Raw genomic sequence first — 479,000 nt, forward strand, 5'->3', positions numbered from 1 at the left:
AATATAATATTGTACGTTACACGGTAATGTGTTTTCCATTTCGGTAAAACGGGTTAGGAATCCGTTTGAAAGTGAGGTTTCTTCCGTGTTTGGTTCGTCGACTTTTAAACGGCCGTTATTCTTACTGAATTTAACGTAAGCGATAAAAGATCCTTTTGATCCCAATGATATATTATTAAGAGATGTTTAACTGTTGAGATCAATTATATTGTTTGTATAAAGGCCATCATATGAAACATAGGCAAGTCTTTATTTCTTTTATAAAAAATTGTTACAAAATTTGGTAATTTACCACATACGTACTTCAATTAAAAATATATATACATTTATGAAACAAGATAAGTACAAAATATTTAAAAATAAAATACCTAACTGTAGGTATAGTAAAATATAAAAGAAATATTTTATTTATGTATTTGTTCTCATGTTATATCCTATTTTATACCTATCCAGTAATTCCAGTTTCTCTTATCACTCAGAAACCGTTAAGATTTGAAAAAAAATAGTAAGTATAACTATACCTAGTAGAAAACTTATTATATTAAAAAAATATTATAATTGCATTATTTTTCTTTCCTTTTCAATTTACCTAACATAATATAGTTTTAGAATCACATTTTTTCCAAATTTCGAATGTTGCCGAGTGAAAGATATAAACTGAACGAGTTATACAAAAAATTGGTTCGATACTTGACCATTTTTTTCACTAAACTAAATTAAACATGAACAATAATCATACATAATTAAAATTACAATGCTTTATACTATTGATAAATGTGTAAACATTTAGTTGTACACCTTCATTTTTCCATAATTTTTAAGTTTCCAATTATATGTTTATGAAGTAGACTATAGATATAGCTATATAGGTAAATTACAAAAAATTTTAATAATACATTAACATGCAGCGTAGTGATAAGATACAATTTATTTTTATTCTAAGAAAAAGAGTCCAAATTAGTTGACTTGCATTAATCTACGGATCATTTACTTTACACTTAGTTCATTTTACCTACTGCATGTAATCGGTAGGTAGTAGGTATTTGGTAGAGCATATAGAAATGTGAAATAGAGCTACAGATTGATAGAAAAGGAATTCTAAAATTAATTAAAGTTAAAAGGATTGATGAATCGAAATTAAGTTATTACATTTATTCATTATTGTATATCCATATGATTTGCATTTATTTTTTAGTAGTAAATACTGCAATAGAATAATGCATTTTAGATTTTAGTTATATTACTTAAAAAGTATAAAGTTAATAATAATATTCTCTACAATTAGGGGCGGGGTGGTAAGAATATAATGGTTTATATAGCTTTATTTTAAAATAAACATTATTTTGTTTGTACTATCACGTTTACAAAATTGCGTAAAAACATAACAAATCAATTTAGGTATCAATATAAGTGTCGGTTCCGACTCAACATAATATAATTTTATTATTACTTAGATATAATAGCTTTATAATACGTACCTATTTAAAAACTACATAGTTTACTAAAATTTTTTGATAAAAGCACGATTGTTTGACATTAATTTGTCCGATAAAATAATTTTGATAGTTAGATTCAGTGACGTGATTGGTTAAAAAAAAACTAGGATGGGAGGCAAAAACAAATAACATTATGTTCATTTACATAACAAAGTTTACCTATTTTCTATCGAACCTTATTTCATTTTCCAACGATTTTTTATTTTTTAGGTATATATATATATATTTTAATGTTTTTATAGACATAATATGAACTTGTGCGATAACATTATACAACTTATTATACAACTAAATTTAGATACACTTTTAAAATAAAAATTGCTTGAAAAATGCGACTACTTTTAACTTTTTACCGTAGTTTTTAAAATGTCAACGACTTCTCATGTCTCATAATGAATAATGTAGAATTTATTGAACTGTTCTGGTTGTATAAATATAAGTTAATAATATCAAATTTTGCCTGATTCTTGGAATAAAATTGCTGTCAATTACGTATTTTTTTATTTACGTCTGCATGTTTCAAAAGGTTTTTTCATGACAACAATACTATTTTTACCAGTATTAAAACAGTTAAAAAATTAGATTGTAAAAGAAAACTGTTGTTTTAGAAATGTATTATTTTATAAAATGAATATATTGTATTAAAAATCAAATACGGCAAGAAATATATACACTCAATTACAACGAATCTCACAATTTCGACTTAGGAAGACAGCTATCTCTCACTATAATACGTAGACAAAAATATGCAATCACTAAAACGTTTTACATAGGAACCTACTATAAATAATTGTTTAAAAAGATATTAGGTATTCCATTAAAATAAGTAGTAAATAATAACAGTTTGTAATTTTATATTTTACGTATATTATTTTATGTGTTGTATAGGTATGTATTCTTTAAATGTTTTGGAAGATTTTAAAATTTTTTTAGACATTCAACAATACGTCCTTATAAAATGTTAGGTTAGGTTAACCCGTTTTAAGTATTAGCGTATATCATCATTTCCTTGATACCAATGATACGTTTATACCGCTTTGGTTTACATCTTACTATAAAAAAATGAAGACGTATTCAATGAATAACGTTTAATTGTCTGCTTCGTCGGCTCGATCACTCATAATTAATTATAAACTCATATAGTACCTAAATTAGTTAACTATCAAGCATAGATTTATAAATTTACATTTTTAACCATAACTTATATTTCATAAAATGTTATTTTACATTATTAATACATATGAAAAAAAAATGTTTAATTTCCTAACATTAGTAATTCATGTGATAAATAAGAGATACTCATATAAGTTAATACTATTAGGAATAATTACTACCTGTTAGTAAGTTTCTAGCCAGTGCTGCTAGAGTGGATAATGATAATTTATGAATATTAAATTACAGATTACCTAAGTATTGCATCGGAACTAGCAAGATTAAATTACTTAGATTTGATCATGTTAATTCTTTTTTATAATAGGTATACGAGTTGTGCAATTTCTGATTAAAGCTGTTTAGGTGTATTTCGAATACAATAGGTATAATAGTATACAGTTAATCGTAGGCAAATTTTTATTGTTCTTAAAACAAATTACCTATACTATTTTTAATAAAAAACAATGCATTTTTTAAATACCTAGGGAAAAAATTATCTAAAAAGTTTACTTGACAAACATATTTTATGTACATAATACATTACATAATAAAAATTAAATGAAATTTTCGAATTATAAGACTAAATTAATTATATAATTTTATGAATTTGAATCGGAAAATATTTGTATAAAAACAATACAATTTTTTTATGAGTATATTTATATAAAATGAATATCACAAATAATATAGGTAGCTATAATTACAATAATATGTTTAATGTACCTACTTTTAATCTATCAACGACGAACGACACATAAATAAAATATCTTATAAATACACCAACATTTAAGTTTTTTTATAATTATTGTGAGCTCTAAACTTATGGAAAACCTTGTATAAATTTTCAACTCTTAGCTACTTATAAAAAATTTTATGAATTATACTTACAAAATAATTTGCAAATATTCATGATTTTGACGAATTTTCGTCAATATTTGAACTTCAAATACTAATAAAAAAAAATTGTGCCTATGTAATTCTTATAATTTTTTTAACCACTATAAGAATAACTTATGAGGAACTTTGTATTCAATTTTCAAGTATTTTGACTCGGCCAAAAAAAATTTGTCGACACTTTAAAAAAAAAATTATCAAAAAAATTGAAAATTTTAGTTGTCTATAAATAGCTCAAAAAAGTCAAAATATTTAAAAAATTAAATCATGTAAAAAAAAATGTCAATCTAAATAACTGATGAAATTTTCAAGTATCTATGACTTATACTTTTTGAATAATAACAAATATTTAAAAATGTTTGAAGATAAATCGTTATCGTTAAGCTATTTCGTGAAAATTTTAAATTTAAACGCACTTAAAATTTTTCCTATAATGATGCTTCGAGTTTTCTCTATAGATACTTACACACACACACACAACACACACACACACACACACATCCAAGAGTCCAAATTTTTATAAATACATTACATTTTATAAACATTTTACCATAAAAATTTCTATAAAAATTCAAATTAGCCATCCGCGTTATAATCCAATTATTTATTATAGGGAATACCTACCTAATTGAATAATAATATGATAATTGAAAAAAAATTAATTTAATTCTCTTAAAATACTAATTTATAATAAATATAATTATTATAATAAAATTGTATGTATTATATCACATGTTTGCTTTGTCATATTTTGTCACTTTTTCAGTATCTATCTATTATGATGCGTTATGGTGGTTATGGGTTATATACTTAATAATACTTATATATACGCGTGACTATAGATTTCTTTTACAGAGGCATTATGCATTTTAATATCCAGCATAATTAAATAATTTAAATTGTTAGCACCATAGTTTTTAAAATTAGTGGTAGACTGCATTAGAATTATGGAGAGGGAAAGAGAGAGAATAGATTTTAAAATTAATTTTTAATAAATAAACCTTAAACTAGAGACATCATTTTTTTTTTATCAATATATTAATTTTATTTTTGTTATAGGAATATAATATTATTTGGCTTAATAATTTTTGGTGAAGCAATAAATGTTTGTATTGATCATTTTATTTTTTATACTAATTAATAAGTATAGGTACCTAAGGGTACCTAAATAAATTTCAATAAAACTAATAATACGAAAACAAATTGTTGAAAGCCTAGCTATTTTAAGTCCAAAAGGTCATAAAATAATATGGGAAAAAATAATAATATAACATGTATGGATAATATATATATATATATATATATTCATTTATTATATAATATAATATAACATATTATATTACTATTATCTAATAATTTGAATATATTAAGTTTTTCTTGACTGTTACCCGGCAGGCTGGGGATTTTTGAAATGTCAAATTACTGTTCCCTTGCTTCCACCGACACCATAATCCCTCGTATATTATGTATGTATGTATGTATGTATAATTTATATTTATTAGTTATATGATATCTATATATTTTTGTATAATCATTTATTTTTATAACATTACGCTGCTAATATCGTAATATACTAAATGTCTAAATGCATATGATAATGATTGTAAGATATGTGGTTAAGTTTTCAAACATCGAAGGACATCGAAAAGTACCTACCTATAGTTATTATACGTGAATTTATTTAAATTATATTTGTAAATAAAAATCACAAAAGACGAATACTCAATGATGTGAGTATGTGATATAAATACGAAATTGTTAGTGCTGAAGTATTGACAAAATATGCAGACCACATATATCTTATGCATATTTGATGCCTGCACAAAGAATTATATTTCAGGTTTGTAATAAAAATAATAATTCTAGGTATATGGATAAATTATTATTATGATGTGGTAAGGTAATAAATAAATAAATAAATAAATAAATAATTTTATGTTTAAACGCGACGTATAATTTATAATAGTTTTTGACTAGGTATTCAACTATATTGGATATAAATACCTACTTTATACTTATACTATACTTACTAAATAAATGTATACCCAATGACCCAATGATAATATAAGTATTATAATTTGTTTTAGAAAAACATATTTAACCTCTCGGGACTCAGATAGGTAATACATAATTTAAACAACATATTTTGTATTTAATTAGTTATAAATTAATCACAATTTTATAACAAATTGAAGAATGCGAGGGTGAGACTACTGAACTCTGGGTAAATATATACCCCTTTACCCCAAACAAAATCCTAAATACATTGCTGATACAATTAGAATAAGTATATAGCTGGTACCTATATGGCTATATAGTAGGTACCTATTACTGCAGTTATCTATAAGTCTTAACTGGTATAACATATAATACCATAGTAAATTTAGTAACCAATAAATTATATATTTCATATTATGGATCCTTATATTCGAGCTACATACGAGTTGATTCTAAATTCCTAATTACTGAATCAGTTCTTGTATATCTATAGGTAATTGTCTATACTTAATAATTAGTATATACACAATACACATATCACATAAGGATTGGTTCCTAGGTGATTAGCTTTAGATAACATATAAATTGGTTTCAATGATTTTTTTTTCATTTTAATAATAAAATCAACTTTTTTGATTATAGAAGAAAAATTATTGTAGATACTTGTATTTAAGTGACAACAGTTTCGCAGGCTAAAATATGTTTACGTTGAAAGCTATACATACTTATACATAAATATAATAAATAAACTATAATAATATAGTTATAGTATGTATACTATGTAGGTACCTATATAGTATATGTATATTGTATGTACGAATACCTATACGTATTAAATATTAGTCATTAGTTCATTACTAATATGCAAGGCCCCCCACATACAATTTCGGACTCCTGTAATAAATGTTTGTCCAGGCCTTTTATAAAACTTCCAAAAATACAATTTACCACCTATATAAAAATGTTTTGAATAATAATTGTTTTTAATTATACCAATTCAAATTCAATATCCACTGTTAATTATTAAGATAGGATAACATCTGTCAGGTTAGCTAGTAAATTATAAAAAATCAAGATTCATAAGCATTTCAACATTAATAATGTCTTTTCTATTTTTTTATTACAATATTATCTAAATTAAAAAATAAAAAAAACAAGTATATTTTAATTAATATTCAATTTATTTATTTTTTAAGTTAAAATTTTATTTTGCGGGCTTTGAGCTCAGCGTAATTAATGGTTAAACATCAAATTAACTATCATTAATCAATGACTATTATGTGTATATTCCATAAAATGTTATTTTACAATATTATTTAATATAAAATAAGTATTTCTGCTAAAATTTTAAAAATAACAAATAAATTTCAACAGGCCACGGGCCCTTAAAATAGCCGGGCCCCTGTACTCAAGGTCCATCAACACCCCCCCCCCTTGTGAAGGCCCCACCAATAGGTAATACTTATCAAATAAGTGTATAAGTAATATTACTCAATATCCTCAATATCAAATAATTTAAAGTATCTATAAATTAAAATAAATGTTATAGAAAAAAAATTGAATAAAATAAATAAATATTTGGGTGGATGGAACACAATTTTGAATTAAGATTTTACTAACAATTTACAAAAATATGTACCTACCTCATTCTGAAGTAGAAGAAATTATGCAATTTTTTTTTTTTTTTTGTGGCAAATCAGTACCTATTAGGATTTTAATAATATTACCGATTTGTACACGTAGGAATCGATTTCTGTATCTTAGGCACCTATACGCATCGTATTACCTAACACTATCGTATATAGCTACTTTAGCGTTATAGTTATGCATTATGTATATTGTATATTATTAATTATTGTACAGTTTTAGTTTTTACCGTTTTATCTATAAGAACACTTCGTCACAATGCTTTAAATACTACATACCTACATACTTTGGTATTATAGGTACCCATTTTATTACTATAAATTATATTATATTATTGAATATTAGCACAACTTTATTTGTGGTTACTGGTTGTATACCTACTTGCAGTACCTATCAGTCATATTGTTCAACATTTTTATGTTCTAATTCTAATATATTATCAGAATTTTTTTTTTTATTATAAAATCATTTGACTGACAAAAACATACCTAAGTACTTCAATGATATTAAAGGTATCTCTGTATAATATTATCTCTGAATTAAAGTAATTTTACTTTACTCATATAGTTATGTGTGGTAGTTACAATTTTGAATTTATTATGTCTAAGAATATATAATTATACAAATACACTTTAATACATAGAAATATATTACTGCTAATTAACACAATAACTCTACAGTTTACATATAACTATTAGAGTAAATACTCGGAATGATTGAATTAAAAATTGATGGGACCCTGGATCTACTACATTTTTCTCCCTTGTCCCCTCAAATTGTCTTCATGATATATAAAAATATACTTAAAAAAAAATCGATTATTTAAAAATGAATAAAATAAGTAGTTTTATTTATATTACATTACTATCGTAATATAATAAAATAGTTGTAATAATTTTTGAAATCAAAAAAACAAAACACCATAATTTTATGGAGATCCTTAAAAAAGCGGGACCAGATTCATTTGTCCTCAATGCCCTTGAAAAATCTGGCCATTAAGCAGTTATGGTATAAAGAATTTCTCCACAGTCGTGATTTATTATTTTTTCATAATATTATATGTAGGTAAGTATCTATCAACATTCTACAGTCTACAATTTAAATTATTATGCTAATGATTCTACGTAAAAAGAAATCAAACCAAGAAAATTTGTTGGTACACAATTTGATTATTATTAGTTCTTGCCTAACCTGCACGAGATAATAAACTGATCAAAATGATAATGTGAATGATAACCGGCAATAAAATATTGAAAAACTGTAAAAACTTGAAATTATTATAACATTAATTATATTACATCCAATAAAAATTTCGTTATGGAAGTAGCATTATAAATTACAGTTCAAGATTAACGTTGATACGACAATGAGCAATGTACTAAGGACGTGCAGGGGCTTTGTTCTATTGTTTAACCGACAGTGTATCAAGTCTGTCCAACGAGGGTTTCACTCAACAGAACCATGTTTTGACAAACGTCCTAAAGTTGACGTGGTAAGCGTAGATAGTTTCAATAATGTCCAGAACAAGAATAAGAAGACGTATTTGGATATGTTAAGGGTGTACCAAATGGAAAAATATCGATCTGGTCATGTAGAGTTTATAAACACGGCACTTAAACATCTAGATGAATTTGGCGTAAATGAAGATTTAGAAACTTACAAGAAACTCATCCAAGTATTACCAGCTGGAAAATTTGTCCCCCAAAACTATATACAGTCAGAGTTTATGCACTACCCAAAACACCAGCAGTGTATCATCGATTTATTACAGAAAATGGAAGATAACGGTAAAATTGTAAATCCTTAAACTGACATAACATTTGAGTTTTTATTATATTTTTTAGGAGTAATTCCTGATTGGGAAGTAGAGGATTTGCTTGTAAAACGGTTTGGTCCTCGTGGATTTCCTGTTCGGCGCTACTGGCGCATGATGTACTGGATGCCAAAATTTAATAATCTATCCCCTTGGCCTATACCTAAGCCTGCACCTAATGATCCTTATGAACTAGCATTATTAGCTATCAAAAGGATTAGTAGTATTGATATTGAATCCGAAGTTAAAGTATACAAAACTAATCAATTAGAAGAAAGCTTAGAAGATACATGGATAGTTAGTGGTCAAAGTCCTGATCAAAAGAAATTAATTGAAAATCACCCAGATAATATCCCTATATACATTGAAGGGGGGTTTAGAATATGGCTTCGAAAACAGAGTATTATATATTTCATTTTAAGGACCGAACCTCCTCCAGCAATAGAAAACGAAGAACAAGAAGATGAAGACGGTATTATGATACTTAAATAAATAATTTTTTTACAATTTCATATATTTAGTAAGAATTTGTTATTATTTTTAGATATTAGTAATTTTCGTGTACCTTTTTTGGATAACCCAATTCCGAAAAAATCCGATAAAATTGCTATAAAAAAAACTGTGCATGAACAAGAAGATGGTACGATACTTGCAGTTGCTGCCACTGGTACATCCAGTAAAAACTCTTTATTATCTTGGGTATTTAATTTTAACAAAATCTTATTATATATGAGCTAAAAGTTTATTTAACATTAAAGATAAGGTTCTTGGAGAAAGATGGAAACCCAAGACTAACTCGTATACCAATTTTATTTACAAGTAAATCACCACTTGGAAATGTGGAACCATTGTCTGAACTTGATGAATCTAAGAAAGAAGTCGAACAGTCGAAACAAAAAGTTCCCATAGAGTAAAATGTAAATTTATATCAAGTAAGAATAATATAATTTAATAAAATATAATGTGTAACAAGCACATAGAATTTTAATTTGTATGTGTATTTGTATATATTTGTATAGCATGAATTAAAATATATCTTAATTAATGCTATATAGACTTTTAAAAGTTCTTTGGTAATAACAAATAACAAACAGTATATTATAATATTAATGCAATAAACATTGAAACTAAATGTGTATATAAGTATAAAAATTCATTAGGTTAATCAGTTTGGATTTATTACACGGTCAACAATTGAGTTATAAGATACAGCTATTTGTGATTCAGGATGAGTTAAACCGACATATTTTGATGTCTCGGAGGATACTCTTGGATCTATTGGTACAGTTCCTAAAAAAGGAACTTGGAAATGTTCAGCTAAAGATTTTCCACCGTTGGATGAAAACAAATTTGTACACTCCTATAAAATAAAACAAAAATTATAAATATTTAAATTTGTAAATCATTATTGTTTTTTTTTATGTTAAGGCTATAATTTAAAATCAATAGATTATCAACATTATTCAAATTTTAACAAATATTTTTTATGAATGAGAAGTATAAGTTATTAAGTTAATATTTTTAAAAAATCACTATTAATTTCACATATTCAAGATAATATTATAACTTAATTCATTTTTAAATAATTCAATATTGTTTTGTTTTTGTTTTATTTGTTACAATATTAATATTGTTTCATTAATTTAAAATGTTGGTTTTATTATTTTAATTAAAATTAAATAAGAACTAATTTACAGTTTCTTTAAAGAAACTTAAAAATGAAAAGCCATGATACCTAATAAATAAATTAAATATTTCTAATAGTAATTTTAAAATAAACAAATTGTGTGTTTTATCTAGTTTAAAGTATTAATTATAATAAAAAGTTAAAATGGTTATTTTTAACCTACATTTTATTTGTGATATAATACATATACATTATACATCTATATAATATTATGTATATAATATTTTTTTAAACATTTAGTAATAGGAAAACTAATTTGTAAATTTAAAATTAATTAGTCTTAAACAAGATTTACATTTCATGATAGAAATAGGAAATAATACAGTCCTAATTGGAAAATAAAATACATGTTATGATACTTCGTTCCACACTAAAATTATTGCCAAAACGCACAAAGTATTTCCAGTAAATAAAAGTAATATTTGAGCAATTTATTAACTCACAGCACAATTAGGACAAACGTAACCACTCATGTTCTCAACTATTCCTAGTATTGGAATACAAGTTTTACGACAAAATGACAACTCTTTTCTGACATCATCCAAAGCAATTTGTTGTGGAGTCGTCACAAGTATTGCTCCATCACATGGAGTTTCTCTAAAATTATGAAATCAATAATTAAGCATGTTCTCAAATATAAAGTTAATGATAAATAAATTATAGAATTCCATACTTAATATTCTCCATAACTGTAATGTGTTCATCAGATGTGCCTGGTGGTGTATCAATAATTAAATAATCAACGTCTTCCCAGAAAACATCAGAAAGTAATTGTTTTATGAATGCTGTTTACGACAAACACATATATAAATTTATATACATAAAGATAGCAATAACTTTTTTAAATAACAAACCAGTCTTTTTTGGTCCTCTCCACACAACACTGTCATTTCTGGATTTGGTCAAGAATCCAATTGAAAGGACACCTAAAGATTTTGACTCATCCGTATAAACTGGAACCCAACCAGCTTCACATTGATGTACCTCTTGGTTTTCTAGTTTTAATAAATATGGTATTGAAGGACCACATAAATCTACGTCTAATATGCCAACCTAATAAATTGATATTGCAATTAAAAAAAAAAAGTTAGCTGAATTTCTAGTGTTTGTAATATTTTCATATGTTAGTTCATAATGCTCCAGGCTTCAGTTTTAATAAAAATAGCCAATAGGTTACATAAAAAACAATGTGTTTTGTTTCTTGTTACTAACAAGAAAGCTATCAAGCTTCGATTCATCAGCTATTGGCCAATTTCTTTCCTCTATTGGTCTGTTGTAAATTTTTTCAAAATAATTAAGAGTTAAATATTTACTTTACGTAGGTAAGTTATACTTTATGCAGCACTACCAATCTGTGACTAATTAAAATTGATAATCTTACCCGATATCCTTTAGTTACTAATCCAAGTGCCAACTGAGTGCTCACAGTTGATTTACCAACTCCTCCTTTACCAGACATCACTAAAATAATATGTTTCACATTTGAAGACATCTTAACTATCTATATGGACAATAAACACCATCAAATCTAATTTGTTATATGGTTATTGTAAAACAATAAGCAAATCTTAAAATTAACAATATTAGCTAACCAAAATATCTGCTAATTGTTTTAAATTATTAAGTATAAATCATAAATGACTATTGATTGTTCAAATACTTCAGAATCGGTTCAGATGAAAGTAGCAACTAGCAATAGTAGGTAACAATAATCTTATCAATTTATCATGTAATACACTTATATTATATTATAATATATTTATATTGGCGAACGGCAAACAATTTCTTATCAATTAACTGTTGCCCCCCGGCTTCATGAAACTGATACACGGTCAAAGATAAATAATATAAGTTTTAACAACACTCACAGTCAGTTGTCTATCTATTTTAAATTGATTAATTCTTCTTCTTTGGTTTCTTATTAGTAACTAATTATTATCTTGACATCAGAAATCGCGCATAAGTCATTCATTAAAATATTTTTTCACTGCGTTAAAAAATTGATAGTGAATGGTGTGATACGTTCGAGGCGTTACAAGTTTATTTACATATTACGCTATAAGCGGCAACATTTTTTTTTATGTTCATAAAAGCATATTATTATAATTACTGAATAAGTCAAATTATTTTTTTTCAAAAAATTCGAGTACTCATTTTAATTGGTGTGTGATAACGCTGACAAGTACACCACTTGGCGATGAATTCATTCATAATTAATATTTCTGGTGGTTTTATGTCAATGTATTTATTTTATTTTCCTTTATATGAACTATACCAAATAAAATAAAAATTAAATGTACCTACCTATCTTTGTTTTCAACTAAAATTTAAAAAAAAAAAATACATTTTAGAAATATTAAAAACTTTGATTTTATTTAACGGCGACAGTCTCAGTGAACGTGTTAATACTAAGAATTTCATTTTTAAATTTGTATCTAAAATATTTATTTATACTTAAATTTTGAAGTTTTGTTATTATAAGTGTGGTAAAGCTGGAAACATATAGGCATCTGAGATTCTTAGACAACGGGGAAACGTACGATTACCTATAATATTTATGTCGGTCATATTAGTCAATATATTGGTAACTACAAAATAATTTACACATATTTGCAGAATTTCGTAAAAGTAAAAATTTAAAACTGTGATCCACTACACGGAACTGTATTCCTCAAACGAGAAGAAATAAGACTGCGCGAATAGACTTTTATGTTTCAGTGATTGTATTGAATATTTTTTTTTAATTACCTTAGCGCTATCTATTAACAACAGCTAACAGCATTTATGCACGCGTAGATTAGGTCTATCGCCGGTAGATCGCACTGTAGTTACTGTTCGGGGGCGTCGTTCGAAATATCTACAATCGTCATTTTGAACGGACGCTTAAATCGTGGCTCGTGATTAGCCGATGAAAAAATTTAAAGAATCCATTTAAATTCCATTTAAAAAACTTCTTAGATTTTTGATTTCAGTTTGGCATTATGAGCAGTGCAGTTCTTATCGTTTATTTTAAAGTAATAGTCAGTGATCTGGAGAATCGCGAACAACTGATGCTGGTCGATTTTTTTAAAAATATACGAAGTCGATCGTAATAAAAATTAATTTTACCATTATCGTCCGATCGTGATGATAGGTAGTCGGAATTGTTTATTATTTCCGGTTATAATTCGATTTAACAATCGTACAACGAGTATTGCTCGGGCTGTATTTTTTCGTTTTTACATTCAGCATTTATTTAGAATTTTAAATAAGGCGAATGCAAATAATAAATGTGAAACTTATCTTTTTAATCGGGAATGGAGGATAAGTGTTTTTTTTTTTGATATGATATAAAGGCAAGTACCTACCTACGTATGTTTATTATACTGAGATAATCTTTCATTTTTCAAACGTGAAAACACTGAAAACTTATAGAAAGGCTTCATCAAACTAAACGTCGTGTACTTATTAAAAAAAAGTTTATCGATTTTTTATGTGTTAAAATTAACTTTTAAAAAAGTAGGTAATCACATAAGTTAATATTTCCCCAGTAAACGTAGTATTATCCACCTCGACGAACAATTTTATAATAGATGCATGTTAGATTATGATGACCTTTTCGTTTTGTTCATCAAACAAATTTTTCTCACTCCTAAATTTCGATTTACTAACATTTCAAAATACATAATCTTATTTATTTGAAAATGTTGATACTCCTGTATTATATGTTGGTCATTATCCATAATATTCTGTGTGAAAGTTTAGATAATGTTGAATATTCTTATCTTTAAGTTTGATAATAAATCAATTAATTATTTTTTTATATTAATGAAGTTTAATACACAAAATTGTACCATTCATACAATTGTACCTGCTGAACACAAGTTTTCTATGTTGTATATCAGGGGTGGCCAAACTTTTTTTGGTCACGATCTACTTAAAATATACTTCACCTCTGAGGATCGACTTCCATAATTTTTTTTTTTATAGTAATTGAATTACTATAATTATTAAGAAACATGTTGAGCGCGTGGCCCTAAAAATAAATTTTAACATGATTGACTTTGAAATTATTCGAAATAGATCGCGATCGACTGTTTAGCCGCCCCTGTTGTATACGTTTGTTGGAATGAAGCCAAGACGTTGGCTAGCGAGGGTAGTACAACTGTAGTGTCCTTTTAACATATTTTTCTGTTTACTAATTTTGTCTATAGACAGAGGAATTTATTTTATTTTATTATCGTCTTGTGTAATGTGTAAATCATTTATAACAAACAATAATAATATGTAAATATTGAAATCTGAGTAAAATTGGCTTTAACTTATTGGCATTTGACTCTATTACTTACTATACTTACTACTCAAATTTGGGATTTGGGTAATAAGTAATAAATTTACATAAATGCTCTACCAAATACCAATCATATAGTGTTAATACTTACTGAATATTACTATAATATTATCAAATATTAATATAATAATTACAGGGACTTTTTAGTTTTTACCGAAAATATATATTTATTGAATATTATGAAATTGCAATTATTAATTCAAATTCCCGGATAAAATTAAAAATGGTACAGCCGCAGTCAACCATTTTTTTTGAAAATGAATGGATTCTATATTTTTATGTTAAATGACAATACTTTGACGTAATGAAATATTGTTCATATCGTGTTATTATTATTGTGATCATAATGCGAAATTATAAGCTTACATTATCATGATATATGTAAACTTAAAGGTTATAAGTACAATTAGGTTTTATAGGTTTTTTATTTAGGTACTATATATTACCTAAATAAATATTTTTCACGATTAAAAGAGAGGGGATGGGTTTGGTTCAGCGTTTCAACATAAATGTTCCATATTAATTAGTAAAATGGCAATATCCGATGGGTATCCGCATGTCCTTTAAAGGACAAAAATTTCAATTGAAATTGTGGGTCACTATGCTAATCTATAATTCAGTGGCGGTTTTGATCTAACCTCAAGGGGGGGGGGTTGTCAAAATGTCAACCCTCCACCTCTCAATAAAAATTACTATGTAGGTATTAAGATACAGGTTACATTAATACATAATATAAAAAATCGTACAGTGAGGGGGGGCATTGCCAGGGGCGTCATTTCAATTTTTTTTTTTGGTAAACGCATAAATATTGAGCAGGCCACTATTTATTTTTTCTTGACATATTTTACATTATTAATATTAGGTATAGTAGTATAATAATAATTGTATTGTGGTTATTGTTGTATTGTGATTATAAAGACGTGATAAATCAATCAATTTTCAACTATCATAATATTTACATATTAATCCATTATTTTAATATACCTAATAATATAAATATAATTTTTATTTTTTTGTGATGTGGCCGAGCGTGCCGTGTGCATGTGCCTTGCGGGCCAAAAATTACAATTTAGAATTTTAGGTACGCAAATGTATACCCTGCGTACCGCAAATAACGTCCCTGGGCATTGCCCCCCCCCCCTAAAAACCGCACTATATCGTTATGCCACTGGCAAAAGGATATGAAATGTCAGTGGGTACATTTCCGATTTAATTATAAATTATGTTTGGTTATTATATCACATTATAATAATAAAATATTCTAAATATTTCGTATTTATACGTCATAGTCAATACGATTATTTTTATTATTAATGTATTATTATAATAAAAAAAGTGCAAAAATTTAACATTGACCTCGACGTGATTTGAACACGCAACCTTCTGATCTGGAGTCAGACGCGCTACCGTTGCGCCACGAAGTCGTTGATGTGTATGTAAATATCTAAGTTATTTAAGTATTATCGATATTATAACCATGAATAATTGTTTACCGTTAATATTACTGTAATTAATACAATTATCAGACAATAGTGCATTTATAAATCCATATAATACACCACGAGAGTTGTGAATATTGTAAAAGTTTATTTTTATGCTTACAACGGCTATACAGGATAACACTGCGTACCTATTATAGAAATGTATTAACTATTAAATATTAGTAGGGAACTGTATAATAATTTACCTTTAAGGCTTTAAGTTTTGACCAATATGCAATTATAATGAATATGATATTAATCGTATTATTATCATGCACCAACATATTTATAGAGTTGTCGTGTTCAATTTAATAATTAAATAAAGGTGACGTTAACCGCTATTGTCTATTGTTGTAGTTATTATTTAGTAGATAATAATATAGTTAGGTGTGCTACAATAGGTGTAGTGTGTACCTACTGGCTACTTAAAATTTATATTTTTTCAGTTGAATTTACTGTAAATGTATAAATCACATAGCTATCTAGTACTGTATAGTATGTACCGAGTACCGACATATTAATATACTAATGCAGTAAATCAATCAACAATTCGCTTTTGCTAATTTAACAGGTGATAGATATAATATTTTAATAATTATAATATTTATATAGGTACCCAAGCACCTAACGAGTAACAACAATACCTACTATCTACATATCCTGCCGTATTATAAAGGCTTAGAATTGTCAATAGCAAATTATGATTATCGGTAGGTTGAAAATATTGATTTTTATCATTGTTATACAATTAGAACTTAGAATAAGTAAGTAAAATGAAAATGTGTAAAACAATCCTTCACTTCATTTGATTTTAAAAATGGGAAACTAAGCCACAAAGAAAATATTTTAAGTACCTATTTAAGAAAATACTTAGGTATTACATATGAATTTTTTTTTTTGACTTTAAACAAACCATTTGAATTTTCTTCTACCAATTTTGACCTAAATAAAACCTACATTTTTTCATTTGAACTGATGGCCACATGAAATACGAATACACGATTAAATAGTTTCAAATGTTTTTACAATAGCATTGACTACATATCAAAAGCGCGTCTACGGCAACGGCAGTGGCGTCATTTGGAAGAGGCGGCAAGGTGAGCATTTGTCCCTGTTTGATTTTAAAAGCAATCCGATGGGCCGGTTGTTGCCGTTTAATCATTATTATATTTCATTAACGCGAAAACATGCCTATTTTTATAAAATTTTCAGAAAATATTATACCTTGTAGTTACTAAGAAATTATTGTCCAATGATATGTTTTCAATTAATAATCGATAATTGGAATTTAATTATATTTAGACATATGCTAGGAAGTGTATGTATGTAAGCATAAATGTTAGTATGTTTGTATTTTGTGAAGGAAAGGAACATGATATTGTTGTATTCACAATAATAATAATAATAATATTATCATAATATGTATAGCTTTATTTCTAAAATCTAAAATTAATACAAATTCTTAAAATAACAACCGATTAGCGCTCATTTATAGATCTCACACTGAGACTTCAGTTATCGTACAATACTGCGGCAGTTGTGTATGGTAATCTCGTCAACTATTCTGTATTTTGTTATTTTAGTTGAGTAACTATATTAAAATTTTATTTTTTCGTGACGTTTTTCACATTAATAATGTATTATGGAAAAAATGTGCCTTAATAAAAAATAAATGGGTGATGCGGCTAAAAACTGATGTGCTAAAAAAATATAATTACTGCAAATCGCTCAAGAATCGAAAACAATTTTTGTTGTGATGTTCAATAAACAGACGAAACTTGAACCAGTAAGTAAGCAATAAAAAATAAAAATATTATAACTTAAAATAAAATTAATTTGTAAATTTATCGTATACGGTATACCTATACTTTAAATTGATGTACCTACAATTAATATAACAACCAGTATTTAAAAATATTAAAATTATGAAATAAGTGAAGTAGGAATGGTAATTTGATAAAATGTTAAGTAGATATTTGCTTTCGAGCGAAGTGATTGGTTTTATTTTACTCATTCGGGCTGGTGAATTCCTTTGTCCCCCTCTATTGGAAATTAAAATGACACCATTGCAGGTCTATGGAATACTGATCTTGCCTTAGCCCTACTATAGTATATTAATATAACTGTTAATATATACATCGACCTACGAAATATGATAAAATATACGAGTATGTCAAATGTCAATTTTAAACGTAATATCAATAGGTAAAATCGCGGTTTGTCTTTCAAAATGAATACATCTATTTTTGTTTCATTATTACCTCGTTTATTCGTAGTCATTATTTTTTCTACTCGCAATGAGATAATTTTTTTCAAAATTTGCGTATTTAACTCTTTTTGCCGCCTGATTTTACATAATATATGTGTCTGGTCATATTATATATTAAGCTTGTGAACGATCTGTGAAAAACGTTTAGATTCATATACTCTGAACCTACTTAATAGATATAGCAAAAACAAGTTTCCAGGTTTTTCAATCATTCGTGCGTATGTTATAAAAAATATAAAAATTAGAAGTGCGTTGTATTCACGATACACATATTATATACATATATATTACGAGTAATAGGTATAATTGTATAAATGTAGGTTAGGTGATACCGTTGAGAGAAATACAACAGTATTTTCACAGTTTTGTCATTTGTCTAAAACTTTCAGTAGGTATTGCATTTTTTTTGTTTTTTAATTATGTTTTTTTACTAATTAAAGTTTGAAATATCACGAAAAACGCATATTTCGTTCACTCGATTGGTATAGTAAAAGAAACAAAATAAATGAAAAAGGATTTTCTCATTAACCGTTACGAGTAAAACATTAGCTTGACGTGTACAACGGTGGGGAGCAATTGCAAGTAATAAGTCTGTTGGAAAATTAATGAAACTACATCTTTCGTAGTATAAAGACGTTTGGTGGTAATAATAATAACAATTTGTTTTAATATTCAAACCGATCATCTCTTTTGCTTCTAAAAAAAGTCTGCATCTTTTCAGTGAAGTATAATTAAAAGATATTACTTTTCATTAAGTTGACAGCATCCTCTTCCGAAATGCGAAATCATTTCCACCCTCTATTATGGATAAATATTATTATGATTGATGATTTTATGTGGAATCCTCTGTTTCATCTCATTAATGCATTAAAAGTATCTAATTTTATAAGCAAAACATCGGATGTTCATTATATTTTTTTGATTCTACAAAGTAAAACGAGGTAGGTACCTATGTCTTCATGTTGTTTTTTCATTATTATTTTACTATTTTTATAATTTTAATTAGATAATATGTATATACACATGACACATCTACTGTCTGATCACTACGATGAAATGCTTACATATTATATGTATAATATGTATTATCCAAAATAAAAAGTAAAAACACTACACTACCAACCCGTTTTTATAAATAAGAATTAATTTACATTACAATTAAATGATTATCAAATTCATACAAGTTAATATTTTTCTCTGTATTGCTGATTATTATTTACATAATTTAAAGTAAACATAATAAGTGAACAACTAAAAACTATTATTTAATTTGACTTTCTGGGTGATATTGGATTCCAAATATGATTTAAAAATATATGTTTTTAAAGTCGCAGTAGCTAATTACATTTATATTATTGTCATTTTAATTAATAATAATTTCGGGATATAAGGTATTATTTATTATTTTATTGTTGTGCATATATAAGTATATTATATAGGTATTTCTTATGAATTTAAGCATAGTTTGATGGAAAACTTTAGACCAGAAGAGTACTTATAAACAAGTATATACTATAGGATTTAACTGAAGCCCGAATGACTTGTAAATTTTGAACGGATCCGACAACTTTTTGGGGGCTATAAGCGCGCATAAGCCATCCCAAATCGCGCCTAACCTATATTCGTCGGTATATTTATATATATATATATGTTAACTATATACTTATATAATATATATAAACTATAATTATGTATATCTGATAGATATATGCGTGAATGTGCGTCTGTGCCTAATCGTAGGAGAAGTTTTGACGGATTAAATTATATAAAGTTAATAAAAATGGATAACCTGAAGTTTAATGATTTTTTTAAAAAATTTTTATTGATTTTTTTTTTTAAACTAAAATAAAATTATACTGTATTGTATTTATATAATAGTTAGTGTTGCAAGTCTTATGTGAAACCGTATTCAACGCAAATGCAAAACCTCATAATACATTATCTTATTTTACAACGTTAGCAATTGCTCATTTGTGATTGTTTAAGTTTGAACCCATCTAAGATTCTAAGAACACGGAAATCGTGGCTATAGTTTGTGCGGCGTATATCATCGTCATTATAATTCCCAGACCGCTTCCAATAATATTGTTTTCAACAGATATTTTAAAAGAGCCAACGTTACATGGTTTGTGTACAACAACTGACATCTGTTTACAGAAAACTGCCGTGACGAATAGTACGATTTGCTTAATACGCATGCGGGCTTTAAGTATACAATATTGTCCAATATGGATCATTTAGCATATCATTGGTATGCCGTATCACGCCACGACGGTTGTAGAATCAACAATAGTGGGGTGGCAGTCTTATCGTCAATATTCGGTCGGCACAACCTCCCCTTTCCGCTGGTTAATGTTGACACGTACCGGTTAGGGGAAGATGAAATAAATAAATAAAAAACAACTACAACGAAAATACTGTATATTGTATATAATATATATGTATATATCTTATATATACAGATCCATTGGCCACCCTTCACCCTTGTTGACACGGGATCTCTATCTTGCCCAGTCCCTGAGGGTCATTTAAAGATCGTTTTAGATTTAAGGCGTATCAATGTTTTTCACATGTGTTATCGCGACAAACAATACGCGCGAGCGTGGTGTTTGTGAGTAATGAGTAAGTGTGTGTCCGTATAATATTCATTGCAGATTTTCACATCGTTATTTAAACACAATATCCTCCCGTATGAGTATAAATTATGCAGTCACTTTTTTTAATATATTTTAAAACATTTCAAATATTATAGGTAACTAATAAATTATTATAGAATATGACAATCAAATTTTGTGTTACCATGTATTGTATATTAATATTATTACTATTCGAATGATTTGCGACATGGTTTTATTGCATTTCTAAATTATAGGTAATACAATTTTATTATAGGTACTTATTTCATGTTTGATTTCCCGCAAATTCGTAAGGTGAGTAATATTTACAAAATAATTTAAAAATAGGTAGTAAGTTAATTAAAAACAATGTTTGAATATAAGCCCGAGACTTAAGGAAAATATATTATTATAATAATTACAAAAAAAAAAATGGTATTTGGATGTTTAGTTAATTATATACTGGTAGTATAGTGTTTATTGGTTAAAATAAAGTGCGCAATTTGTGTAAAAATCTTAATATAATTATGTAGGTAATTAGTAGTTCATTATGCTTTTACTGTGAAATGTAAAATAATAGCAGGCACTACCGCTAAATTAAAATAATCTTAAATAACGACATTCAAAAAATGTATAATTTTTAATTAATCAACCATTTTATGATATATTAAATAATGTACCTATGTAGTAGATTATGAAGCAGGATATCTAAGAAAATATTATATTTTTATTTGGAATTAATTTTGAGTATAAATAATGATTATTTAAATTTTAAAACCAATAATATCAAATTATTTGTAATAATATATAAGAAGTAAAACTATTAAACTAAAGTATATAATTAACTATAAATTTTAAATTTAGACAAATTATTATATATTCAAATATAATTTTTTTTATAAGCAATATTGTCTGAAATAACTACGCTTTCTTACCCATAATAAAATATAATAACTTTACATATTATATAAAAAGTTATGTATCGTCTATATTCTATAATACGCATTACCATTAATCGTCGTGTTTTTGTAGGGGATAAAAATAAAGATTTAGACTAATTGTGATTAATGTCCATATATTTAATGCAAAATCTATTATTTTGTCTTGGCTTATGATGAATATAGATTATATTAAGTATAGACACAGAAAAATATTAAACACATTTGGTGACAATATAAAAAGAAAGTTATGTTTAATAATTTATGCAAAACAATTATTAAAAATGTGTTATTTGTTTTAAAAGCAGTATGTAAATATTATAATAGTTAAAATTAAATATTGATCGTAAATTTTAATGAGTAAATGTGTGATGTGGGTGGTGTGCTTGATGAAGCTCTATACATGGCTCTATATGTGTTATATAATTATTGTAGCACTCCCCAAGAATTGAATTATAGACACACTTGTATCACTTATAAGTTATAACTAATAATATGCTAAATTTATTATATATTGTATAATAATATTAAATGAAGTTATTTTTTCGATTTAATTCAATATATATTATTTTTTATACTTAAATATGATAAATATTTAGTAAGTCTAAAGATTAAATTTAATAAAATGTTAATAATAATAGTTTTGGGGTTATTTTTATGTTATTTGAAAAATATAATTGTGTCTAATATATTCATGTAATGTAGATAGAACCGGATTTCTATACTTCTAACAAAAAAATGTTGATAATTGCATTGCTAATAATCCCACTGTGCAATGGGAGTTATACAACATTGTAGTGATGTTGAATTTAGATCACAAAAAAACTCAACTAATTTATTAACATCAGCGTGGTGTTCTATAATTGTTTCATAAAAATAAACTTTTGTATGTCAATAAATAACATTACCTAGATGTTAATTATGTGATACAGAAAATATATTACCACAGAATAATATGCTGTGATATTACATTGTAACTAAATTATAATATAATAATATAATGTTTCATTGTTACTATAAAAATACAAAATAGCTAATAATATATTATATTATATATAGAATTATAATTTTTATTTTTAGGTCCACAATTTATTTATTTAGCCGATACAAATAATTATTCGAATATTATAATTGTGTCATACCTTATTAATATCTAAGCTCTAATATTGGAAAATTGAAAGTCACATTCCATAAATATCTGTATACACAATATATTAATATACTATGATATACATGATAATTTACCATTGTCAATTGTGGTATTCAATAACATTAAATATAATTATTATAAACAAAATATTAGTAAAAAAATATAGAAAAAACCCAGGGCAATCGGTTATCGAGAATTATCATTGTTATTATTGTTATTGTTTTCGCCACCAATAATTTCCTTTTCTGAAGTCCGGATACTGCCGGCTGACCACTTTACTAAACTGACGCTCTTAAATAGCTACCTCTGCAAAATGTCACTAGCGATATTATCTTTGCTGCAATATGCAAACGTGGAAGGCCTTCAAAGCTAAGTTATTAGACGATGGAAAGGAATATTGTAAGTTGTTTCAAAATAATTTACCTAAACATCTAATATTTTGGATAATTCATTAATTGTGATATTCTAAATTTTGTAACTAGTTATGATTTAAATATTTTGATAATTCAATGACCTTACCTTATTAATATACCTTTCTCAATGTATGCAACTAGATAATTAGTGTTAAAAATTCTCTAGTTAATTTTAAAAAAGCCTGGCATCGGAAAGTTGATTACAAATTTTCTACAAGTTCCTCTACAAAAGTTGAAAGTTTTGTCAAAAAAAAAAAAAAATATTAACAAATTCTAGACAGTTCTGATGAAGGTATTAGTTTTATTATTACTTATTAATCATAGGTACAAGGTCGCCCTCTTAATGTATTATTATGATTACTTCTTGTATCTTCTATGAAGTTTATCAAAGTTTATTTATATAATTTTTAGCATTAAAATAATGATATAGACAATTTAAAATTCTCATTTCATATTGATAAAGTATTTTTTTTATACTAGATAATCATACTTTCTCTGTGTTGGCTGTGGCAAATAATAAAAAGTATACGGAACTTCAAAATTATAATCAACCTTCCACAAGCAATGAAAAATATATTTTATAAATATAATACGTCAAAATTCGTGTTTTTTAAATGGCTATAGGTTATGAGGTTACTTAATAATTTAACATTTATTTAATTTTGTACTAAAGCTTGTCTCATAACTAAAATTCAAATTTGTTTTAAAATAATTATTCATTATAAGTTCACAACCAACTGATTTTTTATAAACTGTTTTTCTAACTAGTTAATTAGTTTAATCGTTTATATAATCGTAATTTGTATTCGTCGTCGTATCCGAAATTGCATGATTTTTATTTATATCCAACCAGCTGCTTATAATGGGGTAGTACTTTCATGGTTTTTCAGCTTTAATGTTGCCATTAAGTAATTTTTATAAACGTACTTGACGATGGCTGATGCGTGAGTTGAGCTAAAACCTGTGAATATTCACTTTAAACTCGTTGTTCTCGCTAAAACAGTTCGCGCCCTAACGTATACTTATGTGGCATTATTAATTGAGGGTAAACAATATAAAAATATATCGTAAATATGCCACCCACAAAAGCTCTTGTTCATTTTTTTTTAAGTAATTTAGTAATTTAATTATCAATGGCACTGCACGTAGGTATACACTATACTGTGTAGCGTACACAGTAGTAAAGTACACTAAACAATTATTTTTATAAAATTAAGTTTTATATCGAGTAAACTGTAATGTATTTTTTTTAATGGATCAAGTAAATAATTGTTTAGTAAGATTGAGGTTAATTCATTTATTTTTATACAATGGTTCTACAAATGATACTGGTGATGGTGGTAAAGGAAAAGTGTTTTTATTGCTCTATTGAATATGATCTTCATAGTATGTAGCATGTGATATTAAAAGTTGTTTGTCCAGAAATTTTAAATTTAATAACAACTTTATGCGACTTAATAAATTGTTGTGAAATCACAGTAACATATCGAGCCAAACGATACGTTATTCCGCATATGCGTTGTATTGTAATGAGATGCATAAACCAGAAAAATGTTTGGACCAGAAAGATATTTTTCAAATTATATATTTTACTTAAAATTTGGAAACTAAAAAGTAATTTAGAATAAAAAATTAGTATTTTGTTCCAATCTTGATTGAGTTTCGAAAGGTCGTTTTAAGTTATGTCCAATAAAAATTTTTAGAAAGTTTTATGTGTATTGGAGAATCTTATGAACCTACTGCTTTATATTGAGTACATCTCTTAAATTCTATATGAAAATATACGTAGACTTCCCGAAAAGTTTTTTGAGCATTGGCGTAATCATCGTCAATAATGAAAAAAAAATAAATGTAGTCTAGACATTTTTAGTTCATATTTTATTACAATTTACTACATCTACATGAAGTAGTTTTTAAAAAATGTTGACTCTTATTCTGTGCTAAAAAATTATAGATATTTTAAATACTTTACCTTTCATTTTATTTTAAAATTTATATATATTATAATATAATATATTAATAAACATCAAAATAATAAAGCCAATCAGTGGTGTATCCAGAATGACTTTATGGGAGTGGTTGCAGGAATAAAAATATATCTACAACATAATATTATTAAATAAATATTAATTTAAATTATTAAAAATAATATTAAAAAAAGCCCAAGGGGGTGGTTTGAACCCCCAAAACCACCCCCGTGGATACGCCACTGAAGTTAATCACATTTTTTATTAAAAGCGTTTGTTATTTAAAGTTTAATTAATATTGACGAGATAAATCAAAATCATGAAAATGTGTTAAATATTTTGTAGTTTTTTTTTTTACTTTAACACCTAGGTAATGCTTATAAAATGTAGTAAAAGATTCTAATGTAGTTTTTTTGCTGGAATTTAAAATAAGGGTGAACCCATCGCAATCATTAACTGCTAGTTTCAATTCTACTAAAACTTTGAGGATGAGTGTGAAAGTGCAGGTACGGAGTTGATGAGCTTTGGACAAGTACTTCCCTTGCCGCCACTAATACAAATATACTAAATATTTGTTAACTGTAGGTCGCCACTGGATTAGTGTGATGGCGACGATCGTGTGCGAAATATAAACATAAATCGAATTGGCTGATTACGGGCACGAAAGGGGCGAACAAATCGTATAATAATACTTAGATAACCGTCTATTGACGACGAATATAATGTTTTAAGGAGGCGAGCGAGCGTCTGAGATACGGATGGATACAAAGAGAGCAGGAAATTATCGTACTGGAAAAACCGCATACCACATAACATATTATATTATTATGATTATAATACTCCCGTGGCATACGGCGTGTGTATTATTATATTTTAACGTAACGACGACGGAGTTTTCGTCGTATAAATTCTCGCTTTGCAGTTTGCAAAGCCGGGCGCGACGGTCTATTCGCTACCGCGGGTGACGCGCACGAAGGGGTTGACCGGGAGAATTGAATTCCGCGCGGCCGCAAATAATGCAGCTGCGACGACTATATTATTATCATCGTCATCATCATTATCATCATCGCATTCTATGTATTCGAGTGTGCTGTGTTTATCACACGGTATAATAAATATATTTACATACATATATATATAAATACGCGAGTGTATATTATCATACAGCACGTGTAAACTATATATTATTATTATACATGTGTGTTAACGTCGTATAATATGTTAGTGTGTGTGTGTGTGTGTGTGTGTGTGTGTTATACGCGCGACGGACTGGCTATTACGACGGCAACCGCGTCGCGAGCAAAGGATTTCTGCTGTTGTCATAACGATAATACGAAAACGAAAAAACAAGAGACCCGCATGATGAAGATTTTCGGTCGATTTCACTTAAATAATAATATTTCCTACTCCCCTTCGACAAACTCGGCCGACGACGACGACAGCCGTCGCCGCCACGACAACCTTTCGCGCTCGCACGCACACACGCGTAGTATTGCGTGCAGCGTACGTTTTTAAAACGGGCCGACCGCCGCGCGCGCCTAGTCGTGTGATGTCAGTGTGCCAGCTCACCACTGCAGTCTGCTGCAGTATAAAATATATTGTACATATATATACATTATTATGTATGTGCGTATACAAACACAAACACACGAATGAAATAAGGTCTTTTTTTTCACCCTCTTTTTTTTGGCCCATTCTGTCTGCTCGATCGTAGTCGCCGCCGCCGCCGCCGCCGCCACCGCCACCGCCACAGTGCGCAGCGTTTATAGAATTCCGCCGCCGATTTCCTCTCCGTTGGTTTTTAAATGACTTTTTTTCTACCGCGGACTATTGAAACGTCGCCGAGCGAAAAAAAAATGATCGAAAACAAATCCTCTGCCCGCCGCTACCGCACCACCACATTCCCGCTCATCCGGAGCGGTTTTTATGTTTTATTTTTCGTTTATTCCTCTCCGTACGGCTGCGTACATATTACAATATATGTATACCGCACGTTATATATACACACACGATTCGGATATCAATTTCGTACGGGATATTACATATATATTATGATGCGTACGTGTTCGTCTCTCGCACGCGCACGCGCGTGTGCGTGACGGTTTTAATATCGGTGTTATTAGCGGTGGATGATAGTTAGGCTGCCGCCACGCACGACTGTCACATCGCGTAAAATGACGGGCGTCGCGCTTACTACGCCGCAGACAGACGCGTACACATAAGACCAGGTAATCCGGTCCGTCTGTTTTTCGGACAAGTTAATGCACGCGCGCGCGCGCTATGAGCGACGTAGGCCGGCCACGAGTGCACCCCCCCTCGACGCTTTGTGCAGTACAGAGTTCATCCCGTATAGGAACGCCACATCCTTTATCCACACGCAAGACTCGGCGTGCCTCAGCCGCGGCTCGCGTGTCAAAAACAAAAAATAGTAATAATAAAAATAAAAACGAATAAAATTGAAAAAAATGTATCCGTCAGCCGACGGATGTGTAAGGGATGAGATTACAAAACGCTCACGCACGCACGTCATACACCCTTTCTCCCACCCACCGTTCCCCATCATTTACGCAGCGCGCTTAGTGCGTCTATCCGGCCCCGTCACGACGATGACGACGACGACGTCGACGTGGCTCTGTCGGAAGCTGCAAGCCGGTCGACAGACGCAGCGCTGACGTTTACTATATTTTCTTTTCCGTTCTTATTATATTTTTGTAAATAATTCGCACTCGTATGACGTATCACGTATGCGTTTACATTTAGGTAGGTATGTAATATACGATTGCCGTTTAGCCTGTCGCATTATTGTCTCCGGCACGCGTGACAAGCGGAGTATAAGTTTACGCTCTCACGCTGCAGGTGCGTAACGAATTTTCACAAGTTTAAGGAATTAATGACAAAATAAATCTGTCCGGCATTGTGCCATGACATCGTTTCATGCGTGTTCGTCGTGCGTGTACCGCGGTGACGTCGACGCGGAATAACGTTCTTTCAGACGTTACAGTGGGTTATGCGTGTGTGTGACGTGTGTGAGTGTTGTGTGTGAAACGTCAGATGGGCGTACAATCCTCTTGCTCGAGATGTAGCTAGATACGGTAGCCAAAGTAATAGTGCCCCCGTGAAAACATCCGAAAAACGTATACGGTCTTTAAAATATAAACATTTAAATCATTGGTATTGAATTACTCATATCAGGTCACAGTAAATGACAATTGGGGGGGGGGGGAGGGCAAGTAGACAGAGTATTTTGTCCTCGTTAATTCGTTCGCTGTTTAAAATTCACATCTCATTCATCAGGCGGTATCGCTTTGCCGCGTATGTCGGTTTGCTTCCTTCAAAGTAAATTGATTATCATTTTTACAACTGTGCTTTGTGGTATTTATTTTTAACTCCTTGGCATGTCGGGAAGTGATTTTATGATTTTATATAAGTATATTAAATTATATTTGACCCACTTTCTAACTATTTGTAGTTGTACCTGCAGTAATCTATATTGATTTCTTCCGTTAATAGTGTCACGTTTACATTCCCTCTTATCTAAATCAAATAATCTGAATTTTCTTGGCTCATAAAATTGTTTTATATTGCTATCATACATCTAATATTTTGTTTAAGTTATATAGTGTAATACTTTAATATTATTGTTATTATTTTATAATATATACGAGTATATTATATTATGTACATTTGTAATAAAATTTAATATGTTGATACATTTAAAATACAAAGAATAACAAAAAATAATATACGAATTGAACATTGGGACTATCCTCTCGCGAAAACTCGTTGTAATCGTTTATTTTTATTTAAGTGCATTTCGTATCGTATTCCCAGGGGTACCGATCTAATGCACGATTTTCATCAAGTTCACCTTCAACAATAAGTGCAAGGTCACCGCGCCAGTGATCAAATTACGGTATGTAGTATAGGTAGTATAACCTACATTTCGCAGTATCACCAATAGAAACATTTTTCAAAAGTTTTTTTTACACAGTGTGAGCGTAGTAAATAGTTAATCGTTCTTTTTCAAAAATAATGTTTATATTTTAATTTCTCTAGTTAGGCCGTTTTACTTCATTTTCTCTGTTTATATTTTCTTAATTTTTAATCAATATTTCTACAATATTATATTAGTGCTAATATTTTGACGATATAGTTAAGCATTTAAATTGTTTTTGCTAACATATTTATTTGTTTTGTCTAATTATCATGTAAACTATTTATAAAAGGATAATATAATAATATTATGTACTAATAAATTATAATATAATAGTTTTTTAAAATTAGATTATATGCTTTTGATAAATAATCATAATAATTGTATCATATGTACCTATTTACATTAACCATCGATTTAAAATTAAATAACGTTTTTAGTTTATAATATTGATGTATAATATATTTGGATTATACTAATTTACTATTTTATCCGAATAATTTAATTTATAATTGAAATAATCTAATAGTTACAGTTAATATTAGCTATTGGTTAATATTACAAATATAGTTAAAAATATATAATTTTTATAAATTTATTTTATTTGAGTTCAAATATTTAAGGTACCATTTTTGTTACAGCATATTTTAATATTTATTTAAATTGTATACACGTATATATTAGTATATTCGTATTTTTTATACTTCAATTTAATAATAATACCTATGTATATTTCTTAGTTTTAACAATATACATTGGAATAAGTGACACATGATTATTCTCTTTAAAGTTCACATATAAGTAATTATATTTCATCGTTATCGCTTGATGCTTAAAACAAACGAAGTTGTGCCGAAATTATCTAATTTTAAATAATAAATAACAATGATAAATTAATACATTTGTATTTATTGATTGTGTTGTTCAACTAATCATTATATTTGACGATTTAAAAATATATTATATGTAAATGAAATTATATTCATGTTTGTTCTTTATTAGATGAGTAGTACTATAATAGTATAATGTAATGAAAATGAAACATTTCAGTAAATTTTAAAATAATATGTGCTTTAACTGTGAGTATTTGGTTAGAGCTTGCCTGATCTTCAGTTTAGTTTTGACGAATTCGTGAGTATGGGTGTGTTTTATTATCGTTAGACACGCCATTGTTGCAGGTGTCGTCGAGAATGGCTCCAAAACTAATTTAGAGTAATTGCATTATGGGTAATTATATCAGACACTATATAATATAATATGTGTGTATATAACTGAAATAATAATAAGACAGACGTTTAAAAACATCTCGTGACTTCAACTCGTAAGAAATATTCAATCGACCTTTTTAAAGAAACCTTATACACATATTACTATTTGCTTTGTGTTTTATAGTGAATGAATTATAAAACGGAAGATACAACAGTAATGTAATTTTTCGATACAAATATTAGTAGGTTCTAATGTTCCATATCAATCATTGTTAGAATAAAAAAAAAAAAAACTGAAAATTCTTGTGACAAAAGGGCCATATAAACTAAATTTTTATAAATACGGAGAATACATTAATGAAAATGTATTTAGATAGAGTACAGGTTATTGTATATAAATGTATCTTGATGCAGATAATGACAAAGATAGTTTTAATTTTATCTAGATAAATAATATTGTAGATAAAATAATTTTTATTAAATGTAAGTGAAATATAGAAATAAATAGAAATATTTAAAATATTGACAAAATATTGTAAATAGTTAGATGTGTTGTACTTTTACGGTATAAAGTTTTAAGGGAGATTATTTGAATAAAGTTAGAATGACCAAGATACTGTTAACCTTATATCGCGTTCAATGTTTAAGTTATAATATCTAAAATTAATTATTTAAAAATAAAAAACATCAATATCAAAAATGTCTTGAAATCGCCAAAAATATAATATAATGTAAAATACTTAATTAAATGGTTTACATTTTAAGATTTTTAAGAATCGTTAATTTTAGAATTAAGAAGAAATTACAGAACTCGAGTTTGACTTGATTTTTAGTTTTTTTTTTTTATTTATTTTCAGAAGTTTTTCTTTACGCGTTTATCTAAAAAGTCCAATGTCGTAAAATTAAGTTTTAGAAACACCAACTATATACAATTTAAACTTAAAAATGGTCGGTGTGTACATTCACTAATCGGATTAAGTATTTTGATTTCAACAAAAAAATAATATTATTTATGATAAATTAATATTTTACTGGAGTGGTTTAAATTAAATTAATCTAAAAAGGACATTTCTCATTCAATCATTAGATAACTTATAATATTATAAACAGAATATGATAAATAAATAATAATTTTATTTAGATGAACTTTTAGATAAGTCACCATATTGTATTCTTGAACAAAAAATCGTAAAAGAAATATATTCCACTAAATATGGTGGTCCTTACAGTCTTACGTCAGAACATAGATGTTATTGGTGGAGATTGTTATGTTTAAAGAAGTGTAAACTATTGTATACGACATACCATACTAAATTATTTATAATATATTATAATAAATTCACTTAAACTGAAACTATTAAGATTTAATAATAAAAATGAAGAAAACACGTACGGAGTATTGTATAGGCAATTTAGCTACATTACTACTTAGAAAGCATTTTTCCATAATATGTTTAAGTAAATATTATTAAAATACCTGATGCTTTTATGATATATTATTTTAATAAATTTCAATAATAAAATTATTATGATTACTCTATAATTTAAATTGTCTATTTTTATTCATCTTAACCACTATACTGAGTTTAATTTCTAGTATTTTATAAGTATAGTTTGTTAAAATTTTCAATTATATCAAATTACGATGTAAATGAGTATATATATAAATAACATAAAAATAGTCTATAGCATAATATAATACCATGAATATTATTGTATATATTTGAATTCGTTTTTAGAATGAAAAAGTTAACAATACTACTAACTTTAACTACAAAATTGATTTTAAAAACTATAAATTATTAATTATTAAGTCTCATTTGGTGAATATTTTTAAAATGTATATACTGAACAACAAGTAAGTTTAATATAATAGTTTATTATATCGTTACTTTCTTTCAATTTGTTTTAGTTATAGTAATATTTTATTAGTATCAATATACGGAAAAACAATTTTAACATCATAATAATAAAAAGTTGCTTTAATTTCTTTAAAAACAAAACTCCCTATTATGGTGATGAAGCTTTTCATAATGTTATTTTATCGACAGTAAAATTATTTTTTATGAGAGTGTTTATATTAATTTTATAGTGCTAACTGCTAAGAATGTATTCAAGTATTAATAATATTATAAGTACGCAAAGAATAACTTATAACTTTTAGGATCTATAAACTTAAAAATATTTAATTATTTAATCTGCAGTAATTAAAAACACAATATCATAATATTATTCATGTATTTTAGACGATAAAATATTTGAAAATGCAATTTACTATTTTTATCTAATATATCTTAGTTAATTAAACACATTTTTACGAATAAATTAAACTTTAAATTAATTAAAAATCGATACATAAGACACCTACATTATTCATTAGCGGATCCAGGAGTGATTTAAATATGGATTATATTCACTTAAAAAAAAAATCATACAAGGCTTAAAATACCATATTTTTGACAGTAATACATTACACATATTAGCTACTTATTACTAATTTGTATTGAACTTTACTTAAAAACTACAATTTTAAATCGATAAATATTTTTTTTTCTTTGAAATTCGGCCAAAGCTAATATAGTTGTTTTATCGCACTTCTCCTTGTACCATCACTTGCTAAAGCTAATGACAGTATTGACTTCAAAAAAGTTTTTTTTAGAATTATATATCGTTTTTAGATATTCGTATTCGTTCTTATTGTAAATTATAATATGTATATTTAGGTATTATAGATACGTGAAATTGGTATTAAATGTTCAGTAAATTAAAATCTTTTCAACAATAATGTGTATTCAAACTTATTGGACATTGTTGAATTTTGTTAGAACCTATTTTTTTAATTTTACCACATTGACACTTATTATGCCAACACTACTGCTACCATTTCAATTTATTATACAAAAATACTCAATGATTTATGTGAATTATACTGTATATTATAATGTTAAAATATATTTTTTCATTAAACATTATAATTTAAGTAAAAGTAGCCGATTTTGTTATTTTAATTTTTAAATATTTACATTTAACATTACACTTTTTTTTGATTTTACAAAACTAACAGTAGTACCTACTCGTATAACTCAGATATATCATTTAGAAAACAATAATTATTGTTTTAGTAATTTTCATATAGTTAAGCCTGTGCAAATCAATTTTAATGTTTCTTTAAATTTTAATGCTCGATTCCTATGCAGCTGTGAAATAATTTATTTTTCATGTTAGAATCGAAGTTGGTCGATTAGTACTGAATTATACTTTGATATATTTATGAGTATAATAATACATTCAACAAAATCGTATAGTCTACAATTAACTGCAAATAATTTTTTTAAACAATATAAAGAATAAAGATAAAAATATAAAAATATACTTATAGGTAATTTCTGAATTTATACTTTACAATATGTATTTACATATAGTTATTATTTTGACTTTTATATTCAGGTTAATATATTATTGGGTAATAGTTCTATTTTATTTTTTATTTTTTTTTTTTTTAATCATCTACTATAATTATTATTATTTCTTGTTGAATTCCGCGAATGATGTAGTTTTAGATAATTATTGGAACAATGTATGGGGTTGTTTGTTATGGTATTTTTTTTATTACTGTTTGATTTATATACAATACTTGTATTTACATTTTAGCTTTATATAAATTCATATCTAAAGGTTACTATCATATTCCCAGAATAAAATGCAATAATCTATCTTATTAGAAAGATCTAATAATATAGTGAATATTATTGTTCATTTCAAAATCATGACGTTTGACGCAAGTATACATGATTTAAATTAAAATTATTTAATTAGTTATAAATGTATACATATATTTTAAGCTATATATTTTTCTAGTGCAAAAGTTGGTTCTATATGACAATTTGAAATTACCCGTTTTATTTATTTACGATGATAAACATTCTATTTCTACGACTTACCGACTTACCTTGATATTTTTTTTTATTAACTCGATCTATCATTATTCAGTAAATCATTCACCGCTATGCACTAATGCACATGTTATGTATATAATGTACATTGTATTTATGTGCATATGAACATTTCCGACGTAATTTAATGTACCCGTAATATAAACACGATGAGATGCAGGTTGGGGGGGAGAGGGTGGGTGTGAAAAATGACGAAAAATGCATCATCATTAAAAAAAAATTCCAATGGAAAAAAATGAAATAACGTGTCACCACACGTCCTCCGCTGCATATGTACATACAGAGTGCCAGTGCGATATTTTTGGCGTGAAAAATTACTAAAAATATTTCACTTTATCGCGTTATTCTGCGGTGGCAACATTTGTGTGCGTGTATGTGTGTAACCCATGAAATAAAAGGCACCGTTGAACGGCCGTGTAGGGATATAATAATATTATATACGTATAGTGCGTGCGCGTGTGTGTACGACGTGCGTAGGTGATGGTGTTGTGGGCTGCCGCGTGTTCTGTGCGTAAAGTATAATATTTTATTATTGTTATTTAATGTTGCACGTCATGAAATGAACGAGAGACAGAGGAGGGGGGAGGTTGAGAGAGGTGGTAAAAAAGGGGCGACTCAAAAACGAGGGAGTCGGCGAGTCGCATATTATAACGAGTAACGACCGAGAAATATTATTTTTGCTGCGGTGATGGATGTGCCGGCGTCGGCGGCGGGCGAGTGCGACGGATAAAAGGGACTTCCGCGTGCCGTTTCAAAGGCGGCGTCGGACGCGGGTTTCGAACGGTTTTGTGCATAATGTGAGGGATGGCCGTCCGACTAAAACAACCGTTTCGTTATTATTCTTATAATACCACCTCGTACATATCGGTATTGTTTTACCGTCGGAAATCCGAAGAATGAAAATATTCACGCGTTTAAGGTGTCACTGGTGCGGTCATGTTATAATAGTTGTCATGTGCCTATATATTATAAATTACGCTGAAATATGTATTGATGACTTTACTACCTACTATGAGTATAATATTTATTATTATAGTAGTTATGTATTAACCGATGACCGTTACACTTGTATGTGGAATAACTAAAATAAATTTCCAAACGTATTATGTTGTTTGATGTTTCTTATATTACAAAATATATAAATGGATAGCTTTTCCTAGAAAATCCCGAGGAACCCTTGGATTTCTTAAGATCACTTGGGAATCCATCGAATACCGGTCTCTTTTATAATTTTAATAAAAGGTCAATTATTGATGGAAATGGAGGAGTTATAACAATAATAATAATTTTGAATTTATCAAAAAATAATTGTTAATAATGATGAATGAGAAATAAATGTATTAGAACATTTGGCTTATGTTATCGGTAGAAAGGTAGAAAGATAAATTTATTATTTGGTTTGTTGTTTGACTGAGTTGAGATTTGTTTCAAGTTTAAATGATCATTAATAAAATATTAAATATTTTGATTCATCACAGTGTGGTATATAATATATACAAGTAAGTCTAAAATCCTTAAATAAATAACTATAAAAGGTTAGGAATACACAAGTCTTTTTGAATGATTTTGAGAATTCAACGGTGACCCTTTAATCAGAGCTTAAGAAGCAAAAGTTTAAGCGAGTTAGACACTTAAACTTTTAAGTCTATGGGCCATGGCAAGGGTGCATTCAATCGGCCGCGGTTATCTCTTTAGAATACTGCATTATGATTTATCACCAGTAAAGGCTTTGGTTAGATTATATGAATAGTATGCAAGACGTGAGACGATATAACCTTTACAATTTATAATAGCCTCCAACCAGACATTATATATATATATGTTTTTTTTTATATTTATATTAAAGACAATGTCTGAGTGAAATTCTCAAGACAGAAAAAACTTTTAAAAACTTAAACGAATGGTTGAATGATTTTCCATATAAAATGTTTTGAGTTGCTAAAGAGAGTATTTTTATTATAATAATAATTATTATTCTATAAAATGTTTTTTTTTAAAGTTTAAAGTATGCAAATTTACAGATGAGTATTTCGCGTAATGTTCAATAATAATTATTCCGATAACGATACTATGATATGAAATCAAATATTATACAATTTTTTAATGTTTCATATCTATGGAAAAATATATAGTATTTTATTATATTAAAATAAAATAAATGTATTTTATAAAACTGGTGATTTTTTATATACTAGAATAGGCTAATATTTTGAAATGGGTATTGCTATTATACTTTTTTTTAAACAAAATTTATCAAGTAAATGACTGAAAAATATAATACTTAATTTCGAGCTTAAATTAAAAACAATTATTAAGTTATTATAAAATAAATAATCAGAAAAAAAATGTTACCTATGATTTATGTTTTACAATAATTCAATGTGTAAGTAATCAAATCATAGATTACTGAAGTTCCAACTAATTTTACTAAGTGCAATTGTACATTTTATACCACCATATTATCAACATAGAATTAAATAAAATGTCGAATGATTGTCAATAAATTTTACATAGTTTTGATTTAGGAGGTACCCAACTACAGAATCACGCATTTTAAACGAATATAGGATAAAATGTGGTGAATAATATTATTCATGTTTATAAAGTCTTTTACAGGTTAGTAGAGAAATTACTTTGATTCCACGGAGTTCATAGGAATGGACGTTCTCGAGTAGAATATTTAATAAACGCAATAGGCATTTTGTAAAAATTGTACGAACGATGAAAAATACCAGTCATCAAAGTTATTTTCTTTTTTATTATTTATTATTTGTTTGGTCTCTGTAAAAATCGCATTTTTCAAACCACCAGTAGTCCACCGGGTCCATATTATTAAAAACTACGGGTCAACGAGAGAAGAAGACAAATAGAAAAACGCTGAAAACGTACAAAAACCATTTTTACCCTCGTCTTTTTTTTACAATTGAAATGAAAACGTTTTTTAAGGGGCTCTTGAGTCGTTTTTCTCTTGCATTTATTGTTCACTTTCAGACAGACAGCTATGTTATCCTATCTAGACACACAACAGGTTATTATTTTTTTTTTATTGCTTATATTGTGTCTTCATTCTTCAATTGCAATAATAGTAATAATAATAATAATACGCATAGTACTTAAATAATGAATTCTACACATCATGATATTATAGTTTTAAAATAATTTTGAGCATAATGCTAAAAAAATAGATTTAGATTAAATTCAAGCACTCGACTCAAATACCTATTATCTATAAAAATTAATTCAAACAAAGTTATTTACCAAAAGAACTTGCCAGGGAATAATTTTTATTTAAAGAATATGAACAATTCTTAATTCAATTTATTGATATGAATATAATAAAATAAACACATAATATCATATTCATTTTTACCAACACACCAACTTATTTCTTAAAGATTATATTAACGGGTTTTTGATAATAATTAGATTTGTATAATATAGAATGAATACGAACAATATTATGTTTAATTTACATAATGTTGATCATAATATTTACTATTTTACTATACGTATTTTAATAACGTATTTGTGTATCTTTATATTGTTGAATGTTTAGTTTACTTATACTTATTATAATTTATTTGACTTTTTAGTAGTATATTTTTAATTCGGCACAGTCTAAAAGCTGAAGTCGTATCAACTAACGTTGCTGCGTAGGTATATTACTCATATACAGTATATACAGTATAGTCCCAGTGGAATTGAAAAGGGCTAGGACTATGTGGTAACTATGAACGAGTATTCTTGAATAAAAACTAAATTATAGGGGAAGAAAAAAGGGTAGAATGATATTATTGGATACGAATACACAAATTAATTAGGAATTATAATTTAAAACCTCCATAATTCGTATATAGCATATTGATATAAATTAATTTAATTTTTAAAATAGTAAACTCGTAAAACCTATAACGAATAATGAACATGCAATATGCAAAATCATAACCTTCTATGTATAAAACATATTGATAATTATAATATGCCGTATACCTACAGTAACTGTAGTGTGCAATTGATGACCATAATTTTTGTCATGGATGCTTTAGAAATCCTGTTAACTGTTGTAGTTTAATTTGAAAGTGGTCTTTTATTCAGACATTGACAAAACCGTTTTTATTAATTTTACAGTCTCTGGTTTTTAGTTTTAATTTGTAATTTATTTAGTAAGTTGGTTAAAGGTTTCAATGGAATTAATATGTTTGCTTTTAAATTAAAATCTTATTTTTAAGAAAAATGTTATACGGTATTATGCATATTTTTTATTAATTATGTAGAATAATGTTGTAAAATAATAATTGTTTCATTATATTTAGAAAAAAATTTAATGAGAATATTATTATACTTAAGTAAATCTTATTTATTCTTAAAATTTTCTTCGAAGAAATTTACTTAACAATTTATATATTAAATAAAAAAAATGTTATTAAATGGATAAAAATAAATAAATATTCATCTATTGTTTTTAGTAAATATTTAGAACATTAGGTTATGAGTTTATGACTATATCACACTTGAAAGTGACTGTAAAATTCTATGTGATTTTTTTGTTACTGTAAAAATATTTTTCAAATCACCAAAGTAGCTTATCGTTCATTAGTATAAAATATACTTAAAATATATTACCTCGATCCATTCTTTGCAATCTCGTTTGTATATTCAAGAGGGATCTATTTAGTATCAGCATACAATAAGGTAACGTTTTACAGAGTTCAATTTTATTTTATTTCAGGAACAAAAATATAAAAAAACTATATTGGACATAGTTTTTGAAAGTGATGATTTTTTTTTTTTGCACTTCTCAGACCGAGGTTTGAATCGCTATCGAATGTTTTGCATCAATGGGCGAATCGTTTTAAAACGATAATACCGAGAAATAGGAAATTAAAGATGACGGTTACCGATATCAAAGCGTTATTCCCCTTAATGACGCCCCCTTTTGCACGCTCTTATCACAACGGTTTTATGGGCTCCCGATTATGCGACGGTTTTCCGCTACAAAAGGCTTAACGTTTGAGGAACACTCACTGGGTGGGATGACGACCCCTTTCCCCAAAGCCGTTTGCTCATTGCGCTAATGACCGTTGTTTAGTTTTATATGAACAACCATTTATGACATTAGGACTACTGAACATAATATAAAATACATATGAGATAAAATTAAAATTGTTCAGATAATTAGTAATACATATAAAATATTATGTTTTCAAGTGATATTATCTCGCGATATTATATTTTTATATTTATTAAAATGTTTTTATCAATTCGTATACTTATATAATATTTTTGAATAAGTCAGAGTTTTAATCATTACGTCGTTATTCGTTAATAACTTGAATAATTTTGTATTAAATAAAAATCCGATAAAATTAATATTTTAAATAACTATAATATATATTCTTTATAATTAAAAATAAACCAAATTCATTATTTATCATATAAAAACAAATATTATTTAAATGAAAAGTTATAATAATATAATGTTAACATGTGACATTTTGCAATACTTATGGTGCATATATTTTTCCATATTTTGTATGATTTATAACGTATTCTAACTGTCTAATAACGCTGACTATTTTGAGAGAATCAAATATACAATTTTTATTTAATTTTTCTTTTAGTTTTTCAGGGCTATTGCTCCGTCACATTTTAATATTTTTCTTGGTAGGTATTATTATTTTTGACATCACTTAAATTAAACTGTTCTCATATTTTAATATTAAAATTGATTATTTATAGTTTGAGTTCAAAAATATACAATATAGATCACTTAAAAAACATGTGTAGTAATAAATTCTGTTTATTTTAAAAACATTTCTTATTTTAGATTCTGGGCGTCTTGTCTGTATTAGCATTACAAAGACACGTTTTTGATTTGTTTTAATAAACTTGGTTTTACTCTGAGCAGTGTTATTTTTATAGCATAAATTCACACCAGGTATACATTCCTTGGTCTGAAAACACTGCTTTAGGTAGTTAACTATTCGATGTATTATGTTGACGAGTTACTACTGGCCACACAAATAGCACTGTACCTATTTCAATGATGAATTCATAGCAATGGCCACATGCCGGTGAGTTTCATAAAAATATATAGGAAAAAGTTATATTTGTTTTTTTCATATAACTATATATTTTCAGTGTTACATTTACATTTTACATATATTATATTTTTTCTTTGGCATCTTCTACTTTGTTACAAAATAATGGCTTGGATACTGTTTTATAATATTACGACTAGCATAAGTTGTCATAATATACAAAGTAAAATAAAGCAAAGATTAGAGTACGTAATGAATACTTAAAGGTGTCTATTATGATTTCTATTCTATTCGTGAATTTTAACAATTAAAAAAAAAAAAAAAAATTAAAAATAATTTACGTATATTTTGATAAATTATTATATATTGTAGAAGACCCAAAAGGGTGTGAGGCATGCGATTTCTCTCTAATTTTTTTGAAAGTGATTCACTCATAAAAATCTAAGTTGTTGTTGATGGCTGTAGGTTTTTTTTTTATTTGTATTTTATCGATGTCGATCACTGCGGGGAACCTATTGTGTTTTGACAATCGGTATCATCGAATACTCGATATACTCGAGGGTTGGTTTAAACAGCAGCACCTGGTGTCCCGATGACGTTAATGGTGGGAGCAATGCTCCCCTAGTAATTGTACCCGTGGGTTTTGCATTTCGGCAATTGTTTGATACTCGTGTGCGCATATAGTATATGTTTTAAGGGGCTTATGGAGGGCACATATGGTACGGTTTATGAGGACTGTTCGGACTAAATTAAAACAATGCCTTTCTACTGACGGATTTATCGACTTGTATAAGGTGGAAATTTCATCACATTCATCAGTTTCTATACTTGTTGTTGTGATTTAGTCAAACGCATTTTATCTGCAAAGGTGTATATTTTATATAAAATTTTCTGTACGAATACTATCGCGAGAACAATAAATTAAAAGTACCTAGAATTATCCTTTTTTTTATTGCTTATTGTACGGTTCTTCGTGTAACTGTAGTCTTTTAACAGATAACACTTTATAAGTATTGTTTTATAATTTTAATTATTTTTTATATGGATTTAGATATAATTGAAAAAAAATTAGATGATATCTTTTATTTAAAATTTATACAAAGTCCTTACAATATTGTATAGTATAGTTTCATAATATGTGATATATGTTTTAAACAATTAAACATTATAGTTAAATAATAAAAATGTTAATATTTTTAAATTTCCTATAAAAATATAATGTGAACAAAACTTGATATTATCATATTATTACAAAAATAATATTTACAAAAAGAATGTGGGTAGGTATATAGAATATATGAGTATGTATGATGTACACGGTGATATAGTTGATTACATTAATTAATAACATTGGATTCCTATTTCTATATGAGACTATATGGTGCTGGTATTTAATAATTTACTTGTTCTTGATATAAATTGTACGAATTTAATTATATAAAAAAAAAAATTGATTTCGAATGAATACATCAAAAGTAAACTTTTTATACACATCCAATAGATAAAATATTAATTAATTTTTTTTATGTAGTTAGGCACCAATTTTAATTAAAAATTGTATAACATACATTTGATAATTAATTTATAATATAATATTATGTTGAATATTATTTATATATTTTATATTTTATTTTCATTTTTGTTAACATTGTAGATTAAAATATTATACAAACTTACAGTTTAAATGTTTTATTTTGGGTTTCCTTCAAATTGTTACAATTTTAATAGACAACATTATTTTTTTTTTCAAATTAGTAACGCTTATAAATTTTTTATAATCATGTTGTGTCATCATTAAAATTAGATTATCTAGTAGGCAGTAGCAATCCAAGGTCCCGAGAGATGGTTATAATTATGGTGTCATTTTTAGAGTGTGAAATTCCATTATCAAGTGCATACGAGACACGTGACCAAGCACGTGCATGAAAGAGTTATTATTATTATTGTTATGACGTTGATGGATCTTGTATCGAGCTAGTTACCCCTATTGATTTCATTCGTAGTCATATGAGTATGCTTATTATGAAGCTGAAAAAGTTATATACCGTACGTTGATTTTAGTTTTTTCCATTGTTTGCTGACCACCCCTTGTATACATATATAATATATATATATATATATATAAACAAACACCGAAACAGTATCAATTTCATCATGAATAATTACCGATGTTATCTCGCTGCACTGACCATACACCGGAAATGTGTCAATCATAATAAATTCTGCAAATAAATTTCTTTTAGATTTCGAGCGGAGCGATGATTGTGTTGATTTTACAATGATACGTGTTTTTCCCCGGCAAAATCATTTTAATATTTAGTTGTAATTTAAAAATAAATAATAATTTACTAAATATTATATTTTTATAAATTGTGTACTCAAATGTTTACTAAATATTTATTTTTGATAGTATTTTTTTATACATAATATTATAGTTAAAAAATATTTTAGCTTATTTTAAAATAAATATTTTAATTTATTTATATATACCTACATAATGTTGTACCTAGTTAAGAGTGTTTTTCAATGCTTATAGATTATAACTAGGTTTGAAAATTGAATAAAGAGTTTTTCGTAAGTTGTTCCTACACAATTCTAAGAATATAATACATTTTATTATCTGAGCAACATTAAAAATAAATTAAATGAGAAACAAAAAACAAATTGTATGTATACTCATTACTCTGTTATAATAATGAATATTGTAGATATCATATTTAATAAAATATAACAAAATTTGTATTTTTATATATTAATTTATAGCTTTTTAGTATAGTTAGATCTTAAGATAGGTATTAACATTTACACAATACCTTTCAATCGTATAAATTTCATTATCGAGTTTTATTTCAATGTTTTAAACAAGGCACGACGACGAATCTATTATTGGACATCTTATAAGAATTGTTTTTCTGAATTAACATTCCTACAAAGTATTTATCGGTGGATATTCGATAAATAATTGTATGGAAAATGTATTAAGTATAATATGTATAAAGTATTATTTTGTTTCGAATGTAGTGAGTACCTATTGTATGTAGTTTTGAGACTTTGCATTGTATAATGTTGTAATTACTTTGCCAGCCGTGGCCTTTTGGGAAATGTTGTACCATTCGTCTTTGGAAACGGCGCTCTTTCTATTCGGTATTCTATGTGTAGGTACTTCAACGATACTGGACAGTGGCCTTTTAATGAACTCGAAATCAAATCCTTTGGCACCGTGAGTCTGAATAGCAGCAGTACCCTTCTTCACTTGCAATAATTAAACGTGTACTGTACCCAATATATCTCTGTTCGAAACGTAATAATCCTTTATGTGCGTGTTCGACAGTCCATGGTGAATATAATGATATTATAATAATATAATTTCATACACAAACAGTGTAACCAATCGGTATTGGACATAACGTATATGTATTGTATGTAATTGAATTGCAGAAATGTTGACTACGTAACAAGTACAACATAATATTTTATTTGAGGATTACATTTGTATAATAATTAAGTGTAAATAATTTGTTCAGTTCATTTACTAATATTTTTCAAATCAACGCAAATCGTATATTATAATGTGCAGTATGTTAATTTATTTATAGTCAATATTATTTAGTTCAATATTTTTCATTATTATGATTATAAAATAAAGTATGGCAACATTGCAATATTTGTAAGTATAACTTTGTGTTTGATACCGATTAAATATTCTTTATTTGTGTTTACTGTAAAGCATGCTAATAAAATAGTAAATTATTAATCATTATAATAGTCAGTTATTTATTTTAAACAAAATATTTATAGATTTGTAGTAAATGCCGCCTATGGCTATTAGTTAGAATTTAAAATGCATGGTCGGAAATGCTGAAAATAGTTTATTGAACTAATATGGTTTTAATGTTATATGTAGAAATATATACAATACCAATTTCATATTAATATTAATAACAAATATGTTTTTATGTGAACAAAAAGTAAGTAAAAAAATTTTTTTTTAAGAAGTATTAATAAATAATATTATTTACGTTTTTAACTATAACATGAACTAATAATAGGCAAAACAATATTTTATTTTATTTTATTTAAATAAAAATATATTTTAGAGAGCTTTATTATTTTCATTGGTTTGCTCAGTAATGAAAATGAAAATCCAGAAAATCATTATAGGTATACAAGTATAAGTCGAACTTTCAATGATGAACTACTTAAAGATACTCTATTTTTAGGTAAATGTAATACTTCAATGTTTTCGTTAAGCATAGTTAAACGCTAACATACTTAAAATATTTATAACTTTTAATTATGGGTGAATTTGTAAAAAAACGCATTGATTTATATGTTAAGTAATATGAAGTTGATTAAAAAGATAAGTTTAGGCCAATAAGTTTTGTATTAATCATAATAAAGTGTTTTATTTTTATAATTAATTAAAAGTAAAACCTGGTATAATAATTGGATATTATTAGAAAAATAATTTAAACGGTATGCTATAAATTGCTTAATAAATTATTACAAATTACTGGTAATTAATTTAACAATAAATGTGGTTTAAAATATAATGAAACTGACAATTGGTGCAGGGGCCTGATTAAATTAATATTAGGAATTTTTAAAAATCGATAAGTTGTTTAAATATGAAATACATATATTTTTTATTTACTCAAATAAAATGTAAACAATTATCACTTGACAATATAATATAATAATTGGTAACTATTAAAAATACGTTTCAAAAGTGAATATAAAATAGTTGGATATACTAATAATTCTTATAAATTTTATTGATTTTTTACTATGACGATGTAAATAATAGTATATACATTGGGTTAAGTGGGTATGTTATGGGATATCTGATTTATTTTGTGCAATTCACATTTTTTTTTTATAAAATGTCTATTATGTGTGAGTTATACTTACAATATTGAATGTATACTCTAAAATACATGTAGTTAGTATTATTAATATTTTATTGTTAACGCCATATTTTTTACGATAACTTAAAATTTTAATTTAACTTTATTTTTAATTATAGCGTTTGAGGTTAACATTTTTTTTTTCATCAGATAGAGCGATTGTTCTTGTATTATCATACATAAATATATTAAGCATATTGATAAAGATTTTTTGAAATATTTGATTGAAGGTCTAATATCAGTTGTGGTTACTCGAAATCACATGTTTGAAATTAGAATTAGAATTTAAATAGTTTCATTTGAATGCTATAACAATAATATTATATGCTGAACTAACTAAATATCTTCAAAGGTGTAAGTCTTTAAATTTAATTATATTGTAAAGCTTTTTCGTCATGTATCCTTACCACTTGTAAGAGTGGTAATAGTGGCTGCCACTGTCAACGACCTCTAATAACCATAATCCCTATTCTTTAATCCTCTTCCACTACTCATAAAGTGTACAATTTGTCCAAAAAGTTTTAATTTTTAAAAAATACTTATAAATAGTAACAAGATGTTACAATCTCAGATTAACTTATCGCAATATCTTTAATATAAAAATAAATTTCATCGACTATCTAGGTAAATAGCATTTACTAAAAGACGTAGAACTGTTTAAATTATAAATAAATAATTTCTAGATTAATCAACTAAGTGACTACAATTTAAAATAGAATCAATGAATGCGTAACTTTTCAATTTATTATAATTTACGAATAATAGCCACATTATTATTACTTATTTCATATTTTTATACATTATGTCATTATTATTATTATTATTTTGTTTGTGATATTTATTTTATTTTATTACTTAAATATAATTAATTGTAATTCAAGTTAACCTCATGATAAAATACCTAGAGTATAGTCCCATGTTCACAAGAACCTATTGTTGAACAAATTTTAATGGATTGTCTTATGATATTCTAATACATACACAGACATATTATTGTTATACAGCTTCATTTAAGGTCCATGTATGCAATATACTTAATGTCAACAATACGAGATCGTTGACATTGGTACTAGAACAGGCGGGTAGAACTAGGTCAGAACTTTAGCTGAGGAATCGTAGAGGCCAGAGAATATACAAAGGGGTGTATATACGTTCCGTTGTAATCATCCCTTCGGACGACATTGAAGCGAGAGTAATATTTCATCAGGTCTCAGGTGGCTTTGTCCCCGGTAACCGCTAATGCAATTAGCAAAACATCTCCCTAATGCCGTACAGCGGGTATACACATTATACATATAATATAGCGTCCTCCACAGAACTTCCCTCTTGCACGTGTGTCCCCTCCACGACAAACCTAACTTTTTAATGAAACTTTCAGACTACGAAATTATGATCGTTTTGCTTTAATAATATGACAATTATTATGTCGGGGACCACACATAATGTTTGGCCCGTTACAAGAGTTTACTGCAGAAGTTTCGTCCACTGGGAGATATTTTATAGGCATGTAGCATAGACAGACCACGTTGTGTCCGATGACTATGAATTGCACTTAAAATCCATCCATTATATTACACGAATATTGTGTGGGATGTAAATGAATCATTGATGACAGATCATACCATATTTTAAAATTATTTTAATTTTTAATTTTCATCCCTAACTGTTGATTTTGATTTTCCCAAGTGAATAAAATTAATTTTAATATTGGACTAAGTTGAAATCCGGGTGATATGTATACCTATATTATTATATTTGATGTAAAATATTTTAATATTTGACTATATTTGATGTTTTATATTTAAGAGATTTTTAGATTGTAAAGATTTTGTTAATTTTCTTTTACAAATTTAATATTTTTATAATATTATATAGATCATGCATCAATAATCTCGTCATATTTTATAAAGTGTTTTATATCAGTGTATATTATTATGTCTCGGTCTTCCATGATTTATAAAAAGTTTATAACTAAATTAAACGGTCAAATTAGGGATAAAACATTGTAACTAAAAATCTATAAAATATTTTTATTACTCTATAAAATAAACTACATAAATTATTTGTAAAATAATAAAGTTATCTATTATATATTAGCTAACAAGTAAAAAAAAGCTTAAAATGTGTATATAAATTTGTTTGACACAGTTTCTGTCGTATCTGAAAGAATTTCGTGGATAAAGTTAAAAGAATAAAACGGAGTGTCTGTAAATAAATTATTACTATAACTTAAAAGTTTACTAAAAGTATCACATCATTATTTTTTAGATCTTCAATGACAATGTCACTTTTGTAATGAATTACTTTACTTTTACAATTTCTTTCAATATAATTTGAAAAAGTATAGATTTACTCCCAGTATACATATTTTTTAAAACTGTTAAAGTTTTAGCTTCATTTAAAAAGTTATTAAAATAAAAATTAAAAAAAAATATGTACATACAAATTTGATTATTATTCAATTTCACTAATCTTTAATTACATAAAATTTTAAAATATAAAATTAACATGGTACCTACGCCAATAAGAAGGTTAATAAAGTTATTAAAAAAAAAATTATTAGTGTATATTATTTATTTCAATGGTTATAGAAATGCCATTATAATTTAATATAGCTCTTATTTTAATAATTATTATCTTTACTTTGTTATATATAAACATAATATACGTTAATAGGTATATACAATTATTTGGAACACTAAAAGTTAGTTGTTTTAAAATTAAAATATTATTTTATTAATTTTTTTTCAGGATTTGTTTTAATTTAAAAAAATCAAAGTATGCTAATTCATTAACTTTTGGAAATTTCCAAATAACCCGATTGGGTAAACAACAACGTTTTTTTTTCATCATAATAATTTTTGTTTTATTTTGTAAACGTTCTTTAAATTTTCATTAATTTTTATCTACGATATGTCGAGTCTAGATGATACTTTGAAGTGGTAGTTTTTTGATTTTACCAATTTATAGCTTCCTTGAGCACTGATCATTGTTCACAGAAATCTGTCGAAGAGATATAATTTCGGGGAAGAATAGTTTCAACCATGCTCCAATCATAGTCGTTTTTCGGAAGTGACGATTTATGATTGCTTTCAAATTTAATTTCACAACACTATTCAGTGCTAAGATATAGAAACTAGGAAGCCTTTCAATAACACCACTATAAATTATGGAAAGTGCGTCCTTATCAATAATGAAAAATACACTTATATAATATTATAATTTTAATTACTTACTTTTATTATATTTTATTTTAGTGTGTATAATTCTTACAGAATACATTTGTAGCTACTTTGTATATAATTAAAAAATACCGTTTTATGTGTTCCATTTAAAAAAAAAGTAGTAGTGGCATAATATAATAAAATATCTGAAGAATTATTTGGTATACTTAGTCTTCCTGTGTTTACTGTGCATATGAGTATATTATTATTTTGTATATTACAATATCTTGTGTGCGACGAGGCTTGCAGCGATAACTTAAACACAATCCTACTTACAACACCAATGTCAATGTGTACCGCAGAAGTCGAACAATGCATTAAGATATATATTATAAACATATATTTATAGTATATACTATATACCTATTTTAATGCGTATAATATGATGTGATCAACTCAAAGGCTTATAAATATAGCATAGCGGAGTGGAGGCATAACGACGGGGACGTGACACACCGAAAACGGTTCCTACTTTTGCAGATTGAACACAGAGTTGTGATTGGTCGCATTTTGTTGTTATCTCGCTCTAGGTACATCATTTAGTTTTTGAAATATATATATTTTTTATAAATATTTAATAACGCATTTTCAAGACGAATTCGCAAACGGTTATTTCTCACACGAAACCAATTTTTGTTATTCCTACGAAAAATAATAAACAAGAATGGGGAGAGCAAACTAGCAATTGGTATTATTATAATCCTGGACTCCAAAATACACCCAATATATACAAACAACGTTAACACGAACCCCGAACAGGAATGCAGGTTAGATATTGTTGTTACATAAAACATAATATAATGCATTTATATATTATATTATATTAGCTGCGATCAACTCAGCGTGGAAAACTTGTCCCATCGTCATGGCGGTGGTAGTTTAATATTAAAGAAGCATGTCCACTATGTAGCTTACGAGATGGATTTGCATTTTTTTACGGTTACCGTCGGAGCTAACATAATACCTCTACCTTCCCTCCCCATCAAAGTTCACCATCAAACTCAGCGCGTCGTACGTTGTTTTACATTTTTAGCGCGCCAACCACAGATAGATAGGTACGCACATATAATAATAGTAATATGTGCGTGTTTTAATATGTTGTAATGTATACAATATACATATTATATCATATGCCATTCGTAAACAAATAAAAAAGTTAATTTTTTGACTATATCTTTAAAAAAAATAATAATATTATTTGAAATCTTAACCACTGTGATGCCGTGATTGTTTGTTCATTATAATTATTTATTGTACATGTTTTTGTCGTGATTTCGAAATGATGATTGACAGCTGGTTATACAACTATAATATACTGTCCAATACAGTGGTTCTCATTTTTTTAATATTCCAGAATTTGAGTAACAACTATAAATATTTTGAAGATTTTTATCTTTCTAATAAAATATATATTATATGCATTTTTTTGGTTACATAATCAGGCTAAATTTGAACATCGTAAGCGTGTTTCTTAATACATAATTTTTAAAATTAATAATAATTTCATTTTTTTTCTCTCAAAGTTGTACCTATATACCACTGATATAGAACCATTGATTGAATACAGGCATTTAGAAACATAAAACTGATACATAACCGTAAATACATAGTTGTAGAACAAATTAAACTCTACTAAGATATTCAGAAGTAACTTATACTTTAGAGTTTAGAACATGTGAAAATGAATAAAATATATTTATTGCATTTAGGTATGAATTGGTTTTTACGTACAAAATGTATTAAGGTCGAAAGTTAAGATTGTCACCATAAAACGGCCCCCAATGTACCCCAAATGCCCTGTATAAAAGTACATTTCACTGTATATATTATAATAATGTGTCTTATTGCTCTCTGCGGCCACAATGGAATAAAGTGGTATTTTAATTATTAATTTAAATTTATACATTCCATTTAAAATTGCATGTCAGTCCAGTATTCGACGACGTGGCCATGTTGGTGGCAAACGCGGGGTCGAAAGAAAGCGTTGAAACGATGGCATGCATTTCGCCTATCTGACCGTTGCCGTTGTCGGGTCCAGCCATGCATACACCACGAGTAAATAAATCTGTTGTGTGGCCTGTGTGGGGTGCAACGATGTCTGGGATGATAGTAATATTATATAATTATTTAAATGGAAAACTTAAATAAAAAAAAAAAAAAAAAATAAATAAATGAGAACAAAAAACAATTTGTGTTCGCGCTTACATCCAAGGCGTAGGTATACGTATACCATCATACACCGTGAGTAACATAATCGGTGTCGTAATTCATTTACGGTACGCCTATTTCGAAATGTTTGTGATTTTAATTGGTCTGGGAACAAGGACATTTCGCGTTGACGCCCGTGTGTCCGTATCCACACCCTGCTTCGTCACTTGTGGTCAAAGGGTAGGTATATGTAATCGTATTTTGTTATTGTATATTAAGACGTATAATATAAATAACACGACAGTGACGCAATAAAACATGTATGTCGGTGGATTGTAGGGGATAGGGTGGTGTGAGAGACGGTCCCTTCACTGAGGGTGCAAACAAATATTATTGCAAACGCTGCAAGCTTCGTCTAGCAAAAGTGTTATCACCCAGTAGAACTGTTTCTATTCTATATACAAATAATATTGATTTAATTTTGAAACTATACTTAAAATAATAATTAAAAATTTTGTCGTAAACATAATACAATAAATTTATTGCTAATTTAAATGTTTAGAACGTTGAAAATAATGAAGTCTAAACATATTCTCTACCGGTGATTAGAATAGGATTTCTTCTTTTGAAATTTTAAATTAATAATAGCTTATAATACTTAACTTAACATATATTTCTCAATTTAGTTACCTACACAACTGTACAGTAGTGTCACAACTCACAAGACTATAGAAATCAGTAGTTATATTGTAAAGTAGGTAATATACTATAGAAGTAAGATAAAAGAGTAAATTAGTGATCGTATATAAATATGTGCTTTTAAGAGAAATTATGAAAATAAAGTTTTCAAAATTGTGGTTGTTTATAATTTAAAGCTTGCCTATTTAATTATAACATTTCAGTTATTCAATTACAATTAAAATACAACACAAATGGTCAATAATTAGTTTATCATGATAAAAACGTTTATAAGAATTCATAATATTATATTAAAAATTGTACACAACAAAAATAAATTGAACATTATATTATGTTCTATTTAACATTTTTGAGAGTCTATGATATTATAGTTCATAATTTGCCTACATTACTATGTTGTTTTACGTTTAAATCTACATCATTATTATTTTATATTTTTATCGTGAATATTTTAATATTATAAATTAAATTAATATTTCATAATTACCTACTAACCTAATCATATAGATATGTACTACTTGAAGGTAATCGTGACGCGGATAAGTGGTCTAATATTGTAATCATAATATACGTATTTTACAGTTAAATGGTCATTAATATGGAATTATGAAAAAGCGTAGCAAACAATACATAGAAATAATATAATATGGTCATTGGCTAAAGGCTTTCGTAGTGTTAAAACGCGTGTTTAAAATGTTATATATATATATTATATAGGTACGTTCTTTTGATGTCATCGTTATTACTGTGTATCAGTATTTTTTGCGGTTTGATTATCCACCGAGTCAATCATAAAAGGGATAATAACAAGACAAGTCAAAGGGATATATTATTATATATGCGGTCTTTAGATTCTCATTAAAATGTGTAAGGACATAATATTATATTTTTTTTGCGTCTATGCTTTATATATATATGACTGTATTTTGAGTTTTCTTTGCCGTTGTTTAAAAAATGTCATTTAAAATATGTTTGCCAAACGGATTATATGTATTTTAAATCAGACGTCAGACTGGGTCTTTGAATATTCTCGCTATGCAGCTTAAAAAATAGTGTAATGAAGAACGAAAACTTATAACTTGAAGTTCGACGGACAAGATAACTTTACTGTAATACCATTTACTATACCTAAGTAACATTGATATTAAGATCATTTCAGTGTATAAATTAAGTTATTTTTTTTTATTTTTTAGTTGAGTTTCGATGGTAGTTTTTCGAATTTTCCAATAGTTTCTCTAAGCCGTAAGGTCCACTGAGAATGAAATTTTTTTTTATATAAGTAGAGGTTCATCATTAATTTAAAGCTTAAAATTACAACACACCACATCATTTCTGTCTGATGTCAAGTTGGTTGAATTAAGACGAGTGCTCAACATCAATGTAACGTGATCGGTTTCTTTTATTTATATCATTTACTGAAATTAAATTTCAGCTAAAATAACTGCTCGCTATATGTCATACGATTTATATGTATAGATATTTAAATTAAAATTATTTATAAACTTGAATACTATTATGTTTTTTTGGTATACTTAAAAGGAATTTAAACGAATTCCGTTAATTTAACTACTATTTTAATCTTCATTGTTTGATTTTCATTTTAATCGTGGATTCATTTTAAAAGTTGAATTAAAAAAAAAAAAAAAAAAATAAAAGTTCATATTTCAATTACTAAAACAATTTATGTTTGTTTTGATCACACCAACTAGCTTTTGGTAACTAGGTTATTAGTAAAGTTTATGCTTTTAAGTTATTAAAAGGACTTCAAAAAATATAACATTATAACTTATAAAAGTATACTTACCTATTGCAAATTATAATATGATAGTAACTGTATTTATCGAATATCGATTAAGTGTACTTGAATCATTAGTATAAATTCAATAATATTTATGGTCAGCAAGATATTTGTTCCATTTTTAAAAATAAATATATTTTTTTAATTATAGAATTAACATTATTTTGATTCCGTATATATTATCATGATAATTATTCACTCATGAAAATACATTAAATGGCTTTAAATTTAAATGTATTATTCATACTTGTACACTGCAGATAAAATACGATTTGATTGTTGTAAGGTTTTATGAATTTTGTTCATTCATTATTTTTTTGAGAGAAAACTTAAAACTAGTAAACAATTCGCCTGTTTGAAAAACGTAGTAGTATTAATTTTTGATGATAACACAAACATCAAGTTAGTAATCTATTTATCGGGGTATTATATCATCGATTAACAAGTATAAGTATATTCGTCTATATAATATATTCATTTGAAAATTAAATTCGTTTATGTAAAATACTATATCATGAATAATGAATGTCTTATTTGTAGATTAAAATTAAAATTATGACGTGCTCAACTACTGGGGAATTATAGATAGTACAAGTTCCTTGATTTAATATTTATGTATTATATATTAAACATTAGAATTGAGTTCAAAATTAATAAATAATAATACTATTAAGAATATAACCTTATAATAGTTTATATTTATTTTGTGCATACAAAACGAAAATAACATTTTCTTTAAACTGAATTGAATTATTTAATTTAAACGAAAATTAATATTTGTTTTTCATTGGGAAATATTCATAACGTTTAAATAGGGTTTAACCCGTCACCCTTTTCTCTTACCTTTAAGGGTTCTATGGAAAGTGTTTAACTTTGTTAGGCTCCGTGGATTAAGATTTTACTCGGTTCCACTTGAAAGTTTTAGTTCAGTTAAAAAGAAGGCTTATTTGACAGCGTGGGTTTTTTTATTCGATCCATTGCAACCACCTTGTCGTGTGGTTTTTATATAATATACTAACGTTATGTTTTTATATTATATTCTAATGGAAAAACAAAATATAAGTAAATAAAAATAATATAAATTCATAAAAAAAAAATACTTATAATAATAATAATAATAATAATAAATATTATGCTAAAAAGAAGAGAAATGTGCTGTCAGATTAAATTTTGATTCTTTGTATTACGATAGAAAGTAATATTTTGTAGTTACTGTTAAAACTTGAAATATTTCATAATTTCTTAAGTTTTTGGAAATAAATAAGTATATCTGTAAATTTATTTTTGGTTATTATATTTCTTATTTCTAGAATACGTGAACATTTGAATTCTTATGACAAATATTTGGTACATTTTTTTTTCATTATTAATATATTATCTTTTTGGTGAATATGTTAATTATATTAATATGAAATACCTGTTTAACTTCTGTAAAATGTGCGTAGCGAAATATTGTCGTGACTGAATTATTACTTTACTCATATATCTTGATTTGATACCGTTCAACGTGGAATACGTAATTAGTCATAAAATAATACATAAAAATAAAAATCAACAGCAGCAGAGTGTAATTAATAATTATTACGGAAAAACCGCAAATTTCATACACATAATAAATATTTAAAATAATACAGCGTTGATGATACGAAGTGATACACGGCTGGACAACCGGTAATTAATTATTATTACGGTTTCGGTACGTCGTTTTGAATATTGTATGCGGTTAAAGCGGCCCATCCCTGCGTTCATTATTAATTTTCAAAATGTCCACATGTGTATATATGAACGATTAAATATTCAGATGTGTCAGAGGGAGAGAGTATATACATATGTGTGTGTGTATTGTGTGTCTGTTGCGTGTGTGATGGAGAGGGACAGAAAAATGGCAGTGGACGTAGTTGATTCAGGACAGGGGTACGCGAAACTTGACAAATCTGGGCTTGGGTTTTCATAAATTATTTAACTTCTGCGAAAACATTGCCAGCACCCGTGGTTGTTAATGAAAATCGATAAACCTTTGCCAATCTCTTCCGTAAAGCGTCCAATATCATCATTCTGCATTAATAATCCGTAAACACTGTTAACTGCGGGGAGAGGATCCGTTGAGACCTATGCCTAAATTTATCTATGGAATATATTTTAAGGAAAATATTTTTGTTTTTTATTTTCTTATCGACAATTTTTTTTATATTTTTATATTTCTTCTGTTGAAACATTTTTATATTGAGCGTAGTCGTTAGAGATTGCTATTTGGTTCATTATTTATACCTTACGATTAGCTGTTTTAAGTTATTAGTTATTTATCCTTGACTTAATTTGTATAATTATATGGATAAAATTACATTGAACTATTATTATATTGTGTTTATTATTTTACGATATTTGTAATAAGGTGAAATTGTATACACCTGAATTCAAAATTACAGAGGAAGTTTTTCGTTTCTGTATATTTTGTTTGTATTTCACTAACGTATATTAATTTAAATTACCAGGAATTTGGTTATTACATTTAAATATAGTCACGTTTCATTATTGAAATCCTTACAAAATCGGGGATTCCGTGTTTATATTTAATTAAAATTCCATGAAAAGTTTATATTATATAAATTGGCACTTCAATGATTAGTCAATACTGTTATAAATAATTGTACGGTATATTAACATACAACAGGCTGTGCGTACGCGAATGTAGTGTATATGCCTATAGAATGTAGTAGGAAAAATACTATGTTCATGCTGACAAACAAAAATTAGGGGAAATTCACCTTGAGTGAATAGACAGTTGTAGTGTTTACGTTATCAACGGTACCATAATGTTTTGCATCGAACTGATTAAAGTTAAGTTTAAATAAAGTTCATTTTAACTATTGTAGAAACTTTTTATCGCACTTGTGGTATACTTACACAATACACAGCATACAGTGGGTACTTAAGTTTTATTGACTTAACATCGAAAACTCAGAAACAGTTTTTTATTTTATTTTTTATTTAACGACCGAAAGTATATTATTATATTATATATCCGTGTATAATATACGTACACATTTATACACTCATCGTAAATAATATAATCGAGCATTTCCGATATTTTTGCAGCCGTTCGTGATGAGTCCACACAGTCCATATTATAGAGAAACAATAGTATGCACTCCAGTTGTCTATAATAATATAACATACGTTTCCACCCCATAGATACATCCGCGGATTCCCTCCACGCACACCCTCATTCCGAACAATGTGCAACATTAATATTTCACCAAGTCGCCCGAGTTCGTCTTATACGTGGCGCAGGGCTCGGTGTCCGTCCCGGAGGACCGGCATTTGCACATATTTCACCATTAGTCGTGGTCCTCCGGGGAGACGGGTAAATTTCAATTTATCGTTTGGGACCGGGAATAATAACCGGTGAAATACAATAGCCCGGGGCAATAATTTGGCAAAGAGACGTGGTAAAGTCGAAGTCCCCCCCACATAGACTATGCTGCTATCACTATATTATACTATATATTGGATATATACACTGCAGTCGCTGCAGCAGCTTCCGAGCTCTATGAGTGACGACTATGACTGCACTGCTATATATCTGTAAAACATTTTTACCGGTTAAGTATTGGAATTATTACTATATGGTAGTTTTAGATCGAATAATTCCAGAAGTCGTAAATAATTTCCCGTGTATCGTGCATGTTGAACCGTTAATTTTAATTATTACCAATTTATCATACCACTTGTTATAGAGTTATAATATTGCTGTATTCAGTCAATGACATAATATTATTTCTATAATGATAACTTTAAGTGCAATATTGTTTTATAAATAAAAATAAAACATAATATTAAAAACGGTCATAAATCCGCAATAATTATTAGAGTAATTTTTTTTTGATATCGATTTAATTTAGTTTTCATAAATTGTGAAAACAGAGATACTTTTTTTTTACTTTTGTTTATAATTATATTAGGTTTTTAATGTAGTATTAAATTGGTAGGTATAAATAAATAGTGTGTGACTGATTCAAATTTTAACTTGGATAAAGATTAAATACAATTGGAAAACAAATTTATGCTAAGTACATTAATGTTTTATTTATGTAACCATACCAATGAATTTATTTTTTGTTGCTTTAAAGCTTTACAACTCATGATAAAACACAGAATTACCCATTGAAAATACTCAATTAAATCTGTGGTGTAGTTTATTTTCAATGATGCGTTCTCTGACTGGTTGCCTCATGGGATCAGTGGCTACAGAAGTAATCTGTTTTTAGAACCACATATTTCATTCTCAACGATGTACCCACGAGGGAATGACAAATATAAAATAGTGCATACTTAGAGTAGGGTATGAGAATGAATATATTTCGAAGAGATCTTTGATTCCAAATAGAGGTTTATTGTGATTTGAAACTCTTTTTCTTATTCATACAATTAAAATAAAAAATATAAACCATATAAAATTTTTTTAATATTTTTATTTATTTAATAATCATTATAGCTATTGTTACTTACCTGATTTATATTTATGTATACATTTATAACTTCAAAAAATTTCTAATTTTGTTCAAGTAAATATAAAATTATTTTACCTCGCACAAAACATAGTTATTTATTCAAATGTCTAGTGAATAACAATTTTATAGTATATAGTATAAAAAATGTGCTACTATTTTCAAATTCATCAATTTATACGCAGGAATAATCAATTATCCAAATAACCGAATAATCGAATAGGGTACATATTATAAACATACATACTAAAAATATACGTTTGTAAATTTATACAAAACATTTTAAATGATACCCATGGTCTACAATGACATAAAATATTTAATTTTAGTTTAGTTGAATTATTTTACGTGATAGTCAGCTGTTAGTGTAACAGCTTGGCATGACTTCCCGAAAATTGTTATGTTAACTTGTAATAAGATTTTTTTTATAATTAATAGTTATTTAACATTCAAACTATTTAATTAATTCATAGTTACAAGTTTTGTTTATAATAAAGACCAAAAGCATATTGTGTCTCCCGGGAACTGGAATTTAGACATTCAGTATTTTATTGTAATAGAACTTTTGTAAAATGCACTAGTTAGAGATGACGATTGCATTTTTAATTATCAAGATATTTTCTTAATACCTTCGTAATAAATAAATGTATTACAGTTAGATTTAGATAATATATGGGGTTTAATTTGTAATAAGCCATATAGGCACAGTTGGCTCATTAATACACTGTGCGCCGTTATATATTATAACTTATTCAAACCGAACGTTCTATCAATCAAAATAGTTATAAGTACAATCATATTTTATTTATTTTAATATTAAAAAACAATTTAGTAAACACTGATTTCGTTTGTTTTATTTACAATCGTGTTCGAAAATAATTTGTATTTTTGTTATTATTTAATAAATAGTGTCTTAAGCATTACAAAAATTAAAAATGTTCACCTAAATCTCCGAGTACAACTTTTATAGTGTTTAATTAATACTTTTTTCCTTATATTTTTGTATTCATTATTGTATAATAATATTCATGTACGTATTCTATAAAAAACTGGATTCTATTTAAATTGCGTTATTTTAATTAGAGAAACTTAACGTTTATTTATAATTTTTCTGTTAAATGTAAATTTTCACGAACAAATAAAATAATAATGTCTATAATTCTTCATAAAATCAATATATTAAATTAATATTAGTTTTTAAATTCAGTAAAATATTATAAATATATAACCTAATCATTATAATAGTGCCAATAAAGTTTTAATGGGTTGTGTAAACTGCAGTAGTTACATATATATAAAATATAACACAATATCCGTGGTCCGTTATTGTTTAACTGATTACTTCAACATTTTAAGATAAATAATAATAAAGTTGAAGCGAATAATGTAATAAATTTCTACGAGTATTTGATAATTTATTAAAAACACATTTCATTTCATTAAAACTGCTGTATATAATAATAGTTTATATTTTATAACCATTTATTATTAAAAATGATAAAAAAAACATCAAGATACCTTTCTTAGATTACGATGGAAATGTAATCTCTATACTTAATAAATTAAATTTTAAAATCAATATAGTGTTCAGTTCACGTATTGAATTTGTATGTAGCTTATGGGATTTATGGTTCTGTCTGTAACATTGCAAGGTATAATGTTGATTGGTACGTACTGTGGTCAAAAATATAAAAGTTTTTAGATTTTACCTTTTAAAACACCGATTGTACGTTTTTTAGTCTTGAACATTATGTAGTTTTTGCTAAGTTATTACTAATTATAGTTACTACATATATTTTGTTGTGCGATCTTATATAAATTTGATTTATTGAAAATTTACTGCAAACGAGTTATGCTCTATCCTGTTTTGCTTAGATCGTGATGTAAGCGTATTATATTCTTACGGAAAATGTATAGTAAATTTATAAATCTTATATAACCGAATAAATGCTGTGACTTTGGTGTTCTGATTTAAATATGAAATTTCTCGCGGAAACAGATTTTTTGTTCGACATAATATATTATAATACGAATTCGGCGTTCGCTATTTTCTCGCTTTTGATGGTATAATTTACTACGCAAATCGAATTAATCTCCACCTCAACTAGAGGAAGAAATGTAAGAGTTTTTTTTCCACGAACAAGTTTATCTCATGGTGTTATATACCATCCAGCCTCCCTCATCATCACCACATCACGCGACGTCACTACAACCATCATAATATATCTGCTACTTCAGTACTGCGATGAAGGGAAATTATGTATTATATTTGTATTTTATACTTGGGTCTATCGAGATAACAATTATTAGATTTGGATGTTACAATAATATTTTATACTGTGGCGTATAGACAAACAGAGCAAAATTCGTAAGTGCCACAGAAACTTTGCATTTTATCAGGAAGTGTTTATAAATATTATTATTGTATTAGTATAATCGTTGGAGTGACCGTGCTCAACATAAAATTATTACATGGGCATCTTTTGTTTTGACAATCTTATTATTATACGTCTTTCCAATTTTATCACTTACGATTGTATTTTATGTTATATTTTCGTCATTCTCGTTTTTGTTTTGCGTAATTATTCTATAGTAGAGCTACTTTCATTTTCTCAATAGACAATTATCTCCATTTACTAGACAGCATCGGTCAAATCAACAATTATTTACCATGGCTTAGTTTGAATTTCTTATTGAATATTGAATACTAGAATTGTATAGTATTCTCTATAATTTAAACATTATAAGTAAACGTAAATAACAAAAGTATATACTTGTATTTTATATGCTTTTTTTTGCGGTTTGAATCGACGACGCCACGGGGACTGCTTGCGCATTACTTCCGAGGCGCCCTATTGTATTTTATATGCTATAAAGTCATTAAATAACATATTTTATAATATTGTATTTGGGTATTCGAGTTAAAGATCAGACAATAGTTTTATGGACAACAGGCTTAGTGACCACAGGAGAAAAAATAACGATTCCGGCTTGGATCAAATAAAATAATTTAAGAGAAAAATTGAATGTTTACTATAGAACTATGCGATAAACATAAATAAAATCATATTAATTATAGAAACCAGGAAATAGTATTATTTATGAAATAATAAGCTTAAAAAAATAATATTGAATTAAGATTATGCAAATTTTTTTACATACTTATATATATGTATTTAAAAGTAATTAAATGTATTATGAATTTGATTTCTATTAAATTTTTTTCTCTTAATTTGTATAATAACATTTTTAAAATATGTTCTTGTGTAATTGTATGTTTAATACGTTAACGAGTATACCTTATACCTACCTTATATCGATGTTTCTCATCAGACTAGAGGGTCTGTCTAGAAGCAAATTAATTTTTACGATCCTTAATCGAATTTAGTTGTTACATTTAGCCTTTATTTAATTTAATTTTGTAGGCTTCCAAAAATAAATGACTTAATAATAATAATAGTTCTTGCAATATATTAAAAGTTAAATGTATATTAAGTTAAAAAGAACAATTCAATATTTAAATTTATTATAAAAAAATGTTTTTTCTTTTATTTAAACTCTCAAATAATAAAGGCAAAGAAACTACGATTCTTAAAAGAAAATATTGTGTTTTTAATTTACATATTCACTTCCTGTATTTTTTACTGGAGAGATTTACTTTCTGAAAATATTGAGGTGTCGTTTACTATTTTATGAGAAACTTTTCTTGTAGTATTTGTCTCTAGAATTTGCATTTTTTGTTTATGTAGTTGTTTAAATTTTTTTTTTTTTAAGTAACAGGTTCTTTATATTAAAAAAAATACTAAGTTTCAACTAGTGACCCTTCGTCGACCATTAATTCAGTTGAATAATATTTTTTTCATCTTTAAAGTTTTGCTTTTATAAAAATTCCCAAGAGAAAATTATCTAACACTGTTCAGTAAAGATTTATACTCACTATAGAAAATAAATAAAATGTATCAAACACATTTATTTCTAAATTTATCCTAAAATATTAAAACATAATGTATTACATTTTAAGTGGGAAATTATAATACTTGTAACATTATTAATATATATATCTATAATAACAATATAATAACATATAATTATGCACTACTTTAAAATGTTAGATATAAGTTTATAGTTTTTTATAGGAAATAATGTTGTAGTATTTAGTTAACAACTATTAACTATGGTAATTTGTTTTGAAATATTATCTAGTTTATTATTATAATTTTAAAGATAATTAATACGGTAAGTAATTTTGAACTTAATTTTGTGTTTCACTGTTTTTTAAACTAACATAAAAATTGGTTTTTATTTTAGTTGAAAATCGACGATTTTTTACTGCTTCAAAAGGTGATGATAGACAAAAAGAGTACAATACATTTATCTATTTGCGCGGAATTTAAAAGTGTTATTTGACATATTTGGTTACGTATTTGTTAAAAATTTAGGAAACACATTTTAACTTTTTTTACAATCTATACAAGTCGTGTACAATAAATACATTTGAAAATCAAAGAATAATATACTTAAATAATTATAAATAATGAATAGAACGCTTGAAAATAGTAACTATTCATTAACACTACCATTTACTTCATGATTTTCAATTTATTTTTTTCTGATTGTTTATGCTACTAAATGGGTTTCTGTAATTAAAGTTTTGTTTATTTCTATAATTCTATAATAAATATTGAAGTTCAAAAATGTTTTATCTTAAATTATTTTACTTCGTCTTAGTCAAAATTAATATTTTTTCTCTTGTTGTCAACGTTCTATGATGACTGAATCGGACAATTGGTTTTGAAACTAGAACCTTTATTATTTTTTTCCGTAATATAACAATATACAAATAATATTAACTGAGCCTCAAGGCTTAGAAATACTTTAAACTGGAATAAAAAAAACATAGTCCTTTCTTTCATAGTTAGGTAATAAAGAATATTAAAACTTGAAATTTAATTTCTAATTGCATAAAAATAAAATAGGAATACATTTTTATAAGAGATAGCAAATATTATAGTACGTATTATAATATATAATATATTATATATTATAAAACATATTATGTTTTCATTAAAATTTTATTTATGAGAAGTAAAGCATCAAACATTTTAATTACGACACAAACATTACATTTTTTGTTAGGATAGATTTTAGCCAGATAATATTTTTATTTCGATAATTAGGGATTAGTAGAACATTGTAGGTGTATTGGTGTAATTACCAGGTTACCCATCCAGGAACTAGCAACCGAATCGCTAGCTTAACACCAGAGCTTTTAGGCAACTAATACATCCACTGTACCAAAATTTAATTTTACGACAAAAATGTTTGATTTTATAACGATTTTATTTAAAAATTTATTTTTATTACCCATTGTAATAAATTATCGATTATTATTTTGAATATGCAAAATATTTATTATTTGTAGGATACTGATTTAATTTTTAATTAATAACAAGAACTCTCAATTCATTTTTCTTAAACGTTTAGGTAACAAAACGTAGGTACTATTTTAACTGAATATTTTTATTATGATATTGATTATTGAATCACATTAAATTTTTAACATTTTTACAACTTAAGAATTTTTCTTATAAAATCACAGTTTTCAGACTTCAATACTTATTTCTTTATTATTTTTTTTTTTATGAAAACAGTTTTTCACTTTTATCTAATAATTTTCGATAACATTAAAAGATAAATATTTCTACATACTCATTTATACCTACCTACTGTATATAAGCAAAAAAAAAAACATGTCCGAACGACAGAATGTAAATACAAGCAGCCCAGGAAAATATATTGACAGATCTAAATTAATCGTCAAATGGATGGAGTTTGTTTTCCGAGAAAGGTTTGACTGATAGCATATCAGTGGGATAGGGTGGGTAGTAAAATATTATTCAAAACTATATTTACAAAATGTCCACTGGAATTTGATTGATACGATAGTGATGTTATGTACAAATATAGTATAATCAAAAGCCTATAGGAATACAGTGAAACATTATCCTCCACATAAAAGTGATAAAAATATTTATTCATACTTTTGTAAAAAAAAATATTCCAATGATTATTATAGTTTTATAAAATTATTTGTACACAGTGATATACCTATGCTAAGTATGATTAACCCCATTTTTTTTTTAAAATTCTAGTTACTGGAATTTTTAAACATAATTAAAGTCCATGCTTTTAAATATTTAAGTTTTTATGTAGTTTAGTATAGTTTCTTGTGGCGAAACAAACTTATTTTTTTTTCAAATAAGATCCAACCTTATTTATTGGAAATTTTTAGGGAAATGATTTTTTGAAAATATATATAGAACTAAATTCAAACGAGCAGTTTTTCATTTAACCTAAGTACAAATGGTAATATCATTCATTATATAATACATATAGTCTATTACAGTCTATTTTAATATTAACGGTAATAATGATAATACTTTTAGGTTTAGAAAATATTGTTATATGATAAAAAGCTATATTGCTTAAAATGTATAGTAATCAAAATTAATTGATTAACACTGTATAATTTATAAAAATTGGCCGAGTAGCTATATTAAGTACTAGAATAAATATTAATTTTTTATGTTTTATGCAAAACTATTATTAAGTCCTATTATCCTAAGTACTCATTAAAAAATGTATTGACTCAAAATATACTTGTTCAAAGTTTAAATTTTGATTTAGTGCATTAGCATTTTAAAATAACCACCCCCTTATCAATTTATATTTGTCTATAATAAGAGGGATTGTTATTTAAAAAAAATAAAGAAGTTTGTATCATGGTAGTAGAATCTTTAAATAATATAAACATATAAGTATATATAAAAAAATTCTTATCGAAAATATTATAGTTGTTAAGTATTTAACTATAATTAAAAACAACAAAAACTAAGATTAGAAAATATATATTGGATAAAATATTGGTTATCATTATTGATGAATTACCCTCTATAGTCTATATAATATAATATTGTAAATTTTTTTATAAATAGGTATACTCGTATAATAGTCGATGTGTCAATGATCATGTTATACATATTATGACCATTTTAGATTATATAATTAAATTTATAATGTATTGTTTTTATAATGAATTTAATATTTTATTTTTACGTGCATATTTTTTGGATAGTTAATAAGTTAATTGTAGTTTTAATGAAATTGAAAATATTAAAAAATGTAATACATAGGTATTTGAACTTTTGCGCCATTTCGGGTAGGAGAGTTAGGGCAAAGGATGCATAAGATCCTATACTGTCTACACTGATCCATCAAATGTTTGAAATCGGCTGTGACAAAAAAGTTTAAATAAAATTACATTGTACCTTCTTAACCAGTACTAGTTTTGGGTTTTATGACAAAATAAATGTAAATATTTGGCTGGGAGATATGTTTGTTGACCGATCACTTTAGTTTTACCAACTTTAAAATCGCAGAGAAACTAGTCTGCTTGATTCATGTATTGAAAATGCCCACTATGATAAACCTTACTTATACTTACTTTGGCAACTTTATTTAAAATCTAGTTTGATATTTTTATATTCCATCCGGCCTTAGACCTCCGGTGAGTTGATTTTTATTTTTAAAGTGCTTACGTTAATTCTGGTTTTGTATTTTTTCAATGCTTCATTCTCTGATACACAACCATCCGTATCAACGAGCCTGTTTTTCCACTTGTAGACACAGTGAATGTAGTTAATTGTTTTGCTTCGTTGCTTAGGTCAGAGGTTCGATTATTTATCGTTACTTTTAAATATAAAATATTTTGCATACAAGATTTAAGTTGGATAGCCGACAGATAACTCTGCTTCATAAAAACATATATTGTTTGTAAGTACATTTTAGATTCAAATTTGGATGAAATTACATATACTTAAATTATGAATAATGATATTTATTATTTTGTTATAGTGTAAAAATATTTTTAGCGGGGAAATAATATTTTAACGTACATTATTACATTTTATTCACGTAATAATGTTTATGATAAAATTTAATTCAACTTACTGTATGCCATTTGATATTTATTATTTATTTATTTGAAATGATAATTATTTTCTGAGTTCTGATACAAATACACCACTAAAATAATCTATAACAAAAGAATAAGCAAAGTAATACCATTTTGTATTTTGAATAACGTGTGATAAACGCTATTTATAAGTAATGATTTGAAAATTAAGTGTTTAATACTATTTATTAGGAGAAAATATACTTATTTACTTTTCACCTTTACGCAATGAAATGCTTTTTATTTGACTAGTTTTAATCATCCTACACTGAAATTCCTTGTACGTGACCAAAATGTCCTCAGCATGTGGATTACTATGGTTTTAACGGAGGTTGAGTGCGATTTAATCGAGACACAGGTAGGTACACATAATATATCTATCTCTCTTCATATATATATAACACATATATAGTCCCTCCGATAAGAGAGATGGCAAACACGCCAGAAATGCGTTGAAGTGTAATCGCATTAACAGAACGATGAACGTTGAACGATGAAAAAGAAAAGCGCACTACTGGAATTAGATGGTTCATCGCAGTGGGTGACAAATGTTTTTATTTATTTATATTTTAAAGTAATGATTTTGTTTATTTTAATATACAGAAACAGTTAATTAAGTATAAGATCAAACTGCGATTAATGCAAACATTTTTCGTGTTAACATGAATATTTAATTTGATTAATGTTAATAGAAAACTAGACCATTATACAACAATAAATTTTATTATAGTTTAAAAACAGTAGCGAGTTTATATACCTAGCACATATTTTGTAAACTAAAAAAAAATATAATAATCCTTCATACATTTTGTTATAAAAGTATACATATAACATGTATGTATATATATATATATTTGTGAATTTCTGTAGTTTTATATTTTTATGTATACTCTTATATTTATATTTTAGGTATTTTATCAATCACATATTATTATTATTATAACAATGTTTATGGAATTTTAAAAATAAAGTATATATGTTTTGACGTTTTGTTGCTCTAACACAACAAGAGGCTTAATTTTTTGTGTTTATATCAAATCGATTATCAAGGTTAATTTAAAAGTATTTAAATCTTGATAGATTTGACGTAGATTAGCATAAATTCCAAAATTAAATGAATTTATGAACTATATAATTTTGAAAATCAATGATAATTCACCAAAATAATATATAGCAATATTGGAATGCACAAATTAAATATCTACATGTTATTGGAAAATATTTTTATAATTGTATACTTAAATTTTAGGTGGGTACAAAATTAACTACGATCAGATGCATACATATATTAGAATCGTTCGAATTTAGAGTATTAATAACAAAATGTTAATTATTTTATTTTATTATTTTTATAACTAATGTAGGTACATTAGTTAAAATTAAAATAAAATAAAAGTTACGTATTTAAATTAGTGGACAATAATTGAGATCATATTGTATCACTTAATAACTATATTCACTAATATGATTGTATTAAACAGTTATTATTTGTTTAGTATTTAAACTTTTAAAATATGTGAAAATATCTTTCTAATTTTTTTTTTTTTTTTTATGGAAATAAAAAACAAGATAACAAAATTAAATATTATTTTACATATAAATAGATAAGACGAGTAATATTATGAAAACTATTATAACTAATTTATAAATAATTAATTTTGTTTTATTCATTCAAAAGTAAAAAAAATCAAAATATTCTTTTAAAAAATGAGTCTTTGTCATTACGCATTAAGTGGTTTTTTCTTCTAAATTTTAAATCGGGCTTATTTAGAAAAAAATTTAAAAGACAATATCTCAGCTACTACAATATGGTCTGGAAGACAAGTTTTGATTTTTAAAAGTATTCTAGTAATCAAAGGCGAACTTATAGGGCATTTCTATTGTGTTTATCTTTTGTGTGATAAATGGGTTTTTTCTTTATTATTTTAACTGACTATTTTTTTTTTCATTTCGTGTATAGCTATGAATAAAGTTTTAGAGAATTTCCGTACACTTGATTTAATCAAAAAGAGAAGCAAATAATTCTTTGGACGATTATGTAAAATCTTTCAAAGGCCAAAATTAACTTATTATTTTTAGTATTTGCAAAAAGTTTTTAAGGTTCCCGCCAAACAATGCTTGTTAATTGGAAAGACTGAATAAGCTCATGGTCATGGAGTGGTTTTCATTAGCTTAAAGAAACGATAACAATACATTTTTAGAAAAATATTTTTTTCTTTTTCAAAAAAAAAAAAAACCGTTATAGAACCAATGTGTCAGATATCTTATTTAGATAATATTTGGTAGTACAATATGTTTAATAATATATTGTTATATTTGTAAATACGCTATTTGTAACAATTCAATACCTACGCAGTATGCAAATAAATAACCAAAAGCGTCATTTAACAATAGAATATAAAAATATTAAATTACTTGTTAATTTAATAAATGTCTACTAGTTTTTATTTGATTTAGACATAATACAATATGTATTTCTATAAAAGAATAGAGACATGGACAGGTGTAAAAAATAATTGGATAACGATAGAAATCGTAATTGAGAAAAGGTTATTATATTATTAACGACATTTTAGACATAAACTTACTCTTTTTCCTAAAATACAATCAATTTTTGAGTATTCTGATTTCTGGACTCTTTATTATTTAACTTACCAATACTTTATTTATACACATTTTACACATTTAACACTTTTGACATGTGTAACGATGTATACAATTTTGTGTTAGTGAAATAATAATATTATTTTAGTTTTCACTTAAAGTATTATTTCCTTAGTCCTCAATTGTTGACATTAATATGTATTAAAATATTAATATTAGTTACAGATAAAATACAATATTATGATACAATTGTATTATTATGTTTATTGTGTTATAATATTTCTATTTTGTTTGAACATACCATAATTATTTACGTTTAGTATATTATATTTATACACACATCACCGTTTTTAATAATGTAAATATTATCAAACTGATATAATTTAAGAATATTTATTTTGAATTACCTAACTGTAAGTTGTCTTACAACTATCTTAGAAAAATAATTTTAAAATACAAACAATTTCTGTTTTATTCATTAAAATAGTTCATATTATTATTATACTGGTTCTTCTGAACGCAATTTGATCTGTTGATTGTAAGTTACGTGTCGGTTAAAACAAAATAACATGCTTGAAAATACCATGATGCGTACGTGATGACTGTTTCTCACCAGGTCGCAATGTAAAATAAATAATGGCAATGAAATAATAATGTTAATGCGTGTAGTCTTTGTTTGGGTATTTGTATTTGTTTTCTCCTCTACTTTCTCAGTCATTGCACTAAGCGTGTTCACCTTTTGGACAGTGGCAGTGACAGTATTTATTCTATACATTATTCATCCAATACTGACGAACGAATGCTGTCCACCGGTAATTTCCTTAATTTGTTTGCACTGTCAGTGATAATTATTTGACCGACATGTCAACTCTGAACTCAGAGCGTTATTTCCTCCAGCAAAACTTCTAAATTATTCAAACAGATCGCTGGTTAAAAATTCACTTCATGGTTCACTGCACGTGTGCACGTGACATGGTCGCTGGAGATTCCCAAAGAAAAGTTTGCTGCCCGTCAATATTTGTTTTACACACTGTAGAGAACCGACGATTGAAAATATTTCAATATACTATGATAAATAATTATTTTGATACTGGTCACACAATAAATGAAATTGTAATAAAAATGTAATTTATTTTGTGCTCCGGTATGCACCAATTGTCGTAAATTTGTATAACTATTATAGTGTGTATTCAATATACAGCAGTAACAATACTTGCAGTCCGATGAAGAGATGATCTAGTTTTCATAATCTAGGTACGATCTAATATTCCAATTAATATCTTGTATTACAAACTTATATATATATATACATTATATGTTACCTACAATGGCTACACCTACTTATATATTATATTTAATTATATTTGTGTTTCCGACTGTTAATTATAATTTTGATTTAATAATGTGGCTCATTAACTCAAATAATATTCATCTTTGATCATCCTCACTTTAAATATTAAAGTTTGTTAAGCTATAAATCCAGATTAAGTATTTACATAATGCACATTTACAATAGGTTTTGAAAATATACATTAAACACAGTATTATCAATAAATAATAACTATTCATTTGATTTACATTTTCCGATAACACATCATAATAATTAATATTATATAATAACATGTATCAATTATCAGTTAATTTAAAATATAAAACTGATGTTTTTATTTTTGTTAAAGTCTTCTATTAAAATATAATCCATACTATCTTATGGGTTTTGGGTTAAAACTCTAACCTCATTAGAAAGATTTTACAGTGTAAATATTACTATGTACCCTACATTCTCTCATTGAACGTTACTATTTCAATATAGCACTTATTTATAGGGACCCTACATACGATTTCTAGCCCCTGTAATGAATGTTTGTCCGGGCCCTTTATAAAGCTTCAAAAAATACCATTTACCATATAAAATTGTTTGGAATAATATTTGTTTTTTAATTATACCAATTCAAATTCAATATTCATTGTTAGTTATTGAGACTGTATTAGTTTTCTAGTTATAACTAATTATACATTTTATTATTATTACTTAAAGTAGTATAAAGTTAATATTAAATTTATTTAAAAATAGTGTATGGTAAACGGTAAACTATAATGTATTTACTATTCATTTTAAATTAGTAGTTATTTATTGTTTTAATAATATTGCTTTATTAATTCACTTGATAGGAAATCAAATAATAAAATGTATTTAATTATAAAATAGATAAATTTAATATTATACTTAAGTAAACATTAATATGATACATTAAAAAGTGAAATTTTCAAAATTTACATCGTTTATAATAATTTTGAAATTCGTGACTTTTTATTAAAACTTTAGTTTATTTGGAATACATAATAATTAAGAAGGTATAACTATTCAACTGATCGTAGTATTGGGGTTTTAAATTCGTTTTTATTCTTCATACCAAATTAGTGTGTACAACCCATCTGTAATAAAATAAAAAAGGAAAATTTTATTGCCAATTCATTGTTTTATCAGTACCTAATTTACCCACTTATAATATAGTAATAAATATTAATGTGTTAATAAATAATATTTAATATTAAAAACATTTACTTTGATAAATTTACAAAATAAGTACCTACATGGTTTAAACGTTTTATTTTTTCAAAATTATAATATTAATACACATATATTTGAAAACAATGTTGGTTTACATTATTGATATTGTATAATGATAATATACTTCTGATATATTTACGTTTCATAAAAAAAAAAATTGAACGTAGACACACAGTAGTGTTACTATATTGTAACGTATATTATTGTTGTTCTAATAAAATATTCCAATCAAAATTACTGATTCATGACAAAAACAGACAGGTTGGTATATTGCATAAAGACATAGAGTAATTACTCTATGGTATATTGTGAAAATTTATATTATTATTTATTTTTCAATTTTTTTCTTTTTTTCTTTTTTTCTATTATTTTCCTTTTTTTTCCTTTTTCCTGTTTTCTTAATTTTTGTTATTTTCCCTATGGTGCAGTGGTCTCACAAGTTGGCTATGACGCTCACAGTCACCAGTTCGAACCCGGCTAAGTGCAGAATGATATAGGATGGTGCTATTTTGCAGAATTTTCTGTAGTCTCTGTCCCCTGTCGTCGTTTTGGTTATCTACACTGCGCCCCACCGAATCCACTCCACTGGGAATGAATTCTACACATACGGGAAAATTCTCTTCTTAGAGAAGGAGTTACTAGTGCTACACACTGCACTCTTGCCCCTTCCCCCAATCGAAAAGACTTCGATAAAGACCCAGATGGTCGTTTCGATAGCAACAAATTTGAAAATAAAAATATGTAATAAAATAAGTTTTGTAAATTCTGATACATAAAATTTTAATAATATAGATAATTTCAATATGTACCTATTGTACCTTTAATATATAAAGCAAAATATCAACTGTTTTCTCAATATTCAATTTTCATTTAGTATTTTTTGTATTTTTTTGATTCTTAATATTCGTAATAATAATGAAATTTACTCAAATATAATTTTAAGTGTTTATAAATTAAAAATTGTATCTTAAGCATAGTTTAAAATAAATGTATTTGATTGACTATTAATTGAAAAAAATGAGTATCACCACTATTTTGCACTTACGTTCACTTACACGATATTTGTATGGTTAGATGTATAATTTAAATAAATAAATTCATCACGATTTTCAGTTGTTAAACAGATTGAAAAATAAATTTGAAAACAGAATAATAATAATAATATTTAAGAGAATTAATTTTATGTCGTTAGTTTTAATAATGGAATAATTTTACTTATTATCAAATTTTAAAGTAAGAATATTATCTAGTTCATGGTATTTTATTGATAATACCATTTTTTAAATGAATTTTAGCTATGTAAAATATTTTAACTTCAAAATGCTCATAACTCACTTTAAAATTATAATATTAATAAAAGTTTATGTAATGGTCTAGATACTATTCTTATCTTTATCTTTTTTGAATCATTTGATAAGATGTAAATTTACTATAATATTAAAGATTTAAACATAAAATGATTTTTTTGAATAAACATTTGCTATGTTTTAGTGTGTAAGAGTAGAGAGACAAGATAAGTTCGTCTGAGTACTGAACGATTTTGTTTGATGGACGTTTGCAAACATTAAAGTCTGATAACTGATTATATCTATATGTATATCTAATATAATGATTTTACTCACTATTATATTATATTATTTTATATTAATTATACATAATATCTCTCACTAGCTTGCATATCTACATAATTTAACTTCAATAATACCTATACTTGCATATAATAAAGGTTCACTGTACAATGTACATACTTAAATAAAATATTAATATTCTATTTTCTTTATTTTATGTATTGCAAACAATGTGATTTCATAATAACATATTAAAAAATATATTATAATCGTTTATTAATACATATTTTGTAGTGTAATTGCTTTATCGATTTCAGTATTAAAATATTTTTATTTCGTTTAATTGTTTTACCTATTAATATAAAATCGTATAAAAATATAAACGTTTTGATAGTTTTGTCTTTTTTTTAGCTGAAAAACTATTTATCATCGCTTTAACAACAATGTGTTCACTGTTAATTTGAACACTTCGGTAAACATATATAAATACATAAATATTATATAAATAGTATTACACGCGACAAACATTTACCGGCAGGAGGTATTATTATATTATTATTATAATTATTATCACTGATGATAAATAATTAATAAAAATATGTGGCAGATATCCCTATTGGGCTATAGCGCTATAGTCAAATGTAGTAACATTATAATATTATAATGCATATCGTTCACCTATAACCCTCGAGACGCGCCATATTATGTACAGTAGTTAAAACCTACCGTCGCAAATGTGATGTACAATAACGCGTTTCGGTGACTAGCGCGCGCGTTATAAATTGATGACACTTATGTATTATATATATACTAGCATGCATGTGTAGTGTATGCACCGCGCTGTTGTTAGAGTACAGCGACGTGTTTATTTCAAAATGAATTTCATGGTACTGAAAAATTTAAATATTTAATTTCGAGACCTTATCATTAATGAACAACTTATTATCGTCCTGTGAAAAGGGGTGTGAATAAAATTACCACCTCTTCCCGTGAATATTAATATAATATTATAATTATTGTTATTATTATACTGACGACGACGATGAACGTAGATGTTGGTGTGACACCGTACATGTTTTATTTTTTTATTGTATGTAAACTTATCAATAAAATATAAGTGATATATTCACGAAATATATTTTATTAGGCGTCTCGAACAGAACTTTAATTAGATTATGTAAAAATTTTAAAATATTTAAGCAGCAAACAATAATATGCTAGGTACAATAAATTATTATTATTGTATACGAGTATCGTAGTTGAAATCAGAAATATCATATACGAGTATATATAATATATATAATATATATATATATATATTATATTATATGTCATATGTGTGTGGGTGTGTGTGTGTGTGTAATAATATAACTTGTAAGATTATTACAATATGTAATATATATATTAAATTATTAAAGCGTAAAGAGGCATAAATATTAAATACATATTAATTTACATATATACATGGAAATAAAAACTGCTATGTTAATACTTTCTAAATTTAGAAATTTGTTTTTACCATTAATATATTTGTTATTTGTTAATTAAGCACCGTACTATTGAAATTGTTGTAATTGTGGTAGTGTTTCAAAGATTTTTTTTTTTTTTAAATAAATATGGTCAATTTATTTTGTTTTTTAGTTGCAATGTAAAAATTAAAACATATCAGTATTTTGTTGTCCAAACAAGCCCAGTGAGAAACTAATCTTAGGATAAATAAACTCAAAAAATTATTTTATTACTTGTGAAAAATTTTTAATTCTGATGATATAGAAATGCAATATGTGATTAAAAAGATCATGGTGGAAGTATTATATTTTCTTTAAGTACCGAATAGTAATCTGTAAATATCAAATGTTTTTCTAGTTTTCTTATTTTTCTATCTACAAATAAATAGTAAACATTTCGAAAAATTGGTATTTATTAATTGATTATTGACATACATATTTAAGGATATTTAAAAATATTCAGTTTTAATTATAATTTTGTTCAGATGAACTTGTCTAAACCAATGCTTAACTCTAATTCTATTCCGTTTAATCTTCTGGATATTGTCATCGGTGAATATAAGTCATGAATCATGATAATGATTATACTAATGTTAAAGTAAGCAAATTATCAGTATACACCATAATAGATTAATTTTATTACTTGGCAATTAATATACCTAAATTTAACGGCAATTGAATTTAAGTTATTGAAATATTTAAAAAAAAGATTGTAAGAATTAATTTCCAGAACTCAGTTCAAATATTAGTTATAACCGTGTTTATCTCATTATCTGTATATCATTGAAAAGTAAAGTGACTGTAAAAAAAATTATGAAGCATGCTTATATTGCTCAATCATGCTTTTATTGGTTTTTTTTTTTGCTAATGTACTACTTATTCTAAAATTAATATTAAAATAAATATTCAATTCAGATTGTTGTCATTAAAATTGAATGTTTTAAATTAAAACTATGTAACAGAAATCCGTTTGAAACAAGTAAGTAAACCAAATCAATTAGTTTATAGTTCATATATGCATTTTAACATCAGTTACCATTTTATGTAAAAAAATATATATTTGAAAATAGTATACTTCGAATTATTAAAATTTACTTTATTTATTTTAAAACAATACAAAATGGCACATAAAATTGTAATGAAGTTATATACATATATATTTAACAGTAAATACCTATATATATTTTGAAATGTATTGTTTATGTTAGTAAATGTATGCTGATGTTGTATTATACAATTTTAAATATTAATAAGTATAAATTCAAATCATTCGAAATAATAAATTACTAAACATTAAATCAATCATACTTTCTTTTTCTATTCTTGATGATAACAGAATAACTAATAAAATATTATTTTATATTTTTATTATATGACTGATGTTAAACACGTTTTATACATAATCAGTATGTTTTAACTTAAAACGTCAAAAAAATATTAATTTATTGTTATACTTGAATGGTGTACGGTATCGAGTGAACCATAATCCGAATATCCGATCCTTCCATTGCGCATATTATACAGTTGTTCACTACGTATCTTGTTAGATGATAAGGAATAGTCAGTCGTTATTAGTGTCATGTAAAGATCGGTATTGCGCTTGCCAACTTACATGTATTCGTATACGGCAGTAGTTCTCAACCGGGGTGACATGTCACCTTAGGGTGATATGAACCCAGCTTAAGGGTGACACGAAAAAATCAACCAGAAAAGGAAAAAAAAATTTTTAAAAAATCATATGATATTCATGATTTCATGTTTTGAACGTTTTTTACTGTGTAAGTACTAGGTACTGTACTTTTTTTTTTTAATACAATAATTTTTAAATATAATGCTTAGATTGTTTATTATTTTGATGTTAGGGTGGCGCAGTGTTTAATTCTAGTGGTTAAAGATGACATGAATCAAAAAAGGTTGAGAACTACTGGTATACGGTATACACTACATTTTATCCAAAACACCTGGTAAAGTAAATCGAAATTTCAAGTGGTATAGCTGATTTAATGATCCAAATTTTGAACGTTTTAATGTCAATAATGCTAAGCTAAATATATGCCAGAATATCGATATTTATGGCCATTAGTCTGACTCTTCGTCTAAGATACGTATATATGTAGGTTAGGTTATTATATATTAATATATACATTATATTCATAATCTATTGTTTAACAAAGTTAATCGAGTTATTTGGTTGAATTGTTGCTCGTAAACTGCAGTGGATTATAATAGTTATAGGTTTTGTTACAATTACGGGTGGGTTAAGTAACTATTACGCATATAACTTCTCTATCTTTGAAGGATTTAACCTCTGACCATGTGCACCTGTTTCACTTGAATCTAACTAAAAGCCAACTAAACTGATTAGGTATGTCAAAATACTCAGATATACATTTGTATTTACAAACTACAGACTATAGTTATACCACTGTCCGTAATTATAATAATCTCCTATAGTTGCTTCATTATTTATTATAGCTTAACACTCTATGATTTACTGTTGAATAAATTGTTAACACTTAACAGTCTTGTTTTACCAGTTACTATTATTTTACTCAAATTGTTGACTTTTTCTACGAAAAATGTATTACATTAATTTCTAAATTTGCCTGGATAAAAATTCGTATTATTCTTTATTTAAAGTTTGAATATTAATGAACATAATTAATTCTATATTAGTTAAATAATTAATAACAATAATTGCTGAAGATACTGATTACATTTAATAATCACTCATAAACCATAATTTGCTATCACCTTTTTTAAACCGGGTAACTATTTAATAAAGGTAAAAAAGGTAAGATTCGTGTGAATTTTAATTGCAAATAAAACAACTCTTAAATTAACATTTATTTTTGAATTGTATCATGAAAATGAAAAAAAAAACGTACAAATGTATATTATAAATATTTTTAAATTTGTTGAAATGGCGCAAGAATTTTTGATTTGGAAATTCGGATAATCAAATATTGTTATTATTTACTACTAAGAACTGGGCCTGTATAATATATGAATATGTTAATATTACGATTATCAATTACTATATTATACTGTCGGTTGTACCGACGAGTTTGGGGTTGGGAGACGTTTCTTTGGCAGTATACCGACGACGTGTGAGATACAAGTCCCGTTTATACTATTACTATTATAAGGATGTATGTACAAGCCGGAACGGAACCGTGTGAAGTCTATGACGGATCTGGTTGTTACGTCGGCGTCCCTTTCCCCGATCGCAGTGGCGGTCGACCGAAAAACGACCGTCGCGGGAATACACCACGGCGGTTGAGGTGGCGGCGGCGGTACGGTAGCTCCGTCGAGTTGATGGGGTGGATGACGGGTACGGGTGAACAGGCAAAAGGTCACGCTCGATGGGACAAAGTGCGACTCGATGTCACCGCATGCCCCCGTTCACTCCGAGCTCCGGCAAATTATCCGCGAATAATATAATATGTCCTCCGAGGCCGTAAATGACGGGCCCATTAAATTTAATCCGCCAGGTCTTTCCCCTATTATGATATTAACGAGAGAAAAAATGACGCTATATCGCAGTCATTGTTCCGGATATTATATGATGTGCAGTATTTAAAATATGTACAGTATGTTTTGCCTTCTCCCGTAATATAATATATATATATATATATGTATGTATATTTTATATAGTATTATATACCTACCTATAATATTATTATTGTCGTCTATCTAACCTCTCCTTCGTCGTTCACGACTGAAAAATTTCGTAAAGAAATATTAATAATATATAATATTATTGGTATAGCGCAGCGTATACGTAAATATAATGCGTACACAGGTACGGCGGGCGTGTATTAAAGTTGCGGTAGTCGCGGTGAGGGGTGCAGATTAGCGTAGGTGAAATTTAAGACCCGGTTACATTATAATATAAGTACGCGTTGCGAGGAGCGGAGCTATTGCCGTTGCAGTGTCGGCGCCGGTAATGGCCTACGGTCGTTACACGGCGGTAAGAGGTAATCCGAGGTCTAAAACTTGACCATAAAATTGCAATCAACGTGGTTCGCGGGTCGATTTATTTGCTCCTAGTGATTTACCGCACTTCGTTCGCCATCAACCCCCCCATCCAACAACAAGCGGCTTAAACTGTAGTCGCGCTCGCCGTCGTAGTAATATCGTACGTACATCTCCTGCTACATAAGTTACACGTACATTACAAAAATGAAATATAATTTATATATATCATATTATTATTGTGATAGGTAATTATACATAATATTACTTAAAACATAATAATGTCCGGTTTCTGACCAATGGACGTCGAATTTTTTCGTCGTACGACAAAATAAGCATCATGGATTCTGTCCTAATAATATTATGATAATGTCACAAATTTTAGTAGCTTGTTATCATAATATTATTAAGTGGTCTGCATAACTGTAAGACCATATAATATTTTTGATACTATCTGTCTTTAGAGGACGCCTCGCTCACTCTGTTTCACAAATATACAACATAGCAAATTTACATTCATGACAATCAATTTTACGATATTATTTTTAAATTGAACTATTAAAAAAAATTAAAGATAAAAATAATATGTAAGATATCTTAGAGATTTTTCTATGTATATTTTAATTACGAAAAAAGTATGTGATTTTTAAGACTGAACATTTTTATAGATTTTAATATGATCGCAACTTACTTTAAAATTAAAATATCGATAAAAGTCCCCCGCGACACCCTTAACTTTAAATTTTATGATAGTGAATTTATATTCACTTTAGTTTTGAAAATAACAGAGTAAAGTGTAAACATGGAGTGTGTTATGTTATTCGTTTGCAAGCCTGAGACAACACAAGTGGGTGTTGATGTTCAGTGTTCTCTTAAGACGACTGACCAATATATTTTGTTTTTTTCAAGCACATAAATCATTCGGCGGACTCAATCCGGGTCATACCTAGAATACCTACATATTTAGTACCTAATTCTATACTAAATTACGTTATGGATTACTATTGGATATAACGGTTATTTTGGGTGTGCAGATCTCGCATGTAAAATGATTATTACATTACCTGATTAAAGAATTAGTGATATTTTGAGCTCAGTAGGAAAAAAACAGTGCACTATAATTGTCATTCAAGTATTTGTTAAAATCTATAAATTTTGAGTTACGTAATGATTAATTTAATACATTATTGTCGTGCTTTAATTCAATGTATTCATACGGATATTATTGACCAGTTAAGAAATAATGTGGTATTATTGAATTTTTTTTACTATAATATATTGATATGTATCCTCAATTTATGTAGTAGCAATTCATATTGTTAAAATTTACTCTTATACAACTTATTGTATGTATTGTATAGTTATATCATAAAGTTATTTATTTACGAGTCGGAAACACAATATATTTCACAAAATATTTAGTATATGTGATTGGTTTGTAAGAATAGAAATATGATTATCATTATTACATATTTTTATATATTATTATTAATAGATTGGAGATATCAAACGGTAGAGCATATTATGAGATTCTCTAATTTATACGAGAAAAGATGTATTAAAAAAGCTGATCCGTTATATTATTATAAATATTTTGTTGATCGCCGCGATGAAATGAAAATACAAGTAAAAAAAAAAATACTACAGGGTTTGCGACTATATATCCACGAAGAAAAATATTCTTGATTTAAATCTTTAGTGACAAATTTTGCCGTGAATATTTTAATTTAAATAATAATCTTGGTTTAAAAAAAGTTTGTTTAACAAATATTTATGTTGAAGTCTTCAAACAAACTAATACATTGGAATTTAATTTACAACTATATAATATTCAACATTATTATAGTTTGTACAACCATTCATGAAAACATTTAAAGAAACGATTACTTATTCAAATAAAGGTCAAATTATTATTGTAAGGGTTTTTTTTGCTAAAGAATTTAATGCTTGGAATTTAAATAAATGTATATTATTCAAACTACAAATTTATTATATGGCACGAACTGTAATATTTTTTAAACCACTGAAAGTTAACAAGTTATTTTTGCATTCGATAAATTTTTAAATCTGATTCACTGTAAAGAAAATGGACTTCAATTATTTATTGATTAGTTAATATTGTTGGTTTGTACATTTCGATCAACAAGTAGTAGAATTTAGACGCATGGCACACATTTTTCAATAATAACAATAATACTATGTATTTACATATATGCGCTGACACTATAATACTGCTGTACTAAGTTTTCCTAGAACAAATAATGTATCAGAAGTGTAGTATATTATATCGTTTAGAAAATTTAATTCGACTTCAGCAGCTAATAATATCATTATAATGATTTAAAAGTTTATTGATATAGAAAGTTAAACGTGAACAAAGTCTAAAATAAGCGGAAATTGATCAACACGCAATAACTTCGAAAGCTTAATTGAAAATGAACGATTGATGTTAAATAAATAACAAAGAAAGTAATAAATATAAGAAATGGAATAATCTATAAATAAAGAAATGCAAGTCAGTTAAGATAGTTTTATAGTTAGTAATAATTAGCTAAATAAGTTTGTACAAGCGAATATCATCAAAATGTAGTGCTAGTTGTATCCTGGGGTATTCAAACACAGAAATAATGAAATTAACTACTTGAAATCAACAGGTACGTCTTCAACAATTTAGCTATCTCAAGACGTAGGTAAAATGATACGTTTATATCAATAATTAATCCTAATGTAAAAATAACTTTTTAAAAATTCCAGATAATTCAGACTTGAGAGTATTCATCATTCATTGTTCCATGTATTGTTGGCTGTTGCGTCATATTCACTAAATTAATCGTATAATATATTCAATGTAGTTTCTGCTCATGATGTTTTAATTTTGTTTATTATCATGTTTGTATATATTTCCAAAGTAAGAGGTAATAACTAATCCCTTTCCCCTTCTAAATACTACTTATTTCATTCATTTAATCACTTTGTTCTATGATTAAAATTCATATTTTTATTAATAATAATAAAAATAAAAAAAATAAATTGTTTAATTTGATACTAATTAATTTCAAACGTGATAAAAAATAATTTTTTTTATTTATTAACAATGTCACAAGGTTTAATTAGAGGTTATTTTGAATATTTTTAAGCTATAATAATGTATGAATATAAATTTGGTATTTTATAATTATATTTTTTATCATTACATAAAAAAGTATTTGAAATATTAAAAATTACATCTATTAGAACCTAGTAAACTTATAAACATTTTTATACAACCCGTTTCAAACCTAGTTCCTGAATTTTTATCTGATTTTTTTTTTAAATATTTTTTATCAACTTGAAATTTTAGCCCCCTTAAATATTTTAAATTGTAGCAAACTCATTTCAACCTATATGTGTATATATTTTGACGGTATTCCTAAATATAATATAATAATCCATAAAAAAAGGTCATTGTATAATTTTGTACCCATGAAAAGGAGACATTTTGTGAAACAATTCAATAGTTATTATGGTGTTTAAGATTTGCAGCGAAACTTGGAAACCATTAGTTTTGTATACTGTGTTATTATTGGCATTAGAATCATATCAAACTTTCTTAAAATAATATAACTACTTCATCGATTATAAATCAGATAAATATGTATCATATTAATATCATTATGCGACAATAAATTAATTAAACTTTAAAAAATGTCTACAGTCTACCTGAAAATGGAATTTTTAATTCAGTTAAGATCTAAATCATGCGGCTGTCCTTTATTTTTATAATTATTTAGTATATTATTAATTATTAAGTCTTGACTTAATTTTTAAGTAAAACTTAATTATGATTCTTGTTTTGAGCTATTCGTCACATTTCTACAATTAACAATACATGTTTCTAAAAATAATATCATTCTTGAATAAAATAGAAATATAATTATTTTTTCTTATCAATACAAATATCGGAGAATGTTATAAATTTATAATAATATGTATCATTTTGACATACGTCAATATTATCGTACTATGCGTATTGTAAAATACCACATTTAGACGTATGTCAATAGTTATGCACAAATATGTTAGGTACTTGAATGCGTGTCAATTAGACGCATATTTTATGAATATTAATAATGAAATTTCAATATGACGTGTACCTAATATACTATGTTATTAAAATTATAATAATGGTCAGTTGATTTTAAATAAGAGATTTAGTATTATATTTATTGATTTTTTTTTTATGGATTTATTATACAATACTGTGCAAAATTATTAAGACTCATTTTGTTTTAGTTTTTAAAATAATATACATTGGACAAGTATTAAAACATTAAAGTATACTCCCTACTAGCAGTTTGAGTTCATATCGACAATTTATCCTAAATTTTTTAACAAATTTAAATTTACTTTAAATTACAATTCGTCTATACTGTGTAAACACTGGTAGTATCAATAAAAATGGATCTAATATTAAGTAAAATGTAATGTTATTTTGAATTTTAATGAGTGGAACAAAAAAAAAAAAAAAATCATTATATTATTGGATTTATTATTAATACATAAATTAATTGTAATTATAATATAGCGTATACTATTTTACATGATTTTTGAGGCTTTATAATCTTTTTTGATAAATTATTATTTTTCTTTATGTACATGTATACTGTATAGTTTGTATAGTATATTATAAAACAATTTTTTATTCATTTATATACTTCTAAATAAAATACACAAGCAAATTCTAATATAATATTCCAAAACGCACATAATTAGTTGCAATACGCTTAAATGAAGTGACCAATTAAAATTGAATAACACTTGTATGGTCGTATAATTTTCATTTGCAATCATAATATTAAAATTCTCAGACATTACACGTGTTTGATAAGCTAAAATAACTCAACTCGCGAAACTCATAGTTATCACCACCACACTACATAAATAAATCATTTATTCACCCTCGATTTTTGATACTCATGTTCATTATTTTCCCAACTCAATCGTTTTCAGTGTGAATTCATTACCCCAATATTTCATTTTTATTACCGTAATTATTATTATAGCTTGGAATTTTTTTTTTAAGTAATCGGTTGTGGTCACGCTGATGTCCCCCATATAATATTATTATGTTTTCATTCCATTTGGGGTAAATAATAAATATTCAAAAGATTTTTTTTTTATATTATAAATTATAATTTATATTATGTATTAGGTTTAGGTACAATGTATTAATACAAATATTGTCAAAAAACTTGATGTAGAACATTTTTAAATAACTTCATATTTTATTTAAATTCTAATTATTTGTTGAAAAATTATACTATTTAAAATGTAATAACTTCGAGTTATACATTTAATTTATAATAATTTATTTAATTAAAAATAATCATTATTTACTATTTATTTATATTTTGGTACATATATAATATATATATAAATTAGTTAAATTATTGATAGTATATTTTTGTATTCATATACCAACCTGAATAAACCTTCTTGTAAAAAAAAAAAAAACAATTCAATATAAATAAAAACAGTAAAATTATTTTCCCCTTCGCTTTACCAAAAATCAAGTACATTGAAATACAATGAGACCTATGGATTTACCTACCTACATATATAATTTATTAATTTGTTAATGTAATGTATTTTTAAACATCATAAAATTATAATTTCAGAATAAATTATTAAATAAATTATTTTGAACAAAAAATGTCGACCATTGCTTGCTATGCTTGCCAACCCTCTTAGATTTGGCTATCATTTTCGGTTGTTTTATTTAAAACGTTTTTATTTATATTTTAAAACTGGTAGATAATTATGTATTATTTTTTAAAATCATTATTTATGTATTGGTTGCAATGGTAATTGAAAAACTTAACTCTTTTCACATAATTTAAATATATATTTTGTTCTGTAGTTTAAAAATTATTTTGTAGTTTTAGATTTTCTATTATTATCGTAATTAGTTCAAATAATCATATCTATCTATTCACACAATATTGTTCACGTGAAAATGTCATATGAAAAGCTTGACGTTGACCGCGAAAAAGTTTTCGGGCCCTTTGATTTCCATTATAATATAATATATAGACTGATACCTGCATGTTTTGGGGGTTGACGACGATACGGGCTTATTAGTGGATAAACAAATATGTATGGAATTTAATTTTGCTTATTCAGAGACAGAGAACTTGTGATAACTACCAACAACATAAAATAATCATTAAACGAACATTACCTATATATACATAATATACATATATACAAGTAGATAGTTTTCTCCTTGAAATGTTTTTTTTTTTTTACTTTCCTATAAATTATTTAATGTTAGACATTTGTATATTTGAAATTTCAATTAATAAAATTTGGATACTTGGTAAATGAGAAAAAAATTTTAAAAATTAAAACAGATACAAAATTACTAATTTTATTTGATTAAAATATATTTTATTTTTAGTTATATAAATAGTAAAATTATTATCAATGTTTGTGCCTACCTAAACAATATTTTCGTTATAAAAACTAATTTATAATCATTATTATCATGTGAAACGTATATTATAATTTATATTTTGTATTAAATAATAATCTATAAAACTTGGTTTTAAATTATATTTTTAAATATTTATCAAATCATCAAAATTCAAAAAGTTGAATATATACATAAAAGCAATACATTTTAATGTTTTTAAACACAAAATTAAGTTTTTATAGTTTAACTATGTAGCTACTTAAGTATGTTGTTATATTTTTATAAACAGAGATAATATTTAAAATCTTCATTGTAGGTAACTGATTTGATTTCAATAAAAAGTTGATACTTTTCAATGTTTAATTATACATAATATTATATTTTGTACACTAGGTACTTATAAAATTGATTTATACTTGTATACATGTATAAGTACATAAACTACAACTAACTTGAATATAAATTATTGTGTCGATTCATGTATATTTAGATCGACAGGGTTGGTAATGGACTTTAGGTAGGAGGTACGAGAATGTTTTTTTTCGTCGTATCGAATATCTCTCGATTACCTACATTTGCATTACGAACACGTTTGGTTAATGTCCTTGTACAGTATAAGTAACCAGGTAGAATTACCAGTCGGTGCTCTCTCGAAATGTAGAGTTGTAGTAGGTGATACGGAAAAAAGGCCTATTATTTGACTTGTGCGTTATCTCCGCGATCGCAAGCACGAAGCACTCGGTCGAGGGAACAAAAAACGAAAAAGGGCTCGAATGGTTTAAAAATTTTCAAGCATGATAGTATCTTTGGTCTTAATGGCTACTCAGCTGTTCAGGAACATCCGAGTGACGAGTGAAGGGGTATGAGGGGGGGAAGCAATGGGGTACTCGAGGACAAAAACTCATTACCAGAACATAATCCGCCGGGGCTAGATGGTTGACGGGGCAATATGACAAATGAATTTTTATACTCCCCAAACACAATTCGTAACGCGAAATTAAAGGGTTTGTCTCAAAATGGCCTGTCAAATGATACACGACCATTGCGTTGGATGAGCGAAATCCTTTTCCATGTGTACGCGCAGGATATGATTATATTATATTTTTATTCCTACATTCCTACTCCGTTTGCGAAACAATTTTCGGACTTCAAGTAGAATGAAAAATGACAACCAGGTTTAAATTTGTACAAAATGACACTATTTGAAAGTATTGCGCAAACACTATATCATAGTTTAAATGAATGTTACATGTTTTATATTTTACTACTTTTTTTCAGATGAAGAACTCGAGATTTAAAACTTTAATTAAAATAATGAACGTGTGTTTATAAAATAGTTGTCTATTATTTTTTTTCAATATTATTTACAGTAATTTATTATATTTCACGGAAACATTTAATTTTTTAAACACAATTTTAAAATAGACAAGTTGATTTTAAGTTTGTTGATAATTAATTTTTGTTGAAATAACTTTAAATGATCTCTGTTTATATCATTAAATGTTCAATTTTCTTGAAATAACAATTAATAATTATATAGTATATAAAAAGTTAGTTTTGAGAAAATGGAATATATCTCAGAATATTTTCTTATTAAGAAGACTAAACACTATGTTTTTCTTGTAGGTATTGTTTTCTACTCGGCCCTTTCAAGTATACTCGAATACATCAATAAATAATATTACTTCATCGAATTACGTTTATAAGAGAAGTAATTGAAATTTTTATAACTGTATCTTAATAATAACAAAGAAAAATGTGTAAATATTACTTAAAAATGTTTGGCCATATATTATTAAGATTGAATGTTTAAATAGTAAGAATAATTTGATGATTGAAGTATATTATGTCATAAGCCAGAAATATTTTTTTGATTTATATCTAGAGTTTTGTTTGATTTTTTTTTTCTATAAAAAATTGAAATTTATCATAACTACTTGAATTTATTTTTCCAAAAATTGAGTGAACAGTTTTTAATTATCAATAAGTATTTAATATTTTGATCAATTTAAAATAGTAATTATTAAGAACTTAATTATTCTCATCAAATATATTTATTGTATGCTCATAAATCATAATAAATAATAATAAGTATTAATATATTAAAGGCTTATTAATTATTAGTAATAATAATAATAATAATAAAAATTTGTTTGAAGTATATACAAATATTTCTTAACTAATTTAAAAATAAAAAAGTTAACTTAAACTATGATTTCATCATTATAAATATAAATGAACATATAAAGAAATTTTCAAAACAAATTAAAAGTTTCAGAAATAATGATAGTTTTATCGTAAAGTAAACAAAAAAATTATTTTGAAATTGTATTATAAATTTACAAGGTCTCCTATCCGTTAACAATTTCAGATAAAATTATTGTTTCCACCTAATAGTAGTATAATTGTTCCAAATAATAAATTATCTATTTTTGAAAATATTATGATATAGGGATGTGTAATATATTTTATTTGTTCACATTTAGTCAGTTAAAAATATTATATATCTAATATCTATATAAAATTTGAATTGAAACAAATATTTTGATAAAATAATCATCTTAAGTCAGAAGTTAAATTCTAGTTCACACACAGATTTGCAATGTATAAAAATAATATGGTTTTTCATACGTTATTTCTGGTTATCTTTACATTTTACGAGAATCTGTATGGAAATTGTATTGTATTTAGCATAAATAATATAGTATTTATATCTCTACTGGTTATGTGTGGTCAACGACAATATAATATGTGGTACTTAAAATTGACCTACTTTTAAACGTCGGCATTTTAACAAAAGACTCTTAAAAAAACCTGTCACCGTTTAAGCGGTCGTTTGTCCTTGTCGCAAAAGTATTAAAAAAGAAATAAAACCTATCACAAAGTATTATGAATTTATTTTAGAAACAAATGCTCGATTTTTTTTGTTTGTTGCTTTTTTAAGTTATGATGAATAGCCTCAAGTACTTCTACTGTTTAAATTAATATTTAATCTGATGCATAAATAATAAAGTATTTTATTAAATACAATAATTGACAGTTAGTTTTTATTTTTTGGATTTTTTATTCAAATATAAGATATTTTTCTTTTTTTTAAATTTATATTAAAGACAAATACAATATACATATTTTTATAAACAGTTAAGTATGATTGTATTAATGTTTAAAAATTGATTTTGTTTTATGATATTTTTACATGGAAAATTAAAACGAGGATTGAATTAACTGTTTCAATGAGGATACATTTTCGGGACTCGTGTGGCTTAGTATATCAAATTTGGACAAAATCCCGGTGCTCCATTTCTGTTGGTGTCACTTGTCATTTGTTTATAAATCTCCTGTAATGTGTAAAAAACGAATAAAACACCATTTACTAGCTTTAAACCATCTGCTCAAGTATCCAATTTGTCAACCTTAAAATAATTTTTTCATAATATTTATACTATTTATACGGTTGCGTGATTGTTTTTTTTTTTAGAAAAAATCTACTTGCTTTTTAAAGAAAGTTTAATAAATATTTTTAGTGAATATTTTTATTTTAATATTCATTATGATTAATTTCCATATAAAATACAATTTTGTATAATTTATGTAAAAAAGTTTTAAATTTATGTAATGAAATAGGTTCAATAAACAATGAAATAAAAATATTTATGTAATAAATAATAATATATATTTATATTTATTATAAGAATATTTTTTTCTAAAGAAAATATCAGATCTTCAATGCAGGAAAAGCCAATCAAAATTGGTAATCCGTTTCCCCTATTTCGGTTTCCATAGGAGACTAATAAATTGATGTCCAAAAAATTAATAATTGATAGGTATTAAGAACAACTAATTTTGTTTAAAAAAAAAAAAAAAAGGATAATAAATGTTGAATATAATTCTTGTAAATGTATGTAATGAGGGTCATACAGTCATACATAAATCGGTATTCTTAAATCAATTTAGTCAGTACTTATATGAAACCAACATCCATTAAATGTGTTACTTAAAATGTTTAGTATGATGGTAATGATTATCTATTAATTGTAAGTGATGAGTGATAACTAGAATAAGGAATTATTTATTCGTGTTGATGTGTTGATGTTATTGTATGCTAAGTAATTTCAAAATATTTTTGAACCACTATTTTTAGTCCATATTATATATTTGCATATTTTGAAATTTTATGGTTTTAAGAAATATTTCCGGTTTTAAGGGATACAATGTTTTAGTGAATATTTTTGTAGGTATAGTTAAAAATGACATATCAACTTAGAAAATTAATTTTCTCGAGCTGAAGTCAAAAATTATTCTGAAATATACCTACAGTTTTAAGTATTTATATCATAATAATATATTTGTGATGTATGAAATGTATTATATTTGTCTTTGAATAAATCTAAGTTAGGTAATAATATCAACACTTATCGCAATAATGATTTGTTCTACAAGATTTTCTTAATGATAGAATTAAGTTAGATGAGGACGGTTATCTCGTGTTTTTCTAAGCTTTTTTTGTGTAATACTATATGATTTATAATTAATTTTATTAAATGTATATAAGTTTCTTTGATTATAGCCTTATAGGGTTACCTACCTTCAACACGTTTTGATTCAAAGTTTGCAAAAGTATGTTTGTTGACATAGGACGGTGTGGTCTCTGTGCTCGATCGATGTACGAACGACAAAGATAAGAATATAATCTAGGTATCTAATTATGTATATTTATATAAATGTATGCAACACTGGGGTTATATGTCTCTTGGGACTTGGTAGTGTATGCCGTCGTCAGGTTTATTTTATTCACCTTTATGGTGGTGTACATATATATTGGTACTCGACTACCCAAGTGTGCTTCATGTGTGCATAAAACAAGGACATTGTCACGGCACCTCACATCGAACAGATGACATTAATATATTATATTTGCTCTTTTCACTCACCTCCAAAAAATAATTAAAATTATTAATTTGGTTACTGCTGCTGTTGATATATTATATATCTTTCAAAGTTTGTCAGTAAAGCTTTGTAAATGTCAATCACTTATTATAGTTAATATTTACTATATACTAGTTACTATAGTTAATATTTTATGCCTAATTATATTGTTTTACAAAAATGGGATGGTCCAATATTTCCTGACTTATGAATTATGGTACTATTAAGTTCTCTCTCTATCTTCGAGATCTCCGAGAATCTTCTTTCTTTGCTATTACGACATTATAAATTATAGAATGTCTATTAAAACATAAAAAGTAAAAACCCTCGAAAGTTTTCTTTTTTAACTTGAACTCGTAATTTTATAAAAATGTTATATTAGTATAATTAAATATGATAAATAAATCTTGCAGGGGAAGAAACTACTTCCCTAATACGTATACGTATATGTATTAATCTTATACAATGATTTATATAATTCATTATAGATATATTATGGATAACTTAAAATTGTTATTGTAATTATTTATCCTATGTATCTCTTAACAAAGTTCAGCATTTTTATATTAAGATAATAATTTTTCCATTTTATTTTCACATTTAGGTAACATTAAAAACTTACGGTACCTATAAATCAATAACAATTCTTTTTATTTACTTCGTTACAATAATGTGATGATCACCTTTCAATAGTTTATCAGCAACCTTGTTTCTTGCTAGGGTACTATAGGTAATTATTAATGATTTGTATCATTTTCAGTTTAATTTAAAATACATTAATTTCAACAATTTAAATTTTTTTAATGTTTATCTTGTTGGAAGAAAATTCAAAATTATAATTTTATAGAAAATATATGATTATAAATATATGCATAGATTCTTTATTAAATTTAAAGTATTTAATTAATATTTATTTTCATTTGAGAACGCTAGTATGATATTATTGTTATTATTTATCACATAAAATCAGTCCACATGGACCTCTGAATCATGTGGTCATGTGGGTCGGGCGATATAGTGACTACTCAGTATAAAGTCATTGAATATATTACTATGAGCATTATGAACACTAAATTATTATTACTTTAATGATGGTTAATAATAAATCAGAAATTTTAGATGAATCATGAGTACTTATTACTTAGAGGTATATAAAATATATATACTAAGTTCGTTGTTATTTTGGTATTTTGTCAATAACATTTTTAAATTGAAATTTGAAACTGTTAAAATTGTAATACAAAGCTATTGTACGAGTACTACAATTTACATTATTATATTTTAGTTAATTCAAATTTAAATTTGGGATAGATTAGAAGATTTATAAACATAATTAATATCAGCATTTTAAAAATTTAACACTTGTACGTAAATGATAACGTTTAGGTCGTTTTATTAAAAATTAAGTGAGTATTGACTAGAGCAAACACAGAAAGACTTCATCACTTTACTGTATTTAAAAACTTAAATTTTGTTTTTTTTGAAACAACAATGCTAAAGGTTAATTGAAAAATGTATATGGTATTATGCTTATTATGAAATACTTATGAGTTATTACATATGACTAGGTAGTTATGACTAACAGCTATTATTATTATATTTAATGTAAAATCAATGACAAATTTTAAGAAAAACTTGAATTTTTATATATTTATATGAACATACATTTTAAATATGACTCATTAAAAGTATTTTATGGAATCATAGATACGACTATACGAGTACATTAAGCCATTTTAGTACAGTACCTATTTTATAAAATTATTTTTATTTTTATGTACTATGTAAATATGTTTTGAAATATTAATATAGCGTGACAACAATATAATATTTACAAATAAATTAAAACATTTTTATATGATTTTCAAGATCGTAAAAAAAAAAATAACATCTTAGATTATCTTAAAGTTTAGGAGTTGAAACAAAAGGTATTTTATAATAATATCTATTAACAGATTCACAATTAATTTATATATATATTTTTTAATTGTTATTTAACTAAAATAATAAAATGATGTAATATTTTAATTGACATGAAAATTGTATTATTCCTGTAGGAAAATATTGGGGCATTAAAATTTAAATATTAGTAATTTCAAAATATATGACTAATCAGCTATAGAGAACCTATATCAATTCAAGCGAAAAATTGTGTTTATACAATATACTTTATTAGTTAAATATGTGATTTGTTTTTCTACTGATAAAATACAATTGTAATTAAAAAAAAAAAAACTATCAAAATTCTCAATGATTATTTTAGTAATTAATTTATCATTAATATATAGAATAATCAAAAATAAAATACAATAATGTATATATATATAAGAATAAGAAAATTGTATATACTATATATTATTATTAGACTATAATAAGAGTAAACGATAGTCATTATAAAAAAATAAATTAAAAACAAATATTCTTCACTCTAAAATTTGTAATCATCTTATTAATTATAACGTATATTAATCAAATAGGTACATTATACCTATACATAAATCTCACCATACATTTATCTTTGAATTAATTTCATAAATAGGTACTTTTTTCAGAATTATTGAAACATAATACAAAATAATAAAAATATTTGAATACGTACACTATGATGTGAGCAAGTTATACTTGTTAATGTAGTTAATATTGTTAATTAATCGACAATTTTGGAATTTCAATCAGATAGAGACATAAAAGGATATATTAAATTAAATTAAGTTGAACATCTAGAAAATTATTGAACGAGAAAAGTTTTACAACGTTTATATTCAGATTATACTGTTATACAAGTATACTTACTTTTTTTTTGTTTTTCGGATAAAATCACTAGTTTAAATGAGTCAATAAATGTATTCTATATTCATATGATAAAATTTATTTCATTTCAAGCATATCATAATTTTAACAGTTTCAAATAATTATCGTGAAATATTATTTACGTTCTTGTTTATTAGTGAATGTAGGTACTCTGAATATCATTTAATAAAATATAATATACATGCATGTTAATGTGTTATCAATATACTTAGGTATATGGTGTCTTTAAACTAGTACACGACAAATCAGTTGAATATTTTTAATTTAATACGTTTTCAGATCAAACATATTTATTTTTAAAATTACCTAAGAGTATATATATATATATATATATATATACATGTATTTTGATTATATAATATATTATGATTATAATATGGAACTTATATTAAGATATAGGTAACTATAATCTGAAATCTAATCAAATGCAATAAGTATTTTATTATTTATGATTAGAATGACAATCGTTATTTTAATATTATATCCATATTTTAAATTAAAATTAGAATATCATATAAAACTCAATTTAGCAGCTAGTAAAAATTAAATTGAAATATTTTATAAATTAGACATATATTTTATTTTTTAATAACTGATAAATTGGAACTAATAATCCATTGAACATTTACTTATATATAACTAGAATTGAATAAATTCTGTGCCTATATTGGATATTATAAATCAATATATTTTAATAAAATATTATCATAACATGCATTTCATATATAATTTAAAATTAATAGGTAAATACAATTTAAAAATAATTATAACGAGTTATTAGGAGTAACACAATATTATATTGTATAATATGATATAAAATATAAATGTATAATAATTATATATTTTTAGCAAACAACAGCTGTAATAATAATTATTATAAAGCAAAAGACGTAAAGGTATATATGTATATATATAAATAAATAAATATGTATATACATATTCATAAGCTTTAATTAATCACTCAATTCACGGGGATACATTGAAACTTGGTTATAATTAGTTTCTCTTCATATATTTATAATTTATATATATTATATATATATATATTAAAGTTAATCAACAAACACAGACTGATTATGTTGTAGAAAAACAAACAGATACTCAGTAGATGAATTGAAGTTTTAAGTCTTCTACTTTATGTAGTTGTTTTGTAAGTAAATAGCTTTAAAACTTTTCTAGGACTAGAACTTACATTTAATTTTAATGCATTAATAATTATACCTAGCCTAAAATTAACAAAAATAATTATATTTTCAAATTAACCATTTCTGCCATATTACTGTAAAGTGTAATATGATGATAAAAAATTGGTTTTAATTGAAAATCTCGTTTTTTGATAATTTAATTATTTTTTTCCTATTTGTTGTAAAAGTATTAAAGTATTTTTATCGTGAATCTAATGGCAGCACTGTAAAATTGTCTATAATATTCTATTGTAAATTGGCGGGTAATATTATATTATTTTAAACAATTTTAATGTGTAAGTGTTCAATGATTTTGATACAAGTGTACCCCTGATAATACATATTAAACAAAAATCTCTTTTCAGATCATTTTAGGAATTTCGGTAGTGAACAAACCTCAAAATATGTCATAATATAAATAAACAGCTGGAAAACTGTTTGCTTTCGTTGCTTCCGTTAAAACATTATTTATATTGAATTTGTGTTACTTTGTTTTGCCTATAGAGCACGATTTAAGGTAAAATCGTAAATCGTGCTATAGAGTTATAATAATTACTCTATGGTTTTGTCATAATAAATTTATTATCACTTGAAGACTAATGTGACATAATTCACAAACACCTGAGTATAATGGAATTTATTATTGTAAACTACTCATTTAAGAATTACATTTAATCATGACTTATTTTTTAATTATTATTTTAGGTGGTTCATTACCATTATTGCCATTATTGGCGACCAGTCTGATTATAAGGAAAACGATAATACATTCTTTAATTGAGGTAATTTTTTTTTATTATTGCTTGTATTATTTTAAATTATAATCATATTTATTTGTATATTAAGTATAATGAAAATGTATTAAATACAAAGTATCTAGCTCATTTAAGTTTTACCATCTGAAAACAATAAAATTACCAATAAATGTATAGTTTATAGCTTAAAGTAGTAGAGATTTTCTACAAGTGCATCATAGTTATGAAGTAGATTTTAGTAAAATCTAAATTAATATTAAAAATTTGTATTTGTATGTATAACCTCGCTACTGATAACCTTGTAAAATTATGGCTATCTATTTTAAATGATTCATTATAGGTACATGATAGCACCACCGGGATTAAAGACTGGTTAGGTTAGAATTTTTACCTTAAGTTCATCATTCACCCGTGAAGATTTTCATTTCCATTTTAAAACTAATAAATAGTATCAATACTAAAATTTTAAAATTATTTAAAATGTTTATTTTTTTTTATCTCTTTAATATATTGTACTCGATTTGGAAAAAAATAATGTCTTTAAAGAATTAATTATAATATAGCTCTAATATACCTCCAGCAAATAATAAAGCAAATGATACAAGTCATATAATTTAACAAACAATATTTTTTAAAATTAACAATGTACCGTATTAAACCAACTTTAAGATTTTAGTAAATTAATGTATTTTGATTTGTCTATAAATCTATTATATTATTACACGTATCAAAATATTCGGTAAATTAAGATAAAATGTGAAAAATGTTCTTGATGGATATAGTTTTTAAAATAACATTTTTGTTTTTATAGTTTCAAAATTGTACTATTTATTTGCATATAAAGTAATTATAAGTTTTGGAAAAAATAATGGTTAACTTGTTTCAACCAAATAATATTAGTATATGAATTTGAAATGAAATTATATTTTTATAATTAATGTAATAATATTGTATTTATTTAGAAGCAACAAACTGTAAAATTACTTTTGACATGAGTCGCAAAGTTTCATCACTTTGAAACAATTTGTAAGTTGTTCTTTATTTTCGAGTTAAATGATCGATATCTTTCTTCAGACTTCATTAGGCTAGTAGGTTTGATTTACGATCTACTTCACACAAAACTTACAAAACCAATAGAAAAACTTTTAGGATCTAAGTACATTATCGTATTTTCATTACTTATTTGATCTGTAACATTTCGCATTTTTCCCATCTGTTATTTATTTTAAAGTTGGTTTTAAATTTGATTGTGCTTTTTATTAGGTATACACGAGTATAGTGTACAATATGGAATATATATTTAAATTATTTAAATTAAATTTTTGATGATTTTTTATTAACTTATTATAATATTGTTTGAATGACAGTAAACTATGATTTTTCACCTTACTTATAATACATAGGTACAAATTCCAAATTCGAAAAATAATATGATGTACAATTGGTTAAATTTCGTTATTTAAAATGATTTTATAAATTGATATAAATAACACAAAAAAAAAAAAAATAATAATAATAATAAAAATCAATCAAATATATTAAAAAAAAATGTTTACTTCTTACTTTCGTCAAAAAATGTTAAGTAAATAGTTAGGTAGCACATGCGTATTATAACATACACCCTTCTTTTGTAGGAATAAATTATAGAAAACATGTTCAGCAATAAATAATGCATATGGTACGTTATTTCACTTCCGTTTTTATATTTTTATTTCCTAGAATAGTATATATTCTAAATGTGTATTATACATATACACGAACACGGAACTTTTATGTTTATAGCGTGTGGCTCAAAGTGACAATAATGGTGCACTTACCTATACGTTCAATTTGACGACGTGCATTATAGATTACAAAAATATAGGTAGGTAGGTAGATATCTATGTAGTAATAAAGTAATATGGATATCATCGAGTGTGTATAAGTAACGAGTAAGCATAATGCTCAATATTAACAACAATATATTTTTTGCAATGTTAAAACGTGCATATTGTTCACCTCCCTATTATGTTTATCATTATAATAGGTACTCATTAGCTATATATTATAGTTATGATAATAAATGTATACCTATTTAATATTCACTATTTCACTAATATCTGTTAAATATTTATTTAGATACATTATAGTTTATCACTGTACCTATTGGATATTACCGAACCACTTCTATTTAATTCTCGTCATAAACAACTAAATTAATAATACCGTACCACCGTATTATATGTAGTGGTAAATAACTTCAGAAGACATTCCAATTTTATCTCATTGGATTTATTTTAATATTGAACAACGATAGTTTTATTGGGTTAGAAAGTCTCAAGAGACTAAAAGTTTTGACCGAACAAGCTTATGTTGTTTTTACCTTTATTAGCTGTTGTTGCTATTTGGTTTGAAGGAAAGTAAAGGTTATTTTCTTATCTTGATTTAAAAAGAATAATATTACAAGTTTAAATTCAATTCCTTTATGGAGTTTGTTTTACGTTACACTTTAACTTGCATCTGACCATATTACAACGACTTATATATATTTTATTTATTCTTAAAATATGTTATTGCACGAAACACGCAATATAATCATTTTACTCTACATAGTTTATAAATTATAATACTTACAATAATTAGTGTGGATGTAATAGATTTTTTTACGAGAGTTTCCAGATGATTTTTTGAGGAATTAAAGTAGGTAACTGGTTTATACACCTGTTTATGCAATAAAAATGCGGATTTTTGTACTGTTTTCACGAGGATATTCTCTATGAACAGTTTTTTGAGTATAAAAAGGAACTTTGGTGATTAGGTAGTTTAAATATTTTGTTTTGTGTAATTTCAATTTTTTTTTGGCATCTGTAGATTTGGAAACTGTTTGTAATATGTATACGTACATGTTAAGTTTTATTAAAAATTTGTATACTGTTTTTGTTTTTTTATATTCAAGAATATAGTTTTAGTTAGGATTGAGAAATTATTTAAGGGTGCGTAAACGATTATCAGAATTAATTTTTAAATAGTTAACATGGTTTTACCATAAAAGTCGTCAGTTAAATTGTATTTTTATATCTTTAGATAGTATTGAAGTTTAATTCAAATTGATATAAGGAGAAAGCATTGTTTCAGAGTTAATGCAGTTAAATATATATTTTATTTCATTTGTTTATATTTTTTATATTTATTTTTTGTAATTTGTGACCTAGATGATTAAGGTGAGAATATAGGATTAAAGAAATTTGGAGGCTATACATTTATCTTTATGGGTTGAAAGGATAACTTTATCGTCTGCGTATTTTGCGACTAAGTAGGTATACAGTATTTAGATATATTAGTTGGTCAGAAGAATATATGTTTTAGTGTAATGAATAATGGATTTTATAATTTTTGTTGAACGTGATTGATTAGTATAGGCCGTGCCATAAAGTAAACAATAAGGGCAGTGACTAAAATAATATTATATATTTATATTATCGTATATTGTTTAGCACCGTTAGAGATGCATCTCATTTACATTATACAACACACTACAAAATTATGTGTATAATACAATATATAACATGAATGGATCCAGGGATTTTAGTGTCCCTGACTCCTTAAACTTATGCATTTTTCTAATATATTTTATAATTCATAAATCTTGATAATACAATAGCCCTTATTACTGTACCATAATAACCTGACCATAAATACCAAAATTTATAATCAATGATATTATACTTATTTATTAATTAAATGATACAATTACGACTATAAATCGTGTATAAAATTACATTTGAAATAGAGAATAAAATATTTTTATTTACTTTATAACAAAATGTGTACCTCTTCTTTTAAATTGTTGTTATGGAACTATGTCTGATCTGACAAAAATTGTATAAATATATTTTTCTACCGCTAGTGCAGTGGCATAGCCGTGTTGGTTATAATTATAAGCATTAATTCAGATCAATTTATGCAGAATTTTGAAAAACCTTCACTTTACCTCAGTACTTCACTTCCATTATATAATAGCAGATATATATTATATAATATAATTTAAATATAACAATATGTATATAAATGTATAAACTATAATATAATATAGTATGGCTAATACCATGTAAAATAAAATTATATGGTACAGTATTGTAGGAACATTTTACGTAAAATCTAAATCCTGTTATCTTATAGGAGTATATGATTTTCACTCTGCTCCAGTAGTGTATTCAAAATATGAAGAGTTCTAACTCCTCCCCTCGGGATCTGAGATAAGTAAATTCAACTTTATAAATTTTATATGAAACACAATTTTGTCTGAACCATTTTTATATTATTAAAATTTCGATTTGGAAATCATATTACATTTGTATAATACGTACATTTATCATATAGACGAGTACATGCGTACAAAAATATACTATAATCATATAATGACATTGATAATGTTCAATTCGATTGTATTTGAGCTTACCATAACTTCATTATAATAAAACTGCATTATGACGATTTAAATCGACTCTTCAAATCGGTCAAGTCTAGTCTGATAGAATTGTCTATATTCAAAATCTATATCAAATATTGCGTTTGTTTAACATAATCACATTATTGTGTAAATATTAGGTAGTGAAAAACGTAATGTATTTTATAAAATGTATCTATATGGTTTATTATCACAAGATGTAAACGCTCCATTATGGTAAACAATTTTGAAAATTTAATTTTTAGTATTGTAGTGATTGGGTGATTGAATAGCAAATATTATATCCAATATTTATGTTCATAAATTGACTATATTGACTTCTTCTTATAATAAAAAAAATGTGAATAATAGCATTTATATAATATTATTTTATTTATATCCTAAGTTGTTGTTATTATTATTATTATTATTATTATAAGCAAATATTCAAACGAATAAACAAACTTGAAAAATCAACTATTTTTTTCTACGCGTGTATTCTGCATATAATGTATTTATTTTGTAATTTTTATGATAAAAAAAAAAAATTATATTGTCGCAGTGTTTTTCGTTGTTTACAGATACGTTTCATTATTATGCCTATTTCAATCATGATAATAGTTTTACAATTTTTCCAACATAATATAATAATAATATAAAAATTAATAATCATAATTTTATTTTTGTTTTCAATAAAACAATATTGATGTCAAAAATAAAGTTCGTTAACTGAAACGATTCATTCAGAGATAATAACCATTATATCAACTGCCTGAATATATAATATTATTATATTAGTATGAACTAAAAATTACAATTTATATTTTGTTCGTCTGTTTTTGTACATATTAGGTTAAATATAGATTCCATAATTCGTTAAATATAGATTTAGGTAAATTAACATTAGTACACATCAGGGCTTGCCTCTATATTCCTACATTTAATTCAGCTGGTTTTGCTATTGACACTTAACTTAAAAATACATTCAATACTTTAAACATTTTATCATTGCTTTTAATTTTGGTATAGTAAAACATGATCATTTTGAACTGGAAACTTTTGCTTATCGTTAAAAATATTATTTCAGTATTATGTGAGTATAATATAGATTGTTAAGTAATAGTTAACAATAGTTAAAAAAATATTACCACTTATCAGATGCTGATCTTATTTTCTCTTTAACTCATGTTTGATGTCATAATAAATTTCCTTTCATTTTATTATTCTTAAATATTGACAGTCTTGTGTTTAATTTAGTTGAAGAAAACTTGTATTTATTTTCTGGTGCTCTCAGTTTTCAAGTAAATAATTGATCAATTACAATTAAAAACACCTTGGTAGGTACATTCCATTGTTTATGATGCGTTATGTATATTTTGTTCGAGAATAGAAATTGGAACGCTATATTATTACTAGGTAGGTATATATGAATTATTTGTCAATTTTCACTTATTATTCACTAATCGAGTCCTCTTCACTTGATTGACGAAGTGAGTAGACTACAGTGGACTTTTCAGTGTGTTTGATGTGCGACCCTAAATATTTAATACCATTATTGATATTATAATATAATTGTATTATATGGTATGAATGCAAGGAAAAATGGCCGTGACAATGGTTATGTTATTGTAATAACGTGTTACAATTATTATTATTTTGATTATTATCGTATTGTTTGTGCTCAAAAGGGTCGTTTCGCGTGTCTATATCATACAATGGTTTGGCTAGTGTTACAGGACATAGATGATGAGCGGTGGCGGTGGAAATAATTATATTGAAATCGTCACATGCACAACGGCAATTACGTTCTCTGCAATAAATAACGTAATTAATGTTGACGAGCTTGTGTGTTCGCATCTCCCCCACGGTGGTCGTCAAGAGAATCTTATTGTATTATAAATGGGGTTATTGATTTTCGTTGTATTTTTAATCTCGCAGGATACCTATGTATACACGTGTAAACAAAACCCGCAAATGCGTGTGCGATATGTTTTTAAAGGTGTACATGGCGATGATACTTTTTTTCCGTCGAACACTAAATCGTTTTTCTCGTCTCGTTTTTATCGCGATACACCTGCATATTAAATATTCACTGCTCCCCTGGCTTATATATTATTTACAAACAATTTTATAGCTCCCGAATAGTAATGGACGTGAAGTTTGTGGAGTAAGAAAAAAAAATTTAGGGCACTTGGGAGCAATAAAAATATCGAAAAGCATAGTAGTATATAAACGTATATACATAGTCGGGAAGAGTGGTTACGTGCGGAAAGTGCCATGTTATTGCAGTAAAGTCTTCACGATGTCTATAAGTAGTAACTACTTGTAGATAAAAAAAAAATAGCTATTGCATTTCTACTGCAATATCAATTAATGACTTTTTTAATGCCGTTATTTCTCGTTACATAAAGTGAATTTTTAAAATTCCACGAAGCGATAAATGTTTTAGTCTTAAAGGTTTAAATAAGTTAAGCGGGGTTTTTTTTAACTCAGGTAAAATATACATGATATACAAGGTAACTCTTTGTAATATCAGCATGAATGCACTATGAGAAATATTTGTATATTTTAAAATTAATTATAATTTTATAGCGATACTATATTAATATTAACTAAAAGTTAAATATTATTTAATTTTGATTTTTTAACGACAACCAACAACAAAATCGGGTAACTCACTCATTAAAAATCATCATAGTAGAGTGGGCTGAATTCTAATTCTTTGATAGATGACTATTTATATGAAAAACGATTCTGTATAAAGATCACCTGTCAGCTTATATGTATATCTAAAAATATTTTTTTTTTTTGTATATTTATTTTACTAGCAATTTATTTTAACATTAGTACCTAATGGTATTTGGTTTTAGGCTAACATTTAAAGTTTAACTAATGTTTTCCAAACACAATTTGCATTTATATAATAATAATTCAAATAAATTACTAACTGTTTACTAGCTGATATTAACTTTTAAGGTAATATCGACTTACCATAATTCGTAGAACAGTATTTATAGGTTAGTAGTATAAATATATAGCTTAAAATAAATCTACACATTTTGAAGATATCAGTATTGTGTAATAATAAGCGTAATAATAATAACCGTAGTGGTAAAGATGTTTCAAAATTTCATTAAATGTGGTAAAAGTTAATTTTTTATACATTTTTTTTAATTATATTGTAACTAATTATTGGACATGAAATAGGTAATAAATAATCAAAATGGTTAAAATTAATAAATAAGTTACTCTTGGTAGATAAATATTTTCAATATCCACCCTCCCAAAAAAAAAAAATTTGTATATGTAATATGTATACGGTTGAACCTATATTATAGTATTATAAATTAAAATAATAATTATTGTATAATTATAGCTATTTTAAATATAATTAGTATTGGCGACTTAAATCATACATATCAAAGCCATATATCTACAGATTCATAATATAATTTATGTTAAGTAATAATTTTAATTATATAAATATATACTACACTATAGTATTTTATTATTAAATGACCTTTGAATGGAAAAATAATTGGAAACTAGAAACACATTATTTAATTACAAATTGATTCTACGTAATTATAGAATAGAAAATTTAACATAAATGTTTTCATTACATATTATAAATTATCAATACATTTTTTATTTTTATTTTAGTATCTTTCAAAAATGAAGAAGAATTACCGTATTTTATATTTGAAATAAACATCTAAAAATTTAATTATTGTTATCTAATTAATTATAACTATTAATATTATAATTGTAGTATGAGTCTATTTATTTAGAAGTGTGATATTTTCAACTGTTTTAATTAGGCTTAAACAATTCATAAGTAAAAAATAAAAAATAAGCAAAAACATATAAATTCCAAATTATTTGCGTTGTTACTGAAATAAACAGTATATTGTGAATATATAGTACCAATGTTGTTAGGTACGTTAATATGATCAAATATATTCTAGAAATCCATTCACTATTCTAATATCTAATGTGAAATATGTATGCATGGTTTATAATGTTTATACAGTATATTATTATACAAGTAGAAGTAGTGTTATAATATAACTCGTCAATATAATATTTTTGTAATGTCAGTATATTGATTTAATGAGTTCACAAATATATAAAAAATATTATTATGAATAAATAATTTTAATAATAATAATAATAATTTTTAGTAATTTTTTATTAGATAAAAAAAAATACAAATTATAGCTTACATTTTTAAAGCAAATTTAACTTACTTGCATTTATTTTTTATTGGTTCTAATTCTGCAATCTAGACCTACACGCAATACAAGCTTAGTACTTACGTAATAAATGGTATTTTTTGAAACAATATGTATGTATAATATTGAATTTTTATATTTGAAAGTTTGTACAATAAATGTACATAATATAATAATAATATTATTACTTTTTATTTTTACCTGCATAGAGCTTTTAAAAAATTACTTACTTTATTATTCATGGATATATTCATAATTGTTAATAATATAAAAATAAAATTATGTTTACGTTCAATTGGTATGATAATCGATAAAACACTAAGGTATTTTGTTTGGTCAGGCTAGATTAATTCATTTTACCGAATAAAAAATTCTGTAGGTATAATATTATAAGCACGTCGAGCCTGGTCTTGGATTACAAAGAGGATTAAAGCAAAAAAAAAAAAACAACAACAATAATAATAGTTATAATCTTGCAAATATTATTATTAAGTTTTAATCGAAAATCCATCCTTTGTTTATTTTTAATTAAATATCTAATAAGTATTTTGGCGGTTACGGTGTGTTTGTTATCAACAGTCGTCGGTCGTTAAAACGTGTTTGGTAAATTTAATAGGGTGTGTACTGAACAGTGTGCACTATAATTTGACTACGTCTACGTCTCGACATTGCCATTACCCTAACGATTTAGCTAAATATTAAACAGTAGTATATTATTCACGTGTTCTTCTAAAGATTATAACTATATACTATTTCAACGTTAGCGAAACTCGTGATTTAATAATTGTGGTTTTATAAAATAAATGTACAAATACTTTTTTAAAATTTTATCGAATAGTTAAAATAGTTATTTAATTTAATTTATTAATTGTAATTAAAATTATTGCATTTTTTTAATTTTTAATACTAGTAATATGTGAAGTTATACATATCAGTGCAATGATTATACATATAAAATATTATAAAACAGATGTAAATAAATTTGTAAATTTTTTTATTTTAATTTTTAAGGTTTTATTTTTAATATTTAATAAATAAAATAAGTATCATACTATTCATACTTATCGAGACAGTCAAGCTTTTGATTCATGTAATTTAGTTATATTAATAAGTGATTGCTAGTTATCTATCATTTTTTATTCAGTGTAGTCTTCAGTTATATTAGTTATACATAGCTGAGTTGTTTATTTAAATTATTATTTAAGTTTATTACCTACCTAGACTCGGGGAATTCCCCTACCAGCTTTACCTATAAAAATTGTTTTTGAGAATTACGTGGTTCAAATATGTTCTCTAATCGCGCTACTTACCTAAATATTAATGTATCAACACGGTCATCGTATGTTCTATACGATCAACGTCAACGTAACCTCGGTTTGTACAAAATTACTCGTATTACCCTTACAATATAAGTTCAAGGAAATACGTGTTCAGATCAATACTATAACGCTTTTTAAATCATTGAAATGTCTTTTGAAATTCTTTTAAGTGCTTGGTCTTTTGCTTAACTAATCGAAGATTGAAACACGTTTAATTTTATAAATTAATACAATAATATTATTTAACGCTTAGAATCATACTGTTAAATTAATGAAAATCGAAACAATAATAAAACTAGTATTAGATTGTGTAGATTATGCCGATATTGTTTGTCTATTTTCAGGATTTTCACGATAACATAGCCACGTATTATTACACTTGGATAGATTATTTTTATATAATTATAATGATGTTTTCCAATATACTCGTATGGTAAAATTATGATCACATATTCAGTTGGTTTTTAGATTTAAGTTAAACTTTTTAGGTCAATTTTCTAGTATATTTTACTACAGTTTGCGAATCGCGTTACAGATTTCGTGATAAATTAATTTAAAGGAAACCATAATTTATTTTATACTTTTGTATTATACGAGCTGAAGATATTGGATAACTGGATATTCTGGATTTATATAAAAACAATATAAGCATATATTTTTTAAAGTTTTGTTGAAATTTCAATGGCGTAGGAGAGGGGGTGGAGTTCAAAATCGATATCCAGATCATGACAGTATTGTTTGGATTTTATAATTTAAAACTTTATTTTATGTATAATAATTATATAGTTAGCAGGATGAGGTTTTATACTTAAATGTATGCCTTTATAACCTATATATGTATGTGTGTGTGTATGTGTGTGGTGTGTGTGTGTGTGTGTGTGTGTGTGTGTGTGTGTGTGTGTGTGTGTGTGTGTGTGTGTGTGTGTGTGTGTGTGTGTGTGTGTGTGTGTGTGCGTGTGTGTGTGTGTGTGTATGTGTGTATAAAAATTCAAAATAATTATATTGAAAAATAATGGTAGCTTATATGGCATTATATATACGAAAATATATGTTTCACAGTGAATAAGTAAGATCATGTAGTATAAAAATTCACCATAAATATATTTACAACGATATTCGTTTAATATTTTGTTTGCAATATAAATTGTAATATTATCAGATATACCATTTATGAAAAATATAATATAAGTCAAGTCTGTAGAAGGTACTGAATGTGTGAGAAAAAATAAAAGTAAATATTTCTGCATTATAAGATTATAGTACATAGCGTATTATGTACGGCGTGTCTTATAGACTTTTTAAACAGAGAGCGTTGCAAAATGAGTTCACCAAAATAGTGGGGACAATTTCGCGTTAAAAAACGATCAACCTGTTTAATAATAAAGCACGTGTAAAAATATCACAACCAACAATATTATAATAATCTAGGGTAGTGTTAAAACTATATAGTTACTTTTGTTTGTTCATATGTTTTTTTTTATCTCGTCAAAACATTATTAAAAAAAAAAATGTACGGTAGACATGGGATTTACCGAACGAAAGTGTTCATTTTTTGGGATCACTGGCGGAAATTGATAAAAATATATTTCAAACAACGAAATTCTAACTCTTGCAGTTGTGAACGATGCTGGTGACCATTTCTGTCCTATGAAAAGGCTTTAACATGAGTGTCAACTTAATCCAACGAACTTTTACCCATTATTATGACGACCAGTATACCTATATATATATATTCACAAAATGTGTATGTTGTACTTATTGCAATGCTGTTTTCAGAAAAAAGACTAATCCGATATGAAATTTGTTATTATCTAACCCATTTGTAGGTATAATTTAATAACAACCGTTGAAATGATATCATTCTCACTCTTGACGTGGTTAAACGAAAACATAATATATAGGACGTGCATGTATCATCACGTGCATTGTTTAACAGAGAATAATGTTGACAAATACGTTATCCGATTTCGTGAGTTCAAATTACAGAGTACATACAATAATATTTACTTGGCTGAGTGATACAAACGAGTTTTAAAAATGTTTTTAGTCACCTTTCACGCGTCGTTGAGGCTAAACATGGCTGCGTATTAATTTTCTTTGAATATATATAATATATATATATATATATATTATAACTATTACATTGAGAGCCTTATTTTATAAAAATTGTTATCAATAAAAAATTTCTATAAAATATAGATCGAATAAAATTTGCAGTAAGCCATTGTACAAATGTCAAGCGGGTAGTAAGAAAAGTTTATACTTTAGAATGTTGAGATTTAGTTCTAAATTTATAATTTTTTTTATCAAGTCATTTTTATATAATTGTATGTATGCTTGTCAATATATTGTCAAATATATGTATTATTAGTTTATTTATTGAAAATAAAATGTACACGTGGACTTAGTTTTCTACATAGAAAAAATATTAACAATGTTTAAATGTTTAAATATTAATTCTTAAATTTTCAATATTATAGTTGAGTTTTAAATTTCTTGGCGCGATAGAAGTGCTTTAATTAGGTTTGTCATTTTGAAACTTAGAAATGCAATATATTTATATTCCATTTTACTTTTAGGATAGTAGTATTTTAATAATACTTATGTGGGCAAATTTTTATGATTTAAAAAAACAATATAAAGAACTTCTATTTTCTAAAATACTAATTAATATCAATGAAGCTAAAAAATATCTCTAAGATTTGGTCGGAGGTAAATATAATACATATTTACATTAACATGTAACGAGTGTTTAATGTTCGTAAATTCAAATTATCATCAAATTCAAATGGTCCACTGAAAACATTTATGACGGTAGTTTAACTGTAACGATCCCAACATTTACATTTCTTATCTTTGTTTTTCACACGCTTAGCAGAGCAAAACGATGTCTCGTGTAAGTATATAATAGTTAACTTTATGTTAAAGTTTATGCTGATTAAACTATTTTTAAATAAAAAGAGAATAATGTATTCCAATATTGATGGTGAATATAATATTTTTATAAATGGTTTTAAACGATATACCACAATTCTAGTAATCATTTTTTAGTTTAAAAATAAACAAAAATTAAGTTGGTCTTCTATAGTGTTTAAAAATAAAAGTATTTAGCTTATCAGATTTTATTTAAACTAAATTATTAGGTAATCTAATATTTTTCTAAAACTCGATTTTAAGATGTGATTATGAGTAAAAATAAAATTATAAATTGTATTTTAGGAGAACCTATTGTTACTATTAAAAAATTTAATAGAATTAAATTTTGAATAAATTATTTAAACATACGTTTAAAAGAAAATATGAATTTCGTCTTAATACATAACATTTAACTATAGGTATCTATCATAGATTTCTGGAGTGTCTATATTACATTATTACCTATATAATGTATACATTATATGTTACTATATAGTTCGTAAATCTAATGGTATCTAATTCATATTTTTTTTTATTGTACCTAAATATGACATCGATATATATGAAAATTGAAAACCATACATTTTTAATAAATATTTAGTACTACGATATTAATAGATATATACATATATTTTTAATTAGACTATACAATTTGTGAATATGAAAACTTTAAAATAATTTTATCTTCTTTTACTTGGTCCTGGTAAAAAATTAACCGTTAACAATCATAAATGATTGAATTTCAGAGATGTTGCCGACAACCGTTTATCCATTCTACACATTTATATTCACGGGGTGTCAAATAGATAACTTCCGGAGTGTAAATACAGTTTATGGTGGAATAAGGTTTAGTAAGATAATGTGCAATATTGACTATAATATCTTTGATAACGTTTCTACGTGGTGTAGAAACGAAAGAACGGATATTCTCATTTGGTACACGAATCCCACCGTGATAGTCCATTATCTATTTGTACGTAAATTCGGTTGTGTTAATAATATTAAAACTTAAATGGAATTAATGTAATACTGTAATGCTGTATAATAGTGTATTTGTATTTTATTTAATCAAAGCACTAGAGTTGTATCTTTTTTATTATGATTTATTTATGTAATGTACAATGTATATTATTTCTTATAAATTTTACACTGTGAACAAATTGAATATAATATTAATTAGTTAAGTAAATTTGTAAATTAATATTTCATCTTTAGCTAATATAATATAATACGTCTTTAAAAATAGATTTTTTTTCTTTAAAAAAATTAATCCAATTAGAATGGTAGCATACAACAATTTTATTAATATTTTAGATCTTGGAATATTCACTTAATCATTTAATATTAGTCTAATAGTAATGATGCTGAATTTACAATACTGGGTGACAATTTATAATAATTTTTGTAATGTCTACTGCCTCTAAAAACTTTAACGGTTGGTTTGATAAACTATATTCTACTTAAAATTCTAATTTTATTTTTTTATTTATTCATTTTTTTTTTTATTTTTTTTTGATTTGGTTCCTACCTATACATAGTTAACAATATACAATAATCAATATTTTGAATTTATATTATTTGATCAAAAAAAAAAAAAAAATTAAGTATACTAAATAAATTAACCTTATATAATATGATATCAAATGTATATAATTATGCATATTAATAATATTATAGAGCTACATATTTTGTTTAGACTATCTTTGAATTATATTTAATAATTTAAAAATATACATTATAAAGGTTAATATTCTTCTTCTTTAAAAAATTATAATATTCAACATTTATTTCGATCAGTAGTTATTTGGTTTTATGAAAATAATATTAAAATAAACGTAATTTATCATTTAGTATATTACAATAGTAACGTTATAGTTTATAAAAAAAAAAAAATAGTTTTTAATATTATTATTTTAAAAAGTACCGAAATTGATTTACATAAATGTTGTGCATAACCTAACATTGAGTTATTTTACTAAATTAGAAAATCACATAACAATAGCTCGTTGGTTTGCGATCAACGGAAATATCTTCTTTTTGTTTCGTATTATACTTTTCGGTTGAACTTTTCTTTCTTTATAGCACACTACTATATTCTACCTTTTAAATTCATACAATTTTCCAATCATTCTATATCTTGTATTTTATGTACCAATTCAAAACTGAACATGTAATTAATTACGTAAATTCTTGAATTCTGGAGACTAATAAAATTCTTATTGTACTGTTACACTGTTCTACATGAACAATTTTCTAGTTGTGTGCCTACCTATTCTTATCTATTTTAATTTGATATAAATAGTATTATATAATAAACCATTATACAGTTGGTTATACTTTAGAAATAATTAATTTATGAAAGAAAAAATAGATATCAAATAATGATTTATCTTATATGCAATATACAATGGTGCTAAAATACGTATATTTGTTTGTTGATATAAAAAATATGTTATTGAATTTAAAATTACACACTGATAATCGTGTTTGTCATGTAATGTTTTGTTTATGGTTGAACGAGGTCGTCAAATTACTATATTAGTATAATTAAATAATTAAATGAAAAGTATATTTTTTACGTGCATTTTAGCTTTAATACTAAAGACTATAAAAAACAATACAATTAATTATTGTCAAAAAGCAATTTTGTTTGTTTAATTTTTTTTTGATGAACGCGATTTTTTTTTTTAGTAGTTTAGTATATTATACATGTACTACAACTGTATTCATAAGATTTTAGGTAGAAGTTTAGTATAAAAACACATAATATCGTAATGCATATAATAATAGACGAGTAATTCTTTGATTCTTTTCCCTTATAAATTTATAATATTTATAAACCAGATATGATACAATGCCAAACATAATTGAAAAAAGATGAAACACCTTAGGTGATTAAGACTTAACAGATGTATATAAGTATAATATTATCCATATTTGATATAAAATCTTTTAGGTAAGTGTATCACAAATTCACAAATCATAATAAAAATACTAAGTAAAACAAACTAAGCAGTAAGCGACCACTTACCAATAAATCTTCAAATGAATCAAATAGTTATTGATCTCGATGTTACCTAATCCATGTATATCGTATACAATATAATAATTCAACATTAAATGTAAACATTTAGACGAGAAAAAACGTTGTACACATAATTTGTCAATTTGTTGTAAAATAACAGACTGTCGACAGTCGATCTAAAAAAAAAAAAAAAAACACGATAGGCTTAGTAGAGCATGTAAAAAATTATACTTTCTACAATATACATATAATCGTATGGACGAGGGTGGCACTTTTTTTAACAATTCCGATTGACACGGGACATACGTTGGAATTTATATATACACATTACATAAATACAATATATAAGAAACATGGTTTTTTTCAGTCCGTTTATCCAGACGGACAACTAGAGGGGTCGTGTGACTTGAGCGCCGCCACTCGGGCTAAACAACCCTCTGTAGTATCGTTCGGCCGTGAGTCGAAAGCCCGCGTACACGCTAGCACAGTTACGTACCGCACGCCGTCTCGCGATAACGCAACCGAAAGACGTGACGACTGGGATTGCTCCTCGACACACGTTTCGTACGCTTGACAATATAAGTATTATAAAACAATTTAGAAAGAAATAATTAAAAAAAAAAAAAAAAACGAAGAAGTCATATTTTCCGATCGACACTCGCCGGGTAACGATCCGATATTAGTAGGTACACATCGGCACCAGCAGGTGGTGTTGTTTCTTTAAAACACGATGACCACTAAATAGTATTTATGTCATCATCCGTTTTTAGAGCATAAAAAACAATCGTTTTAATTTTTTGCTCGAAATCTCTTCGGGCCGTCGCCGACATTGGTTGACCGGTACGACCAGCGCGTCATGTTCGGCTGCAACTGCGTGTCCCGTCCGTAACTGATCGCGACCGTGGACGTAACTCCGATATTACTGCTACTACTACCATCGCCGCCAAAGTGAGAATAATATAATATAATGTATAATATTATAATATTAATTGGTTTATATGTGTGCCGTAGTTTTTATATGCGTTGTTTGTTTGTTGTCTTATAGCCGTATTATTGAGGTCTTGTTTATCACAGTTTTTAAGTTGGAAAAATATTTAAAATTCTTTTAAAATTTCGATGATCATAGCAACGATCATGATGGTGATTATATTATTGATTTACTTTTGTAGAGAAATTTTAGCCGTATTCAGGTGGATTATAATGTTTTTACTCAACAAGTATTATGTCTATATATGCTCAATTTACCATACGGTTATTGAAATTGATGTTTAAACACTTTAATTAAAATATAGAATAGATATTTAATATTCATTGATTTGATCTTTAAAATGTTTGTCCTTTTGAACATAATTTCAGTACCTAACTGATATTTCATGAACTGTAAAAACAATAAAATTCAAAATTTTGTTTGCAAACAAAAATGTATTCTATATACTCAATAATAATTATATTTTGTTTACAAAGGTATTTTTCAGATTTGATAAGTATTAATTAATATTTAAAAATTAAAAATATTAATAAAATTAAAAATTAAAAAAAAAGCAGATAAACATTTTATTTATTTTGCTACTTAACTTACTTTTCACCTTTTAATTATTTACTACGTAATTAAATTAAATTTATTCATTTGTCATAGGTATTGCGAATTTAAATTAACTTAAATAAAAAATAAACAAGATCACTACTTAAATTACATATAGGACTTTAATCAAAGTGAAACATTCAATTTATTTTTTGGATTATTTTGTATAAAAGTTAATAATATATATATTTTTTTAATCTTAATTTTTATTTTATCAAGTACCTACACTACTGTTTTAGTTAAGTAATACATTTAAATTGAGTATTTATTGAATTAATAATTATTATTATAATAAGTGAAATAAATTATATGATAAAAATATTCTTTCATTGTTTTAAATGTTTTGCTTAATAATTGGTTAATAATGATCTTAGTGAAATTTCAAATTAGGTACATGAATTGTCCATTTTCAATAAATAAACTGTAGTAAATTAATCTCGAAAAGCCATTCTTGATGATATTATAATTAAATATTATTACTTTAAATTTTTGTATTATACGTATTTAATGAGTATTAGGTATAATTAGGAAAATAATTGTTTGAAATGATGTTAATTCATGTGATAATGTTCACAATTTATAAAAATGTTTTAAAATTATACTTTGAAAATAATTTGTACTATTTTATTCGGACCGTAAGTCCTGATTTTTAACGATTTGTTCATTTTTAGAATACATTATTTTAATATATTACTCAGTTTAATAAATTGTCTGAAACAACAGTAGACTAAAATTACAATGACTTAAATTAGCAATTATATACTAAGCTTTACACCCGAATGCATTAAGGAATTCAAAACACTCGTTTATTGTTATTTATTAGTATTATCAGTACTCAGATTTTAGTCATTTATCTTGTTTCTTCGAGTTTAGACCGTTTGAAGTCACGAAGACTAATGTTTTTGCTACCCAACTGTTTTCTGAAAGTAATCAAATGTCAAACGTGTTTAAAATTGTTTTTACTTATTATTGGGTTATTAATGAATTATTGTCCTTATATTTACGTGTACTTACAATTAACATGTTACAGATTATTATACTTATAATAATTTCACATAAACTATTGTATACACTGTTTTCTATAATTTAGTTAAATAACACCAGAAGTTCAAACTTCTCTTCCACAAAAAAAAAAAAAAAAACAAAACTTGTAAATTGTGTTTACGATTTTTTTATAGGTTTTTTATTTCGTATTAATATTATTGTATATAATTGAATGCACAAACATAATACTACAACTTTTCTATCTATACTTGTATATGTTGTTAGGTATATAGGTACATGGTTATAGGAGAAAAACAAATTTATAAAATTCGCATATTATTACATTATCATATCGCGTGTACGTATTTTATATTTGTTTCGTGAACAGAAGTAGTAAGGGCTAGGTGAAGAAAAATAACTTATCGTCCCCCCTCCTCCGACCCTGAAAAGTGTGACAAATATGCCACTAGTTGCGGTTTACCATTATGACACGGATACGGACGAGCACCGAAACTTTATGAGACTGTATCGTAGGTAGTAACCAAGTTAATACAACTATATGAAATATCGATTTAACTTTTATACAATACACTTATTTTTATTTTGGATAGTAAAAATACAATACAATTTACAATAATAATAATAATAATGTCACCATTGACATCACTAGTATACTAATATTAAAATTATTTTCATTGACCTACCTACCGTAAATGTTATGATAATAATTAAATGTTTTCTATAATATTTTTGATGATAAACATTAAAATATAAATATTAAATGCGCTTATATTATATCTACCTACAACATGCACATTTGCATGATCCTATAAAAGTTTTCGTCAAATTATGAGATTGTTTCATATTATATGTAAGACTTTCATAAAATTTGCAATTAAAAAACATAAATAATACATTAAAATAGGATTGTTTACTAGGAATGATATAAATGTTTTTCCACCTCGTAATTAAATTTAATTTTATACAATGAAACATTTTAATAAAATTGAAAAATGTGCTTTCACACACGAATAATTGAAAAATAACTGTATATGTTCTTTATCAGCATTTCTCAAAGTGTTGGTCGCGAAAATTTTTTGAATAATATAGATTCCAGGAAATTTATGTTAAATTAATATTAAATATATTATTATATTATTAAATATCCTTGTTAGCAATTAAGTACCAAAAATTACGTAGGTAACAAATAATAATTCGTACTAAATACCTAATAAAAATGTACACATATTTATATAATACAAATTTTTTTTTCACTACTTTTTGAAAAATGAAACAATGTGGGTCATAAAATATTTATTGGGGGAAATTCGGGTCACGGTACTAAAAAGATTGGAAACCACTGTTCTATATTATTAACTATACATAGATAAATAAAATAGTATGAAATAAATATTATCATATATGTTTTTTTTTAACTGATTAGTTTGAATATACCTATAACACTATTTTAATGTATTTGGAAGTATATTTTAATTTTAAATTTAATTTTATTCTTAATCGTAATGGTGCAATAAAAAACTTACTATACTGAGAAAAATGAGAGGGTATTTGAATATATCTTAAATTTTCCGATAACATCTTCACTGAATAAGTTTCAGTGAATGTTAGTGACAAATTCAGTAACTATTTATATTTAAATAAAATATTCACCTTGTAAATGTCAATATAATATGATTATGTTTTACGATTATAATTGTTTAATATTAAAAATCGTAATATAGGTAATTAAAGAAATAATCGATTAAGTCGTAGAGTTAAAATGTCTCGTGAATACCATATGTTTTATTGTTATTAATAGTAATAAAATAATAACATTACCTACCTAATGTAATAATACGAGTAACTTTACTATAGTGTACTGTGTATTTTATTATATATTATATTTTGACCGATACAATGTTATAACATATTTTATTAAATTCCAACACAAAGAAGCAAACGAACATTTAAAAATATTTAATATGCAACAACTAGCATAGAATTAATAAAATATTATATATTTCACTGATTTCTAAAATAAACATTATATTTTATTGATTGTTCCGATATTTTTTAGAAATTTTCTTATTCAGAATTTCGCATAAAACGTATTTAAAATATAATATTTTATGTACGATACCATAGAATTGTCTTGATATTTGAAAAACACAAACCTCAAAAATATAAAATAAAATGTGTATTCGTTTATAATATATATAAAGCGTTACCCGATTTTCTCGAAATCAAATGGTCAGTAAAAGCGGTTCACGCGTGACAAAAATCACGTTAAATCCACAGGTACAATACGTGGATTTGCTGAAATCCGTTCGCAATATTATCGCTGGTATGATCACAGGTCCGGGGGGAGCCAAAAACTTCACTGGGTGTCTAGTATATATATATTTACATGGAGATTCACAAATTCCACCACTACCGTGCGTAACTGATAACATCATGAAAATTGGCACACACTACCAAGCCCAATCATACGAGTATATAGTGGTGTTCACACTTTCACAGGTATATTATAAGTATTATCCTCTTGAATTATTTATTTCGAAAGTGTTTGGTGTACTACATTTCAAGCAATTAACGAATAAAAACTAAAAAGTCATTAAACCGATCAAATAAAACTATATAGTAAACTTAAAATATAGTTTAAGTGAGTTGAATTTAAAATTTAGGTTGTATGTTATAATGGAATAAATCAACTTTGAGAAGTATTTTACTGAATTGTTTAATTCTTTGGTTTTTATTAATTTTGAGTAGGAAAAACTTGTACCTATTTCAATATTTTTTTTAATATTAATTATTGAGAAACTATTAATTTTTGAACAAGTTTGTACGCTTACGATTTATAAACAAGTTTTTGGTGATATTACTACCCATATAGTATTATTATCATAATAATAATAATAAATAATTAAATTATGTTCTTTTGAGATATAAAATATCTTACCATCGCTAAATCGTTTTATGACGTCCGAAGAATCAAAGTATGTAAAAAACCAGCTGTAGCTCTGTGACGACGAAACTTTTTTTAATGCGCGGCAACGTTCGACCTTACTGGAATTTTAACCACTTTATTTCTCGTTGAAACGTCGTCGTCCCTTCTGCCACACCGTCATTGGTGCAATATCTGCGCATCCGTAACAATATGTTTTTGTCTATACCTACTTAGGTGTATACAATATTATAATTTTATTCACGGAAATTAATAAAAAACCATGGTTTAAGGGGAGAAATTAAAAATAAAAGCACCGCTGTTGACTGAAGGAAGTATGGAATAATACTACTCGAGCATCAAGTTAACGACGAAGCCACCACCATCCGCGACATGAGAAATTAATATGTTTATTAATTTCGTCGTTTTTCCCGGTTAATTGGTGCTCATCTGAGGTCCTGTATACATTATATAAATATATTTACATACAATATATATATTATGTCCACCACCGCAGTTTTCTCTTTTGTTGTACGATGATGAGGAGGGGTGAAACGAAGAGACTGTCGAGGTACGGTTCGGTCTGTTTATGTCTCGGGCAAAAATTGTGTACAGAAGAACAGCGGTCTAATTAAAACACTCGTTTTGCGCCTTCGCTATGGTGGAGGTATACCCAGAAAAACAAACGGTCGTCTCTAGGGACAAGAATGGAAGAAGGGGGTAGTCATGGATGGAAAACAATGTGTACCTATACTATAAAATAATAAGCGTGTGTAATAGGGCGCGCGCCCGTACTCTGGTTCAAGTGGTATGGCGGGAGAGAAGACGAAGTTGTCGACGACGGATGCTAATTGAAACGGCTCGACGGGTGATTTTAATTGTGGCGTATAAGTGCGCAGAATACTTTTGGGACAGGAAATATTATTCGAGTTTGTGGATTGGAGTAGTAAGATGATATTTGTTTTTGTGGTACCTATAACGATGCTCGATATTCACGATGGCGTGGGTGGAAAACATAATATTATACCCGTGTGAATGACGTGTAAGTATCGAGTGTAAAAGTGTTTATCTCATCGACAATAATTATCATAAGTGTCTTCTCTGGAATACGCGGAGAGACGTTTAACAGGAAACGTGCATCTAGTTTGTTTCATATAATAGTCTATACGTATACGTCTTGCTTGCGAGGTTTCCAGCCAATATCGCCGTACTCCGATTTTCACCTCACAACACATGCATTAATCATGACAAAACGGACTCTATGGTGTGTAGACACTCAAACGGTTTCGGTATGCGTATCAATTGTTTACTTGTGAACCGTCTGTAGGTCGATTGGTTTATTCACTTTAATCTTCATGTATATACCAAAAAAGCAAGTGATTGACTTAGTCACTATCTATGTTTGTCAACTCAAATTTGGTTCATTGAGTTAATGTAGAATTTAAAGCCTTTATAATTATTATTAACTGGCCTTAAAGGTTTCGACTAGCGTTTAATATTTAAAATTTAAATACGATTGATACATGCATACGAATCCACACAAAATAATTTATATCCGAAAAACTATTAGTATCAATTATAAATTTAAATTTAACTTGTTCTACCTGTAAATGTTAAAAGTTGAGCGAACAAAGTATAATTCTAATGTATATTTACTAATTATGTAAGTATACTACATTGCTTTTTTCGAAATACGCTTTTATGAATCCAACACAGTCCCATGAATTGTAAATTTATCAACTATATGTGTACATTATAATATAAACCAGCGACTGCCTATGTTCATGGTTGCATTTATTGTAAATAATAACGTAGGATTTGGTCGAATTAGTCAAACATTCGTGTTAAAGTTCTAAGTTGTTTTAATTACACGCGTTACACGTCAAACATTTCATCACAAGTTTATTTAAAACGCGTTTTACGCTACCCACACAAGAGACGTTTGCTCTTGGGAAAAAGTTCATTTTAATATTTATCATTTCCACTGTTACCGAGTTCCTTGAACGTAATAAAAAGAATAAATCATCACAGTTTTTACAAATATGACAGGTTAAGGCAATATTCAAAGATTTACTTTTTGGCTGCCTTACATCTAAAACCATTATCCATTTTACTTTTTGTTTCTTTTTATTTATTCATTTATTTTTTTTTTAACTACTTACCGAATAGACAGCAGTAGATTGATGTGATTGAATGAGCTAACTGTAATAAGTAATAATCTACATCTGGAGGAATGCGAGAATACTTTAATACCGCCTTCGTGTATTTCTTCGATATCCGTTAAATATACTGTCGGATTTTCTTCGGCGGTCACTCGCTAAATTAATTTTTACTGTTATGTGGTGTGCATAGTATATAGTGATAGTTTATATGATATATAAAAAAAAAGTGTTAAAAGTATAAAGAAACTGCGTGTGCATATTGTGCGGTTTCACTACAGATCGTGCACAAGCACTGAGTACGACGAAATCAAAGAGGCGGTAAATCGTATGGTGAAATTAAATTTTTCGCACATCGTCCACCCTCCACAATCGTTTCCGGTTCTGTCAGAGACGGTTTTTGGTGTCAGACTCCATCCGTATCCGGTCGCGTGTACGCATCTTGGTTCCTTTTGCGCTGGTGCATATCAAATATAGCAATAATAATAATAAAGGTTAGCATCAGCAGTAGCAGCAGCAGCAGTAACAGTATAGTAGTTTGTAGCAGTTGCAGCAGTTGTAATTTCACGGGCAACCCCTCTTGTCAACATATAGTGACGGTGACGGCTGCAATGTTGGAAGCTAGGTATATCGTATGTAATATTATAGTCGCGCTTGCGATCTTTGGCGAATAAAGCCGCACATACGAGCTCTTGGGGTGCATTCCGCCGGCGGCGCTTAAATCTGCGGACGATTTTATTATGTATGTATATATATATATATTGGAAAACAGAAATTCGCTTCCAAGACGTTTTATTAAATCTCCATTATGAGAGAGAATGACTATATTTTCTGCCGTCGGCTCGCACTCCCTCTCTGTAACAACTCTGCCGTCTATATAAACCATGTATGTATTTATATACATATAGTAGTATGGAGTGTACAAACTAGATCTCATGTATATTGAATGCAGCACTCGCAAATCGCTATTCCCCAACATGTGTACTGTACTGCAACCCACGTAGGTATAACGTGCTAGTCTTAGGGTGCGGGGTGTAAGAAACCATGGAATAGGAGTTAGCGGTGGTGGATCAGTCACGCGGGTTATCTCAAAATTCGCGGTACCGTTTCCTCGGGAAATTGTGTTTTAAATTTTTTATTCTTAAACACGCTTGGCAGCATATCACATAAATTCACTGCAACTCCGCCATTGCTATCCCAACGGAATTATTACTTTTATTTTTATGCCTTCCCTTGTCATGTGTGATGTGTATTGTATATAAGTGTAAAGCTAATATTATAGGTAATGAAAACAACGCGGTGTTATATTTAAAGATCGTACAACGCCGCGAATATTCGTAAAACATTAATTATGGCATGTGATTCTCTTTTTGTCTTATTTATTAAATTGTCATTAAAAACACCTTTTTCCAAGTATTTTTTTTTTTTTTTTTGTTAATTTTTCTTTTCAATATCATACTTTTTTGCGTATATAGTATTGTTTTGAATTTTAAATTTTCAAAAATTGATCAAATGGCACATCCAATAAATAATTTGTTACTCATTTTTAATAGATTTGAGTATACACAGTTTACTATAAAGCTTAATTCTATCTCCTATTGTAATGAATATATTTAATATTTTAAAAATCATAATAATGTTAATACAGACATAACACATATACAGATTACAGAGTGTTTAAATATGTCAGTCACTGATAATTATTTCTAAACTTAAAGTTTTGCATATAAAAAAATTCATATTTCGTTGTAAGACTAATAATAGCACTCCACTAAAAATGTAATAAATTAATTATTTGTTACAATAAATTATTTTATTTATTTCTCTATGTATATGTTTATTTGTACAACTAAAATTTAAACTATTTAAAGTAGATTCGACAAAATATTATTTACAATAGAAGTGTTTAAATATTTATTGATTGTTAATAATATTATACAAAATGGATAATAATTTATTCTTTATTAGAATATTTTTAATTCAGGTATATAATATTTTTCAAATAACTTTTATGGTAATTTTATGCAAACGTATGAATGTATTTAATGTGTTATCTGCCAAACAATTTTTATTGGTCTTTGGGTTGACGTTGGCACTTAATTTTATTATTATAACCTATTATTTTTATTTAACAATATTTTAGTTATAACTAATTTATAAGTATTTATAACTTTAGCTTTAAAAATATAATTAGTTAGTTATTATAAGTGGGTACATAGTAAAATTATTGTATCTTAAAAATAAACAATAAAAATGTTTTCATGAAGTTAACTAATTTTTAATGAACACCAAATAGTTTTCCAACGAATAATATTGTATTTTTTAGAATATTTTATGTATTTAATAATCTTTTGATTCATAATAATTTTATTTAAATTAACTATTTTATTAAATAACACGCAAATAGCATATTATTATTATTATTATTATACTCTTAAATGTACACATCACAAAGTTTATTCTGACTAGGTACTTTTCGTATTACCTTCGTTGCAGACATTATCTATATCCTGTGAATTATTTAATTTAAATCGATATTATAATATTGTATAGTGTACTTCGTGTTGTTAACTTTAAAAAGCAAGATTAAAATGTATTTATACTTGGAGGAAGTTTTAAAACAATGTTTCTTGGTAATTTATATTGAGTTGTTTTAATTGGTACGTAAAGTGCCAACATAACAAACGTCTACACTCACACATTTCAGCCTACAACCACACATAAGTATAGCGATGTTCTATATTCGAACGTCTTAAGTTAAAACGACCACGTACGAAAGTTTCGTATCGGAGTTCGGGCAACTGTATTATTATGGTCTCGGAGGGTTTCAAAGAAGTGATACATAAACTTCAGTAGAGTCATTTTCGAAAAAAAAACACGTTAGTTTGGCACTTCAGCCAACAAAAACTTAGCGATGCTATAGTATTTATGCACCACAACATATTGAAACTACGCATCCCCATTTTTTTTATTCAACACGAGTTTCATAATAAATAAGAGTGGGTGATATTCGATGCAATATAATGTAGGTTGGTAAGTATGATTATAATTTATTTCATTGGTTTTTGAAGTATTCGATTTGTAATTTAAAATCGCTCTATAACTTCAATATACCCGATGATTTTTGGCTTTCTTGGGGTACCGACTGCTGTAAATCATATAATACGTCTAACTGTATAACCATGTAATCAGACTTAACATCCATATTTATATATTTGTTCAGACCATCCCTAGAGCGTGATAAATTAAATATAAATAACTTTAACACGATTCATATGTTATAATATTCATAGTTTCTGTATTCATTATGACTTACTACAATTTCCTTAAGTATATAAGAAAAATATATCTATGTATACGATATTCGATATAGTGTATTATTTCTGATAATTAAAATGAAAGTGAGAAATATAATAAATAAACATAAGTTTATAGTTTTATAGATTAAACTAATTTGTATGTAATGTCTATTTTGTATCTTTAATTGTTGAGGTATTAATTTACCATACATTTAATGTATACATACATAGTATGGTATTATAAATTTAATTTGCAAAACATAACATGAAACTTGATGGTATTATTTTTACTATTATTAATTCAATATAACAATTTCACTATAATATAATTTTATAAAACATAATATATTTATTGCATACAATGTTTCTACTTCCAATTTGTACACATTAAGTATTATAATATTGTTGAAAATGCTTTCAATAGTGTTGAAATACTTTTACACATTTTTGTGTTAATTAGTTTTGTATGTATATGTAGCAAACTAAACATTAAACTACAATAAAAGTCAACAAATATGTGAAATATTATCTCACCAAAATCGCTTTACCACCTAGTGTCCCTATCTACTTGATTAGACGAAAGACTTTGCATTTCGTTTAAAATAAATGGTCCAAAAAAAATATGTGCAACAGCTCGTAACTAATCGAAATTATATATTTTTTGTTGTTCTGAAACTAATTAACATATTAATTGAAATGTAAATGCATAAGGTACCAAGGTACCTAATATGTCTACTCGTCTTTATTGTTTAACGGTTTTAATTTCTCTCTTGAGTATAAGATTACTTGTTATATAACTAGTTGTATAGATTATTAATGATTGCATATTTTGTTAAATTTTTCAATATTTAATTAATTACAATTAGATTTTTTTGATACATATTTATTTTTGAATATAAACTCATAAATAATTAGAAAATCACACTATCTTAAAACACAATTTTATCGATCTTAATCAGAGAAACTATATATACAGTCGAATATAGTTTTTTGAAACCGAAGATTTTTGAATAATATCTGAATTTTGTTAACAAAAATTATCATAATTTGAGATATTTGATAGTAAAAAATATTAATATCGACACAATTTTAATTATAATGTCATAAACTGGTTTTCGTCAGATAAAAGTTAGACATTTTTACAGAATCATAGTTTTGGTTATTCTAAGAGCATACATTTTTGAGGCTATTTGGTATTTTTCAAGAAATAAATATTATCTTTATATTATCACCTTAAAACAATATATAAATAAGATATTTTCTTTTAAATAATTAACTAATAATTTTTTTTTTTGTGAAAAACTTGATAAAATTTATCGATTGTTCTATAAATATTTTAATGATTTTCTTAATCAAATTTTAGATTCAAAATTATTATATATTTTCAAAAGCAGTTAACTACTTGATTGATATCTAGATTATAGATGATGGATGTATATACGAGGGATCTAACGACTTCAAGTTTATTACAAACATTTTTAAGTCATCTTTATAAACAATATTTATTTTTAGCTTTTCTCGAAACCACAAAAGGAATTAGTCCAACGCCAACTACACAAAAGTTAAGATTATTCTATACTATATATACCATCGACAGTCATAAAAAAAGTAATAGTTATAACTAATAGATTAGTTAGTGCTAGTTGTAGTTAGAAATTTGTAGGTGTAATACAGAAATGTGATTGAGTGGTTTTGAAGGTTGTATTCTTTGTAGCATTTTCGGCCAATCTCCGGAAATTGTACTTTACTTATCTACCTACTTAAAGCTACCTGTTGTATTTCTCTTTGGCCCGTTTTTGGTTGGGAAATGCAAATCCTTTCTTGTGGAGACAAATCCCGGTAATCAAATACCGACACAAATTCGGTTCGCTGTGCTTGCAAATCGTTGATCCTCCTTACACCCTCTATAGTACACAGACCAAAGCTACTCTGACAGTTACTACATAACCCTCCTATTGCAGCTATGCAGCTGACGAAAACCTGAGGATTTTACATCCTATTGTGGTGTTGTTGACCTCGGTAGCTACGTCGTTTGTTAGGATTTACTTGCATCCCTTCTTAGTTCCTACCCGGACGAAGAATGTTAAGTCCCCATCATCGAAAACGTTTGAAGGTTATGTATATAATATATCTAACAAATCCTTTTTTTTTATACTTAGGTACTGAAAAATAATTAATTTGTAATAAATTATCATTTATAATGGAAAGTTAATTATTAGATTTTATAAATATTGAGGTATTTAATATAGTTACTTTTTACTGTTTAAATCATATTTTCTTAGAATAGATGTATTTATTGTTATTTAACAGTCACAAATCGATTGCATAAATATGATTTAATATAAAATATAAAATTAATGATTACTGTACTAGTAAAAAGAAAATAATGTTTAATTATTTCTATATTTTAAAAATTATATACATAGGCAAACAATACAATATGTAGTTTATAAGCTATTTACATTCAGCTCATTAAAACTTTAAGTTGAATATTTCATCTAACCATTTTAACAAGTAGATTGTGCTTGAATTTATACGTCTCTAAAAACCATGGCTACAAAAATAATTTCTTCTAATTAAAATATTTGTTTATTTATTTTTAAACTTTTGAACACTTTAAAATTAAAACTAATTTTACTTTAATTAGAATATCTAACTTTTTAAAAAGAGTTCCGTGAACCATTTTGAGTTTCACCTGTTTGAGTTGCAAATATAATTCTATTTGTTGTATTTGGAATTATTAATATATCCACTTTAAGTTTGTTAAATCTAAAGCTATGCTGCGTAAGCGTATTTTTAAAGTCCGAAGTTTCTTCAAAAGAAACATTGAGTAAAAACATCGGGAAGTGTTTTGTAACTCACATAGTTATAATTCTATCTATACTTAATTAATTTGCTCTAAATAATATATTCTGTTTAAATTATTGGAAACAAACATTATATTTTAAGTATACACATTTTAAGATTGAATACCCAGAATTTTGCAAAACTTATGATAAAATCGACAAGTTGATTACTTAATTAAATATTTATTAAACTAAATTAAAAATTTTTAAAATATATAGGCATTATAATGTTTCTAACATATTTAATTATTTAGTTTCTTTATAAATAATTTTGTTATTCGTATACTTTTATAGGAATATAATTATTGTACAGAGAGACATGTATTATTATATCACCAGTTAATAATTATCGATCCCAAAATAAATATATAGCTTTCGTACATTTAAACATATGCAAGTTATGACTATAGTGTAGATGACCTATATTTATATTTTATTATACTTATGAAATAAATAGATCTAGTATATTATTTCGTCTCTTGTATTATGATGTTTTTTTATTCAAAATAACATTATAGCGATAAAATACAAGCTATTACACTAGATAAAATGGTTAAATTATATTGAGTGTTGGTATTGATTGTTAGAAAAATCTAACTAATAATATCATTAAGCCAGTTCATATTATTAAGCAATATCTAAGGGCTACAGATTTAACTTTCTTGGATAGAAATTAAATTGATAAATTGTTAGAAAGTACTAACTATTCTTTAGTGTTATCCATTTAAGCATATGAAAGTGAATTTATACAGTTATTTGTTACCTACTTGTAAATTGTGTCGAGGGTGGTGTCTATATATGAGAAACAACAAAACGTAATATAATTTATAAAGTATAAACCCAACAAACTTTTTAAGAAAATGTGCAAACTTTGAACAAAACCATACTGTTAAACCATTACTTGAGAATAATTTATAGACAGTTCATCAATATTTTGTAAAATTCAATTTTAATTAAACATTAATGTATGCATACTTCTCAGTTTTATATTTAATCAGTAACTGTATTATCTATTTTTTTTTTTTTTTAGTAATATTTAACACTGAATGTCAAAAATGTCATAAAAAGTTGATTTTTATCAATTCATAGGTTTATAATTTGTGAGCTATATTTAGATATAATGTTGATAACTTATTGTTGAATATGTTTTGTAGATAAATTTATTCAACAAACAAATTATGTACACATGTCACTCACATAAACTAATTAATTACGTAAAGAAATACTAATATTATTCGAATTAACCTTGTAAATTATTCTTCGGTTATAATATATTTATACAATCATTAAAATGTATTATATATTCCTTAATTAATAATAGTAATATAGTGTGTACCACCCAGGTTACTTAATATTTGTTTTTTATTAAATATAATTAAATATGAAATATTAGTCCGATAAAAATGTCACTTTTTAAATGAATGATAGTGAAATACAATTGTAATTACGTAAAAAGTATAAAATTTAATATATGTATATCATATTCAATTGACCATTCGTGAAATAAAATATATTAGTATTAACTCATTTATTAATTTAGTGGTGAATTATTTTGATATACTTTATGCATGTTAAAATTATTTTTGTTGTTTACAGACTATAAGAAGTATCGATTGAAAATACTATACTATTTAATACTAATCAATGAAAATGTAATACATTTATGATAATGTCTGTCATTCAATAGTAACGCGTGTCAAAAATGTATTTGAGAGGCATTTTTAGTTATTTTAGCCACGAAAATAGTTTCCGTAAGTATAATATAATTTATAATTTTAATCATGTAAAAAGGTTCGTGTTAGTATACCAACAACACCCCGTTTTTGATTAGGTACTCACCCCTTACCTTGTACATACTCCCTAACCGTTAAGGTGAATAATAATAATAATAATAATAATATGGTAAACACAAATATTGGATAAGACCGGTAAAACGAATTCTGCACAAAATAATATGATATAACAAAAATATCTTATGCTGTGTTTTTCGTATCTAAATAACGGCCACAACAGTATCTATAGCTATATGTAGTAAGTTGAGGCGTACCCTACTAGAAGGACAACCGTTGCTGGTACTGAGGGGATTTTCGAAGCAATGTTGTCCGAAGTCAAATATTAAAATAATTTAATATAATACACCCACGTTCCACATAAACACACACATAAATGCACGTTTTACAATATTTATATATATAATGGTTCTACGAGAAAAGCACTTCATTAAATTTACACGGCCCGTTGGGTGCTAAACAATCGACCGCTTTCGTGAATAATTTTTTGTATGTACAACAACTGCCATTGCCACTGCCATTATAGCGAGACTTAGGTTTTTTTGCCGCCGTGGCAGACGTTAAAACAACATGCGAAACAAACATTACTATGCCACCAATGTTTTACGTATTTCTACTCGGATCCGGTTCCTCTGATTTTGCCACGTTTACCGAGATCAAACATAAACTCGTTCAATGTCTGTAAAAAAAAAAATAATAATAATTTGCGGCATTTCAACGATAAAAAAAATATTAAAAAAGTGGAAGAATTTTTCCGAGTTTTTAATTTCTTCCTCTTTCTCTTTCTCTCTTTGTATTAATTTCAACCTTTGTATTTTTTTTTTTTTTTTGGTGATAAATGGCCGACAATAATTTTTCCTTCCTTTTTAGCTTGTGGCCGTAATTGTGTTTGACAAACTAAAGAAGGATAGTGCTTTTTTAATTTTGATATACATCGTTGAATTAATATATTATATATAACGTATAAATATTATCAATAGGCAATTTCGTAAATTTTTACAGTAATTGTTATAGAATAATTATTATGGAACACTATATAAATATTTTTCCAGCACAATAATATAATTAAAATATAATGTTTTATAATTTATTATTGTCTATCAGGCAGATGTAAATTTGGGTTCAATTTTTTAATATGAATGAATTTTTCTATAAATGTATACTAGAAACAAACAAATGTGAAGTTTCTATTTCTTTTGGCACTACTAATAAAAGTACATTAAACAAAATAATAATATATCGAAATAATAGATACTTGTACTTATTTTATATGGGTACTATTTGATAGTATCAATCTAATTATTTTTAAATAACATTAAAATGAAATAATCTGTAAAATAGTATTTATAAAACTCTCAAGGTAAAAACGTGTTTCTATCTTTATTTCAATCGCGTAACAGTATAAGACTGTATTGTTGGAAATTTGATTAGGTTACTCAAAGAGTGTCCGATTTTTATATTACTTTAACGTTCTTTTGCACACACGTACACTATGGAATTTTACACAAAAACGTATGAGGAGGACTCTTCTGTAAACTGGACAAAATAATACTGCCCTTCAGCAAAAGAAACGGAAACAAATAAATATTAAAAAAAAAAGAATGAGTGGACGTGAGTATTTTCACAAAGATTTCTATAAGAAAAAACACGTCTTGAAGTCACATAGTCACATACCTGCTTTAGACACTTTGGGAATAAAGTATTCTTATAATATGTATAGTAGTGAAATAAAAATAATATAGGCAATATATTTTAAAAATGAATAATAATTTCAGGCCGTAAAATATTTATCGTAATGTTCTATAATAACCTTACTCAGATATTATTTTATACCACATGCTCAGATAAATATTACACTTACGATTGCCATTCAAAATTCAATTGTTGTAATTTACTCATTGATTTTATATATTATTTATTATACACTAGGTGGTTCTTATATTTGATCAAAATGCTTAAAATGCGTAGGTATATATTGTCTATGGAATACTAACTAAATAGGCTGAATAAACTCGAATTAATGTTATTCGACAACGCTTTTGTCTAAAGTAAATTGTGTGCTCCAGAGATCTATATAAAGTGTCGCTTTAGTTAATTTATTGTGTGAAATGATCCCATTTTCATGACTGCTTCACAACTCAACTGGGGATGACTAAAATGACTTATTGTACTATAGTCAAATATGTGTAGTGTATACAATACACGCTAACAATATATTAATCATATTTAAAATCTTTCGATTGTTAGGGAGTAAAGTAATTTTGTTTAAATTATAATATGTTTTAACTTTAAAGTCCGCTTGTTGTACAATAATGTTTGATTACTAGTTAATTTTACTATTTTGAAACTCATATTATGACTCTTTCAAAATCATATTAATAATACTAATAAAACATTCTTTAAAAACAATCATTATATTTAAATTATTCGCTTATATAATATATGTATAATGTATATTATAAAACAATATAAAAAAAAACCGCACAACGAACTTAAATATTAAAAATATTTTGTATTTCATACATAATAATTTATAATGAATACCTACTTAATGAAATTTACATTTTTGTATTAACTTAAAACTTTCAAGATTTCTCAGATAATTTTCAATAATATTACCTATCTTTAACTGTAATTTTTTTTTCTATTTTATGATCCAAAAATGTGTTCAGCATTCTTTCAAACCGACATTTTCATAATAATCAATTATAATTTATGATAACTTTTTCTCAGTATAATCAGAATAAATACTACTTATCTATACACATTATAAGTACCACTGTATCTATTTATTACTAGTATAAACATTAAACATATATTTTTGAAATTAATTTTTGGTTTAATATTCTATAGAAATATATCAAAATTCATGGAAAGTATTTATTGTTCATCAAAATATAAAACTTATATAATATATGAAAATTAAAATTAATATAATTTATTAAAACTGAAAATAAAAATAAATCACTGATGAAAAATTAGCGTACTAAAAGCATAAATATAAAGCTTGGAAAAATTCTAAAAATAAGGAAACTAGCTAAGGCAATGGAAATGAAAAATGAAAATATCGCAGCGTATACAATTTATTGTGTTTTACACAAGCTTTTCGCGGTGACGCGGCTGAAAGTTAAATTTTTCTCACAAATTATTCTTTTGTTCTGACCAAAATAATAACTATCGTCGGACTTCGTCTTGAGAAATTATATACGGTGGACACAATGAAAAACGACCGACGGCAGGCCCATGGAAAGTGGTGACTGTGGTGACAACGATGTTGGTGGTAGTAGTGGTGATGGGGTTGCACCCTAGCTATCCTGACACCCGATGTTTACAGTCCGAGAGACCCATGATTGCTGTCGTAATTAATCCGTGAACTTGGCGGTTTGTGTATATGTGTAGGGGTCGACAAGGTCGGCGGCGGCAGTGTCGGCGAATCGGCTTAATCGTCCAGTTTTCCGTGTTGTTGCGCTTTTGTGTATGAATTAATTTTAATATCTCTTTTACATCTCTTTCGCACACCGCCGACGCAACGAGACCATTGTGCATCGCGGACGATGTTATAGTTTTCTGCGGGCGCTTAACGAGCCCGGCCCAGCCGTATACCAGCCTACCCTGCCCCTTGAATTAGCGCTGAGTAGGTGGTCGGGAATAAACAGGTCTAATTAATCGCCGGCGACGAAAAGCTTACGGTGCTACAGTGTTAGGGGAACCGTTATACATAGTTTTACAAACGGTATTGTTTGTTCTGTCGTCCCCTATATAATAATATATTACATACACGAGTGTGTATTTTTCGCGGCCGGAAGGTAACAATATACACGAGTACCTACACATTTACGTATATATATATATATACGTTTGTATTATGTATGTGTATGTGTGTGTTTTGTACTGGTGAAAAAATAATATTTATTCAAATGCCCTTCCAGTTGACAAGACCTCTGACGACATGTCCCCACGCCGTTGGGAATATAAACGAAAAAAAATAAAACCATTTCCCCCCACCGCGCTTAGTGTTTTGTCTACTACTCCACGACTTTTTCTCTTATCCAAGACATTCCGCGCAGAATTACGTCTCTCCCGGAGCGTAACTCGAAATCGGATCCGTTTACACGCGACCGAATTCAATAATACCGTTGCCGTATGCTCTTCAGCCACTTGTGCCGCCGCCGACACGGCCAACGGTTACTATATATACACTTCGAACGTGCGCGTGTACACACGATATCGTTGGGAGTTGTTATTATTTTATTTCGTGTCCTATGTATAATGTTTATATATATATCATACCATATACATTCTACATATAATGTATATAAAGTGTCTACGTGACAAATGACGAGTCAACCTCCACCCTGCCGAACGTCGCTAATGGTGAACAAATTTATGCAAACCCAATAATATGCCCGTAAGAATGTATACATGGTTTGTGTTTACGGTTTATTTGATTTTCCAGGTAGTCGAGCTCAAACAAATGTAAATTCCCACCCCCGTCTTTCTTCTCCAACACCACGTGCATCACCTCCAATCGACGTCGTCGGGCTGAACACGCTCCCCTATTGATTTTTTTTTTTATGTTCTCATCACAATTGAACGGCACATAGGTACCTCGAGGTCATGGAGGTAGTGAAAAAAAGAAAAACTACTGAATAACTAATTGAAATCCATCCGTCGTTTCGTTTTATCAATACGACCACCGACTGTTTTCAGAACAATACAGTACGGAAGTAGTTTGACGTACGACGTTCGTTTAACGTTTAAAAGTAAAGTACAAGCCGACCACTATTATATTTTGCAAAACATAAGTTCCAACAATGAAACTTGTTTCACGGGATCGATGGTTATAATTCAATGCGTTATATTATGTTGATATGAAAAGTTTAAGGAGCAGAACTGAACGGTTTTCAATCGTAGTATTTAGTTATTAGAGGTCTCTATTTAATATTATTGCAAACATAAAGTTTAATTATTTTTTTCTTATATTATAATAGCTAATATCTATACTTATAAAGACCAACAAAATACACTAATTTAAATTATATAAACAAATTTGGTACTAATTAAGTAAATAAATTTTTTTACTTAACAGTGTATAGTCTAAATATTATTAAATTTGTGCAGACATATAGAAAATAAAATTACTAAAGTTTATCATCCAGAATTCGAGTAAAAAACTTCATAATAGGAATATATTGTAATAACATTAACCAAAATTTTTTTTAATGTATTCAATTAACCAATGTTTTTTATCATATATATTATATATTATGCTTATGATTTTATTAGATTTAAAGAGTTAACTATAGGTTATATAACCTATATGACACATAACATTTTGCGGCGCTAGCAAAACGACGGGGACTCGTGGGGTAGGTTTTATATCCGCTAGCCGGAAAAAGGCCACCGTAGAGATAATGGTTTTTCTGTCTTATTATTATTATTATTATTTTTTGAAAACGGTGGAAATAAATGTTTATAACGGTGGCTGTACGTACGGTTGAGTGTGGTAAAAACAGCGGTTGATTGGATTACGAACGGACAGAAATCGATACGGAATTCTTTTCCTCTCTTCTTTCTCGTCCTTTCTGTTTGACCACACGATAATTTCGAAGAGGAATTTTACCCTCTGACGCAATTTTGCCTACACACGGGACCACAGAACCTTTACCTGTACACATTTATAGACGTGCGTAAGTGTACACGCCCGCGCGCGATCGTGTGTGTGGTTTTCGTTAGGAACAACCATAGTGTTCAAGACCTGAATCTCAATTAATGCCTTTTGATGGGATTGTTTAAGTGGCGGGACCCGGTGTGAAACAACACTACACATCCAACAATATAACCCTGCCGCAGTGTGCCCTTTCACGATTTCCTTGTGTTTTTACCCTAGAAAATAACGACTGGCGGGAACATACGTTTTACTTCGGTCCTTAATGATTATTAAAAACCGACCCTTTTGCACGCGATTGAAATAAACGCCTCCTTGATACGTTCCTGAGGGGTAAGGTGTGGTCGACTACGTGGTGTACGGAGACTCGCTATGCAATCAACGGGATTGCATTACAACAGAGATAAGAGATTGATTAAATTTCTCTCGAGTCTTAGGAACAGTCATATACGCTGCATCACTCTGCACCAACGGAGCTTTCTGTCTTTTGCTTTTTTCCACCACATTTGCACAAAGTGTGACGACTAAAAGAAAAAAGAAACGTTGAATGATAATAAATATTACACATATACGTTCGCACACGTATACATATATAATATATTACCTATATAATAGGATAGTTCTTTTTATTACACATTTTATTGTAAGAAGTACGCAATATTATATATATTTTACGAATAACAATAGTTTCCAAGAACGAAATTACCTTGGAAATTATTTTATGTGTCACATTAGTTTAATAATCGTAATAAATAAGATTTGAACACCGTGTAGGTAAAATTATAAATTATAATATGATGTATAACATAGTATATTATAATATATGAGTGAATTTTATTATTTTTACATCCATTCAATGCTTTTTGATTAACGGATAGGTGTATTATAGGTATAAATATATATTGTTATTAATATAATTATACATATACTATAACTTCTTATTGGCTACACCCCGCTGGTAAAATTTTTTACTTCACTAAATTGGAAAGTATATTTCTTTGAATATTAATTAAGTAATGTGAATTAAGATTATACTAACTATTATACTATCTATATTTTTTTTTTTATTCTTGACTATGATAAAATCTGGATTAAATAAATTTAATCTCTGAAATCTTGACCTGACTCTTGAGCCTTAATCTTATAATATAGGTTGCTTAGTTTTTGATACCATGCTTCGGGCATAGACTTACGTTATAATTTCATAATAATATTATATTTATTATACAATATACAATATTATAATAATCAATAATGTTCAACATGAAATACAAAATAATAAGTACTTCAGTTTTTAGAATGTGTTTTACTTTTATAGATATTTGGTGTTGTATGCTAACACTGTTTTAGTTTTATAATATTATAAAAACAAAATTTTCTCGACGCTATAGTTTATATAACACTTCAAAAAACGTGTATAATGTGTAATAACTACTAAAAAAACTATATTATATTAATATATTAAATTTTCTGTTTCTAGTGTTTTATGTTATTTAACCTCATACAACTACGTTATTAATTATTATATATTATATATATATATATATATTTAAAACAATAATTATAATAAAATATAATATAATTGTATTATTAACTAACGATTCTCAAAAGTTTTGAACATAAAATAAATCTAAAAATTTGGAACATAATAATTTTTATTTAAAAAAAAAATATAATAATAGTCTATTTCAGCTTTAAAATATTATGAGTTTACTAAAACTTATTAGTATAATTTGGTAAATTTGTAATTGTTGCTTATTTTTTTAATCTGATTACATCATTATGTTTATTTATAAAGTGTAAATTGATATAAGATCAAAACTGTTGCGCTAACACTATAAAATAGAAATAATATAAGTGTAGTAAATTATAGCAGTGAACGAGACAGACTGCAGTTTATACGAATTGTTAGTTTGTGCGGGAAAACACACGATTCATTTATCAACAACCTATTTTACAACATCTACTCGGTCAGTGAAGAGTTATATTACGTACAATATATTATATACTGTTTGTATACGGCAGGTTTATTTATACATATTATGTGTGTGTTGTATAGAAATAAAGAAAGCTAGTCAGTCAGTGCAGTGCAAAAGTCGAGTGGTGTGTATGAAGAGTGAGAAAGACGGAGAGTTCTTGACAACGCGTCGTAATCGCAATCGTTATATATATAGTGACGTTAATCGTTTCTCGAATCGTCAACGGGCAGCGAGGGACAGTGGCAGAGTAGTGGACGACAAGAACAAATGTAACAAAAAAAAAAAAAAAAACGACCAAAAGTAGTCGATTTGTAGATGGATAAGGTGGCACGCGTGGCGGTAGTGGTGGATTCATTTCCGGGTACATCGTTTCCGGTGTGGCGTGTCGATGTGACGCCGGTAGCGGGTGGGGGGGGAGGGGGTGAGAATAAAGACTCTCGTCGTCGTTTTCGTTGTCCCAGTACCGGTGTTGGTGCTGCTGTCCACATTCGGTGGATTGATTGTCGAGTGATTAGACGCGCGGAGACGTAATCGCGATTAAATGCACACTGCAAAGTTGTTACCCGGACGCATTAATCTTCTCTTAATTCCCGGGTAAGGCGATTTAGCGGCATGCTAGGAGAAGCGGAGGTAAAATTACAGACAGGCAACGAACGGCAATTTGTCGCCGGTTTGAATTTGACAATATATATATATATATAGTGTTTTAGCAGTCAGATAACTCCTCAATCGTTTTCTATCCATCTCTATCTCTACCTCTTTCTCTTTCGTTCTCATTTTCACCGGTATCAAATCTCTTTTAACCGTATCTCACGCGTGAGGTGTTTTGTGTGCTCAGTTATTGTCTTTTGCCTTTCACATTTATCGATATATTATTTATTTTACAATAACAATTCGAATATCGTTTTTAAAAAAATATGACATTTATATTTTTATTTTTAACGTTTGTTCCGGACCGCTTTGTAATGTTTATCTAAATCGGTTTTCGGTTATAAAGCGATGTCGTCGATTTATGTTTAAAATAATAATAATAATAATATGTACAAGCAATATATAATCCTATATACCCCGGTCGGTCGTTTATCGTATGTTTTTAGAAGATTTTCAGGAAATGTCGTTAATAAATAATTCGATTGAAACCCTACTCTAGCGCTTACTCCGTCGACAGCCCACCCCTATATTTCCGTGTGCATGTACCGTAACCGATTATTGTACTTATATTTACCATTTCTATATCGGGTTAAAATTCACTCAAAAACATTATCAGAGACCGCGAAGCGATAATATTATTATTGTTAAAATTATAATTTGTCTCCAAATCTCACTGGGAAATAAAACTTAATGGTTATAACAGCTTAAACTCGATTACGTTTACTATATAATATAAAGCGTATTCAATATACATAATACATAATATACTATAGTAGTACCACTAGAACCTCATTTTAAACATCATCTTCTTTGTCCACGTACTGCTAACCTGAAAATATTTAAAAATTTTGTACACCTCGATAGTTTACATTTGTATCGATTTGTTCTTTTTCTATAGGGTCTCTATTAACGGCTGCAGTTTTTTGAGAAGGGTGCGTGTATTTAAGGGGTAAAGACCTTGTAGGGTGTAAGGAGAGGTTGTGCAGATATACTGTTGACGTTAAAACGGCAACCGGCTACCGATTTTACGTGTGATAAGGAATGATTTGAGGAGGGGGGTGAGTAAGTTGGTGGATTATAATGCAGACCGACACGCAACAACGGACCGGACAAATTCCGGTGAATGTTATTTGTTAAGGGCGGTGGGAAAAATATGAGTAAAAAATATTATTATTATTATTATATCAATCTTATATAAAAAAAAAAAAATAAATATAAAATTATAGATATGTTAAAGATTAAAAACTAAAGAATTAAAATATAATAGCCTATTTTTAAGTTGTTTTCTTGTTGGTGGTTATCGGCCGGCGTACCGGTTATGCAATTTTGCTACACTTGAGAATTCTAGCACCGCTCACTGCAAGAATAATAATATACTTTCCCATTAAAGTTTCATAATATTCTTTATTGCAGTTGGTGATAATATCATATTTTATTTATATATTTAATAAACAGTTGAAAATAATTTAATATTATTATATGTTTTTCTTTGTTTTTATTACTTTTTTATACCATTCCAATTTTAATAATTCAAACTTTTTAAATTATTGGTTCTACTCAATTTGTTCATATAAAATAATTTTAGCTTCTAACTGAAAAAACAATTATATATAATATCTGGATAAAATAATTTCACAGTTTTTATATTTATCAAGTTACTATAGATTATATTATGACATAGTTAAATTAATTTAAAACTCCGAGTAAAGTTTTATAAGCAGCTATAAAATATTATATTATATCAATATGATTTTTATGCTAAAAATTAGTCCAACCTATTAAGTTTATTAATATGGAAATTATTATTTTAGTATTAATATTTTAATAGCACTGAAATGTACTTTATAATATCATAGATTTTATTTACTACCTACATTTACCTATTCAGTATTAGATACATTCGACATCTAGTAAACAGCAAATTAAGTATTTTTTTTTTTTTTTTAATTATGTTACATTTATTGATATGATACAAATTTTGAATTAATATTCATAAAATCAAAACTAAATAATCAGTAATCACTCATATGATGCATAATATACGTCATGAATTGTAAATTATACCACGTGAACAGCAAATACTTATATTATATTTACAATATTAAAAACCAAAATATTTTAGATTTTTAAAAATAAAATGCGTTGTTATAAAAACAAATTTTAATTTGTTATTGTATAGTGTAATAATATTTTAAAATATCTTCGTACTAATGTAAACAATATATTATTATTAAGATACCTCTTTTTTCAAAATATCTAAAACTATATACATAAAAATGGACTCATAATTGCTTTTTATTTATAAAAATGAACGGGTACGAATGTATAATAGCAATTGAAAAATGTGATAACATTTTACTTGACCTGAAGCACATGCAATATAATACGTGACGATGTATCATGGAGGTATTGCAATATAAAAAATGCTTACATAGATGTATTCACTATGCGAAAAAACTTGAAAATTGTGTGAGTGAAAATAAATTTCAATTTATGGAAATCGGAAACAACGTATTTGTTTCATGATTTGAAACTTAAACCCTAATAAAATTTTGTCTACTTAAAATAATACGATCTAAACCATAAATAAATTTGTATCTAACGGTCTACTTTCTTAATGTTTTATGTGAATAATGTTGATTCAATGATTAAAAAATTAATAATACCATAGAATTAATAAGGTCAATAAACTTAAATACTTATGAAATTAAAATAGGTGTAGTTTTGTAAAAAAATTTAAAAATTGTATAAGTTAGTTACTAATAATACCAAAATACATCTTATTTTTAATTTTTAACACAATTCTATTTAATAAATATATGGATGGTACCTACTAGGTTCTCAAACAAATTATAATGTATTCGTTATACAATAGTAGTACGTGACCACAAAGTTAAAACAGATTCATATACTTCAAAGAAAAGGAGAACAAATCTTATAACAAGTACCTAGTTGTATAAAACTTTGAATATTTCACAGATAAAAATAATAGGTAGGTACTTCTGATATTGTCAAAATAAAATGTCTGTAGATAATGGTAGGTTTTACTAGATGATGTCAACTATAACTGAAGATTACTCTCGTTAAAATCTGAAAATATATGTATTGTTTCAGGTACCTCATAAAAAAAAAAAATGTTAATACATACTATATAAATAACAATTAATATTATTATAATAATGTGTATTTCCAAACGCAAAATAAAATCGATTTGAATAATGTCGATGTTTATTTTTCATATTCAAATGCATTGATTAAAAAATGGCTTTTCAACAATATACCATTATAATAATATTAATTTTTATATTATGTCTTAGCATAGTAATAGGAACATTGAAAAAAATCTATAAACGAAAACCATAATATGAATTCCAGCGTTTTTCTAAATCGATAGGTAGGTATACTAAATCGATGTTCAAGGGCGTATATAACAATAACGACATAATTTAGCTGAGGCCGTGTAACGTACCGATTCGTATTTTGAGTAGACATTATCAAACGATCTATTGATACGTTCACTAGTACACATATATGTGTAATGCTGTATATTACGGTCTGCGTGTATTTTATATATATATATATGTGTGTGTATACATTATAGGTACCTACATGATACAGTTGCATTCGTGTACAACTTACTGACTATGTTTGTTTCGACCCTATTTAAACGATGACTGTGCGAGGGTAAGACTATTGCAGAACTACGACTCCGGTACATTGTGCGTACCGTGGTTGTTAAATATTTTTGCTCACCAACGGGATACATAGCATCAATTGAATAATAGTTCTGCTGCAGCAGTCGAATGAAAGTAGTGTAGGTTATGATCCAAAATAATATTATAATACAGGTGTAGTGTCACTTTATATCTTTCTTATACAGTTCTAGCAACCTCCGACCGATTAGTGGATTTGAATACAATGTTTAGACGTTCTCGTTATCTTCCTTATAATTTAAAAAGGTAAATAACTACGAATTTAAGTTAGAATGGTAATACTTGCGAGTAGTTCTGTGACGTTTAAAAATTTTGGGTCATCAACCTGATCTTTATAGCCTTATAGTACCGATCGAGATCAGATACACCTTTTTGTAGTTGCTAAAAAATGCATATCCTGCCTTTTTTCAATACACTGCAAAAAGTAGCTTAATATAAATATACACGCAAGGATAAAATACAATTTGATAAAATAAAAACTATTGAATTATAAAGATAATTCCATCAAGCTCAGTATATCAAATGTTATACATGTCATAGATTCACCGTCCATTTTGCTCTGAATATTCGTCCCGCCTTTACCTCCACACGACGGTTATATAGTTAATTCGAACACATATTAAATATTATACGGTATTATAATATATCATATTATTGCTGTAGCACCGAGCGCGTACGATTCGGTCGACACTGAACGGGTTTGTCATAAATTGGCCTAGCCAATGTGTTTCCAATCGGTTTCTATTAAACGACTGGGTTGGTGAAATCGCCTAATGGGTTCCGGTACGATGATTTTTTCCTCTCATTCATCGCAAATATATATATATAAATAAATTCGTGCGCGTGTGTGAGTGTGTATGATTCGCGTGCCGTTTTATCAATTTTTATTTATTTATTTATTTTTTTGCTCAATACTGACCCCGTACGAGAACGACGACTGGAATTCGTTATTACGGTCCATTGGTTTCCCTTATTCCCGCACCACTGCAGCGCAGTATATAATATAATATACGCCTCGTCTCTCCCGTGTGAACCTAAGTTCCCACCGTCCCATACAACTCGCATCTCCCCCATCGAGCCCTCACAACTATATACGTCTACGAGCTACCCTGAAATGGAGAACGCTTATATTGCTGCCGACAAGAATAACCACAATCAAAATTTCCAACGAGTTAATTGCTGCGGTTTTCGATTCGAGTGGCAATGAGGGCGAGTCGCGTACGAAAAACGAATTATATTGTTGAGACCAATTTTGACATGTCACCGCCGCACGCAGCACAGTAGAAAATACGACGAAAAAAAAAATAAAAACATTTCTTACTCATCGTGATTCGTGAGTTAATTGCTAACCCAATTGGTTTAATTCTGATTTTTATTCCAAAAATTATATAAACGCATGTTGTATAAAGCAATGCAGAAGATAAGACTAAAATCACTTCAGAAATCATTGAATGTGTGTTACATGTACATTTTAAATGAAATGTTAATCTGTTAATATATTATACACATAATATTATGGAGTATAGTCGAGTTATGCAAAGCAATATTGAGATGTGAATATTTTACAATAATATTAAATATTGATTGAATTTAAATTATAAAATAATTGAGTTGTTTGCATGTACTCGACGATTATTTATTTATTAGCATAATTACAATTACAAATAATAGGTAATAAGTTTAAAAGGAATGTTACTTAAGACAATTGTTTTTTTTTTTATTATGTTGCAGGTACGTCACCAATAATAATATACCGATACGTGTAAAATATTGCCACTACAAAGTTATTGACAAGTCGTAAATATATTTAATATGTACGTATTTAATATAATTAAAATTAAAATTTAATACTTAATTAATAATAGTAGGTATACAATTTGAACTTTAGTTTACAACAACCAATATAATAAACTATGTTTAAAGATAAAACAAATGTACAATTAAACTTTCATCAGATTCCATGCACTATATAAACTATAAAAACTGTATAAAATCGATTTTTATTATTAACCCACTTGTGAGCTTATGATTAAGTCTGTTATTGAGAAAAACTTAAGATCAAAAAATTCTCAAAACAAAACAAAAACTTATAAATTATAATAAAATAATAAAATATTACTCAGATTTAGAACCTAAAGCAAATATTTTATTATTTATTTTCTGCATACGAGAATAGAGTAGGTGGGTAGTAATTTTTTTACTTGTTAAAAGCTACATAGTGAGAAAATACGTTTGCTGATGATGGGCTCTAATACTCTTAAGTTTTTACCTACCACATTTTTAACCGATTACTAAACAGAGTTGTATGTATGAGCACGTTTTTTACAGTAAAAGCGTGTTTCTGATTTATCCACGCTATGATTACGGCTAAAACCTACAGTTGAAATGCAAACTTTTCAGTTTTCATTCACCTACGTGAACAGACACAATTCCCATCATTCAATGACTTCTAATAATTATTATAGGATGACATATGAAATTATAGAGCGGGAGTTTTTCAGCATTCTGTAAATTATTATTATTATTATACAATTTTGATCATTTAGAATTAGTAGTAATACGTATAGTGAATGTACACTGTATGAAAAAAAAACTTAATTAAATTAGACAATAAAAATGTAAATCTATAACGTAATCACATTTCAATTTCAATAATTAATATAGCCATAGCATTTGTACATATTTAATAATTAGATTATCAACCTCAATTTGGCACGATGAAAAATATTTTGCATTTCACTGTTAGTATTAAAATAATTTAGTGATAAGCTGTATAACTAATACGGTAAGCCAATTACAATTAAATTAAAATATCATAATACTTCATTTCGTAATATATATATTGAATAAAATTATAAAAGGACCTAATGTAATTCCCACAAATTCTTTGATTAAAATCGATAATGTAGTATTTTGTAAAAAAACATATTGATTACTATGTTATTATATATTTTAATGTAATAAAATACATCGATTGTGAAAACATATTATAGTGGTTTTTATTAAGTAATTGATTTGATATGCGTAATTTATTGGCGGAATGCAATTTAATAATCGTTTACAAACATTAACAATTAATATGGATATAAATTATGAAACCAAATGTTTTTTTAAAAATATTTTAGATTCTGAGCTGAGTGAAGAATGTATTAATTTAAGAATGATGATTTTTATTATTAATATATTTTTTTTTTGTGTTCCTGTAAACACAATAAGTATTGATAAAATACTTTGGTTTTCAAAAATAGGTTGTTTTATGGAAAACGGATCTATATAGAATTTTGTGGAGTTTAGAAGTAAAAAATTCTCAGTGCTTTTTTTTACAATCAGAAAAAATGATAAAAGAAAAATGGGAATTTCCATGCAAATACAAAGTCGATTCCATTCTTTTGGTGTAACTGGAAAAAAATAATCGTAGATACTTGAAATTTTCACTAAGTGTTTTTATAATAATATTTTCAATATATTTAATTTTTTTTTTATTTAGCTATTTATAAACATGAGCAATTTTATTTAGTTTTTTTTTTTTTTTAGGAACTCTGATTAGATATTATTTTATAGTTAGAAATGTATAAAAACTATTTTTCTTGTATCTATTTTTTAAAAATTTAATATAAGATTCTTGATAAATAGTTTATACTCGAACCATAAAATCTAAAAAAGTATATAAATAATTTATTTTATTAATATTTTCTAGGTAGCATTGCCATTTATTATCATAGATTCGTTAAATTTTCTTAAATAATAACGTTATAAAAAGTTTACGAACTTCAAAAAGTCAAAAGTTAAAAATTTGAAGATTGAATTGAATAGTACTTATGGATTAAACAATTATAGAAACTACTATAAAATAAAATACATTCATCACTCCGTTCAGAACTAAAAAAATTTAATTTGATACCTTTGTACTTATTACAAAAACTTAACAAATATTTTATTACATTTTGATAAATAAAGTATTTATTATATTCGTTAATTGTAAATAATCTATACGTTGTTTGTTTGCCTTAGCAAATTTAATTTTGTTCTTTAGATTCTGATCTTATTTTTGTGTAAAAAACGTACGTAAAACGCTATAACTGAGTAAAATAGTCAAATACCCTACTTAACCTTATGAAAATCTGGCAACATTGCACTAAAATCTTATGTACAATACGTACGAAATCGTATGCCTTAAAATGTGTGCAATTTCGTTCGCTGATAAGGGCCGTATGGAATTGAGTTTTACCCATTCGTATTTCTATATTTTCTGTCAAGAAAGTAAAATTGTTTGATGATTCGCTGTGTAGGATAATTAAATAACTGTTAGGTTTAAGGAAATTCTATTTTTAGCATGCTATCCATAGGTCTCATAGTAATATTATTTGGTCCAATTGGGTATTCAAAAATTGTTTGGTATTTTTCGTTGAATCCTTCATTGATACCTCGTGCACAAAAATTACCATGGCAAAGAAACCCAAAAATTAGAACTACTAGATTAAAAAGACATAAAAAAAAAAAAAAAACACATTCCGCTAAAATTGAGTAGGTACCTACTTGCATAATTATTATAATTATCCATAAGTTGATAGATAAAAACCGTTGTATAACAGTAGATGTGTTTGTGTAACTCGATGATAAATTGGTTACTATATATATGCATTACATTTACATTTAATAAAAAAAAAAAATTGATTGCTTAATCTATTTATTAAATTTAATTTAAAAAAATATTATGTCATATTTTTTGGTCATTGGGTTTTTTTTCACAGAAGTTTTTTCCAATTGATATAAATTTCGTGATTCAATAATTTCAGTTTCAAACACATTAGACATCTGCCTTATACTAACTGCACATACATAATATATTCGAACATAATATGATATGCCGTAAGCTAATGTGTACATAAACTCTTCATCAAATGAGATAATTATGTTTGCAATATAGCAGTATCATTAGGTCTCAGTGTTTGATTAGACTATGTCAGATATATACATAGACTAGAAGGGCCTTCGACTGATAATATTGTTTTCATGGCCAAATATATAATTTAATACATGTATTATGTAAATGCGTGAAATATTCGTACTTGTAGGGTAATGATGAATTCTATCTCTATGTCGCTATAATATATATATTAATGTATTAACATTTTCACGATTAACCTCTCGGGACTGATCCGAAAAAACTTAATAAGATGATAATATACATTAATGATGTAGTTACATACATACCACAAATTTGCAATTCATTGGGCATTACTATACATACTATAGCTATTTAGAAAGTAATAAATCAATTGGGTTTAATAATACGTACAATAAAAGTTTAGAAACCAATATTTTTTTTTAATTTCCCGAATTTCTCGTACATCTATTATACACTATACTATTTAGACCACCAACCGTTCCTGTTATGTGTAAGATTAATACGATAGATTTGATTCGTTTTTCTATGTTCCGTGACGCCTTTTGGATGTTAGTAAATAGGGGACTACAATTTCACTCACACCGGTGTTCAGTTAATTTTGGCTTTTTCCATTTGCACTGTACACTGTACAGTGTGTATACGACGCACCCTCAGTAGTCCTCGTCCCTCGGTCCTCCACAAAAGTTCTACGTAATAATAATATAATAGTGTATAGTTACAGTATATTTTGATTCAAACATTATTTTATTGTGCACTTAGACGATTGCACACACACGCGTCTATACACACATTAAATAATAATAATAATAATCAGAGCTTGGACTTAAATGTCTTAAAAATATTCTAAATATGCAATATGTAGTTTTACACTTAAAAATTCAAAACACTGCACTGATTCTCACTTTTATTTTTTGGTTTATACGTTTTTAAATTGATTTTAATAATGTTGGGTTTATTTTAAATAAGTTTCTTTCGAATTTGTTCACATCTAAAATTAATACTTTACATTGGATACGCAAGAATCATATAAATAAAAAAAAAAAATACTAGTTTTAAATCATTGGTTATGAAGTTGTGACAGCTTTAAAATTAAAATTCCAAATGATTGTTTTTATTTTTAATTTATAAATATTATACTATAATACAAATTATGAAATATGTATGAAAAATACGTAACACTAATATAAACTGTATTTATAAATTTAATATACATTAAAAATAAAATCAATATCTTGGCTTTTGAACAAAAAATAAAATAAAAAAGCTAAATTTTTTTTATAATTTTATTCATAAATATGTCATATTAATTATTAATTAATCTAGCAATAAGTTTGTATTAAAAAATTGAAACAAAAGTGATATTACAGGATTATAGACGTATATTAATCTAACTTCTTACGCAGTACGATAATAAATACAATTTTTGTCATTATAATAGAAGTTATTATTCCGTCCGAATTGAAAAAAAGAAAATTTGACGCAGATAAAATAAAGTCCTCACTTTCTGGTTGATAATATATTTTAAACTATACTGTTATTATAATTTATAAGCAACATGTTTTTTAAACATATTTAAAACAATCATAAAATTTCGTGGTTAAATTTTATTGTCAAGACAATTATAAAGGATTATCACGAATTACCTTTAAATATGAAAATAACATTATTTTTTCCAATATTTAAATATATTTAAAAACTAAATTCTAATCAAAAACACAAAAGTATTGTTAATAGATAACTCTTCTAGTTAAATATTTACACCCTTTTATATCTTATATGCATACTTTATACAAATATGTGTTTCGTAGTTAATAATATCAATCGCAATCTAACCTACAAAATTTGAATCGTAAAAAAAAATTTGTAGTAGTAAAATTTTGAAAGAGACATTCTTCAGCATACAGTGTACTATTGATGAAGTAAAATTAATAACCTACTTCTCAACCTACAAGTCTATCACAATTCAATTTGTTATTTTTTAGATATTCTATTCTTTCTATTATTCAGATATTTCTATTGTATACTATGTATCAAAATATATTTGCTTACTTGCAAAATCAAATATACCAGATATTATGTATACGAGTATAGTATATATCTAGTATACTGTATACAATACAAACTATATATATATAATGTCTACAAAATATACATAAATAAAATTGATATCTAAAATTCAGAATATGTTTAGTTTAATAAAATATTGCATGCAGTATGTAGGTAAAGTGACTAAATAATTTTAATTTAATACTTAATGAATTATAATTGGTAATTTTATCGTGTTTCGTAATACTTAAACTTTGAAACTGAAGTCAAATTTAATATATATAAATAAATAACAAACATTCAATAGGTGTATTTGTTTATTGTTAATTAATAGTTCCGAGTAATAAAAGTTTATTTTGAATTCTGGTTGAGTATCGTGAAATAAAAATTGTAATCGCATTACAAATTTACATTAAAAAAACGTGTTGTAAACAAAGTTACCTATATAGGCTATATTCTAATAAGATTTAAGGTTCAATTGTATTACAATTCAAGGGTTCTATTGCTTTACTGTTTTAAATATCAGTCATTTCAATCGAGTCTTTTTTCTTTGAAACATTTAAAAAGAATGTGACAGTGGTGCAATTTTAGGACTTTTTTTATTGTTTTATTTTTATTTTAGGGTACTGTAGTTCTTATGTTTTTATTTTTTTTATTTATCATTGTGTGAAATTTTTTTCTTACTTCTCTAAGTTTAAGCGATTGTTCATACTTCGTGGAAAAAACATTTTCCTAATATTTTTTTAACAATTAAAATGAAATTTTCAAAGTGTATGTGTTGAAATCAACAATATAAATTAGTGTAGAAAAACTTATATACAAGTAATATTATAAATAATATTATTAAATCATCAATCATTACTTGTTTTTGATAATATATACACTTTATACTTATTGAGGTAACGGTTATATCTTTAAACAAATTACTGCATTTAACTTAATATAAATAAAATAATATGTCTTGATTTTTATAACTATAAATTAATGTAAACTTTTTTTTTATATTTAAACTACTAATTGATGACGATTTCTTTATATTTTTCAAAAAATAATGCTTAAAAAATAGTGTGGACGAATTGTCCGAAGACCGAGTGTAAACAGGTTATTATACAATAAAGTAAATAAATTATTCCCTAGACATAACATTAATATAAAATATAAATAAAATAAAATAACATAACATATATTATGCTGAGTACTTATCTCAGAGAGCTGTAAGCAAATTGTACATGTATACTTTGCCTCATTAAAACGAAAATCGTTAAGCAAATTCAACTAAAATACTGAAATGTTGACAGCACATTGGAGTTAAAAAAATATTATTTTTCAGTTTGTTAAAAAATTGTAAACATAATTATTTTATAAATAAATATATTTAAAAATTATAGAGTTGCTTTCATATTTTATTATACTTATTTAAATATTATTCTTTCTCCTATCAGCTATTGCGGATTTACCAGGTTTTAGTACAAATTATACCACGCCCTAAAGAATTATGATTTACTTCCTCACTCAAAAAAACAGTGTTTTTGTCGTTTAATTACGGTGAATAGTACAATTTAATAAATTATACTCTTTCAGCTTTTCAGTTTATTGTAGTGACAGCAATATTTGAGGGGTGTCCCAATATGTTTTGTTACCGTTTTAATGACAGCATTTTTAAATCGTAAAGTGAACAACTTGTTTTTAAATTTGGATGGAGGTTTTTGTTCACTGAACAACACAGTGTAGTTATAAATGTATTTTTCGTTGAATCTTGTTGAAAACACTAGTGGAAAAAAGATGTCTGTGCTGCAGGAATGCATTTGATAGATGACTTTTGTTTATGGGGTAAGTGAGGGAGTGTAGGTTAGAAGTAAAGAAAATCTAGGGTACCCAAAAAGGTCCTTATGGAAATAAATATTTCTTTTACTCTTATAATATACATATTTATATTTTATATTTATACATATACATTTTTTTCTCATCCACCAACCATAGAAAAAGCGCAGGGTCGCGTCATTTCAATACTGTGTGCACTCCATTTGGCCAAGATAATAAAATACCTCCGAATAGAAAGTATAAAAAAAACTTCTGAACAACTCGTTGTCTACACTTATACTTGTAGATTTTTACACGAAACAAAGATGAATTTTATGGTATAAATACGGCCAAAAATATCTAACGCATTAGAGTCCCTTCGCCTACAACGGCATTAGCTATTAAACAGGTTTCCATAAATTATTACCGAACGTATTACCAAATATGATGTGGGTGTGGATTAAAATTGCATAGTCTTGGAAATGATGAATTTTAAACTAGAAAGTGCTTCACCATCTATCGCCATAACCTTTCGAGTCACACGAACTCCACTTTAACTTATAACTTATGCATGGGCCATCTACCATTTCCTTCTGTATCTGTTGTATTTACGTGCCCGTATACGCGTTTTAGCAAAAAATTTAGCGTCTATATTATCATCCATTGCTGTCATTACATTCTTGTAGAAACTAACTCAATTGTGAAAAAATGTACAATCTTGTTCATAATTTTATGTCGTATGAATTTTCTACTGTACAAAAATCTCTTCAAAGAAAAAAATTGTATTTTAAAATAAAATTAATGACGTTCTCCTGTTATGTTATATTTTCTCAGTACTTAGTTTTTTCTTTTTATCTTAAAAGGTTGCAATAGTTGAGCATAAAAGATGTGTCAAAATACGTTTACTGTTGTTTAACAAAAGCTTCTTTTTTTCCATACTGCACTGACCCTTAAGCCATAACCCCCTTACGCTTACTACCACCGTCTGTCTAGCAATCAACCCTTAATGCCGTCTGATCCTTTAAAAGGATGTGTCCGCAAAGGATGTCGGGATGGTGTAATGGGACCACCAATGTCCTTACTTTTGACTATAATCTGAGACCAGGAAGTCATAATGATGGCATGCTTTTATTTTCTTCACATTGAATCGATCTTATTGCTAAAAGGTTAAAATATAATAATATAGAATAAGGTCTAAATAAAATGATAATTTATTAAAAAAATAAACAGCACAGTTGTTAGTTATAGCATACATTGTTGTTGAAATCGTAATAATAAGACCATTATAAATACAACTCACGTAAAAGTATAGATATCGATAATCACAGTTTCCTGTGAAAATAACTTTGTTGTATTCATAACAAATCCATTACACTCGTCAGATTTCCATTAGATATAATCTGTAGCACATTGATTTATTTCTCTTCAATTTCCGACTTATGATTGAATAGGCTTTTTAATATTTTATATTGACTCAAGATAAACTTCTTAAGTTTATACGATTATAGATAGATAATATTGAATAATGTAAGTATTCTTGTGAATTGAACACTATTAAGCTGATCCATCATAATAACTGATTATATACTTATATCGCTTATCACACTATACATACAATAATACTGAGAATGTGTAAGGAAAATTTAAATTAGAATGTAAAATATTTAAACATTATTTAAATTGTTATGTCAAAAGTATACTGATTATATTTGATTGAATATGATGTATCTCAAAAATCATTATATGATTCTTACAAATATATTTTATAGATTTTTTCTCAGATCAAAAATTAATACAAAAATTAATACACTTTAAAATCTAATAGTAAAAGAAATATGATTACTAATATCTTTGCAAATTTCACAAAATCATACATAAATAATAATAATAACAAAAAGATAAGACAAATTAATGTATTTCGTCTAAAACAAAGTTACGATTTCAAATATAAGCTCAAACATCTTATCATTAAATACTTGACATGATAAAATGTAATCTGTTAATATAAGTATAACACCTATATGTATTGATTTTTGAAATTCTATTATGAGCAAAACCCTACTATCACCTACTAGGTATTACCACTTTTACAATCTAAACAATTGTTATCTCACGTTAATCTTTGGTCGTTTCCAATTTTCTCCGACAAACAGTCCCAAGAGAAATTACTGACGATCTGACCAACTTGAATGGCACTCTGGCATCTTCGATTCGTAGACCATTCTGTGGTATTATACTTGTTTTAAACTGACTTCTTCGTATGAAATCAATAGAAAACAAACACCTTTATACTTTCATTGAGCTTTAAAAAAACACTTGAAAATAAGTAATTGAATATTCACGTTTTTAGTTATTCAAAATAAACCTTCTAATTATTCATATTTATTGATAAGTAGTGAAGTATTTTAAGTATTTTTTTAATTTCAAATTTAAATTTCTCCAATAATTAAAAATTTAAAAAAGGTATACTTTTAATTTATTTAGTCATTTAAACAAAAATATATAGTTTATACAATTCGCATAATTAATAAGTATTTTAAAAATTGAATTTCGTTGATTCCATATTTTATGTATTTAAGAAAACCTCATGAGTAGTAAATTATCGAGTAACTAATTGATTAGTCATTAAATCTATAAATTAAATAATCCTGAATATATACATATATTATATTTTATTGATGAATGAATAAATAGTTGTGGAAATAAGTCTATCTCTGAATGTAATTAACCGAACGTATAACGGATTTAATAGAGTCTGAGATGATTAGAGGTAACCAATGAACGTAAAATTTATATGTATATTTTATAAACTGATATTTACTTGTTAGTTAACTGTAACTTAAAAGGTTTCAAGTTAAGAAAATGTTTAATTCTATTCTATGAATTTATGAATTTAAGCACTTATCTTATTAAGAACATATGATTATTAAAACATTTTTAAATGATAAATTATTATGTTGACTACTCTATATAATATTATTGTATTATAATATTATATGAGGTCAATATATATAATATATATTATGTGCCATCGTTGATTTACATTTTCTGGACATACATACGCGTGATATAAATATCCATCGCCCGCGTCGGCGTTTCTTCCACTTCGAAACGCAATACAATATGTTATTATTATTATTAATATTATTAATATTGTATACCCAAATGTCAGGAAAACCGGTGACGGTGCTGGTCTGACGGTTATATATTAAACATTATATGATATAGTTCAATAATGTCAGCAGTAGTCTGTCGTTTATATATATATATATATATATATAAGAGTGTGTGTGTGTGTTTGTGTAAAATAATGTATATTATTATACGAACGTTGTGTTTTTGGTTTTGCAGTATACACACGCTGGGACGGTAGGACAACGAAAACAGGAGGAAATAAAGGATATAATATACGAATCGCCACCGCATAGCCATGCGGCACAGAGGGGCTCGTGATTTTTCCTTCGTCTTGGCCGTATTCGCCGCTTGTTTTATCGGCCAACTGACGCTCGGCATCCACATAAGTAAGTCGTATATAACAATATATTATATCGGTACACCTCACCGTCATAGCCGCAGTACGGTATATATAACGTCGTGAGAGAGAAACGATCCGAGTCCATCTGGCGAGAGATCGTCATCGTTCCCCGTTCGCTTTATTTGCCACGACCGTCGCCGCTGCCGTCGTCGTCGTCGTCGTCGCCGGCTGTTGGCCACCCCTTAGCTCACTCGCTCTCTCTTTTTCTATCCATCTCGCTCACCTCTCCGTATAGGTTAATAACGAAACAATAAAAACTTTTCCCGTGCAAGTGTGCGGTATCGGTGGGTTGGTGAGCGTATGGAGAGAGGGTGGATTTTTCACGTCCAAACGCGCCCGCGGACGATCGTTGTCCGCACACTTTACCCCTGGCCTACAGCTCCGGAAATCCGATTTTGAGGTTGGTCGGTAGGTGGGGAAATTTTAGCGAACTCTCCGTCTCCCCTTCCTGGAATAATAAAGCCGTTTTGCTCCCGTAACCATTAAATTCAAAGTGCACCGTTGCAGCCACTTTGGCGCAAAATATCGTATAACGTCCTGTATACGTTTTTTCAACCGTTATGTTTTTTGGTAGTCACTCGGCGTGTATACATTTTATGTTATATTATACGTACACCGACTTTTTTAGAATTACAACGTGATCTTGGACGGTATGACGTGTTTCGTTTTGTCTTTAAACCGAACAGTATTTATACGATAGGTTCGTTGGAGTATTGTGGTTTAATACGAACAAATCAAATCACATGCAACACAGTAAAAAACGATTTAATAACTCACCGTAATAAAATAACTTTAACTTTATAATATGGTATTTAAAAAATTTAAGATGAATTATTGTAGCCCTTAACTACAGCGTATGTGTAGTTAAGATGGTCCGTGTATTATAAATTAAATTATTATTTTTAAAATTTAAAAATCATAACACAATAATTAATTTGCTTTTTTAGTTTAAAAACTAAAACTCTAATATTGTGATGTCCTAGTAAAATATGTAGTAAAATATATGAAATATAATTTCATAATAACAATATTTTTTCAATACTGCTTTTATGAATATATATGCATATTGTTCAATGTAAATGTATGCTATTTACAATAAATTATAAAAGAACTAATACAATACAAGTTTCATTACTTTAAAAATAATTCATCTGTTATATAATTATACAGTGTTAAAAACTAGTTATTTCATATTGCATACGTTTCTCCCCAAATCGTATTTTTTTAAAATCAAAGTATAACGAAAAATACATTGTTCAGGGTTTTAAGCGATTGTCATTAAAACAAAATCATAATATATTATTGAATTATTCACGTTTGTCACAAATTTAAGTGAATGAAACAGATGATGAAAATTGAAGGCGTATTGGTATTATACTTATGTTGCCGATGTAACGGTTGTGCTTGATTAGATATTTTTTACTTAAACAATAACAATGTTGATCTGATGTGATTCGGAATTCGTAATAACGATCGGTATAACGATAAAAAAATAAGAAGATTGTTTAAGCAGTGGTATTTTCAATAATTCGGTTTGTTAATTATTTAAAACACCCCACGACAATGCAAAATACTATATAGGATAATTGTCTGGGAGGACAAACATTTCGAATAATAATAAGCTTATAACTCTTTGTCAGGATTAAAATTAGGGTTCTTCGAAGGATCGTGTTCCGAACGGACACACATGTATATTATAGTCACACATAATGGATTTCCACAAACACGAGTTTGTTTCTGATTATACGTGCGTGCGTGCACGAACGTATATGTACGTATGTGCAGCAGGAACAGTGTGTTGTGTTTCGCTGCGTTTTATATTATCACCGGGCGGTCTTTGAATAATTTAACTGACTTTGTTATAAAGGCCACGAAATATACAAGTGTCCGTTAATCTGATCACATAAGAGGATTTCGGATTATACGAAACGCACGCGGGCGTGTGTGTATATTATATTGTTTTTAAGTCTGGGAAAGAGTAAGAGCGGGAGGACATGTGTAAATGGACACAAAGGAGGTGGTGGGGCTTTATTTACAAAGTATGTTTAAAAAAACCAAGGGCCCTTTACTTTTATTATGCGTATGGGACATAATGAAATATATGATGGAAAAAATGTATACATTATGCACTCGCTTTATTTGGCTCGCGAGTATTTTTTCACGCATTTTCCTTCCTTCGGGGCACAGCAGTAGTAGATGGGTGGAAAAAAAGGCTGAGAGAAAATCCCTTCAGTAGCAGCTGGACGTTCAAAAGCGACTCGGAATGTGAGGGATGAAAAACACTGCTGTAGAAGCAGTGGTGTTGTTGGTGATGGTTAGGGTGGCGGCGGTAGAAGCATAACGCAATAGCAGTATTAGTATTGGTTAGGGTATTCAGTGCAGTTTTGTAAATGGTTTTTCACAAATTTAACGTTAAAAACGGTTTATGGTGTACGCTGCTCGTTACCGTATTTTTTCTACTATTATTATTATTTCAATTATTATTATTATCTTAAATAAAAAATACATATTGGGTTTATTGGTGAACTCAATAATTCACCACGTGGGTAATTGAATTAACCACTCGACTCTAAAGGGCCCTGTGACACATGACCCGAAAAAATATCTGTGAGTGGATGGACGAGAAGAGAATGGACGCCAAAGTGCTTTATCTTAATAGTTTTCTGTCACCCTCGAACATTGTGTCAACTTACTGATAGTAGCTCCGCACAACCATCATGCTAACGCTTTCTCTGGCATCATAAAAACGCTCAAAAGTAAATTTCCCCACTAAAGATTTTCAAAATAAAAAACTCAACTAAAACTTTTAGTTTTTAATTTTTCCAATTTATTGAACCGCAAAATTTGAGTGGGAAGCCGAGTGCAGATGTCGTAGCATTTACTAATTAAGAATGGGGTAGTTCACTAGTATAAAAAAATGACATAAAACTTATTATCTTATAGTTCTAAGGATTTTTCATACCCGGTTATAATTTTTAAAAAAAATTATACGTCAAAGCGTCTTTAATTATTATCATAATTGTATTTTTCCTTCTGATAAAATTATTTTTTTTTCCATATTAACAATTATTTATCTGATTCTGAGCAGAGTAATTTGATTTTACAATAATATAGGGTTTTTTTTTTATTTCATTTTTGTTTTTCATCATATATTGCTGCAATACAATTTTTTGATATTTTACTTTGAAGGTAGTTTCTAATAAAAAATTGAATCTAGTTGATAGTTTGTGGGAGAGGTTTCAAGTATAAAAAATATCTGGTATTTTTAACCAGTACTCGGAATTCGCTTCCAAAAAATCATACTGAAACTAAATATATACAAAAACAATTATTTTATTTAAACATTTGATATTTAAATTTGGACGAAATATATATTTGAACGATGAATAATGATGTTGATTTTTTTTTTATGTATATAATTCAAAAACATTAATTGTAGAGACTTAAAACTTGTGCGCATAGTATGAATTTTACTATATAAAATGATATTTTCAAAATATATAGATTAATTTATAGATAATAGTTATTTATAGTAAAGCAGTATTAATTCAAAAGTTTATGACAATAATATAATAATATGGCTTATATATGTATATTTTAATAACAGTTAAATATTAAAATTTTAATAAATGGAATGGTTAGCCACTCAATATTTGAAAAAAAAAACAAACAATTAAAAATAAAGCTAACCATTTTACGTAATATTAATTGTAAAATTTATTATTACTTTTATAATAACAATATCAAAACATACGTATTATGAAATATACTTGTAATATAGGCTTATATCAACGCATCGATCGTCCCCGTTTAGAATTCTTTTTCCCATACATTGATGTGTCATTGAATTCAAATTATTTAACACGTTCATTACAGTGAGTAACTCGACACCTACTGTACAGCAATGCTGTACTCACTTGCCAAACCTTTTTAAACTTTAAAATAGCTTTTTTAAGATTCTGAAAAAAAAAAAAATATTTATATGTATTGATTTTACAATTATGAATGTTTTTTTTTATCCTTTATTGGATTTGGAGCAGTAATACTTAAATTGTCAACATTGTAAGTAGTTTCTTTTAGCTAATTAGATCTAGTTGATAATTTTGAAAGTAAAAAGTAAAGAATTTTTTGTAGTTATTTATCTCAATAACCATAAAAAACTAAAAATAAATTACATACAAATGGAAATACTGTGCTACATAAGTTTTTGATTAATCTGATTTTATTATTTATTTATTGATTTTTTTTTTTTTTTTTAATAAAAAAAAAAACCGTTATCACTGGAAATGTTTAACAAATTTTAAATTTTTCTTGTCGTGATATAAATTTAAAAATAATTTGGTTATTATAAACCATTTATAGAAATTCTCATGAAATATTTATAAAATTTTAGACTTTTTTAGTTTTTAATAGCAGACTTTATTTGAGTAAGGCACAATTATTTTATTTTGTATTTTGTTTGGGGGTTGTGTAAACCAAAAAATTCTGGGAACCGTGGCAGTAGATACTGATTTACGCCGCAACAAATCAGGTGTTTTAGACGTATAGCTCATTGAGTTTCTTTTACCAAAAATCGATTTCAAATAATGGATCGATGTTTCAGTGAGTGAAATATTATACGTCATAACATTGTTTCAAATCAGAATATAGAACTGCCTACAAACCGTGATCTAAACGTGTAGACCTGCATAGTACATACATATCATATGTGATATAAATATATTTCATCGTTTGTGTTTATGCATTTAACCATTGTGTATAACAATAATACATTCAATTATTACCTATTAAAAATTATAATTTTTCCGAATAAATTATTGATTGTTTTAGTGATTTGAGTTTTTTCAATGTATTTTTTCAAATCGGTCTTAACTTGACCTTATTTTTTATTTTAAACTAAGTTTATCCGAAAAAATTGTTTGAAATATTACTATGTTCTTTATTATTCTTGGAAAAAAAAAGAATAATCACTTTGCATTAAAAAGATATGCTATCGAAAAACAAGATGAAAAAAAAATGCAGTATTATAATATATATATGTATGTGCGTATATGTGTGTGTGAGTGTATCTATACATCATGATTTTCTTTAGTAAGAGTATTTATTCCAAAAAAAAAAAAACAAATCACTTCAGTGTACGCACGTAACCATCTCTGTTGATGCATCGTAAATTATTATATGAAATTATTTTTACTGAGATAAATAATATCCATAATATTATACTCTCGCAGAAGCTGTTTATCAACCATCTCAGTATAATATTTTTGTTTTATTATATTATTTACTTCGAACGAGTTTTCCAGAAACAATGTTAAACGAATTGAAAATTGGGTTTTTGAATTTAAATTTTTCCTAATGTGTTAAATTATACTTGAATGTATTCCATATTTTCCATATGTACATATAAAGAAATATAACAGTAGTTTATTATGCAAACTCCTTAGTTTTTGGATTTAAACTTGAATTCTCGTAAATAAAATACCATTATTTTGTATGTATTTTGTGTTAAGAAGATAAACTTCAAGTGTCTCAGAAAAATATCTGAGAAGAATTGTTTGATCACCATGACTTTTCGTGAAGGAGTCCCACATACTCCCTTGTCATTTTCGATTTATTGTTTATACACACTACGAATGATCCACCTTCACGAAATATTGACCTATGTAGACTGTTAATAATTTTTTTGTTGTTAAACTCTTTGTTTGTATATCCAATTGACAACCGGCTGTTTACTATTCTACATCCTCGATCCATCCAGTAAAATGCAATGCGATTGATGGACGTGTTACGTTCTTGTATTAATTCAATTTTTGAATGTATGAACAGTATGACTTACGAATTTTGTTTTGAAAATATACGTATGAACGCTTTAAATTCCGTAGATACTACAGGAGAAATTGTTTGAAAACTATGACTGTGTGGCAGCTATATGGTAGTTATTGTAGTAGTAACGAATTTACATAAGTAATTCGATGATTTCGGTTAATTAATCATTAGATTTAACTAAACAGAAACATAACTATTTCGGAATGCTCAAGTAGTTCTATAAGCGCTTGTGATGGCGTATTATGATTTTAATTTTGATATCATTGTGTAAGTTTACCACGACTAAAGTCACAAATACATTTGGCAGAAAGTTTATAGCTAACTATTATTATATAACATCATACTATTGAATTCCTATATTAGGTATTTACTCGATTATTTCGCTGGGTTATGGTTATAATAATATGTAAACTACCATTTCGCAGCATTACTACAAGCATTAGATTCTGATTCAAAAATAATAAATTTATTTATTAAAAGGTATTAAAGATATCTAAGAAATCATTATTTTTCAAATGTTTATCTTGTATATGGTTTTTTAAAATAAAATTCACAATCATCATGTGTGAGATTCGTTAGACGTAATTAACTTTAAATTAAAGATAAATAGATGGGCAGTAGGTATATAGTTAAAATATTAACACAGAAGTTCTTGGAGATTTATATCTCGTCCTAGCAGAACCTAGAGTTATATTCATTATTTTATAAATGAAAATTTAACACACCCCAGAGTGATTTTAGAAACTTTGATGACTTACTGATGGAAACCTTTGGGACGTTTTGTTGTTGTACAAAAGTTTCTAATTAAAATTACAACATAAATTATCATAGCCGAGTAGGTAAAAGTATACACAGTACGTTATAGTGACGTTTATTATGATAGAAATACACGTGTGGCCAATTTTTCGTACTGTGGCTGCAGTAGGTGTATGACATGAAACAAAATGTTAATAATTATTAATTATTATTATGACATTAAAACATTGTGGAATTTTAAAATAAGTAGGTTTAACACTATATACGAGTTAATTTAGCTTTTAGCTGAATTCCGTACAGTGTAAATGAAGTGCCACCGTGTATATTGTCTTCTTGTGTTAGGTTAAGTATCGATTGTTGACTGTAACGTCCAACAGGCACGCTACCCGTAATCACTTGTTCGCGCCGACATGGGAGCAGGGGGATTATTTATTGTGCTCTATACACCACGTTGAAGAGAGAAACAATTTTTTTTCGCTCTTTTTTTCAATTATTGCTTCAACGAAATGTACGCCTCTCTTGTCGCGATGCCTTTTTTTCTTTTTTTCTATTGCTTTCTTTTATCACCTCAGACACGAATACACACCCTTCACCGTTTTCAGTGTCAAACGACTGAGAGATAAATAATCTACCCTGTTTTAAAATGCTCATTCGGATTTATCTAAATTGAGATTGTTTTGTGAACTTGTGCCCACCCTAGAAGGGTCAGAGTTAACGACATAAAGTATTAGATTAATAGTAATAACAATATTAAAATGATGGTCTTTTGATGATATTTGTAAAACACAATAAATCTAAGTAGCAAAATCTTTTGTTACATCTTACAAATTATTATTAAACAATTATTGTAAATTATCCCGAAAAATCTGCATACAGATTTAAATATTTTTTTTTAAAGAAATAAGATATTTAATTTAATGGGAGGTTTTATAAGGATACATTTATTTTCAGTATTCCATATAATTAAACTTAATTTATGTTTGAAATAGTAAATTCTACTACGCAATTTATTAATGTATTCAAAAGCCAATGTCAAATATAATCGAAAACATGAATTATTTGTCTATATATATTTATATATTTATATATCAGCTAAAACTCTGATCACAAGTATGGTAAATATTTAAATCCATAAGATTATTTGTCCAATACTCAAGGGACGCTTACCCCTAAAATTTGTATTTTAAATTATGTTTGACTCAAAATAAACACGTAATTTTCTGAAGAATGTTTTATTACTTTTTCAGTGCTAATAAATTTGATATTTTACTTCAAATGTTAGTTTTATACTTTTTATCATCCTCCATTAGTGATGTTATTCTCAGAATATATAGGTGCCGTTTCAATATACCTACAGTTAATTATACGGCATAGTGACTTGAAATCCCGTTAGACGTAACGATGATATAATATAACATACAAAATGTGTTCCGTCTTCGGTCAATATTTATTTAATATAATGTCAATACACGTGAATCTTATACTTCGCGACGATGCGAAAGATGGTCGAAATCGATTAATAATATTATTAGTTTTAAAGGGGTGCAGTTCAACAGGAAAGACTTTGTTCGAGGATTTCGATAATAATAATAATATTATATAACAATAATATTATTATCGCGGTTATAATATTATAACTGTAATAGTTGCGGATGTATTTGTAGGTATATTGTTACGTGAGTTCGACAATACACCGACCGTATACGCTCGGTCGATCGGAATTCAAGAACGTTTCCGATTTTTCACATTGCGACCGGAAACAAAGGAGATACCAGAGTTACCAAAAAGCTGCGTGCTTGGGGGAGGGAAAGGACCTATTAATGACCATATACCGGATTCCTGGAGAGACCCGTACGGTCCGCGACCGCAGCGCCAGACATCGAAAAGACCGCCGTAGAATGGTTCGCATAGTTTTAACGGAATTCCGTGGTTGTGGCGGACCGGTGGGTGTGTGTGTGTGGGTGTGTGTGTGTATGTGTGTGTGCGTATTTACATGTGAACAATATTATCCTATGTATACAGTTTATATTATATTGTATAGTTCCACTGCAACAGAGTGTGTATACGATTGAGTGGAGTGCCCGCGTGTTCGTGTACGGAACCTTTGAGGCGGAGAATAGATGCATATAGTCGCACGGTGATAAAGACCAAACGAAAACGCTGGCAACGAAAACCCGGGGAACGTCGTCGTCAGCCTTTGACAATGAAATCCGTCCGTAAGAAGGAGAGCTCGTGGTCCGGGCACATTCTATCGAAGTTGTTTTAGCCGTCGTCGTTCGCGATCCTGCGAACCGAAAACACGGTTAAACCACACTCGGTACCTATGCGCACTCGTATACCTATTATATACATACTTTGTTTTTGAGCCAACCGACGACCGCGAGGTTAACGCAAACAAATTAATTGAACTGTCTCCATTTACAGTCCGTACTTGTAGGGTCTCAAACTTTAGAAAACATCGACGTTAAGTTCTCCTTTATAGCTGTATTTTCCGCGCTAGAAAGGTCGCGCGTCTATCTATATGTATAAACGTAAAGATCCCTTTAAAGCGCACGCGGAAAAGTTATAATAAATATCATAGACACTTTGACTTTTGTACAAAAATAAAAATTAGATAAAATGCATTAAAAACCTCAAATCTCTATGAAAGCAGTATAAAATTCATTATAAATCTCGAAAACACATTAAACGTATAAAATATGTATTATTATATGTTAAATAATTCAAAATAATAATACTAATTAAGTACGACTTGGGCATGGAACGAGTATAATTTTTATATTTATAAAGACGAATATTAAAAAGGTAACTCATAAAAAATGTTACTTTATAGAACTTATTAAGAATACAGAAATAAGATTAGAAAACTAAAACATTACATAAAAGGCTAAAACAATACTTAAAAAATATAAATTGTTGAATATTCATAATAAAAGATAAACAACTGAATTTATTAGTCATAATATAATTTTTTGTTAACGATTTGCAGTGGTAAGCTAAACATAATACATTTTTTACAATACTCAAAATGTCAATTTAGAAAACCATGATTTCGTGATAGAATGAAATATTTTAGTTAAAATTTGCTGACCTAACAAATACATAAATAGATTATTCAGTTACGTTAGTTATTTATACCAAGACTTTTTTTTTAATCTCTTGGTTGAAACAACCTTACGACTAACGAAATCATTTATACCAATACTGAATGACGGGAAATCTGATTACTCCCAAATCTGCTGAGTTGTAATAAAGTATATATATATATATATATTATCAATTAAGGTAATATATTTATTATTTAACTAGAGCTGTTACTTTGTTTTTATCAAAACAACATATTGCGTTGTCTCCATCTTATAAGCATAGGATATAGCAATATGTTTAGCGATTCAAACTATCAGAGGAAGCTTTAATAATAGAGTAAATTGAATAATAACTATATAAAAAAAAGCTAAAAAGATTATCTGCGTTTTTTGTGTTTTTTTACGAATTGTATTTCTTTTAACTAATATATTGAATTCATAATTTAATTAAAAATTTAAATATTGCAAAAATTCATAAGAAAGTACAGACAATTTTTTTGTCTTTATGTTTATAATTATTATAGTTTATTACACAAAATTAGATCTGCCGAACACAAATATTGTATGGCGATGGTAGAAAACAACACATGCAAGTATAAAGTACCTCATCAAGAACATTTAATAGGCTTTACTAAAATATTTTCTTAATAATATATAATTTAATAATTCTTTCCATAAGTATCTCACAAACAACTAAAATATAATATCTAAATTCTAACAATAATATTACCAGTATAAGTCTTATTATTTATATCAATAGTTACAAACTTTTATAGTTTACCTAATATAATTATTAACACGTATATTAATCTATATACTTAAGCTACCTAATCGATTATTTAGTTTAATTAAATTTGTTGATAAAACAATGTTATATTATGCAAAAGATTTATTTTTGTAAAACAATATCGAAGAATTCAAGTTTCAATTCTCGGGATTCAGGAATGTTTTGAAAGTTTAAAAGCGTCCGAGTTTTTGTATTTTCAATATAGGAAGCTACAAAAAATGTATTTTCATTTTTAAATTTTAAAATAAAAACTAAAACTATGTTTACCTTTTTTTAATGATTTTAACTTTCGTATATGTCAGTTTTTTGGTGAGTGTGAATAAAACACAGTGTTTACGACATAAATATTATTCTGTATTTTTTATTTTCAATTGCATTTTTTTTTTTAGTTCATGAAATGCTCATTTGCTTAAGTATTTGTATATTATTTTTTTTTTTTTTACCAAATATTTCAATAGCATTAAAAATAGTTAAATATAAAATCATAATTGTATATTGTTTCTAAATAATTTGATATGTATTATAAATACTATTCACAAACTAGGAATACAATTTAAAACCAACATTTATACGTCATATTATACAAGCATTGGATATTATCATAGCACATATATTTTTAAGTAACTTACAAATTAAAGAAACAAATTAAATGGAATATTTCCTTACTTTTACTAGGATAATTTCAATACACGTAATTTCCAATATAATGCTCGCTGTTGGAATTTCGGGAATAAAATATAAATAAATGTATACTTTTTGAGTAAAACTACAAATAAATAAATCCGCATGTTACGTACATGATAATCATAGTAAATTTAAAAAAAATAGTTACCTATATATTGTTTTATAATATTATTATAAAAAATTTTTTTTATATATTTTATAATACACTTTGCATCAATGCCAACTGATGAAATTAGTCCATGACCTTTTATTTATTAACAAAATTTTAAAAATAAAATAATATATAGTAATTAATACAATTCTATCTACGTTTTCATTGTTATATTTTTCTTAAATCTAATACGTTATATTTTTAGTTCCAACCAAACCAGTCTACTTAGATTTGATAGTAATATTAAAGTTTACTCTCATCGTCAACTCAATGATTTGAGTATGATTCAAAATAGTAATAAAACAGCATTTAACTAAAATATTTATTCTTTATAAAAATTAATTATAAATGAAATGTTAATATTATGTACATTGTTCTTTTTTTAAATTGCATTTTACTTTTATTAAATATTTACTTTTACAGCTTAAACCTATTAAATGAGTTGTTTTACTATTTATTCAAATTAATTACTGTAATGGAAATTACCATAAAAACTATTTTATAACAATTATTTAATATATTTAAATTTTTAATTGAATACCTATAGTAAATATTTCATATTCTAACATATGCTATATTATATCAATGTATAAAGTACAACAATACTCTATAAAATATAATTGCTGTATTTCACAAATAGCATATATATCTTATTATAATTTTAACTTTGTAATTGTTTTATTATTTGACGATATTAAATTCTATATAAAACAATGCATGTCGTGCATTGATATAACAGCGTTAAACGTAATGGGAAATATTAATACCGGATTAATTTATATTTTATACCAAAATAATCAAGCAAAACATCAAATAAGTTAATATACACGTTATGAATACAGAAGTGAAACCTTCTTTTAAACTTTCTAATTGGATCTTAGTATTACATATTAATATATTATTATAAAATACACACTAAGTGTATTGTAAAGATTTAGTTATTTTTTTTTTTTAATACTGATACTTATAAATATTTTTATTTAAAATTTGTAAATAAATTGGCTAAATTAAAAAAAAGGTTATCCAGTTGTAGAATTTCATGATATAGAGCTTAAAATATCTATTTAAGATCATTTCTTACTCTACTGTGCCTATACTATTAACATTAAATGTAAGAATATTAAAAATTGAAATTACATTAATCGCTTATTATTTAGTTATTCGCTGGTAGTTTTATACTTAGTATGTTATTCATAAAACTATTTCTATCTTCTGTAATGTGTTTGTGTACCTAACTGAAGTTTACATTTTACGTATGTGGTTCTGAATGATTCAATAATGTAATCGTGTTTACAAAGACATAGATCATTCTTAGTGTATTCGTTTTTGTATTTGTGTATTCTCTGTAAAAAAAAGTAAATACAAATAAAATTGATAGTAGATATACCATATACATTTTAAATGTATCAGACATCTCAATTGGATTTTGTGGATCCTAAGTCAAACATAGAAATTCGATTCTTTAAACCGTTTACAACTAGGTCAACATCCTATTACTCATACTAACTATAAGATTTTTACACGATTCAAATTTTTTTGTAAACGATGTGTTATGTTTTAATTAAAATCATCAAACTACGTAGATTAGGTGTATATGTAACTGTTAAAACTTAAAGTTATGCGAATAATAATTCATGAAATGTTTATTTACACCAAAGTATAATTTAGTAATGAATGTTAACACATATATTAAATTTAAATAGTTTTAAGGGATTCCTATTAGATATAGGTAATTCTCATATTATGTACTCTCTAGTTCACAATTTAATGAGCTTATTTAACCTACTTAAGTTAACTTGAATATTTTTAAATTTAAATTTTCAGCATGTATTATGATGTTTTGTTTAATAATTCTCTTGAACTCTATAGATATCTCTAGAGTAACTTGGGGATATCTTATTATGTATGTTAGTAGTTAGTACATATTTTATGAAGATTGTAGATAATACAAATTTAAATTACGTTAAATAACCAACTCTTTTCAAAAAAATGTTCACAAACATAATTACTTGTCATTTCCTTAGGTATAATTTATTTTATATCGGTTTAACCGGGAAAAACCTTATCTAACCATTTTCAAACAAATTTTATGTAGTGTGAACAAATTCAAATTAATTACATAGGTACTAAATATTTGCAAAAACTATAAGTCGATTTCAAAGGTTTTACGTTTGGAAATATAAATACATTTTACATAATATTATTGTAAAAGAAAAATTAAAGAAATAGTTTTAAATATTACCTTTGTTAAAATTAGTTTTAAAATAAAATTATAAATTTCATTTCATTTTGTTGAAGTATAATCTCTTCAATATCTTTGATCGTTATTAAATTCTCGTAAAATATGTATGTTATTAAAACAAAATAACACCATCTGTTAAAAATACATAAAATATATACAAGTTAAAATGTAACTTCTTATAAATGAAAACTTTGTTTTATAAAACAGTGTTTATGATTTTTCTAAAATCATTCTTTAGTGAACTCGGTCAAATTTCTCGTTCAGGTTCAACGAATTTCTCGGTTGTATACTTGTATAACGTCGAGCCCAGCAGGTTAAAAGTGACTAATTGCAACTGTTCCGGGTTACGGGTTGGCTTCGTAATTAAAGGTCGTTTTCACAGAAACAAAATCCCTTCACCTTTTTTTTCCTTTTTTTCGTCCCTCACACCATGCACCCATGGCCCACACACATAACTCGGTTCATCGTCACGGTCCAAAGACTTGTGGTGAGCCCGTTAGTTCAGCCAAGTAATTGCTTAGGGGACCATTAGCAGTTGAATTATCTGACCTAAATCCAATATCTGATTCTCGCAATCTTGTCGCTCAACGATCATTTGCAAAAAAAAAAATAATTTTCTGGATATTCGCGTTTATCGGAGATACCATTATTACTCCTCAATTGCTATACTTTAATGATGTCCAAACATATTATTGGCACTTTGTGATACGCGGTATTATAGTAAGCCATTTAGGTGTCTATCAATAAGATGTAGTTAATGCTCGTAACTCTAAAAGTAATGCCGAACAATACGTATCCGGGATATACAAATTACGAATTATCGTCCGTACAAACATCGACGATTAATTGTTTGGCTTTAATAATAACTTCATTATTTATCATTATTCATTATTATACACATTTAATATAACTCACTGTAGTACTATAATGTCATAGTATTTAGGTAGGTAAAGATGAAAATTATAATATTTTGTATGGAAATAGGTATTCAACAAACAATTGGTGTTGAAGATAAGTTTATATGATAAACCAATTTAACTGTATATGGTTTTCACTAAATCAAAAGTGTTTTTTTTTTTAATCTGTTACATCACTCATCACCTATATATCTCCTTCTATCGCGTGTTAATCGTATTTTATATATACGTAAAAAATATATATATAAATCAGAGAGCGTATACTCTCTCGAAAATATCAACTATTCACCCTTGTCCACTTCGCGAAAGTAGAAAAACGTGTCGAATTTCGATTCCATGTGTACGTTGAAACTTAGTACTCTCTCCCTCCGAATTGGTTTACATCGTCGAGTTCTTTACGGTACAAAATAGAATAGATACAGGATAAACGACCCAAATAGAAAAATCAGACCGAAATACTTCTATAAACTTTTACCCGTTAGATACCATCCCCTTGAGAGTTTAAATATCTGGAAAGTCGAAGCAAATATATATATATATTTATTATTTTAACGGCGAAACGCTATTGAATTTATAGTACATTGAGAATAAAAAAAATATATAAATAATATATCAATATATTTCTGTGAATAAATATTATCATATTATAATGTTCGACTGAATGAAAAATGGAATTTATAGAGTACCTACCTAAGAATAAAATAGGAAACAAAAATAATCATAATTTATTAAGTAGTATTGTATTTTGATATTGTAATATGGCTTATGTAATTTATATTTATAAAGCCATATTTATTAATTTATAAAAAAGATGATATAATTTTAGATTATTGAATTATTTCCACGTATACATTGCATTTTCACTGTTTACTAAATGAATGGTTTATCTTAAAAGAAAATATTGAAAATTTAAAGTATCTAAAAAAACATAGGCATACACTATATACATAATATATCGTATATCAGATATGTACTTAAGATAAAATATAATAATAATCATTAATATTATTATTCAAGAATCAAAATTTATAGTTGTAGTAGTTATATTATAGTTTCGAACTCGAGCACTTGTTTAAGTGTTTTGATATGACCTCCATTCTATTATTAACGGTTTTCTGCGTTAATAATATTATTATGTTCCTAGTGTGCAACGGTAGAATAGCTATAATAGCGATGGCCGGGGGAAGAGTAAAAACAATATCGTACACGTCATATTATTACTATTATTGTTATAATATGTGGTTGGACACTCGAAATCGGTGAGCGTGACTAATCATCTAGTTATCGGTAGAAGAGGTTTGAACCACTCAACAACCATATCACCCCATCCAGGTGCAGATCTCTGCGCCTATATGTGTTCGGTGTCAAGGTTGATGAGTTTTGAATTAGTTTGCACACGTCGCGATGACGGCCTTTGATGCGGGTTTTCCTCTTCCGGGAAAGGTAGACATTTCTGACGCGTCGAGCCGTGTGTGTTATCATAATATGGACTCCACATGACCGGACGACCGGATGTTTGTCCACAAATGCAGTATTGTAATAGGACGCTTGGTTTCAAGCGATTCGTCCTCGGCAGCGGTGTTAATGAAAAATACATATTAATCCTTCAAGACAAGATAAAGGCTTTACCCACTTTACCCACACAATTTCCCAACAAAGCTTAAATATTTTATATTAATCAAAAATATAAAACCCTTTTGAATAATTAATACCTACTTATAAGTCATTTCTATAACTCAAATAAATATAATATTAACAATACAATAATTATTTATGATGAGCTTAATAAAATATTACGTAGGTTAATGCAATTTAAAAATATTTTTGACTTCATATAATATTATAATATCGCACGTCAAAATATAATGACGTGCAACAAATCGAAAACAGTGAAGGAAACTAATTTAAATTAAAAAATCCATACGTCGTTCCGACGCGTAGATAATCTTGAACAAATCGAAAAACAGAAACAACAAAAGCAGTAGTCGTTTTACATATAATTCCAAAAACGAACGGAGACCTGCAGCAGCGTAATACAGTCCCCGTTCGCGCGTTCATATACCTACACTCGTCCTCCTCCACCGCCAACGTTAATCCCTGTCGGCGGCAAAACAAGCTCTCGGACACGACCACTGTATTTGCCAGTCGTTGTCGCCAGTTGTGGTGAGAAGGGGAATTATTATATTATTGCGTGTACGTTTGCGTGCGTGTGCGTGCATGTGGTGTGTATATGGGTGCTGCGAGTATTATATTAATCCGATAAAGGCTTCTCACATGCACGGTCGCCTTTGCCGTGCCCGCCGGACACGGTATACCAATTAAATCTGTCCGTCCGAGCCCGGTAATAATCAACTTAACCGACCGGCCACTTCACTCTTCGGGCGGTATGTTGTTATTACGCCGCACACTCTCGTACGATGTTCGTGTAGTCCATTAGTTTGCACACGGACACATGCCACACAAAGCTCGAAAGGAGCGAAAGAGAGTGGGAACGAATACAACTATACAGCCATTGCCACCTCCTCCCGTAGGCAATAATACGTTTATTTATATAGTGCCGCCGACAGACCTTGAGGCGACAGCGCCGAATCCTCTCCACGACCTTTACGGCGTGTATTTCCCATATACCGCACCCGTCGGAGACGACTCATCGAGGCCGTCGGCGCTTTTTGTTTGGACGTCGTCGCGACCTCTCCGCCGATACATGAGGTACACCCAGCCGTGGTTATTTGCGGTTATGTGCGGTATACCGAGCGGGTGAGTTCGAGGGGAATGGGGGGAGTAAAATATTGGCTTTCGTCCCGTCTGTTTTGTTTTCGAATTAGATTTGGCTTTATTTTTGAAACGCAACCACATCGTTGAATCTGAGAATATCGACTAATAGAAATCATAATATTATTCAATATACGGTAGAGTTGGTCGACGATATACCTGTATAATTGGTCGTGCTGACGTAGTGCTTTATCTGATGAAGTATATTATTATAATGTATATAGTCGCAACGCCATTACGTACAATTATTTGCACTATATAATAGTTGTGCGTTTACGTGATTTTACAGTAAACTATAGTATTTTAGTACTCCGATTTGTGTAATGGGAATGCAGTGTTCACCTCCATAATAATTAATACACAATCAGTTATTGAATGTGATTAGGCTTAAAACGAAAATAATATTACATTTCTATTATAAACATAATATATGAAGTATGCTTAACTACCTATATATAAAGTCAAAACGATTCACATAAACAAAAAATATTGTAAAATCATTTGAAATGTTGAAGTGTGCTAATTTGTATTAAGTTATACTGAAATTTTTGTAGTATTTAAATATTCGTAACAGGTACTTAAAATTCAATAAGTTAGAAGCTAGGTTTATAAATGACACTTATTATTTTTTTAAATTAATAAACTTTTTTGTATAAAATAAACTAAACAAACCTTATATTATCTTAAGACATCTGATAACTGATAAAATAATCAGTAACTAACATTAAAATGTAATATAGCACAAACTGATTCGACTTGTATTTTTCAAATAATTAAAACTTTTGTTTGTTCAACGGTAAAACGACAATTACAAAAAATCTTTATTAATTTATTGTTTAAAAATGTTATAATTTTAAGGTTTTAAACTTCTGCTTCAGATAATAACAATTAATATTCATATGGGATAATAACTTTTTGTCAAATCCTATTAAAGTATAGCAATCGGGTTCAAATTGATAAATTACTTTAATATAATCAATATACCTATAGTTAAATAATATTCAAAGAGTTTTATGAACGTTTTAAAACAAATATTTAACTATGTTCAATTATGATTCAGTTTTAATAGTTTATTTTAATGTATAACGTATAACATTGAATAGTGGAATATTATAATACTATTAATGTAAAACTATTTTTACTTTCAAATATTCAGCGAAAATACCACCACAGAATAATCTTTAATATTGAATTATTCGTTACGATGTTATATTTTAGTTTATTATACCTAATTTTGACTGAGAGTTCTCTGAACCGAACCATTACGTAGACTAGGTATTACATTTATCGTTCAAATTTTACGATAGGTACTGAAAGTATAGTATTTAAATTCTAAACGGAATCGATGAAATCTGACTTTAGTGTCAACCGAATAAAAGACAATAATTATAAAAATACTTTGGAATTTGATTTTCACACGTGGACAAGTGGTGTCAAACGTGGTGTGGGAGTAAAACTATAAAGAACAATGTAATGAAATCGGGCGTGGAAGAAACTGCAACGTTTTTTTTTCTTTCTATTTGTTTTGTTCTCGTTCCCTCTTTATGTTTCTTAAGACAGTCGATCCGAGTAGCTGAGTGGGGCGCGCACGTATAAGGTATAAATATCTATATAAATATATATATATATTATACTCAACAAATTATATGCTGTCCGATCGATTTTTCACTGGTAGCACCACGAAAACTCTATAAACACCCGTCCTGCCACACAGGTGATATTTTTAGTTTAAGTTTTTCCAGGAGCGTTTTCCACCCGGCACGTTATAATAATATATACGTGTCCGTTATTGTGTATGTGCGTCCGAGATTCGACCCGATTTTGATGGGCGCCGTTGCAAATGTATAGGTGTGTATATAGGTACATGGGGATATTTGTATTCAACTCTCGCGTCGGCCCATTTACTGCCGCTCTAGAACGCGGATGAACATCGGTGTCATGGTGTGGGTAGTGGCAGTGGTGAGTAAGAGGTGTAGAAAAAAAGGTCACATTCCTTTAAAAATAACGTTGATGAGTGGGAAGGGGAGGGGACCGAACCTCTTCTATCGTCCTGCGTCTGCCCTTCCATCCTTATACACCTACCACCCATCAGCCGCACCAAGAATCCTTACCGTTCCCCCCCTACACCGGAAACACAACGCGTGAGTGTTTTTATCAACGTTCGAGCGCCGCCGCCACTACCTCTACCGCGGGCGCGTGTATGAGACGAGACTCGTGTTTTATACTTAGAGCTCCCTCACGAAACTGCATCGCTCGCACCGCCGCCGCGTGATGGATAGCGACGCGGCGGCACTTCCGCCGCCGCCGCCGTCTCGTCGACCTGCCACCTGATCGTTTCAGTCTTATCGGAAATATTTCACGAGACCGTTTTCTCCCCCTGACTTCGCCACCACAATCACCTCCGTTCAACCAACCACCACACATATACTAACTGCCGCGTCGATCTACCATACGCTCACCCCTACCACCCACCACCCGCTCAACATCGAGCGCGCCATTGCCGATTATTATGAGAGCCGCCTGCAGCCGTGGTGTATAGTGTGATTGATGCGAAAGCAGTGGAAGTGCACCGCTACCGCCGCTAAGTCCCGAACTGTATAATAGGTACTGCGATGCGATGGTAAACTCGCGACTTGCGAATGCGATTATCGCGGTCGGCTACTTTTTTTCTTTTTTTTTTTTTTTTATCATTCTAACGTGTAAACGATATGGTGGTTTAATACTGTTGTACGCGTCAAAGCGGTGGTAAATTAAGATGATAAAATGCTTTTTAACATGCCGAGAATAACAAGCCTTTGTCGATGCTTGAACGTCATTTTAAACATCAAATTGTGATGCATTATTTCTTAAATATTCGAAAAATTATTTTGATAAATCATCCGAACTATAGAACAACAAATAGCCTATTTGGAATAGGTATTTTCAAATATTTCCACGTATGTTATATCGTCCAAAACTACAACCAGTAATAACTGTATTATAATAATATCTTATAGATAGATACTCGTACATATCAGTTATTATATACGATAATATAACTTGAATTAATTCTTATAAAGACGCTTCTCAAACACTAATATATAATATTTAAAAACTAACTATACGCAATACGCGTGTTTGGTATTATACAAAACAAAATATGTATTTAAATTTTCAATGTTATCTTTAAGTATACATAAAAAACGTAATTTTCAATTGTTACGAGGTTTTTGATTTAATTTGACATTTTTGTATAATCAAATTATTTTTAAAGAGGGATAATATGAAATAAATCTAATGGGTACTTAGTACATAATAATATATTTAGAACACTTGGAGTATCGCCAATTTATATAACGTATCGGAGGTATTAGACCATAGAGAAAATAAAGATTAAATTAATTTTACGAGTACCTATTCTGTTATTTGTTTACCCAACCTACCTAACCCTTTAAAATTAGTATTTTAATATTACCATACGTTTATACTTTTCATCTTGTCTACGGTACTGTAAAGAGCTCGCGATTCTGAGTGATCGTATGATATATTCTATTATATAAGAAGACACTCGAAGTCTTGCCAAGGATTGTACCATAAATAATATGAAATAAAACAAGTAGTGTAAATCGTCTTCGACTAATCTACATATATAATAGTAATCCTCGGATATAATGGCACTTGCAAGAATTATGACTATTGCGCTGGTCAGCAACAACAACTTTCGAAGGATGCAAAAGCGAGACTGTGGTTGATTTATGGCCCCCAGGTATAGGGGAAAAGGACCGTTGTAGCCACTTATAAGGAAGCTTTCAGTACAGCGAATATAATATGCTGTGCTGAGGGTTACTTCAGGTTAGGTGATATGTACCAGAGTCATTGAGTTTCACGGCACCTTAACGCTTTACACTTTTGTATACTTTACAAAGCTAACTTGTGTTAACCAAAGAAACAACTATTTTTAATAAATTAAAATTAACTTAAACAATCTTTTTAAATCTATGACTTAAAAATAGAAATTAGGTACCTATGCTACAATATTAATAAATACACTTAAACCCAAATATTCGGATGTAATATTTTACTTTTCAAATTTTAAACTATTGATTGTTAATATATAATAAAATATATAAGCAATATTAATTTATGCAAGTTTCATCTTGTTATTTCTGATATGTAAATTAAACACAAAAATTTCATGTTGCACATTTGAATTATATGTTAATTATTTTTTTTTACAAATATCGTTTAGAAATAATTTTATTTTAATTTAAACATTTCGTAAAATAATGAAATCAAAAACTATACATATATAAAAACTTTTGTTTTTCGTTAATTATATACAACATAATGTACATTTAATTAGTATTCATATAGAGCATATTGTATACTAAAATATTTTTTTTTATCAATTATCATTACGGAAAAATGAGTTATACGTTGAGCTATAATGTAAAATATTTTTAAATTATATCAAAAATTGATTTATTTGAAGTTCAATTAGTTTGTTTATATATATGAGTATGTGTGTAATACTTATAGCACATTTATACAAATTCAGATAATAATTCAATGTGTGAAAAATACTACCAATAAAATGTTCGTCTTTAATTAGTTCAAATTGTTTTGTTCGTAATTAAACATATTGACATAATTTATAATAAATAAAACTTTATAACTGGAAATATTCAAAAGAGTAAATCATATCTTATAAATTATAAGATTAAATTTAGCTTTTAAAAATTATCACTGTTTTATGATTTATATTATTTTTACTATATTTGACGTATCGAAATATTTTTATTGGTATGTATTCATTCTCTGATCTGTATGAGTTATAATGTTTTTTAAACTATCTAGTTGACGTCAGAATTTTGTATAATTTCATTTTAAAACTATTTCCCCCTATACTACTATAATCGTGTACTTATCTATGTAGGTTAATAGTAATGGTAATAACGTAATATTTATAATTTGTTACTATATAGGTACTTAACTTTTTTGTAATCATAATATTCTTCATTTAATACGCATTGTTGGAATCTTAATCGGATATATGCTTACTCAATCTTTAATTATACTTCCTGTTTATGAAAACACTCGTTTTCGTGATATTTATACACGAATTTGTACTTCATAATGTGTTCAGATTATGAACACACTGTGAATTGTTTATGTATCATAACTTTGACTTCTAAATACGTAATAAAAAAAAACTGACTATAATTTAACAAAATTCTAGAAACCACATGATATCCTTCTATCTACTGTTGTGTATCGATTGGTAGTGTTCGTGGTTTGTTTGTGTCGTTTAGGGAAAGACGGTTTTTGTTTAATGTACGTAAAACGTACCAACGGGCCAAGATATCTTTTGAAACATTTTCTATTTTACCCACTATTCCTTTATATATACAACCGACCGTATTTTTTTCTTTCAACTCCGGTTGACGATATCCTTGGAAGGCGGCGGCGCAGCCAGCCTTTTTGTGAACAGTTGCTCGTTACTAATCAAGAATATACGTCAAAGCGTTTTACTTTAGAGCTCCAGGGTTTTAATCACGGTACCGGCACAGCATTCTTAAAAGGACCTGAAAATGATTAGAAGTGAGTCTCGCTGTTTGTGTGTATGTGTGTATAATATGATGTACGCGCATCGCGGAAAATCTGTTTTCACAGTATATTGCTAGAAAGCTTTTTGGTCCGAAAACCATCTGGATTTAGATCGAAAGTGCGCCTAGTTGTGGTGGGGAAGAGTTGTCTTTTGAGCTGTATCTGCTGGTCCAGTGAATGTGGTATGATGGAAGAAACGCCTTGGTAATCTATCATTTGGTCGACGGACCGACAAATGGACCCGATAAAAGCAAAAAGTCGGGCGATACCGAAAAAAAAAATAAAAATAATAGAGGTTTTTTTTCTCCTCGTCTTTTTATACGAGACGTGCACCTTTACATTCCCGACACTCTTCCGGGTAAACGATTATATGTGACCTTTTTGGTGCGTAACGAACCTTTGCAAAGGGTCCGTCGTCGTTGGCTACCCTATACAAAATAAACGCATTAGTCATCATAGCTGTACATAATAATAATAATAATAATAATACGATGACGCGATATACCCTTATAATTCTTGTCATCGGACACATTTTTTTTCGCTTCTTTCTTATATATTAAATAACATTTGCCACCGTTGCCTGTTGCTAAAAGCATCGGTTTCCCTTTCACAAGTTCACTGCTACCCGGTTAGTTCGTAATAATATTAACCCCAACAAATATTCAACAGACCCTGAATACAAAAAAAAAAAAACAGAATAAATGGAGTGTATGTATATATAGATATATATATATAATATATACATATATAATATAGTGACTATCTATCGCGACTTATCGGTCTGACCAATACGTTTTTTGTAAATCGGATTCCGTCACGTACACGACGACTGGCGTGTTATTATTTATTTCGACCAATCAGTTTTATTTTTTTTTCATCTTTGTGTCATTAATATTCCTTTACGTTCGAATTGCACGGTTTACAAATGATTTTTCATTCTTGAGTAGTGCGCGCCGCCGCGAGAGAAAAAAAATATGACAACCGCCCTTATAATACTGTTGCTGCTTCTGTACCAGCTAACTAATGGACGCCGATTTGTCAGCACGGAGTTTTGACTCTTCTGACGAGATGACTCTTTAACAAAGGACCTTTTGAATTATTACTCGCCCTAACTCCCTCAGAATTCCAATGTTCACTACTGCAGCGATCAACTATGAAAACTCATTGAATTTTCAACACGTTTTCAGTTTTCTCTAGTGAAATATTGAATGATTTTGGTCACACTACGTTGAACGGCTGTGCCAATAAACTTCAATTACAAAAGTCTACGCGAAAGTTTACACAATTTTCGAGGCGATTGGGATTTCACATGGGAAATCTCAAAACTCTGTATGTAATCAAATTTAAGACAAAAGTAAACTTAATGTAATTCTCACCTATATTATTACTCGATTTTGTATTATACTGTAAATTGTAATATACGATGAAATGTATAATATATACGATCATATATAGTATGAATATGTTGATGGTCAACTTAAATCTAATAATATTTCAATAAATAATTTTCATATATTTTATAGATAAGTAGCAAGTATGTATTTTATAAATTAACTAATAATACACTTGAAACATTTTAAAAAAATATTAAAGTATATAATTCACTAACCATTTAACAAAAATAAATAATATCATATACATAATTTATTATTATTATTACTTATTTATTCGTAATTTTTAGTCAAATAGCAAATTCAAAAACTGATTTAAGTGTATTAAGTACTTATTATATATCGTTTGTAATACAGACAAACGATACCTTTGAGAATTCTATAAGCTTAATTTACCTTATTTTATGACCCATTGTGAGTGCTTATAATAATGTAAATTTTCATTTTGAACAAATCTATATTATGTTTGTTATGTAAATGTTAGCAAAATAGTCATGAATATGTTTTTACTAATTGTCATGAACATTTTATTTTATCATATAACTCTCAATTTTTATCAGTATAATTGTTTCGAATAAATGTCACATTATCATATTATCAGACAACCAAAAATAAAAAGTTATATGTGATAACTTATGAGTTATAATTAAAATAGTGGAGATAATATACTTAATACTCATATAAAATTATTTTTGATACTGCTTTTATAATTTATATTTCATAAAATAAGGTATATGGAATTTGTATTAGAAAACTCTGTAACTCACTAGGATAATTTCTAGTAAAAATTCTGTTTAGTTTTCACAAAATTATTCGACAATAAATTATATTCACATATCTAATTTTTTTGAATAGTAGTTTATATTTGTGTTATATATTTTTATTTAATACAATTATTTTGCGAATACATAAAATTATAAAAATCTAATTTTTTTTTTTTTTAAATAATTTATTGTTTATACATTTTAAACTTGTATTTGAAAATTTTCCTAATTAATTATTTCCAATATTTCACGTAAATTCATTTTAATTCATGAACACTGAACGTAATTGTTTGACATTTCAATCGAACTGTTCAGGATATGTATAGATTGAAACGTTTTAGCCGACCATATAAATTACTATCAATAATGACTATAGGCGCCTTTAATAAAAATAAATAAATTATATATACTATACTAAGAATAGACTGCAATTATTATTAATGCAAAACGTGCTAGAGGCCAACAGAACATCGACATCGCGATTTACAAAGTGAATAAATTGTAGATCAAATTTACGGAAGTCTAATGTGTACCATTAACCCAGTGAAAGTTCATTAAACGGTAATGGCACGTAATGGTGGCAGAGGTAAACGCGCCTTGCAGTGGCTGCAGGGTAAAGTGTAGTTTCTCGACGTTTACGGTTTACATAACAAATGCGTTCTGTGTTTTCACCCAGCAAATGTGAGAGTAAAACAGTTTTAAGTTTTTGACCGGTTTTTTAGTTGTGAGATGAGGTTAAGTGGTAGCAATGAAAATTGTTGTCCAAACATAAACTTGCATACCGTTCAAGTTACCAAAAACCTTTAACTTTACTCGGTCGATAAAACAATATATATATATTATATATACATATCAAACATTTAACAACAGCTTAACATTTTTTTTATTTAGAAAATCACCCCTAGTTTTTTTAATTAAGAATTTAAATGACTAATATTAGTACGGTCGATTCGTCAGAATTTATAATATTAAATGCAATATATTTTTGAAACTGTACCAACGATAAATTATTATTGAATTACCTAATATTAGTTTGGTAAAATACTTCTTTTTGTACAAAAAAACAGTACCTAATTGTTATAATTATGTAATAATTACAAATAATAAATAAATGTATGGGTGAAAAAAAATGATTGTTGCTCGCATAGCTGTCTTTTCGATTATCCGTCAAAGCTCTTGTAGCGAGACTGATGGTTAATCGAGGTTCAACTGTATTTAGGCTTTGTTTTGACTGAAATAACGTAATTATCAATGTATATAATATAATATTTATATTGAAGTTCATTATTCAAGCGCTTATTTTAAAAACAGTTTATAATTATTTACAGTTAAAAAGCGTATATCTAGTGTTATTATAATCCTGATAAAATATCCATTCATATGCTTTTACAAACTCAAATATATTTTTAAACTTGTTATACTTGTTATACGTTTTTAAAAACGAGTAATTATTGAAACGTCAATAAATAAATAATTGGAAATCGAGATAAAATAATATATATATTACCTAAAGCGGTATAGTTTTAAATACGGTGTAATCCCTGTAAATTGTATTGCTCTAGCTTTCAAGGATATTTTTTTTAAATACATTTCATATTAATCCCAGTTTGTACATTGCAAAGCATTAATCATTTTGTCGATTTGCATTTAGGAATTTAAAGTCCGGCTTTCATAAAATTGATTTAAAGTTTGAAATAAACTTTTAAATAATATCAGGATTTTGTGTTTTACATATTATTATACTTATATACTCGTTCAGGGTACGTATTTCATTATAATATATTATCAATGCATTTCCACGCAGAACTTATTCTGTTCAACGATCCAGCCGATGAATCTGAAATAGTATAAACTTGAAGTGGATTTCTTCGGGACGTCCTTACTAACTTAACTCGTAATATGAAATTATAATTGACGAGCTGCGATGCAACAGAACTGCCGTGGTCTGTATATAGACACTGAATTTTGAAGTAAGCCTACCAATATAATAAATGTGTTTATGTGCTCGGAAACTGGCGTCATTATTCAAGTATAGACTATATTTTTACATTATATATTATATATATATATATATATGTATAAATACTTATTTCGATCACGCATGAGACGTCATTGCCCGAACCTGTATAATAGTATATATACGTCAAATCCGTTCAAAAACCTAACGAAGACTCAAGTCGAAAACCTCGGTGCGAATAAAATTAATATAATATATTATTTATATAATAAAATGACAGGAACGGTTGGCCTCTTTCGTATCCCTCCCCCCCACATATACCTATATATAGCGAAATAAGCGTAGGTGAATCTTTTCGACCCTAATGCCACGGCGTGTATCCCTCTCCCCTCGCCACCACTCATCCCCGCGAACGTTGAAAAAACACCTCCTTTCGATCATTCAACGTACGATCGTAAATCGAAAAATCCGTCGGGCGTAGCAAGTTTAACGTGAGGCTATTTTTCGCAAGACGGTTGTATATGTGTAACACGGTTTATAATAATAATAATAATATGTGTACGTGTTATATTTTACTTTTTTTTGCCTTTTTCCTTTTGCCCACCAACACACATCGCATACTTGACGTACACGTTTTTGATTTATGCTACCACTGATTTTACGTAGACCTCCTACACACTAATATCAGAATTTTGATGTCGAGTGTGGCTAAAAGGAATTATTCTTCTCAACGGTCCCTTGAACTCGCGTTGATTACCCATCGGACAAAAACATTGTAATACAATAAGCGTATATGTAATTATATTACATTATGTGTGTTATATTTACCAAATATATTTTAGTTATTTCATTGTAATTCATATGGTTTTATTATATAGATGTTTGATAATTTAAATCGATACAATTTTTCACGTATGTGTTCAACGCATAAATAGTACCTACTGTTAGCGAATATCCTATATTTTAATATAATTTAATTATTTATTTGATTTATTCAAATTTGACTGTAAGTAGATCGTCTTCTTAACTTATATTCCAATCATGGCATATTTTCATTAGTATATAAGTCATGAACATAAATCCGTAGTTATGATTTAACGACCGAAACGTTATTGAAAAATCTTCACGTCTTCGGTGTAGCCGTATTAAATGGTTTCGTCTGCGTTTAACAAACGTACAGAGCTCAATTAAAATTCTCATTATAAATGTTTTTGATTTTATCTCTCGTTTGAGATCAAAAGTGGTGAACATAATTATATTTTTATTTTCATTCTCTGATTTATAGCTGTAGGTTGGTTTGACAACGTTATTATTTTTTTTAAACGATATAAACATTTTTTTACTAGAGAAGTAGTTATAGAGTGTAGTGGTTTTTCGTTTCCATCTGTATTTGGGAGATAGGAGACTTGTTTAAGTTAACAATCACCAACCCAGAGTGAGAGAGAAAGAGTTTTTGAGTTGTTAGAACTGTTCAAAATGTTTACGGTCCATGTTGTCATCACTGACACCTCATTCGGCCACTACATCTCTAAGTATAATATACTATTCTTAAAAACAAAGTTATCAAAAATAGAGTATGATTTATAATTTAGGAAAATAGGTGTATACATACACGTCAATAACATACACGCCAAATAACACGTCATGAAGTCACAAAATTTGACTTGTTTTTATAGCTAGTTTTCGTATAAATAACCATCATTTTCTAGAATTTTCACCACTTTGGCACGCAAGGTAAATAATAATACAGTCGTTTCATGAGCATCGCGAACAGCCGTTATAATATGAAAGTTATTGTATTTGTGGTACTGTCGTATATCCTAAAAAAATGCTTGTTTTAAATTTTACGTATCACATATAATACACCTACTATTGTATAGCATTATAGGTAGTATGCATTGATTTTATGTGAATATATTTTATTCGGTACTCGTTAATGTCACATATTAAATTATTCATGTTATTACCAAACTATAATAATAATCGCGTAAGCCGTAAATTCACATTTGCGTGTTACACAACTCAATCTCGACAAACCGTGTGTTTTAATGAAATTTTTGTGAAAAAAAAAATCGTATAAAGTTGGGACTATTATACGCCACAATAATAATAATCGTTGTAAAGTTTTACAACATTTATGTCGATATGGTTAACGATTTAAAATCGCGTGCTCTTTCAACGGTTTAACACTCGGTCACGTGCATATAGGTATAATAGGTATATGTTTTATCGTTCGTAAAGGTCGTATGAAGTTTAACTTAGAACAGTGAATGTTGTCAAATAATATTATATTTTAATGTGATCAACTATGTCAAACCAATAATATAATACAGTATAGGACATAGGTATACAATTGAGAAATATCCAAAAGCCATATTAATTAAATGTTCTCATTACAAAAGAGAAAACTTCCGCTAATAGGCTCAATAACAATTGCAAACCATATCTTAATTAATTTAATTGAAAAACAAATATACGGGATGATTCTTTTATCAAAAACAGTAGTTATTAAAATAATATATTAACCTTTTTGAAAATCTAAATAAAACAATATTTTTTAAATACTTTTTATTGTCATCATTAATTTGTTTATTTACTTTTTTAAATGACAATATATGATATATATTTTTAATTTCATATTCTTAAGCAAAAGTAATTTTCAGAGTATTTCAATATACATAAAAATCGAAATTCGGGAGAGTAGTTTATGAGTTATAAATATTTAAAGTTTTGATGAGCAAAGTAGTAGACCAACATTTTGTGGAGTTTTTTTCGTAGAAATCCATTCCGCTCATCAAAACTTTAAATATCTATAACTCATAAACTATTCGTTCGAATTTCGTTTTTTATAAATCGAAATACTACAAAAAATATTCCTACATAATATGAAATTAAAATATATATTATATATTATCGTGTTGTATTTCTAAAAAGTAAACTAAATATAAATTATAACGATAAAAAATATTTAAAAATATATTAAAAAAAAAAAAAATTGTTGTTTTATTTCGTTAAGAAAAATGCGCAGAAAAATATTTCCAAAAATATTTATAGATTAGGAAATAATGAGTGTTGTTCGATAAAAGAATCAACCAATAAATAAGATACTTGTACAATGAAAAGTAACAATAAAACATTTTAACATAGGTTTAGCCTGAATAAAATATAATAATATATATGTTAAATTATATACTATGTTAGTTTTAGTACTGGGTCACTAAGAAATCATTTGTGTTACGTATACTTTGAATACATAGCTTTATACATGTATAAAATATTGATTTTTTGTTGGCCTATTAATACCGTATAACCTTGTGTTTAAGTTAATATTATTATTGCAGGGATTAATATAATGTAATTTCATTAAACTAATTAAATACAAAAAAACACTAAACTGCATAACTACTAAATGATGAATAAATTTAAATTAAGTAACATTATGGATTCAACATAATAATTAATAGGTCCTAGATATAATATAGGTAAGAATAATATCAAGAAAATACAATTTTGAAACTCTTCAACTTAAGATTTTATAACTTATAGCAAACATGAAAACAGACTTCATGGCTATATAAATAAAATGTTTAATTTGCGATTCTCATATCAAAAAGTGTATAATATCATGAGTCGTGAGTACGCTGTTTGTAAAATGTATCTGTGAGTCTTGTTAATGCTATTGCATATCATTATAATGTAATCGGGCCTTTGAAGATTCTTATGTGTGTTTGTATGCTTTTCAAATCGTTAAAAATTAATTTATAAAAGAGTAATTTATTCAGATCGATAACAATAAACCGTTTTCATAAATTTGCACTTGAATGACTCCTTGAATTCACTCTAATTAAAAGAGTAATTCATTATGTATTTAAAACCATTGAATGGAATAGGTGAGGTAGATAATATTCCTATTAGCAACAAACAACAACAATGTATAAAATCGAATGATATAAAAAGTAACTAATTGGTTAAAAATGCTCGGAAAATATTTTTATTTACTTTTAATCAGAAAATAAATCATAATATTAAATTTAACGTGTATACGAAAGCGTAAAAACAGTTTTCAAAAAACGCATCATTTGTATATTGACTAAAATCGAAAAATTTCTCAACTTAGGAAAAATGGATATTTCATTATATATATTAGTGAATTTCATCTGGGGAAAATGTTATCGACATAATGTAATATAATGTACGGAATACATAATTATATCATATTACAATGATTTCAATGTATTGTTTAGACCGACAGATTATTATTTCAAACATTTTTTTTAATTCTATAAAAACTACTGCAATAAAAACACAATAAAATAATATGCGTAATACGATGTTAACATATCAATCGTGATTTTTTTTTTTTTAAGCTGTAGATTTCGATATTGAACATCACATTATTATACTATCTGTAACCATTCAGTTGATGGCGTTGATCGAGAAATAACTCCCCGCTCAGAACCCTTAGAATATAATAATAAAAAGTTGTTAGTACGATTATATAAATGTTTTATTTTTATCACCGCGGAAGAAAAATCTACATGAATCAATAGGGGAGGCCTTAAAACAACAAAATATTTCTTCGACAGATTACACGCGCTGCACCCCATAATATTACTGTATTATAATATACTATCGCATCATCGTTTTAAGACAGTGCGTCATTGCGAACCGGTGGTAAATCGTTCGAACCTATCGTCCCGTAAAATAAATTTACAATATTAATAATAACGACGTTATAGGCGTACGCTCATCGTACCGTCGCAGTAATACGATAAAATTATAATAATCGCACCAGTCCGCTGTCGCGGTGTGCACGGTCGACGGGCCACAAAGAAATGCTACCGCCATCGTTCAAAATAAATATTCATCGACGGCGGCGATCGGCATAATAATATTACCATCACAATATTGTACACGAGCCGGAGCGACCGTACTATACATAATATAATATTATAAAACGCCTCCGGCAAACAGCTATCAGCGCAGTACCGCCACCGTTGTCGCCGATATCGTAATTCCATTATTATTATGATTATGATTACGACTGTTATATTATTATTGTCATTATCTTCATAGCCGCCGTCGACATAATATATGCATATTAACGCGTGATAGGAGAGGTCCGCAAAATCAAAACCCCGAAAAGAGTTTACGCCGCTCTCGGAGACGGGACGTTATTATTATTATTATTATTATTATTATTTATTATTATATAGTCGGGCGCGAACGACGTCGACGGGATTTGAATTTAAATCGAGCGCGCCGACAACGACACCCGCCGACACGCGAGTCGGGTGTAAAAGAACAACAAGACCAAAAATCACCACCCGTCACCACCGCGCCGGCCTATCCGCCGCCCGCACACCCGTCGCCTGTCGACCACTATTGGATTCTGCCGGAGGGCGGACGTCCGTATACATAGCTATGTATGCAAATCCTCGGGATTAATTATTCATAAAGGAAATTAGAACGTAGTTTACAAACGCGAATGGCAAACCGGTGCGTAATAATATATACGTATAAATATGTGCGGCACACACCTCGATTCCAGTATACCCGGTAACGTGGACAATCCGAGCACCCGCAGGTTACCACTCGTCCGGTTGTTTTTCTGTACGTCCTGCGCGAATTAGCTTCGATTCGTCCCGACGTTGTCTACGGATGAAATGAGTATCGGCATATTACACCGCTATATTTTTTATTATTATTATTATTATTATATGTTAATCACACGTGATAATAACGAATATAATAATATATGAGCCGCGCGAGAGTAGATTTGTGAATTTTTCCGATCGAGATTGACGCATAATTTGTTTTTCAATAATATTATACGTAATTGTACGCTCGTCGTTATAATATCAAACTTTGAAAACGATGGTCGACTATCTCTGTTCTTACCACCACTATAATAACCGTAATTATAAGTTTTCAAAATCGTTGAACGACATGATTTTTTGTTATTATCTTATCTGGTTAATTTTTATCAAAATAAATATTACAATAGATTATGAATATTAGGTACCTAATTTTAATCGTGATATCGAATCTTGAGATAATATTTTCCACCAAGTACCTATAGTCGTTTTTGAAAAAAACTCTTTATGCGAATTTCACAAGCGCGTTTATATATCATATTATGTATAATACAATCTATATATTTATATTATGTATTACAATATATAATGATGTAGAGATTGAAAAATAAAATACCAGGAAATACGCCCGCGAGTTTACCTATTATTCCGTCATTGAAAACTATTAGATTTCATTTTCCGACATAGCTTCCGGCGATGATGTTATACCACGAGCTGTTGTGCATGGGCGCGTACGCCCGTATATGTGTGCGTGTATATATACAGAGGGATTTACCAACGTACTCGCTTTCCTTGTTCTTCTTCAAAAGCGAAGTTACTCAAAATTTGATTTTTGAAATTTTTAAAGACCTTATTTTTAAATTCTTGAGATTTCTCTTATTTAGTGGATATTTTTTTCTGAAAATGTTTTAAAATAAATATTCGAACATACAGTTCTTCAGTTATTTGACTTTGAGTAGGTACTTAAAAAAAAGGTTTATGATAATGGATTTGGAAAATATGAGGACTATAATTTGAAAGTTCAGTGATAATTATTCATCTATCAACATTAACGATTTCTAAAACCATTCTTATAAGCTATTATCCTTAGCTAGTATAAATATTTTAATAACTGAGAAACTACTCAATCAAATTATTTTATAGGTTTTTAAATCAAAAATGTTCAAAAAAAAATTATCCACTTAATAATTTACAACAAAAAAGAGACGGTATAAGTTTGTTTGAAAAACAAAAGTTTATATCGCCACAGGACACTCTTTAAGTAGTATTTATTTGTTTAAAAATTTAAAAATATTATGGTCTTTAGGTTCCTACTTTAGTATATTATGTATTTATGTACATTCATAAACTAAGATTCAGAATTTGAATGAAATTATTACTAAAGAGAAAAATAGAGATACGTGAGCATACTATTGGCGAATCACTCTGTATATAACATTACCATCACGTGCGCCCCTCGTCGTATCGACACACGCTAAACATAAATAGCCAATGACTTTTGATCAAAAACCACATTTCGCCTCGAAACGGTCCATTTGATTTCAATACACTCACCGTGTGTGTATTTATTTTCACTACACCTTTGTACGAAATAATATATATATATAGTATAAAAGACTTTTTACGCGGTCCGGTGGGAGTTCTGTTAAAGAATTTCACTCTTTCTCCCTCTCTCTTTTTTATACTCCCTCTATGTACATCTCTTGATAAATGTATTGTCACGTATATTAAAGCTCTTGCGTATGGTTTCATTTTGTCGTTAATGTTCGGCATCGTTTTTGTTGAAACTGTGCTTTTATATAAATATACGCTGACCACGAATAATTTGTATCGATTTTGTGCGTTATAGATGTTGATTAGTTTTTTACATTAAATCGTAGAATATATGTTAAATTTAAATATAATTAAGTAAAAATTAGTGTAAACTGTTATACGAGTACTTAGAATTTGTGAGAGTTGTGTGGTTCTCAGGCACTTCCTAATTTATGTTTTGAGCGAGCAAAGTGGTAAATTTAAAAATGAACGATGTTAGTTTTTCGAATTTTCTGCACGTTGCGTAAATGTTTTAAATGAGTTATGCAATTCTTTGGTTTTGGTGAATTAAATACATTTTTTAAAATGAACGAGCCAAACTTGAGGTAAATTTAATTCATAATTTTAAAACGTTTAACGTTATTCATAAATACATAATTTATTTGATTTTTGAGAATTTTGTGCATAATTTAGCTGATAGTTCCTACAACTTTCAAACCCCGTTATTATCATAATTAATTCTTAAATATTTTTAAATCAGACTACTCTCGTATACATTTATGTAAATAAAACTTAAATTCTACTTAATTATATGATTTTTTATATCTAAAAAATAAATAAATAATTATTTGTATTCTCTTTTTCCTAGTACCTTCATAACTTGTATTTTTTAATTTTATTATGTATGATAGGTACCGCTATACGTTATTTATAATATAAATATTTAAGTATTTTTATTTTTAATCCAACAACGTTTCTAGGAAACCTTAAAAAGGTCAACCGTGCATAATATTAAACACTGTGAAACATTAGCAACATTCGGGTAATTAAAAATATATAAAATGCTAATTAATCTGACCATGTCATGTTGTACTAAGCATTATAATATGCAATGGCATTATTAAGTCGTAATAATGGAAATAAGAAAATCATTATCACGTACAAATGAATTTATTGTTCAATAACACGTATGCGTGAGTTTAGTATACAAAATGCACAAGTAGAATAACATGACGCCAAAAACGAAAAAATAAAATAACAAATATTATTGATAATAAACAACCATTATACTATTATTCCATATCTAGGGCAAAGTTTGATTGTCAATTGAAGTAAATTTAAACGATTCGTGACGTATATACAAAAACCATAATATACCTAAAACCTTCGTTTATTCACCTTCGTATATATGTATTATATGTCTATATATTTTATATTTATTGGCATTCGGCAAACTTTTCAAATAAAGACCTCGAGTTGGCACCATAATATTATTGCTTTTTGAAATTACTTGATGATAATAGTAATATTATAATATGACATTTTAAACGATCGATAGCGTTGCGTTGACAAACATTTAATCATTCATAAATAATTACATCGGTAACCCCAAATATCAATGTATATAATAATGTTGCTCTTTTTAAACACGGCTTACGGCTTACAAACCCCTATTATTATTATTAGTTATTGCACAAAAAAAAAGGCAGTTAAATATATTCTAATATCTTGTAACTTATCAAAAATTTAAAACCATCAATTCATCGTAGACTGCTTTGTAAACCCTCCAGGGTTAACGTTTTTATTTTCTATGTCCATTTACACGTTGGTGTCATATAAGTATTTTAATAATTGATACCAAAATGTTTGAACACCATTTATAAAGTATTACCAGCATATATTATAGGTATTATTTAATAAAATTTTTTTCTATAATTTTTTAACCAATTATATTTAGCAAGATAAATTCAATTTCATAACAAATCGTGTATTATTTGTAATCGGTAATTAGTAAAAAAAGACATTATCATTTGTTATCAAAAAAACAAGTTAAAATAGAATTATTATATTTTCTATATTTTAATATTTTTCGATTATCAGACTTGATTAGTTTTCTTCTTGATACTTGTATAGAAATTAATAATTTCAAATTATTACAAACCACTATTGTATATAGAACAGCAGCTATTCCACCTGATCTCTAGTCGTTATGGTAAACGTTTATGATAGTAGAATGTACCTATAATACATAATATTATACTATCTATGATACGTATAGTGTACATATATTTTTGAAATCGTGTTTACAAAAATAAACGTATACAACTTACATAGAACATATATGGGTACAAACAACACCATTGTACTATATACAAATCACAATCAATATATTTCCGTTATATATTCTCTTGGTACTTGGTAGTTGGCCAATACTCTCAAAAATTGTCGACTTTTCGGACTACGACAAAAATTTATTTTAAAAGTAAGATGTGTGTGTATATATATATATATATATATATATATATATATATATATATATAAATATATTATATTAAAAAACATTTGGTGGCCAAAGAAGGCGTTAAAAAAAATGGCGGAATGTACATCTTATCCACAAAAAAACTACACTCTTGATTTACTATAATGTATTATATAGTAACCCATTGGGTTGGTTATTGCGCGAACAGTATGAATAAACAAAAACTAATAGAATACTGCACATTTGTAAGTATTGTAATAATACTGACGGTGACACATGTTTGTGAAAACAATTCTCTATTTTCAAAGAACCACATCAACCCGTCGTTTTCAGATGTTATTAATTATACATTATTGGGTGTATATAATAATAAATAGTTAATGGTCTTATTGCTCTTACATCAAATAGTTTTATATTTATAACTGCGAAATTGTTTACCATATTTACCTACCATAAAAGAGCATATGCATCCGTCGAGTAAAAGGCAGTAATGATTATTTTCATGAAATAATCACAATTTTAATTGGTTACGTCTGATGTTCTAGAATATTAAACGTAGAATCAAATGTTAAATCCTTTGATATTAACTATAATAACACACTAAATTAGGTTATTCGTTCCAATTAAATAGTAAATACGAATAAAAAATATAATATATTATCGTGAGAGAAAATAAACTTATTGAAATTGAATAAATTACCATATTATGAAAATATTATAATATAGATTTATAAATAAGTTTAAATTAAATATATATACATAATTGAGAAACATTTTGTAATTCAGAATCCATTTTACATTCATATTTAATGACATGAAATAATAATATTTTAGTTGAAATGTATAGAATAAATAATAATTATTGAAACTATCGTAAAAAAGTTAAAAAAAAAAAATTCTGTATACGACGTGCAGAAACTTTTTACATAATGAGCCACTATATACAGTGTACATTGTACAATAATATAATAATCTATAGTGTTGTAGCCAATTTATAAAATAGCGAAAATAGCATCGTAAATAAATTATAACGGTTTGGACATTTCCGTGAGTAAGTGATGAACAGGAAACATTATTTTCAAAGAGTCGAGTACGAAGGGTGGTTCTTATAATACGTGCGTGGAATGTTACTCGTAGCTGCACCTTAATTTTTGATAAGAAATCTAAGACCAGCAGCAAACTACAGGGATTCTATAAATATTTTTACGTGGAATCGTTCTTAAACCTTATCGTTTATATAAAATATAGTATAGTCGCCTACATGGATATGTTCCCCGTTAAAAAAAAAAAAAAAAAACATGAAAATAAATAAAGAAAAGTGCCGTGCCACGTTCCTCTCTATACGCGTGCGACCGTTGTAAATCACATACAGACCTATACAATATTATATACGTACAAGTGTAGTAGGTATTTTTGTTTTTACGAATCGTATAATTTTACGACTTTTTCCTCTTCCTCTCGCTGCAGCGTGACGTGATTTGGAGGGTAGTTTGGGGTGCCTGGTGTATGTGTATATTGTATAATATATATAAATTCATAATACATATATATATGTATAATCGGACCTCCAAACGAGAGTAGGTTTGTGACATGCAACTAAAAAACGACACGCAAGGCATAGTCTATAAAGTATATAGAACTATACTTCCCTATCCATAGTAAATTATTATTACTATTATTATTATTATACACGATATGATATGGCTCTAAAGCAGCATAGTGTGTGTGTGTAGAGAGATGTATTTTTTTCACCCTCCGACCGTACCGTACGGTTTACAATCCATTTATTTCGCCATGTATAATCACCTTGAGCCATAGAACATGGTGCATATTTTATAGTCGAGTTATGCGCTTACACCGGTAACTTAAATGTTAACAGTTTGTGTACCTATCCTATATATAAATATATATTTATTGTTTGTATGTTTGCGCACATTGTTTGTTTCTAGCCAATAAAGTGTAATAGAACTAAAGAAATTTAAATAGAAAATTCCCCGATGCACACATCATGATAACTATTATTTTTTATATAATTTGAAGTAAGGATGCGTATTGTTTACCGGATAAGTCAACATTTACTACGTATTGTATGTAGAATACATGACATTATTATATGATATAGATAAGGTGAAAATCAAATATGAAATTATAGGGTTTAGTTCATTTTCACCACAAGTCTATTATAGCTAAACGTTAAAAAAAACAACAGAATATTGAGTTGTATTCTGTAAATTTCATGACCTAGTCGCTTTCGGCAGTCTTTAGGAACGATCGATTAGGTGACATTAAAATTATGGGTCCCAGATGTACTATATTTCATAGTAGAAACGCTATTATATAAAGTACCTTCCACAACGAAGCCGTCAAAAAAATTGTTGTAAAACTGTAAAGAACGCGTTTACTAACGGTTTGAATAAAAAAAGAAAACTTTGTAAAAAATTATCCGTTATATTTTATTTTAATTTTTAAGTAATACGCGAGACCAATATTGAGGATGGTAATTATTCAATCAATTTTGATGCTTTGAATGAAAGCTTTTATGTAGAAATGACGTCGTTATAATATCTTTATAAGTTTATCAAATATAGGTACCATTAATTATTAGCGACAAACGATTATTTAATTTATAAATTTTAACAATACTCTTACGGAAATAGTACATCCGCACAAATCAATTTCATCACAAAACCATCCATACAAAATGATGTACCTACTTGATATTTACATCAAAACTCGGAAAAAAAATATAACTTCACCGCTATAGTGTAATTAATAATTTCTCATTGAATTCAAAGGATTTAAAAAGTTTATGCCAAGACAGGGTAATTAAAAAACAATAGAAATTATAATAGGTTTTACCCCTGAAAAAATGTTCAGCGAACTCCCAAGAAACGTGAAGTTTAATTTATTCGGTCTTATGATAAAGGACCAGTGGTAAAGGACAATAGCGAATAACTAGCGGTGGAAACGAATATTTGTTTTTCCCCTTGAAATTACCAACACAAAGAGGATCATTATACGTTCGAGACCTTACAAGATTTCGAAGCATTTTCACTCATAACCACGTAGATAGCCGAGTGGCATTCCTTCGAACATGGCAGACAAAACACTTCATCGCAGTGCAGTCTGCAAGATGTCTACCTTGACGCGTTTGATGACGTTCTCGATGCCCGAAACTTTTCAAAGCCGCGTAATTATTCAAACAACACGACTTTAAACTTGGACTGTAGTTTTGCTCCAATCAAAATCCCTCTCTCACAGCCCTACTATGTATAATAATAGTTGTTAATGATATAAAAGTAGGGAAACTAAAACAGAAATCCTAATATTTACCAAACCCACTAAGATAATTGCTGATTTATTGAAGTGATTCGAATCCATCAAATACTTACTTAGTTAAAACCGTATTTTGATTTGTTGGTTTACTAATTATTTTGTAGAAATGATTACAATTAATATGATATGATCATCAGAAAACAAGTATAATACTAATTAAAACATAATAATAATTCAATATTGAAATTTTTCTTTTATCGTCCGTCAACAATAAACTCCTTATTTAAATATTATCCAACTATTAAATTATGATTCTATTGGTGTTTTCGTCAATCTAAAAACAATATGTACTACCCACAATTTAATGAAAAAGAATAAATAACTATAAATACTATTGACGAATTATAATTTTTTTTTATTGGAAACGTAAATTTTTAATTTCATAGTCCTTAGCGTATTATTTTTTTAAATATTTCATTAGGCAAGAATTTCAAACTATTGGATATTAGTTTTAAAACATATTTAAAGAATATACAATATGAGTAAAGTTGTACAGTAGTACTTATACTCCTTAAAATACTTTAATTATTTATTAGTTATAATTAATTAATTGAGACCTAATTTATGTGTAAAGAATTACATACTCTAAGAATATATTTTACTTTGGAATATAAAATTAAAAATCTATTTTGTTTATCAAAAAAGTAAAAAATGATAATAATTAATAGCAATAAATTATTGAGAAAAATATAACTTTTTTCAAAATGGTTGATTTCCTGCTAAACCAAATCAAGGAAAAATAAGAATAATAAATAAATAATTAAAATTAAGAATAAATTATTATAAATTTTTGAAGTAATAAATGTAGAATTTTAAATGAATTGTCTTGTATATTGGGTATACAACACTTATGATATTTTTCAATGTTACTAATCTAAATTAAATATTAAATCCAAATGTTTTACATATATTATGTACTTGTAGTTCAATTTCTATACAAAATATACAAACATCGTCTATGAAATTCAATCACATACAAATATGAATATTGTATATAATATTTATATAAGAAAAATATTATATAAATTGTATTTTAATATTATTATATGTTTAAGCATACATATGTTGTAAAATATGAAAACAAACTTAGTGAACAATATGAAACTTAATAAACAGTGAACGACATTTCTATCATTCGACGTTTATAAATGATGAGCATTAGTTTATATTAAATTTTTAAAAAAATCATCTGTGTTTCTTATTTGCTCACTGTCGTCTGCGCCACGAAGTTGTAAAAACTTTTTTGACGAACATTTTTCTAGTGAACTCTTGTCTTTCGGGTCGAGTCGGGCCATTACCAGAATTCGCAAGTTATGTTTACATTGTTTACGAAATTAAAAGTTTATTTTTTTCCAGACTGTTATTCTTATACACGCCATGTGAAAGTTACATGTAGTTCTCTTAGACATGACGTGATTTGATAGGCCGCATCTTGTAAATCTGCAAAAAACTTTAAAAACGATTATTAATCATTTTTTGTTTGTTTTGTTTTTATTCTTACAGGAGAATGCGATGAAGCTCTTGGTATGGAATCCGGCGCTATTCCAGATTCGGCGATCACGGCTAGTTCGTCGTACAATGTGCCAAATGTCGGACCGAGCAACGGAAGGTAGGAACATCTAATGTTATTTTTATCTATAATAGTTACCAAAATAATCAGACCTTAATAGCCCTTGTTCGAGTTTATCCGAAACGGCGTAGCATATGTTATTTATAACAAAAATGTCTGAACCATTAATTTCACTGCGCAGTTATTTACAAAAAAAAAAAAAAAAAAATGTGTACACACGTCAAGACGGTAGATAACTTATTTGAACCCATTGCTACTGTGCACAGTATAATATATACATATAAGGTAGTCGATGTACACGTGGGTCTATAAACCTAACGATATATGTGAATGGATGGGAGTTATACTGTACAGTATTAGATTGATCACTCTGAGAGTACCTTCGAAACGAGTGATAATAGATACGTATATATTTGTATTCTGAAAACGACATCACGGCGATCCCGCAAAATCGTGTCCTCTCGCGTAAAGAATCTTGTTTTATTTTTATGTATTTATTTATTTTTTTTTATCACATAAGAATGATTCGTTATCTTTGCTGTCTGAGACCATTCCTTTTTCAGCATCTACATAAACTATTTCTTACAATTCTCTTATTGCCAACCATCGTTTCTTATTATTATTATACATACGTCGTGTTCTTTTAAATTGTTATTAAAGTTTAATATTTTCTACGTACTCCGTGTGCTTTGTTATTACCTTTATTTTGTGTCACGTTTATTTTTGAAAGAATTCTGTGTTTCATTAGAGTAACGGTATACATTTATTGTGTATAACAACGTCGACTATGACAAATAAAGTGAAATACTCAATCAAGTACACAATATAAACGTTTAATAAAATATCGTCATATTTGTGAGGTGTTTAAAATCTATTTTATTGCGAATTGTCCAATCGTACATCTTTATATTTTATAGATATAGGCCATGGATATATGAATAGGTTACGCATGTTGGTTAGCCTCAAAAGTTCCAAAAAAACAACGAAGAGCGCTTAACATAATTCGAAAATATTTTCCACCGCATAATTCATTAAACTTTAAGTAAAATCGTGGTTTGCAATAACGTGTTTGATTTATGTTCACGAAATAAAATTCGTAAAAGTCGAGACAACTATATTAGTTTATCAGGCTGAAAATAAAATATGACTTGAATACTACAGTACTTATCGTAAAAAATACATGATATCATATAAAGTAAAAATGGCCAAGTTGACGCACAGTTTTTATAAATATTATAGCGTCGGTTAATTTATTATTTTTGTGTAGTTGGTTATGTACAACAAAGTCGAACAATATGTTATTTTTTTTTTTTACTTTTGAAAATTTAGTTTGGTGCATTGTTGAAAATATATTCAATCGATACTGCTAGAACGTATAATGAAGAATTTTTGATTACTTTTTCACTGTTAAGATGCGTCTACGAGTTGTAATAAGATTAACATTTCTTAATTATCTCAACAATATGATAGTGAGAGGCGAACAAGAACATAATAAAACAATTCCTATAAATACATTATATACTGTACCTATACAGTATGCATTACGTATAGTATAGAAAATAATAAATATAAAAGAAATAAAATGCAAACGTTTTATTGAAAACTGTAATGATAAGTTATAATATAAGTCTGGTATGGAACGTGCCCTAAAAGTTGTGAGCTCAGTAAATATATGTATACATATTATGTAAAGATATTATTTCTAATTAATCTATCAGTATTTAAAATAAGTATATAATACTTATTCTGTGATGTATTTTAGCACATGTCAGCATATTTTAGAGCATATTATAATATGATTTTATCTGGGATTTTTTCGAAAAATACAAAATATATTTCTCCACAAATTTTGACACTTCCTTTATCATGACATTATATGACAATAAAAATATATCCATCCTATAGTAGCACTATTTTATAATAACAACTTATTTGTTTGTATATTTAAAAGATTTATATTTTGATAATCTTTTATGGAAAATCTCATTTAAAACAATGCATCGATATATGCCAAACTACTTTTTTGCGTATTATTTTAAAATTTATTTTTGATGCATTATAGGTCATATATATCTACATATATGTTTAGAATATACTTCATTGTTTTTACACACTATAAAAGTTCAATTCAATATTCAATATATATAATATATATGTTATATAATATACGCGCACTATACGCGATATACGTATTTACTGTTTATCGATGCGATAGTCCCTCTGGTGAACCATAGCGACTCGACCACTTCACGTCACTCGTCGGTACCCATGGAAATATATTATAATCCGTGATACGTATTATATGCGTATGTACGTTTTATCTAATTGATCCTAAACCTGGCAAACCACGCTGCATCATCGAATTCAGTTTGCACAGTCATGTGTACAAAATGCATACAATATAATGCTTATGTTTGGTTATTACTTATTATGAACTGGAGCTGTTTAAATGAGCTGCTGTGAATGACCGCTTAGCTTTTAGCACCGGCCGGCAGAGATGAACGAGATGACGGCTGCACGTCGCATTTCGCCGGGCAATCAATTTTCCGTCATCGCACTCTGTACACAGGACAAGGGCGTTAAATTATAGATGGACCCTTATCCTGATAGTTTAGTTTTGCATTCGGTCTTCCCGTGCGTGTCACATAATTGGATAGCATCGAATGTTTGATTATTTTACGCATGCGGTCATTTATATATGAAACGCAAGCTTTTATTGGGAGGTGATCGTCGACCTAGAACTAAACCTAAACAAATAAAACTGTAGTCGAGTTGGAATTTGGATAACCGTTGGTAGACCAGTGGCCGTCTGACTGATAGAACGATTTAATTTGCACGGTTTAGTTTCGTTTATTTTTATTAGATCGATTAGTTCAGATGTACTATAACACATGGTTACGACGATGTTCACTATACCGACATTAATCTACTACCACTACCTATATGTTTAAAAATACTTAACCTAACCAACCTGGCAGCCGTGTATCCTAATGGTCTCTCGATTGAAAATCATTCGTTTGCGATATTCATTATTATCGCATTCGTCTATAACATTAGAATGTTAAACTCTTACTAAAAACAAAAAATCTACTCGACATACGTATATTAATAACATAGAACACAGCTTAATTCAATACGCTGTTTTATTTTTTTCGATCACACGTTTTTTTTTTTTTTTTTTACTTAGCATGCATATATAAATACATAAAATATAGGATACAGTAATGTATTCCGGTTAAATATATGTTTAAAGATCGAACGCTTCGCCCCCGTGGCCTGTCTCTCGACGGCGAACAAATAATTGATCACACCTAAACTATACCTCTGTATCACAATATACGCGCATCTTATAAACGTCCATCAGATTCTGACTATACGAGGTTTGGCCCCTGGAGAGAAATGGAATTTAGAAGTGACGCGCACAATATATATGGTATAAATATGTGATTCATCAGAGCTACCGTGATCTATATATAATGTATGTATGTATAATTATATTTATATGGTTCTTAGTCGCGTGCACTCCATAAATTGCGTTTTAAGCATTATTGTACGCAGCCCATCACTGTAATGCATCCGACCGTGAAACGTACACGACGAAACACGTAGGTAGGTATATATTAATTAAGCGTGTTTTAATACCTGCAGTGGCAGCAGTAACAGCCGCCTTACGTTATTAAAATACACCACCTTCAGCAGCTCTGAGCTAGATGATCGACGAAGCCAATTTGTTATAATTAGCCGCGCACGCATAACAATGTATTGGTTTATGATGTAATTTTTGGACGAAGGGGAAAAAAACGAAAACGGCGAGCGTTGAGCTCCCACAAAATGTGCGTATAGTATAAGGGGTGATTTCCTAAGTATATACAGTACTCACCCCTATTTTCCTCTAATAACGAATTCATTAAAATTTTGATTTACAATATTTCTTAATATATTAGATATACATAATACTATATTTTCAAATACATTAGATTTTTTTTTTATGCTAATCAGGAGTGTCTTGCAGAAATACAAATTCTGTTTTTCAAATAAAAACCCTTCTATTTTTTATTTTTTTCATAATTAAATGTCACTACTACAACAACGTTTAAGTGTATTTTGTATCATCATTATCATCCGATTAATGGTATGACACTAGTATACTCCCAAAATCTTTTGTCTGCAACATATTTTTAAATATTTAAATTCTTAGTGAAACATTCTGCTCTAGAATATTAAATTAAAAATGTACGCTTTCATTTAAAAAAGTAAACCATGATAAAATATATTCAAAATATAACGTCTTTTTTCAATTATGCCGTTTCGTATGAGAATAATTCCCCCCTGCTTATTCGGGCCACCAATGACTTACAATTACGTTAAACAAATACTATCAAAAACGATAATACTTTTCTAGATAATGAGAGTTTACTGTTAATCACCCTGCAGTATATTATGTGTATATGCGTGCGGTCTCGTATAATGTAGTGTTTATAATATATATGTAGAGAAGAGATTAAAAAAAAAAAACACAAAAAAAATACAATGTGCTTATTTCTATAATTCCGCGGGGAAAACAACACCACATGACTTTTATTGCTACCGGTACCGACCCGGATTTGATTAAATTAAACGACCTTCCTGGCATTATTTCATAATTAGCAGGGACTTGGCCGCGGCAACAATACAATCTTTTGACTTGCCCGGCTTAAGCACGCCTCTGTCGGCCCGCTGTTTTTAAGGTCGGGGTTATTCTACGCGATGTGGATGACTTCCAAAAAAAATAATAAATAATTAATAAAATAAAACCATTACAAACAAACAATAATTAACCTAGAAAAAAAAACAGCTACATTTTGATACATTTTAATATTTTTATTATTATTACGTGTAATTTAAAATCAAATAAAATTAGTGTTACTATGCAATATTTGTTCTAAAAACTAGGTATTTCATCGTATGCGGTAGAAATGAAAAATTATCAATTTGAAAATGTAATTTTGCGTAACGTTGTACTATTACGGAAATGCACATAAAGTTACAGATGCGCGTGTCTCTAATATTTGAGATCAATACTAAAACACCCTCAAATAGTTTACAGTAAAACAGTATGCATTGATACATTTTTTCCCAAGTTCAATTTTTTTTAGGGTTTATTAAATTAGGTATAAAGACGTATCCGCATAAATTAATGATGCGCGTAATAATAACGATATTTAATTGCAATTATATATTACACTGTAATATTTATTAAACATACTCTTTTAAAAGGGGATTTATTCTGTATATACAAAATTTAATCCAATTTTGTTAATAAATATTAATGAAAACAAATCATAATTTTAAAGAAAAAAAATAAATTTCTAATGATATACATTTTAAGTACTTTAGGTTTAAAAAAATAAATTTGTTTAAGATGCCTACACTCATTCTAATAATGGGATTTTTGAGATTTTTCTCAAAAACGTTTTAGTCCGTAAGAATAGACTTATGTTTACTTTAAACTTTACTAAAGACTTCGGTTCATATTTAATTTAGCATTATTAAATTAACATATTAAAAACTTTACCTCGTGAATGTTATTACAAGTATAACAATGACTACGAGTTTTTTTAATATTTTTATATTTAATCGGTAGTTTATGTAACAATAAGTAAATTTGATACCTATAGAATGCATGATTTCAACTTTTTTCTTACATTATGTATCTATTAATGGAACCTAATAATAATTAGTATAAATGAATTAAAATTGAAATATAGTTTTAATCAAGTTCAAAAACTAAATAAATGCAGGTAGGTTAATCAACAACTACTGTAGGTATTGAATAAATATTTTTAAATGTTATTTTCATTTTCGATAAAATTATCTTGTTTAATTCTTGACTATAATAAATATTAATATGACGTGTTTTTAATATACAATATGTACATTAATTGTTGAGTGTCGCAAACTCATTTATTTTATTGTAAGTGTAACCTATCACTTTGAGATTCCTTGTAAATTTTAAGAGCTATTATTACGTTTTTTCCAGCGAGTTAAAAAAAAAAATTACAAAACAACTTTAAAAGTTGATTTGATTCAAATTTTTAAAATAATCAGTAATTGCACTATAGGTACACCAGTTTATATTTAAATATATTTTTAATAAATGATTTAACGCATACCTCTCTTAGTGCAGATTATAAAAGTTCAGCATTCAAAATAACACCATCTAAAACATATAAATTATGGTTATTATTTCATTTAGCTTAAACGTAAGAATAATTTTTAAAAACAATATTCTAACTTTGTGTTCGTATATACGTACTAAATAAATGCACCTCTTGTTAGTTTTTATTCATTCGGTGTGTTTTTATAGACTCTATACCATTAAAAAATTTTCATTTAATCATTATTTTCACATGTAGATTATGATATTAAATAATTTAAATAATTAAAGAACGCCATTGCACGAGAGACCATAAAACAGGTGTAGGTATACGCGTGTTATAATAATATGCTACAATAGTATACAATACAAATATCAAATATATATATATGTGATAATATTACGTATTCGTACGTACAATATTATATTATTTAAAACGAAACTAGTCAGATAATATACGGATGTATAATATACTGTTGAAAATGCGAATATATTATTATATTATAAAAGAGGCATGATAATATAAAGAACTTTGGTGTATAGATGTGTTCTTTTTTTTTTCGTTTTTACGGTTAAATAATATTTTGCATATTTCCATAAACATTTTCACGTCGCCCAATGGTTTCTCTTACGCGGCGTCTGTGTGTGTGTCTGTCTGTCTTGTTCGGTTGACGTTCGTCGCCTACACACTCGTCTTCTCGTCCGCACAGACTCGACTACCTACTAATTAGACCGGTGAATCGTATTATACACGACGAGAGAATACATATGCACTCTCGCGATATATGTGTACTGCTATTATATAATACGTATTATACGCGAGTGGGTACGACGCACTTAAGATTTACCTTTACGAGGAAACTGCACGTTTGTGTGTATATAGATACATATACATACGTGTGTGTGGGTGTGTGTGTGTAACAGAGAGACCGTATAATATGCTAACGAGTGTAACTGGGCCACTTTGTAGATATTCACCGGCGGTGTAGTCACCGCACGACTGTCGTCGTCGCCGCCAATCCGGAATATATATTATATGACATCGCATATAAACCTCGTCGCGCACCCCTAAGTGATATTTGGTGTAGCCGAGAGTAATTGTAAATTAGACAGACAGCTCGCGGAGACACAATATGTATGCCCATCATCGTTGTTTTAATACGGCGGCACATCCGTGTGCGTATAGTGTACGGGGCTAAATAATAATAATGATGATACTACTACTACTACTACTAATAATAATAATAATATACAGAGTGATCCGCCGAGCACGCTCAATTCGTTTTTTTTTTCATTTTAACGATTGAAAAAAAAATACTCGTACGAATTTTCAATAATACAGACTTACATCAAAACGTTCAAAAATTTTGTTCCACCGAATAATTAACAGTGAAATGACGGAGGTGATAAAAAAATTATAAAAATATCACAAAAATTTGATAAAACGTGTTCTTTGACAATGGTAAAAGACGTTTAAAAATTACAAAAATCAAAAGATTCACCCCGTATACGCGTTGTTGGGCTGACGCGTGTTGTACTGCAGTGTGTTTGGTATGTCCCACTCACATATTATCATCGCGGAAACGTCTGTTTACGAGACGACACGGGCGGACTCGACGAAAAGTTTGGATATGCGAAGCGTTCGTCTGTTCGAGTGCGACAGAAACACGCGTGCCCGCCGCCGAGTTTAATTTCCCGTTGACGTGGTTTGTACGCCCACTGTGATTTTTCAACTGATGGTTATATGTACGCGGGACAATACGGAAAAGTTCAACCGGAAACTTATAACGCTTTTCTCGCGCGTAAGACCACAGATTATTTTTTACGGCTGCATCGTTTTATTGTAAAATGTTTGTTTTGCGAGAGTGGTCCGCGGGCGGATGTGTGTGTATACATATATACATAATATAACGTGAGCGCGTTATTGTAGTGCGCGTAGGTACACATCTACCTATTATGAATGTTATACATATTAATAAATTATGGACGTGAAGCGGAGAAAGAGAGAGAAACGAAATTGTACCGATGAGTCTGCGTATTTTACCTTCCAATTATTGCAGGTAACTATACCCGCTGCGAAGGTAAAAAATATATAAATTTAAAACGAACTCTCCACGATATTCGTTCGAAATTTAATTCGTTTATATTTTCCTGTATACGTTCGCATATTATACTCGTTCAACTACAAAATTATATAGCCGCGCGGGTCTGAAATATATACAATATCATTGTATCGCAAACGTGTATGTGTACATTTATTATTCATTTGCAATTGAATAAATTATGAATTAATATCATATTATACCTGCCTGCTGTGTCGAGTCTACGGCTCTTCTCGATTTCACATGTTGAAATTTTAAATTATGATAGCGACCGTTAAAAACCTAGGCTGTGTTATATACTATTATAATAAATAAATCATCTGAACACCACCTACGTCCCAAACCGTATAACAAAATAAACTCATATAAATCTATATAAATATCGACTGTATATACGAAATGTATAAGACAATGGTTGACCGGGTGGCCCAATCCTATGATAAAATTAAACGGTATTGTATAACATATATGCGTGTCTATAGTGTTTTTTTAGCTTAAAGGAAATAAATTTCTTCTTAGAATTTACGTTTACATAATAAGAAATTATAATTATGTCTTTTTTTTAAGTAGGCATGGTTATAGTAGTGAGACGTTTAAAAATGTAACTTTTACAATACACGTCAATCGTGGTACGTATTAAAAATTTATAGGTAATGAATATAATAGTATAACGGTTTAACTTTATGTTATAATATATATTATATCGCAGTTATTCTATAATGTATATCACAATGTATACTATATCATTGAATGAACGACATTCTATAGGAAACTGAAAATATCCACTAACCATTCAACGGCCGTCTTGGTGGGAGGGTTGAAATTGAAATGAAAAATATCGTCGAGTGCTCGATACATCTTGGCATATATCGTGTCTTTAATATAAGGTGACCATAAATCCTGTTTTATACAGGATTATCGTTTGTTTCAACTTTGTGTCCTGGTATTTATTTTTGTCCATTCCTTTTATTCTACATTAATTCTTATTTCTTATTAATACGTTTATATGTAATATAATATACAATACCTATGTCCTAGGTATAAGTTATACGTACAATTAAATATATATATTTAAATAAAATATGTTTTGTCGATAAAAATTTTATGTTATCGTATAAATAATAACCACAAGAATCTTTATAAACGCAAAGGTTATATACCTTTATTTCGAGCGACAATTGTGATCCAGTTGGAAATTCGATTATAAAAATAAATGTGATTTTGTAATCGTTTATTATTATGTTTTCATTTCATATTTTCATTAGTATTATTTTAAAAATCGTTATCGTTACATATCATACTCTAATTCTAATAATAAAATACTAAAACATAAAATTAAAATTAAAATACCTAAGAGAAGGTGTATACGTAGTTACTCTCTACATAAAAGTTGAATTTCCGTTTTTAAAATATCGGAAATTATTTTAGTTCTGTTTTATTTTTTATAAAGGTTTGGTCACCCTTCTTTAATATAATAATATTTAATAATATCTTAAAGCATAAAAATGTTATGTATTTATACAAAACAATTTTTATTCCAGATGAGTGTAATTGCATATTATATTGCAAGTATAGTTTTTTCCTTAGTGTTCATTTCGACACACTGCTATATTTCGTTTCAACGAAGCAGTGATATCATAATTATTACGCTTCACTTCCGAATTGTATCGTATCAAACTCCCTCCCACACGAATTCATATAATAACAAATATTATCGTATTTATATATTTATAACAACAATACATAATTAATATGTAAATTATATTAATTATCATTATGACTCCCTGTCTCCCTACAAATTATTTCTATGATATATTCGTGAATTTTAATTACTTATATAAATATGAGTTATAACACAGCTCGAATAAATTGTCCACTCACTTTCACGCAGTGACTCAAAATCTTCACCAATATTTTGTGAGTTAATTGCAAAAATTCGTGAAATTCACTTTCAAAATGTATGAGTTAAGCTGTTATTAGCTACAATTGAAATAATAATTGGTAAATTCAAACGATACCGTGTTATTTGCGATTAATTCGTTTGTGAAACATTGATGAGTTGTCTGAAACCACGTTACACACTCATGATAATACTCTAATTTGACAAAATATATATGAAAAAATACATCGATATATTATAACTAACTCGCGAGTTTTCACAGCTATCTCACAAAATATTGGTGAAGATTGTGAGTCAATATATTATGTCAAAATGAGCGTTGAATTTATTCGGGCGCTGTGTTATAAATGTTATAATGTATGTTTATTTAATATTTTATACATAAGTAAGATATTGAAATTCATAAACACGATAAAAAAATAATTTGAAAAGGGACAAATAATAATTAATATCATTTACATATTAATAATGTATTATTGTCATTAATATATTATAAGTACGATAATATTTGTTATTATTTAATTCGCATGGCAACTACAACAAAATGGATGGCCCAGCTTCGCGTACGCGCGCTTGCAATGCTTGCATAATATATTTTACACTAAATCCTGCATATAAATATAAGTATCATTAAATATACTATTATGTCTCTATTATTAGTCTTTCAATAGTATACCTGTATTATACAATAGAAGCATAATATTGTTTACATGTATACAATTGTATAGCATCGCAGTGAAACGTTTTATAGCCTCTATAACTACATATGCGATGTGCATATGTATATTTGATATTATAATATATACTCACACAACACATATAATTCGAGCTTACCTACTGGAACACTGATGCATCATATAATGTATATATTATATATACATTTTATATGCTTGGACAACTTTAGTCGATACGCACTCGATACACTACTACAGGCTGAACACACTGGTGCGTACTGCTTGGCTATGTTTAAAATGCCTGTTGAATAGGCCGATTAACTGAATAAAATCCCTCAGATTGTATTTAGCAATGCGTTTACTAACCCTCCCCTGCACACCCTCTCAATTTTTCCGACCCCTTTTCGTGCGTACATCACTTCGCCACTGCTGTTTTTCAAAGCTTTTACACTTTAATTAGGGATTTATACAGTAGGTATACTAGGTATATATTAATAGAGAACGGGACACGTGCTCGAATATCATGTAGGTATTCCAATGCTGTCTATCCAAATCATTATTTTTATTTAAATAATTATACATATTATTATTTACAAAAGTCATATAATTCAAATTTTAAAACATAAAATTATAATACTTAAAGTTATCCAATCGTAAAAATAATTTAAGCAACAATTTTTTTATTACCTAACCAGCCACTTAGTCAATAAAAATTGAATAATAATATCTACCTAAACATTTTGTTAAGAATACATCCTACTGTACCATTTTATTACACACTACCGATATAATTATAAGGGTTTATGAATATGCAGTTTTCATTAAATAAATTTATTTCCTTACTTGTATTTAAAATTATTTTGTACAGTGTGCTTAAACCTTAAACAATAAAAAAAATCAATTAATCAGTTTTGACTACAGTTCTAGATCTGATACATCAACATGATTGATACGTGCAATGACGACTAAATTAATTTATTAAGTTAATCATAACATTGTCTACATTTTTAACTTTTTAACTACCATTTAACTATTATTATTTATATCTTATGTTAGTTTTAACAGTTTTGAGATATTATACACACTAACAATTGAAATTTTGTTTTAGACTATTTTTAGACATATTATACTATTCAAACACTTGATATTCGAACAGATGTTCTCCGTAAATATTAATAAATTCGATCATAGTGGGTGTGTTCGTCACGACAACCGTCATACTTTTATGTTACAATATTATTTTATAAGCTGTGGTGTATAACATAATTTTATGAAATGCTAGAATTTTTTAATGATAATATAACTGAACTTTTTTGATATACCTATCTATTTATAGTTATATGATATATTTTTTTTTTTATCAGCTCATCTTAATGATGATATGATTATTAAATTATTATAAATTTTAATAATCTACCTACATGTTAACATTATTCTTGTATTTACTGTGTATATATAATTATCCCTACGCAATGAGCGTAATGGTCACTGAATATAGTTTCAACTACCATAATATAATGTTCGTGTCTTTGTATTGTTAGCCTAATATCGTGAAATATTTTGATCATTAAAATTAAAATATAGGTATCAAAGTTTATCAATTGATAATATCGCAACAGATAGTATCATTACTACGTGTATATTGTACAACACCGCAGTTTCGAAAGTATAATATAACAAGGGACAAAGGTCCATCTCGAACAGTCTGATATTATAATAAGTTTAACGCCCATATATAAATAGTATATAGAAGACGGTGGCTGGTATTATGAAAGACGATCCGTGGTCGTATGGTGTGGTAGAAACTTGATCGTCTACAAGGGGAAACGAAGAGAACCGAGAGAGCCTTTTAAAATGTACCTACCGGCTATCGTTTTATCTTATTATTACAAAAAATATAGTCACCTTCATTCTTCCTAGTTCCGATACTCGCGTGACTACACTGTACGGATATTCATTAGAACAGAATCAGCCTTGTAACGCTTTCGTAATAATAATAATAATTTATAACAGAATATTATACAATATTATTATAATGATAATATGGTCACGTGGGAGCACTATAGTTTTACGTCGGCTACAGTACAACGAAAACGACTGCGACGGTTTGGAGCGAGTGCGAAACTTCCAAGACACGACGAAACTTTGATTTTATCTATTGGTATATAACTACTGCTTATCCGGCTCTTATGTCACGGCAAGGTGACGGTATTGTTTGTGAGGGTAAAATGGGTGGCTGGAGTTATTCGAATAAACTGTATGGATTATTTTTATAGCTGAACATGTTGTATAATTGTCTCGATGAAATGTTTACTATTATTTCGTATTGTCATAGTTTTGAACTCATTATATTTACATACAAATGACAACTCAAACATTATATTTTTGATTTATTTATTCATAAGCAAAATATTTTTCCGAAGACTTAAGCATACCTATTTACAAAAATATTTTCGAATTAATTATACAAATAGTTAATTAGTTGTATAATTATTTAAAAACTTAGACGAATTATACGGTTATTTCACGATTTATATTGAACGTTATTTACATTGACGATATTGGTTAGACGAAATATCTACACTATTATAATCGGAGTCGTGAGAACTACTAATACTACATTTTAACATTGCAATACGATGCGTGAGCTTGAGCATATGGCATTCTTTTGAATGTTCGCATATTTAACTTTGTGCATTTTTTATCTTATCTTATTATACGTTTTTTTTCAAAGGAGCAACTTTCCCAGTTCGTCGCTCCAAAAATATTTAATCTGAATAATGAAAAGATATTCGGTATATATACTTTAGTCCATTGCGAGTTTTAAGAAAATACTCATAAATATACATATATACAGATAAATGTATAAATATACTTATGCAAGCGTATTTTATAGTCATCTTTAATAGTAAGATATGGTATTTATTCAGTCTGGTAAAGGTTTATCATAATCACGGCCTAGCTGTGCATAACCAATGTATTACATTTTTATTACAAAGGCTATTATAATCAGCTTAATAACGCTGATGGGATACTAGCTTATTTTTATAATGGCACTGAATATATAATATTATTATATTTTATTATTACTAGCAAGAGAAATTATAAAAATATCATCATGCATCACGAATTTAATGTCGCATAAAATAAATAATACTTATAATATCAACTGATAAATCTGAAGCCAGTAGGAAGCTTACAATTTCCTTTATTATTATACCTAGAACGGTTCGTTATTTATTTTAACTGTTATATTTATTATCGAATTCAAATAATATAATATGGTTCTTTAATTAAAATTAATAATTCTTTATTTTATTTTATCTGACGCAGTTATGTGTATTTCATAATAATCTTTTACAATCATGACAATAATGAATATTGTACTATATAGAGCTGTATGTTTATTTATAAATTTAAATAATAACATTTAATATGCTAGTGAACAGAAGTTCATTTTTAAATCAAATATTAACTATTTAAAAGTGCACACAAGATATCAAATTTGCGTAGGTATATTATTATTTAATAATGATTGTTCATTTAATTTCGACGTCACTGGAAGGTTTCTTCAACAATAACAGAAAATGTATTTTTACTATTCTATATTAGCACTAATGGTTATTGTACTTCTAATATTATATAGATTGTATGATAAAAATACAATATTTAATTTAAACTCATATTATTTTAATACTAAGAATTCCTAATGTAAATGTCAATAATAAGGGTTCTGTTTTTCAAAAAAAAAAAAAAAAAAAAAATACCGTAAAAATAATATAAAATAGTTGATTAAATCTAATTCTAAATCTGAAATAACATAGGAGTTTTATGACTAAAATACGAAATTCTAGAAAAAATAATTATATCATTAAGATTAAAGAAAAAATAATTTAATATAACTTTTGTTTGTAATCTAATGTTTATATAAATATATATTTTTTAAGGATTCATATAAATAGAAAATTGGTTCTTCAATCATCTTTATTAAATAAAAAGGTACACATTATATGTGTTTTTATTCAATGGAAATAATGGTATTATATTTATATAAACATAATATGCATACATTATAATATAATACACGTATATGAGTTTATTATATATAATCTAAACATTCAAATTTAACTTGTTCATAGCTGTGGGCAAAATGAAGGAAAGTCTTCCAAACAAGTTGAGCTTATTCTGGTGTGTTTGGTTTATTATTTTTTTTTTTTAAAAAAAAAAAACTATAATATATCCCTTAGGTATACACTGAACGAAAATAATAATAACTGTACGGAGATCGAGTGTGATGTATATTTTTATAAGTTTTTAATAAACATGAGTGCGCCGTGAGAAAATAAAATATTTAAAATCCAAACAGTTTTGTTTTATTGTATACGGACTCTTGCGCACGCACACACACACACATATATATAGGTATATATATATAATATTTGTTTTCCATACTCATTCTGTCATTAACGCCGCGGCGATGGATTTATTTGTCAACGGCACTTAAACAAGAGTCCTACGTGAGTATATTGAATATTGCGTACCTATGCCAACTTATTTTATATATAATTATTATATATTTATATGCATATATCTATATGCGTTTTATTATTATAACTATATATTGTGTGCATAGACTTATACATAACACATATACATTTATAATAAAAGGGGATGTGCGGTGGCATTTTGTTCGTCGGACGCCGGAGCGAAAATGCAAATGGAAATGCAACACGAATTCGCCATTAAAATCAACGTACAGACGTTCACACGTGGATACACAAACAAAATAGGCTCTGGAGACGAATGCGTCGTATTATAATATGCGTATGCTATTTTACCTGCGATACGCGAACGTTCTCGTGCATATGTGGGCGAGGAAGGGTGAAGCATTTGGGATGATATCGATAAAACCCCGTCTGTCACTGTTATTGTTAAGTTTAACATTATACGCATACACGTCCAGAGTTAAAGGCCACATTGAATGGTATATTTGGCATGACCTTTATTTGGAACGAGATTCCTTTTTGTAAAGTGTTATTTTTTGCAGCATATTTTTGACACTTGCAATGCGGCACGAGCATGGTCGAAAAAAACGATTTGTCCGTAATAAAATACGCCGCCGTTGATTTTTGACTAGGTTAAAGCTAATAGGAAGAAGCTAAAAACACCTATTTGAACAATTATAACCGCATGATGTCGGATGATCGAGCTCAAGTTTCTACCGCAAAGTGTTGCCCGTTATTCTCAAACACTGTCTTTTAGGGGCGTACAAGCCCCTCTTTTTTTAACTACAAAACTCACGTATCCGAGGTTATCGGTACACGCGAGTCTGCAAGAAAAACGGACACAAACTGTGAACTGGTAACTTTGATCAAGCCGATAAAGTGTGTCAGTTAGCTATATAGATGTAAATATAAAGATCTATTTTCGTATTCGAGTATAATCGTGAAATAGAGTTTCGTTTTATTGCGATTTATAGCGATACGCGTACTGTGTGACATCACGTCATGTACCTCGGTATACCGACTGTATCTATGTACGATACGATACGATACCCACCGCGTATTGCCGGGACGGTCTCGCCGAATAGATGTCGCGGGAGAGAAGCTATAACGAACGACATATTAATATCTAACTATAAATTATGATATAATCTATTACCGACACTGTATATTTACATAATATTGAGCATCCGTCGCTCGTCTAGTTCAGAAGAACAGCTCTCGTCGTGCCAATCGAATTTTGACGGTGACGCGTGCTCCGGCGACCGTGTAAATAAACGCCACATGTCTCTCGCGAATAACGATGAGGTGACGAAGACGACGACGAAAACCAGTAAGACGGTGTGGCGCGAGCGACGTTAGGCGTCGGAAACCGTTGGGCGGATAAGCCCCGAGACACCACGCGCGGCGGAGCGGAGATTTACATGCATATACGACGTATTAAGCCAACCGTTGGAAAAGATAATAATAGGATCCCGAGGAATATCGCAGAATATGCGTATACGATATAATGTGTAATATCCTCTTGTGCGGCGCGGGCTATAGGTGTAATGCACCTCTGTACATTCCTGTACAAACACCGGTTAATATATAAAGATATATAGTATATAATATTGTGTATATTATATATTATAATAATATTATACGGTGTAATATCGATTGTCGTCGAGCGTGCACCGCACACATACCGTATTATAATATTATGTGTAGGACCCACACACGGGGTAGCTAGGTACCTACGTATTATTATATTATTATATCGCATGGATAGGTAGGCATGTGGTAGTATACGATATAGTAATCCGTCTTGCTTGTGCGTATTATTATACTCCACGATAATGTCCCGATGCCTTTTGTGCAGCGTACTCGGATCGAAAATCGGCATAATTTTTTGACCGATTAAATTGTAATCCCCGATATTTTTTCAATGCGCGTGCGAATCGGTTCTCTATTTTCCGTGAGGTTATCAAGCAGTCGTAAACTCGATTTTCGTAAAAGAAAAATTCAAAATACCACTTTAGGTAGGTACATCATAATCGAGTTTCAAATTATCTAATAATCTTATTCATATCATACGTATTTACATTATTATAAATCATAAAATTATAATTAAATCACGAGTACCTGCGTCCTGCAGTATTAAAATAAAAATAATAAATATTTATATTCCAAAGCATACTTATTAAAAGTAGATAGTCCTCGATACTATACATAAAATGGGAATGAAAATGAAAATATTTTAATACATAAGGACCACTTCGGACATTTTGAAACCAATTCATATATATTTTGAAATTCAATTAGGAGACATAAATTCATAATACGTCACTAATTCCCGGGCTTAATAACGAATCTTCAAAATTATGGAACGTCTTGCATTCCCGCACCCCTCATATTATAATATAGCAGCCTAAGTCAAACAACATTATTGTTATTCACTTGTGTTCCTATATATTATTATTAATACCAAACTTTATAACACTCGTTTGTTTTATCTTAATATTATATTGTAATTTCAATCTACAAATATTTGAGTTTAGAACAATATCTATGTGCATTTTATAAATTTAAAACGATGTTCGTAAAACTTGAGAAATTTCATTGCATAAAACATTAATGTTATGCTATCATCTGAAAACAATAATTTTAGCAACATCAAACGATATATTATACATGATTTGTTTTAGTTTTGCATTAATATGCATAGCTTCACTCGTGTATTTTCTCAAAGACGACACTAATAAATAATAATACATATATTATGACATACCCATTCTATATGTGTGTGTGTGAGAGAGAGTATGTGTGTTTTAGAAGTATAATTGTATTATAATACTAAGTAATGAAGAAAAGCCAGGAAACTTAAATTAATACAAAAAATATATAAATATATATTACAAAGTAAATCTCTTTGACACTCGTCCTTTTCGATTTTTATAATTATTTACCTTTGTGGCTTCTCGACTAAGTAACATGCTACTTTCGAATAATATAGCCTCAAGTTGTAATTATTGTCACGTATTTATTTAGTCATATTAGTCGCAACGGTCGGAAACCATGGCTATGGGGTCTGAATAAAACCAAGAAACGTCGCGCTGTATCCACTTGTATTCGTAATAAGCAAAGATAAGACATTTGATTAAGTATTTATTACTTTGAAATCTTAAATAATTAACATTTACGAGAGGGTAAAAAAAAAATGAACATTTAGTCCCCGAGAAAACTTAGTAGTCCCAATGCGCAACGGCGGCAATAACAGGGAGTAGTCACATATTTTATTTATAAGATATTATTAAAAATGAAGAAAAAAAAATTTATGATAATGCGCTTATTATACTGAAATCCGTGAATAATCGTACCAATAAAAACATCGTAATACGACTATAAAAGCAAAAGTATGTTTATGAATACATAAATATTATATCATTAATATTGAAGCAATACGCAGCCGACCGAAGTTACGAGGACACGAATGTTATTTTATTTAGTTTTTACTTCGGTCTGGGCGTACTTATACTAAAAAATTGTGACCGGGTAGGTATGCTATTATAAATTAAAATATGTATACCTTTTCGTGAAATATTAAAATGTGCGCATGTTTCGATGATAGTGTTGCACGCACACGTCATTGACTAAGCACACAATGTCACAATAATCATACAGCCCGCGCACACAGTACCTACGATAGAATGTATAGGTAAAGTCTACACTAAGTCAACACGCTCATGTCGCATCTCCTATTGATCTCCTCAAATCGTTTTCAATTCAATGCTATAGTATCGTATGATATGTGTATGCTACGGTTTAAGGACATTATAATGCATATCGTAATAATATTTCGGTGGTCGTCAACTCGACTTCTGCATCGTGCATTATGCAACGATTCCATACTAATGTACCTTTGGACGTAATGATAAAATAATAATATTTGCGTTTTCTATATTATACAGTGTACTAGAAATATTCGTTTAATCCGCAAATAAATAATAATTCGTTTACACCTATAACATAAGATAGTACTGGAAACCGTACGGAGTAAGTCGTATCATCGTATCGTTCTAACCACACACACAATTATGTATTATTTATATAATACAATATTTTGTCATACAGCGTAATATCGTGTTTATTGTGCGGCCAAATTTGTACTGCGCACGTCACATCGCGTTTTACGACAAAATCGAATCATTCTCCGCATATGATAACAATATAATATATGCGTGTAGTGTATATGATATATACGTCGTATAATAATATGTATGCAGTGAATTACGGCTGTGTCTCCGGGCGGAAATTATATAGTAAAATTATGCTATTTGATACGTCTTATTCGGCAGCAGTCGTTTTGTGCGAATTCAGCGCATTAAAATTAAATTACAAAAATTTCCGATCACACTCGCGCTTATCCCATTATATTCTTTTCGGGTGACAGATAAACTCCCTCATACCCACTTCTCTTTCTCTCTCTCTCTGTCTTCCAAGACGGCATAAACTTGTCAGAGCGCTTTTAGCAAACTCGATTTAAAACACGTATGTGACTGTATCGCGTATGTATATAATAATAATATGTACAGTTCAGTAGCGCAGTGGTGTACTGCAGTGTATAGTCGTTTTGCGTGTACGCGATCATGTTCTACAAAAAAAAAAAAAAAAGAAGAACATATAAAATGAAATAATAAAAAAATACCGTACACGCCATACGAATACGATTCGGATCGTTAAAAAAAAAACATAATATGTCATCGTCGTCGTTAGTGCGTTATACGTACGTAAAAGGCTGAATACAAGAGACCCACCCAATCGTCTACCACCCCCCGCATATATGATATAATATAATATTGTTATCACGCGTGTACTATTATTATTATATTTCGTACATATGGTTGGTTATTTTTTCACGGCGATCAACTATATTAGTATTACGTGCTATATAACTATACTATTTACTTACATGAACCGGGCATGTACCAGTTGCCCTTAAAAGTACCTTTTTTAAACCGATTTTCCCACCTCCCAAACTACTTAGAGCAAAATGTATCAGTTGACCTCAACCGAATGTGCCAGCTGCCATCGCAAATTATTATATACAGATGATTATGATATCAACCCGTAAAATAGGGGAAGTAAATATGTGAATAACAATTATATGCAGTATGATAAAAGAATAAATATAATTATTATAATTGTAAGTAACATTCGCTTTGTCAAAAAAAAGTAAAATAGTATAAAATGATAAAATCAAATGTCGATATTTATAGTTAAATATTAATATACAAAGATATGTGTAGGTATTAGATATTCTATTTTTTAGTATGAAAAAAATGCAAAAAAAAATATAAAATGTAATTAAACAATTTAAATATATTATTAATATTTTGTAACATACGTATTACGATGGTTGCAATATAATTCCACAAAATTTGCGGAATTGTATACATTTTAATAACCATTGATATACATACAAGGTTTCGCAAATTGCATTTGTGTTTATATATAAATAATATATACATGATTCCACATAATTTTTAACGTTGATATACAAATTTACAATAATTAATTAACTGTATATGGGAACCGATGGTTTTTAAAAATGAACTCGATAGTGTCAATATAGAAGTATGTCACTGACTAAATTCATTTCACCTGTAAATTTTAGGATTCGAGGAAATATTGAAAGCAAAATAATTTTATCTCAGTGCAATAGAATATGTATATTATATATTTATAGTTGTAGGTATGTATTCTATAACGTAATTGAAATTTACCTTATACTTTATCTGCAAAATTCAATTGATGAACTTTTATAACAATTGAAATTTGATAATGCTGATGACATACGAAAAAAACGAGTTGTTTAAATCCTAAAATATCATTATAAAAAAATAATTAACATTAATACACCCAATAATTTATATCAGGGTTGTAGGGATTTGAGCCCCTAAAGTTCATCTGTCTACACCACTGATTCTACAAATCCAACAATGTATAAAATGTAAACTAAAAATTATATTTTTTGAAAGTTTTATTTAAAAATATATATTTATAATATATATAATATTTTTGTTACTCGTTACCTATTCCTACATTAGCTATTCGATTCTTTCTGTAAATTGCAAAGAGCCATTTTTTTATGCATCATATTATTTATTATTGTTTATTATTTACATAGATACCTTCTCTATTTTACGGTTTGATATTATCATTGTCTATATACCTAATAAATAATAATAATATGTGAGGGCAACTGGTATATTTTTAAAATGCCGAAAACAACCGTTGAGTGCAATTGGTCAACACCCTAAGAACCTACTGGTGTCAAAATGTCAGGTCAGGTTAGTATTGAATTAGTACATTTCGCGAGCGGATACTTCAACTGTTATACCTAATCTAGAATCATTAACGTAACTACTGCAGATGTGTGTAAGTCAGGTTAATGTGTTATAAGATGTATTATAATATTATTAATTATATTGTTAAACTTATTTTACGTTTTTTATATTCAATACATAATAATTAATAATATTATAGCTCATTGTTATATTATTAGGTATATTGAACAATATTAAAAATTAAAAATAAAGTCATACAAAATAATATATATTTATTAAACAACAAATTATATGAGATTTAAATATTCAAAATGTATACTAGTCTTGTATATTGTGTTCTGTGCTATTCTAAATGTAGAGAATACATGTCGATATCAGTTATATAAATCTAGAATTAAGGTATTATATATTAATATGACAGTATAAAAATTCAAGCTTGAAATAGATGTTTTAATAATTTACTACTCTTATATACATTCTTAATGGAAAATGCAAAAGAGACGTATATTTTACTTGTTTTTTGTTTAATAATTTTTGGTGACTCGACTGTCAATCAAAACAAAATGAAAAAAGTTATTATTTTTAAATGATAGTTAAGCTTGTAATTTGTTTTGTTTTCATACATTTTATTTATTTATTTTTGACAATAAGCTTAACGTGCATTTGTTTATTGACTAATGAATAACTGTCTGTCTGTTTTTGTTTAAACTTCAACAATAATTATTATGACTGTAATGACAATTATTATGACTTAGTATTCAGAGAAACTGATATAGTAGAAAACTGTGAAGCTAGGAGTTCAATGTTTGTATATATTCTATGTATCCATAATTCTACTCAAAAACAATCTTTAAAAAAACAAGTCTTAAAAGTTTTTATCCTCAAACTCAACAAATAGACAAAAGGAAATATAATATGTTTTATTTTTATTATACTAGGTAATCTAACATATTATAACTTAATTGGATCTTTATATTTTGATGCTAGTTTCATAGATTAGGTAATATTTAATGTAATGCATTAAATAAATTTAAAGATGAAGAAATAAGTAAGTACAAAGTCAATTCTTAGTGAAATAAAACAATTTTTAATATTATTCTTATATCTATCTATTCTAGACAAAAGTTACTTTAAAAAATTCAAGGTGTTTAGATGTGTGTGTTATTTTATGATATTTGATAAAAAATAATAATAATAATATATTACCTATTTTTATTTTTCATTTGTTATTTCAATAATTTATCATTTTAATATGGCAAATATAAAAGATAAAATGTGTGCAAAAAAATAAACCAAAAATATATTTTCTACATTTTAAATTGTATATGTAAGAAAATTTAGTTTTAAATGTACAATTTAAAATCATTGTATTTTTATTATTATTATTTATGATATTTTAACAATCAAATGAATAATATTATAATTATTGGAAAACAGTGTAGTTTATTAAAAACGACACTTTTTTATGTTTGTATTTTTAACTTGTTCAGTGTACAATGCAGACAACTTTCTTCTTAATTTTATAACTTTTAATAATAAACCTGACCTAAATTTAGTTAGATATATCCTCGATGAAAATACGGTTATGAATATCCTTCAAATTATTCAAAATGGTTTTAACATAATAATATTCTATTGTTATATGGACACCGTTATGTTCTTGGTGTTAAATGCATTCTATTTAAAAGAAAACATAATAATATAGTTACTTTATATATACATACGAGAAGAATGCATAATAAATTCCATTCGTACAATACAGTTATATATTAGTCTCATAACGCATTTAAACTGTTGGTAGTGAGTTGTACATTAAAAACAATATGAAACATTGTTCCCGTACAAACAAAAACCATTCTAATTGTTGAATAAACCACACTACTTACGTTCTGAATATACCTACATATAGATACAGTATTATACACATAGGAGGATTAGATGTTTTGCAAAAAAAGAAAAAAAACAAAAAATATTAACAATTAATTAAATAAGAATTTAAAACTACACAACATTTAAAAAAAACTTAAATTAGTAAAATTTTTACAAATATTTTCTGATATTGGTATTTAAAATCATACAACTTGACCAATCCAAATGAGTTAACTATTAAATATATACTCAGAATATACATAGCAATACAAATATTTTTTTAATTTAACTATTTCCCTAAGCATTGCGTACAAAATAGTATAATTACTTCGTGTAATACACCCTTGGAACTCGATACACACCAAAGACTTAATTGAATTATTACATGCTACCGTGATGTGCAAATGACGTGCGTTTCGGTTGTTTTTATGCGTTCGTTGAGAAACTTTTTGACAAAAACCCACCAACAGTCGAGTGGCTGTGTATTATTATTACAATAAATACCGTGGCGGAAAACCATTATATATAATTATTAAAATAATAGTATGATAATTTAATTATATGCGATAAAATATCGCGATTTGCTTATTAATGTTCAGACTAAGTCGAAATAAAAACAAAGAAAAGAGCTGAACGGTACGAGATATTATTGGAAAAATATCCTAACAAAAATACATCCACCACTGTAGTCTGCAATAGTTCTCTCTTTGTGTTGTCCACATAATAGTTTGTCAATTGTTTGTCCAAAAACAAAAGAGTCGAAAAACTATTAAGCGTTATAGTCAGGTTAGGTACCGAGAAAGTTTAATTAAAGTAGCAATTTTTAATCTAAACACTTATAGCAAGCCAAATAATTCTCGAGGACAGTAACAAAAACCACGTTTCATTAAATTCTTCAAGTGGGTATACAACGGTTTGAAGTCACAGTTGGACTGGCGGTTTTACTAATCACTACCACTTATTTTTACGTAATTTAATTGAAACTTGTTTAATTCGAAAGTCGTGTTTGACGATATTCAAAAATTTCAAACAAAAACACTTTTAGTGATAAAAAATTGTTCATTTTTGCATCGTGTTTAACGAACTTTTAGATATTTATTCCTTATAGAACTTTGTCAAATTACAAAATTGAATATAATTATTTTCAAATTCTTATATCATTTAATTAGTTATTAATTACACATTTGTTGGGTTAATTAATAGCTAATTATTAACAAATCTCTCTCTAGCACCTTTAATAAAACTTTATTATAAAACGCACTAGAGTAACTACTAGTTAATAATGTAAAAATTAATATTGTACAAACTAAACTGGAAAAAGAGAGATCTATTATGATATGAAAAATACATTCATTTAATTAAAAACATTAAATGCATATACTCGTAATTAAGTACAAATTATATTTTAATATAGTGAAATACACGCACAGCGTTTTTTCAAAATATTCTGATATAATAAAATGAAGGATAATGTACTTCCCTATTTCCCTTGTATATAATTAATTATTGAACGCATAAGTTATATATTTAATTCATCGAAAAATTATATTTAGCACGAATAGTATATGAGAGTTATGTTATAATATCAAGTTTAATACCTATGGTAAATGTATAATTAACTTTACATACTGGTTTTGAATATTATCCTTTTATAGTGTATAGTTATATAAATTGAGTAAATTTGTTTTAATTTGAATTATTTTTTCGAAAAACAAAACTAATCAATAGCCAATATAGTGTAAATAAATAAAATAAAATGTTCATTTTTGTATATTACGCTAAGTCGTACTGATAATGATTAATTGTATCACTACTGCAGTAGGTATATATGCATTGTATGATTTAGTTGTGCCAAATCGTATTATTACTACAAAGCCGCAATCCGTTATTATCAGTAGGTAACCAACTACTGTATAATAAACCTATAAGCATTTGGCTTTATAGGTAGCTCGTCGAATAGGTATCTAGAATAATGTTAGATCGCACATTAACCCTCATACACTTCTACCCCCAAATCTACAACATGCATAATATCCGTTTGATCTGTCTACAGGTTAAAAGTAGAACGTGCTGGGGGTGGTTGGTGCCCCAAACCACCGGTAGAACAAGGCGTCCGCGAATGGCTTCAAGTTGATTTCGGGTCTGTGCATATGATCACGGGAGTGCAAACGCAAGGACGATTTGGTCACGGGCGTGGACTCGAATATGCCGAAGAGTACACGTTGGAATACTGGAGACCCGGGTTGACAGAATGGAAACCATACAAGAGATGGGACGGAAAACAGGTGAGCTTTCGATTGACATTTATGTATTATTATGATTGTTTTTGTAGTTATCGGTATTATAAAGGTTAAATTTATTCACATTTTTAGATTTTTCAAAGTTCTCTTCTGGTTAGCGTACCTATAGAAATGTCGTATAATTAATTTTAGCTCTTCCTAGTTTAAAATATCAATGTGTAAAAATTAATATACCTACGTTTATATGAGACTTACAGACTCTGAAATCATTAATCCTATTAAATTTTACACACACATTATTTGAGACTTGGCGAATGTTTATAGCATTATTTTTCATTACTCTACCTATAGGTTAACTTACACACGTATACGGTGTATTTCGCTTTTGTTCGAGAAAAGCGTTAGACACATATACCATAGAGATTGCCATTATTTATAGAAATAAAAGAAACTATTATAAAAAATACATTTACCTATAGAATATATATAAAAGTTAATATAAATTTGTAGTTTATAAATTATATTATATTCAAAACTTATCGACTGGTTTTGACGAAAATTTCAGAAATTGTTTTTATATATTGTATCAAAAAAGCGTAAACAATATTTTTAACCCTATTAGAAAATATACCGATTCTTTATCCAATCTAACAAAGGTGAGTTGTCCATCTCGGTCGAATTAATTCCAAAAACAATATACACAGACTCCAATATTTTCGTTAAACATATCGTGAGTTACACTAAAACTAAAAAAACTCCAATATTACTCCAAAATCGGGAGTTATTATCTAGTAGTATTATAAAATGTCGCGTTGTGCATTTACACCGAAATACTTTTATAAAAACAACAAGTTTTTTTTTACAATAATAATATATGTAACCTTTAATAAGCTCAACGGGACGTGCCCAGACTATATTTTGTTGTTATTATCGCATAATACATTCTGTTTACGGTGATAATCATGCTTATTTTTACTACGCTGTTGTCTGAATACAGCTCAAGTCGGTTTTAAAATACATTATAAGTTATAACATTTACAACATGATAATTAACATTGCAACATCAACGTGGACGATTATTTATAGTCCACGATCGATCAATAACTTGTGACAGTAGGTACGTATTGTCATCATCAATAATATAGTTATATACGACCATGATAATTTACCTAATAACATAATAACGCTGACTGACAGGAAAGTTACCTGAAAAAACACTCATTCAATCTGCATCTGAACATCTTTTGCCAAATTCAATGTATACAATTTATATTATTATTTCAATATTTTGTTATACTCTACAAGTAACCTATGCTTTAAATAGAGAAAAAATCAAAAATACCAAATCATATAATAAATATTTCAATGTAAACAATTAAAATGTGTTACAAGAGTTACACTTCACGGTTGTATAATACCATACGTAATTTTAACGTTTCTATTTCATTTTTGTCCTCCAAACGGTTAAAATAAAAATAAAAATGACTTTTGTCGACAATAATAGATTCAACAGTCCCAGACATTTTACGCATTATTATTTTAGTTCTTGGTAGGCAGAGAGTAGTTATTTATTTGAACCAAAAACAATGACAACATCAAGTACATAGTGAATATAGCAGTGGACAAAATGTTTTACGAGTTTCATAAGGAAAAGTTTAGTCGATGGCGATGGCAATAGTGGTGGTGGTAGCAGCGGCAAAAGACTTAGGGACCCAGAGCACGTTATTAAAAACACTGGGAAATTTATGGAACGATAACAATAATATCGACCTGCCCTGTTATCTCTCCTCTGCCCTCGGGGTCGACGTTAGCGGACAATAGTTCAAAAACGAAAACTTTCACACCCTGAGTATAGTTACGCCATCGTGTGTTTCAAAATTTTGGTGCCGTTTTTTTCTTCTTCGGAACATATTTACGACGTTTTTATAATTTTTACGGCCGCTATGGTAGTTTTCTGTCCACACAAAGAAAAAACACAACCTTAATATGAATATTGACTTTTAGCTATTGCCTTTCATTTTAAGCAACTAAATTGTTTCAATATAATATTATATTATACTTACATAAGTATGTAGGTATATTCATAATTAATTAACAATTTTATGTTTAATAATAACACATAATATTTAAAATACTGAAAAAAATATTATATTAATTAATTAATAGTGTTTCTATAGAATATGGAATGGTAAGAAAACAAGAAAAAATATTTCCTACAATAAAAAAATTCCTGTTTATAATGAGAGAACTTTATATATTTATTTTAGTTCATAAAATAATCTTAGATACTTGACATTTTCATAAACTATTCTACAATAATTATAAGCAGTACCTAAGTATAAATATGGAATAGTATTTGTTTAAATGTTGATCAGCTTATACTAAAATATACAACTTCAACATTAAAATACTAAATACCATGTACATAAAACCTTTTAGTTAGTTAAAAAAGATTTATTTTCATTTTTGAGAAGCAAAGCCGCAGTGTCCCGACGCCCGATTGTTGTAATTATTATATTAATATCTTACACATTCGTAAGACGGCGCAATGTATAGGCAATATAGCTACATTTATATATATTTTTTGTCGTGATATTTTAGCATTTTAACTTAAATCAGAATACGTCCTAATATTAGTATCTAACAATAATTATTATTTAAAGCATTTGTATAATATATATATATGCATTAGCATCTATAATGTAGCGACATATAAGATGATATATTTTATACTTGTTTCATTTAAATTTAAATTATTAGTTTATGTTTTTATTATTTCAAATTATATAATATCAATATCATGTTACACAAATTGTAGGTAAATTTATATTAAACTAAGTTCAATACCTGATAAAAATATAAAATATTTTGTCAAAGTAGGTATATGAGTATCTGTGTATTTTATGATTTACGCTTTAAAAGAATTGTAATAATTTCTATGGAACACATATATAGTATATTATGTTCTCTTTAATTTATATTGCAGTATATTCATTACATTTTACTTTATACTTTATCATTATTATTATTATTGTTGTTGTTATTATTACTATTATTTAGTAGAAATAGATGAAATTAATAAAATAAAATAAATATAGGTTAGTTGAATATATAACTTTTACCTTCTATAAAGGATATTATTTTATAGAAATAAAATCAATAGTAAAAGGAAACTCGGTAGGGGGCCAAGACAGACGTGTATATGTAGACCTTGTCGAGTTGACAAAATAAGTATTTCAAATTAACTGCTGAGATAGTAACTAATGGATAATTATTATTGCGTACCAGGAAAAATACAAGAGAAAAATTAATAAACTAGATACTGATAGGAAATTAATATAAGAGCGTACTTTTCTTCATTTGTATTCTATATATTGTCGTATAATATAAATTAAGATTTTTTTTATGTATATGCAAAAAAATAAAAATAAATAATAAATACGTTTTATTATAACGCTTTCCCGATCACCATAATTATTGTCACAAACACTATATTTTAACGTATATAATAACAATTATATATTATGTATGATTTTCTTGTCAATTTCAAAGCAATTTTTTTTATTTAAATATTCGAGTGTCCAAAATTTAATATCATATTATATATTTTTATTATCGGTACACCCGTAGATACGATTTCCTGCGGTGAGACGCTGCTGTATGTATTTATATCATAATAATAATATCGTACAACAATAAACGATGATAATATAATAACCATTACATTGAAAACTGCCTCTGTGTACGATACACATTAACAGCCGATACTGGTTTATGGTGTACGTTAACTTTTCTATTATCATCGTGAACGTGCCCATTTGACCATTTCGAGTGGAAAATATTAAACTCCCACGTCCTTGCTTTCAGCGATTATGTATCGTGTGTGCGCACGGTCGAATTAACGAAATTCGATGTAGCCTGTAAATATAACGTGCGAGTATACCTTTCCGGAGAAATATGTTGGCTAAATGTGTTCGAAAAAATATATATATATATTTACAAACAGGAAAATGCTTTTTCCTCCAACACGCAACAAAGGTTTTTTGATGATTTTATAACTCGTATAAATGCTAAACCTTGTACGTCTGTCATGCGTCGTTCATCGTCATTCGGCGCGCTATTTGCCCACAACCACTTAACGTTACGAAATTATATTCATATATATATATTATGTACAAACGTGAGCCCAGTCGCCCTTGAACGAGTTTAAAAGCAAATCCAAAAAAATAATATATTATTTATAATTTTCAATAACATCACACAAACGTACATAATAATAATAATAATAATAATAGTATATGCTACCAACTACACCCTTTTGGTGTAATCGGTGGCATATATATGCGTGGGTGTGACATAAATTGCATTAGTACAACTACTACATTACTATAAACGAAAAACATAATTTGAACACGTTTTACCGCACATTTTAAATTATAAAGTTACACCAATACAATATTATTGTTACCTAACTAAAATGTGTTCATGTGACAGTTATATAACTATATTATACACGTTTATGTTTATGATGTCAAATAAGAAATATGAAATTCTAATGAGTATTTTAGGCAGCTATCCCGTACATAGAAATACAACGTATATAATTTAACATTTACAGTGTTACTATAAATCCTAAATTCAAAGTGCGGAATAAGTAATAATTAATTTTTAACGTAATCCCATGTCAAAACAAAAGTTCTATTATATTAATATAGTTTTCAAAGTTAAACAGAAGTGGTTAACTCTTTCAATTTTTAGTTTCGTTAAGTACATTTTACGCATCTCGCTAAGCTTGGTATAAATCTATTTAAAAAACTGTCTGTCAACTTTTTACCCGTAATTCTTGTTCAAACAAACATAAACTTTTCTAGTGACTTCCAATAGTATAAACGTACACGATATATACGTAACATGTATTGAACTGTTTAAAAGTCAAATAACATTAAAATCGTACTACCCGATATCTTTAGTACTGATACAGTATTATCATTATATCATGTATTTCAACAAAAAATTTTGACGGTTCGGTGTTGCTAGCTTTCGTATGGGTGACCGTTCATTTCATACATACGAACAAAACGTGTCCCGAAGAACAATAACCTATAGTGACGTACCCACGATAATAAAAAAAAATTCACACGTCTTATATTCAATTGTTGTCGAAGTTAATAAAAAAAAAAAAAAACTTATTTTATTTAAACATACCTAAGATGACAATAATTGATTCTATTATCGATAATACGTTGATGATCTACTATTTAGATAAAGATAAATAATAAATGCCTTTAATATTTTATCTCACTAACACATATATATTATATATGTTATATTGTCCTACATTCTTACGCTATAATATAGATTTTTCAGTTTTAATTAGTGTTTTCGATTAAATTCGTACAGGATTGTATTGTATAAATTCAAAATTAATTTTTTGTTTCAAAAATATATTTACGATTTAAATATTTAACAATTTTAAATCTTATATGTTTGTAACGTCAAACTTTCAAATATATTGTGTTTAAAAACTATGAGTTATTTTTAAAAATAATGTTCTACTACACATTAACTGATACTAACTGATGTCCGTTGATCGTTCATTTTTACGAATGTGTACATTTAACCAAATTACTTTTTTATGAGACTTTGAAACAAAAAATCACCATCGATCGTTGTAAGAGTCAAAAAGAGAAACATCAGACCGTAGTTATAATATATTTATTTATGTCCATACCGTACACTATATGTCTATATGGAAATAAAAAGAGAGAGAGATAAAAAAAAAGATAATATATAATATTAGTTTCAGTTCGAAATGCACCCCCGCCTCTCAAAGCTAGCCAACCGACCCAGTTTGTTTTGGAATTTATTGAAGAGTTCGAATTCTAGCCTGGGTCGGGTGCCCCGCACCGGCCTCATCTGGCCTCGTAACCGTCGTTCTTTCCGATTTATCCGAGCAATTACGCAGAAGTTGGCCCGAAAGACAAATCGCCCAGCACTCTCGGGCGACCCGTCTGCCCGCGTACATACATATATATATTATATATATATATATGGAAATCGCGAAGTGTCTTCCATATCCCGCACTGACACGGGTCTCCCACCAGCATCCCCCGTGGACGACCGGAAACGCAAACTCGCGCGACGTATATACTTGTGCGCATATATTTTGTAAGTTTAAGTGTGTGTGCGTATATATGGTCTTATAAATTCACATTGAAACGGTGGCGTGGCACGCGCGACTATTACATTACACCCGGAAGGCACTACTTTTGTAATTCCGGAAACTTTGCAGCGATCTCGGCGGGCATAAAAGTGCGACGTTTACGTTTCAATTGATCATCCCCCGTCACCATCCGTTCCGCGTCGCGACCACCCTTTCTCATACACACGCACGCCTTTGTCTGTGTGAGCGAGCGTGTGTTATATATTTATATATATATATATATCAGTGGCGACAAGTTTCAGTAGGTCAATATCGGTTTGCGCGTAACAAGTGTGCGAGGGCGACCACGGCTTCGGCTTACCACGACAAATCTCTGATAATTTGTACGTTTTACGCCGCAACAAACTTTTTTCCCACACACTTTCGATAACCAGAACAACATCGATCGAAAGTTTACGGTTTTTAATGGGTCACGATCGTTTCTGTCAAAAAGTAATATTTTAACAAAATTATAAACTAATACAACGTATACATATTATATTACCGTTATCATGCAAACTACTGTGTTCGGCGCATGATAAGGGCAATATATAGCTATTTCAGAGTTGTATATAATTATATTAGACTTTTATAAATTGAAAAGGGTCGATTGTTTTTCACGTACCAACGCTGTCGTGATTTCTTTTTACATCGAAATTAAGTTACGGCTTTTTTTTTTTATAAACAAGACATCAAACTTATTGTTACTCACCATAATGACTGTATAATAACTATTATTATTATTATTTTTTTTTTTTTTACCAATATTCATTGGTTATTTCGAAAAGATCATACCTTTTTTATGTTTGATAGAAATCATAAGTCGAGGAATCAAAAATGTTTTTATTATAAATCGATGTATGCCTTGCTTTAACTATACCTACAAGATATATATGTTTTGTTGTAGTTCAGTGGCATTCTTTTTTTTTTTTAAATTCAACAACTTACTGTTGTGTGCATACTTATATCATAATTATTTATACACTTACTCGCACTTGCCGTATACCTGAAATGACACGACGACGTATAACGTTTCAACCACACAATTATATTAAATGTCTGCAGTGATACTTGATGTGCTTATTATTATTTATATAGTATATAGCATGATTTAAAATAATTACAATTACCGATAATACTCTGCGATATTCTAAATAAAACGAGAAGACAATTTCACCTGTCATAAACTTTGGGAATCCTCGTCGAATTCCCAAAGACGACGTGTATACATTTAATAGCAATTATTTACACTATATATACTTGTACATTCCAATTTACCATGTTCATGTGAAATTGTTTATGCGCGTTAATAATCAACTCGAGAGTTATGTGCATACTAATGCTTTTTAAATTCACATTAATTATTTAATCATATTAATAAAATTGAATTAACTTAACTCCGGGATCTAAAAGTGCACATTATAAAAAACGTATTTTAAATAAATATTTTTGGTAGAAATTGCAAAATTCCGAAATTGAATTTATTACCAATAACCTATTTCTTAAAAATATTTATTGCTAAAAAGTTAAGAATTATTATTTTTTAGTTATCAATTTTCAAACATTTTCAGGATTTCAAGCTTTAACGTTTAAAATAAATTAGCTTGATTCAAATTATTTTAATGTATATAGATCATTTTTTTTTTATTATTTAATAATATAATTTATACGCAATGACAAGTTAACAATTTCAAAATATAAACATGATAAATAACTTAATCACAAACTTGCAATGGAATATTAACTGATTTTTAAACCCTAATTTATGTTGAGTTAAAATAGTATTGATGATAAATATTATTATAGTTCACTAATCTAAATAACAATAAAAAATCAGTTATAATATATTAAAACTATTCTTCTCCATAACATGTAGAGTACAATTTTTTTAAATAATTTTACCTTATTCCGATAAATACCCGAGTGATGCACTTGAGACCTACAATATACATAATATAATAGCTATAGATACTATACGCAGAATCATTGTCATTTAACATTTATTTATGATTTATTCATTGAAGCATGCAATTGATATTATTGGGTACATTGATGACACAAATCGTTTATTATTATTTTTTTTATTTTCTGAGATAATTAATGATGAGAGTTGAGTGACTATTCTATCTTAAATTTGAGATAGTCGGTTATTTAAGCACTTGTAGTAGAGTGTAACTAATCAACTAGTTTCCTAGTTCAATGACAGTAAGTGTTTTTAAATCCGAATGAAGGGAATCATTGTAAAATATATACATTTAATAGTGCATTTGAAATGATCTGAAGCACTTTAAACTTCGATCCTAAATATGGTTATTATTGGAGACTTTAGATGGGATACAAACCTCGATGCCTTAATATGTCTAAATGGGCCTTTTGCCATGACATTTATACATCAATAGTTTCGTAAATAGTTTTAAATTTTTAGAGATAAGCGTAAGATGAAAATGAGAAATCAATTATTAAGTGATAGAAGATACTTTTTGTGTGATATGATCGAATTAACGATCTGCTATGTGAATGCTTAGATATTTATGCATGATGTATTAAATAAGTATTGGTTTTTGATGAAAAGTATCTGAAATCGCATATTTTTTTTCTGGAAGAGTGAAGATATGCCTAGTGAATGGACTTCGTCTCATTCATTTATACTCTTCGGCCTATATTTCAGGTTCCAATAATGCAAAGTTGATTTTAAACAATTTATTTTACGATTAGGTTTCAATTTAATTATTAATTACATTTTATCAAGTATAATTGGTATACATAAACCCTTGCCTTATATATTTAACATTATTGCTTTAAATATATTTTATTTTTAATTAAAATAATTTAAACTATACTATCTAGTAATACTTTGAGCACTTATTGTATTTTTGTACAAATGTTTCAATATACAGTGCTTAATCTAACGTGTATCAATTCAAAATAATCCATTTGTGTAATTTTATTTTATTACTGAGCAAATCATAAAATCTTAAATTTCTAATAAAAAGCAAATTATAAAAAATCGAGTCTGGACTACTAACGAGTAAAATCTCTGCTTTTGAAAGTTAAAAAAAAATCTCATTTAAGACTTTATTTTAATTTTCTGCCAACCAAAATTAACGAATTATCCGACTCGAGTCATACTGATGATGTTTTATAGCATGCCCAAGGGAAAGACCGCAAATTTCAGTCATGAATGCAAAGTGCTTGGACTTTCTTTAATATTTTATTAATATTATTCATATTATAGAAATAATCAGATGTATTAAATTAAATTTTAAAAATCGTATAAATAATAATGTAAAACTTAATTTATTTTAGTCGTAGCATATTTTAAAAATACTTTTTTTTTTGAAAGTTATTATAGATATTTACCGCCATTGTCAATATTATCTAATATATATTTTTTAATAATATTATGCGGTGCGTGATCCAGCTACTTATTTTGTTTATCTGCATGATAATGGTGTATATGATGTGTTATTATACTTGGGTTTTTTTTTTTATTCGATTCCCAATGATGATATAATAATAATAATATGCGCCGTTGACTTCGCTTCGGAAAAAACCCCCATTCTGACCGTAAATAATTTTACGCGCCGTACTTACTATGTCTGCTGTATGTATTATATTATTCGCATTCTGGAATAGGAAACCGAATGCACCTATTGAAAATTGCTAAAGGTTATATGCCGTACGTTTGATTTATTTCAGATAATGTCCGGCAACACGGATACCTCGACCGTGGTCTTGCACCATCTGCTTCCGCCCGTCTACGCATCGCAAGTACGCATATTGCCGTACAGCGTTCACCGTCGCACCGTTTGCCTGAGGGCAGAGATCAGAGGATGCCCGTCCGACCGTAAGTAATAATCGTAGACTTCTATTATATCAACGACGGCGCAGTCATATAATAATAGTACAGTGACTGTGTAGTAGTACATCTCGTCGTGTGTTTGTATATATTTATTTACATAGAGAGAGAGAGAGAGAGAGACTTTGCCGGTGCAAACAACATATTGTGTACATTTATATGTATATATAGAAAGGGGCACCGTTTCGTACATTCAAATCGATATCATAGAAATCAAAATCACGAGGGAGTATACGTAGTGAGTCGTCTATATCCATATGTATATACGAACAAGCGCGTATTGGTATATAAGTATATAATCTTAAAGTTATTACGCTCTCGCGTATAAAACCGAAAAACGGTCGGATAAAATATATTATTTAATAAGAAAACCTCATATAACCCGGTGAACTACTCCGTCATAAGTAGTTATGCAGTACACTCGTACACGCCGCAGAGTATTGATGTATAATAATATTGTTGTCGATTTACTATTATCATCATCATCATCATTCTTACGAGTTAATTTAATCATAACCGTATTGATATGCGGATTCTGGTCGATTCGCGATAAATCGTCGATTGCGAGAAACGGAAAAAAAAACGCTATTTACGTTGATTGTCGCGCACGAATCGGGAGATGATTGTAGATAATATTATCGTATCGAATAAAAACTGCACTGTGTATAGACAAGCTTCGTACGTGCGCCGAATTTCGGATGATGGCCGGTATCGCGGTATACGTCTTGTTTGTGATTTTATAATAATAATAATTACTTTCGGCGTTAAAAATCCGCTCTCAAAAACACAATTAACTCGACACTATATAATATATCGGAAACTGCGTCGACGAACGGTGAAGCGCACACGCACACACACGTACAATGTACGTTTTAATCATTTTCGAGCGTGCGAAACGTTCGTCGCGCAAATTACTCCACGTTCGCCGCCGTGTCACTCTATAATATATAACCAAGTCGTTGATTCAAACGATCCAGGTCAAAGAGATATGACACTGTACAGTGTTCATGTGTGTGGGTGAGCTTGTGGGTGTGTGTGTGTATGTACTTTTCCTCGCGCGACTCGTAGAATAAACAAATAGAGGCGTCTTGTTGAAACGCGCGGTCTAATTAACGGGTATAAGACTAACTCCCGTTAGTGCACAAAGATGTAAGTGAATTAAGTGATAGCATAGCATTGAGTAAAATTAAATTACCTACTTAAATTATAAATTCAGTACACAATGTCAGTCGTCAGACTTGAACCGTATACGTATGCGTACTATTTTACGATTTTTTTTCGTTTTTTTTTTTTTTTTTTGACCGTTGTGATCCATTGAAACGACACATCAGAATTTTTGTACACATTTACTCGTTATTTATTATTTTTTAATCGTGCTAATTTGTCTCACCCAGCTACCTGACACGATCTCCGGAGACTCAATATTTTATGTCATATATAATTAACACATCTAAACAAATTGTTTTACATTCAGCTGTAGGTATATTATGAGCTATTCAAAATCGCACGTAAGAACACAATCCTTGTGTGTAAATTTCAGATAATTATATACTTGAATGTATAATCAATTTTATAGCTGATAATATTTGTTCGGACTTCGGATTATATGAATTGTGTATCTTTTTTTTCCAATATACGGCAATACGAGTGCGTCGTTATAACCATATTGTAATCACTACAAAACTTATAAAACAATTAATTGATTGTATTATTAAGCTGTATACTAAAATGTAGAATTGTAATCGATTATTAACTACATGTAAATTATAATTAACCAAATAATTGGAATGTTTGAAATAAATACTCGAGGGGTCTCACGCGTGCACGAAAATCAATAAAATTATTATTTATGAGTTTATGACCCATTTAATGCGCACATAAATATGTATATAAAAACATGTAAGTTGGTTAAATTTTAGTCTGTTTGTTTACGATACTAGTTAACTATGTAAACTCAAATATCGGAAATAATTATATAAAATCTGTCGGTAATCAAATTTATAAGAACATCCATTTATTTTCACTCGATTATAGAATATATAATATGTGTGGAGCATGTGCAAATACAATATTAAAGTTTAATACTTATCCGTTCTTCGCCACAAAATAAAATTGATTTTGTCATTATTTTAGTGTGAAATAACACCGAATGATACAGTAGTATTTTTTTCCATACTTAAAATTATCGATGTAAGAGTTTTGGTCGATGTAATTATGTCGTTAATATTAAGAAAAGTTAGTATATTTCGCTATTATACTAAATCTTACTTTTTTCCTATACATATAATGCATTTATGATAAGTCTTTATATATCGCTATTGTATATTTACTACAATATACATAGATTCTTATACAACCTACCCTAAATATCGCTATAGTATTGCGCCATCTTAATAAACAGTTATTTTTTTCCATACAAATACAAATCGATTTTCTTATTATTTTTTTTAAATAAAAACAGTTTAGCCATTGCATTTAATATTAAGCCATATTGTTACAGGTCTCTGTGCTATATTTGAAGAATACGTCGTATTCTTTAGTTAAATAGGTACATTTCAATACAGCGATTTAATCATATTTCATATTTCAAGGTGTTTTGCGTATTTATCAAAAAACTAAAAATAAAACGCACATACACTCTACAATTCTACATACACACTCATATAATAAATATAATATACAAATCTAGCCCATTACAATATTCCATGAAATATTATTTAAAAACATAAGTTTAGAATTGGATTTGTGTGTAAGAACGAAAAAAATAAAAAGAAAACATGGCGTGTATTGATTTTGCAAGATTTACTTATACAAACAATAATATGCAGAATACAAAAGTACTTTAGAAAGCGTTGTTTGGTGAATCAAAACTCAAAAATGTTATTGTTTGTACTGTCTATAATATAAATGGATGGCGCACGTGTCTCCGAGATTTTAGCTTCTATTCTGTTGATATTTACCGATAGATACGTGTCGGTGGCTGAAAGAGAAATACAAAATGGAAAATAGGAATTGGAAAATAACAGGTGAAAGGTTTTTTCACTCCTTTTTTATTGTATCTAATAATTTTTTTCCCTAGAACGTACTGGCCGTTACCAAAACCCAGTTGAATTTTTCACAGACGTGTTTCGATGTGTACGGATCTAAAAGCTCTTTGGTCCGCAAAAGGCTATTGATATAATAATATATTATTTTCCCGCTACATTTACTACCGACACCTTTGATAGTTGTGGCTAACAAGAAATTGTACCCCCAAAGGCTTACTCGTTTTAACAAAAACCCTATTTGCGTTCCTTGGTGTTATTTTTTATTGCACTTTCATAGTATAAATATATATCGAAGAAATACGTATAGTACGTCGACTGCTCTGTCCATCTTATCAATATAACTATAAATGATTAAAGCGTATTGCCCTTATTTTCAATTTCTCTGAGCTTCTCAAGCATGTATAAGACTCGTTATTTACCGATCCGATTACATATATATGTATAACTACCGTCCAATTATTATTTAATAACTCAATGCATAGACATTATATCAATAGTAGTTAGTAAGTATCCGTGTTTAATATGGTATTATTCTAGTTACTAAAGACTTCTTACATTATATGTACACGGTCATATAGATAATCATAGTTGTGCTTACTCGACATCGAATCATTGACATCGACACAAAACGAAAATAAATTCGCCCCATATAAGCGTATGTGTAAGTGCATGTCCGTATGGCACATTCAAAATTTCAAAAGCACTGGTTTTAAAATAAGAATTTATTGCAATTACTATTGGTTAATGTTTCGACAAAGATCGTCTTCGCGACAAGAGCCGGCAGGATGTTCATTTAAGTTTGTTGATTCTTAACGGCAAGGCAATAATTCATTTTAGAATTTATAACATAGAACAATATCAAAGAGGGGGAAAAAATTGGCTCTTAATGCAATATATGGATACGAGATTTCCGTACGTGACGGCAATATTCTTCTTTCGACTAACCGACTGTCTGTATAGCCACTGCAGCAGTATGTATATTGTATATACTATAGAGTATATTACATACATACCATACCGGAACAAAAACATAGGGAAATATGGACGGCCACGCATTTTCACCCCGTAACAAACATCATCTACCCTTTCCCTCGCAAACACACCGCGGTTCGCAATATTCTACTACCGAACAACCGACCGGAATTTCGATTAATCACGCTGGACACGTTTCACCATGCGGTGTACACTACTCCGAGTACCAAAGTTTCAGCAAACGCCAAAATAATAACCAGTATTCGACCCCTAACAGTTACCTGGGGTTAGAATTTTTTTCTCTTTCGCCTGGTGCGTATATCTGATACAGCCAAATCCTTAACGGATTATAATGAGACCAGTGTTGGCTTATATTAATCGGAAGTTGAAAAGGGTCGGTTGGTCAAATATTAAACATATTGAAAATAATTGCGATGATCCGGCTAATTGACTCCGGATTCCAATGATAAATAAAAAAAAAACATCATAATTCACTTAAAATATCATATTTTATGAGAATACTTTTCATTTGGATCAATCTACACTATACTACCTATTATTTTTTATTAATATTATTAATTTATATCTTTTCGTTTTTATAAAACAAATGCTACTTTTATTTTTAACTATTTGACGTCATCTTTTTGATATTTTCTATAACTTTTCCTTAATAAATACCTTTCTGAAACATTATAATTTTACAAAATATACAGTCTATAATAGATTTATTAAATATTCAAAAACTTCAATAATTATATATGTATTAGATATTATACAGTTTATATTATACTACTTCGTATTAAATAAATGAACATGCAAATAAATATATTATTCAGTTATAATTGATATCGATATAAAAAGAAAAAATAATACATTTTTAAATATAAAATTATTTAAAATTATTATTTTTTTTATACAAATGTTATTATTATTATTACTCCAACCGTTTCAGTGGTGAAAACAATAAAATATATTATCCCATCAATAAAAAGGAATTTTTTTTTCTTGTTTCAATTTATTATAGTAGTAAAATAATTTAATATACATTATTATTCATTGTTTTGGTAAAAGTTGTGAAAATCTATCCGTATGTTTACTATGTTTTAATTTGTTGAGTAACCAGTGAGTTTATATTGAATTACTTAAGTCCCACAAGCCACTTGCGAAATTATAAATGTATTAACGTTTAAGTACATATGTTTAATCTTCTATTAACAATAACTCACTGAAACGCCTAAATCAAATAAATTCCTCGAGTAAAGAAATTTGATTACACATAATAACAATATGTTAATCTATGATGTTGTAATTATATGTATATTAGATAGACGTTTTAGAAATTGTAATTACAATTATCCACTTTGATTGATTTTATTCAAATTAAATTACAAATGGAAATTTGTAAATAAAAAATATTAATACGATAATAGTAATATATTATATTAAGTAAACATAATAATATAATACGAGTATAATATTATAAATATTGTTTTTTAGTATTTTAAACAAATATCGTAGTATAAACTGACGTTCATTCTTAATAAATTGCTAAACGAATAATTTAATTTCATAATAATAAGTATAACCATAAAATTCAGATAGAACTCACCATGTATATTCAATTATATTAAAAAGACGTCTACGATAACATCTTTACATAAGAAATACAATTTTTTTCGCTTAAATCAGCATATTATTTACATTATTGTGTATAGTGATGAGCTCGAATATACTATATACTTTATGATGACGAATTTCAAAACCAATATTAATCGTTCAGAATAAACAATAATAAAAAGAAGAAGAATGATCGCAAGTCGAAGAAAAAAAGGATGAAAAACTTAGCCATTGCGTGCAAACGTAATTGAAAAGTTTCCTGTCGGTGGACGGGTTCTTTTTCTTTCTCTTCGTATTTTTTCAATCCTGTGTTATTGTTTCAACGAATGCAAACTTTTAGGCGACTAACGGTTTGTATATATAAAAACCATTATAATAGGTGTATGGTATATATATTATATACATTTTTTTGCTTTTAATTAATTGGCAACAATGGTAGCCATAATCAATAGAGAAAGAATGAGACAGAAGTTTTCAATTTAAATTGTAATACTAGCAGGAAATTAGCGATAAAAGTGTTTCGTGTTTCTATTTAATGACCGACGCAGATATGAACAATTTGAAATCGTTTATCCGCACGTAATTTATTAATATTTCACTTTTTAAACAAATAACACGATCACATTTTGAGTAAATATAATTAATTGTTAAAGCCAATCCAATACTATTCCGTGCACTAATATCTACTGTACATAAATGTAACGAATACATCTGTATAATAGTATTTTGAAATACCCACATGTAAAAGTATTATCTAAATAAACCCATGAGTGTCATCCGAAGGAAGCGATTTGAAATCAACTATGCAAAAATGTACATCTATTACAACAACTTGACAGGTCACTTAAAAATATTATCTTATTAGCAAGAGCATACATATAATGACGGAAATAATTACATCATTCAGACGGCGTAATTCGATAACTGAAGTCCTTGACGGAGAAAGCCCTCTAATTAATCGATTGGCTAATTAATAAACTATGTGGGAAATTTAGGTGATCGTCGGACATTTTGACCGTGGTCGTATTTGCCGGAGACGGTAATAATAAAGTGAATAATTGACTTAAGCTTGTCCGTTTCGTCGATGAACACAAATTGGTTTTGTCGGGTAACTTAATATAAAACGTCCGTGTTTCTGGTTCACGACCGTGTTATGAGCCTCTTAAAGCAAACTCTATTGTTACTGTTACAATACCCATACTATGACCGACTTATTGACCTTTAGCAATAGTAAAAACTGTGCGTGTTTAATCAAAGTCATTTGTGTTTATAATCCAAGAACGTTTAATATTAATATCACACATGAATCTTAAACGTTACATACTTAAGTATCTACGATTTTAATATAAATATTAAATTTATCTTGAAACTATGATTATATAAATATTATATTATCATATTGTTATTATAATATTACAAAAAAATAAAATATTCTGAAACGTATTTTCCACATGATGTTTGATCATTTAAAAGAAAAGAAAAACTATTTAACAAACTTCGTGCTGCAAATGTTATTAAAAAAGTTGCATTGAAATAAACTCATTAAATCTGTTGAAAATATAAGAATATAATATTATGTTCGAGAAGGTTAGATATATTGGTATTTTTAGTTATTTATCAATATTAAAATTTAATTTAAAAATACGATGGCAACAAACAAATGGCCAAAAGAAAATTACATTGCTTCGTACATGGAATTGACAATTCAAAATGATTGAATATTCGTCAAAATAAATATAGATAAGATTAAAGATAGGTATGTATTAAATAAACATTTGCCATTTTTTAACGTCATGGTTGTAAGTAGAAGAATAAAATATATTACTGTACATTTGTTTCGAATTGAATGTATTAAATATTTAAGAATCTTCAATTCAGTAAAAATATGAACCTAATGGAATTGTAAATTTTAATAATTCAGTAGGCTTGCACAAATACATATATAAATAAAGTGGTGAGTAAAAAAAAGAAGATTGACTCGATAATTAAAAATTGAAAAAATACCATTAGTATTTTGTTGTTTGTTACTGACCTTTAGTAAACTGTTGGGATCTAACCATTATCTTATGAAGACGCCAAAAATATTTATATAATAATATCAAAACTTTTGAATTGACATTTTTCTTTATTTGTAATTTTTATTATTATTATTTTTATTTTCAGAAGGTACTTAAAGAATTTATATTAAACCTTTACAAATTCCTGTTTCGTTTCATTCAAAACTTATATATTATTAAACTATATATATATTTTTTAACTTTTTCTATCTGGATGACTCGGAAATTAAACGCATATTGATTGACATTTGAAAATTAAATTTTTTCTACCATTATCATTAAAACTGGAAGTTAAGAGGTTATGTTCGATTTTCCATTCAGTGAAGCTATTGGGCTTAAGTTTCTGACAGTTTAATTATAAAGCCACACCGTTAGTGAATGATATTGTTTAAAATTAAAGAAAAATATAAAGGAATATAAGTTTAAAGTTAAACGTCGTAACTTTGCTGAAAAGACTACATAAATTTCACGAAATAATATATTATTAATGATTATAAAATCATTCGGGCATATTAAATTTTAAATAGATTTTAATAAATTATTTACTGCGTAGCTCTGTATGTTAATAGTAATGACCATATGCCATAAATCTAAAGTTAAAATATTTAACTAGAACGTGTGAAAAAGTTTTATCTCGTTTTAATATTTGATTAGGTATAAACTAGTTTAGTTATTGATTATATATATATATAATATACGTGAATACTATAATACTATATCACCAAACGCTAAAATTGCACATAACCTTCTACATATTATAAAATAATCATAATAATAATAATAAGAAGTGGTAAGATGTAAATTTTATTTTTGTTATTATTTAAACAAATTATAAATCGAATGTTTGACATATGCTATTTAAGTACATTTTTTACATAAATACAAAATTATTTATTTTTTGAAATCTAAAGTTTAAGGACTAGTTTAGTAGGACTAATATGGTTAATTAATTATTATTATACAATATGGTGAGCTTGACATTTTAAAACGGTAATAAAAAATATCAGATTAATCATAGAGCTTGTTTCAAAAACTTAATTATGCTATTATTTTTAGCCAAATAATTTTAAATCTTAGTTTCAGAATATCATTCTACATTAAAAAACTAATTTATGTCTACATTATGCAGGAAAGTTTTATCATATCGGCTAATATCCTACGATCTACTCCTACTTTTTAAATTGAATTGTATAATCACTTCAAAATAAGTAAATCCTACATAGGTATCCATTGTGGATTTAATACGAAATTCTCAGATTTGTCGGTTTAATTTATACTATTTAATAAAGTATTGTATCTAACTTAATTTACATATATTATAATAAATAAATAATAATTTAATCCAGTAAAGACTGTCCCGTATAGTGTACTTGGAAAACATAACGTAAAAAGAACATAAGATTTTCACTCGGTTTTTTAAATTTAAATAATTAGTAACTAATAGTTTAAACGAGGATTAAAAGATTTGAAAAATAATCAAAAAAATTTTAATGGATATTTACAAAATTTAGAACATGTACTTTTTTATTAGAAATTATGTTTTTAAAATAATCTACAAGGAAAACATAATAGAATACTTGTAAATAATATAAAATTAGATCACGAAATTATTATTAAATAGATGATACGATTAGTCTTATAACAAATACCCTTAAGCACTACATCTGAACCTTTGTCGCTTTAAGTTGACTTGTTTCTGGTTTCGAGTGTTTAGGATATTTTACTGGGGCAAACTTCGTCAAAGACACACAAGTTTGAATCACAATCAAAACAGTTTCTCCGATAAATGGATAATCTCTTGGCAGGTTTTTAAGACGTCAAAATATGTGCTCACCTATTTTGCTTGGAAAACTTAGCTTGAGATAACAACGGTAGTTCTCAGAAAACTTAGAAGTAGATAAAAACAACTTAACGTATACTTTGTATGTATATTGTGCGTTATTCGTGATAATAATCGGTTTATAGTGAAGGAAGTCCCTAACTCTTTACACCTATTGTATCTTAGAAACTAAACGATAGAAACATAGATAATATAAATAATAATAAATAAAAGAAATATGAATATATAAGAAATAAGAACATATAAAGAAATTTGTTTCCAAAATGGATAGAAAACATTTATTAAATAGAAGAAAAATTAATGTTACTACTATATTTTTTGTACCACAATCCTTAAATTAATGTACAAACTTATATACATATTATATATTGTGACTAGTCTCGAGTATTCGATGGTAAGCTTCGATTAACTTCAATAAAAGTCAATTAGTCGGCAATTTATAAAATATGTATTTTATTGTGATAAACTTATTGTTTAAATAATTAGTGTTCCTGGTTATCTATAATATCATGTTTAGTTATCTATATTATTCGTTAATCTTTCTACCAATAATTGGTATCGTGGTATATTATTCAATATATTTACTAGACCATAATATTTTCAATGAAAACTTTATTCTATAAATGTATGTAAATACATGTATGTCTTAACTTATGGAATGGTTTATTAAGATATACCTACAAATAGGTTGTTATATACATTTTATCAAAATTAAATAGATACCTACAATAATTTATATTTATTTAGAACTCTTATAATCCGGGTAAATTTTAGTCAATCATAAAAAAAAACATTAGCATAACGGTGGGTTTTTTAATTTTTTCGATAATATGTTTTAATAATACACTAAGACTTAGCCACGAATGTGTTTTCTCAGACATTTCATTTGAATAATTTTTGTAGCAAGTTTCCTTAAGTCATATCGGCCACATATTCGCGTATTGTTTAAACGAAGTTTCCAGAGTCCAGACGGTACAATCAATAATAGAACAATAATGGAACCAGTAAAATAACTGTTTGAAATACTACGTAGATAGGTATATGGATCTCTAACGAGTATACCTAAGTTCCGTTAAAATATTAAAATATTATGCTCAAAGATAGTTATTAATAGTAAGTTATAACTATACCTACGTAAACGTATATGGTGCTTACTACAGATATGTTAATATGTGTTTAACTCACGTAATCGTCAAATGTTTGTACTTACTCAAATTTATTACAGCCAGGTCTATTGCATAACCACGTGGGGTCTACGTCGAGATTATAGCTCAAAATAAATTTCTTTTCACGAATACATAATAATATTATATGTATGAACGCACAGATTATATATATTAGAAATTGTGAAAAATTTAATCTAGCAAATGTGGGGGGCGTGAAACCTGGTCCCGCTGGTCCTTTTGGCGTATAGTAAAACTAACCCAGTAAAGATGTTGTAGAGGCGGTGATTGTGCTGGGTACCGTGTGGTCCTGTGTTATTTAAAATATTATAAGATTTCCAACAGACACTGAAAAAGTGCTCGTTGCTTCCACTGCAGAGCATTTCTAGAATACAGGTACGATATATAATTTGACTAAACCTTTCTATACAGTACACACAGTGTGATGGCTGCTGTGCGAGGTCAGGGAAAATTCGAAACAGCAAAACCACACCAAAATTATGTTTTCGGCGACGTATATTATGACGTGCCTTGGAGTTTGGGTTTTATATATATATATATATAAATACGATGGCTTTGAAGAATTTAATATATTATAATACACATCTACAAACTGACCAGCGGCGTAGGTGTTGTCGCCGTTTCTCAGTACTTTCTCGGTCGCGTACAACATACACCCCGAAATGGACGTCCTGCTTTCCACCCTCTGAAAGTCCAATCATCCACTAATCCCATCGTTCCCTCTCTAAAATGGCACGCACAGCGACTTTCCCACACCGGTCATTTGCACCATCATTCTGGTACATACCGTCGTTACCACGAAATGGGTTCGTATATACAATACATATTCCATCTACCATCGAAAGAGTCGTGCGTGTTTTTGCCGTCGGTTAGGGTTAGAAATGACGGTCGATAAGCCAATGTTATATAACATAATATATTAATATATGCTTTATACCTTTAAGGACCCATATTTACATGTACATAGTATATTAAAATAATATACTTCCGTACAATTTTTATTTATGTAACCCACGTCCCACGGGTTAGGAACTGCTTTCCGGAAAAATACACGAAAACTGTTCATAGACCAAACCCGTGCTGCTTTACAAAACGAATACAATAAATAACATCAAATACCTGACATTATAATAACTAATAAAAACCATTAACAATTATCTCAGGGCTTAATTAAATAATATATTTATAACATATTTTTATACTCCGGAATATATTTTATACCCTACAAATGCATTAATATTTAATAATCTTATTACGATGTTATCAAAGTGAATGGACAAATATTAATAAAAATTAGATAAAATTATAATTTTATGTTTATTAAAAATTTAATTCACTCAAAAGCATTCAGCGAAATGTGACGGATGTTAAATTTTAAATTTAGAAACGTGTTAAGGCCAATATCACCGTAAACACAAAATACTGTATGTTCGTGCTATGTACAATTTAAAGTTATGTATATTGCATATATATAATATATATACATATTGCGCCCGTCACGAAATTTTAGAAAAATAAACGTTTTCTCGTACCAGGCGGACCTGCAATATATAATATATAATAACATACAGTATTGAGTTTGTGTGTGTATTTCCTCTCGGTAAAAAAATACTCATCAAAAACGTAACACCTCTACCCTCCCCCTCAACACAACCACAACAATCTGCTGTAACGATCATTATGTAACCGGACAACGTTGTGGAATGTTCTCTTTCGCGGTCCCGTCACGCAGCCTCGTGACCTTTTTCCCGCTGACATGCATATTACACCATACGTAGGTACATAATATATATTTGTATAGTATTATTTTGCCATTCGGACGTAATGATGGACGCGTGTTTGAGTTTTGGGTACTAAATCATTTTGACAATACGTGTTAATTGGTATTCCGGGATGCAGAGTCGATTTTTTTATGTAATTAAATACCTACTTCGTATTAGTTTGTTTTTCCAAAAAAAATACTGTCACCGTCGTGGTCCTAAACCTTTTACCAAAAACTTTTCACGTGAAATTTTCCCATTGTCCTGGTAGTTTTTCGAGTTTCGTTTTTAATAAATGAACAACCTATGTTACACATTGTGTGGGTGTGTGAATGTACATGGTTAAAGATAGTTAAACACGCACGCCAATACAATATATTATTTTCGTACAAACGTTCAGAGTGTCCATCACTCACGGACACGCCGAGTTTCCCTCCGTTAACTGCTGTATATTATTATTTAGGAAGGTGTTAGCTACCGTAGAAATTCCAAACCCGTCGTGTGCATATTATTATATCTTTGAACCACCTTTTCACTGAAGAGTCGGGACCTTTTTTAGCGTACGTGACACGAGTCTGGTGCATAAATACATATATCTTCGTGTGGTTTGGAAGTTATTATCTTTGTGTATAAAATATAAAAAAATATCTAAGTCAAAAAATTTTATACTATAATTACGTAGTATAATAATTTAATCTATTATTGTAGACGGAATAATCAGCTACACGATCCCGTTGGACGGACCTACGAGTGATAATACGGACGTGGCGGACCTTTCGTACGACGGCGTGGTGCATGGCGACAAAATTCAAGGAGGTCTCGGACGTTTGGTGGACGGTGTACGCGGAGAGGACAACTATAAAATGGATATAGGTTACGGAAAAGGTAAACACAATAATACTATTATAAAATCGATAAGTCTTATATCGGACTATCCGGAAGCGTCTTACGAACTGTATTGTATAGCGGTAGAACACTATATGGAAATAACAAAGTATAACTTTTATGATTAATAAATGGTTTTATAATTGTTCCATAAAATACTTCAGTTATAATATGTATCACTTAAGTCTGTGCGATTAACAAAACCGGGGTTTTTTTATTATTTTAACCATTATATTATTATATTGTTTTTAATGTTTATACTACATACAAACATTAAATTTATTAATTAAATGCTCAACTTAAAGTAATAACCATTTTTGACTACGGTGCACCGCTAGTACTATATATTGTGACTAATACCCGTATAATAGAGTTAATTAATCTAATCTGTATATTTTATGATGCAATATAATGGCATCCGTTTAACCGATAAAATATACCAAAAAGTAAAACCTCATCTTCCAAAATATATTATCCAGGAACGGTAAGCACGTATTATTAATCCAAGCGACAGCAGCGTTCTTATACGTAATCGCTCACGAACGACCCATTGTTAGATATATTATATATACATATATATTATATTACGCGCACTTATATCTGTCTAATTTTATAGCTCGTTGTCGAATAATAATTTTACTTTCTCAGCTGCACTGAGTTCGACGGTAGAAAGTATAAAGTAGTTATTAGTTATAATAATAACAATAATATATATATATATATATTTATAGCTATTAGAGTTTACTATAAAGAACAACAGCTACGATGGTGATTATGATGATGACGACGATGACGATGATTATCATCATGATAATAGACACTTATTTCAATATTTGTGTAGAGAATATTTTACACAGTATAAGTGTATAGCATATTATTCGCATATATTATGATTATGATTGTTATTAACATCGCGGGCATCTGCGGGAGTGACGGCAGCGGACCGTTTTATTCAATTAATATTTTTGCCGCACGCTAAACTTTCGGAGCGCAGCCGGCTTGTGCTCGCGCGGAATGTGACGTTTGTAAAAGCTAATGATATGGACGTTTTAATAAGCCCCAGGAAACTTGCACGCGTTCTGCTGCAGTCTCCGCGTGTATATAAATAATAATTCATGTTTCAAAATCCCCGGCAATAACAATAACAAATAAACGTGCGTAACTTCGGAAAACGAAAGCCTTATAATATTTTCCGCCAGTGGTGTGGGGTGGGGGTAGCGGGACGATCGGCGGAAAGTGGTGAGCAGGGTACCTCTGTGGGTGAAGGAGAAGGCGACGGTGGATGGTTGGACGGAAACGTAGGGGTTCATTATAACGGAATGGAGGTGAACGTATATATTGTATGCAATATGTATTTTTGTGTATATATATATTGTTATATGCGTATAATTTTGAATATTACGACTCTCCGAGCATGACATGAAATACGATAAAGTAAATCGGGGAAAAACTATACTAATGGAACAACGGGTAATGACTGTGGGCTCCCTTCTACTCTACACCACGTCACAGCCGCATTCTAAGAGTTATTTAACTTTAACCCTTGAGCCTTCTACTACATCCCTCCACATTTTTTTACTTTAGTTTTTTTTTTTATACATAATATAATTATTATTATTATTATTTATTTCACCGACAGATATATATATATATACATACATATATGTATATATAAAAGAGTTACGTTTATATATATATATATATATATACGTCATTGAAATTTTTAATACAGTGTATAATGCGAAAACCATAATAACTGTAGCGGAGCAAGGGTCAAAATAAATGTACTCAGTACAGTAGCATATTATAAGTATAAACCATCGTGACTGTATCACACACGAGCTCCCTAAATAATTTTTACCGAAATGTCCGTGTCGTGGAAATGAAATGAAATTTAAATTCACAGTTACATGTATAATAATAGAAATATAATAGAAAATTTTATCATTTCTGGTACTGTAAAAACTATAACAATAATAATAATAATAATAATACAGTATTATAGTTTAAGGTGTAACGCATATAAGAAAAATAAAAAGCGACATGTCGTTAAAATGTTGTGAAAAGTTTTTTAACGACTCTAATAGTTAAGTATCATTGATTTTTATTATATGTAGTGTATATACGTGTAGTGTATATAATAGTTAAGTACCTATGGAAAAGATGAGCAAAATGATACAGAAATGTTTTCAACATACAACATTTAAAATAGATTTGTTTATATTTGAAATATATCATGTTGAATGAATAACCAAACCAATGTTAAATATAAATAGGAAATTTCATTTTAAACTATGAATTAAAAAGAAAAATAGATTACTAAAAAAAATTAGTGATCACATATATTTTTAGATATTGGTTTATAAAATAATAATTATGATTAATAACATTAATATTAATTAGTACCTAATTAGAATGTTTCTAATTTATTATTCTTATATTTTCAAGTCCGTCCCACGATTGATACCTATATACTTGGAAAATTATTTAAATATTTATAGGTAAACAGGTCATAATAATATAATTATTGATATGATAATTAGTATTGATTTGAGAAACAAAATTACTTGTGGTATAATATTTAATAAAAAGGTACTTTACAAAAAGTATTAAAATAAAATATTTTGTAACTTTTTTTATTTTTATATTAATATTTTGTATTAAACAATATAGACAACCACGTAGTTTTTGACACTCATTGAAGTATTATATTTAACACATTGGTTAAAAAAATAAATACTTAGGATTTTATAGGTTTAAAAAAACACATAAATATCATAATATAATACTGAATATCAATGCTACTATTTGTAGAAAATAAACCATAATAGGTATTAGTTTTTATACATAACACTATTGATATAATACCAATATGGTTTTATTAAATGTATGTAAAATAATACATATTAATATATTATAATTTATAGTTGTTAAAATAAATTTGTACTATAAAAATATAAAATATTAGATGAGAGATTTATAAATCAAGTTGACCACGATTGATTATCATTAAATTTAAAATTAATGATGAATCATTTAATTTGAAAATAATTCAAGTAGAGTGGTCATGATGATGGTAAAACTTATATTTCACTATCTATTTTTGTAACTTTTTCCGATTTTTTTTTCCCGAAAACTACTTGAAAATTCGTAAAACGAGCGGCTTAAAGTACATTCTGTGTTCTGTTCCAAACTCCGAAAGCACTGCTTTAAACCGTTCGACCTTTTTCACTGCTATAAAAAAATTTAACAGAAAATAAAAACGGGTAAAATATCTTATTACAAAACCAGCAGTCTCTGTCCTCCGCTTAGAATTTAAAACTAGTCTAAAAAAATATATTTATTTATGTCCAAATTATTATAAATATAATGTTGCACTGTCGTCCATAAAATATAATTTTTTTTTCATTGTATATTATAATTATATTTATAATAATTTAATGTTTTATGATAATTAAATTCGTTTAACAATTATTCCGTATACTATTATACTAAGTATTGAAAAACATGTCTGTTTAATAAGAATATTGATAAATAAAAATCTTTAATTTTTTTTAATTTAATTTATTTTAAGTTTTAATGATACCTATATAGATAAATACTAAGTATTATTACAATTTAGTGTTATATCTTGAAATATTAAACAAATTGTTAGTTGTAAAATTATTTATAAAAGAGATACTTTGTATGACCTACTTCTATATTATTTTTTATTAAACGATGTCAATCTCAACTAAAATTTCATTATTAAAAATTTGTAATAAAATAAACGTCATAAAGAATAGTCTAATATTCCATGTTTTTATTTTATTTAGGTAACGGATGGGTTGGATGGCGTAAAGAATCTTTCTCAAAGGGATTTGTGGAACTAGTATTCGAATTTAGTGAAGTAAGAAATTTTTCGGCTGTGCACATATTCACCAACAATTTTTTCAGCAAAAACGTACAGGTGAGTTGTTTTATGAAATTCTCAGAATATTGTTTTTTATACTGTTATTTGAAATACACGTCAGAGTTATTTCATTTTGTATTACAAAGGGGAATTTTCATAATAAATCCTAAAACTAGTGAAAACCTGCCGGCTATGGCTTAATGATCTCTTAGAAATAATATAAAAATCGTAAGTTTCAAGTGCTGCTCAAGTATGTTGTACAACTTCTTCATCCTTAAAACGGGATAAATGTGGGTGTGTGTGAGTATGTGTGTAAATATATACTTGTAACAATAAAAACTCTGAGCTTATATGTTCACACACCACATTTTAACATGCTAACCTAGAACAATGGAGAAAGCAAAACAATAATGTGCTAATGAACCTCATAACATACAAAAATAATTTTTTAATTATTTAAAAACTTAATCAATAAAATAACACAGAATTGACCTTTACAAACTAAATTGGAATGCTTTAAATTTGTTTACATAAATCTGACAACTTTGTATAATGATAATAAATTGAGTACCTATGTTTTATGAAAACCCGATATGTTTTTTCAACACGACGTCCTGAATGAAATATAACTAATAAAGATAACACACTATTCTCATCACAGTTACACAATAAGAACTCATTATGGAGAGATGTTAATCGATCATACCTTAATAATAATATAGATAACCATTACGGATAAGGTGTACGTAATGTGCTGAATAATTCAAAATAAAGATGAGTTAACCATGTATCTTACGAATATAGCATTGATATATAGATATGCGCATTAAATAGGCAATTATCATCAATATAAGCTTATGGTAATTACTAATTGCATGTGTATAAATCACTGTTTAATGTGTATTCACTGGGTGCGACCAGCTCAATTAAATATTTTAACTTTGAATTTATAGCTTTGAAGGATTAATATTACTATATTGAATAAATTAAATCGTTACAACTTTTTAAAAGCAAGTATAATAATGTCCACTTCCACGTACTTGATACTAAGCTGTTGATACCTATCAATTAAAAATTATACTCTTCCTATGTTTGTAATAATAAATGTTTTCAATAAATTAATCAATTATCATTTTTTATTCCATACAAAACGCACAATATTGTGTTGGCAGTTTCTAAAGAACAAAGAATAAAGATATAATAATTTGCTTAATACAATTAAAAATGCGTTAACATCGTTAATATTTTCGACGGAATAACACTTGTATTATTCTAGAGAGTCGTAATAATATTAATTTGTAATTCCTTTTACATCATTATGAATGTTTATATAACCCAAGTTAAATGGAATTATAATATTATTACCTATATTACGTTTTTTTAATAACGTTTATCATTTTTTTTTTCATATACATTTTTGTTCTTAAATTATTTTAAATTATGAATTTGTCAATAGTCATTAGTTCATTACTTACTAACTATATCTTTAGGTATATATTTTTATTATAAAGTTAAAAAAATAATTATTTAGTTTTTAAGTTATATTTTGGATCATTTCCTATTTCTTTTATTCCGCGTTATTGTTGCATACATGAGTAGGGTCCAAAATTTCAAAACTAAAAGAAGCTAAATAATAAAATTAGGGTTTGTAATTTATATAAATGTATTGCAGTATACATGTATTGTATTTGAATATTTGCACTTAATTATTAACTACCCGTGCTAATGATAATATTATAATTTTATACTTGTATAATTTAAAACAATTATCAAACAATATTAAGTGGAAAATACTATTTAATAAATATAAAACATCAAACATTTTATTTTATTATTATTTTAAAATATATTATGATTTTACGAGTATTTGTAGTACCATATACTAATATTAACACTGTATATATTATTTAATGAATAACTAGTTATATAGATACGATAAACTATATTGCAATTAATAAATCATATAAATTTATAATGAAACTTTGATTCACTCGTAGGAAAATTAATTAAGCTTTAAATTTCAGGTAAATGTTATACATATTAAACTCGATATTATCACGGTCATCACGACCACGCACTACTATAAAAACAGAATAGACATTTTATAAATTACCCATATATGATGATATGATAATAGATAACTGTATATAAGTTCTCACCACGTTCTATTTGTCATAATTAAAACTCTGACATTTATCATTTCTTAGTTTTTAGTATAGCATAACAATACAATAAGTAGGTATATAACATAAATTACGGGAACCATAATTAATCAAAACGTACAATGCATACATTTCGTATTATTATATACCAACTATGATGCCAAAATTATTTAAAATTATTATATTACTAACTGCGGCATTTAGTAAAACAAAAAGTTGAAGAACTCAGCTGAAAAATGAAAAACAATGAAACGTCTACCTGACACAATAGTTACAAAGATAAATAATTAGAATGTTAACATTTTTTACTATTAAAACAAAGTATAAAGTTCGTTTATAACTTAAAAAGATTTACAAACAAATACGTGCAATGAAATATTTAAAAAAAAAACAAAATGTTAAACACATTTGATATTTTATACATGTACATTATCCAAATGACAATAATTGTTATTGCACAATTTTAAATGAACGAGCTTATACACTACAGTAAGTACACGTGATTTATTCGACTATCGATTGGCACAAGTATATACCAAAGAGTATAATATTATTTAAGAGTATGATTTAGTATTAGCGTTTCATAATTTCAGATTAGTTAGTTTATTTTTATTTTATTGTCGTTTCCCAGAATTCTACCCCACTCATAAACTTCCACCCCGTGGATTTTCTGTTTGTTTTTAATATCTTTGCAGTATACTCTATTATTATATAAACAATTTTTTTTTTTTTTTTAATGAAAAATGTATATCAATTACGTTTGATGCCAACTAGTGTATATTATTTTTATATATGTGTGTGTGTGCGTGAGTGAGTGTTTGTGTGCGTAAAAACGATATGGGGGCGCTGAAATAGGGTCCACGAGACTCCATTAAACGGCCGGTTTCGTTTTTTTTTTTTTTTGGTTTTGACAAAAATTTATAGCCTCGCGGTAGGTAAGACCTTTTAAGGCCTGACCGCGTAATGCCAGTGACAGATTTATGAATCGTATATGTTTCATTTACTCCAGAAATATAATAACAACAATAAACGGTTACTAGGCGAATAAAACATACCGTACATGACGTGATATACGATGTTCTGTGTGTATTACGCTTACTGGGAAGTGATGGTACCGACCTTTTCTGCCTAATACCGCACGACCCACTGATTGCATTACACACGGACACAATCGATACATTTTAAAATCACACATATTGTTATATTGACCATAACATGGTTTTGGAATTTTAGGATGTACTACATCCGTATAACAGTACGATTCAACACCATCACCACGTTATGGAGACTACAATATTCATAAATATATCTATAATACTGTGCTCTAATGGTATAATCAAAGACGACTATACCTACTACTATAGTAGTAAATAATAAAACAACGCATTAACATATTGAATAAGTTCTCCAACCGAATCAAACCGTTAGTAATCAAAAAGTGCAATCGTGCAAAATGTTTCACAAGGTTTAGGAATTAAGAGTAACACACGCATATTACACGTTATTATAGTCATTAGTGTTGTGGCAAATTTTCATAGGTACTTCTTGAAAATAACTTGAAATTTATAAACCTAACCCGACATTAAGAAGTGTACTATAACAACAAAGGCATTTATCGCGACCGTTGTATATAGTAATTATATAGTATAGGCCAACAATAATGTATATTTAAACACATTTTAAATAATGAGAAACATAATGTTACATTGTGTTCAGATATAATCTACATATTTTTTATAACAGAACGTCACGAATAGGAAATTGTCCTTCGGTGATGAATATTATTTCGTTGTCATTTTATATCCATTATATTTTCAACAATATATTCCAATCAAAACCACTGAAATAATATTCGAAATTATAACGAAAAATAATTCCATTAAAATTATAATACTGAATTCGACGATCGAATGGATTAAAATAATTATTTAATATATATTTTGTCCTCAATTATTTATAAGTTTTCTATTTTTGCTAGTGTTCGCCCAACTAAAATATAATATAACATCCAGGCAAAATAAATTATACTAAACATTTAAATTGTACGTAGGTAGTTGATTGCATGTTTGAAACTTTTATATGGATATTGGATAACTGTATGTCCGTGTTTGTGTACTATAGATCACATTATAGATATGTATAGCTGGCCGATAATCATCTTTAATCACTTGTAATAATATTAATTATAAATACGTCTATTGCCATAAAATATAATATTGTAATCAAAACCGACACGAACAGACATTCATCATACATGATGTATAAAAAAGCCATATTAAAACATTGCGTAAGCGAATATTTCATTATAAAATGTGAGTATGTAAAAATTAACGTTATCATAATAACGAGTACTAAAATTGAACAATAAAATATGTTTTAAACCACACTTTTTGGCTTTGAAAACGCTTTAATATTTCGTATAATACACAATTTTACATAATTAATCACTGTAATTCTATACAACAACTTTAAAATTATTTATTTATTTTTTCGATTTCTTTGATCATTCTAAACATTCTATTACATGATACATACATTTATTAGAAAATAATAAACATTATACTACAAACCAATGCTAAAATAGTATATACCTATTAAAATACAGATAATATTACAATCGAAATTTATGTATTATTTTCGAATACAAACGTGAAGCGTATTAGTTAAAAAAAACGTATATGTCGATACAACAATGTTATTCTTTAAATTTTAAATTCTACGAATGTATATTGTATATACTGAACTATTATTATTTACAATGATATTTAATTATTATACACATATATTGATGTTAATAAAGCATATTAACCTTAAAAAAAAGTTTAAAAAATAAAGATTGTTGAAAATTTAAATGCTTTTAACTTTCCATTATTTTAAAGGGTTTAAAAGTATTTGTACATAATATGCTACAAATAAAAAAAAATATTGTAGACAACCTTTCAAATAAACCAAACAAACATTATAAAATATTAAACAACAATTTTTATATATATTTATTTTTTTTTTTATCAATTCTAATCTCTTGATCACTGGCCAACAAATATTGGAATATTTTTTTTTTTTGTTTAAATAAATAAATATAATAGCACATGTTGTCATGCTTATAAAAATATATAAAAAAAAATATTTTTAATTATAGTTCATAATTATTTTTATATAAATTCTATAAAAACATCAAACATGGGTATGCCTTTGTAAATGTATATCATTGCAGATGTATATATTATAATACGAAAGATGCATATGCAAGCATTTTTTACTGTAAAAATTAGTTCGTTCTATCATTTATTTTTGCAACAAAATTTTAATGACAACAATTTGGTATTTAGTGGTAGAACGTTATGATGTCTATAGAAAAGGGTGCTTAAAGTAAAATGACTAGAGGCGACGCAGTATAAATTCGCTCCTGGTATAAATATTTAAATAAGAATAATTGAATTATTACTTTTCTCACGTAGTAACGTAGCTGTTATTACCAAAATAATAAACCTACCTTCAATGCTAATTTTTTTCCGCAACTTTTATATATCTATATCAAGTATGTCAATTCTGCAAATAATTAAAATATTTTATCCCAATAATGTAGTTGATGAAATCATTAACAAATTTATTTTACTAATCTTTAATCGATTTTTATGTATCTTAAAATTATCAAAACTTCAACTGTTATGTATTGATTCGTATTGTATCAACCCTAAACTCTCAAAAACATTTAAACTTAAAACAAAATTGAAAAAGTACATTTTTTAATAATCTATTATTTAGTTCTTCAAATTTTCAAAAATAAACATATAGGTATGTTATTATTAAAAAAAATTAACTCGCGCAAAACATAATAAATAACTATTAGTAACATTAGTGTAGAATGCACTACTATTATTATTTAATGAATTGACTTACATAAGAATTTTATAATAAAATAAAAATTAGCAAAAAATAAATATGTATTATTATTTTTTTTGCATATATATTTGAAATTCAAATTTTAACAAAGTTGTATATTTTAAAAAAATATAACGACTGTGTTTTTTGTTATTGAAACTGTTTATATATATACCTCTATTTTTATAAATAAATCATAAAGCATCTTTAGAAGTAGAGGCTAAGATGATGTACACTCCAAATTTACTACTCAGCAGAGCTACTTCTTCAATTTTTAATTATTATTTTGACTTTTAGTCTATTTTTCCACATAAAGTTATTTTTAAGTCAACATTTTATTTACATTATTTTTTATCGATTTTACTTCCATACCAATAGTTATATTACTTATAATAAATATTTTTTATCATACATCATTTCATTAATCTGTATACTACAACTTATATTTTTTTTCAATCTTTTAAGGTTTTCTCAAAAGCGAGGGTACAATTCAGCGTAGGTGGACTACACTATCAAGGACGATCGGTTTGGTATACATACATGCCAGATACTGCATTAGAAAATGCGAGAGATGTCGACATACTGTTGCATAATCACGTTGGCAAGTACGTGAAAATCCAACTTTACTTCTACAGCAAATGGATAATGATTAGCGAAGTGAAGTTTGATTCCGGTAAGAACATCATAGAACATAATTTGTTTTTATTTTATTTTTTTACGCATAAGATAATAAAACACTGAATTCCGTGAAAACCTTAGTAGGTAATCTGTACACGCAGTGAATGCTTTTCACTCGAATTTTCCTTTTTTCTAATAATATTATTTTATGCGTACTATCGATAATAAAATAATTATTACGATATAACACGGCGTCTAGAATAGGCAATTTGCCTACACCCACGGTCGTTTACACGTTTGCCAGGGTAGATAGTATTTTCTTAATCAGCCTGCAGCTGACAACATTTATGTGATTCATTAAATTTTAATAATAATATGCTTGCGGATCCCTTTACCACTAAACCCACGTTTTAAGTTGAGTACTCAATTGCATAATTACTTGTATATAGTAGTATAGTATTTGGTTAGCTCTAAATATTTTATTTTTTAAATATTTTGTAATTTTACGGATAATAATATAATGTACATTGATAAATGTGACCATTTATTATATAGTATTCATATGACCGGTGACAATTTATATTTATTTTTCAAATATTATTTTATACACACATATAAAAATTTAAATAGTTTGAATTATCCATGTATAATTATTATTGCATTTTGCCACATTAATGAAGGATTCGGGCCGAGATATGGAAGTGAATTTATACGCAGATCGATAACACTATTTTTAAAATCCGTATTTTTCGCATCTAAAATCTTACGCTTAAACCACTATTGTCTATATATTTTTAAATGCTGAATAATATTATACTGCAGAATACTTTTCAAATCAAATGTATGAATATATTTCGTATATACTGAATGATTCTTTATATAATTATTATTATTAGTTATCACTTATCGGTAATAACTTATTACTGAGCATTAAATATATTTTAGACGATTACAGTGGTCTAACGTCAATTTCGTAGGGTGTACCGTTTGCTCTTCTTGTCGGGAATAATGGAATACTTTTCAAAATAACGAGTTTTCAATGTTAAAACAATCAACCTGTAATTGTATGGACGGTGTTGCAGTGCGTAAACGATGTATTATGTTAATGACAATTAGAACTTTAACCGTGTAAAACACATGTAAATCAAACCCAGACACGTCTGCTTGTGACGTTAATATACGATCAAATAGAATCCAATACAATATTATTATCACATTCTTAATAGCGCTTGACAGACAACTGACATCTGCACGAGGATTGACGTTGTTGAATAATGTCGTGAGCACCGCGACGTCGTCGTAAGCCATACGTTTATGCGTGTACAAATCGAAACTATAATTATTTTAGCGGTTCCAATAAGAATTCGGATGATAAAAATATTTTTTTATAACGTAGATTAGACATAGCCTAAAGAGTTGAGGTTAAGTTTCAGGGTTTTTAAGAGCTTATAATTTAAATACTGTTCAAAACAGATAATCTTAATATTTTTATTTATTTTAAACGAATAGCTAAAAATCTATACTGATATTCTAAAATACAAAGTCAAATTGCAATTAATTTTTTATTCTGGATTCAAAACGCATGTGTACCAATGTTAACATTTTAAGTATAACTTATCTAAAAGATCATTTAAAACAATAATCTCCCTAACATGTCAATTATTAACTAGGTATTTATAATGATGTTTATTGTTACATAGATATTCAAGAAAGTAGGAATGCTCAATGTATACCTAATTATATTATTTATGTTTGTACAACAAAACATCGAAGAATGTTTTCGTATACCGCGGTATGTAGAACTAATAGTATTCTGAACAATAATTTAATTTATATTTTATATAAGTCATTAATTGACAAACCAACAATAAAGAGCATAAACGCATAACAATGTCGGTATATTATTATGATAATATTATATTATACTTGCGACTATATCCCGGATAAAATATTTATTCTTTTTTAACTTATTCAAATATACACGGGTTTGTTTGAAACATCGATTTATTTTTCACTCGAATAATTCGTTATTAAAAATGTAGAACTTCGAACCAACAATAATTTTTACTGAGAAACCCCTTCAAAGTTCCATACACACGCTACAATTTATATTGTACGAATCGTGTATTGCCGGCGGCAAAGCTTATAATCATGAAATTTATTACGTCGTTTATCAACACATAAAAAGTTTCGTTCCGCGTGCCATAATCGAAACCACGTCGGCCGTAAGAGAACTCCAGTAATAAGGCTATATATGCATTTTCCGCTGGACTTTTTGTACACACTATATATCAATATACAAGCTGCAGGAATAATAAAGATGCGTATGCAACGCGAATCTCAATATTAACAGAGTAAAATCGAGAGCCGTATTAATTTGAAACGTCTTTATATTTATTTATGTATTATCGGGTAAACACACTTAAAGTAACAAAGAACGTTACTATAAATTTTATGTAATCATCGTTTTATTATTAAAAATAGAACCTTTGTGCAACAAAGATTCGTTCTGTGTGTACAGTTTCGTACGTAAATATTTTCTCTGAAATTTAATATCCTTTCTTTCGAACATACAATAACATCATATTATAGAAATTAATTGTACGCGTATAATCAAATACGCTGTTTTATGCAATTCGTGAATACATCTGAGTAGTGAGGGTAGTAATTGTTTTCCATTTTTATAAGCTATAAAAATAACAGTTGAACGTGTACATCGGTCACACACTCAAAACGATGATGATCAATAAGCTCTAAACTATAAACTATACATTTGATATCGGGTATAAAATCCGCTCTTGACTCGCGTTAAAAAAATCTTACGGCTTTTAATAACGATTCCGATTTTTTAATTTGAACGATGTTATTATTATCAATGACAATCGCATCATGTGTTTGATAAAAACAAAACCATTTTTCTCGAGACTTTTCTGAAACACAGACGGCGATCAACGTGACAACGTCGGCACTAAATATGACTATAACGGTACACTATATTATATTTTGCACGAGCAGTATATCCATAATATAACCCAGCAGCAGCTGCAACGGTAATAGTTAACAGTCACAATATTCCGAGACCTTGACAGCTGAGAGACTTCACGCGCACGCGACACTACGCGGAGGCGCGGTGGGCAAGTTTAAGTCTTCCGTCTCCGGCGGGACGCAGGCACGCCGCTCGCATTTAGGTTTAAGCGGTTTCATAAAATACATATATTATACACAATAATATACATGTACGTTATATATATATATGCACGCCGCCACCGCAGTTTCAAAAAAGTTTGCGATTTTTTTTCTTTTTATTATTATTTTGTCTTTCTCTCTGCGCACATCCGTCCCACCCGGCGCCGAGTCGCGCACGCACACACAATACGTACGAAAGCTGAATCATTTATTCGACCGCTGAGCACCGTACACACACATAATATACACATACCATACACATACCATGCATACGTGTATGTGTGTGTATAAGTTATGACCGAGTACCGGGTATACCTCTCTCGTTCTTTATAAGCGGGTTATTTATGGAGCGGGGATTATGCGAAAGTATATATAGGAACTCGTCTTATGAAGCTATTTATTTCCGGCACAACGGACTCGGTTTTATTTAAATTCAGGTTCCCCGCCATCTCCTTACCGTCTTACGTCTTACAAACGCTCACCCCCTAAAGACCGCAAAAACCCACGAGCGACGACTGGTCGCGAGCAGTGAATGTATATGCGACATGTATACGTGTGTTATAGGTTAGATGCGTAATTTTTATGTTTTTTTTTTTTTTTACATCAATTATGGAACATCGTAATACATAGATTTTCTCTAACATAACTGAAACGACAAGCAATGAATACAAGACGTGCCAGCTCAGATAGGTCAAAATAATTACTCTATATACAAACTACGAGTATGAAAAAAATATTAACTACTCACAGTGCGGTGTATATGACTTAGTTTTATGGTGCTGAGGAGAGGTGAGAATAAAACTATTATACACTAAGTGTATACTGTATAGCACACTTCCTACTTTCCTACTTCTATTCTACCTCATTGATTTTACATTGGTACACATTTTTAATTTTGAAGCAGATTACTGATAACAAAAAGAATCTAGTAATTTGTTTTTAGGAGGTCAAAAGTATACATTTATCAGTATTTTTCAAAATAATCAAGAAAAAATATATAATACTTACTAAACTAATTACTAATTAATTGGATTCTGAGGTGAGTGCATTTTGCTACAATCACCCTTCTCAGATACGACACTCACTGCTCGTCTCGTAATTTAATCATTTTAGAATTTTGGAATTCAATATTAATTTTCATTATTATAATTATTATTACTACTTGGCAAGTGTATACAATTTTCAACTCAGGCGGGCCACCATGGAACGTCTAAAAAAAATTAAAAATAATTTAATTACCTAACCGCGATGTACAAAAAAAAAAAAAACAAAAACTCGATCGACATCATTATTCGTTGACTGTTTTTTGCATACAATTTACTGCTTATTAAAAGTTAATTACTTTTACGTCGGAGTTTTTTTTCTATTATTTCATTTTTTTACACTACAGCAACTCTCTAGAACAGACTCGGTTTAATACAATCGCTGACAATTTAATATACCACGCTGACAATATAAAGAGTTGTTGTTTGTTCGTAAGCCATGTCAGTAATTATGTAATTGTAGTGTAATACACAATGCAAACTAAATCACACGCCCTATCGCGTACTAATTTCTTGACAACTGCATATGCGGTTTTTGTTCATCACATAACGCGCATACGGCACAATTCACTATAAACATTCAACAACGAGTACCAATATATTTTTCTATTCAAATTATTTGTCAAAAAATGCACTACCTTTAAATATATATACACAGGTTATGTGTGTAATTTATTTCCTTGTGTATACTGTATATATTATGTAATATGAGAAAGAGAAAGAGAGATAGGAGAAGAATCTGAGGATGGTATGCAATGATTTATAGTGTCCGTCGCGTTTAAGCGCGTGCATAAATCGCCACAAATCGCGTTCGCGTTTTGGATTGAATATTGTACGAGTGTTTTGTAAATTTATTTCTCAGTCCTCGGTTTTTATTTATTTATTTTTTGTTTTTTTTTTTTTTACAGAACCATTGGCTCAGAACGTGACGGTGGACGCGGACGCGCCGTTCGAGGATGAGCAGCTGGTCGGAGGAGCGGTGGATCCGCCTTGGGACTCGCCCGACACCAGTAAGTGTTTTTAATATATTCATGTGGCTGTTGTTGTTTTTTTATTATTTTTTATTCGATTTACCCTAGATGGGTAGTAAAGGGAGGGGTAGAAGTGGATTGGGTGGCATCATTTATTAACGAGGCGCGATCCCCGGAGTTGCGACTCGCTCCATATTCGGACTGGAAACGCAGCTATGAAGTATATATATGTATTATACATGGGAATACCTGCTTCAGAACGGCTGTCGTTATATTATATCTTTCTTATTTATTCATTTATCCTGTTGTATCCTTAAAAGCACGCCACCCATCTTACACCTTTTTTGGTCTTGGCAGGAAGTTCCTATACTAGGTACTATATCACTCATACCTATTCAAGTGGTCTGTTGTATCTAAATAAATATGTTAATCTCAAAAAGATACTGAAACAACACATCTTGTTGTCAGAGATCGTAAATTAATCCTTTCAACAGGATGTATAAACTATTAAGTCTCAGGCCAGTAGAACAGACCAACTACGTTCAGGTTTAACACACAGATTTTTTTATACAGTTTATTGAAACACATATTTTTCAACTTAAACAATTATGAATATTTTTGCTATAGTGATAACAGTGTACATACGTTATTTTAACAGAATAAATTTGAAAAAAAAAATGTATAATTTACACTTTTGACCATGTCACATTTCTATTTAATTCCGATTTACCGATATGAGTGCAAATGTGCAATTCGATTAGAATTTTTTTAAAATCCGAGTGCAATTTTAACATAACCTTTTTAACCCAAGTGCAATCAGACTAAAATAAGTTCAATTCTATACCTTTTTCCGAGAAAGAGACGAGAGAAATGCTATTGACGGGTGGTTCCATTTTAGACGGAAAATCCCGCAGGGACAGACTATTCGTATGGTATCCCCGTGGGAGATACATCCATAAGGGATGAACATTATTTTCCTTACTTTGAGAAAATGCAATAAATATCTATAAACGTGTAAGTCTTGCACACAAAGCATTATACACTAAGTAAAACACGTCTATGTTAACAGCTGCACACAAGGAAAAGGATGACAGGACCGGTGGAGGGCTAGTGGAAGTGCTCATCGGCGTGCTGACTGCCGCCACGCTCATCTTGCTAGGCATTTTCGCCATTGTGTTAGCACTGAGTCGCCGCAAGAAGCATCAGACAATCAGCACTTCGATATTCAAAAAGCCATTTGGAGTTGCCATCAACATGAAAGACATATTCATGAACCTATCACCTCACAACAACAACACTACCACCGTTAGCAACAACAAAAACAACAGCCACAATCATGGTTTGATCATCGGAGGCGGTAATCGGCACATCACAGAGAACCCGTTGGCGGTCGGCGAACAGATGCGTAGCGACAGTTTTGCATCGGATGCTTACGACAAATCACAGCACGTCGTCTACGAAACACCATTATTGGCCCGCAAAGACTACGAGACGATTCGGAGTAGCAAAGGTATATAGTATAAATATAAGATTTATGATAATTATCGAGAAGTTAGCTCATTTTCTTGGTCAATTCTGAACAGTACTATAATATTATACACTATAATAGGTATAAAATTTTGTTAAAATTCCCTGCCTACCACTACGATATAATGAGGAAAAACAATAATGTTGAGTAAATAGTGAGTCATAATTCTTAAAAACTTTGAATTTTACAAAAAACTGTGTAAATTGGAAAAAAAACAATGTCTTAAAAATTGATACAAATCGCCTTCCATAATAATAATATAATATTTACAACGTCAAAATAGTTACTTTTTTCTCGCAATGTTTATCTCCATTTAAACAACACATAATAAAAAAAAAACTCCAAAAACTATTGCCGAAATATCCGATTATTGTATATTTTTTTCAACAAAACTATATGAAAATAATAACGTTTGCTCGGTAGTAGTTATAAAATAATTAATTACTTACGTGATTTTAAAACCTCACACGTCATTATTATTTTGTATATATAATACAGTATCCAAACAATATTTCAAAGATACATAAATACAAATATGCGTAACTACTACCTGCTACTGTGCATAAAACTTTCGAATTAAACAATACCATTCGTATTTTGGAAACAATATAATAATTAATACTACTCGGGTAAGTCTCTGTCGTTCGTTTGTTCTGCGTAGGTAAATCGACAGCGAAATAAAGTGTAAAACCGCATAAACTATTGTATCGTATTCTTGAATACGATTATTATCAGTACGCAGAATAAACGGATTTAAATCAGAATACAACTAAATCTGCTTGGGCTAATACAAGACCACTCGGTAACATTTTGAATAGTACATAAGAGGAGATAGCAAATTTATTTTCATAGGTCCGTGGGTGGGAGGCATACAACTGCTCTAAACAGAAAACAATAACAATAATGAAACTAAAAATTAACCTATCCTAACTTAATTAATTTTAATAACTTCATGAAACTCCTCCCACCAACCAATCTTGTACACGAAGAGAAATATCATGTTTTAAGGAACCTGCGTGCGACTATTGTTTTTACTCAAAAACATGCCATGAGAGGAAAATCTCTCACGCCTCGCGTAAAGGATCGAATTTCGATATTTTTTTTTTTATGAAAACGACTTCTTACAGGACACGTGTTAGATTTTGATTTTTAAATTTCTATTTCGAAGCCATTTAATATTATTTGGAATACGACCAATTTTCACGAGTTTTTGTATTATTATTATTATTTATTGCTATATTGTTTTACGAAATATAATTTAAAATATTGAATTCCAGTGCATCTCGTAGAAAATCATGATCTTTCCAACAAAACAAAAATTAATGAAATCAAACCACTCAGCACACAAAGATTTTCCTGTAAATAGCATAACTTGAGAAAAATGATGCTTTTAATTTTTGAACGGCAGTGCTATTGACATGTGTGCGACTGCAGCGCGTGTGTAAATAGCTCGATACCCGTAAATAATAGCACTCACGCTAATTATCATTTACAACTAAAACAAAGGGCACGACTCACGAGTGACCACTACGAGATTTCACATTGCCTATTACTAAATAATAATAAATAATAGCACGAACTGTGAGACCCCGGAGATAAATATTTAGTGTAACTTTGTTTGTTTTATGACTGCCGCTCTGAAAAAGAGGCAAAATTTGATAAACATTTAGGCCTGCTCGCTTACCATCACCAGTGGGTGATGCTCGTGGAAAACCCTGGACGATATAAGTACGTTAAAAAAAAAAACGTGCGTTTCGGTTTCAGACGCTAGAAGCACGATGTCTGCAAAAGAATTCTGTCGCAGTGACTCGGAACGCGGATCGCTGAGCAGTCTGGAGATCGACGTCCGGGCCGCCGAATATTCGACAAGGGACAGCGTCACATCGTTGCACTACCGGAGCTTGCAGAGCCAACCGCCACCACCGCCCGTGCCGGTTCAGGTCGACGCCCCGGTCCGGCCGAAACACCTCCAATGTAGCACCACCGACGTACCGGCCACCAGGAAAAGGTTTCACACGGCGCCCCGCGAAAAGCACAGAGTAAGTAAAACTTTGCACGCCCGAGCCATAAACGTCGGTGTACCCGAGTCATACGCGGACTTTGCTGACGGTTTTTTTTTTTGTACCTGTCCGTGTCGATGACGGTGGAGGATGGACCTAAAGAATTCAAATGTTTTTTTTTCGCGTTAGCCAATTCAAAGTTCGTATTTTTTTTATTGATTTTTTTTTCATTTATTTTATATTACATTCGTTCGGAAATTTTGCCCCGCCGTTCTAGAGATAATATGTTACACTACGGCACGAGAGTATACGACATTAGACTTCAAATAAAAAAAAAAGTTCAATATATTAGTACCATTTGATTGATCGTCCACGTTATAATATATTAATATAATACCGAACATGTATAGGTATACATTTCAACCGGCAACATCAATTTACACACACATATATATATAGTGCTAGTCTGTGGTCTATACCTTGATTAATTTCATCCCTTTGTTATGAAAAGTCTAAAGTGGTATTTTTCGTAGAAAAGACATTTTAATTCAATAATAATGTTTGTAATAATAGATGCCTGCCTAGAATACCTATATTAACGTAAGAACGGATTTAAATCAAACTACTATAGAGCACTAAAAGACGTAATTGATGGGACAAGATTTTAATATATATTATTTTTTGAACAGAAAATTTCTCGAGCAATTTAATAACATTTAACAAATTATTACCATTCTATGTACTATGTAATGCTGTTTACCAAAAGGAATTTTTCATTTTTAAATGATTTATATACTACATATCTATATACAACTAATTGTATGGTGAACATTTTTTTTTATCGAAAAAAAAAAATAATACACAATATATTATATTATTCATTTTAGTATTATAATGCTTGCTATATATAAGATCCAATTTTGTGTACTTCACAGGTTTCGCATACAATTAGATGAGGTTCTTTCTCTGCCGTTAGATATAAGCCGTAGTCATTGCGCTATTATTATTATCATTATTTCGTATTATTTAATATTGTTGTTTCTTCCTTATTGAAATTGGGATTTAGCCATTCGTGATTTTACTTAGGTTTTAAATATCAACCGCCTTTATACTCAATGCCATATGGCTGTTTTCAGATGGCACCACCGTCGGTGTCGTGGAACATAAGTCCCAGCATGGGCCAAGTATACAAATGCCGGGAAGCGGACATTGTTCAGATACCGCGGTACTGTTTGAACGTGGTCAGCAAACTTGGCAGCTCGCACCTGGGCGAGGTGGCCGTGTGCGACACAACGATGGACATCCGTATAACGGAGAACGGACGCGTGGCGGCCAAGACTTGCAACTCCGACTCGACCAGGGAAGTCAAGTTCCTGTGCAGCCTGCTCGACCCGAACCTGGTCCGCGTGTTCGGCGTGTGCATTAATGAGTCTCCGCCGTGGTTGATCACCGAGTACCCAGCCGAGCTTGGTGATCTGGTCATAGTGTTAAGGACGCACTCCGCGCTCACGTGAGTCGATTTCCGATTTATCGATTCTATAGTTGATACAATATATAACATCCATGTGATAATATTATGCTCAAATAAGATTATAATATATTATTTTACACTATCGTAAATCTAATTTTTCTTCTCTTCGTATAAATACAGTCCACCCGCAAAATATATTATTTTTTTTTATAATATATATTTACAAACGTAGTTTATGTATGTATATATTATATAAATATAGTGATTCGTCAAGCATGCTCCGAATTTACATTTATAGAATAGTAAATTACAATTAGCTCCACCAATTTTTTTCTCTAATATGGCAGTTATTTTAAATTTAATTTTTTTAATTTTTTGTATTATTTAAAGAGATCTATGAAGATACAAACTTTTTTTTCAAATGGCAAACGCCCTTTTATACTGTTACCTATTTAACGAATCAATTTTTTGAAAATATTGACGTATCAATACCAAAACTCGAAAGAGTAATTTTTGAAGTTTTTGATTTTTTGTTCTAAGAAAAAATGATAATAGATCTATAATAATACACTTGGAAGATATGAAATCATCATGTTTATCTTTAATATAAACATTTTAATAACTGAAAAACTACTGTTTCAAATTTTAAATTAAATTACATGAAAATTTAAAATAAATGTATCCACTAAATAATTAATAGTAAAAATGAGACAGTTCTTATTTTAAAAATAGAAGATTGTATCACAATAGGACACTCCTTAATTAGAACAAAAAAATCAAGAATTTGAAAAAATGCATTATTAAAATATAAAAAAAGATAATGCGCATACTCGGTGAATCATCCTGACTAAACTAAATAATTAATGTTAAAAATGCATTGAGGCAAACCCCTCGGAATATAGTGTTATTATATTATTAGTAGGTAATTACTTTTACTTGTTTATTTATCAAAAACAGTTTGAGTTGGTCTCCGTTCATAATAATATATATAAAAAAGATAATAAGGACCGTTGAAAATATAATTCATTTTTTCAGGCATCATATAAAATCCCATTGCTCCGAGCGATTTTTATACCATGGCAATTATTCTTAAATTTAAACTTAAATTCATTTTGATAAAAATTTCAAAAGCATAATTTTTCTCAATTATAATAGATTTTCTCCTCAACAATAAACTAATAAGAACTGTTCTTACATGATTCTCCCATCTACATATAATACTACAATAGCTAAAAACGCATTACATTTTTTGTTTCGTATACATCAGAAACTTGTTTAATCTTCAAATCGTTAAAAAAATATATAAGCCACAACAATCGAACGTTTTTAATTTCAGAAACATAATAAATAACATCTATTAAATTAGTTTTTTTTAATGTACTTAATAATAACACAAATATATCAATCATTGAGTACCTAATAATTATTTTTGTTGGAAATGTTAAAGTTACTTACATTTTTCAAATTAGATAGTTAAGTTATATGTAATACATATGACTATAAATCTATGTATTTCCGCACAACATTTAAATAAGTATACACAGAAGAACTATCTACATTATAGTTAATAAAAACCGATTAACGTTTTAATATTCTCTGATGTATTCTCTGATATATCTTAATAAGAAATAAAAATAAATCATCGATACTCGATATAATAATTAACAATTAGATACTCGAGGGTGAAAAAAAAATCTATTGAACTATATTAAAAATTAAAAATTACAGTGATTAGTATGCCTATAAATGATTTTATTATTGACGTGTTGAAATAGTATGAAATAAAGATGATTACGTTTTATAGTGTGTATTTTAATGTATAGGTACACGACGCTAATGTTCATGGCCACTCAAATCGCATCGGCCATGAAGTATCTAGAATCCAAGAACGTGGTGCACAAAGACTTAGCAGCCAGGTAAACTTAAATCGTTTTCCAAAAAACTTCTAAAATATTGTTATCGTGCTTATTATTATACATGAGTACATGACATTGATTTATTATACAATTATGAGATTCGTTTAATGTGTATTTGCTTTTTTGTTTCTCGGCAAACAGAAACTGTTTGGTTTCGAGAGGCTATTCGATTAAAGTGGCCGACTTGGCGGTGTGCAATCCGGCTTACAAAAAGGACTATAGCGAAATCGGAAACAGACCTCCGGCACCGATCCGATGGCTACCGTGGGAAAGCATACTACTGGTAATTCTCATAAATATACTTATATATAGATAATAAAAACACTTTTTTTCTCACATTTATATCATTATTCTTACACCCTGGAAATATATTATAATATAATAGTACCTATTATAACGTCGTTAAATGAATAACAATAATAATTATTACAAAACAACAACGTTTGGCATGGCGTTTTGTGGGTTTTCGCATCATACGGCCAATCAACACGCTACTGACTACTATACTACTTTTCTATTGGTTATTATTATTATTGGATGCGTTTTAACCCATCTTAACTACTCAAGTCTCAAAATTAAGTACGTCAGTCGTAGTTAGAACACAGTGATCTATACTTCAAAGTTCAAACCCCGCAGGACCATTCAATTGAACATTCAATTTGGTTTAAACCACTGAGGAGTTATCACATCTCATATACGGTGACAGTAATAATTGATTCATCGACGATTGTATATACACATTATACACATTCTGAGATGGGTCGTGGGCGATTACTTAACTATTCACTTTAAACGATTATTTTAATATATTATAATACATATAGGTACATCGAAATTCAAATTTTACAGGAAAGACACAAAACTTATTTTGTGTAACTTATTATGTTCCCTTTTCGAAATAAACGAACATATTATATACAATAAATACTGTTACTAAAGGAACACGTAGATATGTTTCGTTTTCACACCAAATAGTGTGTTTAAATACAAATAACATATTTCCGTACAAATCTCAAAAATATCGATAATAGATCAAAAAAATAAAATCGAAACGCAAATCTTATAGTACCTATAAATTATATAATATTTATATATACAATTATCCAAACAATATATATAATATTTTAGTTATATTTCTCTTTCATCTTAAAACTTTACCTTATTTTTAAATAATGTTTTTACTATTAATAGTTATTATATATCATGGATAAACTATTAACTTTTAAATTCTGAACGGAGTGATGAATGTATTGATTTTACAATGATGTGTGTTTTTTGTGTCTGTGTACACCATAACTTATCAAAATAATGATTCAATTTAAAACTTCAGTGGTGGTTTCCGGTTGCAAATTGAAAATCCTTGATGCATTATAGAGATCAAAAGTAAGAAGTTTCAAGTAGTTTTCAAAAAAATCAGGAAAGCCACAAAAAAGTGACGGAAAACGGGAATTTTAACGCAAAACCGATTTTCGAAAAAATCGATTTTTTTACATAATTGTAATTCAAAAACGAATACCTTCAATACTTAAAATTTTCACTAAATGTTTATATTAGTGTTATCTATACACAATTATATTTTCAAAATGTTATAGCTTTTTTTTTTAGCTATTTATTAACAAATTAAATTTATTTTGATAGGTCCACTCGATACATCTATGCGTTTTGCTAAAAATAAAAATATATTATTCAGTCACTAGGTATTTAGCATGAGCATTACTTTCAAAATATGAACCTCGTAATAATTATAGTATATTTTTTTACAACTATATAATATTTGATTTAAATAACAACGATAAAATGTGAATTGTGAATAGAAAATGTAATTTCGTGTTCACAGTACTCTTACGTACTTTCGTATTTTTTGTATAACGCATTTTAATTGCATCATATATTAACTTATAACGAATTCAATACAATTTTCCTTACTTAAATATATTATTCTAACATTCTATATTATACCGAGTACAGTGAATTGTTATTATTTTTTCAAGAAGAAAAGCGAGGAGTCGGGTAGGTGATGGTCGGATTATCTAGCAACTGTGCAACCCATAAATATACTATTGTCTGGATGTAACCAGATGGAATTTTACTATAAGAATAATTTCATGCTTATCTTTTTTATCCAAATAGGATCGATATACTTGTCCGAGCACTGTATGGTCATTCGCCGTAACAATGTGGGAACTGTTGAACATGGCTAGAGATAAACCATTCCCGCATCTCACCAACGAGCAGGTCATACACAACGCTGAACAGATGTACTACGGAGGAGAGCTACAAGTGAGTTTAAACTTGTGACTATGTGCTTTGTATACGCCTAAACTATAAGCACACAACACTAGATTGTGTCTATACTATATAAAAAACACAAAATGTAAAACATATTTGATGATTCGTACCGTATAAATTCGGCGTATATACTGCAATAATGTAGTATTTATTCCTATATTTTTTAATATTATGAATAGGCAAGATTACTGATAATATTTTCATGCGGAAAATATTATTAATTATTTACCAGAAGTCCGTTTTAGTACTCCAACAAAATTTTAGGAACTTAAATAAGACCTTATTCACTCATCGGTCTCGTTTTATTCGTATTTTTTTCCTTACAGAACTCATAAGTCATTCATGAGCCAATTTTAGTGTTTTATTTTATTAGAAGATTCGATTTATTACGACATATTGCATGTGAGAGTATTCGTGGCACATTGACTTATTAAGCGCCCTTCATTTATTTAATTCAATGTATCTTTATTATATTAGTATCTGTTTTACGTGTTCCTTTTTCACCCGAAATTTCGAGGGCCGCAACCCGCCGCGCCGTATAGACGGTAAGGTATACTGCTATAGTAATGATAAACTGATAAACTATGCAAACGTTCAGGTTTTGAAAAAAATATATAAATTTATGTATTTGGATGTTGGTTGTGTACAGTATTTATCCATAATTATTAATTTTCAACACTCAGTGCATGCATTTAAGGAGTACACTAAATATTTTTATAAGCTAGGTAAAAACGATGCTATTGAAATTCAAAAGTTAAGTTAAACAACTGAAATGAGTGTGTTTAAATTTTAAAACAATAATAAACCATTTATTTGAAAATGATTCTAAATTGAGTTTAGTTCACTGAAGTTAATTTAATATATTAGAATATTAAATAATGACAAACGCAGCCTCGAATTAAAATGTCAAATCTTAATTATACTCATAACTATTATACATTTTATTAGGAAAGTATTGGAATCGTAAATATTTCGTTATAAAACTAAATTTCTAAATCTCTAAAAGTTTAGAGTACGTATATAAAATTAAATTAATCAAAAATGATAAATATCACTAACGTATAGATAATAAAAATTTCATAACATGTTCGTATAGAAAAATGAGTACCATAATAAATAATGTTTTAGATATTATGTACTTGTAGTATACACATTAAACATTTCTAAATCATTCGTTTTGACAACTCAAATTGTTAATGCCTAACTTCTGTGGACTATAAGTGAATAATAATTAATTTATACAAATTTATTTTTTGAGTTAGGTATAAAACATTGAATCGCATTACAGCATTAAGTATTTTAGCGTATAATAGAATATTATAATTATAACTAATTATAGCGTATTATAGAATTTTCGAGTTATCAAGAAAGTTAAATAAATCTGTCACATTAATTGTAATATGTAAACATTAAATTCATTAATAAGAAACTAGTGTTATAAATTTATAATATACTTATTTTTTTCAAGTCGTATTTCATAAGCATCCCAACATATTATCACAGACCACAGTCATACCAGATTTGTCTAGAATTTTTGATTGAGTTTTCTATTAAACAGATCGAAATACGATATTAATGAATAAAATATAATATAAGTTATTTGAGTATGAAATCATTATACTTCCGAACGATACCAATCCATGATATAATTATTATTATTGCGCGTGAAATGTGTACCAACGTAGTACTATGTAATATATTATATTCAATTTTCCAATAATTAAATTATCGGATAAATCGCATTTACAGGTACTACTACCCAAACCCAACCTGTGCCCCACCGAGATTTACGAGCTCATGTGCCAATGCTGGAAGCGTGATCAAAACCTAAGGCCCACGTTCAAACAACTTTACCATTTCCTGAAGCGCAATCACACAACGTACTCGTGCGAGATTGACAAGCAACTGCACAACGTTTCGCCGATATAATAAAATATATTGTATTGTTAAATTATAAAAACCATAATGATATTAATTATCATAATTAATATTATTATTATTATTATTATTATTATTATTGTTTGTAATCATTTGTAATATTTGTATAGGAATTAGTATAAGTATTGCATAAGTATTATGTATATGTATACAATATAATGTATATATATATATAATATATGTATATAATATGTATGTGTATTATACGTATATGTAAATGAAAATTGTACATTTTCTTGTTAATCCTATTTTCTTTACCCGCTCTGTTCAAAAAAAAAACTCGATTTGTAGCATTCAACGACATAGGTTATTGTGATGTATAGGTTAACCGTGTAAAGTGAGAACAGGGTTTTGCTTCGTCTACGACTTTGTGATACGACTTTTTTTGAAAAAACACATTTTTTTTCTAACTTCACAACCGGCCGGGACCACCGGACAAACGCTTCGTGACAATTTATTTCCATAAACTATTTCATATCGTGTATTTTTCTAATTCATGTATACTTTTATAAAAATAAATATATATACTTATATGGTTATATTATATAATTAATATTAATATTATGTTGTATAATCGGAAACGTTGTTAGCTAGACAATCAAAGTGGTAGGGTATGTAATATATATATTATGTTGGAATAAGTTGTAATTTCGATGTCATCTATGTAATATATATATATAAAAATATATATGTATATTTATAAATCAAAACCGTTTTACTATTATAGGCCTATATTACTTCGATAGGGTCTTATTATTTAGCCATTATATTATTAATTATATAATAATAAACTGTATTATATAGTAATAATTAGTATTATAATAAATAATATTATATTATATATATACATATATATAGTATGTTAATACATAAGATCGGCTTATGATGTGCAATAATGAATATTATATACACTATTGTTTAGTTAATATTAAATTCTAATGTTTTTTTTTTTTTTAATTCGTTAGTTAATGTCATTAAAACGACCTGTAAACATGTTTCTCTGTGAGTGTTTCTTTGATTTTTTTTTACGTTTTATGATAAAAATATACGTCTATTATATTTTTATTTATATACATCTCTAAAACGCCACATCCGTATCTCCGCAAAGAAATTTGACACAACTTTTTCCAAAAACAAACACTACTAATAATAATTATACAATGTAGGTACAATGTCATTGTGATAAAAATTAATTTCTCCGTACTTGATATTTTAAACTTTCGTATAATAAAAAAATTACGTTATTTAGCTTTCAAAATTTTAATTAAAAGTATTATTTAGTTAGAAAGAAAAAACTGTAAAACAACAATTTATTAAATTTTCATTCAACGCCCATAAATATGCATAAACAACAAATACGTAATAATGATCTCATTTCAGTATAGTCTATAAGAATAATATACAAATTTATCATAATGCAATGAAAATATATTTAAGAGTACGTAAATAAATAAATAAATATTTATTATTACTAAGTATTACTAATTCATTGATTTTAATACACACATTTGAATTTTGACGTTCACATTTTACATGCCACATAATATGCGCGTTAATGTTTATTTTATTTCGAGTTAATTTAATTTAATAAATCTAGAAAAGTAGGTATTTGTTTTTAAAATGTTCTATCCAAATTGTTTTCAAATTCCAGACATAAAAACTTTATTAAAAAAATAAATAAATAGTGTAAAACTACCTATTAACCTTTTGTAATAACTAAATAAAAAAATAATTATAATATGTCTTCACTGGTAAATAATATAGTTATATACAGTTCAACATTCTAAAATTTAATTTGGGTTCATTCATATCTATAATTTTTAAAATATTTTTATTTATTTTTTACCAGCTATATCGAACATGTATTACCACAAAAAAGAATAGACTCATAAATTATATTTTTAGTAAATAGGTATAATTTATAAAAATTGTAAACATATCTTGTTAGATATTGATGCCCAAAATCATAGTTTTAATAATAAAAATTTATAAAATTCAATAGATTTTTAGTTACAAGTAAAATTTCACTTTGAGTATATTATTTATAAATTACAAATTTTAGTTAATATCTACTTTTTCCCACCTAAATTGAATTGCAGACCACCGCAATGATCATCAAATGTGATAGAAACTATAGATACTGACATTATAAATTCAAGGTTCCATATTATACTGAAATTCTAACATTTTTGTTTACAATAATGTTATTAGTAAAATAGTGATGTCATTACATTTTCAGAGGCGCCCGCAAAGGGGGGCTAATTGCATCCACTGAAATTTTTTAATAAACAAAAAAATTATTGTGCATATGAGATTCATAATTTTATTTTATAAAATTTCGGCGTTCATAAAAACCCGTATTAGTGAATTACCTATACTGCGCAAATAATATTTTTGATCATCTTAGTTCTACCAAAATAACATAATGTTGTTGCAAGTATATGAATATATAACATGCATTTAATTTTGCACCCACTGAGCTGATTTTCTGCGGGCGCCCCTGTATTTTACATAATATTATTTTGGTTCGCTTAAAATACGTAATTGGTTTTACCTAAATTCGTGCTACAGAATAGATTAAAATATGGAAGTTATCCCATGTAATTATTTTCCATGAAATATAAATATTATAAGAGTATACAACTTAATTTTCAATTTTTTAACATCGGTATGGATTCGCGTCCATGATAAGCTCCTCCCCGTATTTGTTTGTGCGATTTACCTAAATACATACATAATTTAGAACAGTTTTCTCGTTTATAATAAATCATCGTATTTAACACTGAACACAGTATTCATATTATTAATTATAATATATCTACACATCACGCGTGCACACGCCCTTGTGTGTTTGTGTACTGTGTATACGTGCATGTCGAATTTTGAAAACGTTAAACAAACAGTGAGTGCGACAGGCGACCGCGTTGTAGGTTATATAACTGGAGAGTGGCTACAATAATATAATATTATTTATACTATATAAATAACATGTAGGTACCATTGAGTCCAAAATCGATCCTACTTGCAGAAGTTTCCATGTAACGATGGCGAGGTAGATAATAAATATATACCTACATGTAACTCTGACGGTATTGTACAACTCTCGCGCGTGATCAATCACAACAAATTATCAACAAAATTCAAATACCCAAGTAACCCGCATATATAGGGAGGTTTAAGTTCGTATAATAAACATTAAACAATACAGCTACGTGTGGGGAGGTTTTCAACATCCACGTAGAAAATATGTTACTTCTTTAATTTGATTCATTAGTTCACATGCGGACATATATATATTTTCATAGTAGATCAAACATTAATATTAAATTAAATAAAAAAAAATTTTTTTAATTAATTAATTATTTCGAAAAACATCGAATGTGTTATTTTATTAAAATTATATCACACGCGTTGTTGTTACTATGGTAGAAGTTAAAACTATACGTACAACAAAACTGTTGTGAATGAATAAAGTTCGTATTATAAATAGATTAACATTTGTCAAAATAAGTTGTGTGTAGAAAATAATAATTTTATTAACATTGGAATGTTTCAAAAGTCTCCAATAGTATATATTTTTTATTTTTTTTAATAATAAAAAACAACAAAGATAATTGAGAGTAAATCATTATTTTGGATAATTTAATGTTAGAATTTCAAAAACTTTTAAAAAAAATTTGCGAGTATTTTCAATATTTTTTAATTGCTTTAAGAAAAACTTAGGAGGATAACTTGTATTAAATTTTAAAGCTCTTTGCCCAACAAATAACAATTGTATACATAAATAAAAATAAAAAATACAGAAATTTAAAATAAAAAGAGCCAAGGTATTCTAATCTGAAAATTATATCATGTTTTGAAAATGCTATTATTTGGTGGAAACTTTCTTCACTTCTACAGTTATTTATTTTTGTAATTTGTAAATCAATAAAAATTCAAAACAATTTTAAATATTTTAGATTCTGAATAGAGTAATTATTTTATGCGCATGTCATCAGTGGCGTAGCTGCAAGATTTCTGAGGGAGAGGGACAATAAAAAACCCTGTAAAAATAAAATTTATATTATTTGTACTAAAGATGAATTTTATACTTATAAGATTACCTGATAAATAAATAGTTGATTTCCCTGGTCACGCCATTGTCCACTAACGCCTTTTAAAGCTATACAAATACCTCAATCTTCAACTTTGACTTTTAAGAGTGATTTCTGGTAGCAATGAATAGGATCTAGAATCTAGATGAATCTATTGCGTCTTGGAGGTATAGCAAAATAATTCTTTCGACGTCGTAGATTTAAAGTTTTAACTGAAAAGAAGGATTTTAATAATACCTCATATCCTTAAGGGCCATGATGTAAAAATGACCAGTTAATTTCAAAATAACTGTAAAAAATAAGGAAAAACATGAATTTTTACTTAAAAATCAAATAAATATAGTAGTCATCAGTTCACATAATATTTATAATAATAAACAATTATGTATCAAGGCATTAAGCAGAAAGAAGATGATATTATTTTATTTAAAATTTAAATAGGTACCTAATAGTCAATATGTAGTTATATTATACTGATCTATGTGCCTACCTATTCTATATTTTGAATTTAATAGAAATAAGGTATATCTTAAAGCGTGGTAATAACCATAGACATATATATCTACGGTAATAACAAGAAATAATGATAAAAATAACTGATAAGTGTTAAATGTTGAACGTGTTGTGGAGTTATTTTTTTTAATAGTACTCGAGTGTTCATTATAAATCATAACGTTCACTATCATTATTTATTGTAATTATTTGTAATTCAATAATTCAATATTTATATCTCATATTCTCATTTCTCATAGGTACCTACTAACCACGAACTAAAATATATTTGGTCGTGCATACTGCAGTACTACCTAAATACCTAAACTTAATACTGTTATTAGTTTATTACCTTTTGAATTTTTTAGTATATTATCTTCTTATTATTAGGTACTTAAATAATTTTTTTTTTTTGGTAAGTACCCAATCAGCTCATTTCACTTACCATTATAATAATTTAAAAAACATTGGGAGGCTTACTTACTATTTAAATTCTATTTTAGAGTACAGTTAAATTATTGTTCTGTGGTTCAACATACAATGTAGCTTTTCAGATTGAAGTACAAGATATTTACCATTGTATTGTTGAAATAAACCTATAAACTAGTGAATTAGTCAATAATTGGAACATTAGTATCAAACATTATCATGGCTGTAGACGAAGATGCTATATCTAAAAGGGTTACCAGTGTACTGGAGACACATTTAGAAAGTGACAAGGTAAATTATTTTGTTTATAATAATATAATTTAACTGTATAATGTTAAAATGGCATAGCTACCTATATCAAAATTATAAAAATTGAATAATATTTCTTATATGAGTGTATAAGTTTATAGATGGCCATTAACAATATAATATAATATATATTTTGTTATGTAAGTCACTAAGTTGGGCCCGTAAAGCAAAATGTGCACTGGCAACGAAATAGTTTGTTATTTAAAAGCTATTACCTAACCCAAGTCATAGTATGCTTGAGGATGGTTCTACTTCTAACTTAGAGTTTGGTAAAAATGCATTTATATGATGAATAATTATCGTATGTGGAAAAGTGTAGGTACTTAAACTTTAAAGTAATTTTCTATGCTCTTTGTTAAACAGTTTTTAATTCTTCATTTTTCTAGAAATGTTGATGACAAAAATTGATGCTAGTATATTTTTATTATGGCTATAACATATTTTAATATATATATATGTGTATACTAACCGACCTAAACATGTTTATAACTCATAATATTTTTAAAAAATATTATAGGACGCACTAGAAGCATTAAAAGAAATATCAGAGTTTTATACTGAAAATACCTTAGAATGTAGAAGAGGCTTAAGAACTAAAATAGAAAAAAGAAGTCTTGCATTAAATGAAGTAAGTTTGGTTTTAATAAAATATATTATGCAAAAAAAGAAATGTTTAACATATATACTTTTATTCTGTATTAGATAATATTACATTCAGAAGTATAAATATATCTATTACCTAAAAGTGTTTTAAAGATAATAATCAGAAAATAATAATAGTATTGTCATTTACTATTCTATAAATGTACCTACGTGAACAATAATTATTCATTAGTTTATCACTCATATTATTCTAAGTTACTATTATAATTATTGTTTTCTCAATATTTTATTATTATTATTTTTTTTTTTTTTTTAGAATTTTTTAGCATCTTTTGAAAAAGTGAAAAACGCTGTAAACGCTTTACATGACAATGTGAATTCCTTAAATGTATCTGTAATGTCAATGTCATCACAATTGAAAGACACTAAAACAGACACTCAGAACTTAATTGAACTCACAAAACGATTGCAACTTGAAAGGTACATCTCACAGAATAATCAATATTTATTTAGCGAAAAAAAATTAAACATTATTTCATTAATATGTTTGTATTTAGAAAAAGTGTATCCAATCAACAATTATTGGCAAATGCATATGTGAAAACATTCCAGTTGAGTTCTTCAGAGGTGGCTTGTCTGCGGTCTAACAATGTCACTCCTGAATTTTTTACAGCTCTACGCAAAACCCAAAATATTAGCAACAATTGTAAAGTGCTTATGCAAGCAGGTCATCAAACATCAGCACTTAGTTTGATGGAACAGATTTCCACCTACCAAGTAATATTTATTTTAGAATAATAATGTTTATCAAAAAATATTACATAGTTATTTTATTTACCTCCTGTAAGTTTTTGAGTTAGCCATAGAGACTTATAAACTAAATACAATACAATATCAAATATACCTAGTTAAAATATTAATTGAGACTTATAGACTTATGTAACAAAAAAGTTATGTGTGTTGTTTTAATATTTAAAGAACAAACTATAAATTCACCATATTCTTTCATTTATTAACTGTAGCAAATGGCCATGGAAGTATTATATAGATGGACTCAGTTAAATTGTAAAGATATTGAGTCCACAGTTACTGGTCCTCTACTCGTATTTGCCATGGAAGTGTTGCAAGACCGACCAGTATTATTTAAGTAAGTTTTAACATTGACTACTTATTCTCTCAACTCTCAATTTATTACAATTGCATCAGTTCCCATTGAGATTGTCTTTAATTTTTCCCTTGTTATAATATCACTGTAATTATTACACATTTTTCTCATGTATAATATTTCACTATAAATAAAATATTATTTTTCAGATATGTATTAGAAGAGTACTGTACAGTTAGGCAATCTGTAGTCGCACAAAGATTCATAGATGCTCTAGCAGCAAACAGTTCAAATGATACATCATTGAAAACTTTTACAAAAGACATACGACTTTACATTAACAACATGTTATCATGGTTGATTGATTATGTTCCAATTGAAAGAAAGTATCTTGCTTATCTGTTAAAAAACTGTGATAAATTAAGTAAGTACGCTATTATGCTTTCATCACTGTTATATTATTTAATATTAAATCAAAATATTTTTGTTCAATTCATTGTTGATGTAGATGTCGATGAAGAAATAGCATTATGTATGAGTAGCATAACTGAGGGATTGTGCAGTCCTTTAGTATCACGTGTAGAGAGTATATTGCATATGAATGAAAACCCAATTGACCTCTATGGTGTTGCTAGTTCATTAAAATTCTATCTCCAAATAGTAATTAAAGTAAGTTTACAAATAAACCAAAAGTAATGGCTTATAAGTTGCTATAATTTGTGAGAATGAATGATGAATGTCAGTGATAGATTTAGCTTAATACTTTTGGTTAATAATATTTTTCACTTAAAAAAAAAACTGTTTTTTATAAAACCATATTTCCAAATCAAAAATAAAAAATATATGACCAATCTGCTCCTGATAACAGTATTAAATATTGTTTATTGATGTATTATTTTAAAACTAATCTTATGAAAACCAAGATAGTTATATGTACATAGGTATTGCAGGGTATTCTATACCAACACCTACGAGCTACAAACAATTAGTTTTCACTTTTTCTTCATTTTTTCTTACTTGCTATAGTTAGTACTGTTGATAGTATTCTTTACTCTATGGTAGTTACAATTTATAAGACGTTTAGCATTGTAATTGAAATTGACTTAAAATCCTATGATTAAATTTTTCACTATGAATTGCTGTCATACAATTATTTTTAATATCATTATATGTTAATGAAAAAAAATACTTTTCTTGTCATAACTTTTAGAAAAATGTATTCTGACTAAATTTTTTTTTAATCAAAGCATTATATGTATTGACGTATTGTATAAAATAAATTTTCAAGACTGAAGAAAAAGTGCTGGTATTATAATATGTGAATTAGTGGCGGCTTGAATCTTCAAAACTCAAGGAACACATTTCAAAACAACCCACTCACCAATTAAATTTACTAGGACCAATGTAATATTCTTAGGTTCTTCTTTAGTCAAATTTTTCATTTATTTTTACAATTTATGATATAAATACACTTATTTTTTTACTTAAATTATCAATCTTCTGTTATGAATTATGATTTAACCTGTTAAACTTAAAACTTTTTTCCTCCTATTTTCAGGACAGGAACAGTCACTTCTAGTATTCTTATATTCTTATAACAAGCTGCCCCTGATGTAAATGCTGTTTTCTTAAACATATATAAATAAATAATATTCAGCAATACCTACCACTAAGTCCTGTGCACGCCTATGATTATGTATACTGGTCAGTGGTCTCTAATCGTAAAAAATTGAAATGTCCCACCAAGTATAAACTATGCAATTTAAAAACCATGATTAATAAATTAATTATTGAGTATTTATTATTCTGTTTATAAAACTAAAAATAAAATCTATATATTATATAAAAATGAATGTCTGTCATTTATGCATTCCTAAACTGTTTAACTGATTGTGATTAAATTTGGTACAGAGATAGATTAGACCTCTGAGAATAAGATAGGCTAATTTAAAAAGGGAGAGGTCAAGAGGTTTCTTCTATTAAATCAAAGCTATACAATTTATTAATTAAACTAAAATGTTGATTTTAGACTGTACCCTCTGGACAACTGTGTCAAACAATTGAAGAATTACATAAAACTATGGAATGCGTATTTTTAAACAAACTTCAAAATTTAGTACGGGATACTCTTTTGGAACGTATTGAAGCACCCCCATTAGATTTATCTCCATCACCTGGTATTGGACATTTATTAAATATCCTTAGACAAGTGTTGTCAGTTGCTGCAGTTACTGAAGATAAACAAGAAGACACATCCATGGTATGGTTAATAATCAATACTTTAAATGCTTTTGTTTAACTTAAATTATTTTGTTTTTAGATAGTATCTTGTGTCTTGGAACCTTTACTTCAAGCAATCAATTTAAGTGCTTCTCGGCTAACCCCATTAGACATGGCTGTTTACCATCTCAATTGTTTGTATGATATACATGAGACTTTAAAGCAGTACCAGTATGTTGAGGACAAACTTGAAAAATTGCAGGTGCATTAACCAAAAAATAGATAGATTAGTATATTATATTGATTGTTGCACAACATTAGATCTAATATTGTTAATCGTCCTTCAAGGCTCAAATGGCTGTACAAATAGAAATTGTTTCTACCGAACAAGCAAAATATCTTGTCACACACTTAAATCTCGAGGAAATCCAAACAATTTTACAAGGTCCTGGAGCAAACATTCCACTATCTCAGATTCAAGGAATGGAAGCTGAAAATCTGATAAATTTTTTGGTAATTGCACTTAATTGACTATCGATTGATATAATAATATGTAGTGTGTAACCCTAAATTTATAATGTGGATTATATACAATAATAAACACATAAAGCTAGGTCCACCCAAAAATAGCAGAACAGTATTTATTTTTCTCCTATTTTACAATGTGTAAACCTGGCTGATGGATTATATTTTATTATTTTCTATCCAGCAAAAGATCATGACAACAGAAGTTGGTTCTTCTGCACATCCATACTTGACACCCTGCCATAGGGGGGGAACCAGTTCCGATATCACGGTATCGGCTTGTTCTTTCACTGGACAGAGCATAAATTTCAATCTTTTATACAAATTTATGTTCCCCAAACTGAATTTGCTATTTCTTTATTTTAATATTTTTTAATAATTAATAATTATCGTGTTACAGGGTAAATTGGAAAGCATGCTAATCATGCCTCACACTGTGGCAGTACCACAAATTGGTTGTCTAAAAAATCCTTTACATTTAAGTAAGGTCAGGCGACAATCCAACGAAGTGATTTCTGCTGTTTATAAACAACTATACGAACATGTACACAATCCCACTAATGAATATGATAATCCATCGGCATTGATGCCTAGAACGCCAGATCTCGTGTATCAAATGTTAATCAATGATGAAAATCCATCATTAAATTAATTTATGTAAAAAATATGAATCAACTCAATCTTAAAATGAAATATCACATCTATCACAAGTCAAACATTAATTTATTTACAAATAACAGAGTAATATTACATTATAAAAAATAAAAATAAAATATTATTTCTCTAGCAATGTACCACGTGCGTGCCTTTTTATATCTAATGTGATTTCTGGTTCTACAAATTCTGTTGTCTTACGTTTGTTTATGCCTTTCCTCTCTAACTGCTTTTCAATAATACGCGCATTGTTTGCATATGAATCTGCTACTTCCCTCTGTGTGCAAAATAATATAATAATAGTGTCAAACATCGCAATATAATATATTATAAATGATGCACTATCACTTACCGCTTCAATTTCATCTTCTTCTTCATCAATAGTAGATACCGTCACTGAACTGAACTTGCCCATGTTCTTAGTGTGTTTGGTGACCATGATTTTCTTAGGTTTTTCAACGGCCACTTGATTATAAATATCCATCTTGGGACCTTCACCTGTACATTTGACCAAAGCACCACGTACAATAAAATAAACATTATTATTTGCCTGATGTTTATAGTACAAAAATAAACCGCATCTGCAAAATAATTTTGGTAAGAATTGAATCACAAGAGGTGATTAAGGTTCACAAACTTTTTGCACTTCAATCTATGTTGTTTTTCAATCCCTTCTTGTCGTTTCAAGTATACAATTTCGTCTTGATCGTAGGTCATTTTATTGGCATGTTTAGATCCATCGACTACTCGGGCTCCATCTCGTTTGCGTAGAGGTAATTTTTCCAAAGCACAATCTAAAATCAGTAAACATAAATATCATAAAACCATGTTGATGAAGAATTTATGTAGGTACAAAGATCAGACTGAAACATTCGGGTAAACCTAAAACGGTCCACTGTTTAAACTGGATTCAAAAGTTATAATTTTAACGATCGCTCACCCAAAATTAACGTCATCTGACCACACAAACAGTAATACGAATGTAACGGCTTCTCCTCGTTATATTCTTCTTGATCTTTGGTGTCCGAACACACTATACTGCGAGAAACTACTTTTGGCATTTTAAAAATATTTAACTAATGCTACTGATTTAATGGACCAATAATTTGTGGTTTTAGTAGTAGTAGTAGTTATTGAATTAATACTTAATTTATAATTATTTTATTTAAACAACAATAACGTTATAAATTAATTTCAGCGCGTCAACAATTTAATAGTGTACGAATGTTCAATGTACGATTGTGACTATTTTTCAGACTAGTGATAAGAAACGCCGTATACTCGGTTGCGTTTCAATGTATAACAGGCGCAAAACGTTTATAACGTTTATTTAACGCCCACCAACCACAAGATGGCGCGATGACAATGATTTTCGATGACATAGTAATTTTAATAGGCGTCCAACCGTCCAACGGAAAGTTTAAGATGAATTTTTTATATGAACAATTTTCAAATAAAATTTGTTAAATTACAAACGTATCATAATAATTTTGCGAAAAAAAAAAAAGTTCAAAACAAAACAAACAAAACATATAAATGTATACAAATATTGGCCTTGGAAAAAAAATCAAACACAAAATAAGGCTTAAGAGTTCAGACTATTTATTTGGAATAATGATAAATAATTTTAAAAATGTATATTTCATTGAGTCTGGCTTATTGTGTAACAACAATAAAAACCAAAGCAGCAAGGCACTCCCGTAGCCTCCTGCGAAGAGTCCACCTAACATTAGACGTGTAAAATCAATCATGTATAACTATAAAATAAATATTACTTTGAATAAAAATATAGATACCTATTTGAATAATTGAACGCGTTATTTATACTCACTTTTTCTAAACTAATAATACGGCACCGACAAGCATAATTATTATTGATGACAGGTAATTCTGGACTGCTAAATTTCCACACCACCCTAGGGGTATTAGCATAGGCGCGTTTTTTTTTATGTGGTATCGCCAGGAGCCATATTCCACGAAAGATATAAGTCTTAATATGTTTATTGTTTTTGGTGACTGAAAAAAAAAACCAAAATTATTTGATGTGTTAATAGATTCATCATTATGTTGTAATATGGTTCAATAAATTAACATTGTGCTCCGATGACTTGAAAGTAAGCTTGGTACCGGAAATTCTATTTACAAATAATAAGTCAAATATATTTGTTAATAAGTGAATGCATTTTTTGATCGTGGAATCTTATTTGGCGTTTTCCCGAATATAATTAGCCACATTTGTTGCATTTTTAATTGAAATCGTTATGTTCTAATCTTCTATGTGTGTTTAAATTGCGTTTAATGAAATATTTTTTATTACACATATTTCATTTGAAGTTCTCTTTCCTGATTATAATGTTTAAAAATGTGGTCTTTAAGTAAATCCTTCCTTTTGAAAACTTTTGTACAATAATCACACACAAATGATCCTGGGACGTGTGTCGCTTTATACCTGAAATACATACTTTTAAATTTAAATCTATATTCACACTTTTCACATCTATACTTTAATATAGTATCATCAATGTCCTCTTTGCTTTTCTGATCATCGTTGCCGTCCTGGTTCTCTTCGCATTCATCATCATCGTTGACGTCCTGGTTTTCGGTAGGTGGATGTATACTCTCAACTGTAATATAAAGAAAAGAAAAATATGTATATTTTTATTATTGTTATACCTAATTATTGTAATTATAATGTGGTATGTACAGATAGCCTGAGGATGCTGTAACCCAAAAGCACGGCTTTTAAAATCGAGCTGACAAAATTTGCACGATTTTTTCGAAGCCATAATATGTTAAAAAAAATTGAATAATTTTATGTAATAATGATGGTTATATATTAATTGTTATATTATGTAAGATAAATTTTATATACTATATATATTAATATACTTAAGTACTTAAATAATTGATAAAGCAGAAATGAAAATATAGTATATAATAAATCGAGGTCTTCAAACAGTTCAAACGTTAAAATACAAATGAATACGTAAGTACAACACTACACTATTAAAAGAGAAAAGACAGAGCGCTCGCCGCTCACCAGTCACAGTTATGAGTGTTATACTGTTAACTTTTAACTGACAAGACAACTATGATGACTTAAGAAATAAAAAATAAGAATTACGATCACGATTAAAGATAAATATATTTAATCGTGATTATGATTAATAATAATCATTGCTAAAATGGTGGTGGCAGATACGACAATGATCGCCGGTGAGGGTCGTTGCCCGTTGGATGCACAAATAGACATAAACCAAATAGGTTATACTTGGAATATCCGGAATCCTTTTTATAAATATGTAATATTTTAAAAATAATTTTTATTATCAATAAAACGTCCTTGCGTTGACTACCGTTAATTTTAATAGATTCGTCGAATTCAATGCAATTTTTCGAATAATTATATATTATAAAATTGTATGCATTATTATAATTATATATAATATATTATATACGATATACCTACGTATTATAACAGATATAGACATATAGTAATAAATATTGAATATTGTAGTGACTTTATAAATTATAATTTACAACTTTCTTTTCCTCTCTTTTATTTGACAAAATTCTTATTTCGTTACTAATTGTTTGAAAAATGCCGTTTTCAGAAAACTAGAACTCTTCAGAGAGGGGAACACCTAAACACAAATTTTTTTAGAATAAAACGCAATTAATATTACCTTAGGGAAAAATTAAAGAGAGAAAACACGATTATTAATACTACAAAAAAATTATTATTAGTAATATTTTGTTTTACGACGAGAAAATTTTTAGCAACAAGAACTACAACACAACAGCAACAATATCGCAGTACTGATCTTAATTCCCTTACAACTAAAATCTAGACTCAAATAAATATTTTTTTTTAATAAGTAATTTAGTATAATCTTAGCAAAACCACTAATCTAGAAATAAGACATAAGTTTAAAAAAAAAAAAAAATACAAAAAACTGAAATAGCATAGTATTATATCATATATAAAAAATTAATAAAAAAAAAGCGGGCAAGTGAGTACCGCTCTGCTGTACATTAGGTACCGTATGGATCATTATTATATATTATAGGAGTGTTAAATTTGAATCCAATGATAGTTATCATTGTATACGAAAAACGATTCTGAACGAAGATGATTTGTCAGCCTAGGATATAATTTCCAGTGGTCGGTGAAAAAGGTGGTTTATGTTTATGGCCTGAATACACCAAAATTTAAGTTCTTTTTCGTCAAAATTTGAACTTCAAATGCTAATAAAAAAAAATTGTGCCTATGTATTCTTATAATTTTTTAATCACTATAAGAATAACATATGAGGAACTTTGTATAAAATTTTCAAGTATTTTGATAGGGCCAAAAAGATTTTATCGACACATAAAAAAACAATTTTCAGAAAAATTGAAAATTTCAGTTGTCTATAAATAGCTCAAAAAAAGTCAAAATATTTTGAAATTTAAATCACGTAAAGAAAACGCGAATCTTAATAACTGGTAAAATTTTCAAGTATCTACGACTTATACTTTTTGAATAATAACAAAGTAGGCAAGTGAGTACCGCTCTGCTGTACATTAGGTGCCGTATGGATCATTATTATATATTATAGGAGTGTTAAATTTGAATCCAATGATAGTTATCATTGTATACGAAAAACGATTCTGAACGAAGATGATTTGTCAGCCTAGGATATAATTTCTAGTGGTTGGTAAAAAAGGTGGTTTAAAAAAACCAGCTTATATTAAAAAATATTTTGAAAATTAAATCACGTAAAGAAAACGCGAATCTTAATAACTGGTAAAATTTTCAAGTATCTACGACTTATACTTTTTGAATAATAACAAATATTTAAAATCGTTTGAGGATAAATCGTTATCGTTACGCTATTTCGTTAAAATTTAAAATTCAAACGCACTTAAAATTTTTCCTATAATGATGCTTCGAGTTTTCTCTATAGATACTTGAAGGTAAACTTATGGAAAACTTAGTGTTGTATTTTTAATCCTTAGTTATAAACACAAAAAATTTTATGATTTTTCAACTTCAAATATTTCGCAAATATTCATAATTTTGACGAATTTTCGTCAAAATTTGAACTTCAAATGCTAATAAAAAAAAATTGTGCCTATGTATTCTTATAATTCTTTAATCACTATAAGAATAACATATGAGGAACTTTGTATTAAATTTTCAAGTATTTTGATAGGGCCAAAAAAATTTTATCGACACTTCAAAAATATTTTTTCAGAAAAATTGAAAATTTCAGTTGTCTATAAATAGCTCAAAAAAAGTCAAAATATTTTGAAAATTAAATCACGTAAAGAAAACGCGAATCTTAATAACTGGTAAAATTTTCAAGTATCTACGACTTATACTTTTTGAATAATAACAAATATTTAAAATCGTTTGAGGATAAATCGTTATCGTTACGCAATTTCATAAAAATTTAAAATTCAAACACTCATAAAAATTTTTTGTCTGAACCCGGTAGAGTTTTTTTTACAGATATTTGAAGAAAAATGTATGGAGAACCTTGTACCAAATTTTCAAATCTTAGTTATAAAAGGAAAAAATTTTATGATTTTTCAACTTCAAAAATACTTGCAAATTTTCGCGTTTTCGACAGATTTCGTAAAAATTTGAAATATAAACGCTTATAAAAAAAAATTATGACTAACGATTTTTAATTTTTTTTTGCTACATTAAAAACAACTCATAAGGAACCTCGTATTAAATTTTCAAAACTTTTTGGTCATCCAAAAATTTTTATCGACACTTTAAAAAAAATTTCTCAAAAAAATCGAAAATTTCAGTGGTCTATAAATAACTCAAAAAAAGTCAAAATTTTTTGAAAATTTAACTATATACGGATACCACTGACATTAACATTTGGTGAAAATTTCAAGTGTTTTCAGTGATTAGTTTTTGAATTACAACCATAAAAAAAAATCAATTTGGTCGAAAACTGGTTTTGCGTAAAAATTGCCGTTTTTCCGTCATTTTTTTTTTGTTTTTCTCGATTTTTTTGAAAACTGTTGGAAAATGTTAACTTTTTACCTCTATAATGCACCAAGGATATTCACTTTTACATCGGAAACCACCCCCATAGTTTGAAATTGGAGCATTATTTCGACTAGTTATGCTGTACACAGACACAAAAAAAAAAAAAAACAAAAAAAAAAACACACACCATTGTAAAATCAATACATTCTTCACTTCGTTCAGAATCTAAAACATACATCATTGTAAAATCAATACATTCTTCACTCCGTTCAGAATCTAAAAAAAAGCAACCCTGTAAGTATACTAATAAAATGTAATATATAAAATCTAAAATCTACATAAAAATATGTATTTACATCATGCCAATTTTTAATTAATTCTATATAACTAAAGTATATAATACAATAATATAATTTAAGATAGAATATACTAATATACACACAACAATACAACAATATATCTGTATCAAATTAACGTATAAATATGTATAATTAACGCAATAGATAAAACGTACCAAAAGCATAATTAATGTCGCAAAAATATATATATATATATATAAAAAAGAATGTATTCTCAACATCGACAACTATTTACGAGCCAACGAAACACAAAACCATCAGAGACAAGGGAAAAACTTAATATTTTTTTTCAAAGTAGACAATCAGCATTAAACCAATAATATTACAAATGAACAACAAACTAATTTTACATATGAAGAAGAAAAAAACAGCACACGAATATAAAATTGAAAATCCCATGTTTATCAATAAGATTACAAATGATAAAATAAAGAAAAACAAAATAAATACGAATAAATATAAATAATGTATATGACGGGAAGCAGAATAACATGTTCACTGCCACCGCAGAACCGTGATCGTCAATCGTCACTAGTACCTACTTTTATAGAAATATCCTTATAAATAATTCGGCCATAAGGACACGACTTCAATAGTTATCACGGCCATTCAAAAACAACAGAACATACAGAAGACAAGTTATCTATAAAGAAATAAAAACAATAATTTATTGCTTTTTATCAGAATAAAAATATTAAGTCTTAAACCAAGAAAATTCTCTAAGAAGCCAATTGCCACCACAGAGAAGGACCAATCAACAAGACAGTTACCTATAACATATAGGCACGTATTAAATATAATTAATTATTAATGGGATAAAACTAACAGATAAGCATAATTTATAGTCAATGACGCAAAAAAAAAAAAAACAGTAACTTAGTTATAATATAGTATAGTAATTAACATAGTATTAAGAAATTCTTAATGTATTCTTAAAAAATGAGGGCATTTTTTTAAAAAAAACAACGGGGACTGTCGTATATTGTAGACAGTCGTCCAAAAATTATTACTTAATATGAATAAAAGAATATTTTAAAATAAAACACGGGAGAGGCCGGTGAAGCTAAATGTGCTGAGGCAACAAGAAAATTCGATTAAGTCGCTATCGTTTCCCCCTGTAAAGGTAGTTAATAATAGGTTTGAGTGGTGTCGTATACGCCGATTACTCGGACGTATACCAAAATAAAGTTAAACACAAAATAACGCAAAATAACTTTATTTAAACACGATGTCCGGTGGTGATCGAGTCACACGATCACCACCACTGACCCCCTTTGCTGTCTTAGCCATCTCACTTATATATTACACTTACAGTCGAATTACTATCGATTGTTCTACATTTTTCTATTACTACGTTAAATTTACAATTATAGACACTATGATTATTGTGTAATTGTTATTTTAACCCGATTAGTAAATTATTAAACAAATTTATTTACATTTCTTATTATTATATCTTGCTTACTATGCTAACTGTAATATAAAGTTTACTGGCACCGAATTGCACAATTGTTATTTTAACCTATTTCTGTGAATAATTAACTATTGCTTAACTTATTGAATTTTACTGTTTTACTTATTATCTATAGTTTTTCTTAACTTATTTCTTACGTACTAACATCTCTTATAAAATATTCATACATATAATACAACAGTGGTTTGACTTACGTGTTTTCAAGATTAATTCGAATTGAACTTCAATTTATTTGATTAAACTTTATTTATTGCTTCGTGGGCTTAAATGTTGAAATCTCTTCGGTATATAAATTATAATGAACTGATAATAACTCTTATATAAGAAAACTAATAACTAATAACTCTTATAGTTATAACTATTTACTAATTGTAAATAACAACAAATTATAAATAAATTAAATTGTCCGTGGTTACGAAAAATATTATAAGTAAGTATTACCCAGACAACAAAATTATATTTCAAGAACTTTTAAATAATATTCTAAAATAAATATAAATGTTATAAGAAAATTCAGATTGAGTTTTAATAATATCATTCTAATGTTGTTAGAATGTTCTACCTTGGTTTTTTGGCCACACTTTTAACGTTTTTATAATCTTATAGCAATAATGTTCTGAAAATATTTTAAGTATAATATTGTGTTTATAACATTGTTTAATATTTTGAGAATATGAGAACTAAGTTTCAAAATATTATTGAAATATTTTATGGATTTTAACTTATGTTTCAAAAATATTATATTTATGTTCTTACAACAGTCAACATTCATCCAAGTTTAGAAATTATATATATATATATTCAGTGCCGCAACAACCGGGGGTGCTAGGGGTGCAAAGAACCCCCGGGCCCCCTGTAAATCATAATGGAGCCCCGGGGCCAGTGGCCGAACTATTTGGAACTTTTTTTCTTTTAAAATATTTATTTGTTATTTAAAAATAGAAAGTTATAAAATATTATTAACTTATGAGTATGTTTAACAGTTATCGCCAAGACACGCCAATACGAGTTTAGTAAAGTCAAAGCGTTCAATAGGTCACAAGCATTGTCTTGTAGATATTGTATAGATACCTATCTTATTATAACTATACATTAAATTATTCCACAAAAAGGATAATTAATATGGAATTTCTTTTTTTTAACTTTGTTTTACAAGCAATTTATATAGCATCCCTTTTTAAGTCTCAATTTCAATTTCTGTATTACACCCATTTTATACTTTTAGGTGGTTTTTTTTTTGAAATCTAATATTTTATATCTTTCGATTTTATTCTATGTATGGAAACATTTTTCCAATTATCAGTTTATGTAATCTAAGAGTCTCACATTAGTCATTAATACCAAAATTATCAACCATCATATTTAAAGCTACATAACGTCGTGTTCGACCATCATTGTGATATAGGTCATGATATAATTAATTTAATTTATTGTTAACTATATTATCATGATATAGGTAATATTACGATTGACTAAAAATATACTATTGTATTAATATTATTTATAATTGATAAACGGTAATAAAATATGTTGGCTAAATAATATTAATTATTATTAATTTTCTTTTAATAAATACATAGTAATACGCATGGCTAAATAACATGGTATGACAGCAACTATGACGATATTCAGTTGTTATTTAGTTGTTATTTAGCCATGGTAATAAGTACATTTACTGAAAATTTCAAATAAATCGATTCAGTATAGTTTTGGCCATACATTGATTATTGCTAAAGTACGCTTTCCTTTATATTGTAAACAGAGATTTTACTTTCACATTTAGTTGTTTTTAATACTTAGTTTTTTAAAGAGCTTTCCTTGGTCTTGGTTTCACGATAATGATTTATATTATATAGAGGACGGATAAGGAACGAAAATCGAAAAATTAAAAAAAAGCGCCCACAGTGAATATTTTTGCCCACGGTCCTTCTAAAATTAAATTACGCACTATAGTAGTGTGTGGATATTATAGAATATAGATAACCGTATACGCATGCCCTATACGTAGCCCTTAAGATACTATACCTACCAAATTTTAAGTTCAGAATAATTTAACTCCGTTATTTATATTTTATAATATTTTAGTGTATTCATGTATATACATGTCGTCAATCGTCAATCGATAATTCGAAATCCAGGGATATACCTACCCGACCTAAACATTCGATTTCTAAATGTTAGGTTTAGTTTAAAATCTAACGTTCGAATAATTGAGATAAAAAAATAAATAATTCGAACTAAAAACAAGTAAATAATTGTATTACATACAAACATTACTGTCTTTATTATTTATTATTATAGTAAGGTGTTAAATGTTAATGTAGTAAAATGGTGGCATGGTGCTTTTGTTTGACTATACAGTAAAGTTAATACCACCGACTACGGTCTACAGTTAACTTAACTTCTAAGACCGTGGATGCAACTCATGATCTTGGATGCAAATTGCAAATTACTATTTATTTTACTCTATTTAATAGAGTATTTTACTAAACATAATATCACGTTTTTTATCACAAACGAAAAAAGCAAAAACAAGCACCTTATCGGTTAACTGATTCTGTTATCACCAGTTATGGTCAGCCAGTAGAATCATGTAAAATATAAAATATTCACGTCTTCGGACTTAACACAAGTTTAATTTGAAAACAATGTGTATTCTATAAAATGCCAAGTCGAATAAAATTAAAAATCGTTTCCTTCTCTACTTTGGATGTATAAATATCGATTTAGTTAAATTTAAAAATGGCTGTGTTGCAAGACAATACCAATGACAAAATAATGCCGGATCATATTTTAGTGTTAAATAGAATTGACATTAAAAATATACTAAATTTACCTCTGAAAACCACTCAAAGGATAAAAGTCAGTGAAAGTTATTTTAATTATTATGTGATTAGTTTTTAAAAATGTTTTTTCTACTTTAGTACACTTGTTTTGAAGTATCTCAGAACTTTATCATTTTTGGGGCTTCCAGTGGTGGGTTGTATGTATTTCGCAGAGAGCCTTGTGAGTTTATACAACTGCTTCCAAATAAAGTGAGTACTCATCAGTAGGATAAAAATTTAAAGACATTGTATACATATTTTATTTTTAATTATAAAAAAATACACAATTTTAAGGAAGTTGGTATTCTTAAACTGATTTTTGAGTATTAATAAGTAATTTATAGTTTTAAAATAAAATAATAAATGTTTATATTTTTACTCGATGATACATACAATATATTTTATCGATTTTCTACTTATTACTAATAATTACTAATAATTTATATGTATAGCCTGTATTAATTATTAATTAGGTAGGTACTAAAAGTTAATTTATTTCATCTATTGTTATCTACCTTGTACCTAAATATAGTAACGGATACATTTATAAATTTATGTATATTAACTAATAAATTAATTTAAAGGAAGGATCTGTGACTCAAATTGCTATGTCTAAAGATGAAGATCTCATTGCATTTGGTACACAAAAAGGCATTGTATGTATTTTGCAAAGAAATGAAAATGGAATTGGTGCAAAGTTGATCAATAAATCTACTGAACATTTAGGACATGAGATCACTACTATGGAATGGACTTCAAAGAATCAAGTATATTTTGGTGATTGCAATGGAAAAGTCACTTCAATTTATGTATCATTATTTGTTGTAAGTATAAATTAATATATTATGGTTAAAGACTTAAGTAATGCAACTTTAAAGTTTTAAATACATTATAATAAATTTTCCACTTTTCAGCGAAAGGCTATTTTCCAAACCCCACCATATACTATGATTGAACTGGATTCTAAAGTAATTCAAATAGATAGTTCTGATGATATTTTAGTGATTTCAACATTAACAAGATGTTATGTTTGTGATATGTCCAAAGAACAATTTAAACAAATTGGACAAAAAACTAGGGATGGTGATTATGGTTGTTGCATTGTTACATGGAATGAGAAAAAAATCTTTTCTGCTCGACCAGGTTCTAGGATTTGGGAAGCAGAGTTAAATGGTATTGTAAAAAGTACCCATCAACTGAAATACTGTTTAGCTATACCACCAACACTTAATGTTTGCGCACAAAAACCGTTTGATTTATCAAGAATTTCTGGTAAAAATTGGCCACCACAGTCTCTGAATTTTAAAAAATTGTATTCAATTTGGGATAATTGTTTACTTACATATACATCAAATAGTATATTTATACTAGACATGTTAAAAGTAAATGTTTTATTGTGGTGTGACGGATATAATAATATACAAAATGTCAAGTACATTGGAGATACTGTATATATATGGTGTTCAAATGGTGAGCTTATTGCTGAAAAAATCACTCCTCTTCAAAATTATTTGGTTAATTGCTATGAATGTGAAGATTACAATACTTGCATTTCATTGATAGAACATTATTATGATAGAATAATAAATACAAAATGCATTATTGATGAATTATATCCACTTGTCAATATAGATCAAAAGATAGACTTACCAGTTAATACAAACAATCTGATCTCAAAAATTAAAAAAACTTATTATTTAAAACAGCAATTTTTTAAGTTACCATCTGGAATTTATTCTTTAAAAAATTATGTATATGTTAAAAAAAACTATAAATTACAACGAAGTTATAGCTTAATTTCTATAAAGTCTGATAAACCTGTATTACGTTTCAAATCTATGCCTAACATACATATAAATCTAGAAAAAGTTAAAAAGTCTGAACAGTATCCATCTGGTGATTATTCCAAGTTATACAATAAACAAGTTTTTGATCAGATATATATGGAGTTAAATATTCCTTCAATTCCATTTGTTTCATTGGCTACTTCTGAAGTATTTCACGACACTCTAATGGAAATAGGGTCAAACGTTACTAATAAAATTGCAAAAAGTAGTAAAACTCTCAAAGATACATTAAATAATCTAACTGCTAGTACAGGTAAAAATGATTTGGTGCCATATGAAATTTCAAATATTAATCGGCCAGAACCGCCACCTATTGATGAGAGTGAAGTAGATATTTCCAATTATAAATTGGATCTTGAACACCGCGAGAAACTCAATTTACTTCCTATTCTAAAAATATGTAAAAAGCTTCAAAATGAATATAAATTAGATGTAGACTGTTTACAACAGTTATGTAGTGGTGTATGTGAAGTGAAATCTAATTTGGAAAATGTTGTACAAATAAAACAGCCAATATTTCCATTTCAACAATACTTGAAAGAAAAACATTTAAACACTATTAAGAAAGCAATAAATGATAGTTTCATTAGCAATTTAGTAGCAAAATGGGCTGATTTACATGCAAAAGATATCTTGATTGTGAATAAATTTGACTACCCTGAATTTCTAACTTACTATTTAAATGAAAATGATTTTAAAAAAGATCTGGAAATCAGTGAGTTAATTACATTATTTGGTCAAGTTATAGAAGTAGCTAATATTTTTGAATTTTTGCTCAATGGTAATTTGAAATGTTCTTTTGCTATATTTTGTAATATTTTGAAAATGAATTCCAATAATAATGGAAAGACCGAAGAACCATTATTAATGTATTTAAATTCAATGTATGTATTTTTGAAATTGGACCAAATTGAATCGTTTCGTACTCTTGGATACAAAAGAAACATCAAACCGATATTTGTATTTTATTTATTAATGAAGTTTTCAGATCATTTAGAGCCAAGTTATCGCAACAAATGCAATGCTATATTTTTATCTTATTTATCACACTTTGATAAAAGCATTTTCACAGATTGTAACATTTTGTATTATGCTGTTTATAGTTTTTTGACATTAAATCAAGATAAAAACTATTTATGTAAATGTGGATTCCCTTTGGATAGTATTGATGGCAAATTCAAAAAGCTTGGACAAATACTCATTGATTATTTATCTAGTGCTGATATAAATTTGGAACAATTACATATAATTTTACATAAATTCACAAAATGTAATGTAACCACAAACTCTTTGGAAGATGTAATTAAATGTTTTTGTAAACAAGTGCCTCATTTTTGGCCCATTGTTTTAAAATCGGCTTTAAATCTAAATAGTTTGAAACACACAAAAATTATTCTTGCTATCCATTTGGGTTTAGTGGATCAGTTAGAAGTACATTTGTTCAACAAAAGTGAATTGTTATTTGACAAACTTTTTACATTAAATCATTATTTTAAAAATGGCCTTTGTTTGAATTGCGGCAATATTGGAGAAAAAAATCAAGGAATTTCATGGACTGATTTAACAACTTTGGCATTTCAATATTTAAGTCAAGAAGAAACTAGAAATCTACTCTTAAAACATAGAAATAATATACCATGTGGAGATATTGATAATTGGTAATTATAAATAATATATTTTATACTAAAATAGACAAAAATTAGATTTAATTGTTTTATTATGTTTAGGTTTTATCAAAGTTTTATTTTGACTCAGTTTGTTGGTTCAAATTCAAAAAAAGCTTTGATCAATACACTAAAATATCATAATAATATATCAATGATAGGCACAGAGGTAAGAGTCAACATATTTTTGGAACTACAGAATGATATTTTATTTTATAATTTGTTTCTTGATAGAACTGTAAAAATACATTAACAACTTTGGAAGAAGAAATAGGTGAAACTATTCAGTTTAAAAATCTATCATCAAAAAAATCACACTGGGGTACGCAAATTGATATAAAAAATAGTTATTGTATTTGGTGTTCATTACCATTAAACTCTGATCCACTAATTAGAGGTAAGAATAATGGACTTATATCATTTAAATGTGGACATTCTTTTCATACTGTTTGTATTCGTCATCAAACTGATAATATTCAATGTATTGTATGCCAAAGAAAAAATTAATTATGATAGAGTTAGGGTATAGAAGTAAGAAAAATGTTTATTTTATATTACTTAAAATACTTATTATATGTTGTATAAATAGGTATCCCATGTTTATGAAATAATCAAATGTTTAAATACGCATTATTTTATAATGTATTGATATGGTTCATAAATTATAATTGTAATAAAATGTTAATAATTTATACTTCTATAAAAGATATCTTAAGTTAAGTAATGTGATTATTTTTATTTAGAAAAATATTATATCATATTATATTATATTATATTATTGGTTTTTTAAAATGTTAAAATTGGTTAAAAATTATTTGTTTATTAAAAACTATATTTTTGTTACATGCGCATACAATAATATCAAATTGATTGTCAAGTCATTGAATGACACCACTATGTGATTTAATTGTTTTAATATTGATTATACCTTTATTTGTTAATTTTGGTAAATATTTACTTGATTTCACTCATTGATATTGTATTGATTACACAGTTTGAACATATGTATTTAAATTTTAAATGTTAAAAATTGTATTCACCTCATATAAAATCAAGGATTTTTAGTTGACATAAAGAGTTATGGGAGCAGTAAATTATGGATTCATTTTTTTTTTGCTATCAAAGGTAATGTATAATATTATTTTAAAATATAAACTATTTATGTATTATTGTTGTATGTTACTCAAAACTTACATACACTGAAGTTCTTTGTAAGTACTAACAGACCAATTTGAATAAGAAATGGTGGGTTACGTTAACAAAATAGAAAACATTCTTTCCTAAAATACATTCTCACAATTTTAAACAATCAAAAATAAATACTTTTATTAATATAAATTAAAAAGACTAATGTATCACTTGTTAAATTATCTTTTACAATAAAATAATAATAAATATATATGTAAATAAACTCGACATTTTTACTAATTAATTTTTTTTCAAACCCTGTATAAGACACTTTTCTGCTTAAGACGCTTTAAGAGAATAAATTCTTTGAAGAGTGTCTTAAATCAGTTTTACCTACTGTACCTAAACCATTAGGGTAAGTATAATAAGCCAGTGGCGAAATTATGAAGTGTGATTTGAGTGTCGTATTTGTATCACCCTATATATTAATATAGGTACTTATTTAAAACTATACTATAATACTATATTATATTCTATAAAAATAATCTTAAAGAACTCGAATCCCTTATGCTAGCAGTTATACGCTCTAAAACATAGCTAAAATAATATTTTAATTCGTAATAATAAACACTATGTGTTGCACAAATATATTATATCTATTGTGGTAGGTACAAACATAAACTACCTACTGATCAGTGGAATAATATTTTATAGCGGAACAACATTGCACATAATCAGTGTTGTAACGTATATAACTATAACTATATTTATATGCATGCAAAAATGTATACATCTACTTAATACTTATATTGAACATATCATAATGGTTGTAATTAGAGGTACTTATGGTATTATATATTTATATAATCTAGAAAAAATTATCCGAGGGAGAAATACCTATGGAAAAAGTACCCAAGAAAATAATAGCCGAAAGAAAAAAGCTCGTGGTATTAGTACCACACTATGTGTATAATAATAAATTATAAATAAGATCTATAAATCAATGTAAAAAATTAAATACATTGTTATACTATACAGGATAATGTTTGTCATAGTAGTATAATAATAATCTGGCCACTCTTACTCGTATAAAATAATTCAGAAAATATAGTATAATATCGTTGATTGATTTTCGATAATATTTTTAATGGTTGTGTATTATTTGCAGACTACTGCATAATTATAAATAATAATTAATACAATGTACCTAAGTCTGAATTTTTTAATTATTATAATGCAATTATGTAATTTTACATTAATAATAATTATCTATTTTTGGGAGACAACTCGTATATAATTATTTACTACCCGATCATAATAAGAGATAACTAAACTGTATAGTATAATATATTAATTAACTAACCAATTTCATCGGGTATATTTTTTATGGGTATTTGAGGTATTTCTTCCATGGGTATTTTTAGATTCTGAACAAAGTGATGAATGTATTGATTTTACAATGGTGTGTGTTTTTTTTTTTTTTTTTTTTGTGTCTGTGTACAGCATAACTAGTCGAAATAATGCTCCAATTTCAAACAATGGGGGTGGTTTCCGATGTAAAAGTGAATATCCTTGGTGCATTATAGAGGTAAAAAGTTAACATTTTCCAACACTTTTAAAAAAAATCGAGAAAAACAAAAAAAAAATGACGGAAAAACGGCAATTTTTACGCAAAACCAGTTTTCGACCAAATCGATTTTTTTTTATGGTTGTAATTCAAAAACTAATCACTGAAAATACTTGAAATTTTCACCAAATGTTAATGTCAGTAGTATCCGTATATAGTTAAATTTTCAAAAAATTTTGACTTTTTTTGAGTTATTTATAGACCACTGAAATTTTCGATTTTTTTGAGAAATTTTTTTTAAGTGTCGATAAAAAATTTTTGGATGACCAAAAAGTTTTGAAAATTTAATACAAGGTTCCTTATGAGTTGTTTTTAATGTAGCTAAAAAAAATTAAAAATCGTTAGTCACAATTTTTTTTTATAAGCGTTTTTAGTTCAAATTTTTACGAAATCTGTCGAAAACGCGAAAATTTGCAAGTAATTTTGAAGTTGAAAAATCATAAAATTTTTTTCTTTTATAACTAAGTTTTGAAAATTTGGTACAAGGTTCTCCATACATTTTTCTTCAAATATCTGTAAAAAAAACTCTACCGGATTCAGACAAAAAATTTTTACGAGTGTTTGAAATTTAAATTTTTACAAAAACCGCGTTAAATAACAGTTTAGCCTCAAACGATTTTTGATATTTGTTATTATTCAAAAAGTATAAGTCGTAGATACTTGAAAATTTTACCAGTTATTAAGATTCGCGTTTTCTTTACGTGATTTAAATTTCAAAATATTTTGACTTTTTTTGAGCTATTTATAGACAACTGAAATTTTCAATTTTTCTGAAAAAATATTTTTGAAGTGTCGATAAAATTTTTTGGCCCTATCAAAATACTTGAAAATTTAATACAAAGTTCCTCATATGTTATTCTTATAGTGATTAAAAAATTATAAGAATACATAGGCACAATTTTTTTTTATTAGCATTTGAAGTTCAAATTTTGACGAAAATTCGTCAAAATTATGAATATTTGCGAAATATTTGAAGTTGAAAAATCATAAAATTTTTTGTGTTTATAACTAAGGATTAAAAATACAACACTAAGTTTTCCATAAGTTTACCTTCAAGTATCTATAGAGAAAACTCGAAACATCATTATAGGAAAAATTTTAAGTGCGTTTGAATTTTAAATTTTAACGAAATAGCGTAACGATAACGATTTATCCTCAAACGATTTTAAATATTTGTTATTATTCAAAAAGTATAAGTCGTAGATACTTGAAAATTTTACCAGTTATTAAGATTCGCGTTTTCTTTACGTGATTTAATTTTCAAAATATTTTTTAATATAAGCTGGTTTTTTTAAACCACCTTTTTTACCAACCACTAGAAATTATATCCTAGGCTGACAAATCATCTTCGTTCAGAATCGTTTTTCGTATACAATGATAACTATCATTGGATTCAAATTTAACACTCCTATAATATATAATAATGATCCATACGGCACCTAATGTACAGCAGAGCGGTACTCACTTGCCCACTTTTTAATGATTATAAGTATTATAGTAGGTATATATTATATTAAAGACAAAAAATTGTTTGAAAAATAATAAGTAAAATGTAAAAATGTTTCAATCTAAAAAAAAACCATGACTAAATTTGGCCATTTCAATAAACTAATATTACCAATTGAAACTATAAGTATTACAGTTTTTGTATTGTATTATTTAATTTTAGTTGTTTTAGTTTAATTTAATAATGAACATAATATAATTCATAATATTATTGTACCTTAAGGCTTATCGTTATCGAAAACGTTAAGTAAACCATTCAACAATTTTCTAGTGTATTTTGATAATCCAGTATTTTAAGATCTTAATAACCCTTTGTAAAATTACGTCTAAATGATTTATAAAAATTCACTTAAATAGTATATATTTAACGTTGATTTTCCCATCTTCTTGAAGTAGTGAATTTTATTTCTACTCGAATCACTACATATTATGAAGGTTCTTGTGAATAAGATTTTTACTAAAATAGTCATCTGAATTGCTTTCTTATTGGGCTACAAAAAAAAAAAAACAATTCAATCAACACAAACAACTCAGGAAAGATGCCAAAACCTTCAGTTTTGAAATTTACAGGAATCATTTTATACTACAAATTGTAAAAAGAAATTATGGAGGATTACTATTTTAATACTACAATAAATATAAAACAATACAATATCATTGAATTTTGATACAAACAAAATATAAAAACTAAAGAGAATCTTCACTACATGCAGATACATCGGTACATGTATAATACCTATACATTGTATATGTCTTGTTTCTACTGAATATAGTTGACATAAGAATGTCAATGTCAATTTGGTATTAGAATAAAAAAAAAAAATTAAAAATAGTAAAAATAAAAAAAATAAAAAATAGTTAAAAATAGTTAGATTAAACTAATAATATAATAATATATATATTTGTTTTATACATTTTTACATAGCAACCGGTTGCTATAACAATCAGTTGCTATAAACAATCGCCGTCTCAAATGGTAACATTCTTGGTGTCGCACAAATTAACAGAATGACCCCCAGCCATAAGACATATACATGTCAAAACAATTTTTTTTTACAGATTCTAAATGTTAAGTGCTTACCAAACAATCCTCCAAATTCAATACCGTTTCACGGACAAAATGTACCTGCAGCGCCTAACTCTTGGACTGGTCAACCAGCCCAAACAGTTCTTCAAGGAATGACAAATATTTTCGATGCAATGAATCCAAACCCATCACATAATCCATATGTGAATAATGATGATAATCAACAAAACATTAAATATGATCAACAATATTCTACGCCGCAACCGTATAATTCACCACATTATAACAACTATAATCAACAATATTTTATGTCACAGCCGTATAATGCACAACCTCATAACTATAAACAACAATCTCCTGTGTCCCAACCCTATAATGCACCACTTTATAACTATGAGCAACAACATCCTGAGCCCTCAACGTATAATGCACCACAGGTTATTCAAAAAAATCAAAACCAACACTCTAAAGAACCACAGTTATACAATTTACATCCACCATCACAGAGTAGTGGACCAACAAATTCTCAGTCTTTCGGAATACTTGGACCTTCGCTCAAAGAATACCAAGAACAATTGCCGTCAAGTATAAATCAACCAATAGAAATATTACCAGCTTTTGGTCAACCTATAAATAACGCTAAAAACCAAGAAAACATACAGCAATCTTCTACCCAAATTCCTCCTATCCCAAATCAATCGCAATTGTCTCAAATGGCATCAAACTTATCGAATCCAATAGTCAAAGAATCTTCAAAATCTAACGGATATAATATTGATATTAAAGAAGCAGAATCACCAGATTTTGGCAAACCTAATATTAATGCTAAAAACCAAAATATTATTCAACAATCTTCTCCACCGATTCCTCCTATCCCAAATCAATCACCATTGTCTCAAATGGCATCAAACTTATCGAATCCAATAGTCAAAGAGTCTTCAAAATCTAACGGATATAATATTGATATTAGTGAAGCAGAATCACCAGATTTTGGCAAACCTAATATTAACGCTAAAAACCAAAATATTATTCAACAATCTTCTCCACCGATACCTCCTATCCCAAATCAATCACAATTGTCTCAAATGACAACAAACTTATCGAAACCAATAGTCAAAGAATCTTTCACTCCTAATGGATATAATATTGAGATCAAAGAAGAAGCACCAGATTTTGGCCAACCTATAAATAACGCTAAAAACCAAGAAAACGTACAGCAATCTCCTCCCCCAATTTCTTCTCTCCCAAATCAATTCCAACTTTCAAAACCAATAGTTAAAGAATCTTTCACTCCTAATGGATATGATATTGAGAACAAAAAAGAAGCACCAGATTTTGGCCAACCTACAAATAACGGTAATTACCCAGAAAACATACAGCAATCTCCTCCCCCAATTTCTTCTCTCCCAAATCAATTCCAACTCTCAAAACCAATGGCTAAAGAATCTTTTACTCCTAATGAATATGATATTGAGATCAAAGAAGAAGCACCAGATTTTGGCCAACCTATAAATAACGCTAAAAACCAAGAAAACGTACAGCAATCTCCTCCCCCAATTTCTTCTATCCTAAATCATTTCCAACTCTCAAAACCAATAGCTAAAGAATCTTTCACTCCTAATGGATATGATATTGAGAACAAAAAAGAAGCACCAGATTTTGACCAACCTATAAATAACGGTAATTACCCAGAAAACATACAGCAATCTCCTCCCCCAATTTCTTCTCTCCCAAATCAATTCCAACTCTCAAAACCAATGGCTAAAGAATCTTTTACTCCTAATGAATATGATATTGAGAACAAAAAAGAAGCACCAGATTTTGGCCAACCTACAAATAACGGTAATTACCCAGAAAACATACAGCAATCTCCTCCCCCAATTTCTTCTCTCCCAAATCAATTCCAACTCTCAAAACCAATGGCTAAAGAATCTTTTACTCCTAATGAATATGATATTGAGATCAAAGAAGAAGCACCAGATTTTGGCCAACCTATAAATAACGCTAAAAACCAAGAAAACGTACAGCAATCTCCTCCCCCAATTTCTTCTCTCCCAAATCAATTCCAACTCTCAAAACCAATGGCTAAAGAATCTTTTACTCCTAATGAATATGATATTGAGAACAAAAAAGAAGCACCAGATTTTGGCCAACCTACAAATAACGGTAATTACCCAGAAAACATACAGCAATCTCCTCCCCCAATTTCTTCTCTCCCAAATCAATTCCAACTCTCAAAACCAATGGCTAAAGAATCTTTTACTCCTAATGAATATGATATTGAGATCAAAGAAGAAGCACCAGATTTTGGCCAACCTATAAATAACGCTAAAAACCAAGAAAACGTACAGCAATCTCCTCCCCCAATTTCTTCTATCCTAAATCATTTCCAACTCTCAAAACCAATAGCTAAAGAATCTTTCACTCCTAATGGATATGATATTGAGAACAAAAAAGAAGCACCAGATTTTGGCCAACCTATAAATAACGGTAATTACCCAGAAAACATACAGCAATCTCTTCCCCCAATTTCTTCTCTCCCAAATCAATTCCAACTCTCAAAACCAATGGCTAAAGAATCTTTTACTCCTAATGAATATGATATTGAGAACAAAAAAGAAGCACCAGATTTTGGCCAACCTATAAATAACGGTAATTACCCAGAAAACATACAGCAATCTCCTCCCCCAATTTCTTCTCTCCCAAATCAATTCCAACTCTCAAAACCAATGGCTAAAGAATCTTTTACTCCTAATGAATATGATATTGAGAACAAAAAAGAAGCACCAGATTTTGGCCAACCTATAAATAACGGTAATTACCCAGAAAACATACAGCAATCTCCTCCCCCAATTTCTTCTCTCCCAAATCAATTCCAACTCTCAAAACCAATGGCTAAAGAATCTTTTACTCCTAATGAATATGATATTGAGAACAAAAAAGAAGCACCAGATTTTGGCCAACCTATAAATAACGGTAATTACCCAGAAAACATACAGCAATCTCCTCCCCCAATTTCTTCTCTCCCAAATCAATTCCAACTCTCAAAACCAATGGCTAAAGAATCTTTTACTCCTAATGAATATGATATTGAGATCAAAGAAGAAGCACCAGATTTTGGCCAACCTATAAATAACGGTAAAAACCAAGAAAACGTACAGCAATCTTCTCCCCCAAATGAATATGATACTGAGATTAAAGGAGTAGTGCCAGATTTTGACCCAGTTATATATAACGCTGAAAATCAAGGAAACAAACCATCGTCTGCTCCTGATTTTCCTCCTAATCAATCAAAAATATCTCCAATACCATCACAATCATCTTCGAAATTAACGCCTAATGAAAATACTATGCAGATTAAAAATGACAATATGTCATTGAATTCTCTTTTAGGTCTTCCAGATGGTCAATCAGAACCACTTATTAATGATTTCGCGCAAAATGAAGATGTTTTAATAGATAATTCTCAAACAGATATACAATTATTTTTAAATTCAGAAAATAATCAAGATGATTTTCAATTAGTAGTCAATGATATGCCGCCACAATTGCCAATGAACGTGCAAGCAGCAAATGCGATTATTGATTCACAATCAAACGATTTAATAAGTAATATGGATTTAAATAATGATACTGAAAATCTACAAAATACATCGAACGAAGATTCATCATCTGAAAATGTTGAAGATACTGAATTAAATGAAGAATCAAAATTAAAAAAAGCAATGTCTGAGTCACTAGTTGTTGCGTTAGATGATACCGATACAGAAAATGATGAACTATATACATTAGGAAATTTGGTATTTGACGTACCACCATCAGAATTGGATAGACTATCCAATTACGATACTTCGTTTATTGTAGACACAGAAAATCCAAAAAACGTGAAAGAAGATAACGCTAAAATAACCGTCTACGCCAATCCTAATGATGTTCATATACTTCAACTATCTCCTAAACAGTCATCAACCAATGATAATAGTTATCTAATTAATAATAATTTATTAAATACTCCATCAACAGAAATGCCATTATGGTATTCCTCATTTCCAAATGGTGCTGATTACGTTCAACATTTTAATTCAAATACTAATAAACAAAAATCTAATTCATTTTTCAATTTTAATCAAAATCCGGCTTATAATCAAATTCCAATGAACCTAGAAAATAGTAATTATTTTAATCAACAAGCTGCCGTTGATCAAAATCAGATGACATCTAAAATACAATCACCTGGTTTGTCACTAGATGATAATCAACCAAGTTCTATGGACAGCAGTGGATCTATTTACAAGAAAGTAGACTTAAAGAACCTTACTCCAAATAGTTCTAATTCGTGGTCTTTATTAAAAAAAGATTACACAAAAAATCTACAGCCAAACCAAAACGACAGGTATACAAGTGGTGATGGTACAACACGCACAAGCTTTTTTGGAACACCATTGTCGTCTTACCAAAATAGTAATCAGGAAATATTAAACTTACCTTCAAACGATATGTTTGTACAAAATATGATATCTGTAATTTCAAATTCGGTTCAAGCACCGTTAGACGGTACTAAAGCAATATTTGACATCACAAGTGCAAATTTTCCACGTTCTTCAGTGAGTCATATAATTCGTTTAACACACGCTATCGTACGATCTGTGATGCTAAATCTTCGGCAGACTTTAAATACATTCATGAAAATTTTATATGTAAGTTACTCATCTAATTTGGGACTATAGTTTGTGTTTTATTTTTAATTTTTTTTAAATGTTAAGGGTCATCGAGTTAAGCGAGATTTCAATCCTTTTGAGGTCTTACATAATTTACCGGGTGCTCTAGTTAACAAATATTCTCTCCAATCTACTGCTGCGCCGACGACGAAATATATAAATTCGCCGTACTATAATCAACCGACTATACGGCAGGTACTTCCGTAAAACCACAATTCATATTAATTCTACCCAGGCACGTATACAGAGAGGTTTTGGGGGTTCACCCTCCCCCCTCCTCCCTGAAAATTAATAGTTTGTAGTATATTTATATCATCATTCAACGATAAATATTGATTATTGTAAATTTCTTTTTATGAACTTTTTTGCGTACCTGCCTAATTCTACCTACAAACGTGTTATCTGTACAGAGCAAACTACAACAGCTTTATTTGCAGGCCAACAAACGACAGCAGATTATTCTATGAGTCAATCTGTAACCAAAAATATGTTAGGACAACAACAGGCGTACGGTAACGAAATCGACAGGAATTACTACGGATCGCAAAATAATAACATTGGAGTCGTACCGCAACCAGCGAGCACTCAAAATTATGTTTTAAATTCTTTGATGGATGCGATCACCTCTGCAGTACGTTCAAATGTACCTGCTCCGTACTCAATCGACAGCCCCGAAGTAAAACAATACACCCAGCAAGTGATCTTAACTGCTGAAATAGTTTTTAAAAATCAGGTAAGAGTAAAAATTCGCTCTAATGTTATCTAATTGTTTAATGATATTTATTAATTATATATACACGTAACAATAAAAACTTAAGTGTGTGGGTAGTAGGTAGGTGCATTGTCCACGTAACATGTTGGATACTATTGTCTATTGAATTGTAGTTAGCATAAAAGAAAATGGAACTGATTCAAAAATGTATTAAACTAGCTGTTTAAATATTTTTGAACATCTTAAATAAAATATTTTTTTATTTCGGGAATAAGACAAGTTGGGTCAAATTTTATTGACTCCAACATTTTTTTAAGATTTTAAATACTACATGGTCTACATATTGCATATAAAAATTGGTTAGAAAATTGTTTGAAGAAGCTAAGCTTTAATTATTAGGCATACTTATGTAGGTAATTATCATTTATTAGTGGTGTGTAGACGTGTAGTGGAGCGTATACGCAAGCACATGGCGTATACTCACTAATTCTCTGTTTTTCTGTATATACTTATAGAATAACACATGATACGTGGTATACGTGTAAGGGAATATATTTATTTTACAAACTTATTTGATAAATAATTATTTTGAATCAATAAATAAAAATATAATGAGTCATTAACTCATAAGTCCGGATCCATAGACCATATAGTATAAGGCAGGAGTGGAAAACCTTATGAAATTTTTTTTTTTCGAACGTGCTATGAAAAATATTATACGTATACATTATATATTCAATATTGACCGATAAAAGCCTGCATGCTCGAAATATTTTTACCTATTATGTATATTATAAATTATAATATAATAATATTGTAAAAATATTTTAATTTTTCCTATGCCTTCAAAATCTTTTCGCGTACTATGGATTTGCCATTCCTGGTAAAAATTCTATGTCCGGATCACACTATGCGTTTTGTCGGTTCGACCGCTACATGTTGCGGTGGGAACCGATGGTTTTTTTAATATGGTTCCGCAAATCGGTCTAGTCTGGCCCCGATAACGCGTTTGTATTATATTAAAATATTAATCATAGATGTTGCGGATCGGTTACGTATTATTGGCAACCGATAAAACGTATAGTTACGCATAGTGTGATTCAGGCCATAATATATAGGTTAGTAATCATAAAAAATTAAAATTTTATATAATAATATATTTCTAGGAGTATGATTTTAGACTGTAGTTTTAATTGCGGCAGGGTAGTAATTAGTAAATGCAATTATTATAAATATAAAAATAATAATAACGTAGTAGGTGTATAAGGGTTGGTTGTAGGGAGTGTAACTACGTATTTATATATATCATGCACAATATTAAGCGTATACTCACTAAAAAAAAATTACGACTACATCACTATGATAATTATGTAATTTACTTGTATGCTAATGACTAATAAGACAACACCTTTAAAATGATAAATACTCATTAATAAGATGTTTAACTTTTTTAGTCATTTTTATATCTTTTAACATTAATAATAATTATTAATAGGTACCTAAATTTAAACATAATAATTTTATCAAAATTAAATCATATAAATTAATATAATATATATTTTATTTTTTTAATAAAAATTACATCAATATCGTGGAATATGTAAATATATTATATTATGTTCAGTAGCATAAGCCATAGATCCATTTTAATTTTATTTCACAATGATTTGATTCTTAATACGGAGGTCGACGTATTATAATATAGGTAGGTACCTCGCCACCTGGGCCTGGTTTATTTTTTTTTCATTTCACATTGAGGTCGGTATTGTTGACGTATTAATATCGCCTGACAGCTGACAGTTCAGATTGTCTTACACAAGTGTAAATACATTAAATACGACAACACAAGCAATTTGAATAAGTAAACAGTTTTATTTTCAACACGCTATATTATGTTATAAAAATATCAAAGTTCATCAATATTTTTTCTATTCCTACATAAAATAAATTATCCCAAATAAATATTTGTTTGGAACATTAGTAGGTACGCAGAATTATCAACTTGTTGCTCAGATATTTGCATAACAATTTGCGACTGATTAATAAATGTATTGATTGATAAAGAAAATTCTTTATTATCTATGACCAGTGGCATCACGAACATTTTATAATTTTCTTCACAAGGGTAAACATTGAAGTTAACTACCCATCCACCCACCAATAAAAAACCTGCCGATATACCTAAATATTAAAATTAAAAATAATAAATTATAATATTTATAACATTTATAATACTTATACATTATAATGATGTTAAATACAAAAATATTGTACAATCCACCGATCTAACAAAATAACCTACCCATATAACCTAACCTAAATTTTTTTGGGGCAATTGCCACAAAAAAATAAGTTTATCACACCACTGACTGTAAATGATTGTATTGATTATTGAATGTAATGAATGTCTCTTTTATTAACTTTTTTTTGTGTCTGGATTATGAAAGCACTGTTGTTAGTAGAAAAAAATGATTTGATCATCAACTTTGATAGAAGTTTCTGTTATAAAATTGGATCTTTTTGTAAATCAAAATTAAAAATTATTATTATTTTTTTGTTTAATTATCAGGAAAATAATACACTCATATGTTAAAATTGTAATATTTTTAATACAATAATTCTTTGGTAACCTTGGCTACCAAAAAGTCATACTGTCTTCAATTTTTTTTTTCATAAGTATCTATGAAAATATTTTGACATGGTCAATAAGCTTAACAAATGTAGACATTAAATACTATTATAGTATTTTCTTATGTTTTTCTAATCATTTAAGTACTATGAAAAATAACTTAGTACATAGTAAATATAGATAATATGTACTTTTATTATAATTAAATATTAATATAAAAAAAGAAATGCAACATTTTCAGCAAAAATTAAATCAACCAACCGTAATACTAATAGAAAAACAAATTACATTAATAGAAACATCAAATAACATATTACTATGAAAATGTACTTATATAACTAATATGCTGACAGACCATTTATGTTTAGAATCATTTTTCATATATTGTAGCGATTAAACATTGAATTCAAATTTAACACATGCATTATAGTGACTAACCAAATAATAAGATATACCCGACAAGTACTGTACAGTAGAGGAGTTTTTTTATTTCCACACTCTTATACTTAAATTATGAATACATTCAAATTATAATACCTTTGATTTTCAAGTTCCCTTAAATAATTTTAAGTACTCAGATTTTGATTTTTTTATAGCATTTAAGGATTATCCTTCCGTGTATAGTATTTATGTATTTTAATCAATTAAGTATCCTAAGTCAAAATTATTTTAATAAAATATATTATATTAATTATAAATATATTTTTAAATTTCAGATTGATAACATTCTTCATGGACAGTCGCCAACGTTGAATATGTACTAAAAAATAATAAACCAATATAATTAGTTTTTTTTAATACTTTTTATTTATTTTACAATTAAACATTTACATAAACAATATGATGTATAATTTAAAAAAATGTATAATTATTTAGTAATGTAAGGCACAAGTGTAAGGCACTTTTGTTTGTATACACAATTACCAATTAGCCTAATATAAAGTATAGTTGGTACAATTAGTGCAAAATAGATATGTGATATTTGTGATATGAGGACAATTACAAAACTTAAACATAACAAAATTATTTATTAATCAAAATAATGTATGATATAAAAATTGCCGCAGTTTATATAAATGTATTAAATAATAAAATATTACTAATACACAATTTTATAAAAGTAAAAACAAATATGCAGAGATTGTATACTGTACATTCTAAGTTGCATAAGAATAATTTAAAATTTGATTTGGGAAAATTAGAATACCTAAGTTAATGTCATTATTTAATTTAATATAAAAATAATAGAGTATATGAGTATACATAGACTAGTAAAGGACAAATGAACTAATAAAAATAAATATTTTTAGGAACACAAATCATAGTTTTTTTTTTAATTGAATTGGCATATTTCTATGGATATTAAACCTTATAATTTATAATCAACAGTATTTCTGTGTTGCACCTGCATATTTATAAGTGAAGACTATTTTCTCTATTATTTTGTATGTACCAAATAATTTAGCCCCCCCTCCCCCATTATTTTAATGCTTTAACCAGCCAAAATTAAATTGAAAAATATCTTATAAATAATTCTTATAATTAATTAATAATTTAACTTGAATGAATTAACAACAAAATAAAATACCAGTTTCGGTAAGTTACAAATTTTAAGTAACAATAACATTAAAAGGTGTTTAATTTAAAATATGAGATTTAAAATTATTAAAAAAAGAAATTTATAATATTAATACAAAATAAAATAATAATACTCGTATTGAAATATTTATCCAGCACAGTACAATTTTAAGTAGTAAATATTACATTAAAACAACCTTTATTCAAAACTTTTCAGCTCATAATGTTAACATTATTAATGGCAGTGTTCAAACAATCAATGTAAATAAATATCATAATATTCCATTAAATAATAATATAAAAAAGGATTCAATTTTTAAATAATATAATTACTCCATGGCATTCATTAAAAATTATAAATTTAATTTTAACACATAAAAAATACTAAATAATAATATGTAATGAATAAAGACTAGAATAAATTGAAATTTTTGGTGCAAAAATATAAATAAGTAGGTGAAAGGAAATAAAAAAAATTATAGTTAACTAAAATCATTAAGTATGAGATTTAAAATCAAAACTTGATGAATTTTTAGAATTTTAAAATTGAAGTAAAATGTATTATAACTATTCACAAGCTAATTTGCTATCAAAACTACTTAAAGTGATAGCAAATGCTTGCATTGCACACAATGGATATCTGTAATCCATTGTAAAGAGATCATCTGAAATTCGACCAAATTGCAGGACAATGTAATCAACTGAAAAAATAATAAAGTAAATACAGTTTTTTTTTTTTAAATACAATAAATTTATTATCTGTCAGATAATAAAATTTTCATACAAAAATCCTAATTAAACTTTTTTGGTGGCTTAGAAAATAAAATTAAATAGTCTGGTGACACTCACTCTCATATAAAAGTAACTTCAAGTAACGATAAATTTTTATCTATTTTGGTCAGATCATACCAAAAGTAGCTTTATTGTGTTAATTTTAGCAAAAATTTAGGTAAGTGGTTGTTCTAATTATTATAAGTGATTAAGTAATGAGAGTTTGGCATTTGGCATGCGTTTGCCACATCCATTTCCTGCTACTGTGTGCAGTATTCCCTATGTCTAAAGTTATTATTATACAAAACAGTACAATTTCAAAAAGGTATTCTAATATTTTAAATTAGATATTGTAATTAATAAACATGGTGTCAATTATTGTACACTTGTAGTATACATATAAATTTAATAATAAATTATGTCAAAAAATAAAATGTAATTTTTGATATCTTCCTACTTAACATATTTTACTAAACAGTTAAGTTTATAAAAAAATTTGACACATAATCCATAATTAATTATGATCTTTTGAAATAAAAGATAATTAAATTTAAAAAAAAAATGTTCATATATTCCTTAGTTTATGTATTTAAGAGTCGCATTTCCATATAAATTTGGTTATTATTGTGTATATAATATTTAGTATAATATTTATATATTATTTTATGATAAAATAATGTGTTATTTAAATGTATCTTGATTTTATAAACTTTTTCAATGTATTTATCTAGAAGACATGAGGAATACACAGGTTATATATTAAATTGATACCTAATTTTTCAAGAAATTATATGATAATAATCTAATATCTAGGTATTCTAAAAATTACAACTATTTAATAGTAATAAACTCACCATCATTATCGTGAACAATTTGAAAGTTTTTAACTGAAGCCTGTGTAACTCGCCCATGAAAATTAAGAACATATGATTGAGTTTCTTCATTCCACTGTGGTGTTTTGTTATGTAATTCTATCAGATCATCCATATTTTTTGTTCGATAACATTCTATACATAAAAGTTATTAAAGAATATAATCCTTTATTTAATTTAGATAAATGTGAAAATTAAATTATAATTGAATTATTACCTAATAGTGAACTATAGTTATCAGTAGTGGCGACTTTAACTCTTTGGTGGTTTTTATTCATACCTGGTATGACAACAGTCATTTTACGCGGTCCCTTGAATCCTAGCACATTTGTTTCCTAAAAAATAATATATTGTTTATAAAAGATACAATTTAAAAATAATTATCTTTTACAGTTGATTTTTAAAAAGCAATGTATTGTAAATTATTTGTTAACTTACATATACTACAGCTGCTAATTCTTGTCTTTCCTGAACTCCTTCTACAGACGACTTATATGGTGACGTACCATTATCATAGACAGTGAACTGAGTACCAATTAGGTTTGATCTAAGCTTACCAACAAATGAATCACCTCCTCTAGATAAATCAGTTGGATCTGTTGATATTAGATAATTTGATGTTCTACTTTTTTTACGTTTACGAGCAGCCAATAAAAAAATCTATAACATTAAAACAATATAACAATATAACAAGATAGTATTGATTATTCAATATTTAATGGTTTTATTATTAATTTACTTTTGATCCATTTCCTTTGTCTAAATGTAAATAATAAGTAGGATATAACCCTCGATCCATGCCTTTTTTATCTCTAGTTATACGACATTTAAAATGAACACCTTGGGCGGCAGGTTCCAGGACAAATGTATCTAAATTTCCATACACATCTCCTTCCAATTCATTAGTCTATAAAGCAAAATGATAAAAAATATCATACTATTAAAATATTCAGGTAACTTACATCAGTAATGGTCGAAGAAGGATAAATAAATGGGCTGTTTTCTTTAATGTGTATTGAACTTAAATTTTTAACTGGAGAAATAGAACAAGATTCTTCATCTTCAGTATCTTCAGATACCCTACGTTCGTCAACAGTCATCTCAGCTACTTCTTTTCTCATATCTAAAAATAAAAAATATAAATATAAATTACAATATTTATTTATTTAATCTATTCAACTATGGAGATTTAAATCTATATTTATTTAATATACATCCCAATTGGTGTTATTAACATAGAATACAAAAACCTCAAGACTGAAAACATAAATGCATAATTTATCTATTATATCTACTTTACATGCCTTAAAATTACACATATTACAATAATTGAAATTAATCAAATTCAGTGATGAACTAAAGAATGCATAAAAATGGTATAGATAGTTAATTTATGATAAAATATAAAAAATATAACTGTCATCAAGATTCTCTCAAACAATATATTATAATTATAAATATAACTTTACAAACCTTCAATAACATCATGATTAATAGAATGCCTTGATACACCTAATATATCACTGGAGTCTGGACTGCAATTCATCATAGCATATGTTAATGGACCATCATAACCTAATAATTAATAATGTAACAAATTAAATAAGTCAATAAAATAGTATATTCATTATTATTATTCTATAAGTATAAAATATTACTTTAATAAAAAAATATATAATTAAAACTAGAACTATGCTATAGAGACCTATATTAACTTAAATAATGTATTTTTTATGTTTCATTAATACAACTTTACTGAAATTAGAACTTGCTAATGATAATAGTAACTAGTTGTAAGTCTAACTTATAACTTTTTGATTTCATCTGTTTAGAAGACAAAAGAATTGAAATTTAATTTATAGCATATGAATTACTATCTATAAAAACAAGAACATAGTAACAACCCAGAGTTGTTCAATACTAGAGATGATGAACCTATATCATGCGTGTGCCAGAGTGACACGCACATGATCTTTAAGTGACATACTCAAGTTTAGTTTTTTATCTTTCATCTATGGATGTAAGAATTTTTAAGTTTAATATGTTGACACACAATGAAATAAAACAAAAGTACAATTATTTTTTTTTAACACACAGCTATATAAAAGTTAGGTATGTTCTATACTAAAATCTAGATTATAGATCTTTTGTAGTTTTAAATTAGATAAAAATATAATATATTTACAACCAAGCAACAATTTAATTAAGAAATAAACGTGTTAGACCTAAACACTTTAAATAAATGTAAGTATTTATATTTATTTGAATTTTACGTTATGAATAGGTATAATTTGTAAAAAGAAATTAAACCAAAAATATATAAACACTGTTGCTTAATTATTAATATTACTTACAATTCATCTCTAGTGGCCTAGCAGATTTAGGCCTTATTCTTGCACTTGGCATGACATTATCTGATGCTTTTATTATCTGTGGAGTTTGTCTGACCTGCCTCATCTTCATTTCCAATAGTTGTTTCTGTGAAAATACAAATAATTAACTATATTATGACACAAATGAAAAAGAGAATTTGTTTTGGTAATGGAACATTTAGATGGTAAGTACTTGTTGTTCCAGTGTTTGGTGACGAATGTTCCGAGTAGTAGCAGACATAATTGAATTGTATGTATGTCACAAATGCAAAACAACAAAAAAATACCAAAAATCGTAAGATGTCACACGTTCTACAAGACTCATGAACTGAAGTAAGAAAAAAAACTTGTTAATAACATTAAGCTGAAAACATTAAACCGTTGTAACTATTTTTTAATAATCTCTATTAAAAATTTAAATATTCTTTAACTTAATGAAATTAATATTTTATTATTATAAATTATAATATTCATAAATATTAAATAATCTTAAATTCTTAACATGTAATCATATCATGGGGGACCGGACATTATGAAAAAATATGTTTTTTTGTTTTGTAGTGTAATCTAAACAACATTTCAAGGAAATAATATAATACTACATTGTCAAGGAGTACCTATAAATATTGTTGTCAACAACATTCATATTTGGACGGGACCATTACCTATTGTTCTACAATGCTTTTTTCGAAAGTAAACTTGTGCGAATTCTAAATTTTACATTTTTTGTTCCGATACAAAATGGACGAAAAATACCTGATCCGATGGAATTTTTTTCGTTTAAAATATGATTAAAGAACGTTTGTACGATTTTGGTACGATACATTTGGAAGGAAATGTTCATTCGTACACGGTACACGACAGTCTTGGATTAAAAATTTATCATAAAATTAATGTGCGGAAAATAATTTGAATTGCATGTGATCTACTCATATACTTAATGTCATACTTTGTAAGAAATTACATGAACCAACTTATAGGATATGAGGGAGGGACCCCTTTTACCCCACCCTGGCTACGGGCCTGATACGTTATAATAATAACCGCACTCGCTTTAAATCGATTTTTTTTATAAATCTAATTTTTATACATAAATTCGTTTCACTTCATTCTAATACCAAATAAACAAATTTATTTTTGCTTTTTTTTAATTATTTCAGCTGTGGATTTTGTAAACCTGTGTTTATTATGCTATTGTAATATATATAAAAAAAAAATTAATAATTAATGTAAAAACCCAAAATGCAGACTAAAATAATAGTTATATTGGATTATTATTGATTTTGTTATCGGTTGTTTATTAAAATATGTATTAAACGTATGGATATTTGTCGATGGTCGATCTACTTATTATAGCCTGTAGTGCCTATACGGTCAGGCCGTCAGGGGCATCGATATCAACCAGTTCAAAATTCAAGATTAAGTGTTTTAATTTAATAAAATGTAGGTTTAATCATCAATCATGTCTTACACATACTTATACAGTTATACATAATAACTTATTATAAAAAATGATTCTAATCGGTCATATTCTAAGGAGTATTGTATAGGCAATTTATTATGCCTACTACGATGAGGCTTTAATTGTAAATTGACATTATTATTAAATATAATTCAATAGTTGTGTGCATGGACAATGAACATATTATAATAAGATTCCGTTATTTTTTTAATTCTTCTAAGTTCAGAATAAATTTTTTAACAATTAAGTATAGGTGGTCAACTTCAATTTTTTTAAGATTTTTATAGCTCTTACATTCTATTAAGTATATAGATGAAACATTTAATGAGAAAAAATCAAAAAAATTTGATTGAAGTTACGTAGTCAAGTATCAACAGGTTGAAACACACAATACTAATTAATAATTATGTATTTTTCCCAACTTTTTTGGAACGAATAGCTTGTGACGTTTGTAGAACTACAGCACAAGGATATTTTGACGATATTGTCCATTTGTCCCACTTCCCAGTTCACGTACCTATATTTTTCAACTTATAATCAATTCTGTGATACAGTAGTTGTGTCCGATCAGCTGATTGAAAGTCATTTCTAAATAATGTTCTGTGCGTTTGTGGTATAGAAATAGAATATAGAATAGATAATAATATTATCAAAAACCTTGGGTTTAATCATATAAATGTTTAATAATAAGCATGAAGATTAGAATATAATATTCTAATCTTCATGATAATAATTAATCAATTATTATAATTTAATATTTAATCTCAAGCTGGTTGCTGGTCGCCGTGTCGGTGTTCTAATTTTGTGCAACTTTGATTTCATTTCGCTAGGACTTCGGTCTGGCCGTTGTCGTCTATCAGTTACGAATCTGTTGCCGAATCCCAGAGTGCGTATCCGGCAATCGTCATAAACTTTATTTTACCCATTGAATTTATTTAACGGACTTATAGAACAGTCCGAGCAAATACGTCATATATTCATCTAGTCGTAAGTCTTAACAACAACAATGTTAGTATGTTACATCATTTGTCGTTGATCGCGTATGAGGATAATGTGTGGAGGAGTTGTTTACTACGTTAATATAGAGGAGATAACCAAAGTTACTTTGGTTTTGGTTATAATGTGTACGTCAATAACAAACAATTACCATACTATTAATGTTGATTAGCTATCCATTTATTGGTTTTAGGTGGTGTATGTGACGTTTGTGTCTACGGTATTACGTAGGGCTAATGTTACAATATTATTAATTATTACATTCATGTATTAAGTCTGTTTTTGAACGTGTTAGAACGCAATGGCAACTACTAGCAACGAGTCAGATTCTTCTCGAAAGAACACAGACAATAAAGAAAATGATAGCAAAGATGAACAAAATAACATGTTTGAATGTAACATATGCTTGGATAATGCAAAGGACGCGGTTGTCAGTGTTTGTGGCCATTTATTTTGGTTAGTACCATTGCTAAATTAAAGCTGTAACACCAAGTAAATTTATTAGTTATTCGTGAGCTGTTTAATTAACCTTAATAAAATAATTTGTTTTATTTTATTCATGACGTACAAAATACTAAGCGTTTACAAATAGTGATTGAAAATTGATTGGGTTCATACTTTGCCCAATACATTTCCATATTACTGCAAAACCCATTGAGAAAGTTAGTTCATTTGTTAATAAAAATGAGTAAAACAAACTTGAAAAATGAATATTTTTAAGCCATGAAGTACAAACATAAATTATTTTTGAATGTGGTTTCCATTATTTTTTAAATAGGTAATTGTTATAAATGGTCACTAGCTTCTATTTTCATAAATCTTCAATCAATCGGATGTTACAAGATTTTAAATTTGTTAAATTGTATTTAAAATTTATTCACTATTTGCCATATACAATATTCAATAGTTAAGAAATATTTTTTTCTTTCTCAACTAGTAAACATAAAAATACAAAATGCAAACTACTTTTTGAACTGATCTATCTTCATTTGCAAATGTAAATTAATTATATTTTAAAACAAATATCCATTACCAATGTTATAGTAAATTCAATAATAAAGGGTATAATGTCTATACATCCCAATAATCTTCTAGCAAAACATTATAACAATCCTTATAAGGAATCCAATTAATATTATAAAATAATAAAATATTATACATATTAGAAATTAGAAGTTACAAGTGCTTGAAAATCATAGGAGCTAAAATAGACAACAAAAAATGCATAGACTTTAAAATGCAAAACAAAACAAATATTCAAAAAACAACATTTTTATATTATTGGTATATTATTAAATTAATGTTGTTAAATAAAAGAAAGATTTTGTAATTGGCGTTAATTATCAAACTGAAAAAAATGTTTTTAGTACGTAGCTAAATAGTAAAATTTTCAATTTTTAATTTCATCATTATAAAGAATACATTTTTGAATTAAGTCAGCTATAAATTAAAGGTATATAAAAAAATGTAATTCCTTTAATTTCTGAGCTGCTTTATTAATTACAAGAATTCAGATTTAAAGGTAAATGTCTTTTTTTTATTTAGTGATAAAAATATAATTCTTATGTAAAAACGTGTTCTTGATGCCTAAACTTAAGTTGTTTGTCAGTAAATGTTTTTTTCACATTTTAAGTGGTAATATGTTTTATCGTTTGTATTGCCTTTAAATATGAACCCTATTAATTACTATTGTTTAGTCATTTAATAGATTGTTTATATTATTATTTTGTTGAAATCTAAAGTTTTTAATATTTTAGCTGGCCATGTTTACATCAATGGTTAGAAACGCGATCAAGTCGACAAGTATGCCCTGTGTGTAAAGCTGTTATAAGTAAAGACAAAGTAATACCAATCTATGGGCGTGGAAATACTAAACAAGAAGATCCGAGGTAAATTACAATTTTTTTTAGGTTAATTAATATTGATAATTTAAATTAATACAACTTATTTATTTAAATAAACACAATAAATAAATTACTATTTTGAAATAAAATCTTTAATTAATTATTATACATTACTTAACATTAGCCCTTAACAATTTTATTATAATTAAATTTTGTTATTGTAACCTTTATCAATAATGTTTACATTATTACAATTAGTTTATGTCATTATTTATAACACAAAACATATACATAATAATTAATAGTCTATTTTAATGTCAACTTGGAGGGCTAGTGCCTAATGTGGCCTTTGGTCGTTATTATCAAAATTAAAAAAAAAAAAATTTATCGTGTAATCAATAAGTATATAGATGTGGCCTCTCTAATTTTAAATCCCGGTGACATTTTTAATCCCTGTCCGCCCCTGTCAACTTGTTACTATCTAATTTTTAAAATATTACCTATGAATTCAGTGTTAATTACCTATTAAAAATATTTTTTTGTTATAGAAACAAAGTGCCACCTAGGCCTGCTGGTCAAAGAACTGAACCTGATGCTCATACTGTAAGTTATCTAAGTTATCAGTTAATATAATTTTGTATTTATACAGAACTAACTTTAATTCTTTCAGGGATTCCCTGGATTTAACTTTGGAGATGGTGGTTTCCATTTGTCATTTGGAATAGGAGCATTTCCTTTTGGATTTTTAACATCATTTAATTTTTCTGATCGTCCACACGGAGGTAAATACAAAAAATTGATTCATTTTTGAGTTCTCATTTTCAATAATTGATTTAATTTAATTAGCTCCAATTGCTGGTCAATTACAACAAGATGATCATTACTTATCAAAATTGTTCTTATGGATTGCAGTAATATTTATTATTTGGCTATTGTTGGCATGATTTACTTGTACAGTACGTTCTTTTATATCATTATTTTATCATTTATTGAATTACTATAGTAAGCACTTCATGGTGGCTTCTTTTTTTTATAATATTTTTATTCACTATCTAGTTATAACCTATTAGATATATAAGCTTTTCAAATTGTCTTCATTTTTTATTTTTTGGTGCTTAGTCTGAAATCCTTAACTGTGATTGTTAGTCATATTTTTTTGTTATGATATAAAGAACTTAAGTTATAGTTTAATATTAAACTTTTTAACAGTTTGACGATTATTGATCTTTGGTGTAATTATGAATATTCTTGGGAAATTATATAATTTAATTAGTTTCATGTTTTTAATAATATTAAATGTGCGAAGCAAACATTTCATTTTTTATTGTATAATGTTATTATAATTGAAAGGATTTATTTCCAATTTCACAGTCTAATTGTGTACTATTTATAAATATTATTTTATTAATTATTATATTTATTTATGATGGTTTTGTTTTGAGTTAATTAAAATAGTGTAATAATTATTTATGATTTGTTATGATAAAGCTGTAACTTTTTTTTTATTGTATTTGTCCCATTTATTGTAAGATTATTCAACATATTGTCTGTTACTCATTACATCTATTTAATATTCATTTCTTTTTTATTTTTATTTCCTAATTCAGTTAACCCGAAAGTACACTTTTAAAGATAGACTATAAATAAAATTAATTTTGAATATATTTTATCATGAATCTTTCTTAAAACTATTAACTTCTTTTGGTTGATAGATTATCATTAGAAACTTAAAAGGTTATATAGCAGAGGTGTGTACATTGATTACTCATTTTTTTATGAATATTTATTATCTATGTATTGTGTATAGTGTACATTACATAACTTTAATTTTATTAATATTATTTCTATAATCCTTTGAAAATTGTTGACAACAAGAAAATTGGCTCATTCTAAAGAAATGGATTACGTAAATCTATCTGTTATAAATATAAAATACTTCTTACATCATCATCATTTGATGAATTATAACTTCCTATATACCTAATACCTATTTATATATTTATTTAAATTAGTTTATTTGTGTTAATGAGTATTTTGATATGTACATTGTAGGTACAGGTTGTACACATTTTACATTGAATATTGCTATGATTGAGATTAAATTATAGCTGTAGGTTTTACTGGATTTGCTTCTACAATTATACTTTCTCGTTTTATTAAACTTATTATTTGTAATTATTGTTCTCTGTCGTACAAAATTATAATATTATTATTATTACATTCTTAATATTTTAGGAGATGTTTAGTTTTTTGATGGATACATCAGAACTGTGTAAGTATATAGTAAATCCCAAAATTGGTTCACTCAAAAGGTTTCCAGATTTTATTAATTACTTTAAGTAAGTTTATTCACTTTATATTTTTATGGTTACATATTATATATTTTATAAATAATATTATTTATAATATATTTTTATTTAATATTATTTATTAAATGATTTAAAAACCAGTTTATTCTCATTTTATCTTCTAGAATTATTCATTAATTTAATTTTTAATTATACTAACAGATCATATTTACCAAATACCTAAATTATGTGTGTTATTTAAATAATTCCCTGTGACAATAAACTATTCTCAAATAAGAACCTCCAATTTTTACTATGAATTGTTAAGCACTTGGTTCTTTTTAATTTTGATTATTACGTATTTTGTATCATTTTTAGAAAATACAATTAGAAAGGGTTCTCATTTGAAAAAAAATGTATACCACAAAAAACTCTTTAAATTATGGTATGAATAATAAAAGAATTTAAAATAGTGTTTTTGGATATACTTAAAAGTACCATTTATAAAAATTTGAATAAACATGTGGTTAAAAGAAAAAATATGGATGAGCATGTTAAATGTTTTTTAAATCACTTTGTATATAATATATATTAGTATCACTACAATTTATTGTTCACTGAAAATAGTTTACGGGAAAATTATTCGAATACAACAATTGTTTGCACACAAATTGTTTGTATAGTAAAATACAATATGTTCATAATTTAAGTGATAATAAATTAGTATTTTTATAAATAGTTTTACACGTATACATAATTGATAAAACAAAAATAACATATTTATATAAATTAAAATATATTTAAGTATTTTAAATATACTTAATCATGAAAATTCCATACACTAATGGAGATAGCTGGATATCTTCATTGGCTAAACGGCCAATTCAGCTAGTATCAAAGTAATTTATAATTTGCATTAAAAGTTTTTCTTTTCAAAAAAAAAGTCTGTGTCTTTTTTTTCACTAATCAAGTTTTCTCTGTACTATTTAAATTTAAAAATATTTATCTAACATGATATAGGGGTTGTAATTGAGTGCCTTAGAAATGTAAAAGAAATGGCATTACCTGGTATAGGTTAGGTTGTGTTAGATTTTGTACAATGAAATTGTTTTTCATGGTTAAACATGTGTTGGTGTTAACTAAGTAAATTATAAAAATTATATAGACAAGTATATATATAATTGTGAATTTTTTATTAAAATAATATTAATTGTAATAATTTTAGCGGTTACAAAATAAAAAAAAATACACCTATAAGTAAAAATATAAAAAAAAAATCATAAATTAGGTAATTTTTTTAGGCATAATTTTTTATATAATCCATGTGTTATACCACTTGATAAAAATTTGTCAAGATGTTCATAATGAACTCCTGTTTTTTTTTTTAAATTTAGGTGTAATGACTGAGCTTTAATTTAATTTTAAATGTGTTTCTACGGCAACCGTTTTGTAATTCGTCAGTTCGTTAAAAATTTTTTGACGGAAACCATTTGGAAATAAGTAAACAATAGACGGTAGTCGTTTAAGATCCACCGGTTATTTTTTATACATGCTTTTATTGTATAAATATATATTTATGATTACGGGGCGTTATCGCATAGGCAATTGAGACACACCACTGTAGTGTGGTTATTTCATATTTGTTTTTCTGGATGCATGTGATTTATTGCATCGTATTTCATTGCATACAAAAGATTCTGATCATTATCGACGACTATTAAAAGATTTTCATTCCGTCGTATTGTATAGTGGAGATACATATAGAGACAATGATACTTCAGTTTATCCGTCCATGTTAAGGCCAAGGTACAGCAGATCTGGAGCTAACCCCCTTTCTAAACACCTAGTAGCTTAAAAGTTAAAGACATTGACATTGAAGTTGTTGCAGAGGTAGCATATCGATTTTAAGAGCTTAACTGTAGGGAATCTAATCTAACCCAGGAGTAGTTTTTAGTTGAAGAGCTTGAAATGAAGTTTTGTGTTCAAGCGTGGCGCATCGGTATTCATACTTATCAAATAGGCTACCTTGGATAGATTAGGTTAGGTTTTGGTGGTTTTTGGCAACTTTTTAGTCTATATGTGTCGTTTGAATACTAAATTCATAATAAATTATTAATAATTAAAAATGTTTGTATTGCAAATAAGAATTATCCTCGTATGATCAATAAATATTTAATCATTTTTTTTTTTTAATTTGAACAAACGAATTATGCATAAACTCAAATTTCGATTGAAGTACTCAAATTTGGTTAATTTTGTAATAAGAAAAAATTCTTGTATAAAAATTCTTTAAAAAAATAATTTTTCCTTTATAAATATTTTATTTTGTTCGTTGAAGTACCTATAAAAAACCATAAGAAAAATGTGGCGGAGTATGAATCGTCGCGGAGTCTTCTTCGTTGTGATGTTCTTATCTGTGTCGCACACTATTCACACTACCTCTAAGCTTGCATTGATCATTGTTATATAGCACAACGCATGTCGGGAAAACTTTAAGTCAGCTACAGTCATCACCGTTCGCCATTCTTCACACTCGGCATATTAGCCATATCCTACCTAAGGAGTATTGTACCATGTACGATGTCGATAAACTGCAATCGTTCAAGTTTAAACTAAATATAATTAATACTATTCTTTCTTTTTAATTTCTATTAATTTCTACATTTTTAACTAATAAATATATTATAATATGTTATATGTATGTAAAATAAAATAAAAATAATTATAGTATTGTACTTCAAGATTTATAGCAGGGGCAGCCTAACGGTCTATCGCTGACAATTTTAAAGTCTATCATGTTAGAATTTATTTTAAGTGTATATTATACACTATATGCAAGTATGTTTCTTAATAATTATAATTATTCAATAATAAAAAAAATTTCATGGAAGTCGATCCTCAAAGGTGAAGTATATTTTTAGTAGATTGTGACCAAAAAAAGTTTGGCCATCCCTTACATAGCATTTGAATTAGTACATAATAATAAAAGAGTACCTATAAAATGTAAAAGTTATACGTAAAATAAATCTCAACTAAGTACATAATCTTATAATATTCAGTTTTATTAGAAAATAATAATTTATGATGATCTCCCGACGGTCATCAGATATTCAGATCATATAAAATATAATATTTCCTTACTTTGGAATAAATAAAATTTAAATTTATTGCAGTTGCTATATTATAATGTGTTCAAGAATTCAATTGTTAGAGAATAGACCCTTTGCCTAATAATTTTATGGGTATTTTAAAGTTGTTATTTTTAGATTTCATTAGATTTCAATATTTATAATAATAGTGTTATGTTTGAACATAAAATTATTGACATGTCGATTGATCCTACAGTGAACAGTGAAGCAATAGCCAATAAGATACCTATCTGAAAACAGATTTGAATTTGTTTTTAAGTCTACTTGAGAGGGTTACACCTAACAAAAAGCCACCCGATATAAAGCCACGCGACAAAAAACCATTCGACAAAAAGCCACCCGACATAAGATCACCCATTCAGTCTTGCCAATATTGCACAATATTTTATTACAATTATTTAAAACGACATAAAACCATCAAAATAATTAAATGTTGCGTTATCATTTATATTCCGTTCGTCCTAATTAATTTGTTATCAATATTAACTTATTAATTTTCCTCGTCAAAATGATTTTAGATATTTTAGCAGTTAATTAGTTTAACTACTTTAAGGTATCTTATATATATTAAACCGTACTTGTCGGTGAGACTTTAACTATTATAATACACGTAACTTACAATGGTGTGAATAAGTCATGATATCAATAGTTTAAAATTAATCCATACATCATTATGTATTATAATGAATCTAGGAAAAAAAGCCCCATACCAACTAAATACATAATTCTTCTTAATTATAATTCATATAATTAATTATAATCATTAAATCATTACATTTTTCTATGTAACACATCTAAACATAATATTCAAAACCAATTATTTTTCATTAATTATTAAATTATTTTATTATACTAAGTAATACATTTATTTTATTAAAAGGTAACTATAAAAAAAATATATACATCTAGTATACGATACTTAGATACTAAACAATAACTGATTATATCACAATTAAAAATCATTAAATATAAATATAATAAATAGTTCAATAACATTCCTTAACATGTATTACTCTTATTATAAAATGTACAAGTACTGAAATATACATATAGCTGCAATCTGCATTTTACATTGTCATTTGTATATAATATAAAAAATGTTGAAAGATAAAACATTTAGAAGCATTGCTTTCTAATGTCGTGGTTAACAGCCTTAAGAAAATCTAATAAACTATTATACCATTATTTTTAATTTGCATATATAAATTTTTTAAGCGGTTTTCGGTTTATTGTTATATACTTTGCGACAATTACTTTTAATCCTATATACTTTAATCTTTTATATTTCAAATGTATATTTATATCTATATAGTCTAAAATATTTGATGTATTATTTTATTAAAAATTATTATGAATTAGGTATGATATAAAAGTTATTAAACGAATATTAAATAGTACTTACAAAAACGTTTTACATTGGAAATTATTATAAATAGATTATAAATTAATTAATTATAAATTATTATATAGATAGGTAATAGGTAAATAGTTTAAAAACTTAAAATTATAAAATGTACACTATAGTAAAAAAAGTGTTATGTATTTAGTAAGTACGGGGTTTTTTTTCTGAATACCATTATAATTTATAACCATAAGAATAACTAAAAAAACCAAATTTTTTATACATGATGGCTGTAGCCCCCTCAAGATTGTGTGCCAGTTGAACCACTAATTACAACTAAAATTTAAATTTAAACATTACCTACCTATTTTTCATTTACATACCATGTATATGTTTATACATATGAGTTATCGAAAGAAGAAAAAGCCCAGCTTGGTAAGTTCTCACACGAAACCAACACAGGTTAGTGGTTAGGTAGGTACATCGTACATATAAATATATAATAATATGCAAGTTCCTACACGAACAAAAATACACCGACGGGTATAATTAACTACTAGAATTTAACTCAAGTTTTTATTATCTTCATGCTAATGTATTCAAAATAATCTAAGTTTTAAAAATGTTCAAACAAATACATAAATAAAAAAAATGTGGTCAAGTGGGTACCAGTCTACTGTATAGTTGGTCACTATTATTTGTGTTTTCCAATGATAGGTATCTATCATTGTGTACGAAAAACGATTCTAAACGGAAATAATTTGACAGCCTAGGATATATTTTCCAGTGGATGGTGTCGATGGTGAAAAACGTTTTTATCAAAATATATGTTTTAATGACCCGAATACCCCAAAATTTAAGTTCTTTTATAATATTATTGTAAGCCAAACGTATGGAAAATCTTGTATTACATTTTCAACTCTTAGCTACAAAATTTTTTATGAATTATAACTACAAATATTCATGATTTTAACGAACTATTGTAAATATTTGAAATTCAAACGCCGCAATAAATATAAATTGTGCTTATAATATGTATCCTTATAGTTTTTGAATCACTACAAGAGACTAACTTATGAGGAACTTTGTAAATTGTCAAGTATTTTGACTCAAACCAAATATTTTTTATCGATATTTACAAAAAAAAAAATAAATAAACAAAAACAAATATTTCAAATGCCTATAAACAGGGCCGTCTTAAGTTTTTCAAGGGCACACGGAGCTTAAGGGGCCCTTTTAGTAGGCCTACCCAAGTTGAATAAATACATCAAGTTATTTAATATGATTACATTATCAATTAAAAACTATTTTACAGAATTTAGAATTATTTTTTTATAGATGGTCGTATTAAATATTAATACACGTTACAGCTTACAATTTAAAATTTTAGTTTCGATTATTCCGTATTCTGGGCCCCCAGGGCATGTGCCCATAGAGTAAAAACGGAACTGCCTATAAATAGCCTTCAAATAAGCAAAATACTTAGAAAATCAAATTATTTAAAGAAAATGCTTATCTAAACAACTGGTGAAAGTTTTAAGTATCTACTACTTACTTTTTGAATAATAAAAAATATTGAAAATCTTTTGAAGATAAATCTTTATCGTTTCGCAATTTCGTAAAAATGTAAAATTCAAACGCTCATAACATTTTTTCCATGAGACTTCAAGTTTTCTCTATAGCTATTTGAAGAAAAACTAATGGAAAACTTAGTGTTGCATTCTTTTACGTTAGATATAAATACAGAAGAATTTGTTGAATTTTCAACTACAAAATTACTTGCTAAGTTTTTTTGGGCACCCAAAATATTTTTATTGACACTTCAAAATAAAAATGCTCTGAAAAATCGAAAATGACTTCAGTTGTCTACAAATGATTAAAAAAAAAGACAAAATATATTTAAAATTTAACTGTATATAGATAACATTAATACAAACATATGGTGAAAATTTCAAGTATTTACAGTGATTAGTTTTTGAATTACAACTATATAAAAATCAATTTTGTCGAAAATTGGTTTTACTTAAAAATTCCCGTTTTTCTGTCACTAATTTGTAGTTTTTCCAGCTGCTTTGAAAGACTTTTGACGTCTATAATGCACCAAGAATATTCAATTTACCGCCGGAAACCTCACTTAAAGTTTTAAATTAAAGCATTCTTTCTACAAGTTATGGTGTATACAAACAAACAAAAACACACATCATTATTGTATTCAATACATTTATCCTGCAAGGGCGAAATGAAGTATGTGGTTGCCCGAGGGTTGAAAGTATTGTGGGTGCCCTTATACTTAAATAAGAAGATACATTTTTTTACATTTTAAAATATTATAAAATTATGGGATCCTGAATTCGTGGGGGCCCTTGCGCTCCAGCCCACTCAGCCCTCCTCTAAATCCGGCACTGCACTCATCAGTTCTTACTTCTTTTAGAATTTAATAATTAACGTAGATTCATTAATTTTTTACCGATTGTTTATACACGCATTACTTATTCATAACATAACTATTTATTACATTATTTATACGCCATACAATTTTACCATATAGGCATTTTCTATACATCATAGATATTAAAATATTTTGCTCTCTCACTATTTATAGGCATTAAAAAAGTTTCTAACCTAATTTTTTATGGAAAATCCAAAAAAAAGTTTATTAAATATCTCACACGTCGCTCGTTTTTTTAACAAGTGAATTTACTTTTTTTTAAAATTTTTTTAAATAATTTTAAATTGTAAATTACACTTATTATCCAAAGTCATGGAAGTATTTGAAATTGAAGGATTTCGCAGTAAGAGTAAACTTTACCACACAAATGACGGGTTTTTCTTCAATGTTAAATGTGCACGACAGAACTCTAAGTCTATGAAATGCATACAGAATGGTTGTCCTGCTACAGGTATAAAACTATTAATTACAACACATAACGAACAATTATTGGCTTAATTAATTATTGATAATTTTTAGTAAAAAACATTATGTATTTAAAAATTGTATGGCTAACATTGTTTCAGTATAAATGAGGCGTATAGAACCACAATAGCTTAACCCACAAAAGTGCTTTATATTTAATATAAATATTTTATGATAGAATTAAAATTTACATATTATTGCCATAATAGCACAATCTCTGGATCCAACTAGATAAATTAATTGTAATAATTTATTAATTATCCAGACATTTCTTGTTTATTCTCCACTAATACTTCAAGGCCCATAGGAAATTCAATTATTTCAACATTATTTTAAGATAAGTTTTGTTTTTATGTATCTTTATCATTGACCAGGGTACATCATGAAATCTATATTATATTTATAGCTAGCACAAAAATTGAGAGTGAATGCAAGAGCCGAGTACTTCTTATGTTTTCAAAAAATATTTTAGCATATCCCTTCTGTTTCTTTTTCAATTCAAGCACTTTTTATAGATCAAGTTATATCCTAAAAAAAAAAAAAAAAATTCTAGTCATAACAATATTTTAACAATACATTGTATAATGCTCTCAAAATCACAGTATCTTAATACTTAATTCTAATATAGTTTACATTATACTGCATAGTAAGTACATGTTTCTATAATTGAAATTAGAATGTGCAAATAACAAATTGAATTAATATTGATATTGTGTTAATTAATTTAAATACTTTGTGCTATAATTGTTTTAAAATTAAATGATTAATCACATTACTGTATCATATACAATGTAGCCCTGATGGAGATAAACTAGGCTTCTTAAATACAGCTTTCAGCCCCATCAAGCAGTAAAAACACTAAAAAAACACCCAGTATGATCCTTATATCTAGAGTATTGTTTTTTTTTATGTCAAGTGAAATATCCAACATGTTTAGTTATGATAATTAAATAACTTATTAGTGTAAAACATATAAAAATATAAAATAATATCATACTATGTCTGTTTGAAGTTGGGTTCACAACTTGCCATGTTATGTACAGTTGAATATAGGCATTCAACTTGTAGGGAATGTATGATCAACATTTTTTTATCTATGTATTAAATATACTGAGTCGTATCCCTCCTAACTTTAGCAGCATTAAATTTGTACAATTTATATCAATAAGTATTATAAATAGTAATAAAAATATCTTCAATACTTAAGATAAAAAAATATTATTTGTCTAGGTCTCATGGTAGAAAATTTGCTATATGTTAAAAAAGCCCATAACCACCCAGAGGATCCAAGTTTTTTGGCATTGGTTTCATTAAAGCAAAACATTTTATTGCGATGTGCAAGAGAAAGCACTCCACATCGAATAATTTTTGATGAGGAGATATCAAAGTATTTAAAATCAAATAATTTATAAACCAGTATAACCAATTGAGTATAAATTCTGTTTTAGAACGGACGGTCTACACAATGCAAGGCTCCAATATACAAGCTTTTTAAAGACCATGGAACGTGCTAGAAAAGATGCTCAACCCAAAATACCTTTGACAATGTTAGAGTATGCTGGCTGTTTCAACGATGAACGTTATAGCTCTATGTTCCAAACATATAATGGTCAAAATATGTATAGGGGCTATATCAATGGCGGTCCAGATGGTGGTGAAGCTGTTGTATTTATTTCGCCAGCACTGGAAAAGTAATTAAATATTAACCAAAATTTAATTTAAATTCAAACTATATACTATATACCAACTATATTTAACATTATTTGTTTGGAACAATATTAGTTTGTTAATTTCTGCTCAAGAGCTTCACATTGATGCGACATTTAAAAGTAGACCAGCACAACCAGCAAATGATCAGTTGTTGATAATAATGGCAATGTATATGGATCAGGTAACTGCTTGAAATAATTGAAATTTAAAAGAAGTTAGTTATATGTTAATGTGTGTACTACATAATAATGTAATAATATAAATATAATACGATAAATGCATATATATTACAGGCATTTCCGGTTGCATATATAATGATGCGTAGAAAGACCGAAGCAGCATATCAGTCAATTTTTGAATATTTACGTGAAATGTGTGACATCAGAGCAACAAATATTGTAACGGACTATGAACTAGCATTGACAAATGCTCTAGGACGAGTATTCAATAATGTTCACTTGCAGAAATGTTGGTTTCATATGGTCCAAGTAAGATTTTTATTGACTATAAATTCATCATTTTCAATATTTGTTGTGAATAATAATGGTCATTAATTTTCATACTAACATTTTTTATTTTTTTTTTAGTATTACTATCATGGTTTTACTTATATAACCAGTAATTATTAATAATTACCTATGTCTTATACCTAATATTATTAAATTTAATAATAATTGTATTAAAAGAACCTAACCTTTAGCATGAAAATTCTATTTTTGTAGTTCATCCATTCCTTCCATGCAACTCTTATAAAATATCTATAAATATTCTAACAAGTCTTTGTGCTTTTTAATAAGTACTTGGCTTGTTAGCATTGAATATTTTATTGTACTGAAAACCTAAAAAAAAAAAACAGCTTTAAAACTTTAAATTCATTTACTAAAAGCCAATATCTGATATTTAAATTAATACTTAGGCATTAGAGAAAAATGCAAGAGAATTCGGGATTCGGAGACAAGTATACAGAAATGATACTTTTTTGCATATCATGTTCCGTATGTCCAAAGCCATACCATTGTTGCCACCCAACATGGTTCCAGAAGGTTGGGAAATAGTCAAAAGAAAAGCCAATCAGTCTCCAAACCAAGATGTTGCAAGACGGTATGTAAGATACTTTGAGACACACTGGATGGAACGTAAGTATATAATTTGATATAAATTTCAGTTTCAAAATTATTTGATTCTGAAGTTCTTATTAGTTATGAACATAATCAATATAATAAATAATAATACATTACAATATAATATAACTCATATAAGTACCTACTGAAGTGTATATTTCATGTTTAAAAATACTTTTATAGGTGTTGGTGCTGCTAACTTCACTGTTTTCAATAGCCCCAGAAGAACCAATAATGATCAGGAAGTCTTCCATAAACTTTTAAATTCCTATATGGGTGGAAATCGACCAGGAATTTGGCACTTCACAAGTCAGTTAAAATATATTATCAGAATATGTATTATTTCATTAAATATATTGTTTACATAACTATTTAAATATAACATATTTATTTGTGAATACTAATTTTTCAAATTTTGAAGTTTAGAATATTTTACAAATAAATAAATTAATTCGAAGTCTATAATAATTTGAATGTACCTATATGTAATTTTGTAACTTGCTTCAATTTATGAAATACACTAATTTTAGAAAACATAAATATCTACCTAAATATTTTTCAATAATTTTAAGCTAGGACATATTAATAAAAATCTCCTGGTTTTCCAGGTATGGAAATAACTATAAATTAATGATACACCCACTTAAAATTTATCATTTTTTACATTTTCTTATTGGACTTAGTGTCAGTTGTATAAAATATGTTTAATTATTTTTAGATTTACTTTTATATGTAACTTACTATAATAATTAAACTCTATTTCCAGAAACAATCCTAAAACTGGACAAACATTTCAGTGAAAAATTCCATGTCCAACAAGAAAGACCCATACTGAGACCGAGGCGTAGAGCATATGTGCAGCTTGACCGGAATTTATCGTTAGCCACTGAAAAACTACAGCAAGGTAGACTCAGTATTGAAGAATTCTTAGCCTATACTGGACATTTAGCTTATGATTCAGGTAGAAACATTTCCTTAATTTTCCTAAAAAATAACTAAGATAATATTAGCGAATAAAAATATTAATATATGTGTATACTTACTTAGAACGTAGACGCAATAATATATCCTACGAAATTCCTCAGATTCCAGAACATCCAGTGAATATTGCCAATGACGAAGGTTGGATTTTTATGTATTTGTAAATAATATATCATATCAAATCTAGGCTATAAACATTTAAATATATTTATATAAATAATGTAGATACATTTAAAAGTATGCATCAGTTGTGGCTACCCTAAAAATATAGTAGTATAATTTATTGTTAAAGTAACAGGTAACCTACTTACCCGCACAAATATCTATGCATTAATTCATCTACCCTAATCGGTATTATTAAAATTAAATGTATAGGTAGATAGCTTGCCACTGTATCAATATTATGTCATAAAGAGTTTTACATTTTTGGCTTTAAGTTATTTAGTTTCATGAAAAAATAAAATTCAGTAAATAATATTTAATATCAATTATATTTAGACGTTTTTAATTCATAAGAAAATATATCTATACTTAAACTATTTAATTATATTAAACTCACTTTTGTATTAGGTTTTAATAGACAAAATCAATTGCATGAAATGATTTTGGAACAACAAAACCGTACAAGACAGATGGCAACACAACAGGAAAATGCTCTCAATATTTTGATTGGTAATGCTATTATGGTTATTTAATTAAATGTTATTTATTACATATTTTATTTTTTAAGTAGCTATATTAAAAAAAATTAAAAAAATATTCTAGACGAACGAGATTTTGTTTTACCTGAAGAAGGTGATCCATTATATATTGCCATTGCGGAAATAGAGGAACGAAGGCTAGAGAGAGACAGGGCAAACATCCCTCAAGTTCCAATCAACATGGATGCTGTCGAACCTAGGCCAGAAAATTGCTGTGTGATTTGTTTAACAAATATCAACAGCCACGCATGCATTCCTTGTGGGCACAAATGCTTGTGTTTAGATTGTTCGGTTGATATGATTCAACAACGCTGTCCTATTTGTAATTTGGAAACAACAAATATCATACGAATATTTTAATAACTATCTAAGTATAAAAAAAAAAATAGGTACCAAGATAGTTTTGTAATTTTCATTTTATATTATATTATTATTATTTATTATGTAAATATGCATAAGTACTGCACATAATACCATATATTTCATTATTTTATTTTATATTTTATTATTTACTAGTTACATTTAGTATTTAATCTGTTTTTATTATTTGTATTATTATTATTATAAAGATAAATCCTCAGCATCAGGGCTATTGGGCAATATATATGTATTAGGTACACCTACATTACAACATGTTATATTATATTAATTGTTATAAGTTATAAATTGTGTAAATACTAATGTACATAAAATCTAAATTAGTTTTAACAGTCCAATTTTTAACCTAATTTATATACATTAGGTATCAGAAATAAATATAAAAAAGGTGTTAGAAGATTTATTTTAAAGTAATATTTCAAGTATAATAATTAATAATACAAAATTAATTTTGGTTCATATCTTGTAACTAAGGCCTAAATTGTACCTATATAATTATTATATATATATAGATTATTAGTACTAATAATAGTACCTACCTATTAGTACTTACTTACAATTGATGACGAATTGGCGAATACTGTAAAATGTCATTTACAGTATTTGCCATATGGTGACAACAATAAGCATAACGTTAAAACTAACGTACACTGCGGCTCTGTCACTCACGAGTCACGACTCACTGAAGACTGAACCACTGAACAGTGAGCGGTACTGTCGTACTGAGCAGTGAGCACTGAAGACTGATGACTGAACATTGTACTGATGTAGTGGTGTCCTAATGTAAAATTAAAAATAAATTAATAAATAATAATTCCCCGTGATTGACAATTATAGACGGCTCGTTATGTTATAAATAAAAATCTCGTGTCACAGACTAACAGTTTGTCCTGGACGAACTCCAAAACTATTGGACCGATTTTGATAAAAAATTTTACACCGTGTGCAATTTGGTCCAACTTAAAAAATAGGATTGTTTTTATCTCAAGATTTTCAATATATTTATTAAATTTACATACTTATATGTATAATTGCATGGTGTATTTCGGGTATTCCCGTGACTGACTGCGATAGTATCTAAGGTTTCCAGCTACCTGTAACCTGACCTTTTTTTCTTTTGTATGTTTTATCGGCGGCTGCGTAAACATATTATTATGAATTGTTCCAAGAAGTAAAATTCGACCATCTATCTAATACCTACTGTAACGTTTAGCGCTAAACGTTTCCATCTATCTCTATATATACCTTATATACCTGTGTCACAAAGTTTGTCCGGGATCGGGATGAACTCTGAAACTCAGTGGCGTATTTACGAAGGGTGGTGTAAGGGGTTTCTACGCCCCCCCTAACCAAAATATTTTATATAGATAATGGTTAGAACAAAATAAAAATGAAGTACTAATAACTCGTAATTTGTATCATAAATATATTTTAAAACACCCCCCAGAAAAAAATCGTATCTACGCCACTGCCGAAATTAATTATATAATTATATAATAAATATTTATAATTATATTATAACTTATAAGTAGATAACTCGTCCTCGGGACTTTTTACTATTTCTTGGAAATACGAAATGTTATAATTTTGAACTAGGTATTACTCTAATCCCGTTTATATTTGGGACTGGTAAACAATCCCATTAAACTAGGAACAACTATCTTCTATGCCGCCTGCATTTTTGTCCACTACCTATGTACTTCTCTATCGTGCATTTGCCAGCTAGGACTTCATATAAATATGAGTTCGGAGGCATTGTAAAATTAGAATTTCAATTATCAACCAAGCTGTAGGATTTAGTAACAGTCTTTTTATTTAACTAATTTCTCGGGTAGAGTTATATATAACTTTATCCATAAATTTCTACATAAGTTTTTAATTTTGTATTATTTTAAATAAACACACTTATACTCTACTACTGCATTCCACTCTGTTCGCAAAGGGTAACCGGATAAAAAAGCCACCGACAAAAAAGCCACGGACTAAAAAGCCACTGATAAAAAAGCCATTGATAAAAAAGCTATGGGATAAAAAATCCACGGGATAAAAAAGCCACCGATAAAAAAGACACGGATAAAAAAAACGAATTTTAAATCAAGTACCTATCATATGAATTTTCAACTACAAAATTACTTGTACATTTTATAATAAATAATAATATAATAATATAATAAAAAAATTGTACACAAAAAACATCATTGTAAATTCATTACTTCATTCAGAATCTAAAAGTTAAAATTTATAATTTAAAAATATAATATATAAAATAAATAATTAAAATAATCGTATTGTGTAAGCAATAGCCGTTAAATATTCGTCTATTGTTCGTTGTGTTAAGCCATCACTACATATTTTATGCAATTTTTCTTGCATTTTTTCATAAGTTTTTTTTTTTTTTACTTAAATTGCCTATTACGAATTGGGCTAACTTAGTTTCATCTGAAGATAACTCTAATCTCATTTTCTTTATTAATGACCAAATAGAAGGATGATTGTGACCTACTAATTTTGAGAAACGATGGTTCCACCCTTCTGTTTCGTTATTAGTTCGATGTCCATTATCAAGGGTAGTTTGATAGACATTCCATATTGATGGTGGATAGAGCGGTGAAATATTTCGAAGTCTGATACCATTATTCGGATTATGCTGAACACTTCTGTAAGACCCATGGACATACGTGGTATCAAAATAATCGACTAAATCAACAGCCTCCGGTGGCATAATTGTTCTTAAAAAATCCATTCCCTCTAAAACTTTGTTTTCTGGTAAAAATGCTAAACTATCGAGTTTTCTACAAAATATACTAAAATCATTATTATTTCTATACATATTTTCAAGTCCAAGATTCTGTATTTTTCTATGTGTGCTTTGAGTAAGGTGATAAAAGCACCCTTTAATACAAATATGGTTTCCAATTGTATTTTTTAATGCTTCAATCACAGCCTTTTCAAAATCCACATGTACAATAAGAGGATCAAGATAAATTTCCCTCTCATTGCATTTTTCTAATAAAATTTTAATTAATTGTTCGTAACTAGACTGGGTTTTTCTTTTTAATAAGCAAAATACAGGTGTAATAAATATTGTTTTTACTTGAATCCGTATTACATATAGTTGTTGGAATTCCGTAGGCGATAATGCAAAGTTGCCATCCATGAACCATTCTTTAGCTTCTGATAACAATTTTAAGCTGTCATCTGTGGCGAAAATTGTAAGACGTTCATCCGAGTTTGAACCATTGTCGTATAGCAAAAATCTTTTAAAATTAGGCTCACCAGTCGTGCACCAATTACCTATTAATAATTATTAATTAATAAAATAAAAATGTGTTTATTGAAACATTTTTTAAAATTGTGAATACGCGTTTATTATAGGTACTGTTATTATACGAATATTAACTATGTATATATGTATTCACCAAAAATATACTCATTATATACGTAGATTATACGGGCTAGATACGTTTACCGGGTATTAGTGACGTAATAAAAAACTTTGGGCCCTCGCAAAAATAAGAAAAAATTAGTAAAAATAGTACTGTCACACTACATATAACTTTGTAGACTGGAGACATAGAGTAATAAAACGTTTTAACGTTAATAGGTATTATTATTACTTATTGTAGGTCACGATTTAAGATACCTAGTTTAAACCTATCTTAAATCATGTTGTAGGTATTTACACACAATAAGATTATTATTAAACATTTACCATACGATTACGAATATATTTCGTATAATAGATTATAATAAACATAGATTAACTCTAATTTAATTTGAAAAAAGCAATTATTCAAATTTTCAAAAAAAAAAAACCAAAGGCCCCTCCTAATTACAGTGGTCCTCCCTGCAACACGTGGTCTTCGGGCCCTCAGTTACGCTACTGCTGGATATGTACTTACAAAGCAATATGTTTCACAATCACCGAAAAAAATGCACTTTCTTACAAATTCACAGCCGGTCGGTGGCTTTTTTATCCTAGATCCGTTCGCAAAGACACATACACTCTACAGTTCCAACTTAAAACCCTCAAAGCACCAACCACTTCCACTATAAAAAAATGTAGCTTAATTTTAGTTTAAAATGTTTTGTTTTTTTCTTTTTTGTTAATAGTTTGTTTATAACAAAGTTTAAATTAGGGAAGAACTTTAAAATACACATTTTTCACAAAAGTAAACTAGGTTAGTTTTCCATTGGTAAAAGTGATAATTTTTTTTCTCTTAAAAGTGGATGTTGTATAATTAAGATAACATTATTAAGATAAAATATTACTGTGGAGCTAGTTCGATCCCTCCGCGGACTTGCCCCTAATCTAAATGTATATATATATTATTATATTTATAAAGCTAAGATTAAATTTTAGAATAGTAGGAAGAAACTAGCAATAATAATAATTTGAAAGTAGTAATTTAAATTAAATAGTGTAGATCCTTATTACATTAAAAAGAAACAAACCTACTCATCAGCAAATATATACTAAGGTCAGATGACTTCCTCAACTCTCTCATACTGAGAATGTGTTTTGTAACATTATGTTTTGTAGCAAATAAAATGCTTCAATCTAAAATCTAATATAAAAAACAAATCTAACGTTAAAGGTGTTTTATACTTTTATTCACTTTCTTTAAGTAGGTAAATTTTATCTTTATAGTTACTACTTAATACTACTTTGTATAGACGGTAAAAATTCAGTTTAGTTCCCAGTTTCCCACTCGATTTTTTTCCAAAAGATGTATGTTTTAAGCACTGAATACAAATAGTTTTATTCAAAAATTCTCTCAAATCGTTATTTTGGAAGTTATATCTTACCAAAGTTACGATTTTAAGCATTTACGCATGTATACGTGAAACGCTGTGTACTCTGTTTTCCTATGTTTTTTGGAAGGTAGAGTTATAAACACTTTAATAAATTTAGATTTTACCCTGTGACCTACATGAGGTGGTTTTGCATAACAAATCGTGGGATATTTTCGATTTGCGTAGCGGAGCAACGAGTGCCGATACACGTGCAGTCACATTTTTGGTTTCAATTTTTTAAATTTTTAAATAGTAAGTACAATAATTGAAATCTTTTTGCATATTTCCATCTATCATAAAAAAACAAACAATTTTTAAAAAAAATCAAAAAGTAGTTTTTTTGATGTTTCTTATCGTTGATATCAAGCATTTTTGACGTATTTACTTTACTGTTGCATAGTTTTTGTTGCTATAACTTTTTAAGTAAAAAAATGCGAGAATTTTCGAATGTTTTTATCACATTTTAATTTAATAACAATTTAACAATATTATAGTATTAATAATATTTAATCAATAATTATTAATAACAATATTTTGTAATAATTACAACAATAATAAATATTTTTTTATTAGAATAATTTTCTAGATAAAATTTTGCACAACTTTGATCCGCGGTAAATACTAACAAATTAATGTAGTCTATTTGTATACGAATTGGCGCCAAAAAAATTTAAAAAATAATTAATTTATATAATTAAATTATAATGGCTTTTTGTCGTTAAAATATTGTTAATTACCGTACACACTATTTATGTTGGTACACATCATGATGGCTTTGTGTCGAATGGTTTTGTGTCGAATTTAATGTTTAGAAAACGACATAAAACCATACGACAAAAAACCATCGTGGCTTTTTGTCGGGTGGTGTTTGGTCGAATGGCTTTTTGTCGTGCTTCGCTTGAGAGTTGCGATCAATTTCCTACATATTTTTTATTATCATTATATATTTTTCAACAATTTAAATATGATAATTTTTTTAATGTTTTTTTTTTTAATTTAAGGTGATAAAATAAAAAAAAATGCGGGAAAGACTAGATCAAGTAAACTTAAAGACAAATTCAAATCTCTGATCAGATTTTAGTATTAGAATACTAGATCAATCGGAATGTTTGGCAAAAATACACGTATATATTTCTATGATCCGCTTGAAATAAGTAGGTAGTTACTATAAGTCTATAAAAAAAAAATAGTATCAAATCCTCTGGTTCATTGTAGAGTTTATGTAGATTTTATGGTTCATTCTGTGATTACTGATTACATTGTTATCATTGAGAATTTATTGAGAATTGAGATAACGAGTAAAAATGAACCGACCGCATTATAAATTTATTCTGTGAAATTTATAACCACGGATTTGATAGATTTCTCTATAGAATTGCATTTACCTATTAGTCATTAGATCTTATTCTAATACGGTTGTCGGTTAAAATACATAATAATTGTACTTCAACTTAAGTAATGAGCGAACCAAATTTTTTTCCATGCATAGCTTAACCGTTTAATTTGTAATTTTTACTAAATTTAAATATTAATAAAGATATTATTTTGGCTTTGTTTAAGATGTTTTCACCTTATTGTAATAATAATTTACACAATATTGTAAAAATTAAAAGGCACGCAGATCTGACATATTCGTTTATTAATCATTGGATGCATATTCGTAAACAGGTATGAAAATAAATTTGTTAAAATGGTTTTTAAATCTCAATACTATAAACTATTTATTAATAGAGTTCAGTTATTACTAACAAAATTGAAGTATCCAGTACCAATGAACTCACTGATGAAACACAATTTTATGCTCTTGAAAAATCTGTTACTCCTTTATGTCGAGTGCCATATGAGAGACAATTGATTCTGAAACAACAATGGACAAATACTGTATGCAAGGAATTGCGTAGTCGACTACACAAAGCAAAAACCATGATTAGACTACCTAAAGTCTTTCCTATTTCATCGTCTGTAAGCGTTTGTTGTATAAATCTAAACTTTTGATTGTATACTTATATTATTATTATGCTTTATAATTTTTTTTTTTTTTTTATGTCTTCTGTAAATTAGCCACAAATCAATGAATACCGTAATAAAGATGAGTTTAATTTTCGGCCTGGTATCGATGGTAATCCTAAAACCCTTGGATTTTTTGTCAGTAATCCATCTAATGGAAATATGTATTGTGTGCCTCCAATGAAATTAATTAATATGAAGCAATCACATAAAGACATTGCTCAGGTAGTTTACATTTTTATCTTAATCATTTCATCTAAATATATTTACATATTCTTTTCATTTTAAGGCTTTTGAAGTTTTTGTTAGAAAATCTGAATTACCTGCTAGTTATGATCATATGGATGGTGGTTTTTGGCGAGGAATTATTGTGCGAAGTAATTTAAAAGGTGACAAAATGGCTATAGTGGTTGCTAATCCTAGAGGATATACTAATGATATTATGTTGGATGAACAACGCAGATTTAATGACTTTTTGAAAAGTATTAATATTAATATACAATCTTTATATTTTCACCCTAGGTAATTATTTATCTATTTTCACATATAATATGTTCATTAAGAAATGTTGTATTAAAGATAATGTTAGAATAATTAATAGATTTTGTTTGGCTTGTTTAGTTTGCACACTAGAAGTTCAAAAGATTCGACATTTATTCTTGTTGATGGCGATAAATACATTTATGAGGATTTATGCAGTTTTAAGTTCAGGATTTCTCCAGACTCATTTTTTCAAATTAACACATTAACTGCTGAAGTTTTGTATGATGAATTGTTCAAATTAATAAATCCAACAAAGACATCTACTTTGCTCGATCTGTGTTCAGGCACTGGTATAATTTCTTCAAAATACAATTATATTAAACATTTTATAATTACTTAATATTGGCTTACAACTTACACAAATGAGATGTTAAACAATTTTATTTATTTCATTAGGTACAGTTAGTATAATAGGCAGTCAACATGTACAGTCATGTGTTGGTATTGAATCTGTGGCACAAGCGGTTAACGACGCTAAAGAGACTGCAAAATTAAATAATATACCCAATTGTGATTTTATTGAAGGAAAAGTAGAAATGGTAAATACAAGTGTTTACTTTAATAATAAATTGAAGAAATTCATATAATGTTTTTTGTTGAAGGTATTAAAGCACGTTATGGATGAATTGAGCATGGCCAGTAATTTGTGTACAGTTTTAAATCCTGGTCGAGCAGGCGTGCGTAAGTTGACATAAAAATATGCAACATCTTGAGTCTTGACTGCTTTATTAATTTGTATATTTTTGTAGATCCGAAAGTCATAAATGCTATTAGAAATAATAGGTTGATCAACAGTCTTGCATATGTGTCATGTAAAGCGGACAGTCCAATAACTATGAAAAATCTTGTTGAATTAGTTGTTAACAACAAAAAAACTCGTCCTTTTACTTTGGAATCGATTAAACCAGTTGATATGTTTCCTCACACAAAACACTGTGAATTAATTTTCATGTTTAAACGTTAAATTGCATATTATGAAATAAACAAAAAGTACATAATTGTATGTTAATTATTTTTAGTAAATTATTATTGTGACTAAACAAGATAAATTGATTTAATGTAGATAATATTTTGAAATCGCCTAATCTAAAGTAAACTAAATAAGTTCTGAAATTTTGTTTTCTACATATGCAAAAATCAAGTTAAATATATCTCCTTCAAAATACCCTCCTCCGGATGAAAAGGAATACCTCCAGCAATTTTGACATATTTCAAAATATTTTAAGAATTGTTTCGATAGGCTATATTATATGTATACTACTGTATTTATTCCTATTTACTCTTCATATTGAAATTTATAAAACATTTCTTTTTAGTCTAAATTTAAGAGTTGAAAATATCACATTTTTTATCAAATAAAAATGTACACTTATTTACACTTAGAGTTATTTGTGTAAACAAATTTTTGAGGTACTGAACTAATTTATCAGCAACTCTTTTCTTGGTTTTCATAAATACATATTCTCTTAGAATTTAATGACAGCACCTAACTAATAATAATTATATGATAATTAACAATTTGTAAATTGTTAAAAGAATACTTTCTAAAGAAATCACATGTTTGCCGGTCTGGTGTGTAATAAAAATCCGACGCTATATAAACTGTCAAATTAATTTTTCTAAAGATTTAAAAGTCCAATTAATTCTATAGACATTAACTCAATCGAAACTATATATTCAACGAAACATCTATAGTTGTTTTAAAAATATAGAAATAAAGAATGTTCAAATTATATTAGGTAATGGAAAAATGTTATTGGTTTTATAATTTATTACTATAGAATGTACTTTAAAAATATAGCCTATCAATTACTTAATAAATGTCAAAATCCATTAAAATTTGTATTGACTTATAAATTGTCTCAAGATCATTTACAACTTATTCTAGTTGTATAAGCTAAAGTAATAGATGGCTCATACAACAAGCCAAATACAGTGAAGTTTAAAAATACTTTTAAGGCGATTATTAATATTCACAAAAAATAAAACTGTTGATGTTGAATCTGGAAATTGTTCAAATTTCGATTACACTGAAGACAATGTTTTAGAATTCTAAAACGAAGTTAATCTGATACAAATTTTATTAAACTCTTGACGATAATGATCTAAAAAAATATTTTTTCATCTCGATGATGTTGATTTGGGTTATACTAGATTATATTGGTGGTTATATTATTAGAAATATCATTAAAACAATTTTAAATTGTATTTATCTACATCCATATTATTTGGTGACATAATATTAATTGCATATTTTTAGTAAACCAAATGCAAACTTTACAATTATTTTTCATTGCATATAAATCCTAGCCCTAGTCATAAATGTTCATTGTTTAAATTAATTTTTCAAACATTTATTAAGAATAGAATGAGGTATTATGAAAAGAAATTTAATATGAAGTTTTCAAAAATAATTCTTAAATGGTCACATTGTAAAATCGTATTATATTATAATATGATAAATAATAACATTTTCATTGACACTTCGCCGAAACGTCCGAGTCGAATTGCCGATTCGTCCACGTTGAAACGTCCTATTCCCTCATGCTCTTCCACGACGTCCGCATGACGCGTACTGCCCACGGTATAATATTACATCCAAGTATTAAGTATATTTACACGCAGTGGCGTAGACATGATTTCTGAAAGTGGGGATCAAAAATAGAAAACGACATAATTAAATAGGAGGAGGAATTGGAAAATCCCCTATCCTCTCAAAACTTTTTGCTTAGGTAGTAAAATATTTAACAATAAGAAACAATAAATATAATTTTAATTGATTCAAAATTCATATTATCAAACACAATATGGAAGATTATTCACTCCAATACTCCAAAAAGTCAAAACTTCTATATATTATATTCTATATACATATTATAAATTTATAAAATATATAGTATTGAAGTATTGTCTCTATAATCAATAATCATAGTCGTCATTGACCATTTCGACCAAATAAACATTTCTTTGCCATAAATAAACCAAAATAAAATTATAATCGTGTTCAGTTTTGACAAAATTGTTAAAATCCAATAGCTTGATTGATCCTAATTCATAATATAACAAAATATTACATTTCAGTGCATTCTAAATATTCTAAGCAAAAACAAAAAATAATAAAGCCAACGGGGGGGGGGGGTCTGACTCCCCACGTCCCCCCTTGTATACTCCACTGTTAACACGTAATGGATACTCTATGATATACAAATTCAGTGGCGTCTACGGGTTTTCTATGAACCACTGCAGTTATGATATTTTAGGGCCTCCAAATTTATTTTGGTCTATTATATTCATGTTCACTTGATTCAATTAATGTGTTATTACTGTATAAGTTTTAATGCTATAATATCTAATGCATACTTTTATGCTTCTCAATTTTTCATGTTTTCTTTAAATTTAAAAACGTCGCAAATCCACGGCCAACATTATAATATTTCATTATTTTACTACAGTATAAAATAGACGAGTAGGTACCTAAATAATAATAGAATGTAATGAATTTATATGAATTTATGACACAGGCACAAAAGTCAGTCAGTAGTTAATGATATAAATTTCAAGGGTCCTCATTGAGTCCTGTCCCGTAACACAAACTACAAACACGACCGACTTGCGCACTTTGTATAGTTATAGTATTAGTCATTATATTTGTTTACATATTTGACGCTGTTAACACTTTACGTTTCATTCAACGATCTAAAAATCCAGATGATTTTAGTATAGTTATATGTACTTAAAGTGTTTGCTCCAGAGTGAGCCCACCAAATGTATGAAGCCTCGGGACCCACACCAAAATCAGTGCAATCGCACTACTTGGTACCCTACGGCCTACGTGGAGGCCATTGTATACAGTAGTACACAGTACGTAATATTATGTATTGTTTGGAGTAGAGCGACGATGCAATGACGAAAAGGACGTGTAGTGGCGCAACTATAGCACTAAATCTAAGGGGGGCTATTCTTGTTTATAGTCCCCCCTCAAAACTAAACCAAAGGTAAAATATATTTTTTGGTGGAGATACGAGTAGTTTTGGGGGGCTTATCCCCCAAAGCCCTCCTAGTTGCGCCTATGGGGACGTGTGTAATCCTGTGCGTGAAAACACTTCAAGGTAGATACGCGCAGCCGGGTGCAGTGCCATACGCATAATAATATTGTATTCATATTTTTTGAGGTCAGCCGGCGTCATATTATCCACTTGATATTTATACGCGATTTGGATTTATACCCATATATGTGTTGAGAGGACAGTGATGCTCAGTTGTTATAATATATATAGTTTATTATGCATATAAATTGTCGGTGTACACTGCAATGTATGTAAAAAATAAATCGAGTTTATGTATATAATATAATGTCGATAATATTAATATATATCAATATATGTATAATGTGTATTGTTTATGTATATTAATTATAATATATTCAAAATAATAATCTCATACAGGTATTTTATGTATAATAATATATTATGGTTACGTGTGCAATGAGGAGCGATTGCTCGAACAATATAATATTATATAACGCGGCACATGACATATATTATTGTTTAAGTACGTTGTACGTATTATAGCGAATAGGTATTTTTATATAGGTATACATACGATGAACTTCGCTGATCGGATGTATATACATCGTCGGTAAATAATCGTAACAATAGTTAGGTACCTATGTGTACCTGTATTTTAACAATTTTTAAGCGTAAGTGTACCCGTAAGAAGAGTGTACCTATTACACTATATTACGCATGCGCGCAAACGACATTATTATTATTATTACTATTATTACACAGAGTTGACGCGATGACTACATTAAAATATTATATATTATATTATCTGTCGGGCACTTAAATTTTGGTCGGGCTACTTGTTGAACCTGGACGTGATGGACATCAGGCCCCTGGCCATGTTATCGCTCATGTTTATCTTACCGCCCATGTTGAGCGTCTTGTGGAGCATGGCGAATCCCTTGATCAACATCTCCGGTCTGAGATTGACGTTGGTCACGGCGTCGGTGATCGTGTCCAGGATGTTGGTCACCTCGCCGTTGTTGACCATTTCGGTGGCCACGTTCAGGGCTTCCACGCCCACGTCCGATTGCAAGCGGGTCACCGTGCCGTACGCGTCGTTGACCACGTCCTTGAATCCTTCCATGGCGTTCGGGCTGGTGAAGATGGACGTGATCGCGTTGCACGTCTGGATCTTTTTGTCGGCTCGCTCACTGTCGTTGGTGATCTTGCCGCGCCTCCTGACAAAGGCCGTAGCCGTCGACCAGAACAGATCGTCGGCGAGCATGTGGCCGACCGCGTTCCTGATCGCCCTGGTGCTCAGCTTGCCGATGGCGTCCCGGTTGATGTCCTCCCACGTGCTCCACAGCTTGTCCTTCACCGCGGTCAGGTACGGGTACTTGGGCGGCGGAGGCGGAAGCGGCTCTTGAGCCACGGCGGTCGGCTTTCGGGACACGGTCCGCTTCACCATCGTCGCCCGCCTCAGCGGCCGGGACGGCGGGACCGATTGCCGGACATCGGGGCCCGAGTACTGCTGCGCGCCATTGGCCGGAGCTTTTGGTTGGGCTAAAAGCGCTTCCTGCAACACGAAAACGTCCAAACGGTGACGGGTTTCCACATCAAACGGATGGGTTGGAGCGAGGGTCGAGGGAGGTTGCGGGGCCACAAGACTTGATACTTTTTTATAGAGGATTCGTCTAAGTCGAGCGCCATATACATATTGTAGTTCATTATTATTTACTATCATATTTATTTGTGTGCAAAACAAAAAAATAGTTTTTGAAAATAGTAATAGATAGGTACTTTTTAATTTTCTTTTTAGAATTTAATAATTTAATATTGGTGAAATGAGAATTGTATACAATGTATGACACAAAAATATGTTTTAATATAAGTTAGTTAAAAAATATGTGCAACATTTCTTAACTCTGATACAGATTTGATATAAATACAGGTTATATTCACATAATATTATAATCACGTCTTAAAATAACTTTTAAGCAGGATAATAAAGTACCTCACGACTGAAAGCTGATGTTAATTTGAATAATTTATTTTTATATTATTCGATAATAGTCATCTGCTTAGAGTTTTAAGTTAGCCATAACAAATAACGACATAATTGATATAAATATATTTAATAATATCATTAGTTTTTAGTCATTTACTCGATTATATTATAATGTTATATTAGCGCCTCGATCAAATATGTTTCTAGAAAATTCCATTATAATACTCCATGAAAATAAGTTTAGAATTTTACGGTTATAGGAAACTATATATCTATATCGAATAATGATTATAATAATATTTATATAATGCTGAATAATATACAACACATGTCAATAATTATAATATATCACGACTATAAAGATATACTTATTGTAAAATTCTATCAGTTTTTAGTTTTCACGTTTTATATATTATAGGTAAAGATATTGATTTTATTTTATTTGAATTTACCTGTAGGAAGCAAGAGCACACCACGATCACCAATATCTGGATGTAAGCCATCGTTGATATTTTTTGTATAGTATTCACAGATTAACACGAGTTATGTATTTTTATACTCAGTTACTGCAACTTTTACCGTACGTGGTGGATCACACGAACAATAGTCAACAACACCTGGCACGTTAAATACCGCAATTATTGTTATGGTGTAAAAATTGTGAAAAAACTCGTAAATGGGTAATCCACTCACAATCACATTTATGTTTACAGGATGTCTCACATGTTAGGTTGACATCAGGGGCGCCCACTGGGGAGGGCAAGATAAGGCACTTGCCCCCCCTGGACAAAAAATATTATGAACTTGTAACTCAATAAATATTAGCATAATATTATTAGTAGGTATCTTTATTATCATACATTTAAAAAAATTTTTATTTTGACCCCCCCTAAAATGTTACCTATGGGCGCCCATGGTTGACATTTTGTATACATGGGCGATTCCAGACATTTTTCTAGGGGGGAGGGCAAATTTTTTTTTATCTGAATACATAGGTAAACCTATTTTTAAAAGCTTATTTCTTATTGGGAATTTTACCAATTGCTGTGGAAATAACATTATTTCAGGGGAGGGGCAAGTGTTCCGTCTTGCCCATGTTTGTATGTATATATTAGGTAGATTGTAGGTGCAAAGTGCATATGTAAATAAGTCATATATATATATATGATATTTTATATTTGCAGGGATGGATAGCTGACAGCTCGTTGCGTTATAAAATTTGTATTTTTAGAATATTCGAAGAACGGGAATATAATTTTTAAAATCATCCATTAATTTTGAGTTTTCATTCTCACTCTATGGGTATACCTTTTATTTTGTCTAAGATCAAGAACTCTCCAGGTTAGTAAATTTAACAACTATATATAGTCTGAAGCTAAAATTACAAAAATACATGATTTTACTAAATGAAAATTTATAATTTAACTTTTCAAATATTTATATGCATGTAACTATTGTCACTGTATCTAATATAAGTTTTGTGTTTTCTAGATAACGTTTGAAATCATTTTTTTAATATACTTATATATTATCAAATCAAAAATGTCTAAATATAATTATTATTATACGTAAGGTACTATACTAAGATTGGGGTTATTATCGATTGTTAATTTTCAAAATAATTTATATGCATGTGTTAACGAAAACGATCGACACCCTCTATACACATCACATCAATAATAATAGTAGACTGAACGCAAAACCCAGTGTGGTATAGAAACCATCGATTGGTTATTGTATGCCTACACTTACGAATTTTATTATTATATTTTTTTTTTGTTTACTAAATTTTTTTTTTCACAGTCATATATATATATATACTCATATTTATTTAACAGCAATATTTTTAAAGTGTAATTTACAAATGCAAAAAAAAATCAACAAAAAAAATAACAAAATGTTATGTATAATACCTATTACCTATTATTATTTTATATACCTATCTATTGTATATGAATAATATATAAGTATTAAGTATCTATATAATATACAAAAGTGGGCATTATTATATAATTGTTAAAAAAAAATTCTTACTTAACAAAAGTTAGTTAAATTTATAATTAATTTAAGACAAGTAATTGATTCAAATCTGAAATCAAACACTAATAACATTATAACATCAAGTTATAGTCAAAATATTTTTGAAATTTTCGTTCTTAATGGTTTTATGTAAGTACTTATATTTATTAATTACTATTTACTATATTATGTCTATTGTCTATATTATGATTTATAGGTAGGTTAACCTGATTTTTTTTTAAATGGCAGCATTAACAATTTTTTTTGCACGATTTATAATTATGGGATTTATATTCCCATTGTTGTGGGGAGTAAACAAAACCGAAGAACCATTTATTCTTAGCACGGTTTATTTAATCAACATATAATATGGTGTAGAATTGTCAGTCTATTTTCATTTATTTTTATTATTTTCATTTAAATAATTCATTTTAGTTCATTTTTTTACTATTAATTGTTAAGGGTACGTGCTGAAGAAGAAGCTGTAGTGGAAATGAAAGCTATCGTGAAGCTGAATATTGGGAGCTCAAGAAGATGAATACGAAAGCGAAGATAGCACCGTTGAAATCAACTGATGAAGAAGATGGGCGATCAATGACTTACTCGCCAGTGCTTACGAAAAATAAAATAATATAATTTTGTATTTATTGTGTAGTGACAAGTCCTGGAGGCCAAGGGCTAACACACTTTTTGTTGCTTTTACGTTTTATGTTACAATTCAGGCAGCTTATAGTCGCAAGTATAAGGACAATTTTGCGCTACCTTCATATAACATTTCTGGATCCATCCCTGGACCTATATTAGTAGAACTGGACATAAACAATACAACTTAAGAATTTGATGTGATTAGGGCTAATTTTTTTTTTGCTGCACATATGAAGAGATATTTCACATTTTAAAATTGTTATTCAGGCAAATTTCAAAAAAAAAAAGAAACAATATTATTATTACAAATGTTATTATTTCTAAATATATCCCAGTTGCCGAGAGAGTGCTAGTGGCAGTGGCGACCGTGGTAGAGCAAGTAGAGCCATGGAGCAGTGGAGCGGTCATGATTTAATCAGTAATTTACTCGTGAACTCTCTTTTTCATTTTACTGGTAGGTCTGGTGTGTTCTGCAAGTACTTATTAATATGTACTTTTACAAAACTCATATTATAAATAAAGATTAAACTCTGTGCAGTATTATAAAACACATTCCATATTATAAATACGACGCGTTAAAACATGAAACTACGCAGTAGTTCTAATCGAAAAACGCGCGCATACGTTACATTGGTCTAAAGGATTTATAGGTATGGGTGGTACGTTATCTGGACGCCATAAAACCATAGAATCATCGCACGTAGTACGTGACACAGTAGGACGCGCAAACCACGGGAACACGGTGATGCGCATCTCTTGACCAGAAGGGATATGTCCAAGAATAGTGGGAAAAAGATCTGTATATTATAGAAGAGCCCAAGATAGGAATTTTTCAGACGTTATTTATCAGAGTTACAGCGAGCACCTTCACGTCGGTCTATGCCAGGATTTGGTGTTTTAGACTTTATTTTCGATTAAAAACACATTGAAATATTTTCAATAAAAAAAAAAAAAAACATTGAAATATTTTGAATAAAAAAACACTTATAATAATCTTTTCGATTATTTATTTCACCTCTAATTCTATACACACACTTCATTCACGGTTGCTTATATTTTGTGCTCTACACGTCCACTTCAACGATTCTGAAGAAAAATCCGTACATAACGAGAAAACCACCAATAAGGCGACAACTGATCTAGAACGACAATAGAATGATCCGACTTCTTTTGGAATTGTATGTACTTTGTAATAAATTTTAGTGAATGTATATATATATATATATATAAATATTGTTCTAATAAAAAATATGTTGTAATTAGGTATAGTATTGTAGTAAGATAAAATATTGTTATTGGTGCTTTGTAGTGGAAAACTTGTTTAAAGTAATAATTGATGATAAAAGTGAAATGTTTTTTCAGGCAAGAATAAGTTCTAGGTATAATATAATATTATATTACTTATATATTATTAGAAGATAACTACTGAATAGTTTGAATAAATAATAATTTGCAGAGAATAAATGGAATAATAAGTCCTTATATTTTGTGAGAAAAAATAATCTTAAGATTAAAATAGATTATAAAAAAATATTTAAATAATTGAATATAAACTGAGTTAACATACTTACATATATTTATTTTAAAATATGTGTAATACAAGGGTAATTAATAAAATTTTATACGAGTTCCAAAATATATAAAATTTGAGAAATAAAAATTGATAAAAATATATTTGTAATAAATAAATATAAAAACATAGTTGATAAATACCTATAGATGCAAAGACGCTAAAAAATTGGAATTGAGGTTGAATTAAACAATATAATACAAATAATCTTGTAGAAAAGGAAATATTAATTGATTTGAGTATAGCAGAAGGTTACTTATAGGATGGAATGGAATAATAATTCAACTCATAAATTCGTTATCGTGGATTTTGAATTCACTACGATAAACAAGACAAGTATCGTATTGTTATCTGGTGCAATCTCGAATACTTTAGACAGATTTAAAATACGGAAGCTTGAAGGTAGACCTTTATTATTGCCACTTGATGAGGAGGTCCGACCTATGAAAGACCAGGAATTTTGTCTAGCTATAAGAGAAATAAATCGAATATTTAAATGTAAGACCGAGTTCAGAGATGTATGTTTGGATCAATTAAATAAATGTTTAAAAACTAAAATTAATAACTTAACTCCAATATTTATTGAGAACTACATTTCGAAAAGTGATAAAATTAACGTATTAGTTGTGTGGAATGGTGATTCTAATGAAATAATTTTGCGTAGGTTAGGAATAAAACAATCTCCTATTTTAAGTATTACATGTAACGATACATTATTTAATCAAACATATTCAATACAGTTAAAAAATTTACAAACTAAAGAAATAATATTTGAAGTTGAAATAGGTACATTTAATAAAATAAGACACATGTTAAATTTAAAAGAGACCCATGATATGATTTGTTCTAAAAATCATAAAATGACATATGACCCTCAAACAAACGTCAAATTTATAATATGTATTTTCGATTATGTAATCAGGAAACAAAGATACGAAAATCTAATAAAACATTTCATTTAAATTAAGATGTATTTTAATTCTTAGAATTTATGAATTAAATCAAATTTTATTATCCTAAGGATCTATTAAAATTCAAAATAATGTATAGAAATAATTAATCACTCTAAGAAATAATTAATATATATATATCATAATATAATTGCATATTATATTAATCTATATGAAAACTATTAGTATTAACTTTACCAGTTATTTTGTGACTATTGTATAGTTACCGCTAACATGACCATTTTAGTAACTACCATACGAGGAAGATAGAATATTAAAAATTATTAATTAAAATGATAAGCTCATTAAAAAGATTTGATTTTAAATCAATTTTAGCATGATTAAGTTGAGTATATTTTTAATCGTGATTAAGATATGTAATTGAAGTTTACTATAAATATTTATGTTATAAATATACACTTGTAATTTGAATTTATACTAATCCTTATATTTTATAACTTAACTAATATCGAAGTCACTAACTAATCCTAATTCAGAGAAAAAATAACACGAATTAAACGTGAAAAAAATGTACAAAATAATTAATATATATTCTTCTCTGTACAAAAAAATTTAATGTATCACATATATTTAGGTAATATTATAATATTAATTTGTATATATTATTTTATTAATTTTTATTACTATCACAAATATTGTAAAATAAAAACATATTATAATAACAATACACTTAATATATTATTATATTACTATACTATTATATAGACATATAGTTATTAACAATAAAATATTTTAAAGTATTCTTAAAAAAAAAAAAAATTGTATTATGTAATTACTTATTACCAATCAACATACATTTAAATAAATTAGGTATATAGTATATACCTATTCGTTATTGTGACCAATGGGCAATGTTTAATACTTAAGTACCTATTGTAAAATATATATATGGATTTTTTTACGAATTAATATAAGTAAAATATTGAAAAAATATTATCTGTGATTTAATTGTTTAATAATGTACATAAAATATAAAAACTTATCAAATTTGAAAATATATTTATGCAGTTATATCTAATGTCACATTTGTAATGAGCTACAAATACTTATAATACTTTATATACCTATATAATATGTATAATAACAACTACTATTAACAGCATAAACTATAAGCACAAAAAGTCTATAGGTATTTTAAACTCTTTGTCACATTTTGTTATAATTACCGCTAGCTGGAATAATGTGTTTTTACATAAGAATCGCGATCACACGCGATATGACCATGAAGGGACATCCGGAACGTGCACATCCGTTACGATATGGAATACAAGTATGGGTAGTTATGCGCAGACCATACACATGGTCATTCGCGATAACTATATATTAGTAAAGATAAGCATTCTCATTTAATCGTTTAAGAGAGCTCACATACGCCACTACACATTTTTTTTTTGGACTTAGTAAATTTGTCAATAAACATAATACATTTAACAATATTCATAATTTCGCCAAACTATGTTGATATTACTCGAATTTCATCTTACGGTCAATATCATATGAGAGTTAGTTACAAATTTATAGCATCTTATGAATATTTGAAAAAAAAAATTGAAAATAATTTTGCAGTATTTAACTGTATAATTTAACCAACTAGTACTAGACGTCTATAACCTTTCTGGGCATTCAAGTAGCGGTTATCTATCGTTATTTTTTAGGTGTAGTATAAGTGATTTACTATATTATAATATCTTATATCTACTAGCTATAATTGGAAATCTACAATGATTATTTCAGATGAGTAGAAACCATGTACAAAATATTTTATAAAATCGTGGCTTATAATCATTAACTTAACTGTAAGTCTGACAGACTTAGTCTGTAAACCATTAAGAACATGTTATTGATCCACAAACACAAGTTAACACTCAAACATTAATTAATTATTTAGTCACATCTTAAAACTAAAATACTTCGAAAATTACATTACAAGGCACTATATCGAAATTTTTATACATCGTCGTATAATTGAAGCATAGTGGAGGTCAGTTAATCCACAACATAATTTTTTTAAATTTTGAATTAATATACTAAAAATGTTTACTGTACTTGAATTTTTTAATATTTGACTAGGTATTTATTTTTTAATTTTCGTATTTGATAAAAATGTGTACCTATGATATGACATAATTAAAAATATAATGTGTTTTATCGTAAATAAAAATTTATATTTTTTTAATTTGTCCTAAATTTTTACAGATTACTCTATCTGCTATACACGGATGTTGACTACTGAGTTTTATTGAGGACATAAACCTCTTTAAATCATTTTTTTTTTGTAGCGGAAAAGGTACTACGTGTATTTAACCAATGGTCGTTTGGGTGACCGAACTTTTACTGAAAAATTAATAGTCTGCTTGGACGAGTAACATTTGTACCGTTTGGGAGAGTGGAATTATTTTTACCTGTTTGAGGTGAAAACCTAGATACAGTTGATATCGTTGTTGGTCATTAATCGACAATCGTTATAGGTAATACAAGATTATGCTTCAGACATGCTGTACAAGTTGTGTACCTATATAACCTAAATAATAAGTATTAACACTGCAGTGTTAAGTGTTATGTAACTAATGTAATGTCTCTTATGTAATATACTTTCATGAGGTAAGTTTATTTTTAAAAACTAAAAACTAATAATCAAAAAATTAGAGATATTGAACAAAATACAATACATACAATGCTTAAGTTTAAAATACTAGGTTATAAATTACTTTTAAATGTATTGAAATTGTATAAAATGTATTTACTTATAAATCTATTTTAAACTTTATTAGTTATCATAATATTATATGATGTGATATTTTAATTATTATTTTTCTATTGTAGATTAATATATATATAGTAATTTTTTGATTTTCGGAACGGTACTCGAAATAAAAGCGGTGGTTAAAGGAGAAAAAACGTACGATTTCACGATTTTATAATACTAAATAATTACGGACGACGTTTTCTACCAGAAATATTGCTTCAAATAAAAAATGATAAGAGACCTTTTTTATTGTATTTTGGATTTTGTTTCTTACAATTTAAAGTTTGAAAAATTGTAACCATTTTTTATCTATAAATAATCATTTTAATTTTGGGAGTTTTTTTGTTGTAATTAGGTTAAAAACATTTGTAAAAACTTGAAATTTGGGTTGTTTACTAAAATATTAGCCTTACCTACACATGGTAAAATTTTCAAAATATTTGAGCTTTTTTTAGAATTATATAAATATATTTGTTAAGTAGGTACCTACTAATTTGTATTTATTTTACTGTAAAAAAAATGATAGATTATTGATAATTATGTAATGCTATCCACCAAGCTTCACTCAGAATCGTTTTTGTTAGCAATGGTATACTGCTTCTCACAGATAAAAATTAAATAACCTTATGTATCTCAACTTTCCGACTTTTTAAATGGTTGTGTAATTTTAATTTCTACATAATATGATAATGTGGCAAGCTGTGATAGCTCATATATACGAATAAAATATAAATAATTACATGAACGGGACCGAAGGTCAATGGAAATATCTATGACTTATCAGTTACAATTATACTATATTTTCAATACTATTATACATTTGTCTGACAGAAAAAAAATCAAAATAATATCACCCCAACTACATATTTATTAATTGAATGTTATCTAAGATCAGATAAACCTTGGCTAATAAAAATTTACACTCAATTCATAAAATATATTTATTTTATTATATTTAATAAAATATCTATGAGTATAAACTCGTTATATGTAAACATGTTAACATTTTATTTCTCCTTATATTCTAAAATAAACGATAAAAAATCAATACATTCATAACTTCATTCAGAGTCTAAAATTAAAGTCAGAAATAAAATATTATAAATTTGAACAGCAAAAATTAAAAAAACTAATTTTATAAAAAAATTGTAAATTCCTTTTTTACTTATATGTATACTTAAATACACAATAAAAAATAAAAATAAGAAATAAAATATTGTAAATTTCAACAGCAAATATAAATGAATAAATTATACAAAAAAAAAAAAAAATAATAAAGTTGTAAATTAACTTTGAATGGTATTCATGGAGTAGCCAACTGGCTTATAATATTATACATATAATATATAAAGAATTACAAAACTTCGAAAACGTATTGAAAAATAAAACATTAACATACAATTTAAACATAGTAATACAACTTAATTATAAAATTGGAACTTTTATCACTTTTTTCTTTTTATATAATAAAATACACGATAAAAAATAAAAAATAAAATTCAGAAATAAAAGGTAATAATTTTGAACAGCAAAAAAAAAAAACAAATTAATTATTAAAAAAAATAAAACCTAACTATCAACTACTAGGTATTCCAATAAAAATCTCCAAAGAATGCTGTAAGAGAATTCAGCTTCCCATTAATAATGTTTTGTTGAATCTCCACTTTACCAAAATCTTTTGCCAACATAACACACTGAAAAATTATAATATAAAGTTTAGTTTATACTCAAATTTAAGACTATATATCATGGGTCTTACTTCTAATATATTTGTATTTTTTGGCAAATGAAATGCTATGTTGGGGGCAATAGTTTTAACGATATCGAAAATTCTAAAACCTCCCCCAACATGATCACTGCACATGGTTTCTATACTGTAGCATTTAGTAAGAGAATACCCTGGACCTCCCCACGGAGGTGACATAAATACAACGTCAGCTTTTAACTTTGGATAAATTAAAAATATGTCTCCCACTATAAATTCAATTTTATCGGCAACACCATATATCTCAGCATTATGCCGTGCCATTCTTATCTTATTCGGATCGATATCAACTGCTATAACTAAATAAATAATTTTGTTAAAACATATGAAATATTATATTGCATTGTAATAATAATACCTTTTTTGCATATCATGGCTAGTTGGATAATATTTCCACCTGCTCCACAAAAAGGATCACACACAATGTTATTTTCACAGCGTTTTGCTATATGGTCACTTAAAACTTCTGGACACACTGAATAAAAGCTCTCTGTAAATTAAAATATGGTTTCAAAAAATAAAATTTTACACATTTTCTTGCTCAACATTTAGTGTCCTACGTGTGCTTTAATATGAACAACGATAAAGTCATAGGAAATTTCTAAACATAAATATATGTGCCTTACCTAATTATTTCTAAATAACCTTAATACATATTATATAGTATTTTAGAAAGAAAATACATTAAAATGTCTCATGTACAGTCAATTACCTTCGTCCAATTGAATTCCACTATTAAATTTGGAAAACAACATATACCTCATTGCCCAGTATTTCATCGGTATTTGTTGGTTTTGAAAATTATGATGAGTTTTTTTCCAAGTGTGTTTCATGTGATTTGAGTTTGAATTGTTCTGATTAATTAAATTTTGACAACGATTCTAACATAAAAATATAAAAAACTAAATTTATTTAATTATAATTATGCGTATACACATTTTTTTCCCCATAATTAATTTTATTATATAGTGTAATGTTATTATACACATCAATTCAGTACAGAATATAAACAAAAATGAACAATAAACTTATTATTACCTATATTTTAAAAATTACGAATTTTTAAAAAAAAATAAAACTAAAAAAACAAAGTAAAAATTGTTCTCAATTTATCCACAAAATTGTAAAAATTTAGTTGTCAATTAATTGAATTTTTTCATTTTACAAGAGCAAATAGAGGGCAATAGGGAAAGCAAATTTTTTAAAACTATAATTTTTTTGTAATTTTAAATATGTTGCTTACATAATTTTTGTGGTAGTAATTCTTTTGTTGAAAGGGTTCAGAGAGTAATATGGACTTTTGACTATTTTCTTTTCGTTTATAAGATTCATATGGTTTTTGAAGAACTGGAATCTAAAATATAACAAATAATGTTTAAAATTATTGTTAGTTAAAAAATATTAAATTTAAAAATAAATGTTACAGATATAATAATATTGATGAGATACTATTGCATTATGGTTTATTATATAAAACATTACATCTTATAACTATAAATTTATAAATTTAGTATTAACATAATCACGCTGCATAACTAAATGACTCAAATTTTAAAATATTAATTTTGTCTTATACTATTAATTTTTTTTCTAATTTAAATTACTTTTATTTAGTTAAAAAGTATTTGACACCTATTACTCTTAATTCTTCTATCACTAATCTAAATATTTTATTCATAATTAATTTGAAATTTGCGATGTAACCTGAAATTATGTTCTTTCTAGTCACTTAAATATTTTATTAAATAAGTAAAATTATATTTACTTTTGACTTTGCAGATGAAGTATGAGTTTTTGTGCCGTATCCGGTATTATATTGTTTATTAACATTATAACAGTGTATTTGTGATGCACGATCTGTATATATTTTATCATTATTACACACAAAACCTAGACCTTCAAGAACCGCATTAATTTTATTTGAGCTTTTGTCATATGATTGTCTGTAACAAAAAAAAAAAAACCTGTATTAATAAATTTATAATTATATAATAGTACAATATGTATAATAATTTAATATAATCAGTGAGAATTTATACATTTTTGATTATTAGCATATTTATTTGTAATAAGTAATTAATAGCAAAGAGTAAACAATAATTTTTGTCTATATTATGCTTCAGGAATAGAATAATAAATCCATGGCACGCGTTCCCTAGGTGGCACGCGAAAAATTAATGTGTAATAGATAAAAATATTTTGATCATAATATGACTTATTTAATGTAAATTATATTATATTTTCCAAAATGACACTCAATGACAAAAAGAAAAAAACTTTTGGCACGTAGTGTTCAAAAGGTTTTCCATCCTTGGTCTATGTACTTATACTAATAGTTAATACGTAAATATGTTGAATTGAACACTTTTGTTTGAAAAAAGTATTATTTTATATATTACGATGCAATAATTTTAACATATTTTCAAAATTCTTAATGCTGACTTAATGAATGTTTTAAAGAAACTAATACATATACATATTACTTACATTTTAATCTGTTCATTTTTAATAGGCGTATTACATAATTTACGTTTATCTGAATAGAAGTCATTATTAGAGATTTCATTTTGATTTGGTTTGAATCTATTAGGGCATCTATGATCCCTATAAACGCATAATAATATGTCAAATTTAAAACTTCAAAATTGATGTAATCAGTGATGTATTCCTAAGGTATAAAAATATGTACCTTTTATTAGTCACGAAGTACGTGCATAACAGTGTAACATTATTATTTCTGGTTAGGCAATAGTGGCTGTAGTCGCGTCCATACAACACTTTGACCATTTTACCGGCGTGAGATGAATAATTCGGCTTGTTTACGAAATTGGTCTGATTGTTGATAGACGATTGAGCAGGTTGAGGACTATATTGGAATTAACAAACAGATTTCTTAACTTTTATTACAAGCAATATAAGTTTTAAAAAAATACTGCAATTCGTCAGTAGTGTCATTGAAATGTGCATTATGTTATGTTTTTTTCTAGAGAGTCTAAGTTGTTTAATTATCTTACAAAACATTAACGTGAATTTTAATATAAAATATTATTGAATAAAAAAAGGACTAATTTTAGTTTTATTTTAAAAATTACCGATTAGAAATTCGATCCTTCGTCGCAGACTTTACGGCGTCTGCCAGGCCGTCCAATTTAACGGGTTGGCTCCCGTCCACCAATTGGCCAGTTGGTGGTCCTGGTTGCTTTTTAGTTTCCATATAGTTCCCACGAGTGGGCATGAAGGGGTGGTCACCCCGTGGCAGAGCAGCGTACCACGGGGAAGGCTGTGTACTGCAGAGGGCGCCAGGTATCTGCAGGATCCTCGTTGACACGTAACTACCTCCGTGCCAAGTGACCCCCTTGACGAGTTGGGAGTTGAGGGGTTTTTTTTCAGGGTTTTCCTTCCCTTAGGGCATTTGCTCATCGCGAGTAGGTTGCCTCCGACCTGCCACCTCCAGCCAGCCAAGGCCAGAGGAAGCTCCGATACCAACCACTTAAGGTCAGTACCGAGGTGGGACCGCTTGGTAAGACCTAATTAAAGGCCCGCAAGCTCCTCCACCACGACAAGGTGGGTCCCGTGGGAGGAGGATTACAAGATTAAAGAATATTTAATAATAAGACAAACTAAATTACTGTACAATTGTGCAATTTATATGCATGATTATTTATCATTATTTAAATTCAACATAATTAATAAAAAATAACCATGATAATAGCCATTATACATTATATCTTGTAACATCAGCCATAATAAATAGTGTTATTAAACATACAAAAAATATTAAATATATATAGTATTTATCTATGAATATAATATTAAAAATATTAAATACTAAAACTTTCCAGTACCCAAGAATATATTATTTTTACGAAATTAATGTCATTTTAGACTAATATATAATATATAAGTATTAAGTACTCAATTTCAAAGTAAAGCTATTCAAACTATTTTATTTAAAACGAACAATTGGTTATGTAAATAAGTGAAATTATCACTTCTGACAGCAAAGAAAATAAAATAGTATTTACTGTAGATAGTTTTTTTAAGACTAATACATAACTAATTGTAAAATTATAATTGATATTCTTAAAAATGTAGTTCCCTTCATTAAAACTTATCATTCTAGAACAAATTAAGGAACCAGATATGCCTCGAGACCCATTTCACTTATTTTATGTCTTCGATAGTCAGATGAAAAAATTATGATATTAAATTTTAAATTTGATTTAAATATTAAAAGCTAATAGTTAAAAAATCTTTGTCGACATTTTATTGTTTTACCTAAATGTTATGTAAGCCAATGAATGTGTTCGTAGGTTTTTTCAATAAAATCAATTTACCTGTACATCATGTATTTGATTCTGGTATCGACCTGCAAAGTTCCCATATCTATTCAATGGATATTAAATAGAATTTGAACTTTAATATTGAGAATTTCTGATCATTCAAATCTAAACAGTAATAACAATACTGACTGATACAAAAGTTTAGAATACATTAATAAGTAGGTGGCCGTTGTTATGCACGAATGATATAATAATAATAATAATAATAATAATAACCCGACAACCGCTCATTCAGCCAATAAATATTGCCAAACACAATTTTAACTGTTAGGCCAGAACATTAAATTTATGTTATTATAAATATATATATTTTGTCACATCCGTGGGGGGCTTAACATTTTTTTCTTATCAATTAGCGTAAACAGACGTTTTTAGCCATTTATTGTACATTATTCTAGCTGAGATACCAAGTATATGTAGATAATAGAAACTTAAAAAATATATATATATATTGAATAGCTTCTGTATTAATGATTCTGAACGAAGTGATGAATTTATTGATTTTACAATGATGTAGGTGTGGTTTTTTTTTTGTGTCAGCATACAAAAACGCTGTCTGTATCAATGCTTCAATTTTAAACGTCGGGGATAGTTTCCGATATCATAGTGCATAGAATAATATCCTTGCTACATTATACAGGTTAAAAGAAAGAATTTTCCAACAGTTTCAAAAAATAATCGACTTTTTATATGATTGTAACTAAAAACGTATCACAGTAAATAATATAAATTTTCACCAAATGTTTATATTAGTGTTGTCTATATAAATTAAAATATTTTGGCTTTTTTTCGATTTTTCTGAGTATTTTTTTTTTTTTTTGAAATGTCGATAAAAAAATGTTGGTTGCCCAAAAAGGACCAATTTCATGTTTTTTGAAAAAAGTTTTGTAATTTCTATTAAGAATATTATTACCTATTATTAGTCACAAAATACATGCACAACAGAGTTACATTGTTATTTTTGGTTAGGCAGCAGTGGCTGTAATCGCGTCCATATAGTTAGGTACTTACAACTTATTTAATAAACACTAATATATAATTTAATACATACTGTATAATAATGCGTTTCATACATATTTTATATTATACAAATAAAGTAGGTAAGTTGTACATCAATATATTAGGTACCTACCTACATTAAACCTGTGTAACTTTTCACACTAGTATTTCTAGTGTAGGTTGCATTTTTTTACGAAGAAAATTTAATTAGGTACGGACATAATATAAACTTTTCAGTACCTATATTTATCTTCAAAGATTTTGAATAACTTAACAGTACTTAATTATCTTATGGGTTAATACGGCACTATAATATGCATTTTATATTTTAATTTAATTGTTTTGATGTATCTTATTCAAATTTTAATAATTAAATAGATTTATAATTATCATAATGCGAGTAGACTATATAATAGTTTTATGAAAATTGTTAACACATTACGCATTACGCATATGAATATATCATACAAAAATATACATTCATCAGTAACAATTTTGTGTGTTTACATTCAATATTTAAATATTACAGTGAAATTATATATTATCAGGGTGTACTTGTAATGCCTGTTCACTTTTCTGATCCGTTTGCAAAGACTTCTCCAAACATTTATAATGATAGGTTTTTTTTACACTGAACACACTTATAAACTGATTTGAAGAGTTTAAAATTGTTGCATGCGAATCATGCATTTTTTGAAAAATGTGGAAAAAAAAGTGACTTGACGAAATTATGATTTTCGAAATGCATATTAATCGCCGTTAAAATACAGATACAATACAACACTTTTCTAATGTAATTTTGAATACAAACTGTTTTATTATTAATATATATTTATTGAAACCCTGAATAACACGAATTGCTAATGGTTTCATTCATGTAAAGTTGTAAAGTAACTATTATTTTTTTTTTATATCAGCCAGATAATATTTAATTTATCTAATTTTATATATTATATATAAAAAAAAAATGTTATGTTTATTTTTTCATAAAGCTTATGAATACAATTGAGTACGTCATTAGTCATTATTCAAACAGGAATAGTATTTTTTTAGTTTTCTCATAACAATTGTTTTATTTTTATTTTCCTTTATGCCCGGCCATCGTGCATTTATTTTAATCATTAGAAGAAATATAATTATATTGGTAACGGTTGTACCTTTAATTCCTGTTCACTTTTTAAAGACTTTCTTAGACATTTCCTGTGACACGTCTTTTTGCATTGTACACATTTGTAAATCGATTTGAACAATTTGATTTTTTTGCAAATCATGCATTTTTTTAATGAATTTGGAAAAAAAAATGATTTTACAAAATTATGATTTTCGAAAATATGCATTTTAAACGGCGTTTAATGAAGTTACACACGACGTTTTCAATGTAATGTTGATTACGAACTGTTTGTATCATAAATTTATTAATTGAATCCCCGAATAACACGAGTTGCTATTGGTTTCTTTCATGTAATGTAACTATTATTTTTCTTTTCAGCCAGATAGTATTTTATTTGTTAAAATGTGTATTTTCATTTATTATCCTTATATTATTAGCTCCGTCTCTCAAGTACCTCTCGTAAATTTTTTCACCAAAATTTCACAAGTATATTTAACCACAAAGACTTGTTTTGTAACTTAAAGGGAAGTTCAGAATTTCAAACATTAATGCCACCCCAGCACCCCAGTACCCATCAAAATGATTTTATTGATAAGAAATTTACACACAATTGTGTAACCAAATGTAATCCAATATTCCATAATCTTTATAGTTTCAAACATACCCCTGCTTTAATAGTTAGGTACAATTTGTCGTACTAAGCTTTTTTTTTAATTTATGTCATTCCATGTAGTATAATTTGTGTCTGTTAATACCTATTTACATTCCTAAATTTATTGTTCTACTCTGTCATACGAATAATATACACTCAGCCCACCGCCACGGTCTTGGTGTGAGCTAAGTAAAAAAAAAAAAAAAAATAAAATAACTGCACATAGGTACTTATATGTAGGTATAGTATATGGAAGCAGGATTTTTCCATATTTTAACCGTATAAAATACAGACAAATCTGTATAGGAAATAACTAATTTCTTAACACATCAATTAACTCCTAGTAAACTCCAAAACATCAGAAATATTGTGTATAACGTTCTTTTGTGAAAATAATCAAAATCGTACGTTTACAAATATAGTTATAAATGAAATAGTGCGATTTTTTTAATGGAAATTTATATTAGATTCAGAATCACGGCAGCCGTTTCTAGCGTTGTCGTTGCCATAGATCATAATTATTTATTATTATTATTATTATTATTATTATTTTGCATTGATGATAAAAATTGGTTATCACATCTTATAGTACTTAAAGATGTAATATTTTTTTTTACTTAGCTCTTTTTACGCCTAATTCACGTAGGGTTTTTGTTGTGTGTATATATATCGAATATTTCAGATACCTAATTTCACTTTAATCAATTATGAATCGTTTTAAGTGAGATAAACATCGTAATATATTATACTTACGTGTGTACAATATTATACAATGTGTAAAAAAAAATTTTCAGTTTTTATATTAATTTATAATTTTGATGGTTTTTACGGATAAGTATTATTGTTTTTTTTAATTAAAGGTGGTGTTGATATTTATATAATTAAATGATTATATTATAATCTACCGTGATTAAATGTATACATAATATATTTATGGTTATATTTATAAATTTAAACTTACCGAATCCAACTTTGTTTAGTTTTTGAGAAGTATAATAATCATCGTTTTTACGGTACACAGCCTTTATGATATTATCGATATAATATAATACGTATTTATAATAGGTGTTAACCCATTTCCCAATTTATGAGTTGTGATTCCTTCCTTTATCATTTATAGACCAAATGTAATTCCAGCTAATATCACTCCAACTACACATCTTTTAATTGAATGTTATCTATCTTTTAAGATCAGATAAACCTTGGCCAATAAAAATTTACACTTGATTCACAAAATATATTAATTTTATTTTATTTTATATCAATGGGTATAAACTAGTTAAATGTATAATATATTTACAACAGTTTCAATGTTTTAGAATGGAATTCATGGAAAAAAGCCAATTGGCTTATAAAATATAACATATAAAAAATTCAAAAACATATTTAAAAAACAAAACATAAACATTCAATTTAAACAAAAATACAACTTGATTATAAAGTTAAAACTTTTATCATTTTTTTTTCCTATTAATATACTAAAATAAACAATCAAAAATAACAATCAGAAATAAAATATTATGGCAAAAATAAACAAATTAATTACATAAAAAAAAAATTTGAATTAATCAATCATAAAGTTATAATGTTTTAGCATGGAGTTCATAGAAAAAAGCCAACGGGCTTATAAAATATAACATATAAAAAAATTCAAAAACTTGAAAAACAAAATGTAAACATTCAATTTAAATATCGTAGTATAACTAAATTATAAAGATAAACTTTTTCCACAATTTTGATTTGGTTTCCAAAAGGTCTCTTCTTAACATATTGATTAGGTACTCCAACACAAATATGTTCAATACCAATAAATTAATTAGTGAAAATAAAATTTAAAACAGTCTCCATTCACTGAATCAATTCAATTTGAGGGGGAATACTAGACGTGGAAGCCACTTCCATCATCTCATTTTGGTTCTGATTCAGTATATTACTACCGTTGACTGTTGTCGACACATGAGGTCTATTTGTAGAATTGTTGTTGAATGATTGAGGACATGCATCAAACAATTTTGAATGGTCTATCCCCCTGTGGTTAGCTTGCACTATTCGGGGTTGATAAACCGGTACGGAATTGGATCTTGTTACATTACGGTCGAGTGATGGAGATGATAAATAATGAGTTTCCATTTCTTGATTTATATTAAATGTATGGTCTCGAGTTGGACTCACACTAAGATTGTCTATTAACGATGGAGCTATGTATGTAAAACCCTGAAAAAATAAATAGCAATATTAAATTATTTCTTAAATAATTAAAATAAGCAATGATTGGATGAACAATAATATATTTAAAAAATTTAATTACTTTAATTTTAATTTCATAAAAATCTACACAGAAAAAGGTTTTAGTAAATTATAAAATATATTATGCTACAATCAATTACAGCAATATCACAATAAATGTAAACAAGGCAAGACAGTAAATATTTACATCAAATTTAAATTCGTCATTATCACGAGGCATGAATGAATCATCTACAGGTGTATCAACTGGAGGCTGATCAGTAAACCTGGAATCGAATTGCGTTGTGTCGTCTGCGCCACTCTAAGCAATAATATCTGAATAAATACACGATTGTATTAAATAGTGAACATTACAGTGAGCTTACTAATATGGGTATATATGGAGGTTCGCAGGTACGGTTTGTTATCTCTTTCCAGTCAATTTGTTGAAAAAAACAATGATTTTTGATCTCTTCGGCTTCATTTAAGCCCGATCCTAATCTAGAGCTAACTTGTCTCTATCAATTTGAAAAATAATATTAACTTAATTACAATTAATTTACATAATTTATTATTAACGAAAAACAATGTATTATAAAATATTTTAATACTATCTATAAGATAATTATATCTTAAAATTCCCATCTAATAGTTTTATTTGTATACATATGTTTAACATTTATAATAAAGTTTGTATTATTAAACATGTAAAGAATCAAATTGAAACAAGTTTATTTTTTACTTACTTCAAGTAATTTGCTTAGGAGATCACTGGCTTCCATCGATATATATAATGGTATCTCCAGGTCTCTGGTAAGAATATTAGCCACAGTGTCCTCTGCACCATCCATACTGTCAGCTCTAAATGGTGGCTTGAAGGTAAACATAAATATAAACAAATTAAAATTGTAATATTCATAACTAAGTCTAACAATATTATTTACAGTGCCAGTTATCATGTCAAACATGACAGCTCCGAGTGACCACCAATCGGCCGGTTTCCCATGACCACTCCTAGTCAAGATTTCCGGTGCCCTGATATCATAAATTAATGTTTTTTTTTTTTTTTAAATAGATTATCATTAAAATTGATATATGTTTGGGATGTCTTACATATATGAAATTGTGCCGCAAAATGTATGTGTAACACTATCTCCATGAATATTTTCTTTACATAAACCCAAATCTGTCAGTTTTAAATGACCGTCTTGGTCTAACAATATGTTTTCTGGTTTTAAATCTCTAAATACACAAATAAAATCCATAGTTTATACATTTAAAAAATTTTAGAATAAAATAATATTTTTAAGTATTAAGTATATTAGAAAAAAAATTATATTTATTAATTACCACCGAGCTCTGCTTATTAAATATTTAGGACATATATAAATAAAAAAATAATGTAATATAATATTACAATTAGTTTATTTAATTTATACAAGACAAGAAAAACCTCGAGAAGAACTGTATAATTAGATATATTTTAAAAACATAATAAACTTGTAGATTATACAAAATACCAACTTTTTCCACCTTTATTTCATTTTGGTAAATATTTAAATTCTAATTTGTTACTTTTTATTTATTAGGAAAATATTTTAAAGGATTTGTGAGGTAGTGTATTTTATAACGAAATCAAAAAACGTGGTTAATCATTAAGTCTTTAAATAATCATTTTTTATTACATTTTCGAAAAAAATAAATATAATTCTCCAAATGCTATTAATAGCATTAAACTTCAAAAAACTGTGGCTTTTAGATTCAAGTGGATAAATGTAAAATATTTTTATTTTTCAATTCTTTAAAAACTTGAAAACAATCAATAATATAATGGATAAATGTTATAAATACATATAGGTACTTAAAAATATTAAATGATACGTTACTGGACAAAGTAATACCTGTAAATTATCCCTTGACTGTGTAAATGCTGAATTGCAATAATAATTTCTGCCACATAAAAGCTGTAATATTAAAATTGTACTAGAGTCAATACATGATAAGAAAAATATATGGCTCAACATAAATCAACTTTTAATTGAATTAAATTAGTAGTTAACTGACTGTGTAGCCTTAAAAAATTGCAAGACATATTATTATGTTAAATTTAGAATAAAAAATAAAAGTATTTTATTGTCTAAAAATTAAAATGTAGTATAAAAAAAATAATAATAATTAACACTTAATATTTTAATTCATTTTTAACCTATAATCCTTATAAAACAAAGTAAAATAGAAATTTGTTTTGTATACTTTTTCATTAATCATTATAATTTTTGAACATATATCACAAGATTTAATGTGGTTTTGAAAGTATTATATGTTAATGGTACACCACCGCTCAACAAAGTACATATCACATCAATGGAGTTTGTAATATTTGTGAAAATGAATCAAAGTCAACATAATTAAATATATCATAAAATAAATCTTCTTATTAAATTAAATACCTAGTAATTGCTAACTAGTCTGTATTACTTTGTTGTAGGAGGTTCCACAGTCATAACTACATAAATATTTTAATAATAATAAACAACTGAAATAGAAGTAAATGTGAAATACCATGCTGTTTCTTCCAAAAATATTCCTTCTCTTTCTAATTGCATAAAAAGTTCTCCGCCACTTAAATATTCCATTACAAGATAAAGTTTTTCATTTGTTTGAAATGCATAGAACAAACTGACTATAAATGGATGCTAAAAATATTAAAATATATATAGAGTAAGAGTATTGAGTGTTCTGTAAAGCTATAAAAATATTGTAAAAACAAAATTGAGCTTGAACCTTAACAACTTCAAGGATGTTTCTTTCCGATTTCGTATGATCCATTTCTTTAGGATTTTCGAATATCCTGGTCTTAATCATCACTTTCATCGCGAACACTCTATTGGCATCTTTACCCGTCTTTTTTCTTACTTGAAACACCTTGCCGTAGCCTCCTCTTCCCAAAACTTTCATCATTTCAAAGGAATCCGGTGATAATTTTTCATTTGTAGACTTTAATGTTTCTATGTCACTAGAACAATATTATTCAATTATATTTTTAATATAAGTTTTAAACTGTTATAAAAATATAAAAAATATCTTTAACAATAAAATATTAAAACCATAGGCTTATAAGAATTTCCACATTTATTTCTGTCAGAATATGTCCGACACAAATAGAAAAAATATTTAATATTATTAAGAATAATACCTAATGATAAATGACCCCGTTCCCCCAGACTGTATGGCCAATCATATAGGTATATTAAATAAAACATAGGAAAAAAATATCATACTTTTCATCATATTCATAAATGTTTGGATCTTGAGCATAGCATACCTAAAAACAATAATGTTATTAAAGATTTTAAAATAAAATAGAAACTTAGGTTGTAGATATAAAATATATATAACTAAGAATTTAGGATAAATAATTAAATATTTTAGGTATTTAGTTACTTCAGTTTCAGATTTTTGTTTATTTATTATTATGTTTTTTCGCAATATATCATCGTTTTCCATAGATTTTTCAACGTCTTCTGTTGTATGTGTTGTTTGTGTTTTCGGCATTTCTTTTTCATGTACGATATCTTCGTCAACTGTAAGAATTTCCATTTCATCGGTTTTATTCGTTTGATTTGTACTTGAATCAATCTGTGTCTTGTCGTCTGGACCATTCTAAACAATAATATGTATAACTTTATGTGTGCAAACTCTAAGACACTCAATAGAAAATGAACAGGCTGGATACTGGCTTTGATTATTTTTATTATAAATATTAGTACATTCAACTATGCTTATACGTTGAACGGCGCATGGGCAAAAAGGAATAGAATGACTAAATAATTCGATTTGTACGTATTTTTTTCTTATAACATCATACTATGTCTTGAAGATTATTATGCTCTGCATTGATGTGAATTATATATATATATATATATAAAAAAAATGTTAATTTTTTCATAAAGCTTATGAATACAATTGAATACGTCATTAGTCATTATTCAAACAGGAATAGTATTTTTTTAGTTTTCTCATAACAATTGTTTTATTTTTATTTTCCTTTATGCCCGGCCATCGTGCATTTATTTTAATTATTAGAAGAAATATAATTATATTGGTAACGGTTGTACCTTTAATTCCTGTTCACTTTTTAAAGACTTTCTTAGACATTTCCTGTGACACGTCTTTTTGCATTGTACACATTTGTAAATCGATTTGAACAATTTGATTTTTTTGCAAATCATGCATTTTTTTAATGAATTTGGAAAAAAAAATGATTTTACAAAATTATGATTTTCGAAAATATGCATTTTAAACGGCGTTTAATTAAGTTACACACGACGTTTTCAATGTAATGTTGATTACGAACTGTTTGTATCATAAATTTATTAATTGAATCCCCGAATAACACGAGTTGCTATTGGTTTCTTTCATGTAATGTAACTATTATTTTTCTTTTCAGCCAGATAGTATTTTATTTGTTAAAATGTGTATTTTCATTTATTATCCTTATATTATTAGCTCCGTCTCTCAAGTACCTCTCGTAAATTTTTTCACCAAAATTTCACAAGTATATTTAACCACAAAGACTTGTTTTGTAACTTAAAGGGAAGTTCAGAATTTCAAACATTAATGCCACCCCAGCACCCCAGTACCCATCAAAATGATTTTATTGATAAGAAATTTACACACAATTGTGTAACCAAATGTAATCCAATATTCCATAATCTTTATAGTTTCAAACATACCCCTGCTTTAATAGTTAGGTACAATTTGTCGTACTAAGCTTTTTTTTTTAATTTATGTCATTCCATGTAGTATAATTTGTGTCTGTTAATACCTATTTACATTCCTAAATTTATTGTTCTACTCTGTCATACGAATATATACACTCAGCCCACCGCCACGGTCTTGGTGTGAGCTAAGTAAAAAAAAAAAAAATAATAAAATAACTGCACATAGGTACTTATATGTAGGTATAGTATATGGAAGCAGGATTTTTCCATATTTTAACCGTATAAAATACAGACAAATCTGTATAGGAAATAACTAATTTCTTCTTAACACATCAATTAACTCCTAGTAAACTCCAAAACATCAGAAATATTGTGTATAACGTTCTTTTGTGAAAATAATCAAAATCGTACGTTTACAAATATAGTTATAAATGAAATAGTGCGATTTTTTTAATGGAAATTTATATTAGATTCAGAATCACGGCAGCCGTTTCTAGCGTTGTCGTTGCCATAGATCATAATTATTTATTATTATTATTATTATTATTATTTTGCATTGATGATAAAAATTGGTTATCACATCTTATAGTACTTAAAGATGTAATATTTTTTTTACTTAGCTCTTTTTACGCCTAATTCACGTAGGGTTTTTGTTGTTGTGTATATATATCGAATATTTCAGATACCTAATTTCACTTTAATCAATTATGAATCGTTTTAAGTGAGATAAACATCGTAATATATTATACTTACGTGTGTACAATATTATACAATGTGTAAAAAAAAATTTTCAGTTTTTATATTAATTTATAATTTTGATGGTTTTTACGGATAAGTATTATTGTTTTTTTTTAATTAAAGGTGGTGTTGATATTTATAATTAAATGATTATATTATAATCTACCGTGATTAAATGTATACATAATATATTTATGGTTATATTTATAATTTAAACTTACCGAATCCAACTTTGTTTAGTTTTTGAGAAGTATAATAATCATCGTTTTTACGGTACACAGCCTTTATGATATTATCGATATAATATAATACGTATTTATAATAGGTGTTAACCCATTTCCCAATTTATGAGTTGTGATTCCTTCCTTTATCATTTATAGACCAAATGTAATTCCAGCTAATATCACTCCAACTACACATCTTTTAATTGAATGTTATCTATCTTTTAAGATCAGATAAACCTTGGCCAATAAAAATTTACACTTGATTCACAAAATATATTAATTTTATTTTATTTTATATCAATGGGTATAAACTAGTTAAATGTATAATATATTTACAACAGTTTCAATGTTTTAGAATGGAATTCATGGAAAAAAGCCAATTGGCTTATAAAATATAACATATAAAAAATTCAAAAACATATTAAAAAACAAAACATAAACATTCAATTTAAACAAAAATACAACTTGATTATAAAGTTAAAACTTTTATCATTTTTTTTTCCTATTAATATACTAAAATAAACAATCAAAAATAACAATCAGAAATAAAATATTATGGCAAAAATAAACAAATTAATTACATAAAAAAAAAATTTGAATTAATCAATCATAAAGTTATAATGTTTTAGCATGGAGTTCATAGAAAAAAGCCAACGGGCTTATAAAATATAACATATAAAAAAATTCAAAAACTTGAAAAACAAAATGTAAACATTCAATTTAAATATCGTAGTATAACTAAATTATAAAGATAAACTTTTTCCACAATTTTGATTTGGTTTCCAAAAGGTCTCTTCTTAACATATTGATTAGGTACTCCAACACAAATATGTTCAATACCAATAATTAATTAGTGAAAATAAAATTTAAAACAGTCTCCATTCACTGAATCAATTCAATTTGAGGGGGAATACTAGACGTGGAAGCCACTTCCATCATCTCATTTTGGTTCTGATTCAGTATATTACTACCGTTGACTGTTGTCGACACATGAGGTCTATTTGTAGAATTGTTGTTGAATGATTGAGGACATGCATCAAACAATTTTGAATGGTCTATCCCCCTGTGGTTAGCTTGCACTATTCGGGGTTGATAAACCGGTACGGAATTGGATCTTGTTACATTACGGTCGAGTGATGGAGATGATAAATAATGAGTTTCCATTTCTTGATTTATATTAAATGTATGGTCTCGAGTTGGACTCACACTAAGATTGTCTATTAACGATGGAGCTATGTATGTAAAACCCTGAAAAAATAAATAGCAATATTAAATTATTTCTTAAATAATTAAAATAAGCAATGATTGGATGAACAATAATATATTTAAAAAATTTAATTACTTTAATTTTAATTTCATAAAAATCTACACAGAAAAAGGTTTTAGTAAATTATAAATATATTAATCATTACAGCAATATCACAATAATAACAAGGCAAGACAGTAAATATTACACAAAAATTAAAGTCTATACTTTCATAAATCATCATCGTTATCACGAGGCATGAATGAATCTCTACAGGTGTATCAACTGGAGGTGATCGAACCTGTCGTTGTGTCGTCTGCGCCACTCTAAGCATAATATCTGAATAAATACACGATTGTATTAAATAGTGAACATTACAGTGAGCTTACTAATATGGGTATATATGGAGGTTCGCAGGTACGGTTTGTTATCTCTTTCCAGTCAATTTGTTGAAAAAAACAATGATTTTTGATCTCTTCGGCTTCATTTAAGCCCGATCCTAATCTAGAGCTAACTTGTCTCTATCAATTTGAAAAATAATATTAACTTAATTACAATTAATTTACATAATTTATTATTAACGAAAAACAATGTATTATAAAATATTTTAATACTATCTATAAGATAATTATATCTTAAAATTCCCATCTAATAGTTTTATTTGTATACATATGTTTAACATTTATAATAAAGTTTGTATTATTAAACATGTAAAGAATCAAATTGAAACAAGTTTATTTTTTACTTACTTCAAGTAATTTGCTTAGGAGATCACTGGCTTCCATCGATATATATAATGGTATCTCCAGGTCTCTGGTAAGAATATTAGCCACAGTGTCCTCTGCACCATCCATACTGTCAGCTCTAAATGGTGGCTTGAAGGTAAACATAAATATAAACAAATTAAAATTGTAATATTCATAACTAAGTCTAACAATATTATTTACAGTGCCAGTTATCATGTCAAACATGACAGCTCCGAGTGACCACCAATCGGCCGGTTCCCATGACCACTCCTAGTCAAGATTTCCGGTGCCCTGATATCATAAATTAATGTTTTTTTTTTTTTTAAATAGATTATCATTAAAATTGATATATGTTTGGGATGTCTTACATATATGAAATTGTGCCGCAAAATGTATGTGTAACACTATCTCCATGAATATTTTCTTTACATAAACCCAAATCTGTCAGTTTTAAATGACCGTCTTGGTCTAACAATATGTTTTCTGGTTTTAAATCTCTAAATACACAAATAAAATCATACATAGTTTATACATTTAAAAAATTTTAGAATAAAATAATATTTTTAAGTATTAAGTATATTAGAAAAAAAATTATATTTATTAATTACCACCGAGCTCTGCTTATTAAATATTTAGGACATATATAAATAAAAAAATAATGTAATATATATTACAATTAGTTTATTTAATTTATACAAGACAAGAAAAACCTCGAGAAGAACTGTATAATTAGATATATTTTAAAAACATAATAAACTTGTAGATTATACAAAATACCAACTTTTTCCACCTTTATTTCATTTTGGTAAATATTTAAATTCTAATTTGTTACTTTTTTTTATTTATTAGGAAAATATTTTAAAGGATTTGTGAGGTAGTGTATTTTATAACGAAATCAAAAAACGTGGTTAATCATTAAGTCTTTAAATAATCATTTTTTATTACATTTTCGAAAAAAATAAATATAATTCTCCAAATGCTATTAATAGCATTAAACTTCAAAAAACTGTGGCTTTTAGATTCAAGTGGATAAATGTAAAATATTTTTATTTTTCAATTCTTTAAAAACTTGAAAACAATCAATAATATAATGGATAAATGTTATAAATACATATAGGTACTTAAAAATATTAAATGATACGTTACTGGACAAAGTAATACCTGTAAATTATCCCTTGACTGTGTAAATGCTGAATTGCAATAATAATTTCTGCCACATAAAAGCTGTAATATTAAAATTGTACTAGAGTCAATACATGATAAGAAAAATATATGGCTCAACATAAATCAACTTTTAATTGAATTAAATTAGTAGTTAACTGACTGTGTAGCCTTAAAAAATTGCAAGACATAATTATGTTAAATTTAGAATAAAAAATAAAAGTATTTTATTGTCTAAAAATTAAAATGTAGTATAAAAAAAATAATAATAATTAACACTTAATATTTTAATTCATTTTTAACCTATAATCCTTATAAAACAAGTAAAATAGAAATTTGTTTTGTATACTTTTTCATTAATCATTATAATTTTTGAACATATATCACAAGATATTACTAATGTGGTTTTGAAAGTATTATATGTTAATGGTACACCACCGCTCAACAAAGTACAATATCACATCAATGGAGTTTGTAATATTTGTGAAAATGAATCAAAGTCAACATAATTAAATATATCATAAAATAAATCTTCTTATTAAATTAAATACCTAGTAATTGCTAACTAGTCTGTATTACTTTGTTGTAGGAGGTTCCACAGTCATAACTACATAAATTTTAATAATATAATAAACAACTGAAATAGAAGTAAATGTGAAATACCATGCTGTTTCTTCCAAAAATATTCCTTCTCTTTCTAATTGCATAAAAAGTTCTCCGCCACTTAAATATTCCATTACAAGATAAAGTTTTTCATTTGTTTGAAATGCATAGAACAAACTGACTATAAATGGATGCTAAAAATATTAAAATATATAGAGTAAGAGTATTGAGTGTTCTGTAAAGCTATAAAAATATTGTAAAAACAAAATTGAGCTTGAACCTTAACAACTTCAAGGATGTTTCTTCCGATTTCGTATGATCCATTTCTTTAGGATTTTCGAATATCCTGGTCTTAATCATCACTTTCATCGCGAACACTCTATTGGCATCTTTACCCGTCTTTTTTCTTACTTGAAACACCTTGCCGTAGCCTCCTCTTCCCAAAACTTTCATCATTTCAAAGGAATCCGGTGATAATTTTTCATTTGTAGACTTTAATGTTTCTATGTCACTAGAACAATATTATTCAATTATATTTTTAATATAAGTTTTAAACTGTTATAAAAATATAAAAAATATCTTTAACAATAAAATATTAAAACCATAGGCTTATAAGAATTTCCACATTTATTTCTGTCAGAATATGTCCGACACAAATAGAAAAAAATATTTAATATTATTAAGAATAATACCTAATGATAAATGACCCCGTTCCCCCAGACTGTATGGCCAATCATATAGGTATATTAAATAAAACATAGGAAAAAAATATCATACTTTTCATCATATTCATAAATGTTTGGATCTTGAGCATAGCATACCTAAAAACAATAATGTTATTAAAGATTTTAAAATAAAATAGAAACTTAGGTTGTAGATATAAAATATATATAACTAAGAATTTAGGATAAATAATTAAATATTTTAGGTATTTAGTTACTTCAGTTTCAGATTTTTGTTTATTTATTATTATGTTTTTTCGCAATATATCATCGTTTTCCATAGATTTTTCAACGTCTTCTGTTGTATGTGTTGTTTGTGTTTTCGGCATTTCTTTTTCATGTACGATATCTTCGTCAACTGTAGAATTTCCATTTCATCGTTTTTATTCGTTTGATTTGTACTTGAATCAATCTGTGTCTTGTCGTCTGGACCATTCTAAACAATAATATGTATAACTTTATGTGTGCAAACTCTAAGACACTCAATAGAAAATGAACAGGCTGGATACTGGCTTTGATTATTTTTATTATAAATATTAGTACATTCAACTATGCTTATACGTTGAACGGCGCATGGGCAAAAAGGAATAGAATGACTAAATAATTCGATTTGTACGTATTTTTTTCTTATAACATCATACTATGTCTTGAAGATTATTATGCTCTGCATTGATGTGAATTATATATATATATATATATATATAAAAAAAATGTTAATTTTTTCATAAAGCTTATGAATACAATTGAATACGTCATTAGTCATTATTCAAACAGGAATAGTATTTTTTTAGTTTTCTCATAACAATTGTTTTATTTTTATTTTCCTTTATGCCCGGCCATCGTGCATTTATTTTAATCATTAGAAGAAATATAATTATATTGGTAACGGTTGTACCTTTAATTCCTGTTCACTTTTTAAAGACTTTCTTAGACATTTCCTGTGACACGTCTTTTTGCATTGTACACATTTGTAAATCGATTTGAACAATTTGATTTTTTTGCAAATCATGCATTTTTTTAATGAATTTGGAAAAAAAAATGATTTTACAAAATTATGATTTTCGAAAATATGCATTTTAAACGGCGTTTAATTAAGTTACACACGACGTTTTCAATGTAATGTTGATTACGAACTGTTTGTATCATAAATTTATTAATTGAATCCCCGAATAACACGAGTTGCTATTGGTTTCTTTCATGTAATGTAACTATTATTTTTCTTTTCAGCCAGATAGTATTTTATTTGTTAAAATGTGTTTTTCATTTATTATCCTTATATTATTAGCTCCGTCTCTCAAGTACCTCTCGTAAATTTTTTCACCAAAATTTCACAAGTATATTTAACCACAAAGACTTGTTTTGTAACTTAAAGGGAAGTTCAGAATTTCAAACATTAATGCCACCCCAGCACCCCAGTACCCATCAAAATGATTTTATTGATAAGAAATTTACACACAATTGTGTAACCAAATGTAATCCAATATTCCATAATCTTTATAGTTTCAAACATACCCCTGCTTTAATAGTTAGGTACAATTTGTCGTACTAAGCTTTTTTTTTAATTTATGTCATTCCATGTAGTATAATTTGTGTCTGTTAATACCTATTTACATTCCTAAATTTATTGTTCTACTCTGTCATACGAATATATACACTCAGCCCACCGCCACGGTCTTGGTGTGAGCTAAGTAAAAAAAAAAAAAATAATAAAATAACTGCACATAGGTACTTATATGTAGGTATAGTATATGGAAGCAGGATTTTTCCATATTTTAACCGTATAAAATACAGACAAATCTGTATAGGAAATAACTAATTTCTTAACACATCAATTAACTCCTAGTAAACTCCAAAACATCAGAAATATTGTGTATAACGTTCTTTTGTGAAAATAATCAAAATCGTACGTTTACAAATATAGTTATAAATGAAATAGTGCGATTTTTTTAATGGAAATTTATATTAGATTCAGAATCACGGCAGCCGTTTCTAGCGTTGTCGTTGCCATAGATAATAATTCTTTATTATTATTATTATTATTATTATTATTTTGCATTGATGATAAAAATTGGTTATCACATCTTATAGTACTTAAAGATGTAATATTTTTTTTTACTTAGCTCTTTTTACGCCTAATTCACGTAGGGTTTTTGTTGTGTGTATATATATCGAATATTTCAGATACCTAATTTCACTTTAATCAATTATGAATCGTTTTAAGTGAGATAAACATCGTAATATATTATACTTACGTGTGTACAATATTATACAATGTGTAAAAAAAAATTTTCAGTTTTTATATTAATTTATAATTTTGATGGTTTTTACGGATAAGTATTATTGTTTTTTTTTAATTAAAGGTGGTGTTGATATTTATATAATTAAATGATTATATTATAATCTACCGTGATTAAATGTATACATAATATATTTATGGTTATATTTATAAATTTAAACTTACCGAATCCAACTTTGTTTAGTTTTTGAGAAGTATAATAATCATCGTTTTTACGGTACACAGCCTTTATGATATTATCGATATAATATAATACGTATTTATAATAGGTGTTAACCCATTTCCCAATTTATGAATTGTGATTCCTTCCTTTATCATTTATAGACCAAATGTATTTTCGACTGAGGTTTAGTTAATACCTACATGCTTTTACGATTTATTGTTAGAATGCTTGTGCGTTAGACCTATATCATAGTACCTATTTATCATAGTTATTATATAGTACTAGCTGTTACCCTCGTTCTTCACCCCCGCGAATAGTTATTTGCAATTTGTGGCGCTGTTTCTAGGTCCCATAGTTATTTCGATTATATAATTCTATAAGTGTAGGTACCTCCAATAACTTTTATCCATAGCTCCTTTCATACAATTTCTAGCCCCTGTACTAAATTTTTGCCCGGGCCTTTATAAAACTTTCAAAAATGTATTTTACCATCTTTATAACAGTTTTTGGAATAATATTAAATTTTTTTAATTATACCAATTCAAATTCAATATTCTAAGCTAGTAAATTATAAAAAAATCATGACTCATAAGCATTTCAACATTAATTATGTCTGTTTTATTTTTTTTGTATTACAATATTTTATATATTATATTATATTAAATTTTATACAATATATTTTATAATATTCTAAATTAAAAAAGAAAAAAAGAAGTTAATTTAATTTATATTTTTTATATAAAGTGTATATATTATACTACTTATACATATATAATATAACTATCAAGTTAAAATGTTATTTTGCGGGTTTTGAGCTCAGCGTAATCAATGGTTAAATATCAAATCAACTATCATTAATCAATGACCATAATTTTTTATAAATATTAAATATATTTCATAAATTGTTATTTTACACTATTATTTTATATAATATAAGTATTTTTACAAAAATTTCTAAAATTACAAATAAATTTCAACGGCCCACGGGCCCTTAAAATATCCATGCCCTTGTACTTAAAGTCCATCAGACCCCCTCCCTCTGTGGACTCCTGCTTATACTTACGTGAAATAATTATAATTTAAGGTGTTTATAAATTCTCATCCTATACGTATAGATAAAAAAAATTTTTTTCACATTAATATCATTATTCTTACATTCGAGAAATACATTATATAATAATATAATAACGTCGTTAAATGAATAACAATAATAATTATTATTAAACAACAACGTTGGGCATGGCATGTTATGGGTTTTTGCATCATACAGCCAATCAGTGCGGGTTTGGCTACTATACTACTTTTTTGTTGGTTATTATTATTAGATGCGTTTTAACCTATCTTATCTACTTGAGTCTCGAGATTAAGTTAATATGTCGTGATTAGAACCCTGCAGTGATCTATACTTCAAACTTTTCAGGACCGTTCAAAGCACCGAGCCGTTGTCACATCTCATAGACGTCCTTAATAATAATTTATTCATCGTCGATTGTATATACCTACACATTCTGAGGTTGGTCGTGGGCGATTAGGTACTATAAAAGCAAGTCCTGAATTTTTATCACGCATACCTAGGTATCGTCTCCAAATATTTTACTGTTATATTTGACAGTTTGATGGAGGTATTTGTACCACTTTTGTTGGGGAACATGTCAAATATTTTGACATTTTCAGATTGTTACAGAAATATGTTATTCGCCGCGAATTTCGAATAAATAATTATATACATATGTCATATACGTCAAAATTCAAATTTTACTTTTATTTAAAACTTATTTTGTGTAACTTATTATTACTTATTATTAGTGCTTGGATTTTGATGCAGGGGCGTCTTTTTTCTGATGTTTTGAAACGATGACCCGTAAATATAAAATGTGTTTTGGATGATGCTGATTATTTTAAAGTAATTTTTATTTTTTATTTTGTTGAAATTTTTGATAAAATTAACATTTAATGCATTTTTTTGACGATTTTAATGCATTTTTTTAGTTTTTACTTTTTATAGCATTTTTAACAATTTGTTCTTATAATAACGAAAATTGTTGCGATTAATATGAGATTTTGCTGGCAACTTGCTGAAACTGCCGACACCACGAACAATAAATTATATAGTAGCACGACAAGTTATCATCGATAATAATTTTATCATATTATAACTAGACCTCAATAAGTAGGTATTACTAAATTAATACCTAATCAGTAGGTAATCAATTAGTACTTCTTGAACTAAACATGTAACAATACAAATACTATATCAACAATACCTTATAAAAAAAAATAATTAAATATAATTTTTTTTCCAATTTTTAAGATATAATAAATATAATTTAAATGCATTTGTGTAGTGAATTTTTTTGCATTTTTGCATTTTTTAAAGGATATTTTTGAAGTTTTTCCCAACCCTACTTACTATGTTCCCTTTTCAACATAAATTACATGAAGATAGTTACTATAAGAACACGTAGATATGTTTCGTTTTTTAGACATTTTAACCTTAATGAGCTTAGAGTAAAAAAAATTGGGAAACATTGTTTTGAATGATTCAATTTAAATTTATAATATTCTTAGTAAATACTACGTTTATGATTTTTAGTTAGGTATTCAAATTTTACTTTGTTTTAATAATAATGTACTACAGAGTTTTTAAAACTTCATAACTACAGTTTGCTATAGACCAGGGATGGGCAACTGGCGGGCCGCGGGCCGCATGCGGCCCGCGTATCTTTTTTATATGGCCCGCGCTACATTTTCAAATTACTTCATATCATTTTCAACTACAGATATACAAGTGGATTTTACTAAATTGTCTATTGAAAAACCTCATCCTCAAATATCACAATAAATAATAATTGTAAATATAAATAAATAAAGATAAAAAATAAATGTTAGTAAATTTGAAGGACTTTTTTTTTTGCTTTCTCCTATGCTCTGCGGCCCGCTAGATTTTAAAGTACTTAAAAGTGGCCCGCTAGATACTTTGAGTTGCCCATCTCTGCTATAGACTATGTAATTATAATGTGACTATAATCTTAGTAGATAGTTAGTAGCTATGAATCTGGTGCATTTGCCTTACATGACACTTCATTAAATAGTGCATAATCAATGCAATATGTTGTGTTATTCAGGAAACAGCTAAATATACATTTTTCATAAGAGCCCAGACACTTTTAATCAATGTCTTTCTATTTGGAAATACTATGCAACACTTCTACAATTGTACACTTGGTGTGCATTCTTGTTAATCATGTTCCTCAGTGTTTTTAGTCAGGACTTGAGGTAAATGTTTTGGATTATAAATTATATGAGTAAAAAGTAACCAACACAATATATTAATTAATATAATTATAATTCTGTAACAAATTAACATAGTAAATAATGCAACTTTTTATCATTGGCGTTTGATTTTCTCTTAATATTAAGTGACAATAGTTATATAATGGTAAAAAAAAAAAAAAAAAATCATGTCTAATTCATTGAAATAACTTTTGTAATAAAAACAATCATTTATTATCAATAATTATACATTAGATTAACACCATTTTACTGGAATATGATAATAGGCTACAGTACAGCCTTTTAAAGTAATCATAAAGATATTTTATTAATAATATATGATTTTCTACAATGAACACAGTAGTTTCGTTTCAAAATTCATTAAAATATCTGTACACGGAAATTAAACAACTTTTAAGTATATGGTTTATAATGCTGTATTATTGTTTATACATAATTTTCACATTCGTACATTCACAATGTATAGTTTGGTAAAAACATTAACATTAATAAAAAATATGAAGTTTGAAAAATCACAAAATTGAAAAGTATTATAACTATGAGATATTTATAGTTACTACCTTTAAAACAAAATATTAATTATTGTTGTCAAGATTATCTTTTAACCTTCCCCCCTTCCCTACAGATTATAACTTTATTTACAGTAAATGAAACTACAAAATTGAATTCATTAATTGTTTGCGATTTTTCTAAAACACTTCTCAATTTCAAAATTTTAATTAATAATTATATAAGAATTTAGTCCACTAAAATAATATTAACGCCTGAACACAGTGAAATAGAAAAAAAATATTTTAGACCATAAAAGAAGCTACCTAACATTTCATATTAGTACAAACATGTTTGTAATTCATTTATTATGTGTTTGATTAGATTATAAAAATATATATATAAACGTAATATTGCATGACTATAACAGTATATACTATTAGTACATAATTAGAATAATAAAATAAAATGTTCATATTTAAAGTCTATTCAAGACATAACTGTAGGAGGGTCCGTACAGTAAATTTCTATCAATACCAAGCTTCCATATTAAGTTCAAAATGTTATTCTAAAAGTGTTTTCTGTTTGAAAATTATTTTAGACAAAATATTACTAAATAATTATTTGATTTTATACAATTATCTAATTTTCACAATTTACATTGTAATCGACAAATAAATCTGTTTAAATAAAAATAATAACTAAAATAGAACACTCGATCAATAATTTAACTAAATAACGATAACCTTAACATAATAAGATAATTAAACCAAATAAACAGAATATATTTCTATTACAGTAGAAAATAAAATGGTCAATTAATATTTAAAAAGAGAACTATTTCCTTGTCTGCCAAAAAAAAAATCAAAATAATATCACCCCAACCACACATTTTTTAATTGAATGTTATCTAAGATCAGATAAACCTTGGCTAATAATAATTTCCACTTAATTCACAAAATATATATTATATTAGAAATTAAAAAATTTCAAAAACTTATTGGAAAACAAAACATGAACATTCAATTTAAATATTGTAGTATAACTTAATTATAAAGTTAAAACATTTCCTTCAATTTTGAAAATGATAACATTTTTAACTACTATTGTTAATAACCTTAATTACTATAAAATTTGTAAAAATTATCACTTTAAATCAAGCAAAATTAGCATAAAAAACTTTATAAAATTAGCTGATCCTTAAGGCCACAAGTAAAAAGTAGCCAAGATCTACCAGAAAATAGCATTATAACCAACAAGGTAACTATGATTGGTTTGGAAACAGGTCTCTTCTAAACACATTGATTACCCTAGAACAAAAATGTTCAATGCTAATAAATAGTGAAAATAAAATTTAAAATAGTTTTCATTTACCTAATTAATTAAATTTGAGCCGGTATACTAGATGTGGAAGCAACTTCCATCATCTCATCTTGGTTCTGATTCAGGAAATTATTACTGTTGACAGTTGTCAACACATGAGGTCTATATGGTTTCCTAGCAGAATGATTATTGAATGGTCGAGCACATGCATCAAACAACCTTGATTGATCTATTTCCCTGTGATTTGTGGTGCTAGCTTGCACAATTCGGGGTTGATAAACTGGAACTGGATTAGATCTTGATACATTTGGATAAGGTGATGGTGATGATGACTTATCAGTTTCCATTTCTTCATCAATTCTAGTAGCAGAAAGCTGGGCACATGTTGATGCGATTGGTTCAAAATCACTGAATGGATTAAGATTTCGTGGAACATTCTGATTATAAAAAAAAAAAGTTAATAACATATATTTTCTGTTAAAATGTGACTTGTTAAACATTACAAGTACCCCTCTTTGAAATTGTTCAGTAGATCTTTTAGAGTCACACATTACAGTTTGAGACATAGGTGTGGGTGTTGATTTATGTATTCTCGTTTCGAGTTTTTGTTTTTTTGGCATTACATTTTTATGGAAAACATCATCGTCATCCATTGGTTTTTCCATTTCTTCTGCTTTATAATTTTGATTTGTATTTAATGCATGGTCTCGACTTGAACTCGTACCAAGAGTGTCTAATAATGATGGAGCTATATATGTAAAACCCTGAAAAAATAAATAATAATATTAAATTAAGCCTTAAATAATTAAAACAAGCAATGATTGGATGAAAAATATATTTTAAAAATTTAATTACTTAATTTTTAACTTTATAAAAATCTACACAGATAAAGGTTATAGTAAATTATAAAATATATTATACTACAATTAATAATAGCAATATCACAATAATTGTAAACAAGGCAAGACAGTAAATATTTACATCAAATTTAAATTCATCATTATCATGAGGCATAAATGAATCTTCTACAGGTGAATCAACTGGAAGCTGATTGGTAAATCTGGAATCAAATTGCGTTGTATCGTCTGCACCATTCTAAACAATAATACCTGAATAAATATACAATTGTATTAAATAATGAATATTAAAGTTAGCTTACTAATTTTGGTTTATAAGGAGCTTCGCATGTACGGTTGATTATATCTTTCCAGACAATTTTTTGAAAGAAACGATGATTTCGTATGTCTTCTCCTTGATTTACACCAGATCCTAATCTATGGCTAACTTGTCTCTGTCAATTTGAAAAATAATATTAACTTAACTTTATATAATTATTAACAATAAACAATGTATTATTAAGTATTTTAATACTATCTATAAGATTATATCTGAAAATTCCCATCTAATATTTTTATTTTTACATATATATTTAAGATTTATAGTAAAGTTTGTATTGTACAAACATATTGTGAATCAAATTACAAGTTAGTTTTTTACTTACTTTAAGTAATTTTCTCATAAGATCTTTAGCTTCAGGAGATACATATGGTGGCATTATAAGTTTTCCTCTCAGTATTTTTTCTATAGTTTTTTTTCTATTATCAGCACTAAAAGGTGGCTTGAAGGTAAACAAAAATAAAAACAAATTAGAATTTTAATATTCATAATTAAGTCTAGCAATATTACTTACAGTTCCTGTTAACATGTCAAACATAAGAGCTCCAAGTGACCACCAATCAACTGGTTTTCCATGACCACTCCTAGTCAAAATTTCCGGTGCCCTGATATCATAAATTAATGTTTTTAAACTGGATTCTCAAAAAATTTAATATACGTTTGAGATTTCTTACATGTATTCAATTGTGCCGCAAAATGTATGAGTAACACTAACTCCATGAACATGTTCTTTACATAAACCAAAATCAGTTAGTTTTAAATGACCGTCTTGGTCTAATAATACATTTTCTGGCTTTAAATCTCTAAATACACAAATAAAATCCATAGTTTAACATTAAAAAATGTTAGAATAAGATAATATTTTGTGGTCTTGAGTACTTGTTAAAAAAAAAATAAGATTTATAAATTACCATAGACCTCTGCATATTATATATTATTTAGGATATTTATAAATAAAAATAAAGTAATAATATTAAATTATAATTATTTTAATTTAATTTATATTGAAGACGAGAGAAACTATACAATCATATTCGCGAAGATTGTATAAAATAGCATCTTTTTCCTCTTTTTTTTTTTCATTCTGGTAATTATTTAAATTCTGATTTTTCACTTTCTATTTGTTAAGAAAATATGTTTAAAGGATTAGTGAGGTAGTGAACTTTATAATGAAATCAACCAATGTGGTTGATCATCAAGTTTTAAATAATAATTTGTTGTTACATTATTGGAAAAAATAATAAATCTCTAAATGCTATTAATAGCGTTAAGTCTCAAAACTGTGGTCTGTAGATCTATGTGGATGTATGCAAAACATTTGTTTTTTAATTCTTTAAAAATTTAAACATAATCTATAATATATTAGATAAATATAATAAATAAATATACTTAAAAATATAAACTGATATAATATTACTGGACAAAGTAATACCTGTAAACTATGCCTTGACTGTGTAAATGCTGTATTGCAATAATAATTTCTGCCAGATAAAAGCTGTAATATTAAAATTATACTAGAGTCAATACATAATAAGAAAAATATATGGACTTAACATTAAACCAACTTTTAATTTAATTAAATCAGTAGTTAACTGTGTAACCTTAAAAAATTGCAAGACATATTTTGTTATTTTTAGAATAAAAAACAAAAGTATTTTATTATCTAAAAATTAAAATTCAGTATAAAAAATAAAATAATGATTAACACCATACTTTTTAACCTATATTACTTATATTACAAATTCAAACAGAAATTACTCAATGTTTTAGTATACTTCTGCAGTAATCATTATAGTTTTTTATATCACATACATCACAAGATATTACAAGAGGTGATTTGAGAGTATTGTATATTAATGATACACCACCACTCAACAACTTATTATACCATATTAATGGAATTTGTGATAAATAGAATTATACATTCTAGTCAGATAAATGATTAACATATGGTATGTTGACTGCCTCTCAATACTGTTCCAAAATATTTATACTCATATTGACTTTGGATACTACCGAGGATACTACCAATATAGTTGTATAAAAATGCAGCTCAAGGTTGAGGTATGTACTTCAGTAGGTCAATTTTGCATGGAATGACCTAATTCTTCTATAAATGATGAAATCTAATAAACTACATACTAACATATTATCATTCAATGCAAACATATTTAGTATTTACACTTGTGTTAATATGAACCAAAGTCAATACAAATCTATCATAAAATAAACCTTCTTATTAAATTAAATAGTAATATATACTAAATAGTTAAATAGTCTGTATTACTTTGCTGTAGGAGGTTCCACAGTCATTACTACACATACATTTAATAATAATAAATAGCTGAAATATTAAAGAATGTGATATACCATGCAGTGTCTTCTAAGAATATTCCTTCTCGTTCTAAATGCATGAAAAGTTCTCCACCACTTAAGTATTCCAAAATAAGATAAAGTTTTCCATTTGTTTGAAATGCATAGAACAAACTGACTATAAATGGATGCTAAAAATATAAAAAAATATATATGTATATTATTTTCATCCATATTTAACTCCTATATATACATATAACAAGTAGAGTAAGAGTATTGAGTATTTTGCAGACTGATTTCTTTACAGCCATAAAAATATTATATAAACAAAATTGAACTTGAACCTTAACAGCTTCGAGTATATTGCGTTCTGCTTTGGTATGAGCCATATCCTTGGAATTTCTGACAATTGTGGCCTTACGTAAGACTTTCATAGCAAAAACTTGATTTGTATCATTACCAGTTTTCTTCCGAACCTGAAATACTTTTCCATAACCTCCTTTTCCTAACACTTTCAATATCTCGAAACAATCTGGAGTTAACTTTTCTTTGGTAGAGTTTACAGTTCTATCTGATAACTTTAATGTCTCTACATCACTGGACCTATAATTTAAAAAACATATTTTTAATATCTTAATTAAAGTTTTAAATTATTATTAAAATATTAATTGTATAAATTTGATTGGGTTTATAGATTAATAAATCAAAAAATAATTGTTCTGTTACCAAAAAATTTATTTGTCAATTAGATTGATTAGTTTTAAATTATAATGGTCTTTGAAATATCTTTAACAATAAAATATTATAAGCATAAGTTTATAAGAATTTCCACATTTCTTTCTGTGAGAATATGTTTGTCATTAATAGAAAAAAAATGTTTAATATTATTAAGAATAATACCTAATAATAAATCAAAATATACTTAGAGTAGTTTGTATATTGTATACTAACATAATATAAATACTAAAAAAAGTATAAAAGTATAGAATGCTAATCAATACAGAAATAAATGTTATCTGAATTATTTCTTATAGACAATGACATTCTCAAGAATTTCCATTTGTGTGGTGTGTGTGTGTGTGTTGGGAGGGGGGGGGTAATATCTAAAAAAAATATGTTGGGCTATTGGTACACACCCTTCTAGTTGTAATATTTAATACTATTTTATATAATTATAAACTATTATATAAAATAAATAACAATGATAGACAATACATTTTCACATCCTTTACAAATTTTGATTGCAAAAAAAAAAAAACAGCCAATAGGGGATGTGCTTAAACTCTTGACCCCCTTTCTCCAGAGTGTATGCCCAATCTTATACATATATATTAAATAAAACATATAAAAAAATTATCTTACTTTTCATCATATTCATAAATGTTTGGTTCTTGAGCATAACATGCCTAAAAAACAATAAAAATAATAAAAATTTTAAAATATAATAAGAAATTAGATTGTAGATATAATATATATTATAGGTACAGTGAAACTTAAATTAACAGACACAACTTTTAATTAAAAGTAAAATTTAAGTCTCAGTAAAATTATAGGTATTTCAATCTGTCTATAACAAAGTTATTCTATTTTGGACTTAAACAGTAGTATTTTTTAAAGACTTTAATAGTGGACAAAAATCTTAGTTTAAACTCAAATTTTAATTGCATAATATTACCTATGTATAATAACACAAACATGATTTCATGTCAAGTCACAGATTACGGCTGATTTCATAGGTACTATTACATTATTATCGATAACAATTACGTTAATTACATATTATATTTATTATTTAAACATATTGTTTTATTTTTTAAAATATATATATATATAAATATAACTAAGAATTTAGGATAAATAATCAAACATTTGTGATATTGTTACACTTCAAATATTAGTTAAGAAATATTATTGTTATATTAATATTTTACCTAATATTAATTGTTTAGGTATATTCAAAAAAATGAAAGAAGTTCTTTCTAAAATAAAATGTATGTTTTTTGTAGAACAAAAATACATACCAAATGTTTTTAAGTTAATGTAGCTATAATATTACATTTAAGTAAAGCTTGTAGCAAGAGTTGAGTTTAAAATAAAACTATGATTAAAAAATATAATTAGATAATTCTTCTAAAATGTTTATGAACAAACTATGTAATATATATATAAATTGATAACTAATAATATATTGTCTTAAATCTAGTATAAGCAGGGCTAGTGCCTAATGTGGTCGTTGTTATTTAAATTAAAAAAAATTTTTTTATGTGCAATCAATAAGTATATAGATGTGGCCACTCTAATTCTAAATCCAGGTGACATTTTTTATCCCAGTCTGCCTCTGAGTATAAGTTGAGTTATAAAAAGCAATTAGACATTTTATTAATATTTTGTATAAATTTAAACGATATAAAATTAAATAATATTAATTATTATTGAATCATAACTTTGTAAGAAGAATGGCCAATAGTTTATATTATATTATCTTGAAATTATAATTACTATTAGCATTTAACATTCAATGTGCATGTGAATAAATGTTTAACAATTGCCTATTTATTAAAAATAAAATGTAATAATATGATAATAGTAAGGATAACAGCTTTGTATGTTATAAATATTAATATATATTCTTCTAAAAAAGAAAAAAGTTACATAATAAAAATAGTTCACAAACTTATGTTAATGATTTGTAAGTAGTAAATTTTAATGTTGTGTCAATTGTCATAATAGATCTTTCTAAAATAATTTGGCATTACATTTCATGTAATTTCTACCTACCTATAATATTTTTTAATAATTATTTATTAACATCAATATAGACACACATAAATATATACATATAATATTATGATTATGAGTAAAAATGGTATTAATAAAATAGGTAAAAATTCTTCTATCATATCAGTTTATTTTTTTTACCATAAAAACATAACATGGTATATCGACTATTAAATCATTTGGTGTAATATTAGGAATTTCAACTTAAGATAAAACATCAGACAATTTAAAGACAATAAAATACCCAGTAACAATTTTTAATATTTATAATTAGTTCGATTTAATCATTAATCATAATAAAAAGGTAAATAAAGTTATTTTTAATAATCAATACCAATGATTTTTTTTTATGTAAAACGTTCATTTTATAGTTGTTTTTATTTTATTTATAGGTGCATTTGTAAGTATTCAATTTATTTATTATAATTATAATTTTAGAAAATAAAAATTTTTTGATTGCATTTAAGTTTAATATTCATAGTAGGAAGGGGTTAATTATGGTTTTTTATTATTCTGCAGTTGAAAACATGAAAATAAAGAGAAGCTACTTTACACAATGACAGGTATATCATAATCAAGAAAACAATATTTTACAATATAAGTACATATTGAAAAATTAAAAGTATTTACCTATTCAAGTAGTTAAAATATTTATTTAATATTTTAATATTCATATTATCATTATACTAAATACCATAGTATTTATAATCAATGATATTCTATTAACATAGTAGTGTATATTAGTGTAAGAATTATGCCTACTAAATACTTATAATTTATTAAATACAATTTTAAGTTTTAAGTACCTAATATTACTAGATACAAATGTATAATATATAGATAAGTAAGAAAAATGTCAACGATGCATAATAGGTAATTGTAATAAAATACATCCAAGGTCAATAAGGTTACAATTAATATTGATACTGTTTTTATTTTGAAAGTTTTGATAATTGGTAACTAATCGGTAATCCATTCTAAAATTATTTAATACTAATGCTATCCAAGAGCAAAATAGATAGGGTTTTTATATTTTATTATTTTGTTTAACAATCTTATCTTATTTATTAAGAAGCTAGGTATCATTGTACCAACATAATATCTATGTAATAAGTATACCTACTTAATGATTAGTAATACTGTATTAGACTTTTTTATCTATTAAATTTACTAGGAAAATTCTAATGGCTAAGAAATAAAGTAAAAACAGGGATAATAACTATTATTCTGACTATCATACAATATTATGATGAAAGTTTAGTTACAGATATCTTATCTAATAAAAAATAACTAGTATAGAGACATAGAGTAGGTACCTACCTAAACTAGTTTATAAATATATAATGTATATTATATATAATTTAAGGATGGAAAATTAAACATTAACATTGACAAAAATTGTATGTTATTATACTTGTATTTTATTATAATACATGAAAAAAATCATATTAATATAATAGGTATAGAATTACAAGTAGAATTATTATTGAATTTAACCTAGGTATAAACTAAAGTAAAGTTTCAAGTGCAGTACTACTTTACTACTTCTGGTACCAAGGTAAAATTTATAATTTTCATTATCGACTATGAAATAAATTTGTATTAGCTATACTCTAATAATTGAAAATATTGTATACAATAAAATATCTACCTACATAATAGAATAACAAAGAGCCAATATTTGTTTTAGACAGATTACATTATATTCTATAGCTACATACTTATCAAAGTCCTAGTTAATGAAATGACTACTTTTGAGTGCAATACCTACATATTAGGTACACAGAATATTTATGTCTATTGTATTTTAAATTATAAAGGTAATACAAAAAAAATAAATAAATAAACATAAGTAGGTACCCATCTAAGTAAATAATATTGTTTTTATATATTTATTACTTGTATTATATCTTTTTTGTAAATTTTTATTCAAAATTTGGTAATTTTGTTAATTTGTATAATTTTATAATATAAAATGTTTATAATAAAGAAAAATAGTACTTAAAAGTTAAAACACAGAATTTCTAAAGACTGGGTTAAATATTAATTAATAATTATTCTTATCAATACGGATCATAATAATAGGTTACTGTCTTAAATATTTTGTAAATTTATCAAATTGGTAGATACTACATTACTAAAGTCTATTGTAGATTTTAGAACAATTTAGCATATCTATTATTTATTACATAATAAGTGTTAGATACACAGATATTTATGTATTATATTAATTAAAAATATAGAAGACAGTAACCTATAATGATCAATATTGGCAAGAATAATTATTAAGCAATAGGTATTTAACAGTTTAACACCATTATAATATTTAAACCTTGATTTGAACAGATATCTAACATAATGACATCTACATCTTACTTATATATTTTCATTTTTTTTTTATAATATGTCATAAGACTATATTTTACCAATTACCTATACTAATTTTATTGTTATCAAACAAATCTGAAATCACATGTAAAACGCATGTAAGTGAGCCCATATGGCGATCATGTATTGAAGTGTAAAGAAATCGAAATATTATAGTTCATCAACTAGGCATGCATGGTGCATACATTCGATTACTAGTAGACACGTATTATGTGAGAAATCGAGAACTAGAATTTTTAATTCCCAAACGAGTTACACCGAGATCGAGAAAATAAAAATAAGAACAAATCCTAGAAGTCAAACACCTCAAAGCACCAATATATAAAACTATCGAATACCACCTATAGGTGATTAAGACACGGGTAATTATAATCGATATTCGATCTACACTGCGCAGATACCGACGAAATATTACCTAACACGATATAGTATAGACCAGTAATAATAATCATTATATCTAACCTCTTCGATTTCGAGCACTTCGTCGTCGGAATCGCTGTTGTTCTTTGGCCCGTTTGCGGATTGAGCCTCGTTATTTTGCAATTCCAAGTCGAAAACGACGGCATCGGCCATGGCTTCGGTGCGAGGTCGTTCTGGTATTAATATATATATATAAGAAAATTACGTTTTATTCGATTCGACGGTGTCGCACGCGTATTTCGCGGTGGCGTAGACTACGATGCTAATAATAATATGCCGAATATCAAATGCGTGGCGTTTGCAAAACGGACGGCATTATACAATAATAATATTATTACGGCGTCGGAGCGGGGAAACGAATCGAACGAAACGTGAAAAACAAAACGAACACGATAATATTATTATATCGTACCGTGTACAGTATCTGTCGATCGCCTAATAAAACATGTTCGGTACCGACGTAATCGTCATTCGACACAATGTACACTGAAATAGGTTGTTGGTATTTTAACAACGATACATAATATTTTAACAACAATAATAGTAATATTACTTATTATTATTATTATTACTATTACTATTATTATTATTATTACTACACACGACGACTACGACGACGATGATACCGTTTTACGCTCAGATCATTCACTCAACGCAGTCACTGGATGGTGGGCGCGCACACGTAGAATGTTTTCGATGAACGGGACGCGAGTGGAGTCGCGTGACGTCGGTGGGTGGTAGAGGTGGTTCCGAGCACTTCCGACGAATACAACATTGTAATGTTTGTATACGGTATCACGGACGAAGTAGTTGTGGCGGCGGCCAGTGGTCGTAGTGGTAGTAATTGCAGTTGGCAATAGTGCAGCGCGCGTACGCAAAAACCGCGATAATATTATTATTATCATCGCAACAATAATAATAATAATAATAGTCAATGACGGCGATCGTAGGTAGTGGTGGTGTCGACCAGGAACGATGGCGGGGGAGGGGTACTCGTTCGCGCGTTTGCGATAGTGGGCAATCGGATCGGAATGCACCGCGGAATGCGTACCTGTTTTCGACGTGCGGTTAGCGAGTGGTTACCGATGGTTACCGAACGCCGTCGTTGTGCAACGCCATAAAACGTTCTATAACTACACGTCTAATTGTCGCGGCGGCGTCTGCCACTGTCGACCAATAACAGCTACTGCTTTGCCCGCGGTTACGTCGACTTTTTTTAAGTATAGCATTCGATGCTTTGAGTGCTTTGACTATTGTATAAATTTAATGATATTACGTGTAATGTTATTGTTTTCAAGTTTAAGCAATTGACCCTACATTATAACAATATAGTCTTATTTCGTTTGTAGTCAGCTGGGAGTAAGTACTTACCACAATTTAGACGGTCTGTCGGTCTACATTTCAAATGATATTTTATTTTTGATATACATTTGTACGAGTACCTAATTAATATCTATACCATAGTTGTACCACTATTTATACTCATACGGTTGTACGGTTAGTCGAACTAAGATTTTGCAAGAACAAATCGTATAAGCCATAAGGTATTTTATATATTTTATTACTATAATTATTATTGTTAGCTGCCGTTGACTGTTATTAATAACAGTTATAATAATAGTTGTTATTGTTATTAACGTGCTATAATTATAATAATTTTAATCAGAAATTTAATCGAGGATTAACGTTTGTTCGTCGATTAGCTAATCAATGTTTAAACACGAACGGTACAATAACTACTGGCCTTGCGTCGCAATACCAGCGTACTGGGTTCAAAATATTATATTAATAGATTATTTAAACTAATCTACATATTTTTAAAATATCATATTGACCACACCGTATTGTGTATATGTACTAAATAATAATAATTGAAAAACCACGGTCAAGTATCCAAAATAAAAGATCCAACGGACTAAAAAATAATTTAATATGATCGTAATAATATTGTATACTCGGAGTGCAGTATATAAGTTTGAAATAAGGTGTCGTGTATCAGTGCTATTATATCATAAGATGTCTAAAACTGTCTATTTTCAGTCTATTATAAAATGTCTAAAAATGATCTATTCTAAGTATTTTTTATAACATCTAGGTCAGGTTCTATATCTAGGCATCTAGCACACATTACATTAAATATGTTATTAACGATATAATTATTTCAATGCACCTACACAATTATTGTAGATGTTTTCGTAGACGGATATACGTTTAGTAAACCTAAAATACATAACGTATGTTTGCTGGGATATTAAACAGTGTTTAATAAAACACAGCCTAAGCCTTTGATTTTGTCCAGCCAGTCGAGTGATTGAAAAAAATATAAAAAGTTTCTACCAGCCCTTTCATTTATTCTAATTATATCCTATCTGACAAATTGTTCTTTTATGGCCTACCTAAACACTATTTACTCAACTCGTTATTCAATTAAAGCAGCAAGGATAGGAAGTAACATCGCTCTCTTTTTTTACTCGATTTTTATTCATGACATCCTTAAGACCTTCATCTATATATCTCTATGTGACTATGTGCATATACTGACGATTACTGGCGTCTGGAGTACGCAGAGGTAGGGTTCTAGGATTTTAACCATATCCGAAATTACTTCTTCCTTCCATAAACTGAATCTATAATTTATTATAAATTAAATTTAAAAGTATAAACTAACATAACATTTTTATTATTAAAACTATATGGATTTTGTTAAGTTATTTTATTATTTCATTTATAGTACATAATATGTTATTACAAATTACTTTATTTTATAACTAAAGCAATTTTATAGTAATTGAATTAAGTACAAGATTTTAAGAGTTAACACAATTAATATAAAAATAGGAATTTGGAAAAATTATTTTGTGTTTTAATGTTGTTATTTATTAGTACAGCTAGTGAGCATGGCATGTGGGGAGGCAAAGCCTCCCAACGGATCTTTGACCAATCTAGTGAAAAATAACCGAACTAAAATCCTGTGTACACTATTGACTATTGCTTACGAAAAATTAATAATTGCTTCTCACGAAAATCAACTTACAGGCAGTGATATGACACAAAACCATTTAAATATGATTAGCTTGTGGGTAAATGGCAAACAGGTGGAAAATCAAAATAAACGAATTTAAATCTGTACAATTTTCACTTAGAAATCTCGATTCACCACCAGTTACGTTAAATAATCAAACAATTCCAACAGAAAATGAAGTTAAATATATTGGTCTAATTTTAGATAAACGTCTAATCACTAAATTCAGGAACACACACATACAATTTAAGTGTAAAATATTAACTTAAGATTTTACTTCCTAAGACCATCTGTGAAATCCATACTCTCTCACTCCTTCATCAATAAATTTACCATAATATACAAGTCAATAATTTGACCAGTTTAGACATACGGTATTCGGTTATAGGGTTTTGCAAAGCCATCCAATAGCAAAACGTTTCAGGCGTTTCAATTCATCTATTTTATCCCCCATCTTACTTTCCGGTAATGTTCGTAGAAGACTTAAAAAATACAGTGGCCTAGATATTTACTGAGATAAAATAAAACAACAATAATACCTAACTAAAAAGTACCTACTTATGGTGCTGCTGAGTCCCTGGGCCCTGTCTATAAACGCAACCTCCTGTTAATAATCATTTATCAAATTTACTCATTATACTGATTGAAGTGCTGTATACATTTTAAATACATTTTTAATAACAAAAAAAAATGACGTGTCTATACGATACTCATATATAGAAATGGTCACGCAATGACGGAATACGAGCTTGTGAGAGAGAGTAAGAGAACGTTAAGACGCTTGCCAAGTTCCCGTCGTCACGCGCCGCTGTTTCGGCTTAAAAATCAATTGAACAATCTATAAATTTATCCACGCTTCTACCAGTCATTCGCTTGTCCTATCGTCATGACCATTCTTAATAATATTATAATTGACGGGAACCATACTCGCGGCGAATAACGTGGCTGCTATTTTATAATATGTAATATTATTATCATTCATTATAAGTAAAGTATTTATTTATTTTAAAAAACGATAGTTTTTTTTTGTATAAGCTATAATATTAATACATATACAAACATACAATTAGATTAAATAACACGGTGTTATTTAATGTATACTATTAATGAAGATAAATTTTACAATAATCAAATAATCACATTCAATTTATGATAAATCAAATCAATTGTGGTTTGCGTTTTAAGATTTTATCACATAGCTATTACCTAGAGTTTATAGAGTAATAGTTTTAGTTGAAGAGATTGGGGTTTAAATAAGTTAGATGTTTTGTTCTTTGTTTTTTGGTCATTATGAATGCATAAACACAGATGATAGTTTTATAAATTCTGAATTTTAAATTTATGTCTATTTCGGGATTCAACCCTGGGTTGGGTATATTCGTAAAGATACATGAAAAGCGACCTTGTTTAATAAACCAGTACCATCAACTTTAAATAACATTTGTAATACATTTTATGTCCAGAATTTTCTTTTTAGTACTTATTTAAGTAAGTTAGCTAGATTAAAGATTTTAGAAATCGGTACATGAGAAGCGTAGTTCATTTTTAAAACATAACTAGCAAAAAAAAGTGTTTTTGTCCAATTTGCCACAATTCTTTTAAATGTAGTCAAAAAGATATGTAATATAAGATTCACAAAAGCTGTTCTTTTGAAATTTAAAAAAACATTAATCATTTTTTTGGCTCGATTTTGAATGTAAAATTTAAAGAAATTTTGTCAATATCATGAGTCATAACTAATTGTGAATTATTTTATAAAATATTCAATTTTCATAGTTGAGGTTTGATAATTTAAAACGAGGTTATTAATAAAGTATAATAACACCGTTCATCCGTCATCGTGCATGATAATTGACAATGATGTATATGCTGATAATTAAATATTTAAATCATAATTTATATTCATGAATTCTTTATAGTCATTTTAAGATAAAATATCAATGATATGATATAATTACATAATAATTTCTACTATGCATGACAAGAGTATGAAACAGTTTGTTGTTTGTATTGTATATTCAATACAATAATCTATATTTTATTTGAATTTATAATTGATTCATATTTCGTCTACTATAATGAGTGATGATAATATTATGGACGATCAAATATTAGAAAATAACTTATAATATCGTAGTTTAATATTATTAAGTAGTATACTGGTATGTTATATAATATTTTATATTTTAAAAGCAGAACACATATGTTATTGCATGAATATAGTGTCAGTATATAATATGTTATGATAAGTATGTTTGTGGTAATAGCTATTGTTGTGATTTGATTTAATGTGAATAGTTAATTGTATCATAATTCAATTATACATTCAAAATTAATTGTTGTTTAAAATTTAAGCATTATTTTGATTTAAAAACAATTGATGGTTCATACATAGTATATAGGCACTCTCTGTGTTACTGTAAATACAGTATACAGAATCAGGAGTCCATCGTAGGTATTTTTGTTTAATTGCGATTAAAGCATAAGTGTTTTAAGTATTGTTATTTTTAATGCATGATAAACGTCTACATTTTTATATCGTATATAGTCACTATACTATAGTAGTATACTAGTATAGTGTATAATTTTATACCTACTTACCTGTTACCTACTTGTAACACTTGTAATATTTATTAATTTTTAAAAATTGATAATTTTTAGTGTATTAATTGTACGTGTTTATATGTTACAATAAATAAAATAAAATTTTTCTAAAAATTTATTATTTACGTAAATTTAATAATCTAAAATATTTCTATTGTTTGGTTTATTTTTAAATTTTTTTGCATTATAAGACATATTTACATGATTTATTAATTTTAATAATATTGTGTTCCATGCAGAAGTGTGCTTAACTTTTTTACGACTATACCTACTATAATATATTTATATACGTATTGTATTTTTGTTAGGAATCAAGTTATAATACTATCTCCAAAATATTATCCTGAATAAAATAAAATATAATAATACTTAATTCATTTGATGAAATAAAGTTTTTATTATTATTCCAAGTCATGTTATTTTTGTTTTTAAGTTAGGGTTGGAGATGAATACATTAATTTTTAAAATTATTTTCTTAAAAATCTTCTAAATAAATATTTCGTAAGTTTTGGATTATTTTTACGAATATTGGTAACAAATTATTTTGAATACAAAATAGGTTTATTCATATATAGATATAGTATTTACAAGATCTAAAAACACAATTATTTTTCGTAAATATAAAATAAAAAATTTTCTATTTTTTTTCCTTATATTGTATATAAATGATATATTTTAAGAATAGTATTAAAAAACGTCCCTCCTATGAATTTTGGTCGCTCCTGTATGGTTCCTATACTCCAAGCTGTTTATCGGCCGGCAGCCACAATTTGCTACATAACTATTTTTCGCCTCTTTAACAATAAATAGGCAATAAGAATAGGCCCTTCTGTATTCTCTTCGACTAAGGACGTGCTTCACGCGTACTTAACTTCTATATTATCATCATTAGACATTAATCAGTCCAAATATTCAAACTAAATTCAATTTTTTTTTATTGATGTACTTTCGTTAAACTGCTGCAATATCTGTACCCTAACTTAAGCCGTCCTACATTTCATCATCCATCAAAAAGGTTTTAAAGTTATTTAAAAAAAATATATTATACATGTAATTTCTTCTTTTTCTTTATCGCAATTAAAGTATATTAATTTATGTTATTTATATTTATTTATTTATACAAAAATAATAAATTGTAAATTTTATTATTTTTTACACTATAATTATTCTTAGTGTCTATCGTACCTACGACTTACAATATTGTTTAATACGTAAAAAATATGGTAATAAACTAATAATAAGTATATCTACATTTTATATTTAAGATTATTTTTCCACTGTATACTAAGTGAAAAATCAAGCAATTTTGAATAAAAATATTTAAATAATTCCTACAATTTTTTTATTAGTTCTTATTTAAGTCTTAAAAATATTATTTGATTTGAGGGAAAATTATTGGTTGGTACTTTATTCGTATACATACAAGTTATGCAATATAGTAAAAAATAAATGTACTATACTCTAAATCAAATGAAAACACTTCATATGAACTATATAATAATTAGTATGTATTAATTAACAAGTGAAAGTAAATTTATATTTACTTACTTGTGTAAAGTGTATGATGTTGATGCAAATGTTTTATTAAATTAATTAATGCTAGGTATAACTTATAAGTTATTTAATTCAAAGTAATTATTTTATAGATTAACTTGATATTTTCAGTACCTATATTATGAAATATTCACCATAAGTTGAAACATTTTTTAGCAATTCCAGCAGAACTGCATAAGTGATTTAACACTGCTTAAAATTTCGCTTTGATTGGAATATTTATCACTGCTTTCAAATTTAAAATAATAATACACCACTAATATTGAACTGAGTGAAAGCGAAACGTAATTGTGCCCAACGTACTTTCAAGAAAGAAAAACTTTCAATTTTTTTTAAGGACCTGCATGTAGTTCAAGGTTAATCGCTAAAATTAATAAATTGTCTTATTATTATATAGGTGCATAAAAATTCAACTTTAGCTAAGGCTTAGTTACTTTTTTCCTTTTAATACATTTTTGATTTTAAATGATATAGTGAAATCGTACAAATTATTCAATTTCTTTCCAACATAAATTAGGTATATTTATTTACAATTCAAACGAGTTTAGTAACATTTGTGTAAATATTATAAAAAAAGACGTTTTGTATCTAATTTTGTTTTTATACATTATATCCATGAAAGTAAATCGTTAGTAAATCTATACACCAAAAATTAAATACATTTTATAATTTAAAATAAAATAATTTTGATTTTATTATTAGTTTTCAAAACGCACTAAAAATAGATCAAATGTAAATTAAACCATTAAAATGTGATGTCCAAAATTAAAGTTATAAATCTTTCAATGTTTCCAAATATATACAGACTATATACTGTATTATACAGTATATACATATCTTTTACTAACTTATTTTACATAAATCATAGCACTATTCGTAAAAACATATTTTACGTTTGAAATAAAATAATACATAATTACTTACGGTACGAATAACATTTGAAAATGTACAATAAGCTAGTTGCTTGTGATAGTAGGAATTTAATGATTTGGAATGGGAAGAATTAATTTGAAATATAAATCAGTTAAGATAATAATTATAATAATATATTATTATTATTATTTTTTGTTTTTAGATTTATATAACATGTATTTGTAACATGATTGGAAAATGATACATAAATTATTTAATTTATAATTATATAATAGGTACTATAAAGTATAAGGAATGTTCTTAGGCTTTAGAATATACGAATACCTCACAAATAACATAGATGTAATAAAATCGTCTTATTAATAGATGATTGGCTAATATTTAAGTTTAGTATTGCTATTATGCATATTAAATAAAATTAATGAAATTGTTTTGAACACCTGGAAAATTTGCAAAGTTATAAATTATATTACAGTTTTATTGAAAGTAACAAAATTCAAATATTCTAAGTGTTTTTTATTAGAGTTAATAATTTATGCAATGAATTATTTGGTGATAAATCTTGAAGCCATCTGTCCAACAATTCAAAATCAGCGTTTTCCACTTCATTACAGGGATCTTGGGCTTTACTCAATGGATGTGGAACAAAACGATGTCCTGTAAAATTATTTTTCGTAAGTAATTTTACCAGTCGATAGTGTTTTATGTCAATATAACGACATAAAAATAATTGAATTGCGATATAGACTATTCTAAATAAAAGATTTTTTTTATTATTTAACTTAAATTTTATTTTGAAAATAATAAATGTATAGTATATATACCACGACTTTATGTTTGTAAAACAAAAATGAATATCATTAAATGAATTAAAAACTTAAGTTATGTATAACATTTTCATAGAAAATAAAATGAAAAAGAATTTTACCTAGAAGACGTTCTGCTGCACCACATAAACCACACCATTCACGATATGTTAGGATTTGATCACTTGACCATCCAATCATCTGATGTAAATCTGTAGCTTCCTGGTTAGAAAATTGTCTACCCATCACCTCGCCCAAAGCAGGTATGAGTTTCTATATAAGTTTAAAATCGATTAAAATAACATATAGGTATTTTAGGTAACCCATAGTGAAATAATCATTTACATTTTCATGAATTGTTCTCGTCTCCGAGTTTGTGTTATATTTTTCGAAAACTCTTGAATAGATGACTAGGCAACTCCCAATGATACTTGTATTACTTTTCAAATAATCTAACGGTGTCATATCTGAAATATACGTGAGCGTGCATTACATATTTATTTTATCGTATAATTATAGTACCTATTATAATTTACTATGATATTTTCAGTATGGTTTTATGAAATAATCGTAATTAACTTTAAAAAAAAAATTGTAACCTTTTAAGCTTTTTCTGTCTAAAGGTAATTCGAATCTTATGTTTTTTCTAGAAAATGTTCTTGGTAAACCTGGTAGAATTACTTCTGTATTCATTCCTAGTTTACGCTTTAATGCATCTAGCTCATCATTTACTTCTTGATTGATTAATATTGGTTTCATTTTGAATGCTTCTTGTAATGCCATATGTTTCTAAAAAAAAATAATTTATAATACGATACTGTTTAAGTAATATTATTTGAATCATTTAAAAATTATTGATTAATTATTGATCTTATGTCATAACACGATAATTAATTGTGTAATTTATATTTTATTATTAAGATATATACAGCTATACAGGGTGATTATTTTATCGAATAACAGTCATTATTTTAAAATCTATTAAAATTTTTGAAATTTTTTTTACATGATTTCCAGTCGAAATAAATAACGTTAAAAAAAAATATTATATTTTTTATCGTTCTATATATTTTTTAAGTTTTTACTTTTTTAATGAAAATATACATTTTTAATTTAATATTCTGAAGCAAAATATTTTTTGCAATACATCAAAATGGAAATTCGGACGAGAAGTTTATGATTATTTAAAATTATAGCGAAGTAAGTGGATTGGTACAGGAAATTCTACGCAAAATGTATTATTAGTTTAATATTCCGCTCACTTAAACTATAAATATTTATAACTCATACACTATCCGTCCGAAATTTGATTTTTATGATCGAAGTTCTCTGAAAAATATTCTACTTCAGAATATAAAATTAAAAATGTATGTTGAAAAAAGGTAAAATCTTAAAGAATTGTAACGATAAAAATATTAAAATATATATATATTTTTTTAAAAAAAATATTGTTTTATTTTGACTAGAAATCATGTAAGGAAAATATTTTCAAAATCATTAGAAAATGTTTAAATTATGAGTGTTATTTGATAAAAAAAATTACTCAGTTTATAAAATATATTTAACTTAATTTGGAATAATTTTAACTAAAAAATATATTAAAACAAATATGTAAATAGATTAATGTAAAACTAATAGACATATGGTTATTAAAATTGTATTGTATGTATATACATTATATATATATGTGTGTATTTTCAATTCTAGATCATTAAAAAATGTAATGTTTTATAATTTTAACTAATAAAATGTAATTTTATTCATAGTAATTTAAAATAAATTTATTTTCGAGGTTTTAAAATTCATATTTAATATTACGTAATTATATCAGAATTCTATTTTAACCTTCACATCAAATTCATTTTCGACATCAAGTAAGTACAATTCTCTTTGAAGCTCTTTTAAAATATCTATGTCTATGAATGAACTTGTTTTTGGTTCTTCATTAATTTCTTCTTCATTTTTTATTGCGTCATTTTCTGCAATTATACTACCATTCAATGAATTTTGATTAATTGTTGATACCTATTAATAATTGAGACAAATATTAAAAATAAGTTTTATAAAATTCATTCTGTTAAAAATTATAATGACTTGAGTTTCTAATGAGTCTTGGACTTCTTTAAATTCTTTATTATGCTGTCCCGATTTCTTTTTCTCTGATTTTTTTTTGTTTTTTTTTCCTGGTTTAATAGGTTTTCCTCTTCTCCAAGTTACTTCTTTATTTTCTTCTGTATCTTTTTGTACATCATATGCACCAGGTAAATCTAAATGCCGCTAAGAAGAAACTAAATTATGGAGAGTGGACTTTGCTTATTAACAATTAAGTATACTTACCAAATTATCGGCGATGTTGTCTGCTTGTTTTTCTGTAATAGTGATTTTATGTCGAGGTCGTTTTTTTAATACTTCTTTTTTAACTTCTATTTTTCTTCCTAAAATACTAGTTGTATAATTTGGACGAAAATAATGTGGGATATGAAGTACAGAACCATGACATAAACTAAACGCTTCGCAAAAATCTTGACCCACAACGCCCTAAAATAAGTTTTAGCAATACATTCATAAGATTATAGTGATTTATTGAAAATATTTTGCATATTTTTTTACTAGACAGGTTTTTAGACATTTGAAATTATAGTTTTCTATCCATATATGTTTGTTATAAATCAAAAAGTTAATTTTGATTTATTGTTCAAAAAATTATTTCTTAAAAGACTAATTCCTATATATAAAAAAAAAATATATTCCCAAAAACTCCACTTCTATTACAATACAGTTCATACAATTCACTGAATTACTTAGAAAATAGCCAGTTCCTTAGAACAAAAGAACACTGTTCAAGCGTCTTCTTCCATAGTTGTAAAGCTCTTGATTGAGTATGGCACAAAGGCTTATTATAAAAAAATTAAATTTAAATTTTTTATGTTCGTCATAAGTTTTTTTTATAGTTACTTATTTAAAAATATAAAAATTACAATTTTTGCTCTAATAATTTTGATTTAATATTTTAAAGTAAATCAAAAAATATTAACTATAGGAATTTGATACTTTTCTTCATTATATATATTTTACTATACATATATATATAATGCATTTTTTAATGTAGATTAATTTAAAAAAATATTTATTACTACAGGCATTAACCTAAATAAATTATATAATTACATTCAATTGTAAATCTAACGTTTTGTGGTATATGTCGTTATTGAAGTAATACTTATTGTTAAAACATTAATATTTGGTATAATATTATAAAAATTATTACATAATATTTGTAATGTATAGTTAAAAATAAGGGTATTCTTGTTATTACTATTACATCGACCATTTTTATCTTTGTATGTGAAAAAAATGTTACCTTTACGGACGGATTGAGTTCTTTGGCAACCTTTCTTAGTGCATCGTATCACAATTCGTTCTTTTCCCCGTTCTTTGCGAGTATAATATTTGGTTAGCGAACCACAGTGTACACAAGGATGATTATCGGTTTCAAGAAGTTCTTTTTCCTTTAAAAAAGCTATGGTATTTTCCTCTGATTGGATAATTACATTGAAATGTTTGGCTAACATAATTTTAAAAAGTGCAGTAAATAAACTGAAGAAAAACTGATCACGTAGGTATTACAGCACAAACTGAAATGATTATCTTTTACGTTTACGACTACAGTCACGATTTTGGCAGGACCCAAGTTTTATTATAGCAGGTATTTTATTATTGATATAGAAATCACATCGTTAAGATAAAACTTAATCGTCATTGCCGTCGAATCATTGAAAATAATCATAAGTAGATAAAAAGTGTGTGGACGTGTGGTAGACCGCATGTGACTTATAGAAACATGAGTGGTAGATGACAAGTGTGCGGTAGACCGCATACGACAAGAATACCAAAATAAGTTCTACCTATTGCTTTACTAATCGTTGTATTAATGAATTATACAAAATAAGCAGCTTAAGTGTTGTTATATCGGGTATTCCCTCTGAACTGTATTTCGTATGCAATGAATTAACCCTTTCAACTCTATTCAACAATTTACCAACGTAATTGTCTACACTTTTGTGCATATTGACAAAGTACCAAGTTTGAGTTTTATTTTATTCCTTATTGTTTGCTATCCCACACAAATGTGTAGGTTAGATTTAAAATATTGTATTATTTTTATGAAATATAATATGAGTTTTGTTACTATATCACAAGGTTGTGTGTGTTACCTATAATCAAGCAGAGTATTCGATGAAAATTCTATTTATAATTTAGTACATATTTATTTTTATTTTATTTTTTATTTTATATGAAGTCCTTAGGGCAATATTGATTTATCTGAATGTCTACATGAATGTGTAGGTTAGTACAAAAGTTATATTTTTATACAAATAATTTAAGACTATTAGGTGTATTGCATTATAATACATAAAAGTTAAAGTTAAATCTAAAAGGGTTAAATTTAAGTTTATCATCTCCGTTACAGTAACTTATTCAATGACGACATACACTTGAAAGCTACTATACAGGGTGCAGATTTATCAAATACACTAACTCTTATTATTTAATTTTATAATAAATTCATTGAAATGAATTAATTCTGATTTTTGGAATATTTAAATATACTTAAAAAATTGTTCCCTGAGATTTTTATATTACTCAAGGAGTTTCCTATGATGATGTAAATTTTTGTTTTTCAAACTAGAACCTCTCTTCTGACTGTAATCCTTCAAAATTATTACACATCATACATTTTAATAGATTAATATTAGTTACTAAAATGTTTCTTACCATAGTTATAATATCTTTTAAATCCAAATTTTTAGACCTATTACCCAAATATATATACAATTAAATAACTCAACAATTACTAGTTCGAAAAAGAATTTATTAGGTCAAAATTTTTTGAAAAATTATCCACTAAAAAATGCATGGTAGAAAAAGAGGTTTCATTAAAAAAAGGAGATTTGTATTTTCAAAGGACACTTTTTGAGAAATGAAAAACAATTAAATTTCAAGAATTTAAAAATATTGTGTTATATTTTTGTACTTGAAAAATTTAAAATACTAGATTTTGAATAGCTGTTTATTGAAGAAAGAAATAGGTTGAGCGTTTTTGGTAAATCGTTCTGTATTATGTAATAGAACTACTTTTCAAGATTTATTTTAATAAGTCATAATGTATTAAAATGTATGGTTTATTTTCTTTTTTTATATTTACTTAATATTATTGTTTCACTCAGCTATGTCTAACCGAAAATTTTATCGATGATTGTTGACTTCTACTTCGATTTAAATCCAATACAAGTTTAGATTTGTCTATATCTAATTCAGCTGGGGTTTTTTTTTGTACGACTGTAGGCATTGGACTAGTTGCTCTAGAATCTGTTTCTGTATATTTCCTGAACAATTCTTCTGGTACGATAATATTAATTTCATCAACATCAGGATAGCGATGCGGTGACTTAGGGTCCAAAGCCTGAAAATTAAACAAAATATAAAGGCCATCTAAACTATTTCTATAACTTGTTAGAAATTACCGAAGCGTCCTTAGCTTTTTTAACTAGATCTTTAATTTCACTATCCAGCGGATGATTGCACAACACTGAACAACCATATGGATATGGATTGTACAACGAAGCCAATGGTTTCAATACAATTGGCGCTGGGTTGCAGGATACTCCGGTGATATCAATTGTTTCATCTTTCTATATTTTAACAAATGAACAAAGCTTCAAATTATTCATAGATGATAGTATCATTAAATAAAATATTAAAATGTTGAGAAGTTATTTATTTATTATTGAATGATTTAAATGTTTTTACACTTGTTGTACGTCAATATAGTGGCTTATAAAAAATATTGCAATTCAATAATTATGTACAAGAACAAAATAAAAAAAACGGCGATTTGTATAGGCAATTTAGTTACTTTTATGAATAACCAACTGTAAAATATATTATAATATAATATATTATATTATTACTTTATACGTTAATATATAGAAGGGATATGCACATCGCACATACATAATATAATCAAGAAAGAATAAACAACTATTTACTATCAAAGATGAACTTAAATTGTTTTATATGATCATTTGTGTTAATTTTAAATACTTTAACTTATCATTATATAATATTATCCTAACAAAATGCAATACAATATGTAAATATGTTAATCGCTTAGTAAAAATTCGGACACAGTAACATTAATTAAAAATTATTTAAACATACTTTTTTAGTTAAAGACTTAAATGTTTCTAGTGGATTGAAAAAAATCTAAAATGATTTATATTTTAAAATAATTTACCGCAACTATGTTGAGTCGATAAGTGGAGCGCATTAATATCGAGTAATTTGTGTAAATAATTATTATAACTTTACCTGATTTATATCTTTGAAATCATCCTTCACCACGCTGGCATAAAGACCAGTCCTACTTACCATAGCTATTATCTACAATTTTGGTTTTTATAATAATTGCTATAATTGTTAGGAAATGGTAAAAAAATTTAAATTGATAAATAATAACTGTACAAGCGATAGTTTTTGCATTAGCCGATTGTTTTGTTTTTATTTACATAACCATTACGTTACGATTGCATAATGCGTAGGTATCACTATACCTAGTTATACACACGTTATAATATCTCTGATGGCGTGGTCGTTTATATGACACCATGTTTTGAACCAAAGCCGTAACCCCGGCAACTTGGTGGCTTTATCATTATGATAAGAATATTAGATTGTTAATCGTTTACGATTTGCTTGAAAAATGAACTGATGTAATAACAGTTCACTATCGTTAACGTATACATTTTTAATTAACATAAAAAACCAACGAATACATATGAGTAAAACATTATTATTTGTACAATTATGTATAGATAATCATAATCGATCCTACCGATTATATAACCGAATAAAAACAAAATAATCGATAACAATAACTTATAACACCATATATTTAGGTACTAGGAATATTATTAAAACAGCCCTGTACATTCTGATTATACTGTGCTTTTGTTGAGAAAATCTCTATATTATGTAGCAACATTTCTCTTCTCGACGAGTATTTTAGATTTAAATCCCTCTATTTTTAAATAATCTTCAAAATAATAGGAAAAAAAATAACAATCATATTATGATTCTATATATTATTATTAAATATTGGTATATATATATACCATAATACTACGATAATACTATGCATTTACAATTTGTTTAGAGTTTTATTTTTAGACTCTTAAAAAATGTTTGATGTTGCTTAAGTAATATTTTAATATAATCATTTATTAATTTTCAGTATGTATTTGCATTTTGTTCATAATATGTTTTGCTTAGTAAAATAACTATGAAACACACTTTACAATAACGAAAGCATTTATTTTGATATTATAAAACGTTAAAAGTATAGTATTATATAAATAATATATTTACGCAGTATATATGGTTATCAGTAAGCACCTACCCATAAATAATTATTAAGTCATATCTTAGGTTTAATTTTTTAATTTAAACATATAATTTTTACGAAAAATCTATGTATATATAGAACATAGGTACTCAATATTTATTTTGGTTTTAGTAAGCAAATTTAATATAACCATTGTTATTGATAATTTAAGTTATAAATTATTTAGCTGTGGAAATTTACACTGAAGTATATAAAATAATTTTAATTTTGTAACCCAAATTATAAAAGAATTAAAAGTTAAGAGCGTTATTATTCAGCAATCATTTTTGAGGAAGAAAGAAATAAGTAATTACTAATTTTATGTTCTCATTAATCAATTATGGCTGTCGGTTTTGCTCATTTTTATTTTTATTATTTAATATAATTTAGCTATAAATAATTTTTATATTTTAAAGTTGACTTAGTAAATATTATTTTGAAATTAGTTCAGAGTAATGTTGTCATCAGTAATCTACATGTATGCTAAATTTCAGAAAATACATGCATATGGTTGCAATTTCAAACAAAAATTTCACCGAAAAAAAATACTTTAAGTATACTCGTAATATAGAATACTTTCATTTTTCTTCCTACAAAAATCTCATTTCAACTATTAAGATTCAAATGAGCTCAATTGATCCATTCGCTTTAAATGTATGCGCTCTTCAACTATAACAGCATTTTATTTTTATAAATATATAGATACATTTTGAATAAACAATAATAATTATTGACTGCCAAAAATTATAATATATGGAATGTTTTTATTCTTTTCTGTGCTTACTTTTTTAGATAAAAAGGGTTCAGACATAAAATATTTCATTTTTTTTTTTTTTTTTATAGTTTTTGTAAGATTAAAGAAAACCTATAAACTGCAATTATCGTACAACCTTGAAGACAATTTAAAGTTTATGTGTCACAAAAATAATTAGAGTTTGAGACTGTTTCATCCTTTGTTATAGGTACTTATTAAATAATGTTATATCGTATAAATTGTCACAGAACTGTACTAGTTAATTATATAATATTGTTTAGACAAAGTATTATTATTATCTCGAAATATATATATTTTTATATACATTTTCGATATTTTGCTCAGTTATACTAAATATTATAGTATTGAACCAAACGGGTATCGATGTTGTAGCGAATAATTACGCAATGATGCATTAACCTAAAAGTAATATAATAGGCTTATTGTTATATATATTTTGACCGAAGGGGTTCTGCTCTTATTTTCCAAGTATTTAATTTATATGGAAGTACGTAGATTAATGTGTAGGTACATGCAATATGTCTACTATATTATAAAAAAAATTCCATTTTTTAAATTTTGAAATAGTTTTATCTTCAATAGATAAATTCGATAATATTTAATAGAACGAAAAAATAGCGTATTTAATTAGTTATGACGGTTATATCATGAACTGCATTATAATGTGTATAGTATAGTAGGTACTCAGTGTTTCTCATTTTTCAATAACCGTAAGTTATGTATTAAAATGTATTTAATTAAAATAAAAAATAACTGACAACATGTAAACAAGGTACCTAAAAATATATAAATCATTGTTACCTTATTTGATAAATAAACCGGTTACCTAGATTTCTAACACACTTTAATGATATATTATGAAGAATACAATACGAAACTAGAGTTGTATTTTGTTGATGAATATATTATAGTTAAATGCGTTATGTATGCTAATATTGTTGGACACGTCATAATAACAGTTAAACAATAATAATATTATTATAAAAATAAGTGAAAAAAATAACCAATTATTATATATGCGCACTAATCATATAAATATGACTTTTTGTTCTCACTTTTACAAGTTTTACATAATATTGGTATTCGCTGACTAAATAAATGTGATCGTATTTATGTTTTAATAAAATAATAATAATAAATTAATAACATGAAATATTATTATCACTGAAGTGTGTGTGTGTGTGTGTGTGTGTGTGTGTGTGTGTGTGTGTGTGTGTAGAAACACTAGAAATCATATTATTGTTCTGAGTAGGTAAAATATTATTATGTACCTATAACAATAGTATTATGTCGATTAATAATGATAATGAACGATTAAAAAAAAAAAAAAAAAACTCTTAATATCATCGCTGTTCTTCATCGTTCAGATCGAGAGTATTATAAAATAAAGCATTTTGTTCGAGTTGTACACTGATATATTATAGTAAGCCGGTGAAAACCGTGTAGTGCCGAGTGTGTCGGTTATAAGGGCGGTGGGAGATGGTGCGGGTCGGACGGTGTGCTCTGTACCATCGATATACATTTCATAACAATATAAGAACCGGTGTGTTGAGGTCGCCGCGTGTAGTTCGTAATTATCATTTGTCGAGCGCACATTCGGCCTAAGCGCGAATTTTTCAGTTTGATTTCACACACGTACAGTCTGAATAAATCGGCCGAGATGTTGGACGAGAAAAGTAGCTTGACAAAAGTGATCGGCAAGACCAAGGGAGTGTTCCGAAACACGTACGGGTCGACTAACGACCAGAAACAAGTCAACGTCATCGACACCAAACAAAAATACCGGAAATTAAAGTAAGTGTTGTGTGTGTGTTTTTTTTTTTGTGCGATATTGCTTGAGTTTCGTTTATGCAGTTTTCAACGCTTATTTTTACGCTACATCATATATACACATGCGTTTGTTTTGTTTAATAATATATTAATACATAGTAGTATTATGAAAGAATGGACTGCATTTCTTTTCAACGACTTCATCGTGCAGCGGGAAAAAAAAACAATCGCGTTAGAAAATAAACCTGAGTACTGTATAATATTATATAATTATAAAATAGTTCTAGATCCAATATTTCTTTTCAAATTAACACGTTTAATTATCACAATAAACAATAGTGGGTAGGATGATCAAATACATTATACAAACTACATTTTAAATACCTATTAAGACATTAAAATAAGTTAGTTTAATTTTTTTTTAAGTATTTATTACTTTTATATTTTATTTTAAATTTTGTTTATGTATTTTAGTATTTGAGCGGAATTGTTATGTTTTCACATAATTACAATAACCTATGGGCGCTTTTTTAGTTAACTACTTTTTGGTTTAAAACTCTCAAAAGTTATATATATATATATATATATATTATATATGTATATGCAGAACTTTAGGTATAAAGTTGAGCACGTCATGTAAAAGGTATACTATAAATATATATTTTTAATTTCTCATTAGACATTAACAGTAGAGAAATCATGTAATAATTTTTAAACAAAAACTAGTTTTAACCAATATTAACAATAAATAGTATATTTTTTAGTACTAACTATTTTGATGAACACAAGTTTTGATTACGATTAGTTTACGAATTATACTGATAATTAAGTTTATTATTTAAATAAAAACCATTGCTAACAATGTGGAAGACATCCATTTTAAAGGTTCACTCAATTTATGTACTATATTTTATTATCATTAGGTTAATAATTATATTATATAGTTTTTATTTACTTTATTATATACATATTGAATATTTTTGATTGTTTTAACGAAACAATTTAAATGATTTTTTTTTCATTTGTCTATGATTACAGTGATTTTCTAAATATTGAGGTAGTTTATTTTATAACTATGCCTTGATTTTAATATAGTATTATAATTTGAAATTTCAACTATTACACAATTCTATACTCGGATAATAAATTTAATATTTTATCACAATTAGCAGTTAACTGATTGATTTTAAAATTAGTTTTTATCGTTTAATGTACTTTTGTTTTATAATATATACCTATTTATTATATTGTAAATTTGTATAAATATTTATAATAAATATGCTTAATTTAATCGTAAGTAAAAATAATATAAAATTGTATAAAAACAAAATCTTGAATACAGACATTAATTTAGATATTACTTGTTATAGGTACATAATATGGATATTGATATAAAGATTTTAATTTTTGTTTTGCACCTTAATAATATTTGGATTATAATATATACTACTATAACAGTACTATGTACAATGTACATCATGATATATTCTGATGTTGCATCATAACAACTTAAATTGTTAATTCTTATCTAATTTGAAAACATTATTCGCTCCCTTACTTGACCTTAAATGGCTTAAGCATAGATCGTGAGCAGACTTATGAAGAACGTTAAAAAAATATGTCGTTACGTAAAATTTCTAATAAATACTGCATAACGTTACAAAGTGTTTTGATCCAATTTTTTTCTTAAGATTCGTTGTTTTATCTATGTGATGTATAAAAAAAGACAGATACGAAGTTCACATTGGTGTATTATGTATACCTATACAATTTAAATCAATTATACAACATAACATTATAATGCATGATGTATTATAATAGAACTAAATTATATATTTTTATCATGTTAAATATAAATATTTATGTACACATATAAATAAAATCGATTTTATGCAATTATGTACTTTAAATTATTCTGAGGTTATGTTGCTAAATTATTTCTTTTCATGTGTTTTATGTCGTTGATCTTCATGTTCTGTGCGATCTACGTTATTAATTATTTATTTATAAATAATGGATTGTAATATATTGTCTAATAAAAGATCATATAAAAGTATATATCTAGCGTCAAAAAAGTAAATAATAGTTAGGTCTTAAAGTTTAAAAAGTTTTAAATAGCTTTATTTTGGTAAAGATTATATATATATATATACTATATAGCTATACTGTTTTTAGTATAATTTATTATTATGATACACGTATGCTGTCTACAATACTTTTCTGTTTAAAGTATTTATTTATAAATGTCTTAATATGTACTTTTATTTAAAGTATATATTTTTTTGATTAGGTATTTATCTTTTCATAGGTTTTAACTTATGAGTTGTAACCTAACTAAATAACTATAGTATTTCCTAGATATAAAATCTAATATTTCTAATATTATTATATGATATATTATGGGTATTTATGAAATTACAATTTTACAAAATAATTATTTTTAATTTACAATTATTACAATGTATAATGTAGTCATAAGTGTACTTGGAAAAATGATGAAGGCATATATTATATGTATGTCTAATGTATTTACTGTGTTTAAACCGGATGCTAAACGATTGTTAGTTAAATTGTCAACGGACGTAAAATTAGGTTCAATGAACATAGTTATATTGGTAAAATAATTTATTATTCTATCTATTAAAAATCGCATCCTCTGGGCTCTGACCCACTTTCTGTTAAGATATTTTTAATATTTTTCTATTCTTTAAGTAAACCTCTATAAGTATTGTAAGTCGTGACCTGCAAAATATATAAAGTTTAACTTATTGCAGTAAAATTTATCGAAAGAACTTTGGAAAACTTTTCAGTTTTTATTCAATTACTTAAAATAATTATTCATTTAATATAAACCGTATTACACAAACCGTAAGAAATAGTAATTTGAATAGGTATTATTTTATAGTACTAACAAATATTGGAATTGTGGAATTTGATAAATGTACTATTTACTATCTATGCAGGTAATAGGTATAATATTATAATGATAAATATATTTCAATTGTAATAGTTTTAAATAATAATAATAATAATATGGTATTTTATTTATAACATAATATAATTAATATATGTTATATAGGTACTTGATATATAACAATAATATGGTATACAGATTTATTTGGATATCTTATGCTATAAAATAGAATTTTCAAAATAAGTTTTCATTTCGTTTAATAAAAATAATTATTTAAATTATATTAGAGTTTATTGTATGTAATTTGATACGAATGTAAATAATTAGAAAAGTATAAATTTGTTGTGAATGTTTATGTTTTTGTTCTTTAATATTATGCTTTGTTTAAAAATAAATTACATTCGAGAAAAAAAATTTAAAGAACAATTCATAGAAAATATTGTACTTTTATTGTTTTATTTATCTGTACTACCGTGGGATGTAACTATAGTCGTTCATTATTAATCCTATTGTTTTATTTTGTATTAAAAAAGAAACATATACCTACAGATGGATTGAAAATGACCTTGAATACTGTTTTTCTCGTTTTCATTCAAACAAACGTATCGAATTTTATGTTGATTGCAATTAATATATATATATATATATATATAACATAATAATGATACTATTACTTCATATACGTCATAATATTAAAATATTATGTATTAATTAATTTTATACAAAAATTAAAAATCAAAAAAAAATATAAATAGTCATTTAAATCACAATATTTTCGTATTTATAAGTTTTACATGCAATTACTCCAATATTTTTATTTTTTTCATTGTATAGATTTTGCTGAGTGAAAAATAATATTTAAAATTTTATAAGTAGATACTTTAATTATAATGGAGTTTTATGTTTTTATAATATTTTATTTAAGTTGTTCGAGTATTTTGAATATATCTTGGAATTAAGTGCATAATACTGATAAAGTATACTAATATAGTAACCTACTGCATAATATAAATATAATATTTTCGCAACAATTATTCTGTAGTTATAATTGTATTATGTTGAATAATTTATAAGATTAATTAAATTTGTGTTAAACATATAAAAATATTATGAAATAAATTATTTTAATGTTGTAAAAATAAAAAAACGATTTAAAGTATTAGTTTTAGTAAAAAAGATCATAAAAAAAATTGAAACGAAAACTATAGGTATACATTTTATTTAGGTACTGACAATTTTAAAGTATCATATGCTAATTCTGTTTACTAAAGTAAATTATTATCTATAATTATTATTAATAAACACATAAGATACATGCTTTCAAAGTTTTATTAAAATGACTTAAACATATTGGTGAACAGTAGTTGCGTAATAATTTTAGGTATCTACACGTCATGTGGGCTATGATACAATAATAGATAGGTAATTGATGAGTTTCATTTATTATATCATAATATGTACTAATTATAATTTTCTATGAATTATAATGAGATCAATGTTCAAAAAGGTTTAATCTTGTATTCTTGTTAATACGTTGTACCTACCTATATTATAACATGGTCTTACTATCAAGTTCTATTAGGTGTTTAGCTTTGAATATTTTGCTCCCATTAATCATCAAAACATGTCCAAATTAATATACCTGTTGTATAATTTTTCTTAATATTTGTATAAGAAATTATAATTATATGTGTTATCTTCTATTTGCTTTTTTTTTATATTAATTAGGTATTAGTCCGTATTATTATAGAATTTTAGGAAAGTGGCTGATTTTTCTTTGATATTTATATCTTGTGCATTATTAAGTAAATGTATTCAATACAATATATATTATTCAATAAAAAATTGAATGATGATTACAAGGGCTTTGAAAATGAACAAGCTTTATGATTATACCACTAAAGTATTAGAAATAATGTTAATACCCACTAAATCTGAAATTAAAAAATCAATACCAAAAATATGAGTTATTATTAATATGAATTAACAACTTAAATGTTAACTTTCCTGTGTGGATCACTAAATATGTTCACCCTAAAATTATTTCTTTAATTTTTCAAATTTCAATGTTTGTAATTTTTATGTAGTTCAAACGATTATAATATCAATGATTTTATATATTTTACGAGTATTGTACTTTTGTGAATAAAACTTTTATTCAAACGATAATAAATTGTCTTTTTTTCTATAAATTGTTAATGAAATTAAATCTTTATGTACTTGAACTAATAGTTTTTTATGATTAAAAACTATATTATGAACCTATGTAGGTACTAAGTAAAATAATTCATGTGATAATTTACTTTAATGAAATGTGGGCCATAATGATTTTAAAATTATAATTATTAATAGTTAATACTAATCTACTAATATTTTATAAATTGAAAATAGTTTTATTTAAGATTATATTATCCTTAGTAGGTGCATAAAGTGTATAACTATTCAATTAATATGTAATAATAAGTGTAATAATATTTTAAAACAAATATATCTAGAGTAGATTTTATCACCACATAACAATCCAAAACATCAGAATTTGAATACATGTTTTGTTAAAATATAAAAGGGGTAGGGGTTTAATATACTTGGTAAATTACAATTTATAATAAGTAGATTGGTAGTATAAGTATAAAATTAGTTGTTATACTTACATAATATGAAGATATAAAGCATGCATTTGGAAATTCTGGCTTTTTAGTAATTTTTATGTCATTTTCGATTAACACTGAAGAATATCCAGCTTGATTATAAATACATCAGTTGAGTTCATTATTTATTTTTTACACCAATATAATTAAATATTACTAATTAATTGAATAAACTTAAATTAATTTCTTATTACTTATTAAATTACAGTTATATTTATTTTATATTATAATTGTTGAAATGTTGTTACAGTGTAATAACAATTTTAGTTAAATATTATATATATTAATTATAATAATTATCGTCATTAGGATTCAATAGGATTGTATTAACTTAAATATATGGTAAATATATACATATTTACATAGGTATTAAATTATTTAAAGTTAAAACTTTTAAGTATTGAGATTTATACGTGAGTATAGGTAATCATTATATAATTATAATTTAACTATAAATCCATTTATTAAATTAAAGCATCTGACTTCTGAATATATATGTGAATAATTAATTGTACTGGTTCTCCATTGATATTTAAACTGACAGATTAATTAAAACAACCATTGTCTACCATTTAACCACAATCGGTAGTTAAATTAGTAATAAATTAACAATAGGTATCAGAGTTCAACACTAACTTTATTTAGTTAAAAGTTGTTAGTTAAAATATTACGAAAACGTCAATTCCTTGTATTGAAGATCATAATCAAATACATTTTTCAACAGTAATTGTTATGATTCGAAATATATTTAATATTATTAAGTAGAAATTCAGTACAATTTAACTTTGAGATACTTTATACCACTATAATGGTATTAGTATTACAATTTGTATAGGTACCGCATCTTACTTTTAGAAAATAGAGAAAGGCGCTTAAGCCTTTGCTATCAATAATCGTTTTATTGGATGCAACATTAAACTAACATATTAGTATATAGCTTTTGGCTTATCAATGAAAGTTAAAAATATAAAATACATCAAAATGCACTATCGCACTGGGAAATCATTATTATTATTGATATTGCAACAAATAATGCATGATATATAGGCTAAAATAAAATAAATATTTGGGATCTTTAGATTTTCATGGTTAGGCGATCGTGTGATTTTTATGTTTCAGTGAAGATGATATGTATTATAATTATGAGGCGGATTTGATGTTAGACTCAGTAAACCGTAGGTACAAGAAAATCGTGTTCACAACATATTCCTTGGGCATGGCTATGACCATTATTGGATGTTTATTGGTGCTTTGAGTATGATCTAAAATTCAAATAGAACTGTATACGAACGATCAAAGACTATAGTTTTAGAAAATTATGGACATTTTAAAATTATTATCATTATTTAGCAATGTAGCATACCTATTATAATATTTAATGTGATAATGTGTTAATGTATAGGATAAAGCGAACCAAGCAAGGTATGTTCGTGATACATTTACAAAATATCTCATTACGTTTTCAATTTTGGTAATTTTATTAAGTTTACTTATCTATGCAACTTAACAAATATACGTCAATCGATAGTAATACCACAGTTAACATCAAACAGATTAATTATTTTGAGGTTCACTGACAAATATCTATCTATACAGATAGGTTCGTTATTAAAGTATAAAGAATTCTATTTAATTAAATCTATATAACATATAATATATCACGAATATACCTCACCTTAACTAACCATCATGTTTAAATATTTTAAATTATTTAATACATACATAATTTTACCTATTTAAGATTGACAAAAACAATAAATTATGATTAAAATATTTTTTTATGTGTTTCCTAATATTTTGTACCATGTGCCATTTTGTTTTTAAGGTATAAACTTTAGTTTAGTTTATTAAATTAAAATTTATAATCTATTATACGTTTTATAATAAATTGTGTTTATTTTATTCATAACATTTAATAATTTGTTTTTTTTCTACTAATTGCACTAAGTTTATCATAGTATATTTATATACAGTGCCTTGTTACGCCGTTTAATGCGGCACAGAAACAAAAAAAAATAACACTTTCTTTATTTATGTTAATATGATAATAGTAGAAAAATGTGCGCAATTGGAACTAGTGGAAGTATTCTATTAACGTTTAATCAAATTGAATTAAAAAAAAAAAAAAAATGTTTATTCACAGTTCAATTCAAAATAATGTTTGCACAACGCAATACTCCGTACACGGCACTGATTATATTTAACAATACGATGTAGTTCTATAATATAATATAAAACATAATAATAATACAGATATCATTATTAATTAGAAAGATTGTGAACCTTTTTTTTCGTACACACAATCTAGAACCAAAGACAATATTTTAATGTATACATTATAATAATAATAATATGCTGTAATCATTTATTATTAATAACTATTACAGATGTAAGTAGGTGTTATGGTTTTTTTTTTCCAATTTTTTTTTTTCATGATACGTTATGAAATAGAAAATAATAATGCATTATTATGTAACAGTATAATAGGTATGATTTTACTGATGTAGAAGTTCAAGCTCTTGAAATACAAATTTATAACCATTACAAAAATCGTGTTTTATTTTATTTGTTTCGTAGAACGAAATCAAAACTGTTTAAAGCTTTTCTTTAAAAATGAACACGAATAAACTATCATAATAATGCCAATTCAGATAGCTAACTAATAGCTTTATTTGTCATGATAATAAATATGTACCTATAAATAAAATATTTACTTCGGATATTGCTATTTTTTGTCTTGTAAAACATAATTGCTTATGGCCAGAATATTGTACAAAAAGAATAAATTATCAACACAAGACAAATTGATTTGTAGTTAAATGCGTTTTATAAATAATTTAATGCTGTAAAATTTACATGAAACGTAAGCAGTTTGAGGTTCTCGATACAATATAATATTATGTTATTTATGTACACGAATCCAGTCAATTGTCCCATCAACCATCAATGTCATAATATCAAATGATTATACTATGTTATCCTTGAACATGAAAAATCGACGTATGAACATTTATTAGCCTTGAATTGGTCATAGTTACAATGCACCGTAGAAATATTGTGTATTGGGTCTATAGGATATTGATAATTATTAGTGGTGCAGTATATTGTGCGGTTGACCACATTTTTCTCACTCGTAATATTATATTATTATATACATACATGTTCAATATAGGGGTTATCTTAAGTTCAAAAGATCATTTTTGTCATATTATTATGTATTAAAATCTATAATATGTATAATATATATGTATATTTTTAAGTTTATACTTTAAAACATAGTAAATAATTATTATTTTTTGCAAAAATTAAAAAAAAAACTATTGGAGTATATCAAATTATAAGATTTCATGCATCGATACGTTGAAGGCTATATGATATATGTATATTACTATTCACTTGTAGCTGTATATATTATATTGTCATTTGATAGCACTGGTTGTAATTAAAGATTAAAAATAAAACTAACATCAATCTAACTTTAATATTGTGACTCGGATATCTTATATTGCTTAAGATTTTATTACTTCTATAGAACAATGTGATCTGATAGGATAAAAAAAATGATTTGAGTTTCCTCGTGTAGATATTTTATATTAATAGAATAATAACATTGTGTCTGACATGTATATATACATATATATATATATATAATATATTATTATACATGTTTAAAAATTTAAATCAGTACCTATGTTTTTACGTAGTTTATTTAGGCACGCTTATTTTAATCCTTGTGTATATTTATTTGTATATAATTAATATGTATAAACGTATAAACAAGCAATATTAGTTTTTAGAGTTAATTTTTTTAATATTTTATTGACTGAAAGTGTATAATGTATACGACGTGAATTCAATGTATAGATATGCATGATGTTTTATTTGATTTTAGATTCTTAAAGAAACTGTGGAGGTGGAGGTCGAGTTCGGTAAAGGAAGCCAATGAAGAATTGTTAGAAGAAGGTCCAAACATAGAACAGAACAAAGTGACGGTAGTCACATACGCACTTTGTTTTATTATGATGCTGGCCGGTCTGTCAGTAAAAATGGATTGATCTCCTATCATCTATTATAAACATTTTTTATTATTTTTTTTATATGCTTATATGCATATGTGAGCAAACACCAAGGCTGATTTTAGCCGATGGTGCATTTTAGTTATGATATTATTTTGACGCCTTTTAATTGGTTGAATGGCTCGATAAAATGGTTGTGTTGTGTTACCTACGCAATGAATTGTGAGCCTTGATAATAATTTAATATTATATTATGATGTTATTATTATTGTTATTTTTTAAATGTACTGAATTTGTTATATTTATTAATGTAGAGTTATTAAGATTACTTGTTTATTAGAAAAAAAAAATATTATCAATAATCTTAATTATTAGTAAAACAGATGTACCTAGTATTCATGTTTTAATATTTTTACCTAGTTTTTTTTTTTAATTCTTGTATATGAAGTATTATTTGGTGTGCATTTGTTTAACCTTATCATCTCCAAAAACATTTTATTTTTTCTTATACTAAATACTGGAAGTAATTATCTAAAATGGTATAGATTTTTGATACAGTGAATATAAAAGAAAATTATGTCTTCTTTATAACATTTTATAATTTTATTGTCTTATTAGAGTAAAATTAAAGTTAATTTTTAATTAAGTACATTGCATAAGAAAATAGCATTTGATGTTGCTTGAATTAATATCAATTTAAATTTAAAAATTATTTTTCATTTCTTGGATTATACATTTTACAAAATTTGCGTGAGACATAATAATATATTATCATTAGTTTTTTTTAATCTAAACTCAAAGTTAAATTGAATTGAATTACTAGTGAAATCATTTTTCAAAACGCAATAACATAGGAAATTATGTATTCTAATTCCAAAATTGTTTTATTTTGATCAACATTACTAATTTAAACAAATAGTTTTAAACAAATTATAACCCATATTCCCATCTCAGTTTAGATAGGTTTTATGTTATCTGTTATCCACAACATAACATTACTAGATATAATAAATTATTGTATACATTTGTTAAGACTAAAAACATGATTCCTGTTTTTAAGAGTCATGTTTAAATATTAACTATTATTATTAAATAGGTACTTGAATAGTATAATGGAGTAATAAATAATAGTGACCTATAATATTATTGATCATAATAATATACCATAATTATTGTTATTATTGTAAATATGAACTTCTTAATTAATGCTATTACGGAAACTCGTTTAAGAACACTTATGATGATAAATATATAAATTAAAAGTATATGTATTTATAACTATTATAATTAGAACACAGATTTACATAACATTACTATAGTAATGAGAAAAGAGATACACAAGTATACGACTATAATAACTAGCAGCAGGTAATAAGAAATTTATTATATTATTACTTGTAATATTAACTAAAAATTAGATAGTCACAAATATTAATTTTCAAAACAGTAATTTATACTTCAATATTTTTATATTATATTTATTGTTGGGTGTTTAATGAATTAAAAAAAAAATAGTAATAATAAATTTTTATTTTTTATAATAAATTGTTTCGTGGAAAATGTATATTTGCAGGTGTTTATAAGAATAAAACTATGTTTACTTAAAAAAATTGTTCAATAAGATAGTTTAAAAATTTAAACTATAACTATAACGACTATAGTTTTAATTATATGATATTGTGAATATAATTGTAACATTGTTCAATCAAATCAGTTAATTAATGAAATAAATAAAATTAAAAAAAATTATTTATTTAGGTAGAATTGTTTTAAGGATTTCATATAGTACGAATATATTGTATTAGGTATATTATGTTCATTTTTCTTGCTGATGAATTAAATTATGTTAATTTTGTATTTTATTTTAATTATTTAATTGTATATTATAATATTATATTTTTAGTAGCGCATCTAATATTTTAATTTCTTCAAATATTTTTAAATATAATACTAAGTCTATAATTATTTCGGTATTATTACTTAGTCCGTATTGTTGTTTTAAGTTAATTTCGTGTACATTTTAAAACTAATACTCAGTAGGTATCTAAAAGTACCTTTGAAGTATAAATATTGTTGCTGTGGATGCATTAATCTTATTCAAATTAATAAATTAATGAAGAACCATATTATTTTTGCACATAAATAAACAAATAAAGAATTGAGTACTGCAATGATGTATTTTGTATTTTAGCATTATGTAATCATCACACACATTGACCTATCGTAAACATTTAATGTAATAACTAATTGAGTCAATGCGTTTAACTGTTAATATAATATCGTCTATAGAATATCAACGACTATTTTAATTTGTAGAATACAATATAAATTTCAGTTTCACTAAGATACTTTCACCAGCGTGTTTCAAACACAGAACGTGCCGAAAAAGACGTCATCGAATAGATAAAGATTTCTCGAAAACAATAAGCACCAAAGCACCTGTATAGGTGAATCGTCGACTAAGATCTCCGGGACATATTATAAATACAATATTATTATATTGGATTTGAATAAAAGACCTGTTGGTAACGTGGTACAATAGCGTTGATGAAAATACGAAGGAACTTCTGACATAGGTTAATCAAATGAATCGCGTAAGTTATACAATGTATAGGTATAATACTTATTTTAGTTTGTAATAAAAATACAATTTTTCACGAGATTATATATAGAAATTATTTATATTTTTGCTTCGAACAATAATGACTTTTACAAACAATTCAAATAACATTAAAAATGTTAACACGTTATATTTATTATAAGTATAGTTCCTACTTTAAAATAATAATTAATTTGTTTTCTTCGAGTACACACGCGTACCCACACGTAAGTATAAAAACAAGTTTTTGAAATTTATAACTCTTTCATTAATTTTTCTTTTACGGTCGATCTGCATGATTACATAAAATCAAGTGAAATAATTGTATAATTGCATACTACTACATACCTATAATATACATTGAAATTGTGTGCAGCATTTAAATAGTTTAACGTACTGGGAATATACGAATAGCACAGATAATTCTACAATCATACATATTGTCTAAAAATATAATATTACCTATAAAAATAGCGAATCCACTCCTGCGTCCATCATTATAAAACGAATTATATTTATTCAGGAATTTAGTTTAGGTACGAGCTCATCTCAGTTGTTACACGTATCAGTTCTTATTATTATAATTAATTCTAGATTAATATTATGCTGCTGAATTATATCGAAATAAATAAATAAATAGTGATTTAACATCTCGTATAATATAAACGCACTTAATGTGTAGATATTATAAAATACCTAACTGTTGGACATATGGACGTAGTCCAAATAAACGAAAGTAGATACCAAACCGTTATGAAATTGTTATTAATGGTATAGATATTATGATAATATTATTGCATAATATTATAAGTTTTATTTTACCGATGAAAAAAATACCAAGTTTTATGTTCATTGAGTTGTATTATTTTTAATCGTTTTAATACCTATGGATAATATCTTTTACAACGTGTTATATTATATATTACATTAATATTACCGGCTTTCGTTTTTTAACATTCCTTATAAAATATGCACAGTGCATCTACCTACAACCATTGAATTGAATCGTATTTATTTATCTTTTTAATATCTGCTTAGGTATATCCGGAAAATATTATTTTAATAATTATTTATAATATCTTGGAACATACTAGGGTGTCAACTGTATTATTCATTTTTTCTTAGAATAAAATATTAATGGGGACTCTTATGTAAACAGTTTTCGAAGCTGACTGAATTAATATGACTTCTTAGTACGTACCTACTCTATACTACTGCTACTGCAATTACATAAACTAAAATGCATCAAAATACCTGATTATGGTTGTATAAGACTGTGTTTACTTCAGTGAATACTTCCTTTATATTTTTACTTTTACTCATAACTTTTACATTTGTAAGTTATCAACTATGGAAATTACGAGAACCAAGATTTATCCACATAATTTATATGAGTGTTTTAGAATAATATATATTTATTTATCTTATGTAGATACGATGAAACTTCTATATAATGAACTTTCATTTAACTAAATGTTCTAATTTATAAATTATTTTTGACCTTTGTTGATATCATGCGTTAATTCTATTTGACAAAGTGCTCTATAATAAGATGATTTTTTTTTGTTCCTCCAGATAGACTTGATTGTATTGAAAATTTCGCTATATACGTATCAGATCAAAGGTAGGTAATTGTGCCTATGTATACTTATAATTTTTTAATCACCATAAGAATAACATATGAGGAACTTTGTATAAAATTTACAAGTATTTTGATAGGGCCGAAAAAATTTTTCAGAAAAATTGAAAATTTCAGTTGTCTATAAATAGCTCAAACAAACTCAAAATATTTTGAAAATTAAATCAAGTAAATAAAATGCCAATCTAAATAACTGGTAAAATTTTCAAGTATCTACGATTTATACTTTTTGAATTATAACAAATATCAAAAATCGTTTGAGGCTAAACCGTTATTTAACGCGGTTTTGAAAAATTTTAATTTCAAACACTCATAAAAATCTTTTGTCTGAATCCGGTAGAGATTTTTTTACAGATATTTGAAGAAAAATGTATGGAGAACCTAGTACCAAATTTTCAAAACTTAGTTATAAAAGAAAAGAATTTTATGATTTTTCAACTTCAAAATTACTTTCAAATTTTCGGGTTTTCGACAGATTTCGTAAAAATTTGAACTATAAACGCTTATAAAAAAAAAAACTGTGAATAACGATTTTTAATTTTTTTTAGCTACAATAAAAACAACTCATAAGGAACCTTGTATTAAATTTTCAAAACTTTTTGGTCATCCAAAAAATTTTTATCGACACTTTAAAAAAAATTTCTCAAAAAATATCGAAAATTGTCTATAAATAACTCAAAAAAAGTCAAAATTTTTTGAAAATTTAACTATATACTGATACCACTGACATTAACATTTGGTAAAAATTTCAAGTATTTTCAGTGATTAGTTTTTGAATTACAACCATAAAAAAAAATCGATTTGGTCGAAACTGGTTTTGCGGAAAAATTGCCGTTTTTCCGTAATTTTTTTTTTGTTTTTCTCGATTTTTTTGAAAACTGTTGGAAAATGTTAACTTTTTACCTGTATAATGCACCAAGGATGTTCACTTTTACATCGGAAACCACCCCCATAGTTTGAAATTGGAGCATTATTTCGACTAGTTATGCTGTACACAGACACAAAAAAAACACACATCATTGTAAAATCAATACATTCTTCACTCGGTTCAGAATCTAAAACAATAAAACTTATCCGAAAAAACCATCAAAATAATTAATTAATACAAATACTGAAAAATTTATTTTACACATAGAATAATATAATACACACGTAAGTATAATGTATTACAATGTTTATGTCACTTAAACGATTCATAATTGATTATTAAAGCGAAATTAGATATCTGAAATATTGGATATACCTAAATATACACAACAAAAACCCTCCGTGAATTAGGCGTGAAACGAGTTAATTAAAAAAAAATATTACATCTTTAAGTACTATAAGATGTGATAACCAATTTTTATCATCAATGCAAAATAATAATAATAATAATAATAATAATAAATAATTATTATCTATGGCAACGACAACGCTAGAAACGGCTGCCGTGATTCTGAATCTAATATAAATTTCCATTAAAAAAATCGCACTATTTCATTTATAACTATATTTGTAAACGTACGATTTTGATTATTTTCACAAAAAAACGTTATACACAATATTTCTGATGTTTTGGAGTTTACTAGGAGTTAATTGATGTGTTAAGAAATTAGTTATTTCCTATACAGATTTGTCTGTATTTTATACGGTTAAAATATGGAAAAATCCTGCTTCCATATACTATACCTACATATAAGTACCTATGTGCAGTTATTTTATTTATTTTTTTTTTTTTACTTAGCTCACACCAAGACCGTGGCGGTGGGCTGAGTGTATATATTCGTATGACAGAGTAGAACAATAAATTTAGGAATGTAAATAGGTATTAACAGACACAAATTATACTACATGGAATGACATAAATTAAAAAAAAAAGCTTAGTACGACAAATTGTACCTAACTATTAAAGCAGGGGTATGTTTGAAACTATAAAGATTATGGAATATTGGATTACATTTGGTTACACAATTGTGTGTAAATTTCTTATCAATAAAATCATTTTGATGGGTACTGGGGTGCTGGGGTGGCATTAATGTTTGAAATTCTGAACTTCCCTTTAAGTTACAAAACAAGTCTTTGTGGTTAAATATACTTGTGAAATTTTGGTGAAAAAATTTACGAGAGGTACTTGAGAGACGGAGCTAATTATATAAGGATAATAAATGAAAATACACATTTTAACAAATAAAATACTATCTGGCTGAAAAGAAAAATAATAGTTACATTACACGAAAGAAACCAATAGCAACTCGTGTTATTCGGGGATTCAATTAATAAATTTATGATACAAACAGTTCGTAATCAACATTACATTGAAAACGTCGTGTGTAACTTAATTAAACGCCGTTTAAAATGCATATTTTCGAAAATCATAATTTTGTAAAATCATTTTTTTTTCCAAATTCATTAAAAAAATGCATGATTTGCAAAAAAATCAAATTGTTCAAATCGATTTACAAATGTGTACAATGCAAAAAGACGTGTCACAGGAAATGTCTAAGAAAGTCTTTAAAAAGTGAACAGGAATTAAAGGTACAACCGTTACCAATATAATTATATTTCTTCTAATGATTAAAATAAATGCACGATGGCCGGGCATAAAGGAAAATAAAAATAAAACAATTGTTATGAGAAAACTAAAAAAATACTATTCCTGTTTGAATAATGACTAATGACGTATTCAATTGTATTCATAAGCTTTATGAAAAAATTAACATTTTTTTTATATATATATATATATAATTCACATCAATGCAGAGCATAATAATCTTCAAGACATAGTATGATGTTATAAGAAAAAAATACGTACAAATCGAATTATTTAGTCATTCTATTCCTTTTTGCCCATGCGCCGTTCAACGTATAAGCATAGTTGAATGTACTAATATTTATAATAAAAATAATCAAAGCCAGTATCCAGCCTGTTCATTTTCTATTGAGTGTCTTAGAGTTTGCACACATAAAGTTATACATATTATTGTTTAGAATGGTCCAGACGACAAGACACAGATTGATTCAAGTACAAATCAAACGAATAAAACCGATGAAATGGAAATTCTTACAGTTGACGAAGATATCGTACATGAAAAAGAAATGCCGAAAACACAAACAACACATACAACAGAAGACGTTGAAAAATCTATGGAAAACGATGATATATTGCGAAAAAACATAATAATAAATAAACAAAAATCTGAAACTGAAGTAACTAAATACCTAAAATATTTAATTATTTATCCTAAATTCTTAGTTATATATATTTTATATCTACAACCTAAGTTTCTATTTTATTTTAAAATCTTTAATAACATTATTGTTTTTAGGTATGCTATGCTCAAGATCCAAACATTTATGAATATGATGAAAAGTATGATATTTTTTTCCTATGTTTTATTTAATATACCTATATGATTGGCCATACAGTCTGGGGGAACGGGGTCATTTATCATTAGGTATTATTCTTAATAATATTAAATATTTTTTTCTATTTGTGTCGGACATATTCTGACAGAAATAAATGTGGAAATTCTTATAAGCCTATGGTTTTAATATTTTATTGTTAAAGATATTTTTTATATTTTTATAACAGTTTAAAACTTATATTAAAAATATAATTGAATAATATTGTTCTAGTGACATAGAAACATTAAAGTCTACAAATGAAAAATTATCACCGGATTCCTTTGAAATGATGAAAGTTTTGGGAAGAGGAGGCTACGGCAAGGTGTTTCAAGTAAGAAAAAAGACGGGTAAAGATGCCAATAGAGTGTTCGCGATGAAAGTGATGATTAAGACCAGGATATTCGAAAATCCTAAAGAAATGGATCATACGAAATCGGAAAGAAACATCCTTGAAGTTGTTAAGGTTCAAGCTCAATTTTGTTTTTACAATATTTTTATAGCTTTACAGAACACTCAATACTCTTACTCTATATATATTTTAATATTTTTAGCATCCATTTATAGTCAGTTTGTTCTATGCATTTCAAACAAATGAAAAACTTTATCTTGTAATGGAATATTTAAGTGGCGGAGAACTTTTTATGCAATTAGAAAGAGAAGGAATATTTTTGGAAGAAACAGCATGGTATTTCACATTTACTTCTATTTCAGTTGTTTATTATTATTAAAATATTTATGTAGTTATGACTGTGGAACCTCCTACAACAAAGTAATACAGACTAGTTAGCAATTACTAGGTATTTAATTTAATAAGAAGATTTATTTTATGATATATTTAATTATGTTGACTTTGATTCATTTTCACAAATATTACAAACTCCATTGATGTGATATTGTACTTTGTTGAGCGGTGGTGTACCATTAACATATAATACTTTCAAAACCACATTAGTAATATCTTGTGATATATGTTCAAAAATTATAATGATTAATGAAAAAGTATACAAAACAAATTTCTATTTTACTTTGTTTTATAAGGATTATAGGTTAAAAATGAATTAAAATATTAAGTGTTAATTATTATTATTTTTTTTATACTACATTTTAATTTTTAGACAATTAAATACTTTTATTTTTTATTCTAAATTTAACATAATAATATGTCTTGCAATTTTTTAAGGCTACACAGTCAGTTAACTACTAATTTAATTTAATTAAAAGTTGATTTATGTTGAGCCATATATTTTTCTTATCATGTACCTATTGACTCTAGTACAATTTTAATATTACAGCTTTTATGTGGCAGAAATTATTATTGCAATTCAGCATTTACACAGTCAAGGGATAATTTACAGGTATTACTTTGTCCAGTAACATATCATTTAATATTTTTAAGTACCTATATGTATTTATAACATTTATCCATTATATTATTGATTGTTTTCAAGTTTTTAAAGAATTAAAAAATAAAAATATTTTACATTTATCCACTTGAATCTAAAAGCCACAGTTTTTTGAAGTTTAATGCTATTAATAGCATTTGGAGAATTATATTTATTTTTTTCGAAAATGTAATAAAAAATGATTATTTAAAGACTTAATGATTAACCACGTTTTTTGATTTCGTTATAAAATACACTACCTCACAAATCCTTTAAAATATTTTCCTAATAAATAAAAAGTAACAAATTAGAATTTAAATATTTACCAAAATGAAATAAAGGTGGAAAAAGTTGGTATTTTGTATAATCTACAAGTTTATTATGTTTTTAAAATATATCTAATTATACAGTTCTTCTCGAGGTTTTTCTTGTCTTGTATAAATTAAATAAACTAATTGTAATATTATATTACATTTTTTTTTTATTTATATATGTCTTAAATATTTAATAAGCAGAGCTCGGTGGTAATTAATAAATATAATTTTTTTTCTAATATACTTAATACTTAAAAATATTATTTTATTCTAAAATTTTTTAAATGTATAAACTATGGATTTTATTTGTGTATTTAGAGATTTAAAACCAGAAAACATATTGTTAGACCAAGACGGTCATTTAAAACTGACAGATTTGGGTTTATGTAAAGAAAATATTCATGGAGATAGTGTTACACATACATTTTGCGGCACAATTTCATATATGTAAGACATCCCAAACATATATCAATTTTAATGATAATCTATTTAAAAAAAAAAAACATTAATTTATGATATCAGGGCACCGGAAATCTTGACTAGGAGTGGTCATGGGAAACCGGCCGATTGGTGGTCACTCGGAGCTGTCATGTTTGACATGATAACTGGCACTGTAAATAATATTGTTAGACTTAGTTATGAATATTACAATTTTAATTTGTTTATATTTATGTTTACCTTCAAGCCACCATTTAGAGCTGACAGTATGGATGGTGCAGAGGACACTGTGGCTAATATTCTTACCAGAGACCTGGAGATACCATTATATATATCGATGGAAGCCAGTGATCTCCTAAGCAAATTACTTGAAGTAAGTAAAAAATAAACTTGTTTCAATTTGATTCTTTACATGTTTAATAATACAAACTTTATTATAAATGTTAAACATATGTATACAAATAAAACTATTAGATGGGAATTTTAAGATATAATTATCTTATAGATAGTATTAAAATATTTTATAATACATTGTTTTTCGTTAATAATAAATTATGTAAATTAATTGTAATTAAGTTAATATTATTTTTCAAATTGATAGAGACAAGTTAGCTCTAGATTAGGATCGGGCTTAAATGAAGCCGAAGAGATCAAAAATCATTGTTTTTTTCAACAAATTGACTGGAAAGAGATAACAAACCGTACCTGCGAACCTCCATATATACCCATATTAGTAAGCTCACTCTAATGTTCACTATTTAATACAATCGTGTATTTATTCAGATATTATTGCTTAGAGTGGCGCAGACGACACAACGCAATTCGATTCCAGGTTTACTGATCAGCCTCCAGTTGATACACCTGTAGATGATTCATTCATGCCTCGTGATAATGACGAATTTAAATTTGATGTAAATATTTACTGTCTTGCCTTGTTTACATTTATTGTGATATTGCTGTAATTGATTGTAGCATAATATATTTTATAATTTACTAAAACCTTTTTCTGTGTAGATTTTTATGAAATTAAAATTAAAGTAATTAAATTTTTAAAATATATTATTGTTCATCCTAATTATTTAAGAAATAATTTAATATTGCTATTTATTTTTTCAGGGTTTTACATACATAGCTCCATCGTTAATAGACAATGTTAGTGTGAGTCCAACTCGAGACCATACATTTAATATAAATCAAGAAATGGAAACTCATTATTTATCATCTCCATCACTCGACCGTAATGTAACAAGATCCAATTCCGTACCGGTTTATCAACCCCGAATAGTGCAAGCTAACCACAGGGGGATAGACCATTCAAAATTGTTTGATGCATGTCCTCAATCATTCAACAACAATTCTACAAATAGACCTCATGTGTCGACAACAGTCAACGGTAGTAATATACTGAATCAGAACCAAAATGAGATGATGGAAGTGGCTTCCACGTCTAGTATTCCCCCTCAAATTGAATTGATTCAGTGAATGGAGACTGTTTTAAATTTTATTTTCACTAATTAATTTATTGGTATTGAACATATTTGTGTTGGAGTACCTAATCAATATGTTAAGAAGAGACCTTTTGGAAACCAAATCAAAATTGTGGAAAAAGTTTATCTTTATAATTTAGTTATACTACGATATTTAAATTGAATGTTTACATTTTGTTTTTCAAGTTTTTGAATTTTTTTATATGTTATATTTTATAAGCCCGTTGGCTTTTTTCTATGAACTCCATGCTAAAACATTATAACTTTATGATTGATTAATTCAAATTTTTTTTTTATGTAATTAATTTGTTTATTTTTGCCATAATATTTTATTTCTGATTGTTATTTTTGATTGTTTATTTTAGTATATTAATAGGAAAAAAAAATGATAAAAGTTTTAACTTTATAATCAAGTTGTATTTTTGTTTAAATTGAATGTTTATGTTTTGTTTTTTAAATATGTTTTTGAATTTTTTATATGTTATATTTTATAAACCAATTGGCTTTTTTCCATGAATTCCATTCTAAAACATTGAAACTGTTGTAAATATATTATACATTTAACTAGTTTATACCCATTGATATAAAATAAAATAAAATAAATATATTTTGTGAATCAAGTGTAAATTTTTATTGGCCAAGGTTTATCTGATCTTAAAAGATAGATAACATTCAATTAAAAGATGTGTGGTTGGGGTGATGTTATTTTGGGTTTTTCTTGCAGATAAGGAAATTGTTTTCTTTTTAAATATTAATTGACATTTTATTTTTCAATTTAATAGAAATATATTCTGTTTATTTAGTTTAATTGTTTATTATGTTAAGGCTATCTTTATTTAGCTTAATAAATTTTTATTTGAGTTATTATTTTTATTTAAACATAATTCTTTGTCTATTACAATGTAAATAGTGAAAACTAGATAATATTATGAAATTAAGTTATTTTTTATTAACGTTTTGTGTAAATTAATTTTCAATCAGATATTAGAATAAAATTTTAAACTGAAGATGGAATCTTGGTATTGATATGAAATTTTTGTACGGAACCTTATACGGTTCTTTATATCTTGAATAGACATTGAATCAACAATTCTATTTTATTATTTTAATTATGTATTAGCAGTATATACTATTATAGTCATGAAATATTACGTTTATTCTTCTTCTTCTTCATCTTTTTAGGCTTGAAACAGACCATTTAAGTGTAATGCCGATTCTATTATTGCTCTATTACGTATATTACGTTTATTTATTTATTTTTATAATCTAATCAAACACATAATAAATGGATTACAAACATGTTTGTACTTATTTGAAATGTTAGGTGTTTTCTTTTATGGTCTAAAATATTTTTTTTCTTGTTAACTGTGTTTAGGTGCTAATATTATACCTATTAGTGGACTAAACTTTTGTAGAATTATGAATTAGAATTTGAAAATTGAGAAGTACTTTAATATAAAATGTATCAATATAATATTATGAAAATAAAAATTTTTCTTAATAATAAAAAATGGGTAGTTAATTATATGATGAGATTTTATTACAAGCTCTGTAATTTTACATGCGCCGGATGTCCCTTGATGGTCATTCTGTTTATTATACGAAATATACTAAATTTCAACTACTATTGAATCGATAAATGCAGAAATGTCAAGGGTCACGTAGTTTATGTAATTGAGGTATTAGTAAAAATGTATACTAGTCGTGTGTTTCAATGGGTTGAGTTTAAAAACGTTTTTAGTTGTATAATTAGTGTACCTATTACCTACGTATGATATATTTTAATTAGTATTTATTCGTAAATAAATTTTTTTTCAAAATCGTTTATAATATACAGTTTTTATCAACTATTCAAAACATTTGAATGATTGACTCATGACTTTTTTGCAATCTTCGTTTGTATTAAATTACATTATTTAAAAAGTATAATTATTATACGATCAAATCTTAGGATTCATGAGTTATGAATTTTCTTCAAAGATAAATAATTATATTTATAAAAATATGGTATGTATACTTTATAGCATTTTATGATTTATGATTGGAATAACTATAAGACAAAGATAGAACCCCACAATTTGCAAACAACTATCCATTTGAGGCGGAACACGCGGATGACAGTTAGTAATTTTTATAAGAAAAGTTAGGTTAATCTTTGTCGGTATAGTCTGTATAAAAAATAAATAAAAGGAAATTCTTATAAAATACACTATATTGATTGTATTGTAATAGGTTTCTATAGTGTAAAATACATTTTGATCAAATTAATTTTTTCCTATAAATTTGTAAAAAAAAAAAAATTGTTAGTAAATTTAATTTATGTTTTTAATGACTATAATATATTTCCAATATATGCACATAGATAATATGTGTTACGCATCTCAATTGTAGGTACGTAATGTTTACCGTAATAGCAGATTAGTGTTTTAATAATAATCCATAGAAATTATAAACTAGTAATTTTCATATAACATATTACAAGCATTGTATATAATATGTGCTTACTATAACGTTCTTAGGAAGTTGCTCTAAAAAATAATAATTATCGGTGAGCTACGAGGAATTTCTTAGTGTTGCATGCAAAAATTCATTATTACAACTTAATTATCAGATGTTTATTTTTAAATGTTATTATTTGCAACCTTATGTTAATGTGTTGCCATTATCTAAATGTGTATGTTTAAAAAAAATGTGATGTTTAATTGTATAAAGTGTAATAAATTATGTATGATATTCATTGGTAATTAGCAAGGTGAATATATCTACCTTGGTAATTAGTATGTACTATTATGTTGTAATAATAAATCACGGATGAAATATCTAGATTCTAGATTTACATAAAAGATATTATTGCAGTAGGTACTGCTTCGGGTGTAAATTTTACGAAATCTTAAAAATTATGTCGACGCAATCGTTGTTGGGCATAAATAATATTTCTTGGTTATAGTTGTTTACCAGTACAATTATATAATTAGGTTGATATTTGTTGACTTTTGATTAAATTTCATTATTTTCATACAATAAATACGTCTTATGAATACGTACTAAGTGTATATTATCGACGTACAAACAGTGACAAAATTATGTAGGGCTTCATCAAACAGGCTCATTTCTATGTTATTTTTAATGGATAATTTATTCAAATAATTTCTTTTAAAATATTTATTGTATTAAAAGATTGTATTTTTAACTATTCAGATTTTATCAAGCTTTTTAATAATTTTCCCGTGGAAATAGAAATTTATATTTGTCTAATGAGAACCCATCTTCTTTACTGTATATTTTTAAGTAGAAGTCAATTTATTGTTTTAAATGTTCATGTATTTTAACTTAGAATTTGTTAAAGTATATACTAAGAGTAAAAGTCTTTAACTATAATAGATTAACGAATGATATATAGAATGATGTATATCATATGTTTTATTTAGTAGGTACTTATTATTACCCTCAAACAATTTTTACAAATTATAAAATTTTCATATAAATAAGTATTATTTTTCATATCGTCATAGCCCTCGTATCTTTGAAATTTATTATCATTACCCCATTTATCCTTAGTAAACAAAAATAAATTACTCAAAAACTAATCATTCAGATTTTGACATACTGAATTTTTTTAAAAAGTCAGCTGCTTTACAATGTATTGTAGATTTTCATCAGAATAAAAACAAGTTTATGGTGACTAGATTGTCCTCAGATGTTATACTTAGAAAATATAATCTTTAAGTTTATTTTAAAAATTCAAAAAAATTAATTTAAGGAAAAATGAAGTTGAACATGATTGGCGAGTCACTTTTAATACATACTAAGAATTTTTAAAAATATTGTCACATTACTCGTACTATTAATATATATATATATATATATATATGGTTATGATTTAAGAATTAAATATTTTGATTTGAGTATTCAAATCAACCATTATAGGTATTTCAATTTTTAATGTTTGTATATTATATACTTAAATAATAGTGAAACAAATTTGAAATTGTCCGTATAATATATTTCTTCTTAAAATATTCAATCTTGTGGTACCTACAGCGCGTAACATATTAAGAAAATAATTATTTTTATTATTATTCATGAAAATAAGAATAATAGTTATAAATTATTTTGATTATTTGCAGTCATAAATAGTAGTTCAATTATATATAATATATATAAACATTAAACATATATGATTTATTTATAATAGTTAGTAATATTTTGTAAATTTCACATGACTTTGATCAAATATCAAATTAAAAAATAATTTTGATCACCCATCATCATGATTGGAACAATAAATTAATATGACCGCATTAATATCCAGACGAATTTCCTTTTCGGCGGAAATCTGGCATAACCTCGATCATTCCTGATGGAGTCCTAGCAATAGCTGATGCTGCTGAACCACCTGAACCACCATTATCTTTCAGTCTCATTACTGGATGACCTATGTCTATAAGTTTTTGTACAACATCCTGAAAAAAAAGAAAAGGAAAACAAGACTTTGAGATTAGCAAATTATTTTAAGAAATATATTATCTATCTTGTTTAATATATTCACCTTAGTCGTTCCGTATTCATATTGAACTTGCATAGGCATAAGTTGGTGATATATTCTAGGTTTATCTATTACTTCTTTTAGTGTTTTATTGTACCACAGTTTTAAAGCGGATGCCTGGAAATAAAAATTTTTTGTCTGTTATTTCGGCGTAAATACAATTATTATTGTTTTTATTTGTACTAAATTATAATAATTAATAAACTAGATTTGAGGTCATTACTATATAATAGTAATTATAAATCTATGTTATATTCTTCAAAAACCATTTATATCGTATAAAATATTCAGTAATTTTTTTAATAGTAAACATTATTATTATCTTAAAACATAGTATTGACGTTAAGGATAATTTTTTTTGTATCATTTTGGAATAAATTAAAATGTATAGTAATAAATATTATATATATAAAAAAAAGTTGATTTAAAGTGATTTTTGTTTATTTTTATTGAATTTCATACGAATTGAGATTATGAGTTTTTACTGTTAAAACAATCACTCTGTACTACTTTTAAGTAGCACGAATACAATATAAATCGATAACCAATTAATATTTTAAAATCAAAATATCAACGAATTAAAAAATCTTACGTATGAAGTGGCAAGAGTGATTTTTGAACCTCCTGCTGCTCCTGCTGCGAGAACAAAATCGCCATTTTTGTCGGTAAATATAGTCGGGCACATGGAAGACATTGGTCGTTTGCCTGGTTTTATGAAATTGGCCGGCGATGATGGAATTCCGTAGTGGTTGGAGAGCCCCGGTGTTGAAAAATCATTCATTTGATTATTAAAAATAATACCGGTGTTAGGAGACATGAAACCACAGCCGAAACTAAAAGCAAATACAAATGCGACGTATCGATTATAATTATTGTAATTTATGCATGATCAGTTTTGAAAAATTTAGAAATCTGTATTCACTGTGTATTTATCGTATTAGTGCATACGACGACGTTTCCAATCGAATCAATTACAGCCAAGTTGGCGGTTCCGTGATCATCCGGCATATCAAAATCAGCTCCATAGTATTTAGGGTCTGGCGACGTGAAATTATCTGACATTTTACTTTGTATACTTTTTATATAACTGTCCGATTTCACTTTTTCGTAAATCTAAAAAATTCAATTTATTCAAATGCATTATACTAATAGTAATATACGTTTAGAGTATCTGCTGAATAAAACGTACTTGAGACACGTTTATAAATTTATGATCTCCTAAATGGGTTCTTTCGCCGTACCCAAATTTGAACGCCTCCACCAACCGATGTGCATCTAGGCCAGCATTGGGTGCTGGTAAAATGCCGTCCAATATGCGGAGAATGAATGCTAATATTATGCCAGAACCGGGAGGTGGCCCTGCGTGTATTGTATATCCGCTCTTTAATTTTACGGAAAACGCTTCTTCGATTTCAACACTGTGAACATAATAATATTGTAATATTCGTTTTTATTAATTTTTTTATACGAACGATTTGTAATTAAATTATAATTGATAATTTAAATAAAATCATTATACCTAGGTACAATTATATCGAAAATAAAAATTGATTTATTTAGCCATATTTATTCGTTATTACAAATTAATGTTGATTATTTTTAAACATTTACAGCATATTCGATTGAAAAAATGTATACTCACTTATAATTTGCTAAGTCTTCTTTTGTAATAATACCATTTACTGATTTTAAATCGTCTACTATTTTTGATGTTAATGATCCATTATAAATGGCATCAACTCCTTCTTTTGCTACGATTCTTAATGTTTCTGCTAATTTTGGTAATTTGTAGAATTCTCCCGTTTTCTTAGAATGACCGGTTTTTTCATCAAAAAATGTTTCTCTATAAACAAATAACGAATGAAACATATAAATTAATTTTAAGTTTTTTGTAATATGCTTTATTTAATTCATAAAAGAACTGGCTTAAAATTGTATAAGAAAAATCTATTTTTTTTTAACTATCTATCATAAATATTAATTTATAATATAGATGGATATTCTCATAATATATTATCATACCTAAGCATAGGATCTGCTTTTATTATTTCTACATCATCTTTTAAACTTATTTCTAGATGTTTACTGATTTTTATGCCTTCTTCGCATAACTTTATTGTTGGTTCGAAAAGTGATTCCCACGAAACTCCGCCACCGTACAATTTATAAATTTCCGAATAACCCTTAAATGCTCCTAGAACTCCAGCAGCCAAACCTCCTGAAATGTTTCAAATAAAAAATGAGAGTATTTATAATCATTTATTTTTATACGCGCATCAATATTTTCAAAACTTATACCTGAGACTTGTTGTTTATGCTCGTTGACCTTGTATTATAAGTAATATATGTACATTTTAGTAAGATCATTTTTAAATCTTATCTTTCAAGTATATATATGTATAAATAAACTTTTGTTTGAATTTATATTTTTAAATTAGGTCAGTTATTTTATGAAAACAACATCACTAATAAGAAGTAAAAACTGAAGTCGAATATTAAATGAATTATATAGGCATGTTCAGAAAAAAAACTGTCAATTATGGATTTAGAACATAATTACCTACTTAAAACTGAAAACATTGAGATATTCATGCTAGATTCAATAGTAGATAAATATTAATTAATTATCATTATGAATATTGAATGTCTATGAATAATTAACGACTAGTACCCAACAATATACGTAGATAATTAATAAATTTAATACTGTCCATTAATAATCGTGTTTATTACTCGTAATTTTAAAATCGGAAATAATAATCATGGAGACAATTTTAATTAATTATTTGCATAGAAAAAAATCAGGCAATTCACATTATAATTTTTTTTCTATATTTTATACAACAATACAATTTAGAGCCTATATTAATACAGAAATAAATGCGTATTTTTATATAATATTGTCATCATCGTAATTGCAAATGTCGTATAACAAATAAATAAGCATACGATATGGACTTATAGATGATAATCAGATACACTATATCAATGAAAAATTGAGGTGCTAAGTACACCAAAGACCTCAATCCTATTAATTTGTACCTAATACCTATATGGTAACACATACGAGATCATTTATATGTTTTTTACTCGTAATATTTACCGTTTATAGAACTATTTGGATCTTTTACAAACATGTTTGTTGTTGCTGCGGCTGGAGCTGTTTCGCGTGCATTAATTGACATTATTTTTTTGGATGTAGCATTGTAAAAACTCATTATAAAACCTCCACCAACACCCATTTGATGAGGACATAAGACACCGTCGCATAAAATTGTAGCTATTGAGGCATCTATAGCATTTCCACCATTTGATATCACATCACTGTTAAAAAAAAGAAAAAATTAAATAATAATGCAAATATGTATTAATTTAAAGTTGAAATATTAAAAAAACAAAACAAAACTTCATCATTATTTTAAATTATACTCGTATGTTGCAAATGACAACTTGATTCTAAAATTCTATAATGTCCTACATCAATTTTTATGAATATTATAAATACGGAAATTCTCTAATAATTTGAAGTTAAGTTAAATATACAAATAGAATAAATATATATTATTTATTAATACTCATACTCGTATATATATTCATTGCACTAATAACAGTTAAATTAACAGTTTACTATTTAGAATATTTTACTGCATATTAGGTTATTGTGAAAATAAATATACTACACACTTTTATATAAATAATACACGGAACTACCTAATAAAAAAAATAAAAAAAAGATTGCATAGGTTTTGAATGTATGCATAATATTCTTAATGATTGTATCAACAAAATACTGAAGTTGATTAAATTATTATTACGTATTTAAAATTAAATGTTATTATATTGATTTGTATTACACTCCAATTTGTGCACACGGTCCGCCGTTTGATACGACACCGACCTTTCGGTATAAGCCCATTGGCATACTTGACGGTGGTAACGGAAATTCTGGGTCAGGTATGTAGTTTCTGGGTGTAGTTTTGGTGTCATAATATTGTGAGAATATGACTATGGCCGCCACTATAACAGCGAATAATAATAACACTCCAATTAGAATTAAATAGAGGCATCGTCTTGACAATAATCTGAAAATAAACAATACAATTTTTAGGATGATTTATTAAGTCTAATTCTAATAGCAGTTTTCAATAAAAAACAGAGATCAAATAAAGAATAGTTATAGTTATAGTTTGCTTTAAATATAAAGAATAATCTTAACAGATTAATAACTCACTTATAATAATATTAATAAAATTAATTAATTATTATTAATAGCTATGAACTATGATTGTATTTAAATTTTAAAAAAGGTTCACCGATGACCAAGCATTATTTTGACATGTAATTCTAGATATTTTGTGATTATAGAAAAACTATTAATTGATAATAGTCCAGAATACGTTTATTAAAATATCTTATCTAATCTAAATATTAAAATTGATTAATATAAAAAAAAAAAAAATTATTAGTGATGAGTATTATAAATCCGTTTTTAGCTGTTGTTAAAAGTTAAGGAAATTCCTGGAAAACGGTAATATTCCAGAGAATATCCAGTGAGTCATGGGAAAAATATCGTTCCTCGTGGAAAAAAATACAACCTATATTTTTGGTAAGGAATAATTTTTCTTTTAGTAATAGGTACTTTATAATTTTAAGATAAAGTTGTTTTAAATTAGTATGTACTGTATTAGAGTGACATTATCCATATCGAAATAAATATTAATCAGTATCAACCAATTAAATATAGATCGGTCAAATATTAATACATTATTTAATTAGTTATGTTGAATTTAGTTGATCACTTACAAAGTTACAACCACTAATCTTATTATTTCTACTTAGTATAAGCTCTATACTCACAAATGTCGTGTTTATTTTTAGGATAGACAATAACTACAACGTTTTGAACCACTGTATGAGAATAGTAATTATTATTCGGTGGTAATACTCCTGCGAATTGTTATAAGCACCACGTGGATGGTACATTTAAATTCAATTATTAACTACAGAATTTTTTTTTCATCCCATGTTTACTAAATAGTAATTTATATACATCTTAAATTTTTCATTATTTACACATCGTAATGCTTAATAAATAGTAATTGATTATCATGAATTTTTCTTTATTCTCGAGCATTCTTGCTAAGTTACATGTTCCTATAATTGTACTTACAGTTGTATTATACGTAATGCGTTTGTAGTATTTACCATTAAGCCTAAGTTCAATATAAAATATAAACGGAACACAAGTTAATTGTGTATTTTAAAATATTTTTCAAACAACTAATAGTGGGCAATTTGGGGAAACATTGTTTAAAAACAAAGTCCAATAATCATTTATTTAAATAATTAAAAATTAATGATTCTAAATAACGATAAAATAGTTATGTTTCGTGAATATTGTACATAATTCTAATTTCAAGTCCAATTAGTCTAGTTAAAAAATAATCGATTATGCGTGAAGTGTAAATAAAACTTGATATGGTTTTTTTTTTGAATTCCATAGGTGCCAAATGGATAAGTAATCAACAAGTAATCGGGTCAATCACAGATTTATCAGAAGAAACTAAGTGATAGAGCTAATTAACATTGAAGAAATAAAATTTGATATCATGTGGCGAATTTAAAAAGTTATGATATGAATTTAAAATTAAAAAGCTCTTTCTTATTTATTGATTATTTAAGTAGGTAGGTATGCGCTATCATTAACTTGAGATAGACATTTAATTTATTTTTAAGTCTTATTTTAGTAATAATTTTTATATAAAATTAAGACGTAGTTATAGAGTACAATATGAAAAAGAAAATTTAATATTATAACGTAAGAAGATCAAATTACATTTAAAACACATTATATTATATAAGTGTATAATGCACATATAACAACAAATAATAATTAAATGATTATCATTTATAACAAATAAAAGTCTAGAGTAAGTACCTAGTGAATAAAAACTAAATAACGACATAACGCATGAAACGTAAAAAAGTTATTATTTTCAGTTCAAATATTTATCAATCTGGTGATATAAATTTATAAGTGGATGGAAATATATATAGTATAAATAATTTCATAATTATTTTGATTATCAATGTACAAATCATTTTTGTACTTAAATTATCTAATAAGAGAATGTCGTATCCATATGTGTTAACAATAATTGACTCCGTCTTACTAATGCACAATAGAGTAAATTTTACGTGTAGAAAATCCATTTTACTTAGTCAATTTTAATACACCATTGACTAGTTATAAAATATCATTTTGAGTGCCTCAAAGGATTTTAATGATATTTTAATTTTGAAGCAAGTAATGTGCGTTTTAAAATTGTCAATTTAAGATTCAAGTACAATGTCCTTTTAAGTTGAACTTTGTAACCATATTTTCTATAGGAATGAATTATTAGTTTAAACCAATTTTATAATAACTAACTCTAATTATTTTACTCAATAATTAATAGTATGGAACATGATATTAATCACTATAAAATACATTTTTTAATTTAAAAAAAAAAATGTGTAATATTACTATTAGTTATTACTGTTTAGTTCGAAACTATTGATTCCAGAATGCATTAAGATACATTTAAATAAATAAATTAATAGCGATATGAAAAGTATCTACGTTTTATAGCCAAATAATTGTTTGCTTAAGCTAGACATATCTATAAATAATACAGAAAACCAATAAAATTAATTTTAATATCTGTTTTGGATTTAAAATAAGCATCTTTTTAATGATATAAAAATAATAAAATATAATTTGAATTATTTTAAAAATTTAGAATCAATAAAATATGTAAATATGACTTCCATTCACAAAAACACAGCTAAATTATAAAAGTATATTATATAGGAAATGAATAACTAGCATTCATAATTATATGATATCAATATAATATAGATATAATTTATTTTAGAGTATTAATATTGCTAATTGATAACAATAATTGTACTTTGTACTTATACGTATTATGGCCCTCGTAAAACCGTATCAAACTACAAAATGTATATCAAGGAACTAAAATAGCTACTATTTATTTAATAGTTTGTAATGGAGTGTATAAATAAGTTATATAATATAAGTTAGTATTTAATTTATTTATTTTTAGATAATCCATTTAAAGAATACCGGTGATTTCATGGTTATAACAAGTTAAAATTTGATATTGAATATTATAATTCCTCGATAAGTGTAAGTAATTTTAAAATCGTAAAAATATAATTAACAATATGAGAAATTATGTAGACAGCTAATATAATATTCTAAATGCACACAATAAATAAAATGGATCATTAAAACAAATTATTTAATAGAGTTATCAATATTTGGCTCACTACGTATACTATAATAGTTGACTTTACAATTTGAGTAGGTATGTTTGTAATTAAATTTGTGCTAAATCAGATTTATCAGACACATAACTGATAATACATTTAAATGTATCTTAAATAAGCCACGTGTATTTTGTATTATAATATTTAGTTTATATCACGTGCATTAATATTTTTTAAACGTAAATTGGTTTACAATTTGCCCCAAGTCCATTAGTATTTAATGTATTATACGTCGAAAAATATATTTTACGTTATAAATTAATTGAATGTTTAAAAATGACCCATTTATTAGTATTTATACTAATAGTATTATTATTAGTAGTAGTATTATTATTATTAATACTCAATTACGTCGATAGTTAATATAATCGATAGTAGTAAATTTATTTTTATAATTTGATTTTAATTTTAAAACAAGTAAAATAAGTTTAGCAAAACTAAACTGTAATATAATAACCTAATGTTGCTTAAGTGTTATTCATAATAGTAAAATAAAAAAAATGAGTTTACTAAAATATTTATAAAATATCAACCTTTCACAAAACTATACTAAGTAATTTATAGTTTTGGTTTTTATTTAGACTTTTGAATGTAAGCCAACAAGTTAAATTATAACAACGGTAGGTGTTAACTAAATACGTTCTAAGGATGATAGAAAGATACATGGTGTTATTTACACAACACTAGATTTATTTTTATAAATTTAGTAGAAGTAAGAAATAAATAACGTAGGTAAGCATCGAACAGCTTAGAAGATCGACGGTACTAAGATATAAATATACGAATAAATGAAAATGCATGAAACATATAGCACAGATAAGTGAAATTGTGGTTGATGCCCGAAGAAATTTACTTATGATAATTAAATATATGAGTCGGAAGGGATAATATACATGTTAACGTAGTTAACAATATTAGAACAAAAAAAAAAAATTAAAACCAGATTATTTAGTGTTTACTAGTGAACGACTGTTGAACATATGCTTCTATTAACTTGGAAAAATATAGTGGTGTATTAAAAATGAATAATTTATACTTTCATTTTTTGAGACTCGGGGAAGGTTCGTAACTTAATTTTTCAACCCATATAGGGTTGCTCTCACGTGAATTTTGTTTTAGCTCATGTAAAACGAATATATTTATTTTTTATACTTATATCAGAATTTTTCATTAGTTAAAGATAATAAAATAGTTATTACGATTGTATATCATTTTTTTTATTGTAATTATTTTTTTTTTATATTTCGGTGAATATAGCTATATTATATAAATTCAAATTATTTGAGTTACAGCTATTAATTACATAATATAAGAAGTAAAGTGTATGGTTGAGGTTTATATACCAATTAAAATAAATAGGTATCTTCGACCGAATTTTACTGTAAACAATTGAGAATATTTCAATAGAAGTAAAATGGGAACGATAGATAGATCAATTATAAAAAATAATAGGTAGTTTGCTAATACAAATATTATTAATCGGGTAAATATAATATTATAAATGGTGTCTAATAATATGCAAATATATAGTTATTAATTGATTGATTGGCACCAAATTGTGCTTAATTTTTTTTGTGAATCGAGACGGGTTTTAAGATTATTAGAATTTAAGCTACAGATAACAGATATTACATACCAATTGAATAGCGTAAGTCTGAGGCTTATGGATTCAAAAGATACTTTATCGATTTTGACGGTTTATAGAAAAAAATGGGTAATAGATTGAACCGGAATTCTTAGGGTAGTATACCAGCTATAATTAACATTAAAACTATAACCACAATAGTTCGTTTATTGGTTGCATAGGTATAAAAATAATCCAGCACAGGTAGAAGAGGCTCATCTCTGTATTATCATCTGATAACACTGATTAATGCAGCTAGTCATTTGAAATAAATGAAAATTTGTTGTATTTCAAAAATATTATTATTTATTTGCACGTCAGACAATTAGACGAAAACTATCGAACATTTATTTGATCATAAATTCAATGATAACTATTTAAAAAAATTATTTAAGCTCATTGCAAATCAGGAGGTTCAAAAAAAAATTCCTGTCAACTCACCTTGCATTTTTGTTTAGTGGAGATCCTAGAATCGGCGTTTTGTCATTTACATCGAAAGCCGATATATTTGCTTCGGAATCATGATTTTCATCCATTTGGATGGATGGAAAATAATTACAGTTACGGAGTGTAAAATAAACTAATTTTTAATAATACCATGTAAATCAAACAAAATGTACAACCAAAACCGAACGATCGATATGGTTCAGAATCACTTAACAAAGTATTACAGTAGTAGTCGTAATAGTAAATGCAGCCATTAGTAGGTATAGTAATTACATTTTTTGTTACAAGTCGATTGTATTGTATTTTTTTTTTTTTTTTATATAGATAAAAATCCACTGCCATGTTATATATATAGTAGTGTAATAAGCAAATGTATAACATAACTATAATGGTGCTAATTAATACTCTCAATAATCGTACGTACCTGATAAGTGATAACCAATAACCATACTGCCCATTAAATTGATTTTCAAACATGAAAATAATATGAATTTCTAATAGGTATATTATACAATTAAATCATGCATTAACATTAAAAGAATTGTGCAAGTAACCGAAAATTATTGTTAGGGCTTATGATGATAAAATTTAAATATTTAATTATTTGGTTTGTTCAAATGTTATAATTTATAAAATTTATAACTTATAAACATTAAACATGCTTAATTTTTTTTTTTTTTAATAATTTTTTAATTAACATACAGCATTTCAAACTTTTTTGAGATTTTATGACTATATGTATAATATTATGAATCAATATTTTTTTATTCGGTTTTTGTTGAACTAAAATTATAAAACTATTTTAAGTATTAAGAGAGAGGTCTGGAAAAACTTTTTTACTCTAAAAATATTTTTGAAATTGAGATTGTAAAAATGTTGATTTTAGTTATATTAATTTTAACAACTTGAGTAACTACATATAAAAAGAAAAATTTTGAAAATACACTATTGGACACTGAGAACCGTATGTTGATTTTTTCCTAATTTTCTTAAAATACGTACTTCGAATATTATACTGTTTAAATTACAAATGTAAATTTAAAATAAAATATTTCATTAAAACGCATCACTAGATCAAATTTACTTTGAATTTATAAGTTATAATAATACTTAAAAATTTCAAATCAAAACTATTAGTATTCAATATATTAATATATTATGTATATAATATATGTCGTCAAAGCCGTAGCCAACAAAATATCTCTTTATTATTATTTTATTATTAATTTTTTTTTTTTGGTTGGGGGAAAGGTTAGGTTAACCTAACCTGACCACGAACATTTAAAAGTATTGATTTTAAATGTTATAATTCTTAATATTTTCAAGATCAATACATACAATTGTATAATATAATATTATGTGATAATGATAATAATATTATAAATATATATGCATCTAAATTGCCTATACAAAGCGCCGTCTAAAATGTTAATCTTAGGGTATATAAAATATATTCAATACATTATAATATTATTATAAGGTTGGGTGAGGTTGACAAATGACTTTTATCAGATCACACTATTACAATGTAAAAATGTACGTGTCAAAATTAATTATTGCTTTAAAACAATCGTCATGGCACTAAATTTACCACTGCATTAAAAAATTTGAGTGTATAGGTTATCTAACATAAAGCATATTAGTATAAACAAAGGTCGAAAATAGATAGACAATAGATAAAAAAGTCATATAATATATTACAGGATGGTATATAAGTAGAGAACATAGACAATAGACGTAATTATAATATATAATAGTTATATTTTGTAATTTTCAAATTATTTCAGTGCGAGGGTAGTGGCGTGAAACTAAGTAAAAAAAAAAATAATAATAATAATATCGTACTAATCACCAACGTATTATAACAGGAAATATATTTTTAATATTTAAATACCGTTTTAATTGTTGTTAATCCGTCAGCCAGTTCTACAGGGCAAACGGCTGAACATATAAAGCCGTATAAGTATCAAATACTTTTAAGACTGATTTTGAGTACGTTACGGAAATATCGTAAAATGATATGTCTCCCGATCTGCCGTTTATTAGTCCGCACTACCTAATTTCGGCGATGACGACGACGTATAATGTACAACGATTGCCAACGATGCTAGCTGGATTATTATTATAAAATTATGACTTTTTTTATAAAAAAAATAGCTGATATGACACCAAAAATCCCTTCGTTCTAACTCCATGTTATATATCTTAAGTTAAAAAAAAATTAAATTTAGTAATGATTACATTTTTAAATGATGTGATAATATAATATGGAAATTAGGTAAAAAAACCATTTTATAGTATTAAAAATATCTACGACGATAATAAAGACTAATTGTAAAGTTAAATACTTATTCAATATATTGTTTAACTACTTGGCAGGACGTGTAAATATACTTAAATAAATACAAATAAGTAACCACTGTCTACTATAGCACTTTTTGTAATTAATAATTTATGAAGAAATTTAAAAATGTTGACTCGGTCTATTAAACTTTACAATTATTGATCTTATTATTTATCGTCGTAGGTATTTGTAATATTACAAAATAGCATTTTACTTAGTTCTCATATTATATCCCGTATTTTAGAGATTTAATCATTAATAATAATTTTTTTTTTAACTTACCTTTTAATTACACGAAGTGTGTTTGGTAGGATATATTATACAATAATTTACACATTTTTAAAAATTATTATAATGGTTTTAGTATCCAGAGCAATTTCCTGGTCGTCGATAATCTGGCATAACTTCTATCATTCCAGAAATCGTTTTAGCAATAGCTGTTGATGCTGAAAATCTATTATTTGGCAATCGGGTCACTGGGTGACCAATATCTTTAAGTGTTTGTATTACATCCTGAACGATAAAACAAGATAAATAATATTATTATTGTTATTAGTAGTTAGATAATATTTTGTAAGACTATTATATTCTAATATTACTTTAGTCATTCCGTATTCATATTGAATTTGCATAGGTACAAGTTGGTGAAAAATTCTTGGTTTGTCTATAGCTTCTTTCAGTGTCTTATTGTACCATAATTTATAAGCAGACACCTTAAAATCAAAACAAATTAATATTTTACATTAAGTATAATATAGAATAGAATAATATTAAATTGGTTTGTATTTAATTGCATAGTTAACTTGGTTATCACATTCGTTAAATTACTCTGACACTTTCAGTCATAATACGAATGCGTGTTTAATAAGACTAGATAAATACAGTGCTTGATTTGTGGGGGGACGCAAGGGGACGGAGGAATTTTTCAGAAATTTAAGAGTACCTCTAATTATATTTATAAGGGGAATGTACGGAACGCTGGTACGCTGCATCATTCTGCAATTTTATCAAAATGTACGTGATAACATAATAGTTTTGACAATTTATTTATTTATGATAATTTATGGAACTATTTAAATAAGCAGTTAATGGATTGTTTTTTTATTTAGTTACTTTTAAGTTTGTTGTCACATTTAATAAGGTATAAATATAATATACAATATACTATTTACAGTATTTTTTTTTTGTAGTTGATAATTTATAAATATTGCTTATATGTTTAAAGAGGGGGAATAGGAGGTGTGAGGGCGTAGCCCCCACGGCTCATTAATGTTTAAAAAGTGATGGGAACGCTCTTTTTTTAAAGTTTACAGATTCTGGTTTACAGATTTTAATTTTGCCAAGTCGAGCACTGGATAAATATTCTTATATTTTGAGATAAGCTGCAATATCGAAAAATCTATACAAGTAATATTTAAGCCTGTAGAAAAACAATTTGAATTAAAATAAATTTATTTTAAAATACTTTAAAATTATAATAAGCGTTTCATAATAGTATTCCGATGACATTCGTAGTATCAAAAGCACACTCTATAAAAGTATTAAGCTCGAGATTTTTATAAGTACGTCTATATTATGAATTTAGAAGGATATTTTTAATTTAATATAAGAGCTTATACGATAAAAATAGTTTAACAGTTATACACAAATAAAATCAAGTATCAATAAAACAATAAAGGTATTAGCTTATTATTATAGATAGTAGTGAGAATGTGTAGTTTTAATTTAGGAAAAAAAAAAACTGTTTAATAGTTGTTTAATGTTCTTATATATCAAAAATACTTGTAATATAAACATAATAATAGAACATGCGTGGAGAATCGGAGGAAAAAAGTTGAGATGGACTCGACAGGTATTCGTATTATCGAAGACATTTAAAAACACATAAATATTAGAACTCGAGGTAAAATAAACTTACGTAGGCGGTCGCAAGAGTGATTTTTGACCCTCCCGCTGCTCCCACAGCGAAAGCAAAATCTCCGTTTTTGTCCGTGAATATACTTGGACACATCGAAGACATTGGCTGTTTGTACGGTTCAATGTAATTGGCCGGCGAAGATGGAAAATCGTAAGAGTTGACGCCTCCCGGAGTCGAGAAATCGTCCATTTCGTTATTCAGAATAATACCGGTACTGGGAGAGGTGAAACCGGAACCAAAACTTAAATAAAAGCGAAATTGATCCGTTAAAACGGTCACGTGGATGTTTATACAAAAATTACAAATGTCGAGAAACTCATAAAATATCAGTGATGCTCACTATGTGTTTATGGTACATGTACTTATGACAACGTTTCCCATTGAATCGATCACAGCCAAATTGCCAGTTCCGTGGTTTTCTGGGATACTAAAATTAGCTCCGTAGTACTTAGGATCTGCCGAAGTGAAATTATCGAATATTTGACTACGTATTTTATCCATGTAACTATCCGACTTGACTTTATCGTAAATCTACGATACACAAAAGATAGGTATTTTAACATTTTTAAAAATTAAACGTTTTTCGCTCATGGTGAAAATATTTTTTATCGATAAAACATACTGCAGACACGTTTACAAACATAGCATCTCCTAATTGGGTTCTCTCGCCGTAACCAAATTTGAAAGCTTCCACAATTCGGTGAGCGTCCAAACCTTCATTGGGTGCTGGTAACAAACCATCCAACACACGCAGTATGTAAGCTAATATTACACCGGAACCAGGTGGTGGCCCCGTGTGTATTGTATGTCCACTTTTTAATTTAACAGAAAAAGATTTTTCGACTTTGACTCTGAAATTTCGTTTAATCGCTGTGAATTGTTACGTAAATTAAAAAAATGGAATCTATTCGTTTAATATTGGAATAGCATTAAAGCATTTTTTTTTTTTTTGCAATTAAATTTACTTAATTAATCAAATTGAAAATATAATATACAACTATTACATACTAACTGTTTTAGTTATTAAAAATAAAACCACAATTTGAAATTAATTAGGCACGTATGTTATAAAGAGGTAATATACTCACGCGTAGGCGGCTAAATCTTCTCTTGTCATTATCCCATTTACTTTTTTTAAGTCATCTAATAATTTATCAGCTAACGTACCATTGTATAAGGCATCACCACCTTCCTTTGCTATGACTTTCATAGTTTCTGCTAACTTGGGTAATGTGTACATTTCTCCGATTGTCTTTACATGTCCAGTTTTTTCGTCGAAAAAAGTTTTTCTAGGAAACAATCCGCAAATATTTAATTATTTATTTTATAACGTATGTATTTAATGTATAATAGTAAAAATTAATGAATGGCTTTTGTAAGTAATTATAATGAAGAATTAATAAAATATATCGCCAAATATGTAAAATTCATCGAAGGATATACAATGTCTGAAACCTTGGATTTTAACAATAAAAAGGAAATGTTAATGAGATTTCTAGCTAATAATGAATATCTGTTAATTTGTATGCCCTTAATTTTATTTTTCTTCGTGAAAGTTAATTTAGTATTATTCAAATGTTTTGCAACTTATAGCAGTTGACTAAAAAACGATACATGTTTTATGGTTTGATAAATTGTGTTATTAAATTTTTCAAGCTGTACCTATACATAAAAATAATTTTGACTTTTATTGTACCTAAGAATCGTGTCATTTTTGATCAATTCTTCTTTATTTTTTAAACTTATTGCGAAACGTTCGCTAATCAGCATGCCTTCTTCACATAACTTTATAGTTGGCTCAAATAGTGATGCCCATGAAACATTACCACCGAATCTATTATAGACAGTCATATAGCCTTTAACTTCTCCCGGAACTGCAACCGCCAAACCACCTGTATATTTTTTAAATTTAAAAATGCATAAAATTATTAAAATAAAAATATGTTTAAATATATTTAATATAATAATATTATAGTTTTTAGTTTATTTTTTTAAAAAAAGTTAAATTTAATAATGAATAAAAATGAATATGCGTAATATTTATTTTCACATCGATTGTCGATTGATAATATGTATTTTAATATAGATAAAAAAATCTTTTTATTCGTGCTTATAAAAAATGTACCATATACAGAAAGTGTAGGTTCTTTTACAAACATGGATTCAGTTGCCGCCTTTGGTGCCATTTCACGGGCATTGATTGACATTACTTTTTTAGTCGTAGCGTTGTATATAGTCATAACAAATCCTCCACCCAAACCCATGAATTGAGGGCATGAAGCACCGTCACATATCATTGTAGCTATAGCAGCATCAACGGCATTTCCACCTTTCGCCATCACGTCCCTTTTACAAAACAATAAATAAGACACGGAAATAAATTTAAAGTATAATATGTCATTATATTATGCGAAAACAGTTCTATAATTGAAATATTCAAAAGGTTTATTATATTATTGTTGAGTTAAAACCTGAAATTGTTAAAATTATTCTGTAGACAATTTAATATTAAATTTTAAATGTTCAAAATAATGCAGTAAAAAATATATGTATAATTTGGAATATAATTGCTCATTTTAATATTTATCAATTTTATAAAGTATCAAAATATCAAATAATTAAATGTAGTATGGGTGATAATTGTTTCAGTTGTAAAAAAAAAAAACATGATCAAGTAGGTGTTCTACACTAGGTGTAGTGTGGATCATTATAATATAATGGAGTGTTAAATTGGAATCCAATGGTAGGTATACGAAAAACGATTCCGAGCTAATAAATAATCATGTTTGGTTATGTTTATAAATCGTATTACACTCCGATTTGTGCGCACGGTCCACCATTTGACACTACTCCGGCTTTGTTGTACAAGCCCATCGGCATACTCGACGTGGCCAATTCGAATTGCGGATCGGGCATTTCATTTTCATCGTTGCGTTTTGAGATAAAAGCCAAAAGTGAAACTATAGCAATCACTATGGAGAGTCCTATTACAATAATGAAAGGTTTGAATTGTATTCTGAAAAAAAAAATAATATTAACGTTCCACGTGAGTTATAAACTGTGGTTATATTATTGAAATTATTCGGAACAAGCGTCAAAATACAAATAAAAGTCTAATGACGAAATTCGACACAGACTTTGATAATAAAATGAACTTAACAATATTATGCCTTTATCACTTCAGTTTCTAGTGCCAGTAAAATAATTTTTTTTAAACATAAAATCATTTTATTATTATTAAAAGAAATAAGCCATTGAACTGGGCTAATATATACACTGAATTTACAGCAATCACTTTAACATTTATTTTCCGAACAATAGCTGAATTTAAAAAACGATTTTTTTGGTAAGAAATCATACTATTATTATTATTATTATTATTTTAATAAGATATTCGTTCACACTTTTAAATAATATTTTCATTATAATAATGTAACGTATACATTTAAAAAGGCATGGTAGGTACATACCAAAGAATAGTAGCTGGTGAGATAGTTAGATAATACATACATACATATTAAGCTAGACGTACCTGAAAATAGCCATGTCATCTACAAAGTATATAAGGCTTCCAAGATTTTTCAAAAAGCTAAAAACTAATGACTGTTCTTAAATGCATTATTGTGACTATTCATCGAATCAATTTATACCTTCGTATTATATACTTTATATGTATTAGCATGGGCGTAATCAAATATAACTGAATTATGTTATTATTATTATTTTTTTTTTATAATTATAGTTATTATTTTATAACAAACCAATAAGATTTTAAATTTTTATATACTCAAATATGAATATGATTTGATATTTGTAATCCTTCAAATTTAATTATTCACGTATGTAACATAAAACTTACATTCGCTTATGCTTATATTATATGATAGGTATTATAACTTAAAATGGTATAGATAATGAAGATTAGTACTGCATTTGTAATAATCTCACACTTAATCGTAGCATACATAAAAAGCAGTGTTTTGAAAGAACGTAGTTTATGAATGCACGTTCATATTCAGTAAACAACACGTGAACGTCACACATATTTTTCAAATGAAACGTAAAATTTTTATTTTTAATGACTTTTCAAGACGATTTTCAAGACGTCTAGATTTATTCCACATTTAACAAGTTTAATATTTATATTAATGTTGATTATTTATTTATACTTGAATATAATAATATTTTTTTATTGTATAATTATTATTATTTTTATTCGATTGTAAATAAAAAAAAAATCAAATACATGAAATTCCAGTAAGCCTCAACTTACAACAACAATAATATAAAACAAAAAAAAAAAAGCGGGCAAGTGAGTACCGCTCTGCTGTACATTAGGTGCCGTATGGATCATTATTATATATTATAGGAGTGTTAAATTTGAATCCAATGATAGTTATCATTGTATACGAAAAACGATTCTGAACGAAGTGATGAATGTATTGATTTTACAATGGTGTGTGTTTTTTTGTTTTTGTGTCTGTGTACAGCATAACTAGTCGAAATAATGCTCCAATTTCAAACTATGGGGGTGGTTTCCGATGTAAAAGTGAATATCCTTGGTGCATTATAGAGGTAAAAAGTTAACATTTTCCAACAGTTTTCAAAAAAATCGAGAAAAACAAAAAAAAAATGACGGAAAAACGGCAATTTTTACGCAAAACCAGTTTTCGACCAAATCGATTTTTTTTTATGGTTGTAATTCAAAAACTAATCACTGAAAATACTTGAAATTTTCACCAAATGTTAATGTCAGTGGTATCCGTATATAGTTAAATTTTCAAAAAATTTTGACTTTTTATGAGTTATTTATAGACCACTGAAATTTTCGATTTTTTTGAGAAATTTTTTTTAAAGTGTCGATAAAAAATTTTTGGATGACCAAAAAGTTTTGAAAATTTAATACAAGGTTCCTTATGAGTTTTTTTTATTGGAGCTAAAAAAAATTAAAAATCGTTAAACACGATTTTTTTTTATAAGCGTTTATAGTTCCAATTTTTACGAAATCTGTCGAAAACGCGAAAATTTGCAAGTAATTTTGAAGTTGAAAAATCATAAAATTTTTTTCTTTTATAACTAAGTTTTGAAAATTTGGTACAAGGTTTTCCATAAATTTTTCTTCAAATATCTGTAAAAAAAACTCTACCGGATTCAGACAAAAAATTTTTATGAGTGCTTGAAATTTAAATTTTTACAAAACCGCGTTAAATAACGGTTTAGCCTCAAACGATTTTTGATATTTGTTATTATTCAAAAAGTATAAGTCGTAGATACTTGAAAATTTTACCAGTTATTAAGATTCGCGTTTTCTTTACGTGATTTAATTTTCAAAATATTTTGACTTTTTTTGAGCTATTTATAGACAACTGAAATTTTCAATTTTTCTGAAAATTGTTTTTTTATGTGTCGATAAAATCTTTTTGACCCTATCAAAATACTTGAAAATTTAATGCAAAGTTCCTCATAAGTTATTATTATAGTGATTAAAAAATTATAAGAATACATAGGCACAATTTTTTTTTTATTAGCATTTGAAGTTCAAATGTTGACAAAAATTCGTCAAAACCATGAATATTTGCAAATTATTTTGTAGGTATATTTCATAAAAATTGTTGTATAAGTAGCTAAGAGTTGAAAATTTAATACAAGGTTTTTCATAAGTTTAGCTTACAATTATTATAAAAGAACTTAAATTTTGTTGTATTCAGGCAATTAAAACATAAACCACCTTTTTCACCAACCACTAGAAATTATATCCTAGGCTGACAAATCATCTTCGTTCAGAATCGTTTTTCGTATACAATGATAACTATCATTGGATTCAAATTTAACACTCCTATAATATATAATAATGATCCATACGGCACCTAATGTACAGCAGAGCGGTACTCACTTGCCCGCTTTTTTTTTTTATATATTAATATATAAAATTAGATAAATTAAATATTATCTGGCTGATATAAAAAAAAAAATAATAGTTACTTTACAACTTTACATGAATGAAACCATTAGCAATTCGTGTTATTCAGGGTTTCAATAAATATATATTAATAATAAAACAGTTTGTATTCAAAATTACATAAGAAAAGTGTTGTATTGTATCTGTATTTTTAATATGGCGATTAATATGCATTTCGAAAATCATAATTTTGTCAAGTCACTTTTTTTTCCACATTTTTCAAAAAATGCATGATTCGCATGCAACAATTTTAAACTCTTCAAATCAGTTTATAAGTTTGTTCAGTGTAAAAAAACCTATCATAGAAAATGTTTGGAGAAGTCTTTGCAAACGGATCAGAAAAGTGAACAGGCATTACAAGTACACCCTGATAATAGTAAGTACCTAACTATTTGGACGCGATTACAGCCACTACTGCCTAACCAAAAATAACAATGTAACTCTGTTGTGCATGTATTTCGTGACTAATAAAAGGTAATAATATTCTTAATAGAAATTACAAAACTTTTTTCGAAAAACATGAAATTGGTCCTTTTTGGGCAACCAACATTTTTTTATCGACATTTCAAAAAAAAAAAAAATACTCAGAAAAATCGAAAAAAAGCCAAAATATTTTAATTTATACAGACAACACTAATATAAACATTTGGTGAAAATTTATATTATTTACTGTGATTCGTTTTTAGTTACAATCATATAAAAAGTCGATTATTTTTTGAAACTGTTGGAAAATTCTTTCTTTTAACCTGTATAATGCAGCAAGGATATTATTCTATGCACTATGATATCGGAAACTATCCCCGACGTTTAAAATTGAAGCATTGATACAGACAGCGTTTTTGTATGCTGACACAAAAAAAAACCCACAACTACATCATTGTAAAATCAATAAATTCATCACTTCGTTCAGAATCATTAATACAGAAGCTATTCAATATATATATATTTTTAAAGTTTCTATTATCTACATATACTTGGTATCTCAGCTAGAATAATGTACAATAAATGGCTAAAAACGTCTGTTTATGCTAATTGATAAGAAAAAAATGTTAAGCCCCCACGGATGTGACAAAATATATATATTTATAATAACATGAATTTAATGTTCTGGCCTAACAGTTAAAATTGTGTTTGGCAATATTTATTGGCTGAATGAGCGGTTGTCGGGTTATTATTATTATTATTATATCATGCGTGCATAACAACGGCCACCTACTTATTAATGTATTCTAAACTTTTGTATCAGTCAGTATTGTTATTACTGTTTAGATTTGAATGATCAGAAATTCTCAATATTAAAGTTCAAATTCTATTTAATATCCATTGAATAGATATGGGAACTTTGCAGGTCGATACCAGAATCAAATGCATGATGTACAGGTAAATTGATTTTATTGAAAAAACCTACGAACACATTCATTGGCTTACATAACATTTAGGTAAAACAATAAAATGTCGACAAAGATTTTTTAACTATTAGCTTTTAATATTTAAATCAAATTTAAAATTTAATATCATAATTTTTTCATCTGACTATCGAACACATAAAATAAGTGAAATGGGTCTCGAGGCATATCTGGTTCCTTAATTTGTTCTAGAATGATAAGTTTTAATGAAGGGAACTACATTTTTAAGAATATCAATTATAATTTTACAATTAGTTATGTATTAGTCTTAAAAAAACTATCTACAGTAAATACTATTTTATTTTATTTGCTGTCAGAAGTGATAATTTCACTTATTTACATAACCAATTGTTCGTTTTAAATAAAATAGTTTGAATAGCTTTACTTTGAAATTGAGTACTTAATACTTATATATTATATATTAGTCTAAAATGACATTAATTTCGTAAAAATAATATATTCTTGGGTACTGGAAAGTTTTAGTATTTAATATTTTTAATATTATATTCATAGATAAATACTATATATATTTAATATTTTTTGTATGTTTAATAACACTATTTATTATGGCTGATGTTACAAGATATAATGTATAATGGCTATTATCATGGTTATTTTTTATTAATTATGTTGAATTTAATAATGATAAATAATCATGCATATAAATTGCACAATTGTACAGTAATTTAGTTTGTCTTATTATTAAATATTCTTTAATCTTGTAATCCTCCTCCCACGGGACCCACCTTGTCGTGGTGGAGGAGCTTGCGGGCCTTTAATTAGGTCTTACCAAGCGGTCCCACCTCGGTACTGACCTTAAGTGGTTGGTATCGGAGCTTCCTCTGGCCTTGGCTGGCTGGAGGTGGCAGGTCGGAGGCAACCTACTCGCGATGAGCAAATGCCCTAAGGGAAGGAAAACCCTGAAAAAAAACCCCTCAACTCCCAACTCGTCAAGGGGGTCACTTGGCACGGAGGTAGTTACGTGTCAACGAGGATCCTGCAGATACCTGGCGCCCTCTGCAGTACACAGCCTTCCCCGTGGTACGCTGCTCTGCCACGGGGTGACCACCCCTTCATGCCCACTCGTGGGAACTATATGGAAACTAAAAAGCAACCAGGACAACCAACTGGCCAATTGGTGGACGGGAGCCAACCCGTTAAATTGGACGGCCTGGCAGACGCCGTAAAGTCTGCGACGAAGGATCGAATTTCTAATCGGTAATTTTTAAAATAAAACTAAAATTAGTCCTTTTTTTTATTCAATAATATTTTATATTAAAATTCACGTTAATGTTTTGTAAGATAATTAAACAACTTAGACTCTCTAGAGAAAAACATAACATAATGCACATTTCAATGACACTACTGACGAATTGCAGTATTTTTTTAAAACTTATATTGCTTGTAATAAAAGTTAAGAAATCTGTTTGTTAATTCCAATATAGTCCTCAACCTGCTCAATCGTCTATCAACAATCAGACCAATTTCGTAAACAAGCCGAATTATTCATCTCGCGCCGGTAAAATGGTCAAAGTGTTGTATGGACGCGACTACAGCCACTATTGCCTAACCAGAAATAATAATGTTACACTGTTATGCACGTACTTCGTGACTAATAAAAGGTACATATTTTTATACCTTAGAAATACATCAATTTTGAAGTTTTAAATTTGACATATTATTATGTTTTTATAGGGATCGTAGATTCCCTAATAGATTCAAACCAAATCAAAATGAAACCTCGAGTAATGGCTTCCATTCAGATAAACGTAAATTATGTACTACACCTATTAAAAATGAACAGATTAAAATGTAAGTGATATTATTAGTTTCTTTTAAAAATTCATTAAACCAGCATTATAAATTTTGAAAATATGCTAAAATTATTGCATCGTTATATAAAAAATAATACTTTTTTAAACAAGAATTTTCAATTCAAAATTTTAATATATTAATTATTAATATAAATATATACACCAAGGATGGCAAACTTTTTGAACACTACGTGCCAAAAGTTTTTTCATTTCTAGAGTGTCATTTTGAAAAATATTATATAATTTATATTAAATAAACAATATATGATCAAAATATTTTTATCTATTATACATTTATATATTAATTTTTTTTAAATGATTATTTATTTATTATTAGGAAAAAGCCACCATGTGAGGACCATGTGCTATTAATAATAAATAAACGACTATTTTTATTATAAAAAATTATTTTTTCGTGTTAATAACAATGTTATTAATATTTTAGGCAATCATATTAAAAAAATTATGGAAACTGATACAGGACAGAAACTGATACAGTATGTACAATAATTTAAAAATTTATAAATAATATATTATTATTTATTTATAATGATAATTTATTTATTATTAGGAAAAAGTGGTATCAAAATACATTAAGCCACCATGTGAGGACGAAATAAAAAGTTTTATAGAATGCGCGGAAATGAATTCTTACGATTTAAATAAATGCCGAAGTGCATTAAAAAAACTATCCAAGTATTATGATCAAAAAGGATAAACTAATAACCGTAATTATTAATTACTGTAGTTATTAATTTATAATAGTTAACTGTGGGATTTACATTAATTGTTGTTTTTATTTTCAGATTTATAGCATGATTACCTAACTAGTGGGGTGTTTTCATAAAAAAATACAGTTACTACAATATTAAAAATATTATTCTCTCCAACCGTTGTAAGAACAACTTTTGAGTTTTCTGCCTTGTAAAAAATTTGTAAACTCAAACATCATCTGTTAATTACATACCTAATAAATAATAATCATATAATAATAAAATCCAATTACCTACAGTGTTCTCCTACTATTTAGTATCCTACTGACTACTACTAAATTAGTAGTACCCATTAATGTCATATAAATACATCAAAAATGTTGTACAGTTATTTTAGTTTAATATTTAAAGTTAAAGAAGTAAATGTTTGTTTTATATTTACTCATTTAATATACACTAATATATAGTTAAATAAATATTTCATAATAATGCTTGTCATGCATTTATATTATACCTACAAATAAAGTAGGTAAGTTGTACTTCAATAAATTAGGTACATATAATAAACATGTGTAACTTTTTATTTAAATATTTCTAGGGTAGGATGCAGTTTTTTATGAAGCAAATTATACTAGGTATTGACATATAAAAAGCTTGTCAGTTTAATTGTCTTTAAAGTTTTTAAATAACTAAAACATTTCTTAATTTGCTTATTGGTTACGGGTTACCACTTATGTTGGTGCCCTTTACTTCAAAGCAGAACTGTTAAAAACTATTTTAAAAAAAATTTGTGAGTAGGTAGGTAACTCTCTCACTCTTTTTTTGTTTATAATTTATTTTATAGATTGTTTTATTATCATTATTATTATTGAATAACAAAATTAATAATGAGTTAATAGTTAAATTTATCTTTATGCTAAAAAAAAAAAAAAAAATTTCCTCTTGTTTTGTTTTTCCTACAAAACACAATATTAATTTTTATATCATTATAACCATCAGCTTATCTCCATTTTACCCGTATCTCACTGTCTGAGTAGCGAAATATAATAAATATATTAGATTTATAAGTACCTACTTCAGTAACGTGTCTTAAAAAAAAATATTTAATACTTATTTAAAAATAAATAAATTGGTTAATTGTATAAATGTAAACTCTTAAGTAATATCAAACTAAATGGATAAATTAACTAACTAACGTAACTAAACAGTGGTGAAAAAAGTAATGTAGAACAGTAAAAATATTCAAACTGTCGAGTTATGTTTGTCGTTAGTAGATACTCAATTGAGTTATCTTTCCTATTGTATGTTCTTTAAGTATTTTTGTTTTTTGCAGACTTTTGATTTATTCATTAATTGACTTAGTTTACAAGTATTTCGTATTTCAAAACATTGTATTTTATGATTCATGTTTGTTTACATTTCTGATTTTGCAAGCGTTACTAATTCATAGACATAATATATATATATATATTGATGTTAAGAAAAAAAAATGTAGTTATAATCTAAAATTGTTCATATAAATATTTCTTTCCCTTGTTTTTTATACGTTTTATCTATTATATACATTTTAATTATAAAAATTGTTTATTATATTTATTATTTTTATATTATTGATATAATATAATAGTTACGCAGTTATGATAGGTAATTATATAGTACTAGTTGTCACCCGCGTACTCTGCCTACGCGGATAGTTTTTTGCTACTCGAGTCTCAATATTAAGTTTGTCAGTCGTAGTTAGAATGCAGTGATTTAAACTTCAAACCCCACAGGAGCGTTTAAAGCATGGAAATGATGTCAAATCTCATAGATTTTATTTCTACTATATTTTTATTAAATCGCGTGTAATAAAAATTATTAATACTAACAATTTTTAGTTTTCATATTATTTTTTATAATTATGAACTTTCTGTATCATATACTTATTTTTTTTTATTATCTGCATTTTTTCTTACATTACATTTGATTCTGAGATTTATTAAGTTATTATAAATAAGTGTTGCATTATACTAGAATCGAGTTTATAATTATCAATTTTATCGTTTAAATTTGATTTTGAAATATCAATAAAAATAATTTTTTATACATTTTTCATGATAAATATAACACATAGGTTTTTAATATTAAAAACAGTAAAAAATAATTTGATCAGTTTTTTTCTTGTCTTAAAAAATGTTACCTATTAATTGGAGACAAATTTCGACAAAGTTGGTACTTATTGAATTGAAATTAAAACACCAGTTTGAGCGTTTTTGAATATTTCATTTTCTTCTTAAATAACTTTTCCACCATCGGATATACAAATTCCACCACCTCTACCATCAGATTTTATTTCATTTAAGCGTTGTGTTCGAGTCTGTTTATATCCATACACCAGCCATTGCATTATCAGATATTTCATTTTGTTCCAATACTCCTAATCCATAATTTTCGACTAAAACTCTGCCATTTTTATCATCCTAGATTTTATTACTTTTGATTATTGGATTACTACTAGTTCTTATTTGAACACCAGGATATGATAAGTGATTAAAAATATCATTGTCTATCCATTTCCATTATCATAGTAATATTATACACCCACTTGTTTACCAGAGTGTATTCAGTTGTGGTGCAAAACCGGAGTACTACTAGTAGTGATCTACACACTGTTTGTACTTTTACAATGTACGGTTTGGTAAAAACATTAAGATTAATAAAAAACTGCAGTTTGAAAAATCACAAAATTTAAAAGTATTATAATTATGAGACATGTTATAAAAATGTATAAAACATGTTTTGTAATTCATTTACTATGTGTTTGATTAGATTATAAAAATATATATATATACATAAACGTAATATTGCATGACTATAACAGTATAATATATTATCAGTACATAATTAGAATTATAAACTAAATGGTTGATAAATATTTAAAGTCTATTCAAGGTATTAAGAACTGTAGGGTGGTCCGTACAGTAATTTCCTATCAATACCAAGCTTCCATCTCCAATTAAAAATGTTATTCTAATATCTGTATGAAAATTAATTTAATCAAAATATTAATAAATAATTACTTGATTTCATACAATTATCTAGTTATCACTATTTACATTGTAACAGGCAAATAAATCTGTTTAAATAAAATTAATAACTATCATAAAACACTCGATTAATAATTTAGCTAAATAACGATAACCTTAACATAATAAGGTAAACATAATTAAACCAAATAAACAAAATATATTTCTATTACAGTAGAAATTAAAATGGTCAAATTAATATTTAAAAAAAGAACTATTTCCTTGTCTGCTAGAAAATCAAAATCAAAATAATATCACTTGTTAACCCCAACCACACATTTTTTAATTGAATGTTATCTAAGATCAGATAAACCTTGGCTAATAAAAATGTACACTTTATTCACAAAATATATTTATCTTATTTTATTCGATTAATATCACCTAGCGTAAACTCGTTATATTATGTAAACAAGTTAACATTTTATTTCACCTTATATTCTAAAATACACGATAAAAAATCAATACATTCATCACTTCGTTAAAAGTATAAAATATAAAATCAAAAATAAAATATTATAAATTTAAACAGCAAAAATTAAAAAATTAATTATATACAAAAATTGTAAATTTCTTTTCTCCTTATATACTTAAATAAACAATAAAAAAATCAAAATCAGAAATGAAATATTACAAATTTGAACAGCAAAAATAAATATATAAATTAAACAATAAAAAATAAAATTCAGAAATAAAAGGTAATAATTTTGAACAGCAAAAAAAAAAAACGAATTAAATATTAAAAAAAATAAAACCTAACTATCAGCTACTAGGTATTCCAGTAAAAATCTCCAAAGAATGCTGTAAAAGAATTCAGCTTCCCATTAATAATATTTTGTTGAATCTCCACCATAGAGTCTCTCAAGCACCTCTCGTAAATTTTTTCACCGAAATTTCACAAGAATATTTAACCACAAAAACTTGTTTTGTAACTTAAAAGGAAGTTCAGAAATTCAAACTTTATTCCGAGTGCTGGCGTTATATCATCCCAGCACCCCAGTACCCAATCAAAATGATTTTTTTAATTCGAAATTTCCACGAAATTGTGTAACCAAATATAATACAATATTCCATAGTCTTTAAAGTTTCAAATATACCCCTGCTTTAATAGTTAGGTAAAATTTGTCGTACTAAGTATTTTTTAAATTTATGCCATTCCATGTAGTATAATTTGTGTCTGTTAATATTTACATTCTTAAATTTATTGTTCTACTCTGTCATACGAATATAATATACACTCAGCACACCGCCACGGTCTTGATGTGAGCTAAATAAAAAAATAATAATAACTGCACATAGGTACCTATAGAAAGGAATAGTATACGGAAGCAGGATTTCTCCACTTAAACTGTGTAAAATACAAACAAATCTGTTATACGAAATAACTAAGTTTCTAATACATAAATTAGTAAACTCCAAAACATCAGAAATATTGTGTATAACGTGCTTTTGTAAAAATAATCAAAATCGTACGTTTATAAATCTAGTTAAATAAAACTTTTAATGGGAATTTATATTTGATTCAGAATTTTTCAGAATTCACACTTTTCTATGATCATGGCTGCCGTTTCTAGCGTTATCGTTGCCATAGATAATAGGTATTTTTTTATTATTATTATTTACATTGATGATAAAAATTGGTTATCACATCTTTATAGTACTTAAAGATGTAATATTTTTTTTTACTTAGCTCGTTTTACGCCTAATTCACGAAGAGCTTTTGTTGTGTATATAAATATCCAATATTTCAGATACCTAATTTCACTTTAATCAATTATGAATCGTTTTAAGTGACATAAACATCGTAATATATTATACCTAGGTACGTGTGTACAATATTATACAATGTGTAAAAAAAATTTTTCAGTATTTATATTAATTTATAATTTTGATGGTTTTTACGGATAAGTATTATTGTTTTTTTTTAATTAAAGGTGGTGTTGATATTTATATAATTAAATGATTATATTATAATCTACCGTGATTTAATGTATACATAATATATTGGTTTATAGTTATATTTATAAATTTAAACTTACCAAATCCAACTTTGTTTAGTTTATGGGAAGTATAATAATCATCGATTTAACAGTATACAGCCTTTATGATATTATCCATGTAATATAATACGTATTTATAATAGGTGTTAACCCATTTCCCAATTTATGAATTGTGCATCCTTCCTTTATCATTTATAAACCAAATGTAATTCCATCTAATATCACTCCAACTACACATCTTTTAATTGAATGTTAAGATAAGATAAACCTTGGCCAATAAAAATTTACACTTAATTCATAAAATATATTTATTTTATTTTATTTTATATCAATAGGTATAAACTAGTTAAATGTATAACATATTTACAACAGCTTCAATGTTTTAGCATGGGATTCAAAAATTTCAAAAACATAATTAAAAAACAAAACATAAACATTCAATTTAAGCAAAAATACAACTTGATAATAAAGTAAAAACTTTTATCATTTTTTTTTCTATTAATATACTAGAATAAACAATCAAAAATAAAAACAGAAATAAAATATTAAAAATTTAACGGCAAAATAAACAAATTAATAACATAAAAAAAAATTTGAATTAATCGATCATAAAGTTTTAATGTTTTAGCATGGAGTTCATAGAAAAAAGCCAACGGGCTTATAAAATATAACATTTTGATTTGGTTTGCCAAAAGGTCTCTTCTTAACATATTGATTAGGTACTCCAACACAAATATGTTCAATACCAATAAATTAATTAGTGAAAATAAAATTTAAAACAGTCTCCATTCACTGAATCAATTCAATTTGAGGGGGAAAACTAGACGTGGACGCCACTTCCATCATCTCATTTTGGTTCTGATTCAATATATTACTACCGTTGACTGATGTCAACACATGAGGTCTGTTTGTAGAATTGTTGTTGAATGATTGAGGACATGCATCAAACAGTTTAGAATGGTCTATCACCCTGTGGTTAGCTTGCACTATTCGGGGTTGATAAACCGGTACGGAATTGGATCTTGTTATATTATGGTCAAGTGATGGAGATGATAAATAATGAGTTTCCATTTCTTGATTTATATTAAACGTATGGTCTCGAGCTGGACTCACACTAAGATTGTCTATTAATGATGGAGCTATGTATGTAAAACCCTAAAAAAATAAAGACCAATATTAAATTATTTCTTAAATAATTAAAATAAGCAATGATTGGATGAACAATAATATATTTTAAAAATTTAATTACTTTAATTTTAATGTCATAAAAATCTACACAGGAAAAGGTTTTAGTAAATTATAAAATATATTATGCTACAATCAATTACAGCAATATCACAATAAATGTAAACAAGGAGAAACAGTAAATATTTACATCAAATTTAAATTCTTCATTATCACGAGGCATGAATGAATCATCTACAGGTGTATCAACTGGAGGCTGATCAGTAAACCTGGAATCGAATTGCGTTGTGTCGTCTGCGCCACTCTAAGCAATAATATCTGAATAAATACACGATTGTATTAAATAATGAACATTAGAGGTAGCTTACTAATATGGGTATATATGGAGGTTCGCAGGTACGGTTTGTTATCTCTTTCCAGTCAATTTGTTGAAAAAAACAATGATTTTTGATCTCTTCGGCTTCGTTTAAGCCCGATCCTAATCTAGAGCTAACTTGTCTCTATCAATTTGAAAAATAATATTAACTTAATTACAATTAATTTACATAATTTATTATTAACGAAAAACAATGTATTATAAAATATTTTAATACTATCTATAAGATAATTATATCTTAAAATTCCCATCTAATAGTTTTATTTGTATACATATGTTTAACATTTATAATAAAGTTTGTATTATTAAACATGTAAAGAATCAAATTGAAACAAGTTTATTTTTTACTTACTTCGAGTAATTTGCTTAGGAGATCACTGGCTTCCATCGATATATATAATGGTATCTCCAGGTCTCTGGTAAGAATATTAGCCACAGTGTCCTCTGCACCATCCATACTGTCAGCTCTAAATGGTGGCTTGAAGGTAAACATAAATATAAACAAATTAAAATTGTAATATTCATAACTAAGTCTAACAATATTATTTACAGTGCCAGTTATCATGTCAAACATGACAGCTCCGAGTGACCACCAATCGGCCGGTTTCCCATGACCACTCCTAGTCAAGATTTCCGGTGCCCTGATATCATAAATTAATGTTTTTTTTTTTTTTTAAATAGATTATCATTAAAATTGATATATGTTTGGGATGTCTTACATATATGAAATTGTGCCGCAAAATGTATGTGTAACACTATCTCCATGAATATGTTCTTTACATAAACCCAAATCTGTCAGTTTTAAATGACCGTCTTGGTCTAACAATATGTTTTCTGGTTTTAAATCTCTAAATACACAAATAAAATAAATAGTTTATACGTTTAAAAAATTTTAGAATAAAATAATATTTTTAAGCCTTCAGTATTAGAAAAAAATTATATTTATTAATTAACACCGAGCTCTGTTTATTTAATATTTAGGACATATATAAATAAAAAATAATGTAATATAATATTACAATTAGTTTATTTAATTTATACAAGACAAGAAAACCCTCGAGAAGAACTGTATGATTAGATATATTTTAAAAACATAATAAACGTGTAGATTTTACAAAATACCAACTTTTTCCACCTTTTTTTCATTTTGGTAAATATTTAAATTCTAATTTGTTACTTTTTATTTATTCGGAAAATATTTTAAAGGATTTGTGAGGTAGTGTATTTTATAACGAAATCAAATAACGTGGTTATTCATTAAGTCTTTAAATAATCATTTTTTATTACATTTTCGAAAAAAATAAATAATAATTCTCCAAATGCTATTAATAGCATTAAACTTCAAAAAACTGTGGCTTTTAGATTCAAGTGGATAAATGTAAAATATTTTTATTTTTTAATTCTTTAAAAACTTGAAAACAATCAATAATATAATGGATAAATGTTATAAATACATATAGGTACTTAAAAATATTAAATAATATGTTACTGGACAAAGTAATACCTGTAAATTATCCCTTGACTGTGTAAATGCTGAATTGCAATAATAATTTCTGCCACATAAAAGCTGTAATATAAAAATTATACTAGAGTCAATACATGATAAGAAAAATATATGGCTCAACATAAATCAACTTTTAATTAAATTAAATTAGTAGTTAACTGACTGTGTAGCCTTAAAAAATTATTAACCTTAAAAATTATATATTATGTTAAATTTAGAATAAAAAATAAAAGTATTTTACCGTCTAAAAATTAAAATGTAGTATAAAAAAAAATAATAATAATTAACACTTAATATTTTAATTCATTTTTAACCTATAATCCTTATAAAACAAAGTAAAACAGAAATTTGTTTTGTATACTTTTTCATTAATCATTATAATTTTTGAACATATATCACAAGATATTACTAATGTGGTTTTGAAAGTATTATATGTTAATGGTACACCACCGCTCAACAAAGTACAATATCACATCAATGGAGTTTGTAATATTTTTGAATATGAATCAAAGTTAACATAATTAAATATATCATAAAATAAATCTTCTTATTAAATTAAATACCTAGTTATTGCTAACTAGTCTGTATTACTTTGTTGTAGGAGGTTCCACAGTCATAACTACATAAATGTTTTAATAATAATAATAAACAACTGAAATAGAAGTAAATGTGAAATACCATGCTGTTTCTTCCAAAAATATTCCTTCTCTTTCTAATTGCATAAAAAGTTCTCCGCCACTTAAATATTCCATTACAAGATACAGTTTTTCATTTGTTTGAAATGCATAGAACAAACTGACTATAAATGGATGCTAAAAATATTAAAATATATATAGAGTAAGAGTATTGAGTGTTCTGTAAAGCTATAAAAATATTGTAAAAACAAAATTGAGCTTGAACCTTAACAACTTCAAGGATGTTTCTTTCCGATTTCGTATGATCCATTTCTTTAGGATTTTCGAATATCCTGGTCTTAATCATCACTTTCATCGCGAACACTCTATTGGCATCTTTACCCGTCTTTTTTCTTACTTGAAACACCTTGCCGTAGCCTCCTCTTCCCAAAACTTTCATCATTTCAAAGGAATCCGGTGATAATTTTTCATTTGTAGACTTTAATGTTTCTATGTCACTAGAACAATATTATTCAATTATATTTTTAATATAAGTTTTAAACTGTTATAAAAATATAAAAAATATCTTTAACAATAAAATATTAAAACCATAGGCTTATAAGAATTTCCACATTTATTTCTGTCAGAATATGTCCGACACAAATAGAAAAAAATATTTAATATTATTAAGAATAATACCTAATGATAAATGACCCCGTTCCCCCAGACTGTATGGCCAATCATATAGGTATATTAAATAAAACATAGGAAAAAAATATCATACTTTTCATCATATTCATAAATGTTTGGATCTTGAGCATAGCATACCTAAAAACAATAATGTTATTAAAGATTTTAAAATAAAATAGAAACTTAGGTTGTAGATATAAAATATATATAACTAAGAATTTAGGATAAATAATTAAATATTTTAGGTATTTAGTTACTTCAGTTTCAGATTTTTGTTTATTTATTATTATGTTTTTTCGCAATATATCATCGTTTTCCATAGATTTTTCAACGTCTTCTGTTGTATGTGTTGTTTGTGTTTTCGGCATTTCTTTTTCATGTACGATATCTTCGTCAACTGTAAGAATTCCCATTTCATCGGTTTTATTCGTTTGATTTGTACTTGAATCAATCTGTGTCTTGTCGTCTGGACCATTCTAAACAATAATATGTATAACTTTATGTGTGCAAACTCTAAGACACTCAATAGAAAATGAACAGGCTGGATACTGGCTTTGATTATTTTTATTATAAATATTAGTACATTCAACTATGCTTATACGTTGAACGGCGCATGGGCAAAAAGGAATAGAATGACTAAATAATTCGATTTGTACGTATTTTTTTCTTATAACATCATACTATGTCTTGAAGATTATTATGCTCTGCATTGATGTGAATTATATATATATATATATAAAAAAAATGTTAATTTTTTCATAAAGCTTATGAATACAATTGAATACGTCATTAGTCATTATTCAAACAGGAATAGTATTTTTTTAGTTTTCTCATAACAATTGTTTTATTTTTATTTTCCTTTATGCCCGGCCATCGTGCATTTATTTTAATCATTAGAAGAAATATAATTATATTGGTAACGGTTGTACCTTTAATTCCTGTTCACTTTTTAAAGACTTTCTTAGACATTTCCTGTGACACGTCTTTTTGCATTGTACACATTTGTAAATCGATTTGAACAATTTGATTTTTTTGCAAATCATGCATTTTTTTAATGAATTTGGAAAAAAAAATGATTTTACAAAATTATGATTTTCGAAAATATGCATTTTAAACGGCGTTTAATGAAGTTACACACGACGTTTTCAATGTAATGTTGATTACGAACTGTTTGTATCATAAATTTATTAATTGAATCCCCGAATAACACGAGTTGCTATTGGTTTCTTTCATGTAATGTAACTATTATTTTTCTTTTCAGCCAGATAGTATTTTATTTGTTAAAATGTGTATTTTCATTTATTATCCTTATATTATTAGCTCGGTCTCTCAAGTACCTCTTGTAAATTTTTTCACCAAAATTTCACAAGTATATTTAACCACAAAGACTTGTTTTGTAACTTAAAGGGAAGTTCAGAATTTCAAACATTAATGCCACCCCAGCACCCCAGTACCCATCAAAATGATTTTATTGATAAGAAATTTACACACAATTGTGTAACCAAATGTAATCCAATATTCCATAATCTTTATAGTTTCAAACATACCCCTGCTTTAATAGTTAGGTACAATTTGTCGTACTAAGCTTTTTTTTTAATTTATGTCATTCCATGTAGTATAATTTGTGTCTGTTAATACCTATTTACATTCCTAAATTTATTGTTCTACTCTGTCATACGAATATATACACTCAGCCCACCGCCACGGTCTTGGTGTGAGCTAAGTAAAAAAAAAAAAATAATTAAAATAACTGCACATAGGTACTTATATGTAGGTATAGTATATGGAAGCAGGATTTTTCCATATTTTAACCGTATAAAATACAGACAAATCTGTATAGGAAATAACTAATTTCTTAACACATCAATTAACTCCTAGTAAACTCCAAAACATCAGAAATATTGTGTATAACGTTCTTTTGTGAAAATAATCAAAATCGTACGTTTACAAATATAGTTATAAATGAAATAGTGCGATTTTTTTAATGGAAATTTATATTAGATTCAGAATCACGGCAGCCGTTTCTAGCGTTGTCGTTGCCATAGATAATAATTCTTTATTATTATTATTATTCGCATAGATGTTAAAAATGAGTGATATCATAACAAAAACCTTTCGTAAATTACTTGTAAAAATAGCTAAGTAAAAAAATAAATTAGATCTTTGAGTACTATAAAGATGCGATATCATGAATAAATGCTAAGTATATTGAATTTAAGTAAACTTATTTTGTTTCCATAATAATTATTTACTTGGAGAGGAATTATATCTTAAAAGAAACTAAGTGTGATGAATAAAATAAAGCTATTCTTGATGTCTTGTCGTTTTTAAATCTCCTTACTGTTGATTTTTCAAGATTTCTCAAATCTCCAATTATTCATGAAGTTTCACTGTGTTTATTAAAATAATTTAAAAACTCACTATTTCACGATTTTTGTTGATAATGGTATTTTTCCAAACCGGGAATTAGCAAAATAACTATCCTAATTGATTTCTTCGATTTTCCGTAATAAATTTATTACTATGTTCGTTCTGTCCACTTTTGCTACTTGGTTATTCTTAAATTCTAAGTTTAGAGGCTTAAACTATCTATAAAAAAATGTTTGCTTATTCACATTATAGTTTTTAGATTTTCTGTTTTCAGTACCTATAAGTATGAATTATTTAATATTCATGACAAACTTTGTATTAAATGTTATCATCCTTAGCTTTAAAATTTTTTTTTTAATTTTCAATTGTAAAATAAAATAATCTATAAATGTTCATGATTTTGACAAATTTTGTCAAAATTGTAACATTCTAATACTTATAAAAATAAATTGAGCTAATGTATTTTAAACATTTTTTTATAGCTATACAATTTTTATGGTATCCATGAATTAAATGTGCAAATTTTTTAACCAAGCAAAAAACGATATTTTTATCGACAATTATTGAAATAAATTTTTAAAGCATTTTACACATTAAATAATTTATTTATTAAGATTTATCAAAAAAATAACTATTCAAATAGTCAAAATATTTTGAAAATTCAATTATTTATATAGACAATTTCAAGTATATTGGGTAACTTAAATTAAAATTACACAAATTACCACTTATTATATAATGTAATGTTATGTTATACTTCTTAATATAATTTTAATTAAATATTTATATAGAAAATAACTACATTATTATATTATATTATATTTTAGATCACATATCCTGTATAATTTAAAAAAATTAACGTTTGAGATTAATTTTTTAGAATAAATTTAAAAATATTGAAAATAATCAATAATTTATATACATAATACTATTAGTATCCTGATGTATTTCCTGGTCGTCGAAAATCTGACATAGCTTCGATCATTCCTGTGGGGGATTTGCTAATAGCCGATGCTGCTGACCCTCGAGTATAATGCATCCTAGTTACTGGATGACCAATGTCTTTAAGTTTTTGTACAACATCCTAAAAATTGTAATAATAGATTTTAATCCAACAATCTTTTGTAAAATAATATATTATTAATTTACCTTTGTTGTTCGATATTCATATCGAATCTCCATGGGTACAAGTTGATGGTATATTCTAGGTTTATCTAATACTTCTTTCAACGTATTATTATACCATAATTTATGAGCAGCAATCTGGAAAAAATAAAGTTTTTATTTTTATAATAGGGTCTATCAAATAGTTTTTCAATAGTTTAATGATTACGGTGGATTATGTACATTTTAAATGTTATTAAGTGTACATATTTTAAAATAGTTAAAATAATATATCGGTTCAAATTTAACAGGTTATTATATTTTAAATAAATTTAAAACTCCATAATTACAATAGCATATGTATGTAAAATGATATTAAATAAAATTAAAATGTAGTTTTAGGAACATATTATAACTCATCAAAATATTTTTTAATCCAAAATATTGTAAAAGTGGCCAATGAGCTGAAAATCAATCCCACAAAAAAGTTAACAAGGTAAATATTTTATTTTACAAATCTTTGTAAAATAAATATATTTATAACTATATTTTATGGAAATATAAATCTTACATATGCTGTAGTAAGAGTAATTTTTGATCCTCCAGCTGCTCCCGCTCCGAGAACAAAGTCACCATTTTTGTCGGTAAATACAGTCGGACACATAGACGACATTGGCCGTTTTCCTGGTTTTATATAATTGGCTGGTGAAGATGGAATTCCATAGAAATTTACGACTCCAGGAGTAGAAAAATCGTTCATTTGATTGTTGAAAATGATGCCAGTGTTTGGTGACATGAAACCACTTCCAAAACTAATGCGAAATAAATTCGACATGTTAATTAATGCACTAAATTTCTAACAGGAATACATTATTTTAAATGCATAAATTAATACTTACAATGTATTTACTGTACTGGTACACACGACAGTGTTTCCCGTCGAATCGGTGACAACTATATTAGCCGTTCCATGGTCTTCTGGAGTATAAAAATCACCACCATAGTATCTCGGATCCAAGGAAGTAAAATCATCAAGAATTTTATTTCTTATACTCTCAATGTAACTATCCGAGTTTACTTTATTGTAAATCTAAAAAATAAGACGTATTAATTTTATACTATTATAATTTTATACTGTTGCATAATCACATACTTGAGATACATTGACGAATTGATGGTCTCCTAAATGTGATCGTTCGCCGTAACCAAATTTAAAAGCTTCTACCAACCGATGTTCGTCTAAGCCTACATCAGGCGCCGGTAAAATGCCGTCTAGTACACGGAGAATATAAGCTAATATTATACCAGAACCAGGTGGTGGTCCTAAATGTATTGTATGTCCACTTGTTAAGTTCACTGAAAAAGATTCTTCAATTTCAACCCTAAAACCATAAGTTTGAAAGTTATCTTATGTTTTGAGTAAGTAAATAATATAATAGATGGTACATTTTCAGACCGATTTTTGAGTTTGTAAAATATAATACTAGAACAAGAAAGACGATTTGATTAGTACACTTACTTATAATCTGCCAAGTCTTTTTTCGTAATAATACCATTGACTTTTTTTAAATCGTGTATTATTTTGGATGTTAACGATCCGTTATATATGGCTTTTACACCTTCTTTTGCTATGATTTTTAGAGTTGATGCTAATTTCGGTAACTTATATGTTTCCCCTGCCGTCTTCATGTATTCACCGTTTTCGTCGAAAAAAATGTTTCTATAAAAAAAAATACCAACAGTTTATTTTATTAAGTTCTATACATCATTTACAACCGATTGATATTAATTAATATATTTTAAGTAAATCGTTCAATGTTAAATAAATAAAAAAAAAAGTTTTAAATGTATCAAAAATAAAAATGCGTCATTGTTGATTTGTAAACATTGGTTTAAGAGAAAAAAAGTTTTAATAAATAGGAACTTTTACTTAGCAATTTATTTTAAAAGAGACGTATATAATACAATCATATTATACCTGAGCATTGTATCGTTTTTTACCAAATCTTCGTCAAATTTTAAGCTAAAATCTAAATGGTCACTGATCGTTATACCCTCTTCACATAGTTTTATGGTTGGTTCGAACAACGTTTCCCATTGCACGCCCCCACCATATAAGTTATATATTGTTGAGTACCCTTTAAGGGCTCCTGGAATTGCAACCGCCAGTCCTCCTAGATTTTCAAAATTTAAACTAATGAACATATTTTATATCCTTTTAATTATTTATTAACTATTTTATTTCAAATTAATTTAGTTTCACAGAAACTGTTAAATTTAAAATACGGATATTATGTATATGAATGTATGTGTGTGTATTGTATGAATAATATGTATAAAGTTGATTATTATGAGTAATTCGAGTGAAATTTGTCAAGTGTATATAAATATCTTAAGGCATAATCAAAATAAAATATTTTATTACACATACTTAAAACTTTGTAAAATCTAAAATTTTAGTAAGTAGTTTAAAATTATAAGATTTAGTTAGTTAATAATTATAAAATTATATTTAAAATATAAGTAAAATTTAATGTGCATTTGAATTATATTGTAGTTTGCAAACAAAAAGTATTAACATTTTTATAAACGGTTAAGTAATTTTGTTTTTAAATAAATTTATTTCACTTACTCAAATAAACTAAATGTTTTTAATATACAACTGTACCTAGGTATTGATTAAAATGTAGTTTTGGTATTGTATATTTAGTATGACCACTGACCAGATAATATATAATTTATAATCGTAATCGTATATTATACTATTAAGTATACATACCGTACATAGATTTTCTCGGATCTTTTACAAACATGTATGTATTTGCTCCTGCTGGAGCTGTTTCACGTGCGTTGATTGACATTACTTTTTTAGTCGTTGCGTTATAAATGCTCATTATGAACCCGCCACCAATGCCCATCTGTTGTGGACAAACTGCCCCGTCGCATAACAAAGTAGCTATAGCTGCATCTATTGCATTTCCGCCTTTTGACATAACATCCCTTTTTCAAAAATGAAAAAAATATTGAATACATTTTATGACACCGAACGACTACAGATATATTAGATTAGATAAGTCAGAAAATGATTTGGAAGCAATTGTTCGGGATTTAGTTACGTAACAATTTATATTGTGAAGATAATCTTCAAAACAATTAAATTTATAAGAGTGATAGAGTTTTACATTAATTTTATTATCGTTAATTTGCGTTTTTATTATTAATCTTTCGACAAGAAATATGATGATTCATTAATTCTATAGTTTATTGTTATTGCGACTAAAAGATTATCAACCGGTGTGCTTTTCCTACTATTGAATTTCAATAACAATGGTATATTGATAAGAAGTCGTATTATAAACATTTAATAAAATGTATATTACACTCCGATTTGTGAACATGGTCCACCGTTAGACACAACGCCGACCTTGCTGTATACTCCCATTGGCAAACTTGACGGTGGCTGGGGAAATTCAGGATCCTGAATTTCATTTTTGACGTAGAATCTGAAATATACGAATAGAGACAACACTGCGGTAGTAATTAATATCGCTAGCCCAATAAAAAAGCTGCATCGTTTTGAAGGTAATCTAAAAAAAAAAACACAATATCGTTACATGACAGGTAAGAATTTACATACTTAATTGTTAAATTTGTTTTGATCGATTTTTCTTAAAAATTCTTAAAATGTGCAAACATATATTAATCTTGTACTTTACATAATAGCATTAACTTATCGAAATTATTAAATATAGATATGTTTTTTAGCTGAGTATAATGTGATATTTTACTGATTTGTTTTTTGTTGCGTTGTAGCTTGGTTGCTGATAGAATTCGATACATTGTATAAAAATGTTATCAATTAGTAACCTCTAAAATACAGTTTCATGGACAACATTTTGCGCTTGAGTATATATATAATTCATTATTTTTTTTGTGCAGCACAGCAAAGATAATTTATATTTTTATAATTTTATATTTTCACAAACTTAACATTAACTAAAAAAAAAAGGCTATAAGACATAATAGTCATGCTGGTTTAGTAAAAAATTAGGATAACACCATGTCTCTATATTTTGTTCCTTAATATTAAAGTTCACATTTTAAATTTATTTAATATGTAGAATTAATTTAGTTTATAGTATATTATTAAAAATCTCTAAAAATGGTTATTGTGGCAATATAAATACTCCTATTTAGAGTAGCCTATGTTATATTTAAATTATGTGGATGGCCATGTGAAATTTATTAGCTTATAGCATAAATATGGAAATAAAATAAACTTAAATATTTGTCTAAGTATTATTACTTATAAATTATAATTTTTGTAAGTAAATAATAAATAAAAATCGTTAAGTGAGAATAAAAACCTTGAGTTATTAAAAACGTTACTTTAATAATCGAATCTACTGCAAATCTTATTATGATTTTATTTGATATTTTGTATGCTTTTTAAGCAATTCAATAAAAAAAATAGCTTGTATTCATTGATATAACATTTTCTTAATCTGTTTATCTATTGAAGAAAAAATAACAATTATAATATAGTTTTTTAAGTAAATCATAGCAACAAAATGTATTAAATGTAATATAAAACACTGAATTATAGAAGTTAATATATTATATTAGTTTGAATAATAAAATATATTTTAAAATGATACGGAAAATAATAATACAAAAAAAAAAAAGAACAATATGAAAAATAATTTTTTTATTTTAAAAATTATCCTTATTTTAAAGGGTTGATTATGGAAAAAATTTTATTGATAAAATTGAACTTTAAATTCCTTTTATTTAGTTTGAAGTGTTTGAACATTACTAAAGTGTTTATATTATGAACAGACGTACAGACATAATTTTATTTTATTAGCATAAATGTAATTTTGCAGGTAAAAACGTGTTATAAAATATTTTTAAAATATTTAACTGACTCATGAATCGATTTGTTATAGTTACATAGGTACCGTACATATAATAATAATATCATTATATGATTTGTATATAGTTATTAAATATTATAAAGTTATAATTTATTAATTTAGTAAAGACTAGTACCAATAAAAATGAAAATAAAAGAAATGAAATTTAAAATTAGCTTATATAACATAAGCTTGTATATTATCATTAAGAGTATGAATACTTAAATTTTTTAATCGTTCGATTTTACCAATAGATAGTCCATTAACGTGTACATAAAAACAAATTTGAGCTAGATATAACCTATTATAATATGTTTTCATAATACTGACTACTGAGCAAAAAAAAAATTGTTTATTTATTAAATTTTCAAGTAAAAATGATCTAATTTTATTTGAAAAAATACATTTGCATTACATCATTACACTTATTAACTTAATTCAAAGTTAGGTATGTGAACTTACCTGATGATCATAATGCTGATTTTTTTCTATAATGGGTTATTCAATAAATTGATGTTAATATGCAAGATAACAATAAAAGTAACGTCAAATATATATTTTGGTGATTCTTATTAAATTTAATTACTGATGCCAATTTGCAGGAAATGTATGATATAAAAATTTAAACAGCCACTACGGAAAATAAAATTAATGGTGTAAATATGTCCATTATTATAGTATAACTAATCAATCAAAAAGTACATACAGTTATATATATGTTTAGGGGGTACTTCATTACAATTGGATACTTCAGTCATAAAAGTCATAAAACTTAACTACATAGAATTTTTTAGTATTAAAATGGTAATCAATAAAATTTATAACGGTATTGTTAACAATGTAATCACTACAGATTTAAAAATTATTTATTGAGCTGTATGATGAAAGCTATTGTCTATACGCAATGTACTTATTTGTATAAAAAAAACAGAACTACTCATATTTTTACACATCATTTTTTTTTATTTTTACAATAAATGATCAAAGTGTAATCATATCTATTTTTTTTCTATTATTATTTGTTAAGTATTATTTAAATAACAAGAAAACTTATCAAGTAAGAACAAATCAAAAATTTACTGCAGTATTACCTGTATAGACATAAAATGTCAGCAGGGCTATGTAACATACATATTATATTAATTAGTTTGAAAATTTAATAAATAAATTAATGTGGGTTTGTTTCTGGAGTTAATTAAATTTCTTTTAAGGTTTAATCTTTCAAGTAATTCTGAATAATTAATCATATGATCTTAAATTTAATACAAGATAATTATTTTTTAAAAATCACTATTTTGACAGATAGGTACCTATTATCTGTACGCCATATTAATAAGAAATATTCAAAATGTTTATTAAAAGTTAATTTTGAATCAAATATCACTCATAAAACGTTGATGGTATTAGTTTATTACAATGTTAATATAAGTTAAACTAAGTTTATTTATAAGAAAATTAAAATATGAGTTTATTTTTTTTTAATGAAGAAGATACAGTAAAGAATTTATTGGTTTTTAAAGACATGCCATTATTATAATTTATACCATTGGTAAAAATTATCTAAATCAACTTGAAAGTTAATTAAATCTTCAATATACTCAATTTTTTGAAAAATTTAGTGTCACCAGCAAGTAATAGGCAATCCCATTATATTTTAAAACCTCATCAATGTCATCGATAAAAAAAAGAGAAAAGTTATGGAGATACCTAAATGATCTCCTTGAGGAAACCAGATAAAAACCTAATGAAATTACTAATTAGGTAATATGTAGTTTTTTATTTTGAAATTTGAGTGTAGTTTGTTAAGAAACAGTTTATCCACGAGAGCAACGGATTATTAAAACCGATTGATTCTAATTATTTTATTAATAATATTTGATCAACTCTATCAAGCGTTTTTTTTAAATTCTGTGTACACAGTACTTTTACTTCAATTTTATCATTAAAAGCGTTTAAGATAGTTTGTTAAAAGACACACAAATTTGTTATGGATGAACGACTTGGTCGTAAGCCATGTTGCTTATTTCAAATAATTGAAATATTCTATGTGAAAACATAGAGGACATTTTTTTTTTTGTATACAAGTTTAGAAAATAATTTAGGGATGGTATAATTGAAATCTCTGAAATTGGTCGGTAATTGAAAACATGAAACATGAATAATTAAAAAAAAATAACTATAATATAATATATTTATTATTATGAGTACTGCAGGATAAATATTTCCAAGAAAAAATCCACGGAAAAACTTGAAATACAAAATAATTATTTTCAATAAAAGTGACTGAATAAGTATATATTTTTTTTTTTACTTTTAAAATATTATACATAGGTTTGTATTTAATTAAAAATATAAAATGATTTAATGTCTGCTGTCGTATTTTATTATTTAAATTTTGCTTAACAATTATTATGATAATGATTAATAAACTTAAATTAAATAAAAAAATGTTTAGCAATAGGGTACTGTCGTTCTGCTGTTTATAGATGCCGAGTGGGTCACTGTAATGGACATGTTAGATTTAAATTAAATGATAAATGGTTTTTCGTATTGCATACGTAGAACGATACTTAACGGAGAAAGTCTGTCATCAGGCTAAATATATAACTAAGTAATATTTTATGATACATTTTTTGATATTAGGTACTATTGAAGTAATTTATTTTACTACTCATATATTACTATTTAGTTTTGCGGTATGGTGGTTTATTTTTTGCAGAAAACATTACACAATTTTAACTCAAACCTCAGTGAATTATTGTATGTTTGTTTTGGTGTATCTAATTAAAAGCTGAGTTCTCGATCAAAAAAATTGTGCTAAACATTTTTACGATACAATCGTTTGACGCCGTTCTACCTTCGTGTCTTTATCGTACTGAGATATAATATCACAATGGTTATAACTCATAACTCTAAGTCATAACATGACTTTATAGCGCCAGTGTATTAATATAATAATATTATGGCCATAAGGGCTAAAAGAAACAGAATATGTGAAACGATAAACGTATATGACATCGCTACACAAGTGAACAGTGCTGACCAAGGTGAATTTTGGATTAAATGGCCATTAGTTTAGAGTGTACCGGGACAATACGTCGTTAAGCACGTGCCACACAATACGAGTGATACTACACAATTGTATATCGACTAGTTTCCTTATTTTTCAACATAAAATCGTATATGATATAAATATTTATAACAATAATATATTATATTGCAGATAAACTGTTATGTACACAACAGATGGTGTATGGTTGTCAACAGATAACGAGGTACCTGTAGTGCGACAACTTCCGTTCATCCAAATCCGAATTGAATAGTTATTCTTATCGTATAGAATAATCCATTGTATTTGCAGCTTACTATAACTTTAACGTACAAGTAGGTGCCTCAAGTATCCGACGCTTACACAGAATATAGAAATATATGGACGTGGATAAGTAAAATACGGCAATAACACTGGTACGTATTATAATAGTGGCTCGTGTCATTTTACCTGTAAGAGATTGTGTTTCAATCGTTTCGATTGAAGGATTCGCGATTGAGTGTTTCATTTCTTTTATAGATTCTGAACGAAGTGATGAATGTTTTTTTTTTTAAGTTATTTATGGCGAAAATATACATTTACTCGATGATTATACAAATTTATATATTATACAACAATGAGTTATGGTCAACGAATGATATGAAATAGTGTCCATGGTGTTTGTATTCTCCCCCTTTCCCCCTATTGGCATTTTATGGGTACAACCATGTTAACTATTGTACTTTTACGTGATAACAAAAAAA

The 479,000-nt window shown here is 27.0% G+C and overlaps 23 protein-coding genes, 4 long non-coding RNA genes, 1 other non-coding gene and 2 pseudogenes across 50 annotated transcripts; 11 read left to right on the forward strand and 19 right to left on the reverse strand.

Annotated features, from left to right (window-relative positions):
* Positions 1-8,407: 8,407 nt before the first annotated feature.
* Positions 8,408-10,402, forward strand: LOC114131523 (evolutionarily conserved signaling intermediate in Toll pathway, mitochondrial). Of its 3 annotated transcripts, XM_027996766.2 has the most exons (6): positions 8,419-8,679; positions 8,745-8,974; positions 9,032-9,472; positions 9,545-9,699; positions 9,759-9,932; positions 10,161-10,402. In XM_027996766.2, the coding sequence occupies exons 2-5, from the start codon at positions 8,755-8,757 to the stop codon at positions 9,912-9,914; spliced, it is 972 nt and encodes a 323-aa protein (XP_027852567.1). In that variant the 5' UTR covers positions 8,419-8,679; positions 8,745-8,754; the 3' UTR covers positions 9,915-9,932; positions 10,161-10,402. The 3 variants fall into 3 exon arrangements, with proteins under 3 accessions (XP_027852566.1, XP_027852565.1, XP_027852567.1); XM_027996765.2 differs by having other exon boundaries at positions 8,408-8,974; positions 9,759-9,917; XM_027996764.2 differs by having other exon boundaries at positions 8,409-8,974.
* Positions 10,157-13,369, reverse strand: LOC114131524 (cytosolic Fe-S cluster assembly factor NUBP2 homolog). 3 transcript variants are annotated; one of them, XM_027996770.2, is made up of 6 exons: positions 13,234-13,369; positions 12,069-12,188; positions 11,542-11,740; positions 11,361-11,472; positions 11,131-11,284; positions 10,157-10,360 (listed from the first exon to the last, which is right to left on the reverse strand). In XM_027996770.2, exons 2-6 carry the CDS (start codon positions 12,177-12,179, stop codon positions 10,166-10,168), a joined length of 771 nt encoding a protein of 256 aa, XP_027852571.2. In that variant the 5' UTR covers positions 12,180-12,188; positions 13,234-13,369; the 3' UTR covers positions 10,157-10,165. The 3 variants fall into 3 exon arrangements, with proteins under 3 accessions (XP_027852571.2, XP_027852570.2, XP_027852568.2); XM_027996769.2 differs by lacking the exon at positions 13,234-13,369 and adding an exon at positions 12,556-12,574; XM_027996767.2 differs by lacking the exon at positions 13,234-13,369 and adding an exon at positions 12,280-12,507.
* A 3,000-nt stretch (positions 13,370-16,369) lies between these two features.
* Positions 16,370-16,441, reverse strand: Trnaw-cca (transfer RNA tryptophan (anticodon CCA)). Its single transcript has one exon. It is a non-coding gene; the product is annotated as a tRNA-Trp (tRNA).
* A 43,280-nt stretch (positions 16,442-59,721) lies between these two features.
* LOC126555889 (uncharacterized) lies at positions 59,722-61,147 on the reverse strand. The gene is made up of 3 exons (XR_007606993.1): positions 61,045-61,147; positions 60,803-60,977; positions 59,722-59,944 (listed from the first exon to the last, which is right to left on the reverse strand). It is a non-coding gene; the product is annotated as an uncharacterized LOC126555889 (long non-coding RNA).
* Positions 61,148-110,965: 49,818 nt separating this feature from the next.
* LOC114131515 (discoidin domain-containing receptor 2-like) lies at positions 110,966-269,040 on the forward strand. 3 transcript variants are annotated; one of them, XM_027996750.2, is made up of 18 exons: positions 110,966-111,513; positions 125,976-126,130; positions 139,912-139,994; positions 150,287-150,456; positions 191,838-191,943; positions 217,470-217,701; positions 227,558-227,705; positions 240,903-241,079; positions 244,895-245,028; positions 251,481-251,688; positions 256,771-256,872; positions 257,903-258,343; positions 260,126-260,400; positions 261,498-261,871; positions 263,656-263,748; positions 263,890-264,031; positions 265,879-266,028; positions 267,787-269,040. In XM_027996750.2, the coding sequence occupies exons 4-18, from the start codon at positions 150,366-150,368 to the stop codon at positions 267,964-267,966; spliced, it is 2,853 nt and encodes a 950-aa protein (XP_027852551.2). In that variant the 5' UTR covers positions 110,966-111,513; positions 125,976-126,130; positions 139,912-139,994; positions 150,287-150,365; the 3' UTR covers positions 267,967-269,040. The 3 variants fall into 3 exon arrangements, with proteins under 3 accessions (XP_027852551.2, XP_027852550.2, XP_027852552.2); XM_027996749.2 differs by lacking the exon at positions 125,976-126,130; XM_027996751.2 differs by lacking the exons at positions 125,976-126,130; positions 139,912-139,994.
* Positions 269,041-272,687: 3,647 nt separating this feature from the next.
* LOC114131527 (conserved oligomeric Golgi complex subunit 6-like) lies at positions 272,688-278,546 on the forward strand. 2 transcript variants are annotated; one of them, XM_050197020.1, is made up of 12 exons: positions 272,688-272,976; positions 273,108-273,281; positions 273,817-273,927; positions 274,219-274,382; positions 274,460-274,679; positions 274,925-275,049; positions 275,217-275,431; positions 275,516-275,676; positions 277,037-277,267; positions 277,328-277,489; positions 277,576-277,740; positions 278,153-278,546. In XM_050197020.1, exons 2-12 carry the CDS (start codon positions 273,210-273,212, stop codon positions 278,402-278,404), a joined length of 1,878 nt encoding a protein of 625 aa, XP_050052977.1. In that variant the 5' UTR covers positions 272,688-272,976; positions 273,108-273,209; the 3' UTR covers positions 278,405-278,546. The 2 variants fall into 2 exon arrangements, with proteins under 2 accessions (XP_050052977.1, XP_027852573.2); XM_027996772.2 differs by having other exon boundaries at positions 272,689-272,976; positions 273,065-273,281.
* On the reverse strand, positions 278,455-279,642 carry LOC114131528 (STING ER exit protein). The gene is made up of 4 exons (XM_027996773.2): positions 279,347-279,642; positions 279,044-279,200; positions 278,759-278,987; positions 278,455-278,683 (listed from the first exon to the last, which is right to left on the reverse strand). Exons 1-4 carry the CDS (start codon positions 279,465-279,467, stop codon positions 278,528-278,530), a joined length of 663 nt encoding a protein of 220 aa, XP_027852574.1. The 5' UTR covers positions 279,468-279,642; the 3' UTR covers positions 278,455-278,527.
* Positions 279,643-279,798: 156 nt separating this feature from the next.
* On the reverse strand, positions 279,799-281,685 carry LOC114131534 (uncharacterized). Its single transcript, XM_050197021.1, has 3 exons — positions 281,111-281,685; positions 280,910-281,030; positions 279,799-280,855 (listed from the first exon to the last, which is right to left on the reverse strand). The coding sequence occupies exons 1-3, from the start codon at positions 281,190-281,192 to the stop codon at positions 280,720-280,722; spliced, it is 339 nt and encodes a 112-aa protein (XP_050052978.1). The 5' UTR covers positions 281,193-281,685; the 3' UTR covers positions 279,799-280,719.
* Positions 281,686-288,809: 7,124 nt separating this feature from the next.
* On the forward strand, positions 288,810-293,365 carry LOC114130458 (uncharacterized). Its single transcript, XM_027995436.2, has 6 exons — positions 288,810-289,096; positions 289,159-289,269; positions 289,644-289,883; positions 289,974-292,564; positions 292,634-292,739; positions 292,805-293,365. Exons 1-6 carry the CDS (start codon positions 288,977-288,979, stop codon positions 293,075-293,077), a joined length of 3,441 nt encoding a protein of 1,146 aa, XP_027851237.1. The 5' UTR covers positions 288,810-288,976; the 3' UTR covers positions 293,078-293,365.
* A 137-nt stretch (positions 293,366-293,502) lies between these two features.
* Positions 293,503-307,236, forward strand: LOC126548843 (uncharacterized protein DDB_G0283357-like). 3 transcript variants are annotated; one of them, XM_050199369.1, is made up of 5 exons: positions 293,503-293,695; positions 297,891-302,555; positions 302,622-302,771; positions 303,014-303,309; positions 306,634-307,236. In XM_050199369.1, the coding sequence occupies exons 1-4, from the start codon at positions 293,651-293,653 to the stop codon at positions 303,041-303,043; spliced, it is 4,890 nt and encodes a 1,629-aa protein (XP_050055326.1). In that variant the 5' UTR covers positions 293,503-293,650; the 3' UTR covers positions 303,044-303,309; positions 306,634-307,236. The 3 variants fall into 3 exon arrangements, with proteins under 3 accessions (XP_050055326.1, XP_050055328.1, XP_050055322.1); XM_050199371.1 differs by lacking the exon at positions 293,503-293,695 and having other exon boundaries at positions 297,825-302,555; positions 302,622-302,811; XM_050199365.1 differs by lacking the exon at positions 293,503-293,695 and having other exon boundaries at positions 297,825-302,555.
* LOC114130464 (protein king tubby) lies at positions 306,093-312,036 on the reverse strand. 2 transcript variants are annotated; one of them, XM_050199393.1, is made up of 9 exons: positions 311,704-312,036; positions 311,493-311,616; positions 310,612-310,713; positions 310,101-310,261; positions 309,878-310,045; positions 309,577-309,798; positions 309,356-309,473; positions 309,121-309,273; positions 306,093-306,677 (listed from the first exon to the last, which is right to left on the reverse strand). In XM_050199393.1, the coding sequence occupies exons 1-9, from the start codon at positions 311,749-311,751 to the stop codon at positions 306,571-306,573; spliced, it is 1,203 nt and encodes a 400-aa protein (XP_050055350.1). In that variant the 5' UTR covers positions 311,752-312,036; the 3' UTR covers positions 306,093-306,570. The 2 variants fall into 2 exon arrangements, with proteins under 2 accessions (XP_050055350.1, XP_027851244.2); XM_027995443.2 differs by lacking the exon at positions 306,093-306,677 and adding an exon at positions 306,702-308,196 and having other exon boundaries at positions 311,704-312,034.
* A 1,601-nt stretch (positions 312,037-313,637) lies between these two features.
* LOC114130460 (E3 ubiquitin-protein ligase RNF185-like) lies at positions 313,638-317,476 on the forward strand. Of its 4 annotated transcripts, none has more exons than XM_050209475.1 (6): positions 313,638-314,096; positions 314,162-314,424; positions 315,726-315,857; positions 316,361-316,415; positions 316,483-316,594; positions 316,659-317,476. In XM_050209475.1, exons 2-6 carry the CDS (start codon positions 314,270-314,272, stop codon positions 316,754-316,756), a joined length of 552 nt encoding a protein of 183 aa, XP_050065432.1. In that variant the 5' UTR covers positions 313,638-314,096; positions 314,162-314,269; the 3' UTR covers positions 316,757-317,476. The 4 variants fall into 4 exon arrangements, with proteins under 4 accessions (XP_050065432.1, XP_027851240.1, XP_027851241.1 ...); XM_027995439.2 differs by having other exon boundaries at positions 314,264-314,424; XM_027995440.2 differs by having other exon boundaries at positions 313,638-313,858; positions 314,264-314,424.
* Positions 317,477-318,132: 656 nt separating this feature from the next.
* Positions 318,133-338,741, forward strand: LOC114130463 (tRNA (uracil-5-)-methyltransferase homolog B-like). Of its 2 annotated transcripts, XM_050209458.1 has the most exons (9): positions 318,133-318,151; positions 336,754-336,861; positions 336,925-337,155; positions 337,255-337,425; positions 337,490-337,722; positions 337,822-338,033; positions 338,140-338,282; positions 338,346-338,424; positions 338,493-338,741. In XM_050209458.1, exons 2-9 carry the CDS (start codon positions 336,754-336,756, stop codon positions 338,705-338,707), a joined length of 1,392 nt encoding a protein of 463 aa, XP_050065415.1. In that variant the 5' UTR covers positions 318,133-318,151; the 3' UTR covers positions 338,708-338,741. The 2 variants fall into 2 exon arrangements, with proteins under 2 accessions (XP_050065415.1, XP_027851243.2); XM_027995442.2 differs by lacking the exon at positions 318,133-318,151 and having other exon boundaries at positions 336,474-336,861.
* On the forward strand, positions 322,734-330,937 carry LOC126554374 (uncharacterized). Its single transcript, XM_050209451.1, has 11 exons — positions 322,734-325,491; positions 326,736-326,892; positions 326,954-327,196; positions 327,288-327,396; positions 327,509-327,703; positions 328,132-328,351; positions 328,520-328,645; positions 329,103-329,297; positions 329,384-329,458; positions 329,888-329,989; positions 330,083-330,937. Exons 1-11 carry the CDS (start codon positions 325,353-325,355, stop codon positions 330,376-330,378), a joined length of 1,857 nt encoding a protein of 618 aa, XP_050065408.1. The 5' UTR covers positions 322,734-325,352; the 3' UTR covers positions 330,379-330,937.
* LOC126554419 (uncharacterized) lies at positions 325,478-328,246 on the reverse strand. Its single transcript, XR_007606666.1, has 6 exons — positions 328,128-328,246; positions 327,910-328,054; positions 327,507-327,719; positions 327,250-327,400; positions 327,043-327,188; positions 325,478-326,033 (listed from the first exon to the last, which is right to left on the reverse strand). It is a non-coding gene; the product is annotated as an uncharacterized LOC126554419 (long non-coding RNA).
* On the reverse strand, positions 328,413-329,841 carry LOC126554423 (uncharacterized). The gene is made up of 3 exons (XR_007606667.1): positions 329,380-329,841; positions 329,078-329,320; positions 328,413-328,637 (listed from the first exon to the last, which is right to left on the reverse strand). It is a non-coding gene; the product is annotated as an uncharacterized LOC126554423 (long non-coding RNA).
* On the reverse strand, positions 332,671-333,553 carry LOC126554389 (uncharacterized; annotated as a pseudogene).
* Positions 338,742-342,073: 3,332 nt separating the features above from the next.
* LOC114130459 (uncharacterized) lies at positions 342,074-344,360 on the reverse strand. Its single transcript, XM_027995437.2, has 2 exons — positions 344,211-344,360; positions 342,074-343,326 (listed from the first exon to the last, which is right to left on the reverse strand). Exons 1-2 carry the CDS (start codon positions 344,259-344,261, stop codon positions 342,604-342,606), a joined length of 774 nt encoding a protein of 257 aa, XP_027851238.2. The 5' UTR covers positions 344,262-344,360; the 3' UTR covers positions 342,074-342,603.
* An 8,727-nt stretch (positions 344,361-353,087) lies between these two features.
* On the reverse strand, positions 353,088-354,354 carry LOC126548917 (trimethylguanosine synthase-like). Its single transcript, XM_050197003.1, has 4 exons — positions 354,187-354,354; positions 353,833-353,964; positions 353,469-353,773; positions 353,088-353,403 (listed from the first exon to the last, which is right to left on the reverse strand). Exons 1-4 carry the CDS (start codon positions 354,305-354,307, stop codon positions 353,293-353,295), a joined length of 669 nt encoding a protein of 222 aa, XP_050052960.1. The 5' UTR covers positions 354,308-354,354; the 3' UTR covers positions 353,088-353,292.
* A 168-nt stretch (positions 354,355-354,522) lies between these two features.
* Positions 354,523-357,043, reverse strand: LOC126555933 (uncharacterized). The gene is made up of 5 exons (XM_050211065.1): positions 356,567-357,043; positions 356,164-356,340; positions 355,962-356,078; positions 355,240-355,417; positions 354,523-354,828 (listed from the first exon to the last, which is right to left on the reverse strand). Exons 1-5 carry the CDS (start codon positions 356,707-356,709, stop codon positions 354,682-354,684), a joined length of 762 nt encoding a protein of 253 aa, XP_050067022.1. The 5' UTR covers positions 356,710-357,043; the 3' UTR covers positions 354,523-354,681.
* A 4,991-nt stretch (positions 357,044-362,034) lies between these two features.
* On the reverse strand, positions 362,035-374,135 carry LOC126549335 (ribosomal protein S6 kinase beta-2-like). 2 transcript variants are annotated; one of them, XM_050198175.1, is made up of 12 exons: positions 373,865-374,135; positions 366,250-366,468; positions 366,087-366,130; positions 365,590-365,821; positions 365,368-365,501; positions 364,707-364,769; positions 363,919-364,047; positions 363,750-363,840; positions 363,552-363,677; positions 363,192-363,323; positions 363,014-363,127; positions 362,035-362,793 (listed from the first exon to the last, which is right to left on the reverse strand). In XM_050198175.1, exons 1-12 carry the CDS (start codon positions 374,042-374,044, stop codon positions 362,428-362,430), a joined length of 1,830 nt encoding a protein of 609 aa, XP_050054132.1. In that variant the 5' UTR covers positions 374,045-374,135; the 3' UTR covers positions 362,035-362,427. The 2 variants fall into 2 exon arrangements, with proteins under 2 accessions (XP_050054132.1, XP_050054131.1); XM_050198174.1 differs by lacking the exon at positions 373,865-374,135 and adding an exon at positions 366,924-367,186.
* LOC126549067 (ribosomal protein S6 kinase beta-1-like) lies at positions 370,019-373,324 on the reverse strand (annotated as a pseudogene).
* Positions 374,136-378,755: 4,620 nt separating the features above from the next.
* Positions 378,756-468,150, reverse strand: LOC114128810 (ribosomal protein S6 kinase beta-2-like). Of its 5 annotated transcripts, none has more exons than XM_050198168.1 (14): positions 467,748-467,941; positions 467,076-467,294; positions 466,913-466,956; positions 384,368-384,626; positions 384,081-384,214; positions 383,143-383,205; positions 382,385-382,513; positions 382,225-382,315; positions 382,036-382,152; positions 381,694-381,825; positions 381,516-381,629; positions 381,038-381,298; positions 380,586-380,971; positions 378,756-380,521 (listed from the first exon to the last, which is right to left on the reverse strand). In XM_050198168.1, exons 1-13 carry the CDS (start codon positions 467,925-467,927, stop codon positions 380,594-380,596), a joined length of 2,121 nt encoding a protein of 706 aa, XP_050054125.1. In that variant the 5' UTR covers positions 467,928-467,941; the 3' UTR covers positions 378,756-380,521; positions 380,586-380,593. The 5 variants fall into 5 exon arrangements, with proteins under 5 accessions (XP_050054125.1, XP_050054126.1, XP_050054127.1 ...); XM_050198169.1 differs by having other exon boundaries at positions 381,044-381,298; positions 467,748-467,932; XM_050198170.1 differs by lacking the exons at positions 466,913-466,956; positions 467,076-467,294; positions 467,748-467,941 and adding exons at positions 385,386-385,429; positions 389,652-390,303.
* Positions 397,972-405,045, reverse strand: LOC126549339 (uncharacterized). Its single transcript, XM_050198180.1, has 10 exons — positions 404,841-405,045; positions 403,994-404,161; positions 403,708-403,932; positions 400,806-401,006; positions 400,563-400,745; positions 400,314-400,493; positions 399,068-399,257; positions 398,814-398,935; positions 398,591-398,741; positions 397,972-398,319 (listed from the first exon to the last, which is right to left on the reverse strand). The coding sequence occupies exons 1-10, from the start codon at positions 404,901-404,903 to the stop codon at positions 398,168-398,170; spliced, it is 1,635 nt and encodes a 544-aa protein (XP_050054137.1). The 5' UTR covers positions 404,904-405,045; the 3' UTR covers positions 397,972-398,167.
* On the forward strand, positions 424,533-429,678 carry LOC126549336 (ribosomal protein S6 kinase beta-2-like). The gene is made up of 12 exons (XM_050198176.1): positions 424,533-424,790; positions 425,244-425,462; positions 425,582-425,625; positions 425,892-426,123; positions 426,212-426,345; positions 426,953-427,015; positions 427,675-427,803; positions 427,879-427,969; positions 428,042-428,167; positions 428,396-428,527; positions 428,592-428,705; positions 428,911-429,678. Exons 1-12 carry the CDS (start codon positions 424,611-424,613, stop codon positions 429,274-429,276), a joined length of 1,830 nt encoding a protein of 609 aa, XP_050054133.1. The 5' UTR covers positions 424,533-424,610; the 3' UTR covers positions 429,277-429,678.
* Positions 433,443-443,494, reverse strand: LOC114128399 (scoloptoxin SSD14-like). The gene is made up of 10 exons (XM_050198173.1): positions 443,228-443,494; positions 437,682-437,909; positions 436,931-437,151; positions 435,850-436,045; positions 435,470-435,670; positions 435,017-435,245; positions 434,750-434,940; positions 434,420-434,660; positions 433,831-433,944; positions 433,443-433,744 (listed from the first exon to the last, which is right to left on the reverse strand). The coding sequence occupies exons 1-10, from the start codon at positions 443,320-443,322 to the stop codon at positions 433,583-433,585; spliced, it is 1,878 nt and encodes a 625-aa protein (XP_050054130.1). The 5' UTR covers positions 443,323-443,494; the 3' UTR covers positions 433,443-433,582.
* LOC126549340 (uncharacterized) lies at positions 437,969-439,492 on the forward strand. The gene is made up of 3 exons (XR_007603483.1): positions 437,969-438,165; positions 438,321-438,433; positions 439,331-439,492. It is a non-coding gene; the product is annotated as an uncharacterized LOC126549340 (long non-coding RNA).
* LOC126549337 (scoloptoxin SSD14-like) lies at positions 444,663-451,146 on the reverse strand. 3 transcript variants are annotated; one of them, XR_007603481.1, is made up of 12 exons: positions 451,028-451,146; positions 450,308-450,511; positions 449,621-449,841; positions 449,192-449,387; positions 448,584-448,784; positions 448,118-448,346; positions 447,836-448,026; positions 447,496-447,736; positions 446,177-446,290; positions 445,860-446,090; positions 445,128-445,437; positions 444,663-445,041 (listed from the first exon to the last, which is right to left on the reverse strand). XR_007603481.1 is itself a non-coding variant. In XM_050198177.1 (10 exons), exons 1-10 carry the CDS (start codon positions 451,039-451,041, stop codon positions 445,938-445,940), a joined length of 1,764 nt encoding a protein of 587 aa, XP_050054134.1. In that variant the 5' UTR covers positions 451,042-451,146; the 3' UTR covers positions 445,532-445,937. The 3 variants fall into 3 exon arrangements, 1 of the variants encoding a protein (XP_050054134.1); XR_007603480.1 differs by having other exon boundaries at positions 444,663-445,437; XM_050198177.1 differs by lacking the exons at positions 444,663-445,041; positions 445,128-445,437 and having other exon boundaries at positions 445,532-446,090.
* LOC126549338 (uncharacterized) lies at positions 455,602-457,710 on the forward strand. Of its 2 annotated transcripts, XR_007603482.1 has the most exons (6): positions 455,602-456,078; positions 456,306-456,482; positions 456,556-456,672; positions 457,120-457,171; positions 457,246-457,402; positions 457,481-457,710. XR_007603482.1 is itself a non-coding variant. In XM_050198179.1 (4 exons), exons 1-4 carry the CDS (start codon positions 455,936-455,938, stop codon positions 457,130-457,132), a joined length of 450 nt encoding a protein of 149 aa, XP_050054136.1. In that variant the 5' UTR covers positions 455,602-455,935; the 3' UTR covers positions 457,133-457,172. The 2 variants fall into 2 exon arrangements, 1 of the variants encoding a protein (XP_050054136.1); XM_050198179.1 differs by lacking the exons at positions 457,246-457,402; positions 457,481-457,710 and having other exon boundaries at positions 457,120-457,172.
* A 1,733-nt stretch (positions 468,151-469,883) lies between the features above and the next one.
* On the reverse strand, positions 469,884-475,886 carry LOC114125494 (scoloptoxin SSD14-like). The gene is made up of 10 exons (XM_027989173.2): positions 475,671-475,886; positions 473,673-473,879; positions 473,072-473,292; positions 472,271-472,466; positions 471,812-472,012; positions 471,446-471,674; positions 471,192-471,382; positions 470,864-471,104; positions 470,338-470,451; positions 469,884-470,272 (listed from the first exon to the last, which is right to left on the reverse strand). The coding sequence occupies exons 1-10, from the start codon at positions 475,679-475,681 to the stop codon at positions 470,120-470,122; spliced, it is 1,764 nt and encodes a 587-aa protein (XP_027844974.2). The 5' UTR covers positions 475,682-475,886; the 3' UTR covers positions 469,884-470,119.
* Positions 475,887-479,000: the final 3,114 nt, after the last annotated feature.

The sequence above is a fragment of the Aphis gossypii genome, chromosome 1, assembly GCF_020184175.1.
Source record: "Aphis gossypii isolate Hap1 chromosome 1, ASM2018417v2, whole genome shotgun sequence".
NCBI classification, from domain to species: domain Eukaryota; kingdom Metazoa; phylum Arthropoda; class Insecta; order Hemiptera; family Aphididae; genus Aphis; species Aphis gossypii.

What these genes read in the sequence shown, in the direction of transcription:
- LOC114131534 (XM_050197021.1), bottom strand. Translation starts at nt 281,192, where the DNA reads ATGGCTTCGAAAAAATCGTGCAAATTTTGTCAGCTCGATTTTAAAAGC. An exon ending in ACAGCATCCTCAGGCTATCT is followed by an intron (nt 281,031 to 281,110) that starts GTACATACCACA and finishes TTTATATTACAG; the next exon opens with TTGAGAGTATACATCCACCT. An exon ending in ATTGATGATACTATATTAAA is followed by an intron (nt 280,856 to 280,909) that starts GTATAGATGTGA and finishes TATGTATTTCAG; the next exon opens with GTATAAAGCGACACACGTCC.
- LOC126549339 (XM_050198180.1), bottom strand. Translation starts at nt 404,903, where the DNA reads ATGGTAAGTAGGACTGGTCTTTATGCCAGCGTGGTGAAGGATGATTTC. An exon ending in AAAAAGCTAAGGACGCTTCG is followed by an intron (nt 403,933 to 403,993) that starts GTAATTTCTAAC and finishes TTTAATTTTCAG; the next exon opens with GCTTTGGACCCTAAGTCACC. An exon ending in AAAATGAATTTGATGTGAAG is followed by an intron (nt 399,258 to 400,313) that starts GTTAAAATAGAA and finishes ATTTTTTTTTAG; the next exon opens with AAACATATGGCATTACAAGA.
- LOC114131528 (XM_027996773.2), bottom strand. Translation starts at nt 279,467, where the DNA reads ATGCCAAAAGTAGTTTCTCGCAGTATAGTGTGTTCGGACACCAAAGAT. An exon ending in TCAGATGACGTTAATTTTGG is followed by an intron (nt 279,201 to 279,346) that starts GTGAGCGATCGT and finishes TACTGATTTTAG; the next exon opens with ATTGTGCTTTGGAAAAATTA. An exon ending in AAGAAGATGAAATTGAAGCG is followed by an intron (nt 278,684 to 278,758) that starts GTAAGTGATAGT and finishes TTTTGCACACAG; the next exon opens with AGGGAAGTAGCAGATTCATA.
- LOC126549335 (XM_050198175.1), bottom strand. Translation starts at nt 374,044, where the DNA reads ATGCATATTTTCGAAAATCATAATTTTGTAAAATCATTTTTTTTTCCA. An exon ending in AAAGTGAACAGGAATTAAAG is followed by an intron (nt 366,469 to 373,864) that starts GTACAACCGTTA and finishes ATTATTGTTTAG; the next exon opens with AATGGTCCAGACGACAAGAC. An exon ending in ATGACGAATTTAAATTTGAT is followed by an intron (nt 362,794 to 363,013) that starts GTAAATATTTAC and finishes TTATTTTTTCAG; the next exon opens with GGTTTTACATACATAGCTCC.
- LOC114130463 (XM_050209458.1), top strand. Translation starts at nt 336,754, where the DNA reads ATGTTTTCACCTTATTGTAATAATAATTTACACAATATTGTAAAAATT. An exon ending in TCTTTCCTATTTCATCGTCT is followed by an intron (nt 337,156 to 337,254) that starts GTAAGCGTTTGT and finishes TCTGTAAATTAG; the next exon opens with CCACAAATCAATGAATACCG. An exon ending in CACATAAAGACATTGCTCAG is followed by an intron (nt 337,426 to 337,489) that starts GTAGTTTACATT and finishes TTTCATTTTAAG; the next exon opens with GCTTTTGAAGTTTTTGTTAG.
- LOC114128399 (XM_050198173.1), bottom strand. Translation starts at nt 443,322, where the DNA reads ATGGATGAAAATCATGATTCCGAAGCAAATATATCGGCTTTCGATGTA. An exon ending in GAAGACTTAGCAAATTATAA is followed by an intron (nt 435,246 to 435,469) that starts GTGAGTATACAT and finishes TTATGTTCACAG; the next exon opens with TGTTGAAATCGAAGAAGCGT. An exon ending in AATTTATAAACGTGTCTCAA is followed by an intron (nt 434,941 to 435,016) that starts GTACGTTTTATT and finishes TGAATTTTTTAG; the next exon opens with ATTTACGAAAAAGTGAAATC.
- LOC126548843 (XM_050199365.1), top strand. Translation starts at nt 297,840, where the DNA reads ATGACCCCCAGCCATAAGACATATACATGTCAAAACAATTTTTTTTTA. An exon ending in CATTCATGAAAATTTTATAT is followed by an intron (nt 302,556 to 302,621) that starts GTAAGTTACTCA and finishes TTAAATGTTAAG; the next exon opens with GGTCATCGAGTTAAGCGAGA. An exon ending in ATCAACCGACTATACGGCAG is followed by an intron (nt 302,772 to 303,013) that starts GTACTTCCGTAA and finishes CTTTATTTGCAG; the next exon opens with GCCAACAAACGACAGCAGAT.
- LOC126549336 (XM_050198176.1), top strand. Translation starts at nt 424,611, where the DNA reads ATGCATATTTTCGAAAATCATAATTTTGTAAAATCATTTTTTTTTCCA. An exon ending in ATTTATGAATATGATGAAAA is followed by an intron (nt 425,626 to 425,891) that starts GTATGATATTTT and finishes ATATTGTTCTAG; the next exon opens with TGACATAGAAACATTAAAGT. An exon ending in TGCGGCACAATTTCATATAT is followed by an intron (nt 427,804 to 427,878) that starts GTAAGACATCCC and finishes TTATGATATCAG; the next exon opens with GGCACCGGAAATCTTGACTA.
- LOC114130458 (XM_027995436.2), top strand. Translation starts at nt 288,977, where the DNA reads ATGGCTGTGTTGCAAGACAATACCAATGACAAAATAATGCCGGATCAT. An exon ending in TACAACTGCTTCCAAATAAA is followed by an intron (nt 289,270 to 289,643) that starts GTGAGTACTCAT and finishes ATTAATTTAAAG; the next exon opens with GAAGGATCTGTGACTCAAAT. An exon ending in TTTATGTATCATTATTTGTT is followed by an intron (nt 289,884 to 289,973) that starts GTAAGTATAAAT and finishes TCCACTTTTCAG; the next exon opens with CGAAAGGCTATTTTCCAAAC.
- LOC126548917 (XM_050197003.1), bottom strand. Translation starts at nt 354,307, where the DNA reads ATGAAACACACTTGGAAAAAAACTCATCATAATTTTCAAAACCAACAA. An exon ending in TGGAATTCAATTGGACGAAG is followed by an intron (nt 353,965 to 354,186) that starts GTAATTGACTGT and finishes TTTAATTTACAG; the next exon opens with AGAGCTTTTATTCAGTGTGT. An exon ending in AAAATACAAATATATTAGAA is followed by an intron (nt 353,404 to 353,468) that starts GTAAGACCCATG and finishes ATAATTTTTCAG; the next exon opens with TGTGTTATGTTGGCAAAAGA.
- LOC126554374 (XM_050209451.1), top strand. Translation starts at nt 325,353, where the DNA reads ATGGAAGTATTTGAAATTGAAGGATTTCGCAGTAAGAGTAAACTTTAC. An exon ending in AGGAATTTGGCACTTCACAA is followed by an intron (nt 328,646 to 329,102) that starts GTCAGTTAAAAT and finishes CTCTATTTCCAG; the next exon opens with AAACAATCCTAAAACTGGAC. An exon ending in ACATTTAGCTTATGATTCAG is followed by an intron (nt 329,298 to 329,383) that starts GTAGAAACATTT and finishes ATACTTACTTAG; the next exon opens with AACGTAGACGCAATAATATA.
- LOC114125494 (XM_027989173.2), bottom strand. An exon ending in ACCAGTACAGTAAATACATT is followed by an intron (nt 471,105 to 471,191) that starts GTAAGTATTAAT and finishes ATTTCGCATTAG; the next exon opens with TTTTGGAAGTGGTTTCATGT. An exon ending in TTACTCTTACTACAGCATAT is followed by an intron (nt 470,452 to 470,863) that starts GTAAGATTTATA and finishes TATTTTTTCCAG; the next exon opens with ATTGCTGCTCATAAATTATG.
- LOC114131527 (XM_050197020.1), top strand. Translation starts at nt 273,210, where the DNA reads ATGGCTGTAGACGAAGATGCTATATCTAAAAGGGTTACCAGTGTACTG. An exon ending in AAACGATTGCAACTTGAAAG is followed by an intron (nt 274,383 to 274,459) that starts GTACATCTCACA and finishes GTTTGTATTTAG; the next exon opens with AAAAAGTGTATCCAATCAAC. An exon ending in ATCTCCAAATAGTAATTAAA is followed by an intron (nt 275,677 to 277,036) that starts GTAAGTTTACAA and finishes TGTTGATTTTAG; the next exon opens with ACTGTACCCTCTGGACAACT.
- LOC126555933 (XM_050211065.1), bottom strand. Translation starts at nt 356,709, where the DNA reads ATGCCCACTCGTGGGAACTATATGGAAACTAAAAAGCAACCAGGACCA. An exon ending in AAGGATCGAATTTCTAATCG is followed by an intron (nt 356,341 to 356,566) that starts GTAATTTTTAAA and finishes ATTCCAATATAG; the next exon opens with TCCTCAACCTGCTCAATCGT. An exon ending in TACTTCGTGACTAATAAAAG is followed by an intron (nt 356,079 to 356,163) that starts GTACATATTTTT and finishes ATGCGTTTATAG; the next exon opens with GGATCATAGATGCCCTAATA.
- LOC114131524 (XM_027996770.2), bottom strand. Translation starts at nt 12,179, where the DNA reads ATGTCTTCAAATGTGAAACATATTATTTTAGTGATGTCTGGTAAAGGA. An exon ending in TAGTAACTAAAGGATATCGG is followed by an intron (nt 11,741 to 12,068) that starts GTAAGATTATCA and finishes TCAATTTATTAG; the next exon opens with GTTGGCATATTAGACGTAGA. An exon ending in ACGTTTGTCCTAATTGTGCT is followed by an intron (nt 10,361 to 11,130) that starts GTGAGTTAATAA and finishes TTTATTTTATAG; the next exon opens with GAGTGTACAAATTTGTTTTC.
- LOC114131515 (XM_027996750.2), top strand. Translation starts at nt 150,366, where the DNA reads ATGCGGCACAGAGGGGCTCGTGATTTTTCCTTCGTCTTGGCCGTATTC. An exon ending in CAGAGGATGCCCGTCCGACC is followed by an intron (nt 227,706 to 240,902) that starts GTAAGTAATAAT and finishes CTATTATTGTAG; the next exon opens with ACGGAATAATCAGCTACACG. An exon ending in CGAAGTGAAGTTTGATTCCG is followed by an intron (nt 251,689 to 256,770) that starts GTAAGAACATCA and finishes TTTTTTTTACAG; the next exon opens with AACCATTGGCTCAGAACGTG.
- LOC126549337 (XM_050198177.1), bottom strand. An exon ending in ACCTACACTTTCTGTATATG is followed by an intron (nt 449,388 to 449,620) that starts GTACATTTTTTA and finishes AAAAATATACAG; the next exon opens with GTGGTTTGGCGGTTGCAGTT. An exon ending in GAAGATTTAGCCGCCTACGC is followed by an intron (nt 448,347 to 448,583) that starts GTGAGTATATTA and finishes ACGAAATTTCAG; the next exon opens with AGTCAAAGTCGAAAAATCTT.
- LOC114130459 (XM_027995437.2), bottom strand. Translation starts at nt 344,261, where the DNA reads ATGGCTTACATCCAGATATTGGTGATCGTGGTGTGCTCTTGCTTCCTA. An exon ending in TGTGCTCTTGCTTCCTACAG is followed by an intron (nt 343,327 to 344,210) that starts GTAAATTCAAAT and finishes TTCGTGTTGCAG; the next exon opens with GAAGCGCTTTTAGCCCAACC.
- LOC114130460 (XM_050209475.1), top strand. Translation starts at nt 314,270, where the DNA reads ATGGCAACTACTAGCAACGAGTCAGATTCTTCTCGAAAGAACACAGAC. An exon ending in GTTTGTGGCCATTTATTTTG is followed by an intron (nt 314,425 to 315,725) that starts GTTAGTACCATT and finishes TTAATATTTTAG; the next exon opens with CTGGCCATGTTTACATCAAT. An exon ending in TTCTGATCGTCCACACGGAG is followed by an intron (nt 316,595 to 316,658) that starts GTAAATACAAAA and finishes TAATTTAATTAG; the next exon opens with CTCCAATTGCTGGTCAATTA.
- LOC114128810 (XM_050198168.1), bottom strand. Translation starts at nt 467,927, where the DNA reads ATGCATATTTTCGAAAATCATAATTTTGTAAAATCATTTTTTTTTCCA. An exon ending in TGCGGCACAATTGAATACAT is followed by an intron (nt 382,316 to 382,384) that starts GTAAGAAATCTC and finishes TTATGATATCAG; the next exon opens with GGCACCGGAAATTTTGACTA. An exon ending in TTATGAGAAAATTACTTAAA is followed by an intron (nt 381,826 to 382,035) that starts GTAAGTAAAAAA and finishes TCAAATTGACAG; the next exon opens with AGACAAGTTAGCCATAGATT.
- LOC126549338 (XM_050198179.1), top strand. Translation starts at nt 455,936, where the DNA reads ATGCCCACTCGTGGGAACTATATGGAAACTAAAAAGCAACCAGGACAA. An exon ending in AAGGATCGAATTTCTAATCG is followed by an intron (nt 456,079 to 456,305) that starts GTAATTTTTAAA and finishes ATTCCAATATAG; the next exon opens with TCCTCAACCTGCTCAATCGT. An exon ending in TACTTCGTGACTAATAAAAG is followed by an intron (nt 456,483 to 456,555) that starts GTACATATTTTT and finishes ATGTTTTTATAG; the next exon opens with GGATCGTAGATTCCCTAATA.
- LOC114130464 (XM_027995443.2), bottom strand. Translation starts at nt 311,751, where the DNA reads ATGTCTGCTACTACTCGGAACATTCGTCACCAAACACTGGAACAACAA. An exon ending in CTTCTTCGACCATTACTGAT is followed by an intron (nt 310,046 to 310,100) that starts GTAAGTTACCTG and finishes TTTGCTTTATAG; the next exon opens with ACTAATGAATTGGAAGGAGA. An exon ending in AATTGTTCACGATAATGATG is followed by an intron (nt 308,197 to 309,120) that starts GTGAGTTTATTA and finishes TTATTTTTTCAG; the next exon opens with TTGATTACATTGTCCTGCAA.
- LOC114131523 (XM_027996765.2), top strand. Translation starts at nt 8,554, where the DNA reads ATGAGCAATGTACTAAGGACGTGCAGGGGCTTTGTTCTATTGTTTAAC. An exon ending in AGAACAAGAAGATGAAGACG is followed by an intron (nt 9,473 to 9,544) that starts GTATTATGATAC and finishes TATTATTTTTAG; the next exon opens with ATATTAGTAATTTTCGTGTA. An exon ending in AAAACTCTTTATTATCTTGG is followed by an intron (nt 9,700 to 9,758) that starts GTATTTAATTTT and finishes TTAACATTAAAG; the next exon opens with ATAAGGTTCTTGGAGAAAGA.